The 576716-nt window shown below is 41.6% G+C and overlaps 3 protein-coding genes and 2 long non-coding RNA genes across 8 annotated transcripts in view; 2 read left to right on the top strand and 3 right to left on the bottom strand.

Annotated features, from left to right (window-relative positions):
• The window catches only part of EGFR (epidermal growth factor receptor), a 204392-nt gene extending 194461 nt beyond the window's left edge, over window positions 1-9931 (bottom strand). The window contains exon 1 of the mRNA XM_080386069.1: window positions 2001-9931. The gene's annotated coding sequence lies outside the window, so the exon portion shown is untranslated. The remainder of the gene's footprint in view (window positions 1-2000) is intronic.
• A 5633-nt stretch (window positions 9932-15564) lies between these two features.
• LOC308063326 lies at window positions 15565-53264 on the top strand. Its single transcript, XR_013927924.1, has 2 exons — window positions 15565-22432; window positions 22728-53264. It is a non-coding gene; the product is annotated as an uncharacterized lncRNA (long non-coding RNA).
• A 56121-nt stretch (window positions 53265-109385) lies between these two features.
• SEC61G (SEC61 translocon subunit gamma) lies at window positions 109386-111806 on the top strand (the record flags this gene model as incomplete). The annotated part of the gene is made up of 3 exons (XM_080386135.1): window positions 109386-109516; window positions 110441-110540; window positions 111700-111806. Exons 2-3 carry the CDS (start codon window positions 110447-110449, stop codon window positions 111804-111806), a joined length of 201 nt encoding a protein of 66 aa, XP_080242261.1. The 5' UTR covers window positions 109386-109516; window positions 110441-110446.
• An 870-nt stretch (window positions 111807-112676) lies between these two features.
• On the bottom strand, window positions 112677-427426 carry TPK1 (thiamin pyrophosphokinase 1). Of its 4 annotated transcripts, none has more exons than XM_080386108.1 (8): window positions 426128-427417; window positions 364427-364501; window positions 306671-306740; window positions 276337-276409; window positions 241025-241120; window positions 223926-224072; window positions 176854-177028; window positions 112677-114242 (listed from the first exon to the last, which is right to left on the bottom strand). In XM_080386108.1, the coding sequence occupies exons 1-8, from the start codon at window positions 426168-426170 to the stop codon at window positions 114124-114126; spliced, it is 798 nt and encodes a 265-aa protein (XP_080242234.1). In that variant the 5' UTR covers window positions 426171-427417; the 3' UTR covers window positions 112677-114123. The 4 variants fall into 4 exon arrangements, with proteins under 4 accessions (XP_080242234.1, XP_080242236.1, XP_080242235.1 ...); XM_080386110.1 differs by having other exon boundaries at window positions 176854-176965; window positions 426128-427390; XM_080386109.1 differs by lacking the exons at window positions 364427-364501; window positions 426128-427417 and adding exons at window positions 311684-311801; window positions 322780-323831 and having other exon boundaries at window positions 176854-176965.
• On the bottom strand, window positions 357115-363354 carry LOC308063323. The gene is made up of 2 exons (XR_013927922.1): window positions 360082-363354; window positions 357115-360050 (listed from the first exon to the last, which is right to left on the bottom strand). It is a non-coding gene; the product is annotated as an uncharacterized lncRNA (long non-coding RNA).
• Window positions 427427-576716: the final 149290 nt, after the last annotated feature.

A 576716-nucleotide genomic window follows, 5' to 3' on the forward strand; every position in this document is an offset into this window, starting at 1 on the left:
GCAAAGCTGAGAGCAGCGGAGTTAGCAGCAGCTGCCTGCAGCTCATCTGTTGGCAAGGCTGGAGCTGAAATCACATTCTCCAAGTGCCAGAAAGATAGACCTTCTGGAAGGAAGTATCGGGTGAAAGAGCAGGAAAGCGAGTTTGCTTCCAAACAATAAACATGCAGATCGGAAATAATTGAGGCACTAGAACAAGGGGGAGGGAAAACAAAACAAACCATAACAATGGATCCTCAGATGAACTGGTTTTCCCTAGTAATAGAGAAGGGGGAGGAGGGGGAAGAGGAAAAAAAACAACAACAAACAATTTTAGGTAGCTCATAACTGACCAGAAAAAGATTTTTTACTTTGTGATAAATCCCAAGGAGTTGCTAACTCCTTGTGTTCAGTGTCACGGTGACAAGCTGGCATCACGGCAGCTCTGGCAAAACAGACAGAATCTTTCAGGACCTGCCCGCCTGCTGGCTGACCCACCAGCGAGCCAGGCAGCTCGTCGCTTTGCCTGCTTCCCCTTAAAAATGCCAACAACACTCACTTATTTCAACAGAGCATTTCAGTTCGACCAACTCACCGCCTTCCAGCAGACTCCTGCCTGATCGGGAGATTTCCAAAAGGCTCTGTGATGCCAGGCAGTTACAGCTATAAGTATTTTTATGATGGGATACCATGACATTGTTCTGTAGAAAAGCATAAAGGAATAGAATAAAGGACAATATCGCCTCCTCCCAGGCAGCACATGCACTGTGGGTGAATGGGATCTCCCCACTCCTAAGCAGATGACTTGCAGGTCTCCTGGGGTGCAAGGCAAAGAGGGACAAAGAATTCCGGATAGATGGGGAGCACACACACAAACCAGAGGCAAGCAGGAAAATGGACTGGGTTTTTGTGGCTGTGTGGGATCCTGTGTACAGTTGCAAAGGTACGTGATAGTGTTTTCCACGGCACAACAAGAGGTATTTTCAGAGCACTGAATTCAGGCACCCAGCCTAGCTGGTTAAGTTACCTGGCCTGCCTCCTTAAACTCCCTGAACAGAGAAGCTCTCCTAGAGGCATTTCAGAACAGGAGCCCGACACAGGCTTATGGAATTGCTCCTGGAAGCGAGTCTCTCTCTCTCTCTCCCCCCCTGCTTTTCCATTGACTCCAGAGGGAACCTGCAGAGCCTAGCTGGCTAGCTTAACTAGCTAAGTTGGGTGGCTAAATTTGGGTGGTCTGAACACCTCCGCTGCTGCATGAGGCCTGGATGAGGATCTGGATGAGGATTCGGGCTTTGTCTTTAACATCTGCATTTGCTGAAAATGTACCTCGTCACTCATCAGCCTTAATGTTGCTATGCTTTAGATGAAATACATGTTTATGTTTGACATACTTTGGTTTTCACTTGCACATAGTGTGTGAAAGTGAAAATCTAGGAGTGTGGCATGTTCAAGAAGGGGAGAACAAGGGGTCAGTTGATAAATAACCTGGAAGTTCACATTCACTCTGGGGCATTGCCTCTATCGGAGACTGCATCTCCCTGCCTTCTGAGTCACAGGAGTGAATAATGAATAACAACGAAAGCTCTGAGTGACTGTACAGCAACGTGGTGCTGTTCACTCCTTGTTCAACAGCTCCATAATGGATCCTCTCGAAGTGCGTCTGCTCTCTGTCTGGTTTTCACAGCCTCCCAAATACGAGCATGCCTCCCCAGCTCCAGCTTGCAGTATTGCATTCCAGCATACTTGCTTTGCGTGACATACCAGTTACCTTCAAACAAACTCTGGGCTCAGTTTGCAAAGACTAATTCAAAGATTGTCATTTAAAGAAGCTAAACATTTCACTGCAAGATATTCTGAAGCTCAGCTCTCACCAAACATTTAGTTGGATGTTTCTTTCAGGCCAATGAAATACTATGCAGCCAGCCACCTCCTGCATTTCCAAAGCTGGCCTTCAACAGGGCCAGCTCAGACCGGCTTAGGAAGCTGAATCATAAATTATTCCTTAAAAAAATAAGCTGACTCACTTGCCTGTGATCCCAAGAGCCCAATCATTGTCACAGCAGGGAGAGCTGCCCCTCCTGTGCCACAGGTAGCAGTCTGAACACAGTGGTCCCTCCAAACACCTGGCAGCAGGAGAAAGAGCACTGGACAGACCAGGTTATGCCACCCCAAGCAGGAGCTTGGGAGAATGACGTGCATCTGGAGCATCCTTCCTTCGCCAGATGATGCAGAATCACCCAAAGGGTCACGTTTTTGTACCCCAGACCTCTTGCCACTTCCTGAACAGATGATCCTGTTAAAGAGACATACATATTTATCATCGGAGCGATCCAAGCACGAATCTAAAGAAGTCAGAGGGTAGGTCTGTTGGGGGAGATGGAGTTAGCGTTACTAACTGTTGGGGGAGTTAGCATTACTAACTCATTTTTTCATAGCAGAACCACAAAGATTCTGTGTCATGCATGTAACCTTTCCACCTCATGGTAGGGTGTGTGGTAAGGTGGGAAAAGAGACAGAAATGTTTTCCAGTATTGAAATTAATGCTACTGCATACTGCTTCTGATAGTTTCCCCCAACTGAAGAGGCATAAAAGAATCTATACACACTTAGATTTATGCAGAGAAACAACAGAGAGGGAAAGAGATACTTTTTCCCATGCTCCTGTTGCCCGATTTTCACTATGCAGAACACAGACCTGTAATTGTGCTATTATATATTCCTCAATTAGGGGTAGGTCTAAAAACATCTGGCCTGGTCACATCTCGCTTGGCATGGATGAAAATTCATAAATAAACTCTAATAACCAAGATCTACCGATAGGCAAAAAATGCTGAGATTTTGTTGTGTATACTTTAGAAGAAGTAATTACATTTAGTTATATAATCAGTTATACAACACAGATGCTCCTCAAAGTAAACGGTAGCTCCATCCGTGAAGACTTTTGATGTGTGTTCCAAGAATTTATAATAAAACAAGGCATAAATGGGCTTTTCGGTGGCACAGGTTGGAAATCTTACAAGGAAACAAGTTTTCCTTGAAAAAAACCATCTCACTGCTTTTAAACGAACACTTTGTTTTCACTGAACTTTTACCGAATGCAAGACTTTGGGCTGCACGTGGGTCCTCAGAGAGTTTGTCTAAGGCCAGTGGTCCTCAGACCCTGGAAGCCCTTGGCCTCAAAGCAGCTTGCACGTGCATCTGCCCTGCAGTCGCATCCCCAGCCCCAAGCAGACAGGCCTGAGGGTCACCATCCTGCTGCCAGAGCTGCTACAGCCCCGGGTGCTCCCAACTCCAAAGCTCATGCGCTCAGCGGCTCTGCCCTAGGAAAGGGGGTTCTGGAAGCTGCTTGCAACCACCTCGAGAAATTAACTTTTTTGAATAGTGGTGAAGCCAGGAGAGCTTATAGCTTGATGGCAGAAAATTAAACAAAAGTTGGATTCTCATCAGAATCCAAACAAGCTGAATTCAAATAAGAAATTATCCTGCAAGCCTCTGCCTGGTGTGTGGCGTGCTGAGTATCAAACGTCTGGGTTTCCTCCAGAACTGGAAGCAGTTCTGTCTGCACCCAGGGCAGGATGATCAGCTGCTGCCTGTTCAAGTCAGAGGGGACTATGTCCAAGCAAACCAGTCAAGGGTATAACCAAAAAGCTCATTTTTGGGCCAACTAGTGTCATGTAGAAGTAATTTCCCCACTGTCACCTCTGTGAAGCTTTGATGTATTTACCATGCTCAGCACTCAAGAGCTCACATTCCGGTGCTACGATGCAAAAATGAGCAACCTAAGATGTACCAAATCCTCATGTTTCCATCCAAAATCTTGTGTCTTTCCTAAAACAAAATTCTAAATAACGCATAACAAAACTTAAACTACTCAAAGGAGAGTGTGAAAAGGGAAAAGAAATAGGAGGGGACACTTTGTCTGAATAGCCAGAAACATTAGGCTGGGGGATTGGTGGGAAGATTGGGCACCACCTGACATGCCTCCTCACATTCATGCACAAGATTTTAATTCATTTAATTGTGATTATCCTGAAATTTTATTTCTTTCATTGCTGCAGCCTGCAGTCAGTAATACACTTGAAAGCACACGTGTATCTTTAGCATAACTTTGAACATGTGAGTAGCCCCATCACCTTCAAAGAACATGTGCCAGTACTTTCCTGGGCCCTGGGTATGCTCCTAGTCACTGGCTCAACAGTGCTGGCCAACAGAAGAGAGAAGAGCCTTGCTTTCTTCTTTTTCTTCTTCTTCTTCTTCTTCTTTTTTTTTTTTTTTAATTAAGTAGAGCATGACATTAAAGATTCTCTAAATGATGTCCCTCATTAACCAATAGAGGCATTCATCTTGATGCAGCTATTATTTCTACTTCATGGCTCCAAATTGAAGCCACGTTGTTCTTGCAACAGAGGTTTAAAAACACTTTCAGTCTTTACGTAGCTCGTAGCTCCCCTGGCGACCTAAAGTATCTGGAGCTGTGAGACAGAGATGTATTTAAGGTATTACCTTGCATTCTTTATTTAGATACATCATTGCACAAGTCCAGAAGGCCTTCTACCAGGACATCTTCCTTCACAGACTTAGCTCTGGGGAAGTCTCTCAGGACTTGGTAGGACTGACAATTTCAATTGCAGTTATCCTGTAAATCTTTCCCAGTGCATTTACTGTTTCTCTCAGAGGCAACGATTTATGAGCTACCTCTTGCAGTTTGGCCATCTTCAAAGAAATATATGAAAACCCTATTGTCAACTTCAGGTTTGGAGCCTTATAAATTAACGCAGCAATGCCAAACAATGTGAAAATAACTAATTCAGTAGACACATTTTTAAACAGGACATTTTTCTTTCCTACCAAAGTAATAACAAATGCATTTTCTTGCTGAATGACCTCCACATAATGGGCTACATCTATTTATGCAAAGTTAATTAGGTCATAACATTTACTTTTCCTGTTCACAGATGAACAGCTCCTTATAAATCAGAACTGAAGCTTTGCCTCATTTCCAGTATGTGATTTTTAAATACTTCTGGTGAGTATCAACCTTCTTTTTTATACTGAGATTTTATTTTTATCACAATATTTTTAATGGAAAATTTAAACAATTAAATCAGCTTGTAGCTTTTCAGGCATCACGCTTCTCCACATTGCAGGTCTCTACTCTTTTTAATGCTGAAACAAAACCCTGATTTTTTTATTGAACCTATGTTAGAGCTTTTCAAAGGACTAAACCCACCAGTTTACAAGAATGCATCATGCAGGTAATATCATACTATTGATCTTCATTTGAATGTAAATATATTCAGTCATTCAGTGGATCTGAAGTCTACAATAAAAAGACACTTTGTGGGTCAGAGATTAATTCCCTGTTACTGAAAAATAGTATAGTATAATTTTGTTCATAAAATTATTGCCTTGTTATGAATGTGTTAGCTCTAACTGTTGGAAGCCTGTGCAAGAAAATACCTTCTAATCTACATATTAAATGTATTCACAGATATGTACATATTTATATATCTGTATGTACATGCATGTATGTATATGCATGTAGCACTGAATAACAATTGAGAACATGCCGGTCTATATGGGGCTGCTCTCTGTGCCAAGAAAATAATTAATGGACAGTTGCAATAATTTTCTGAATTATAGTTACAATAATAATACATGGGCTTGAAAAGGGACCATGGTAATATTTCTGACACAGTGTGAAGCTGTTCTTCTCTCCTTATAGCTCTGTAGCAAAGTTAATAAACACATGCATAAATCCCCAATAACCTGAACTGAACTTCAAAATATGGGCCTGGGAACTGAGAGGTTAGAACTGGCACACTTCTACTTCCCAGAAAATACTGATATTTTGACATTTTTCCTGTTTGAAGTGGGCAAAAAGATGAAATAATTTTGCAAAATGAACACCCCGGAATAAATTCTTATATCCAAAGGTATCAATTTCAAAGAGACTTGACAGATAAGCTATTATAAAATAGTAATATGTAAATTAAAATTAATCCTTGTGAGATCAATAGAAATGGAAAAAACAGAAAAAAAAATATTGATGACATCCAAGTTAAAAAAAATAAAATTCCTCATTTAAACGTTTTCTCTTCTCAATGCTATAAAACCAAGACAATCCCCACAAACACTTTCAGTTTCAAAAAAGCACAGATGTCAATCTAATTTTTTCTTGAGCTTTATTAAACCGACCAGCCAGCGTTATTTGTAGGCTTAATCATGCAAACCAAACCTTGATATCTATCACACCTTCAGCATTCCCACTGAGTTTCTACAAGGCTGCAGAAGTTGATCTGTGTGTTTCTCTACACAATAACTAGAGCCCAGGGCTCGTGTTTCATGGCTCCAGGTTATGAATCAGCAGCCCAGTGCTTTTACAATGGAGATCAGGTAAAACCATTCCTAGAAATACTGCATATCATTTTGGGAGTAAACAAATACTTGAAATATATCAATGCTCTGCAGACAAAAGCAGCAAAAGGCTGCCCTGTTTGAGTTGGGGAATCACATGCACTCAAAATTATGTATTAAAAAAAATATTATGATTCACCTAACTCCCATAAAAGACCTCATTTAAAACAAACCAGGCTTGCTCACAGCAAAGGTACTCATCCTCCTGTTATTATTCATGCTGCAGTAGTCCCTGGAAGCCCTGGGTCCCCATTGTGCCACATGCTGCATGAATACAGGGTGATCATACATTTATTTATTTATAGGGCACTAGTTTTCCCTGCTCCTGAGCAAACAGGTAAATTCTGTGATTACCGAGGACGCCACACAGAGCCAGGCAGGCAGCCCCACAAAGTCATTTCAGCCTCAGCCTTTGCTTTAAATAAACACCTGCATTTTCATATAGAGTAAAGCATTTGTTTCACAATGAGCTGTCACAGCATGTTTGCCTGCTAATGAACCAAAAGCTCTTTGAATTCTCTCTTCCATCCTTCCCACACTGCAATTTTGCTAGCCCTGACTATCCCTGTTATTGTTTTTTCTGTTTTGGTGTTGGTTGGTCCCCCCCCGCCCCCTTGTACAAAATATTCTTGCTTAGCCCTGCAGTTACTTTGTAATTCCCGTAGCATTTACTGCAGCAGGAGCCCATGTCCACATCCACGGGAGCAAGAAGCAGATTGCTATTGCTGCTGCAGTGATGTTATTTCAGTAGAAAACTATTTGGTGGTCGGGCCAGGGAGCTGGAAACAAGGCTGCTTGTCTCACCCAGGACCATGATGGAGGATACCATGCTCCTGAGAGTCCACATGCAACCCAGCCCGGTCCCACCAGTGGCTGTACGCTCCAGTCTGTTAGATCCCCACAAACCTCCATGGATGAGGCTCTCCTCTGGTGTAAGTGTCTGGCACATGGCAAAACGCTCCCCATGTGAGCCACCCCAAGCTCTTTGCATCGTAAAACACGGAGCCAGCCTTTGCCTTTCTGTATCACCTTGAGCCATGCTCCAGAGCTTTACACAAGAAAGTCTGTTTTCTTTGGGCTCCTCAATCAAGGCCGGTCCTTTGGCAATTGTAGCGTTCGAACCTTGCTGCTCCCCGGGGAGAAGCACATATTGAAAAAGTGATGTTATGCAAGCGCGAGGTTTTGTTAACCTAGGGAATGTCTCATGGGGCTCATTATATGAGGAAGAACAACTGAGTCATTTTTAAGTGTAGGAATTAAAGCATAAAAATAGCCAAGAAATCCTTTGCTGGAGCGCCTGCCCCAGACTCATCCCTCCTCCCTTCCCTTCTGCCTTCTCACCATGCGTGGGCTTTCCCCTCGGCTCATTACGAGCGCTTGCCATGCCTGTGTTATATACCGCACGTATCTCACCTAAACCTGACTTCACGGCAACATGGAAGGGACTCCACTGGCTCTCCCTTCTTTCCTCAGCTTGACAGAGGAGACAGGTCTGCCCAGGCAGCCCCAGCAGGGCGCTGGGGTATGGGGGTGAAGCTGGTCTCCTGCAGCAAGGGCTGGGGCACAGGGGTGAGCGTGCAGCCCGGGGTGGGGGTGGGGAGGTGCTGTGGAGGCTCTTTGCTGCCCAGTGGTGCAGGGACACATGGGCACAGGGATGTTGGTGTCACCATGGGGCATCTCCATTGGGTACCTCCAGTCATCCTCACCACTTTACAATAGGTAAAGCTCCTATTTTCCTTCCAAATCCTCCCTCCCTGACCATCAGACTGTGAAAACCACACTTTTTTTTGAGGAGTTACACACACACAATGGGGAAATAAAATCTTCAACGACTGTGTGGCACCTTTTCCAAGATAGGTGCTGAGAGCAGGTGAACGCAGAAGACAGGATGGCTCACCAGCCTCCCCCACTGTCCCTGCTCTTTTCAGGAGCCAGCTAGGCTGTCCCTGGGGGGCTGGCATACACGTCCCCATATGTTAACACCCAGCAAAACTCCCCTGGGGAGAGGGCAGGGTCGCAGCCCTGCTCCACCTTGCAGGGTGAGGCCAGGAGGTGGAGGACATGCTACTTGCTGCCAAAATCCTCACATCGACATGGCAGTGCTTGCCGAGGCACCGCATCTGCTGCTAGCGTGAGGCCACCAGCATCAGCCCCCCAAAGGGTCGCCCCCCAAACAGCCCTCCACGGGCCAGCTCACACCACCAGATGTGTTTAAGCTGAGACTTGCTCCTGTAGGAAAGGCTTCCTCTCAGCAAAGTTTTGTCAGCCACTCTGAAAATAAAGCACTTCACAAAAAAATAATAAAGAAGAGAGGGAGCAAGAAATGCCCAAGTGCTGTGCACCATGTCCCGTCTGAGGCTAGACCGCTGTCCCACTGTGCTGTCTGAGGGATTAGAGAGAAACCCTGCGTTAATGTTAAAGAGAGGGGGAGGGAGGTGCTTTGGGCCAGGGCAGAGGGTGCAGGGCTCTGGCTCAGTCCTGCTGCCAGCCCAGCGCTACCCCTGCCCTGCTCTCCCAGGGTCCGCTCCCTGCCTTCCCTTCCAAGACTGTCAGGCGAGCTCGATGCATCGGGGTGCCAAGTGCAGCCAAGGCTTTGAAACTCCTTCTCTGCATAGGTAGGAAAAAAAGTAGAGTATTTCCTTTAATCCTCACCATGATCCAAATAGAATTATGCCAGTTTACAACAGATGAGTTTTAACACAGAAGAAAGCAAGTAAAACAAAATAGAGATCTGATAAAAGTTCTGGATATCTTTTAGACACTCATTGCTATTTTCACTCTACCAGACTTCCAGGGACACCACTCAGCTAATGCTAACAGCAAACAGCGTACCATTCCCCCAGCAGAGTTTGTCAAGAAATTGAATAAGAATCTGCCTTGCTTTTGCTTTGAATTGTGGCTGCATTTAACCCTTGGATACTGATGTCAGATGAAATTGAAAAAAAAATTTTTATTTTTTTTTGCAGCTAGATACACTGGGGGTCACTGGGATTGAAAGGACCGGGGTGGTTGTATTGCTGCTTGATGAAAAGAAATCAGCAGGCCAAAAGACCATTTTTAAGCTGTCTTGAAAGATGAACTTAAAAGAAATACTCTATAACCGGAGGGGAAGGCAGTAGGGTGGGATAGGATTTTATTCTCCTGTTTATTAAAAACACACCTTGGGCACCATTCTAATCTGATTTAGGCATCACGTGAGGTATATTTATTACATGGGAAAATTGCCTCAGTGCTTTCACTGACAAGAGTTTGGAACCAGCCTGCAAAAGTTACTCTGCATGCAGAGGGCTCTCCAGCGCACAGAGATGTAGCATGGGGGAGGGAAGAGCAGCCAACAAGTGAAAAGGGAGTATCTCAGGGGAAGCCATCCAAAAAATAGCAGAAGGTGGCTTGAGGCTTAATAAGCAAGGACATTCTGCTCCCGAATGTTGCAAAGTGGTAGCAATCAGGAAGGGTGGAACTTCTGGTAGAAGGGAAAGGAGAGGATGAGGAGAAACCAGCGGGGTCTGAAGGGTCTTGGAGCCAGACCATAAAACTCAGCAAAAGAACGTATGAAACAGCCATCTGCTCCTGAATGTGCCAGTGCACCGTTCCAAGGCTTATAACCTGGAGGTGCGTGAACCCCAGAACAAGGGATAAGCTGCAAGAGTCTGGTCTTCCAGTTAAAGCAAGGAGCGTCTGGGGGTCCCTGGGGTTATGTGACACCCAATTCACAACAAAGGGCACTGGAAAACAATTTGTGGGAGCAGGCAGTGAATAGAAGTGCCTGGTGCTGACAGCAATGGGGAGCAGCTAGCTGAAGCACCTCACCAAGGGTGCAGTGAGTAGAGGGGAAGGGGGGAGCAACCTCACTCCACGGGGTTAAGTTGCTTGGCAAGGGACCCCTCCACGCAGCCCAGTTTGGGCTACACCACAATAGAGCTATGGGACTTGACATGTGCGTGGGATGGAAGAGGCAGTGCAAGAAAAACAGCCAGGGTGTCACGTAATCAGTAACCTCTGCTCCAAAAGGCACACTTATCAATCAAAAATAGCCTGTTTTCTGGGCAACAGCCCAGGGCAGTTCTTTGCTAGAGGTCTGTATAAACCAAATCTAGCCTTTCCCCTTTGCTGCCGGCCAAAGGCTTCACAACAGGCTCCCTGTATCAGTTACTCCTCTCTCAAGTAACATGGTTTGTGAAGTCACCCCAAATGTCCCCAGGGTTAAATCCCAACTTCTTGGAGTAGATCAGCTGATTACCAAAAGACTTCAGTGGGTCCAGGACAGCCCTGCAATCTTAGCAATAAGTCTGGAATTATTGTCTTGAAACTGAAGTGGACTCCAGGTCCTTATAAACAGACACACTCCTGGAAAACTCTCCCTAAAAACCTTTGGGCCGCATGGAAAAGCACACTTAGACCAGTCTCATCCTTACTCACAGCTGGAACAAGTCTTCTGCAGGGTCAGAGACTGACCCATTGTGTGGAAGCTGGGGGTGGAGAGGCTGAGGTTATGCCTACATCAGCCAGTGAAGGAGGGGCATGATATGTGTGCGGAAAAAAGATAGCACGTGTCATTAATTATTAATATTCACCAAAGCTCCTGGGGGCCCAGTGGGACTCAGGACCCCAGAGTGCTGAGCACCACACAAGGCTCCGTCCCTGCAAGGTGATGGGGTAGTATGTAGAAATCCCCAAGGCCACAGAAACCAAGCACACTCTCAAAGTGGCAGCATCCTTCCAGTCCACCACTGAACATCCCAGTTACCTTGGGCAACATACACTGTCAGGGCAGGATCCCGCAGCCCTGTCTAGACCTGCCACGCCAGTTGCTGAAGCCCTTGCCAGGGGTGCCCAGCCTGGAAAACAGCTGGCAGGAGCAATGTCTTAGACTGCCACAATTGGATTTTTCTCCAGTTTCAACCCCTCTGCCCATGTCTACAGTCCTGTAGCACAGCTGGCAAGGGGAACCCCCTGGGTAGCCTGAGCTAGAACAGCTCCGATGAAGACACGCTTTCTGCCCCCTGCTTTTGTGTTCAGGAACAGTATTAAGATCAGACGGGGTGGAATGAGGCCCCTTTTAACATCTCTCAGATTTCATTCCAAAGTTGTTCTGGAACTTGATTATGAACTGTGGACTGGTTTTGATTTATTATTAGTAGGCTTGCTACACCATTACTGTCCATTTTTCACAATCAAAACTGATAATCTGCAATACGATATGGAAATTGCTCATCCCAAACCATGGAAAGAAATCTCAGTAGGTGAGACTGTAATGGTAGCAGCATTTTACATCAGTCATTGACACCAACTCCTCCCTACTACCTCCTCAAAGAGATCCTCTGTTTTCCCAAAATTAGGTGTAAAATGTTTAGTCCGTGCCACATTTGGACATGGGCTTCCTACTTCAGGGATAAAGATCCACAGCCAGATCTGCAGATGACCAAAGCACCATCTAAACGTTGGCAAGCAGATGCATATGCAAAAGGTACTGATGACCATATCTGCTGCCAAGTTCTAGTCCCATAGACACCTTCCAAGGGTGAATTCAGGGCAATTATTTATGGAAAAACGTTGTTCTTACTTCAGAAGTCATATAAAGACAGAGGAAATCATGGAAAAGTCAGTTAGGAAGGGGGCTCAAGAAGATTGCTGCATTTTCTCCTGCGCTGAGGAAGGATCATATATATATGTAGCTATCTGGTCGTTGCCCCTGTGACTGAGAGAAATGCCTATTAATGTGAAATAAACCACATATTGACTTTTTATGTTACCAGGTTACTACTTATAAAGCTACATGGCCCAGTAGGGTAGATTGTGGTTGCGGCAGCTGGATTTATTATTAATTAGATCTTTGGCTGCAGCTTAAAGGGTGCATTGTGTCTCATAGGTCAGACTTTCCTGCTGCCAGTGCCATCAAAGAATCTGTAATTGACTCCATAATTCACTTATAAATCTTTCTGGCAAAATGCTGCACTGAGAACTACCTGACACTTCTTCCTACATAAGTTCCTTACAGTGTACATGGCAATAATGACTTATTTAACCCTTGCATACATGCATTTTTTTTTCCTATGCCTAGAACATCCACTGAAATCCAGACTATTTTTTTATCCACATAAAACAACTATCTTATATTTCACATGGACTTCATTGTGAATGCAAAGACATCCTGGAAGAAAGCAGCAATGCAGAGACACTTGCAACTCAAGGTTCCTCCTTCTTTCTTGCAATATGAAATTAATGATTTATGATAAAACTGGTTCTGGCTCAGCTAATCTGACAGTCAAGGAGAGAACAGTGCCTTCCAGTCTTCCTCATCCCATCCCATCCTTATTTAGGTACTCTAAATAGCTGAATTACACAGGGAAGGAGCTATGGTTTCTGCAGCTACTGTAGAAAACCCACTCGTGAGCTGTCTACTGCTCCACCAGGCAGTTTGGTAGTATACCCTGTGGTACAAGTACCATGAATTAGTGTCCAAACATGTAATGGCAGAACTGCATGAAAAAGGAAAGAAATGTAATAAAAATAATTAAAGACCAGGAATAATAATTAGAAAATTAAATCCATACATGGTAGTCCAAATGCACATTACTGTTTCTTTCCAATCAAAGATAAATGGATTTTTGTCACTGTTCTCCTTGGACACAAACGAGTGTTCCCCTTCTGATCAGAATCAAGTACACGTAACAGCACAGCAGGTCTTTGCTCGGTTTCAGAGAAGGAGAATGACTATAGAAATACAAATTATGGCTCCGCTCTGGAAGTGCTCATTCTCAGGGCTACTGTTGCCTCCACAAAACAATGCAGGAATGGTCGTGCAATGGGAAGCTGAACTTGCAAATGCTGTCAGATACAGCTCTGACAAGACGTTAATTAATTTCTGCTGATTTGGTCTGCTATCTTAGCCTCAGGTACTATATCAACTCCTGGAATGACAACATGGATCATGAAGTACTGTCAGTCACCATTATCTTTAACATAAGGAATAGTTGGGAGAGAACTATGAGTTCCTCCCACTCTCTGTGGGATAAGTGCTTCGTAAGATCGGTTTCCTGAGCTGGAGGACAAAAAGAGTCTGTTTTGAGGTGACCTTGCCCCACAATATCTCTATATATCATTTCTGTTTTATAGGGAAGAAATCAAAGCTTTTTAAAAGAAGGTGACTTGCTTGAAGTCACACAGTACTAAAAATAAAATCCAGGTGTCCTAAATCCTGGTACAAGAACTTTTGTGTAGTACCAACCCACCTCATCTCCAGTTCAATTCCAGCAGGAGGATACTGTACTTGGGCTTTATGAGACACTGGCTTCTTACATTTCCTTTAGATGAGAAAAAATGCTATGGTCAAGCCTGAAAAAACTCAACCCTCCCCCCCCACCTGCTACCCTCCTACAAACCGACATGAACCCAGAATACACTAGGGTTAACGATTTGTAACTAAACTGATTTTCAGCCTCCTAACATTTTTTTAGTGGTGGTTTAGCCTTCTGATAAGTGAAATTTCACTATTGACAGTACCTTGCTTTCTTATTTACCTGTCATCATCCCCCTCAGGAGTAGCTCATGGGTCACGAGGGCTCTGCCAAATGTAGGCTGAAACCACTTCTCTGGAGAGCTGCTTGCCAAGTGAATTTATGCCCCGGTCTTCTACACTGCAACATAAATCCTACAATAAATCTAAAACAAACTTTGTATACAAGCAGACCAGCTTACTTTCAGAATTTATTGCTTCCTATCTTATCATATCCTCACTACCTTTAAGCAGCACTTGTCATCCATAATGGCTTTAGGCTCTTATCCCAAATTGCTTCTGGGTCTGCTGCAGATGTGCCCCCTCTCCCAGGACAAAAACCAGAGCGCAACCCTCTCTTCTCAAACCCTACCACTGAGTGAAAAAGAGGTCACTGGTTACAAAGCTGTCCTTCAAACCAGCAAATATCATAGACAAATCATATCTGTTAAAGGCTCATGTGAACTACAAAGTAGTAACCAGTAAGTTTTCTGTGCTGATACCTTAAATGTCTTAAATGCCTTTCCCTCCCTAACAGAGTGCTGTGGAAGGATGTCTCTGCAGAGCTTTCCTCAGAGAGGCAGCAGACCTCTGCTTTCACCCACTGCTGAAACATAGCAGCGTGTTTGGGAGAGCTGAGCTCCTGGCCAGTTTGCACATCCATCGGTCTCAGCCCTGCACCAACTACTTGAGCAACCCCGAGAAAAACAATCAGACAAAAAATATCCTTCTCATGCCAAAATCTGTAATTCTTCTGCTAGATGAAGAAAATAATAACTTCTTCTCAATGTAAAATGTCTAAAGGATAACGAGGAGACCTGCAGCACTACAGACATTACCGCAGGCTGCTGAGCAGCCAGTGCTGGCTACCAACAATAAAGCAAAACTACTCTGGCAGAAAAGCCAAACCCAATTGTAACAACTAGAAGTATATATGTATATATCTCAATATAAATGTACTATGTATGCATGACTTTTCTAAAACGGAAACAAAAGCAAATTGTAGTTATTTGATGTTTGGATTTTGCTTGAGAAATGAGGAAAACTATATTTTGTTGTTTTCCCCCCTCTAAAGACATGTTCATTTTGGAAAAGAACAGATCAAACAGAGTCCACTGACCACTGAGCAAGAGTCTCATCCCTTTGACATTTCACCTTCTTCTACAGTGGTAGTTCCCCTTGTGATAAAATATCACAGTATCTCTTCAGCTTTGGGATCCCACCCACCAGGTCTGGCTGAGCAGCTGAGCCAGACACTCCTGGCATGTGGTGACCTCCTGCAAGGGTACGGAACAGCCCGTGATGGAGCAGCATGTGCCTTCCAGCAAGGCTCCTCCGAGGGCAGAGCACTGCTAGAGACACATGCTCCTGACGGCAGGTCCTGCTGGTGGCCCTTCCACCACAGCAGGGCCTCCTGAGCTACTCCCATGGGCACATAGGGAGAGAGGTGGCTCTTCTCCCTCCTAGAAGTCGCTTGCAACATCTGGCACGGAAGAGGAAAAAAGGAAAGAAGTCTTGAAAACATGATTTAAATCCGAAGTGCAACCTTGCTTCAGATGAGCACCTGGATGTCTGGATATATCCCAGCTATCCAGATCTCTTGGGTTTGTAGCAAATGGGTTGTGAACTTTCCAAGACAATTGCCTGTTAAGAGGTTATTGCTATTACAGATATCCCAGCTATCCAGATCTCTTGGGTTTGTAGCAAATGGGTTGTGAACTTTCCAAGACAATTGCCTGTTAAGAGGTTATCGCTATTACAGGGAGCATAAGAAGCAACTTAAAGTTGCTTTTCCTGAATCCCTAGATGTGTAGAAGTTCAGGAAGCAGCTACTAGTTGTTGCACTGACTGCTATTAAAAAAAAAAAAAGGTCTGCCTCTCCTTTTCCCCCCTCCTTCCACACTTTTTTTTTTCTTTTCTCCTCTCAGTTTGGTGCCGTATGTTGCCATTTGAACTCCTGCGCAGTGAGCGTAAATGTACCCCTGCAATCTGGTAGCACGGCACACGCACAAATTATTTAGCAGGGTTCCAGGCAACAGCAATCAGGCCAACACCACCCAGCCTCTCATAAATATGTTGCTTTTTGCTCTTGTCTCTTGCTCACTTCATCTGAAAGGTCACTGCAACTGGAAGCGTATGTTTATTCTTTTATATGGAAAATACAATAACACTTATTTCCTTCCCGAGAAGCCAGAAATGCTGGAACAACCATTTCTTTCACAGAATTACTGCACTTCTGTTTCTTGCCCTGTCTGGAACCTAGAACTTCAAAAGGGCATAAAATAATGGAAAAGTTATGATGAACATTGCTGGAAAGTAAAATAGGAAAATATTGATCTGAGTTGTCTCTAAAAGCAGAAATTATGATGTATTTAAAATCAGTTCATCCCCCTTGCCTGACTCTGCGGTCCCTCAGTCACTCAGAGCAGTCACTGGGGCTTCACAAGCAGCTCTTTTGAAAGGATGCATTTCTTTTTTAATCAGCTTTGACTTATCATTGCAAAGTGGTAAAGAAAAAAATCTGTATTAATTGTACATATACTGATAACAGTCAATCCATTCTTTGCTTTTAATTTAGGCTGTCAGAGTTCTGTGACAGAGCTGTAAGCAGTTCTGCAAATTCTTTATTTCTGCAATTCTTCCCCACAGATCCACCTAGTTCCTTTGCCAAGAGCCGAAGCCAAGCTCAGCTGCTAAGGTAGTAATCACATAGGTTTGCGGAACAAAATTTCCTGGTGTGTGACAAGAAAACAGCATTTGATTTATTAGGGAGGTGAAAAAGTAGGAAAAAACCCAGACTTTGCACCACAATCGCAGTTCTGCAAACTGTGATTTGAATTTCTGAAATCTGTTCTGCATAGTTTGAGCTTTAACTTATTTTAGCTCTGAGTCTCCCATGGGGCACTTCTGGTTATTTTGAGGATTCCTGATGGGTAACAGCCTTGGCATTGCCCTGGTTTCTATATTACTCAGTGACCAGGAGCCTTGCTATTGAAAAGCTTTTTGCTTCCACAAAAATAGCAGCAGTGTTTGATGCATGTCATACCTAGAGACCAAGGGTGAAACTCAGCACTTGTGGGTCTTCATGGAGTTTTGCGCTCTGTCCTATCCATATGATCAACAACATTCCTACTCAGGAGTGATGGGTGAAAGGAATGAAAGGCATGAGGAAAAGTCTTTATAAAGAGTAAAACAAATAGGCCAAGTTTTGCTTTTGCTCATGACTTTAGCATGCCAGAAAAAAAAAAAAAAAGGCTAAAAGGCTTCTCCAGACATACTCAGAATAGTGTAATGAAGATAAATGAAAATATGTTTTATTTAGCCTTTCATCTTTTTTTTTCAATTAAAAGCTTAAAAAGATAAATTCTTCCAGACAAAGAAATGACTCCTCATTAAAAAATGTGACAGATCTCTTGCAGTAGTACCTCAGGTGTGCCTGCTGTATTCTTACAGAACAGATTCCTCTTTTTTTTTTTTTCTTTGTACAGCATTTTCCTCTACAGGCGATGTGCTGAAAAGGAGCACGAAATGAAGAGCTGGATGCTGGCTAGGTGAGTGGCAACACCAGAACAAGAAGCTGAGCAACTACATGTGCATTGTAAGCAGTTTTTTTCCTTTAACCTATGGCAAGATCTTGCAGAGCAGGTACCTAAACTCATTCTGAAGAGGAGCCGCAACGTACTTACCACCAAGTTAGAAACTACTAGATAGATCAGTACATTGTAAAGATATTGCCAGTGGTGACTGAGGCTTCCCACCACCTCTACCACCCCCCCCTTTTTTTTTTTTTTCTTTTAACGATGGATGCCATTACGGAAGAAAGGTCTTTTCCTCCACTGGAATGATTAAAAAAATTTAAATAATCTGTCTCTATTCATTAATTTTACATTTTTCTTAATAGAAAGGTCATCAACAATTTCTTCTTTTATATTTTTCATCCCAAGAAAATCACTTGCAAGCCACAATGAAATGACCTTCGAGCTCCATAAATCAATGTGACAGGTGATTCAATCAGCCCCATGCCTGCTCTGATTTAAGCAGCTGCTGAGTCCCATAGCGCACGCTGAGTGCAGGTCCCAGCGGCCTGACAAGTGATGAAGAAAGCAGCAGGTTTGCACTTTTAAAACCACTGAAGCCTGGCTAAGGAAATCACTGACACAAGTGAAATAAAAGGGACTGAATATTTAATTTGCATGAGCTGCCGGCACCGCACACACCTCCGCATTGCATTTCTCACTCTGCACGCTCAATATTGCTATAGAAGCTGCAACCTCAGTGGGAGTTTTGCTCCTATGAAGTGGTACCTGAGTCCATGCCTGCAATTTTTGTGTACATCCCAGGCAAGGACTTCACAAATTTTAAAAGAACTGCAGCGAGGGTAGGGGAAATACTGTTAAATCTCAAATGGGAGAGGCAGAGCTAGACAGGCTGCTAAGTGCTGAGGGGAGACCTTCACCTGGTGGGCCAAACGCAGAGCGGCCCATTATATCAGAATTATATCCTTACATTCAGAGTGTCCCATTATATCAGAATGACTCACTGCTGAATTTTTATGGCATTGCTTTGGATTTATTCAGATAGGTACAACAAGAGAGTTCAGCAGAGAGTCTGGGGTCTAAGCCAAGGTACAGTTCCTGTCTGCAACTAAAAATATATACTTTGATTACTCAGGTAGTCAATATTTTTCTCCTCATTTAAACTTTATCTGCACATATCTCAAAATACCCTGCAAATTCAACAGTTCACAGCACTTTCCCAGGACTGAAACCCGGCCTCTCTTAGCTGTAATCCTTCAGGCTGCCAAAGGAAGCAGAAAGGAAGATTCAGGAAGCTTTCCTATGAAAGCTGAAAAGCCCCATCTTTGAAAGCAAGTAGCCAGTATCCTCCTAACTTTGCAAAATCCACTCTGAAGCAGTACTTAACAAGCCTTGGGGACTGGCAGGTTTCAAGCGATTTCTCAGAATCCAGCCTCTGAGCCTCAGTATTGTTTTTCTTAATAAAGGACATTGTACAGATTAATTCACTGAAGGGAAATGAAAATGTGGAAGAATAATCAGAGATTGTTAGCTTTGTTTTCATAAAACTAGTAAAATCCACCTCTTTCTTGGGGCAAAAGTGGAGCAAAGGCTGTGAAATGTAAGGAGTAATTCCCCTAGATCCTGGAACGTGAGATCTGGCATACTGCCTCAGCTGAAAGATCTGCCTAGCCCAGCGTCCTGTTTTAAAAGCACAAACAGTGGAAGCTCAGGGTAAAAGACCCATGAAATATAACAAATATTTATATAAAGTATTTGTCACAAAGTAACTGATCACAGCGCCCTCCTAGCTACTAGCAAATTATTGCTTCAGGGGGGCATCTGTAGGCTGCATCCTTGTCCACAGCATTTGGTAATCATGAATAATCTTGCCCTTCATGTTAAATCATTTTTTTAATAATTTACAATTCTGGACTCTGATATGTCCCACAGCAGGGAGTTATGGGAACACTATCATAAGTTTTGTGGAAGAAAAAAACCCAACAAACATTCTTCACTTTTGTCTAAAGCTGCTGCACTGTGATTCAACTGCAGGCTTTTTAGATTAATACAGAAATATTAAACTATGTAAATGCTTAAGGGATCCATCATTTGTTTTCTCTGCACCACACACAAAATCACAGACCAGCTTCCCCACATCATTTCTTTTATCAAACCTGAAGGTTCTAGTCCATTTACTCTTTCTTGTATACCAAAGAGGTCTCATACCTGGGATAACCCTTGTTACACTTGTCCATACTTATTCCCACCTCGTTGCCTGCTTGAGTTGTGTTGGCCCAGAATCACACGCAGCTGCCTAAGTCTAAGCACAGCACAGCTTTGTCTATACAATGATGTAATTTTACACCTTCCTTTTGTTAACAGAAATTAAACAGACCCACATACGCACACACAGAAGGGACGACCCTGCCTCAGGTGGCTCCACCCCATCCATCCATCCATCCATTTACCCATCCATCCCTTACCTCCTGTCTCACTGCCCAAGCATGTGGGCACCATCCTGACCGAGCCGCAGCCCCCCTGCCAGGGCTGTGCGTTGCACCAAATTCAAGCATTAAGATGTGCCAACTACGTGAAGCACGCATGTTTCGCCTAGAAGGAACAGTTGATTTTTCATGGCATGGCTCCTTTTGTCCTCCCCTACACACATGGTTTTGATCAAGGCTTAATTTGGGGAAGGTTTGTGGCTATTGCTACAAAGGAAATCGGACTGATTTACTGCAATGGTGCTTCTTGGCCTCGAGATGGAAAAAAATGATGGTGCACAGAAAATGTGAAGGACACACTCCCCCATGATCAGGAGGAAAAAAAGAGAAAAGAAAGGAAAGGTCTCTAATTCCTTTCTCTTACAAATTGCTTTCCTTCCACTCGCCATTTTTTCCATCATCATTATTTTTCCACGGATCTGCTCTCTCCAATACCTTGTTGTCATATCTCCTCCCCCAAATAAGCCTATTAGGCATGTTCAACTTCAAAAGCTAACTGGCAGAGGTGCAAAAAAAACACTAACACAGGCATGATAATTAATAATGAGGAATGGTGAGGATGGTTTTATGCTTTTCCTCTTGAATTCCGTGCATCAGCTGTATTAACGTATGTTGTTTAAACTCTATACGACAAAATGATCCAGACTTAGAGGAACAGCAGCCCAGTCCTGATTATTTTAGGCAGACTTCTAGTTTCCTCCGAAGTTGTGGCTTTCTACTGGATCTTCAGCCAGCAGTGGGGAACATGCAAATGTGAAGAGCAAAATACTGAAATGAAGATCAGTTCTCCACTTGGGATAAAAGATTCTCACTTGTAGTACGTAGTTTCGGCAAGAAATCCCGGAAACTAATCTAACCTCGGAAGGACGACTACGCTATTTCATGCTATTTTTACTTGGACAAAATGAGTGTAAAGCACACACCAAAAAATATGGAAAATATTTAGGAAGAAGAAAACATGGAGCATGCCTCCCAGCTGGAAAGCTAACTTCCTTGTCAACCCTAATCCGCAAAGACAAGATGAGTTTAAGGCTTGGAAGGGGGGTGGGGGTGGTAGTGGAGAGAGAGAGAAAGAGGATTTATGGTACATTTGCACTTAAGTCCATCTGAACCTCAAGCAAGAAATAATTCTTGATCATTCCATTTTAGCAGTTGGAAAACGGATTAGAGGCTACATTCTTAGTTGGAGCAAATTAGTTTTATCAATGGGAATAGAGGGTTGCATAAGGCAAGGACTGGAGCTTTGTATTTTTCTAGGTGCACAGTGGATTCTCTTATTTTCATTTTAAGCCAAAGAATGGAATAATTTGAGGGGTGTATCATGAATGGATTAAAGGAAAAAACATAACATGGGAGCTTGTGTCAATGCTCCAGCTGCTCTGAAATTGCAAGTTCTCCAGGCTGAAGCTCCAGTGAAACATTTCTATCACTTCATCTGCTTCAAGGATTCCCAAAGAAATACATTGCTACATTAAACTCAGTCATTTATAATAGTCCTCTATTGCTTCATTTCTTGGAATATTTTTAAAAACTCTCTCTTTCATAACATAAAACTGAGGAAATGAGCAGATGAAAAATAAAAGATATTTCCAAGGAGTTAAATCACCAAATTATTCTTAGAACGTGGTGATGACAAAGACTTTGTTTTTTCCATAAAATCTGTGAAATGTTAGTCACAAAAAAATTCTAGTAACTTTAATGGCATAATGAACCGTTCAGGCATGGTACTTTCTCTCTCTTTTTTATTTTTCACCTAGCAAGACCTCCAGTAAGGAAGAAGCAGATACACACACAAGAAGATAACCTTGTCTCCAAGACCCTTACTATCACTGTATTCAGATGCCTCTTCCCTCTACAATAATTAGCTATTTCATAACTTATCACAGATCTGCAAGTTGTTCGAGATGGGAATGCCTATTGCCAATGAAGCTGAGACACAGCTAGAACCTGGAAAAGGTATTTAGGAGCTTAAATATTCTTGAAATGAGTTATATCATTGTGTAATCTTTCTGTTGATCTCTGACTGGCAGTAACTGTAGATGAATCAAAATGTTGAGAGTCACTAGTAACCATTGGCTCCAGCATCTTCCTACAAACCCGGGAAAAATAAACTGTTCAGTACTCAGATGAGCTCATACTTCTCACTTGCAAAGGATATATTGGGCAGCTGTTACAAAGGATGCGCAAGAAACAACAGCAAAGGACAAGAGGAAGATAAACAGATAACGTGCGATGCCAGCTGCTCCTTCTGCAATGTACAGCAATAAACACATGAATGTCCCTCTCTGATTTTCTGCTGCAGAGCGACTAGGGCAGCTGGCTACTTGCCCTCACGCGGGAACACCTCTCTTGCAGCTGGAGGGTGTCAAGCCCTGGGGCACTGCCAAGTCGCATCCTGGGACCTCAGCTCCAGCCCACCCCTGCGTAGCTGCTCCTCCACTGCAGATCACTCTAGCTAATCTCCTGCTCCTCTGCTCTTCAGAAAGTGTAGAGCAAGGACTAAGGACAGCCATTTCAAAGAGGTAACATTTTACAAAAACTTTCACTCCTTTTTTTTTAGGCTCTGATTTTTGCACTCCAAAGGTGCAAGTTATTGCCCTGCATGAAGATGACTCCAGCGCTGCTTAGTAGTAGCTACTTGACCCTCATTTTCACTTGAGACAATTGCTTTACTTTAGGATGTGCCCATATTTATAACAGCAATGATCCCAAGTATAACACAAACAAATACAAATCAGATACTTAAAGCCCATCCATTACTTTTATTCATGCCCACTCCTCTCGACAAGGCATCGCAGAATTCTTTCCCCACTCCAGGCATCGGAAGACCAAACACTGGACTACTTCTTCATCTGAAAGACACCTTTCACCAAAGTAAAGACAGCAAGTGCAAGATGCGAGCTCTGTATTTCCTTCCTCTGACAGTGTAAACAACTTGTTCTGCTGACTGGTAAGTCAGATCTGTTTTTCTGCTAAGCAAAAAACTTATTTTCTCTTTCATTATTTGAAAGAAAAATATCTATCTCATTATCAGAAGGAATTACTTCCAGACACATGCTCATGGGTCTTATAGCAGGGTTTGTGTGGAAAACAGGACTGATCTTGCAATCTTAAATTTTTCAGGCACCTTGGGGATTGTGTTTTCCATTCTTGTCTCTACCCACAAACACAGGCACAGCTCAACCAGCTGATAAACAGCGTAATAAAGATGAAAAAGAGACAATAGCCTCACAAATTAATCCAACCATGTATTGTTAAGAAGGAACAACTAAGCTTTTAGCTTCACTCAGATTTCATCCTCATTAATATCCTTATTTGGTTTGGATGCAATAAGAAGCAGGAGCATGGGAACAAGGAGAATGCTGCGGTGATTCCTATCGCTATTCTCATTAGAGATGGAAAAGTTCACTTTTGAAGATGGATATTTTGGGCATCAGTAGACACCATTTAACAAAGCATGCTTTTCAGACTTGGATGAATGGTGTTAACAGTAATTCCACCCTTTTGCGTGGCATGCCAAAAATCTTTGTATTTCTCTGAAATTTTAAATACATTATGCTAATCCATTTTAAGGAGGCTTATATTTCTCTGTTTAAAAGCTCATACAGGATACTTTTTCTACTTTTCTCTCATCCCTTTAAACAACTTGATAAACAAGTGGCAAACAGTGACAGTAAATACCATCCATGAAAGCTCAAATGATCAGGAAACATAGGGTTTTTTCAATCACGTCCAGGCTTCTGGAAATGAATATAAGTCCATTGATTTCAATGAAATCACTGTCATATGTGCTACACTTTAAAATCCAGAGCCTTATTTTGGGACTTTTTAGGCCCAAGTCAATTTTAAAGCCTAGTTTCAGTTTGAGAAATGTTGGCCTGAAGTGGTATTAGCTATTTAATCCAAACATCTCCGAGAGATGGATGGTCACGTGCAAGGCCTTCTGTCTTTAGGGAGGGGGAAAGCGGGGACAGAACATAAAATGACATGCCAACAGGTAGGCAGTAATACAGGGCAGCAGTCCACGGGCCTTGTCCCATGGAGCTGGTGTCAGCTAACGGCATTCCCAGCCTTGCTCCATACTGTCACTCTTCCCAACTCAAGCGTGCATGTGTTGGGACCAGGAATCGCGTCAATGAACCATCCTGCAAAAGGATAAAAGCAGTTTATCCTAGCCCCGCTCTGAGCTGCAACTGGCTTACAACTGAGAAAACAAACGTGTGCACATGAGGAAAGGAAGAACAACATGGGAAGGAGCAGCTGGGATCAATGATGACAGAAGGGAACTTTTCAGTCAGACATAAATTCCAAACAAAAGGTCTGAGCTGGGTAACTTCTTGACATTTAATACCAGAGGCTTGGGAGATACAAGTCCATTGTTTCTCCCAGTTTACCACCTGAGATTCCTGCTCAGTTCTTAAGATCACCCTGAAATGTTAAATTCCCTCTTCTAGCTTTCTTGTGCACAGTTCTTCTCATTTTCACAAATGATATCCAGAGGAAACCTAAAAAAGGCGCCACAGAGCTCAAGAAAGAACAATTTCAGGGAGGGAAAGAGAAAAATTGCCCTTTTATGTGGCAGTTTATATGTGGATAATAGTACACAGTGTTTGTCAGCCACAAGTTGAATGAGGTCTCCAGGATTTGTGAACTAACCAAGTAAACTGGGGCCAGGTCCTAACTGACTCTGGGCTGGATTTCTAGTGATCTCATTCCCTTTCCATGGGCTCCACCACAAGGTTTATGCATTATTTCAGTATGATCTGGCTAGATATAATGAAGTTAGAAATAACTGGTGTCAGCAGACGGATTTTACTTTTGTTTTAAGCTAGAAAATATTTTAATGTATTAAAATTATGAATGCTCCGAGGTGCATGCCATCCCCCTGAGACTCAAACTCAGATTTTTACATAAGAAATGCTGCTACACTAATTACTGTGATACTTGGATAGCCTGTTTTCTCATGCTATAAAATAAAAAAGGCCCACCCAAAATTATCAAATATGTGTACAGTATTGCTTGGGGGGGGGGGGGGGGAAGGTGTGTGTGCATATATATATATATATGTATGTAACTCAGCTAAATGATGACTAAGAGGGTAATTGGTCCATAGGAGGAGTCAGTACACATAAAAAAATAGGATACAGCTAACAGCAGTGGATGAAGCTAAAGTGTTGCCTAGGAGGAGGAAGGAACACCACCTCTCAGATCATAAGAGTCTCTGGAAGACGACAGTGGATGGTCTCCCATACCAATACAGTGATCACCACTAAAATGCCTGTGTTTACTAATAGCTATAAGGGTTGCCATGAGTCTTCTGTACCTGTATATATGTGAGGTGATGACACACAAGATGCATGTACCCAGTAACCACCACAGGTGAACTGAACAGACTAGCACTGCTTGTGCAAGAACCCAGCTAGATGATGCTGCAGGCAGAAAGGCATAACAATGTTTTCACTTTTCTGATATAGTTTCAAAAGCAGAAACTGAAATAATTCATCAAGTGCATGCCAAGGGGGGACACAGCACAGCTGTCTGCAGATGGCACATGTCTGCTATAACCACAACACAGCTTAACTACTGGTGATTAACACAAGGTGTGATCCCAGGACAGGGCCAACAACTGTTTGTCTGCTGGATATCACTCAGTGTCTTCTCAACCAATACTATAACCGAATGCAAAGAGAATGGTGACAGTTTTCACATGGTTTGAAACCCACCCATTTTTACCCTGTAGCTTGAAGAGCTCCCAAACCCTAACGCACTGTAAGGCTGGTCATCTGAAAGATGGCATGTCTATCCACCGAGGGTTTTGGATGTCTAACACATCAGAAGTCCTGCTTCAGAACAACATCACTGCATTCTTCTTCCTCCTGTTTTTCTCCATTTTGTCTGGTCCAGTAAATGTTCACCCTTCTGGCAGGGACAGGAGCAATTGCAGGATCTGACAGCGACAAGGGGAGGGCTCAACAGGAGTGTGACGCTGTGCCTGGGATTTTTCAGGCTGAGCTATTTGGACATTGCAGAAATGGGGCAACGGACATGAATGGGACAAGCTGCAAGTCCTACCCATGCAAAAAAAGATTCATGGTGTGTTCTTGAGCCTCCGGATAAACAAATGCCTCTGCTTCCCAGGACTACCAGGCTGCAGTTGCCAAGCTTGCTGTTTCTGCAAGGGTGGCCACGATTTTGGGGACTCCCTCTGACCCTGTATGCTTTGGCAAACCTCCCAGTTTCCTTGGAGGCCTTTGTGGGCTCTACAAAGGAGACAGAGAAGATACTCCAAACCTCAAAACGGCCTTCAAGTAACAGCTGGGAAATTGGAGCGGGGACCCAAATCAAACACATTCAGAGATCTGGGAATGAGAGCCACTCCTTCAACAGCAGACAAGGAGAAAGCAGTAGAGGCTGCAGCACCGGCAGGAAGGCGGCCTGAAAATTGCCCATCCAAAAAATACTCTGGAATAAGCCCTTCGAATCACACTCCTTTGACAGCCACAAACACATTACTGCGCCTCAGTTTTCTATTCTATTCCACAAGTTTTTAAAAAAATTATTGCTATAGAAAGATATTTATTTAATCCTTTTAATCTCTTCAAGTATATTTTCTGCATTGGTTATTCAGTTCTGATCTTTATGTCTATGGGATTAAACTTGCATTGTAGAAGAGTCTGGAGCATTGCTTTTCAGTTGTGTTTTACTGGGGTTGAAATCCCCCCAAGTTTAAATTACTAAAATAAATATCAAATGACCCAAGCAGCAGTTCATCAAGTTCACACCACTAGAAGTTAGAGCAAGCTATGGATTTGCAAAACATGAACCATGAGAACAATTGCAACATAGATCCAGTGAAAACTCCACTGAGTCCCTAAAGAATTGCACAGCTGTTTTAGGCGGTCTACATCTATCTTCCCTGGGTGCATGCTTTGATCATTTTCCCACAATGACATTTCACTTCAGATTTTGTGACCTCCTCCCTAATTCTTTGTTGCCTCACTCCTTGAATGCCTGGTTTCTTCTTGTGCTCTATGCAGTGAGGCTGGGGTGGTTGTAAAAAGTCACTGAATTGAAACAACTCTACTGCCCGTGGGACATTCGCTTTGTATAGGAGTACACAACTCTCTCTGTAGTTCCAGGAGGCAAAAAAATAGTGGGTCTTGCTGGGTGGTTTTCTGCTCTCCCCCACCCCACTCCCTTGCCTTTTTTTTTTTTTTTTTTTTTAAATCCATTTACAATATGGTTCATGGCTCAGCCTCACAAATGACTTTACTGCTGAACTCAGGGGGGAAGCTGTGGCCTTAGAGGTTGAAGTACAGAGCAAAGGAAGCTGGGATCTGCTGAGTTACATGAAATTTCTTTTTAAATTATGGGAAATAAAAAGATGACTGTCCCGACTTTAGCATGAGTGTATTCTGTAGGTTCAGATTCATAGACAGGACCTGTTATCTTGGCAAGAATTAAACAAAAATAAAATTTCTAAATCCAAAAAAGGAATTCTTCACCATGGGAGAAGAGCAGTTTCTCTGCACAAAAGGTCAATTTTTATGAGGCTACATGCAAATAAGATTAATTTCAGTATTTGTCTCTGAGTAACTTTAGGATAACCCATTGAAAGAGTGAGGAGAAAGATGCGCTGTGAAGTTTATTCCCAGTTGTTTTACCTTGGCAGTGGGCACCTTCCTCTTCAGCAAAAAAAAAAAAAAGGGATACAGGGACCCCAGTGCCTGGTGTCACCAACCAACTAACACCTTGCTCATGCTCAGGTCCCACCAACACCTTGTACCTACCACTCGCATATCCCTCCCTCTCATGGTTCGCTCTGACTAAGCATAGCTAGAGGTGGAAAAGGACATGGTGGGAGGGGTGGTGATGTTCCCAATCCCTTTTTAAGGAGTAGTTCAACAGTCTGAGGATTTCTGTTGTGTGAGACAACCAGGTTCAGTTCCTTCTCCATCAGAAGAGTCATGAGGCTGAACCTCCCCTGACACAGGGAAATGTTTTAACCCAGACCAGAAGTTTGGGGGGGTGGGTGGGGGTGGTATCCCTCATTCCTCTTTGCTGGAGAGGACTAGACGTGAATTGGACAGCTGAAATAATTATTGCAGTTATGAAAAAAATTACCAAGTATTTCTGAAGCCCCAGTTACTGCAGTTCTTACTCATTTGCAGTTACAGATTCATAACTCTGAGCCTCATGATGAAATAATGCAATATAGAGATACCTGCTGTAACTGACTGGAGCAGTGAGCTCCAAGGCATGCACTTGTTCAACGATCATGCTGCTTTTTGCTGGAAGGGCTTAGCTATTTGCTTTGAAGCTCAGCACAGAGCTGTGGGGAAGCAGTTATCACTAACCACTGCATGGTCATGTACTCCTTTCTTATTTTCTCTAGATCCTTCTTATAAAATATTACATCCTCTCATAAAGCTGCTGCTCTGGTAAGCTGCAGCAAGGTTTCGTGCAAATGCGAGCTGCGCTTTGAATACAGAGTGAGCAGTTCGGTTACTGTGTCAGGGTTTGCCTCACAGGAGACAGCTCTTAATGCATTTTCAGAGTTTGCTTCATTTACTTTCAAAAGCCTAGTAAGGATGCTAACAAGTTGGGGTTTTGTTGGTTTTCTGGTTTTCTTTTTTTCTTTTATCTTTTTTTTTTTAAAAAAAAGGGTGTTGCAAGTAAAAAACAAAGCACTAAGTGTCATGAATAGGAACCTCTGAACTACACAAAGTTTAGCCTACTACTCAGTTTAACTTGCCATCTATCATAATAGGCTCTGTAAAGGGCATTATTCAGCAGCAGTATTTTCATCTAGGGCTCTGAATGTGTGTTGAAATTATCCCTGGCAGCTCATTGGAAGAAGAGGTCTTTAGAAAATGTACTAAAGACGTAAAGTACTCAGTAAACACAGATGTGTGTTTTGACAATTGTAGAGAATTGAATGATTTAACTACAAACACGGCACTTCAAGGAACACCCCCTCCACACACACACCTTTTTTTTTTTTTTTTCTCTCAAAAGTACAAGGATTTCAGGCAGCAATTATATAAATCACAGAGCTTCAAGACACAGCAAAACAGCCCTGTTGTTAAAATCCAGCCATGCCAGACAACACAGAACAAACCTCATCCTCATAGACAGTAGGGACAGGTGAAGGATGGATCAGAAGCAGGGGAGACCAAGAACAGCTTTCAGCTGGATTTAAGCCTTGCCCCTGGAAGTGTGAAAGCCCCGCCGGTGCCAACAGCCTCTCTGAGGCCAAAGCAAAGCAAGCAGCAGTCAAGGGTGCCTAGAAATGTCCAAAATGGGCAGCTCCACTGCAGATCTCAGATGGATCCCAGCTCACAGGCAGCCTGAAACGATGCCTGCAGAGATGGGCAGTGTGAAAGGAACAAGTATTTTTGCCTCTGTGAAAGACACAGCCCATTTCTTGGCCCAGCTGCTATTTAGAAAGAACTAAAGGGAGCTGCTGCTGCCACCTCGGCTGTCCAGGGGGAAGAGAGAGAAACAGCAGGACACGGAGATTAGGAACTATCCTGGAACATGGTAAAGAGTATATTTGACATCACAACAGCACATCCCCATCGTGTGCAGAAACAGAAGCTAATTTGGGTGACAACCCCTCTGCTGCACTCCTGTCCTCCCTGAACACCTCTCAGCCTCAGAAGGCCAGACCTTCCAGAGTGGGATCTGCACCGTCTTCTGGCTCCTGCTGCCCTTGACAGCACTACTTGCCCAGCTGGTGACAACTACACCTGAGCACATGCAGGGCTACTCCAGCCAGAATCTTGCCTGCTGCCCTCTCTTAGCACAGCACAAGCCCCTGAAGGACAGTGGAGCCAGTTGGCATATTGACAGTGGCAGCTCAGAAGAGGTTGGGAGAGGACAGGAAGCCATTGCAATCACACATGAGGCCATCAGAGAACCTGTTCTTCTATGACACGTACATGGTTCCACAAGGAGTTCAATAAGCTGTCTTCTTGACACATCCATCATAACCATCTCCTAAAAAGACTTAAGTGGAGTTCCCAGTCTTTGTGCACAGGGCAGGGAGTGGAGCGGGAATGGTGGAAGAGATGCAAAACTCACAAACCTGGAAGAACATTCAAGTGCTACAAGTGGAGGGAGAAACACAGGTGTGTGCAGGGTGTTGCTTGATCCTCAGACATCACTGACTTGCTATATACTCTTTATCCTCAGCAAAGCCCTCTCTCTGGCAACCAGTAACACTATAGCAAAAGGAGATGCAGTAGAAAATACTAGGTTTTAGAGAACAGTTTTGAAAACGGATTGAAGAAGCAACCGTAATTCTCAGAGGAATTGTTCAATCTTTTTTTGGTCAGAACATGACATGGAGATGTTTAGCGGAATTAGGGCCGTGGGGTTTACTCTTCAGTGCTGGTCTGAAAAGATCTTATTGAGAACTGAACCATACCATTTGTACTGGCCTGGCTCCTTCTGCTTTTCAGAAAGCAGTAATTGCACACAGCTTGTCTTACTCAAGTTCAGATCTCCCCCTGGGAACCAATACTTCTCATTTCAGTGAACAGAGCTGAAGCTGAGAAAACGAAGCCTATTGTTACTTGAGCTCAAGAGGCAAAAGATGTTTGGAAGTTTTGTAAATTTGGCTTAGGAGATAAGAATCTTTCCTACCCTCACCATCCACTGGGACCAGCTGAGCTACAGGCTTATGCTTTGATAATATGGAGAAATATTTCTTTCACAACAGCAAGGGCATCACCCTTCTCCAGACACCTCCATCCATTGAGCAGAGCTCCTTGGCAGCTCTGTCACTGCAATTACCATCCATCTCAGGCACCAAATATACCATGTGTCCTGGATTTCCCTTAGATGGTCAATCTGGACTGAATATAAACAAGCCATAACTACATGTCAGCCGGGAAATAACATTTCTAACCAGCTGAGCAGAGGGGATCTGAAAAAGTCACGCCACTGGCAGCAGTGGATGCAAAAGGTTTAACTATTTTTGAGACAGAGCTTGATCTAGCGTTCCCTAGGATTAGAAGGAATAGCTGCCCACACAACCATGTGGCTACTGCTCATGACATCACCTCTAGCCCCATGGTATACTAAAGAATTTGCGCAAAGCTATGGACAAAAGTAAGCCACTAAGCTAAATACATGCAGAGCTAACTTGCACTCGTTACAGCTGTATCCCTCGCTCTTAACAACCAGCTTTGCACTTACGAGAGAGCTGGAATACATAAATCTTCTTAATTCAGCAGAAAGATCACACGCATCCAAGAGACAGTGGGATTCCACAGGATATGTTGCTCCAGTCCATCTTCTGTTTGCCAAAGAGGCAACAGACAGCTCTTGCTGGGGACCTTTATCTCAACATCAGCTAAGCTAAGATACCATGAAGCTGCAGGACACCCTCAGCAGCTCACAGAACTTCCTTGGAGGAAGGAGTGGTGGGGGAGGAATAGGCGGGTGGCACTTTTTCGTCACCAGGTCTGCCCCCTGTTGCTGGGTTACCATTCTTCTTCCCTTCCTCTTAAAAAGGCATCAGCTGAGCCTTTTCTCTTTGTAGTCCCCCCTCCCCACGTTTCTCATTTGCTTACAGCCAGTTACGACCCTGTGAGACCTCTGGCAGGTGAGAAGAAGTCTGGGTTAACCACCTTCAGAGACCAGGTCTGGCCATGCTGCACCTGGGTGCAGATTTGGGGTGGGCTGGAACCTCTTAAGCCCAGTCCCTCCCTTCCACAATCCTTCCCTACTTGGGAAACTGCCATAAGGGGATCAGAAAAAGTACAATCAGGTCAAAGGTGCTTGTCATTAATGTTCTGGATCCTGTTAAAGGAATTATCTAATCAGAAGTCAATTTAAGACACAGGGTTGGGTTTAAAGTATTCTTAGTGCTTGCTACTTATCTTGATAGACTTGGTCTGAGCCTATCGCATAAATAAATGGCATTAGCAAAACCTGAAGGTGTCTTCAGTGCAGTTGGACTCAAATATAGCCTTAAAACTATAACTGTTTCTCACATTACTATAAATCAGCCACCACTTGCATTAGCCCACTATACTGAATAACTAGCGCTGGTGATCTACCTCTCTAGTGATGGATTGAGCATGGCCTTCCACCAAAGGTTTCAGATGCTGGACTCTACCTCCTAAATACTCGATAATCTTGATAAAAATGTTGAGGAAGTTCACATATTACATCTGAACAAAATGGACGCACACTTTCATTAGCTCTAGAAATGGCAAAGAAATAGCAGTTACACCAGCACCAGCAAAATGTTCAAAACAGGGCCTAACATGGCATTTCTACTTCTGCTGCAGAAAGGCACCATTTTGAAAACTTTTTACAATTGTAAGCAATTAATTTCTTTTTTTTTTTTTTTTTTTCCAAAATGCTGCTCAGGAAATACATCCTGCCAAGAAAGCCTTAACTTAGGGATTTTGCAAAACATTTCTCTGCACATGGTGAAGTTTGGATTTCTGACAGCTCATACATCAGGCAATTCAAAGCTTAGAGGTCCGCCTTGTAAGAATCGTTTTTGTTCTCTTTTTTGGCTTTATTATCTGGCTTCTTATATGAGATTTGTGATTTTAAACAAGCCTTTCTTTCAAAACAAGACATTTTTCCTGGTGGAATTCAAACAACAGTTCTACAGTGCTGCATGAATTATTCCCTTAGACAAATGTCAAAATTTATAGCAACTCAAAACAAAACAGTGTCTACTGTCTTCAGTTCAGGCTTACAAGCAATAAAACCCAAGGAGCTTATGTAAAAGAACCCAACTGTGTATTTTACAGGGGATACCAAAAATACTTCTGCACCAGAACACCAGCGTGCAGTGTAAAGGTGTACTCTTGCCCTTTATAGAGATCAGGTAAATGTCGTGTGTAGATGAGAGCATAAAGTTTATTTGCTAAAAGGAATTCAGCAAAACTCGAATAATTTTATTTTAGAGCTTTAAAAACTAAATGTCTTTAAAATGTACGTGTGCGCGCGTATATATATATATATGGGTTGTGTCAAAAAATAAAATGTTTGCATTTCTGAAACGATGGTCCTTCCCAAAGAAACAAGAAGTTAATCTTTATCAAAACAATTACTCACTAACATTTTATTTTCTTTATTTTCTTCTCTTCATTTCTGAGAATGATACCCATGAGAGAAGTCAAACTTCAGTATGTGGTGGTTTGCTTTATTATTCCAGGTTTTCCATAGCTTCAAGAGGGGTATGAGCTATAGGATTAGGACTGTAACTGGCTCTGAGTGAGCACATTCCCCTCAAAACCATTGAGATTTAGGCTGAAACTGAGGGAAATGTCTTTCAGTATGTAAATCCGAGGTGTGTATGTGAGGAAGCAGGAGTACTAAGTTCACCCACTGGCTTCAGTAAGTGGCTCAGCATTTTTGAAAGTCTGGCTTCTCTTTTATGATCCTGATTTTTGACATCGAGTTTGGAGTATCCAGACTTTGATTTTTCTCACTATATAGCATAGGTTTGTACATTTGTTTTTTATTATGCAGGTTCTGCATAGCTTTATATATGCTTACAGAAAAAGATATCTTCAGAGTGACTGCAGAAAATTGTAAAAGTTATATTTACCTCTTTCAGGCAGTGTAAACTCAGAGCATCATCAGTGAAGATAAAGCTCTTCACAGTTAATTTTGGTGTAGCTACAAGCACAGCTTGTTCCACTCTCTCTTACGGGGTTTGTAAAATCGCCCTGTGCTACATCTTCCCCCTAACACATTTGTAATTACTTTCTGGTCCTGATTTGGTCCTTTGAAACTAAGCAGATGGTCCTGCCACCCCACTGTCCCCTTCTCCGTGAAACACTCATGTTGGCAAGTGAATCCTTTGTAGATATAGCCCAGGACAGGGCACTTGCGGTGACAGCTGTGGGACCAGCTAACCCTTGACTAATGGGGCATATGTGATGGCTCTGGTTTCTGAAGACATTGACAGGCTTGGAACCACACTGGCAGCCCCGCAGGGACATCTGGTATCTTACGCACACTGTCCAGTACATAATTTTTACATTTGGGGGTTGCACATGGATGCACATGAGCTGGGCTCTCCCCAACCATATTTTGAGCATTCCTAGACTTGGCAGTGCAGGTGCATTCTCTCTATATGCCTTAAAAAGAAACAAAACCAAAACACCAGGCTTGGTAATAGAGGCCAGAAGCAACAAAGCCACAGTGTTGAAAAGCAACTGTTAAAATAACGTTCTGGGATACTGTAATTCTGAGACAACAAAGTTTGTGAGCAGCACTCTTTCTATTTGCTGCCAAGTCTCTGAACTGCTGTCTAAGAGCCAGGTCCTTCTGTCTGGCCACCTGTCACAAGGTGCTGCAGACTGAGTGGTGGCCTCAGAAGAACTTGTACACCATCACTGGCTTTGCAGATTTGCCACGTGGAGCTGGTTAGAGTTTGGTACTCAGGGGTTTGCAAGAGAGATGCTGGCAGTAGCAGGAAAAAAAGCATTTCTCATCAGCAGAGTCAGCAGATAGGACAGAAAGCAGCTCTGCCAAGTTAGAAGATAGTATTTTAAAATAGACAGATACCTCGGAGGAGGACCCCTTCTTTAGGCTTTGTGTCAGGACGTTTTGACAAAAGTGGTGGAGACACCCTGGAGGTCTCTCATCTTTAAGCAACCTGTTCCAGCTGTTGCTGAGCCTCATTTCCTGATCTCAGGTACCTAACACTTGACACCTACCAGACCATTTGGTTTTAGCATTTTACCAGAAATTAAGATGATGGCCTTGTTCTAACAGGGAGCAGGACCTCTGAAATTCTGCCCATCTGTAGACACCCACTAGACCAAGCCTGTACAGTTGACAAGGCACAGCTGTGCAGAGCAGCCAAATAAACCACAACACATTTCAAATACCATTGCCTCGTAGAGTCACTGGGCAGCTGAGGGCAGGCCTGCCTCTTCCCCCTCCTCTGCCAGCCACTTGGCTCAGGAGGTCAGTCAGGTGAGCTCTCCTAATTCATCAGATGCCAAATCACCAAAATAATCACTTTCTTAACAAGAACTAAGCTTAAACTAAATATATTTTGCAAGCTATTCTTCAATGCATTATGCCAGCTATTTAGCAAACGCTTTTCTGCAGGTTTATTTTTTCTCGGTTGTTTTCTGTTGCCCACTCATAACTCTTGGCACTTCTAATATTAGGGTCTCCCACACATCTCTTAAAAAAATGAGGGCGTTTTCAGAACAAATTTTCAGTTCATCATCATTCCAGTGCTGTTCTTTCAGTTTGTGCCCTTCCACACACCCCAGTATGAAGCCTACTCAATTACTATGCAACATTCAGGGGAGCTGGGGTAGGGAATTGAAGTGGTTTACTCAGACTTAGTGGAAAATAAGAGAGTTCTGGGTTTGTTTTTTTTGTTTGTGGGTTTTTTTTTGGTTGGTTGGTTGGGTTGTTTTTTTTGTTTGTTTGTTTTTTTGCTTATGTGAATGAGAATGAAGTCCTAGTTTTGTGATATTCACAGGTGCTTCTCTAAGAGCTCTGAAAATTACAGTTATCCAGACTGTCCTGAAACCTTCTTTACCTTCTAGGGTGACAGGGATGAGAGGTGTATGCCAAGTGATTTGTATTTGTAGTTTTTGAGCCACATATACATACAATATCCCTCTCCCCAAAACAAAGAAGATCTTTCTTTAAGGTCATTAGATTTGAACAGATCCTTCTGAGATCAAACTGCAGCTCTGAACTTGTTCAGACTGTCCTAATGGCTTGACACCCCTTCCCAAGCTTGCCACATGCTCTCCATTTGGTGAAGGGAAGTGGGTAAGAGCAATTAACTTAAAGAGTTTATAACAAAGAACCTAGAGCATAGCTCCCTAAGCAGGCACCTGCTCACCACTGGCAGAACAGATGGATTACCTGACATATGCACAAACTGCACTGCTAACATTTATCCTGCCAGTTTTATGTGTGAGCTAGTACCTCAAGGGGACATGCAGAACCTCCTGAACCTGACCTACACCCAACCCATGTCACTCCAAATCTCATTCTTGGCAGAAAGTGGAGCAAACAAACAAATATAAAAAAACCCCAAACACAGTGCTGCCATCTGCTTCATTTTGTTTGGAAAAATATAATCTAAGGCTGACAAAAAACCCAGAAGTTGCTCAACTCATTAGAAAAACAAATAAAGGAGATATATGGGTGTTTGCTGGGAGGGACAGGAGACCAAAGTACATCGGAGTCAGGAAAGGATTTGGGAGAACAGATGAGTGAAGAGGAGGACAGAATTGGTGAGGTGATCAAGTCAGGGGTACGTATTATGAGAGATGAGATATTTACTGAATATTCACATCCCGAGTCATAAGGCCACTGAGGTTCCCGAATGGACAAGGGCCGTGGCTCTGTGGGTCAGAGCACAGCAGGGGCCAGATGCCTAGGCCTGGGAAACTGCTTGCTTTGGGCTACCTAAAAAAAGATGTGCCATCACTTGGGCTTGCAGAAGACATCAAGAAGACATCAACAGCATCTCACTTGCAAACAGCTTAGATGAATGGGTTGGATCAAGGGGAGGGTAATGGGAAATGGTAGCTGGTGGGGAGGACATACCTCTCCCGTGTTTCTGTAACCACTCTTGAATAAAATGGCCAAGGCTTCAGGATACAGCCCAGGACTTTTCTCTGGGTTGGCGAGTTCCAAGTGACACACACTGAATGCTTCAAAGCACAACTATAATCTCCATTTGATGTCAAAGGTTAGGGGATAGAGAAGGAGAAGCAGATAAAGCAATGGAATTTCTAACTAGAGTACTGTCTCAGCCATGTCCACTCATTTCCCATTTTGCTGCATCCACTTCCCCATGGCAAGAAGTTTGCTGAGAGCTGCCGCCACCACCACCTCTGCTCCACGGCACAGCGAGATGGCACGCTGGAGCTACTTCCCAGGCACCTGGGGCTACACACCTGGCCAGGTGAGACAGCAGGGCTCTCCCATCTGGCACAGAAATGTGGCCCAGCCACATCTTTTCTTACCGTATCTAAGCTGTGCTGCCTTATAAGCACAGCTCTCTTCTGACACCACGGCTACAGGCTAGTCCAGTGAATGCAGACAGAAACTTATCACTGGCTCCTGCTGGCTCCAGGGAAAGGGCAGCAGTAGATTGCAAAATACTGGATGTCCTACAGTTTTGTTATCTCCAGGTTTTCAGACATTTGATTCTGAAATATCTAACTCTTCCACCCCTCCAGAGGTGAGAGGTTTGCTGAACAGGCTGTTTCAGAAGACAATGAGACACTGTGGGACAACTTTAACTCACTGGCAATGCAGTTTACTGCTAAGGAGCAAAGCTCTGAGGTTGCAAGCCCAAGTCACAACGGCAGCTGCATTCCTTGAGCCCCCAGGGGAGACACTGTCTCTTATATACAGCTCTTCCTTGGCTTCCACTATTCCAGAGGCCTCACTTTATCAGCAGAAAATCACTTTTATGCCAGTTTCCAGAGTCAGACAGCTGGCTGGTTATTTTTCTCTGCTGCACCAGCTGTATGCTCCATGACACAACACAAATGAAAGTTAGCTTCTGGGTTTTGTGTCATTTATAGATTCTTTATAAATATGATGCGAAGACAAGCACTGTATACGATGGGAGCATTGACCGAACCCCACAACAGTGTCTCGTTTCCATGCACATGTGGCTGCAGGTTGGCTCACACTGAGGGCTGCTTGCAGTAATTTCTTCTGGCATATTGTTTACGGCTGTTTCTGCATTTTGTCTAACAGTCTACGTTAACAACTACTGCTCAGGATTCTCATTGTGTGTCTGATTTAAGGAGACAGATACCAGTGCAAAAGAAGCAGGAAGGGGCAACAGAAATCATCGGCACTACTTATACATACTGAGAGTGAGAATCGCTGTCATTTATTCTGCTGTGTGGAAGAAAATTCACAAAGGTAAACCCAAAGTATGAATCAAAGAATAAGGAGAAACTTAATTTTCTTCTGGACTGATCAGGAACTATTGGCCAAAACTAAAATTTTTCACTCCCTATACCCCCAGCTGTAATAGTCCAATTGGTCCATTAAAAACATTTTATGAGAATACGCAGAGCTTGGCCACAGACAAGTGCCACATGAAGACTTAGACCAATTTATCATTTGCCCATATGTTCTTTATTAGGGGGCTTGCACTGAAATGTGCTCCCTGGCTTCTCATTCCTAATCTACTTCAAAGCTTCTTAATTACAGGATTCTCCTGGTCTGAAGATATGAATTCCACCGCATTTTAAAAGAATGAAAAATATTTGTGCATCAAGTAATGAAGGACTGCTTCTTAGACTCTTGGCCCCCAAAGAAGTACATGGAATTCATTCTGTCATTGAGTTTAAAAGTCTTTTATATTGTTTTGAGCTTGGGGTAAGCAGCTGTCTCAGAAATCCCAGTGGGAAGAACTAATCAGGGAGGCAGTCAGCACGAGATGCTGTTGATGAACCCGGCATTGCCAGAGGAGTCCCTGAAGCTGAAGAGCAAAACCATGCACTGCCAGCTTGGTCCCACTGCCTTCTGGCCAGCTGGCACCAAACCTACCGGAGGTAAAAATGTCTGCAGAAGAGGGCTTCTCTATAGACTGGACTTTTCCTGCTCGGTTCCTGCTATGGGCATGCCTCATAGCCATTTTCAACAGGCATGGTTTCCATCCCTTGTCACTACAAAGACACATCTCCCTGGTGGGTAACGCAAAGACGGGGATTGCAATTTGTTTCTTACACATCTACACATTTCTGGTGACAAAGGCAGCAATGATCAGAAGAGGAAGGCTGTCATTAATGGCCTGTATAAAACAAGGCAGAGCTAATTGTTCCTACTTTAGCTGATGCTTTAGAAAAATTAGACCCACCAAAGAATTCCTTCTTCCAGAGTGGAAAACCGAGAAACCTCTTGGGGGAACTTCCCCCATGCCCTTCAAACAAAAGTTAGAATTTAAAACCCAAAGCCATGATTTGTTTACATTTACTGTAAAGAGCTTTCCGGGCTTTTCAGGGAACTCTATCTTACAATTCCGTCCTTCACAGTGAGAAATTTAGCAATTCCCAGGACCATGAAAAGAGAAGGAATTTACCGAGTTATATCGTATCCAAATGATAATGGAATCATTTCAATTCAAGGGAGTCAATTTTTCCATTTTAGTGCCCTCCTCTTTTACGACACCTCACCCTTTTTTACAGACTTGCCGAATCTCATTCCTTCCATCTGCGCTGCTCCAAGAAAAAAAATGGAAGTAACTATTTTCCTCAGTAAAAGCTGACTCAGGAGAAAACATTATCCTTTTGAATGTAGCATGCAGCATGCTATCTTATCAGGAGCTGGACAAAAAATGTCTCGGAGACATTTCCTTTGTTCAGCACAGTTACAGGGAGCTTTAAGTCTGTTCAAAACCAATTGCTGACAGGGGTCTTTTTTTCAAAGGGGTCTCACTATCTGCCTTCCATTTGATCCCACGCTACTTCACACACAAATACTTCTGCACTTCCAACCAACACACCTAGATACAGAAGGCCCTGTCTCTAGGAACAGTGGTGGTGGTAAGACGAAGAAGGACTAATGATGGCTTTTATTCCACCGTTGCCACCGCATGTGCAACTCAATGCATAAAGCATGGCCCATTCTGCAAGTACTTTTAAAACTGCCATTAGCTCTAGCATCTTAAGAAACACATCTGCCTACAAAACCCAGGACTCTTCCTTTCAGGGAAGCTGAGGTGGCCATTACGAAGATGAACACACACTTTTGAAGGAAGTCATTGCCTTGTCAACCTGTATAACCAGTTCTGTGGAAACAGATTTTAGATGTGGGGCCTTTCCCTCTCCTCCTTTCTTCTGCAGGCCCTGTAGAAGCAACATGGGCAGCACCTGGCTATAAACACTTGAGCAGCTTGAGGCATGGTGCCTCCATTCCCATCTTCTTTGCCAAGATGGATATCAAAATGTGGAGCCTGGCTGTGTGCAGATTCATCTTGCTTTGCCACGAACTGCCATAACAGCCTTTACTGCCTTTCCAAGGACAAATCTGATGGTGGCCAAGCAGCTAGTTCATCAACTACCTTGGATGTCTGAAATGTGTTAAACAAATTAGCTCACCTGATATCTGCCACTGTAGAAATGGGTGCCCAGATAAATAACCTGCTTCTCAGGAGTACAAAGTGGTGCACACCTGCTTTCAGCATCAGCTGGAGCCTTGGGGCACAGGGGCCTCAGAAAATCAGGGCACTTATGGGGACTTAGAGGGCAGCAATAAAATACTTATGAAGAGTAGCCAAGACTCTAGCACTGAGTATATGGGCAATGTTGAGGCTTGCTCAGCTTTCTCTAAACATTAACACTGCTACAAAATGTCTAGAAGGACTTTTGGCTTCGTTTTGTTTTCAGAAAGACGGAAAAAGGGAGAAGAAGGAGGAGTGAAGAACATGAATACTTGTTGGCGCTTGTTTTCAGAGTCCTAACTTGAGTAAATTCAATAAAATACCTTGTTTTCTCACAGGTGAAGCTAGAGACACTGGCAACTCACACAATTCATCAGGACTGAACTTACAAATGGCAAGCATTTGACTAAGCCTCTTATTTAAAGTGTATCTTAAACGCATATGCTGCAGTTTGTGAATATTAACCTAAAAATACGTACCATTCTGAAATGGACACTTGCTTGTGCAAATTTCCTTGACAGCTGAAGAGAGATTAATGTTGCTATGCAAGAGATTTGTACCCAGGTACGGAAACACGTCTGCCTTGGATTGCCACTCTGTCTCCCACTGCCGCGTGCACCCGCAGCCATTCACATGTGACATGTTTCTCAAGCCCTTACCCACATAACTATGTAAACACTTTATAATGCTACAACACCGAGTCACGACCCACGTGAGAGGAACAGGAAGATGGGTTACTCCTGATATTCTCATGTTAGCTCCTGAATTTCCATTTCCATAAACCTCTCTAAAACAGACTAACAAGACCTTAAGTTTGCCAGGTTGTCTCTACCATCTTTACTCCACTGCTGCAGTCTGGGGACCATCTCTGTCCCCTGGACAAAACTGGTAACACAGATTCCTTTCAGGAGTGACGGTCAGCTGCACTTCTCCCAGCTACTGAAACCTCCTCCCAGCTCCAAAGCCACGGCAAACTCAGGCTGTGGATTTTATCTACATGGTCTGTGATTTTGCCATTTACATACCATACGGCTGTTCTTCACACAGGACTGACTTTCATTTTACATTCAACAAAATTCATAGGCTAAAACTTTGCCCTTTTCTTCCATGAAAGAGGAATGTGGATCTGAGTACTCTGTGACCAGGGGGAGTGAGAGAAGGAGGCGGGGATGGGGGGGTAAAAGAGGGGGAAGGAGGAAAGACTTTACCCCTCTTCAATCATGCTGAGGTATCCGTCTGACGTGGGGAAGTATCCAGCCACGTGAAAAATTAAAAGGAACTGTTAATGAATTTCAGTCCATTGCTGAAAATTGGGTGCACAATTTAAGTAATGCATAAAGCAAGTCCCGCTGTGGAAAGTACTCTTAAAACTGCCATTAGGTCTAGTGTCTCTAGGAGAAACACTTCTGGCTACTAAGCCTCAGGCCCCTTCCTCTCAGGGAAGATGAGGTAGCCACTACAAGGAAGAATACGCATTTTTGGAAGAAGGCATTTTCTTGGCCATCGCCCGATGACAGTGGTTATCCTGCCTTGCCGGTTCACCAGGAACCAGAGGTGCTCAGGATGGGCATCAAAAAACCCTTTTTCCTTCTTTTGATAAAAGTAGGTGACTCTCCCATGGTCATTAGCACAGCCTAAAGGCAGAACAGGATGTTTTACAGCCCGGTCAGTACCTTCCCCCAAGCAGCAGGGGTTGAGGTCGGGCATCCCTTTGGGATTTGGCTATCTGATGATGTGCACTCTGACAAGCCCTGCTCTGCCAGACCAGCCCGGCCACGTCCAGCTACCCTGCTCACAGCCCTTTCCAAGCCTGGAGTGCCAACATAAACACCAAGATGTGCGCTCGGTTTACTTCTGCTGATGTTTGGAAGAGGAACGAAACATCATGGCATGAAATACCCACAAGCCAGAATTAATTCAGTTGTTGCAGCTATTTATTTGGTTTTAATCAAAGCTGGTGCTTCATTTCAGGAAAGCATCTGGAAACATTTGTTTTCAAATAAATTGTTTTTAGACTAAACTTTGGATGACTGAATGAAGTGAGCTTTTCTAGCAATTTGTAAAAGCACTGCCAGCAGACAGCAAAATATATTATTCAGCTATAATCAGAGCAACATAGACTTAAGCACTAAAGTTAGAGGTCTTTGGCTGTACCTGATTTTAGTCTGGAAGGACCTTTGTATCTGAAAATCTCCTTCAGCGTGAGGCTGAGTGAGGGGGTACTGATAAACCCCACTACCTTCAGAATCCAACAGTACTACAGAGCCTTGCTAAACAGAAAATTCAACCCATTGTGGAAATACTTTAGGAGCTTGTAGGGCCTGTGTTAGTGCTCGTGAGGTTAAACCAGACAGACGCTGCAGAGGTGAGCAGCAGTATCTAAAACCCCCAAGATACAGTCGGACAACAGCCATGAGTCAATCTGATCCACCAAGCTATTTCTAAAATCCCATCAACTCACTATTGGGCTACCAACGCCGCCGTGATGTTAGAGGATGATCAATTCAGCCTTTGATAATCAACAGAGAGCACCAGTATATAGAATTCACAGACCAAAGTAAAACCCATAATGTATAACAGGAACATCGTTACTAATGTTGCTGTGGAGGCTAATCCCGGTGGCGTGTGGTAAGGCTCTGCATCCTTCCAAACCAGGATGTTGCCCATGACTGCTTTCTTTCCAACCAGCTCATCTTCAGGAACCGTCCCTGACACGCGTGCTGGCTTGCTCGCTCGCATGCTTTCTGCCTCGGCAATGGCTTTCGCCAAGTGATTTGAAAAGGAAATGCTTTTCAGGGACGTGGAGCGCAGCACCTCGGGGCTGCCGGAGCCTGTGGGCTCTGCAGCCCTCAGCTCACCTGGCGCGTCCCCTGGCTGGAGGCAGATGGCCACGGCACTCTCGGGCAGCAGGCAAGCAGCTGACACACTCAGGGTGCGCTGTCTGCTCCAGCACACCGCCAAACTGAGCTCCTCAGGGACAATCCTCCCCTGACGTTTTAAGGTTTCCTCTAAATCTGGGAAGGAGGTAATCAGGCCATAGCTGGCTGTGATGTTTCTGCAGTCTTAGAAAGCCGATTAATATTTTCTTCAGGAGTGAGACCTTAATGTACCGACTCAGCAACCTACTGAGCACCTAGGTCTTTTTTAAAATGCTCCATCATTGGGTATCAACAGCATCCAATCTTACCTTAACAAGAAGATGTTATCAAGCTTTTTAATATGCACAGAAGCAATTAAATTCAAAGCTGCCATCTGTACATCAAATTGTAAAAGGCACCAAGCTATGAACCATATTTGGTACTGGTTTATATTCCAGGCTGCATCAAAGCATGACAGCTTTAGATATGCAAGAGCAGGGATGACCCTGCTCTGGAGAGGCATAGGAGTTAATTGCAACAGAGGGATTTTAAATGGAAGTTTCCCAGAAGTTTGGGGATTGTGAATATTAAATGTTGCTTCGGAATCATCTTTCCCCTGCCTGAGGCGTTCAGTCCTGTGCCCTGACCAGACACCACATGCTGCTTGTTCCCTGTGGCAGACCTTTCACACTTGGCTAGTTTAAAGAAAAATCAGAATATACCTACTGGAACGCTTCACATACATCAATTCTTGGCCAGAGTTAAAGCAGGAAGAACAGTATCCTCAAACCAGTCCTTTCAGGGAAAAATCTTACATGGTTGAAAAGGGGGACCTCTAATAAAACTGATGATTTAATCTTTAGCAGCAAGCTGCACTATTATAGCTGGGCTGTAAAAGTGTCACGGCAAACAGTCCAATGTGAATATTTTAGTGTCTGCGACAAAAGCCTTAGTGTTTCACATCACCATCAGAAGCATAATGCATAGTTGAGAGTTCCTGGTGATAGAAGGACCACTCACTTTCAGGTGCCAGTGTAAAGCATCCTCAGCCTGTCCTCCACAGTGGACAGGGAGCCAGAGCCCACCCAGACGTGACTGGCAGTGAAGAATGCAGTTGAGGATACCCTGCTGTGAAAGTGGTTTGCTCTGCACAATAGTCTTATGAAAGATGGCATACTGTATAGCTATTGCGATTTCATTCTTGGTCTTCTACAGCCAGCGGGGATTTAACCTTTAGGTCCTCAGCTGCTTCCTGGTGCAGCAATCTTTGTCCTCAGTAACCTCACCAGGCATCACTCTTCATCCAACAAACAGTTAGAAATTCCAACCTGATTTCTCAAGACCTCCTAAAAAGCTACTGAAGCAATAGCCCCAAGCCAGAGATAATCACAAATGCCTTCCTGCCTGCAGAAAGGATCTTTTAAACTTAGTCACACAATAGTTCATGGTGCGAATAGGGATGGTCAACCTACATAGTGGTTTATTGTGGAAAGGAAGAGAAACTGCTGGAATCTATCCCAGATTGATTATGGTGCCTGAGAGGGTTCCTGTGCACGTACACCCCGCCATGGGTAAGCTCTGGGAAGACAGGCACTTTCACCTTGGGCAGACAGGTGAAAAGTGCAAGACTGGACCTATCTGCCTGTTGGTCTGCACTGCGAGATGCTGTACTGGCTGGGGAATGTGCTCAGCTGGGCTCCCCTGGATTCATGGAGCAGAGATAAATCTGCACTGTAAATCTTAGTTCATCCCAGCCAAGATGATTTAATTCCTTCAGAGCGTGTTGATATTTCTGCTTTTTGTCTACCAGAGAGGCGTCACCCTTTTAAGTCCCAAGCAGAAGCTTCCCAGAATCCTAGCAACATTTCCTCCCTCTCACTGGTAAATTTAAACAAAAACATCTTCCCATGTGGCTGGTGCAAGAACCACCACACATTAGGCTGCGGATCCTTTCAGCTCTGCTTTTACACAGCTGAACATGTGCTGTCTTTGCAGATCCAAACACCGCTCCAACATATACTGCTTCCCAGGCTCCGGAGTCATTCATAGCGGGGCTCAGGACAGGTCTGGGGAAGCTTGCCAATGCTCAGGTAAAAGTCAAATGAATTTAATAATGTCTCTTTTGGGTACCTTGAATGGTTTTGATTAGAACAGCCTAAGCTAAAAAGATCTTTCCTTTAACTTTTGGGCACTACTACTTCCTCAGCAGAGATTTAGAACATATTTTCCATACACACATTTCTATGCTTACATTGGAGAGTTACATATCTTCTACACGCCTAAGAGAAGCAGATGTAGCTGGCGTTGTCTTCGTTCTCCAAGCTGTTAAATACATCAGGCTCTGGACAAACAAAGATTGGTCCTTTGCAACATGTGCATAAAATTAATCAGATATCATATTCACGAGAAAGAAGATGAGGCCACATCCAAGTTTAGGTTCGTGCTGCAAAGTATACTTGAAACTTGATGGTGTTGGGACCCCCACGGTAAGTTCGTTCCTGCTAGGCAAAGGGCTGACTGCAGAGCGTGTTTGTGCCAGGATCTGGCAGAACTCCCAAACGGCTTTGCTGGCCAGCTTGGAGGAACCAAACTGCATCAAGGGGAAAGTGGGGGTGTGGGGGAGCAGCTAAGCAGGAAACCTCAAAACTGTGCAACCCAGGCAGCCAAAGTGGCAGAATCGGTGCAAAATGGCATTGATCTAGGAATGTGAGGAGACGTACACGCAATGTCATTCCCCTCTTCACTCCCTTGGGGTCCTAATCCCGTGTTTCCTAGTGCTGTGTTTAACAACATTTCATGTTTTAGACATTTGCAAATGAAGATTACATTTTGCTCTAAGTAACACACACGTAAGCCCACTAAACTATGGAAAAGTTTTATCCATATATCCGGTCTAGATGAGCCCTTGTTTTAAGATGTAAAAAGAGGTGTTTTCTGACCATCCAGAAATATTTTGCCCAGTACAGAACTCAGGAATTCCCATTATAAAACACTTAGGAGATGGATGTCAGCTTGACGTTTAGGAAGCAGATTTAACAGAAGTCGCATCAGTCAGAAGCATTTAAAAGCAAAATTGGCAGGATGGAATCCTGTGAAGTGACCTGATGGGGCAGCACATGTTTGTTTTACAGCCTGACCTTCCGGCACTAGAAGTTTAAACATTTTCACTGGCCTTGGTACTCAGCTTCTGTTATCCTATGTCACTTCTCTACAAGCTGTGCAAAATATTTTCATACACAATGGAAAACTGCAATTTTTCATCCCTGTGACTTTTTCTCATAATATAAATCTGCTATCTAAAAACTAACAGGAAACAAAAAGTATTTTAAATCAGATTATAGGGTTTTTTTCTCTTCAGAACAAATTAATCATCAATCAGAAACAAAAGCCTATTAAGTGAGCTTCTCCTCAACTTGTCTTTACTGTAATAACACATGAGATGGTAGGGTATGGCCGAAACCAGACAAGTAAGTAAACGCACAGGGCTTTCAGAAGACAGCTGAGGCACAAAGTAAGAACTGGGACACAGCACCCAAGTCACCCAGGAGAAGCTTAGTACTGAAGGTGATAGGATTAAAGAGGAGAGGACCAAGTGTCTGGAGTCCTATTTTTCACCCTCCCTCTCCCCCAGACTTCCCCAGGGGGAGGTTTCTGGAAGTTTGAACACACTCAGACCTCAGGGGACAGGATTAGGAATCTGATCTGATTAGGCATCCTGTTCCAGAGACTATCTATGATCTATGGAGCTGACATGAGCGGTCCCACACATTACATCTTACGGTAATGTTATTACAGCTGTGAAGAAATCCCAGCATCTGTATTTCTGGCTGATTACAGATGGACATCATGCCCTGGACATAACCTTTCAGTATGGCATGTAGTAAACTATAAATCCACTATGACACTCAGGAACGGAATTTCAAACCAAGAAGTGTTGGTTTTAATTGCTCAACACCCATTGATCCTGATAGCAATGTGGCAGTTAAGGCAGAATATAAAGCTCTGAAAACATGCCAGTCCTCAAGCCCTCACTATGTCAAAATCATCTCGTCAGACTGAATTCAGCACTGGCATGGATGACCAAAGCCTCTTGGGCACACACAGACTGAACTGCAATTTAATCTGAGCAATGACTGCAGCCTAACCCATAGGCTTTCCATTAAAACGCATTCAAAAGATAGCTCTTATCTTTTCCTCTGACACATCTAGCAGCAAAGCTAGACATGGCAGTTAAAAACCATGCATGTGTCTCACGAAAATTTTCCTAGATCCAGTTATAACCGAGGTTCCTAGACTATGCAATTAGCTGGCAGAAAACAGTCTTTACTTTTACCATTATCTTTGGACCTTTTCTGGACACCACATTTATCACAAAAGCTATTTGGAATGAGGCTGTTAGCACACTTCTGATGAATAGTTAATTGCACACCAAGAACCAGCAGTCACAGGGTGGGTTTTTTCCCCATCCTGTTAGTTCACAGATTGATTTTCTTCTCGTGCTTTGACTTTCTTCCGTTAATAAACATTAACAATTTTGAGCCACTGGGACAGTTGATGGGGTAAAAAAAAAAAGAAAAAGAAAAAGAAAAAAATCAGTATGCCCTAATGACTGTTTTGTTAGAAGTGATAACCTCTCAGAGTTCAATCAGGCAAGCTACAGACATATAATGAATAACCGGGGAAACTGAGAAGACGTGTGTGTGTGTCCCGCACACACAGAGTAGGAAGCTCATTGCTGTTCTCTGCTGCCTTTCTCAGAAATGTAATTAGTTTCCCTCATTTGTCCCTGAGAAAGATTACCTTCTCAGGCAAGAACAGCAAATAAGAAAAGCATGGCTGTACCCTTATCTCTCCTAAATGCCTGTCGTGAGAGCAGCTTAAAAAGCCCTGTCTAGAAACGCTGGTGGTTTTCTTTTTTTTCCACCATGCTTCTGGCACCATCACCCTGGTGCGTCATTTCCACTCATCTGCTCCAGCTGAACACAACATGCTAGGGCACGTCACGTGCCCGGGACGAAGGGCTGCTCTGGGCAGCCAGGAGGCAGGACAGCCACTGTACCCATCCCACGCTCCCCTCTTCTCCAGGAGAGGGCAAAGGATACAGCTGATACGTGGAGATCTCATTTCATCACTCATTATTAACAATGCAGATCTTGCTCCCTATTGTGTCCAGCATCACTGAATTACAGTAATAGTTCCCGGACCTACTCTCCGCTCTTTTTTTTTTTTACAGTTAAAGAGTCTACCTATCAGCAGTTTCAGGGGCTCATTATTATTCAAAGTTAAGTTTAGCACCTAAGATAGAAGGCTATTTTTCTTTTTGAATTAAATCTGGCTGACATTTGCTTAGCTTTATCTCAGCTCTACAAGTAAAACAAGAGAAGTAGCTTTGTTATTTCAGTCTGGTTTTATCATTTTTCAAGGCCAGCCTGAATTAAAAAACAAACAAGCAGCACATATGCTAGGCTTTGCAAATAAAAAGCCCTTTGAGCAGCTAAAATGGTAGGGCAAATTCAGAGATTATATGTCAAATGGTTCAAGGTTTTCATCAGAAATAGGCGCAAGACACTGAAGCCAAAATCTTGGCTCTACTCAAATCAAAATCAAAGTCTACAAATATCTTAAGGGTGAGTGTCAAAAGGATGGGACAAGGCTCTTTTCAGTAGCATCCAGTGACAGGATAAGGGGCAACGGGCACAAACTGCAACATGGGAACTTCTTCACTCTGAGGGTGCCAGAGCACGACAGGCTACCCAGAGAGGCTGTGCAGTCTCCTTCTCTGGGGACATTCAAAACCCACCTGGACATGACTCTATGCAACCTGCTCTAGGTGAAGCTGCTTTAGCAGAAAGGACCTCTGGAGATCATCTAGTCCAACCCAACCATTCTGTGATTCCCAATTACTTCAGCTCAAGATCATATACACCAGTCAGCAGGACAGAGGAGCTCAGCCAAAAGTTAATTTGGAAGGAGTGAAAAATCAAACACACTATGATTCTTTGTTGTGAAAGACTGCTCCAGAAGGTGGCAAACAACCCCAAATGAAGCTAGGGCTTTAGAGAGATCAAAGTCCTATAGAATTTTATAGGTAACACTTTTTTTTATAAAATCTTAAAGCCATTTCTAGAGCACACTGACAATTGCACCCTGTTACAATAACCTACAGATGGATTTCAAGTTAATGGAATTACCATGTTTTCTACTACATGTCGTAATTCTTCCACAACATTGTTGCTGTTATCTAGGTTTTCAGATTGGGCTGGGTGACTCACAAACACCCCAAGTGACTCATGCCTTCCACTGAGATCACCATTAGGACAGGTAAGCGCTGAAGAAAGGTGCTGCCGGCAGGTATGCAGAGACAGTGATTCACACATGAAGCCAGGAGACTGACATTTTCCTAGCTGAACTCTTCTGATCATTTTGGCCACGTCAAAACAAGGCAACTGCAGTGCAGAGACCAGCCAGGCAAGGCTCAGACTGGGCTGAGGAGGGCAGAGGAGAGGAAGAGTTCCTAATTTTTGCTGTTGTACAACTGCATCCACCACCACTTTTACTGTTTTGGTGCCTTCACAGAATCAGTGGACACTAATGATCTTGCTCTAGCTACCAAAATTTTTACCAGAGAAAAATGGTTGGGATTTCCTTCCGAGGGCAAAAATAGCCACAACGAGGAGAAGGAGACTTTCCACTGTGGTGCTGCTTGCGTAGGCATCATCCTGGAAACCCTCTGAGGCTAGCACACAATGAGAAAGATGCCCTCCTTCCCCCTTCTCCCAGTAATTAATGCAGGAGGAGGAAAATGACACTGATCATGATGAGTCCTAATGAATTAAAATACGGACTCTATGGAAAGGGGCGCAGTGCAGGTGATCTATAACTTGAGATGCCTTTTGTCCTAACCAGAAAAAAACCCTACCATCTGTGCTAGGTGGCAAACACCTCTGTGTAAAACACTGTTGGTTGCTGGAGCATGTGTCAGAATTTAGGTACTTTCCTGGGTGTTAAACGAGTACTTCCAGCACCTATCTTGGATTCCCAAATGGTAGGAACTGGAATGAGTGGCACCAGTGGTACACCACATACAGATTTGACATGGAAAACTGTATTGTTTCCTTACTCTAACACTGGCCCATGGGCAGTAAAATGCAGTTAAAATATGTCAAAACCACGGTGAAAATATGCTCACAGAGCAACTGAGAAAAAGATTCAGGGGAGAAGGAGCAAGGCACATGGAAAACATATTTTCTGCATGAAGTAATTATTCTTCCTGCTTAAAAAAGTCTTTGGGGTTCAATAAGGAATTTCAATAGAAATCCCAAATGTTTGATTTCCCTTGAGCATGTTCATTAAGCATGTACAGGCAGATTTTCAAAAATACTCGTTTCTCAACAGCTCCTATTAAGAATAATGAGAATCGCTGTATGCTAAACAAATTAAAGACATAGTAGGAACTGGATGAGGAAGCAAAGCCTTCACAAAGATAGCAGTGCCAGTGATCTGCCAAGGCGCTCAGTACTGCCACTGCTCTGCCTGTTCTCTTGTGTTGGTGCTACTGCAAACATTTGTTAGAGGAGGCAGACATGGTGAGCTGTTTTCTCATTGCAGTCATACAGCACCTAATCCTGAGAAACTACGGAAAACCATGTCATTATTTGGCTTCGTCATATCTACATTGATCTGACATGTACATAGAGGAATGGGAACCTGGCCCTGAAATTCCACATGTCACGTGGAAGGAAAGTCACTTGTTGAGCACCAACAGCATGTTCAGAAAATGCCAAGAATCACAATATATTAATAGTATTTTCTCTGTGGCATTAAGAAGCTTGGAACTAGATCCAAAACAGCAAAGAAGCTTGGAAAAAAATGTCTTGCACTTTCACTGCCATCATATGTCATCCTGCCAGCATGATTGATCCTACAGAAGCTGAGCCAAAATAAACAGAGTGGCTGATTTCCTCTGCAATGAGGAATATTTGCTATAATTCCTCATTGCAAATTTATATTAATATATATAAAATATATTTGCTACTAGAAGCAAGCAATAAAGATAGAAAGAAGTGGCAAAATAAGATTATGAAATCTGTGCAAAGACTTGAAAATAGGATGAAATAATTAATGTCTGTGATTAAGATTATCTCAGCAACTGGTAGGGAAGGTGATCTGTTGATGACAACTGTTGCTCCTAACTGACAAAGCTGAATCAATAGATGCCTCGTTTAAGTCAAGAAAATGCCCATAAAAACTTTTGCATTGTCTTAATTAAGGCCGGTATAAGGAATAAAGGGAGGAGAAGAAGCAAAAGAAGAAAGATAATCACAGTTTAATTAAATTGACAGAACTATGCGTTTGGAAACCCCCTGAGGTCCTGGATTTAACAATCATAACTCTTACTGCCTCTTGTGCCTGTAGTTCAGAAGAATATCTCCCTTTCTGCCCCCCAATACACCAGCACAGGTGTTCCTGAAGCCCTTTAGCAGGCATTATCTCTCTCAGAGTGTTACTCAGTGCATGCTCCAAAGAGTACATCCGCTGAAGCCAACTTTAAAGACAGTAATAAACCCTGGAAATGAGAAAAGGAGGAAGAGAGGAAACAATAGGAATACATGATTAAAGGCAACAACCAGGAAGACTTCAGATCAAATACTGATGTAAATAAATAACAGAGGAGCCAGCAGTGACAATGAACAGCAGCACTAAGATCTTCATCATGCATCACATCTCCTTATCCTTGGGGAGATAGGAATATAAACACCTCTTCACATCAAAAGGTGGCTGTGAAGATAAGAATATTGCAAACTGCAAGGCACTCAGGTACAAGGATGGCGGAGGCCATACTAACTTGTAACGCAGGTGGAGATAGGACAGAAACTCATACAAAGGGCAAAGTGCAGTAATCTAAAAAAATCCCACCCCAAAACGGTAAAAGACAACAGATCTGTGGCTGCAGCTGGTACGGGGCCTCCCTAGCTACAACTTTCCCTACAAATTATGAGTCTGATACTGCCATCAGCCAGTGCTTGCAGATCTTTTACATTACGGATACAGATGATCATAACAGAGCCAGTTACCAGCTGCCATCTGCTCTTAGCTAGGTTCTGCAGCTAACGTAGATCCAGATTCTAGTGTATGTGTATCCAGATTCTAGTGTATCTGCTAGTGTAGAGCTGCTCCAACAGATCGCGATAGGTGCGGCAGAAATCCTTTTGCCCCTGGTATTACAGGTCCTGCTGCTTTCCTGATGGTTTAAGCTCCTGGATCCTGCCCCACAGTGATAAACTGGGAACGGTTTAATAAGGCACTGAATCCATCTCATTGACTGCGCAGCTTAGCGCTGTACGTATCTATACCCCAACACACAAACTTCCTCCAAGGTTTTTCTGCAACCATGTAGGCTTATAAAAACTGGTATATGTGCCATGTATATGTAAATGCATATGTGTATACATACACAGAAGAATCCATTTATAGGATTTGAATTTAACCTGAGGATCCAATCAGCTGGGAGATCTTCTTTGGTTTTGCCATTTTCCTTTTTTTTTTTTTTATTGCTTGTTTGTGAGGGACATTCAGGGTTATATACTGGTTTCAGCCTTCCTCTGTCAATACTTATTTTTTATCACAGTCCCCCTCCCTGTTGCATATTAAATCAAGGACAAACATGTTAATAGCATCAAGAGATACTGAATGGATATTTAAGATGATTAACAGGCATGCACACCTGGCCCCTCACATTAACCTATATCAGCTTGTTCCATAAGGTTCCATTATACAACGTGCTATAAAATAAGGTTACCAGGCCAGAAACTAAATTACTAAGTATTTAGACCAGATACCCAGCTGTAATTCATATCAAGTCAAAATTCAGTAGAGTAAGCTGAAGCAGGGGAAGGAAAAAGGAAAGACAAAATTCAGAAGAAGCACTAATTACCTTTTGCAGTTCAAGGAGGGGGATGCATAAGAAGGGAATTATCTCAGGTTACACTCAGAGAGGGTTTGGATTACAACATTTTAATAAAGAGCCATAAGCTACTATGCAGAAAAATCAAGGGGAAAAAAAACTCCAGAATGAAGCTGCAGTGATATTCTGGTTTGACTTGGGTGGGGAAGGGGGGAGGAATTGCTCATGGGAAGTTTTGGCATCTGTCACAAAAATGTTATTTAAAACCAAGATGAGTTTCAGCTGCAAAGCATGAACCTGGAGTTCCCCAAAGCTCACAGATGTTTGACTCCAAGGTTTGGTTCAAGCTCATCTATATGTAAAGAGTTGAATTAACCCATTAAGATTCACCCTAGCTGTTATTTTAAACCTGTTTTGAAAAGTAAAAGGGGGGGGGGGGGGGGGGGGGAAGCCAAAAAATGGAATTTGAACATCTATAGTCTGAGACAAATGGTCGATCCTAAATCTAACTGATATGCATCCAGCCAGGTCCAAATATTCACAAAAAATGCCACCCTTACCTCCTAAAAGTCATTTTTAGTTAAATAACTTGGGAAGGAGTCACTGATTGTTTTAATTTGCACATTAAGCTTTCTACAGTTGCTTTGCAGATTGGCAGTTCCCACAGTGTTTGAGTCTCTTTCCACACTATACTCCTCAAGTTTTTCCTCCCTGTATCTGGGCCTTTGAGTGTGTTCAGCCAGCTATCGGATTCTGATTTGTACCTTTCTTTGGTGCAAAGCAGGAGCAAAAAACAAGCTACCACAAGCACGGCTGATGTACTGAAGAACAGAAGGTTGCACCTAAAAATAATTGGAGAGGGATGAGGAGAGCATGCAGCGCAAGACAACCAGAGCAGTATTTCTTTTCCACCATCCACTCAACCAAGCAGTTGTCAGAGGGACTCACGAGCCCAGGAGGTGGCCAGCAGCCGATGATGGCCAAAGCCTGTGCCATTCAGAATCTGAGGTCCACCCTGGCTGCTGCAGAGCTGAGGAGGACTGCTGGCTGCTGCCCTCAGCAAAACCACTGTGTGCTCTGCATTCAGGAACCCCGGCCACCAATCTGAAATGTACTGAAGAAAGCAACTGCTGCTTGCTCACTGCTGTAGAATTAATACCTCTCTTTAGGCAGCCACATAGATAGCCTATGGTTTCTCCTTCACGTAATGAAGCACAGGTCCATTTATACTCTGAGATGCTTTGAGTCACAAGAGCCTAAAGCCAAGGATTTCTCTTCCATTAACCGTACCTGCTCCAAGCATGAGGCATACACAGGAGTCCAGACATGCCTTCCACATCCTCTGATGGAAGGAGCAGAAGCCTTTCCTTTAGCTGGCATCAGACAATAACCAGCTGTAGTCCACCATTCCTTTCTCATCACGGTATTTTTTTCTTTCATTTTGACCCACTTCTGACCTTACTCAGGGCTGTCACATGCAGCAAAGTGCGTGGCCTAATCCCCCTCCTGCTACCTACACACCGTGAGAGCCCCATGATGGCATTTCACTTCTACACCTGGTGCCACACGACCAGATCACCCCACTGAACACCTGGGGTCCACTTTGCAGATTTCTAAACCCCCCAAAATAACACCTGAACAACTTATTGCTTAAGAGTTATTAAGAAAGCAGCATGGCCTTTGTCTCCACAACTGCTCAAGGACAAGAGAGATCTTAGGGTCACTAGATAAATGAAGTTAGGAGTGAGCATAGCAGCCTACCACTCAATTTTCAGTGGCTCAATCCCATCTCAGCACCAGAATACTCAACATCTCCTACCAGGAACTGGCCAAAAGCATTCAGGTAGCACACATGTACCAGCTCCTGCAGATATTATCTTAGCTCCTGCAAGCTTTTCTCTTGCAGTCAGGCTTTGGGAAGTGCTGTAAGGATCTTGAATATTATCCCTCACCTTCTCATGTGTGACGACACGGGTAGGTCTCAATCCCAGGACTCTGAGCCACACTAAGAATTCGATGAAATAGGAACAAAGTCCTGGACACCGGTACAACCCTGCTGGCACATGGAAAGCCTTACAGGTGCTTACATCGTTACCAAGCAGGATGGCGCTGAAGCTGTCAAGTCACACTTCTCTGACACTACCACTCTTAGCGTGGTAACTTTGATTCATCACAAGCAAATAAGTCTTGGAGAACTGGGGCATGGCCAGATCCGAGGCTCCCATTCCTACTTGTTCAAGGCTACAGTTGGCTAAGAACCTCACCAGGGTGTGCATGGCAGCTTTTTCTGCACAACACTGCTCTGCTTGAGGGCTGTTTGCAGTTTTCTCATCCCAGCCCTCAAGGTCTGCATAAGTTACTTCAGCTAGCAAGGGACATTACTTGCCTTGACACCTGGCTGATTTTTACAGTTTCTTCATCCAATACTAGGCAGTCAGAGGTATTCAGTTAGTAGAACTGCATCAAGATACAACTTTTTCATGAAGGTCTTTATAACTCACCTCTTGGTAATAATGAGTTTGGCATGCTGCCTGAAGTACCCTGGAGAACGAGCAGACATATGGATCATCTCCTAGAGAAAGAAAAGATGGCTCGTTACCAGTAAATTGGATCCTCTGAGGTATGCTATCTACATGTTTGTTCATTTTCTGCCTCCCTCACCTTACTTTTAACTATTTATGCTTGGATTGGACCTTCAGAAGAACTGAATACAAGGTATTTCTCTCCTGGCCCACAGTTATACACACAAGGCAGAGCCTCAATCCACAACCACTATGTCTAAAGAAAAAGAACAACAAAAGTACCATATCCTCTGGAGTCACAACCACATGCAGACAAAACCCAGATGCAGCCCACACATCTTAAAGAATTCTGATTATAGACTGATTATAGCCTGAGAGCATTGGGTGCACTTTTCCATGATTTAGTACACACAAGGTCGCTAAGGTATTTGCAAGTTTATTTCGATACATTGATTCCTATCCTACAAGCTGGAGAAGCCATGCAAGGTTGCCATATCACCACAGTCTTTCCGGCTTTCTCCAGTGTTGCTCCAAACTTCGCAAGTTTTGTGTATTTGGTAAGATAGTAAGCTCCCCCCAGGTAGTCCTGGCTTACACAGCTACATAAGCACAGATTTTGAAGAAAGTATATTACATCTGAAGTCACTTCAAGTCTTTTTTTGCACTGGGCTGGTCATTTCTGGGAGAATGAACTGAAACAGAAAATTAGAGTACAAAGCTGGCAGCACTGTCAACCTGTGAGTAATATGTTTACAATTCTTACACCTTTACATCACAAATATTTTTAAGTGCTTCTATTGAAATCCTGTGTTTTGGAAACATCAGGGAATCATTACATTTTGAGTGTAGACAGAATCACATTTTTTGATTACTGAATAATTAAGGAACTACAGGAAAACAATCCCCTGTACGTCTCCTGTAGCTTAACAGAGCATTGGCCTGTCATTTGCTAGATGTCCAACTTCCAACTTCTCCTATTGACATGGATTACACTCTAGGAATTATAATTAGGACTATGCTCTTGTGGAATCATCTTGGGGCATAGCAGCCTCCTGAAAAGAACCTCGAGTTTCTGAAAAACATCAGAACAAAATGGCATTTTTGAACAAGAACAACATGGTGGGACAGGCCCTTCTGATTACCTTTCCTTAGGTAATATCCAGCCATGCTCTCCTCCTTCCCAACCGTCCTTGGCAAGGTAGCAAAGTTAATCCAGGCCTACAGCAAATCTTGAGAGCCTCATACCTTTTCCCAGAGGAATGACACCACAATCTGGCTGAGGTACATAAAAGCTTGGGTACTTCTAGGGTCTCTGCATTCAAAGATAAATAAAGCAGCAAACTCTTACACACACCTGCTGCACTCAGGCGCTGGCAGGTTATCAGCCCTCTCTTTCCGCAGGGAGAGCCGGATAAGAAGCAGTCTTCCTCGGACTCCAGCTCTGCAGGGAGAGGGCAACAGCCTCGCCAGCGCCATACCCAGCTGCCAACCCAGCAGCCATCACCTCCAGCTCCCTCCTGGAAGTCTGCATGCATGGACAGGTGTTGCTGCCTGGCTAAGGTTTAGTCAGCATCTTATTTATACTGTCGATGAGTAAATGGATTTTGTTTATATCAGAGCTCTCTCCCTTCCTCTGAGCAGTAACAATACATACTTATTGGAAAATACGGGCATACGTTTCCTCAGGAGAGAGAAAAAAAACCAGTTTGCTGTTGACACCTCCTTATAATGCTGGTTACTTCATTGCAATACCACACCCAAAAATATTTGCAACAGATTTTGCCAGTTGATCTTCAAGTTCTTGTAGGATATCATGTCTGCTCAGAAGGTAACTCCAGCTAAAGCTACGTAAATAAATGGAGTCTTCATTTTAATGCCTGCTTGCAGTGCCTGTCCCCTGTTAAAAACATAAAAAATTCCTGCATTAGGATGTGAGTTAGAAGGAAATATTTAGTTTCTTTTCTGGGTAACTTTTAAATCTCCTTTCTGAAATTGCCAATTTTGAAACAAATGGTTCAACACTTCAATTTTGAAAATACTGAAAACACATTTTGACATTTGAGATTTAAATTTTCTTTCTTCATTTTTTTAGTAACAAGGCCTATTTAACAAATAGTGAGAATTCTGTGCGAAACAGTACATTTGTTTCAAGTTACAAATCGCTGGGGAACAGTTGTCTACGTGCAAACTTGCTCAGCGCAGGCTTTTATGCCACAGCAGCATCCCAGCAGACCGTACTGGTCAGTTCTGCCCAGTCCATATAGTTGCCCCAGCAGAGGCTCATCACCAACTCAGGAACCTTTCAGTCTTTTTGTTCTGGAAGGTTGTTTCATTTCTTTGGTGCTCACATGGTTACTTCTGCTGCATTCAGCAGCATGCTGGCATTTTCCTCCCCTCAATTTTCTAGATCAGACATAACCAAGCAACTCACTGCTTAGCGGTGCACACTATTCTCTGTACCCTTCAGACAAGTCTCCTTGCTGGAGAAGTTAAATTCTGTTTCCTCCCTTTCCAGTAAGTATTTTTACCTCTTGTAAACTACAGCTTTTATTTCTTTTCACCTTCAAGGGCTTGCACACCAAGTCAAAGAGGGACCTACACTTTGGGGTATCCAGCCGAGAGGACCCAACCTTCTGATGTGAAGTTAGCTCATTGCTGTTAAAATCAAACACATGCAACAAAGCGTGCATTGATCATCCTCAAAAGCTAATTACACCAAAAATGTCTATTACTGAAAAGGGCAAGAACAGTTGTGAAGAACCGTCACCACACTAGCCTAGACACTTCACCATATTTCTTTCTCATGAAGAAATACCATAAAATCTTCTGTACACTTTGCTGGCAACTCCCCTGGCAGAATAGGTAACAAACATGAGTTACGAGTTTAAATAGAGACTGGCACCATCACCTACTTTCCTTTACAGCACAGCCAAATTAAATTTTGTGCTGTTGACCCTTGCAGCCAAAATAAATGTACAGCTGGGCCAAAGTTGGCCGGCGACTCCAGTTTGCTTAGCTTTGCCAGTGTTAAGGATGCTTGGAGTATTGCAGAGGCGTTGCCTTCAAGTCTCCAGGGCAAATGCCTTTTGGAGAGGCATGCTTGAGTGACACAGTACACTGAGCATCAAAGTAAACAATGAGAAATAACTATAAGAGAGACACCTGGAAGAAGGGGAACAGATCTGGACCTGAGAAGAGACACCCTTTTCTCCTGTGCCCTTCCAGTATCTGTGGTGTTCTCTCCCTCCAGTGACTCAAAGCTGCGTATAGTAAAGGTAAAACTATAGATAGCAAAATGTTTGATTATGTTCTCAGTGAGTTTTTTGCTTTCCATAAAGACCACCTTTTACATTAAAGGAAAGAAGCTACTTGACAGAACCAGATGCTCACATTTAGTCTCCCAATTTGAAATTCACGACAGAGCTCATGTCCCCACAGCACTGGGTCTTACTTCTTGGGAACATATGCCCTGCCTCAGTCCACACAGCCTTCATGAAGCGTATTGCATCACTTTCATGTGCCTCTTCTCTAAAGGCAGATGGGCATGAGCCCCAAACCAAGCTCAATTTTAAAGCAAGCCATTTAAATTCACGAGAAGCAGCTTGCTTAATTGTTCTGCCTCATGCATATTCCAAGCAATTCTGGAGAGCATCAAAAAGCTGGAGCCACCTGTGTTTTAGGCAGCCAAATAATACTCTTCAGTACTTTCCACCGTTGAAGGAAGTGCCAAAAAGAGAATCAGACAAAGACCAAGCAGATCTCATGATGCTGTGTCCCTCTGGTCTAGTTTAATTCCTCGCTTCCACTCCAGCACACTAACCTATCCGTTTAGGTTGTAACACCCTGCCAGTCTGATACTGCAATTGCAGATACAGCATTCCTCCTCCTTCTCCCCAGCATTTTAAAAGCAATTCCCCTTCAGCTGTGAGTATGGTGAGTATATGAATAATACTTGACTCTACAGGTTCTTTAGGGTGGGCAATTAGAAATACAGGTGATAATATTGGGATGCCCTGAGAATCACTGCCTTATCTTTTTGAAAAGGCAGCACTTTCTTCAGGTTGCAATTACAAGGTAGTCAAAACACATAATGGGCAACTGTACCGCATGCAGCTGTAACTCATTTAGAGAGCACTCTTCCTTTCCCCGGAGCTAATGCTGTGGAGAAGCTGTTCCATCGCTCTTTTGGATTGGTTTATTGTAGTGCCCTTTTCTATTTTGATCAAGCTTATTGCCACAGAGATGAATTATTGTCTGAGTTATTTCATACGCCTAGTTTATACAGCACATGTTGAACCACGTCTTTGTGAGTGCTCCAGCATGCAGAAGCTCAGCTACAGCCCTGAGTGTTATGTTAGTTGCCTCATGAGTCCTTTTGATCGGAAAGAGCTCATGTCTTATCTTATGCATGCATGCTTCTCTTGAATAGATATGTCATTAATATTGAATAAATAAGGGTAATGTGTGCTCTTTTCCTCCCCCTTTTCTCTGCTTGGCACTTTAATTTGAAGTGGTACAGTTATTCTTTTATGTGGTCCTGGGTAGAGACTAAAACGTGTCACTGTTCAACCTGGTCCTCATGACAGAAATCAAACTCCCAAGACCCAACAAGTCCAGCAGAGAAGCAGAGCTCACAAACATATGTTTTTTTTTTTAGAAAGCACAGAGTGCAGTGGGGCAGGTTTGGCTTTGAACAGCTAGTAGCAGTGGAATCAGGTCTAGTGGCTGTCTACATTGCCTCTTGCTATGATGGCCACCCTTCCTATGATGCTTATTTATCTCCCTGCTCTGGCAGCACATGTGGGAGCACCAAGGTGATGCTCCCTGAGCACCATTATGCTTGGCCTCCCTAACATCAGTAGTAATGGTACAACCAGATTTCCTACTTGTTCTGAACAGAAAATGTGAGCATCCAGCCCAGGAGCCAAAGGATTTTGAGCCCTATGAAAGAAGCAATGTGACCAGCTTCTTCGTAAGGTCTATATACTGCTGATGAATATTCCCACCAGGTTTAAGCTAGTTATAGACTGAATCTGGTTGTCCTGCATGCAGGTGCAAGAGTTCCTGGAGCCCTTGCAGGGAAGTACGTGCATTTCCCTTCTGCAGCCAGGAAAACTCCCCTGAATAATTGTATTCACGTTATTGCTGCAGCTATTACTGAGTTATTACAGTCCCTAAGTTTAATAGACATCTGCAAGGAAACACAAGCTGTTAAGGCAAGGAGCTCAATATGAAGAGCCTTACAGCAATCCTTTGAAGACTGTCATTGGACAGGGCAGAGCCTGGTGTGAGGTCCTGCTGAACTGGTTTCAAGAAGCAGGGCAAAAATCCAAGAAAGCACAAACCCAAAAGATTCTCTTGCTTCACTGAGGACATCAGGCTTTTGGCCAAGCACAGGGTCTGCATTCGTGCTTTGTATTACACCAACACAGACACCAGCCCTTGCCTCTGTTTCTCTTGACCAGAAATGCCTCAGCAAGAAGCCATCAGCAAGTCTCTGACAGATGAAGAGGAAAGGACATGCCCTGACATAAAATACAAGAGCAGATGATGGAGAGTGAGCTTGACAGAGGGAGTATGCAGCAGCCTAGGATTCCAGCTTGGAGGACCTGGACTCAGTTTGTCAGTCAGCTCTTCAGTCCCTGTGTGATGCTGGGCTCCTCAGGCACCCTGCCTGCCCTGGGGGGTGGCGGGGTGGGCAGCAGGCAGCGCTGCCCCACCGCCCTGCGCGTCTCAGGGGATGTGCTCAGGCACAATGCGACCTAAGGCCACACGGATGGGCTGCTAGTTTGTGGGGAAGGGGCACCAGCACAGCAGTGGAGCTGAGTGTCACACAGCATCACCGAACTGCAGCTTGACACCCCCTTCCCCTTCTTCCCTCTCCAAGGAACGTGTTAAACAAGATACAAATACTCTCTCCTGTAGGTCAGGTGTTCTGATCGCTTTAGGAGCTTACAAAGGATTCAGCCAGCAAATCTTTAAAACTAGAACATAAAACTCCATCATCCATTAAAATAACAATAAATGAAGTTTTAGGATTCATTTTCTAATTACCTAGAAAACCCAAGTAATTTACTGGCTATCACAATATAGCTTATGGTAAATGCCTTTTAACCACCGACATCTCTTTACATTTTCTACTGGAACTTGACGTATTAGTGGGATGATTATTCTGGAAATAGCCAGATACAGGGTAAACACACAAGGCCACTGTGACACATGAGATTTAAGCGGGTACCAGTAGCTGCGTCTGACTCCTAGATGACACATGCGCTTGCTGAGTTCACTCATCAAGCAATTAAAGCAACTTGCCAGGTAGAATCAATGGAGTATGTTTGTCTAGGCAGCATTTTAAATGCAAATTAAAATGGATACATGTCACTCAAATCTGAAATTAAAAAGCAACACAGAAAGCCAGTCTGTCATTATATTGGTTTGCGACTTGTGAAAATGCATTCCCATTCATAAAAAAAAGTCTTCAGCATGCATAAATAACATGTAACACTCAAGAAGAAGATCCTGTCTTCTCAGAAACTGGTTGAAGTACTTAAGAATGCAGAAAAGGAGTAACTTCACCAACAAATCCCTCAAAACACTTTCTGCAATTGCCTATGTGTTAGCCTGCAGTGAAGGCGGCAACAATGAATATTTGGAGCAATTAATTCTGGTGAGGCAGAAAGAATTAATTCAAGCTGAGTGTGTGGTCACATGTCAGTCGCCTTCAGAAGCACACGGTGGTCAACCCCCTTAGCAAGGCTTACATGCAGTGAGGAAGATATCAGGAGTGCAAATGTTAGCTATGGAGATTGTACAACACAGCTGTTACAGTACCTGAGGAAGTTTTGAACACAAGCCTCTACTCGGATGTCACATTTTTCCTAAATAACTTGTTTCAACCACAGCTGGCCAATGGCCCCACTCTGCCTGCATGTTATCCAGGCCCTCAAATTAAACGTTGTGATCCTTAGCAATACGACTTGGGGGGAATTCAGTTCACTGATGTGGAGAATCTCATCTGTAGTGTCTTTGGAGCCCCCAGATTTCAGTGCTGGGGCTGTCAGGATTGCAGGACACAGGCAGTGACAGACAGGATGCTATCGGGTACCTTAGCCGACCAGCCATTGCCCGCTCTCAGAAAAGAAACAGCAAGGCTACCTGCAGCTGAGGGCGTGTTTAGGGGGTACAAAAGCCACGAGCCCTCCGTTTCCCAGGGTGGCTCTCTCCTGCCCTGCTCCTGTAGTGGCTTCTTGCCCCGTCCTTGGCCAAGCAGTGGGGCTGCAGGGCGCTGGCTCATCCCTCCCCTCACAGCTTCACGCCAGGGGTGCCGATGTGGAAACTCCCAAATGGCTCAGGCTGTTCACAGACCTTACAGGCTGCTGTTATACACAACACCCTACGTTGGAAACCGGCTAGCCAGCTGTAATGATAACGCGTTTTGTGTAGCAGTTTCCTCCAGAGCATTCACCTTTGGGGCAAGAACGCCAGACGAGTGTTTCAGTGTTCAAACCATGTGTCTGATAAGAGATGGCATAGGAAAGCAGGCTGCCCCGCTGCTAATGTCACCTTTTCACCCCTTCCCCTGGGCAGCTAAGCTCATGGTGACAGCTAATGCTCATCCTGCAAGTACATCAGCGTGTTGCCAGTGAAAGAGAAAACGTAAAATTTAGGATGTTTTTATTTCATGAACACAGAAGCTCTCTTCTGCACACACCAAAGGAAGACAAGAATAATTTTCTCCCAGCCAGCACCACACAGGATTTGTTATCTACTGACAGATACTGGGGACTGAGCAATCCAACCACAGCTAATTTCCAGAGCCGCAGGTGCAGCACCAGCCAGTCAGTACAACTAAAATAGAGCAGTAGAAGACTGTAAAATACATGCATTTAACACCATTAAGCTCTTCCAAATAGCAATGTGTTGTTTAAGTAACTTCTGTCTAAGCCCTTGGCTGCTACCTCCCATGAAACATTAAATGACCCCTTCATTAAAGAAGAAAAAAGCCTTTTTTTTTTTTCCAAGATGCTTCAGTTCATTATGTTTGACCTTCTCTAGCTACTCAACAAATCCTTGTATTTCAACTTACACAGTTTGACCTTTCTTATTGTCAGTTGCTTGCTTGTTAACACTGACTGCACCACCCAAAGGCCTCTTAGAAAAAATAAATATCAAATTAAACTTTGAAGGACTTAAAGAGAAGAGATGCTTTGGCTTACATTGTATGAATCTCTGTCGTACCATCAAAGGGTGCAACATGTCAGTTCCCTCACCTCTCCACATTTTTTCTGTGCCAAAATCCCCAGGTAGAAACCATTTATCACTGGCTACATCTGTCATGTATTTTGTTCATGTCAAAGCAGTTCTTGCATGAAATAAACTTGACGTGCCCTGTCATTAAATAATCTGATATTTATCCTATGCAAGAGAGAAGGAAAGATGGGAAAGGCTGCTATCGATTGTTGGGCTTCATGGGGACAGCATGACCTCCCATCTAGGCCAGAACACTTGAGCTTTATTTATTTATTTATCTGTCTTTCTATCTATTTATCTATTTGTAGAGGATGCATTCCTATTACCCTATCTGGGCTGTGACTGCACAGAAGTCTTGCATGGATATCATTACACAAAATGAACAAAGTATTTGAAGAGCAAGAATCGAGTGTGAATGGATGCAAGAAGACACAAATCAAGGGACATCCCTTAGATCCCTTCTAACAGTTATGAGTAAAATTATTTTCACACCTCTTTGGACTTCAAGTGCTATCTGTACTATATACTCTGCAACTCTATGGCCTGGGGGGTAATTTGGATTTATGCAGTCTGCTAAAATCTACACTTAAAACTACATAAACACTAAAATGTTCTTACTACTTAAAGGCTGAACCTGTTGGGTTTGTTGACCTAATGCCTGCTCCCTGTCCGGAACAAGAAACAAATCATTGGTGGCTTCAGCACAGATGCATGCAGAGGCTGTGCTTTGGGTTTTGAGAGCAATAGCTGGGAAAAAGCAGCATCTGTTACCCAAGCAAATACAGCTATTTCAATAAAATACATATAGCATATATATAGTCCTTTGCGGTACTGTGGAGACTGTGGAATTCATAGCATGAAAAGGTGAAAGAAGGTGCTTGCCAGCTAGGAGCAGTATTTGCACCATTTGAATTTCTGACGCTTTTGCGGATACAACTGAAATTTCTAATGAAACTACATGCAAGACTATGCGAGTTAACACTGGTAGAATTTCTTCCTAAAATACTGTATTAGCCCACTGAAAAGAGTTTGAGAGCAAAGAGATAGGGAGGAAATAATTTTCCAGCAAATTAAAGTGTAAGTAATATGAAATATCAATCTGAAATCATAAGCCCATGAGAATCTTGTTTAAAAAGGCTTCCTTAACCGGACAGCACATCCTTTCACATAAAGCAGTATAATCTCCTAGATGATACCTGGTCTCGTCAGCTCCAGTCTGGTTTATTATTAATTACTTCTTACAGATGCAGCAGTAGCTGGGAAAGCTAAACAGGGTGGTATATCTGGTACATTTTTCCTTCATATTAATCCCTTTTATGTCTGAATTAAAGCTAGAGGCTATGGAAGTTAATTCTATGCTGGCCATGCTAGAACTATAATAACCTGTGAAAACTGCAACCTTGACAAAGAGAATTAATCACTGCTTGCATGTATGGGCTTGTGAAACGAAGCAAAGGTTTACATCAGTAGGAAATGCATTTTTCTTATGCTGATTGAAGGACGTGAATCTACGTGCTCACTCATCTTGGCACCATAAAATAGAGATTAAGAAAATAAACCTTTTTACCACCTTTCCAGAAGAAATTGGACTTGCCAAGCCATCTGAAATACAAAGTTGAAAGATTTATTTGTGGAGGATTAAATGAAGGAAGGGAATTTCATAAAGCCAGGCTGTTACCGAGCCACTGCAGAAGCAGCGAAGGCTGGCAGAAAGGCTGGCAGTGCTGTTACCCCCAACAGGCAACTGCGCTCCTGCCCCTGTCAGTGCCATTAAATTCAACGCAGAGGCCGTACAGTGTCAGAGGAGATTGCTGGTGGTCCAGGATGTCCTGGGAGCTGGTTACTAAAAATCTCTGAAGCGAGGTCAGGATTGTCATCTCACTGGCATGCAGGAACACGGGATCCTGATCCTGCATTCCTAACTGCATGATTGTGTAAACCCTGATCCAGAGCATGAAGCCCATCTTGGTAAGCATCCATCTGAACAGCAACACAGCACTCAGCGTTACTTGTAAGATCCTAGTGGTTAGAGCACAGCGGACCCAGATCCAGCTCCTTCTGCTGCAGATCCAAAGGACTCTCCCATTTCCCAGGCACGTGCATTCACCCACCTACTCAGCCCCGTTTTGGCTGGGGGATGAACCCCGGCTGCTGTGCAGCTGGCACGATCCGCAAGGCAAAGGAAACTGAGCAGAAAGGGAGACTGATGCTAGCCTGGCAGGGACAGCGCTGAAGCAAAGTCCTAGGCAGGTCGATCCAAGATGTCTCTCCTCGTAGAGGTGCATTTCACTCGTTTTACCCTGCATAACCAAACACTGAAGGAGAGCAGCTGCAAGCAGCAAGCACCCCACTGCTTTGCACCTATGGTCTTTGCTCATCTCCCTCTCCTTCCAGCCCACTGTTTACATCCCTCACAGTATGTTGGCCAAAAGCAACCCAGGGGTTAGGGTGCTCTTTCAGGATCCGTGGGATGTGGGACTTAAATCCTTTTGCCCTGAAATAGGAAGCAATGCAGATAGCTCCATTCTTAGGTAAATGCTCAAACTGTCAGACAATTATACAAAACAAAGGAAATGGAGCTCCCAGCTCATAGGCAAACAGCCACAGTTGCCGGGCTTTGTTCTCAATTACTTTCTGCCTGCAAACACACCAAGTGCATTCAGAGACTTCCAGCATTACACCAGACACCTCTCTGTGTCATTCCTGCACTACGTAAGGCGCGAAGCAGGCAGATCCCAAGGTCTTCAGAGTGAGGGCTGCTCCTTCCTCTGTATTTGGGCTCATCCATATAGAGACATTTACACACATTCGAGGATCTGGACCCAAATGCGTGTACAATATCATAGGAGAATTCTCCAGTGGAGGAAAGAACCAGGCGGAGGAATTTCTAGTCTTTAGTCAATTATTAATCTACTCCTAAGAGTACTAGTCTCATACTATACCCAGGCTCATATCTTTAATAATTTACTTTGGACTAAAGAACTGTGCGTTAAGACAAGACCCACTTTTAATTCTCTGTATATCTATTAAGAGCCACTTATTTTCATTCTCTGTATATCTATTAAGACTCACTTATTTTCACTATGTCTATTAATTATTTTCACTCGTTTTCCTTTACTAATGCTGTAAGTGAAACTGTTTATACAACCTTGACCTTTTCCCCTACATTTCCATTCAAATTCTGCCAAACATTCCCCATACTTGAAAAGCAAGCAAGTACCTTTTTTTTGGATTTAAATTAGGAAGACAATATATAGTCTCTACAAGAAATTATGTTGCTATGACAGCACTTCATAGATCTCCTTAGTAGTTGCTACAGACCGCGTAAAAGCCAAGTTGGTTATCTTTGCAGCCAGAGAACATTCATAGCTATTTAGGACAGATACAGAAAACTTGATAGCTCAGATCCTCAGAGGCAGGCCAGCAAACTGCCATGATGTATGCCACGATCCATGAGTTGAGACCCTACTTGTTTTAAAGAAAGATGCCTTGAGTGACAGAACTCCTCCAAGCACTTTGAGGGAACATCCCTCACGGCTCTCATGCTGCCCCGGTGTTACTGACAGCAGCCTTGCCCTGCTCTGACACAGCATTGGAGTGCCCAGGGATTTGCCTGTCAGTGCTGAGAACACGGGCTCCCCTACAACACAGTGAGCATTATGGTCAGGTCCCCAGTGCCACCAGCAACACACAGAGGAGGACTGCAATTCCTCTCCAGTTAAACTGGCAAGTCTCAGTCCATGGGCTCAGAGTCAAAGTAAGTAAAACAGCTCAGACCTCAGCAACTTTGATCCATAGGCACTTTCATGAGGCGGTTGGTTTGTTTTTTTTTTTTTTTGTTTTGTTTTGTTTTTTTCTCCTTCTTTTTTTGTTATGCCTGTGGCTTCCATAAAGCCAGCCCATAAGTGCACATCGCCCCAGTCACAAGGGAGAAAGTTGAGTGGACAGGGCTTAGTCACGCTCAGGGCTGCCTTCCCATCCCACAACCCCTGGACAGCTTCGTTCCTGGACAAGTGACCGAGGTGTGAGTCACAAGCGAAGCACTGCCAGCTTGTGAGTGGCCACTAAATGTTCAGGATGAGTAATGGTGTGGCCAACGAGATTAACGGAAAGATGGAGAGGGGCTAAAACAAAGGGACCTGCCTCCCAGGCAGAACTGAGCGGGCAATTATATGAGGCACCACCACCACACACACACACCCCCCCCCAACCCCCTGAGATCTTTGCCAGACTTTTCAATAAATCAGTACATAACTTCTTTGTGACTCAGAAAGTCATAGACATCACAGGAGAACTGCAAAGCAGGAGAGGGTCCAATAATGTAGCCTCCTGTCACAGAGTGGCCAATGCCACATCATTCAAAGACACACCAAAAATCTCTTTTCATATTCTGATGGGAACACCCACATTTAAAACAAAACAAGAAAGCCAGTTCCTTTTTAATCTCCAGGTGCTGGCAGCTGCCACATGCCGCAATTAACAAGAGCTAATACCCTTTCTACAAATAAGGAATAAAATGATGGGTACTCTCATTATCTATATAAACACCCAACCTTCTTCCAATTCCCACTGCAGCCTTTGCCTTGCTTCGAGCTCGGGGCTTCCACCGCTTAGCTGAGCTCCACATTGCACTTCACCTGCAACACGCCTGTGCCCTACCAGGGAGATTTTATATGGGATGGGCATGTTGTGGCCGTGTTGAGGCAACACCGAGCCTCTACGTGCACCGAACAATAATACCTGCACTTGGGCACAGCACCAGGTGTCACACCTGCCAAAATGCAGAGATGCTGCTGCATGACCACATGTCTTACTGTAACTGCACGTTGGGTTTTGCCAAGTGTCAAAAAGCTTCATTATATTCTCTAGGGTCTGCATAGGCTGTATCTGTAACTTAAAAACTGGACTCTGAATACACCCCATAAAAACATGACCCTTGATTTGACAAGTCAAAAGTTATCTGAGGGATTACTAAGTAGGGCTCATAAGGATCACAAAGCGTTCCTCAAATATTCATCATTTCTTTGCAGAGAGTGGTTTTCTGGAACTACACTCTTTTTACATTTCACATCGTGGAGCCACTGCTTCTCTATAAATTTAATAATTTATACATTTGGAAATCTTTCCTAATACTTAGTCTTTGTAGGTTGACCTAGCAGAAGAAGATGGGTCAGTGGTTAGGATGCTGCCTGAGACTCAAGGCTCACAGGGTGCTCACTTTGTGACGTATTCGCTCCGGGTTTTAAGCAAACCACAGAATATCTCTATTTTCCTTCAATGCATCATGAAAATAACGCATCTAGCCGACAGGGCTGTTACAAGGACACACTCTTTGGATCAGCATGGCAGCTGTAGCCACATAAACCTGTAAGATATGTTGAGGGTAGAGAAGGAAAGCAAACTGGTAATCTGCAGAGAAATGCTTCAGCCTCCCAGATGCCTGCAAGGTGCGCTGCTTACTGGGTACTTGGAAGAAGCTTCAAGAAAAGAGTCCTGATCCAGCCAAAATCTGCCTTGCAACAGAGCTCGCAGAGATCAGCGTTTGCTTTTCTGCTTTTATTCTAAAAGCAGCACAGCCTGAAGCAGACTTTGAAAACTTGTCCTGTGGACAGGGCTGTCAGCTGGCAGGTGTAGGAGAAACCTGTCCAGCCCCAAACAATCTTACACCATTATGTCACACGATGAAACATATTTGCCTTTCCACTCCAGAGCATTGAGTTATACAAGAACCCTTTCCCCACTGCCAAGGTGCTGCACAGCCCTGCCTGCAATTATTAGCTGGGATCATCTTTCTGTTACATGTCCAGGCTTCTCCCTTCTGATGTGGATTGGTTTGATTCCCACAAACCAGGCTGCAAGCGCATGATTATGCTCTTTGCATTTCGTGCAGAGAGGTATGGAAACCAGCCTGCCCTGTCCAAAAGGCTGGCTGCTGCTCGGGGAGAGTGTGGGAACTGGGCAAAGGGGACTCTTCTCGTTCTTTGCAAATGTTTGGTGCAGGGTATGATATTAAACTTCTGGAGGAAACGTGCCAGTAAAAACCATGCAGGCCTGAGCTTGATTAGAGTCTGTTTTTTTAGCATCTCAATCATCTTTTAATCCAAAGAGAATGGATTTATTTACTTTTTTCCCCTATTTAAATAAACAAAGCTTTATGGCACTTGGGAAGATATCTAGAGCTTGAATAATAACCACAGAAAACTAACTTTAACTCTAAATGTCAGAGCACCCTACCCTAAATATCCCACCTGCGTAGCCTCATGATAACCCTGCAGATACTTCATAGCCCCAAGGTCTTCCTCGGATAAGTGATCATCAAAATGAGGAGCCCAGCAATGCTTTGCTAGATGTAGCAGCACCGTTTAGCTCTGCACTTGCAGAGCTAATTCCTTTCCCAGATCCTGTTATTAAAACATGGAGTGAAAAGTGCAGTGACTGGAGTAATTTCCTTCCTACAGAAAGGTCAAAGTTAGGAAACTCTGGCTACTGTGATGTGCAATGGTTATCGTTACAAATACAGCTTGCTAATTAAAGATGTGGGGCTTCTCATCACATCTGCTGGAACTCCATTGATGCTGGGAGGAATCAGGTTTGTAACACAATCTCTCTATTAATGGGCAGGCAATCCTAGAAAGAAAGTCAACAGTAAAGGGAAGCCTTACTGTACAAAAGATGAGAGTAGTATAGGAAGATGTATGTCTCCAGCCTTGAAGGTGGAAGTGGGACACCTCTACCTTACCCCAAGGCAGTAGTGATACCTGTGCCAATCTTGAAATATGCCATGAGGAGCTGGATATGAGAATATTGCCTTTTTCTGCAGGCTTTTTTTTTTTTTCCTCTCTCTCTCCTTTTTTTTTTTTTTTCCTCCAGGAGCTCGTGTACCTCAGTGTTTCTCGTAAAGCCTCAGCTCCAGGAAGAAAGTGATTACGTGAGAAGTTCAGCTCACATTTGAAATGATAGAGTTCTAATCCATAGCTACCCAGTGAAAAAATGGGAGGGGAAAAAAAAAAAAAAAAAAAGAGAATCCCCAAGGTTCAAAATGAGTAGGGCAAAAAGGTCCTATCCCAAAATTAAGACTGGCTCTTCGCTTTTTTATCTGGGAGCAATAAACACTGATGACATAAAATTCCCGTAATGCCAGCTACAATCTAGAACTGTATGATACTTTTGTCAAGACAAAGGTATTAACGCAGCTGCCCTGGCACATTTTCCAGCTCTCATCCTCCAGTCCTCAGCATTTAAATGCTTTCCATTAGAAACAGGCTTCGTCTTCCTTCTGCCAACAGCAACTGGAAGCTGACTTGGCAGAGCCCAGCACCCACCAGCTCTCCCACTTGGCTGTAGGTGAAGAGACCTCTTTACACGCAGAGCCAACTTCTCCATTCACTTGATTCTCCGCGGGTTTAAGTTACCCTGTTTCTCCCCGGTGAAAGAGCAGATATTGGCACAGGGCTGCAAAATACTTTCAACTCTTCAACATGAAAGATGCTGTTAAAGAGGAGATGTAATTATTAACCCGTGAGCTAGAGGAGACCGTCTGAGAACTTGGAAGCAAACCTAAAACCTGTAAGCAAGATCCAACTAGACACCTGAGGGAGGGTGGAGTGGGACAATAAAAAATGTATTTCACAGGGCAGAAAGGCAACAGAAGTCTTGTTAGCGCACGCTAGCAAGTGTACCCGTTTCGCTCATTTTCCTTCTGAAAATTAAGGTTATTATGAGGCACGTATTTCCTTTGTCATACTGCATGACAACAGCCAAGGACAGATTCTACTGAATGATGCTCAGCATCTCACGGTTTGTACCTCCAGGCATCCTATAAAGTTGGTCCCGGTTTATCGGTTTAGGCTGGCTGCGGTGTGAATGGCATGTTCGGGTCTCTGCCCAACAGCTGATAAACAATGTGAACAGCACGAGCCTTTGTGGATGAAGATGATTTGTTATTTATCAGGCGCATTTATCTCCTGTGTTTGCTAGAGCTGGGTTGTTCTCCCCCAGGGCTCAGAAACAGCACTGGGTGCCCTGAGGCTGGACCAGTCCTTCTCCGAAGCCTCCATCTTGTGCATGAGTTTCTCCACCTGCCTCACATGTTTCAGCAACACCTCAAATTCCCAAGCAGGATCAGCACCAGCTTGCACCTTACACAAATTAAAAGACATTCCCTGGCTTGAATAACCGAGAAACAAGCAAACACCCTCCTCTTCCTCCACTGCCATTTACCTGACTTTCAGCTCTCTGCCCTCCTGGAGCCCCGGGAAGCGGAGCAGTGGGCTTTCCCATGCACACCCAGCCCGGCTGCCTTCGTACGCCTCCTCCCCCTGTGTCTGCTCCTCAAAAGAACATACCCCTGCTGCTTCTCCACTGGGCAAAAGCGGCCACACCGCTAGAAAACCCCAGGATCTATGTGCCTGACAACCAGTCCAGCCTCCTCGCTGTGACCCATGGGGCAGGAGGCACATTCCCAGCAAAGCTGTGTGGGACAATGAAACAGGGATTTGTAATCAGCTTTTTTTTTTTTTTTTTTTTTTTTTTTTTTTTTTAAAAAAAAAAAAAAAGCAGCTCCATCCCCAGCATCCACAAGGAATATTTCATTGCCTGTCAGACTGATGCCTGCCTGTGCCTGCTGTGGTGACCCTTGCTGCATCCCTTGACACGCTGTGATCAGCACCAGGAGTACAGCTCCTGGGAAAGGCCATGGCCTCCCAGGTAGATGCAGACCAACTTTGAGTAAAAGCACTTCAAAAACCAAATGAAAAGAGTGTATACTTTGAATCAGAATATAAATAAATGTTGAAATGGAAGAATTTCTTGTTGTTAATCTGCTGTAGTAATGTGGCAGCCTGGCTATACCTTCTAGAGTAGCTGCATGAGTGAGTCGAAAGAAAGAGAGAAGGAAGGAGGAAAAAAAAAAACAACGACAAATCATGTTGTTCAAATTTTATCTCAGACAAAACTTTATGGGAATCTGACCTGATCCATCCCCTAGTGTTTATCCCGTGCTTCCTAACAAATGGGAACCAGAACCAATTCTTTTGCAACAAGGCTCTGATCTAAGATAAATTATACTTCCAGCTTTGTCACCGGCCTAATCTGCTACACTGGGTGGCAAATCATTCAGCCCCTCTGCACTTCAGTTTCATGGTCTGCCCAACAGTGATGGTTTTCCCAAGGTCCTTTGAACAAGCTCCCCACAATATCTTTACGAGAAGGCTCGTTTTGACATGAAGCAGAGCCTTCTCCCCCAGCTGCCCGTGGCATGCTGAGGGTTCCACGTGCCAGCTGGGTGGCTCTGCCCAAAGGGCACTGTAGACCTCCCAGGGTAACCCATTTCAGACCCTCGGTTATAGGGAAAACAGGCAGTTGAGTGCGATTCAACAAGCATATCTGAAATGATGACAAGATCTCCTTTTCCAGCAGCAGAGATCTGTCCTTTCTTCTGCACCCGGGAGCAGGAATGTCTCCTACAGTTACACTGACACAGGCCAAATTAAATAGTAGCCCTCACTGTTCTCCACAATTAATATTCTTTCCTCACACTGCCTTTGCCTCCTTTGATGACTTAAACACCAGCTGTATCGAGCCACCCTCTACCCCCAAGTTTCTTTCTTAGTCATAGCTTCAAAAAAACCAAACTCCTTACTTTGTTCCATGACTTTCAATCAGTCAGCAGCCATGAACTGCTCCCTTTTGGACAGAAGTCCTATGGCTTGACATAGTTGCAACACCCTGGAATGGCTTTTTACTCACTCACTGGATTCAAATAACATGTAAACGTGGCACACAGGGGAGCAGATCACGAAAGATGATGCTTCAGCAGTGTTTTCAGTTACCATCCACTGCAAAGAAAGGATAGCCAACAATGCACTGATAAGGAGTGGGGAAGCCGTTAACCTTTTATCCCCACCAGAAATGCTTCCTCCAGCAGGATGTTTTGGAATGAAGCCACTGTTGTGTCCCTATTGCCAGTGCAGCATTATTAAAAAATAAAAATAAAAATCCCACCCATTGGACGCAGTCCCTCAGCGAGAACTGCTGTCCATCTGGAAGGAGCTGCCTCCCAGCACAAGTGGCTTTTGTTTCTTGGAGACTGCCAGGTATTTTAAAGCTGAGATTCCTGTTTGGAATTCTTTGGAGCACAAGTCCCGGGACAACAGAGCAAAGGAAAAAAGTAGCAAAAATAAATACTCTAAGGGGAAAGTATCAGCTGCCTCATCATTGTAGTGTAACCATGAGCTTATTTTATTAGTGTTTATTAATAAACAAATCATGAGAAATAATTACTCTTTCAATTGCTTCTCTTCAGATAAAAAAAGAAAAAGCTATCCCATTGCTCAAGGCAAGATGCTACTATTGCTGCCTTCTTCTATGGTAAGGTACTACTAGCTTTCCCTCTCTCTTACGTGCTCTTACACCTTTCAAAAGGTGTGTCGTGAATACTGATTGAAATATAATAGCTATAAAGCAAAAGAAGAAACCAAGCAGGAAACACACACATAAAAGGCTGTTTTGATAAGTAGCGGTGATCTGCTGAAGAGGGAATCAGGGTGGGTAACAGCAACGTGTTACTCTGATGCTCAGGCAAGAAGGGTGCAAACGTTTTGATGCAGGAAAAGGTATGCGTCTTAGGAGATGCACAGGAAGGTAGAAAAGCACAAAAAGAAATTCCAGGCTAAAAAGAAATCAATGTTACTTGCCTTTCCAGATTCCCTTCCTGCCTCACCAGAATTCTGCTTTTTTTGTCCCCAATTTCATTGATATTATCTGCCCTCTTTACATCTGGCATCTGCGTTGCCCTTCACAGTTTCATGCCTGATGAGTCTCCATAAAGGTGCAGATTAACTGGACAAAAGGAACGGGAGATTCAGCACATTTTTCTCTGCTACGGAAGATATTTCCACTTTTTTAAAGCTAATCATTCAAGGACATATTTTTTCCCCTTAAGTAAACAAGGGGTAGCTCCTTGTCGCATGTTTCACAGGTAGGTACCTATGTCCAAGTGTCATGGAACAAGAAAAACATCAATCACTGGTGCACTCAGACACGAAAAAGAATAAGCTGGGCATGCTCTGCAGGTTTGTGGTGGGGGAGAAAGCCGTTTATATGGACACCTTGTCTGGTTTTCCCATACAAGGAGCTTTTCCCCACTCATGAATGCCTAAAATATCTCTCTCCCTTTTCCTACAAGCCAGGGTAGATCCAACATACACAGCTGCCATGAAAAGCTGGATTTCCTTCTACCTTTCGTAACTGAACAGAGAGACATTTTCAGGTGTGTTGCATCCAACCTAATGAAGTAGTAGTACCTCTTTTCTTTGGGTTACTGGTAAAAGATGCACCTGTATGTTTTAAAGAAAACATTTTAGGGAGGTTGAGTGTGCTTTTCATTAACAAACGGATAGGAAAAATTGTAATTAGCCTTTTTTTTTCCTAACACATGCAACTCCTCTCACGTGCTACTCAAACCTGATGGCTTAATGACATATCTTTTCATATATCATTTAGCAACTACAGGTACCCATACACGCCCAAACATTGTGGCAGATGCTGTCTGTACATTTATTACATAGATCATCACATCCTGATGAAGCTGCCTTTAACATCCCAGATTTATCAAGGCTGTCATTAAAAATAAACAAACCCCTCAACAACATTTAGAAGAGCAACAGATTAACAAAGATGCTACCCAACATTTTTCAAAGCTGGAATTTCTCCTCCCTAAATTACCTTTGCACATGAAGAAAAGGTACCTCTGTACTGCTCAGGGAGAAACATCACTCTGGGTCTTGCAAACCACAGTCAGAGCTACTTGTGCAACTCAAGGGGCAAGATGGCTTTCAAATGCCTACAAAACCAGGCTGTTCCCAAAGAATGTTTCAGAATGGCTTTTCAATAGTAGTCTTCTAACAAAAGACGTATTTCTCAAATGGAAATAGCTCTCTGGGAGAGTTTAGTGGAAACAAACATCAATCCATTTCTACCTCAGTGAAGGCAGACACCTCCAGCTGCACGTCTTCAGCAGGGGCATTCACCAAAGCTGCACTACAGCAAAAACAAGCTGGGATTTAGCTCTTATGAGAGGCTGTATTGAGGTGGCCATCTTCAGCCTGTTCTTCTGCTATCAAAGCGGTCCTGTACCACAGATATAGCTGAAAAAGCCACCTCAGATCCTGCCAACACGGTGCTCCTTACAAGAATTTCAGAACCGTGAGATAACAAAAATGAAGCTTGAGATGTGCCTGCATCCTTTGCTTCGGTGATAAATAGCAAATGTTTGGCCACCCGCACGGCTGCCACCCTGCCAGAGAAATCCATGCACAGGAACGAGCAGAACCTGAGGAAACTGCGCAGCTGGATGGCCACAAAACTGCAGGAACGGTGGATAAAGCAGGGAGGGATGTTATCCAGAAATGTAATGCCATTAAAAAGATAGGACAGAAAATATGCCAATGGCCCTGGTAGGATCTGGTCACCAAATATTAAAAATCACTGTTCCGTACATAAGAAAAGAGCTATTCCTGGAATTCTTAAGACTTTCAAATATGCATTGCTGCTCACTTTTTCTTCCTTCAGGGTTCAGGTAATAGTCTCATCCTGGCAGTTCTCTATAGTTTAACAAGTCTAAATTCATTTTTATTTGTTTGGTAAATGACCCTTAATAAAAGGGGCTATAAACAAGATGAATGAGGACAGCTGAGGAAACTGCAAATCACACCCAATACAGTCAAACACACCACAACACCCTTCTTGAAGCAAAGCAAGCCTGGAACAGCCTGTACGTTTGGGGCAGGCGAGGTGTCTTGCCCTGGACTAAAGAAATGTGCTAAAATAGCTTAACTTGTGAACTGCTCACCCAGCATTAGCATACGAAAAAATCATTGTTATCAAAGCAGGGACAAAGACACACCACCTGTTTTTTTTCAGCATTTCAAAAAGAAAGAAAGTTTGCAGACTTTGGATACTTACTGTCCTGCAGGCTGACCTAGGCTCTGTAGTCGCAGCTTGCAGAAATTACTGCAGGAATTGCCTGCCCTCCCCTCCATCGACAGACCCTCTGCCAGCATCACCAGAGAGGTGCAGGCACAGCTGGTACTGAACTCAGGGAGTCCCTTATCTAGCATCATGACTCGTGCTCAAGTAAATCCTTTTCACCTGATCGTTAGGAGGTAAGCAGTTCAATGGGGGCACGAATCAAGGCTGACATCCCTGGTACAGGAGTAAAACAGAGTTGGAAAGCCTTTCCAGCCTGTGGGCAGAGTAAGGGTTTGTTTTCCCAGCACCATCCGTGGGCAGCTAAGGGGGAGCTGAGCTGTGTTAGCTGCGGCTAGGTCTCTGCTTACACGCTCCCATTCATGCTGGCGTTTGGGGTATCGCCCTTTGCCTCCAGCCCCCCACCCGCTGCTGGCGTACCCTTATCACAGCGCTGGTGCTTTGCTGCCAGTGGCTACAGGGGCTGTGAGAAAGGCAGCAACCCTCTCAGAGGCAAGTGGGTGAGTCCTCAAGGCTGCTTGAAGATCATCGCTTCAGGCTATAAACAGAGGGTGACTGCTGAATTGTTTCAAATGGTATTGCCCTGGGGATGGAGGTGACTCTGCCAACCTTCTCCTTGGCACCTGCCGCTGCGACCCAGCCCGCCAGAGAGAAGCAGCGGCCAGACCTGTCCCAGTAGCAAAGCAAGCAGGGATGCGCCAGCAGGGCAATCCTCAAAACCTGATGCAGAAAAACCCCACTTTATGTTTTATGGTATCTGCTGAGGCAGACAGAAAGGTATTAGTTATATTAGTCAGGACTTCCTGGATGATTTTTTTCACTTTGTCAGTAAAAATCAAGTAAATTTCTTTACCAGACCACAGTCTCCTAGTTTTTTTATATTGAGAATCAGTATCTCACTCTCTTGATACAGGGATGAAACCACAGAAACCTAGTTTGACTGAAGACTTGATGTTTAAAAGTTTTATACCTGTATCCAGCAGCACGAACCAGCACTGCTCACTTCTGAAATGAAGGATGAAAAAACTCCCCCCCACACTAATACCTCCCCATCTCCCCCCAACCAACACCCCCAGCATATTAACCTCTGACAGACCTTCAGCCTAGGCACCAAAACAGCTCTTGGCTGTGGAAGCATTAGCACTATTGTGCTACATATAGAAAATATGGAATATATAAATATGAAGATATCAATAATGCAACAAACCTATTAATATATTAATAGAATATATTAAATTATATATAAAATTTAAATATATATATAGCATTAGCAATGCAGTACCTTCAGGCTGTGTGCCAGATACAAAAAAAAAAGTAATGTCTGTGTGTATATATATGAAACTTTGCCTGGGGAATTTCATAATTTGCAGTTTTATCTGTAGGTCTCGCACTGGACTGAGCTTTCCTGAATGGCTGGGGCTTCGCAGGGAGGCTGCAGTCGGGGCTATAGCCTGGGGATCCAGAAACATCTAAAGGCAAAAGTCAATGTCACCGGGAACCGATGGACGTAGCTATGTAGATGACGTAGTTCCTGGTTTGCCTAAAGCTTGTGAGTGAATGCTGGAAAAGACATCTTTAGAAAAGCTTTCCATGCTCATGGCTTATTATCACGGCCAGTAAAATACTTATTTTTATTCACAACTTTGTGAAAACTAACTGTCCACGTTTTCCAACTTCAGACACACGGATAGTAGTAGCACTTCTGGAAAAAACAACTTAGTTTTGTTAAACTCATGAATTTGGAGTCCATTTTTCCCATTTCAGCTTGCATTTTGTTTTAGCATTTCCAGAAAGTAAGCTGCCTTCTTACTGAGAGTTGGCAAGTGCTGATGGCAAACTGCAGTACCAGTGGGGAGGAAAAATACACCAACAAAAACCCCACAACAAACCCACATGCTTTTGGGGAAGCCTTCCTGGGTCTATTCAAAATTGTTTCAGAAGGCACAACAGATGTTTTGTGAAGGAAAAAAAAAAACACCCAACCTTAAGATTTAAAGTTCTGGTAAATGCTTAAAGGAAAATTAAACTTCCTGAATATTAGTGATTAATTTCATTATATGTGACTTTCCAGTTGCAAGTTTTATTTTAATAATATTCACAGGGTCAATGGAAGGGGAAGGAGTTATGTAAAATCCCCAACTCTTTTGTTGTCATACTGGGGGTATGATATTTTGATCTTCAAGGATCAGGAGGAAAGGGTTGTGTCCTCGTGCTAAAGAGGCTAATGAGGCCCATGGGAACATGGCTCTGCTAACTTTCAGTGCTATTTACATTGGAGTCACTCTTAATTTCCTGATCTTAGCAAGGTTTGAAAAGAAAAACATCGCTGATCAACAAAATTTTATGTGCACTCAGAGATAATGTACACATTAGTACATATTAGCATTTGACATAGGACATAGCAAAACCACGCACACTCACGTCTATAAAGGTATTTTCTTACAGCATCTAATAAATAACTTTGTTGTTTCAGAGAACACCAAACAACTACAGGATATACAGGCTTTTGATAAATGGCCATAATTCTCTTCAGACATTTTTTGTAGTTAACACTGGTTACATAAAACTGAGATTAAAGAAAGAAGTGGTTTGCCGAGGGTTTGATTTTTCCTTTTCTAGGAGGCAACGGAGCAGGATATTTGTTTTTTGAAACACTAGCAGTAGGCTAGGCATGGATAAACTTTCCACTGAGATAAGAGGAGCCTGGAGTCAAATTTCCATAGGGGAGTGAGAACAACCAACAAAAACTATGAAACCCGGTAAATAATGATTGATGAGCACAATCCTGTTCGGGCAGCAGAAGCGGGGTGGGGTGGGGTGGGGTGGGGGGATGAAAACCTGACAAATGACCAGATGTGAGACATGACAGGCTTGAGGACAACTCCTGACTGCACAGGCAAGAATGGATGACAGGGCAGGGACTGCTGGTCTCAAATTTTTTTATAAAAGGCACCTCTTCTAGGGAAGAACAATACAGCAATAAACCACCCACTCGTAACCCAGGCCAACCGTGTGTTGCACAGGCGCCCCACCGCACAGACACAAGGTCTCTGAACCTGCTTTACCTGGTCTTTACGGCTCTGAACAACAGCCTGTGTTATCATAGCTTTTACTCTGCCAGACACGTACCTTCAGCCGACCTTTCTTGGGAAATTCATGCTGAGGCTAGGTACCACGAAAATGGGATTTCACGGTTTGGTCTAGAGATCTGCTTGTCTCATCTCGTCACCTGAAGGTGGAGTGGGTGGGTGTGGAACAACAGCAGCCTGACCACAAAGGTCGGGTGGCTTTGGCTTTAGGTGGAAAATGGGACCAGAAATAAAGCCAACGAATGCATCATGAAAGCGTGAGTGGGCATCCTGTGGACACAAAGCCCAGAGGCAGATCCACATGCCTGAATCCAGCTACGCACCAAGTTTGTGGAGGTTTAGAATAACATAGGACATTGCTAAAATACTTCACAAGGCTTTACAGTGGTTGAGCAGAATATCAATGGCATGACACATCTGTGACCACGGGGACTTTTCCGGACACTAATATGAGACTTGCTCTCTAAAAAACATAAACCAGAAGGCAAACAATATTTGGCAGGGATTCATATGCTCTCAGAACAAGAAATACTTATCATCGGTGCCCAGACTTTAGAGAGAGGTAAAAATTAAACAGAAGTATTTAGTAGCGTTTGTCATTTAGAAAGCGGTCTATTTAGATATTAGCATGAAAATAGTATATATATTGTGGATGCGTTACTGTGAGCCTAGGGTTTGGACTCAAATAAAATTTAATGTCACATTGTGATTTACACCAGGAGACAAGCAGTCAGAGAAATAGTTAAGCAAAACAGATCAATGCCTTTTATGAGGCCTGGGAATTTAATAGGGCACAGGATAAATATTGACAAGCCGCAGACAGGTGGAACAGGTTTGTAAAAAGACATAAAATGACTGTTCTGAGGTTCAAGAAACCTTGAAGCTTACTAACGGGTTGTACAAGGTAAGTTCCTGGCACGTTCTCCTCCGGCTAAGCAAGGTCAGTGAGGCTCAACCCATGCAGAACTGGGATGACTTTTAATGTTCTCCTGAAGTAATGCTGCCATCTAGATGTAACCTCCTTGCCCGTGCCTGCTGCTGCTGAGCACTTCTGAGTCTGGAGATGCCGGCAGTCTGATGGGAGCAAAACAAAAGCAAAGCCTGTCAGGCTCGTAAAATGTGTCCGTGATGGAGGTCTGAGTCCGGCCACAGGCAGGTGCCGCCTCGGCGGGGAAACCAGGCTGGCCCCGGTGGGCTCGGGGAAGGATGGGGTGGCAGCCTGCGGTGGCAGCCAGAGGGGAGCTTCAAGGCAATTACAGCAGTGGGCTGAATCCCTTTTCATACTAACTATACGCAAGGAAAGACGAGACGCTCCTATGCAGCCATCGGTAATGGTTGTAGACCCCCACCTCAGCAGCATATATGCACCGAGACGGTGAGGAGCTCCGAGTATCGGTACCAGCAAGCATTTTTTGTGAAGCAGGCAGGTGCTTCTGCTCCTGCGGTCCAGTTGGGGAACAGAGGGCAAGGCAGTCTAGCTTGTGAAAAAAAATATTCAGACAATAAAACTCCCATACAACTACGTCAGAATTAGACGCCAACACAGTTCTAAAGATTCAGGGCGCATTTGACGCACTACAAGAGCAGAGATTATATACATCCACTTGTGAGCTGAAACACCTGCCAATGGGACATTTTCGTATTTACATAAGCTGCTGTGTTTTACTGGCGCGTGTGGTGGATCCTGACGAACTGCAGGTTCGATTCAAGCCTGAGTTTTTAAGATCTTTTAGAGAGTCTCTAGCACTACAGTTTTAACAACATGTTCTTCCAGAAGTAAACTGTTTTCATTCCAGGCACACGCATGCTCCCTAAATAGGCACAGATCTAGATCTGGATGGGAGAAGGAAAAGGTTACACTGATTTTTATAGCCCTTACCCTTTATCTAAAGGGCACGCAAAATGACAAAGCAAACCACTGAGAACTTCTGTTATGAAACTCTGACACTGAATCTCTTAATGCATGTTTGCATTTTCTCACGTGTAATATGGAAATAGCATTTAATCTTTTAACGCCTACAGAAGCAGCTCCAATTTGCATCGCCTAGCAGAGGAAATAGGGTGCTCGCCCATCCACAGAGTCCCACGTTGCTTGTGTGCAGAAGGCAGACGGGAAACGTGGCATCCTTTTCACATCACCCTTCTGATTCATGTACGGAAATAAGCAACTTAACTGGCTATTCTATTGTCTTTATTCATTGTAACTCATAACAGCAGGGCTGAACCAATACAACTATGAAATAATCTGCTAGACTTTAGAAAATCAGCTGATCAAGCTCCAAATGTATGATTTGCACTGCCCTAAGCCAGAAACAAAGTGTTTTGATAAGCAAATCCCAGACTTAGCTGGAGTGGGTAACAGTTAGGAAAAACCCCCTGGCACAGGTTTGATGCAGATATTAATTCAAAAGCATAACCGAGTAGGCAGACTGCCCACAGATCATTCTCAAACTCTATTTAAAGGCATATCCCTTCGGATGCACAGCAGAGTCCAAATCTGGAAAAAAGGTAAGAAACACAAAAGCAGAGTTTTGCTAGTGTTGAAAAGGAAAAAACACCAAAAGAGGGGTGATGCTCTTTTACAGAACCTGGGTCTTCAGTACTTCACAGCAGCACTGCAAATATGAATGTAAAAATCTTACATCCACTATAAGCAAATTATTCAGGATTTGTAGCATCCTTCAGAACCTGCAAATAACTGTGGAGCTGCTGGACGAGGTGGAATAAACACGCAGGACACCAGGAAAACAAATCAATTGTTGAATCTATTTTTTAGTGCCTGCCGCACTGCGTACTTCCATAAACAAAAAAGAACTCCCCTGTTCCCCCAAAAAGCCCGTCTGCTTTGCTACGACTCTCTCTGGCATTCAGTAGAAAGAGCCCACAAAAGGGCACGATCCCTTCAGAGGGCCGACATGTGACGTTTGCCCCTCTGCCCCCTCCTCGCGCAGGCACCGGGCTTGTTTCTCAGCCGTGGCAGGAGCAGCCTTGCAGGCAGAGTGGCTGCCAGCACGGTCACACTCCACGTGGGAACGTCAGGCACAGACAATGAGTGTTTAATAAAGGCTTACAAGGTGGTTTGTTGTTGTTGGTTTTTTTTGTTTTGTTTTCTTTTTTTTAACTTGGGCTCGTTTCATTCCTAATGCAATAATTGATTACAGTTCATGTCAAATGCGGTCACAATTCAAATAAACCTATAAAAGCCCTTTCTGGGAAGTTACACAGCAGCAGAGCGGCCAAAGATTTAAAGAAATAATCCCTGCTGTTTCACCAGACAAACAAATGGCTAGCCCAAGGGTTGCTAAAGAATTCAGGGCAAGGCAGAGCAGAAGAGAAGCGTCTCAGAGCCGTGCTGAAACGGCGCGCGGGCTGTCTCCTCCTGCACAATACTGTGCCCCCAGCCAGCTCATTGCTGTCGTTCCCCATCTGCTGTGACTGCCTCCTGGTAGCGAGCATCTAGAGGCCAGTCTTCCTGGAAGCTGTCCATTTCCCAGAGAGAGAAAGCATGCATCTGCCGTATTTCAAGATCAGGGAATCTTCAAAAATTCAAAAAATCTTCAAGAAAGAAAATGGATGATAGTGCAGGAATAGCGTCCGTCGCCTCTCAGCGTTCCCCAAGGGAAGGGCCAAGCAGAGTATCCCAAGCATCACACTGCGTCAAGTGTTACAAACCTAGTGTCACTGTCAGCTACAGGCACAAAAGCAGATTTCACCGTTTGCATGGATTTCTTTCTCCAAGTCTCAGGATGGGTTCAGCGGAACTTTAAGGATTTTTCTCCTTATTTTGGGCTTGTGATAGCTTCTCCCCTCTGTTTTAAGTGCCTCTAGCAAAGCTATTTAATCCTCTAGCTTCCTTCCCACATGTAGAAGTATGGAATTATGCTGAACATGGCAAATATGCATCTTTTTCCACAGGTTTTAAAATTAACAAGTTTCCCATAAAGAGCAAAGAAGTATCTGTAGAAATCTTGCAACACTCTTTCTTGTGGTTATTTGAATGTGTTCAGATATTTCAAGAATGTGTCTTCAGAGAGAGCTCGTCTCTCAGGTTTTCCTGTCACCACCTCTTGGTTTGGCAGTGTATATTTTTCATGGAAGTTAAGCGACCACTGTTAAATGAACTAAGGATTACAATTGCCTGTGGGCAAACGTCCACATGACTAAAGCCACTACTCACTCGACTTGACCCATCAGCTGGAATCTCTACTTAAATCAACAAAAGTTATGTATTACAGATGGAAAAAATTGGTCTGTCCAGAAAATAGTTTAAAAAAAAACCAAATATGGTTAGGGCACTGTAGAGAAGTCCGTATTTTCTCTGTCAAGATGCATCTCTTTTTTGATGCAAGGATATAATAAAAAAAAAATAATAATAAACAACTTGTTTTAAAAAAATAATAAAAGGACAAAACCTCTCAGCCTAGCAGCCCCTAGGAAAACTGACTTCAATTGAGAAAAACATAAACAAGTGTGGAAAAATGTTGCATGAAATGACATGTATGTAGCAGGAGGATTTTTTTTCCATCAGTTGATTTGCTAGACATGTTCTTTACCTTAATATCAAGGTAACTCTACTCAAGCTGGCAGGTTCCTACTAGTTGCCCATGCAAACCTCCTGAGCCCCAGCAAAGGTGTGCTCCCATTTATGGCAATGGGGTTATTTTCTCAGCTGCTTATCTGGATGATGAGGTTTTTTTTCTTAATTTCCACCTCCCTTTCATTTTCTGCCAGTTCCTGTGGTAAGGTCAAAATCCTGCAACTTGTGACTGGTTATGGGGGGCTGGGTTTGCAGATGGCGGTCCCACCAAACCTGACATGGCGAAGTCGTCAGGGGGTTCATGCATCCACTAAGGATTTAATTTATATACTCTTACCAAATATTCAAATATTAGGTAAAAGTGAACCAGGGTAGAATAAACACCCAAACCAGAAAATTTCTTTGTGTGGAACCAGAACTGATGCCAGTAATTTTATATTCCTTTGATCATTTTCTCTTTTCAAAGACCACATAGAAGTCTTTTGCTGGCATTCACCTACACACTCTGCACCAGTGAAATTACCTCCTGCTCTCTCCTCAAGCAGCATTGTCTCATCTTCCACCCTTCCAGATGTTCCTCTGTGCTGTGACACCCACCTCTTACATCAGGATTTTGTCATAGAGATGTGCATTTCCAGCAAAACCATACTTGGTGTAAAAAGCTTAGGAGATGCGCAGGATCTACCTTAACATTCATTTATCTCCAATTAAAAGTGTCTCAAGCGCTGCTGTGGTACACCCAGCATTCCCTTTGAGGTGTTCGCAACAAAGCCAGCACATCACTGTTGGTTTCCCCAGAAGCCACCAGTGCCTCCAGCACAGTTCCCACCCTGGAGCTCCCACATCACTAGCTGCCTGTGCTGGCACAGGAGATGCTGGCGTTTCTGCACCCCCAGCTACAGGAGGGAAGGCACCAGCATCACCCCACAGCCTCTTGTCCCCAGTAGCAGGGCAAGATCCCTGGGAAACCCGTGCCACTTGCCTGGGGGCCTCTCCCTGCTGATCTTCCCCATCAGCTGGCCAAGGGATGCTGCATACCAGGGCGATGGGCATCTCAGCCCAAGGGCTGTAAAGGTTTGCTGCTGCAAGGGCCACGCAAGACGATGAACACATGTTTTATACAATAGATAGACTTTGCCAGTGACATTTTTGCTATACCCAAACTGCCAAATAACAGATGGCAATGACAAAACCTTGTGCAAAATGAAGAAATCAGCTGATGTGGTAAAAGCACTGGTCCATAATAGGACCCTGGGTAATGAGACTGTGAAGAGTGTGTGCTTGGGTCACCCCACCAGGTTGCATCATACTCAGTGCATCATTACACCTGACATTTCACCTAACCTGTTTAATACCTTTACTGATAGTAGTTGGCCACACAGCATGGGATCAATTTCTCTTATTATTAGGCATTTTTTTCCCCTTACTGTATAATCCAAAGTCTGTCTCACTCTGGTCACTATGATCATTAAAAACCCCTCCGCTACTGCAGCAGGAGCACCAGTTCCTTTGTTTAGAGATTAGGATGGCCCACCTGCCTAGCCTTTTCTTCTGCTTCCAAGGGACGACAGCATTTTTGTCCTAGGTTATGACAGTTGTATTTTGTTGTTGGATACAGAGACTCTGCCTTCGAAAGTTAGAGGGCTATATAAATAATTCAGCATGAAAAGAACAGAGTGCCCTGAAATCTATCATACATTATGGTTGGAGGTCAGGGGGAGGCAAAGGAAAAAAAATAATCTGCAGAACAACACTTTGCTGTCTGGGAAATGCATACCATGATCTGCCTACCTTAACACAGGCACTTTCAAAGAATTACATGGTCTGAATTAAAAATAAATTAATTTTTCTTAGCATGAAAATCCTTTAGATTTAACAAAAATTTCCCTTTTCATTATTTATAGGAACCCACATGTTAGAGAAGGGGTCTACTCAATTCTCCTTTAATGTGGCACTCCAGTCCTCCACCCTCCCTGGTACAAATGGATGGGGAGTGGGCAGAAAGCCCAGGAGATGACGAAGGGGAAAACAAGCTTTTCCAAGGGGTGGCACCAAATTGCAGAGAATCCTGTGAGGAAGCATGAAAGGTCTCTACTTCTACTCAAGTCTTCCATAGATTTCCCCATTTCAAATAATTTTCTTATTTATAGCACATGGAATAAGTACTAGGAGGGAAGGAAAAGCATTTCGCATGCAGAGAGTTTCTCCATAAACTCCAAGATACCTCATGGGAAAAAAAGCCTGCTTGCTAGGCGCTCTCACCCCCTGCCTCTCACCCTCGTGTGAGTAAATAACTCTCATGTCTGTGGCTGGACAGACTGTCTCAATACTTCATTCTTGTCCAAGACAAAAAGGCAGAAGTATTCTACATCAGTTCTAAAGTGAGTAGAATTAAAAATTCAGTCTCATTTGTATTTTATTCTACCCAAGTTTTATGGTCTTGGTACAGAAAGGAGATAGAAGATGTCAAATCAAAGACAAGAACATCAGAAGAAACGATACTACGGCATCAAAAAGTTATTTCCCCTGTCTTGCGGTAAGGAAAGATTATTAACATTCAGTATTCCAGCTGCTGAGGGTGTTGACAGAGAGAGTCAATAATTCAGATCTACTTCAACAGTGTGCACAAGTCATGACTTCTTGGTGATGTCCTACTTCTTATACTGACAGCAGTAGTTTATATTTTCCAGCAGTCTGCTAACGTTGGTTCCTGATGCAACGTTCTCACTCATGATCAGTGCTGTTACCCAGTGAGGCAGCCAAAATTGAATTGTTTCCATGATAAATCCCGCCCACATCTGAGATTACACATCACAGCTGGAACTGTGATTTTAAAACTACTAAACAGCAGAGTCAGCCAAAATGGTTGGAAGTTCAGCAGTCTGGTCACTGTTCTCACAGCAGTGCCTGTACCGAGCCCCAGGCTCTGCAGTGCCACGGCAGAGATGCTGGCCAGCCCGCCCACAGAACCTCCAGAAAAGTTGGCCCTGCCAAGGCGACAGCTGGTTTAACAGAGCCCCACCACCACCTTCGCGAGATTAGGGGATAATCCTTTTCCTCAGGGATCACAGTTCATTTTTCCATCACAGACATATTACTGTCAGTCTAAAATGCTGGATTACTGACCGCCTGCACCATGCGGCTCGCCAGACCGGACAAAGCACATACCAGAAATGATAACAACCCCCAACACAAGCCATAACCTAAAAAAGGGTAGTTTATCCAGGCAGATCACCTTCCTTGCAAAACTCCTGCTCCATTGGTAGAATCGGTTGCAGCTGTTTTATTTCTTCAGCCTTTCAGTGTCAAATAGATCTAGTTTGATTCACTGGAAATTCACCCGTGTGGAAAGCTGCAGTCCTCATCGTTGAGGGGTTTTCCCCAAGATGAGCTGTTAGCAAGGAGGTAGAGCTCATGACAGAAGCAGAAGGGGGAGCGGGGGGAAGAAAGGATAGACTTTCTCAGTAAGCCTCACGTGTAAGCTGTACAAGAGTATGATCAATATCACTGGGTCTACGAAAGTAAAAGCAGTCTTTAAAACATGCTCAGACGGTTGAATTGTTCCTCCAGTTTTGTCCTCAGTTAGGAAGGGGCATTCCAGTTCACTGACTGTGCAGGGTGGAGGGATCCTACAGGCCACTTGAGAAAAACACCCCACAGCCTCTCAAAATGTGCATCTCCAGGAGAATTGGAGGGGTTTCTCTCCTACAGGATGGAGGGCGCTCAGAGACCGTTCTCTCCATCCCACATCCTGGTGTGTCCTGGTTTCAGCTGGGATGGAGTTAATTTTCTCAGTAGCTGCTGCAGTGCTGCGTTTTGGATGTGGTGTGAGAACAGCATCGATAACAGATGGGTTTAGTTGCTGCTGGGTGATGTTTATGCTAAGTCAAGGACTCTTCAGTTTCTCAGGCCCTGCCAGGGAGAGGGCTGGAGGGGCACAAGAACTTGGGAGGGGACACAGCCAGGACAGGTGACCCCAGCTAGCCAAAGGGCTATTCCATACCCTGCAACGTTATGCTGAGTATATAAACTGGGGGTGGGGGTGGCCGGGGCCTCGGGATTGCTGCTGGGGGAGGGGCTGGCCATCGGTCAGCGGGTGCTGAGCGACTGTACTGTGCATCACTTGTCTTCCCCCTTCCCTTTGGATTTTTCTTCATCTCCCCTTCTCCATACTTTTCATTACAATGGTTATAATTATTATTTTCTTTCAATTAATAACTTTTCTTATCTCAACCCTCAGTTTTTATCTTTTTCCTGATTCTCCTCCCCATCCCTCTGGGGTGGGGGGGGCAAAGTGATTGAGTGGCTGTGTGGCACTAAGTTGCTGGCTGGACCAAAGGTGAGGTGCCAAAGGACCCATCCAGTCTGACAAGTTCCTCTGTCATCATAACTATTCTATTATTACTAAATAATTCTAATAATATTCTTAATAATTCTAAATTACCATCCTCTACGCAACAGCTACTACTGCAGTATTACTCCTACAGCTATGTTGCTTTTTCCTTTCCTTCCATACAAAATGTCTAACTCAGCACTGCTCCAGCCCTTTCCATTTCACCTCCTGAGAATGGCATAGTACCAGAGCTCCCAAAAGCAAAATCAGAAGCGGTGTCATTATCCTATGTTAATAAGAATGATTTGGCAGTGAAAGTTACACACTCTTCCCTCTCTTTTTCAGCCAGGCCACAACAGGTTTCGTCACAGGATGTCAGTAATCCAAATTTCTACCCACCCCCTAAAAAAAAAGACTTGAGGTTTTGTCTCTGGAAGTGGTCTTCCACTGGGACTAACTGCACCTGCATATCCCACACAGCCACATCACTGAATTTGGCATCCTGACTAACAATAAGCAACATAAAGGCACTCACAGAATTTTTTGGAGCTACAATGTATTTTCCTTACAGCCACCGCAGAGCAAGCACAGCAGCAGCGCAGCGCTGTGCTGCAGTGACACCATGCAGCATTGCTGGGGACACACCACGCTCTGCTCTGGCCTTGGCTGCCACTCATGCCTGAAAGCTGCTTCTGCATCACTCCCTCATCATCTCCCTCACCCTACCAAGCAAGCACCTAAGCTCCCGTATGTGAAATGTTAAGTCCTACATAGAGAGTAGGCGGCGAGGAAGCTCCCTCTCCTTCACAATATATAAGAACAAGAAGAATCTGTGTCCTCAGCCAGGTCTCTGCTTTCTCCAGTCCTCATTAAATTAGAAGATAAATATCAGTCTGCATCATACTAAATGCAAAGAAAAAAATAAATGGCTTCTGTTACATACCAGACTGACTATAAACCTCAGCCTGCTAGCAGTGGGGACTCACTGCCTTGAAATGATTCTCTAGGGAAAGCAAACACAGGGGTTACTCTCTGGCCCTGAGCACCAAACGTGCTCATCTTCCTTTCCACTCGAGTGCCCCGACCCATCTGAATACAGGTTTTCTTAGGCACTCCATCCATGCCCCAAAACCCACTACCTTCAGCTAAGAGGTACTTGGGAAATTTATACTGCCTCACAAGGAGCTGGCACTTTTAACGGCAATGAGGAATGCAGAGGACTGAGAGCATCAGATGCCTTGGAGGTGGGACAAGGGAAAAATGTCCTCTTCTGAAAGTAGGTACCAAAACTCCTGGCAGATGTCACCAAAATCAACTACTTCCAGCATGTTGTGGAGGATCCTCTTTTGTCATCGTATTCAAAATAGAATCTAGAGAGCTGTGCCAAAGTTCTACAAAACACCTCAGTGCTTGGGATACCTTCTGTCTTCCTCTTCCATTTGTCCCCCACCATCTCTAATGGATACGTGACAGATTCTTCAGTACATGCTTCCTATGCCAAGACAGACTACCATTTCCATTTTATACTCCTGATCTTATAACTCCTTCTTCCTTTCTGGACACCGTATGACTGCAAAAAAACCAAACCAAAACCACACCACACAAAAAGACCCCCCCAAAAAAACCACAACCAAAAGAGAGGAGACAGCACATTTATACAGATGGTCCGACACTTAAGATGGCCATAGGGGCTATATGCTACAAATCCATCCCCTGAAGGGATACAGCTCTTCTCCTGGACTCTCATTCCCTGGACAAACAGTCCAGCCTGTGCCTATCCCACTTCCCGACTGCCACAGGTCTCCCAGTGTGACAGGAGCTCCCGTGGCCAGAGTAGGCACCCTGGAACAGGTCCTTCCTCACTGCGAATAGCCCCGAGCTACTCCAAAAGAGGAGATCAACCCCTGCTTTGAAGTGATGAGACCACAAAGGCACCAACAGTCACAGCCAAGCCACATAACAGTCATTATTTCTTTTATACCCTAGCCTTTATTCTAAATTGATTTTTGCTTCTGCCCAGGAAGTTCCAGATCTTCTCCCCACCTCTGAACAAGGACCAGCTCTAACCTCCACCATTACAATGAACACACATTGGGCAGGGGAGAGACAGTACCCAACAACACTCATTTCCTGATGCTGTTTTTCTCAGCACTGCTTCCGAAGTGCCATCCTAACGCTTAACGACTTCCACACTCAAACACAGGAGTTGACCATGCTTGGGAACTCACAGGAGTCTTTTATCAGACACAAGGGTGAGACAGGAACAAGTCTGCTTAGCATTACTCTTAGCATTTTCCATGTCTCCATGTTTTTAGGAAGTCCTCCACCCCTTTTCTTACTGAGGCATAAAAAGTTAGGAGTAGCCTTCTGTACAAACAGAAGATCCACTCAAAATAAGCTCCCATCCACTCATAAATACAGATTAAACCAACTCAGGTAAGATTTCTTCCAACAGTGCCCCCAAATAAAACTGACGGTAGTGCTTTACCCAATTATTCCAGCAGCTCCTAGCCACTCCTTCAGCAGATGAAATGCTTCGGAAACTTCAGTCCAGCCCAAGCACCTCTAATTCTTCTCTCCACTTGAAAACAACATAGCAGCTCCTCTCTCTTCACATCACTCTCCTCCTAATAAGCATCACCAGAATGAGCATCCTGTCACAACAAAGCAGCAACAGCAGCAATTACACTAGGGCTTCTGCTCTCCCATGTTGGATTGTGGGTCTGAATATTCCCTTGTTTTCACTTTGGGCTGCTGCATGTATAATGCACTCCAAAATATTTTCAGCCAACTTTTACAGTACTTGGAGTTTATCACACACTTCTAATGCCTTGAATTAAATGATTAAAAAAATAAACCTCAAAATAAATTGTTAGACACTCCAATGGTGAGGTTTGAAAACAAGAGGCTTTTTAACTAAAAGCTCAGAATTTGAAGACAGCCCCAAAGTTCAAAACACATTAATTATTTTACAACTATCCATGATTTTGTTCTGTTTTATTCTAAAGGCTCAAATCTTGTTTTTCTGCTGGCTGCAGACCTCAACAACTGATTGCACAACAGGCATTTTAAGAAGCAAATCTAGAGTTTGAGTGGCAAGTCCATGACACAATACACGTACCCCAGGTGGCTGAAAGCCAGCACTTCTAAAGAGACTTGCTGACATCAGGATGCGTCCCCCTGCAGAGAGTGGCTTGGACAAGCAGGATTCCTTTCAAGACCTCAAGCAATTCAGACACTGACCCCATCAAGCTACTCTATATCAGAAGCAATACACCATTTAATTTTGTCTCCCTGTCACCAATTCACTCTGCCATTTTCAACTCTGCATTAAATGCCCACTCTTTGCCTTCAGCAATGACTCCCACTATTTGTTGAACCCCCGAGTTCCTCATCCTCCTGGGTAAGGAGCTATGAAGAGGGTCAAATACATACACAGATCGAAAGAAATTGAACCTTGACAAATAGGACTCTTTGGAAGGCTACATGAGCTTGTATGTGGCTCAAAACATGGTATGGGAAACACTTCAAATATTTGCTAAAAAAAAAAAAAAAACCAGTTTCAAGAAGTTATCCATTCTGCATATCTGCTTTTGAAATTTTGCTTTAAAGGAAAGAGCACTCACAGGTGGCTCCAAACTGAGCTCAGCTTTTCAGCAAAATGCTTCTCTCTTGGATTGCCATTGCCTCAGAGAACACGTCACACCTCTGAAGACCACTCTGAGTGGTTCAGAGGAGTCCTGAAGGGGCTTTGCAGGTGGCCTCGGTAAGCTTGCAGGTTGGTCGGTACTTCCCGTGGGGCTTGGCCCTTCCTCCAGGACAGTTTTCAGACCGACACTCTGTTCTTCTGCTTCTTTCTCCCAGTCTCTCCCCCACTGCACAGACGACGCTGCTTGTCCTTTCAGGCCATTCCTCTCAGTTACCCCCAGTTCCGCAGATGGGCAGTGCTAGGCCCTCGGCAGACTGCTGCCAGTGGCTCAGGGGCTGGAACGCTTTCCTTCTCCACTTGCATGGCTCTGCAGAATTTGGGTTGATTTTTATGGCTCTGTTGCAGTCTCTGATGGCAGCATTCCACTTTTTGAATTGCAGAAAGACACTAGCCCAGTTGACATGCAAAGTACTAAGCCAGAGTTCAGTTTGATGGCATTAGCAAAGAGCTGAGCAGCTTTTTGATATTCACCTCTTCCCACCACATCAAAACCCACCTTTTTCTTTTCGTCAGCCTTCCTCATCGTATCGCTGATTGCCTCCAAATTCTCATCTCCCATCCTGCAGGGTTCATCCTCTTCTGGCTTAATCTCTCCTTTGCCATTTCTCTCTAAACCACTCACATCTCTCCCCAGCTCCTCACTGGACTCTTCCTCCTTCTCAAGCTTTGTTGAGGCTCAGAATCAAATTTACAAGCCAAAGAAATGTTACAGGCAGCCTCTTTTAAACACCCTAGAAGCTGGAGGGCTTTTCCTCAGAATTTATAGACCTGTGCTAAGTGGGAATTGAGTTTAATAGCTCTCTCACAGTCACTATTGGCCACAGCTGGTTCTTGCACCTGCAAAAAGCCACAGACTTGGTTAATGTGTGTGCTGGCAAAGTGTGCATTCAGCTTGATGACACCAGACAGCATATCAAGGACTTCCCAATTTTCACTTTTACCTAGGAAATCAAAGGCCTGTCTTGTTTTTTCAATAATTTGTTTCATCACCTCCTCTGATAGCCCTGCATTTTGTGTCTCTTTTTTGTGTGTGTGTGTGTGTGTATTATCTCTTTGTGGCTCAGGTGTCTTCTCTTTAGGACTTTCCAAACCATGCTCGCCCTCATCTTCTAGAAACTTTCCTGCTGTTGTAACTTAGCTCCTCTGTGTCTGTTTTGCTTGAAGAAGATTCTAAGTAATTTTCTGTACTTTCTATGGATTTCCAGAGAAAGTGATGCTCCTCAGAATTTAGAAAAGATGGGTCTGGTTTTGCCAGTATTTTCCTTTAAGGTATGGTACTGAGATCCGAAAAGGAGGATATTACACAGAATTTGTTGTTGCTGAAACAGAGGAAGAAAGATTAGACAAAAACCAGCTTATATGAGAGCTCTGACTTAAGTTAGTGCCAGGTACACATGGCAAGCTTCCCTGTTCTCCCTGCTGTTGTCCTTCTGCTGGACCCAATTAAGGGGTCAAGGTCAGCTGCAGGGTCCCTATGACTTCAGGAGCTAGAATAAAATGTGTTACTTCATATATTGTGTCATCACTGGAATCCTGGGACAGCTTCTCACATGGGAATCTTTCAGTTTATTGGACATTTTATGAATCACAGGTACACACATGTGCATCTTTGTGCGTGCATGCCTGTTACAAAGAGCAGACACACAACTTGAGAGCCTCTTTACGTTTTCACATACAAACAAAAACATCTTTTATGAGCCACAACCAGCATGAAGGCAATAACAGCTGGATAAGAATTTTGTGTTTGACATGCTTTGGTCAAGTATTTTCCCTTACAAATGAAAAATGAAAACTAAACAGCTTGTCCTGGCAATAATACATGCCTATGGGGAATATGAAGACCAAAAAAATGGTGCAGCACAGTTGCATGGGGTATCCTTTGTTTTGCCAGTTTCCAAAATTTTGTAAAACTAACTTTTTCTAAAGTTTATACATTTGCTTCTCAGGGACACCTTTATAGCTCCAAAGGTCATTGGAGGGACAATTTAGCTGCATCCAGAAAAGCCAACTTCTTGATGCACAATCTTAGACTTATTGAAAAGATTCTCAGGCTGAGTCCTTGAATATCCTTCCTTAACTTTCACGCTAATTTGGGGCTGATGACCCTCCTTTTCAGTTGGAGCCCCTGGCCAATATTTGTTCTTATAGTGGACTTGGCTCTAAGGCATCCAACAGGTTCTATCAGGCTGGGCTGGCACTGCACGGTGCTAAAGGCAGGCAGCTACTCTGCTCTCATATGGTTCACAAAATTTTTTAATGCTTCTTTCGAGATAAAAATTTTGTCCCTCCCTGCACCACCCACCCCCCCCCCACACACCCCCCTGTCACTTGTTCCTAAGCCCCGCCTGTTTAGTCCTATCAATTGTAGTAGCTTACCATCTTGTCCATGCTATGAACACCCAGGTCTTAGTTGTTTCTGATTTCCTTTTATCCTTGCTTCTGATCTTCTTGATATGCTTCTTCCTTTTCTGAAACACCAAGTTCTGGAATCCTATTTCTTAAACCCATATTTTTCGTTGACCCCGTACTGGCCTGTATATTAAGTTCATCTATATTATGGACTCCAAAAAACACGGGGACTTGATGCTACATTGATTTTGTGTACTTCAGTCCTTGAACCACCCTTCCTAATTTTTCTAATAAGTCAACTAACAATTGTGTTTGTACAGTCTCGGCGATACCAATCAGAGAGCAAACCCCAGCAAACCCAGAGCAAAAATGAATAGCCCGGATAGGCTCAAGAACTAACACTGATGCAACAGAAAGGCAGATGCACACATCTGCAGAATCCAAACAAAACACAGTCAGCCTAAATAAACTACATCTACTCTTTTGTAGCATCATTTGCTGAAGGCAGCAGTCTGTCGTTGTCACTGTTTTGAGGATAATAATGCCATCTAGTGAGAGAAAAGGCTCACTGTACTATTTATATTCTCAACAGGTACAATAGAGAACATTTTTGATTTATGTATTGAAACAGATGCATGAAAATTGCACTACAGGAAATAAAATGTCTTCTCACGAGGGCACTTTTTTTTTTTAAAGGCAAGATGCTAACAGATTCTCAGAAAAACTTGAATATTCATTTGTATGAGAAGATTTTATTATTTCTTCTGGACTTGCCTGTTATACATATATACTAGAAATTAATGTAAAAATGTTTTTTTCTTATGGATTATTTTTCAAAAACCACTGTTTTTTTCACTGGTTTGCCTTTAAAAATCCATCTGGCAACTGATTACAATGACAATTGATCAGATAGATAAAAAACAGGATTCAAAGTTGATTTTATTTTTGTTGTTTTGTTGACTCCAGGAAAGGCTGACAGACACTCTGTCTGCCTGTTAAGCACTTTTTTTTAATCCATATGTTACAATCGTGCACTGAGAAATCTAAGAAAACATGAAATACACATTTATGCATGCAGACAAACATTCCTGAGCTAACACATCCAAAGAAATCTTAAACCAAGGTTTAAAGTCCCTAACTTCCAGGCAGACAAAATTGTCCGGGCAAAAAAAAAATATATCTGCAAGAAGAAAGGTGGGTAGAGATGCCTTAATTTTCTTAAAAGACCTCAAGTAAGCCAGAGGCTTCACTTATGTACGGCCCCTTTGCACTGCTGTATCTCATAGCACAAGAAACACCATAGCCTGACTAGCAAAGGGAGGAGAGGAGCAACGCGTATGGCCCATACAGTTACAACATGGGTGCATTCCTTTACTTTTTGCATTTTTGAGACCCAATCTGCTCCAAATGCTGAGCTTGGTGAGCTTGTGCTTACATTAGGCTAAAAATATTCAGACTTACAGTAAGTGAAGGAATGCAAACAGGAGAGGTAAAGATGTATGGAGACTCCATGTCTGACCCCAGCAGCAGAGAAACAGGGCTTGAGGCTCAGCCCTTCTCAGCTCCGGGGAGCCTGACCGCATCCCTCCTGGCAACACGGCCTGATAACAACAGTGATAAGGCAGGAATGTGAACATAAACCGTGGGGGGGAATAAAACACCTGATAACAGTTGTGGGAGAAACCCAGTAATGCTAAGAGCAAGTTAGCAGTGCCAAAACTTGCCTGAGACAATCATCAGGCAGATTAAAAAGCAACCAGGAGTCTTTTGAAAAAAGGCATCAGCTGGACAAAAAAAGCATAAAATTCATCTGGCCATTTGCGGCTGTGAGAAGTGGGAACGGTGCAGCGGTCGGGGGGGTTGGCACAGCCAGAAGCTGCCCCCATGGGCACTACTGCCTCTACGAGCTGCCCCCACAGCGCCGTGAGCATCCCAGCTCCCATGCTCCCCAGCAGCAGGGGATGCTAGGTGCCCACCTGTAACCCACAATGCCATGGGGTGGCAGGGTACGTAACCATGAATATGTTCCTCTGTGTGGTGGGATAAGCTGCAGAAAAGTGTTTAGAATTCCACAGGCGTTTTTTAATGTCTCATGCCTGGTATTGGGGTTTACCTATTGTATTGCTTATATTGATCCTGAAAGTTTAGCATACTGACGGCTGGTTACTTGTTGTTAATAAATCCACAAGCCCCTTTGAGCCTAATTTAAACCACATGGGTTGACCAGTTTTTCCCTGAGACAGCAATACCCTGTATGCCAGGGTAGATCTGTGAAGCTACTCGGGGTACCTGACTCTTCCCACACAGGGGCCGATGCAGCTTCTCAGTTGTATGAATTGCTCTGGGTGTCAAGACAACTTCAAGTTTGTTGATGCAGCATCTACGTCCCATGATATTTAGCTCCATGAAAGCAGCAGGTACCCAGCAATGCCTGAAATAAACTTCTGGCAAATACGTATATATTTGTCACTCAAGATTTGCTCTTTTCGTTTGACAAACTGTAAGAAGGATCCCCAACAGAATTATGACTTCACAACTCACAGCTGTTATTTATGCTCTATAAAATGTCACCAACATCTGCTGCCATAGCTAAATGCAGAACTGCAATGCAATTTTAAGCTCTGATGTAAACAAACAAAAATTGATTCCAAACAATAGCATAAAAGGCAATAAAGCTGAAATAACCCTGAGTGTTTTAAAATCTAAGACTGTATCAAACCAGTGATATTATATAGAATGGAATTCATATGAGAATAGAAAACTTTAGTTTTAAAAATGTAGTTCTTATGTGTCTGTCTGAATAAATACAAGGTTTTCAAGCATTGTTCATATTTTTCATCTGTTCCTATGCCGCGCTGGCATTTCTGGTCCTCATGCTTAATATTCACAGAAAGACAGATGCGCCTTCACATAGTGCCTTAGGATCCGTCACCTCTGGGCACTTGAGAACTGCCAGAGGCACATTGACAGTCACATCCAGAAAGGGATGCTCTGGGACACCGAGCCAGACCTGCAGGCACCTCTTGTGTGGTGTCACATAGCACTCAGGCTAGCAGCCACCCTGACCTGGTGGCAAGGAACAGACTGACTTGCCTTGGGGCCACCAAATTACTCCAACTGTTCTTTCCAGCATCTGAAAATGGCTTTGATCAGTGAAAAAGCATCAGTTCTTGCAATGCAGACACCTGAAACTTAGACACATCTTGTGAAAGACTTTTGAGAAAATGTAATTGCTGCCATGAGGGATGCTAATCTAAATATGCATTTCCAGATACACACAGCCTGATTCTCACAGTCTGTAATGAATCTCCACTCCCCATCATTTGTTTCCTTTGGTACAAAGAAGTAACTCCTCTAACATGGTTCTCCTAAAGCAAAAGAACCTGTCCTGGTCTCCTAAATTCCAGTAAGTTCTTCACTTCTTATGCTCTTCTGAAAGGAGTCCCTGAAAAAACAATCAGCAAAGGACACTGGAGAAAGCACTGGAAGGCCAAAGGCTGGATGGTCAAACCTCGGGCCACTCTGTCCACTTGTTGGGGCATCCTGACAGCCAGTCCCCTAGCAGTAAGCTTTACTGGGATAGGCAACAATGGGAACTTTTTCCAAATGTGCAGCTCTAGCCACATACCCCAAAGGTGTGGGCTGGTGCCAAAGAAGCCAGAGCCCAGAAGCCATCAGAATAGCCCCAAACTGGAGTCATGTGAACACTAAATTGTAGAGGATGGAGCTGGTGCCAAATGTTGAGATCTTGCTAGTGCTAAATAAGATCAACGAGAAGATTTTCTCCACCTCTGGCTGACGGAAAAACTCACAGGTGGAGGGTAGCCAGTGAGCCTTTCCCAGAATATGAATGCTAGTTAACTTTCTACTCTGAAACAAACTCTCCTCCACCAATACTTGGCGATGCCAAAAGACCACAGCTACAAAATTTCCGCAGCACCATGTTTAGTTTGGCACACGCAACAAGGAAACCACCCTTGCTAGGTGATCTGCAAAAAGTAATGTCTTATAAACTTTAAATTTCCAGAGAACAATTCTGAGGGAAGGATATTTACAGATGGCTTACTACCCTGAGGACCCATACAGATTTCCCAGAAAAAACACTGAGAGAAAGACAGCTACAGATGGCTTACTGCCCTGAGGACCCATTTGGAGAAGCACAACTTGAAAGTGCACAGGAGCTGATAAATTCACCTCCAGATAGCCTACGTGTTCACAGAACTTGGAGCTGTCGGACGCTCTGAGATAGTGCTGCCTTCCAAGGCTCTAGCCCCTGAGGCTGGCTGGGACAACACTGTACCAAACAACTCTTCCTGGAGATAGCCAGGGGAGGTTGGATTTTGTCAAACAGCACTCGTTGAGGCTAGCAGGGTAGCATTTCTACCTAAAGTTTGGCATTAAGGAATGGAATAAAATAGCCTCTGCTCTGTGGACTATTTCAAGGACTTGTGGGGGATATTTAAGGGGATGCCAACCTCTCAAGCAGCTCCAAGAAAGCTCAGGAGTCTAAGGATGGACAAGTAAAGACCAGCCTGTGAAAAACCTGCAGGGGTAATTAAAAGCCAGAGAAGGCTAAAGAAGCCTCTGCATTCAGTGCAATATCCAAGGGATGGCAGAGAGTTTGAAACCAATGCAGACAGTGCTATAAGTGATTTAACAAAGGCTATCTAGTAAGCAAAATCTACAGAAATGCAATGGCTGAGGACTTGAGGATTACTAATAAGGCAGGCCAAAGCCACATGACTAACTGCAGGCAAAAGAACTGAGCCAAGAACTAACATCTAGGAAAAACATGGACTCCTGGGAGCTCTAAGAAAGCAAAAATGCTCCAAGGCAGTAAGAGGAACTGACAGAGAAGCACAACACCCCTCCCCTTCATTTCAGCTGTGCAGTGGGTGGGTGTGCATTTCAGACCTAAAGGGCTGACCTCATGATTACAGCCAACAAAGGCTACCTGGCTTCAGCGCTTGTACATAACCCACTAAAGGGCTTATAGTGCAACTATACATATAGGCAAAGCGCTTGGAGCAGAATTACGAATGTTTAAAAATGACCTAAAGGAAACTCACTTCACAGAAAAGATGGGAGTTAGTTATGAAATTAATCTTGTATATATAAATTGAATCTAATACTGTTACCATCTAAAAGGAAGCTCAGGCTAACTCATACTACAACTTATCAGTGCTTGCTTCTCAGCTGTTGTAAGACTGGACCAAACTGGTGTTTGCCATTTATTTCCAGAGCACATTGCTAGCCATGTGAAATCTGCAAGTGACTCCAACTGTGGTTCCTTATCCCCTCCCATAAGGGAAGACACGGAGCCTAAGCCTGCCATAGGAGAGCCTGTATTCCTCAAGTCCTCTCAATCCCTCAGGACCTGTTCAAGTCTTGTCCATCTAGAAAGGCTTCACAGAGATTATTTGTTTGCTAATTCATATCCACTGGCCCCCCTCTCAGGCATTCACTGCTCTCAGGTAAAAGAAGAGAAAAAGGCATCTTGGATATCTTCTGTGTACATTATCTCACAATTATTTTAAAAATTGGAAGTTTTATTAGCACTGCCTCTCTCAATCCATAACTAACTACAGACTGCCAGTAAGATTAGAATTAAAAAGCTGATGATGCAATAAAAGACCCCAATTTATGTAATTGAAGCTGTATATTTTAAAGGCCAAGAGTATCAATAATGCTGAACTGATGATAACAAACATTTGTCAGCCCTTAAAAGCCTTCAATATATACAGCAGGCAGAAGGCACAGATTTCCCAGCATTTAATATAATTTTAAAAGCTTAATGATTAATTCACAATTCATTACACTATGTTCAGTGGCCAATATGTTTGTCAGGTCCATGTCTACAAAGGATTTGTAGGAATCTAAATACCAGGCTATCTGCACTGCAGCCCCAAAGGAACAACGAGAACTCTGCAAACATACAGCCCAGCCTCCACAGATACAAAGTCAAAGCTGGGAGACTAACCACCAGGTGACTTTATCCTGCAGCCAAGGCAGCCTAGGCTCCTGCAGATCCACCGCTTCCCTCAGCCGAGCCACTTAAATAACCCAGGGAGACAGCTCCATACGGACAAACTGCACTGCTGCACCCGGAGTCAAAGGATGTTTTGCTTTGCAATTTAATTGCCAAATGGGCTTAACACAGAAGTACAGCAAGAAGAACTAGTAGAAGAAAAAAGTTTCTGTACTTTGACCATGTAACCGGTCCTTCGCTGCTTTACCTTGCTTTTTTCTCTGGCTCCTCAGCTCATCGTTTCCTTCAGCTCAGGCCTCTTACTCCACCACGCTACACAAAACCTCATTTTTTCTGCTTAGATCACATACCATACCTGAATGTTCCCTGGCCTCATCACTGTAGGGAAGCACAGAGTAACATCTCCTTATCTTGCTCCTACAGGTGGGATGTACTAAACAAGGGGCTCTTCCTAAGCACTCAACTTCTTCTCAGAAGCTAACTAAAGATAGTTAAGGGCAGGCTATTCTTTTACAGCAAAGATCAGGCTTAGTGGGGAGTGGGGACTGGGTAGGCTACAAGAACAGTTGCAGAAAGGACACCCGTAAATGACCTGGGGTTGAACAGTTAGGAGCATGGTGTGTTTGGGGCTGGCACAGCTGAAAACATGAAGAGGCTACATCCAGCTTCCTTGGCCCAGGAAAATCTCTCAGGCAACATTTATCAGCAACACTGTTATATTACATATGGGCTATTATTTACAGCATTAGTTTCTTACACTTATGGTTTTACGAAAGAAGAGTGAAATATTAAATTCAACAAAAATCTCCAAAGACGAGGACAATAATACCCTGGATATCAATTTCACAGCTTGAACTCATTAGATTCCGATCAGGATTATGGCTCTTACAGGCCCAGAGCAGGTATCTTTACTCCAGCTGCATAAACCCAGAATAACAGAAATTAATTATTTATACTTATAAAACACATATAAGATCAAATTCTCTGTTGCAAGTAATAAGGAAAAGTGCTGTTGACTACACTCGAAAACTTTAATATTATAAATGCCAGTACCAAACAGCTGCCAGGCACTTTTAAAATTAATTTTATAAAGGTACGCCAGATTTCATTCAGATTATGTGCTGTGAATTTGCTAGCAGCGAGATACACAATCCAGTTGATAGCATTATCAGGATAGCAGCGTGTCCACACATTAAGACAGATGCAAGGTTCAAAGTGCAATTTACAGATAATCATTTGGGCAAGATTATTTCATACTTGACTAATTTAGCTAACAATTTCAAAAAGGTGCTAATTAAAAACCGCCTAGGGCTGTCACTTGCTGCCAAAATTGCAGAGATGCTGCCATTGAAATGTTTCCTTCTAATTATTAAAGAAAGCATTTGGACTGGTTCAGGAGTTGGGAGAACAGGCACAAACTTACCATACTATTAGCAAAACTCACTTTTGAAACTTCCTAAATCTGATTATTCCAACATTTTGGAGAGTTTTACAACACTAACTCCATGATTAAGAGGAAGAGATAATTGGGTGATACAGGCATCAGAAAGTTCTAGATCCTCAGGTATCTGGTTTATAAACCAACACTATCTTGCAGGCTTCTTTTCTTGTCTCAAGTGATGCAGGTAATTGATTTTTATCTTACTGGGAAAGGAAGTGAGAGAAATGAGATTTACAAATATTTCGCTGCCTGCTCCAATTGCAACTGTTACCGATAGGGCTAAGGAACTACTGGCAATTCTGTGTTGAAAAACTGCTGGATACTTTTGTACCAGTTAAATGGAAGATTCCCCAAGTCCTTTTCACCAATAAAGACTTGGAGCATTACTGGTGAGATAAACAAGCAGAGTAACCCACCAACCTTGGTATTCCCTGTGCAGGATCAAATAAGACACCAAGACTGCTGCAGATTCGGACAACACGAGAAAGGTCTACACTTTGCTCATGCTGTGACAAACAGCTTCTCCCTCAGGGCTCCCACTTGCATGGGAGAACCATGTGCTCAACTACTGATCCAGCAAAAACTGCTTCTCTAAAGACCAACGTTTTCAGGTTGTTCCTGAGACACCTTTAAAGGACCTGCAGTTCAGAGGCGCTCTATCTCTGCTCGCTGGACAGTAGGTCCCATCAAGGTTCCTCAGACTGAGCACCTAGCAATGGAAATAGTGAAAAAATCCCAGATCCATTCAGATTTCTTCTTTGGTAACACAGGTTACCTAAGTGAAGATTTGTGCAGGCAGAAAGGAGAACATTTAAAAACACCTTCAAAAAAGAAGGAAAAAGGTACATTAGTTTTCTGGAGGTCAAGAATGATCCCCATCCCCAATAAAATCTTCTAAAGCTGATTTTCAGTTCTGACATACCCCAACCCCTTGGGATTCTTTTATGCCCAAAACTGTTACATATTTAGGGTATGATTCCAAGGCACCCTTTGGGAAAGCACATGCTTCTAGTATGCCTGAAGCACACAGCTTCTGTGCAAATCAGTGACATGTCTGCTTTGGTACAGGTGCTTGGCAAAATTCAGGAGACCTCAGCAGTATTACAAAAGCTTAATCTCAGCCAAAGGCAAACGTCCTGCTTAATCTGGAAACAGGAACAAAAACAGGCACCCAACCAACTTTATACAGATCAGTGGGAAAAAAGATGTTAAAAAAAACCTAGGGGCAAGTAAGTTATTGCTCTTTTCAGTGGTAAAGTTGTGGGGGTTTTGTTTGTTAGGTGTTTTTTCTGTCTGTCCACCTCTGTCCTTTCAGCTCTTTGCCCTATGCATCAGATGGTTCCCACTCTTATGAAGTGGTGGCTTTCAGCTTCTTTCACATTTTTACACTTTTACAATAGGCAAAAGTTGAAGAAACATCTTTTACTTTCAGAGAAAGAGATGGCATTCTGGCCCACACTGCTAGCCAGCCGGGATTTTGGACTGTACTGGAGATGACATGTAGTGAAATAGCTTTTATACCAAAATGTGTATCACGATAGCAGGACTGGGGTACAGCCCAGCTGACCCCACTGCCAGGATGGAACAGACCTCCTGAGCAGTCGCTCCTGAGCCACAAACTGAAGAGAAGTTATATTGAAACATCACAGAAAGAAAATACAGTTTTAGTTTACTATGCAAATAAAACAGCAAAAAGGGTCATAGGGCACGCTTCACAAACTGAAATAAGTGCAGGTTTGCCAAAACAAAGTAAAACAAGATCTTGTAATGAAAGTGGGACTTTAAATTAATGTTTTGACACCACAGATATGCAATGCCAAGCTGTTTGTTCATGGTTACCGAACACATTGGTTGCCATGTCATCTTGGCTTGAAGCAGACAGGGGCCACGTTCAATACACTTGAAAAGATGCTTTGCTTGCACTTTTTGCTGCTACTTCTGTATCTACTATATGATTGAGTCTTATGCATTGTACATGCAGCCACTGCATATTTTTGAAAGCCATTTTTAAATGTCTGAACACAGACAAAGCACCTGAAAAATGTTTCTGCCGACATAAAATACCCTTCTTCTACAAAAAGAAAACCATCACTTTATTTTTAATCAAAATTTGTCCTAGAAGGAAAAAAAAAAAAAGAATCATCTTAAGGTTAAGAATATTTCCAATTTTAATTTGGCTTTGTTTTAATCTGAAGTGGTAATTAGTATTTCCACAACTACCATTGTGTTGTTATTATGAAGGACCGAGTAACTGGTTTCACACTATACACAAAAATCTTCAGGCCTGTATCCTCAGCTTTACAAGACCAGTACAATGCTGCTATCTACCAGAGCAAGACTTAGAGGAAGCATTTTCTGACCCATCGTTTATTAAAGTTACTTTTCTTATTACTCTCTTTTTGCTGGATGAGCCCAGAAATGATGGGATATTAACAGGCACATAACACCAAACGGTGAACTTTAGAAGCGGAACACCTCAAAGAAAGAATTGAGAAGTGGCTAAAAATAAGAGAAATCACAGCCGGCAGTGGCAGCAGTGCTCAAACAAACAAACCATTACAAACAGTGCATCAGGGAAACTAGTATCCAATTTTTCTTTACCTCTCAGACCTAAACAGCTGATGTAATCCCAGCTGTGCCTCTGTTAACATCCCTGTATTGCTTTTGCTATCTAGAAACCTCATTTTCAGATCTTTTTAGCCTGCAGTATCATTTAGTGATGCCATTTTAGTATACTGCCCTTGCTTCTCTCATATTGTGTCTCTCACTATACAGACACAAATCTTACAAGTGCTCTCTCTCACTCTTTAGATCTTTCAAATGAAATTGAACACTGACTTTGTTTAAAAGGTCATCTTTAAAATTATACACAATAAATCTAACAGTGGTCAAAACCTATTTTAACAGCTCTCCTCCCTCATCCCCACATTTCATGTCCATTGAATATTAAGCAGCACAAATCAAAGGATGGGGCTTGTTGGCTGCTTCAGACTAGCGACATTCCCTTTCACAACCATGGCATTAAAGCCTGATCTAGTGGCATTTCTATAATTAATGAGGCTAACCCAAAGACATGGACCACAAGCACTTCATCATTTCCTTCTGAACCCCAAATCTGAGCTATCATTTCCTTCCTAACATTAATTCCTCATTTATGTTCTTCCCCTGCATCTGTGCAGCTACTGAGGAGGGAAAGATCATCTTTCTTCCCATCGTAAATCATGCAGATGTGCTTATCAAGTCCAAACAGAGACTCAGGATCGTTTAGGAGAATGAAAAGCTAAAAATAATTTTTAAATGTCAGAAGCGCATAGATATTCCAAAGGTTTCTCAAGATATAAATTAATCAAACATATTTATGATAATGTAAAATTAAGAAATAAAAGGTCCCATATATCTTAGCAATTTCTAATGACTGAATTTTATAGTCATTTAGCCATCCAGCAACACCAACTGTCAAGCGATGGATCACTAGCATGACTTCAGTCAGTGTGGCTACTGTACTGCTGCCTTTGAAAATCTGAGGATGCATCTACCCGCAGCACTCTTCGACAGGCTGCTCTGTCCAAGGAGGTCCCCTAACACCCTTCCCACACCACCACCTTGCTTCCTCCTCCCTCCCTTCCTTCTCTGCATTCTTGCCTTGTTTGGGCTGCAAATCTCATGCCCCTGTGTGGTCTTTGTTCTCTGCCACATCTGTTTTCTGTCCCAGAGTATACGCTGATGCCCACTGTCCCCAGCAGCCCGTGTTCCTTGCGTACCTATGTCCACAAGCTGCCACCTTCCCAGTGTTAAGTCTTTTTCTTTGCCTTTACTGCCTCTCAGGATACAATTTTCCCCTTAAACTCACGAGGGCAAGTCAGATTCTGCTCCCAAAGGCTACTCTGCTCAAACAATCCATCCTTCCCAAAAACTCCCCTGGGGAAGTGACCAGTCTTTTGCTTTGCTTCCTTCCAGTTCAAGCATTGCCTCGCACCCTGCCACAAGGAAGGTGTTTGGAGACCCTGGGCATAGCATTGGCTGTGCCTCCTGCCCACCCGCTCACCCCTCTGGCCCTGCCTACTGGGGAGAAGCTCAGTTCCTGCTGTCTGTAGTGGGACGAGCTGGGATGGGAAGGAGATAGCTCAGCAAGACCCCATATCCCACACGTATCCCTTTTTGTGCAGCCACAGGAGACTGGCTGGGATCACTACACCCAAGTATTTTCTTCTAGCTATAGGCAGCACTCCTTAAAACAAGAAAACCGACTGCCAGGTCTCTCCCCGACGGCATGCAGAAAGAGCACTCCCCCTGCCACCCAGCTGCTGCTGAGGCCAGGCAGCACCAGCCTCACAGAAGCCCAAGCAGAAGCAAGGCCTTTGCTCTCCCCATTTGCCTGGGGGTGAAGCAGAGGCAGGGAGAGCCAGGTTACCTCCCGCAGGGAAGCAGGGAAGCTTGGAGGCCCGTTCAGACAGAGCTACTGCTCCATCCTCCCCGTGCCGCTCGCGGATTGCACATGTGCCATCTCGGCAGGCAGAGGCTGAGCTTCCTCTCATACTGAAGCTTGTGTCTTATCTCCTCTCCAGCTGAAAGCACACCTATGTTTGCTGCAGCTGCTGGCAGCTCTCAGGCTCCTGTCACCCTGCCGTGCTGCGCAGGTTGCGGTGGGCTCCGTGCTAAGGCAGGCAGTATGGAACGCAGAGGCTGAAGCCTCTCACTCATTTATCTCGCCCCCGCCCCTTCTAACTGTGGGCATAAGCATGCAGATCCAGGAGGATGGATGTCATACAATAGTCTAATGTGCCAACAGTTAAAACCAGATTATTTATCTTCTATGTTCTCCAAAGGGCAAAAACCAAACTACAAATCAAAATGTGTGACTAAACAAAGTAAAACTATAATCAAAAGAATTCTCTCATCAGCTCACGATGTGGCTCCAGTTTATGCAAAAATAATATCCAGAAGCAAATCAGCATCAGCACACTACATACAATACAGGACAACTGACTGTATTCTGCTGAGAATGGTTATTTACTGCTTAGATATTGTCATAAATGCAGACTTGTAAAGTTGTCATGAAAATTTCCATGTGCAAGCACACCACTTTCTTCCCAAACCTTGCAAGAGCCATAAAGAAGTAGAAACAAAACACCTTAGCAACAGCCTAGCTTTCAATGAAAAAAACAGACATGCCTGGGAGATGTAAACTTTTCCCTATCTTCTGTTAATGCAGGTGACTCTTTGTAAACAGATCCAGAAAAGTAACATAGCTGTCCTGAAGACCAAGTCTAAGTAACAATACATTACTTCAAGAACACTGAAAAGAAATAAATGTTGGGGGGGGGGGGGGGGGGGGGGGCGGGTTTGAGGAAGAAAAGCAAACGCTCTCTGTTCACAAAACAGGATTCTGTCTCTCCCCTAAAGTGCTCAAGTCCCAGCTTGCAGCTTGGCAGGGAAAGATGAGAGACCATCGTGGGAGAGTGGGGGACGGCCAAGACAGGGGACAAATGACACCTATGCCATCACAGAGAACCCACAGTAATGAAGTCACAACAAAGCCATGCTGGTAAGCTAGGCAGGATGCACTGTGATTCTCCTGAACATTCTTCCCCAGAAAAAAACAGCTTAAAATAGAGAAATTGAGGCACAAACAAAACTTTACTTCAGTGAATGCTTTTTAAAATCAAAATCTAATCCAACCAGAAGTCTATGCCATGAATTGTTTCATACACGTGTGTCTTCTTGTTTCAGGTCAATTGTTTCCCCCAATCATTGCCATTGGGTTACAGGAACCTAGTGCTGTGGAAACCATTCCTCTGCAGCGATGGTTCACAGCAAGGCTCATCACGCAGCACAGTCGGAAGCTGTTTCCTCTGCTGGTAAAGTCTCTAGCATTTATCTGTACCACTGAAGGGAAAAAACAAAATCAAAAGTACAAACGACCAAAGTCAGCCTGCACATACTGACTTCTCATGCAGAGGACCAGCAACCCGCTCTGCCCCACCACGCACTGTGCACTATAGCTATCAGGCCCTCAGCTACTTTCCTTAAGGATCTTCCTCTCCCTGAGCAGTGAGACTGCTAATCCCTGCAGTCTGCAAACTGGCATCAAAACCAAGAGACAAATGATACGCCTATCTGTTGGGGGAGGCCTGCCTGACTCCATGATCTTTCCGTGCTGGTGTGCCAATGGAAAAAGCCCAGTAGAATATAGTCACCGAAATTATGGCCCCACCTGAGGCATAGTGCTAGACAAGGTCTGATCCAAAGCAAAATAACAATTCAAAGCCAGGCTTTTGGAAAAGACTTGTAGCGGAGCCCAGTGCAATAACCCTCCAAAGCCAAAGAGAAAGCTTGTATTTGAACATCAGTAATACTGAGGGACTTGCCCTGTGGGCAAAGACAAGGAAGACTGCTGCCAAAAAATCTGTGGAATATTCAATAACCCCCTGCTGCGATGTGATGGTACTTTATCTGTCAATGAAGGCTGTCAGCAAAAAGTTACACCCCAAAAATATTTTGTGCACACTTAAATTGAACAGTGAGTTGAAATCAGCCCAGCCTTTGCCTAATTGTCAGCAAAAGCCCCATGGTCTGAGTAATTAATAACCTTTGGGCACTCAGTATGCACTCACAGGTGGCAGCCGACTAGGCACAGAGCTCTAGACTGAAATTAAAGAGTATCAAAAGCAGATTAGGGATAAAAATCCATACACGTTATCTTTGTTCTTCCTTGTTACACAAGCCTTTGGAAAACAGCAAGGGCTCACTTTAGCCTCCTTTGACACGCTCACACAACGAAGCATTCCACATTGCGCCTGTGGCACTGCCATGTAAAATCTTTCCCATTTTTTAAGCGTTTCTTACATTGCTACCACCTTCCCTAGATTCCCCGCTACAAACCTCTGGCATATATTACCTTCCCTGAAAAAGCAAATTTATCATTAAACATCCACAGCAGCACTGCTTGGATAAATTACAGACGGATTAACCCTGCCAGGCCCCACCGACAAGGTCTCCTCAGCCCGAGCACAGGCTGCCGGCCATGGGCCGCCATGAGGGGAGGCCTGGGCGGCTCATGGCGAGCAGCCGCCCCTCGGCCTGTCCTGCGAGGGGGGGGGCCGGCAGCCCCCCGGGGGGTTGGGGACTCCCCTCCTTGAAGGACAGGCCGGGGGGGTGCTGCTGGGGCCCCCCTCCCCCGGCAGGACATGCCGGGGGGGCGCTGCGCCCAGGCTCCCCTGACGCGGCACCAGGCCGCACCGCCCTCCTCAGTAGGCCCCAGCCGGCCTTGATGCTAACGCAGCCCAGCTCACACACCGGAATGAAAAAACCCCAACCAACCAAAAAAAAAAAAAAAAAAAAAACCCAAACAAGAAAAAATCCCCAACCCCTCCCTCAAAATCTTCTCTTTTCTTCCTAAAAAAAGCCCGCCCCGCCGCGCGGCGCGGTGACGTCACGGGCTGCCGCTGTTGTGCGACGTGGCCTTCAGCCGGCAGCGCAGGCGGTGAGGGTCCCTGAGGGGACGGGGCTGAGGGACCGCAAGGCCGGGGGGGGGAAGGGGTGTGTGGGGGTCCCTAGCCCTCCCCCCCGGGTGGGGGGAGCCCTTGGAGTGAGGCCGTCCCGAGGCGCGGGGCGCTGGGCGGGCCGGGTGTCGCGGGGAGGGGGCCTGGTGTCGCGGGGAGGGGGCCTGGCGCTGAGGGATCCCCAGCTCGGGGGGCCGTGGTGGTCGCGACCCGGTGTCCTGCCGGGGTGGCGGCGCTGGCAGGCGCTTGCGTTGGGAACGAGAACAGGCCGTGGTGTGTCTTTTTCAAAAAAGCAAGTTTGGGCTTGGGGGTGCGTGTGTCTTGAAACGGGTGGGTTTGGGCTATTCGGATGCCTTCAGTAGTGCTCTCAGAAACCGGCGTGGGGCATCGGCTGAAAGCAAACCGTGATGGAGCTGCTGTTTTCTCCTTTTATGCTGAAAGGCATAATTTTTCATATTTTTGCAGGCAGGCATAGGTCCTCGTGTCTATCTACTGATAGAGAGTCTTTATTTTCTGTAAAGTGCACGTATCTGTTAAATTCCAGTTAGGTTGGAATACGGTATTTTTTAGTTATTTTTAGTTATCATAAGTCTTTACAAATTTTGTTGGTAACTGACAATCTTTATTTTCTGTAAAGTGGACGTATCTGTTAACTTCAAATGTGGTATTCCAATCTAACTGGACTTTATCTTAAGTCTACAAATATTTTTGGTAACTGACAGTGTCTTTTTTTTCTGTAAAGTGGACGTATCTGTTAAAGTCCAGGTAGGTTGGAATACCACATCTGAAGTTATCTTAAGTGTTTACAAACTTTGTTGGTAGCTGCTGCTTCTGCTTGTGTAATTAAAAAAAATCTGTCTTTCAGTATATATATGGTGCCACCAATACCAAATCTATCTTTGCAGGTAATCATGGATCAGGTAATGCAATTCGTGGAACCCAGCCGTCAGTTTGTAAAAGACTCCATACGACTGGTTAAAAGATGCACCAAGCCTGACAGGAAAGGTAAAGCACACAAAAAAAACCCAGAACACAATCCTTGTTTCATCTTATATCTCTACCATGTATCTTTTCCACATGTGACTTACGTTGATTCATTTCTCAGCTGAACGTGTCTCAGCTTCCCATATGAGATTTAAACTTGAGCAGCTGTTCAAATATTAATGGACTTATGGTTCTGTATATAATAAAGTCAAGTGTATCCTTTTCTGGTGTTTACATAGGTGCGTGAGCGGTACTAAAACTCACCTTATGAAATAGGCTAAGTAGCTGAAATTAATGACTTTGAGATGGACAAGTAATAATTTTCATGCGTTAGGTAAACTGATCTGAGAAGAACTTTTGTGCACTTTGAAAAGAGAAATGCAATGATCAGGTTTGACTGATTGCTGTCAACTTGAGGAAAATTCTGGAGGAAGCTGCTTGTTACGTGACCTTGGAGGATACACTTCATTTTAGGAGACTCAAAAGGAGCTAGGATTTCTTTTTGCAGTGCCCATTCAGTACTTCTCAGTTGTCAGCAACTGTCTGATTGAAAGAACTGTGTTGTTTAAAAGAGAAGGTTTGGGGAATTTTCGAAAGGCATTAGAGAAGCTGTAACCATAACCAGAATGCACCTGGTTGTCCATAATGGTAGTAGTTATGATGCTTTATTCACGTGCTCAGGATGAAGTTTACTGACATCTTTTGAGATCGGTGAGGCACTTCATTGTCAGACTGGCAGGGTTCTGAGGGGCTGTCGACCTTAGTCCACTTTGTGGTTGCTGTCTTAAAATAGTTGAGCATACCACTGAAGTAGTCTATTTTTACGGGGTCTTCCTGTCTTCCTGTGACAGACGTAATGCAGCTTTTCCATTTTTGATACTGTATTGGGGATTATGAAGGAAAAGTAATGGAATACAAGTTACAAATTTTTATGGACTGTGGGTATTTCTGATTCTGCTCATTGTTTAAAAAAATTGAGATCAGCCATGCTGTGTGGAAAGCAGCATCTTCTCTCTTAAAATCTCATCTGTCTTCTGAAAAAGTGTGTTTGTTTCTCAATGTCAGTGCAGTTTGCTTTTGAACTGCTTCCTGTGTTAACAGTACCATTTTCCAAAAAGAGATCTCTCCTTTGGTCACTGTGGTGCACATCTCCTGTATGCCATATTTTTGGGGTTTGCAGAGTTCCAGAAGATTGCCATGGCAACAGCAATAGGCTTTGCGATAATGGGATTTATTGGTTTCTTTGTCAAACTGATCCATATCCCAATCAACAACATCATTGTGTAAGTAAATATGACCTTCAGTTTCATTACATTTAACTCCTGTTTTTACCTGTTCAATTTTAAATGGAGGATGTTAGTGAGCCCTGCAGGATCCACTTTGCTTTATTATCTGTGTATTTCACGTGTTAGCGTAATACAACAGGTATTACACGATTCAAAGGACTTGATCAGGAGTAGGTTGTTCATTTAGAATGCTGCAAAATAGTAGATCCATAGTTCTTCAGGGGTTTTTTTTTGAGTGTTCTGTTTAAAAACTGAACATCAAATACTTTTATTTCTAGTTCCTCGGTGTGTGTTTGACCATAGAACATTTACCTTTATTTGGATCTTATGTGCTCTTTACTGTTTCCAGTTTATAATTTGGGTATCCAAAGTAAAAGTACGGGTGGTAAGATAGAGAACACTGGGTGAGTGTGCTGGAGGGTAACAGGGCATGGAACAAAGTTGGTCTTGTTTTGTTTACTGAGTGCTAGATGTGTTTGAAACTTTGTTTTACGTGTAACTGCATTCTGTAAAATACCTTTTGGAATTAACGTTGCAGCATAAAAAACCTGACCCTTAAGTTGACTGGCAGCTGCAGTACTGACACATTAACGCTACCGATTAAAACAACGCAGATTCTCCAGAGCTGATGCAATCCCTTTTCTAGCACTGGAAGAGGTTAAATGCTATTCTGTGACTGTGACTCGTGGCTTGCTTAGACCTGTAAGAGTGGTCCTCTAGGCAAGGAGAAGCCTTTGAAAATAGGAGATAAGCTGCAAGGGTAGTAATGTTTGTGCTAACAAGGCAACGGTGGGAGAATAAATTAGACTTCAGATGGGATCACTTCATCATACCTGATTAGTTGAAACTGATTACTTTGTTCTCTCAACAGAGGTGGCTGAATATTCATTGTGAAGAACAAGACGTTATGACACTTGCTGCAAGGATTTCACAGCTTTAACTTGTTTGCTATTAAACAAGCTCAGTTTGGGTTTTCAAACACTCTTGTCATCTTATTCCTCTTCTGAAGGGTATGCGAACATACCTGTCTACATTACAGGTTTTTGGGTTTTTTTAGTAGAATATTTTAGTTGTTTTGGTTTAAGGCTTTGTCCAGTAGGGTATTGAAAACCTCCAAGGGTGACAACAGTACAGTCTCTTTACAGAAGCTGTTCCAGTGCTTAATTTACTGCTTAGTAAACAGCATAGTTCCAGAAAAAGTAGACAGAAAGAAAACATCATTACTGTATCCTCTCAAGCGGTGATTTAAAAGTTTATCAGCTAGAATCCTCATAACTAATTTCTGGAATCACCATCATTACCCCTAATTCCTTTCTGCATTTGGAAGTCCTGTTAGGTTGTATTATGTACCTGACTGGAAAAAAACCTTCCTCAAATAAAGGAACTTGCATTGGCAGTCCTTATTCTGATGGCATAATTAAGAAAGCCAAACTTACCTGGTTATTGAGGTACACAGTTTGAGGTTAATGTAGTTGTTAGAGACACTAGGCAGTCCTTCCGCTAAGCGACAACTGGCTCGTGCTGTTGGATAGGATACACACCTGTTTGGGGTGCTGGTTCTTTAAGACAACTCCATGTAGAATAAAGGGCTCAGCATTTGTTGACCTGGAAGTTTCCATTATGAAATGATTGAGTATTTTGATTTTAAATACTAAGCCTGCAGAAACTCTGGTAGATTAAATGCTCTTTCTCCTCAGATTGAGATTAAGAGATTTATATTTCACTCCAAACAACTTCTTGTAAGCATCTGGTATTTGCAGAAGTTACAATGCTAGTTCTATTACAGACTGAAAGCACTTAATACTGGGAAATTGGATATTGGTACTAGAGCAAAACTGAAGCTTCTTCAGGACACAAACTTGTTTCCTAAGTAGAAATGTTCAGTTACTACTCTTGAGAAACCTTCACCAGCGCCTACATGTGTTACAAACCAGGACAGGAAAATGAGATTAACTACTCTTAGTGCTATCACAGTTATACTGTGTGCAGCAGTGTACTGTATTTCCTTTTGGTAAAAGGGGAAGAAAGGGGAAGAAATAGTTCAGTGTTGGAATAAAATACTTTGCAAAAATAGTCTGAGCTAACCATAGAGAAGCAGTATTGGGTGTCCTGATTAAGCAATGTGAGGTTCCAGAGTGAAATACTCATTTATTGCTACTGATCTTGATTTGATTTCAAGTGACTTTTATTTCAGACTTGTTTTCTGTCCAGTACGTAAAACCAGTGCCTGCTTGTGTCTTTTGGAACAGCTTTATTGTCTTAATTCTGTGAAATTTTGCAGTAATATGAGTCAGATCAGAAGAGGCAGCTGTAGCTGATTATATTTTGATAGCCATTGTCCACAGCAAAGGCTTGTCTGTCTCAATGGTCACAATCCCAGAGTCATCGTAGGTGTTGGAAGTACTGACGAGTGTTCCAAACTTCAGCACCTGGTTAGCTAGGAAAAACCAAGAAGAGACTTAGTGGTAGTCCTGAAACAAATGCATTGATGTGCATCTATTGTAAAGACTGCTGCTCCCACAAAGGAAAAAAAAACAGCTGAGTAAATCAAACACAGATAAACAACATCTAAAATAGCTATGTTTAATATTAATTAGAAGGCTTGTGTGAACTATCTGATGACCTGTAGAAGGGAATAAATTAATACTTAATCCCCAAATTAGCATTTTGAGTTTAGAGCAGATTATTACAAAAGCAGATTGTTGAATATTCCCCAGAGTTTCACATCTGGAAACTTGAGTTTCATGAGCATCAGCTCAAGTACCAGTGCTAGACAAGGTATTTAAAGTAACATGAGGCAGAGGATCTTACTGTAGGTCCAAATATGGGATTTGCTTCAACTCGGCAGAAAGCCTGTAATCTCTTAAAACGGGAACAGTTCTAGAGCAAAGGTCACAGTTAAAAGAGGTATTATTTAACAGTTTTTGCTTTGAAGTGAGTTGCATCTTTTCTTTGGTTGCGTACCTAGTGAGGTAGGTGTCTATGTGCATTAGAAACCAAGCAGTGTTGCTCTAACAAATAGCTAATGTGAATTTTAGGAGATTTAACCCATCTAACAGTTGTAATGATAGTTCTGAAACTTCCATGACATTTTAAACAACTGTTCTGTGTTGTTTTAGCTGATGTGTTTTAAGGGTTACGTAGACTTTTAGAAGCTGAAACCAAAGATGCAAGCTGCCCCTAAACAAAAAAAACCCAAATGCAGTTTATCTTCAACTTCCTCGCTTTTGGAGATGGCATTGCTTGCATTTTGCGAATGTATGAACTTCCCCAAAGGCACTTGTAAGACTAGTCAGTTCTGTGTTAGTCCTTGCTCATATAAAGGTTCAGAGCAAGAATGCTGAGACTGTTCTTCGTTTTAGTCTGTAAAACAAGCCAAATGACAGCTCTTCTTCACTGGTGACAGAGTTACAATTCCATGGGGGATACAAGGAGAGCTGCAGCTGGGGAGAATTGTTCAGGCAGATCAGTGAGTCTGTGTGGCCTGTCAGAGTTGCCAAATCATGTGTTAATATTGAAGGAGGAATCCTCTGGATTTGTTATCAAGTAGCCCACTGCAAACAGAGATCTCCCTGTGATCAAGTGTGCAAAACAACATGTTAAGCTATGTTTTGTGACTTGCATAGGAAACAAATATTCCAGTTGTGGATGCAAACATGGGCGATAGTAAATGTAGGTGTGGTAACGTATTACAGTGCATGTTAGACTGTCTGCACGGAAGGAATTGATCCTGCCAGGCTGTATGGCTTGACAATGAGAGACAGTCTGACAAAAGGCAGGGCATATACAATGTGGTTCAGTGTCTCTTCTGCCAAATCTGCATTTGTTGCTACTTGCTCCTGCTCTCACTCTTCTATTTAGCCTGAAACAAACTGAAGACAAGGTTTCAGCTGCTAGCTGTGTCTGGGTGGAATGAGAGCAACACCTGAGTTTCACTACTGATTTAAATAGAAGAGTCCTGCCATTTGAATCTCTCATGAGTTTGGAGCATAACTGCAATGCAGTGCAGAAGTTCAGCAAAGGCTGGGAGGTGGGGGGGTAGGGGAAGTACTGTACTACATCAATTATGTCCCTAAAATGAAGGTGCTCAATTCTACCAGGGTAATTTTGGACACACACGCATGCGCTAGTGTTAGGCAGGCTCCTAGACAAATGCTAGGACAAATGAGTTTTGGTGTTTGCCTCTGGAAGGGACAGCGGAGGCTGATGGGGTTACACCTTGCCAGAAGCTGATGCGCTGGACTGAGTTGCCAGAGAACCCAGATTTCACCCTTTGCAGGCAAACAGGTTATTTAGTGAAGGTGAGGTAACGTGCAGGCAGAATTCCCTGTATAAAAGTCTCCCAAAATACTGCGTTAAGTGTCATGGTCAAGTTATAAATCTTTCCAGTCAGTTTTCTAAGTAGGAAAGAACCTGAAATAGTTTAAAATATTTGCCAACACACAAATTACCCATTTTTGGTTGCTGTATGTTGGAGCTTGAAGGTGATGGTGGGGAGGAAGAACTTAGTGGATCAACTGTTCTGTATAAACCCACTCATTTAGTATCATTTATCACTTCTTGCTCAAGAATGTCAGAATAATTCTTACTGTTTCAGCTTTGCATATGAAATAATGGCTCTGTAGAAGGCAAGAATTAAGAACAACATGGCAGCTTAATGAAACAAAATCTAAAGCAGTATTTTTTCATGCATAAAATTAAGTAAAAATGGGAGCCTTTTTTTTTTCTTGAAATAAAAAGTTCTTGCCCACTAGATGGAGCCTTTTATCTTTCTCCACCAGATTTTCTTTGTGCAAGGGATCATAGTTTGAAGTGAAAAAATGCGAAACCTATAAAACAGTACTGCTGATTCATAGGGCTCAAATGGACCAGTTCCAAGTACTTGGTTTCACAACCAGCCAACATTTCAACTAACATAATTAAAAATGCATACTTTCCATTCAATAAATGAACAGTAACTAATGTGAAAATCTAGGTTTAAGCCAGTAAAGGAAATAAAAGGATGTGCATACCTACTGCTTCTAGGAAAACTTCCTGCTGTGTCATGCATTATGATGTGAAGTTTGCAAGGTCAAAGAAGTGGGAAGTTTTATCAGTTCATGCCTGATACGTTCCCTTTTTTTAAATGGTTTTCAGTCTCTTGTTAAGACCTAGCAAGAGCTTATGTCTTGGGGGGAAAAAAAAGAACTACTACCAAAAAACCCCAAGCCATTCTCACTATTGAGATTATTTTTCTGAAGTGCATTCCAAGGAAAACAACCTTTTTATTTTCTAATATTCAGTATAGTTTTGTATAGTACCAAAAATTGTTTGAATAAAGGATTTCACATAGTGATTTTATTTTTTAAATCTAAATTTCAAAAACCCTAGGATTTTTAGATTTCTGTAATTGAAAGAAATTTTATTTTGGATCACTGAGAATTTTAGACAAACAGTAGTTTTATTTTTTTCAATGAGAATCTGCCCTTTTCTAGCAGTGTTAAGACATTTTTATTCCTCTGAAACTTTGCCTATTGCTTTGGTTCAAATCAAACCATGTTTACTGGCAGCAGACTGTTGATGAGAAAAATACTCTACCCAGATTCTCCAGCATAATTATACTATTTCTTATTGCTTTCCGTCTGCAATGACTGTGTGGTTCAGTGGCACTGAGCCTAGGTGGCCATGCCTTCCAGCAAAGCAATGGGGGTCACTGTGCTTATGTGAGAAGGTAAGTAAGTAGTAGTTCTGTGGTGTGGTTTTGAAGTCTGACAGTTCTGGTCTTCAGAACTAAAAGCAAATGCTATTCCTGCTCTTTTTTTTTTTTTTTCTTTTTTTTTTTTTTCTCCCGGTGGTGGGGAGATGAGACGGGATGGGGAGGGGACACATGACAGGACGGTATGACACAGCAACAAAAAAAAACACCAAAACAAGCTCAAAACAAACCGCAAACTCATTATGAGAGATTTTTATGGTCTGCCCTGTTCCTACCAATAACAAAAGATTCTCATTTCTGTCTGATGGATTGCAACGAAGCACTAATTCAGACCTAAATGTGGTCATAGGCAGGGCTTGTTTTGATGTAGTGGAGGAATGTTTTTCTAGCAGTTTTAATTTCGTTTAGCACATGGCTGAATCTGTCAGGGTTTGAAAATGTTGGAAATAATTTAGAGAAGAAATCTGAGGGCTCATAGGTGAGCTTCCCAAAGGAGCGTAATCACAAAGATCATTATTTCTCAGACATCCCTTTTGCTGACCAAATTATATGACAAAGGCGGTCTCATTAACCCTGACTGCGTGTTGCCACTGTCTTATTGCTTGTCTTCTGATACTTCTTTTTTTTTTTTTTAATATATATATATACACACAATTCTAAGGATGCCATGCAGAAATTGTTAATCACAGATCTAAGACATTGAAAACTGATAAATCTCATGGTTGCCGGAATAACATTCAGAAATGTTAATAAAATGCAACGTATAAGTAATGGAGCTATTATAAAAAAAATAAAAAAGTCCAAACCTAAAAATGTAATTTAAAACCTCTTATATTTATCCCTCTACCATGGCTGGGAGATGTATTTTTTCATTGCCTGTACTGGAGAAGAGAGCTCAGCCTTGCTTGCAGTGTGTTCACCGTTGTGCTGCAGGCTTTCAGCCTGGAAGCTGAGATGTCATGGGGACTAACTAACTATACTGGGTCTCGACGTATTAGGTGCCACAGAAATCCTCAGTATCTCTTAATAACTGTACTCATGATCTAGTAGGCTTCGTTGTACTATTTAGGACACTTGAATGTAACCCCAGTCCAGCAGAAGAAAGCTCATATCAAGGTCTCATGTACATTGTATAAGCTGCACTTTAGGAGAGGCACGTATAGAGAAAAAACATCTCCTTAAACATACCATATATGGCAAAAGCAAATGATGTCATTAATTTGAAAGGCTTAATAGAACAAGCAGGCCCTCTGGTTATTCCTACATCTATACCAAAACCACAGCGAAATCTGGACAACCGAGAGAGGTGCTTTTCCCTGCAGTATCTAATGGTCGTGCTGGAAGTGGAGCCTACGAGGTGCAAGTCCTTCCTCACCGAGGAGCTGGAGGAGTGAAGGAAGTGATTTTGGTGTGAGAATGGCAGAACAGTAATGCCTCATGCCTTTTATCTGACGACATGCAGGCAAATAGAAGCTCACAGGAAAGCCCTTGAAGACACAAGCATCCCCACCAGTGTCCCCCTTGATTTCACCAACAAGTCGGGGTTTTACTACTGTTACCACATACGGCTGAGAACAAACCACCGGCACGTGAAGCGTGTCCCACATGGATCCTGCAGTATCTATACTGTGCTTCTTGTCTCAATGACTTCCTGCAATATGCAGAGTCACACCTTGGTGATTTCCACCCCTGAAAACAGGAATAGGTATCAGAATGCAAGCAGATTGCTACTGCTGGCATGGGTGTTTGGAATATAAAAATAATTAATTATTAATTAAAAGCCTTATTATAGTGAATGTAATCCTCTTCCCCCTAGCCAAATACTGCATCAAAATGATAGAAAATTAAGATCAATAAACTGAAACACAAGTTACAGTGAAATATTGAATTACCATTTGGTATCCTATTACAGTTTATCTGGAGAGGATTCCCTGAAGTTCTGTGTTGGGAGCAAAAATCTGCATTTAAATGGAGATGCATTAGTAACGCATGAGCTAGTACTTTGCAGGTCACCCTGTGTCTGCAGAACAGCAGCATTAATTTTGCTATTTAAAAATAAAAACCAAATAGTTTATAGACTGACTTTTCCTTTCATTCCTCCTAGTTTTACTCTTGTGATTAGACTGACTTCACTGGAGTTAATCTTGATTTACACTGATGGATACAAAGGAAAAAACTGGGTCCTTGATCTCTGTGCAGTGGGAACTGCAAAACTGGAAGTTGCAAATAACAGTAATTTACAATAAAACATGAACTATTTTCAACAGTAACCCAACACAGAAGCACCACAAGGGCTTGCCATGTCTGCTGGGAGGGGACGGGCTGGCCTGCCATGGCACAGGTCACCTCAGGGCTGAGGGGAGTGCTGAATAAGCCGAGAGTGCACGGGGCAGGGCATGGGGCAATTTTTACAACTATTGTAACTTTTGGTACCTGGTTTTGTAGCACAGAACAGTGGGTTTGTAAGCTCAGCAGACTGGTACGAGAGGGCTCACGAAGGCACGGAGAGGATACGGGGCGAAGGGGAGCCAGCAGGCAGGTTATCCCACTGGCTCTAGTGCTGGCAAAGGCAGGCTCTGGGCTGCCTGGCCCCACTTTGGTGGCAATTTGGGAGGTGACAACACAAGCACTGGCTGTCAAGGCTTAACAATTTCATTTTAAAAGAGAGAAAAATTATGTTAACAGAACTGTGTGTTCTGCCCTGGAGAGAAACCACCTATGCTGGGTGAGCCTTCAGAAGTGCAAATGGATGTCAGAAGTTTTCACATTTATTTCCAGCACACATATTTTTTCCAGCTTTGTAATCACGGTGGGACTGTAAGAATAGCTCAGACTCCTCCTGTCACATCACCTGCTTGTGGCAATTTAAAGTGAGAAGCTGATAAAAATGATGCTAAAAAATAGAGTGCTTTCTACATTAATGTCTCTTCTGCTACTACTGCTTCTCCAAAAGCAACAAGAATCATTAACTGCAGGAAGTTTCTATGGCTAGTAGTAGCATCGTAGCACTACTAACAAGACGTACACCAGTGCTTGCTCAAAATCACTTTGGCCTCTTAAAAGTGGTCCGGAACGTCTGACATGGATATACTGTTTGCAGTAGTGCCTTTCTAGACTAGATATGATAAAGCTGTACCAATACTACAATAGCAGACGTGATTTACCAAAAATTTAAGTATAAAGCAAGTCGGGGAACTAGCTGGTCTGGAAGCAGTTTTTTCTTTTCACTAAGCTAATAGCAAAGTCAGGCTATGAACTAATTTACAGAATTTAGTTTAGCCAGTAAGAAGCAGAGTGCTTACTTCATTTTTTTATGCTTTCCAGTAAGTTTGTGTAATGTTTATCAAACTACCTACAACTCTGAGGGGCTGTATAAGTGACAGGTACTATTAATAATACCGTTAGAGCAGTGAAGAAACAGCTGCAGAAAGAAAATACAGCTTCAGTGTGACAGTCGCTACTGTGGAGATCTCGCATATAATCTAGACACAGTAACTTGTTGCTATTTTGGTCTGTCTCTAGTTCCTGCTGTGAGATAAAGAATGCTATTCTCATGAGAAAAGGGGGCAAGAGCAAGGGGCTGAGCTGCATCAGCTAATGAATTGTTGTATTTCTAAGCTTACCTGTAAGACAATTCATAGTGCACATCATCCTATCATGTTTCCATGATTTAGAGACGTTACTTAGTCACACAAAGCTGAGGATGGCAACCTGGTATAACACTGAAACCCAAGATTAGCTAAAAACAATGGCATTCTGTCTTGGCATTTAGGTCTGAAGCTCTGGTTTGACATGACAGCAAAGAACCTAAAAATACTCGTTATTTTGAAAGCTGCTACACAGCCAAGTTGATATGATGCATCTAAGGGTGAAATCTACTAAATTTGTTCCAAATGATCCTAGCAAATGACCACCCACAGTGCTGCAGAAAGGAGCGAAATTCCCCCTGCGTTCCTTGTGATTGGGCTGTTGGAGGCAGGGAAGAGAGCCAGGGAAAGAGAAAGGAGAGGCAACATTTCCCTGTCCCAAATCTCAGGGCTAGCAGGCTACAGCCATGTACTCAGGCTTCAAACAACTTGGCACCAGAAAGCTTTCCAACGCAACCGGATCCAGGACTGACCTTGATCAGCATCTTGCCTCTAGCTACAGTCATTTCCCAGCACTTCATATAAAGATGAAAAAAACACCCCTCACAGAAACCTATCCTTCAAGGGGTTTTTAAGTGTGGTATTAGTTAACCAGAACACATATTTAATTATTTTCCTCTTCTGTTCATGGGAATCCTGATAAATGCTGTCACATTTAGATTCATAAATTCACAAGAAGAGGTAGTGAAAGAGGATTTTAAAACACATGCATAATACAAGTCTTCCAGCTTCCATCTGGTACTGTTGTTCCCATGGTTTACAAAAATGGGCAGATACAATGATTATTCCTGTAACATTCAAGCCGGGCCTGTAGCTGAAATACAGGTATGTGGATATTTGCTCAGTAAATACCTACACAGCGTGGGTGAAATGGGGATCTCGCTCATCTGCACCACGGAGAACAGCAGCGCTGCCATAAACACTGCACAGCGGTCCCAGCCAACCTCTGCTGCTGCCCACCGGTGCGTGGGAAGAGTCCCCAGCATCGAGTCTGCCATTGAATTCAGCACTGCTCTGCTTCCTTCCACTGCAGTGGGGATGTGATTTTCCTAAGGGAGCTGATCTAAAGCCAGTCTCTAGCCAGCCCTGAAAAATAAATCTAAGCAGGCTAGCTTCTCCATCTTATCACTGCTGCCAGCGCTAGCTCGGCTCCACATCCAGAGTCCTGTTCTACGGCACAAGTTGCTCTGTCACTGGGCTACAGTGCCAACACTAAATTAATCTGACAAAGCTCTGTGAAGGCTCCATCCTTAACTCCAGCTTCTGCCATGTTTTGGAGGGGCAGGACGCAGAGCAGAGCAGCCGAAGGGTAGCGGGCTGGAACCAGTATGTGTGGCAGAACAAAGGTGGCTGTATACAACACTCCAGGTTACAATAGTGAAGATCAAAGCAGATCTTCTGAACTCTGGGAGGGGTTCAACATACTGCAGACTTTAACCCTTCCCTCCCATGTCCAGCCCCTACCAGAACGAACCCATCCGTGGCTGCACTGTTCAGACTCCTGGGTGGCCCCCAGGAGCCACATCTGTGCCACAGAACTCCCTGGACCACCGGGTGTAAGAGTTTCTTCCTCCCAGACCTCATGGCAATCAAGTCACCAGACCACACAGGCTATCAAACTCTGCCAGAACAGTGGATCTGGTGCTCAGACTGCTCCTTGGACCACCAGGTCCACCAGCGAACAGCTGCCTTGCCTCTGGGTTGGGTGAAGAAAAAAAAAGCAGCTGATACCTTCTGGTTGCCCTGCCACCCCAAAGCCTGACAGCTGGTTGAACAGTGGCTTGCAGAGGGCAAGGGCATTACCAGCCCTGAAGGTGAGCAGCAGCCCCTCTTAGTTACTAGCACTTTATTACAAATCACCAACTTTAATCAAATTAAATCCCTGACAATTTTATTATGCAAGCTTTAATAGCGAACGGCACCATTTCCTAAAAGAGTTTTATGGAAATATGATATTACATTTACATGGAAAAATGAAAAGAACAAACTAGAATATTAATCCTTATGCACAAAAGGTATCATCAATAAAGCAGCTGTGCTTTTGTCTAAAACATTTCTCTGGAAGCGGGTAATTATTATTTAAAAAACCCACACTGATCTGCTCCTGACAGCTCACAAGGTACATGTTCATCTACTTGCTCTCCCTGACAGCTGATCTATTCTGAGCACAGGTGACTAACTAATAAAGTCTATTATACTTCTAATAGAAAAGTAATTCCATTTATCTTTACCCTCCCTAGCAGCACTGCTCCCTTTCACCGCGTTGGGGTGGGATGCTGTAAGAGGTTTCTAAAATGTGGTTATTTTCACTCCTACAGTTGCTCTGCGTTACTTAGAATTTTAGATTGCTCTGCTTTCTTCAGGAAAAACAATTAGACACAGATCATATCACCCTGAGGATGAAGTAAAAGCAATTATTTCTGTTACAAAATGTCCCCCTAGATCTGCATGTGAATAACTAAGCTTTCTGTTTTTTAATTTTATTACTTTGTCTTTCTGTTAACAAATAATTAATATGATTACTAATATCCTATGTACTTCTAATGCCTATATTACTTCAATTATAAAGCCACTACTGATGCTTATTAATTCTATTCCATTTGTCTTCAAACTTGCATGGTAAACTTACATTTGTTGACATTCATGAAGCTGCAGTCCTTCCACATTCGCTCACAGGAATCCAGCAGTTTATTTGCTGCAACCCCTGAGACAGAACGTGAAATTCAACAGGAGACTGCAAACCACACTGGTTTTAGTTCAGAGTTGCTCAATTGGATTAGATGGCTCTCCCTGTCCTCCAAAAAATAAAGGAGTTTTTTGAAGTAGTGTTGCCTGCTGTGTCTTTCAATCTTCCTTCTTTCCAAGTCAGCATTTAAAAAAAAAAAAATTCCAACAAAAAATGTAACGTATGACACAGCAAAGGCTATTTTTGATAGTAATACCCGCTTTGTCCACCATTAGAGCACTTTGCCCCAGGAAGGACACAGGAATAGTACCTGCTATGTGTATGAATTGTAAGTCAGTGCATATGGCTCATTTTAAACTTCTTGTCTGTTTGCTTCTGCGGTCTTTTTTTGGATGCAACATTCAGATTTGTTGTCAATGCTGTTGAACGCAAACAGCTTCTATATAATATTTGTCCCCGAAATCAAAAAAGGGAGATTGATTATTAAAGACAAGAATAAAGTCTCATCAACTGTCAAAGACTTTATTCGAGTGGAAAACTAGCTACTGAGGATCCTATAGTTGGTTTTGCACTCTGGAAAAGTCCGAATGATTTCAAGTAATGATTTCCAATATGAACAACGCTCTTCATGTTGGTGCGCTTCCTCCTCCTGACCTTTGGAAAGTCTCGCCCCCCGCCCCTGCTTTTTGCAAAGTGGCTAGTGGTTCATACTCTCCATTCGGAAACATGTCATGCGTCCCCAGGCCCTGTGACTGTTAAGGATTAAATGGTTTGGGGGATGTTTTCTTCTGCTTCTTCTCCTCCAGGGAACTGCTTAAGCAGGGCTCTGCCATGCGTTTTGCCTGGGCTGAGCGGCATTAAAGGCTTCAGGCATTAATCACGCAGCACCGTGTCTGGCATGGCCCAGCCCAGGTGATGTAGGCTCTTGACCCTCAAAGGCAGAGGCCGAACGCACCGCTAAATCAATGTAGTGCTACATGGTGCAGTCAAAGACATTAAAGTTTTAAGAGTGCGATTGATTATATGTAGTTCAACTTTCAAACACATTGGTCGAGATGGATTGCAACAGTCACACCGTGGCACAGTGATGCATGTCAGCAGGCTCTCCCTTTTACTGTATGGGGGACTTGACATTGGCTTTTAACCTACCGATAAACCACCCCGAACACATTGCAAGAACTGGGAAGGAAAAGGAATTACAAATCCGGTAGCTGCATGTAAAATAAAGGACTAAGCCCACTACATTACAGCTTGTCTACTCCTGCCAACACCACCTAATTTCTTGCACTTGAGGCTGAAAAACCATGATGGCTGCAATCACCAAGTAAGGAAATACATCCTCAAACAGCCTCTCTTTTTAGGCTATCGGGAGCTTCCATAAAGTAAATCCAATTTATAGCCTGGGATGTTCCTTACCACACCTGAAGTTACTGTCATCTTCAAACACTTGCCATTCCTCACTAATTATCAGTGTCTGAGGGGTACTGTAGGAGAAACATTCCCATCAACAGCTAAGGAAGCCACCTGTCTGAAACACAAAATCAAACTTATTAAATATGACTGGATCTTATTTGACAGTGCTTTTCCCATCCTCACCATTTGGCGTACTCAACATTTTCCACTCTTTCTTGTCATGTAGTCACTTCACAAATTCTACACAAGTAGAATTTCACAGATGTTAATTATCTAACTGATTCTCTAAAATCACCAGATGTGAAATACTTTTTTATTTTGCAAATAGGGAAGATTTTACTGAAAGCAAAAACATCTCAGAGGAAAAGCAGACTTTGCAAAAAATCACTTTTTAAGTGATTTTTTTTTAAAGAAATTAAAACATTTCTGTTAGTTCTAGAAACAGTGATAGCAGCTTAAGTTCCTTTTAAGTTTACATCTTTCTTGAAAGTATCTGAAGGATGAAAAAATAACACTGTAAAAGGTTTCTGATTAACCTGTCACCTACAGCAGACTAATGCAACTTTTTAGAGGTGTGCTGTAAGTGTTAGAAAAGGAAGTAAGTACAGTTAAAACAGATAAGAGTATGAGCGAGTATCTCTTTATCCTGGGGGAAGAATCATAGGTTTATCTCCTTTGTTGTTTCTAAACTTATTTTAACTAGGTATCTTTGCTTAAAATTGAAAAAAATCCCAATGTGAATTTCTACTTTCAGATAAGGCAGATCAATAATAAAGCACATAGTATTTCCAAATTATAAAAATTCATTTAACTACCGCTGTGGGATTCTCTACCAGTAGTTTCAACAAGTGTGCTGCATAGTGCGTTAGAAGATGGATGTATCTATGACTAATGCTCATCAGAAAAATTTAATATAGCTATAACCCTTTCATTTGAATTCTTCTATGTTCTGCTATCCTAAATGTTCTGCAATACCCAGATTTTAAAAAAAAACAATTATAAAAAAATCTGATGTCTACATGCTTACAAAGCAAGCAGAAGTACCTGAGAATATATTGGCACATCTAAAGATTAATCCTGGAATATTCCAGTCAGAGTAGACACTTTACATAATTAGCCAAATGCAGAAGTCTCAAAGCAAGCAAGACCTATAAGTCTATTTCACCTCTTGAAAGATGTGTAGCTAGGCATATACTCCTCCTAGTATCCTAACTTTAGGACTATATCACTGCCTATTGCTACAAGACCTCCACTGATATGGAAGAGGCCAGTGTATCTCCGAGATAGCCCTCAAAACCTAGAGACGCCTTGTGCAAGCTTTGGACCCAACATCAGGCTTGGTGATGACTGAACGATTACATCTATTTTGTAATTTAAGGCATGGTCACCTATCAAAATGTATGTCTGTTACGGAATAGGCAGCACTGCTCTTCTAGAAACAGGCAGGCTTGTTTTAAGACCATCAAAATAATACCACATGCCCGCCCACTACAATGCAGACTTCACGAGACCAAGGGAAGCACTTTGCAATTATCCTCAAAATCAGCCAGGAAGAAAGTCTTGAGAAGAGCTTAAACCTTACTGGAGGGTGGGTTTAGAGAACACCAAGATAAACATCAGAAAAATATTTCCAGGAGGAGCAGGAGAACCTTGCAGGGTCTGTACAGAACTGATGCAGATGAGCCCCGCAGCAGTGAGGGCAGCACACGGCGAGAGGTTTGTCTTGTCAAGTGCCAGAGTGAAACCTGGATGACACAGATTTTGAAGTGCACGGCTCATTTACAGGTACATAAGCAGAAAAGAAAGCAATAAAGTGTCAAACCTAAAGGCTGTGAGCAAAAATGTAGTTATATGATTTCTAACATCAGCAGCAGCCAGATGGATAAATCTCCGCATGCTGCTTTGAAAGGGTACCCATAAATAGCATAGGATTTCTCCGGCAACACATGGGATCTGTAAGGAAGGCCAGAATACTGCAGAAAGCTCTTCCTCAAATCCACCTGAAGTCAGTCAGCCATAAAGGATGCGTTACAGATGTTAGACACACAAACTATACTGGAAGCAGGCTGAGGAGCTTGAAAACAATGCTGCAGAACAGAAAAACTCCCTCAGAGCTCTCATCTTGAGAGAGGGAAGGAACGCTACCAAAGATTTAAACAGCAGAAAAACTATCCCTTGGAAAGCTGGCCTTGCTATAGCACTCCAAACTCACTAAACTTGCGGTTTGCTGGCTAACCTCTGTTGCCCACAGGTAAACACTCCTGTTAAGAAGTTTTGTTCCCTCTCTTGGATCATGGACTTCAAAAGTCAGGGGATGCTGAACGCAACACTGAGAGAACTGTAATTTGCAGAAGACAGAATGGACAATATCATTGATGTAGCGTAATGAGCCATTTCCCTCCTCCCTACTGTGATTAATGGTGTGGACAGGAGGTCTGCGCGCTGAGCTGATACCACGATCCTGGCCCTGGAGGCATGCCCTATATATAGCGCTGTGTGAATACATGCATGAGAGATTGGCAGGCAGAAGCAGCTCTGGGAGCCTTTGTTATTGTCCAGTTTACTCTTTCCCGAGTTCCTCCAGCTTGCACAATCTGTGTAGCCTCTGGGAAGGCAGCTTTAGAATTGGCTTACTTGATGGAAAAAGCTGCTCTTCTTGATGCATATGATGCAAAGTAATGTGACAGTGATTGACGGCTAAGGGGGAACAGGAGAGGAAAATGAGTTAAGTCGGGGTACTGTGCGAAGAAGCAGAAGTGAGAAGGCAAAAAAAAGGAAAAGTTCTCATGACTACAGCACGTGTGCAGTGGCAGAGATAAGAGTTGCTGGTTTTTATAATAATAATAATTATTAAAATCAGTTGACACAAGTTTATGATGATATAAATAGTACCACAGTGATTACTGGATGTTTTCCTTCAAAACTTAATCTTCCCCAAATAGAAAACAGTTAATAAGTTTAAGAGTCTGCCAGTCTACTCCCCCTGCACATTTGGCGAACAGGTAAGGTAACGAGAATACAACCCCAGGGGCTGGTCCTGCCCATGCTTCCCCTGACACATTGCTCCTCCTGTCCATGTGAGGAGAGCCTGAGCTCCCTGCCAGCTTCTCATTCCCTTCTCCCTTACACTGTGGAGCCAGTTGCAATTTTTATTGAATAATGCAATTACATTGCAGTGTACCAGGCAAAAATGTGCTGCTGCTTTTGGGCTTTCTTCGTTCAGGTCAAAAGAGAAGAATAAGATGTAATTGATTCCATCAGCCTTTTTTGTATTGAAACAAAAGGTAACACTCGGGGAAACTTCCTTCTGCTAGGAAGATGAGGAACTCAAAATTTGGAGTGTCTCATGTGTTTCCTTTAGGAGATGGCACATGCCCAACAGAGACATCTCATTTTAGTTTATTTTCAGCAGACTGCTAGGTTCTGGACCACTAACGTAAAATGCTGAAGTCTTGGGAAAAAAAAAAAACAACCAAAACAAAACAAACAAAAAATGGAGAAATGATACCAACTTGAAGACACATGTGGCAAAAGTGGACATAGTAAAATGCATCAAGGAGGAAAGAGCTTACTTGAACAAATCCCAGCTGGCTGTTACTCTTAGTGCTGAGGAAAATATCAAATTTCCAGAGCTCTGGGAGACATGCTGGAAACCGCTACTGGTCGCTGCTATTTGGAAGGTTTTACAAGCTCTCATAAGAATATGCGGTGCTTGCGTTCAGCCTAAAGGCACTGCCGTTGTCAGTGAACAGGTTATGCTGGAGTTTTCGTTCTGCTGCATCTGTGCATGCAACTCTGTATAACAGTCATAGGGGACAAGGTTGGGAAATGACATGCACAGCCAGTTGTCTGTCAATATAGAAACCTTTTCTACCAGAACAGAAACCAAATGTTGGAATCTTTTTTATTTTTATTAAATTCTGCTCCTCTACAGGTACTAGCACTGGACCATATGCCACAGCACGCTCAGATTGATGCAGCATTAACACCAGTACTTTAACAAGTTCTGCACGGAACCATAATGGATTTAAAACACCAAACCACCCCCTCAAAGCCCGTTAATTGCTAATGGGACTAATATCAGTGTATGCCCCACTGAAAATCCTGGAACTCCAAACCCTCACACTTTATAGAAGGCTGTAATCCAGAATCGTTGCAAAAGCTCTGCAAGTCCAGATGGGTCGTGATGGGTCAAGCTTTGAACGCACTTCTCGCTTTGAAAACACCTGCTAGATCCCTCTATCATTCCTTAGGGAGATCAGGTTCAAATGGCACAAACCTTCAGGCCGTTTGAGTAGATTCACTGTCATCTTTAGGGTCAACTGCAATTCCAAGACATACGCACACCCATCTTTAGGGTAATTTCATACCTAATTTGGACCTTATCTAGTTAGTCTAGTTCACTGTTCTTTTCTGCAAGCTACAGTTCAGAGAAGTACTAAATCATATGCTTAAGCTAAGTCCACACATATAACACTGATAACAGTCACTGATAACAGAAAAACTTCAGTACCCAGCCTGTGTTGTGCTCAATCGAAGTCCAAAAGATTCCTTTTAAAATCTCCGGCCATATAACATGATGGAAAAAGGACAGAGAAATTTGTAACCTCTCAGAACGACAGCTAGACACATCAGTGCCTTTAATTCTTGATATAAAACCCAAGCAAAACAAGACAAAACTTAGCCTAGCAAAGCCCTTCTCCTTTTAAATTAATCTCTTTATTTATGACCTTAATGATAGTAAGACACATCAATAACACAGTATGAAAACTCCTGTCTTTTCTCCCCAAAGCAGTTTTTCTTACAACAATTATGGTAATTTTTCTTGCCTCTTGATTAAATGAAGGCAGCTTGCTTCACTTAGATATACCTTGCCTGAGCCAAGCTGGCTTTACATTTTGGCATGCATACAAAACCCCCCCAAAACCAAACAAAACCCCCCACAAGAAACCGAAACAACCAAAACCCCTCCAAACCAAAAAAAACCCCTTTGCTAAGAAAGAGCTAGCATGCAAAAACTACGCAATCTTGACATCACGTAGTCTCTTCCATTTTTGTTGCAGCTTGGTTATGAAGGATGAAAGTTCTTTCACTTGTCACATTAAACCAAAACTGGTAACCAAATATACCAAATAAACCAAAAAATAGGGTTTAAGCTGACAACGAGCCAATTTTGGGAACATGTGAAAGTCTGTAGCTGCATTTCAAGGAACGGTACATGCAGGAGTTATCTTCCCCCCAGTCTCCCAAACAAATACCCTTTCCCACCACTGCCCCACCAAAACTAGAGATGTACGTTTAGAAATTCATCCTATGAAATGATCTAGACATTCTGACGGCCACAATTTATCAACATAAATTACTGCACTTCACAGCAAACCTTCCGTCATAAGAAAACACTGTGTGCCCTAAATTGACTGCTGCCCTCTTCAATAATCAGCCTAGTTTTTAAGATCTAGAGATCTGCTGATAAAGGACACCTCAGTGCGTACAGAGACAAAAAAAAATTGAGTTTCATACACATCACTGGAAACGTCCACACACTGCTCCATTAATCTTTAGATTGGGGTCATTTTTCTCTTGAGATGTGGTAATAGATTACTTCTAGAGAAAATGGGGAAGAGCACCCAGACAGGGGCTCGCTGAATACTAAGCAAGCTTGTCTCCTTCCTGCTTGCTTTAATCCTAAAAAGTATCTAATGGCCAAAGCTGCTGTTAACTCTGTGCCGACTGACGCTGATGCAAAAGGTGTGCAGCAGCAGCAGGCTGCCTCTACATCCTCTGGAGTGCCCTGCTGCTGGCACTGCTCTTCTCTCCCTGATCCCAGCCCATCCTGCTGGTGCCACTGCCATCCCCTACCTGCCTGAGGGCTCTTCAAACTCCACATCCAACCCCCTCGGCGTTTCTCTGTCTTTTTGTTTCCTCTGGGAATCAAAATCTGTTCCTTTCTGGAAAAGCACAGGAGAAAGCGGGCAGGCTCTGAACCTTCTGTCTTTTCTCCTGTGGAGATTCAGCCTCTCGGTTACCACAGGTAGGAAAGATTTTCTCTCCCCTCACTCCTCAACCCCTCCAGCTGAGCCTCAGCATGGTCTCAGACCTTCAGCCCTGCATGTTAACGTTTGTTTGGTCCAGGATCTTTAAAACCACATGAGGAAAAACATACCTGAAAGTGCTTTGGAGGGACGTACGGAAGGGAGCGGCCTCATGTTCTTCAGTACCTTTGCCAGTCCTGGTTTTTATAGTATTTCTTCCCACATGGACTGAAAGCTGTGATTACCAGCAGCATACAGAATGCCCATCACTGTGTTTAGGGGCACATTTCACCCCCAGAGCAGAAATCAGGACTGGTAACTGAAATCCATGGAGTTCCTTCAGTGCAGATGACCACGAGCAAAGGCGTGCTACCTTTGCTCATTGGGGTATGGTCCCTTGGCTTTGGAGGATGCCTGCTGGGTTCCTCCTCTTTCGCCATACCTCTGTCATCCTGCAGCCAAGGAGACAGGCTGCCCGGGTGGAAGAGAAGCACCTTGTGCTTCGCCACTGCTCAGTCAGCTGAACTGCCTTGGGGGGCCGCATCTATAGGCACAAACCAAAGCAGCCCAAGGTGCTGCATAGCACGCTGGCACCCAGCCTGCCTCCCGGAGGGCTCGGGAACGCCGGCACAGGCAAGGACAGGCAATTCAGTGCTTTAAGGATATCACTGCTTTGCACCTCTGCAGCCTTCTGGTGTGCTTACAGCCTCTGGAGAGCCTCAAAATAAAGCTCTTCAGATGTATTTCTCTCTCTTCACAGTAACCTCAAAATGCCTTCTGCTGTATAACACAGCATGCACCAGCAATGCTGAGGTCAAAGGGTTTTTTTAGGATATTCACTGCATCTTCCTCCTTCCAAGACATCAATGTAAGCTTTTTTTCTGTATTATTGTCCATACAAGTTTCTCAAGACACATTCAACTTTTAAATGGTGACTTAATGTCTTAAAAGTTTTAGATTCTTCATTATCAGTTAGGAAAATCTACAAAGAGGGTGGCCACATTTTGAATTTTTTGAGCCAGCACAGACTGGACTTGATTGAAAGAGAAGAAAGGTTTTTTCTGTCTTGATTGAGAGAGTGAGTGAAGAAGAAGAAGAAGAGAAATAAATTAAAGTATTACCAGGTACCAGGTAGTCCCATATATAATGGGACAGTATAATACTAACCAATTCTAATACATTCTTTAATGGTCCTGCTCTATTTCTCATTTATTTCAGTCTTGAATCCCTAAATGTCACTTGTCCCGTGGGAGATTATTACAGACCCTCATTGATATTAATGACATCTGCTTCACAGAGTCAGCAACCCCCCAACAGCATGAGACGTTCAGAGCTTTAGAAGGAGCGGTTCTTCCATTATACTTTATCATAGACAATGTGAAATTCTGCCTCTCCACACTCTGGGAACATCACCCCAGTTTCACAGCAGGGATGAGTCCTGTTCATTGTGCCGTTTCTTGCCCTTTAGATGCTACACACCTTATTTTAAAGATCCCTCCCCCCTCCTTTTCAGAGCTTGTGCCAGTCTCACAATTTCATGGAGGGAACTTACTCTCCTTCTTGGGAGAAGCTGCACAAATGAATGATGAAAGTCCTTACTGGAAGCATCTTGCAAAAAAAAAAAAAAAAAACAAAAAAAAACCCACTGAGAAAGAGCTGCCACATATTGGTCCTGCTTGGACACTAAACCATCAACAAAGCAGTTTTTGGCTGCCAGCAATGGTCTTGAGCATCTGGACACAACGCCTTGAGCACCAACTCTGAAATTTTTATCTTACACTAAGTAGGTCATCGGTTTTGTTCCCAAGTCACTGTGCAGAGAGAAAGCAAAAACAGCTGGAGCACCCAGTGACATTACGGGGGATAGGGTGAAGGGAAGATGACAGTGCTTACTTCTTCATTAAAGCAAAGCATCTGCCACTTTGTTAATACTCCAGTATGCCCTGCTCTCAGAGAACTGAAGGCAGCAATGATTAAAGCCAGTTGTGACTGGGGAAAATGCATGTTAGACTGACCTCAAAAGTGTAATTCAAAATTTATGCTGCTACACCCGCCAGCCGCATGGTCCACACTCTAATCCGAGGAACCATCTGTGTAGATGTTGGTACAGCACATACACAGTCTCAGGAGAGGCACCCTGGACTTATCATTCAGCACAACAGGGAACAAAAGATGGTCTACTGTCAATCCCTCCTGCCTGAAAAAAAATAATTTCAAGTGAAGCTTATGACCTAGGAGGTAAGAAGTTACTGAACCTAGTCCTTAGAGAGGCCTCTGCACTGACCCAATCAGCTGTAACAGCTCAAAGAAGCCACCACAGGCTGCTCAGGGCAGTTTTCCTGTAAGTAGACAGCTGTGAACATCGGAGACTACAGTGGCTTCCTGCCAAAAATCTGCATTTTAATAACTTTGTAATTGCATATTTTTGCAATCTGTTGACTCCGACTTATTTTAAGAACATCCAAGGAGTAAAACAGTTTCACCACCAGATTTTCTGGTACTTTAAATTTCATAATGAAGTTTGCGACAACTCAGTAATTACTGTGAATAATTCATAATAAGGGTTATAATGATGTGACACATTTTAGTGAATCCCTGAAATTTAGGATGTTTAAGTGATAAAAACAAAATAAAAATTAAATTCAATAGTAAATATTAGAAGAAAAATAATTAAATTCCATAATTAAAAAAACAGATTGCAAATCCAGTCTGGGTGGTGGTGGTGTTATCAAGCTTGTGTAATTTCATTAGATGAGATTTGCTTTAAAGATGAACATAATTTTAACAAAAATGGCTATGATCCTGCAAATGCCAGCATCCATAGACAAAGCCACGCGTATGAGTAGTCTCTGCACAACGGGACAACCTGTGTGCAGCTATCTGAAAGACTGTGGCCCCAGTCCCAGTCTGCACAACAAAACACACCAACCAATAATCCATCTTAACAAAAATAACATGGAGTTAAATCTACTTTTACTTGGTTGTGCTTTTTAGATTAGTGCTACGAACAATATATTGGGTAAGGGATGCAGAACAAGTTCCAAATGATCAAAGTCCCTTTGCTTGAAGAAATGGAGTCAAACATACCTTGGCTCACTGTACCCTTTTCATCGTCCAATATTCTGAAACTGTGATCCCTAAAGCAGGCTTCCAGGGACAGCTACAAGACACCTAACTGCAGTATTTCTTTCAAGTACTAACATGGTTTGGGATATCTTGAAAATCTTGTTTCACTTGAAATTGAAATAATAGGCTTTTTACATCCTCATGCTATACAGACACACTGACTGTCCACAACTCCTGTGCTTAAACAGAGTAATAACCTAACTTCAGTTCTGTATTTGTAGTGTCTTTTTCCAATTTTAAGTCAAAATTCTAACCATGGAAAGGCTTGAAGTTCCATTTCATGAGTGGATGAGTGAAAGGCCAGTTCTCTTACCCTTCACCCAAGGAGGCAGCAGGCTGAAATTAAAATCTAGCTTCCAAGACTGCCATGTAAATGGTCTCATAATAAAGCAGATAAATGGCTATAACCTAAGACGTACATCTCCAACGGTTCATCGGGCTGAATGGGCAGTGACTGACTGCTTTTCTTCCCCCTTCCTGAAAAGCAGCAACAACAGCCCTTTGTAGGCAGGTGAATTCACCAGCTCCAGTATACACTGGGAGGGACAGTGACAGACTGCCAGAGTACATCAAACTTTAAGGTATAGCTGCACAAGTGTTCAGCCCGAGAGGTGGAGGGTTTTTGTTGTCCTGTGTTGTCCCCCGCCCCGAGTTGTCATTCCTTGCCATTAGCATTTATTTCCTTAGCAAGGTGCATATGTTTGCTAGCAAGAGAGGGAAAGTGCTGGGTGACAGATCCTGGTGACAGATTTGTCACGTGATATACGGATGTGAGTTTCATTATGCTTTGCAAAAGGAAACTGTTTCCACCTAATTCTGAAGAATGTAAAAAATGCAAAGAGTTTTTTTTTTTTTGCTTTGTTTTTGAACAGAAGATTTAGCAATGAACGTCTTGACAGCTTGTTGCAACTTTTTCTGTTATCTCATTAATCTCTTCGATAATTCTCTTAATTATTCTCTTCAATAGCCACAACACCTACCTTAGCCCTCCAGTTCGAAACAGTGTCACTTAACCCCAGCGAAGCCTCCAATGTACCAATTTTTACAACAACAAATGAAATGTTGAGAGAAAAAAAGCTAGAGTTGCAAGTATTTAGTACTGGTCGCTGAATGTAAGAGAATAATTCTAAGATCCTAGAAGGATGGCAGCCATGGTAGATAAAACAGATCTGAGATCTATGTGGAATTCAAACTCCACCCACCTTCCTAATGCCACAACTTTTCTAGCAACGGGGGAAACAGAGCAGTCTTTTCATCTCTTTGTCAGTTCCAAGAAGCAAACTGAAGAGCTTTATTCACTAACAAAAGTAAAGTAATAGAAAGCGAAAGACCATTCTTGAAAGGTTCTCCATCACTCACCCACCAAGAAACCTTCATTGCCATGGTAGCAACAGACACACTTTTTTGCAGGGGTTTCTGGCGGCTGCTTCAAGGCACAGTGATGCCATAGGAGGAAAGTAACATTTAATTCCACTTCTTTATTGGTGGGTGGGAGGCATGGGAGTGTAACAAATGACCCCTGACATAAGGCATTTCATGGAGAATTGACCAGTGGGGATTAATGGCCCTTGGCTGCATTTGGGCTATAAAATTTTTCAGCCAGTCATTAATTTTCAGGAAATGCTCTGTGCCTCAGTCATTATTACTTAAATAAAAACATATATTGTATATATGTTCAAATCAAATTATGGCTAGAATTTTGTCAAGCACAGATAAGGGTGTAAATTTACTGTGTTATTAAAGCTTTTCCTTTTATGTTCTGGTAACTGTGGTTTGGTTGTGGGAATGACTGCTATGCATGACCAAGGAAAACACCCTTGCTTTGTCCTTGTGTAGAGTGATCACAGGATTAGAAGCCAGGATAGCTATTAAAAAAAAAACAAAAACCAAACTAAAAAAATCATCATCAATTACCTTAATTTTTCTGTTACGGTCATGAAGAAAAGTAGTGTACATACATGCACAGATGTTCACTTTAATTACATCCAACAATATGTATACTTATCACGCAAAAATATATACAGTATATTAAACACATAGAGCGTGGTGTGACATTTTTGCAATGAATTTGGGCTGACTACATTAATTATGAGTGCCAAAGCTGTAAGTGCATAGTGCAGATCATCCTGAAGAAAGGCCAATAAAACTTTTCTATCACACTTATGTTCTCTGGTTTTTGCCGCACACTGCAGGAGCACCAATTTATAAAAAAGCATTTAACAAAATTTTATTGAAGCTATGGCTTGCAAGCCTGAGTGTGTAAAGCCAGGTACTTCAGCTGCCATCAGTGAGACCATACAGTGATTTGAGAAAAAGAAAGACTATAACCAATAAAATTTTAGAAGCCTCTATAAATGACTTAAAATAGATTTTCTATACAAGTGCCTTGACTCGAGAACCTAACAGTAAGGTCTGGACCCGTGATACGTATATGGTCCAGTACACTTAGCATTAATGTAAGCTTTTTACCAATACAGGGAATTTATAAATTCACCAGAGATTACAAAGCATCTACGCAGATCCAAGGATGATCCACAGATATCTGGCTTGAATGCTTTCTACGTGAACTAACATCACTTTGGTACATATTTGGAGAAGTTTTACCACCGAGACGTGCTGTTTTTCTCCCGCCCAGCCTGGAGCAGCATGCCTACCAAGGCAGGCTGCGTCCTTAGGTGCAGCCTCACTGAGGATGCAGGAGAGCACAGACCAATTTTGGGGTGACAAACCTAAGGACTGGGGAAGCTTCACCTCACCCCTGCAGCAGCCTGGTCTCCAGCAGCATCAGAGGATTAATGCCATTATTCCCTGTCTTTGAGGAGGGGCAGGGCTGGACATGAAGCTCCATGCTGCCCTGAGGCTGATGGGACATCTGCAGTGTGTGCCAGGTCACGCCAACACCCCTGAGGGCTCATACTGGGCTTTCCACTATTTTTACAATACCACATGTAGAAAATCAAGGACATTCTAAATCCACATCAACAACACCTGTTGATTGAAGGGCAAATACCAATGTTATTTATGCTTAAATGCCCATGACTTCATTTCAATCCATGGGCATGCTGTCTCTAACCCTCTCTCTCACGGCCCTATGCGAGTGCTGTGTTCCCCAGCACCCTCACTTGTGGTGTCCTTGAGGTGCTCTCACCATTCCTCCTCCCTCTCAACCCCAGCCCTGGGTCTTCTCCCCCTTGCCTCCTGCATGGGCAGGCACGCTCCTCCTTCATCCAGCTACCACAGCCATCCCTCCCATATTCCCCTCCCCACACCGAGGAGCGCCTTCTCCCTTAGCAAAATCAACAACCTGGGTTTTCCAAGCTACTCAGCACTTGCAGTTTGTCAAGCAGGAAGGGTGGTTGCCCAGAACACACGAGGACAGGGCTGTTCTAGAAGGACCTTCAGCTTCCCAAATAATTCCTAACATCTTTTGCCACGGTCTGCCTTGTGCCTTGTTAACTCTGTAGATCACACAAGCCTTTAAAGCAGCATGATATTAAATGCTCCAAAAGATGACCAAACCAGGACAGGGCCCAGCATAACGCAAGTTTTATACTAACACACAACCAGTGAAATAATGACTTGCTGCCTTTGTGCTTCACGGACACATTTGATACAAAGGAAAGTTAGGATTGCATGTTCTGATTCACCTGGGCCTGCTCCAGCCTTGTACTTCATGCAGTCACTGACATGCAAAACGATTTTATCAAGCCTCAAGAGATTATTCTGGCTGCTACTAATAGCTGAACAAAAAAAAATAATCAAGTTTGATGAGGCTCTGATGCTGAATAGTTGCATATTCAGCTCTAAATCAGTATTTCCTGGCAACTGCCCATTTACTGTGAACACACACAGCTGACAAAATAGGGTTTTGTAAGGACACAGCACTGGACAAAATTTATTCTCAAATCCGAGTCCATGTCCACCCCAGGAATCCAACTGAGAAAGCATCCAAAATTTTCTTTCCTTTTTCATTCTTTGTACAGAAATGAAACTTTTTCTACACACTGTGTTAAACCATAAAAAAATCAGAAAGAAATATTAATTTCTGCCATAAAAGCATTGAGAAAATGTAGCAAGTATTTTATGTTGTAATTTCTGTAATCAGTACTGTAAAAGTTGGTGAAAAATGCATATCCACCTTAAAAAGCAGTGGAACCCGGTAATGAAGGTTAATAGCCATTATTACATTTAATTCACCAAACAGATGGAGCATAAGAGATCATATGGTCTGAAAGATACAATTCAAACAGTCTTAGTGTACTGGAAAAATATAAAAACAATAGAGGAGAAAGATATATTTATATGCCATGGATTGAAATTCTTTTCGGAGTGGAGAAAGGGCAGGAAGACACCAGCAGGTGATATTGCTGTGTACCCTACATGCACAAACATTGAGAAACAATTAGGTAAGAATCATACTTCAGATATACGGACGCTGCTAATGGTTGAAAAGGGCCATCACAAAACAGTATGTCTTACCAGCGTTTCAAAGAAATGTATCAGCTGGCAGACAGAGAAAACAACAGTACTGTCAAAAAAAAAAAAAAAAGGTTAAAAATAAATTTAAATTATTTTTTGCAAAACATGAAAATGCTTTCCTTAACAGCATGGTTATAGGGCGATGACAGCACTAGCTGTGACCATTGGCCAAGGTAAATCCACTTGCCTCTTGCTACACCCTCCTTGCTTTATTTTCCTCATTCATCAATGTATTAAATTCTTTTTGTAAGTCTTTTTGCAAGACTGAGGGTTTTCTGAGGCAGGGACTATACATATGCTGTATGTTCATACACTGCTCCTTCAACCTTGGTTATACCTTCCAGACATCACAGCAATCACTGAAAAATTAAATTTCATCAGTGCAGAAATACAACCCATGAGATATAATCCAGATAGATATCTAAAGATATAATCTGATTTCGGAAGTACGAATTCAAAACGCTTCCTAAAAACTTTAGCAGTAATCTGTGCTCCACCTAAGCAAACGAAGGATGGATGAAAGGGTGAAAGAAGCGGTCTTTGTTTCCAATGCTTTTGGACATTTTTATCTGTAACAGTTATTAAACATGGTTATCAGAGGGAATTTGTTAAGCATCTCTCAAAAATCAGGCCACTTACTGCAGGGCTTAATTTTGGGGTGTAAAAACTTTGGCCATGACAGCATGGGAAATGCATAGTTGGAGAAAAATACCTAATACCTTTTGCAGTTTAAAACTGTACTGTACTATTATTTTCCACATCAGCCAAAACTCCTTCAACTTCTTTATGCATGTGAAAAATAATGTCAGACACTGAGAAGCAATTATCGCTTCCTGCGTACGAATCTCTTATGTTTGTAATTAATGTATTTTAGCTTTAAAAACAAAACAAACCTGAAATTAATAGGTATTTCACTACACTTCCTTGTTTGTTCTACAAAAAAGCCCACCACGCAACAAAGGAGAGCTAAATCAACGTACCTGCTCATAGATTTCAAAGTTTTTTTGGCCTAGGTTATAAAATAATTAAAGATGGTAGGGGAAAAGAATCTGCTCATAATGTTTTGAGTAATATCACGATGTTATTGGCTTGAGATGATTTGCTACTCATTAACATAATGCTGAAATATTTTTTCCTACATGTCATATACGTGCAATACATGGATTATGCACGTATTTCACAAAAGAAAGCAAAAGCACCATTAACAGCATCATTTAGTCACATGCTGACAACGAACACAAGAATTACTTGCCTCCTTTGTACTAATCCATTAAGATATAATTTCAAACACTTGCTCAGCAGCTATTTTTTGTCCTGCTCCCTGCCTCTTTGACAGTCAGTTGTTTTGAATCAGACCCTTGAATTACGATTCTGTGAGCAGTTTTGCCTCTGGAATATTCCAAACCTAACTCGGCACCGTGTTATTCCAGCAGTGCCGAAAAGTTTCTGCCCGATGCACAGCTCAAGTTGTGGCAACACTGAATGCAGCACTGATGCCTGAGCAGCTTTGAAATCTCACAAGGTGAGAAACAGCACGAGCTCGCTTATCTTGGTGTTCAGGCCTTTTGTTCAACTCCTGACCGAACAGGCACTACGGGTGAGGACTTTGATTGGGAAAGAGGAATTTCAGGCCAAAACCCTACGGTGCGATGCGGTCTCCAGAAAGGTTAACGTGTTCTTCAGAACAGCAGAGACAGATTGCTGCTTGCGAGCAGCACCGTGATCCACTTTAGCTGAGGCATACAAAAAAAAATTTTGCTCCTTCTGCTTTCTGATGCCTTTCATCACTCTTTATGTAGGAAAGTAAATAGTTGATGCTGGCCCGGCACCTGGCCAGTCATTGCCCTGCTCATAAATCAGAATAAAGCAAACATCACTTTCTCCACAGTGTAATCAGGACACAAGTTCCCAGTTGATGGTATTTTCAGCTGTCAGGTTTCCATATTTATCTTGTCTTTTGGAAATCAATCCTATACAATGTGAATGTGGAGAGGTGGAAATGAAGAAGAGAGAAATTTGCACAGTATCGCTCCTCAAGGTTATTTATCTTGTAAATCCATCAGGCACCTCTCACACTCATGTAATGAGCATGTTATAAATAAAAAAAAGAGAAAGAAATTGTTCCTGCAAAATAAAAATCAACAACTAATCTAACCCTTTCACCCTACTAAATGCTAGAAAAATTAATGGAAAAGAGATCCTCCCTCTTAAATAATTTAAGGGAATATATTTATGCCAGTATAACACATTGGGTATTCTTCCAGTATTAAAGGGGAAAAAAAATTCCTTAAGACTGAAGCTGTACTGGAAAAGAAACAACAAAAAAAACATTTATAGCAGAACGAAGGCTTTCTCACATGGAATCAGACTTGTATAAATACAGTGTGTTTACAGACTTGTATAAATAAAGCCATTATATTAGGCCAGTATTAACTCACTTGCAACTTCTGCTGTGATTGACACAAAATTGATGGAGCAATCTATTTCCAAAGATGGTTTGTGTCAGTCCCACAGGCTATTTACTTCCACGTGCTAAGCCTCACTAAGCCTTGGGGCTCAGCTTCCTTTTAAGTGGCCCAAGGAAGATTGGGAGATAAGAAAAGTAAGGGCCTCAGGACTTCAACCAGTGTCAACAAAGATGAATATTTCCATCATTGATCAGCAGTCCTGGCAAACTGGGGAGGTCCCAGAAGACTAGAAGTTGGCCAGTATGACTCCCATCCACAAGAAGGGTGGGAAGGAGGATCTGGGAAACTCCAGGCTGCCAGCCTGACCTTGGTGCCAGGGAAGGTTATGGAGCAGATCACGCTGAGTGCCATCATGTGGCACCTCCAGGGCAACCGGGGGATCAGACCCAGCCAGCACAGGTTTATGGAAGGCAAGTCCTCCTTCCCTAACCTGATCCCCTTCTATGACAAGGTGGATGAAGGAGAGGCTGTGGATGGTGTCTACCCTAGACCTTAGTAAAGCCTTTGAACACCACCTCCCACAGCATTTGCCTGGAGAAGCTGGCTCCTCATGGCTTGGATGGGTACACTCTACGCTGGATTAAAAGCTGGCTGAACAGCTGAGCCTGGAGTGGTAGTAAATGGAGTTACCTCCAGCTGGTGGCCGGTCACACGGGGTGTTCCTCAGGGCTCAGTGCTGGGGCCAGTTCTGTCCAATACCTTTATGAGTGATCTGGGTGAGGGCGTCGAGTGCACCCTCAGTAAGTCTGCAGACGACATCAAGTTGGGGGGGACCATTGATCTGCTGGAGGGTAGGGAGGCTCTGCAGAGGGGTCTGGGCAGGCTGGAGCAATGGGCAGTTGTATGAGGTTCAACACAGCTCTGTGCTGGGTCACAACAACTCCATTCAACGCTACAGACTTGTGGAAGAGCGGCTGGAAAGCTGCCCAGCAGAAAAGCACCTGGGGGTATTGGTAGACAGCCGGCTGAATATGAGCCAGCAGTGTGCCCAGGTGGCCAAGAAGGCCAACAGCATCCTGGCCTGTGTCAGAAATAGTGTGGCCAGCAGGGCCAGGGCAGTGATCAGCCCCCTGTGTTTGGCACTGGAGGGGCTGCAGCTTGAATATGGTGTTCAGTGCTGGGCCCCTCACTGCAGGAGGGACATAGAGGTGCTGGAGTGTGTCCAGAGACTGGCAACGAGGCTGGTGGAGGGGCTGGAGCACAAGTCCGATGAGGAGCAGCTGAGGGAACTGGGGGTGTTTACCCTGGAGAAGAGGAGGCTCAGGGGGGACCTTCTCGCTCTCTGCAACTGCCTGACAGGGGCAGTAGGCAGGAGAGGGTCGGTCTGTTCTCCCAGATAACAAGTGACAGGATGAGAGGAAACAGCCTTAAGCTGCACCAGGGGAGGTTTAGATTGGGTATTACTGCTTCACTGCTTCACTCAAAGGGCGGTCAAGCATTGGAACAGGCTGCCCAGGGAGGTGGTGGAATCACCATCCCTGGAAGTGTTGAAAACACACATAGATGCGGTGCTCAGGGACATGGTTTTGTGGTCGACTTGGCAGTCCTGGGTTAACGGTTGGGATTTCAAAGGTCTTTTCCAACCTAAATGATTCTATGATATATTTAAAAAAACGTTGATAAACCCTTTAATACTGCTTTAGCTCTGCCTTATTTGCATTACCCCACAAACAAGCACAATGCAAACACATTCAAATCATAAAGCTTCCTCTAATAGTCCCAAGAATAAGTATTAATAAAAAATTCTTTAGACATCTAATTTGATGTCTAAGTAAGAATAGCTCCAGATTTGCAGGGAATAACCCTGATTGTGGTTATGAGCCTATGGAAATGGAAGGCCCAACAGCAGCAGTGCAAAGAGATGCAAATAATTGTAGTGTCCACCTTGAAATAAAGTAATTCTCTTCATGTTCTGGATGCACTGAGTACTAGCAGGACTTTTAAACAGACCTGAAACCTGTATTCCCCAGAAGGAAAGGCCAGGAGGCAGGAGCAGGTATTTCCTTCTCTATTGCAGCTCACTCTTCTCAGGTTCAAGAGAATTCAGTTTGGTGTTATCTACGGGGGCAAATTTCTAGTGGAAGCAGACCACTAAATAGCTTTTGGTAGGAAACGCCAGCTGATAATCATTCTTGCCACCTCACCTGGAGATGCCGTGGAGCAGAAAAAAAATAATGTCAAGAGACAGCCAAAACACAAGTGAAGTTTAAATGAGACTGGTGTGAATCATGACTGTAATAACCCGCTCACCTGGGGCATGCCTCCTATGTGCAGACAGGAGCTCAATCAAAGCAGCCTGGTATAGACTGTGTGATTTTATAGGGAATGACTTAAGCTAACTCAACCTGGTATGTGAACAACTTGTGTTGTCCAAAACCTGAAAGAAATCAATACAAAATGAAAATTCCACTGGTCAGGCTTTGAGTAGTGGCAGATCCTGACATTCAGACCTGAGCTCCATAGGCAGACATCTCCTTTCATGTACAGACGTGCCTCCAAATCAGACCTCCTTATCTCACCTCCTAGGCACAGCAGGTCTTTAAATTGACTGTTCCTTACTTCCTTTGGACACAAAAATTAAACAGGCTAGCTCAGCCCAGCTGAGGAACTGTTACACCTAGCCTGGCCTGAAGCACATCAGGAAGGGTAAAGGTACCCAGCCCTGACAGCCAGCTAGCAAGAGCAGCAGGTCCAGCAGCGGAGGATGAGGTAGCAGTCATGCACCTCTCCCATCAGGAGCACACAGGGCCCACGGCCTCAGGGGAAGATGCAAGGATTGGCACTGCGGGCCTGCCAGCTAATCCTTGCTAATCCTTTACACGGAGGCAACTGCCAGACACCTCCTTCCCTATTTGCGTTTGGTGCCTTTGTAAAACAGACCAGGCTTAATTCCCACACACATGCTCCAGTTAAAGTGCTTCAAGCACGTACACAACCTGTAGTGAAAACCTGTTTCAGCAAAGCACAGTAGCACAGGAGGAAGCTCCAACTCCAACCAGTAGGCTGCTCCATATACTTAGGATAGTTCAGTGCGTAACAGACGAGTTACACATGTGAATCTCTTAACTAATTCTAGCATGTACGGTACTAATTAAATACAGATGATTTTAGACAATAAAGTGCAAAAGATTAAAAAAAAAAAGTCCTTGTCAACAAAATGACTAGCATATTTCCTACAATAAAGTCTTTCAAGACTTCAGGTTCACATCAGACTATCCCAGCTGCTCTTACTCCTTCAGTCTGCTTTCCCCTCCTGCCCTCACCTACTTGGCCCTCCTTGGGTTCACAGGCTCCATACTCAGCCATCTTCTCGTGCGTGGGGCAGGACTGAGCTACGTCGTGGGGAGCACTGCACAAATACATAGGAAGTGAACAAAACCTGAACAGCTTTCCTTTGCTTGTGAAAGCTTACATAGGATGCTACAACAGATATATTTAAATGGGAAATAAAGAAATGTAAGCTGTTCCTACCATAGTAAATATGACATTACCCTCTGTGTAACCCAAGGATCCAAAGGAGAAGAAAAAAACACCCCAAACATAAAAATGGTGATAGAAGAAAACAGTCACTACGCCTTGGTAAAAATGAAGTTACTTGCACTAAGAACCTAAAGCAATATATGTGCCCTTTCTCCTGAGTGATCAACAGGCAGTAATTATTTGTTCATTAGCCGCTCAGATCACAGTAAGTTGGTGAGGGGTTCAGAAATGGCTGGGGAGTAGACAAAGAAATATTTCTCCCAAGAAATCAATTCGGCTGCTTCAGGAAAACTTGATTAATGTTTTCTTGGGATGCTGCCTGCACCAGAAGGGCAGCTCTGTCTTTAGACATTATTAATATAGAGTGCGCTCCTGCTATAAAACTCTCTCAAGTAAAGCCACCTATGACAGAATTACCGACCTGTCAAACCTCACCAATTTGCCTTCTAATACCAAAACCATCCACAACACTCCTACCTTCCACGGCCATGTGCCCACCAGTAGGCACTGGGAGGTGGGCAGGGCTTTTTTTCCTGCATATGTGCCTAAACATGTGGAAACTTGGAGAACAACATAACAAACCCGAGTCATTTAGGTGGTGAACACACTCTCACATTAACCACTGAAACTGCTCCAGGCTGGGGGAGATGCTTCAGTTTTCCTCTTCAAGGTGAGAAATAAGGATCACTGCTTTTTCGTACAAATTTGCTGCTTTGGAAATGGGTTGTTGAAGAGTCTTCTCAGGTTTTTTTGGACATTACTACAGGTCTCATCTCCTTGAAAGTCTACCTGATGGCACGATGACAGTCTATATATTTTCTTAGCCACCAAGACATATATGTACTCTATACCTAGAGATCTTTACACTGAATGTGCACTTGTATGTATGCAAATATTCACTTAAATAATGTAAGTGATCCTAGAACACAGCATGGTGCAAATGCTTTTTGTTGTTAAAACAGACCCCCCAAAAATAATCCAGACCTCATAGCTTTTAACTTTTTCCCTGTGAGAAAAAACATTGCAGATGCATATGGAAAAGTTTCTTATTACTGTAAAATAAGACAATTTATTCTCAAGATGTCAATTGAGTCATAAAGCACAAGTAACCATAAAGTATTTGGCAACTTTTCTGCAGTCTGCTGTACTACTTTATCTGAGATATCTTTATGTGTGTGTAAATGAGCACATATATTATCCAACTTGCCATTAGCTTATCTAAAACTCAATATGGAGTGTAAATTGTTAATAATGTGCAAATAATATTGCAAGCACTGTGAACTGTCAAAAGTATATAGTAGGGCCAAAAGTCAGCATGAAAAGGTTAACAGGGAAACTTTCAGTGGCATCTTCTTTCCCACTATAAAAATGTAGTTTATTTTAATACCAGTCAAGCAATCTTTACATGGCCCTGACAGGTGAAAGAGTAAAAGGATCCTTCTTTCACAAGACTACTACTGACAGGGAAATAATGAAGATTCCTTGAAGGAATCCTCAAATAGTCAGTTCTAGTCCCTCCTCCAGGACAGAAATCTTCAGATTCCCACACCTCTGAGCACTACTGCAGGCAGCTGATCTCTAAGCAGGACACTACATTCTAGTGCCATCCTTGATTTTACACCACATTTACAGTTGGATACGCTGGTTTGCGTAAATGATTTTTTATTTTTTCTAGTTAACTGCAGGAGGAAGGGTCTAATTCATAAGCACTGTTAAATATCTACATGCCAAGTTCTGAAGGACAGCTGTTATAGGCCTAGAGTTTGACAGGGATTTCGCCTCTAATGAGAGAGAAAGAAAATTGCTCCCTGTAATGAAAGCTATATCCCAGGGAAGCAAGGGGGAGGGTGGGAGGGATACTGCCTAGCTTCTTTCTCTTAACCCGTTCAGATATCACAGCTCTTCCAAGATAAACAGGAAGATGTTGGTTCCCATTTTGTGGAATGATGTATAAGCAGGAGAGCGCTGTTCTGTCCATCTAACGAAGGGAAGGGCCATCAGCCATCTTCCCCCATCAGATGCACATGGGCATCCACGTCAGCACGGTAGCCCAAGATTTCGCAGTTTAAACATGACCTCTTGCTCCGGAGTGCATGAAATCAACGTCATGCTCACCTTGTAACTACTAGGAGCCAGGATAAGTCTGAAAGTACCCTAAGGAGGCTAATTGAGTCATTTATGATTTATACCCATTTAAAGCAAAGCAAAATACAGTAACCTCCGTACCCACAGCTTCTATGCTCCTTGTAAATACGTGTGGCTGAAAGTTTATCCAACCTCCTTGTCTGAGGAAATATTTACATTGTAAATAGCATGTTTCAAAGTCACATTTGACATCCAGCACATGTCTATACTTAAGTACATTGTATTAGCAGCTCTTGGCACACCAGCCTCCTCCTACACGCAGCGTTGATTCTCTGGCTAGCAAAGCTGCCCTACTTCCTTGAGACTTTTCGGCTTTGCATCGATTTTATATCTCAGTGCTCCCTGACTGAGGTTTAACATACTCTAGAAGCTCATGCAGAACATCAGCTGCTTTTCAACTGAGAAAGACATATGTATTTCACGTGAGTGGGTTTTACTCAGTTTGCAGGAACGCTGGTTTGTGAATTGCACTGACAATGCAGTGTTATGTGTTGGCTCCTAAACTATGGGCCATCATTATTTCTACTGAAAAACGTTGTTCATTGATACTTTTTGAAAAAAATCTTTTACTTGTACATAGTTTGAGTGCTGTAGTACGCATTGGAGAAACATGAAAGTGAGACCACAAAGAATGGGAGTGAACAGACAAACTAGATGGCCTCAGGCCATGGTAAGTTTATGTGGAAAATGAAAATAGTAACAGAAATAGAGTCTTTCAAGTGCTAAAGTTTGATGTCCTGCAGGTTAAATTAATTGAAAACCAAATTTCCACATTAATGGAAAACAAGTCAACAAGAATCTTGTCCAAACCACTGTATTTGGAAAACCCGCTGGTTTAGGAAAACCTAAACAAGTTAGGATCTGTCAAATGATTGCTACATTTACAATCAGCAATTAACCTCCAGATTCTAAACTTGTTGTATTTTCTGCCATTCATATGCAACACAGTGTGTTGTTTCTACTGCCTCTATGGAAGTGGACGGGCTCAAAAAATTAGATTTAGTCAAGAGACACGTTTAGGGCACAAATTTAATTCTTATTTAAAACTAGAAATATGGATCTCAAAATCTTAAGGACACAGACTTGTCAAACAAGCATTTAAGAAAGGGGAACTTCCAAGGAATCACGTAATGAACAGAGAAAAAATTACCTGTTGAAAAGTACAATGACTTGTATTAATCCTGACTAGGGATCACGATTATCCTATCACCTAAGTAAGGATTCTTTTCAGTGCAGTTAACTTCAGAAAGTCAGAACCATAACTATTGCACTTGCTGAAAAATCAGCAGAAAAGCAAATGATGAATGCTAAAACTTCCAAGGCTTCTGAAGACCTTAAAGTTGTGCCAAAGCATAGAATGCAACAGGACTCATGTACTTTTCTGTCACATCTTTAAAAATATCTCCAAATTACTCCAGTTAATAGAAATAATCTTTTCAAAATGTGGTTGAGACTATGTTGCTTTCAGGAGAGAGAAGAGCTGACACTACCCGCTGACTATTGGTAGTTTGGAGGAAAAAAACCCCCAACAAACAGGATAAAAAAAAAAAAAAAAAAAGATGCTTACTTAATATCCAGGATACAATGCTTTACATCAGCTTTTACATTTTGAATAATAAAGTTGCTAGAGAGACTGAGTTTCAGGGAAGAGGAATAAATTACTTCCTTTAACTTCGAGGACCATTCCTCACCTCCCTAAGGAGGTGGAGCAGGCCACCAAATGATGTTCATTAGTTTCCAGTGAAGCTGAAAATGAGGAAGGTGCTAACAGTCAGATTACTGAGTTAATTCTTAGTTCCCTGTTCTACTGCTTATTCTTGTTATGCCCTAGATAAAAACAAACAAAACAAAAGAACCTACCAGACATAGATGAAAAATTACAACAAAAAGTCACACACACAGTAAAAAAGAAAAGGGGGTTAAAGGACGCTGGGGAAAAACAATGAGCACTTGGCTCCACACTTTTCATGTGAATTATATACATTTTTTTTCAACATTTATTCCAGATTTCATAGTGTGCAAATTTTCTGATTTCAAAAATGGATTTCACAAAGATTGACAGCTTTACTAACTATTCAAAACAACAAACCACAAACCACAGGGCCGATTTCTGAACGAGAGGAGTCCAAGCAGGACTGCTATTAAGCTTGGGCAATTAATTGGCCTTCTGTTCTTAAAATAAATAAATTAACAAATAAATAAATCTGAGGAATAAAGTCCACATTATCTTGTTTAGTATTGTTTTGCTTTTGTGAAAGTAACCTTTAAAATTTATTATAAAGGCTCTTGATTAAATGTTCTGATTTACAGCCCGTAAAAACATAGAAAAGTAACTGCTATATCTTTGGTAGCATGAAAATGCCACAACTGCACTCATTTTTCACTTTTCTGAGATGCACCAATTATTAATAAAAAAAAAGTCAATTGCACTAAGAAAACATTAAGGAAGTGTTTGTCAGCACAGTAATGGTCATCTTTAAAATTATCTGAGGTGTGAGATGGCAACAATTGCCCACAACCAATTTCAAATTCTGCAGAGGACATGAAGATGAAGCATTTTGACCTTGTATTTTGGAAAGGAAAAAAAAAATCATCTCTAAATAAAGTATGGACTTACAAACACACACATTTGTGCCCACAATGAAAATTCTCTGAAAATACCCAGAAATAAGAATAACAATTCATAAAGTACTTCTGCAAAATATTTCACTCGGGAGAGGAAACTGGGGTGAGATTCACCCGAGTAAACACATGCAAACACCTCCAGTGCCTTAAGGCTGTAGCTGTATAGGGGGTGTGACTCATCTTAAGGTAAACACCTGAAGTAAATCAAATAAATGATACTCTCAAATTGCCCACTCATCTACTGAGCATAAAAGGAGCAACTGTGAACAGCTAGCTGCAGACCTCTAATGTTTGGCAAGATGAATCACAGCATGGGTATCTACATTTTCCTAACAGCGCTACCATGGACAGGCAATTTACACCTTCATTCCTTGTCCCGTCTCCCTTTGTAAATGTTATATTTCCTATGCATTGTCCTAGTTATAATTTCAGAGAAATGCATTAAGTGTTATAAGCCTGAAGTACCTACATCAAAACTGTCTGTAATGGATTACGTGTACATGTATGGATCCATGGATCCCTTGCTGCGAAAGCAAGGATGCAGTGGTATTCCATCTGATTGTATGCACATCGTGAAAATGTCTAAAATATTGTCAAAAGCAGACTGCCATACTTTGAGTAACATAAACTACAGCTGCTGATTTACATCCACCCAAAGAGCTACTGATGGGTTATGAGCTGTATATTGATGGATTCTTAATAAAAAGAGTGACAGCAGTTCTCAGAGAACCCTTTAGTTTCTCCTGCACTAGGAACGACAGGCTTCTCCAGCAGAACCCTCACTTCCATTCCTTCACTCCATCCCCCACCTAGAAAGAGTCCCCAAGAGATGATGTGGGATCAGTGCTGGGCAAAGGAAGATGTGAACCCCAACTCTGGTGTTGCACTGAGAGCTCATTTAAAGCGCAACAGGAGGAGGAGTTAAAAGTCAGATTAAAAATCATACGAATGAAAGGAGAGTTATTACACTAAATGTGACATTTGAGAAATTGCACGCTAAACAATAGAGAAGGAAACAGAAGGCAGCCCAAGCTGTTTTGCTGACTCTCATGTGTGTGTATATTAAACTCTCAACAAAATATTTTAATCATAATTCTGCAGTAAAGCTGGCAAGCGATTCTTGACCAGAGTCCCTCCCTTCCCTTTCCCAACCTTCTTTGGTTGCACGAGCACTTCTGCAGCTGGCCAGCTGCTCACCGCCTCGCTGTGTCATGGGGAGAGTAGCATAATAAAACACACAGACCGATAAAAACCAGTGTCAGTGTTGCCAAACATGTTGGAAAAGAACAAGTTCCCCTGCCTCTGATGTAGCAGAATTTTACAGAGAGTTAGCCACCTGTCCAGGAGTGCAATAATAATTACTTGGGAAAATGATAATAGTATGGGTAGGAAAAGGTCAGTGCAATGAGCATCGCATTGTCAATCCGCTAGCTGGTGTGTCTCACCGTGATCTGGAGCCCACCTCCCAGTGAGCTGCAGCATGAGCTCCACAGAGCATCACTGCACCACACAGGATGGAGTGCACTGCTGTGGTCAAAACCTGGCCCAAGAACCTCTGGCAGGGCTTTCTGCACTTGCCAGGACGCACCTACAGCTGCACCACCCTTCCCTTTCCCTTGCTCCCCGTTAGCCATTGCGATCACGAAGAGAGCTTTGAAGAAGTGCAGGGAGTGAGACAAAGTAAACGCCACCTGAACAGCTCTGAGAGGCAACAGCCGCCTCATCTGTCACAGTGACTTGTTAGAGTTAGACTATTGAACCTAAAAGGTGACAATTAAATATCAGCACAATCATTTACCCGCTGATCATTTAGCAGAAATATCAAGCCTGGCCCACAATCCAAACTGCCTCCCACACAGTGCCAGGCTGAGAACTGAATATTGCAACAAAACAAAGGGAAGAACGGCTGTTTCTAGTCTGTGCTCTCATCTTCCCCTGTTAAAAGATTAAAAACTTGTTTTCTTTTATGCCTTGCTAATGTGAAAAAAATTATTCAGATTTAAATAGAATAGGAGTTTAAACTGCTAGTTATTCTTGTGTAATTCCCTGTACTAGCTGAGAGCACCTTCTCACATAGCTCAAGTTTAACTGAGCAGGGATGTAAGATCAGCTTAAAGAGCTGCAGTTTCTAGGAGTAAAAGCACCTAAAGCAATGTTACAGGAGCAGTTTGACTGTAGTGGTGCAACGAGGGAACATGAGGGTTGGAGGGATATAAACTGAGAAGCTATGAAAAAGTTCTTATGGGAGAAATACGAGTGATATTTATACAAAAAGATTAGAATGCTATGGTTGAGATTCAGTATTTAAAAGATGTGTAGATGTGCACGTAGGGACATGGTTTAGTGGTGGACTTAGCAGCGTTAATTTTACCATTGGATTCTATCTTAACAGTCTTTTCCAACCTAAATGATTCTCTGAAGGGGGATAACGATGCAAGCAAGAGAAAGATGTATTGCCTTCCTATGGTACACTGTATAAAATGGGCAGCTGGAGGTATGAAAGGACTGGGTGCTTTCACAAATCTCAGGCTAGGCTTTCTCCCCAGGAGTAAGCTGAAGACGAGCAGCAGTCAGGGGCCTTCTAGGACCACTCATCTGGTAGTCAAAAGGCAGGAGCTCCTCCAGTGCCTCCCATCTTCAACCACCCTCACCTCTGCAGCACAGCTCCTTGCCACCTGTGCAGAGACCCTCATCTTTCTTCCAACCTTTTGTCAAGGCCATACTCACTGCCCTGTGCATACTGGCAGCTTATCACTGCTTCTTTTGCTGACTGCACTTCTTCCATGTGGGAAGCTGGGACCCATGACAGGAGCTGCACTAGAATCACTTCTCTTGGGGACAGGAGGGACAGGGATGGGTAGGAACAAGTCATACGAAGAAAAGAATGTTAGGGTTTGTGTAGGGTAAAGGGCTGAAACACAAGATCTATTCTTTTTTATATCATTTACTAGTTACCAAGCATTTCAGATTCTTTGATATTAAAAACAAATTTCATGCCTGCAGAGCCGGTAATGGTCAGGCACAACAGATGCTCAACGCAGAAACTAGGGCTGTCCTCTCAGCAAACACTGAGATTATTAACGCTACTTTTTCTATCATGTTTACTAAGAATACAAGCATCTTTGATGCCTTGGCAAGGCTTCTGTGAGTACCAGATACCTCATTTAATAACAAATGATGGAGTGGTCTTAAGAAGTGTTCAACAGAAGGAAAAACGGTGCTGTACTGTTTGTGTCAGGAGCTGCAAATGGAGATCCACCTGTGATCTGAGACAGCTGAGAGAATAAACAACTGAAAAGTCAGGTTCTTAACCCTGCAACTTTCATAGCTCTGTTAAAGCCCTTTATGTTTCTTTTTTAATGCCATTTTTCCTATGTAGTTTTTGACTTTCAAATGAAACACCACCCTCCCCACCACCACGTTCAGAGCTGTCATTGAAAGATTGTGTTACAGCTGTTGCATCTCACTGAATTCAAAACAGTCTGGGTAGAAGCAGCAAGAAAGAATTTCTTTTTTTAATGCTCTGATACAACCCACTGATTGTGCCATCTGTCCAACACATGATGAAGAATCTCTAAACAGAGAATAGCTGTAGGGGACATAGTACAGTATTTGTAGATCTATGCTTGGTAAGAGATAAGAGCTTGTATTAAAAAAGCAAATTCGGCTTCTTTGAACACAATATATTAGATATGAGTATGTTTCTGGCACAAAGTGAGGAAAAAACCCAAGCAGATCTGTCCAGATGGAGGGGGCAAGTACCGCCAAAGGCAGGACAAGGAAAAGGTGCTTGCTCCTGTGTGAAGACCATGTCAACGCAATCTGCCGACCACGAGCATAAAGGAAGATGCTGGGAGTTTTAAAGATGACTCTGCAATGCAGGAAGTCACAGAAAAGATAAAAAATACACAGCTCAAATTACCACAGCAAGAGTGTGCAAAACTGTGCTAATAAAAGTGACAGAGCTAAGTGCTTCAGCTAAGTATTTAATAGGATTGTAACAGCTACCTCTATAAATCTGTCCATACCAAATATCAATTATGTAGGGATCTATCTCACTGCAATAATTTCTCTAAATTGGCTCTTCACTGGCGCCTCTCCAATTATTTTTAGTAGTAAGGATAGTATGTCTTTATCCTTTTGACTGGCATAGGACAACATATCTTCAAAGAGTCTGATATATTTATAGGTCATTTCACCTCAGAAAAAACAGTGGGTATTGCTGGAATTTTAAAGGCTCAGGGAAAAGCAGCAGAGAGCAGAGGGAGGCAAACCCTCTGCCTGTTCAGCAGCGATCCTCGGATCCCTTTTTGAAGCGCCCCACGTTCTCCGTGGGGCTGCAGCAGCACAGCCAGGGCAATGCCCGGGTGTGCAGGGCCAGGCGATGAGCACTGGCTCCTCCACCTGCCCCGACAGCGTGGGGCTGGGTGAAGGCCAGGGTAGCTCTGAGCCTGGAGAGAGCGATGGTCTGTTCAGTTTTACGACCTGCAGATCTTATGGGCTTCATCTTCTCCCTTCTAAAAATGCGTTGCTAAAATCCCAATCTCTAGAGCTGGCAAGAGCCTTTCAGCAGCACTACTGTTAAATCTGATGAGAACTGAAGCATTTTAAAGTCATTATATATTTAAGTACTTGCTTAAAGAAACAGAAACACTTTTCCCTATATATCTAAAGCCAAAACTACAACCTAAAATATTCAATGGCAATTCCCCCCCCCCCCCCCCCCCCCCGAGAATTTAAATTATATAGAATTGGAAGTACAGCTTGTGCAAACACTGTAGTTTAAATAAAGAACAAGTTAGCTGTCTGTGGTTTGATTACAAGAACTTAAAGAGTTTCACTTGAAAAGGCAAAGGAGCTTGTAAGTTTAGCAAGACAAACAGCAAAACCAACACCTAAGACCAGCTTTGTGAAAGCAGCAGAGGCAATATACTTCAGAACCTGACCAACAGCTACTGTGTTTTCTCTCAAAGTACCCCAACTTGCCTAAAAATCTACAGTTTGCCATCTACAGAATGAGAAAACCTGCAAGATCAAAACGCCGTAAGTACAAGAATTTCACGGGTTAAGAACAATGAAGTTCTGTGCAGGATGGATTTACGGACTATCACCATAGCCATCCTGTCCACTTCCCAAGTTCAGTTTTAATTACCAGTGTGAAAGCAGTCATTGCCTTCAGCCTGCATTGTGCCAGGCACCGTACAAACAAAACCCACATGATGGTCCCAATCCTCCCCAAAACTACCAGTCAAAGGAACCCAGACCGTGAGAAGATGGGGACAGAAGCAAACCAAGGGGGACTGAGGCCTTCTGCTGCCGTTACATGACACATCCAGTCACCCAGCCAGCAATGACACTGGCACCATCAGCTTTTGTGCAGAAATGTTCATCAGTAGATCTCGCACCACTTAAAGGATGCCACTGGCACTATTCCTGTTTTTGAAGGGGAGAAAACAAATCATGGAGAATTATACTTGGAGTGGCCCTGCGTTACCCAGCAAAACCTGAGAAAATGCCCAAGCCTAAGGATTCCTAGCACAGTTCCCCATCCACTATGGATGACGGACATCCACTGGACTATGATGTTTCTAATCTGAAATATAATTGAAACCTTTGCTGAAGTAGAATAAAATACCCCAACTTTTTCTTATGAGGTCAAATCCAGACAGAATATTGGAACAACTATGCAGAACACGGGCAATGAATATTCACAACAATAGATATTCATGTTGACATCAGATAATAAAAAACACAGAAGTGCTAAACACTGGGATGGGGAAAGCCCAGCGCTGAAGAAAGTGCTGCTTAAAAGTGAAGGCTCCTCTGTAACAATAAATATTAAGAATTATTAGAGCTTTTTCTGAGGTGACAGAGCCACCCAGCAATTCCTAAGCCTAAACATAGGACTTCCTAAACATAAGCCCAATTCCTAATCGGCTAATTCTGGTGGTAAGTCCTTCCTCCTGCCTCAGGCTGTAGACCTGTGGTACAAATTACTTGTCAGCATCTTTAGTTAAAAGAGTTATTTCTCTGAAGATGTGTACGTGAAACTATCTGTGTAATGGCAATCATAATACAACCAGATGAAAAGGAAGAAATGTCAGCTTAAAAAGAAAAAAACAAACCAACAAAACCCACCAAAGCTTATATAATTTATGAAACAATAACATTCAAATAACTGAATGCAGATACTGCTTTTTTTACATGTAGCTATAAACAGGGGGAATTTATATATGTATACATTTAGATACCTTAAAAAGGATTTCTTGGGTCTAAAAATATTTTGTCACAAATGTGAACCTGAAGAAAGATGAGTGAAAATACACTTGCCTACCTCCAGGCCAGCCCATCTGACATCTCCAACCCTCTCCCCTACACACAGAGAGAAAGGTTTTAGATTCTCTAGCTAACTAAAAATGTGGTCTAATTTCACAACTGATTAGCAGTTCATCTTTGAGACAGTTAACGAAAGGCTGTGATACCATCTTTTCCGGGGACCCCCCTCGCTCCCCAGATCTCCATTCCTACTGAAGACTGAGGCTCTGCAACTGTTTGTTTGCTTATTTTTCCTGCAAAACTTCCTTTTGAAAAACAACATCCTGATGGACTCATTTGCTGTAATGAGAAAATATAAACTATTGAGACCTGTCACAAGACTTGTAATAGTCTTCCCACTATTTAAGAAGTTGCCCTGAATACCGGTATAGTGCATAGTTTGAGTTATGTTAATGCTGTCACTGAGACTGGATGCAAGCTATTTAAGCACTTCTGATTTATGCCTCATGATTTCACAGGAAATTAAGACCAAAAAAAAAAAAAAAAAAAAGAGAAAAGATTAAAAAGATTTAGGAAAGAAATGGTATTTACCTAACATTAAAAGTTGCTTTAAATACATATTCTGGGTTTTAGGCAAACAGCAGCCTTAAGCATTGATTCTAAGAGGAGGAAAATCTTACGAACACAATGAGAAACTAACTTTATGTGAACGTAAAATTACGATGGAATGATAAAATGCATTCTGGATCTTTGGAAGTACCAGGTTTTTCTCAAAATAGCTCATAAAACAACAACAGCAACAATACAATGTACTTGGAGTTTATTCTCATCTTAGGATTTCAGTGTGCTTTTATAAACACTAATTAATTAAACTTCAAAAGGCTCCTGTGAGATACAGTAGGTAAGTATTATTATACCTATTAAACACATATAAACCAGAGTTATGATGTTTAATTATATTCAGAGTTGTTTCTTTTTAAATTGATTTTCCTCTATAAAAGAAGATGCTGATTGTCTATTACTTTTAGAACAGGTTTTTATGAGTTCGGTTTTTAATAGGCAACATTTCACTGCACCTCTGTTTGCACATGCATTTACTCACTTAGGGCTTAAAAATACACAGCCAACCAAAAGCTGGTAACGTTCTGTACGAATGGTTTGCGAGACAACCAAGCCTTAAACCAGAACTAGGAGTAACTACAGGAAAGGGCACACCAGTCTCACCAGAAGCCAAAAGCATGAACCAGGAAAAAAAAAGAGACAACTTCCCAACCGAATTCAAAGGTAAGAACAAGTCCCTCCTAATCTAAAGTATTTCCCCTGGGAAATATTGTCCTAACACCTTAAGAGTGAAAATATGCATGGAAACAAAAGATGTTCCAAGGAGCATTTGTGTCTTTTCTATTTTAACTACGGACAGTGTCATTACTCAAATAAATTATCCACCTTTCAGATCTTCCACCATCCTCATGTGAGCCTTTGTGACAGTTTGCAGATGTTGTGGACATTGCACGTTGGATGTTATGCAGCCAAGGACAAGGCAGCCAGGCAGGGTTACATGCTGCTGCCCAGGCACGCACTGTGACGGGAGATGGCACAGGCACACACAACGAGCGCTGAACAAAACCTGAGACCATCTTGGCCCGGTGCGCTCCAAAGTGAATTGTTCATTACAGAAAGCAGTACTTTCTCATCAGTTTTCAATTCAGTACAGTTCAGTTTAGCCGAGTATTCCCTGCTGGCTCCCGAACCTGCATTTCATCCCGAGCCCACATGCAGAAGAACAGGATGTATTTGGTAATTATATAACTGTAATAACCAATTGCTAAGTCTTTCAAGAGCAGACAGGATAATGAATATGTATGTGTTCCAAAACTAAAACATGCAAGGCAATACAATTTTAGTAATAATTAGCTTTGCTCTGATACAAAATGTCATCTGAGTATATCAGGTGACCTGCATCAGTTGGACACAGGAGGATTCGATTTGTTGCTTTTGGTTGCTCAAGAAGCAATTTCTCTACGGGGAAGAATCCGCCTTGCTTTGCCTCCGAGACTCTGGAGTTCCCATGTAATTATCACTGTGATTGTCATTCCCAGCCAGATTAGTGACAGCGGAGACTAAAATGTCATCTCCAGGCTATGGCAGAAACTATATATTTGAATCAGCCTCTGCTAGCTCCAGTGAACCTTGATCTGACAAGGCAGAAGGTCTAAAATACTAAGTACTATGATTTAATACACTTTTCTTTCCAAGACAAAACACCACATCTTCAAACAATGGGATGATTTTTCTTCTTTTGAAGCAATACGGTCAGCAGCTTGGAAATTTCCTGCTAGCACCGTGCATTAGCTGAAGCACTGATCAGGGGGCAGGACCTTTTGCATCATTTCTTCCCATCAATTTAATTTCACTTTATCACATGGGAAATATCACTTATTTCGCATCACTCATCTTCCAATAGGGGAAGCTTGGTTCCCCAAACCCAGAACTTTTCACTATCTTTTTGAGCACAGCACTGCCATTGCTTGCCAGAAAGGACCCGCTGTTTCCCTACCTTTCTGTGGGGCCCAGAACATGAGGCTGAGAACCATTCATGTCGCTAACTTTCAAGTCATGGGCTATTTCTCTTCCAGTATATGATTATACCTAAATGGTGGGGAGACAGAGTAATTTAGGCTATGGAAGTGTAAAGAACAGGCAAACATGGGATGCAGAGGGTGCAACTCATGCAACACGAAATAACGGTGTGAAAAGGCAAAGTTACACCAGAAGCACCACTTTTGGGCTAGAGACTGCACCTGCTCAAGGCCCATCACCGCTCTACTGGTTGCTAGGTTGATTAGGTACGTACCCTCAGGGGCTTAGCTTTGCCAAATAAGCTTTCTGCCAGAGTTAGGCGGTGCAAGCAAAAAAGGTATGAGCTACTTCAAAACAAAAGCTAACATTAATTTCCTTAAGATAGATTTTCCTGATTACTATATAAGGAAGTGCCCCTGATAATGTAAATCCACTATCCCCTCTACACCATATATATATATATACACACACACACAGGAAAAAAAAAAAAAAAAGTCTTGTCTACACTTTACAGACATGCCTACATCTATAGTAGACCTTCCCCCCCCCCCCCCCCCTTTTCTTTTCTCTTTCTGTCTTTTCTTGTAAGGAACAGGCTGCACAGGTTCCAGACCCATGAGACCAAATTTAAAAAAAAAACAACAAACCTGCAAAAAGCAAAAAAGTAATGTCCATAATACTGCTTTTCTGCATATGGGAAAAATTCAGCAACAACCCATTGCTGGATATTACTTCAATTACTTTCTACATTAGCTCTGCAATGCTTTAGTCAATGAATCCGACTGAAAAATCAGACTGAAGGGAGAAAGTTTTCTTTTCCATGGTGATGGCTATGTATATGGATGTGAAGGATGTCATCCACCTGATATTCCTTGGAGGCAAGGTGCTAAAATACCAGAATCTTTGAGAAAGATGTGAAAAATAACACATTTTGCTTCCTATAGCATAATTCAATTACCTTTCTAAATTTGGAGTTGAAATATTTTACAGATTTAGATGTAAACTCATGACAAGGCAGCTCAAGACAAAAAGGTTTGCAAAATTTTGGTTATTACACAACAGGCCAACAACCACAAGAATAACCAACCAAGCTGCAAATTATGGCATCAGATGAAACCCCAAAAGCAGCATTTCTTCCAGAATAAAATATAACCCGTCAGTGTTGGATTTTGTTACTACAACGTGCAAATACGCTTCACTCATCCTCCTTTCCCATCACCCTATATATAAACGTTATGTAGTAGCATAAAAGCCACAGAGTTATAACGGCTGTGGTAAGAATTCTGCAACCTTATGTTCCTGCCATCTGCTACTATATCTGCAGCAAAATAAAGAGACATTACAGCCTTTAGAAAGCACCATCAAGTGGCTGTTGTACTGTAGTTTTACCTTTCAAGTCAGTGATGCAACATGCCTTGTTCATGGCTACACCCTGCCGCAAAGCGTTCCCTCCGAGCTCGCAGAGATGACATACAGCAGAGGAGATACAAGTGATAATGTCTCAAAAAAGGCTGAAGGAAAGTAGTAAAGAGTTTCCACCTGCCAGGTGAGCTGCTACCAATGCACTGCTGGTCAGCAACCACAGCTTAATGACAGTGTTTAATGAAAGATCAACATCCTAAGGCATAACATGGCTATTGCTTTCAGCTGCGCATACCTCTGCTCTTACAAATGAAGCTTTTAGGTGCTCTTATGGCTGCATTCCCTGTTACACTACATGTATTTACTTCAAAGCCTCCGGAAAGGAAACTACAATCGTGCCAGTTCTCTGTTAAAAAAACCCAACCAAACAAACCCAAACAGTTTTCTCTGTTAAAAATTCTGAAGACTCAGGAGAGAGTCAGAAGGGAAGTCAGCTCATTCTCTGCTTGAGACTCCATGCTTTGGGCCCGTAAACCCACGTCCAGTGACACCTGCAGATCTACAGTGCCACCTTCGGAAATCCCAGGTAGAAAGCAGATTTTTGAATAAAGGAGCAAAAGTCCTCCTCTGACAACCTTTGCAGCCAAAGCCCATTAAAATGCTGAGGCAGACTCGATTGCCAGCTGAGTTTGACAATTTAGCAGACAATCAAAGGCTGTATTTTATAGCAGCCCAACACTGCCCTGGCAGAAAGAGCGTGGAGATGTTAAAAAGGATGTGGCAGGTTAGATATTTTCAACAGACATAACCACATATTATCGCCATGGTACAGGCGGTACATAGTACGAGGGAATGCTTTCTGAAGAAGGGCGTAGAGCTGTAGACCTCTGTCCAAGAAAATACAATTTAAACTGAAAGGGTGAGTCCCTAATCTGGGCAGAGGATGAAACAGAAGCCCAAAAGGAAGAACATAACTGCTTTCTCAGGAGGAAGAAGAGCTACAGACTCTAAGGGTCAAAAGTGCACAAAAGCAGGTTTTTCCTGAATCCATTTCTATCTGTGGTCTGCACAGCATCCTGTGACAATGAGTTCCACCTCCCAGTTCTGCCTTGCACGATGGAGCCTGGCCAAGTGTTGCACAGCGTGCTTGCTCAAGGGAGTAAAGACTTGAATCAAATGAACTGTATCCCTAAAATTCCTTCTAGTAATCCCCAGCGCAAGGTAACTTCAGTTCTTGGGCAATGAGTTCTCTCAAAAGTTACCCGAGTATACACAAGTGCTCTCACACTGACGGCTAAAGGTTAAAGGGTTGTTCAAGCGGAGCCCAAATATTACGCTTGAGTTTTTAGGACCCTGAAATAAACTCCATTTTCACACCTACACAACCTCTCCACATTCAGGGATGGGCACATACAAAATGATCAAGATGACCACATGTTCTAAGAGAAAAGCAGAATTTCTAAATACATCTTTATTAGATACACTTTTGAAATACTATGTACGATAAAATTAAGTACATCTTAAAAAAATACTAAATATCAAATAAAGAATCCCTTTGTCCTAATTTTCTTCTATCAGGATAAAAACAATCCCCAAACCCAGGACAGTAGAATTCCTACCTTTTGATTAACTTCATTTACAAGCTCAGACCAGATAAATGCTCTGTGACTCAGTTTCCTCAATGAAGAGACTCGGAACAAAGCAGCTTCTCACAACAAAAACATTTTTCAGACAAGGTAACGCACTTACTTTTGGAAAAGCACCTATATAGACTGCTGATGGCAGATGCTATGTAAGTGCAATGAATTATTTTTTTATGTTTCTCCACTTCCTCCTCTGTGAAAGAGGGAACTTGTCGTTCTTCCTTTTATTAGCAAATGCAGCTGGGAGCTAAATATGCTGGTGACTGACTGATTTGGTAGTGTTTATGCAAGTAAGCAGCAAGAAACACTAAATCAGGGCATAAACAAATCTTAGGCTAAATGTGCAGATGAAAACCTAACACACAGTAAAAATTGTATGTTCCTGAAATTAGCATTGAGTTGGCAAAGATCCAAATTTTATTTGCCGGTTTAATTTTCAAATAATTTCAGTACTAAAGCATAACTGCAGACTGCACAGGGAAAAAAAAACCCAACAACAAACAAACAAAAAACCAACCACAAACCTGAAATGGTTATTTTCCCCAAATTTAGAAACCATCTGTTTTGAAGTTCTGTTTGGCTAAGCAAATTACAGGACTCATAGACCAGCTAAGTAGTTAAACACATACAGAATACTTTTTTTTTTTCCAGTGCAGGAAAAAAATGTCATCAGCTGAGCTGTTCTGCATGGCACCTCCAGTTTATCCCTTCCCAGCTCTCTCTGGCACCTCTGCTGCCGGCACAAGGGTAACAATCACATCAGGGTGCTCCACAAAGGTTAACACAGACAATAGTCTGGCAGCACTTGATGTGTAAGCAAACAGGACTACCATTTCCCTTGCATCTAAAAGGTCAACAAAACAGAACCTAATTCACTTCTTTTATACAAGCTCAAGGGCAGGCACACGATGGAAAAGCAGGCAAGTTCACTGCCATTTCTACAATGCCACAGTAAAAATAACAGACAGATTTCAGCACTGCAGGTGAAGTGAACAGAGCGGGGAGCAGAGGCTGCTAATGATCCGGGGCTTTTCTTTGGTAATATCATGCTTATTTTTTCCTCAGTGAATAGAACAATTTATGTAGGATGAAGACTTAGCCTGTAATTTAATTACCACAGGTTACTTTTGGCATTGTATGATACACAAAGAGCTGACATTAAACTCAAGCTGCTGCAATAAAAATCCCTTTAAATTAATCTAGCTACCCAACGTTGTTACTGTGATTAATAATTAGCAAATGGCAGGTGACAAATCAAACAGAATTATAGCATCATTTAGGTTATACAAATCTCTTATCCCACCCTGCTTTTCTAGGGACGTTCTTGTTTGTCTCCTCCTTGCCATCAACTTGCAATTATCCAAGCATACTTGTTCTGTCCCAAATGGCTTTTACAATGGGGGTGTACAACATTCACTCCCATGGCTGTCAAATAACATCTCACAGACCTTAACAATCTGCAGGGTGAAAGAAATTCACAGAGGCTGACTTTAATTTGAAGAGACAGGACACTATAAAGTTGAGAAGAAAGGCAGGAACCATAAGAAGCAACAGAAGAATGAAGAGAAATAGCATCTCTTCTTCTTTCGAGTAGTGGATCAGCAGGTCTTCCCCACCCAAAGCCATCACTCAGCAGCACTCAGCTCCCACACCTGCACTTTCAGGCTCTCTCCTATTAACCCACCTTCCCAGCTGCACTTGGATTCAGGCCCTGAATGTCAGCTGGGAGAGGTTTAGTGCTCAGCCCACTGGTACCAATGGCAACGTTCACCAGTTACTCAGGTAACAGCTCTGTGGTTGTACCAGCCTACAATATTGACCCTCTACAGTCTTTAAAATATTACAGTTTGAATTCATATTTGATACATCATCATTTTGCCTACAGGCTCCATCCTTGCTGAGGAAGAAAGTGTTTACAACAGTATGTAATGATAAACATATAAAGCCATCATCAATCATTCATCAGTTACAATTACCATTTGCATCCATTTATCTAATCACAGTCTGCAGTAACTGCTGCACTTAAGCAGTTCAAAACCACTTTAAAGATGGAAATGTTGAGGATAACTACCACACAATTACCTTCACATTTTGCAGCACTCTGCTAACTCATATTTCTGTCCCTTTTCAGGTTTAATGTATATTAAATAAAGAGGAATTGTTATTTACATGCACCCCCACTCACCTACACACTCACATGTACTGGCTGTGACAGTGCAGGTGAGAAATGGCAGACTTGTCTCATAAACTCTATTTAACGTGCAACTTCAGCTGTCTCAGACACTCAGCCTCCTAGTCTATCTCTGCTGCTACTTTAAATACATTGAATTTTACTTCTAACTATATAAAAAAACAAAGACTCCTCTCTTTTTTTCCCCCTCTCCTCCTTCTTCTCGGCAAGATCACCTGCCAGAAAATTATTTTGTATCTGCCCTGGATGTCAGAACTCATTCTCAGCCATCCCTTCCTATTTCTCTTTTTCAACCCCAGTAAGCTGAAGATGCCAAACAGCAGGTCCTAAGCTAGTAAAAGCTCAAATATCAGCTAACTTCCAACGTTCAGAAGCTAGACAGAAAAGGACAGACAACAGTTTGCAGTGACTGCAGTAACTTAATTTGCTATATTACAGAAATAATGGATTCCTGAGAGTGGAAGGGGTGATATTTGTGTGCTCTTTCACCTTTCCTGTCGTTTTAAAAAAAATATAACAATATCCAGCTTTCTGCACCGAAATTAACATTTCTCCAAACAGCACTCTAAAGATCTGGGGGATGACATCCAACCCTCCCTGCCACGCCAGCACCACCATTCCAGCCAGTGACCCTGCGAACACACAACCGCTACGGAACAGTTTTCTCTGCAGCACGTGCTTTGGCAACAACCCCAGAGGACATCATCCTCCCCACTCCCCCCCCATTTAAACTGACTCTGAACAGGGAGGACTGCTGACAGAGTGCTTTGCTACATGTAATGTTCACAACACGATCCCAAATGGACTTGTTCCTCTCTGGTCCCTTCCCTGATTTTTCCACCTCTGTGTGTCTGTCAGACCACCGCAGCAGGTCACACGCTTCTAGAAAAAATAGTGGCAGATGCAGCATTTGTAGAAAGAGTTGTATTAAGAAAAAAAAACCCAAACCCAACCCAACCCAAACCTCAAGAGTTCAGGCTTCTAGGAGGAAGGCAGTTATGGGTGCTGTTGGTGAAGCCTGGCCTACAGACATTGCGGATCCCAGCTGAAGTGGGTGAGCACACAACCCACCCCCCGTTTGGGTATCTGGGTGGTGGAACCAACTTCCAAAGCAGCAGCAGCAGCAGCAGCAGAGCCGGCAGGAGCAGCACCCTAGCACTTCAGTGGGGGCTCCACCAGGCCCCAGGGCTCTGGGCTGCTGCCCTCCAATTCTGCAGGCATTGCAAAAAGCTTCTAACACACTCTCTAGCCATGGATGTCCACTGTGCTGTGACAAAAAAGAAACAAAGCAACAAAACCACAACCAAAACCCCCCACATAATGTATGAAGTGCAGGCTGCACAACCAATTCTGTAGATGGCACTATATGTTAAACAATGAATTTCTTCTCTTCCCACAGTACGATTTCTGAAGCTAATAATCCAGATGCAGCCTCTAACACATACATAATATGCATTTATTTAAAATCAGGAATCATTCCATGCTATTAACTTTCAACTGTAACTCCAGAAGTCATTTCCCAATTACAATTAATCATGTTTATCCCTGTGGTACGCGACTACCAGGCAGGACAGGGTGCACTATACAGACCCAGCACAGTAGACAGTCCCTGCCCCAAAGAGTTAACAAGACAAACAGTAGGAGAAGAGAGGCAGTATACTAACGAGAACTAATGATGTGTTCCAGCTCTGCCGCTGGATCCCCAGCCTGGTGTGCTACCCACTGAGTCAGCAAGTGGTGCTGTGCCATAATGGCGATTAGTTTTTTTGGGGTTTTTGTTTGTGTGTTGGTTTTTTTTTTGTTGTTTTTTTTTGTTTTTAAAGACTGTCTTCATTATTAGTAACTTCTGAAAGGATTTTTTGAAAATGGCATCAGAGGAGGTAGACCACAAAATCGCCAGAGAAATTCAGGAAACATGGGTGCAAAACCAAGACTGATGAACATCTAGGGAATCACCACCCTGGGAAGTCAGAGAATGGCAGAAACTGGAAAAAGTGAATTTCACAACAGTGACTAAAATTCTTTTGAGCTGATTTCAGCTGGGACACTAAAGTAATCGTGGAGGCATTAAAAAAGGACACAAGCTAATCTAAAGATTCACAGACAACAATGTTTTGCTTGAGATATTTGGGATGTAAAACTAATTACCAGCAGGAGAGCTCCCAAAAATCCAAGTCAAGTCTTAAATGGTCCAAGTCCGTTCCAGAACTACGCTAACATAAACACACAGGATAACAAAAGGCAGCAGCAAAGAGAAAGTGGCGTGCACCAGCTCTGAGGAACCAACCAACCTTCCTACTGTATATTGCAAATGAGCAATATAAATCTCTACACAAGCTCACAACAGAAAGCTGTCTTTCAGAGTACTGCCAGCATTTGTTGAGTTGCACTTGCCAAAAAACAGTTTACAGGCTTTTGGAATGTTAAAAGGTAAACACAGCAACCCTTCTCATTTTAAAATAAAAAAGGAACAATACTTAATTATAGGAGTACAAGTAAGATTTATGTTGATGTTACTATTTCATACATTCCAGCCCATAACATGATGTGGAAAATTTCCCCTGTTCCCTAGTGAGTGCCTTGCATTGGCTACATACACGGTTTTAATGTGGATTGAAAATGTTGCTTTACATATGGCAGGCAAAGCAAATTTTTAGCACTGTAAACATAAATAATTCAAATCCACTGTGTAAATTCCCTTTATCCAGAATGTTTTGTTCTCTTACAACTATGCAGACATGTACCATATTCTAATGCTTTTTTCTATTTTAATGAAAACTTTATGATTTTAAAAAAAATCTGGTAGGTATCCAGAACCCTTTTTCCAGAATCCTTGTATGACAAATTTACTCAATGCACGGACCTGACAGCTGTATTGGTAGGAAACCACATCTGTTGAACTACTGGTAAAAAAGCCAGATGCAAGAAATATTTGAAAGTCATTTGTCTTACCATGTATTCTTCATACTTTGCCCAGACATTCAACAGTAACATCAGGAGGAATTCATGTAAATTACTACAGCCAACCAGCAATACATAAAAAATGTGCAGAGCTAGAAAAGGGAGCTTTATAGCATTGGTGAGTGAGTGAGAAGAGATATTCAAATAGGAACCAGCACTGACAGCTAACCCCGGAGACTGAGATTAAAGTCACTACCACCTTATTTTACATACAGAAAAGACATTTCAGGCATTTCTGAAGGTTATATCTCCTGCTGCAGAGTCTGACTTGTAGTAAGTACTTCTGCACATGTTTAACTTTACACACTTAATAATGCCTTTACGTTGCACAGAACTAGTCACATGTATGCCTAATTCTTCTGATGAATCAGGGGCTTAAGATACCCTCGTTCAGTGAAGGAAGGGACAGAGGCATCTCCAGATCAACATACTAATATTAAAGTCAACATGTAATTCTCCCATTAATTCTGCAAGCTCAGTATTAAGCTCTAATGTTTTCATAAAACACAAATTCTTCAATATACATTGGATGTACAGACCACAGGACGGCAAAGTGTGTTTACAAGGGTTTTACAATGATTACTTGGGGATAGAGTTGGAAGAGGTACTCCATTTGTGTGTACCAGAGTTATTCATAAATTGTGCAGGTCAGCTGAAGCTCATCTTGTTAAAACCTCCTAAATCATATAATACATTGCTTCTATGCTGGACACACTTGACCCAGCCTATATGTGTTTTAGATAACATTTAAAATATTAAATTATTCTGTCTATTACAGAACAAAATAATGACATAGACAGTAAGAAGGCAAGGAATAATTAATTATACTTTGAGTGGGAGAGAGGGTTGGCTAAATTTATTGGGATGAAAACTAAAATTTGATATGTGAAATGAATGGAAAACTGACTGTACTTCAGCTTAAACTGACTACCTATAATATCAAATTACATAATTATTATTAAACAAAGATCAGAAATAGAACACCTGTTAAAATCCAGAATGTTACTGTTTAAGCTACCATCACCCAGTTTCAAACTACATGAAAGAAATACCCTGAAGAACACCGACTCATTCATGCCACAGCTTTCAGCTCTACATTGAGCTTTTAAATGCATAATCCAGATTTATGATATTAAAGCTCTCTATAACTGTGGTTTGCCTTTTTTTTTTATGTTATCAATGCTTCGTAAAATGTAACACCCCCCCCCCCCCGATATTTCTCTTTATAACTTGCTTTTTTCCCCAGTTTGTTTTTATAAGGAAAACAAACCCTATCTTTCTTTCCAACTCCCCTGCTTTAAATCAAGAAGCAAGCTCCTGATGAGTGTTCACGCAGCTGATTAGAAAATTGTCTCATAAACAGCATCATTAAGTGGCATGCCAATCAGCGGTGATACACTGGTATTGCTGGTGCCTGTGTAAATTATAGAGTTATGCCCTACGCTTGGGAAACCTAAATGTACAATTCTGAGATTTCTTGTTGGCAATTAGATTATAAATGCTGTGTTCTAATGTTTAACAGCATGAGAATATATTTATCACGTACTGTATCCACAGAATACAGAAAGGAAAAAAAAAATTCTAATTGGAGGAGACTTTCCAAAGAAGCTGTTACAATGGTACCCCCCAACACTGAAAGCTTATAAAAGAGGAACCTTTTTTTAGGTTTTTCAGCAGTGATGCCATAGGACTGTACGATCTGTGGACTGTAAGATCTCTTGACATGCATTCCTCCTCCATTTATTTGGATCTACTATTTGGTTGATGACATGTATCACCACTCACTTAAAATATACTAAAATTTTTTGGAATTGTTTGAAAAGTTTCATTGGTTTTATTGATATTTTTCTATTAAATATATGGAAAAGCTTCAAAACATAAGTAACACAGGAAATTCAGCTACCACATGCTGACCTAGACTTGTATTGATACAATGTGACATCCTACATACAGTTATCTGTCAATAATACATGCACTCACATTCACTTGGGTGTAATCCACACGGAAGATGACTCTTAAGAAATGCTAAGGCTGCAAAGTCATGGACTCAAGACCTGTGGGATGCCAGAATGAGAGCTTGCCTGTGAAATTTTAATTCAGGTTCTTTAGCTTTCAACTTTTAATTATACAGTAACATTAACCAAGCAGTCCAGACTTGTTTCAGTAAATGGTATTCTCTTCACTGACACACTTGGAGCCCTGATTCGCCATAGTGCCTTCTGCCTTATTTACTCCACAGATTTAAACTGCATTGAATGCATGCATATGAAACTCCTCACGGGTTTCTGCCTGTTGCTTATTACAATAGAATTGATAATGGCATTGCACCTGTTAAAATGTTCCAGAGCAAAAGCACAGGCACATCGATGTCAAAAGTAGGTATCCTAAGGATGATATCACAGCTCTCATTTTGAAGTATCCTGCACTTTACAGGACCGAGGCAGAGCTCTCAGGGACATCAGAGAGCTGAGAGCTCAGCTCCAGTGCTAAGAGAAATGAACAGCTAACTTGCAAGTAGCTAAAGTACTTCCATAGAGTAAAAACTCCAGACAACCGACGGCCTGAACCACAAAAAAATCCCACTTTTCAGCAGTAATTCACCTTATTCCTCCCAGGTATCTCATTTTCTGCAGTGGGAGAGGCTTGTACACATCCACACCTTCAACTATGGCTCCAGATTCATTCCCAGAGAATACACCTGGGACACTGAATGATGCCAGTGTCCTGAATCTATAAGCACAATTACATCCAACAATACTGCTTAACTTTATTTCTCTGTTTCTGGTTTTCCCTATTTTCCCAGACTTGAATTGGTAGCCATAAGAGGACAAGTAATTTCTTCTTGTTTTTAAATCAAATGCCAATGCCATCTTTTGCTGTTGGATCAATACCCAGGCAGATCCTGTGGACAGGTCTGCACCACTTCAGCTGACCAGTCTACTGACAGCAGAAACAAGCTGTTATCCCTGGACAGCAGTGGAAAACAAAGGAGATTGCTAACAGCAGAGAAATAACAAGACTGAGAAATTTTGGTCTCAATTCAATGCTTCAAAAGGGAAGATGTCAACTGGCAGCTTAAACCACCTCTGTTCTCATTTTCTCAATCTCTGCGTTCATATCTTCCCACATTTTGATGTTATCTGCCCTTTCTTCTCCCTCAAACATGTTCCTAATCCCAGATGTGATCTCCACACATCCCAGTTTTGCCACTCTCTCTTTTTTCTTCCCCTTCCTGCTGTTGCCCTGACTCCCCCATGTGGATTTACTGCCCCAAAGAAGCCCCAGCTGCTTCTAGGGCAAGACATGTATTCATCTATCAGAAATCCATACTTTCCAACTCCACTGAAAACAACAGATTTGCTTAGTGGTCTGTAATTGGCATGTACATCTAAAATTAACAGTTCCAGAGCACACTCATTACAGTCCGTTGTTAACGGCTTATTAATTACACATCAGGATGCCATAAATAACTTACAGCCAAACATAACTTTTTAGAATCATACAACAAAAGTCAGTGACAACATCCACCAGACTTCTGTTCCCTCCAGAACTTCATGTAACATCAAGGAAAAACCCACCTCTTCTTGCCCAGAAACATCTAGAGGCAAAACCTGGAGGAGAGGAGGGCCCCCTCAGATACAACGAGCAAAGTGTTGTATTTCAAAATATCCTATTCAGAATATCAGACTATTTCAGAAAACTCCTCCACAAAGGAGTCAGTGAATGAAGAATTGAGACACTGTAGAGGGAATATCCAGAACTGTTTGCCATTAAGGTATGGGAATAGATCACTGCAGAGGAAACACTTTCCTCCAGTGTCATGTTTTTGGGGAGAAGAGATCAATCACATACACCAATATGTACTAAAAAATAAACAGAACTAAATGGTCCATAAACAAACTGGAAAGGAGGAGCCAGTTCTTAACAGTAACGCCTACCTGCTTGTGCGACCCCCCCAAAATCTAAAGAGCACGCTTGTTCGTTAGCCGAGTTGACACAGACAAACACATCTCATTTATTATCTCTGGGAGACTCTAGCCAGACGTGACTGATTTGTCCTCCTACTGGTCCTTGCCCTTTTGTGGTTCTGCAGAGATGTTGGGAACTGGCAATAACTCACCACATGCTTCAGAGAGCTTTCTTGTTTTTGGAAATCTCTCGGCAGTGCGACATTTACATTTATTATGGCTGATTCTGGGCATTTAAATATGAAAACAATTAAAGTATATTTGCAAGGGATATGACAAACGAGCATTTGTACTCCAGCCAATTTTTCACTGACTTTCATTCAAGTACACTGTTATGTTTCAGCTTTGCCTCTGCCATTGCCTAAATGAGATGATTTCCCAGTATCCATATGGGCAGGTTGATGGATGAGAATGGCTTTAGGGTTAAATGTCTTTAGTATAAACTCAAAGATCTCTTTCTTGGAAAAATTCTGCTCCAGCACTCACCGATGGAAACGCAGAGCCCCCATTGAAACCTGCAGAAATACACTGGAGCCCAGCAGCTCTCCGGCTGCCTGCAGCTCTCCCGCCGCCCCAGAAAGGCGCTTTGCCTTTATGACTCGTATCCTTCAGTAGCATCAGGTTGCTTTTGATTTTCATGTGACTTTTGGATCCTCACCAATCTGCTGCCACCGGAGAGATGAGGATTATCTGTGCTGAAGCTGGGCTGAAGCAGAGCACCTGTTTCCTCACACCTCCAGGTTACATTCACACTGGCAGAAGCAGGGGCTGAAGCAACATAGGGGACAAAAGGGAAAGAGCAGCGTTTGGCTCTCTTCACAACCCTCTCACCTCCGTGTTAATAACGGAATTAGTTCCCATGGTTGCAGTGTGCCATGGCAATGTAGCCAGACATAAGTAAGTGCCTCCAGTTTACTTCAGTAATTACTTAGGTTGTGGAGAGCCATCCGCTCTGTGCACAGCTGTGCTGCAGAAGTCTCTCTGAGATTTTTTTTATTCTACCCCTTTCTGGCAATTACTGCCTACTACTGCTGTACGGAAGGATCATACACACACTCCCTGTGTGCCATTAAAGACGGCCATCCAGCTGGGCTGAACTTGTTGGTGGACGTGGTTTGAGCTAGTTCAGAACGAAGGTGCTCACATGAATCTTCCCCTAAGTGGAGTCCTGCAGCATTAACGCTGCCCCAGCAGTGTGATCTGGAAGAGCGTATCTGTTTATCACCTTAAAGCAGCCTTTCCAAACTGAATGCCAGGACCCTGCTACCTTGCTAAAGAGGAGCTGGAACCAAATCTCCCTCCCGCTAATTCCAAACATTCCTTGTGATATGTGGAAATGGATTGAACGTGTGACCTCAAAGCCCCGTTTCCAGCCCCTTTACAAAGTCTGACTGAGTTTTCAAGCTGCTATTCTGGAAAAAATGCAAATACAGCTTTAGGGGCCCAGCACAACCGAGCTCGATGTTCATCAGCCCTTTAATGTACGCCAAATAGTCTTTTTGCTTCAAAATCATTTCATGCAATGCTAAGCAATGGCCTCGTTGCTTTTGCTGACTTGCAGTAAACCAGTGGGATGCCAGGCTGCCACCATCAGAACATCTGCTTTATTGGAAAAGAATTTCAGCAGGCCTTGCCTTGTAATAAATGATGTGACCCTGGAAGGCAGACAGCAGCACTCCCGCAGGCAAACAGCTCGCAAAAGGTCAAAATCACCCAAAGCTTTGGGAGCAGCAGCAGCATTTCCGTCACCCTGCCCTACCCAGGGTCTCAAAGCCGTAATGAATAAGGGAAAAAAGACATCACTGCAGCTCTGAAGATAGATCCCAGCTTGGATCTATCATAGATTGGAAGTCTTCTACCAGTGAGAAACACGAGAACGGATGGAAGGAGAGGAAAGCAGAGGGGAGGGGAATCCAGCTATGAAGCTTGTTACTCTGCCACTGAAAACAGAGCTACTCCTGGGAGCACCACCTAGCTTGCCTCAGCCAGAACGAACTGGAGCAACAAAATGTGCTATAAAAATTACTTCAGTTATGAAACAGGTGACAGAGTGCTTATACAAACAGCTTCACTAGCACAGATACCTGTCTGCCTTAATTTACAGCCTTTCCCAGAAAAGTTCCTCACCCTCTGACTTTTTTTTAAGCAGTTATTCATTTTCTTTTGTCTTTCAGACTCTGAATTCTCCTAAAACATAAAACTCCATTGCTTTTGTAATCTTTTGTTCCATTCACAACACAACGTCAACAAAACCCCAATGAAGTAAAACAGTGCAAACATTTCAATGTTGCTAACAATGTAAACAGCATCAAAAAGATTTTGGATCCTGTTTATCTACCTCTGAAGTTAGTAGTCAGTGGATGCTCCGCTGCTACAGTTAAAGGTCTTGCTCCTGTTGTTGTTGTTATTGCTATTGCCTTTTGAAGTGAAATGACAGTGGAGCTCTTTTGAATGGTAGCATTTTACAGCAATTTAACTTCCTGCCTAAAGCAGCAAATTTGCATGAAAATTATCTGGAAAGTACAATCACACACACACAGAGTTTTTATATATATTTGCCAGCATTTTCAGGACAGGTATGACATACAGCACATCAAAGGCCATAGGGATGAAGAGTAAATTAGTTGGCAATTTTATTTTCTACAGCAATTTCCTAGAAAAGGAACCATTTGCTACAAAAGCCTACCATTACCTTCCAACCTCTTCTTCGATGAGCAGTGCAGCTAATTTCTACCTTCATTCTTATTCATCTTCCATGAAAGCACCACTGAAGACCTAATGAAGAGTGCTGGGTAATTCTGGCATTATTGGATTTTTCGTTATTTATTTATTAGACACGAGAGCTGTTATCAACAAGCAGCCAGGTGAGTCAAATCAGATAAAGCATTATCTGATTCCTGTGCTGTAAATCAGATTTTAATAGAGAAAAGATCTGTATCCCTTTGGGAGTGGAAAGAATATGTTTATAATGTGTTCCGAATGTGTGCTACACAATAGCAAGTATGGATAAGAAGTATTTTCGCTAATCAATTTTCCACTTTCTTCTCCAAGTTCTTTCACCCATAAGATGAGAACCAAAATAAATGAAAGTTCCATTTTTGCCAAGTGGTAGCAAATAATTAAGATAAGTGTGCATAAAATTATGCATAGATGTTGCATCCTCACACAGGCACACAAAAAGTCTGAATTCTGCACTATTAAAAATATAATCAAGACATCATAATTTCTCTGCTGGCAGAGTAATTTACAAATCTCAAATTTACCTAGATTGGACATTGAAATGAGATCTTTGAAAGCCTACTCTCAACCCCGACACAGCTTCTGTCTTAGGCATTTATACTTGTCTTTTTCTAGCAGAAGCTATGAAGTCTTATGACAGCACCTGTAGGTTAGACACAGATAACATTTGACTATTCCTTGAAGGTTTTGAAAATTTTAATCATGAGAGTAATCTGGATATGCTCAGACAGAAATAGGTGTTAAACACTAAAAACCTTGATGCGAAGCCAGCTCTTTCTTGTACTGCAGTGTTACTTCAATTTTGAGTGCTGGAAATTATTGTTTGCAAAAATGAGGGTTCTCCTCTCACCTAATGCATCATGTATGGCTGTTAAGACAAAACTGAAATTCTGGAATTAGTTTACTGCCCATCTACTTTAAAAAAAATATATACTTTGAGGACTGAAAAATTACTTTTTAAAAACAAACTTGTTGGGTCATACCCAATTAATTCCATAACAAACTGGAGAAAGAGGTTTATCATATTATGTTTGGATTAAAAATTCAATTTCTTTTATGAGTTACACATGAAAATGAATTCATAACCAAACCATTTTATTCACTGAGCCTTTTGAAGGTGTGTGCTTAGAGCCCCATTAACAAATGAACAGGGAACGTTCTGCCACTGCCAACTGTCAGCAGCAATTCTAACATCCATGTCACACCAGTATCTTATTCTCTTTTCTTCCCAGGTGACCCTTTGCTTCTCCAACGCAGTTTACAGGAGAACTAACATTTTTAAAAGTAATGACAAAACTACAGGCAGCACAGAAGTCATTAACACAATGAAAGCTAGTATCACCCTTAGGTTATCAGAATGTAAGGCTTATTAATTAAGGAAAAAATCCCTTTTCCTTTTTGTTGGCTGCAACTACACTGATTTGTTTTATCAGTATCTGAACAGTAACCTGATTCAATATCTGTACTTGCATGAGTAAAGGTTAGCTCTAATCACCTGGGCACAAGAGCAGTTTCAAGCTGGAATGCTTCACACCTTCAAGGAAGACTATAATTTTTGTTTTCATGTATCTGTGATGACAATGCAGTGAAATAAATGAAGGAAATATGATCTGTGAGAAACATGAATACTGAGACTGAAAGTATCGCCTGTAATGGGGTGCAGCATACACATCACTAAGGAAAACACTGTAAAGGTCTGAGGTTTCCTCTCGGAAATAGCAACAAGGACTGGGAGAAGCTGAGATGGTGGTGTCATGTTAACATGAAACAAGTAGGAGACAGTCACTTAAAAACCTTTTTGTTCCCCAGAAAAAGAAAAAAAAAACAACAAAAAACCAAAACAAGACTGAATTAAGCGTAGTAAAAATCCCAGTAGGTCCATATCTAGCTATGCCTCTAAGTAACCTGAAGAAGTTTATTTCAGCACTAGAATGAAAAACATGGAAGAAACGGTTATCTCAACCCAATCCTAGATACAAACTTACTATTTGCTGCCATTGCACCTCCCTGGCACAGGTAGGCTAGTACCCCCTTCCTCCTCAGCCTCAGCAGGTCGGGTAATCATAACTTAGCAGCAACAAAGCCATGTCATTTGCGGGAGCAGACAGACTACCTTTAAAATTACCATCTTTCTAATGAGCACCTTGTAAATCTGATGAAATTTATGTTATTAAACTCAAAAAAGATTCTGATGTATTTGAAAAATAACTTCTTAAACTAATAACCAAAACCACCAGAAAGGACCGAAACCTTATAGTGTCCACCGCATTTTGAGCCACACAATAGCCTCTTGCAGAGTGACACAGGCTTCAGAGATGTTCCCTTCAGTACCATGAGGCTGGTTTGATCTTCATTCACCTCCCTCTGAAGGGTAGAATGTTTACTGAGAAATGAGAAGTCCCTCAGTGCAATGGGCCACAAAATTTGCTGCACAACAGGAGATGAGCAGATGAAGATTCAATACCTTATTTGTCAACTGTACTTATAAGTACAAATGAAAATATTTGACTCTTTTTCACATTAAGAGAATGTCTGTTGTACAATACATTCAGCTCTTGCAATTCAGTTTAAAAGGATGAAAACATCACTAGCCAGACAGCTCCTGAAATCAATGCCATATTTATAACTTTTATCATTAGTGAGCTGCTAATGCCTACTATCTCCTTAACTGCACATGCTCAAACCCTCTGTGGAACCAGACACTCCCTAGATCAGCTCACGTGCTGCCGGCCGGCACAGTGGGTCAGCCTCACGTTAATCCCTGTCCAAGGAAGGCAGCGCAGTGCAAACTGTGAGCACCACGTGCCCTTCCTACATGGGCAGGCTCCAAAGCCTGGCCATGTATGTCCGACTGCAACACCAGAGCCTCTCAGTCACTGCTCTGCGTCCATTAAGTTTTAATGAATATTCATCTAAAATATCCCGTTATTTTCCTGATTAAATACATCCTGAATGACTCAGTGTGGGAGGAGGGGGCCGGAGGATGAAGGGTGTTTCAATTTTTTTTGGTCAAGAAACCTCCTTTCTCTACAGATACATGTCTCTGTTCTAGATCACATGCACCTTTTCCCACTTTAAAATAAGGAAAAGATCTATTCCTTCAGAGTCGACAGACAATATATGCGTAGCAGTTCAGGGGAAGTGAGGCAGCTTTAATAATCTGTATCACATTATTATTTGTCTGTTGTAACTTTATGGCTTATAACCAGGAGTTTAGGGACTCTTAGATTCCCCTCCCTGGAGGGCAATGTATCATGATCGTAATGTATCATGACCTCAACAAATGTTCTATTTAAACAGCACAATGACTCCCAAATGGAAAACACATTTCTGCCTGCGATATCTCAGGTTTAAATGTATTTCTCTTCTTTTTTTTTTAAATAAAAATTCATTTCTGGAAAAAAGTGGCCTGGCAGGGATTCAATGCCATGCTCCACCTTGAACATGTATGGCCCTTCAGCACTGGTAAGGCTGGTGCCAACGCGCGGTTGGCGTGATGACAAACCCACCACCCCGGGGGTGTCAGACTTACTGAGGTTCCACCTGAGGCCCGTCGTGGTGACGCTCTCGCAGGAGTTCCCAATGGGGATAAGGCCACACCAGGCACCTTCCAGTCCCGTGTCCACACGCAGCTTGTGCTTGCCCTGCAAGGCAGAAGGGGCTCGAGTCAGTGCTCGCCAGGCACCTGGCCAGCACTTGCCACAGACCTGGCAAATAAACCAGAAAGTACTTAGATGGAGACAGGTCCAGAACATCCCCAAAAAGCTCAGGAATACTTGGCTGCAGGAATTCAGATTGTTGATGTTTACAGAGGGAGAAGGGACATGTGCTTGGGTTCCAGACCTCATGGCTTTCGAAAAGGTTGTTTCTGGGCTTTTCGAAGCAGGATCTGGCTTTACTCGTTCTTCCCTGGCAGTTTTTGAAGAGGCACTTCTGTCAAAGCTAGGCTTTTTAGTGCTGTGAAATCCAGGCAGCCTGACCCATCCATTCACCTTTTTCCTCATCTAAACATCTGTGTTTCACTTCCTAAACTATACTAGTCAAAGCACCACCAAAATGCCTTCATTATTTTGACATCTGTAAAATTTCATGCACTTCTCCAGGCATGTACTCTTCCCAGAACAAAGAATACATGCAGAAATTTAACGAGGTGCTAGAGAAATGAACTTAAATATTTAGAGTAATCTGCTTACACTAAGTAGGAACAACAAAGTGAAATTAAAACACATTTTTTGCACATCTAAGATAAATTCATCTTGTAACTATCCAGTTCATGGGATACAGGAGAAGCTCTTAGTTAGTACTTATAGGCACTGCGTGAACATCTTGCCAGGTATCAGCATATGAACAGTTGCACGGAAGAGTAGAGGTGGAAATCTTTTACAGAACAGGGGAAAAAGGAAAAAAAAAAAAGCAGCTGAATGTTAAGAGTTCTGGCACAATCTGTGTTCTAAGAAACTAAGAAAGTGTTTATGAAAAATAGCTACAAGAAAACAGCAAATGCAAAACAGTGACAAGATCAGTGGAAAAAATCATCCTCTTGTCTCTTCTATACAGGTAATTTTTTCTTTCAAACAAGCACAAGTTTCATCTGGGGAAAGGTTAGGATTCTTTGAAACAGAGGGTTCTTTGGGGTTTTATTCTCTTGTGGATGCACAGGCAAGTTAAACCCTCCAGCATATCTTTCACATACAAACTCTTTGTCACTATAAATAAAATCAGATATGCCCACTTATTAATCTACCAAAATAAAAGGACTGTCTGAAACCCAATGAGTATTTATACTAAAAGAAAAAAGAACAGTTGAACCATAAAACTCAGGTAAATGTCCCAAGCAGCGAAAAGACTTTCTCACAAATTTTCTTTGTGGAATGTATTTAAGTTTTTTTCTTATGTCCTGTCCTCTCACACGCTCATTCCAAATCCCCTGGCAAATATAAAGTTACTAGTTAGAAAGTCAGAACTGGAGAGAAAACATGTTATTGCTGAGATGTTAACGACTGAGGCGTTCGACAGCTTCTCCTGTTAATGCCAAATGCATTATGAAGAAACAACTTCAATACATGTCATGCTCTCAGTTAACAAATGAACCTTGGAAAAGCTGTCAATTAAGGAGTATCAGATTGCATAGCTTAAGCCTGTTTGATTGCAGAGCAACAAGAAAACCAATCCAATACCATCTATCTTCTCAGGGTGTCCAGCTTCATGTGGTAATGAGCCCCGTATTTCCATAGTGGTTGTGAACGCTTGCATGCCACATTCAGAGGTGTAACCAATTCAGCCTTGATAACCTTTTAATTATGCAATATGCCACACTACTCCTCTCTCAGAGTACAGAGGGGAGCAGGAAAGGGAGAGGAGAGCTGCAAGTACAAGCTCTCTCGTTATGCGATTGCAGATATTGTCTATAATGAAGCTGATGATGAAGGAGAGAACGAAGGGGCGGAACTGGCTGTTCCTAATGAATGTGCATATTGCTGCTCAGAGCTGCTTGAGGAGAGCAGCAAACACACCGCGTTTATCAGTTAGTAAAGGAATATGAAAAAGAGAGATAAAAGTAACTGGCCCGACAGAGAACCTCATTAAGTCCTGTATTCTCAAAAACTGTGCCTACCCACTGGTAGGTTTGCGTTGCCTATTGCATGACATTCTGGTCCAGCTTACAGATAGGGATGTGATTCAATAGAAATGTATGCAGAAAGCTGTCTTTCTGTGATCATGAAATAAATCTTGAAAACAAAAGATGCCACTACTAGAGGCTCGCTAATATCCAGGATTTTGTCAGGAGTCTTTTCATGCCTGATACTTCCCTGACATCCCAGTTCACACATCCCAGTGATTACGTGAGAATCTTGACTCTTCCCTGCAAGGACATTTTCTAGCCCTCAGTTGTTAAGAGAAATCTCAAACCAGGAGCCCAAAGGGCTAAACTCAAAGCAGCAAATAAACCGGAATTAAAATATTAAAAGGTAAATTAATTTTTTAAAAAACCCTCTCAGCTGTTAAGCCAACCTCATGGCTTAGAGATGGTTCACTGATATTACACAAGACCATTTTTAAGACTTTAACTAAATCAGTAAGGGATCTTAATATTTTTGGGGACAGTGGGAAAAGGGAAATGGTCATTGGGAAAAAACAAACAACCCCCCCAAATATTCCATTCATTTTTGCCAAAAACCATGAATCAGCCAAGGCTATTGTAAAGTACAGCTCTAAATTCAAAGCACTGTGAATCTGCCATGGGGGAGATTTGGTGCCCAGGCTTATCTTCAAATTTTTGAGTACAGATCTTTCAACCAAGCAAGATGGAACTGCTATTTGCAGGAGGAAGGGAGGATCAGAGCTTGTAATTTGCAAATACAAGTAATAATTTGTTCTATTTAAGTTTCTGTGATTAAAGGAACAATTATATACTGGCACTTAAAATACGAAACTGTTCTCAGTTTCTGCAGAACTCCTAGTTCCAAAATTAGGATTAAAAAGAAAACCAAAGCTTGACCAAATAAATCCCTCCTCCTTAAATTTTTTGTCTCTGTAGGAAGCAACTGAAATATTTTCACATTTAACTTAAGAATCAAGTATTACCATGTTTGAATGATACTGGTGATAAAATAATGGCAAATAATACAGCTGCATTGATTTTTATCTTATTAAGTCAGTTTTGAAAAACATTGATCAATCTTCAGCATTGATTTTTTTTTCTTCATTTTTGTCTCTGATGCTGGGAAATAAGATCAATTTCTAAGTTCAGCAATAAGAAGAAAATGTCAGAAGATATTTTTAAGAATGCTTCTCCCATATATGTTACACCTTTCCTTTTGATTCTAACCTTGTGTTATAAGAAAACATTTAAGCAGTAGTGGTTAAATATACACCCACTCCCAACACTGGTCCTGCTGAGAAGAGCCCTAAAGACACAGCTGTTCTCTGTCACATCTCCCAACTGAAAGGATTAGAAGTCTGACTGTCAGGAACTTGTGTAACTAACCCTATTCGAGGTTGTAAGATGCTAAAATCCTTAGTAAAAAATTTGCAAGCTGAAAAGCATATAAGCAGTGTCAAGATAAAAGTGATAGCATCTTATGCATGCACAATATAGAGAAAATTACTTCTTCGAGTACTCTAAAATAGATACAAAGCGACAAAATGTTATGAAAAAGGGAGAGAAGGGGGACTGATCTCCAGTACTGAATTCTAAAGGGATCTGAAGTAGGGAAACGTGGAAGCTGGTAGGCTGGAACTGGACACAGAGGAGAAGCACAAAGTCAGTTAACAAGATGCTGGGAAGGAATAAGGAATTAAAATTAAGCTTTAAAAAAAACAAATTAAGAAAGGTATAATAAGCAGATCTTAGAAACTGCTGAAGGACTAGGACATGTGAAAGGTAACAGGGAAGGAAAAGGAATTACTTACAGGATTAGAGGACAAAGCAACCTTATTTCAATTTTCTGGCTCCCCTGACAGGTTGTCCATTATAAATAAAATTACTGAATAACTCCTAGAAGTCACAGATTTTCTAAATGGTATTCTTTCACCTGTGCTTGTTGTGAGATCTGGAGCTACAGAAAAATAGGATTTCTTGAGATATGGCCAACTGCTCTGTGGTACCCCCTCCATCAGCTAGATCTTGTTTTCTGCAATACTGTGATAAAACATCTTTTTATATCAGATTTGTTTCAGTGATCACTCCATAGATGGCAGCACACACTTGAAAACAACAGCAGCAGTGAAAAACTAAATACAGATGTCATAGTTACCCAGAAAAAAGGCAAAACCTACAATCTGTTTTAGTACACAAACATCTGGGCGCAGAAAATGGTTTATAGATAAAAGACCTGGGGAATGGATGGAAATCAACACGATCACCAGAGACTGCAGCAGCGAGGAAGAAAGGAACAAGGATGAAACCAAGCTGAGAACATTTATGTTTAAAACCAAATCTCATGATTGGCAATAAAGTAAAAACAAAGTTCCAGAAATATTTCTATTAATCATTAGTTGTGTAAGAGCTTGATTTAACAATAATAAAAGCTTTTAGGCTGAGATTCTGAGCATGATAAATACAGCCAATTTTTCTAAAAGGATGTATTTAAGAAGAGCTATTTTGTTATAACCCTAAAATACCATCAATTGTCTTTTCAAACAAATATACATAGCGCTGAATTTTATTTTTTTTTATTGCATGAATGCTATTCAAAGAACATTATCTGAGCCGACCAGGCTTTTTGTTGCTGTTGAAAATAAAAGTATCCACAGTTCCAGTGAAAACTTAGAAGTCTAAAAGCTTTTGTACAGCATACCAATGACTGCTTAAACTCACATGGAAAAACCAGCAGATTTATTGTACTTCAGCACAATATTCCCAACTGTTGGACCCAATGCTGCCAATCCTTACCATTGAACCCTGGTAGTGCTCCTGTACTGAAATGGATAGACTTCGGGATCTTGGTTATTTGCAAGACAGAGCCACATCAAGCCCACTCTTCAATAAGAGCACTTCATAAAACGATGACTGTACAGCGAATAAAATCCCAGGCAGTAGAGAGAATAAATTATACTCATTATTAAACCCAATTAATGACACATCTGCTTCAAACCGATTTATGGCAAGGGTATAGAAAGAAATCCCTGTGGAGGTAAGTGCCACTAAACCAAAAAAAATTTACTGTACCCTGAGGTTATACATTTAAGTGGTTGCTACTGTATATCTAACATACAAATCATCCACAAAGAGCAAATGATCCCAGAGTTTCACACATTCACACATGAACTTTTTCTATGGGCCCCGTAAAACCCTCCTGAGAATACACTTCTGGTGTAATACCAATGAAGTTTTACTGAGCATAGTAGGTGCACCCCTTGGTTTCCCATCACCTGTTGCAGCATGAGCAAGTAAAACAGCTATCTTTTGCAGTCAAGTCTATATGACTGACAAGAAAACAGCAATCCTAGGTGCAAAAAATGCAAAAATGTGTTTCACTCTGGAGACTGCAAGCAGTTAAAACTGCCAGCAGCATCTACACTGCTAACATGCACACAAAGGAAGTGATGAAAACAGTTAGTCAGGCAAAAAAGATATCTGGGAATACAGAAGTTACTTTAAAAGGGAGTTTGTGTGGTTTAATTTCTTTTCACAGAGATATCTTAAAGATTCACAAATGCCATAAATGCTGCTCCTTGTTCTACTCTGAATACTACCCTAAAAAAAACCTCATTCTGATGCAACTTCCTACTTGCAAACAAAATTCCACATTTTCTGCAGCCTACCATAAATCAATGCAAAATACACCACAAATACAGCATGAAACAATGATAATCGCGAAGTGGCTGGTCCTTCTCTAAATTCAAGCAAGCCTTACACTAGCCCAGTGTGACATTTTATCCTTGAGCTTGTGCATTTGATGCCCTATCCTCAGCAGGCCCATCATTACAGGTTTAATTAGCATTTTTAGTGATGCCTTAAAAAAATCAGAACCATTTTCTTTATATCCATTTATGAGACTACAGAGTATAATAGATTGCAGATAAGAATGAAAAGTAGACAAGCTGCTAGAAGATTTCATATTGCCTGTGTAATTATTATGCAATGTTGCAGTTAAATTGTCAATCTAGAGGGGCCTTTACTAAGGGCACTAATATTCTATAATTCCTAAGTGATGAGAATTACAGCATAATCTTTCTCATCATCCACCAGTTCATAATACATTTAGTGTCACTACTCATTCTTTTTTGTGCATCTCTACAGGGTAAGAGTCCAGAGGATCTCTTCTACCTAGACTACACTCTCTTATTTTCCTTGGTATTAGAGAAGCGTGGGAGTTAATTTAAAAGACAGGATTTTGTTCACCTAACTTGTCACAAGAAACAATTTCTTTGTAGCACTGAATTACTAAGTATTGCTGGAAGGCACCTTTATGTTATGTAAGAACAGAGAAATTTTGTGCCAGTATATAGCGCTAGAGTTTTCTTGTTTTGTTTTTTGAAAGTGCTTAGGCTCTGTCACTATACAAGAAAAAAATATGGTTATCAAGCCTATTGCATATCAGTGTTTACTAATGTATGCTATACAACAACATTTGATATGTATTTTTTCTTGTCTGGGTTGCTCTGATCGAGCTGCTTTCTTTATGCATGTTGCCTTCTCTTCCCTAGAACAGGTAATGTTTTCCCTTTTGCATACTTCTTCACAGTCTGTCCTGTGATGGAGCCTATCATGTTCTATTTAATGGTAAAGAGATTAATTGATTAATTTTTCCTTTCATCAGCTATCGACCATGTGAATCTTGGCTGGCTGTTGTTGTAGGTGCCTTCATGACTTCCCCTAAAATTCAAATCTGTTTGTCTGTTCTCAGAAGTCTACCCAGACATACTGGCAAATCTCCGTATCTCTCCTCCTCCAAAATCTCACTTGGAAATCTTCTCTACTGTATAAGTAAGAAGAATGACCCACAGGCTATTGGTCAACATCTCCTTATAGTTTCTTGTACTCCTCAATCTACATCCATGTGACGCCCTTGTTTTTTTAGGTGTTATACGATGGAGCAAATCATGAGCTGCATCAAATCATCTTCTACACCACCACCTTCTTAGTAGAACTGGCCTCATATTTGGGGGCTTCATGTTAGGACTAGGGACTTCAAGAAAGCCTAGCCTCTATAATTTCTTCAGTGCAAAGAGACTGATTGACATAGTTCTCTGCACTGAGTAGGAGAATCTTAAAAATGCTCTTTTCTTCCTTTCATTTCTGTTACTGTCACACACCTCTAGGTAAGAGAGAGAAGCTTGAAGTAGTTAAGAATGAACTTTTGAGACAATTTTCAGCACCCCTTCTTGATCTCTGTTACAGGAAGGAATAATTGGCTGTTGTTATAAAATTATTCATTGACCTGGGATAAGAAACCATGTCTATTTTCAATAGGCAGGGAAATGGTTTCTGCTTTAAAACAGGCTTCACAAAAGTGTTGTGCCCCAGATCTTGTGCTAGTACTGACTGACTGCTTCTCTCTACACCCATGAAATTCAAAGACCTGTTGTTCAGGTCAGGAAGAAGAGATATAATTAAAGAAACTTCAAGCTGGTCATTCAAACATAGATTTTTTTTCTCCTTTTTTTTCCACCTTCTCACCATTTTCTTGTATAGCTAAGTAGTCAGTTGGAGATTACAGTCCATACAAAAATCCATTCTTTTCTTGGAACACATGATGGGGGAACAGAATACTGTACCACCCTGAAGCCTGTTTTCCTCCTTTATGAATCACACTTGGATAGGAGTGTAAAGTTGATTTGCAACAGCCTTTTTATAATGGGTATAGCTTCCGTTCCCTTGCATTTCAGTGGGAACTGCACCCACATCATCAGTGACAGATTTGGTCCTCAGAATACAGAGGAATATTCACAAGCATGCTAAAATATTTCAAAGTAGGCCAACCTGAGCCCTAAATAATTGACAGTGATTTGTTACCATAAACAAATACAGTCAGCCTAGCATCTTTTCTCACAAGACTTCGAAGCTCTGAAAGTTGCATGTATCTTTCTAGCACCCATTTGTCATAGCAGTTATAATTCTCAGGGAGAATCCCAGAAGAATTCTACTGGTATGTTAAAAATACCACCTTTGTCTACCACTAAAAGTTAGAGGAAATTGTATTGTGTAGCAGACAATGAAAGAACAAAATACCCATGTGGCACTAACCTTCTGCCTTCCTTAGACCTATGCAGCAGACCTCTTATATCCCCCAAAGGAGTATTCAAAATTATCAACATGCTGCTAGCACTTAGCCCTAGCATGATGTGGCTGAGTTAAAAATTTTTGGTGTGATGAAAAAAAAGTTCAGCAGAGTTGCTACCCTGGACTTCAAGAAAGCAAGCAGTGTCCCCTGGGAATATGCTTTTGAGGGCTCCAGAGTCCACACATGCTGGTCAGCCTTTAAGAACCATCTTTTAGAGGCACAGGAGCAGGCAATCCCTTTGTGTTTTAAGTCAAGCAAGCGGGGCAGAAGACCAGCTTGGCTGAAGAGGGAACTCTGCTTGGAAATCAGCAGGAAGAAGAAATTTATGATCTCTGGAAGCAAGGTCAGGCTTTGCAGGAAGAGTACAGAGCTGTGCTCTGCATATGCAGCGAGAAGACACAAAGGGCCAAAGTTCAAGCAGAGTTGAAACTGGCCAGTGTTATGTCAGACAGTAAGAAAGGCTTTTTTCAGTATGTTGATAGCAAGAGGTCATCTAAGGAAAACACTGGAACAATACTTGCAGAAAAGTATCACCTGACAAATAGGGATGAAAAAAAAAAGTGGAGGCATTCAATGCTTTTTTTGCTTCAGTCTTTAATAATATTGATGGAACATGGGCTGCCCAGTTGTCTTGAGTTGGAGGACCACAACTGCAGGAACAGTGATTTTCTATTTGGCAACACCGACATTGCAAAGGATTTGAACTTGTCCTGAGGAAGGCACCAAAGCTGGTGAAGGGCTGGCAGGCATGGCCTCTGAGGAGTGCTGAGGACTCTGGGTTTGCCTAGTTTGGAGAGGAGGCAGCTGAGGGGCGACCTTGCTGTTCTCTCCAGTGCCAGGGCACATGGGAATGGTTCAAAGCTGTGATCATCATGGAGGTTTGGACTTGACATGAGGAAACGTTTCTGTTCTGAGAGGGTGGCCAAACCCAGGAACAGGATTCCTGGAGAGGCAGTCAATGCCCCTTGCCTGTCAGTCTTTAAGAAGCATTTATTGGGACAGAGCCCTTAATACCATGACTCAGCTCTTGGTCAGCTGAAGTGGTCAGGCAGCTGGACTAGATTATCACTGTAGGCTGCTTCCAGCTTAACTATTCTCTTTCCTCTTCTTCACGCTCCTCTTCCCTCTTCTCCGTGCTCCTCTTCCCGCATCTTCCCTCCTCTGCGCTCTCCTCTTCCCTCCTGCTCTCTCCTTGTACCTCTCCACTTTCCCCTTCCCTCCGAGCTCCTCTTCCCTCCAATCCCCTTTTCCATCTCCTCCACTCTCCTCTTCCCTCCAAGCTCCTTTTCCATCTTCTCAACTCTACTCTTCCTGCCTCTCCGCTCTCCTCTTCCCTCCACTCTCCTCTTCCACCTTCCTGCCTCTTTGCTCCCCTCTTCCCTCCTCTCTGCTCCTCTGCGCTCTCCTCTTCCATCCTCTCTGCTCTCCTCTTCCTTCCACTCTGCTCTCCTCTCCACTCCACTCTCCTCTTCCCTACCTCCTCTTTTCCCTACCAATGCATGCCAAGGAAATCTCTGCTGACATTTCTTCCCAGCCCTGCCCCAGCAGAAGGGATTGAATGGGCAGTCGTGTCCCAGCCTGGGCATTGCTGCTGTCACCTTGTGGGCAGGAGGCACGTCCCTCCTGATGGTGGACGTTTCCTGTGCATTGTCTTTCCTGTGCATTGTCTTCAGATCATTTGACCATCCGGAGAAACTTGCAAAGAACAGGTGTGGCAGGAGGTCTGTGAAAGGTTTGCGTTCATCCAGTTTCACTGGGTTTCCACAGGATGGAAAACCCCCACATCTCTGACCCTGGGGAGGCTGAGACCAAGCCCTGGGTCTGGAGCAGGATAAGCTCCTCGATGGAATGGCTGCAAACCCTTGTGAGGTGAGCAATACCTGCTCATTTCCCTGTGGATTTTTATCCTCGTACTCATTTTCAGAAATGCCTGAGCTGTTTCCCTTGAAAAGACAAGCTAAAACTCAAGATCCTGAGAACAGCAGTACTCCCTCAGAGCAGAGGTCCATTTGGTGCAACACTCAGTCTCCAAAGCAGCCAAGCAGCACTACCTAAAGGAGCCCATGAGCAGTGCAGGTCTACTTGTGCCAGGGTCCATGGGGTGCTCATAGGCCTCGGTGGCTGGGACCAGCCTCCCCTGGGACCCCCAGCGCCCCCGTCTCCTGCCAAGGGCACAGGCGACGTCTCTCAGCTCAGCCTGGGCCGTAAGTCCCTGCCCGAGCCATGCTCTAGGTGTGCCCGTGCCTGCCCCTGTCCTGGCTGGGCCTGGGCCCTGCCCTGCAGAGAGCTGTTCTCCTGGAGGGACCCCTCAGACCCCACTCACAGCTTCTCACGTAGAGCTCCAGGCACATCGCAGTGGGACGGTTCTGTTCCCTTCTGTTCCCGGCATTCACCACAGGTTGAAAAACGACAATGAGATGGTTTTGTGGAGCTGGCTCCTGCCAAGGCTTGCGATGGGCAAGAGAGCCAGAGCGCCAGGGCACGGGGGTGCCTCGGGGGTGCGAGGGCAGCGGGCAAGAACCTGGCCGAAAGGGCCCCGAGGAGCCCTGGCCAGGGGCTGTGCTCAGTGCTACCGAGGAAAAGCAGCAACCCGCGGGGGCCACGCTGGGGGCCCCCTGGCAGCCTCAAAAGCTTCCTCCCCCCGGATGCGGGGCACGAGGCCACCTTCGTGGGGCACCAGCAGCAGGCACCTGGCCAGAATGGCCCAAAGGAGCCCTGGCCAGGGGCCCTGCGCGGTGCTGCAGAGGCAGGCAAAAAACCCCGGGCAGGGACTCTTGCTCGCCCACCGCGGGGGAAAAAAAGCCTTCCTCCCCCCAGCTGCAGGGCACGAGAGGCCACCTTCGTGGGGCACCAGCGGCAGGCGGTGACCTGGCCCAAGGGACCGCAGGAGCCCTGGCAAGTGGTCGCGCTCAGTGCTGCAGAGGAAGGCAAAAAACCCCCGGGGGCCAGTGCCAATGTGCCCCGGGGGAAAATTCCTTCCTGACCCCAGGCAGCGCTGGCGATCGGCTGTTCCCTGAGCACGTGAGCGAGACCGGCCTCCTCGTCCCACGGGCTGGGCACGCCTCCCGGGAGATGCCCCAGCCCTCTTCTCCCTCAGCCCGGAGCCACCTCAGGGGCTCCCAAGAGTGACCAAACACCCCTGGCCTGATGGACCTGGGGGGACAAGAATCCTTCCTGTGCCTGGCAGGGCACCAGTGGGTGCTCCAAAGCTCTGGGACCCCTGGCAATATCTCTGCATCCCATAACTCACGGCCACTGCCCCTGGTTTCATGAGGAACAAGGATGGCGAGCTCTGCAGCGCTCCTCAAGAAAGCATTCCCTTGGTGTTGCCATGGCTGTCCAGCTGAAAAGACTTGATAGCCTTGAGCACCTCCAGGTATCGTGATCCTTCTAATCTCCTGAGGGGCTTGTGTCTGTTCCCTGAAGGCTGAAGCAGGTTTTCCATCCATCAGATGAACTTTGAACATGGCCCTGCCAGAATCTGACCTTGCAGCGGAGAAGCTCCAGCAGCTGCGTCCAGTGTCCCCCAGCCTTCCTCCCTCAGCCCCCAGGGAATCCCACCGGCCCCTCCAGGCCTTCCTCTCGGGTGTCTTCAGGCCGGTGCCAGGCCAGCTCTGGCCGGGGGACACTGGACGATGCCCCTTTTATACTCCCCCGGGGCACTGTGACTGCTGCGTTGCCAGGTGATGGCATTGTGACACGGGTGACAAAGGGGTGACACAGCCCCCCAGGCGCCACCCCAGCCCCCGCCCAGCCCCCCTGGGAGGAAAGGCTTTGGGCTTTGTGCCCGGGAGGCCCGGGGGGCTGTCCCTGCCCTTGGTGGCCATGCACGGGGCACAGCTGCTGGGCGTCCCTGGCATCTCCTCTGCCGCTGGGCTCCCGAGGACAGACCCCGGGCTGTTCCTCCTCTCTCGGGCCGTGGCAGGGACCATCCCTGCAGCCCAGCGCCCACCCTGGGAGCTGCCCCCTCTGTGCGCCAGAGGTAACGTCCATGATGTCCCACAGGCAGGAGGACGGGGCCTTGATCTGGCTGGGCACAAAGCCTGGGGTGTAAGAGGGGTGATTTGAGCAGCCAGTCTGGAGGAAAGCCAAAGCGTGACCAGAGCCCTAGGATGGGGTGGACGGTGCCAGCAGGCCGCCATGGAAATAAGACAGGCTGTGACAAACACGTGAGCAGAGGCTGCACCGGTGCGGTGGGAAGGTTGGTCGTTTCCACACCTAGAACACCTGGATCCCTGCTGGAAGCACAGCCAGGCAAAGGATGACTCTTCCAAACTGGGAAAACAGCCCACTGCTGCTACTGCCATCGCATCCCCCTTTCCCACCGAAACCGAGCTGTGCAGCTCCTCTGTTAATGGCACCCACTGGCCGTGTTTACATGGGATACAAAACGCGCTTCAGCCCTGGGGGAAAACTTTCTCAGCTTGTTTGTGAGTTTAACCTTTCTGAGAGTCATTTGCCAACCTCACTTTGTGGGTGGATGTTCAGACCTTGCCTAGAACCCTGGAAAGTGTCTTTTTCCTTTAGGATTCAGTATATGGAGTCCTGAAAGAGTAAGGCAGGTACTGCTCTTGTCATTTTGTACGTTGGTGCCCAAATTCTTCTGCACATTCAGACGATGCAAATAAGGGCATTTATATCACAGACATTCGTTTGTTTGTGAGGATGCTCAAGGTGAAAGAAAGGCTTTTGGTTCCCTCTGCTTGAACTTCGCAGGGATGTAGAGCTGCAGCATTTTCTCACCTTTCCTTACCAAGGCACCAACAAATGACATTTGCTACTACCCTGCTTATGGTGAGGTCTTCTTCTTGCAACGAAGTCCTGAATGATTTTGTGTTCTAGACCATCTTCTTTTTTGTTGAACTTCAGTAGCTCTTTTCCTCCTTTGTCCTTCATCCTTGATATTTTTCCTGAAAGTGATGGCAGCTCTCTTAGCCTTTGTCTTGCTTCTTCTAGTTGTCATTGTCTTCTGTGGGCCCACCATGTCCTTAATGAGCTGCTTGGTCTTTGTCTTCATCCCAGATGGAATTTTATCTTTCTTGAACATGAGGAATAAGAAATGTCCATAGTTGTAGAGGTGAGGTCTCACCAGGGCTTTGCACAATGCTTGTCTTTCCTATGGAAATATCTTGCCTGACACAAATGCATTTGCCTGTATTATATCTATAGCTCATAGTCACCCTGTGATCTATTCACACTTCCAGATTGTTTATTGTTTATATTCAGCTAAGAATCTCAACATTTTGATGCAAGCTCAAAGTGGCGAGATGGGCCACTGAATGTGTCCTTAATATCCTTTAACTTTTGGTCAGCCTTTAAGTGGTCAGGTAGTTGGACTAGATGAGCATTATAGGCTCCTTCCAATTGATCTGATCAATTCTATGAAATCCTTACCATTTACTGCTTGGGAATAAAATAGAATTAGAACCCATGAAAGAGGGGACCACTGTAGAACAAGTAATGCTCTATCAAATACACAGTAACATAATGCACGAAGAAAACCCCTGACATAAGAAAAAAAAAAAAAAAAAAAAGAAAAGAGTCAAGAGAACGACAAATTGCTGTGAAAAGAATAAACGGTTCACACTACCAAATGCAGTAAGGCTGCAAGAAGTAATACTGCCTATTTAGGCCTTTTGAGTCATACATATTTTATTTCCTGTATATAAAAATTTTCAGTCTGTTTCACACAATAGCAAGTCAGAACACATCTCCTGGAGAAGAAGGTGAACCTTCCAATAAAAGAGAAACTTCTTGTTCAAATCTACTTGCAGCCTGTATTAATGAGATGGAAGAATCAAATTAGGTTCTTCCATCACAAAAGTATCAAAAAAGAAACATAAGGACAAGCTAGAAAGAAAACATATGGCCAAATCTTTCAAAAATCTAAAAGCTAAATAATTAATTTCAAGCTATTTAAAGTAGTAATAAATTTCAGGAGAACTACAAATTGATGCCTCTCATTAAATAATATATAATCAAGGATTGTTTATGGAATCAGGTGCATTACTCTTGAATACTAGATTTCCTGCCTTCCTAATCTTCTGTAGCTGCATCTCCCTCTTGGAAAGCATTCATATGATTTCATGGCCGCTTCTGCTCCATGAAGCAAGATGCCTTTGGGCTACTACTGGGAGAGAATCACATTCAAGCCATCTACATTTTCAGAACGAAAACCCTGTTGCTTGCTTCAAAACATTACCAGCAACAAGGCTGTAGAAGCTTGCATACTGGCAGAACATTTCTGCTAATAGAAAGTACATTGTCTTCCAACAAATCTCTAAGGCCTACATACGGTACAGAAAGGAATCTGAAGGTGTATTTTGTCCAGTTTTACAAGATCTGGCTAGTATCCTGGGAATTGCATGAAGGCAAAGGGGGCTGATAAATTTCTAACAGTAGACACTTAGTATCCTCTAAACTTGGTTTCTCTACTTCCTAGTGACAATTTTGGATCCTCAAACACTATACACTTACCTCCTCAATTCAATATATAAATTATGATGAATGAAATGCAATACAGGAATATTCATTGTCTCAGATTTACTGTATGGTTATAAACATTTTAGCCAAACTTCACAGGGGCATATACGGATTGAGAATTATTTCTGTGAACAATCATCTTTATTATATAAAAAAAACAATGTGTGGGTATCTGTGAATGCATCTGTCTGTCCATTTGTCCATATCCCCACCTACTTTAGGGAAAAAAGTTTGACCTTGAATAGTAGGAATCTTCTTATGTCTAATCACATTTTTTTCTCTTTCTAAAACATATGCATGTGCACAACCTCCCTGCCCCTCAAAACTGAGCCATGGGGGTTCATTTATTTTCATCATTTCTTAGCAATCTTAAGTGTTCCAGCTTTTTCATGCCAAAGCCTTGTATTTGTAGTTGCAGGCGTTGCAGACATCCCTTCTGCAGCTGCTGGTTGGGCTCTGCCTCTCCTTCCCCTTGGTCAGCATCAGCACCTTTCAGTGCCCTGTCTGCCCCCTGCAGCCAGTAGCAGACTCTTCCCTAGTGCTCCCCTCGCCCCACCAGCTTTCCTGTGCAGGTGGCAGTGATCGTACAGACCACAGACCTCCTGGCTTGCGTAGGTGAGATGACAGAGTAAAGCAGGTGGTTGGGTTTTTTTTTTTTTTCTTTTTAATTTTAAGCAGGTACAGCATACCTTTATGATTCTACTCCCCTCCCCCACCCAGTGTTGGAACTCTGAAACATGGAATACAGGAACAGGAGAGAACAGAACAGGAGAGGACTTTTTATTCAGCACTTAAACAGGCTACTTTAATAGTAAACTCTTACTTACATATATCACACAATCATAGAAAGGTTTGGGTTGGAAGGGACCTTAAAGATCAGCAGGTCCAACCCCCTGTCATGGGGGGGGGACACCGGCCACCAGCCCAGGCTGCTCCCAGCCCTGTCCAGCCTGGCCTTGGGCACTGCCCGGGATGGGGCACCCACAGCTGCTCTGGGCAGCCCATGCCAGCACCTCTCCACCGTCATAGTGAAGAGTTTCTTCCTTACGTCCAATCTTAATCTACCCTCTTTCAGTTCAAAACTATTGCTCCTTGTCCTGTCACTACAGGCCTCAGTAAAAAGTTTCTCTCAGTCTTCCTTGTGACACCTTTTATCGAAAATGCTGCAACAAAGTCTCCCCAGAGCCTTCTTCAGGCTGAACAACCTCAGCTCTCTCAAAATGATCTGAAATGTCAGCTCAAAATGATCTGAAAATGGCTGTTGAGAGAGAAAGTTTTGAAGCAGAACTTATCTCCCCAGAACACTTCATTGTTTTTTTTTATTTTTGTTTTAATTAATAGAGAACTGAATCAGAACTGCACTAAGAGCAGAAAAGTTTCTGCTGACTAATCATTTCAGAAGATCCAGTTTAAAACTATTTGGAATGTATTGCAACTTTGACTTGATTGACTAAGTTTCAACACAGGCATCTGAAAAAAGTATTAAATAATGTCAATGTGTTATCTGAGACTTTGAAACAGGCAGCAATAAATATTCCTGGCTCAAAATAAGCAGCCCATGTGCAGATGCAGAATTTCCAGAGGGACCCTTTCCAGAATCAGGGCAAAAAGAGATTACTGCTCTACAGTGTTTTTTGCAAATGAGAAGCTCAGGATATGATGCTCTTTTGAATTTTTTTTTCCTGATACAGGTCTCAGTCCCTTCCCTTGTCTCCAATAGCTCTGTCCTATTCAGCAGAGACTTAAGAATTTTTCTCCTTAATGTCCATAATTTGAGACAAACTGGAGAAAAGCCTAAAATCGTTCATTGGAAGGGAAGAGTAATTTCAACATCCAGACAGAAGACCAACTGCTTGCATGGTTGTTTTTAAAGAAGGTTTTGGGGAAGGGTTCCTGACAGACCACCAGAGTGGGAGATGTTCCTCTGCGGGCTCACGGGCTGCTGCTGTTACACCACCGCAAGCGTTGGGGCATGGCAGCACTGTCAGGAAGCCCTCCCACTGCGGTGCCAGCGAGGAGCTCCTGTCACAGGCCAGACTCTGATTCTGCAAAAACACAGAGCAACAAGGCACTTTCTCATTAAAAACCAAACCAAAACACAGAACTGATGTGTGACAGGCAGCTGACAATCACTGTAGCAGTTTACAGTCCTTCAACGGACGTCTCTCCAAACAATTGTCCGTAGCCTACAGTCCTCACATGGCCCTTTAGAAGGGCTGAATGTATAATGAGTCACGTGTGTTCTGGCTACAGGACCAAGCATAGTGGCAAGATGAAATTAACCAAACAGCTTAATGTATTAACAGAATCTCTGGAGATAAATAATCTATTTTTTTTCATATATTTTTAGAAAGAAACCAAATGGAAGGCGAATAGTTTCAAACTTTGGTTAAGAGTATGTTAATCAATATGGCCAAGATGTACTAAGCACATCAGATTTTAAAAATGCCCTCAGGAGCAAGAAAAATATGCTGTTTTAAAACATAATGCACCTGACTACTAGGGGAAAAGATATGTGTTTGTTATCAGACGATAAACCAGGCACTCCAGATTTTTTTTGGAAGGGAATGGTAGGAGACCCCTCTCTAATCTGGTATCACTCCAATGGAACGCTCACCCACAACAACATTGATTCCATTTACAGGTTTCATTTTATTTTAAATAGTCACAAGACCCTTGTTAGCTACTTGAGAAGCATTCGCTAAGGTAACTAGTACATATCTAGAGTGGCTGACGTGCAACAGCAGGATTTATATGGTCTTTTAGTGGAAGAATACTCAAGTAACAATTAGGGAAGGTTCATTTGGTTATGCTTTAGCATGGATAATGCCCAAAAAGTTGGCTAATACATTCTTTCATTCAGCTGCTACTGCAGACTTCTATATATTCTACAATGTTACTAATCTAAGTTACTTTTGATATATGAGTTTGAGAAAGTTTATCCTGTTAAGACCCCCAAACTGTGTCATTTCAACTAATTAACACAAGAGATTAATTCATCAGTATTTTCTTTTTTTTCAAATGAAGTTCATCAGAACTTAAATCTGAGATGACATATAAGGTGAAATATGCTATTAATTTTGCCTGTATCTGGACAATAAAATAGTATAAATAGTATGTGCTTATCTTACCTCTCAGACAGATTCATTCATGACTAAGTTCAAATGTGAGCAACTTGTACATAACGTACTTGGCCTCCATCTCTCTTCGCACCAAAGGATTGTAACTTGTGTTTTCAGGATACAAGGAAAAAAAAAAAAAAGCAAAAATCAGGTCTGCCTTCTAAATTCATAGAGCCTGTTTTTCTCGATGTATCCTTTTCTCTTTTGCTTTTCTTAGGATAATTTTGGGACAGCATCTTATCAGCCTCAAGGATCAATAAATTCTTGAGATGAGTGTTTTCTATTAGCTTCAAGAAAACGTTACTATTGATGAAAGTGAGTCATCACTGCCTTATCACTAGTGGTTGGCGAGGAAACGATTTCATTTGCTCATTTGTTCTCAGCCACCAGCCAAGGATTCCCCACAGGTCCTAAGAATGCCAAGAGGATGTCCAAAACCAGTGGGGTTTTGGTTACTGTCATTCAGATCCTCTCCTTGTCTGTTGGTACATGTTCAACTGCATCAGGATTCCTGTTGTAACATCTGGGCCTTAAGTGCCATGCTAAAGGTTAAGAAAAATCCACACATCTTCAATTTTAGATAAATTATCTTTTGGTGGTCAAACTGGAGAAGCAGTTGTTTCCCCCATTTACTTCATATCTGTCTACCTGGAAAGCTTGGAATGAGATTTGAAGCAGAAAGAAAGGAAAGAATGAAGAATTCAGACCTCTAAAATGCTTACCATTGCAAAACCAGACAGACTTAGACAGCAGAAATGTCACATTTGACTGTGTTAAGTAAAAATACAGAATTAAAAGCAATATTTTATTGGGGCATCAAAAGTTTTGGGGCAGCAGACGTTTTATCAAACTGGAGTGAAACTGCTGGCAAGCAGCAATTACAAAGCTTTTGAGAATTTAAATAAGAGTGAGAAGGAAAGCTGACAGGTGTTAAGGAGCACCCAGGTCAGACAAAGACATCTGCCAGGGACATCGGCAACATAAAGGTAAGACTTTGAGTCTGATAGTGGAGGACAAGACAAAAAAATTAGAGTTGAAATGAAGGAGGTGCAAGCTGAAACCACAGAAGGAATTTCCACAGAGGAGAAGTCCACTCAGGGTTGATAAGGGATTTAAATAAAAGTATGCCTATATATAAAATAAGGGAAGCTCATAAGCTGCAAAATGAAAACATACATACTAGCAGGCTTTTACTATTGTCAATTTATAGTGTGTTTGCAGTAACATTTCAGTTTAAAGAAGGTGGTGGGGGTTTTTTTGTCAGTTTTTGGTGTTTTGGTTTTGTTTGTTTGGGGTCTTTTTGTTTGTTGTTGTTGGGGTTTTTTTGTTTGTGGTTTTTTTGGTGGGTTTTTTTTTTTAAATACTGTGGACTGTCTCCACATACTCTGCTTTGATTCACAGTGAGCTGGAGCACCCACAGCAAAACAAAAAAAAACCCCACACTAAAATTCTAAACAAAAAAGCTAAACTGGAAGATGGCCTTCAGAAGAGCACCTAAAGCCACTAGTGGCCATTCACAGAACCACAGACCCAGACTAGGACCCTGAAACATGCGCAGTGTGGACATCAGCCACCACAAAGTCTTTCAGCCCTAAGAACCTCCTTCTATTGATCTGCACTGCTTGTTAATGTAGACAGCGTCTGGAGATGAAGGAGGTCTAAGACAAATGTGAAAATAGTGAGAGGGCAAAATCATCTGCCTCCACAGAAAGTGGCAAATGATTGCATTCAGCAAGATTTAGGAAAGCAAACTCTTGATGTCTTGAAACAATTTACATGACGGCTTTTGCAACAATTTGTAAATGCTGTACAGTGGCACGGTGCAGTCTACGGATACTGTGGTTTATCTTAAATAGTACACTTCACAGAAAACAGGCAGGCAACAAAACGCCAGCTCAGGATAAATTCTTCTGAAGTAGTTAATTTGGGACTGTTTCAATATAATGGAGAGATGAACAACTGAAGATTTTACTTTATAACTTTGGACAAAAAATACTGGCTCAGAGAATGCCAAATAAAATTCTGGATCCCAGCAGTTTGGTTCTGGTTGTATGGAAGGGCCTGTCACTCTCTGACAAGGAAGACGGGCACTTTAGATGAACTGTTGGTTCAGGAACCTGCAGAAGGTATTTGAAAAGATAAAGCCTGCCACCACCCGAGAAGATTAAGGCTAACCATTTGACAGAATGAGAAGCAGCAAAGAGCCTGCATATCGACTTCCTTAAGGGTTTTGGTTTTAATGCTAAAATGCATAGGAGGTTGATGTACGGAGAACATCCAATTATTATACTGATGCTGCTCACAGATTCCTGAAAGGAGGAATCACAGGTGCACAACAGCACTGGATCTGTAAGCCCTGAACCGACCCAACTGCTGCTTGGCTCTGCTGGCTCTGCAGTACCCAGGATAAGAAGCTAGTCCTGACTTATTTCCAGGAAGCCTATACCTGGTTTAAGGAGTAATTGAAACCAAGATGCTACTCTGCTCAACCCCCCCCACAGAAATCTAAACTTCTCAACAGCAAATTTCTAAAATGCAACATTTTTGTGGCCTGCTTTCAAGTTAATGAAGGTAATTCACACATTGCATTTTTGCTCCATTTGATATTTTCTCATCCTCTCTATGTAAACTTCTTTCTTGCTTATTATAAAGTTAAAAATAAAAATAGAAATATACTGACACAGGGAGAAACCAGCAGTGGCACATTGCTAGATCTGCAATCTCCCCACTGCGTCAGTTGGTTCCTCTCAAAATTATTACTGGGCATGGCTACTAGGACATACAGCAAAAAAGAACTGTTCTAGTCACACCCGAAAGTGTGTATATAGATTCAAATAATAAACCCACTATTGTTTTACACTGCCCTACACTTCACCTTTAACTAAGGAACAAAAAAAATAATCAGATCAAAGAATAGATAAATAGCTTCTTGCTTACTGAACCTCTCCCCTGCTCTTTCCTCCTGAATTATAACCATACATGTTTCTTCATTTCAAATACAGCATACAAGATACTGACTTGCATTGTTCCAGAAAGAAACCCATTTTTGTCTAAGAAAATGGCTACACCTATGTGCAAGGAAAGACAAATACAGGTATGCAACAATCAGAAAGTTCAGATCCAACCTTAAATCCAAGCGTTCCCCAAATTTTCAATGCTAACATATGGAGTTTTGGTCTTCTGCTATTGCATGCTACTGCAAAATGTGATGCATCACAGAAACCTGCTCCCAGACCTGCACAGGAGAAATATCTATGCAAGACGCGTACGTCTATTTTAGTTCTACAGTAAATGAATATAACAGAAACAAAGTGGGGAAACATCAGTGTTCCAGATTCTTGTGCAGAAAACTAAAATATACATCTCTGTCTTATTGCTTCTATTCTCTGTCTTATAGCTTCTTTGCCTGCTGGATGTATGAATATTGCTCTCATTTTTTAAACAGCTCCAGAAACTGAAACAAGACCTGTATTACACAGACTGCCCTCCAATTTCCCAAGATGCTGGGTTGCTTTCAGTCTAGACGTCACTTGTAACACAGCTCTGTCTCCAAGGACCCATCGGCATCTGGTAATTCCAGACACAAACTTAGTGGCAGTTCTGTTTTGCAAAAGGGTTAATTTTTCATGCCTTTTCTTAATGTCAAAATTACTAGCTGCTTCATTGCTTATGTCCTTTTTCTTTCTCACCTGCTGTCTTTCCAGCTAAGCAACTGTGTGATCCTTAAATTTTACTTCACAATGTGTAATCGGTAGGCAGTTTTCATCAGAGCAGCAAGTGATTTTCTCAAGGAATTTTAAAAACTCCAGAGATTTTTCACTTGTTTATCCTGGAAAACAAAGAGCAAGCCCTAACAAAACTTTAAAGTTATTACCCTTGACCTAGAGTTACTGCAGCTACCCCCAAAAGAAACGTGTCAGTAGTTAAAGGTTCATGCTCAAAGTACCAAACTTGCTTCCAGGACATTGCATCTTGAACTACTAACAGGTAAAGTTAGAAACACCATTAAACTTCCTGATGTCTGCAGCTGAGGTAGCCTGAAATTCGCTCGAAGTTTGGAGGTTTTGTTTTAAATACCAAGTATTTTTGAGCGCAGCTTTGACGCCTACTCTTTTTCTTTTTTTGTACTTGTGTACTTTATGCCAGTAGAGCTAATGTGTATAGATAAGACTTAAAATATTTTCAGACTTCATATATCTCATTTGCATGTTCAATGAAATGTCTAAGCAGTCAAAATTTGTTTGCTTTTAAAATCAGAAGAATCAAAAAGAGCTCCAAATAAACATTTTTTCTATCACATATTCTTCTGAGCTATTTCAACTATCACTGCACACCTAGAAGTACGTTTATACATAAAACCTCTGGACAACTAGTAACATGTTTTCTACTAGAAAGTTTGTGGACACAGCAACCACGCACATCTTTCGCCTCTGCCCATTCTGGCAGCAGTTTGTAACTACCCTCTTTCCCCATATTCCAAGATCAGAGGTAAATACATTTATCACAATGTATTACCTGAAATCATATTACATTTTAGCTAAATCGCTTATCTCTCCGAAGTGTATGCAAGTATGACAATACCAAAGTGTTGCCACATATGATGTTTATTAGAATAAATCTCTATAACCCACAGATATTTATTTATTTTTTAATGGGATTCTACCATTTTGAATGTTCAACAGGCGATTCTATAAACTGGGTGTAGTTAAACCTGGGAAGGACAATTAAAACCAAAGGTGAACTTTTCTAGTACAACTTTGCCACACCACGGCGTCAGAGGCTGCATATTCACCTATATTCAGAAGAGGACACATGATAAATAGTACACTACCTACACATAGTTCTTATTTTTTTAGACTGCAAATACTGTTAACCTGCAATTTTAAGCATTAAAAGGTATCTAGAATGTGATTATAGATTCTTCTGGAATGTAAAGCCCTTAAGCCTCTGACTCTATGACACAGATCCCTACACAGCTATTTATCTGTAACCCCATTCACACCACACACATTTTCGAATACTATTCCCATGATGAAAAGGAAAAAATGCTTGCTTTCAAAGATAAATTCTAATGTGTTCCACGTTAAAGATAAGCTGCTATGCTGGGTAAGAAAAGGAAATTCTGGTTACATCTTGAACTGGTTCACTGTACACTGAAGCTGAATCTGAACACAGATGCAGGCTGTACAGTAAACACAGGATATATACTAGTGATATGCATTGTGAAGTACAGGAGGATAATACTGGTCCTAAATCAGGCCACTAACTAACTGATCGCATCTACACAGCTGAGAGATGAAAAACTATCTGGTGTAGGCATCTATTTGTTCAGCAAGAGAGAAATACAAGTCCATTTCTTTTGCTTCCATAACAAAGGCTTCTGACTTTCATTAAAAGAAAGCTCGGTGACTGTAAGACTGAGAGGCTGGAGAGCAGCCAAAGGTAGAGCTCACCACCGGAATTTAGTAAAGATAAGCATGCCCAAAATTTTAAAGCACTTTCTGCTTCATAGGTAAACAGAATCTTTGTATTGCATCTCAAGAACTTCTTCTTCACTGCTGCCTTTGTATGACCATGGAAAAATATTTCAAGAAATTTCCAAAAATGCATAATCTCTTACTACTGTCATCTGCAGATCCAGAACAAAATGAACAAATCTGTCCTGACTTCGTGAATGAAAGAGCCTATGTTTCAGTGACTAGGCTGTACGCAGTAAATGCCCATTAACCAGCCAGCTGATAATGTTTAATTTTCACCATCTCCCCTAAAACATCGTTAATGACTTCTGCAAATTACTGGCATGCAGTCAGTCTCAGTTTGCGTTAACAGTACTGCATGTAATTATGCGGCACAACTAAAACCCAGCAGGCTACAGGCCAAATCTTAGTTTCATTGCAAGGCAACGTTTTACCATAAATTTCGATGACTGGAAGATAGGATTTTTTTTTTTATTTTCGGTTCCACAGATTCATCCAACAATCACGGATTTGAACCACTACTGAAACATGCTGCAGAGGTTTCAACAAACTTGAGACATGAAAGGAGAACAAGGAAATCTATGCATCCTAGATCCTTAAAAGACATTTCCATTTCTACTTCTGGCGGTCCCTGCCTAGCCCAAAAGAGAGTTTCTCATTGTTTTTAATTTAAAACACAAGCTTCCCTGCCTCAGAAAAGTCTCACAGAGATCCCTGTATAAATAAGAAACTCAGTAGCAAGCACGCCGGGTGGGCGGGTAACCCGTTCCATCCGTCCCTGCTGCCAGACGAGCTGTTATTAAGCAGAGGCAGAGAAAGGCACCACAGGGCACTTTCTCAGTAGCTGTCTAGAGATCATCTCCACAATACCTGCCTGATGGGGAGAGCTCCCTCACCTGCTGGAAACAGAAAGAAAAAAACCAAACCTACACCGTGCAATATGAATGACTATTCATTTTCATATCCAAACAACATTATCGGTAATTGTCCCTGTATGCCACGAACACGCTGCTGCACCGTACGCTTCCATGGGTCTGCTCAGATTTTTCCCCTTGTGTAAATAACTTTTTTGACCCAGGGCTCACATTCCTGAGGAAATCTCTTTCTACTGTCTGAAAACCAGCAGGTTTCATAAAACGATAAGCAAGAGAAGTAAGTAAAATATCAATCAGCAGACTTAAAACTTACTTGTTGTCAAGGTAGTGCAACATCTCTCACCAGCAGTCACACAGCTTTTGCATGTCCACCTCTCATGCAACAGTGTCCTCCACCACCCGGAAAAGTCAAGTAGAAGAACCAGCCACAACTTTACCAGCACGCAGCAGCAATACAGACCCCAGGGTGAGGGTCTTTATGGAAAATCTGTGTTTGCAGAGGGGATGGCCTGACCCATGCGGTAACTAAAAGCAGTGGAACTCCCTCTCAGGTGAACCCACTGATAACCACATCACTGATTTTAAACACCACATCCCCTTCCCATCATCCTGTTGGGGCCCTAAGGCACTGTCAGCCCTGAGTGTCCATCCCCAGCCCCCTGCAGTTCCCCTCACCCTGCCTGTGACCCAGGACCTCCCATCAGGCTGCTGGTCCCCGCCCCAGTGTCACCAGGTCCCTATGGCCCTGCCATGTCGGACCCACGTCCTGTCCCTATCCCCAGGAAGGTGCTCAATGCACAGGGCTGGGGCTGCTGCCTGGCTGGGGGGTGGGATGGGGTGGGCTTCCAGGGCCCCCCCCTCCCTCCCCACCTCAAGAGCCCCTGCTGCCCAGGGAGCCCCAGCACTCACTACCCTCCAGATTTCCACCTCAGTAAAATAATAATAAAAACCCCATAATTTAAAAAAGATCACAAAATTGGGATATATAAGGAGGGTAAAAAAAGTTTGCAACTATTTACATCTTCCTGACTGAGAGCTAGTAATGCTAAAACAGAAGATAGAAATTAATTAAAAAATTCTGATTACAAGTCGAGCAGGAATAAAAGGTCACAAAAAATTATTTGCTTTTCGCACCAAAAAAATTATACCAGCTATCAGCGACTAATAGGTCATCAAACAGCATATTGCTATTTTATTGAAAAAGGACATCTTCTGAACAATCTTTTATTCATTCTTTTGCAGAAGTTGTTTCATTTTGCCTAATTTTGCAGTATTAAAATGAAGGTCAAAAAGGACCATCTCTTGTCAGTTACAGAGTTATTCAACCAGGTCCACTGCGTTAATTACAGACTGTATACTGCTGTACAAATTATGCTCGAAGTAAGAATGAATGAGAAAAGCCAAATTAGTATGTGAAATACTTTCCTGAAACTAAGATTTCTGCATGGCTTCCTAAGAAAATAAATTTCAAAAATCCAATTGTTTTTTCTTATAGTGACAAGAAACCAGCCAGCAGTATATTGGTATTTTATTGATGGGTACAGTAAAAGAACACATTAAAATATTTTCTGTAGACTCCTTTACAGGTTTTTCTCCATGTTTCTTCATGTGACTTTTCTTCAGTTGATGTCTGTTTCACTTAAACTTTCTAAAAATAGTCTTGGTCTTGAAAGATCTGTTTTGATTAAGACATGCTTCCTTTACACTGCAAAAGTTAGGAAACCACTTCACCATGCCACAATTGGTTTTTTTGCTCCCAAACACTAGAATCAACTAAATTAAAAAGAGGTGCTTTCTCTACGCTCAAGTCCTTGGAAGTATATCTGCAGGTGCCTCAGTTTTACTAACCATTGCAGATGTGCTGAAATGTAGAAATTAGCTTTCAAGTCAACATACACATAACTTCTTCCTCACGCACCACACATTTCAAACATCTGACAACAGTTTTATTTTAGGACAGTTAATCACCCGTGAGTATTTACTTATAAAAGCTGGTTTTCGAGAGAACCTAACTAGACCATAAAAATTTGCTTTAGGCAGAGACAAGCACAAAACCAAACTTAATGCTTTCAGTTTGTTTCCAGAATAACAAAAACTCATTTGAGCTCTCCTAAGTCACTGACATCAGTGGGTAAAAATAGCTTTTACTTTTAAATTCAGTTATACTAACTAGCGCGTAAAGATGCCCAACTGTTCTGATACTCATTTTAGGTCTAAGACGCTTCAGAAAACAGGCAAAGTCTGACAGCAAGCACCTTTCTTGGGGAGGGAGTGGCTCTTATTAGTGAAGGCTTCCTCTTCTGTATCTCACAGACCAGAGCCACCAACGCCTGTTGCAGGTCATGCTCCCGTAGCCTCTCTCCTGCCCAGCAGTGACATTGCGGAGGGGTGTTTTCAAGTGCGCTCTGTACTCACCTGCCTCTCCTCTCACTAACGTCACCATCAGATTCCCTGGGGCCCAGTGGGACCTCAGGTAAGTCACACCGGACATTTTCTGAAGAAATGTTAACAATGACTTAGACATCCAACGTTGTTTAAAAACAGAAGCATTCCTTTTTCTAATGCCACCATCCCCACTTTTCCCCCATGTTTTTTTCTTTCTTACTTCAGATGTATCGACCAACTGCCTAAACCATTGGTTTCCCACTTGGTCTAATACAATTATTTGCAGACAGCTGTAACACTCAAACAGAGTTTTTGTACTGTAATGTTATACATGCAGGGTATTTACATAAAGGCATGACACACCATCCTGTCTGTAAAACTCTTTCCCCATGCATTTCTACCCCAGACTTGTCTATCAAAATTCCTTGAAGGGTTTCTTTATATTTTTTTAGAAACAAAGAAATTGTGACAATAAAAGTGGTTCAGTTGCTAGAACCAGGTGCTTACTTACAATGCACCATATGTATAAAGCATCCCAAATCCCAAATTTGCTATCAAATCCTACTGGGCATATAATTTATACACAAGCACACAGGGCACAGATTTCCCACACCTTTTTTCTCTTTTTTTCTGCCTTCATTTCTTTCTTTTTTTAAAAAAAACTTTGTTCACTCCTCATTCTGTTTTTACTTTCCTTATCCTCTGAGTATTTTTTCTACTTGCCCTCTACATCAAGCAGAACATCTTGAGAGCAACATGACTTAGACCACATTTGAATTCAGCTATTCATACTGCATTAAACATATGGATTCAAGGCTACGTAATAAAAGAACAGTAGGGATGGCCTCATGCTAAGACTCCAGTCTGACCTCTGCAGAACCTGCAGAAATTTCAGCTCAAAATTGACCTTCCCAAATCAGGACCATATATACATACAAGTAAAACCCTACATTTTAGACAAGAGTTACATAGGAAAGGTATAAAATTCTGAAAAAAAATACATCAAGAATGAAGAAAAATATGAAATGCATTTGGGGCTCAAACATACAAGTAACTTGAGAAATGTAAGGTTTTTCCTTGACTACTCAGAATGCCAGCAATGCCACTAAGACTTTCTAAGTGAAGGCACATCAAGACAATGCTCTCAGCTTGGCATAACATTTTGACAAGTCTTTTAAGGCCTTAAACTTTAATGAATATGGAAGCAATAATAAGAATGCATGACATATACAGAGCATGTTTGCTGCCTAACGGGATGTTTTTCTACCAGAATGTGTTCTGCTTATAATCTCCCAAAATGTGGCTGGGTAATCTAATCAACTCACAAATGCATTTAAACTCAGTTCTGTATTATAAAAGTCCATGTGGTTTTATTACATGTATACACAAATATACTCAGATTTCCTACCTGTCATAAATATCAGTCAGGAGAGAATAAGGAGTCAAACTTTGTCCTCATCCATTCCCAAAACCTGCAGTAATCTCATTCTCACCATTCAATACTCACACATACAGAAATGCAGGTGCTTAATTCTAGCATTTCTAATATCATAAATTAAACCAAAGAGAGATCGGGAGCCATGTTTGATAAGAGGGTTCAGGTAGCTTTTTAAAAATTGACTCCTGCAAATGAGGTCTTGTCCCCCTGCAGAGAATTATGTCCTTCTGGGCAGCACGATTACACAAGTGTCTTAGGAAAGTATAAGATTTCTCATCAACACAGACATAAATGTTTGGATAGTGCTAAATATTCTCCGTCCTCTTTCCAATTAGCTTTCCCATGAACACATGCACTTTCCTACTGATGCATAAAACATGTCTGTCAGTCTGAGCAATGCCTTAGATCCAAAAAGCGTTAAACATGGCACAACTAAATCTTTTTAAAATTCTACTGAAGTAAATGGCAGCAAACACAATCATGAAGTGGTGCATATATTTCTAGGACAAATGTCTTTGGGATATTTCTACTGTAAAGCCAATGTTATACTCATTTTTCATTTTAAAACACATGTACATGATATTCGGAGAAGACTCTGAGAATGTTTTAACTCTGTTACTTTACAGTTTACAAGCTGTAAATTAAAACACTTATTCAGTTTTTATCTAATTTGTCTTACTATCATAAAATGGAAACACACTTCTAAAGCAGCAGAAACATCAACCAGTTCAAATGGCATAGCCTTCAAGTAATTTCCAACAGGTATCATTCCATTGCTTTTTCTCCCCCATAACAATAAAAAAAGTGAACGAAACACTGTCCCCAAATGACTTATAAGCATATTCTTTCTATCCATCCATCACATTCCCAGAAGCGTTACAGTTATAACACTGTGGTTAATAACCTCCTCTTCAAAAATCATATTCCATTTTTGAGAATGTATTATGGACCTATAATGAAACTGAGCAAAATGTTCTTTAATGGGTAACACTCAATTTTTAGAACTATATAATTTTCTCCAGGTATGTAAGAACACACCCACACAGCAGAGAAAAAATCTGAGGAGTTTTGGAAAGGTAGAGTTCCTACAGTCAGAGAATCTTACTTTTTCATACATGACTAATTTTATCATTGTGATATATTTATAGTTACACACACATACAATCTTTAAAACAAACTATCCTCATTATGTATTACATGATATATCATGTTTGAGTGATACTTCACAGAAATCATGTCAGCTATTCAGAGATGAAACTACTTCCAAGAAGCTGCACCTTTTACATTGGCTTTGTTTGGCTCTCACCTGTTTTGACCGGAGCCATTCAATGGTAAGGAACAGGCTGGAAGCAGTTCTGTTTATTCCCTCTGAGTACTTCTGTGTTGGTTTAATCCCAGCCCCACGCAGCTGCTCACTCACTCCCCCGACAGTGGTATGGGGGAGAGGATTGGAAGAGTAAAAGTGAGAAAACTATGGGTTGAGATAAAGGCGGTTTAATAGGCAAAGCAAAAGCCGTGTCTGCAAGCAAAGCCAAACCAGGCATTCATTCACCGCTTCCACGGGCAGGCAGCGGCTCCGCCATCCCCAGGAGCGCAGGGATGCATCGCACAGAACAGTTACTTGGCAAGACAAATATTGTAATGCCGAATGTGTCCCCCCCATTTCCTTCTTCTTCCCCCATCTTATATACTCAGCATGATGTCCAATAATATGGAATATCCCCCTGGCCAGCCCAAGTCAGCTGTCCTGGCTGTGTCCCCCCCCCCCAGCCTCTCGTGCTCCCCCCAGCTCTCTCACCGGCAGGGCCTAAGAAACTGAAAAGTCTATGACCCAGTCTGAGCACTACCCAGCAACTACCAAAACCATCAGCGTATCACCAACACTGCTCTCACACCAAATCCAACACAAAGCACTGCACCAGCCACTAAGCAGAAAACCAGCTCTACCCCAGCTGAAAACCAGGACAATTTCTTAGGATGGAGGGAAAACAGACTTTTTGAGTGCCACTCAGTTGTAGGTAATGAGTATTAAGGCTGTGGTTAATGCCAATTACAGCCCATTTTGAAAAGACATGTGTGCCGCCTTGCATGACCTCCTGTCTTCTTGGAAATGGAAGAGTTTGTTTGTGCCGGAATAAAATTTGTGATGCAGAGAGAGGGTGCAGGTAGGAAAAATGCTCATCCAACAGCATACCTCCCTCTGCTTCTGACTGCCTTCCAAGTCTTGTTGTGGCTGTCTCCTCAGCTGGCCATGTCTCCACCTACCACACCAGCCGCATACTTGCCACAGTGCCTGGTATCCAGAGAACCCTTTGTGCCAGCTCATGTATGAAGGTCTGACAAGAAAGCCCTGCTTCGTCCACCCACAGTTTGCGATGAGAGGCCTGGATTACTCTGTATGACTCAAAGAAGCATCTCCACTGATCTGACTGGGGCTAGGAAAGTGAACAGAGGTAAGCATGTATGCAAATGTTCACCCAATGATAGCCTAAAACAATCAATGAGAAAAATGAGACACAAATATAACAAGAAGTACCTTCTTCTGAACAGAGGTTACCCATGCAGCCCATACTAGGTGCTAAGGAATAATTTACTACACACAAGTATACATTACCTGTGATTATTTTTTTTTTAAATCTCTGTTCACTCACCATTCTGTTTTTACTTTCCTTATCCAATCATGATTTTAGAAATAGTAACAGCACAGTTTTTATCTGGTGTGGTGCATGATCACCACTGACACCTTACTTACTTACTACACAATGTAGAGCATTGTAAGTGTACTGGTGAACATTTGCATTGATTTAACATAAAATCAAAACCAAAGCAACAGATCTTTATGAATCACTCCCTCCTCCAAAAAATCAAGAGAAGAACCCTCTCCCATCATTTTGTCCCCTACGGGAATAAACACTGCCCGAGGAAGCAGTCAACACCACAAGCAGAGTGAATATGAGTGTAAGTGTGCGTTTGAGTAGGGAGGAGCAATTGTGGTAACACTGTGTAAAGTGCACCCAGCACACACGTACAACTGCTAGGGACCGCCACAGACCTTCACAGCAAACGCACCGCATTCGGGCACTGATCATTATTTCTCTGAAGCTAATAACTGGGGTACTGAGACCCTCTTGGTCACCTCAGGAGTTACTGCAGCTTCTGCTGAAGTCCACAGCTGTAGAGTGCAAGGAACAACTTGGGTCCTCTGAAGATTGGGCACAGATGAGACGTGCAACAGATACTTCTGCTATGACCTTAGAGTTTACTTTGACCTCCTTTTCAACCTACCATGGATCCAGATTATGAGCATTTCTTAATTTTTTTCCTGAACAATACAATAGGATGACAAACGCTTCAGGTTTTTATCCCAGTAGATAAATAACATAACCATACTCTGTTAGTTCTTCATGTCATTTATGTCACCTCTCCCTCTCTAGCCTGTCTAAAGTCCATAGTGCTCTCCTCTCCAGTCCATAAGTAAGTGGCAAGATCTGCGTCGCTCTCTCTCCTCTTTGCATCTTTTCACCAATCTCACTCCTGCAGAGCATTAAATGCAAATGTTTTCCCTCCACTTCCAAAGTTATTGCCTAACTTGGCCTAGGTAACAGATCTAACCCAACACTTAAAAACCTCCCATGCCTTCCCTCTATCAAAGGACAGACACGGCTCTGGTTTTCTCATAGCATATTCAGTCTTCTGCTTCGTGCTGAACACTAAACTTCAGATACTTTGGCACATATTTGTGAAATATTTTATTTTTAGGAAAAGAAAAGAAAAAGAGAAAGAAATGTATGCTGGTTCTATACAACTGTGGTGAATGAGCATTCAAATTGTGTATTTTAAACTAATTTCAAGAAATTTGGCCTCTCTCAAAACACAGGTCAGCAGCTCTTCTGAGAAAGGAAAGAACCAATTATTTGCTTAGGGATTTCTACAACATCTAGAGTTAGAGATTAGTTCGGATAAGGAAGGGGGAAAAATGCGCCTGTCCATCCAAACCACAAAAGTTTATCTGACCACATACTAAAGAGCAGCAACATATAGCTATGCTTGAGTAGGCTATGTTCACGACAGCTCATTGGACTGGGACATGATAAATGAATTTCCTAGAAACCTCACAGAATGAGAACAAATCTTGCTGTAAGCTCTGTTATGTGATATGCTAGGATTTTCTTTTGCTCAGTCACCTATGAAAGGCTGTGATAGCTAGTCATTTGCCCTTCTCCATTTCTAACCTGCACATCTTTAACACATTAAGAAAGGCAGGAGGGAACAAACATCCATCCCCTAATGTCCCCTAGAAACTGTTTTTTGTTATGACAATCAAAACAGAACTTGTAATATTGTGATGAAATGAATAATGTTTTGTTGGATGGCACAACGTTCACTGCTCATGCAGAGGGCCAGAAAGCTAAAAGATGTAAAAAAGTAGAAATTATTATTTCTAATAATTGTCTGTCACACTCTGACTAGCTCTTCTTTTCTTTTCATTCCTGGATATATTGTTTATTAGAAATAATCAGCTGTTGTTATGATTGGCAATATATATATTTGGTCAATCTAAGCCATGACATCCTCACATTCAGATGCGATTTTTTTTGTCATGCTTCTTAAGAACTGTGATTAATTACTTTATACATATCCATCTTCTTCAGAATTTCTCCTTAGGAGGCTGGGATGAATTTTTGACTATTACAGAAAAGTGAACTTTTGTGATTTTTTGTAGAGGATTAAGCACTTTCAGTAAAACCCTCCATCATCTCTAAAGGTCACTCCTAATCAAGTCACAAGCATCAAGAAGTAGGACAAAAGGTCCCAGCTGACAGGTCACTGGAGATAGAAACCCTGAAAACTGGATTCGATTTTCAATATGGTATTGACTCCCTTGGTACCTGGGCAAATCATTTCACTTCCTCATGCCTTTGTCTCTCTCTCACTGTAATATAACAGTAATATACCTTGAAATCTAACTAAAGACGTGACCTGAGATGTAGTCTGAGATTCACTAATGGAAGATCAGAGCCTGTATGAAAAGCTAGGTCAGTTATTACTCCTTGTCTTATGGATTCTTCTAAAAAAACTATTTCCGTTGAAGACTCAGTATGTCAGCTGCCCCTCATGATAAAGAAATTTTGAGAATACACATAGCCCTAATAGCCTGATTTTAGGTATATAACCTGAAGGAAAGAAATCACGGTACCGCAGTACTACACCATAGTATAAAACTGTATGGACGACTGTCAGGCACGTCTAAACACCAGGCTTATTTTCAGATTTCCTTCACCACCATTTCCTCCCTCTCCAAGATGACTATGAAGCAGGAATTATCAAAACAGTCCGTGCAGGGAAAGCATCTTCAGGTAAATTCTACCTGCCTCATCGCTGGATTTTTATCCCTCAGACAGGAAAAAATGTCGAGTCATAAACCAGTGGCCTTCAAATCACCCTGCATTTCCCCAGTCCCATGGAGAAACACTGCCAGGCTTCACAGAGAGAAGATCTTGTTCTCACTCCTCCCAGCTGAAAGTGAAGTTTGCATGGGAGCAACCAGAGGCAGGCTCCTGGCAGGAGAAGCTTCGGGGCTTCCAGGAGGAGACACCAGCAGGGTGTCTGTGTAACTGAACTGCAGGGCTTGCCTCAGCCTGGCTCAGGAACATGAGCTCCTACTGTCTTTCAAGATGAGAGATTTGAACTCATTATGCATGGTTTTCCAAGGGCTACAGAAATGAGCCATTACATTCGCTTCGTTATCTGAAGACCATGGCTTGGGCTGATGCTTGCAAATGTTACTGTCCTGCCACAAGAGACCATAAACGAGGAGGAGGAACACCTCAGCTGCACATTTGAAGTGTATTACCAATGTCAGGCAGCTCACCATAGTGCTGACAGTTATTTCTGACCTTTTAGTGCCTTTTAACAGACTACACTAAATAGCTAAAACTGATTCACTTTCCCTGGTGACTCAGAATAATAATAATAAAAAAGAATGTTTAAGTATTTTATCTCCTAAGAGTTTTCTAGGAATACGCTTGACAGCTCAGTGTGCCTCCGTACTGGAAGCCCTTAAAAACTTCCTAGACTATGGTTGGAAAACCTGCTTGCTAAATCAGCAGCTTCATAATACCTCCTTAAGGAGACACAGAACACATTTAGTACAGTAATCTGGAACTAGGTTTAAGTACAAAAGAGAATTAAAAAAGGAGCAACGTTCATGAAGGGCGTTAATAGCCATAAATTATAATGGAGGTTACATGTTGCCTGGTATTTCTGCAGTATTACTGATCACTTGTGAACAGGTAAGAAAGGAAATCCATAAGCCAGATAAATGAAAGACCAAGAAGTATCCCAGGCTGAAGTAATTCAGTTGTTAATCCAGTTGATACCATTGAGCTTACAGAAAACTGGTAAAATATGTGTAGTAGAGATGATCAGCTACTTCCCATAACTGCACAGGTCCTGAAGCACACCTTCATTCGTGGCATGCATCATGTGGCCCAGCGGAGGAGCTGCATTTGTTTATGATAACTTAGGCTGCTGCTCAAGAGTCCTGCCTGCGGCCACCCCTCTCACACAACGGGAATATGCCAGAATCTCCATATTCCTCATGGGATTTCAAGAACTAGTGAGCATGGGTGCCTTAAGGCTTCATGCAGTAGCTTGCACACCACCAACACAGGGAAATAACTCCCACGCAATCCTGAACGAACAGCAGGGTCTGGGACTCCACGCAGAGACATACTGGCCCCTCAGGGACCTACTCAGTCCCCCTTGGTGCTCTTTTAACTGCTTTGAAGTGTCAGCTGGTACCCTGGGGGCAGTGAATGCCTTATGAATTTCCAGTTCCCAGGTTCCTCTAACATAAAGGAGATGCGCAGCTCCTCCTTAAAGAAATTCAGCAAGCTTGCAGCTAATGAGACTCTCTGCCTGTGGCATCATTGCACAGAAGACTAATTCCCGATCATCAGCTGTTCTCACTTCACTCTGAATACTTCCCCCAGTTGAGGAAAAACTGCTGGTGGTTACAAAGAGGAGAAAAAAGTACATTTTTTTTACCAGAGAGGCTTCTTCTTTTCCCTGCCCCAAAAGGAACACGATAGCTGAGAAAGGACTGAACAAGGTGACCTCATTATTAATAGCCTAAGGAGAGATACCTGCTGCAATGCAGCTTTTAGATGCATATATCTAAAAATCTTTACCTTGCTGTGAGGTAGGAAGACCTCAGACTCATAATGCAAGGGCACATTTCATTGCCGACACTGTGGTTACTAGTAGAGAATTCTGCAAGCTAATTATTATTCAATCTGATAATTTATTCTTTCATCAGAATAAAAGGATTCCCCTCTGGGTGTAGGCTCCTTCTTCTCCCTCAGGTACCTGACATCGCTGAAATTGAAAGCCATAATTCAATTAACAATGGACGGGAACTTTTAATGAAAATTAACCGCTCAAAATAATTCAGAAACAGATGTTGATGCCACAGAAATGCAGATACTCCCTACGAAGCATCACTGGCTGTCATGTAGATGGGAAAATGCAGAGACATCTTAACTTGGAATTATACACCAGATGAGATACTATACTTACATCTGCAGACCACAACTCAATGAAGTGCTTAAGCACATGCTTAGATGTCATTAATCTGCTTTGCCATATGCTTAAATTTATCCTGTACCAGTAACATCAGTAGCCAAAAGGTATATACACTTCCACACTAGTAAAACTTCCCTGATTGTAAACTACCTTTGCAGATCTGTGATGTCTTACGGCATACACAAAAGCAATGCCTAGATTTCCAGATATAGTAAATAAAATGTGAAAGGGAACTACTTTGTGAAACAGAATCCGCAGCCAGGGCTGGAGCTAATGCTGACCATTTGCAAAGTGGCACCACTGAAAAGCTGCCCGCAGACCGCCACAGATCATACGGCTCATGGTTCAAAATGACTAAGGCCACTGCCAGGCTCCAAGTGCAAAAAGCAGGATGGACAGTTGGAAACACAATGCCAACATAAGGTTGTATGTTGGCAACCTCTGAAAGTGTTATGTTCACACAATCAACATCATGAGCTCTGTTTCTAACTGTTCCCCTCCTCCCCATTATTCCCTTTTGGAAAGCTGTTGTGGAATCTCATCAGACCAATGATTAAGAACTTTTTATGATTTCTGATAGAAATTTATCCATCAGTGGTTTAAAGCAATTTACTCTTGTTCTAACATTGGCCTTGAGCTTAAATAGACTGTTTACTTCCCTGGCACTTCCTTAGTACATTTAAAGGATTGTTTCTCCTTTCAGCATTTTTTTCTGAGAGGTTACACAAGATACTAAAACAAATCTCCCCTTGCAAGGTAACAAAACCACGATACTATTTCTGAATATGGCCACATAGTCTTCTGTATCAGGAGATTCCAAATTCTTCCCAACAGATACTTGTACAATGTCTCTAACACACCTGTTCGATCTACCTGTGTCTCCACAAGTGTCCCAGAATCACTTAGGTGGGAAGGGGTCTCTGGAGATCATTAAGTGCCACCTTCCAATTGGGTTTTGAACACTGCCAGAGCCAGAGATTCTCTGAGCAAGCTATTCCTGTATGTAACCATGTTAATAGCAGAAGTTTATCCTTAGAGTTACCCAGAATCTCATTCTTCTGCTGGGCACCTCAGGCCTAAGCCTGGCTTCCTCCTCACGGATTCTGGCAGTTTGCTATTAGGCCTCTCCAAAGCCTTCTGCTCTCCATGCTGAAGAAGGCTGGTATCCTCAGCCTCTTATCCCTGGGCACATGCTCCAGCCCCCAGCCATCTTGGTGTCCCACCACTGAAACTGCTGCTTTGACATTGAGAGCTGGCTCCCACAGGTTCCCTTCTACCATGAACTGCTCACTCCCGAAAAAGGCCACCACTGTCCTCTTCTTCCTTGCCTGTGTTTCCCCAGGTGCTGCTACCTCCCTACCAGACCTCCAGCCACGTGAGTTACCCCACCACTCCTCAGTTACTCCAATGAGTTCACAGTTCTGTGTCCACACATGGACCAGTAGTTCCTCCTGTTTGTTTCCCAGGCTGCATGCATTTGTGGAGATGGATTTTCTTCTGACTTGTTTTATCTTCCCTGAGGGCCCTCTCCCACAACTCCTCTGCCCCTTGAACTTATTGCCCCTAAACACTACTCCCTCGCTTAACTACAAGCTGCCATCACCACCCTCCAGTATAAGCCAGTTTAAAACCTTTCTCATCAGGTTGGCCAGCCTGTTGGCAAAGATGTTCTCTCCTTGCTTTGTCAAACGGATCCTGTCTCTCACTAGCAGTTCTCACTCCTCAGGGGAGCCCACGATCATAAAAGCCAAAGCACTTCTTGTGACAGCAGCTACGCAGCCAGCTGTTAGCTCACAGGTTGTGTCTGCACCTGCCTGAGCACGTCTTCCTCAGCTACAGGATTGAGAAAACACTACTTAGGCTTGCATGTAGGCTTGCCTAAAGAGTTCTGCAGTCCGTCTTGATTTACTTCAGGTTTCCCTCGGCAGCGTCACTGGTGCCCACGTAGATGAGAAGAGGTAACAGCCCAAGAACTAGACAAGCCTTAGCGGTGTCTCTGCAACATCTGCGCAGGTCGAAGCCCTTGCCAAGCGACAGCTCCTATGCAGGCATGTCCAGGCAGCAGACAGGCTCCTTTGTCCCCTGCAGAGGGGTATCTCCCATCACCGTTACCTGCGGCGTATGATCAAGATGGCTCCCCCAGACGGAGCTCGTTCGCTTTCACTAGCTAGTAGGGCACTGCACCAATGCTGCACATTTAGATCTGAGGATGGGGAAGGAGCCTTTCTTCTGCCGTCAAGTCACAAGCTTCCAGGCTCCTTTTCTTGCTTTTAACAGGAACACATTCACTCCAAACACCTTGATTTTGGGATTAGAAGCTGGAAGCCAACACTCCCATGAAGGTCACTGGACCCAGCTGCACTGTTGGCAAGTATTTTTGATTGCAGTTGACATGAGTGACAGACACGTTACAGCCTTAAAAGACACTGAAGAACTCAATCCCTGATCATGGTTTCCTCTTGGGGTGTTCTGTTACAGCAGAGAGAGTGCTGATGTAACCAGTTACCAACATGAAGAAAAATTGGATTGTGAAGTAAATCACTTCCCATGGCAAAGCTGAATAGTTCTAGCTAAATCTTGTTTATCAGGGTAGTAAAGCATTTCCCCTAGAACCTCAGACATGGCTAAATATTATCATTCTTCTGCACTGACCCTTTTTTAACAATAAGTTAAATGTAGAAAATCCATACAGTTGACACCACTGCCCTGGCAGATACAGAATTCACAGTGATACTGTAAGGGATTGGAAAAGCCTAAGAGATTTCATAAAAGGATTGAATTTAAGAGATAACATAGTTTCAAATACAACTGAGGCCAGAATAAGGATGCTTACCTTGTGCATCTTCAACTAATACCAGTACTTACATGTGAGCAGAAAGGATAATTTTTAAGTTTTCCTCTAAAGGAATCTATAAACCCTTCAGGCTGGGCCAGCCACTAAGTATTCAGCATTCTGATTTTTTCTGGTTTTGTAGTAGATAATCATTTATCACCTTATCACTTAAATTTTTACTGTCACTTAAATTCAGTCTAGGAACAATAATATTGATTTTCCCTGATATATTTTTAATTGTACACAATAAAGTAGCTTCTATTCCTTTTCTTTCCAGAGGCGGCCCTGTCACAGATTACAGACTTCTGAGACCTGTTAGTTTCCCTGCAGAACTTTCTGTAATACTAGGGAGGAATGAAAAAATCCTATAGCGCCAAACTATCACTGAAATCCATTTCATACTCAAAGGGGAAACCTCTTCTTTTAAAATTTCGGTGAAATTCACCTCAAGCAAGGCAGTAACATGCCTTCAGAGATGCAGTGTCACTTAGCAGGTAGCACAGAATCCTAGGACTTGAGAAATCTGGGCTAACAAGTAAAGCTGAACAAAGAGTTATAACTCAGCAAAAATTTCAGGGTGATACATAGGCATGTTGCAGTAGACATCACCCCAATAGTTTCCAGTAGTACACAGATGAGGCCACTCTGGTACAACAGAACCAAGAGGAAATCCTGTGAGACCCAAGAGGAATGGGCGAAGCTGTAATGACAAAAGGGCATTGATAAATTAATGCTTCATAGCACAGAATTGCAACTGCTGGCAGGAGACAAATCCTGGGAAAAATCTTCAGGGTAGCAGTGGCTGCTTAATTTAAAGCAGGAATATTTTTTACAAAACTAAAATAAAAAAATAAAATATCATGATGTACCAAGAAAAGACAGCTGATGGGATCCAAGAAAAATCAGGGGGTGGGGTGGGGGATGAGGGTAGGGGAAAGGAAAGAAGAAGAAACAAAATTAGAAAGGGAAAATAAGATCTTGCTGTATGATGATTAATTAGTAAGGGGAGGGGCCTCTGATCAGGCAAGTTACAGAAAGTGTTCATAATTATCCCTCTAAGTCCCCTTAGTTCTTTATGCCTAATGGTTAACCTTGAAACTTCTAAACGTTGTATTACTCCCTCTAGGTATCAGGTGGTAGACAAATACTTTAAACTGCAGTAATAATCATAAAAATACTACAAAAGCACCACTCTATGAGATCTTCATACAGACAAGCATCTGAATAGTTTTTCTTTTTTAAAGTACAAAAATATGGCACCTTATAGAAAGCTCATTAAATGATGTATAAAGTATTTGAAATTTGTATTAACAGTTTGATAAAATGCCCCCCCCCCCCCCCCCTTTTTGTTTGTTTGGTTTTTTTTTTTTTTTTTTTGTCAAAAATCTATTCAGAGAAAGCTTAGTAATTCTTTAGCTTGCTACAAATGTCCATACAGGATCAAAGTCCTACCTGGAAAGAGAACCAAGCAAAACTAGAATGAACACCTACATGCACGCACACTCCAGCTTTCTGCTATTTCATTACAGAAGAAAGATTAAATGAACACACAGCAAGTGAAGATACTGCTGTGGTCTTCCTCAGCTTACTGTTATCACCAAAATAGGAGAATGTTTCAGCAGCTTCCCATGGATCTGAGTTTAATCATCAGGTTGCACCACTAAGCAAACGTCAAATGTTTTGCTGCTGATCATTTAACATAAAGCAGACAACTTGTGCAGCAGAATTTTTTCAGAGTACAGAAAATTATTAATCCCAACTACATTGCACGCAAAACCCCCAAAGTATCAGAGCAGTGCGGAAAGAAGTTTGTTAAGATGGGGATGAAAGGAGAGATTAAGACTTCAAAGGAAACACAAGTAATTGGCAGGTTTGGGAAAGATCTCAGCTCTAAGAAAATCAGCTTTTTAACAGAAAACTTCTGGTGGTTTCCATAAGGCAGCAAAATAGATATTATCATATTAACAAGACCATATTGCATCAGCTAGGAGCAACAACTGAGAGCAGGAACCTCACTGGAAGACCTTATTAAGGGTCAATCTTCTCCTAGGTGATCAACCATCAGCTGCTGTAGTAAGTGATTAAAAATCTGGAAAAAAGACTGAAAAATCTTGAGAGCAGAACCTTGAAACTTACCAAACACCAGCTATTGATTCAGAATCAAACTGGATGACTCAAGAATTTAGAAATACGTAAGTAATCCAATTAAATTCCTTACATCACCTTCTTTTGCAGACAACAATTAAGATGTGAATTTTAAAAAAGCTATGTGATTAACATAACCTGCTATAGAGTATTACTTGTTTCTTAAAAATTATGAGCAGTTGAAAACAACATTTAGTAAACACTACTCTTGTACTTGGCAATGATAGTTTGGTATTTTCCTTTCCTCCCTGATAGATAAGGGGTTTTTTGTTTGTTTGTTTTTTATTATTATTTTTTTTTAAAGTGGTTACCTGCAAGCTAACAAACTGACTTATGAATCTGATTTTTAAAAAATTAGCATGAGTCTCCATTATACAGATACAATCCATAACTATTAGATGTCATCATCTGCAAAAAAGTCCGTGAAAAAAGCCACGTAATTCCAAATATTTCATAAAGCTGATGCAAATTGCACTTTTAACTGATGATAAATAAACTGCTTCAAAGGATATGAGAATTTCAAAAGCAAATTATTATTTCTAAGATACTATATATGCTTTGTATATTTCATACTACACATTTGCTGACATTGGAATAAAACCAAGTTACAAAGACTTTTGCTGTTAAGAGAAAATCCCGCTAAAATTTTCCTTTTGTAACAGTGAGAAGCAAGATAGCAAATAAATCTTCCTGAGGCCAAGATGTGATTGACAAAAATGAATTGAATTTGGATTACTGATATCTAGTAAATACAGAAATCTTGTGGTAAACATGAAGCCGCACCACTTCATAGCCATAAATTACCATGAAATAAACCTTAATTGCTTGGACCTGGAGCCATTTACACAGGCCCATTACAAAAATACATGGTAAGAATGACTGAATGATCACTAGCCCAGCTGGATTTTCCTAGAGAAGAAGTAAAACACAGGCTCTAACTCTGAGCAGTCTTATTTTAAGAACGGGAGTTGAGCTGTCACCAAATCCTCAAACTTTCTTACCAAAGAAGGAAACTAAGGCAGCTAAACTACCAGTGTAACAACTTTTTTTCCTGAAAAGCCATTTAAATGTGCTGCTGAATCCCGGGAAGCACAAACCCCTTGCTGCAAGGGTTTCTGTAAAGGAGTCAGGCTCCCAGAGAAGGGCTTGAGTAAGACTTTTTCCACTGCTAATATTTTTTATATCAGCAGTGTTTCTGTCCAGCTGAATGGCTGGCTTTCTCACAGGAAAAGTCACAAAAAGATCTATTTACCAGAGAACAAGAAGTTGTATATTTGTGAATTTCATAGACACTCATTCAAGTGACCTACAGGGAGCTCGAGGCACAGAGACTCACTGCTTTGTCAACTAGATTACATTGCAACAGTGCTCTTTGAAAGCAGATAGCGAACAGGAAAGACAGCTTTTCAGGACAATAAATATTTCAAGTACTAAATATATATGTTTAAATATTTTGTTTAAATATTAAATATATGTTTAAACTGCTTCCTTGACAACTGGGACTTTTGTGCAACTGAATCTACCCACAAAAATGTGCTAATAATACAGGGAAAAGAGACGTTAAAGCTTATCTCTTATTTCTAAATTCCCAAGTCATCCCCCAGAAGAGGCACACTCACTAAGGATTTCTCCAGAGTGCCAGCAAAAGCCAGATCTACTTCTTACACTTATGAGGCAGTATGGAACGATCTGATAATTCATTCTTGAAATTCCTGTGAAATTCTGGCTGCCAGAAGAAAACTCCAAAGTTGGAGGTGTATACCCTGAAATTCCCATTAAACTTTACAAGCATGGACACATGGCAAACCAAATAACATTGGCACAGAGAAGCGCAGCAACAAACTCCAGTAAAGTTTCCAGTCTTGTACCTTCCCTCCCTTACATCCATTGCAGCGTCCCAGCCAGGAGCAGACCTCCACGGCTTTTCTGCATCTGCACAAGGGTTCGGGTAATGCTCTCTGGGCTTCAGGCGAACGGGCACAGCACTGCTCATACGCGTATAGCTGTTCTCTCTTGTCCCCAGCAGGAGGTGGCACCCTCCGCAGGCTCGGTGAGCACCTCGTGGCCAGTGCTAAACCCAGACTGCGCCCAGGCACTGCCCACCAGCACGATAGCTGGCTCCCACTGACCCTAACCCTAACCGGGGACCAGGCTAGCTAACCAGCTGCACAGCCTACGGCATGGCAATATTTATGTTAATTAAGGGTCTTATTAGCACTGTTGTTCCTGTTACCATAATACTATGTTCCACCTCATTGCAGAACTGAGGATGTAACGGCGTTTTGTAAAAAACCAAACGAGCCTCACAGCAGCCATTCAGAGAGGATGCGGGTTTTATCCAATTTACAAACCAGGAGACTGCGATCAAAAGACTATACAATTTACTTCAATGAAATGGTAGTAAAGAGGCAAGAATAAGGGATGGGACTCCTGATTCTTACTGCTTATATTTAGCTGCTGGACCACTATCTATGATGTTAAATTATTCATCGTTTCTCACAGGGAAGGCTGTGAGAACTACACTCACAAGAAAAGCTGTGTTCAAGCAAAAGGTTTATCAAAGTATTCATGGACTCTTTCAAAAGAGTTAGCTAACTGACAAAAATGTGCTGCTGTAACACATTTTCATGTGTAGGTAGCAATTCTTCTCTACATCCCAGGGCTGGAATCCTGTGTGGGGAAAAATGAACTGCTCAGTATATGTAAAAGACAGGCCTCATTAACTCTTGGACATCTTCTCATTTCTTGGTCATAAATCCTATTACCTTGTATTACAAACTGCCATAAAACTCACAGATAAAAGATAATTTATGCTCAGTGTACAGAAGCTAATGTTTCTGTACTCCTGAGAAGCACACAACCAGAAAATGAGAAAGTATGTATGTGAAACCTTAAGCCATTCATACTGAGCATGGCCAGCATAATAAACATGACTCTAAGGGCCTAATGCTCTTCAGCCAGGGTATATTCTAATGGTAATTGATATTACCAAAATTCTGAGCATAAAATGTACGGACTGTTGCATAAAATTTCCTGCTTATAAAGAGTAATTACTCTCTATTAAGAATTCAGGCTTTCCTCCCTCCCCCAACTACAGAAATAAATATGATGGCTATTCAGTAGAAAGATACTTGGGTGGGGTTTTTTTCTTTTCTTTTCTTTTAATTCCAATCATCACATTAGAAATTGCTTCAGAGCAAGCATAATCTCCTGGAATTCTTACAGTCTCCCTGTTTCTGATTCCTATCCTAATTAGTGTTCCATGGCACACAAAAACTAACGACCCTTGGAGCTGGCAAAATCAAAGGCAGCTCAATCTTTTATTTGCTTTTTCTCTGAAGCAATTTAAAGTCTTCGGACTTTGGTACTGATTTTATCTCTTGGTTATCTGCTCATGGAGTATTTTGCTTTAGTGAAGATTGAGCAGAAGATGCATTACATTTAGGCTGTTTATAATTAGGTTTTTCTTTCCCATTCAGATGAAAGAAAATCTTTCACTGTCAATTTATAACTTCTGCAGCTACAAACTACATTCTCATTGCTTTGGCCCTCCCGTAACTGCACCCCATGTTATGCCTGCTTTCTTTTCTTAAATATTTGTTTAGTAATTTGACCTATATTGGAATTCATTTATCTAAATTTAGATACCTACAGAATATACCTAGATCTCAACCTACAACCCAATTTCTTCATAGGGTCCACGGAGACAGGTATTTACGGGGTGTAATTCTTCCTGTCTTTTTTCTCACCTCTATCTCTCATCATCCTTACAGGTCAGAAATGAATATAAAAGAGTTTACTTCTTTGTAGTTTTCCTCATTTTCCATGCCAAAACATTTTTATCAATATATTTCAAAAACTTGCACTGTCTGTTCGTCTGTTTCCCAAGAGATGCCTCAGTACTCAAAACACCGATTACCCTGGCATTCGGTATTCGGGTAATTTTGTTGGCTGATGAAAATAGGCTTTGTTTACCTGCTCCTCCTTGCTTGGTAGTCTGCAGTGGATCTCGAATCAGGCATTGTCCTTGCCATCTTTCACTGTCACCCTGAAGGCTTTTAGCAAGTCTATAAGCCTGTTTCCTACAACACTGCGGACCCTTTACAAGTGTGTTAAATACTGATTTATTTCTTCTGCTCTACCCTTCTGTATCAACACTGTAATAACATGAAATAACTCTTTCAAAGTGATTACTTGATAGATTTTATGTTGTACTTAGATGCCTGCTCACACCATCCTCCTCATAGATTCTGCATTAGTAACTAACTAAAAAGTATCCTTTCTAGGGCTGTTAGGGGATTACCAGTTTTTCTGCTCTATCCAAATATTTTAGCCTCTGTCTAGGTACACGTGATAGAGAACCAGTACTAGTCTCCTGCTGTAGTGAATGGAGGGCTAATGTTATTTTGAAGCAAAAGCATAGTTATATTTTGCTCATATATTTCATCCAAAGAATCCAATAAACATCAGATTCTTTTCCCCAAGAGAGAAAGGTTTCAGATTTACATTTTATAGAAAAAGCAACATGCTCTTAACTTCATCATTTGCATTAGCATTTGAATCTCAAAACCTTGCTTCATTTGTTGCACAGTTTCCAGACTTGCATTTCAAAAAGTCAGTGGGTCTCCTACTGTGTTCAACTCCCTCCTACCTTGATTTTAAATTACAAAGGGGAAAGGGGAAAAAGAGAGAATGTCAAGATCATGACTGTTTACAAGAAAAACATATCACACCGAACTCCATACAAAAAACTCCAGTACTTCCAAGCTTAGGACACTTGTTTCATTCTGTGTATAAACTACTCACTTGATTATTATCTAAACCATGCAGGATTAATGTTATTATCTGGAGGTACCACGACAGTTGACTGAAGATGCTGACAGTGACAAGTTTAAACCAACAATGAAAAGCAATTTTGTGTCAAAGTCAGCATTAAGATTGTTTAACCAGCCTGCCCCCTATACCTGCCCTTTATTTCTGAACACTAGAAATAGCCTGAAGTTACAGCAGCCAGTTACTGGCCATGCAGACTGACAGCCAGGAACGCCAGAAAAAAATAGTATCCTGTGGAACTCCCCCCATCAACAAAAACATATTAAATGCTTCTTGTATGGCATTATTAAAACCAGAACATGAAGTTTCCAGCAAACCCAAACAATTAGCAACCTCCCTTTTCTCTTTAAATGCACAGATCATGAATTTTTTTCAAGTTACAAAAGGTTTAGTTATTCATTGAAGACTCTTCTGAAAGCAACCATAGGCATGGCATTTTAAAGCCACTTATAGAAAAGATGGATGAAAATAATTATAAGTCTTTCCAGTTCATCTAAGTGTTTTGTAGGCTAAATCGGGAATTCTCTGTCTTATTTCAGCTTTTCACTGTTCTTTAAAATATCCTAAAATGAAATTGCAGTGGTCAGTAAAGTACTGCACCCACAGATAACTGCCAGAGAGTTACTCCTCACTTCCAGATTTTTAACCACAGTTATCCCTGAGCCCTCCTTCCCCCTTACTCTGCTGCCTCTGTCCATTTAGCTGTGCAACTAAGGATCAGTCATTCCTCACCGTACCGGCAAATGAGCTCCTGCATCTACTACCCTTCCTGCAGACACAGTACTTCAGAGTTGTTAATACACCATCTGCCCCTGTGGATTTAAATCTATACCCCCATAGAGCCTTATTAATGTTTTTCTCAAATTACAATGAAGCATGCGTAGTGCAGGGTTTTGGCACATTGTCTGTGAATGTTATTTATTTTAAAGAAAGAAGCTTTCCAAGGTAAAATGGGGAAGTTAGTCAAGCTTCTAGAAACCCTGACATCAGGAAAAGGTATTTCCAAACAAATAAATGTACCACTGTTAGAGAAGACTTTCTCATGCTTATATCAGCCTTTAAATTAAACCTTAGAAGCAGAAGCCCAGCAAGATCTTTTATGTGTGTTATGAATCAATAAATGGAATAACAGACCTGAAAACCATAAAAATAACACATCTTAAATAAATTCCTTTGTTGATGCTAGCTGGATTCCCATCATAACGAACTGCACCACTCAGACCACATAAGAGCTCTGCCTGATGTGCTTGTCAGGAGCTTGCTCATATTTTCCTTACATCTTTCTTTTGTTTCCGTTCCTGCAGGCATCCTTGTGGCTACTCAACATGCAAAAGGGCTGTATGCTAAATTTATACTTACTGGAATCTAATTAAAAAGTTTGGGTTTGGTTTTGGGTTTTTGCCCTTCCATTTATAATCAAAACCCCGTATTTACCCAAATTCAGTTTTCATACCTTCTGGATTTCTATGTTCCTCTCCTTTTATGCAAATCTGTCCCAAACAAATTAAACACAATCTTTTCCAAGGCAGGAATGAAGGGCCCATCATTTCCTGTCCACTTCCCTGCAATGTTTTATATTTAGGCTCTGACCCTACAGAATACAATTAAGAAAATGAGCATTTAATGGTGCAAGACCTACAGGATCAGGGTGGGTGGAAGGTCAGTGTTACTATGAAGTAACTTTTCACAACACTTACAGGTTGAAGCAGGTAAATCAGTGAGCACTCCTGGATAACTATCACTGGAAAAGGAGTGATATTTGTTGCATGAAAAAGCGTTTCCACTGATGCCATTATTTGGTCAAAGCGTCCTCCAAGTCCACCCAAAGTCACAATCACATCGATCTAAAAGATAAAACAAAAAACACGTCACCAAGAAAACTTTCAGGCATGATCTCTAGACCTGAAAATCAACAATAAAATCCACTTTGGGAAAGAAAAAAGAAAAAGAACTACTGACTATACAAAAGAAAATGTCAAATACTGTTATTTACTCCCATTACCAGTAAATACATTATGTGAATTTTGAGGCTGAGTATTAAAGCTCAGCAAATTCATGGTCAAAATGTGGCGCTTTTAAAAAAGGGCATAACTGTTCTCCCTAAAATACAGGCCAGTCTTTGGAGATACTTACCTGTCTGCCCTGAACAGACAGAGCCTAAGACATATCACTCTGCATCTAAGTTCCTCAGCTAAGTGTGGTATATCTGAGCCTTAGTATCCCCAGATCTCAACATCATTTCAGTGCTATCCTCACAGTTTACAGGGTGAATAAAGGAAATGTCAGGTGAGGGTCATTATATGTCACTTCTTGATCTTGCCACACAGCACTGCAACATACAAGCAATCCCACTCGCAGGCTGGTTCTACCTAAGATTAGAAGTACTATTGAAGCAGGAGGTTGCACCCGAAGTGACCGGGACACCATGTCCCAGCCGTCAGGGACAGGGACAAGAGTGCTCCCTTGTCCTGCTCCCAGACCCAGAGGGAGCAGTGCCTGACTGCTGGCGGCAGGACTGCTGCTCCTCGGTTCTCTCACACTTCATCAAGGCTCTGAACACTTTATTTCCTATAAGCAGAGAGGGAATATTAAAAAACCTTGGTTAAGAACTTTTGGGTCCTCAGATAAAAGGTCATTGAGTGCAAAGTGTTATTATTATTACTTCCATAATGTGGATCAGTTATGTTCAGTAATTGTATTTTAAAAAGCTACTACCGGGTAAGTCCTATCTAGAGCCTTAACACATTGCAGCTCTGAAGTCTTTAGAAGCTGACTTGACAATGGCCATCTGCTGAAGTTTCCAACTTTATAGGGCTTATGTCCATGGCTACTGTGATTGCATGAAGTTTTACTCAACCCAGGAGCCACATAATGGTGCTCTGTGTTTCTGGAATGATGTATTAATAGCAACAGCTTCTATTTTTATTACCAGGGCTGGGGCTTTACGATTCTGTTGAATATTGGTTCGCATGAATATTAAGCTCTTTTCCTTTTGGTAAAGAATTATACCATCTTTCTCAGCACCACTAGGAAAATACTTGAGAAGCCAGAATGGATCAGTGTAATACATCATATTAGCAGCAAACGCTGAAGCAAAACCCCTATTCTTGTACTGCAGACAGCACCTATTTTCTGTGCAGATTACAGATCACACAGACCCAACAACGTACAACCAACAGGGTATGAATGGCAGGAAAACCTATCCTTAAACAGATGACAAAACAGCAAAAGGTAAAAATCCTATGTGCCCAGCTAAGCTACTATGTTTTCCATTTTATTTATTTTATTCCAGTGTAGAAACAAATGGCATTTGTTTGACTGGTGATGACTGTGATTTAAAAGGGTGGATTGTTTCTCTGAAAATAATACTGCTAAAAAGACCCACCAACACCAGTTCCCTACCAGATAACTAGCAGTAAAAACTCCCCCACCCCAACAGAGGCCATGGGGAAAATCTGCTACATTAACCTGGAACGACAGTGAAGTAAAAGAGGCTTTGCAAAGGATCAGGATCCACACGTGTGTTGTTTTTCTTGTGAGCAATGGGACTGAAGCTTAAATATTAGCCCAGACTAGACTAACCTTCAAAAAGCTGAGCAGCTGCTTTATAGTTTCTTGGCATATATGTCTCACCACACATGAACTTGTTTGTTTTGGCTTTGATGTTTTCTACAGTTTAAAAGGTAAGGATGAAGGAAAAACAGAGTTCCCTCTGACTTGTAATTAAAATGATGCATTAACATTCTGAATGTGTCTCCTTTCCCTTGTAAAACTGTCAGAATGTCAGAAAAATCCTGCTCTGTTATTCACACACGTGCACTTACTATGAAGTACAGGACCTATCTCAAACACTGAAGTGATCAGTGACTGCAGCTTTTTGTGACAGAGATTGCCAGAGTACTGCAAGTTGAAGAAAAACATAAAAATCCCAACAAAAACCAATCAAAACTTCCCAACCTTCTGTATTTTAAAGTACAACAGAAGTGATCCTGAAGTCCTACTCCTTACTCAATAGCAACAGCACAGTGAGCTTGTGGATTGGTTCCCAAAAAGTAAGAAAATAAAACAAACCTAGCATGGAGTAGATCTGTCAAAAAGGCATTCCTAACACAGTGGTTTGGGGTTGTTGCATGTTGGGAGAACGCTAATAAGGATATCTGAAAGGGAAGGTAGCTATTATATAGGGTTTGCATGGGCTGTGAAAAATAAAAGCACAAGTATGTGACAGGTACACAGATAAATCCAGCTGGCGTATGAGAGGAGCAGATAGACAGAAAAGCTAAAATTCGGCACTGCTGTGATGGTTGACAGACCTGGCTTACACTGGATCTCCTGGCAGCACTGACAGGTGGCCAGACATTGAAGGACTTTTAGACCCTCTATTTGAAGGTCTGGGTATACACACTTTGTTTATTTAACTAAATCACTAATTCCAACAAAACCCTCCAGAGCCCTGTCATCCTGAAGCTATCACCACCATGAAAAAAACACACAACACAAAACTCACAAGCTAAAAAACCAATCAGTTCCTTCCCTGCAATCACTGCTCCTCTTGCTCTGCCAAGCACTTAAGAAAACAGATGTACCAGGAAAGCACATACACGACTCCTGGTCATTCCAGAACCTAAGATAAAGTGAATACCAAAGCACAGGACGTTTATATATTCGCACACTACAGACACAAAGGCCATTCATTTTTCTGCTATGATTTCCTGTAGAACATGGGCTACAGAATTATACTGTTACTGCTAATCAGCCCAGCAGGCAGCATTTGACTAACACACCGTACTTCACTTGAAATGTCCATGCTTCACTTAAATGTCCTGTCACCAGTCCCCTTACACAATTTGTTTTCACACAGTGTCATTCATTTCCTGAAAAAAGGATATAAAATCCTCAATAACTACAAAGAACAGCTTAGAACGTAGCAGGCACAGTGTAGAGGACACTGTATTCTCTAAGACTATTTACAACTAGACTTCAACACATTGCACAGCATCTTTAAAGCTATCAAGCTTTAATTTAGGAAGAGATGAAGATCTAAGGGTGGGTTTCAGTCATCTTTAAATAATACACTTAAACGTTAGCATCTCTTGAAGGAGTTTTAGGAGTCACCACCAAACAGAAGGGTGGTCAAAAGGAGAAAGGAAGCATAAAGAAAGACTTTGTGCTGGAAATTCAAGGATGCATTCCTTCCTTCTCCCCTAAGCTCTAGTGTGGAGAGTGCACTAACCAAGCGGAGCTGGGGCTGCCACAACATCGGAATGAAGTTGCTCGGGTTCCTGTTTCCACTCTCACAGAGACTATCGGAATGGACAACATGCTGTAAACTGTTTGCAGGCTTGCAAAACACTACCTCTGTGACAAACAGTCCAGCTGACATTCTTCCTCCTGGTATGGATGGGTTACATACAAAGAAGATATTCACTATATGACTGAGGAACATGTCTTTAAGGAGAAGGGTGAAAGGATACAGGATGCTGGGAACTGCCTGGGGTGGGTGAAAAGAGCACAATATCTAGCTTGATAATGTCAACATTGCTGCGAAATCTAAGAGCAAGGTCCAAGGCTGGAACTGACAGCATAGGATGCCCATTTTCCTAAACCGTGCTCCTTATCTCCAATAAGAAATCTTCTTCCCAGGGTATGGGTAGGGCTCTGGACAGACAACTCAAAGGACTTTGCTCTGCGTGAGCTCAGTTTCAGCCAGATGACTTGCAAACACATGTGCTTAAGTCTCAAAGAGGTGGGTAAGTGAAAGGGAACACATTTACTGACAACAGCCAGCAGCACTGAACAAGTTGTGAAAAAGACCTCCCCTAAAGGAAAAAGGGAAGGCAACAGTAATCTAGGTGTAGTAAAAGCTCTGGAGCCACGAATAAACCTCCCTCCCTCTGAGACCGTGGAGATCCATCCACCGCTAATACTCAAGATATTTCTACGCTAATTACAGGTCAGATACTGTATGTGATTCAGGCGTAGCTTCCTTTTCCTACCTTCTCAATCCACTGATACCTTTTCACCTTTCACAGCCTTTCTTAATTTCCTACTATTCGTAAGCTTATTTCTCTAATTTTAAATTTTTGAGGACTATGATACAGAGAATAAAATTATCGTAGTAACATGCAGAGTATGTTAAAGTATATTATATGCTGAGATACATATTTATATAAATATATGCTGAAAAGCAAACAAATTAGTAGTGTGAATGCTACATTTATTATCGCTTTATCACTCTGACACTTTATCGGTTGCAACCAGTTTACAAGAAAAGCATTTTTTACTTCGTAAGGCAATTTTGTCAACTCAGGATGTGGTTTGAAAATCCGGATATATCTTTTCCGATCTCTGCATCAGCTTCCATACTGAAGACTTTAAAACACAGCAAGCACTTTCCTTGGTAACAAATGAGCCAGAGTAGATTTTAGCTCATTCTCCCAATTCTGTATTAGAGCTCTTGTGCTGGCCAGATCACAGTCATTTTTTTTCCTCTCATCCACAAAACTGCAATGTAAATTTAATGAACTATTAAAATCCCACAACCCAATGCTGAATATATAGGAAGAGAGTGTCCATTTTAGTTGATTATACTGGCTCTCTAGCTCAGTGTTTTACATAAATAGGTATGGTATTCACTTCCTACAGGAATGATATGCCCAGCCACATGGAAGCATCTGAACTTTGCTTGGGTAGAACCCTCTTTAGCTGGAATTTGGTCATTGCTTCGGTCATCTGACTCCTCATGGGAACAAGACGTCTCAGCCGAAGGCTGCCATCCTGTCTGTGTACCTGAGATGATAACCTTCAATCAGCTTCATCATCACCTCACTGATTCTACTAATCTTCATATTATACTGTTCCAGTTCCTTCATAAAGCATTTATTGCTTCTTATGTTCATTTCCTTACATTTTTACTCAAGCGATTTCTCTTTTTGTAACCCTTTTATTTCAAGTAAGAGGTTAATTCCTTCTGCTAATGACAACCAGCATGCAAGCAGATTGCATTTTTCTGCTTAAAACAAGCAACATATATGATGGTAAGATGGAAAAGGGAAAGATAATTTCAAAATCCAGTCACAGAATTGAGTAGCTGGAAACATTTTAATCTTGGTTCTACTATTGACTTGTGTTTACGTCTCTGGTCAAATGACTTGATTCCACTTCAGTGCATTGGATTTGCTCTCTCCTGCAGGTAAATGGAACATTTGAGAGTTCATCATCTGGCATAAATTTTGTGGAACATAAACTTCATAACCATTGACTTTATTCTTGCTTACTTACAGAAACCTAATCTACAAAATCTACGTGAACTGCTGAACCCCAAGCAATGGCAATTTGACTGCTTGTTCTTGCGCTGAGTGTTTCTGTATGACTTTGATCACACAGTACTGCCTGTGTCTCAGGTGGAGCAGGGGCAGCAGTAACTCCCGTGCTGCTGCTGCCTCTCAGCTGCAGCACAGCTCTGCAATTCAGGCTGCGTGTGAAATCAGGGTCACTGGAATTCCTTATTGCCTCAGATTTTCTGGGTGAAGGGCTCGTCCCTACTCCAGAATGTTGCCACGCTGTTGCAAGTAGGCAAAAGTGCACTAAAATTCTTAGACCAATCTGTTCACTGAATCTTTCGAGGAAAATGTGTGCTGGTTTTGACTTCAGCACGTTTATTCTGTGCATGAACAAGGATTCCAGGGCTATCAACCACATGTCTTCTAAAAAAATCATAAAATCTTCTAATCTTTTATAACAGTATGAAAAGACATTCACCAGCATCAAGCTAACCTTTCTGTTTCCACAGCTGAACCACTGTAATCCAGTGGTACCACAGCATCACCCCCATGGAAATGTAAAACCAATCACTGTGAGCTATCCCAAAGAAAGTAACCCTGGATTTGTATTAGCAGCAATGCAAGAGGCCCTCAAAAGATTACGCTAAAATGGTCTAGCAAATCTCTTTAACGATCTCATATCCACTTGCATCTAGTGCCAAAAGCTGTGTTTGGCACACGCTGTGTTTTTAATCTCTTCGTATACTGCCTCCAGCAGTAAAAAAAAAAAAAAAGAAAAAAAAAACCAACAAACAAACTAAAAGCTCTCATCAATGAATAACTCAAGGGAGGGGAAAAAAAGTGATCCTATCTTCTTTAAGAGAATCTGTTCATTATGAGCTTTGTATTTCACACTGCACTTAACCCTGGCTGTCAGCCTTTACTGAAATAGCCTTCCTTCCCCTCCCTCCAACACGGTTCTGTGCTGTCCCGAGATCAGCATGGCAACACAACTACAACCCACTGCTTCCCTACCGGCAGGACCATGCTGCTGCTGGTCATCCTACGCTCCTCAACCGCAGCCAGCCTGCAGCCTGTGCCGAAGGCTAGCCCTGTCCTGCAGGGCCAGCCGGGGCAAGGACATGGCACAGGGAAGAGGCTCTTTGCTGCGAAGACTCTTCCTGAAAGCCTCCACTGTTCCCTCAGAGGGACAGAGATCACAGTCTGGATCCAGGAGTCTTGCTGGACCGTGGCTCCTGCTGCAGCGTGCTGGCAGAGGGACAGTCTTGTAGGGTCCTGGCTCCTCAGGACCTGATGGATCAGAGACACTGCAAGTTCTGCCTGCCAGCCCTAGCCCACTGGCAGGACCTATATCCCGGAACACGTATCAATAACAGCGTGTGAGCCGTCACACGCCTCCATGAGCCCTGATAACGTCTCTTTGCTTTCCTTTACAGTCAGGTGGTGGGTTACCCTTGTCTGGCAGCCGGGCACCCACCCCAGCCGCTCTCACATGCCCCCTCCTCAAGAAGACTGGGGGAGAAAATGAGATGAAAAAGCTCACAGGTCAAGACAAGGACAGGGAGATTGTTAATTACCAATTACCATCACAGGCAAAACAGAGTCAACTTGGGGAAAATTAATTTATTGCCAATTAAAAATCAAGTTAGAGGGGAAAAAATAAAAGAAGACAAAACTAAACCCACCTTTCCACCCCGCCTCTTTTACCCAGGCCCATCTTCACCACCTCACTCCTGACTCCTCTCTCTGCCCTCTCCCCCATATGGTGCAGGGGAAGAGGGGGCTGCAGTCGGCCATACCCCTTCCTCTCTGCAGCTCCCTTCTCATGCTCTCCTGCCACAGCATGGGGTCCTCTCCATGGGGTACAGTCCTCCAGGGACTAACTGCCCCAGCGTGGGTCCCCCACGGGCTGCAGCTCCTGCCAGAAGCCTGCTCCTGCGTGGGTTCCTCAGCACAAGCTGCAGCTTCCTTGGGGGCACGTCCACCTGCCTCAGCACCGGGCCCTCCGCTGGCTGCAGCACGGGGACCTGCTCTGCCACCGGCCTCCCTGGGCCACAGCGCAGTAACTGCTTCAGCAGGGCTCTCCACAGGCCATGGCCCCCCGGAGATGTCCCCCTGTCCAGCTGGGGGGTCTCTGGGGGAATCCCTGCAGCGGCCAGAGCCCCCATCCCACTCCCCCCTCCTGGGAAGCCTTCAAAGGAGGCTGAACAACCCTGCGGTATTCCAAGGCAATGGAGCCGATCTCCTGCCCTGCCCGCAGCGCACAGGTGCTTATACCCAGAAGCACAGAGAAAGCCAACTTCAACACTACGAGAGGTGAGTTCTTTTCCTGCAGCTTCCTAAACCAGATGACTTTTTAAAAATAAATCAATTTTCTGCCTATTTTTCTTTCCATTCTGTCATGTTATATCTAGGTAGCAATTTTTTAAAAAAGAACTCTGGATTTTTAAGGGAAAACTTTCCGTACAAAATACATAAAATTAAAAAAAAAAAAAAAAAAAATCTCCATTTCCATTAATGGCTGATGCTATTGTTTTTACTCATCTGAGTAAGAGTTAATGGCTCGGGCACTTTTCCTGCATATCTTAACATTTAGCGATGAAGCCTGTAAAAAAGATGCCACAAATAACGCGGAGCTGCAGGGCATCCTCACCCTGCTGCAGCAGCATCACAGAGGAGATCATGGCGAAAGAGGCATTTGTGCCTCACGAGGATGAGACGTTAGCTCTGCTATTTAAAAAGTTTAAACTTGAGTTCACACAGGTCTGAAGATCTCCTGATAGGTCTCAACAGAACAGTAGTATTTTCAGCTGGTCTGAACATTAATCTTCATGATGAACAAGGGGATAATAGCCTGTCCTATTATACTCAAGGGAAAGATATAAGACCTGAAACTAAAGATGGAAAATTTTTCCCGTGCCTCTCAGGCCCTGTTCTGCAAATGGTTCCTCTTCTGAGTGATTTCACTGAATACTTGGGCAGTACAGAATTATTTTTGTTCCATGGGAGTGCAGGTTTGCAGAAAGAAGAATTTATGCCTTTTTTTTCTAAGAGGCTGGAGATGCTCTTATATTGAAGGAAGGAGGTTAGGATCTTGGATGCCAACTTTCCCTTTCAGAATACATTCAGTATCTATAGCAGCTAAGCTAAACATAGCCTGAATAATGTCAGCTTACACCCATTACAGAATCTATTTTATTTTTCTACACTGTCCTCCAGACCATATAAATTTAGCCACGCACTTAAAAAGAAATGAAGCATGACTTCTTAAACTGGAGGTGCTTGTGAAGCTGTAAACATTTTATGCTCACATTTAATTTGCACAAAATATTGAGCTTTAATTGTTCAGTGCTTAGTTGTTTAGCTGTTTAAAAGGGAAGCTTGATGGGTTCTTTAGGCAAGTTGAAGAGACCATCCCCCGAGTCCCCTCCTTAGCAGTGACAAAGTCAAATTAAAAGGCAGCTGATTAAAAAAAAGAAAAGTGTGAGCATCAGGACTAGCAAAGCCTGGTTGCCAGTGCAGCTCTGCTATGAAGATCCTTCAACCTCTACCTCTGTTGAGCCCATGCTACTGCCTTTTTTATGGTGGGAATACTGCAGGGGCCTTTCAAGCATTACCCCAGGCTACCTCATGTTCACAATATTTGTGAAGAGTTAAATTACTGCAAATGCCTCTGCCCCTTCCGAACACTGCTGGTGTCAGCCAAGAGATCTAGAGTTAAAGGTCAGGGAAAAGTCAAAGGGCTGCAGAAAGCAGCTCTAGAGGCTAAACCATTTCTATGTAGCATCATCCACCCACTTTTACTTTGCAACAATCTTAATACCTTCCATTCCCCTCCAACCCCAGTACTTCTTTCTAGGTAAGAAAGAGAAAAAAAGAGAAAGACCCAGTTCAGCTTCAAAATATTTGACCAATATTACAAGTTTCTCTTGACTGTTCAAAGGCCATACAATGCTACAAAAATGGGGAAAACGTCGTGGGACCCCCCCCCCCCCCCAATCCCCAATCCCCAGAACCGGTAAGGAAGTGTTCCTATATGCACTACTTAGATTAAATAAGTCTCCTTGAACAGGATAAAAAAAAGAAGCCACAGAAAAAGGTTAATTTGTTGACGCACCTACCGCTTGAAGGATCAGATCACTGCAGTTTATGAAGTTATGAAAGTGTTCTCTGTAAAACCAGTCCTTCTGCACTCACGGATATAGAAAACTGCTAAACATTTTAATAAAACTATCTCACCAATAGCCAAAAACCTGTCATTTATTCTTGAGACAGGCATCTCAATTTAGTAGGAAGAAATCATACTTGAGATGTTAAAAAATGCCCTATCATTATAAACTGCAGTTAAAATTTGCTGTACCAGCACAATTTTCTTAAAATACTTAATTATAAAAATAAACTTACATCCCATTAACTAAATCAAATTTCATCAAAATACTCCTAACTTATGGGACATTTCATAACACCACAGCATTCATTTGTCAAATAGACAAAAACCAAACCAGGTTATTTATGAAAATCTCCAGCAACAAACTGAGCTCTCAGGCCTTGAACTGCAGAGACATTCCTGGTGTCAAAACCTACGGCTGCTTAAGATTTCCAGCTACAACCTCCACCTCCAGGGCTCCATCAGTGTACGTAGGACAGTCATTGAGAACAGTGGTGTGGCAATGTAGCCTGACCACCTCCCCAGCACGGAGGCGGTTACACCAGCAATAGCTGCTATCGGAGAAGCTGTAAAGCAGAAGGGGCTGGAGGGGAGAGGAGAATCACCTCTCCTAGCAAAAATACTTATAAACAGGGCAAAATTGGTGGTTTCAAAGAAAACAGTAAATCGCCTGTGGTTGCCCCGTGCTTTCTGGTTTTATTTAGCCTTTGACTAAGTTGAGAGAACAGTAGCTGGCTTCCTTATTAGCTTCCACAGTCTTGTTAACGAGCATATCCTTGCTCTCTCCTGTGCCCTGACCCGCCTAAATAAATATTTTTCCCCTTGTTCTTCTCCCCCTCAAAGACTGATATAAGGTTTATCTTTTTTAAACAAACAAACAAAAATCAATGCATTCTCCAGAAATCTCCTCCTGCTTCTGTCTTTTTTCTTTAAATTATCTTCACAGATCAAATGTAAGCCCCAGTAGACTATACAAGGATTACATCAGAAAATTTCTCCGCATGTGATGCACCATATTCTTGTAGGCATTCATTTTGCACAAAATCATTCTAACACAAAGATATTTAGTGTGTTTTGGTGCCCACAGCTGCAATGGAACAGGCCAATGGCCTGTTTCCTTCACATGAAATTTGGGTGTTTCTCTTTGGAAAGGGACAAGTTCTGTTATCCTGTATTACAAGAAGTGTACTTTGCCATAACTTTGCAATCAGAAGCCTTAAAATAATTCAACAGTAGGAAAGATGGGTTACACGCTGCATTCCTGGAACTGGACCTTAGAGTCAAAACAGTACAGTACTCAAGGATATGTCTGCACACCCTATAGGAGGGATTTCTCCTGTTGAAAGGTACTATGAAATTCTACATTTTAGAAATGGGAATTAACAGGAAACACTTTAGATCCATTTGTTCTTCCTGAACAGGAAAGGTTTATGAAGAGGTTTACTATTAATAACTCATGAAAAACTTTTGATACATCACTTGACACTATAGAAACCTTTTCACCACACGTATTTAACTTCCCCTAAAACATCTCTGTGGTTTTATCTATTCTCCTCCTGTGAGGTATTAAGAAGAAAAGCTTCAACAATGCCTCCAAAACTTAACAGGATCATTCTGAGCCCTGCCTCCTATATGAACTTCAGAGACAGAGCCAGAAACTTCAGGGTCCTTGTAAAAGCTTCACGCTCCAGCTCCACACCAGCTTTGGTATTTTCCAGATTGCCTCTCCCCCTATTCATGATATTTAGTTACTTCCCTGTTCCCAAATCTTGGTAATGGTCTGTCACCATTCCTAAGCTTTCCTGTAAAAGCCCTTCCAACTACTGTTCTGAGTACCCAAAAGTTTTCAGAAATGAAAACGAGTAGTGTTCCAACATGAAATTACCAACTACTAACATTAGCAGCAACATTTCGATTCAGGCAGGCACTGAAGCTGAAGTATTTACTGTTACAAAACTTGTCACATCATCAGGAATAACCTCAATTGATAAGACAAAACCAAACCTAACCCGAACAGAGCCTGGTGCTTGGAATAATTATACCTTTTCTACATGGAACTGCCCTCTATGTAAAAATTATTATCTTTTAAAGTATTTTCTGTTTTTCTTCAGGCTCTTTTTCTTCCTGTAAAGACAAACCAGAGTGCTTAATAAGCTGTTTGAACACTGCATAGCTGAAGGTGGTACATGAACATCATTTCATTGTCTTCAGCATTTTATAAACACAGGACTTCACTAACATTATGTTTAGTTTAGCCTCCCTCAACAGAAAAGAAAGTGGAACTGATTTGACACTTTCTTTAAAAGGGCAAAGAGAAGAATGCTTGTATTCACGTAAAACAAGTAATATCCTAGACTGCTGACAGATTGAACCTTTCTGGTGTAATTTTAAAATGGAAATGTCACTATAGTATCCCTTTACTGAAAAGGGTTTTTAGGAAGAGTTGGTTTAGATTTTTTCACTTTTTCATATTGACACTGATGCTTTTATCAGTTTAAATACACTAACATTAAACCACTAAAAGACATGTAGGTTTCAATAAAATCCATTTTTTCTATCTTCATCCCATATAATGAAATGAGCTGCTTTAACTTTTTTTTAAGCAGAAAAGATAATAAAGTTAAATGAAAAGTCCCAGAGCTTAGTTTTAAGACTAAATGGTATTTTAGATGAAACAGTTAAAGAAAGCAGAGTTTGTAACTCTGAGATAAAGATAACGGCTTAGATCTGTCTTTACATTACGAGGATTGTTCTTGGAGCTGCATAATCAATAAACACGCTTCCACTTCTCACTGGTGTGAGCTGCTACAAGCTGCTGTGAGTCAGACCAGGGACACTGGTATGGAATGAGCACTTGGTGGAGACTGGGAACTCGAAGATCACCCCCAGCTCTACCACTAGTACACTGGGACGCTGTGGACAATTTGCTTCTGTACTTCTGCTACCCTATCTGAAAAGCGAAGATAATGATGTTCACTTTGAATGCAAGATCTGTCGATATCTAAATAAGAGATATTGTAAGCATGCCTATCATTTTGCCAGTTCAGTTGCTTTCTTGAAATAGCTTCTGTTACATAAGAGAAAATTAAGAAAAGAAAGTAGTACTAGAAAGAAATTACTGTAAATAAGTTTACTTGAAATTCTTATAATGCAGAAAGGAACGTACTCGCATAACCACAGAAGGGATAAAATAGTGAATAAAGCAGAAAGGCAAAACATGCACCTAAGTGTTCAATAGACCATAAACAATGTGAAAAAGACACACAGCAGAAATAAAGACAGAGTTATTAAGACATTAAAAAAGCATCACACAGGGCCAGGAAGGTATACTGCTGTAAAATTTGCATGTTTATATACATACATGCATGTGCGTGTGTGTGCATGCATACTCACAGTCATGCAAAAAGAGAAAGAGAAATATCTAACAGCCTTTAGGACGGAAAGAAACCTCAGGAGTCAGATTCTGTTGATGGTACTTCACTGCTTCACCCATCCAATACGAAGCAATTCACATATGAATTAGGGCTGTGGAGAGGGAAAATTAAGACTGATTCTAGCTTGCACATGTAAAGGGTACTGCTTGTTCTAACATTCACCGTGGTATGTAATTACAAACACATGTAATTAGGTGACTTAGACATCACAAATGCTGCTTTCTGCATGACTTGGCAATGCAACCAAAATACACAACGTAAACCAGATATGAATGACCCTGAGGATTCAGAAACTGTTCTAGGAGTTTTTAGTTAAGACATAAGGAAAAAGCACTTATACATTTGGCTAATTATTCTAGAAGACAGAATTACTGCTGTTTATATTGAACAAGGAATTCAAGAACTAACAAGGTGTTTTTTCTCTCAGATTTGTCTCAGCTGATTATCAGCTCCATTTGCATCTTTCTTTGTGGTAAAGGCATTTCTAAGGCCTCTTCTCAGACTGAATTCTCCAACACCCAGTAAAATCTCAAATAACGTTGCAGCCTTGTCTCTAGTGAGGTCGCTGAGTATCTATCTCACCTTCACTGTCACTCAGGTGACCTCTAAGAAAGTTGTTTGATATGATTATCTCTCAGTACTCTATTCCTCTGCTCAAAAGTTACTTCTTCAAAAGCTATTTGGGTGAGCAGGAAGGAAGAAGAGGAGGAGGATGGAGGTACAGAGACATGGAATGTAAACTACACAAGTTTAATTCCTTTGGAACAAAATATTGCCCCCATACATTCACGTGAGCTCAAAAACCTCCTTCACATAGAACTTCCACAGAGGTGACTGATAGGTCAGAGTAGAAATTTTCTGTTCAGTATAGCAGGTAAATGGTAACTTATTCTCTAACCCACAGAGGAACCCCTGTTTCAAATACCTCAGCTCCTCACAGCTGAATTTTATCCAGACAAACTATGTCACAGGATTGTGGATCCATGGTATACATCAAATGTAATTAATTTCCTAGCTTAACATATTGCTACCCAGAAAGAGCAGCAAACTGTGGTATAAGTTTTTTTAAAGATACTAAGGAGATACTTTCCTTATTTGGTAACTTCAACTATAAATCATAGAGAAACAGATTTGTAGTGTCTCTGTCATATTCCTCTTTGACAAGTGCTCTGAATAAGCCAGACAGAGTGCGTAAAAATCAAAGTGGGAGACACACATACTTTTTCCTGGAATAAGGAAGACATATTCCACCTAGTTAATCTTCTCAGTTAAAGGGAAAGCTTTTATGGTATTTTTTTCCAGAAGGAAACCCCCCACACACGTTGTGACATGCAAGTTTGTACCTCAGGCCAAAAATGCAAACCCAGATGAAGAACTCCTTCTCAATTCACTTCTAGTTTTCAGACCCTGGCTCTTCCTCCCTTCTCAGCTGTATATACCTTCCCAGGTGACCACAGAATTCAATGACAGCTTTCTTCTCTGGAATTTGCATTCCCCTCAAAGATTTCAGATCTATGGCTCAAACAGCCTGTTTTCTTACCACTTCACATTTCTAATGCCAGAATGATACCCATAAAGATACCTAAATTAAGTGTAAATTTAGGTATTTAAAGAGGCTAGAGTTTCAGAGGAGACAAGAGGTTGCATCCATAAATTGAGGCCAGTACATGTTACAAGTGCTCAGAATCTCTGTGCTCCTGGGGGGAACAGGCACCAAACTAAGCACTGCATTATCAGGATGTCCAGAAGAATCACCAAGCCTGCTACTAAAAAATTAAACCTAATGCTTCTGAACAAAGGGAAGACTGGGACTCAAACTAGTAGTCTATACAGCTGTGACACAGTTTTGGGTTCCATTTGCTTAAGCTCCACATCTCACTTGCCTACGTTGAATCAATGACCTCTTGAAACTCCTGATGTCAGAAAATGCAGAAGACCGAAATTAGAAATGTATGCTTTAGTTAGCCTGCATGAATTAGCTGATAGCATCTTACTATGTTTTATGGAACAGAAACTGCAAGCAAGAAGCAGCTCGGATTTAATGAACATGGTACTCAGTTTTAGAAAACATACCTGTGTTACTTCTTGCACCTCTGAACAAGTCAGATTGAATTTAAAGCACATCTGACATGAAACAGCACTAAAATACAACTGAACGGAAATCTTTGGTTTGGTGCACTGGCATGAACTCTACACAATTAATACAATTACACTATGGCTTGCACTTTACAAAATATCATCAAGGATTACAATGTTGTATCCTTTAGCCAACTTAACAGAGCTTTACCTAGGAGAGGGATCAAAGAATTCAGAGTTTCACAAATAGGCTACTTATTGTTGAAACATACCTGTAGCTGTCATGTTCCCATTGCTCTTATTTTAACACATCGATTACTCATTATAAAGCCTCTTGTGATAGCTTACAAAAAATCCCTCTATAGCAATAGCTGGGATTTGAAAATGAATCGAATCCAGGAAACACTCAACTTCTTCATTCTAAGGGTAATTCTGTTAAGAGGGAAGCATCTTGCTTGCCAAAGTGAAAACAAATCCTAGGTGTAGGTGGCTCATCTGTTCCAGTGGCATTCATTATCATTCGTGTCCTAGATGTGAAGACACCTCTTTGTGCTCTTGAGATGATAAATTATAGGGAGGGAAATATAAATTATCATATAAAGAGTTTCCTGGCTCACAGCCAGACAGATAAGAGATGTGTATGGAGAAACCCTCCCATCTCTGTCTATAGCAATGGGGTAAAAATCCTGATGAGCAACCGTATGTATTCAGGGCAGCAAGAGGAGACACAATTGCAGACAAGCATTGTGCAACAGCTCTCTAAAACATCCCACGGACATATATCTCCTTTACAAGATCAAGACATTCCAAAATGGCTTAAGCAAAAAATGGTTAATTATTTATCATCCTGGAGCAGAGAGAAGAAAGAGGGAGCGGCACTGCCATTTCCTTCTCCTGCAGCTTTGTTGGAGTACAGTGACTGCAGGAAGCCAGGCAACTTTCCTACCCTGCTACAATGCAAATGGGAAAAAGAGGAGGTTTACACTTCTCCTTCCATCTGGTGCCGTTTTCATTTTCTTACATGTCTTTTGCCCTCATGTTGGTAAGAGGGTGCAGCTGCTGTTCCCTCTCAGTTTCTTTCACCTATAGGTACAGAGCGAAGGAGGGAGCTCAACCCTTACGAACAACTGCTCCATGGGGAGGAAGGGCAGCAATCCCAAGAGCACACCTGCCGTTGACTCACCATGTTGGAAATTCCCAAGGAATTTTAATGTCGCATCTCAGATAGATGAAACAAGCAGGCCTCCAAAACCAAACTGTGGAAAGCAAGGGGGAACATTGCCTCCTTTACTTTTCCAATGAAATGAGCAGCTGACAACTCCATATGGCTCCTTTTAAGTTTAATGCACTGCTTGCTCTGCAAAGATTCCCTCTGATTCCAGGGGAACCTGTTGCAGAAGGAGGCATTGCTTACCATATGTAATGTTGGCAGGGTAAGATTCACCCCCCCACCTCACCTTTGGGAGGGGAGAGGAAGAAGATGAACATCAAGCCTCAGTGTGCCAAGACTTGAAAATATATTTATATGCTCAAGTGGGACTCCTGCTTTGATCACCAGCCACAACAGCTCTCCTGCACTTTGGGTAGTTCATTAACAGAAATCAATACAAGCTGCCTTTTAAGAAAGCCAACGTTTGTTCATTGACACGCTATGTGATTCCTTTTAGCAGCAGCATCGATACTTACAAGGTGTGCAGTAAATGATGGCAAAACCGCAGAATGGCAAGGCTACAGAAAATAGTCTGATTTCTGTGCAAACTTCAAACAAAAACCTAAATATATTGAGAGGAAGAGTCACTACTAAGAACCAGAGACAAAAGGTGTGTCGCCTTTACCTGGAGGCCCTTCTTCTCTATCTTTTTCTGGAGTATCTGAAGGCACTTGGTGAAATCCGTGAGGTCCTGATCCATGGTCTCAATTAACTCACATCCCTAGTGAAGAAGCAGCAAAACAGAGAGAAAAAAAATTAATGTCAGTCATCCTTCAGTTTCAAGAATTATGGTGTCCTTGGTGAAATTAACTCCAGTCAACAACTTTTTAAAGTTTCTGCAAGGAGATGCAAAATGAAGGAAAAGACTATTACCCCTACAGACCCTAAAGACCACGGGTCCCAGCTGAGTAAATTATTACAGAACAGTGGCTTGACAGGCACAGCAGCAGATACTCAAAATTCGAGTACATTTGTGAGCTTGGGCAAGCATGCTCTGTGGTGCTCTGCTGGATGGACAAGTTCTGGTGCAGTGAGCCCTGGGGGACCACTAACTTCCAGTGCCACGTTCCAGGAGAGTGACTGTTCTCTCTGGTGCTACAGTTACATATATTCGCTGCTACATACATTCAAATGTGTATAAATGCAAGCATACAAAAGCCTTCAAGGTTCCTGGACCCAGTGCAGTGGTAGTAGTTAATCTGCAGTGATTCCAACACCAATCTCCTTGCAGTGAGGTAATATCGAGGAGAGCACATTAAAGCCGAGAAGTTCAGATTTCTTAGTTGAGAGCTAAAGCAATTCCTAAGCCTCTGATAACAAGCTGAGTAAGGAAAAGCAGAGTATATCTACCACATAAAGTCGCTATTCAAAGAGGTTTCAAGGATAAAAAATACCCAATACAGCATCATAAATTAAAATAAGAACCATACATACTGGACTTAGAAGTTCTCTCTCCTACCACTTCAAGGTCCCCTTAAAAGCCTCCGAGCTTTGTCTTTATCTGACAGATTCTGTTTCTGCTATACACAGTAACAACTGATAAGAGAAAAGCATTCAGACTACAGAACCTTTGTATGTGTGCCTGTGTGTATAAAGTACATTATTTTGTTACATCAGAAAAAAACCCACCAAAATGTTAAGAGTTGCCTCTAGCTTAGTGGTAAAAATAAAGGTACAGAAAGCAAAATTTCCCAGCAGTGCATGGATGGAGTTTAGGGGATTGCACACCACAAAATAACGAGCCTCCAATAGGAAGACAGACACTATCACGGAAATGCTTCCCCACACAGCCAGAATGCACACAAAACCAAACCAAACCATCACGCAGCAGGGGATTTGGATGATGTGGAAGAGATAAGGTAGGAGATAAAGACGTGCTTTTTAATATACTACTTCTCCTCTCTCCTCAAAAACTTCTGAAATGAAACCTGGTTAAAAACAGGTTCCAATACCTTATATTGCTCTAAATACCTTTTCAAGTAGTAGTAACAGACCTGCCAAGGTGGAACATCACACAGCTGCAACAGCACATGTAATTGAAGCCCTCCCTTGCAGAAGTGATGCTTCTGTCACCACGAAGAGGCTAGGGACAAATGTGGCTGGAGCCTGGCCTCAGTGCTGAGTGTCAAACAATTTGAAGAGCTGCCATGTCTCCACTCGTTACCCAGCAAGGCCGAAAGAGAAAACTGGCAAAGGGAGAAGGGACACAAGCCATCTGGAGTCTGTAATGACCATGGGTTGTGCAACGCCAACCAGAGACACAGAGGAAGCCCAGGAAAGATGCAGGGATGTTCAGGAAGCTCACAGTTGAATCTGAAAGCTACTGAAGGCAATTTGTTAATCAAATCCACTCTAAATGAGAAGATGTCTCATTCACTAAGAATAGGGTGCTCTCAGACAGACTTGTTACCAGCATTGACAGTGGCAACAGAGACCCAGCTGTGAAAAACTGTGAACAGACAGAACCTCCCCAGCCTTCCACAATCAGCCTTTGAACAGCACAAGAACGTGACAGATGAAGACTAAAGCAGTGGCAGGGACAGCTACCGCTAAGCATGGGAGAACAGACAGAACCTCAGACACCACCTCTTTAATTAGCAGTAGAGAAGGAAGGTCTTTTATCTTTTGCCAGGGCCATTCCTTGGCTTCACAGCACTGGCAGAAGGAAGTGGTTTACTGGTACCAATTTATAAATAAAAGATTTAACATCCACTCTCCCCCAGCACTTTGATAGACTCCTACCTGCAGTCACTAACAAGCCTGATCTCCTCCTTAGACAGTCGGGTTTTGGCAGCTGCAGGAAGGCTGCAATTCTGCTTTCCACCCAGGGAAGACCAAATTATCTGTGGGGTTTTTATAAGTGATGATCTACAATAGCTTAAATTATTTTATTATTTATTCTTTTATGCTTTCTACTATTAAAACTATTGCACTTGAGGTTAGTCTTTGCATAGCTTCTCAGGATATTCTTTGATAAGAAAAGTATTTCAGAGTAACTACAGGGTACTACCAAGGCAAGATAATGTCAGTATAAGCATCAATGGTCATTTACCGCAGCTCCAGAAGCCAGCCATGATAAGCCACACCTTATGTTCAGCCCTGCTACTGTCTTTTGCACATATTTATAATGAAAGGCCTCAAATACACGTCACAGAAATGCAATCTAAATGTGTAAATGGGATGTCACCACTCATTAAAGACAGCCCACTGTACCTGCAATACTGACATCAAGGAGTACTGTGGCAGCAGTCACTAAACATGAAACCTGGGTTAACTGTTTACTCACTGCCTGCACCTTGGATACTTTATACAAGTACCGCTGTCGAGCGTACTGAAGAATGCTGACAGAGTGCCACCATTAAGGCCATCACTTCCTTCACATTAAACCGTGATTTCTCATTCTCATTCTCCTTCCACATCAAGCAGATAAGCAGTTCTGGAATTGGCGGAGATTTTAGAACTCCTCGTTTTGCGATAATGGCAAAGAAACTGGCGTGGTCAGACTGTACTGGGGAAAGGACCGGCAGCAGCACCAGCATCTTCCTTCACCCTCTTTACAGCCTCACTGGAATTAATGTCTGTGCAGTTCATGTTAACTGATGGCAAGCATGTTTTAGATGAATCTGTTGCTCCTGATGTATCAAATCCAATATATTACACCACAGGACTGGATGACAACTCAAATGCAGTTCTTGTCAACTTTCACCATATTATTCCCGAATGACAAAAATCTTCATGACAGAGCTTTCTGATGCAGTCAGGGTTTAATGAAAGGACACTATAACAATTGCAAGATAGGCAATAATGCTTGTAGTTTTATAGATACCTGCTCAACTTTAATAACATTAACCTTTAGTAAGGAAGTTAAAAAGCCAAACAAATTTAACATTAGGAAAGGTTAGAAAAATCAATACCACACAGCAGGAAAGAAAACAACAGATTGCATCTCATGACGATATAACTTTGCTGAATGATAGGATGAGGCGCACAGAATTTGGCTTTAGCTGTTCTGTCTTATTATAGCAGTTATGGGAGGCATATTGCTAAAGGAGGAGGAGTGTGCCAGACACACATAATAGGATTATTGAACCCTATATTTCAGACAGACACTGAAATGTCAATCTGAACATCTCAGCATTTCTCCCATTTTTAGAAATATTATGCATCACAGCTTGTTGTGTGCTTGAAGAAAGCAGTGTGTAGGTGTCCATTCCCCCATGTCCTTGTTCATCGCTTATTAAAAGAAAGTCACGTTTGTTCTTTCTCTAATCTTTCTGAGCATAAGAATATAATTAGGACAGAATACATAAAATATCCTAATTTGTACTCCCATCTCCAAGACTCTTGTAAAGCAAGCCATTTGAGTCTGTCTTTTGAAGCCTGCATCTGGCTGTGCTTGCTGAGTGCACCAGTGACACACCCAGTTCAGTCTTTTAACAATTTCTGTTGTACTGAGGCTCAGTTTTGGGGTATCAACCTCAGCACCGATGCACTTATGTACAGTGTTAATGGCAGACACAGGAAAGCCACGTATCCTCAAGCTAAAAGAAAACGTGGCAGACAGCTTATAGAGCCTCTCAAAACCACAGCACAAAGTTTAAAGTACCTATATAAATTAAATGGTATTTCTGAAAACTCTTCTTCCCCTAGACCTCACCTGCCCGCACAGCAATGCACACAGCCAAGGCCAACACCTCACAGACCCACTAAGAGCTATAGATTGACAGAACAATTTCAGTTGTTTTTTTTCCGAGTCATCTGCTCCAGCCTCTCGCTAAAAGTACGTTAGATTTGCTCAGGTTGCTCAAGGCCCTTTCCAGTGCAGGTTGAGCACGTCCCAGGATGGAGACTCCACAACTTCTCTGGGCAACTTCTGCTAGTTTTGGACCACCCCTGTGAAATTTTCTTTCCCAGTGTCAAACTGGGATCTCATGTATTGCAGCTTGTGGTTATTGCTTCTTTTCCTGTCCCTGCTTACGTTAAAGAAGAGTCTGGTTCTGCCTCCTCTCTGCCCTCCTGTTAGGAAGTTGGAGGCAGCAGTGTGATCTTCTGTTCACCTTGTCTTCTGGAGGCTGAACAAACCACTTTCCCTGAGCCGCTTCTCACACATCACATGCGCTACACTTCACGAGCATACAGCTCCCTTACTTGCACTATATCAGCATGCAGTATTTCCACCTCAGAGAGCCTGAAAAGGCCAATTAGCAGGAATGAGGTAGAAGGTTCCTAGTTCTTTCTTCTTTTTTTAATGTAAGTTTCTGACCCCAGGGAATTTCACTCATTTCGCCCCTCTGACACCTGCTTGGAGAATAACCCCAATCCTCCACATTCTTCATACACTAGCTGCAGTCACCTGAATGGTTTGAACCCCCAAACATTTTCACAACCAAACATGCAGACAAGCGTTGAGACTCTGATTAGAACTCCAGGCAGCTGACACTGAGAAACAGCTGTAGGAAAAAGCACACGTGGATCCAAGCAAAGCTCTGGTCTAGACCAGGCATCGATGAACAGAAAGGGACTGCAGGGCTTGACTGCAAGTCTTGGACCAGGCCTAAGAAAGAAGATTAACACACGGACGCATAATAAGATAGGTTTAACAGATGACAGACATTATATTCTACCACCTTGTCTATAATAGCCGGGTAGTGTTGTGAGACCAGAGCGTTCAATCAGTATCACAAAGAGAAAAAAAGAGTTTGGGAAACATTTCTTGCGGAGACAGCAATCACCCAGTAGTCATCTTCATTGTTGGCCCAGTGTTTCACGGCTGATCCAAAAAACCTCTCCTAGGATGGAAACCAAGTCTAGCATGAGATAAAGATGGAGCAGGCTAGAATGTCACAAGAGATTTCTGAACACATTGAAAGAGACAGGATTGGAGAAAGACAGAAGAACATCTACCTTGAGATACTGACAGACATAAAAATGACATAGGTTTCCTACAGGCCATAAGGTACTGGAGACCGATGTAGCAAGATAGCACTGAAACCACAGATCTTGTTTATCTCTTATGAATTACAAGCCATCAGGAAATTAGTGAAATGAATCCATTTGCATTTTGGGAAAAGGATGCAACTATGGAAGGCAAAGTAGTTAAGCTCACTGATTTCTTTTGGGAGTTTCAAATACTGTTGAACAAGTATTGAAATGGCTTCTCTTTTGATCAGCTTAATTTTATGAATTGCGTTTTGATATTTTGTAGTAGAGAACAAAATAAATACATGTAATTGGTGAAAATTATTTTGGATATTTAAATAGCCAAAAATACATAATTAAGTGAAATACATTTTCTTTCAGTTTTTGGACTCAAATTTGGCTGACTGCTTGGCATCAGTGCAAAGCCCATACTGTACAGATTGCTTGGCCCTCAGTTCTGGGGCGGATGATGTTTTGACTCATCCAATTGCACATTAAGTGGCACTGCCATTCAGATTAACTAAGAGAATTTATTAATCATGTTGAAGCATATGCACTGGCAGCCAAATAACTGAAATCCACACTGAAGTGAAAAGTCCCATTACTGAAAAGCAAACCAAGAATGTTTGGGTTTGACCATCACTTCTAACCTTGTATTAAACACCGCTTGATTTATTAAGCAAGTACTACCTGGTGGCATGAAACAAAAGCAGTAAATATATGTAAACATATGCAAACCTCTGCAAACCAAAAGCTACATGAACTTGTCAAATTTGACAAGCATTAAAGAAAAAAAGTCTATAGCTGAAACTTTGACTGCAACAGCTGCAGCCTCTCCTCCCTTCCCCTATTTCTATTTTGATACAGTCTTTTTCAAAGTAAATAAAATATTTCCTGTTTTTGTTTTTAATGAGGCAGCATGTGGCTTCTGGTGGAGGATAGCTTTTTTTCATATCATACATTTGATGTTGAGATAGAAGCAATGGAAGAGTTGTTCTGCATTAATTAGGTTGCCCTCTTTCAAAAGAAAAGTCTGCTATCCATGAAATTATGGCAATGACTTAAAACGAACAAAATATGAGTCTGTTTAGTTGGTACTGAACCAATACCAAAGAAAGCCACATGCCTTCTTCATCACCTATAACAAACTGAAAAGCAGAAACCCAAAGGTTTCTAAATCTAAGGAACCAAACTAAAGCAAAAACCCCTTACAATTCTTTTTTAAAAAAACAACAACCAACCAAAACCCAAACGACATAGTTAATATTCCATTTGATGGATAAACTCCCAGTATTTACCTGTACTGGAGCAAATTCTTGTGATTTATTAAGTTTGGTGAATGAAAGCGAGTATCTTAAATAAATGCTCACCCCCAGGTCAGAAAGTGCAGTGAAATACAAGCCATTGCACCACCTTTATCAGAAGGGCACTAATGCCTTTTAAAACTGAAATAACCAAGCGGAAAGGTAAGAGTACTGCATGAGAAAACTGAGGTAGAAAGGTCCATCAGAAGCTACAGTCTCATATATACAAGCCATATCTCCCCATACCTATTCCTGACATTTAAATAGTACATCTCCATTTGTACATCCCTGTGCAACTCAGACATGCTATTCCTCCAATCTGATGATTAAAACTGAGCACAGTGCAGCAGTGACAGCCACCTGATATTTTTGGATCTTCTCTGGAATTTCCCTTATGTGCTCTTCCTTTTCGGAAAAACAAAGGTTCAGAGAGCAGAGTTTAATTGATAATCAGGCTCCCTCCGTAATCAGTGCTGTGAAAAGTTTTTGTCTACCAAGCTGATGAGGCCCTTTGGATCCTAACCTATTGATAGAACTGATTACGGTACCTTGCTTTTCTTGGGAAGTAACTTGGAAAGAGGAATTGCTACACTATCTGCATGCATTTATGTACAAAGATATGAGGTTGCTTGCGTAAGGGAAATCAGAGTGCTTGGAAGAGCACCAGCCTCTGGCAGAAGGGAAGCACATGCCACTGACTGCTGACAGCATGAGCCACTACCCAGTCATGTCAATGCGAATCTTTTTTGTTGGCTTGGATGCACTTTGAACCAAAACTTAGAACTGTATAATTTCTAAAATGCTGTAACTACAGTAAATCACATATTAAAATTAATAGTATCTTTCTCACTCGCACCAATGGCAATGCAACTAAGAGTCAAGCCTTCTCCTGAAACAAAGCAGGAAACAGAAAAGCTGCCCCAAATCCTATGCCCCACAAAGATGCAGAAATAGGGCAGCAGTGTTCCTTGCAATTCAGCTTTTTGAGGTAGCCTTGATGATGGTGGGAGGGAGCAAGAGGGTGGCTGCATTTCAAACCCCACATCGCTTCATGCACAGTAACCAAACAGGGTTTGGTTTTTGGTGGGATTTTTTTTGTTTGTTTTTGTTTTTAAATTAAAAGGGCTTCAGGTTAACAGTCTTTGCTTTTTATCATATAGGACGACAGACACTATATTTGAATTTACTTCAGTTTCCAGACTGATGGCCAATTCTCAAGATCGTCTCAAGGTAAGAAAAACAAGGAGCAAACAGCAAGGCTGTACTGGGGTGTTTTCAAGGGTCTGAGCTGGCAAATTTTAGCTATGCTAAACATTATCTTAGTATGATCCTTTGCCAGTAGCCTAGGGACCCAAGAGATTTGTGACTGAAAAAAATGCATAGAAAATAGCAGAAGAGATGTTAACCTGGACATAAAATTCCCTGCAAGACATTTGTAATTATTCAGATTATTTAAATATATATATAACCAGTACAGTTAGTCTCTCTCTCTTGCATTCAGACAGGCTTTATGTGAGAAAATTCTTGTTCCTCAGCTAGTATCTACCAGTATGTCCTTAGTTTCAGAGATCTGTAATAGATCTGAAAAGAATGTGGATCATGAGAGTGGAGCTACATCTCTGATATCGACCACTGGGCAGAATTAATTGATACCAGGCTCCAAATGTGTGCTATGCTCACAAAAAAAAGGTACTTTCTCACACAACTTTGCCTACACGTACAAAATGAGTACAAAGGGATTCAAAGATTTTGACTCTCTAAAGACAAATTGAAAAGAGAAATATCCTGCTGTTGTGGATAACACACTAAAATTTGTGCTATCAGCACATTTCAGTAGCTCATTGTTCTTTTTGGAACTAGAGTATTAATGAAAATAGCAAAATTAGACCCAAGACTGATCCTTCAGGAAAGTCACTGATTACTTCCCACAGCTTGTTAGTCTTCTTTAGGAAGCACTGGCTGCCTTTAATTTGTGTATTAAGTTCTGACTTGGCCAGGTTATAGACTAGATAATAGTATTTACTTTTTTTTTCTATGTTACTTGCTCTGTCTGACAGTTTATAAAACTTCTCAGCCTCAGCATAAGAGCTGTATGTCACAAGGAATAGAAGAAACTTTCTGTAGGGGGAGTTTGTTAATTGCCTAGGATAACTTGTTTCAGGATCATTTAATCATTATATCAAAAGGAGAATGCTGGACTGTACGTATCCTTAGCCCAGTTCTGTCTTCAACATATTAAATTATATGTTTGGCCCTTCTTCCTCCTTCAGTTTTGCACCCTGATTTCCAGTCATATTTCCCCTAATTTTGACTATTTTACATTTATGGATATCTCCTTTGCTTTCTCTAGGCAGATCATCCAACATTTCCAGCATGTGCTGGTGCCTGAGAAAGGCAGCAAGTTTACGTCGCTGCAAACTGGGTATCTCCAGCACTGTTACACCAGGCCTACATCCTGCTGATCTATTGATAGGATACAGGAAAAAATAATGCAGAATGAAGTTAATATTTGCAGAAAATTAACACATGAAAGAGATCTTGCCTTTGGGAAGTAATGGGAGGGAAGTTCCTATCCCATGCTTCAACAGATTTTCATGTGAGAAGCACCAATGCTGTAAAGGGTGCCAGAGTTAAAGGGTACATTGCTATTTATTTAGCTACAGTGTTCTGTACTGAACTGAACTTTATGGGTCCAAGAATTCTAAACACTGAATAGGTTTTGCAATTGACTAATTGTCATGCAAACCGGTAGAAACAGGTTTCCCACATTCAAAATAAAATAAAATTGTTCTGTATTTCAGTAAGTGATATTGCAACATTAATAGCAATGAAAATAAATAATAGTAATGGTGATAATACTAATAACAGTAGCAGCAGCATCAACAACCACCACCTAGCTTTACAATCCTTTTCCATCAAAGATCACCAAACCATCTGGGACCAACGATCACAAGTAACTGACATGCTGACATTTTGACAGACATAAGGGAAAGCTCAAGAAAATTAAACCACTGCCCAGCAGAGCAGTTCTGACTTCATCACTAGCAAGTGTTCCACTGAGTACAAACACATTTCCAAGTGAAATTCAGGATATTTGCTATATTTTCGCATAACTGAGGTAGATTCTTGAATAATAAAAGGTCGCGCATCACATTCACACAGCTGCTGTGTTTTTGATTTGAGGGCTTCAGTTACTCTGAATTGAAATGTGAGGTTGCTGAACAAACATTCAGTCTTTAGGTCTGAGAGCACTTCATTACTTGGTAAGCTGGAAACCAGTTTTACCTTCCATGTGTACTTCAAAGCCAGCTTTTTCTATAGGCAGAGGTTGCAGGTTTAGACACAGAGAACATCTTGCAGCAGGGCTGTACGTCCTTCTACCCATCACTCTTTACCACACGATATATAAACAACTACTTAGGGGACTATGGAGCTACATATCAGAATATCCAGCTTACTGAGCTGAAAATATTTCCATTGCACATGTGAAATGCTTCAAGCTTTGAATAGGTGACAAACTTTACAGCAAACAGAAGATATGTAGCCAACTAACAGCAATAACTCTGCAAGTAACACAGAGCTTTGCAATATGAGATTTTGTTTTGGTACACACCAGATCTCTCCTAGTAGGATATTCCTTTGCTTTATGTAGTGACAGTGATTTCTGAAATCTACCGGTGTCACTCCCAGCTCTCCTTACAGGTAGCTATGGTCCCTGGCAAAGGCAAGCTAACACAACAAAATAAGTACAGGCATTACAAAAGGTACTACACAGTCATCACCTCGTTCTAATAGGGTCTGTTCAGAACCCCCTCCACTAACCATCCTGCAAGCTGTGACCAGTCACACTCCACTAGATAGGTTATATTTTAAGGGATATATGTCCATCTCCAGAAAGCAGGGGTCCCAGTCTGATCTCTATTAATGCCATAGTGTATGCCTTAAGCAAACTACCTGAACAGACATCTATGTGAAAGATCAGATCCCATCATCTTCCCCAACATGACTGTGAGCAGAATTTGGCCTCGGGCATCTGTTGTTGGCAGAGGGCAATGGAACAGGCAGGGCACATTTATAATTCCAAGTGCAACCACTGCCATTTGTGCAAAGAGCTGTAACTTGTTTCCAGGAACTGAATGCAGCAAAAAAGCAGTTACATATTGCACTAAAATACAAATGCAAGTGTCAAAAGGAGCTGGGTGCACACGTGAGGGTGGCCTGGCCTAACAGACTGTCTGGAACATGCAAGGATGCAAGACAAGCCATCTCCTTGACTGCTGCCTAGACAAAGCATAAGGGTTAGGACCATCCTGCTGTGCTCCGAGCTCCCCATCAGTTATACAGGCTATCGTGATTGCTGTGAACCTGACCTAACATCTATTGATACCAGTACTCAGGACAGAAAGGCACAATGTAAAATTTCCGTAATGCCCTATTCTAACACATGATCACATCTGGGAGCTTTTCCTTTTCTGCTTTCCTTCATTCTGTCCATCCTCTATGTTAAACTACTGCTGTTAAAAAGACAAGAAAAAAAAGATATCATGACCTGCTTGTGCATTTTGATCAGAGATCTAAAAAAACCCCTTACAGCTTCAAAGAGCTGTGAGGAGAGACATCAGAAGCTCAGCAGGGCTATATGTGGACATTTTGAAGGGGCAATTTTAAATATTTGTAGCTCATGCAAGTCTCCACACATATTGATTATTTTGACTAAACCTTGCCTGAGCTGGAAGTCTGAAGCAGATCCACATGGAGATAGCAAGATATGCAGATCCATACTCTCCTGGGCTCGTCTCCGGCTGGGGTTTGCAGAAAATGGTTATGTCTCTACTGCAGTCAATGGTGTGACTGCAAACTGGAGTGGACCTAGTGAGGCTTTAGTGAGCAAAGGAGCTCAGCCTAGGCTCTGTCTGAAAGGCTTTGTCTTCTCTGGTGGATTTTACAGTCTAAACAGATCTAAACGCTGCCATTGCCCCTGGAAGGCCAGCTAGCTACTGCAGAGCTGCACAGGCTTTCCCAGTGGCCTAGTGCACAGTGAGGCAGGTTATGTCTGCACTCAGCAGGCACAGAACAGCCCTATGAGCAAATGAATGCCAGATTTTCCCCACTCAAAATCCTCTCCCTGCAAAGCAGTTTCAAGCAATGATGAACAATAGTGACTGTCCTTTAACCCGTTCTGTTAGATCTGTCAAAGATTTTTGAAGGTGGGGACAGTTGCAAAGAAAACACTTTCCAAACATTTTCCAAAACACTTTCTAAACATTTTCAAGGGCTGGATTTGCTGTGAGAAGGCAATACACTAATAGATGATAAAACATGGAGATTAAATTAATCTTTTCAGGTTTAGCTTGTCGACCTTTCTAAAGAGAAAGTTTTCCTCAAGTACACTCTCAAGTATTGTGTTCAGTTTAATTAAAAGATTATAAAAAAAAAAAAAAGAAATTCAAGCCTCAGAGGTTTTGCTTCTTTCCAGCAGAAAACTGTACCACACCACAACTGATCCCACTATGTTTCACCTGGTATGTACCAAAGCCTTTACGCAGTTCCATCCTTCCTTGCACGTGGGCATCACATAAAAATATTCCCCCAGCCCATGCCATGCCCAGTTACACTCCCTCTCTCTTTCTAACCTTCCTTCAAATGGGTGTTTCAAAACCCCTTGCATCCAGAGAAAGCATAAAGGTAAAGCCAATAGGCAAGCAATACCGGTGGTATATACAGAGCAGACTTTCTCCACTGACAGACGGCATTGGAGCTGCTCTCCTTTTTGCAGGAGCTCATTGTGCTTTTCCTTGCATAACAGGATGGCAGCCATGTGCCTGAACTGGACCACACAAATTACTTGTGTCGTGAAGCTTTGTTTTTCAAGCTGCAGATCATATTCTAAACAGCAACAGATTCAGTACATTCAGACACTTAACAGTTTTCCCTTAAACAAGCAAAAACTCCCCTAACACCTTTCATTCCATTCCTGCCTAATTGCTAGTTGTCTGCCCGTGGCATCTGCAGACAATGCCCTACTTTTACTATTCATTGCAGCCTTCGCTTTTATAATCCGCATCCAGAAGATTCAGAAGGAAATTGTGTTGCAAACAAAGCACCGAGACAACCAATGTTCATCAGCGAAGGGTTCAGTCGCTGATGCTGCCATGGGAAACTTGCGGGGTCTGGGCAAGCTGTCAGTGCGCAGCCCCATGGTCGTGTTCAGGCACTAAATGGCTCCTTGCTTCTCTGGGTGTTTGGCTTTGATTTTGGCCTCTCTCCACCTTGGTCCTGCAAGTCTGCAATAAATTAATAGTTTTAGCATGTACTGTGAAAATAAGTGAGTAAGCATCGAAGAGATAGGCTATATGGCAACAAGAACCGTCATGATACAGTCCTGTAAAGTAGCCATCATCCTAATCAGATGAGCAACTGCTTCAGGGAAATGCTTACATCTCCTCCATAATTTTTGAAAACATAGCCATGCATGAACATCTGTGCTTTTTCTATATTAAAATTCTTTAAATATTTCATTTCTTTACCTTGACTTTTACAGGAAAAAAAGAAGTTAGCATAAAAAGGTAGCAATCGTCATCTATTCCGCATTCCCATTTTAGCCATTATAGAAGCTTTTGCTTCCTTTGGAAATTCAAAAAATAAGCACTCTAGAATTACATGCTGCATCAAGTAAAAATAAAAATATCACAACAGAGGAAGTATGTAACTCGCTTATTTTTTCATCTGAATGAATCACATTGAAGACCCACAGTGGAAATGGTTTTGCAGGAGATTTAAAGCAAAAGCTGGTTTTCCAATCAAATTATATTATTAGTACTAAGTGAAAGTAGTTACTTAATACTTTCTTCCTGTAAACTTGAAGAACCACTGTTACACTTCTAGATACTTCGTGTGAAGTCAGTATTTTTTTCCCTAGATACTTTAACTCTTTCCAACTTTTTTTGTGTACGTAATGCAAATGAAATTCAAAACCGCAGCTTTCAACCAGACAGTTTTTTGAATGTGATGGGCCAACACTACCGTTGGTATCTGAACGCAGTCTAGTGGAATGTAAAATACACTGTTGTAAATGGATTCACTGGCAAAAAACCTAAAACCACTGTGACCAATTCATTCAAATTACGATTAAGCAAGTAAAGGATTTAGCTGGATTGTTACAATGGAAGTAGAAGAGAACTACCCCAGACTTAGGTAAGAATACACCATTAAGGAAAAACTTTGTGTTCAGCATGTTTTGCAAAAGACTACAACACATCTCTCTTTTGACAACAGGAGCATTTTCATTTATTTGTAGCAAGCTCAGCTAAAATTTAACTAATATTGAACTTCAAGAAGTGCTATGGTACCAGACACTTTAATTAACTACTTATTTTTTCCATATAATTTGGCCAAGACTGAACAGAGCTCATTTTGAAAGGAGCCAAAATTATCATGCACAAGAAGAAACAGAGTCCTTCATTCAAAAAGAATTAGTAGGTCACTGTAAATAACATCTGCATACTTACTGTAAATCATTTTGGTGACAGAAGGTACTGCCATGCAGTCTGATCAACATTACCAATGAAGCACAACCAATTATTTTGATATGTTTGCATGACAGATTGCTGTTATTAGTCAATATTAGGATGTTTGATGTAGTTGCATAGGGCTGCCATCCCCCAAACTTCTTGGTTTGTACTCACAAAAAAGCATCTCCACAAAAATTAAATTGAGGTGAGAAACAGAGTTGAGGGTTTTCTTTCACTTGCATCATATAAAGTTCAACTTCAAGCCACATCTTCTCTTAACATCTAGAAATCAGTAACTCATCCTGAAACCTATACAAATTATCTTGTGCCATATCTTCAGCACATTCCATCATCACCAGTGTCTGCGACCAGAACTTGAGCAGTATCTGTATATTGCATGATATGACACTGAACCAAGATTCCTCCTCCTGCTGAGCCCAAGAGCAAGATCTCCCTTTGCTTTAGGAAAATATGCCATTTTCTCTAAGATTTTTGAGCTGACAAAGGACAGTTTCTTTATCTACACATCAATGTGAAGGGGGCACAGTAATTCTAGTTGTGTTCTGTTGCTGTTCTTACACCAACACTGGTGTTAAGGTCCAGAGATTCTAGTGTGGGGGACAGAAGACTCCATGTACCTCAAAAGACCCTCTTACACTTGAGGGACAAACCACTACCCTTCAAGGAATTCAGCCGTTTCTGAAGACATGGAAGATTAGAAAAAAAATGTATATAAATAAAGAAATTGGGAGGCAATAAGCAGACAACAGAAACCTATGCTGGAAGACAGTGCTGTGCGGGCTCTCCTAGGGCTGGCAAAGCAGACTGCATACCTGTGGAAGTGTGAAAGCAGTAAGAGTCCCCAACACTACAGCCAGATTTGCTACAAGATTCATGTTTTTCCATATTAACCTTCCATTTATTTTTAATGGTATCTCATATCGTTTGAGTAAATAATGAATTTTTGCCCTCAGATACTTACTTTTCCATACCGCTTTCCTCTCAATGGGCATCCTGCAAGCCCTGCCAACGGCTGTTGTGAACAGCTCATCTCTGAGAAGGCTGATGTACTGCCTGCTTCGCTTATCCAACTGCCTGTTCTTTAAAAGCAGTGCAACTAGTAGCTAATTAATACTGAACCTTTGCTTTCACTCTGAAAATCTCTAGTGATTCAAACAGAAGTAAATGATCTGAGAGGATATTCCTGACATACCACCCAGCACTCACTTTCTTCTCTTCCATTCCAAATATTCAATTACTTGGTTTCATAGACTCATGGAGTCATTTAGGTTGGAAAAGACCTTTGGGATCATCAGGTCCAATTGTTAATCCAGGACTGCCAAGTCCATCACTAAACCATGTCGCTAAGCACCACATCCACGCACTTTTTTTAATAGCTTCAAGGATGGTGATTCCAGCTTGCCCCTGGGCAGCCTGTTCCAATGTTTCACCACCCTTTCAGTGAAGAAATTTTTTCTTACTATGCAATCTAAACCTCCCCTGGTGCAACTTAAGGTCGTTTCCTCTTGTCCTGTCACTTGTTATCTGGGAGACCAACCCCCACCTGCCTACAGCCCCTGTCAGGCAGCTGTAGGGAGTGATCAGGACCCCCTGAGCCTCCTTTTCTCCAGACAAACACCCACAGTTCCCTCAGTTGCTCCCCACCAGCCTTATGCCCCAGCCCCTTCCCAGCTCCATTGCTCGTCCCTGGACACACTCCAGCCCCTCAGCACCCCTCCTGCAGTGAGGGGCCCCAAACTGAACACAGGATCTGAGGCATGGCCCCATCAGTGCCAAGTACTGATGATGATCACTGCCCTGGCCCTGCTGGCCATGCTGTTTCTGACACAAGCCAGGATGCTGTTGGCCTTCTTGGCCACCTTGGCACATTGCCCAGCTGCACGGGCCATGACATTTCCCATGTTTCAACTCACTATTTTCCTGGATTCCTAGCTCAGAAACAGAAATAAAGAGAGTATAAAACCAAATCGTAAGGAAAGTAGCAACCCATGTAATTCTTCCCATTGCTCCCAACAGTGGCCTTCCCCTACTCACTAGTGACCTGTTCCTGTAGTTCATAACTTATTTTCTCTGCCCAAACCTTTTGGCCAAAAGGTTGCTTCAGGCAGGATCCACTGTGTCTGTACCTCAGCCCTCCAGCCAAGCCATGGCAAAGGCCTGCACCTTTGTAGGACAACCACATCCCAAAGGAAAACAGAACATCACTGCAATGAAAGCTGTATTCTGCCCAGGCTTGCAACAGAATGGTTGTCCCTCCAGCTGCCTTCCTGAGTTCCCCACGTTGGTCCTTCCTGACCTGACAAGCAGCCAGGGTAACTGGGGTTCCCATCTCCAGCTTGCTCTTTCACCAACAGCAGGAGAGCCACCCATGCTCCCAGTCAGCCCTGAAGCCAGATGATGCTTTAACATTTGGAAGATATCTCCAACCTCTGGCTTGGCATTATCAGGAGAAACAACCGAATGGAGTAGACTGAGGCAGATACTGATTAGTACAGTATTGACCTGTACACCACAGTACAAGGAGGGGGAAAGGGAAGAACGCATACAGACACATGCACCCTACCTAAGCCCTGAAGATCTCCTTCCCTCAGTTTTTCCTAGTGACTGTGAATGGAGATGAATGCACGAATTGACTGCCAAGAAGTACTGAATGATGCAAGTCAACAATCTGCAGAAACAATATAAGGAAGGCAAGAGTCCTTGACCAGTCTTTGGAAACCTCTCAGAAGGCATCTTGTGTTAGAGTGAAAACAGAGCCTTCGCCAAAACGGGGAGCACACCCCACCCCTGGAATTGCTCTTTTCAAAACAGAGTGGGGTACAGGGGGAGAGGCAGGGAAGAAAACAACCTAAACATATCGCACTCATAGGTGCTGTGACACCACAAATGATAACAAAGCCATCATACACTTGACTTCTAGATTAAGTGCAGAGCTGTACAGCCAAAAAGATGAGGGAAACAAAGTATGCAGAGATACATAGGCACGGATCAATGAGCTAATAAATTGGCTTAGCAATGTGGGACAAAGGTTCCTTGACAGGCATCCCTGATAAGGTGAAGTTGCTAGTGATAATCCGTATTATCCCATTTCCTGTAACTGGGCCTTATCCCTAAAGTAACATCAGCCCTTTCTCTGTTATTGATTTATCTCGGGCCATCCTTCTTCTGCACAGAGATGCAAAACAGCACTGACAGGATTAAATCAAGCACCTGCTTTTAAGTAAGCTATTAGTAAAACCCTAGGGAGGCAGGGGGCAGGGAGAATAAACACAGTCTATTTGCTTGTACCACAACAGTAGATTTTTTGCTCCGTAGTATGCTTACAGAGGTGGCTTTTCTGGCTGAAAAATGAACCACAGCAGACTTTACTACTTCCCATACTACAGAATGATAAAGACGACTAGTAGAATAACTATATTATGCTATAATTACAAATGGTCACCAATTGTCAAGGGCATAGCAATACTCTGAAAGTACTTTGAATTCTGAACATTCTGTGTATCTCTCCAGCAGTTAGGGGCTTTCCTGTACTGATGATTCCCAGCCTGCGACCTATAACCACAGGAGAAGTGAAACCCAAGAGTACAAGCAGCACTCTCTCCATGCCAGCTGCGTGCAGGATTGTTGCAGACACCCTTGTGTCATGTTGTCAGGCTCAGGAGCACTGCAGGTCCTGCTGCAGACACACTCAGGTCAATCAGGATAAAAACATCCCAGGGGACACCTAATCAAGTTGGCTTCAAAGTTGGAAAAAAAGTCTGTGCTGACAGGGGAGGCTGGAAAGAAGAGGAGAAAGGAGAAAAGACAAGGAACTTTACGAGTGACTTTGAGGGAGTTTAGCCAGAAGGACCAAGCCCGACAGTCTGCAGTACAACCAGAAACCAGAGATGTCAGACAGACAGGTGGCTCTGGGACCAGCATGGCAAGGTAACATTATATTTGACTCGGTAGAAATAAAATAAATAAATAAAAAACTTATCAAGATTTCTTTCATTGTCTCTCTTATCCTCCCAATGGCTTTATAACCATGTCCTGTCTTCTTTGAGGAAAATGCATTCCCTCTTTTTGCGCTGTATCTCTACAGTACCTGACAAAAGGGCAACATAAATAAGAAATAGCAATAAAATATCAGTCATGATTACAGGCTTATAACCCACTCCATAACCACAAACTGGGCATTTGGTGTGGAAGCTGCTTAATACAGGAACACAAGAGAGCAGATAAAATCTGCATCTGTCTACAGCAAAGATGCATCTCTACTTCACTTAATTCCGAGTACAATCCTTTCAGGATACTCATACAGACTAATCAGATTAATGTATCTGTAGACTGTCCCGTATGATGGATTGTCTGAATTTCTTACCTAAAATTTGCATGAAACACAGTGGCTGGTTTGTCTGGAGGTCAAACAGGAGATCTGATCTGAAAATTTTGTTTGCACTTTTTGTAGTTCAGAGGCACGAATGTTTGAAGTTCCACTGAACAGCATGCATTCCCTGTAGTGGCCGCTCACCTGGATTAGTAAATTTAGTTAAGTAACAAGTGAACTTGAGCTCTGCAAGTCTGAAGATTCTTATTTTCCATGAAAAAAACAGTGTATGTCTTACAATGCACATACCAGCAGTTAAAAAAAATGCAGGTAAATTAATAATTAAAAAAAATGCATACACTTTTACATTGTTAGTTCACTGAATATTTAAAAAACAACACCTAGTATTTGAATCTATGAATCATATATATGTTGATGTAAAAAGTTAGGACATATGCTTTTGCTCTATTAATTCTAGCTTTTGCTGTATTCTTTAGAAATCACCAGTAGGTCTACCAGATTTGGGGGGAAAAATCCTGCAACAGTACTTGTGGCAATAATCAACTTATCCTTCCAGTATTGAAAAAGGAATGATGGTATCAACATTCAAATTAGGCCTATTCTCATCCTACATTACTTAACAAGATTTAATCTATCAATTGTCAAATTAACCAATACAGTCATTAAAATGAAATACATGGTCTCTCCACAACAGATGCAAATCACATCAGGTCACATTAAACTGGCTATTAAAAACATGCAGAAGAAAAATAACCTGATGATTGTAAAAGCAATTTTGCTTCTAGACTATTTATTATTGCAGATTAAACAGGTTTCAAAAACAAACAAAACAAACACCTGCACTGTTTATGTTTAATGATTAGAATTACAACTTGAAAACCATATGCCTGAGTTCTGTTCTTTACAGTCAAGCTGGTTTTACCAAGGTCACAGAAGCACCTAAACTGATGATCCAAAAAAGAAAAGATCTACTTCTAAAAGAAAGGTTCTTTTTCTCAGTAGATTTTCATGAACAGCTCAACCCAGAAATCAGCTTTGTTGTTGTTCTTAAATGATATGACACATTTACCCTCCCAGACATCTCTCTCTAAACATGCTTTTAGTCAGATTATTAATTTTAGACATCTTTTTATTTTTCTAGAAACTGGTGAATGATGCCTCTTATTCACATGATCAGGTTTTGGTGGTTTTCCTTTTTTTAAAATCAAACCACTTTCAGATGGCAATCGGAATCAAATTAAAATGCACACAACTACCATTTCACATTTTTAAAAGCAATGAACGGCTTTCATTAAAATCTAGGACAGGTAGGATTGTCCTGTCTTATCAAATTCAATCCAGTGCTGCCACTGGAAACATGTCATTAAATATTTTTTATAGACTTCCTAGCATCCATTTTAATATCACTTATGCTTCTTCTTCCCCAACTACAATCTCCCAGAAGGCTCATTCCTCCAATGGATAACAACAGACTTCTAATTTGTAACTTGATTTTATTTGAGCAGACCTTAAATCAAGATTATTTTTTATTTTATCCAACCCTAGTGTTTACCCCCTTTATATATTTATTTTACTTTCATTTCATTAGACTAAACAAGACATGCTCTTTTAGCCTTTTCTCATAAAACCGGCTGTTGAGCCCCCTGCTCATCTTAGCAGGCATTTTTCGAGTCTGGTTCAGGTTCAGGTTCATGGTTTTTGGTGATGGGTTATCAAGAGTTGCATGTGGCGTGCCAGGGGCGGCGTCAAAACCTTCTACAGTGGCACTGAAGGGCCCCTACCGCTGGCTGTGCGCCCTTCCCTCAGCAGGGGATCACCTTCGCTCCTGCCGCTGCTGTATCGCCAAGGGAGTACAGACGCCCTCATACACACGTGATTGTGAGCCCGAGCTGTGACAGCTGGAAACTGAGTCTCCTTGACCCTGCTTTTACATCGAAAATAGGATGCTAACAGGAGGGTTAGCAGGCTTGCTGTCCAGCATGTAGCTGTCACCGGCTGCTAACAACATTGATTTTCACTTCCACGTGCTCCCTCCCATTAGCCAGTGCGCTTTTCCCCAACTTCTACGGTGTCCTCTTTCCCAAAAACTTAAGAGGGGTATTGTTTTGCCATGGACTGCAGTAAGATGCTGATCTTCAATAACAATGCTGTCCTCGTGGCTCAATTTCTCCACTTCACCTTTCTGCATTTTCTAGGTAACTACAGTACCCACTGCTACATGCGGAGCTCACAGAGCAGCACTCTCACTCACTTGCACATTTTTGCTGATCAGTCCTCTTCCCTTGCCCTGCCCTTCTCCTTACATGCTTCATACTTACTCTTAATTCCCTTTCTGCGTTCACACAGTTATATTTGAAGTCTTTCTTCTCTATTGTTCACCTTTTGCCTACAAATCAGTTCCAGACAGAAGTTATTTAAGACAAAATGTGTGGAAATCTGCCTTCTCTTCATTTAATGCGTAAGCTACTATACAGATGGGCCTTCTGTTCTCAATTTCTTGAGGTTTTCCCCCTTTGAAATACAATTACTTAAGATTTGTAAAACAAACCCCAGAACTGAAGTAAAGAACACACATCACAGACTCTCAGTTCATCTCGTAGTTCACAGGTCACAGAATCATGGAATTGTTCAGGTTGGAAAAGACCTTTAAGATCACTGAGTCCAACCATTAACCCAGCACTGCCAAGTCCACTACGAAACCTGCTCCTAAGTGCCACATCTACATGTCTTTAAAATACCTCCAGGGATGGTGACTCAACCATGTCCTTGGGCAGGCTGTTCCAGTGCTTGACAGCCCTTCCAGTGAAGAAATTCTTTTTTCCTAATACCCAATCTAAAACACAACTTGAGGCCATTTCCCCTTGTCCTATCACCTGTTGCTTGGGAGAAGAGATAGACCCCCACTTGCCCACAGCCTCCTTTCAGGTAGAGTGATAAGGTCGTGTGTGTTGTGTGTCTCCCCCCCCCCAGCCTCCTTTTCTCTAGGCTGAACAGCCCCAGTTCCCCCAGCCGCCCCCCCCCCCCCCCCCCCCCCAAGGCTTGCTCTCTAGACCCTTCACCAGCTCTGTTGCCCTTCTTTTGATATGCAAAGTGAGTGAAGACCAAAAGTCAACTTCTGATCATTCTACCCACAGTCATTTTTGGCCCCCAAATCTAACAGAAGATGTTTTACTGTCTACCAGAACAACACTGGAAATACCACGACTTCTGATTTGTTCAGAGGCTGTATGTTAAAAAATTATCTGCCATCTACCAGTCAGGTATTACCTGGATTTTAGCATTTAGATAGCATTTTTTTTCCTCTCATGCCCCAAAACATGAGCCCAATTCAGCTGGTTTTGTTTGTAGTTCATCATAAACACAAAAAGTTATTTCACATTAACCTGTATTTTTTTATTCTTCCTATTCCTGATCAGTGCATGCCTTGTAATATTTCTATTCAATCCTTGCCTGCCACTTCACTATAATTCTGGTAAAGCTGTAAAAATCTATTTGCATAGCAATAACAATCATTTTAGTTCTGTTTTGCTGCCAAGGTTCTTGTACATTAGTCAACAAAGCACTTCAGTTATTCCTTGCTGACCTTATCCAATTTTCTAGCTGGGTTACATATGTTGTCCAGCTACCGCTCCAATCCACATTATATCGTACTTCCCTCTGTTCCATGCTCTAACCCCTAGTTTTGTCTTTATCCTCTACTAAATAAAGCAATCTTATATGCTACGGAGACATAAATAAGCTTATCTGACCGCATTTTGCATTCAGAAGTGAACTGATTTATGGGACACACGTGGTTTAATTCAGTAGCTAGAGATAATATTGATCGTTTCTCATCACCAAGCCCTTCCACACTTTATGAATAGTACTTCTCATCATCTCATACCTCATTTTTATTCATACACTGAAATAGAAACTAAACCATTCTACTTCTTTCAAACCTAAGCATTGAACTGAAGTCAAATGACTACAATAAAATAATAATAAAAACAATCTCTGACTCTACAGTAGACTCCTATCAAAAACTTACTTATCTTACAGTAGCTCAAAATGCTCAGCTAGTAATGTGGCCAGTTCTGCCTGTTCCCCTTAAACTTTAAGCAGTTCATATTTGAAAAACCTTCTTTATTTACTTTTAAACTAAACTGAGGAATTTAAACTGAAGAGTGAGTGCCACCTTTTTCATTTTAATTAGGTCTACTTTTCAAGAAAAATGTACAAATTTAGTGAAATACTAATCCTGGGTGTTAATCAGTTTCAAAATTTGTTTTGAAATTCTCAAATGTGTTTGTTTAAAATTTGTGATAGTAACACAAAAGGTAGCCACTAGATACTCACTAACCACTGAAAGGTACGAAAAGGACACTTTTAGGTTTCTAAAGCTGATACTCACAGAAGTGCCTGACAAGTAGACGTCAAGAACTGTGTTATCCACTGACACAGCAACAGGAAGAGACCTCCTGTCCCATCACACTTGCCTGCAGTCCTGTACAACTACATCCTCAACATCCTCCCGCTGAATCATCAGTAAAGACTAGAGACGGCCCCCCTGCACTCAGGCACGTAACTTGGGGTTGAAATGACTGTGATTGCACAGCCTCATCAATATCACTTCCAAGGACAGGTGGCCACTTTGAAAGCATGCCTGTGTACTTTACAACTTATTATTACACAAATACATTTAATTAATGCATTTTTGAGGATGTAATTTCAGAGCCTGGCTTTCCTGTCATGTTTTAATTCAGAGTTTTGGGTCCAGCTGTAATGCTCTTCATTCATAATTCAGACAAAACTCCCAGCAAAAAAGGCTTAGGTGCAGTCATTTTAAATTAGTGAATAATTGGATGCAGGCAGGAAAAAAAATAATACATAGGTGAGTGGGATGGCTTGTGGTGGGAAGAAATAAATGACATTGATGTTATTGACAGATAACAATAACATTTGTTATCTGTCAATAACACTTGTTATTGACAGATAACAGGATAGGAAGGCATTGTGCCTTATGCTACCTTCTGTGCAACTTCTTTGAAAGTGAATTTAACTGAAGGAGAGACAGTGTAAACACCAGTAAGATGATTTAGGGACAGTTCGTCTTTACAAAATTTTCCAGTACTTATCAGACTATATCAGATTTACCCTAACCCTTCAAAGCATCTTGAGTTTGCCACAAAAACTCTATCACAAAAGTAATAAATAGTGCTCCCACCGCAACCTTTTATACTAAGGCTTTTAACCTAAGGAACTTTATATACTATATCCTTCTCAAATCTAACCATTCATTGTACATTGGTGCCTTTTTCCTGCTCCACCACACTCTCCTTCGGCCACAGGGAATTCTGAGCTATTCCACAGCATCTGTAAGCTGTCAACCCATACCTACATTTTTCATGTTATACAGAACCCAAGTTCAAGAAGAATTTGTCAAGAAACACCAAATGCAATTACTCTCTTTCCCATATCACTTTATTACTCTACCTGTTCATCTACTTGCACTTCAGGTCTGCGAGGCATTTAGGCATAGCTTTGGCACAAAAAACATCACATGGGGCTGTCCTGTATTCTGTGCAGGAGAGCACAATCACAGGAGAAACACTGACTTTCACTCTAAATGCCATGAACTCTGTTTCCTCTAACAAGATGTCCTGTTCAAAACCCTGAAAGCCTCACCATTTATCACAGTCTTAAATAAGCTGAAAAGTCTGCAAATTCATCGGTTACTTCCCTTTATTAACTCCAAGAGATGAACTGAACTATTACCATGCCTTCTGGGGTTCTGTCTGGAGATGTTTGGCTCTGTAGGCTGGCCTCCAATTTTGATTTCTTTCTACAAATATCAATTCAACAGTGATTACAATACTAACTATCTAAACCACTAAAGTACGGCAGATGTATTTCACTAGATGTTGAAACAGTAGATGGTGAACAAAACAAAAGGAAGACTTTACCTGCATATTGATATGCCAAAAGACTGGCTTTTAAATGCCAGGAAAAAGTGGTGCTGGGTCACAATAAGCAATCACATTCCATGTGTTATCCCTACTCTGTTCCCTAAAGGTGTACTGTTTTATCCCTACTCTGTTCCCTAAAGGTGTTTGGCTGTTGATCTTAAAAGAAGGAAGGTCTTTTCAGCTCTCAAAAGAAGGCTCCTCTTGAAGGTTACATTTTTATCCATTAAATGAAAATCTGAGAATGTTAATTAGCAATTTATGGTAATTTATAAGGGTTACTATCAATTAAGTGCAAAGTAAATACTTACTACATTAGTTGTTTCAATTGGATTAACCGTTGCTTAGACACATTATATATCACAGCAGCTGCTGCAGAGTAAAGACAGAATAGTCCTAACACCTGTAAATTTACTGTAAACACATTTCACCTTCCATTGCAGTTATTTATGTTTTAAGCTCCTTGTACGATTTTCTGTTCTTCACCTGATGAAATTCCCATCAAAGATTGGTCAAGTATAGAATAAACATAGGTCTTCCTATTTTAACTTCAAACAAAACCAGTTGAAAACAGTAAAAAAACCCCACACCAAACACCAAAACAACTCTGTACTCATTCCTAATAGACTGAAAATCCTACTTTTATGTTAAAAAAATACATTTTCCATGCATGTGTATTATCTTATCACCCTTCCTTCTTCACAGCTGCAAGAAATGACAGCAGAACTAATTTGTTGATGTGTCAGGGAAATTTTTCTATTTCTATCCAGTCCTCTTTCCTACCCTCTGCTGATGTTACCTTTATTTTTCTTGCTTAAAATGCTTACCTTTTTCTAACTTTATGATGAGTCTCTGACTTTCCTCATTTTCCCTTCCCCTGACATTTCATTTTTCTCTCTTAACTCATTTCATCACAAAGGGGACTGTTTCTGTTTCTAATTGTACCTCCACCTCCAAATCTGTTTGGCTTAAGGAACTTCTATTGTTTTCTAATCAAAGACCACCCCACAGCTTCCTTCCAAATGAAGGAACCAAGAGCATACCAGAACACAAACTTAACTCCCACTGGTCCTGAGACTCACCGAACTTCAGCCAAGCTTGCTGCACAGTCAGCTTATCACACCCTCACCCAGCCCCTCTTAGCTGGGCTCTATTGAGCACTCAAGGACAACAGCAGAACTGAAACAGAAAAGCAGAGCTTCAAATGCTTACTGATGACAGTGAAAACAGCAAGATGCAAAAAGAATATTTGTCAGGAACTGCAGGACAGAAAAACAAAAGGAGAAGGTACCAAGAAAGGAAAGTATGAGAAATATTCCAAACAGCAGAGCTATCCCCACCCAGCTGTAATTAAGGCTGCCAGAACTTGATGTTTTTCACACACACCCCTCAAGTAATGGCATTTCTATAGTCTTCTTTCAAAAATCACATTTCAAGTTCTGTTTCCTCTCGGTATACGTGAATGCAGCCTTCACCATGTTGTAGTATTTCTGAGTGAAGGTATATAAAACCAAACCTGGTATTTTGCATGGTTTTGTCCAAATCAAAATTCAGTAAGGAAAAATACGGGTCTGTGCTCCAGAAGCTGTACCTGAATTTTTCTGTTGAACTCCACCTCTGCTTTGGTTCATATCAAACGCCAAATAACCTTACACTTCCATGATTAAGTTAATTCATACAGGCAAGTTTAAACCTGGCAGCTTTAGCTCATCCTTTGTTTCACCGGCAAGCTACAAGAGCATTTAACTTTTCTACTTGAACACCACACATCTTTACCTCTTCCTCTTCCATTTGGAGGCTTGTAGAGCACTCACCTACCTGCATGGACACAGACCAAATCTAACCTTCTGGCATCTGGACTGTCATCCTGGAGGTTTTGTAATTGCACTGCTGCCTGTGAAGTGTGAGCACCACCAGGCCAACATTATGGAAGTAAAGACGTGGTAGCCCTTGGATCGTGCATCCCAGTTTATTGTGCCTTTTTAAGTTCATGGCAGTGTCAAAGATGAAGCAGCAAAGTTTATGGTGGCCTTGGTGAATCTGCTTCTGGAGTTTGGAGGTTAGGGAGAATGATCCTGAGTAGTTCACACGCTCCTTCTAAAGCAAGGGAATGCACTCACCAAAATACTCCCTACAGATCCCTGAAAGCATGTCAGAAGCATTCCTCCCACTCCTTCTCCTCTCCAGCCCACCAGCAAACCTTCCTATTTCGGAATGAGCAGCAGACTGCATCTCTTCACCCCACTGCTGAGACGAGCGCTGCCTGACTCCTCTTTGACAAGATGCACAAATTTGCAGAGGCTGCCAAGCTGCTGCTTAAAATGCTTAAAATACTTAAAAACCATAGCATCAGGATTTTGAGGACCTTTTTCTTGCTTAACGATCAGGTTTGTGTTCCAGTTGTTGGCCAGAGTTGTGCTTTGGCTGCCTAACGGGCTCCCCCACACTGGAATGGAGCTTACAAACCCCACTGAGCAAATGGGCTGAACTGGAGTCTGCAGCAACAACACCTGATGAGCTGCAGGACCAGGGGTTCTGGGGCTTTGCTGGAAACGGCTCTAATTAGCAGTGGGTAGGCACGGGCACCTAGCCTTGTGCGCCAGGAACAAGTTTGTCTTGAATTCTCTAAAAAGAAAAGATCGATGTATAAATCCCACTTACATCTAAAAAGACCTAAAATCTGAGTCTTCCACCACTAGCACCGTATTTAAGCTGTCTCTTCTGTGTGAAGAGGCTTAATCACAAAATAGCTCTGTTCAATTTCCTTCTCCAGATTAAGCTGTCATTGTTTAAAACACCTTTTTTTGCTCCTTGCAGTGGAAATGAAGTTAATTCCATACATTTCTATTTTTTTAATCTTTTCTGTTATTTTCTCCATCACAGGCTGACAGACCAGAGTAATGACTTCTTTTCAGAGATTAACACCAGACTAATTTTTTTTAAAACTCTTGGAAGTAACTCAGACTTCTATTGCAATATAGATTCTACCCTTTCCCCTCCTCAGGCCATAACCAATGAAAAGGAGAAATAAATCTCATACTGCAACATAATATTAAACTGAAATTGGATGCAAGACTAAAATACCACCAGCATCATTTTTGTTATACGGTGCACTGTTTTCTTGCATATTCTACTGTCAAGCAGCTGGGTATCAGCTAAGGCACTTGTGAGAAGAAAGAAAACAACTCATAACCTGCAAACTGTCATCTCGAACCTAAGCAAAAGAAAGACAAACCACCTCTAATAAAAGTTTGATCTCTTAATTTCTATACACTGTCTCCCAAAGCTACATAACAAGCAGCAAAATACTGCAAAGGAAAACAGAGTAGCACTTTTTTTTAAGGAATGAGAACTCGGTCAAAATTGCATTCTCTATCCTCCTAGATAAATTCAGGCCTGACTCAGGTCCTAATAAATGTACACAGCAACTCCAGACGACCTCAAAACTCACCGCATCTCCAGGATACTACAATGATCCTACAACACAAGACTTAGCTGTTTCTTCAGGTTCAAAAAGAGTGATGTGCCACTCCAGGAGATAATACAAAAAACATAACACACAGAACAAACATTACTTAAAAAGAGGCAGGGCTGTATAACTGAATTTGTTTCATCCTGTTGCTGGTTTTGGAGTTGTTTGCTTTGGTTTTGTTTTTTTCTTTCTTCACAAATCTCATCTGCATTTAAACAGATATATTGCTTTCTGGAAACTGCTACCTTGGTGAAAGTGTAAGAGTGATATTATGAACTGGACAGAGACTTCTCTTGGTTCTGTTTTTCATCAGCACATAAGAACAGGACTGAGCAAGCCCAGAGTCCTGAAATCCTTTGCTTTACGGAAGACTCTTTTCAACAGGACTCCCCAGCCATTATACGTACATTAATTAACTCAGCAGGGCACAGAACATCTGTACAGGCTGGACACAATTTTAGGAGAAGTTTGACAGCGTATGCAATGTCCCATTGGTTTGCCTGCACACATACACAGAGAGCTCCCTGCGTACCTACAGAAATGCTGGGCAGAATCATACCAATGGAATCAGAACAGGAGTGAGAAGATGATTAAAGGATGTTCATCCACCCACATCACAAAATAAAAATTCAGGAGAATCAAATGTGACTATCAAAAATCAAGCTCAAAGCCAAAGTAACACCCAAGAGACAGATTTTTTCCACTGTAAACACTTAAACTGAGGAATATATTGCCAAGGTTTTTCTGTGGATGCTTGCAGTTTCATGTATATAGTTTGAAGAAAAGGTGTAGACTAATTTTGGAAAAAATTAAATCAATCTGTGAAGTGATTAAACACAAAGATACCACCTCTGACTTAGGAAATCTTTAAGCCATATATTAGTGGGAGATGAAAAGGCGTATCGAAGAAGCATCACTGTGCATACACACGCTTTCAATGGTATTCTGTACCATCTCAGCTAAGACCAGACACTGGCTGCATGGAACCCCTGGTCTGACCCAGTGTGACTGTGTGTCATGTTCACCTTTCCAAGAGTGCCACCGAGCACAGGATCTCTTACAAATTTATGACATTTCTGGAACATTATGCTATTGCTTTTGTTTGGCATGAATAAGAAACCCACATAACCCAAACCACCTACACAACTCACTTGGCTACACGATCTTGACAAGATCTTCAATGTACTATTCAAGATTGGAACCATTTTATGAAAGCTCCCATCGAGTAATTACAGAACTAAGACATACAGAAAGCTTCCAGTCCAAACTGCATATACAGTCCTATTCAGTTTGAGCTATTCACAACAGGACCATCCCAGCCCTATAAATCATTTTCCCTTGATGAACCTCTATCTTTATTAAAACAGTGAGGCTCTTTCAGTGAATGTACATCAGTAGAAAAAAAATTACAACTTGATTGTAAGACCAGGCGCCACTGGGCACCCTCAACACATCAGAAGCTGAACTGGGATTGGCACAGCACTTTTTAGAGTTGTCAGAGATGCCTTCAGCAGGACACATGAAAGGGGTTGCATGAAAGCTTAAGGCATGATTGTCAGGTAGGAGTAGCCTGTTCAACAGCAGTGTTTCAGATCCACCTACACAAATTTTACAGCTCCTTTTGAAACCTTAAAAACTCTCACAAAGGAATCAGGCCCTAAAACGAATCGTGTTTTTCCTGGAAAAATTTTCAGTCTAACAACACTGCTTTAAATGAGTCAAGCTTCTTAAAGTCCCATTCTGTATCAAAAACTACTTTCAGAAAAAAAAAAAAAACAACATTTAGGTATGAAAGGTAAATTTTAAGTCGCAGAAAAAGTCAATGGTTTTGCACGTATTTAAATTGTAATAATACAACTGAGAGAAATCAGTTAACAATGTGAATTACTAAAGTTATTCAAAACTTTGGGCTCAGAAAGCAAGCAGGGAATATGACAATAAAATACACAGTTTATCAAGAAAGTGTAGAAATTAGATGTACAAGTACTACTTCAATGCTACAAATACATTTTGTAAATCTAATTATAGGAGCATCGTCACAGAACAAAAAGACAATACCCACACCACACCTATTAAGCAGTTCTACAGCCTTGATAACCATTAAACCCTGGAAGCGTAATAGAAAAAGGAAAGGGAAAGTGCTACAGCTGCAGAACTGCCTGGAAAAATAAGTAGCTGTATGTGGCTTAAAAAGAAAAGAGAATAGGAAAAACAGTGAACTTGTAAATAACTTTACAGCATTTAATTACAGATCTGAAGCAGAGCCTGCTAAGTCTACAGAAGCCCTTTATAGCACATGAAGTTTGCTCAGCAGAAAAACCAAACTAGATTTTTAATAAATAGTGTAATCTGGATTTCAAAGGGCACTGGATTCAACCTCCTGCTTCTAGGCATAAGTACAGATTTGGTGTAATTTTAGATAATGACTTTGGTCTCAAAGCTTCAGAAACTAAGCCTTGTTTGAGGCATAACAATACAAATGGCTGCTTTAACTTCAAAGTAATGTCTAAAAGGTTTCAATAATAGAAACATTCAGCAAAAGCAAGAAACAGATGAAACTGCAATGACAGAAATATCACAAGTCGTCCCTGCTTTGTCCAGTGTCATTTCCAATGCACTCCAGACTACACAGGGAAAGACTGCCACTGCAATTATTATGGGATCATATGAGCATGCATATTTATAATAAAAGAACAAAAACTCTTCTCAATACCTAACAATGACAGAAGATATATGGAATAAAGAATATTGACTTGTTAGTCTTTATAGTTCCTTTACAGTGCAATATGATTTAAAAAGGAAAATTTAAACATGATACTCCATTTCCAGTTGTGGCGCAGTGTTATCCAGTTTTAACATTACTTAACACTTCAAGAAATGGGGGAAATACTGATTTTTTAAATATAAAGAATAGAAGACTACAAGTACCTACTTGACAAGCCAAAGAAGCAAACCCAAGACTGCAGGAAATAAAGAGCTGAATAACCTCTGATGTATGCTTACTTATCCTCTCCCAAAAGCCTAACACACCTAAGCCGTCACTTACACATCCCACTCATAAGCCTATTACTTTCCAACAAAACTGAAAAAAAAGCACTTTGGCCTTTAGATCTCTTCATTAACTATGTCATGCCACACCTATCAGAGAAAAAATGGATTTATTCGCTTCGTGTTTGTGAACTTTAGTTAAGTAAGGTTCCCCGACACAATGGTGATAACCCTCCTTAAGGGAAAATGGAAACACTTATCACATAATCCTTGCTCAACTGAAAATGCCAGAGGAATTGGCTTAAAGATATTCCTTCCAGTAAAAAACCTTTGGCTTTGGGAATCTGTATGTCGTGTTTCCTGTAGTGGCATATATCTGTTCTTGCTATCGTCACTTAAATGAGATAGAGAACCTTCCAAGCCTAGCAGCAACATCCTGGCGTGAAGCTGTCCTTGCTTCATGATGATGATGCAACTGCTTATAGACAATACCTTACAGAACCATAATTCGTTTCACACACTGAGCTTAATACTCCCCCTTCTTACTCAGCACTGCACTAGGCTGTCTTTGACAAACACTTGTAAATGAGTATGTTTTATAACTCAATAATTAACGTCCATAAGCTTTACTATGAAAAAGTAGCTCCTCTTAACCAGTGGTGTGCTATCTTCAGATAGGCAAAAATAGTCATGATGTTTTAATTTCTGTCAATACGGGTAGCTTCTATTAAGAGAAAGGAAAAAATAAGTAATAAAGTTCACGGGCACTCCATTGTAAATATAATACGTAACAGAACTATCAAGCATGTTTCTAAAAAGCACAGACAAACTTACCTTCAGCTTCAAAAACACAAAGAAAAAAATAAAAAAGAATCACTTTAATTCTAGGTATAAATTAAATCATCACATTTTCCCCATCCCACACAATTGTCTTGAGCTGCTGACAGACTAGGGTTAGTAATGACTTAAGAGTGTAGCTATAGCTTTAGCTTCCAAATTCAGACTTTCCATGGAGAGTATTTTACACTGTAGTGTAGATGTTAATTTTTTGGTGCCCCTTGGTTTTTTCCATGTGTACCTAAATGTAACTTATCCCCAGATGTTACACAAAGGAACCTCCAGCTCCTCCACCACAGCTTGCCCTTCCCTTCACCTGGCACATGAATCTACAGCAACCCATTCAAACTTAAGCGACAGAAAAGTTGGCTTGACTATTCCCTGTACATCACAGATAAAGGCAGATGGGAGTGCAGAGGGTGAATACCTCTCAGCGCTTGCTGCTTGTTTCACTTTCCTTCATATTCACTCCATGCATGTGACAGCTTCTCATTTCTGCTGGCCGTAATGAATTACTCTGTTATACACATACAAAGGAATGCAGACACAAACACCACCATCACCCCCTGCCCATTTCCTTGCAGGTCACAGCAATATTACAGCCAGACCAGCAGAGCTTTTGACTTACCCCACATAGGTGCCTTCAAAAAGCGTCACCTTTCCTTTGTGTAACATCTGGGGATAAATTACATTTTAGGTACACATGGAAAAAACCAAGGGGCACCAAGAAATTCAAATCTACACTACAGTGTAAAATACTCTCCGTAGAAAGTCTGAATTTGGAAGCTAAAGCTATAGCTACACTCTAAGTCATTACTAACCCGAGTCTGGCAGCAGCTCAAGACAACTGCATGGGATGGGGAAAATTCAGGCAGGACAGCCTGCTGCCTGGTGGAATGGGAAAGGTGGCTTGGCAGCAAATGGAGCAGAAATGTTAGGAACGCTGACAGAATATTCTTATTTGGTGCTGATGACCTAATGCTTACCTAGATGCACATTTCAAAGGAAAAACAAGTATTTTGTTGCCTGAAGGTAACATGTTCAACTTCAGAGAAGCCCAGCTAACTAATGACATTCTTGGTACTGACGTAGGCAATTGAAATGGAGAAATAGCACATGACAAATGTACGTGCTTGCATGTAATTCTGTGTGGTAGGAATAGTTCAGGCTTCCCAGTCAAGCAAGGGTGACGATTTGAAAGCAAGACTGGGGAAGGGGAAGGCTGCAGGTGTATGCAAATGTCAAAGTTATTTGCAACCAATATTGAAAGCTAACATGCAAAAGGGCTTTATTTTGTGCAGGGCAACACCAACCAGTTATTAGCAGGTGGGATGACTGTGGATTCTCATCCACTTGCTTACTGAAAACAGCAACATCACATCAGCCTAAGCTTTACTACTACAGTTCTTCCATTTTCCTATTCATAACCATCAACAACTGATAAAAGAGAAATGCTTGAAACAATACAGCGATATTATCTCCTGATAATGGCTTACCCGGTCCTTGGGTGCAATCTGCAGGCGGGTGAGGGAGTGCTTTGGTGAGGGAGGAAGGACAGCGCAGGAAGCCACCCTAAGTCCCAACGTGACGCCACGCTTCCCCAAGCCAGTGGCCCTGCACCCATCTACTCACCTGAGGCTCTCTCACAGCCTGTTTAAGCAGTCCTAACCTATTTTGGGTCATCAACACAGAGCACATTGCCAAATGACAGTGACTGAAAATCGCCTGGAGTACAAAGGGTGCTTTACTGGGCAAGATACTTTACAAGAAAAGCAGCATACCTCTCTCTCCAAATTCTGTAGTTTACTACATTATTTTCTCAAGACTTCTTAAGATACTCACCCATATTTACCATTCTAATTTTCCGACTACACAAGTTTAATTTAAAAAAGAAAAAAAAAAAAAAAAATTTTTTTCCTACCATGTACACCCAAACTTAAAATTCTAAACTTAAACTGTGTTTCCCTCAGTCATGTGCAAGGACACCAGGCAAGGAATATGTAGGCTAGATTATACCCTTTGGTACACCTTTAAAATCCTGATGAAACACTGCTTTCTTTACAGCCTACCAGTCCAGCACTTGCATGGGTATATCAACTCCGCACGAAGCAGAAGGTTCACTGCGCTTTCACAGAGAAGATGTAAACTGCACATCAAAGTCAGATACGATGGAGCTGACAAAAGGGATGCAGTGGCCAGAAGAGTAATCCCCATGAAAAAGTGTAATACCAGTTTAGCTCTGCCTATCCCTTCCCCTATTCTACTGTATTCCTCCCCCTCCTGCCTCTTCCCCCTCCCCTCTCTCTGTCCAGCCACCCTTAACCTGCATTCTCTAGTAGGACTCACCTACCTACAAACACACAGTTTATATAAGCATTAACGCCACCGTCTGTGCTGAACAGAGCCATGCAGTTTCCCCATTAACTCACAGGTCATGAATTTCCAGGCTGTGATGAACAGCATTAATCCAAAGCTTTTTATTTTATTTTCACTTCCCCAGCTGTAACCCAAAGCTTCCCGAGCATTTTTCTTGAGCTGTTCTCCCAGGATGGACGGCCATTCCACACTTCTCCCTTCCAAACAAATGAGGTAGAACAACCCACAGTCCTCAAGAGAGGGACTAAACCCCACTCCTACACACTCCTCGAGCCCTCCCTGCACTGTTTGAAACCTTTTGTTCTAACCATTTGATCCCGAGTCCATCGGGGAAGATTTTTAGGCAAATTTCAGCCTCACACATTAAATTAGCAGCAGACGTATCACGGAACTTTGAGTCCTGCAGTTCACAAGGATCAAACGCTTCCTGCTCTCGCAGGTTAAGCCTACTGCAAAGGTGTGCTGGCACTCCGAGTCAAACTCTGGATTCACAAAACCTGCTGTCCAAGGCATGAGGGTAAAGCACTACGCTCAGCACAGGCAAGCAGGTGGAGCATCAAATACCAAATAGTCAGCTAAAGGCAAAACTTTGAGCCCTAAGACCTAAGAAATGCGAGTTTACATTCATGTTGCTCACTAGAAACACGGTGGCTACACTGGGAATAAATTAATGTATACAGGAATTTGTCCAAAAACCCATTAAGGAGGGCACTCCTGTAGTGAAGTAGAAGTAGTCGGGGCGTAATTCAATGCTTCAGTGGGTGGTGAAAAAGGCAGATGTCTCCATCTGCAGCTTCCTGCTAAAAAGGTAAAGTCGTATCATGCAAAAATCACACAGAGAAACTCACTCTAGAAAGTCCATGGGTGCCAGCCATACGGGCATCATGGGACATAAATCTTTATTGCTCTGTATCTCACCAAGCAAAAAAAGTCACAGATTTTTCAGGAAGTTTTACCCTAGTTTCTAGTTGCTATAAACTCCAGCAAAGTACAAGCTACGTCTTGAGCTGGTGCTATGACTACGCAGGACTCGGGCAGTACCGCACCTCCCGTGTTTACTGTAAGCATTAGTAGGGTGCCAGGCAGAGCACAAAATCTGAGCTTGGAAGGTGCCTCACAACTGAAGCCTCAAAGAAACCAATGGAGCCAGAATCACTTAATGACCAATGGGGACACTAATGGGGTGGATCCTACAATGCTCTACCACACACAAACTCATCAAAGAGATTTAATTTACCTTGACCTTGTAGTACTCCTTGACTTCAGGCTGAATGGAATCAAAATCACCGCTGATGTAATCAGGCAAGAAGCTGAAAGGAAAGCAATGAGCAGTGAAATGAAAAATTAATCCATCTTACTACATTTAATATTTATTTTCTCAAGAGCACTAAGGGGTACAAGCATTAATCTCTCAAGGGAATAAAAGTTATTTAAAAGCACGTTAAAACAAGGGTTGATATGAGGTGACACTAAATAGGGTAACAGACAAACTAAATCTGGTAAATCAAATGTCCCTTCTTTGCTGAAGGAGCTTTACATTGCTTTGATGCTTAACACACCTCCCTGGGTCAGCAAAGCAAGACTTGGATCTACACAGTTCTAGAAAGAGAACTCTCAAACATCTTTCGAAGTATCATTCAGTCAGCAAAGTATTTGAAGAAGTATATCCGAGTGCTGTACATCAAGCCTCAGAGGGTATCATTTATCAGAAAATGATGATGATGCTGCTTCTTGGACAGCTGGCATGCCACAAATGTTCCACAGATTTGTATTTTAGTTGTTACTGATGTCATCTGGTTTCTGCTCTTCTTGATTATTAAAAATACTCCCCCACAAAAACCAGAAACCAAGTACTCAGTGATTTTTAAGTCACATCTTGGATGTACAAAACGTGTATTAACTTGAATTAAATCCCAACCATCATTTTACAGTAACACTGCTGCAAAACTCACAGAAATAACGTTGTGATATTTATCTTAACCTGCTTCTTGTAGAGCAGAATGCTTCAAAATATTTACTGCATAAATTCTTACCAAATTTATAATGAAACATCAACTGCCTTACAGAAAGAATAGTTTAGGAGATTTTTTTGGAAAAAAACAAAACCAAAAACAAAACCCGGAAAGATCCACCACAAAGAGAAATACAGCTTTCCATCTGGCACAAATCGGAGTTTAAAGCAGCAGCTAAGAAGACAGGTGAAAGTGTGGCCACTGCTTCAACAGATAAGGCTGAATTGAGTTTTGAAATTAAAGCTGTGATTTCGGTGTTTTCTAACAGATTAAACACAGAGCTTCTCTTTTCCAAGGTTACTACACTTTACAAGGGGTGTGACGGTTCATCAGCAAATTAGCATACAGCTCAAGCTGAGTTACGAGGAATTGGGCAAAGAATACTGGGACATATTTTTCTTCTGCATGATTTTAGAAGAATGCTGCAGGGTCTACAAACATCAGTAAAACTTTTAAAAACCTCACATTCTGGCACCGTTCAAAGATTTCAAGTGGTCACTGGCCACCATTTCCTTTGAAAACCAAAAGCTGCTCCAGCAGAATCCGATAAGCACAATTGTTGTGTTAGTTCACAAGCAATGATGGCATTTCAAATTCCCTGCTCTCTGCTGTTACTGAGGCTGTTATAAAAGGATATGTCCTAAAAATAATCTTTCCAAACGTGATTCTCCCACACTCAGAGCGGGGGGAAGGGCAGTCCCTTCTGCGTTGGGTTTTATTGAGGAGGCAGAAACCAGCTAAAAGAAATGCAAACGCTCCAGTACTCTACTTCATACACCCAAGACAGTATAGCTCAAAACCAGCAAAAACTAAACAGAAAATTAGATTTGCTCCTTTGTCGAGATCAACCTTTTCAACATACAAAAAAATATTGCATTTTCAAAATTGAGATTTTAATTTGCTGCCTTTGTACCTTTCCACAAGTTTCCCAACTAAATATTTACTCAATACAGCAAGCCTAAAAAACCTACAGGTATTCTCTTTCCATTCATTATTTTCCTTTCATTTCTTTCTGATTGAAACAAAGACGTTAAGAGGAAGCTTGCTCTAGGTGTCCCAGTGGTGGCCCTGACTGCAAGCCCCAGCAGTGTCCCAGCCGGCTGGGCAGGAGGAGCCACAGCCCAGCTGCCACGGCCAGCCCGGGTGGGACCACACAGGCATCCGCTCTGATTAAAAAGCTGATCTCCTGAAGTTGTTTATCTTACTGAAATGCAGTCCGTAAGTCCAAAAGTGTCTTTGTCATTTTTTTTTTCCTTTTTTTTTTGCTACAGTAACTACAGACTGCAGTGCTTTTAAATCACAGAATCATGTAGAATAATGGAATGGGTTGGGTTGGAAGGGACCTTAAAGATCATCAGGTCCAGCCTGCTGCCACAGGCAGGGACACCGGCCACCAGCCCAGGCTGCTCCCAGCCCAGTCCAGCCTGGCCTTGGGCACTGCCAGGGATGGGGCACCCACAGCTGCTCTGGGCAGCCTGTGCCCACGCCTCGCCGCCCCCATGGGAAGGAGTTTCTTCCTTACAGCTACTCTAAATCTCCCCTCTTCCAGTTTAAGGGCACTAACCCTTGTCCTATCACTACAGGCCTCTGGAAAAAGCCCCTCTCCAGGTTTCTTGTCGGCCCCTTTAGGTACTGGCAGGCTGCTGTATGGTCTCCTCGGAGCCTTCTCTTCCCCAGGCTGAACAGCCCCAACCCTCTCAGCCTGTCCCCACAGCAGAGGGGCTCCAGCCCTCTGAGCATCTGTGTGCCCCTCCTCCGGGCTCGCTCCAACAGGCCCATGTCTGGGGCCCCCAGAGCTGGATGCAGCACCATAGGGGGGGGTCTCATGAGAGCAGAGCGGGAGAATCACCTCCCTCAACCTGCTGGTCGCGCTGCTTTTGATGCAGCTCACTTCTCCCGAGCATTTCAAGAAGCATAACTGGGAGCAGAATTAGCCAAAAAAGTATATTCTCAGAATCAAATGCACCTGCACAGGTTTTGCTCTCATCCCAAATAAAACCATATCCATGACAAAAGCTAGCTGAAGTTCTGTCTGAATTTTTTACAAGCAAAAGAAACACGAATCTCAGTTGCTCCTCTGACACGCTCTGTCAGGGCTCCTGGCCATGCTGCCTGAATGCATCTCCTCTGTCAGGAAACATGTTTCAAACGACCCCTCTGAATTGTTCACTTGTAGCCACCACAAAGCCAGAAGTGACTAACAGAGAATAATGAATTGTGGCTGGGAACTTCAAAATTGCAAAAAGTCTAAGCCTCACATGAAGGTACATGAAGAGAAGAGTTCTTTCCTCTCTTCTCCTTCAATATTATAAACACCAGAAACAAGGAAAATTCAGAAAGTCACTCCTATGAACAAAAAAAATAAAATCCATCATGAATAAATCTTGACTTCTACTGTCTGCCTCACAAACATCATAAAATGTTTTAGCTTTATCTTTGGAGGACGGCTGCTCTTTGTAGCTTGCTGACTACACGGACCCGCAAGAGCAACCCAACATTCAGTCAAGAGCCAAAAGCTGCACTGGACTTGGTCCTCCTGAATTCTGCAGAATAAACTGGTTGATTCAGGGGAGCAGAACTGAGTCAAAGCTCTTCTCCAATTCATACAAGTAGAGAACAGCCATCATGTGAGAAGTTGTCCCAGCCTGACTAACTTCAGCGCTAGCTGACACAGAACAAGGGGAAATAGTTGAGAGGAAACATATATGGAAAACCCCCTCATACTAAAGTAATTTAAGAATATTTTGTAATAGTTGGATTTCACTTGTTTGCTTTGGAATAGTTTCATATTTACCACAGAGGACAGACTAACCCAGGAGAACAGGCTCTGCAGAATCACATCTCAAACTTACTACTATGTGAGCAGAGAAAATTCTGTCAGAAAAACGTAACAAGAAAGGCCCCTCCATAAGATTTAAAATCGCTGCCCTTATTTAAAGTACAGATTAAAAATAGGTATTATATTAGTCTAACCCATGATTTCCTACCCTCTGACCTCAAATTCATGAATAATTCCTATTCTGTAGCATAACCGTATTGAAGATGACATTATTTCAGTGACATATATGGCACATATCCTTTAGCAAAGGAGGTTATCTTCTTGCCCATGATGGCAAAAGATGTCTTTAATTCCTTTTCAAAGTGCAATTTAAAATTTTAATTTCTAAACAGTCCAGATGATGCAGCCTACTGGGTTTCAGAACCATGTTTTACCAGTCTTATTAGCTATTAATTATCACTATGCAGATAAGGTCATGACCAGCTCAGCTGGCTTGATTCTCTGCTGCTTCACACTGACATTGATCAGGAGTGAGCCAACTCCTCAGTCCTAATAGGGCTAAGAGTATAAAATTCCTGTGAGATCAGTCTAATCTACCCAGCCTTTTCTAGAGCTGTCAAGCAGCAAAACGCCATGCACTGCGCAATACAAAAATCCCCAGAGCCTTTGGGCCAGCCAGAGGTTTTCTTTCTCTTCTCATTCTCTTTCCTTTTTTTGGGGATGAGGGTTCGGTTGGGTTGTTTGGTGGTTGTTTTTTTTTTTTTTTTTTGGTTTGTTTTTTTTTTTCCCCTGTAGTATTTCTTTTCTTTGTTGTTTTGGTTTTTGTTCTCATCGGAGTATTTTAGAGCTACACAGAATCCATCTAAAATGAGTATGGTGTCAGGAGGGCCAGGATTGCTTTCAGATAAGGACCTGAAGGCACTTCCGTAGCAGCCTGCTTATGTTTCATGTATATAATATTAAAAAAAAAAAACCAACAAACGAACAAAAACCAAACACAAAACCTCCCAGAGTTTCAATATGAAACCTTTAACTAGCTTACCAAGGAAAAACAGCACTATTTCTGAGCAGTTTTGAGGTGGATCCCAGCTAGGGGATTTATCCAAATTGGATAAAAGCTGAATGTTTCCTGAACAGCTTTATGAACTCCCATGACGTTGAGCTGGAGAGCAGGAAAAAAATAGATTCCAGAACGTTTGCCATAGTTTCAAGATACACTAATGAAATATTAGTCACCAGTATGATAAAACAGTAATCGACTCCTACCATAGACACAGATTACAAAATAAATATAAGGTACTTAAACTCTGAGGTCCTCATGCTAAGTAAGCACAACTATGCCTCGTTTGCCTTTAAGAAACGCATCTAATGGATACAGCTTAATTCAAGAAGCAATTTTTTTTTAAATAATCAACACTAATGAACAAGGTATTAAATTTAAAACATCAGAATACTTGGCTTTTTATTCACTCACTTTGAGAATTCAGTCTGGAGTTGTAAATATGGCTTTTTATATAGTTATGAAAAGGAAAAAAAAACCCCACAAACCACAACAAAACCAAAAAAACAACACAGCACACCTTAGCAGTTTAAAATAAAAAACCGTGCTGCCTCCTTAAGTAAATTCCTCTGACATAATTGTTCAGTTCTATCATTAATTCAAAGTTACAGTTCCCTAGTACTATTGACTTTTCTTGGGATGTAGCTCCTTTAGCACATAATTGCCTGCAATTAACCTTTTTTAAACAAATGTTAACATCAGAGACATGAATGTTTAAAGGCAGTATCTGTGGTACCCTTTGCTTCCTTCAGTTACAGCACAGAAAACAATCTCATGCAGACAAGCTGTACGTGTCCCTGCTGTATCGTTCCAGGGCACAGAGTGGGCTCCCTGTGCTTTTTTTTTTTCCCTCCTACTAAAAATAAATTTAAAACTGGTGTCTTTTACCTGGAACTAACAGACAGACACAAACTACTTCCCAGCAGAAAAAAATACAGTGAAGATAAAATGCTACAGACTTAACATGAAGCAAAGTCACTGAAATCAGCATAGACTTTTAAAACCATCTAGTACTTGGGAAAACACAAGATAAAGGACTGTAAGTATTACTTCAGGATAAAAATTACGATCATAGTTTTTAAAAAAACCAAACAACCACCAACACAACAAACAAAAATTAATGCCCCCAAATCTGTATTTGCTAAGTGTTGGTGCACTTCCAGCTCGCCCGCCTGACTGTAGGTCTTGACTGGAAGGGTAAGCGAGGGCTGTTCTCATCAGAAAGTTGTTGAGTCTGCTTAAATCTGTCAAAAGCATACTGTTAACTGCTGTGAAGATCAGCGTCTTTTTAACTCTCAGAGACAGGTACAGCACCAGCAGATGCCATTTATATTTTGCCTCAAAGCAGCATATACAGATGACCCATCTAGATGCAAGCAGGGCCATTGCTGGGGAAAGGAGAGATGTTAGATTGCGAGATACATTCAGATTTAATGTCTGTTCAATCTATAAATACCTTCTTGGTACTACCTGCAAGGTTACCACAAGTAAGGGGCACACCTAAAACTCAAAAGCCAAACGCTAAATACCGATGCAATTAACGAACTTCAAACTGACCATAAAGCATTTTGTTTTGGTTCACCTTGAACAGATCACACTAAGGATCCCATAACTTCTTATTATCACCAGGCCTTTAAAAAACAGCTAAAGCACCGTCCTTACCTCCTTCACCCTCTGCTTCTTAATCAAAACTCTCTTGAAATCAGCTAGCTTACTTTTTTGGACTCCATGGTTCACATTCCTGTTATTGCAATCCACAAAGCCTCCCTTCTCCCTGTACAACACGGTGGCATTGACAACAATGCTGTGCTAGTTGCTGGAGGAATTCAGGAAGAAACAACAACCCCAACCCATTTGCCCATGCCTTCTTCAAAGACCTTAACAACCCCTAATGTTCATTAAGCAACTGCTTACACAGAACTTAATTCCTAAACAATATTTTGTACATTACAATAAACCCAGATGAGTTTTAACACAATTTAAAAAAAAAAAGGCGGGGGGGTGGGACACACCCACCCCCAACAGTACTGCAGACCCCAATTTAGCAAAGAAAGTGAGTATATGCATACATTGAGGCATACACAGCAGGTTCACATGCATCTTTGTCAGAGTTCTTGGCACAGAGTGTTACCAAACCTATGGATTAGTCTGGTAGCTTTGTGGTTAAAGGTACCTGGCAAGATCTGGCAGCCTTGGAGAACAGCCTCTTTTCTCCTTACTTTTCAAAAATTTACTGTTAAAGAGCATAAAAGTATTATTTTATTTGCAAATGCTATGATTTAAAGAAAAAGATAAAAGCCTGTGAAGATACGAGAGCAATAACGCATTCATTTATGCTTGCCTGGTATGCAGTGTCACCTTGCAAATAATAAAAAAAGTATCTGAAATAAATTGGAGAATATATTACTCTCAGCTCAAACTACTATGCCAAGCATACATCAGGGGGACATCTTCTGCAGGGGACAGCCAACTCGCTCCCATTATCATTAATGAAAATCAAGCAGCTAATGCTCTGCCTCAAAAGCTTATCCCTCAGTGACAAAGAAAAGTGTTAATGATGGCTAAAACTGTTGCATTTTTCCTTTTAATTGTCAATATTTGAAACCACTCTCCATTTACAATCGATGCACTACAACATAAAGCAATGCTCTGAGATTTAAGAACTGCTCACTTGTTTTCTACCGTGCTGAACACTCTCTGGTGTTCAGGTAAGTACAAGTACTTCAGGAAAACCCCAGTGTGCACAGGACAAGCAACTCCCAGAGACTGCTGCTTCTGTGGCTTCTTTTTTATCGTTTACAGACTGATGCATGGCTTAAAATGAAGGATGCGTGACTGCAATGTTGTCGCCATCACCTCTGAGCCAATTAAAGTTGAAATTGTTCAGCACCTCTCAGAAGAAACTCAGCATCTCACAGGCTCAAACACCACTTCTTGCTGTTGGGTCCTTGGCAAAAAGAATGAAGAAAGGGGTGTGTGTGTTTGTGTGTGTGTGTGTAAGCTGTGAGTTTTCATCCTTGCACAGGGCAGCATGGCTTAGGGTGGCTTATTAATCCACTGCCTGAATAAGCACCAGTGCCTCAGCATGAGCCACTCACGAGCACATGATTTTGAAAGCTGGGGAAGCATAAGTACGCATCCAGAAGCGCCACTCTGGTCTTCTAGGACACCAGGCCAGAGAAAAGGGAGGAGAAGAGCAGCAAGGTAACCACAACTCCCTCAGAGAGGGGAAGGTATCTGGCTAACTGAGAAGATACAGGACGATAAGACACCCAAAACTGTTTTCCCTCTTTTCAAGTCAAAGCAACCGATGGCAGAATTTGCCCTAAAAATTGAGGAGAGACAGCCATTACCTTAGAGAATGGTAAACTGTTCATTATCACCATTTTTGACTGCATGTGAGGAATCAGAGGGGTTGGATCTAAAACTTAGACGAAAGCAGGGACAAAGCACACAAACTGCAATTTAGATACTGGTCTCAAAAAGGCAGCACTAGAAGCCAGAGCCAGCTCAGGGCTTCTTCATGGCATGCCACTTAAGCTGGTTTTGCTGCTACAAAGTGAGAACAAAATTTTTCAAGGCAAGAGAAACAATTTCTCTTCTTTCCCAGACAAGCTAGAAACACACATATTACATTTTTTCCTCCTAATTAGATAGTTATGATGAAACCCTACAGTGTCGCTTGAAAACTCATTATACGGTTTCAAAAGTCAGGTTTGATGGCTAGTATTTTAACTATCTGTCCTTTCTGTCAACTTTCACACCATAACAACACTTAAAAGTCAAGAACAACCAAACAGTTACATGTGCAAGATGTTCACTGGGATTTCACTGCTTCCATAACTCACTCACCCTCACCTGAGTACCTGAAGTACCTGCCCTGAGTTTAGCATTTCTTTATGTACTTCCAAAATCTTCCAAAACATGCAGGAGGGGCTGAATTTGAAGAAGCCCTTTGCTTCTTCAGGGCTTGAAACTGCAGCAAGTAGCTTGTAGTAGAAATCCTTTAGAGCCCTTTCTACACAATGACTCACAAGTACTATGAGAAAAGATTTATCCCCTTACTGAGCAACAGGCAAGGAGCAATCTGCAGGTTTTCAAAAGTCTTAATTATGCTTCTCATGTTTGGTTGTGCATTTTCTTTTCTGATTTCCACATACAGATCATATTATAGATTAATTTTTCTGTTTCATGGCCAGAAAAGAGACACCTTGACACCTATCTATAAGGAGGATGACCAGTCATACAAGGTAAACTGCTACACAAAAATGTATGAAAAGACACCTACACAGAAGACATGAAGCCTTAAGGAGGAAACCAGAACATCTGATGACAATACAACTACTGAAAGACAAAGGTGACTCCCATGTCGTTAATGAAGAGGTCTTCTGTCCTGCTCTCTAACTGCAGACAGAGCAGCAACTGAGCAAACTTCTGACCCTTTGGTTTTTTTGTGAGGATGTGCTTGAGTACCTTAAATATATTAATAAAATCTCTTCAGGTTTTGAGCCCTTACACTAAGGTACATAACATTTTGCAGAGAAGCAATGCACTGAGGATGCTGAAAAACACTTGGGCTACAAAAAGGAACAAAACATATCACTTAATCTTTTTGGGGAATGTAAGCCCACACAGCAAGGACCAGAGAAAAGACACATAACGGCAGGCAACTGTTTGAAGTCTGTTGTCTCTGTACGGCTGAAATTTGGTAAGTCCCTGGGAGACAGAAGTTTTATTAAATCTTTCACTGCTGACCTCTGCGGCAGGTTCTCTGGAACTGACAGCGAACCAGGATACTCTACTGGCATTAACATTTCAAAAGGTACCTGGCACCTCTTCCCCAGCACAGCACAGAAGCATTAATTAGAGAGATAGCAGAAGATAAATGCGCATACAAAATGAGAGTCAGCCTCCACTTGACGCTGAGTAACCTTTACCAAAAAGCATCCTCACTTTCATCAGGCTAACTCAAGGAAGTATTGTCCCATTTCTCCATGATTCAGCAGTACAATGTATGACCCTATTTGTTTTCTGGAACTTGTAATTTCAACATCATCATACTGCAAAGTTTAATAGAAATTCTTTTAAGGTTAGTACTAACTGCAAAAGTGAAAGGTAGGCCTCAGGAGCTCCAAAGGAACTGGTAGAAAAGTGTTTAATATACTAGTTAGTGTCCCTGTCTTCAGTGGGATGGAGCACCACAGCTGGGTCAGGCTTCTGCAGCTGGCAGGGATCCTATGCTAATCCTCGTCCTGCCCTCCTCACAGCGTCACCACTCCTACAGATCCGAAGCACAAGTATGGATATTGTAGTCTGCAAAGCCTGCACATTTACCATTATGAACACATACAAGCAGTTCTCTCTTTCTCAAGTAAGAGAAGAGGCATTCAAACAACCATTTTAGTGAGCAGAGCTGCAATTCAAATGCCTCTGATAAAGCTCTAATTAAAGAATAAAAACCTCTTTTATAAAATCTTGACGTATGGCTGAAAATAAGAAACAAAAAAAAGCTTCAGCTCTCCTGTAAACATAAATCTGCCTTCTGATCATAACCTGATGTACTCAGTTGAAATAGTTTTTCTATCAAGGTTTTATTTGTTCTGTGTTTGAAGAGATAAAGACTGAGGGACTGACAAAACACGTTCATCTAATGAAAAAACATCTCTCTCCTGCTGTTACCTCCCATAAAACTTTTAAACTGCTAAAATGAACAGGTAAGTTTATACCTACGTTCTGCACCTTAATAGACACAAAAAAATGTCTGGTTGACAGTGACTTGCTGGACTTAGGTTTTTATTTCTTTCTGCTGTTCATTAGTGACCAAACCTACACGTAAGGAAACCGGTGGCAGAGCCACCCTGGCCACTATACGGGCCACCTGCTTTCCCTTGCCTCTCCCAAGCACAAGGAAACGTGTTAATCTTGCTGTTAACATCTTCCTTTAGCTTTACTGCAGTCAGATTGCTCCTCCTGGCAGCCAGCATAGCTTCAATGCCTGCCCCCCACCCCCCAAAGAAATGGGCTTTTTAGACATTGGCCATCACCACCACAGGGGAGCTCCTTGCATCTCCCGGGATGACCCAGCTGAAAAGGGGAAGAGCAATGACACAGCCATAGTATTCCATATAAAGGTAGGAAATGCTTCTTAGGAGGAAAAAAAACGGAATTTTGCATTGGCTAAAGTATTGTGCCAAACCTCGAAAGGCCCTTCTTGTTTCTCAGAGCTTCCTTGGTCCCCCAAAAGCACCAGCTCAGAAGGTACAGTCTTCTGGCTTCAGCTACTGCCTAACACTGGAGTAACTCACCAGCAGCTAACTGAGCCAGGAGAACTTAAGAGAAACTGAGAATCTAGTTTATATTAATTATTTCACCATTTAGCCCTCAGCTGCTAAATATTAAAACCACGAAGCAGGCTGTCGCTTCTCCAACATTCTCTCATACCTGTGCAGTGGCTATTGAGGCCACGCTGTCCTCATTTGACCTACCAGTATTTCACTTGCAGCTTATTAAATTTTACCAAGGAAATACTGATCCTAAGCACAACATACAACAGCTATCACAACAATCACAGTACTCTGTGCTGGTTTTCTCTCTGGTACAGACTTAGAAGTCCTAACTCTTGAGAACGAACTAACAGCAAATACATCAAGGCAGCACATTTTTGTGAGAAAGCAAGGTCTGTGAACAAGACATCTACCACTGCAAAGCCTTTGCTATAGAACTCACTAACAAGCATCAGAAACGTGCATCCCACGCTAAAGTCCTTTCTAGGTGCCAGCCCTTCACACCTGCACACAGATGGCCTCACTGGGCACACGTGCGTGGCAGCTCTGTCCCCAGCGCAGGGAAGCTCCACATCGGCTCCCTGTGACAGCAGCACAGCCAACAGGTCAGAACCCACAAGGAGTTCAATGCAAAACTCAGATTCAGAGGGAAATTGATACTTATATTCAGACTTTGTGGCTCAGAAGAGGCTGTAAAATTCATTTGTTACTTTTACTACATTTAAAATTGAACAGGTTTCCAAATAATCTTTACTAAAAAAAAAAAAAAAAAAAAAAAGAAGTAAAAAAGAAAACCACAAAAAAACCCACAAAAACCCAAACACCAAGAAAGTGCAAGAATGGCCAAAAGAAATCAAAAGGACACTGTGAAGGGTCTCCAAGGCTACAAAGAGAACTGGGTTGACTGAAGTGTATATAAACCCGAGCGAGTGTTAAAACAGCTCAGAGATGGGCAGCAGAGTAGTTATGGTAGCAGTGGCTAGGCTTGTTTCCTGGACAATACCAGCTTCAGCTACAATGGCCTTAGCGGTGCTCGAGAAACAAATGTGTGTGTGTGCGCCCACCTCCCGAGCCCATCCTCCAGGCTAGGGTGCTGTAGTGTGTTTTCAGTAAAGCAAGTAGGTACATGCCACAACCACTATTAAGTTGCGGTGGGTTGATGCGGGCTGGGTGCCGGGTGCAGCCGAAGCTGCTGGAGCACTCCCCTGCACAGCTGGGGAGGGGAGAAAATATAACCCAAAGCCTGTGGGTCGGGGTAAGGGCAGGGAGATCGCTCAGGAATCACCATCACGGGCAAAACAGACTCGACTTGGGGAAAAAGAGTTTAATCTATTACCACTCAAATGAGGGCAGGGAAACGACAACTAAAATGAAATCAGAAAGACACCTTCCCCCCACCCCTCCCCCCATCTTCCCAGGCTCAGATTCACTCCCGGTTGCTCTCCCTCCTCCCTCCGTGGAGCAGCACAGGCGGACAGGGACGGGCCAGTCCATCACACCTTCTCCCTGCCGCTCCCTCCTCACACCCTGCCCTGCCCCAGCCCCAGCCTGGGGTCCCTCCCAGGGGACACAGCTCCCCATGAGCTGCCCCAGCTGAGCCCTTCCCAGGGGCTGCAGCTCCCCATGAGCTGCCGCAGCGTGGGCCCCCCTTGGGCGCAGCCCCCCGGGCACAGCCGGGGTCCCCCCTGGGGGCACAGGCCCTGCCCCAGCCCGGGCTCTGCTCCTCAGGGGGCCGCAGGCCCTGCCCGGAGCTGGCCCATCGCGGCTGCCCAGGGGTCACAGCCCCCTGCGGGCACCCCCTGCCCGGGCTGCAGGGGGGAAGCTGATCCCCCGGAGGCTCCCCGGAGGCTGGGGGGCTCTATGGGCCAGGGGAGCCTCTGCTGCGGTGCCTGGAGCCCCCCGGCCCCCTCCTGCCCTGCCCTGGGGGCTGCAGGGCTGCGCCTCACAGTCTGCTCCTCTCTCCCAGCTGCAAGTTGTCACAGATTCCCCCCCCCCTCTTAACTATGTCACCCCGAGGCGCTGCCCCCGCGGCTGGGGGCTCAGCCCTGGCCAGGACACTGGTGGGCACGGGCTCCAAGGGGCACAGGGGAGCTTCCGGCATCTTCTCACAGAAGTCACCTCTGTAGCCCCCCTGCTACCAAACCCTTGCCAGGCAAGCCCTTAACACCCAGCCAGTGATGGAAGCCATCTCCCAAACTCCCACAGCTCCAGCGGGCTGGTGGCATGCACTGGAGGGAGTGCTGGGGGGGAGCCTGAGTCAGCCCGCCGGGTTGTAGCTGCAGCACTTAGTTTACCGTCACTTCCCCATACAGGATTTACAGAGCACAAATGATAGCATTTAGGTAACCACCTACCTGACAGGTATCAAATACAGGCAGGTCAATGTATAGATTTACTGCTTTGACATTCATACATGGCAATCACAGAAAGAACCACACACATGACTGAGGCATGAGAAGCATTGCAAACATACACGTGATACTACAGAGTGCTCTGTCCTCAGTCTTTCTCCTCCCCGACCCTCCTTTCCCTTTTCTTGCCTATGTGGGTTATAAACCCTCTCAGACAGAAAATCCCTCCTTCTGGGTAAGTAGCACATAGTCCAGAGTCCCTGTCTTGGGGTCTGTACAATTAATTTTCTATCAAGTAGAAGAGCTGAAAACAACCTTTTAATGTAAACTCTGGTGCTGGTGGTGCCCTGCTTATTATAAGAAATGCTTAACAATACAGCCCCCCCCTCCCATATCAACTGACATTACTATGATTAAAAATATATTTATAAAGCCCTCAACTGCTATCCAACTATTATTGTCATTACCAGTTCCATTTAATCTTTTATTAAATTTCAACACACTAATTGACTTCTTTTATAGAATCAGAAATAGATCTGAAGGACACAGTTCTACCCATAAATAACACATATGCAGTGATGAGCTCTTATTTAAAAGCCATTCCCTTTATATACGGTGATGGTAGCTCTTCTTGAGGGAAAACACTCAGAGGTCCGAGATCTCTGCTGCTGTGTGTAGCTGTTTACGGTACAGGAAGGGAGAGGAGAGGAGAACTCTGAGCGGATGAAACATTGGAAATGCTCTAGAAGACTGGACACAGAGGAATTGAAAACCAGACACTCTGAATTTAGTGTGCATTGAGATGCTCTAGACCACCATAGGTGACATGATGTAGCGTAACCATCATTAGACATGTCAGTTAACTGAAGAGTGAAGTTCTGGCTGACAGTGTGGCCCATTCCTTCTATGTAAAATTCACTACTTGGTAATTATTATTTTTTTTCTCCACACCCACACATTTTAATACCAGCAGGTCATTAATTCCCAGGTTGATAATTTTTTGAAAAATGTGTAAAGTTGGGAGGAATAGATCCGTCTGCCTGATAATGAGGTAAGGGACCCATATTTTACTGGAATGACACAGAAACTCTCACTGAAGTTACTTTTCCTAATTGTCCTCAGAGAGAAATGGAAAGTACTCCCGAAGACATCAGAGAACTCCATTTCCCTGTAAGCAAACCCATCACCTAAATCCTAGGCTGTGAAATACCTGGTTAAGCTCAGATGCAAAACAAGCCTGCACAGCCAGTTACAGCCAGCCAGCTCGTAACTCACAGGAATTTGTACTTACGTGCCGACAACAAGGCACAAAGATTTTGGACCGTTCCCCCCTCCAAACTCACCCCACACACTCCAGGACTTGCGGCACGCCTGCGCGAGGGAGCAATGGCTGCTGGGGCTCGTGCTGCAGCGCTTTGGGGGGGTCCCACCACCAGTGGTTTTTGCCAATGGCTCCCTAACATCCTAAACCACCCCCCCTCTTACCTAGGTCCGTGACAGAGAAGGGGGGGCGGTGCACAAAGTCCCCCTGCAGAGCTGCGGGGGAGGGGCCCAGCTGGGTCCCAGGCTCGGGAAGGGCGGCTGCAGCATCCATGAGCTGCGGGACAGAAGAGCAACGATTTCTTTTCAGTTGTACTCCCGGCTGGTGTCATTACCTGGAAAGGCTGATGTAAGGTAAAAGGAGCCTCAACTTTTACAGAATTTTTCAAAACGCAGGTTCCTGGATTTGTGCCCACCCTTTGTCTAGCCCAAGGATGAGTATGTATGAGCAGATTTCTCCATCTCTTTCTTTCACAAGGTGGGAAAAACAGTTTACAAAGGCAGCTTTTAGATAAACCAAAAAAAAATAAATAATGAAAATTAATTCTAAAACACAGAAGTAAGGAACGAAAACTACAGCCTACTGGTAACCCATGTGTTTGTCCTCTGGATTCCTATAATATGTTCAGAGTTAAAATTATCCACTCTCCAGAGATAAGACTGGAGCAAGCCAGTGCATGAACGTCCAAATCAGCTGATTTACAAGGGGGAGAGGGAAGGGAATAAAGCAAAAAAACCCAACATTTGGATTGACAACTTGTCTGTGGCCCTGTGCCAAGATCCTGCCTAATACACTTGGAACATGCTGAAATATTAAACCCCAGAAGCACAAGAACTAAAAGGGAAATTTTGATGAGCTCTTAAATGGGGTCATGCGCGCGCCTGTATTTCTGCTGGCGCTATTGGAAGGACTCAAAACTTGCCACTGCTTTTCCAGTGTGAATGTGGCAAAGAAAGCACTTTCCACTCTGATTAAAAATGAGATCCTGAACGGGGAAGGCATCACCCTCCTGATGAAAGCCCTCTTCAGCATATCGGGAATGCTATTAGAGTTCTTGAAACCAGTCCCGAGGTGTATTATGATCACATATATGCATGACAGCGCTGACCACTTAATCCCCCTTCTGTCATAGGCAAGTTGGAGAATAAAAATTACATGGACACCCAAGGGTATTTTATAATAGAATACTAAATAAAATAATAAATTTGCAGATTATTTTGGCTTTGCCTCGTGGTACTGCATTATATACCAAATATTCCTGGCCTCTCAACTCATTACTATTTAATTACAACGCAATACCTTTCTTTCAGACTTAATTAACCTTTGAAAGGAGTTTGTGACCTTGGGACCCTCCTGTAACACTTGCAACATGCTGCTAGAATATTGCTTTGCCGGGAAGCACTTCCTTTAATGCTTAGATTTAATGAAATGCATGGGTTTTTATGGGGAATACACCAAATACAAGAACCCTGCATGTGGTCACTTAATGAACAAGAACTAAAGCATATAAATTACAATCATCAATTGATACTAGATTAACATTAAAACATGCTGCAAGGGTTTCCCCAGAGGACAGGCTCATTACAGTAAACATGATCATGGACACTCTTCCCTATTACTTCCACTGCAGGGCAGGGAAGAGGGAGTAAGGAAACAAGGAGGGATTTGCCCATGTAATTCCAATTTAAACCAGCAGAAGCTTAAGTACCCCACCAAGCCCAAGGACAGTGTAGCACAGTTCCAGCTCCTGTCTTTGTCAGAAATTGGTGTTCAATCTGAAACGCTTTGACTCTAAAGAAAGTCAGAGAGCAGTAACCTTTTCACAAGACGAGGGGCAGAACCACAGCCCGTACAGCTGCTTTCATTGCTTTGCTGCAAAGCTTGGAATGATGGATCAATGTTGGCCCCTTGGTGCCAATCAGAGCAGATGCTTGCAGAGGGGGTGTGGGTTCAGTAACTCACTTGCTAGCAGTGTTAACTCTTCAAAACGGATTCTTCACCATCCTAAGAATTCCCTCCGGGAGCTAACACCCCCATCAATCCACGCATGCTCCTCACACGATTCCCTCCTGTACAAAACCATCCCAAAATCACATTATGCATGTTTCCCCCGTCCCCCTAAAATTAAAAGCATCAGAAAAAAAAGGCATGCTGACACTCGCATCTGTCACTTTCTTCATTACAAGTATTTGTTGTCAGATCTCACAGATGATGTTTTAACAAAAAAAAATGGCACTGAGTTGTTTACTGACTCTTTCTCAGTTGTATTTTTGGGACAGTCTGTCTTTCTCTTACCACTCAAAATACTTTAATGCACACAATTCCAATCTGATCTGTCACCAGCATTTAACATGCCTGCTGCAGCTTATAAAATTAGAAAACATCAATCCTCCCACAGATACTGCTGGAACTTGCAGAGTCAAATCACATTTTTTTGTCTTTACTACTACAGAGCCTGCTTTCTTTCTTTCTTGTGACAGAGTAACAGTTGCTCCACTGGAGTTATTAGATTGGTTTATTCCAGAAACTTTTCTCTTTTTCAGCTTTGGGGTCAAAAACAATTTCACTCCCTTCACATCCTTTTCCTTGTATCCTGTTTTTCTCCCTCCCTTCCAATTTTTGCCTTTTTTAGATTATGCCTGTGCCAACTTTCACCAAACCTATTCAGTTTTCCTGAACACCAAGGCAAAAGTCCCGCTGGCACAGAAGCAGTGACAGCCCAAGTTCTGTGTACCAGCGCAGAAAGGCTGTATGATTTCAAGCCCTTGCAGAGTGACTTCGCTTCTGCACAGAGGGGGTGACAACCACAGGCACTGCTCCCCACCCTGGCCCACAGCTGGATGGCCAGCACCCTGAATGAGGGCACTGGACTTGTAACACGCACCAATTGCAAAGGGGTGTGTGTGGAATAAATCACTCTACTGTTCACTCACTTATTTATAAAAACAACAAAAGTGTGTGTGTGTGGGGAGCCTACCTACAAATCCTGCTACCCTCATACTAAATATTGTGAGCTACGCCTGTATGCCACTCTCATTTGTGCTGAACAAAAAGAGGTGACATTTTTTTAATCCACTTTTAACCACTGCCATTGCTACCCACTTTGTCAGGCTTTTGTACATCAAGAGCTCTAAAAATATACCTTTGCTAACCTGCTGATGCTTATCAAGCTTCTTCACTAGCATCGTATGAGCTCTCTCCACACTAATGAGTTAATCCACTGCCTTCACTTAGACAGTCATTCTTCTTTATATAGAACACTTATAATGAATAAATGAAGGGGAACAGCTATATGATTATTTACTGCTTCTATTCTTTTCCATATGCCAGGCACCTTTTACATGGAGATTAAAATACTTAAAGACGCACTGTAGGAAATACAGAGCAAACTGCCATGTGTATTCTGTCTGATCCACAACATCTTACCTACACGTTCCCATTAGCCACATGATGTGATACCCTGAACGGGCCACTCAGCTTACTTTCAAAAAGAAACAAGAAACTTATTCCAGCTGGAGTTTCTTAACAACCAGGGAAAGCCAGGCAGTTTGAGAGTCAAGCAGCTCACGTAGGTGGGATAACCCTCAAGAGTTACTAGTCCAAGAACAAGTTATTGCTGTAGCATGAATTTCATTCCTGGTGTTACTGCTTCCAAAGACTATTCTAAATATTTTGATCACTGCGTGGGCACCGCAGAGTAATCCCAAACACAATAGGCAGTAACAATTTCCAACTATTGCCAATGCTGGCTTCAAATCTGAAATCAGGGTAATAGATGCTCAAACACTATTTACACAGCTAGAAGCTGTTGAGGGGTTTTTGTTTGTTTGTTAACCACAAGGGATAAAAATGGATTACATCCCTGTCTCTGGAAGACTTGGGTACTGACAAAGTTGCAGTGAGAGAGTCACTCTTGCTCCTCCCGTTTCACAGGCTGTTGGAACAGTACCAGGTTGCTGGAAACATAAGACCCAGCTGTGGCAGTTTCCCTGCTTGTACTCACCATGGAGAAGTGATGCATCACGTAAGTCATTAATTACATTGCAAGAATTCAGGGCTACGTATGGAGAGAGTGTAATTGCTTAGCCATCTAGAGGTTAATCCCTTCCCAATTAAGTCAACAGAAGATCCTGAATCTGTACAAAAGGTGATTTGGGTCACTATTTGGCAAGCACAGGCCTTATCTATTCCTGCATTGTGTTGTGACATTGAAGAAGAAAAACTAAGTAACACAAAAAAGAAAGAAAAAAGAAAGAAAAAAAAAAAGTCTGTGTTAAAAGCTCTGCCAAAGTTGCTGTGAATGAGTTGCAGTCTCCCATTCACCGCGTGCGTTTCAAAATCAAAAAAAACCCCAAAACCTAATTTCTAGCAGAATCTGCAGGTAGTGTGCCCACAGAGGCAGATGGTTTGCTTTTTTGCTCTCTAGAATAAAATACAAATTTAAACAACGCTGAGTTGTATTCATTCTCGAGTTTTCTTTGTTTGACTTTTTTATTTTGCAGTCAACTTAGTTCAATATTCATTGCTACTCAAAGGCATAAACCAGGACATCAGCCAAACCCCACTAAAAGCTGTGAGTTTTTTACTTGAATGCATCTCTTCCTTGGTCCATTTTCAATACTTTATACAGTTACATGCATATGTACCTATTTGAGCTAAAAAGAATTACTGCGGGACAAATATATCTTTATTCTGAATTTGTTCATGATCAGACTGTCTCACACCAGACAGGTAATTTGATGGTATTCTGAAACTGTCATCTAACCCTTCATCTACTGCTCTGTTCTATTTCTTATCTCTCCAAAGTTCACTCTTCTAGGCGTATCTGTGCAGTGCTGATCTGTTCTCAGGGTGCTTATGTGTACACAAGTGCTTACAAAAAGATAAGTGAGATGGAAAGTATTTGCAAGTAGAGGCATTGCCAACGGCATACAGAACAAGCTCACTCTGGTATCAGAAACCATTCTATTACCTTAGCGCGTGCCTCAGCCCAGCCACTCTCCATTTCTTAGCTGAGCTAACGAGCTAGAGCTGAATGAGATACTGATATTGGTCCAGAGTTCTCCAGAGACCCCAGAATCAGTTTGCAGGTAAACTCTAGACTTGCTTGTACAGAACGTCTCACACAGGCAGAGAAGCATCATAAGACAAGCCCAGTGGACCTTCACGGATATCCATTTAGGACCCTCTGTAACCTTGGATCTAACCTACCTTACCAGTTTCACATCCTAACACATGATCAGATGTCATTCTACCCAGTTTTTTGGGATGGGTAGGCAAGATATTTCTGTGCAGCTTATGCCATTTCCAACTGTCTTTTAACATCCCTGCCCTCTGTATTTTCACTTGTTACCCCAAAAGATCTTTCTTCCCTTGCCCAAAATGTTCTGCAACTCTAGAATTTTCTACATTTTTTTATAACTGACATTCACTATGGTTTTCAGGTACATTGCCTAATACTCTTTCAGAATAAAGTCTGTATGCAAGATGGAGACAGAAAAGTATCTCTTTTTTAAAAAATACAACCAAATCAAGGCATTTTCTCGCCCATTTTGCAAAATTAAAACCCAGAGTGATACCTAAATAAGGTAGGTAGTATGTTGCTTGTGGAGGAGTGTGCACACCCAGGAGTGTGATTTTTATATGAACAATGAGTTGAAGCAGAAGATTTTAGTTTCTCTGAATATAAATGTATCCAAAAGCAGCTTTGGAGGTACCACTGTACACCTTATCCACATGCTTGTGCAAATTATTTCTGGAAGCAGAACAAAACTGGCTCTACCATGTCTCAGGGCTAACTTTTTACCAAGGACTAATCCTTGTGTCTTCAATTATGAAATTTGTAGAGCTGCTTGGCAACTTCACCTAGTCCAACTGATTCATTGATGCTCAACCCTTCATATGGATGGCTTTGCAACTGGTTTTGCAGTTTTCGCTCCATGGCTTATCCTTGTCAGAAGAGGCACAAAGTACTCATCACTTGGCCGTAAAGAGTTAATTTATTAACTGCTCTAATTTATCAACTGTAACAAGTAGCCTTGGTGGTAGTTTGAGAATGCAGTTCATTGTTCTTGATAGCATTTTCTGTGAAAACAACTGTGGCACAAAACATTTTAAAATGAAAAGCTGTAAGAGCCCACTTGTAAAATGGAAACACTCTTGGAATACAATTAGATTTAAAAACAAATCTTAGCAGAAGAACTAGGAAAAATAGTTTAAAGATAAATGGATTTATATTTTAAAGTTTTACTTCTCATTATATTCTATAATGCACAAAGTCTCCCATTCACAAGCTACTGGCTTCACTACCACTAAATTTAAACAGATTTGAAGTACACAATCATCTGTTCTCAAAATAAAGGTGCCCATTTGAATGCATATTGTTAAAAGTCAGAAATTCTGGCTTTCACATCGTTATAAAAAGACAGCAGAGTCTACTGAAGAAAGAGAATAAGAAAGAAAACCAAGAAATAAACATCCAGAAGATGTTTACGCTCCAACAATCACTAATAAGTTTACTGAAAGAACATTTTAGAGACAGCAAAACCTAATCTGAATAATTTATCTATGGGTGTTATTTGTGTTCCATCGCATTAAGTAATATTGTGTAATTTGAAGTCACCTGGAAGGGACTATACCCGCTCTCTCCAGGAATTTTCTAGACTGTGAAAAAAAGCAGCCAAAAAGGTGAACAGGTACTAGTTATCCTTCCCTAAATCTCTGTGAAGGGCAACAGTCCAGATCAGTCAACTTCAAGGTTAGTTATTAACATACGTTCATTTTAAGGCATCGATAGCACATGTATTTCTGTGCTCCCAGACTGAACACTGATCTTGACATACTCCGTCTTAACAGAGCTTCTTTCAAACCTAAGATTGCGATCGCTCTTGTCACGTTCAATGCAAAGTTGGTATTTTAAATTACAAATGACAAGTATGATTGTAGCAAAGTCCCACGCTGGTTTGGGACTTGGAAAAACTTTCTGGTTTTGCTTTGTTTCAGCCACAGGAAAACTGCCACCTCCCCGGCCCACCCCAAATGCTTGTAAAAAGTACTGCTCCATAAAAGCAAGCATTGCCTGCCTAATCCTTCATTTCTATTGATATTCAGAGATCCAAAAGAAACACAGGCAGGCATTTCACCCCAATACTACACACAGAGCCAGCCTTCCCTGGATCCCGAGAATTGCTCCTTAGGCACAACGAACCGAAACACTATAAAGTGCAGAGTGCTCTCAGGCCAGCTCAGGACTCTTTCCCAAGCTGCTTTTTCCAGCTGTGACTCAATGCACAGATATTTTATCACTACAAAGTCCTAACTTCCAGCATCGGGGTGGCCATAAATGATTTTACCATGTCATAAAGCTAGAAATCACCCAGATGGCGATGACATTCCTCCACTTACAGTACACCAGGGGCACAGACACAGCTATTTGAAGAAGAAGCTGAAGCAATACAAACCCTCTGATTGAGAGACCTGGGATTAACTGAAAGAGTCCCTATATTCTCCTTTCCTCAGCCACTTTTTTTTTTCTCCTGTTTTTTTTTCCAGAATTACTGTTCTGGACAAACTGTGACCCTTTATTTTCCTGGTTGGCAATTATAACTTGGCTTATGGTGCTCTTGCTGGGGCAGCAGTTTTTTTTATGGGCAGAGCACCTCACTGACAGCCAGGAGACCTGGCTTCTAAGTCAAACTGTCCATCTGTTTTGTATTTGCTTATCACTCTGTCTCACCAGACTTTTATCCGGGTCCTTCCCATCTACTCTTTAACATGATTAGGATCATTCCAGAAAAGCTGAGTCTCACACTTACATCTGTGGAGCTAAAACAACAGGGTCTTAATGCTGTCTTTGAATGTCTTGAGGTATAAAACAAACAAACAAACCAAAAAAAGGTTAAAAAAAAAAAGAAATACTGTGGATTTACACTAAAACAGGTGCAGGTACCTGGAGCATGCATGGAGATCAAGTCTGCCTCAACCTAGGACCTACTACTCCTTATTAAATACCAATTCCAGGAGGAATGATAGCTGGCCCTTTTATAGCCACAGCTCTTAGCAAGGAAATATCAGAAAACCATGAGACCACACGAACGAGAACAGCATTTGAGCCCTTCTTAAGGGCTATTTGCCCCCATTTTAAAGGTGACTAACTGAGAATCTCAGATGATTTGGTAACTCATTGGATGACTTTGAACAAACTGGGAACAAAACAAGTGTCTTGATTCTTAGCTCTCCACTTTAACCAGTAGACAACACTCACACTCCTCCTCTGGATGAAACCTGGTATATGTACCTCTGCCGCTTCTGAAGCACATCCAGAAGTTCTGCCTAAGAGGGCTTTTCTTTTTCACTCTTCTCCCATAAAGCATGGTCCTGTACTAAGGCAGTAACTTACTCTCAGTGTCTCCTGAAATAAAAGCAGCAAGGTACACCTGCATATATGCACACAGGTGTACCTCAGCCATTTCATAGCTTCTGTAACAGTATGAGACTAAGCCTTCTTTCCAAGAGAGCTCTGACCTTCAGGAGTCAGAACAACAGACCACACTGTCACCTCCCATCATTATTAGTTCTAAATATTACTATTATTCTACAATTTCCATCTTGACTAGCAAAAGCAACATAAATTCAACATAAAGAGCAACTTAACTAAATTCTGCTAATATTTATAAGCCCATGTATCTTTTTTTTTTAAAAAAAATAGATTATGATCTGCTATTTGTTTTCAGGTTGAGGTGATGTTGGAAAAGCCCATGTCCATTTTCTCTTATGGTTTATGGAATACAGTAGTAACTACAATTAGAAGCACCTCCAACCAAACCCAGCTGTAAAATAGCTTTCGCAGCTGGTTTCTGGCATCTCCTTCAAAATGTATCTCCGCTTTGTGTGATCTGCAAAGCACAGTACTTCTACACCTCCTAAAATTCTCAAGTGAGTCCGAACCATGGCTATGTAACTCCAAGATTTTTTCCTTCATAGCAGCTGATGACTAACTATGCTGATGACTAAGCAGAAACAAAGCACTATAGTGACTTAGCCAATAACTCCAGAACAATACATAGTCCTGGTCCGCCTTTATATTGCTCTTTAATATCAAGAAGAACCTGGCAGTAAAAAAAAAAAAAAAAACAAACAAAAAAAACCAAAAAAAAACCACCAATGATTTTCACCCCTTGTCATTTCTGGGAGTGTTGATTCAGAGCTGGATATGCCAGCCAAACAAGCTGGATATGCCTAGCGATGTTATTGCTCTAGTACTTCCAGGGAACACCGCCCAACAGGGGAGGCTAATTGTGGTTGAAATTGAGGACTGAATCTATGAATATCTCTTGATATTCAGCTCACCATAGTTTCTGAAAAAAACCCTTTGAATTATATTTACAGTGCATAGCTGCTGGAATAAAAATGTATTTGAAAATGTAATCTAGTGAACGTAATTACATTGAAGAAATAAATGAAAAAAGCCAAAAACTAGATGACCTTAATGTACCTTAAGAATTTCCCATCTGTACTACTGAAACAAACACCTTATGCAACTCCAAATCGATTCATCTTTTCAAACACTGAGAGATAAGTTGTTCTGGTTTCTTGAAATTTGTTGGTGCCTGGTTGTTTTCTAAAGTAAAGTAGGATTTAAAAATGGACCACAAGTCAGGTATTTCCTAAAGGAGCCAACTGTGGGTAAGGATGGGTTTTCTGAACAGTCCTGCAGAATTTATTAGGATAAACTCAAGATCTTGATTTTGATCTTTAAACACTGCTACAATTTTTAGGTCAGGCAAAAACGTCTGATGTAAAAGATTTCCTTAAGCCATTTGACAAATAAAGTACTGCCTCAGCTTTCAACCTTCTTGGCTTTCAGACTGTAATCCCTCAATTCAAAGAACTCTTCACCACCAGCAGCAATGAGAGAGCCATTTCAAATAGCTTTGACCACACAGTTTCAGAGGCCAATTATTTTTTTTTAAACGTTACTGAAACATATCCTTACATCAACATTAATAAAGCAAAAACTTCACATGTATAACTATCTGACATCCTCCCCAAAATGTACAATGAACTGATTTTAAAGACACGGAAAGACCACTGTACTCTTCCGGTGTAACTCTACACTCAGAAAACCTCATTCAATGTTTTTCTGCATCAGTGCTCTAAATTTTTCCTGAATATAAGATGGCTTAAAAACAATATCTAGTTTAATCTGAAGAGTTCAAGCAAAGAATTCCTCTCAACCCTACATTAAGCTACATCAATGGCTAATTACCTTCATAAGTACCCTATTTCTAATCCAATATGGAACACAGTGAAGTATATATTAATTTCTCACTCTATAATCCTATTAGGGACCCACTTTTCCATGAGTAGAAGGTTATTCAGGAAACAAGACAAATTATCTCATTTTACATATGGGTATTGCTAGGTGTTGCCCCACTGTTTCTTTTTTGATGATCCTGACAATGCAGACAGTGGTTTCTAAGATTATAACTTACACTGAATTTGCCTAAAGAGCCAACTGAAGTAGCCAACAAAAGGAAGAAAGGACAGCTGGTGAATTAGCCCTAATAACCCTCACTAATTGCCAGAAGGCTCACATGAAGCCATCAAAATATACAGACAGCTCCACTATGAGTTATCTTTCCATCTTTCACGCAAGCAAATATGTGACTATTTTTCCTCGTGGAAGTTACACTAGCTTAGTCTTCCTGCTCAGAGGTTAAGCCTATTGCTTCCTTTCCAAACCTCTGAGGCAAAACAAAGCCCTGGAGAATGCATGCAGCATGAGGAAAACCATGATGAGTTAGAGACCTGTGTGCAGTTGCAGAGCTACAATCGTGTTGGCATCGCGGAAAGATGGATGGAATCTTGCAATGAGAGGATGAAGGCTCTTTAGGAGGGAAAAGCTGGGAAGATGGACTGAGAAGGAGTTGCCTGTTATGTGTGAGCAGCTGGAACACATGGAGCTCTGCCTGGGGGTGGATTAAATTAGGCAAGCTAAAGCCCAAATAGAGCTGAATCCAGCCAGGGATGTCAAAGACAACATGAAGGGCTTCGATATGTGTATAGGTGACAACAAGAAGACTTAAAAATATGTGGGTGCACTGCTTAATAAGACAGGGGGCCTGGCTACCCAGAGCATGGAAGAGGCTGAGGCACCAAATGCCACCTTTGCCTCAGGCTTTGCTCGCCAGACCAGCCCTCAGGATTCCCAGGTACCACAGACCAGGGCAAAGAGTGGAGCAAGGAAGATGTATTCTTGGTGGTAAAGAACTGGGTCAGGGAACACTTAAGCAAAACGGACACGCAGAAGTCCATGCACCCAGACGGGATGCAGACACAGGTGCTGAAGGAGGTGGCTGATGTCATTGCAAGGCCACCATTGATAATCTTTGATCAATCATGGTGACTGGCAGAAGGGCCTGAAGACTGGAGGAAAACAAGTGTCATTCCTGTCTTCAGGAAGCGCAAGAAGGAAGGCTCAGAGAACTACAGGCTGCTCAGCCTCACCTCAGTCCCTGGGAAGGTGATGGAACAGCTCACCCTGGGAACCATTTCCAGGCATGCGAAGTGCAAGAAACTCCTCAGGAGTAGTCAGCACTGAAAAGTTTGTGATATGTCTAAATTTATTCATTGCTACTTACAGGTACAAAACTCAGCAAGCTAAGCTCTAAAATCTGTACGATTAAGACTCCTATTTTCCACTTCAGCTTTTCAACACAGACTAGGACACAGAAGGGTTTGTTAAATCCAAGTTATAGTAGTAACATCACTTTGTACAACCAATACCCTCGATTCATTCTGACTAAACAGCTTATTTAAATCCTTGGGGGGGGGGGGGGGGGGGAACAGTGTCACCGAAAGACAAAATTAATGTAGCAATCTGTATTCCTAAATATAAGTTGCTTTGAAGACTTTTTTGAGGTCCGTGCTTGAAATTTAGCAGCTACGTCAACCAGAAACATTTACAAAATTTGTTTCTGATGTTCAAACACAGAATCAGAGCTTCTTGGATGCCTCTGCATGCCCAGTTCAGAGGAGAATTACACAGCAGCAGCTACATTTTTGTGCATCACCCAAGTTCACCTCATGGATGTTTTATACATAGAAAATGCTACACGAATATACGCCACCATTTTTCAGTTTCACTGCTACTCCTCCACTTTATGCAGCTCACAGAAAGAAACTAGAAAGGTAGTGACAGTGATGTTCTTAGTAACTGTAGGCAACCCACCTCCTGTCATACAGTAAGTCTGATATACTGAAATACTAAACAGAACCCCAGAAAACCCGGTGGTTTTTTTTATGAAAGGATTATCCTCCTTCTTGGTAGAGCTCACTGCTCTCCTCTTTAGCCTGAAACTCTTAATGCTGCAAAACCTGGGTACACGATGGATTTGACCTCTCTCTGGAAAATAGCATCTGAGACACAAGGACTAATGATTGTTTTTACAAGTGCCAATACGATGATAGTTTTCGATGTATCTTCACCTTCATATACCCCAAAGCCAGTGACACACAGGTTAATCGATGCCTTAAGATTTAATCAGAAAGTGTTGAGAAAGAAGTTGCCGTAGCGTGATACAGATAAGCAACAACCTAACTGTGAAGTGGGTAACAGTGCTTGATAGTGATTCAAGGAAATATATAACAGGATAGGCAAGGCAGACAGAACGAGGCAAAGCAAAAAAATCCCATAGAGATCAGTAACTCACCTTTAACTCTGATTAGCTGCAAATGTTTAGCAATCAAGAATGGTTCAGCAATCCTTATTTCTAAGTGGGAACTGATGTTAACAAAGGAAAACCACAGTCTTAAGAAAAATAACCTTTCAGAGCTGTAAAGCCAGGGAAAGAAAAGCAACAGGTCACGGGAGTCCATCCCGTCGGCCCTGCTGCCTTTCCCAACACTCAGAGTTCCCAAGGACAGGCCTCCCAAAGGAAAAGTTATCCTGCCCTTTTGGTTACTCTTCCTACCCCTCCTGCTCTAGAAGGCAATTTGTTTTAACAGAGCAATGAAAAAAATAAATCAATTACAATTTCTCCTTATTACTAGTTACAAAAATGATGGGTTTTCTTGGGTTTGATTGTTTTTAAACAAGAATAACTGCAATTCAGATTTGTTGAGCTAGTTGTCACAAAAACTTATGGGAAAACCAACCAAACACATCATAAAAATGGCACCACACAGATGAAGACATACAACATCTTACATACATTAAACTCATCAACCGAGGTCACGTTGCTAAGCCAGCCTGAGCAGTACCACAGGGAGGAAGGTGAGAGCTTCCTTTGCTTAATGGGAATATGTGAACCACTCAGGCACACAAATAAGTCAAGAAACGGATGGAGGCAGGAGATGAGCCCCCCTGAACCTGCTCTTGCTGCTTTTCATTCAACAGCATAGGTCGACTGAACACGAGAAGCAAGTTAAAGAAGTGCTCGGCACTGGGTAAGTCTCCTGTAGAGCATCTTGCCAGCTTCAGCCACAGCACTTTAAGATACAGTTTGGAACTAAACGAAGAGAGGTCAATAAGAGCAATAAGAAAAGATGACCAATAAGAAAGAACAAACAAGCTGGGCGTATTTTAGCCTAAAGCTGAGGAAGCTGGATGTGATGGGCTTCCTCCCTTTAAGAACCAGCTAACAAGGTATGCATAAAGTATGGTTTGTCTCCACTTTAAAGCAGAGGAAAAGAAGGATGGATTTCTTGAAGCCATTTCCAGCCCTATGTTTTTCTAGGATTTGGAAATAGACCCTTCAAAATAGCAACAACTACTTCACTTATCTCCAAAGGAAGACACCTCTGTAACAGTCCCCTGTTCCAAGCTGTCCTTTCCCCAGAATGGTATTTATTCCCATTCTGTAAGACTACTCACACACTTTGGTGTCACTGAGAATCAAGCCCAAAATATCAATCAAGTTCTTTAATTCTAGAAAGACTGTAACATCCAAGAGATATAAATAAAGGACTATAGTTTTTACATTTTGATACAACACAACTAGATATCAGGGCTTTGAATAAAATAGAGTTTAAAACCGAAGGTTAAGACAGCATTAAAAAATGATTAGCATATCAGTAGAGTCTGAGCAGACAGCTCTTTAATAACACTGGACAGGGAATTTAAGGGAAAATACTTCAGAGAAGTAAATGAATATTCTTCCCAGCAGAATGATTTCTTTAAAGACAAAAATCAAAATTATGCAGGTCGTCTTTTTTTTTTTTTTTTTGTCAAACGAATCACTTTGAAGGTAAAATATACCTACCCAAAGCAATTAAGATAAGAAGAAGAAAGATAGAGAAAAAGAGTACTCCAAGGGCCAAGTATGTAAGACTGAAAGAACTATTCAGTCAATGTATAATCATCCAGTTTCCCCTGAATTATATTTATTTAATAAGAACATAAAGGTGTGCAGAAGAGATGAATGGGTTACAGGAGAAGGTAAAATGAAAGATGTAAAATGTTGTTCTCCAGGAAGCATCACTGTTATCAAAGAGAACTGCTTGCTGCAAATCAAACAGATTTCTGTTTGAATTCAAGATTAAGTTGTGAATGGCTCTGTGAGCAACTACTAGGAGAAGAGAAATAGAAGAGTACAGAAGGGATACTCCTAAAACAGTTAGTAGTGCCTGACGGACTCTAGTCTGGGTTTTAAGCAGTTGTAGATCTCAGCCATCAACCTTCTCACAGGTGACAAAGGAAGAAATTTTAAGTCAACTTGCACTTTAAGACTACAGTCTTCCTCTCCAACTTTGGTCTTTATTCTGAAGGGCAGGAGGAAACCAAGCTTCCCCTGGTCTCCGTCATACACTTTGCCATGAGAGAAAATACAAAATATGTATCAGATTTCGATGTACAAACAAAACTATTCATAAGTTTCTAAGTTCTGCCAAATACCTGTCTCATTCCTTTCCCCTCAGAGTCAGCTTTATTAATTTATTTGCTTTTATTAAACTATCTCTTTATGAATTCTTGATCAAAACAACTGAAAATACTAAAGACAAGCAGAAAGGATCATTAGTAACAGATTACACAGCATTCCATGGTTCCGCTGCAAAAATGAGAAAGCACTTGAATGCAGTATTTTGCATCACAACCCCAGCTCAACAGTTCTGGGGCAGAAAACTGGGGTATTTTACGACTTCATGTGCCATTACAGAAAACAAGAACATATTCTCCTTTTAGTCATATTTCCTCACCTCGCATATACATTTATAGACACTTTTGTACTTGCCCTTGGTCACCTGTGACACCCTGATGCTAATATAGAAATAATTTAAAAAAGAAAAATAGACTTTTTATTTTATTACCCATCTCACTTCAGAAAGAAAACAGATTTCCTCTAAGGCCTCACAGGAAGAATGAAGAGGACATACTTTATTTCAGCTCCTGGTGAGAGGCATCAGATGTTCCTCCAGTCAACCCTTGCAAGGGTAACAGCAAGTTTTTTCAGAGGCTGCATCAAAGGCACGGATACATAAAATAAGACAGACTGAGAGCAGAGCTTTCAAGAGGAAAAAAGGCCAGTTGGCTTAAGAAAAAAATGTATTTCAGGCTACCTATGTGTTTTTAAACATTGTAGTTGGATAGGAAAATTAAAAGTAATGTAGGGAAAGTTAATATGCTACCTGCCACAGTTTGTGAGAGTACTATACACAGAGCAGGCAGCTACCTCAGTAACTGAACAAACAGATCTTGTTCCTCCATGTTTTACTTTCATTGAGAAGAGATGACTTCAATGACTTGAAGTTTATTGTTCACATACCTGTCCTGGCTTCCTTCCGTGATGTGATAGAGCCGATTGGCACCTCCATCAGCACAAGCTCTCAGTGCAGCTGCAAGTAAAGAAACATAACATCAATTTATTGGCATTATAAACAAAACCCACAACCAGTTACTCCATTAATGACATTTCTGTGTAAATCCTGTTGTTCCTTGCAGCATAGGGCATAAACTTGAGATGTTATATGGCTTTTAGCTTCCTATACTTGACTATTTCCCTTGATTCTCTAAACAGACGTTTGAATTGGTTTTATCAAACCAGTGCCAATCTTCACCTGATCGTGCTACTGTCCTTTCCAAATAGCTTATTTCTGTCTATCCTACCCTTCTGACCAGTCATCTTAAACTATACATGGGGGGCAAGAATTCAAGCCCTGAAAAGGGCCCATCCTCCATGCACGGGCATCTACTTGTCTGAACAAGTGAGAACTTGCGCCTTAAACCTAACCATCTTCTCACCCAGGCAAAAAGTTCACGGTGGCAGCTCTATAATGACCGGCACAAAAACTAGGAGAAAAAAATATAGTTAGGTGTGACAATATGTTTTTTCCCTCCCCCCCCCCCGACACAAAAATGATACTACTACAATTCCTATGCTGTCCCACAGACTGTTTGAATGGGGTTAGGTCTTGGCTTTAAATCTTGAACTATTCTGGTACAAAAGGGAAGAACCACAATCATTTCCAGTGCTTCCACATAACTGGGGGACTGCAAAGGGCATGTGGCACTAATTCCAATTGATTTAAACAAGCACAGACACGCTGTTCTCTTGTGATGCCTTTGTTTATACAGACTAAAGTCAGAGAAAAGAGAGAAGTCTAATGCTATTATTACAAAATCAGACATAAATTGGTATATTTTATTCATAAGCATCCATATTAATCATCATTTAACTAACACACAGTTCTTTAATGAGATTTTTAAGCTATGATAAGCTATTAAAGATTGAAAATGACCGTCTTGTCTTAGTAGTCCCTATCAGTTTTGCTCAGAGATGCACAAGTCAGATAACTGCAGCACACGAGACAAAAGAAGCTGTTGCTTCTACACTGGAGCAGCGCATCCCTTCCAGGTCTGCAGGCAAAGCAGGACGGACAGGGCTGAAAGTCAGAGGATCAGGGAGGGAGGGCAGGGGATGGCATGACAAAGAAAAGGCACAGACTGCTTTGCAAAAAAAAGGTATAAACAATCAGATCAGGCACTTCCTGCTGCTGAGAATCCAATTTTCAGCTACAGCTGCTTTGCTTTGGTGTTTATTTCTTAGTCTGAACCACCTGTCAGCAGTGATACCAACCTACGTTTTTTCCCTTTTTGGCACTCATTAGCCAGGCAAGCCACCTCTCCAGCTAGCTTTGCCATCAACTTAGCCAGCCCATACAGACTGGGACAACAAAGCTCATCTCCATACCTGCTCTCATCTTTAAGCTATTCTTTCTTATTTGGCTACCGAACTCCCACCACAGGGAATGTTCTGTAGATGTATATCCAGCATGCAGTACCACGCGACCTCAGATGAGGCTTTTTGAGAAAAAAGGAAGCAAGCAGGGCAGCACAAAAGCTACCAGCTCATCACAGGGTAGATTTGGCTACAGCAGCTTTTTTCTTGCAGGTTGCAAGAACATGAAGGGCAGAACTAGCACTGCACTCAGTACCTCTTCTAGCCCTGCTCCTGCCCCCGTGACCCCCAGTTTCTCTTGCCCACAGTATCACAGGACCCATATGGTAAGCCCTACCTTTCTCAGCCTTCTTGTGCAGGCCGTGCTCTTCCCTCTCTCCTTATTCAACTTTGACGACTCCTTCCAGCCACCACCCAAACCCGTATTAAATAGCCAAGGTCAAGCAAATCTGATCTGCACCAATCTTACTAGGTGAGATCATTTCTAATTTATGGCAGCTATGGGAAGCTTCCCACAGTGATTCGCTGCTCAAGGCTCTTGCCAGGTTCCTCATCCATCCTGATGGATACAGAATCACAGAACAGTTCACGTTGGAAGGAATTGTAAAGACGAGCTAGTTCCTACCCCCTGTCATGGGGGGGACACCAGCCACCAGCCCAGGCTGCTCCCAACCCCATCCAACCAGACCTTGGGCACTGCCAGGGATGGGGCATCCACAGCTGCTCTGGGCAGCCTATGCTAGTACCTCACCGCCCCCTCAATGAAGAACAACCACCTATTTTGCCCACTGTGTTTGACTGGAAGCTTTTAATATCTCCTTGCACCTGAGGCTACAGCTGAAACTGGATTGATTTAATTCCTTTCACCTCGGTGTATTTGTTAAGTTCTCTCAGGGCGTTCAGCTCACACAGAAGTTAGTAATGGCCCATTGCAGGAACACTGTGTAATTCCTCTGCTTAAATCCACTATCCTGTCCATCTGTTTACTTAGGAGATAGAAGGCATCTCAGCAAGGCCCAGGACCTAAGTGATTACAGAATCTCTTCTCTCCCCTTAAGCTACAAAATCTATTAATCCCTTGAGATGCTCTTTATAACGAAAATTGTAAGAAGGTTACAGAAAAATTCTTTTCTACCTTCAGGTACAAAACCTACCTAAAGGATGCTTCCTGGGCCAAAGGCAGCCCCAGCTTTTTCCTTCTGAGAAAAGTGATTTTTACATCTATTCCTGCACATTTCAAACACCTAAGTGCCTTATGACTTCTGGGGGGGGGGGGGGGGGCGGGGCGGGGAAAGAAGGTATTAGATACAGAAAAAGACAATCTATTATCTGTCTCAATTACTTTAAGACAGCCAAACCCTTAACTATTGTCAATTAACTCAATCAACTTACCACAAGTGAAGTTTGGCCTTAGATCTCTTCACCTGATCTTATTATTTCAAAACATGACAAAAAAACCCCAAAATAAACTATTACAAACCAAACCAGTCTTCAGTCAGTCCTGTACATGTAAAACTACCACGATTCTCCCAAAGACCTGAAGATGGCAAAGTAACAGGTCTACAGCACTTGTATGCTGTTCATACATATCTGGGGCTACTATGTGAGATGTCAAGTCAAAATAGTTGCCTCACACAACTTCAATTTAAAGCTGTCCTCCACATATTTATTCTTAAAAATAGTAATACAAAAAAACCAAATTAGACTTCAGCAGCATTGCAAAGTTATTTAGAGAAACTATTTATGAGGTACTGATCCTTTACCAGCAAGTTAATAACTTACACTGGAATGAACCAAAGCCCCAGGTGCTTTAAGTAACTAGCAGATAATTAACTGATTGGCTGGAGGCCAGTAAATCATATTATTTCTACAGCTATGAACCAAGTCTTGCTTGATAAAAACTACTGATATATATTAGCTGGAAGAACATGTACCATTATTATCTGGAAGTGTTTAAGGAGATAGTCAGCAATTCTAAGCTTACAATTTAGATGGAAAATTCTCTATGAAAACATAATAGGAACTGATTTTATACAGTGCCTTTTATATTAGAGACAAAATTGCTTTACAAACAACAATTTGGCCAAGGTGCACCACGGCAACCATGTAGGCAAATCTAGAAGTCTCTAGGCACTTTGCAACAGTTCACACAAAACCTCTTTAATTATTTCAGCAGAAACTGAAGGACCTGAACAAGACTGGGGCTTTGTTTTGCTTGGCATTGTGAAAACAGAGATCTTACTCCAAGAAGTTTACAATTTAAACAGATAAAAAAACCAAACAAAACAAATGAAAAGGTGAAAAGTGACACTGAGGGATGAAGTGCTAATGGTCACACATGGGTCAAAGACACGTTATCTTCCAGGGCGACCAAAATGGATGGTGGGGCTTGCAGAGAGAAAAATAACTTCAGTGGTCAGCCAAAGCACAGAAGGTCTTGCACACACCTTCTTTTCTGACCCAAAGGTTACTATCCTTTAATTGTAGACCCCTTAGATTTGCCAAGTGTGCTGAGTATGGAAGTACTCTCTAGCTTAGGTATGTCAGGAAGAACCAAGTCAGTAAAGATGTTATCTAGAGGCTTTTAGTATATCCTGCTGCTGTGAACGGAGCCAGACTAAGAAATGGTCGTCCAAGTAGCTCACTGAGCTCTGATGGGCCAGGAGGACCAATGCCTCCAGCAAAGATGCTGCGATACGCAGTTGGGAGCAGTAGCTTTTTCAACCAGCGCAACTGGTAGCAGAGCAGACCCCTACCCTTGGCTACCCAGCTCAGCTGGAGAGCCCCAAGGTGCCATTTCGAGGTTTTGCTATTCAAGACATGACTCTCAAGAGCACTGGGGTGCAATGGCACCGCGGCACTTGCTCAGTGTTCGAATCTGCGCTCCTTGGCATTACTGCAAATTACAGCCTTTCCAACCTGAACGTTCTGGGTTAAGCTCCGCTCTTCAGAAACATCTCCATTCGTCAAATTGCCACCTCTTCTATCTGTCGGATTCCTTTCTGATGTAACTCCAGTGTCATTCAGTGAACTAGGGAATGGGGACATAACTGAAAAATCAACTGTCTCATTGTGCTGCTTAGGGGAAGCGTACAGAATGGGGAACTCAGTGCCACGGCCAGTAACTGCTACCAAGTTGCTGCAAGCAGCATACATTCAGTCCAGTAGTGTCTGAAATTACGGCAAGAGGAAATACCCTTCAGCTCCACCTACGCTGAGGAAGGGTTACATCAGAGGTATATTACCAGCCCATGCTGTCTCTGAAAGGGTTTCTCACAGGCAATATGAATGAAGAAACCAAGGCCTTTCCGAGGAATGTCCTTCAGTTGAAATGGCGTCTCTTCCACCACGCACCAGTGAACTATTTCCCTTTAGTGACCAAAGTTGAGAGGCCAATTTATTAGTGAATAGGTTTTTTCAAAAATTATTCTAACACAACAAAAATAATGCAAACAATTCACATTATATTTACATTTACTGTTTTGGTAAATATAAATAAGTTCCTGTCACTGTGAGACAAGATACGACCAGCATACCAGACACAAAAAGGAAGGTCTTGGCTCTGAACTAACTAGTCCGGAAGCAAGAATTTTATCATACCTTCAGTAGCACTGCAAATCCAGGCGAGGGAAAAGACTCTACAGAACAGATGTAACACTTGCAGACTAAATAAGATGAGGGCAGAAAAAGGGAATACATTTATACAAAGTACCAGTACCTGGGGAGAAAAGCATGACACTATTATTCCTGTTGTTATTTCTATTCTATTATTCCCTGCAACTAGCATTTAAAATATTTTTTTCTTTTTTTTCAAACAGATCTTGACATTAATCCATGCTTTTGCCTAAATTCAAATTTATGACATCTCCCCTTAAACTGCCTTAGTATATCCCCTCTGTTCCTTTTCTAATTTTACACAACTTCTTCTAGGTATGCAATCTGTTTCTGTCATTCATTTATTGATTCAGTAACTTGGTAACCATAATTAACCTGCCAGAATAATCTACACATAAGAGAACCACGCTTAATTAATGTCTTGGAGCACTGGTAGTAATGTATATGTGATAATATATGGTAGATATGCAAAGAATTGCTTGGCGTGCTTGATACACTTGCCTAACACATTTTTGTCTTGGCATTAATAAAAAATATCAGTTACCAGCAACAAAATGCATAATCTGTATTTATGTGCTTTCTCTTTTCCTCCGTTGTCCTGCAGAAACGGCATAAACATATTTAACAAGCCCATGGCTTTTTATCGCTGCAGATTGCTAGCTAGGGGATCTATCTGCATCTCAGACCATTCCCTCCCACCCACGTGTTCCCACTTGTGTTATCAGGACTGTGTGCAACTGCTGTTATATGCCACGTACAGTGCACTGCAGACATCTCTTCTGGTCATCTGCAGCTCGGTTTTGCAAATCACCTCTCAGTCCCTAATATTTTTTTGCTTTGCAGGTGGACACCAGTCTCGCTAAGAGGTTTTTTAAGTATTGAAAATAGGTCTATCCTTAATTTGTCCAAAACTAAGAAGGCTTAGTTCCCGTCACTGGTATTTTAGATTTGCAGCAATGCACAGGGCTTTAAATAAGCAAAATTAAGAATGTCACCTGCTCTCAGGATATTCTGTGGTTCCAAATGAAATTGAAGAGATATACAGGTGCTTTCCAAGCTGCTGCTGTAGGTGCACATCCATGCTGCCATAATCAGCAGCAGCAAGAGCAGTCAGCCTTCCGCAGTAGTACCTAGCACTTTCCAGGATTGAGCTTGTTCTTATGAATTTCACCCCAAATTCCTCTTTTTTTTCTGCCATTGGCAATTCACAATTTTTCATGCATAATTCCAGCCCAGGAACAAATTTTAGTTTTCGAAACACTGCAAAGAAAACAATGGTTCCTATTCTTAAATTGTCTGTGTACCCAAGAAAGGACCATCAGCTACAAATGTCTCATACATGACTTCTATGCCACCTTTTTCACACAAAGAACATAGAAGCTCAGTAGTCCTCAAGCAAATGGATCACCAACACTGGAGCTGGCAACCAGCTTCCATATGGACCGGATTATGGGTCCCAGATGAAAACTCCCATACAGCTAGTAAGGTAATTGTATGGTTCCTACAAAACTGCTGCACTTCTTTAATCACTCCACTCTGAGCTGTAAATGTCAGAGAGATCTCAGCTAAGCACAGGCAGGATTCATAAAGCAATTAAATATGAGAATACAAGGAAGGAACCAATGGGCTGATGAATTAGGAAATGCTATTCTTTTCTCAGCACATTGAGTCAATATTGAGCAAAAGCCACAGAGATAACACATCTTTCTAAAAAGTTCACCCAGAAATGAAACACCAGGAAAATTAAACAGTATCTCCCATGGACAAAAACCTCTCCTGAATTTTAGCCAGATGTTAAATCAAAGCGAAATAATGCAATCTTACTTGAAAACAAAATTTCAAAGAAAATGAAAATATTAATGCTTGCTTTGGGGGAAAAAAAGGAATAAAAATATAGATCAACTTTTTAAAATAGAAATTCTTAAGTAACAAAAAACAGAGCTGCAAATAAAAAACCTCAAGAGTATCAGTGAATGGAATATAAGTAATGCACCGCCAGAGACAGAGACAGGAAAGCAACTGTATTTTCACTAGACTGAGTTTCTGGACTGTCTTCAGGTACACTTCCATGCAGAGTTCATTACAGTGATTCATATTCAAGGCTGCTGGGTTTGGAGTAATCTCTTGTCAGGTGTTAGATTTAATATTCCTACAGCCCTCACTTAGGATATGATTTTCTCTTCTCTTTCCTGTCATTCTTCTCCCATTCTGTCAAACGCAAGAGTGCCGGCACTCACTGCGCTGCCTTGCGCCCGTCGCTGCGAGAGGCTGCACGAGCGGGAGCTGTGTCACAGTGCAAACCAGGAGGAAGGAGCCCAAACATAAAACACAGTACTCGCGGCCTTCATTTTGACTAAAATCTAAGTGACCTTTTCATGACAAGGCTACGTGGCTTGATGCCACTGGGGGAAGAATCAGGAAGAGGTTTATTATTTTCCTTTCTACTTCTTTTGCTCTCTGTTTGAAAAATGACAGCTAAAGCAATAATGTAACATTTAATCAGCTTTTCTTTTTGCCCTGAGCACACATCTATTATTACTAGGTAACGGTCAAAAAGCACTGGCTCTGCAGACACTGGGGGGGGGGGGGGGGGGGGGGAAGAAGGAAAAAAGGAAAAAATACACTAAAGTGCACAATGTTAATCCTGACTTTTTTCCTGAAAAACTATTTGTTTTAAATGACCTTAACAAATAATTTCTCAAGTGCTCACGGTTCAAACAAGGTGCTGAAACCTTGGTGGGAGATCCTACTTGTGCCTTAAATCCTGTCTTTTCCAGACAGAGGAGGAATCCAAGCTCTCCACGTACATCTGCAGCTCACTGGCGGCTGCCCTCTGACACCAGAAATTCCCCAGAGATTTACAAGCCCTTCCCACAACGCCACATGCTGGCACCGGGTTGGACCCTGGTTTGCAGACTATAACATGCCAGTGCCCTGGAGCTCGCTCGGGACTGCAGCTCTTCCCAGAGAGCGTGTGATGGGGTGACCGAAATCTGCCATCCGCACGCTGCCTGTATCACCCTGCCATCGCTGATGGCGGATCCGCTGAGTCTCAGCCGTCAAACCCCGATGGACACCACGCTGACCGTCCTTCATAACGCAGCCCAGCAGGTTGCCTTTCACATCCCAGCCTCTTTCATTGCTCAGTAATCACGACGTGCCCCACTAACAAAACTGTAACCTCTCTCCTGGTGTCTTATACCTAACACAAACACATACATCAGAGTATCATTGAAGGCAATGTAACCGAAAGAGTGTGCAGTTGGCTTTTTTTTCTGCATCCATTGCCTGATTATCAAGTGAAATGGAGAGGCTTCAACATCAATTGTGTTTCTGAAGTTTGTAAATTGTATTGTTTAATAATTCAGTGTAACGTGCACTGACTTCAAACTTTGAACACAACTTTTTATTTCTTCATTTCACATTTTCCATTGCCGCAACATTGATTTCTGACACAAGGAAGATAAACAGCTACAAAAATGATGGAATACCCCAACTGCCTGTAATTGCCAGGCAGTGTTATCAGGCAAACTTTTGTAGCGAGTTGACTTTATTCCCACATGGGAAAAACTGACACATGCCAAAAATAAAATTTAAAAAATCACCTTTGTTATCACTAAAACATACACATTTGCACAAAGGATCAAGACTTTAAAGAGGAAAAAAAAGCTCTTTTTTCTGATCTGGCATTGCTGATACAATGCCAGAAGCAGCAGCAGCCTGCGTGCAGCCGACACTCCCTACCCCACAGTGAGCAAGACGTGGGGCAGGCAGCGAGGCAATATGCAGAAAAGGGTGGTCAGCTGTGCCAAGACAGCAAATAAGAAAAAATAATCTCCTCCTGCTACTGGCGACCAGCAGGATTATGTTCCTCATCATAGCCAGTCAGGTGCTATTGACTCCTCTGCTTCCACTGAATATATGCATTAATAATTCAAGCCAACTTGCAAGTGTAAAGCAATGAGCATGATAAGTTCATATTCGTGTCTATGATTAAATATTTTCAGCTAACACATTTGTATTTCAAATTTTGTTTGCCTAAATTGGATTTGCAGTAGCCTGCAACTCATCAAAAAATTAATCACACACTTATTTTAAATAGCACAAAATATATTAATTCTCATGCTACTAAAACACACATTGTTCCTTAGCAGCCCACAATAGATTTCCTCACAACCATTTTATATCACAGTCTCACAAAAACTTTTGTGCGTCAAGGAAATTTCAGAACTCATAAAAGTCAGAAACTCCAATTTTGTTAAAAGACAACTAGAATATTACAATGCATAAATTTCTGAACCAATCAAACTTTCACCAACACCTTCCTGAAATATTATTTAAACTATTCAAAAGAATAATCTAGCTCTAAAAGTTGTTTGGAAGTAAGTTGCAAAAAGAGGGACAAACAAGAAACCAGAGAAGGAAAAATGAAGATGGTAAATACAATTTCCTCATGCATGTGGAACTGGTCTTTATGTTGTATTTTTTAATGTCTTGATAATACACAGCTACCCTATGCTCATGCTACCTACTCTTGCGTATAGATCATTTCCCCTGCTCTTAGCAGAGAAACTATTCACTAAATTTTTCAAGCAAACAATAATAATAGTAAATTATTTAAAAACAGCATCAGGAGAAATGGGAAAAAAAAAAAGAAAATAAAAAAGAAAAAGGAATTACTCCATCTGGGAAAAAAAAAAAAAAGGTTTTATGGGGTATTCTTTAAAGGCACCATAAGCTGATTTAATATGAGAAATGGGCACGTCTTCTGAAACTACCCCAAATTAAGTGAATAATTTAAAACACTAAAATTAAGCCAGTATCTTGGAATTACTTACCTAAAATGATAAGAACAAGTAATATCATTACTTCATTTATGATAGCTTCACCCCTTTGTATCAGACTGACCCCCACACCTTTTCTGTTCTCTTAACTCTCAGATTCGGGCTGTGGTAAGCTACAGTGGAAGTTTCCTCAAGAAACTGGGTATATAAAATTAGCTATGAAGTCAACTAGATCTTACCTGCTTTATTTCCTGGTTGGAATAGCTACAAGTAACTACACACTGGCATTTGCACCAGTTTAAAACGGAAGAGTTTCACAGAAGCAGCGGGTTTGCATCGTTATCACCCTGGTACTGGCACCTCAATACAGTTCCAAGGACGAACCTGAATGCAGTTTTGATCTTGCAATGTATTGCTCCTTTTATGCGAAGAAGAGCTTCAGCTAAGTGCATCAAGACTAATCTTGATTCCCAAAATCTTCCTTCACAAAACACATCTAAAATTGAAATAATACACTTGCTGGGCACTTCCTTTTTGATAATTTTCCAATGGTCGAGAATGAATGTCAGCTAGTATAAGCTACATACAGACATAAAAGATCAGATCTATGGTATAATTTTGTCAAACATGTTTTGTTATTCACACTTGAAAAAAAGAGTTGAAAAACCCAGAAGGAAGGACAAAATATGATATTTGCATTCTTAAAATAATGTATAGAAGGTGTGGGTTAACAATTTCAAAAGAAATATAATCACCAACAACAATTCTTTGTGGAAAGTTTTTAGTTATCTTGATCAAATGATACATTAAATCATCACAACACATAAGGAAAGCTTATTTGGCCAGGCAGAATCAGCTAGAAAACAAAGGAGAAACTGTAATTCTGCGTACAAAATGGGATTTCTCATCTGAATTCGCTTACATAATGCAAATACAAAAATGGTACTGTCCTCCCTGAAAAAAAACCCAAAAAAATAATTTTAAAAAATCGACATTTACTGCAAACAGTCTCATTATGAAGATGGCATAGCAGTAGTTTCCCAGTTCATAAAAGTGATGAAGAAGCAAGTGCATTGATTTCAAAACTTTTCTTTCATGAAGCTACAAGAGAACTGTAAGATGAAATTTCCAAGTAAAAATACTCCTTGTAAAAAAATTTTTACTTGGCAATCTCAAGTTTACTGAACAAAACTGTGTCTGTTCTCAAGGAGAATAAGCTTCTCTGTGACAACTCTCCTCAGAGCATGGCTGCAAACCAAATCAGAGGCTCTACTAATAATACACAACCTGTGTATCATCCACAACGTGCCCACGGGAAAAACACCAGGCTGTATCAGTGTTCAAGGTGTCCTCTATTCCACCCTGAGAGAAGAAAAATCCACCACCATCTGCCTTTTGCTGAAAATTTTCAGTGAAAATTTTATATTCTGGGTCTCCAGAGGACACGTACTTATGACACAGCTTTCCAGATGACAGTGCAGCTGAGGAGTGCAATGCCATTAGTTCACCAAGTCCTGAGAGATGATCAATAATGAATTCATCCCTAAAAGAGGAAAAGTAGATGCAAACCCAAAAGTTTTGTGTGCATGCTCTATGAGGGGCCAACTCAATACTGTGTATTTTATGCAAAGCTAATGAGGACCTGAAAACCCAATGGAGAGCAGCAAAACACACGACTGAAACTGTAAAAATACAAATTTACTGGAGGTAAATCCAGCCTTTCGGAAGATTTTTAATATAGGCAGGTCCCTAATTTAATACTAAGTTTTGGGGAATATGAAGTTGGGATATTATTTAGAGAGACACCCAATTAGTAACCCACATAAAATGAGTAAAACATCAGATCTCTCTCGCCAGTTTGCTCCCCCATGGAAAATGTTCAGGTGCTAAAACCTTAGTTTTGATGTTCTTCCACAGCCAGGTGTGATGGGAAGGGAACTGAGGGGATGCTGGTCATCTGCTGGCCTCAGGGAGCCTGCCTCAGGGAATGCATTCATAGCTCTTCACGTTAAGCAGAAACAGCTCTTGTCCTCTAGCTCCGAGCCAGCATGAAGGCAGTTCCCCAAGGGCTCCTAAAGGGAGATGGGCTTAAAGTGAATGGGAAAAGAGACACTCAGTGGGGACATCAGCCCACACATCTGGGACTAACTGCTCAGGGTTTTAGGAAAACCTGCAAGCTTCTGGACTACTCAAAACCTATTTTTAGCAGCAGATTTGTTCATATCTCATCTCCAGTTACTAAGATGATCAGTGTCTTGCAGATTATTTTTATCAAAATGCTACAGAATTACTGCTTCAGGCCTTGAATTTCAGGTGTTACAAAGAAAAAGAGCCCTATAAGTGCAAAACGAATTTGCAAAAGTGCAAATTTCCTCTCATTTTGGTCCATATTTTTCATTTTGAAGAAGAGAGACTCAACTTATATATTAAACTCCGAAGTTCAGAAGTGAATTCATGGAAACTGGGTAGGATTTCTTTTATTATTTTAAATCACCTCCTCTCTTAACTGTATTATATCCCCTTTTAAATTAAAGCTAAAATAGAAGCATTTTGCCATCCCTTGATCATAAGCCAAACCATTTAAATTTTATTGAACAAAAAATGCTGGCTGCTTCTTTGGGGCCATTTTCTCCTTGTAGCTGCAACCTGTGTATTCAATAAATAAACCCTTAGATTTAGCACACCTGAGCTCATTTGGAAAGTCTGCTTTAAGAACACATTCCCAGTGAAACAAACAAGCAAAACCCCAAGACACAGTCTTGCTCAAACGGTAATACATTACACATTATGTCTGTTGTTCTTTGTTCTCAAATTGGTTCAACAACAACAACAAAAAAAAAAAAAACCCGAAGAATGATACAGTAGCTGTGAATCTTACTATACCAAGTGTTCCTTTTCAATGTTGCTACCTAATTGGAAATTATCACCCTTTTAAATTTTCTACAGAAACATGGCTTATGAGGGTGGGAGAAAAAATTATCCTAAGTGTATCTAATATATCTTTATTTAAATCAGCCAAGTGTTGGCCAAAAAGCATATCAATGTTCTATTTAATTTACAAGCTCTGTCCATAATAAACACTTCATTATCAGCAACAGAAAATATTAGAAGACAGGATGTTCAGATGTGATTGGAGTCACTGCACCAATCCCACGCCACCCTATTGACCAGATGTGCTGCAGATTCCAGATTAATCCACGGCATTTTCATTTAAAGTAGTGTACTCCTGCACCTGGCCTGGTTTAAATCAGTATTGCTGGCGAAGAGCTCATAAAATGTTAAAAAAAAACCCTTTTACTTGTTTAATCTGGATTTCATCTTTCATAAGCCCTTGGAGCCTACAGTATTATTACCTACTCTGTTTTGAAGCACAAGAATTATAAAGTCAGTCTTTTCACTGGCTTTTATCTCTCTCTTTTAAAAGAAGAGAACTCCTGTCTTCCCCAGATACTCAGATCTCTCTCCTTTTGCTCATCCATTCTTGACCAGGTCTTCTTCTAGCTCCTCTCAGTCTGTATAGGGGAATTCCCAGACCAAAGCCTTATATGCTGAACATTAAAGAGAGTTAAAAATAAAAACAGCACCCAAAAAACCCAAACCAAACCAAAAGAACCCCCACAACAAGCACATATTAGTGTGTGTAAGGAAGGACTTTCCTCCACCTAAAATACTTATTTCCTCACTATTTTACTAGTTTACTTCCAGATGTCTGTGTTGGTCACACATTAGCCAAGATGCTCGAGATCAAGTGCAACCAGCCCTCTTCAGCAACATGTGTTTAAAGCAGGATGCTCCCTTTTAAGAGGTTTGGTGAAAAGAAAAAAATTTCTCTTACTCTTGATTCAATCATACATGACTGCCATTACGGTAGGCATCTGCCTTGCTGCAGTGGGAAACACCCAGCGCTGGGGGACAGTTCTCCCGAGCAAGGAACGGGAATAGCAGTGCCCTGATTTCACATGTGACACTTGCTGTCATGCAGAGCTGGCAAGACATCTCGGAATCCGTGTTTCACAAGACACCGCCTAGTACATCAGTACCATAAAGGCATCAAGCATAGTTTTGCCGATGCAGAAAAAGATCTGCTGTTGCTGCGCTTAACCTGCATGAGCCCTCACCACCTGCTTGCAACAGTCCCCAGAGCTTCTAACGGATTTTGTCATTTGGAAGGGTTTTTTTGCTTAAAGATGCAATGATTTCTCTGTGAAAGATGAAAAGATGATCAAACTGCCATCTTTCTAAACTAAACTAAGGTTAGGGGGAAAAAAAAGAGAACTAGAGACCCTGGTGCTTTCATTTATCTTATGCACAGGTAAAACTGAGTATTATCAAGTCACAGTTCAACCTATCAATAGTCTCCTGGCAGAGAAAAAGAGTTTCAGAAATTTAGTTTAACAGCTAGCTTTCCTGTCTCCGAAACATTTGATGTTGTTGCTCTTTTAGCAAACCAAAATCAATAGCTGTGAACAACAGAAGTAGGTTAAACTTCCCTTTATGTGATTAATTCTTCCTGTAGCCAACCCCACTCCGTACTGCTACAGTTTTAAAAGGCTTATCTGGAAGGACATCCAATGGTATTTGCTTTAAGTCATATTTTGAGAGGTGGCTGCATGCAGCTGGTCCTCCCCCATGAGATCTCTGATGTTGGTGAAGCCACCTGTGCCAAGAAAAGCTCTGCTCCTCAAGTATCAGGATTCAAACCGTACTTATCGTTGTCCAAATACATGGTGCCACGACAGTTCCAGCCCTAATGCTATATACCTTTGCCCTTTCTCTCTTCACTGTCTTGATCCTTCATGGCTCCCTCTTTTCCATTTCACCTAGTACAGCTTCCAGATGCACACATCATGTCACCAACTCATGGTCTCACTTCTCCTCCCGCATGTACCAAAAATATTCATCTCCTCTTCTTCACCTACTGTCTCCATTCTCCACTACTGCTCCCAGCCCCATTGCCTCCTGTTTCAGGGTCCGCTTTATGAACCATGCAATTATTTTACTTTACTTAAAACACTGCCATTGTGAGAGCAATGTAGAAAACTTAACCAGAAGAGCACGGACTTCCTGGCATTTCATACAAACATACTCAGAAAACAAAGAGGACAGGTTCTCCTCAAATAAGCCAGGATAAAAGAGGAGTGGCCACGTTATTCCACTTGACATGCAATAATGTCACGCGCTGTCCTGTTACTCTACCAAGGACGAGCGTGCCAAGCCAAGTGGTTCCCTTGCCAGCAGTGTCCCAAAGCCCCGATTGCGCTCAGGCAGGAGCAGAATGGAGGCAAAAAGGCCTTGGGGAGGGTGGTCTGTGCTCAGGGAGCTGCAGAAACAGCGCTGTTACCGCTCTCTTCATCTGAAGTGCTCTCAGGCCACCGGAGAGCCGGGAATTATGCAAAGATGCTACCTCCTTCCAGCAGCCAAAGGTCGCAGCGAGAAGTCACCGCTGACCCTACACCTCCCACCACCACAAAGCGAAGAGAAAGCTTTCGCAGGAGGCGGCACCCACCTGCTTCCCAGAGTAAAGACTGGGACAGACAGTAAAGTGAATTATCTCTCTTTTCTTCCCAGGCACGAGTGGTGCATTTCCTCACATACTAACGAAAACAACAAGCAGTGCTTAAATAAACATTTACTCCTGACACAGCTGGATTCAGCAGGGCATTCCCAGTCTCTCCATGACACCAGCCATTCAACAATAAAATGATGCAATATGCATTTGGAAAAAAACAAACACAACACAACCCCAACTACAAAAGAGAACCACCATAACCACTGTTCTGTTAAAAATAAGAATACCAAGAAAGAAATGCTTCTATAAGAGGAGATGATTAAAAGTAACTGTACAGAAGAAAGGAAAAAAACCCCAAATAATTAAAGCTAACCTTTAAATTATTATTGCAGTCTGTAAGAAATCTGCTGCAAACTTTAATAATATTGTTTGGAACATCAGTCATTTTGCTCTTGTGAAATTCATTTTTGATAATGCAATAGTAACATCTCAGGAATGATATTAAGTTCCTACTTTGTATTAAAGTAGAATTGTATTAGCATGCATGGTACAGTATATGTATCCCTGCTGGGATTATTTTCATGCTGGAAAAAACAATGTTATTTTTCTATTACTGAAATAAGTTATCTATTTTGACAGTGGAAAATATATTTCACTGAACTATAAACTAACAAAATCTCTCATCTAAGAGGATATCACTAAAGTTACTCTTCGGCTGCACTTTCCATTTCTAGCCAGCGGCAATTCTGCTAATTCTTCTGCAGAAACTCATTTGATTTGTGGCATACCTGTGAGCTCATGTACTAAAGTTAGCATGTCCAGTCCAATTACTCTTGCTCAATCCTTGATCAAACTATTGGGAAATCAGCCTGAGGAAAGAACAAAGGATCGCGACTGACAGAGACATGTCTTTCTGAACATAATTCAAGTGTCCTCCTTCCAGGATCTCTCTTGATGCAGCCTTTGCATTTGTCCATGCGTGTCCATGCATGAGCCCCAAAGTGGCTTGGAGAGAGGGAGAAATGGGGAATCAGAGTTATGTTTATATTCAACACATCTGTACTTTACTGACATAATTTTCCAAAGCACTCAACCTCATCCTAACCTCTGTTTTTCAGTTTAAGCAATGGGATGACTGGTTTCCATTCACCTTCCCCATCGGTGAGTTACCTCGAACGCCTTCCAGCTGGTTGGTCCTAACCCATCAATTTCTTGTCTGGGCATGGAAGAAACAAGGTCTAGCACAGATCTAAAAGGGGAGGAGGGCAGAGTCACCTTACCCAACAAAATCCCCCTCTCGTACAAGCTGCAAATAGTTCCAGATGTGAATAAAGGAGGTTAACAGAGGCCTGGAATCAAAGCCCCTCACTAATGGATCAAAACCACGGTTAGCAAACATTGGTACTTCAGGAAAGTCCAGGTTTTAGCCACATGATTACTCCAATTCAAACCAAAGTGTACATTTCCAAACATACATCCTAATTTGCCACCGCTGAACGATGTGTAATTTCCAGTGCATTTCGTATCGGTTCTGAAGCTGACCAATACACCTCCCGGCGCCGAAGCCACGCGTCGCACCGCACCTGCAGAGTAAAGGAGCTTCAATAAAGAGATTCAATCATATAGGTGGTGCAAAAAGCAGTGTGGGCGTCAGGCTTGGGACTGGCTCATTTACACCGTGTGCGTTCCAGCTGCTGGCATGAGAAGCATTTTTGTTTTCTTTCACGATAACACCAGATGCAGGGAGAAGTCAGGAAACTTGTGTATGTTCTAGAAAAGCTACTAGCCCTCCGTCCGGGCGCAGAAAATTACCCCTTTGAGGCAAGAACCAGCTTTCTGTCAAGCCTGCCCGTGGCAGCAGGTGTCGCTGTAATGCAGAGGTACGGCAATTAATTAGTAAATTATTGGGACATAAGACAAGAAGAGAAGCAGTAAAAGATGCTTTGTGGCATGTGGTAAGAACATTGGAAGTTTTGACAGCTGGTAGCTATGCACACTTTTTGTGCTAAGTGTTTTGGTTGCAAACATGATTGAACAGCAGATTGCCAGTATACACCTGCTTAAAAAAAAGTATGGGAACTCTCACTATTGAGGTAACAGCTTGCATAATGGCATTCATTACGTATAGTTTTCCATTTACTTACTGAATGCGCAGTCCTATTCCACACATTAAAGAGTTTACTGCTATTAAGTGCAAACAGAACTCCACACAGCACCTAGTTAAGCACCTCTGGAGCAAGGCCGGTCGTTGAATCCTCTGAGAACAGATGGTTACTACCCAAATGGTGCCTTTAAGATCCTGCAGCGGGCCTTTTAAGGCTAAAGTCATACATAAATTTCTGTCACTCTAGTGTCCATTCATTCCAGGTTATGGATAATGCATCTTCTAGGGAGCGGTGTCTGCTGGGTTACAGCCAGCACCAAACAAGGGCCAGAAGCCTCTGTTCTGCTCCACACGTGTGTGCCTTTTCAGCCAGAGCCCGGTATTAAGGAGCATCGTTTCTGACCTTCTTCGGGTCCTTCAGGATTCTGTGATGTGTTTCCTTCCATGCTGCCTGGAAATGGCAGTGGCTTCTGTCTCCCTAAGAGGAGAAGGGTTTTTTCAAGAGGGTTTTCAGCCTGCTGTCAAGGAGTATCTCCCTTCTACTCCTTCAGGCCTGAAATACCAGCCTTTGGTTACTGCTGACAGAAAAAAGCTATTTTCTGCTACAGCATTGAGCCATTTTACAAAGAAACTGCCAGAGAAATTAAGAGCTCGTCTTCTACTACAAAGGCTGACAAGGCAAGGGGAGTACTTTAAATAACGAGAAGTCTTGAAGAATGGTAACTCATAGCCCAGAGACTGCTGGAACAACGGTGCCATGATTTACTTAGAGGGAAAAAAGGGCTCCTCCTGCTTAAGAACAGATCCTACAAGGTCTCAACTTGCCCTAATGGCCAAAAGCCAGAGATATAAAAGTCAGTGTTCTTACCCTCACTGCCAAAAACTACTACAAGCGATGCTCATTTAGTTTAAAAAATAAAATGAACACTTTTAAAGCAGATCTACATTATAGTAAGAAATGTCTGTGTGAAGACTTGAAATGGGCACTGGTGCCAGCCCTGAGTGCGCCGAGCAGCCGCACTGCCTGCAGCCAGACAGGGGATGCAGGTCACCAAACTGCCGAGCAAACTGAGCAAAGAGCGTGTCTCCTGGATGCTGCCCAGCCACTGCCTGAAAGGAGGAAGGTAAAATATGCAGGTAGGGCATAATTAGGGATTTTTTGCATTACTTTAACAAACAGAAACCATTCCTAGAGCAAAGCTTTATGCTGGCCTCTCTGAAGCACATCCACAGCTTTCCTGTGGAAAGAAGAATGTGGAACTTGAACACAGAATCACTCCTCCTCCAGTGAGGCACTGAGCGACTACTTCACACCACCACCAGAGCTGAGACCACCATGCCATGGGAGCACTTAATGACAGTAACACAAAGCAAAGCGTCACCAAAGGGTAGTTGGGTTTTCCCTGCTTCCTTTTCCCATTTTGTAAACATCTGAGCTGAACCTGGCTTTTCTTCTTCCAGCCTCAAACACCCAAGCTCCTCGATACACTTCGGCTCATTTGCCCTTGCCCAGGGATTCTAGGAAGTCCCAGTGGATCTGGCTTCTCAACAAGCAGGGTGGTTAAACAAGCACATCAGGGCACTGTGGGGCACCAGGCAAGCCTTACTACATCTTCTCCTCTTGTCATTCCTCAGTCTCTCTTTTTTTTTTTTTTTTTTTTTTTTTGTGAATTTAATATGAACAGGACTAGGCCTAAGAGTTTTTGTGCTTACAGTGACTGGCACATTGTAGGACCCCTCCAGGCACTACTGCAATAAAAACAAGACAGACAAAGCAGAGAGAAAATGGATAACATAATATCTGCAAAGCACACAATACCCACAGGAAGCAACCTGGAGGCTGCTAATGCCGGTCCCTAATGCAGCAGCTCTCTCTTACTTATGTCTGTACAATATCTAATAAAATACGACCTCTGGGGAAGAAAACTCATCATCTACTTCTGTTCCTCTATGCATGCAAGACCTCTTCTCATTTACCAGCTCAGCAAAGATCCTGAGCTGTGATCTGCTGCAATCCAAAAAAAAGGTGCCAAGATGATGTACTTTGCTGTGGACTGGGCCCTGCCTGCCATGACTGTGGCCGATGGGTTAGGCAGGTGACAGGCTCCGGGTTCTACTCCTGCAATAGTTTCCCTGGAGTACTTGGTTCCTGACCAGAGGAAGCTGTGCAGCCACACCAGGGGAGGGCTCAGGCAAAGCAGGCACTGCTGCAGCCCTGCAGATAACCCTCAAGCTTGGGGAATGGGACACTTGGCTGCTCCATCCATCTTGGGAGGCAGAAGTCAGTCTGAACTCTGAAAATACAGCTTGAACCTGGGGAGACGAAACAGCAGCTTATATACCCGCATCGTGAAGCAGCTTTGGAGGAGCAAAGAAAATCCTGCAGACCACCATCAGGAAAGAATAAGGTTGTAAAAGGTTTTACTCCACGTAAAGCATAACATCAACTTAGTGATTATAGTCTGAACGGGCACCAATTTTATTTAAAAATTGGATTTTGACTGTCTACATATTTTTTGAAAAAGATGATGGAATTGCATGGCCTGTTAAAATTTGATTTTCCTTGGTTATAAGTAATGGGCTTTTGTGTACATAACAGGAATCTACTGCTTGCAATATCCCTTTGATAGACAAGTTTCAGGGAAATCTGTTTTGAAAATATATTTAGTAGTAAAATCAGAAACCATTTTCAAACTAAACACTCCTGGTTTAAAAGGCATGACTTTTCTTAAAGAAATGTTTGTTGTAACATCGGGAAATGCAATCACAATGTAAAAAAAAGAAGAGTATATTGCGTGCAATGAGAAAGAAAGGATCGCTGCTCAAAATGTTCCAATATATTCAGTACACTTGAAATATTTATGTTGCTTGGAGAATTAAAGCGTGCTAAATTTCCACCTAGATTTTTCCCCCGTATTTATTATTGTGCGGCATCATTAAACTGTTTTTTTAGTAGCTTTGCTATTTAAAATATCTTTATTCTCCCCTTTTGTCTAGTTGCATGGAGTGTTTTAAAAACAGCTAAAGTTTTAAGCTATCATAATTTTATTACTGCAATTGCCACAGTAGCAGAAATACACCTTGTGGGTCACCGTGGACCCTTAATGTTTCTGTGACATGGTCCATAGTGGCTTGGCCCATGTCCCAACCTGACTGGAGCTCCATAATAAAGTCAGCGGTGCTGTGTTAAATGTAATTCTCCCACATGTAAGTTGGGCCAAGTTTCCAAGATGTCCTACCATTAGAATAGAAAAGTTTCAGCTTCAGCTGATGTGAATCCATACAGCTACAGCTATTTAAAATCCCACTGCCGACAGCCACACATGCACTGCTTCTTCATACCATACATCGTCCGCCCTCAATTTTAAGCCATCTGCTATCGCACCAAAATCCAAAGGAGTTTTATTGAAGACAGAACGCTCAAACCAACAGTGGAACGACAGCTAAAAAGTCCATGAACATGTAGCTGCCGAGCCATGGTAACAAAATTCAGAAGGGCAAGCAAGGTACAAGAGGCTACTGAACCATAATTTCTCCGTTTTCACTAAATCATCTTAAAATACACATTAAGAAAAAATATCTTTCATCTCAACTCTATTTGTGGGATCATCTGTATCACAAGGCTGCTACGTCCCTGACATGAAGTTCGAAGCGTGGTCTTTAGTATCATCCATGTTATCTTCTTTAGTGAGGTTTTTATGTTATTTATGTGCAATTGAGATCAGTTATTCAGCTACGCCTTCCTCACACATTCACTAGTCTTCTCAGCAAACATATTCCTTTTACTCGGTATTAACTCAAACAAAATCCTTTTCTCACAGAACTGTTAAATTTGTCATAGCTGGGCTACATAAATGGCCCCGTGAACCAGAAGTCAAGAAGCACCAGAAATTGCTGCTTCAGAACAAGCAGTTTTGAGATATTACAGGTAGAGCCATTTCTTTTTAGTCTTTAAACCACATTATAATGATACTGCACCTCAGGTTCAGGAGAGTTGGGTCAGTAAAATACTTTTAAAACAAGCAAGTTATTCGTTGAAAGTGACTAGAAAATGAAAATACCTGCTCTAGATTTTCTTAGAGAAACTTTCTTTTGTTTTTCAACTTAAACCAAGCAATAAAAAACAGGCTAAAGGATTACACACTTGGTGTCTTTTCAATGCAAAGCTAAACAGCACAATCTGGGAAACAGCCAGAATCAAACTTCAACCAAAATTTCCAATTTCTTCTGATAAGCTAAGCCACAGAGTTAGTTATTTGGACAAAGTTGCAGGATGTGACTGGATAAAGGAAGAGCCAAACCCACCTGTTCCCACCTCCTCCCCATTCAAACACAAATATGTTCCCAAAGTCAAATTACCCACACCTAAACCCTATTGTACTTTTTCTTCGCAGGGATGTCTCCGTATCTTCCTCTCTAATATTTAGCTCACCTCTAATCTCTCTTGCCAAGCTACTGTTAATGTAAAAGGAAAATACATATCTAAATCCCTCTCCTACTCATCAAATCTGAATAAATAAAAGGGCATCATTTAATCATTAGTCTGAACCAAGAACGGCAGCAATACGGACTCTGAGGAAGTAGTCTACGTGAATAATTTCACTTTTGTTCAGGGTTCTTTTTCCCCTCTAACTTAAGGGTGACCGTTAAACTCCACTTTCCTCTGCCATTTGAGAGTTACGTGGTAATGCCAAACTCATGAAAAAATATTGTTTACTACTCCTCCTCAATGCTCTCTGCATTTATGGTGGTTGTAACTTTGCGACTCATAAAGAGTGACAGAGAAGGCAGTCCAAATGCAGCAAAGTCGGCATGAACTAATAAAAGGAAATCTCATCACAGAAGGGAAAACTTAGCAGCAAATTTAAAAACTGTCAGAAATTAACAGACAAATCCACTTCCGAGCAGCCCTGCAGTACATGCAAAGCAAGTTCCGTCACGGAGTGCTCAACTTAGAAAAGAGGATAAGGGAAGAAGCGGGCAGAAATAAGTAAAGTGGGAGAATCTCTGTGAGCACATTTATATACATAAAATTTTCTTATTAGCATAGTCACTGGGCAAGTCTATTTCCTATGGATTTAAATATACTGCTTTAACATGTTATTTCTTGTGGGTTTAAAATATACAATTTGTACCACAGCTTCCAAGTAATTAAACTTAAGACAAGCATCTGAGAGAAGAAAATAAAAAAATACATACATTAAGTATTTTTTAACAGAAGTAGATCAAGTAGAACTTTACTTAAGACCCTTTCCAAAAGAAACAAGATAATCCAGACAAGTTTAGCAGTCACAAATTACTTTCAAAGTGAAAGAAAATGGTAAGTATTCTTTCATAGCTCATGTAGTCTACCAGCCTATTTTATTATCATCTCTACCAGGATCTTCTACTTTCATTCCAATATCCCCTTCTTTGGCAGGGTAAGTCTTTTGAATCTACTAGAATCTGTAGGGACTGACTAAAAACACCCAAACAAAAAAACCCCACCAAATCAAGTTCTGCACTTTTTATTTATATATGCACATAAAAATTGATTCAATGCATATTAACATTGTATATACACTAGCAAGCTAAAGCAAAAGATTTTTAGCATTTTTTTCTAACACGAGAAAAAACTTCTTTAATTTGTGGAAACTTCCTTTGGAAGCTGAAAAACCAATTTTTATTGTCAACACAGTATCTTTTCAACAGCAAATGCTGTTTCAGAAATATTATGATTAATATTGTAGGTATATGGAACTTGATATTAACCATGGTAAAATTCAAGGTTATAGGTTATGCTAAACTATTTGAAGAATATTAGTATAGCAATATTTATTTACGAGGCAGTAAAACAAGGGGGAAAAAAAGCTCTCAAGTGCAAGTTCTGCTCTTTCAACAGTGTTTCTGACAAATACTTTTGAATCATATGTATTCAGAAGGGTGGTTAAACTCATGGAGCTTCTTTTAATGTTCTTAGGAAGTACTTTAACCCATGAGTGCAAAGAGCATCCCACACAGAGCAGCCACACTCAGGGCTTCACCAGGCTTTCACCCAAACTCCAGAGATTTCTCTGCTCTGCCAAGCAGCAGGACTGGGTTAAAGGTGCCCAGCTCCATAGGGGAGTGAAATGCAATAAAGCATTAACAATACAGCACCACCACAAAGTCAAATTCAGGTCAGATCTCGATAATCATTCACACCAGTAGCACTTGCCCGCACGCAGAGCCTTGTGGGAGCCTCCTGGGGAGAACAGGGCTCCCCCGCCGTCTGTAACGCAGCCCATCGCCCAGAGCACGGGGCACAGGCTGAGCACCTCACATGGGCTTCTGTGTCAGGGCACAACATACTCCAGCACCTAAGCAAGCACAGCTAACCTCACACTTTGCCATACATCAAACGAGTTCCATCTTAAGATCATGCCAGAGAAGGAACACGAAGTCATTTTCATGCTCTCCAGCCAGCTTAGATGAACTACGCTCTTCCCGCCTGTGATTTGAAAACAAGGAAGAACCATAAAAACAGAACATCTATTATTAACTTAAATAAAAACACATGGATGAGCATAGCTCCAAAAGCCTCTTACTGATTTAAAAGCAGGTATTTTTAAAATTATTTTCCCCCTCCCCCTCATTCAATTTTGTGTCATGTTCCTTTTGTTTGTATGAGCGCAGAGCAAGTGAACTGAACCCACATCGTCAATTAAACCAAAGTCAATCTGGAGAGAAGTACAGAAGGTTAATTAACTGCTAATGATTTTGGCATTTGTTTAGGTTAGTCCCTTAACTTAATTTATTGATGTGACAGTATATCAATGTGTCATGATTTATAAAAGACACTTGAAAAGCAAAAAGGTTGGTCATGCAACATTCACAGTTGCACACTAAAAATATGTACAGGTGTAATAAAAACTGTTTTAAAGGAACAATCTCAGATTATAAACATTAATTTCACACCTGAAACAACATACCAGAGGAGAACTGCTCGGAGAACCAGCCAAGCCTAGCAAAGCCACAGAGTATTCTCTGCTGCTAGCAAAGTGCAAGTACTTAAGTTTCTAAACCCATATTCATGAAATTAGCGCCAGGCTGCCGTTCCCAGAGCCCTCTCCGAGGTCACTTCACGGCATACCCTGATGCACTGTTTCTTCATAGCTGCAGGTAACACTGAAAATCAGGGACAGGCAAAGTTGATGCAGATTTTAACGAAGGCTGCTCTTATGATGAGTACAACATAAGCTACGGCACAGACAGCACAACCCAGAAAATTCACTTCAAGTTAACTTTTATGAAAGAAATTAAAGCCAATTGTGACAACTCTGTGAGAGGATAAATAAATACAGGATTCTCAACCACTTTCAGTCATGGGTCAATCCTTCCGGCCAAAACACTCAAGCCCAGTTGGGTCAGGCTCCTCAGAAGCGCAAGTACAAATCACAGCATGAGTCGAGGAATCCATTTCTTCCTGCTGAGGTGGGAAGGCAAAGCAGCATGGCTCGGATGAAAACATGCAAGTTGACTTTATGTAGCATTGATGATTTGGAGCAAAAGCAAAAATTAAGATCTGTGGGGGTTTTCCCACAAAGGAACAGAGGTGCTTTCTTCCCAGCTTTGGATTTAGTACGTGCACCTTCTGTCCACAGAGGTCAAAGTGAGATAAACAGGTAAGATGCTGGTGCTCAACACCATGGGGTGAGAAAGAATCATGTTGCTATTCATCTATGCATTGAAATCTTAATTAGCCTTCAAAACAAGATCCTTTTGGGATTCCAGCAGAAAATGATGGTATATGTGAAAGTCTCCTACGCTGAGGGTCATGCACAAGGAGTACAGGAGGTAGGGAAGCACAGCGAGAAACATCTGTCCAACCGCAGCCCCTTTCTCACTGAAATACCAATACTGCAACTCCACCTTGTAACTTCTAAAGGATCGATAGTCAATCATGAATCCTATAGTCAGGATATTTAGAACAAACCAAAAAAAACTTGGCACATTTTTACCAGACAATCTGCAGTGCAAATGCAGAACTCAGAGTAGGAAAGAGACTGAGATGGTAATCAGCATTTATTGCAGTAATCCAGTGGACCTGAATAAAAGATAATTAAGTTAATAGTGAACTTTCACCCAAATCAGCTCTCTTCATCATTAACAGGCTGTAACCAAGACAAAGGTAAATGGAAGATGATGACAGGAAATCATTCAGGAAAGCATTTTAAAAATAGCCCTATTGGTACAAAACATCATGCGGCTACGCTGCCATTATACATAGTACATAAATTCCAAGGCAGATATATTTAAAGAAGCGTGGATACTTAAACCAACACCCTGAATCAAGAGGTATGATAAATAAAAGATTAATGACATTTGTTGTTGGGAGAAGACCCTCGGAGAAGGGAGAGTTTTGCCTTGTGAAAAACAATGAAGTGAAAATGCAGACATTAATTTTCACTATTTCCAGTGAACTTCTGCAAAATAAAATTTGCAGACCTTGCTGGTCACAATAAACATAAGAGCAGCATCTATCTAAGAAATAATAATAATAAAATAATTCACCGTCAACCCCTTAAACCAAACTAGCAATAGTTTGGTACATGGTCCCAAAGAGATAAAGGCTTGAGCCGTAGCTGGGCCAAGAACTCCTCTAGAAAACCCACAAAGGAGCAGGGTGACACAGTCAGTGTCAATGCATATGGGCTTGGAACTCATGCGATTAACACATGAGTAGTGGGTGGCTTTTCGAAGACTCATCTATCAAGAAATGCACCTGTGGGCACAAGGAGTCTCATGCATAACCTTTCCATTGTATGCAATTGGACTATGAGCCAACCACTTTATTCCATATATATGGCAGCCTAAGTGAGCCTCGCCTGAGCTCTCCCTGCTTGGCAGCGTGCCTGCATGGCAGTGATCTCCCCTTCAGCTGGGATGCCTCTCAAGGATGCTTCTCAAGGCAGAGACACCTTTTAACAATGGCAGATCTTTGGATGCGCCCAGTCTGAGCACTCCTTGAATTGCAGCTGGACTGCATGCCAGGCAACTCTCTCCATGAGTCGGGGTTCCTCTCAAGCTGTGAGATGCCTTACCTGAGACTAAGTGATCCTTCCTTGCCTGAGGCAGAGAGACCTCTTACAACAGATCCTTGGTAAGTGACTGATAGCATGCTGAATTAATACTAATGAAACATTCTACTCAATGTTATTACAAACTTTGTACAGATAATTCCATTAGATATAAACTGTTGTCCAAGTCTGAGACTAAGATTGGATCCAGCCACACCTGGACTCCTCTCTGATAAGGAGTTTAGAAAGCAAGAGGGTCCGCTCTGATCCTCATGGCTCAACAGAGCATTTCCCCTACCCTTCTGCGTCTCTGGTCTCTGCGTGAATCACCCTAACTTGATTCTCACTTCATTTTCCTTTCTATGTTCTTTCCATGTAATAACTAGCAGACTGAACCTCACCGCAGAACTCTGTGAAGTTACACTTCTACAACATCATATTAAAACCACTTTTGACAAATACCTCTGACAGTGATTAAGTGATCTAAAGTGATTTGTCACCCATTCATGACAAGCTGAAGCAGCTGCGATGATACTAAATCAGGATCCGCAACAAAACCAAAGCCACTACTCATTCTCACTATTTCATGAGGGTAAGAATCAAGGAAATCTAATATATTACAAAGACCATGAGTGCAAACAGAGCCTGGTGAGAGCTTGGGCTGTGTGTACGCACAACCTGTCATAAGAGGAAATATACACATTCCTCTCAAAGCCCTACTAGACAGACCACGCTTGTTAAAAAGTATCTGAAGCTGAAGAACAAGCTTGCTTTTGCAGCATAAGAATGAAACCGAGAGCGCTGAGGTGCAATTCTCGGCTCTTCTACAGCTGTGTTGCCTGTGCAACTCCAAGGAAATAATTTCATACCTTGACCTTTTCTTCTCCACCCAATTCAAAGCACTTAAACTGTTATCCTAAACTGTAAAAACAAATGAAAAATTGCTATTTACTATGTGCTGTTACGTAGTAATATTATCCCTGAAATGACATGTACGCAAAAGACTTTAATATATAGCATGCCATAAACATGTCCTTATTGGCCAGCATCTCCTGAAGAATTAGGACTGCACCAAAGGCAGCATAGAAAAGAAGCTGAACAGCTTCCAGCTCCCGCTTCATTCTGTCGTATCCCGAGGCAGCTGTCAGGAAGAAGAAGAAATTCAGTAGCTTCTTTCATACTTCAGGTTTCTACCTGCCAGACACAGCAGCTTCAGCATTGCTCCGGTGTTGGAGTGATATCATACTACACATATACAAATTGTGCCGCCACACTCATACACGCCCCCAGCTGCAGAAGAAAGCAGTGGTGGCTGCTTGAACCAAATTGCTAGGTCACCCTGAAAATAAGCTGTACACCTGCTTAGTCATCTTCGAAGTGAGAGGCAGAGCCACTGAGGGATCCCTACCATATTCATATCCCTTAACTTCCTCAGATATGCCAGGACTATGCATCTCATGACACTCTGGGTGGAGAGTATGTGGTCTGGCTTGTCAGGAGAATGCCTCAAGGTTCAGTAGGATTTTGTTTGGAGCAACCAAGAACAGACCTGGTGCATTACCACCCTCCCACCAACTGAATGACAGATGGTTGTAAAACTTCATTTCCCCTCTTCCTCACTGTCCCTGAACCCATAGCTACCCAAACCAGACCCAGCTCTGGCTGTTCCATGGCACCTCCATTCCCATCTCGCACAGGACGTGTGAAACAGAGTTGCAAACCCAGAGAACTACAACTACTGTCTTGTTCCCTTCTGGAAAAGGAGGAATGTGGGAGGGATGACAAAGACAAAACGAGAAAAGGTTGCTTTTGCAACACCCATCCTCTCCCATGCCAGCCGTACCTGGTAAATTCTCTCCTTCAGAGAAATCCCGGAGGTTTCACATCAGGCTTTTGCACATTGTTGTAACATGGCCTAACCTAGCCTCTCAGCACACCCCTGTGTGCTCCCAAGTTTCATGACATGCTGCAGTAGCAGACAATAATATATCTGAAAAGAAAGCACGATATAGAAGAGGTGAAAGTGCTTTGCTTGCGGGTTTCAGGCACTATTGGACATGCCTTATTGATCCAGCCATGCACAGCTCTGAGCTGTTATCAGGCAGCTCCAGGGATGCAGCCGCTCAAGGCCAACACCACAGAAATGGCAAATACAGAAGATCTTTTTGACATTTTGACAATCCTTCAGTTCAAAACCCTATCCTCCTATTTGTTACAAGCTTATTTTGAAATCCCAAAGTAATTTTTCACTTGCTGCTCCTGCTGCTTTTGCCTGTCTCCCACTTTTGATCATCGCACGCAATAGCCCTGCAGATCCGCCGTTCTCAAAGAACTAAAGTGGTGCTTCTTTCTCCTTGGACCTATGGCAACATTCACACTGCTTTCTACATGCACTTTAAAAACAAACAAACAAAAAAACCCTCAAAATAAAAGCCCTACATATCCTGGGGAACTAAAGTAGAAGCAGTTTGATTTATCTTCCTTAGTAAAATGCATACTGCTTTGACTACTAGTAAAACTACCTCCTTGCAAAGCCCTGAAAATTAGGGGAAGGTGGCTGTGGTAGGAATGTGCAACCTCCTTTTGAAGTTTAGTCCGTTGTGGAAAAACTGGCAGCCAAGATTGAGAAGTAACTGATACGGTTTTTCTCTTCACGCTCACCTAGCCTCTATGCATATTCTTCACCTTAAAAACTTAAATCTCAAATGTTTAAGAAAAAAAAGCCCAACAAATTCATCCTTAGCTTGAAGTGAAAGCAAAACTTGATGTAGCCAGCTAGCTCCACAGTAGCATGAAGCTCTGCTGAAGGAAGGAAAACAGATACCTGAGACTGCCTCAGCAATTAATATCTTTATTTCACACAGTGATGAGAAGGAAAACACATCACCCCTGAGGCATGTCCCTTGACAGCCTAGAACTGACATATAACACTTAGTACAAATTAGTCATATTATAGTTCTTCTGTGCTACCATGCCCTCAGGACTTCTGATCCCTGTGTTTTCACCAGATCCACAACAGAAATCCTGAGCAGAAAGCAGGAGTCACGAGGTTCCCATCAGTGTGGCAGAATGGGCACAAAGAAGGGCACAGAGGGGTGCCAGGGACTAGAGCCCAAGGGCTTGTAATAGCCAAAGCTACCCCTGCTCTGCAAGACAGCATCACATACAACTACGGTCCTCCCATCACACCCAAAGGTTTAATCCATCGGCATCCAGCGCTGCCAGCTGATTTACAAAACAATATTAGCATACAGATAGCCACCACAATTAACTTCCAATTTATCAGCAATTTCTACGGATTAGGATTTATTAGGATTTCTGTGGGCCCTTGAGAAGTAGTTTAAAATAGGGCAGAAAGTTTTAAAAGCATAGATTCCTTTTCTGATACATGACAATAACAAGAGCACGTGAGGCAAGTTTCAGGAGGGTCATAGATTGATAAGGGAGCAGAATTAAGTGAGGAGCTAGAAAACAAACATAGCCTGATTACAGAAGCTGAGGCACTGCTGTTAAATGAAACTTCCTCAAAACTGGCTGCTTATAGTAATCCCTTATTGCTAGTGAAACATTCCTCTTGCCCCTATATTATTTCTTCTTTTAAATGACACTCAACCCAAAGCTCGCTGTTAATAATTTCTTGATAGGTACTAATCTTCCCTAATCAACGCTAGCAGAGACTACAGTTTCCTAAGCGAAACCCAATACTTGGTGCTTAAAGCTGAGGTGTTTGGGTCCCAATTGTCAAAGCACTTAGTGTCCATTGATACTCTCTGAGATACCATCTGCCTAAGATAAAGACACTGGCATTTTTTTCACTCCTACTCTTCACATCTGAAGTGAAGGTAGCCCACAGGCATGTTGCAGAAGCTGTTTTCTTACTTTTTATGAAATACAAGTTGGCTTCTTTTTCGCACGAGGTATTAACCCAAGTTGCCAAATGACATGGATTTTGAGCCAGGCTGAGGGAAGAGGCGAAGAAGAAGCAGAGAAAGAGCTGGCATTCAAAGCTGAGGAAGCTCTTGCAGAGAAACAAGGTAGCCAGTCTTCTTATTGCTCAAAATTGAAGAACACAATACTGCACTATCAATTTTTACACTATGTCTGGTTACAAAAATTGGTTTACATGGTAACAGATCTATAAAAAAGTATGAGGAAAATACTCTCTGTGGGACTTGCACCTTCATCATATGCTTTACTGTCTATAGTTCTTTCAGCTGCAGAAATTCAGGGGCAGGTACACAGGGGAGTAGCTGGGGAAAACAGTTACCACTGAAACCTTCAGAGCAGGTACTATCATTCAAGGATTCTTACTAGTGGGGGAAAAAGAGAAAGAATTCAACGAAAAAGTTTCCAACAGGTTATATATGCTTTTACATCCGAAGGCAGTGGTCATGCTTGAAGTTTCTCCTGACCCACCATGAGAAGTCAGCGTGTTTGCACATCAGATATATTTATCTTTTTCATAGGACTACATGACAGCCTGTAAGACAACTAATGCAGAGGCTGGTAAATTAGCAACAACATATATGTGAGCTGGATAAAATAAGATGTCAACTAAAGATTCACCTGTTACTGTTAATTAGCGGTACCATTACATGCTAATTACATCCAGATTCAACCCCACGCTAACACTACAACATTTCAGGCTCTCTGGGCACCTCATGGTGGAAGGTCTGTGGGTGCTTAACAAGACAAATGCAGCTTTGCAGCATGTTTGCTCAGTCTGCTCTTCAAACACAGGGTATTCCTCCCAGCCCCCATTTTAATCTCAGATCCAGTTTCTTTTCTGCAGCCACCCTACTGCTCCTACTGTTAAATATGTTTATCCAAGGACAGGCAGCCTTTAAGATGCAAGGTTTTCCAGAAGTGTTTCTTCCATGTTTGACCCTACTTTTGTCCTTGAGGACAGAATGTATTAATGAGGACTTGGGGAAGATAAGAGGTGCTGTGTGTACTAGCAGGAACATGGAAGTTCTGCTTTTGTCCTCAGTACTGCAAGAAAAACATCCAAATTCTCAAAGACAGGCATTTGTGTGCATTGGGGCTGCCTTAAACACAGGTGCTGGCTTGAATAACAGTTTCCATAACTATCCTGAGTTGACTGCTGATGTTTTCTACCCTTTACCCCACACCTTCTTCTCTGATAATTTTATACACCCATTTTGACAGTCCCTCAGAGGACATTAAAGAAGAAATCAAGTTTTAGGTTTTCTCAGTATCATACATCCACATGGATCTTACAAACAGTCCAATGCCAGCATCTGTAGCAGCAGACTATAGAGGGTCTGGCTTCTCACCACCCAGCCTCTACATGCTGGCAACACTTGTACCCAAAAGATGAATGGCAAAGTCAAGTCCCAAGAACCGGGTACCACCACCTCATGTGTTCCTGACATTAGGCAGAAGGGCAGTTACTCCAATACGCTCCCTCAGTTTAATCCTACGTACAGTTTCAGGTAAGAAATTGCCAGTCATCTTCATTATGATGAAACTGCAGGTTCCTTTGGAATTAACTCTTCATTGAGAGCACTGGACACATGGGTTACTGTGCATGCAGAAAACGTATTATTCCCAGATTAAAGTCTCTTCAGGAATACAGCTCAGCTAAAACACGGTCCCCCAAGCCCACTGTTCTCTTTATGCTCTGAAACATCTGTCCAGCATTGCAAAATCTAGATTCTCCTTGCATCAGAAATTCCTAGAATGTTGCCATTTGGAGACAAGGAGGAACATGCTTTTTTGTTGCTCATGATCCATGTATTCCCAATAGCACTGAATGCTTCTGACCTAATCTTTCTTTACAACATCATCATGCAGTGAGAAAAGATCCTAGAAGATTCTGCTGGGAAAATTATGGAAAATATCAATAAGTGGAAGATAGTTTACAATTAAAGCATTCAAGGAATCTGGCTTATAGCATCTAGATCTAATCCTGGAAATAGACAGTAACAAAGAAATGCACTGTCCCAGTCTGAGTGTAAATGTTCACTTTAATTTTGCCATGCTGTCTATTTACACTATGAATATTCATGTGTTGTTGTAATTAAAATTTAGCACTTGGAACAAATTAGGAGGTTTGAACTGATTTGATTATTCCTTATATCACTGCACTTATTAATTTATTACATAGCTGGGTAGGATTTACTTACTCAGTGTCTAGCTGAAAACCTTAAGCATTAGCTCTAGAAGAGAAAGGCTCTCCTTTTTGTTTGCTGCTGTAGGCTGCACTGCATAGCTTTCCCACGCATACTCACATTTCCTGATGTTACTATTTTCTATGCCATTCATAAACTGAGATCATATGGATAGTATCAGTGAAAAATCAGGTAACCAATTCAGTCCGACCATATACTTAAGCTGGGAGTGGAACGAAGAGGTCCCTATTCTTTTGCTTCTATTACAACAAGAATCTGCATATTTGCCTTTTGTCATGTGAGAAACATTAAAACGTATTCTCATTCCCTCTCTTCTATGTTGCATTTGCTGCAGAAGTGACCATTTGACTTAACACCACATATGGGAGCCAGAAATATTTTATCCCAGATCCATTAATATTGCTTCCTACACAAATCAGATTGGCTGAGTCACTCACTACATTTCTATTAAATCTACTTACTCACTTATTCATCATTGGCTTTTTATATAGATAGTTGTGATTTAGTCCTTTTGTACAGCTGTTAAGATGCTCCCATGAAGAGTACAACATAAGCGGAAGCAATAGGATATCAGCACACTCTGCAACTTGGTCCATCAATTTATGTGCTGAAGATGAGCTTGGAAACTCCCGTGAACTTTAATAAGCACTATGCACACAAATATCCAAAGCACTGCTGAGATAGCCTCCTTAAACCACAAAGGCATAAATCACCTCCTTAAGCCACAGAAAACACAGAGAACTCATTATTACTGCAATTAATGGCATTTGTATTTCCTAGGCAAATTTATGTAGATGGACCACGAAAAGTGATGGTAGATAAACACACCTGGAAGTGGTGAGATTTATATAAGTTCAGTAGACAGACTGTAGTCCCGTATTTTGCTCAAAATATGATGAAATTATGTATGAATGCAGATTTTTATTTTCTTCATCTTAAGCATCCACTTCTGAGTCTAGTTTCTCTTATTCTTTTAGGAACACTAAGAGGCCCCATCACTCAATAACTTCAGTGAAGAATTACTGAGATGTTTTGCACTGCTACCAAAATTGTGTGTCTGTTACGATACAGCTAGCAAAAAATGAAATTAAATTAAAGGAGCACAACAGAGGTGTTCTGCTAGCCACTTCAGTTGCTAGAATAAGTGGGAAGAATTAGCATGAGTCATTCCTGCACTACTACACTTTGGCCTTTTTAGTAGATACACAACTTCTCTCCCCTCCCCCATTTCTCTCCTTAAACCCACAGATTTATTTCAAGAGTTTATTCCTAGCAGATTTAGGTCTTGTTGGTCTTAGTCTATTCACTGATAATACTTAACATACTTTCACTATTCATTTATGTACATAAAATGTAAGTAAGTATTTGAAAAGCAGTTGTGTTTACACAAACACCCTCCTCACTGCTCTGGCTAAGGTTTATTCTACCTTGCTAGAGAAATGGGGCAATTAATTGATTTATACCTCACATTCAGATCCTCTTTTTACTCTAGGCAAAATCCTGTAGATGAGCATTAGTGGGGAGGGAAAAAAAAAAGTTATTGACCAAAAATTTACAATGCTGCAGCAGCTCCATTTGTTCTCTGTGGAGAAAGGTTAAGATCCAAACCAGACTGTTTTCTTCATGAGTCCTCCTATGGTTCTGAATCTGGAAGCTGTGATATCTTGATAACTTTGATAAAATTACTATATTGCAAAGTTGCGACTTTGCAGACATTAAGTCAGTGAGTCTAAAACGAACCTTCCATGAAGCCTACATCTACTACCATTTTCCTGGACACTTTTTGTATCCCCATCCATACAGTCACTATAAGCAGATGATTTCCTCCAATGGTTCAGTAATGTTTCTAGTATTAGGTAGCACATACCATCTTTTGGTGTAGGCTAATATGATGTATGGCATCAGCTACTCATTGCATAATTCTAGCCTCATTGCTGCTTGGCTTACACCACTTTGTCAGTAAGAGGTGGACACATTAAAGGGATTATTCTCTTCCCAGTCTTCTTAAAGAAGAAAAACTCCCTTAGGAGCTACAGCATTATTACTGCACACATATTGGTCCGTGATACCTGTTAGTGACGCACAGCTCTGCCAACCCCATGGGAATCAAGACTCCTTCAGAGGTTAAATTTCCAGCTGTAGCTGCCTTGAACAGATTCAATACTCAATCCTCAACAGGGGAGTAAGATCTATTATCATTTTAAGTAGGAAGGACTCACAATGAAGACTGAAGGAGAAGGAAAGATAAGAGCTCTTTCCAGGTTTGGCTGCCAGCAAGGTCAGAGCAAATAGAGGTACACAGCATTAGCAATGCAAAACACTCAGCTCCAGAAGTCACTTCCCTCACTGATCTGCACTTGAAAATCTCTGGAAATCATCCCAGGGAGCATCTACTCATTCACTGATTTGCCTGAGGTCTACACCTTGAGGTGATGGCTTTTTATAAGCAGAGGGGAGTGAATTAGTAAAGAGTGATTTTCTGCTACTTCTTGGTTTTGTTATCTCAGGTATTATACAAGAATGTACAAAGCCTTTTGCATTCAAAGCAAGAATATCAGGCAATCAGTCGCATTCCCTCTTTCTCTGCAGCCCTGAGTCCAAGTGTGCACAACCACTTGCTTTTCCGAGAGCCATGTCCTATCTGATGGCGCACTGATACAGGTTCTTTCAAATTCAGCCACTGACTGAAAGTACTAGAAGACATTTGAAATAATAGAGAACAGTGAAAGCAAGCCAAAAAGTGTTATAAAAAAAGTCTCATCTGCAGCACACCAGTGGGCAATAGCAAATTGTAAGGTCCTGGCCATCAAATGGCCACTAAAGGAATGTGTAGATCCACAGAATCATATTATGGTGGCTTGATTTATATATCCAGGCAATTAAAAAAATCTTTGAACAGAGTTCTTCAGGTATCACACAAGCATTCTCCTCCTTCAGAGCCAAACTGGCATGCTAAGTTTTAGTTAAACTATGGGAGCACAACAGTGCACACGGTATCAGGGTATCTCCTATGCTAGGACTGCGTTCAGCCCTCCATTCTTTGTGCCCTAACTTTAAATCTGTTTTGTTAATAGAAGTAGAATGTAAAAGAGTAAGTCATCAGGGACGTCGTCACTTTTTTTGTAACTACATGGTTCAATATTGTTAAGGAAGCCATTTGTACAGTGGAGTCAGATAATGTACAATAATATACAACAATATCTAAGAGCCTACATGATTGCACTCTGCTGTATTACTTTGTCCTGCCTTCCATTATGGTCTTCTGCAATGGGTATTAATTATTTGCAGCAACCAGTAATGAAGTCGGAGACCAGAAAAAAAATCAGTGTATACAAGACTCACTAAAAGATGGGTCAGTCGTCTTTTAGATTAGAAAGGTTTCAAAAGGGAGCTTTCTATGCCACCTTTGGAACAGAAGCCTCTTCCTTCTTTTTCTTCTAAAGTGAACATGCATATAATTGTTAGGTTTCTTTCTTGCCATTAGCCCGGTTACACAAAACTTCATTATAAGAAGAAAGAAATAATGTTCTACCTTTGCACTGAGAGCAATGCGTCTTGGTAGCTTAAAAAAAACCACAATTCCTTTCTTCTGCCACTCTCTCTATCCACTTGCACTTAGCACACATTGATTTTTATCCCATCTCTTTACAGAAGCATCAGCCATCACAGCTCTTTTTTGTTTACTTTCGTCAATAGTGATGTGAACATTTGAGAGAAAAAAAAAAAACAAACAAAAAAAACCAGGCAGGGGCTGGTAGTTAACTTTTACAGAGGAGAGTGGGGAGGGAAAATAGCAACCATGCAATATTGGTAGTTCTCTTAAGTAACAAAACTTCCAAAATCTCTTTTCTGTGGCTGGCAAACTTAGTGTTTTGCACAAGGTAGGTTTTCTGGTGTCTAGTAATAAGCTTATGCCATGATTTCAGTGAGAAGCTAGGTCAGGAACTAGCAGGAGCACCAGTCACTTTCAACTAGCTACCTGTATTCACAAAGCTCACTGTGCCCTCAGATTTTCAATAATTCTGTCCCTCTCTCAAATGTGTATAAATTGGTTGGCCAGTTCAGAACTTATTCTGGAAGAAAACCAGCACAATCACATATGCCTTATGTGAAACAACTTACCATGGGTGCAGAAGCAACAGACAGGCTATTCTGTTCTCAGCAGTACACATGAACTGGCACAAAGACTTGCACCATCCCTCCCACAGACAAGGGAGCTGCACCTTTGCTCGTGCGAGTATATGGCACCTTGCCTAACCTCAGGGTGCTAGGGTGCAGTTTATGTGAAATCATGAACTATGTGTGGTTCAACGGGAGGTTGCAGTTAATGCTTTGCACTCTGCTGAGACCACAACAATCCAATGCTTTCCTGTTCACTCTAACAGCAACGTTTCTGGACAGCCAGTTTTGTGAGGATATCTTCTTTTACTTTCTTTAACAGACATGTAGCATGGGGTGTTACCCACTATCAAAAAAATAGGCATGCTGCCAGGCTCCCTTCTAACTTTGCACTGGCATCCCCTAATAGTATGATCAACTAACTAAAAAGCCCTGTACCTGTAAATAAATCAGCTAGGTTCCTTAACAGCCTGCTCATTTGCTTGATTTCAGTTATCTTTAGCCTGTCCCAGATTGCAACTTTTATTTAATGTTATTAAGAATCTTTTAATGTATTGTCTAGCGACTTTTCACTACTTAAATTTATTTTTGGCATTAAGTAACCATTAGCCAAAATACAAGTATCTGAATTATTAGCAGATCTAGGTCAGAGGACCTTAGCATCATTAAAAGGGGAGCATCTTGTAATTCTTGTCTTTATTGTGAGTTTTACCTGGCTTTTTTATTTGTTGATGGTTTAAATATATAAATGTAGGAATCTCCCACAGCTGTAAGCAGCTTAGTAATGGAAATTACTTGGACCCACTGAAGAAGCACTTTAGAAATCTGCTCAACAAAGGACTATCCCACACGCGGATATGGTAAGGACTGCTAGTATAGAGACTCTCATACTACCCTGCCACAATACTGACCTAAGAGAAAACGCAGATGGAAACCATACATTTCTAACCATTGAAATATATCTAGTTTCTTCCTACTAGGTAGCTCAGACCACCACTGACTTTGTAAGCTGATGAATTACCTTTTACATTAGAAATTTTCGAGGGAATTACTGAACTCCTTATTGTGAAATATGGAAAAGTGTTTGGGCTCTTCAGTGTCTCCCATTGCCTGAGACATCTGTTACCAATGCGGTAATACAAGGTGCTATTTAAATACCTGCACAGGCTTTGACTTGCCCATGTTCCCATCAAAGCATTCCCACTCACAAGCTGGTGAAGTCAACCCCAGCAGCTTCCAAGAAAGCTGCAACTGATTCTTTAACTGCAACACTGGTGCAATGGGGAACTGAAGTGTAAATTTGATCTGTTAACTCCCAGCAGTTCTTGGTGCATGACCAGCCCCTAACTCGCCCAGCCTTGCAGCATCGCCAGCGCTGCTTTCCTGAGTGAAATGACTTTCATCTATCCACATCAGACAAGCTCATTTAATATTTTACTGAGTTAGTCCAAGTGCAGAAATAACCTCCTACACACACTTCCTTAATCATGGAGGTAAGGCAGATAAAAATTCGTGAATAATTATAGTTACATATACTGCAATGAGATAACTATAGAAGCCAAATTAGTCCACTCACGATTTCCCTGTGGGAAACCTGTTTATTTTTGGAAGCAAGATTGTGCATCTTTCCAGAGGGTGCAGGCATTATCTTAAAGCTGGAACTAAAATACGCACTCATTGCAATAAATACCCCTCACATTGACTGAATAATTTAGAAGCTACCAGCTAATTGAAAAGCTGACTACATCCCTGATAAGTCCACTTAAATATGAATCACATCTTATTCTCAAATTATGAATTAAGACACCAGGTTCTGACCTTAAGCAGAAGCTACAGCCACCCCTTCTGTAAGCATCCCTCGATCACTCAAGCATGATACCAATTTGCGAGTAAATTCTTGGTGAGTGAACACAGGTTCTCCAGGGGGAAGCCTGAAATATCCAGGTATGAACTATTTATGAAGCAGGATGTGAAGAAAAGGGTGGCCCTGTGCGTGAGGAAGAGCTGTACCATCAGAAACCAGGCTGAGGGCCAGTGGGTGATGTCAGAAAAGGGGTGCTGTGGCAAGCCTCTACATGCCAGATGGAAGGCAAGCAGGAAAAACACCTGGGCTTAGAACCATCAAGGGGACTAAAGGTTCAAACAGGCCTGCAGGCTCTGATTCTTCCTGCCTAACTGATCCTAAAAATCTCTGCATGACTATCAGTGGGACAAGATGGGAAACTACTCAAGAGGCTGAGCTGGGTCAGGACGTTAGCACAGGCAGTCCGAGTCACCTTTTGAAGGTGCCTCTGCCTCTCTCCTCACCGTGCAGGACCCCTGGCCAGTTAACAGATGTACCTTGAACCAAATCGTGGTGGAAAGTGGTATTTTCAAGAACTGCTAGAGCAGTGCTTCTGTAGCAGTAACGTGCTTTATGATTGCCACTGTCGCAAATGAGCCTACTGCCACATAGAAGGGATAGCTCAGTAACCCCCCATTACAGTAATTACAATAGTAAATTGGAAAAGACAAAGGGAACCATACTTGTGTTTAGTCTAGCTATGCTGCGATAAGGCTGGATCAGTAAGGAAAAAATTGTTGTGCGGTTGGGGGGAGGGGTTCTAAATAGAATAAGGTTATTTTCACCCAAATTCTTTTCATATATAGCAAAGCCACTTTATGTTCTACACGTTCTGCAGCCCTGTTAGCCACAGTTGTTTTCTTTTCCATACCAAAGGCCTTTTCACCTCACACCATAATTTTGCTACACATGAAACCACTAAACTAGGTACTTAATGTACTACTTCTCCCACAGTCCCACCTGAGAAAGGATGGGAAGAATGACATAAATGCAGCTTTAGAACCAGCAGGAAAAAAAATATTTAAAGGATCACAGCATCCCTGTAAGTCAGTTCAAGTTACCAATCAATGAAATCAAAAAGCTCCTGCCTAAAAGACATTCCCCTGTCAGGGAGTGAAGTTTTTTCTTCTTCACACAACAGTTGATACTGACATTGGATTATTCCTTCCCTCTATGGACATCTTGTTCCCTCGCTGTCAAACTTTCATCTTCCTGCAAAGGGCAACTTCTAGCATTTTCAGCATATTTTCTACTAAACTACGTTCAGCAGCTGCCTCGAGGATGAAGAAAACCTCCCAGTGCCTCCTCCCTTTCCCCAGAAGGCATATCACCAGTTCCTACCCCAGAACTGACCTGTTGCCTGAAGAAATCAGCTAGTTCTAACCCTCTTAAACAGGTCATTTATCCCACTGCAGAGCCAATTCCTATTGACGTCCCATGCCACAAACTTGTGCTGGTGACAGAAGAGGGGACCTGAAAGGCCCCCTGAGCACACCACATCCACGTGGTAGGATGGAGCAGACTTCAAGAGGGTTTAAGCAAGGCTCCTCGGGCTTACTCATCTCAACAAAACTACAGAGAGAAGTTCTAGCACTGCCTTTGTCCTTCTTCATTCAAGGGAGCTGATGTTTCGCTACTACTTAAAATTCTTGATCCAGCTGTCCTTTCATTACTACTTTTGGACTGTTTCCTGTAAATTACGTTAGGTGCTTGTTTATTCAAAACACCCACCATCTCTCCAAGCCTCCCTTTGTAACAAACTGCCAGCTTGCCTCTCTCTCCAGCTGATTCCCATTATCTGGGCTCCCTGTCATCTGAATATATTTAGTCTCACCCAAGTAGTTTTGATTATCAGGATTCTACTACAGTCTAATTAGTGACATTTTTATTACTAATTTGTCACTCAGACACTTTCAGTCACATTAAAAATTCCTGCCAGCTTCTCTGAAATTGCTGTGTGCTTGCAGTCTTTTTCTTTTCACACAAGATCAGCTAAGCATTTTTATTTTGCTGGATCCTTGGGAGCCTTTTAAAGAAACACTTAGGAAAACAGTCTCAAGTAGAAGTAGACTTTTGAGCACTGCAGAAAGGACCCAGCCCAAAGAACTGATATGTAGTATTTCACCTCTTAGACATCAGTTTGAATTCCATTGAGAAAAACATAAAAAACACTTGGAACGTCCTGTCCTTTTTGTTTCTAAAGGTATGGAAGTAGTTGATTCAGGACATGGCATGGAACTTCCTCACACTCAACTTACCAGTCAGTGGCAACTCTGTCGTAGTTCCTAATAGTACTACAGTGGCAGTCGGCTGTACTACATGTGTCTCTGAGGAGCTGCGAGAGTGCAAAAAAACAAGCAGAAGGAATGAACGAGTAGAAAGGATGAGGCTGGACTTGGTGAAAGTCTGCCAAACTCTACCTGAAAGTCAGCCCCACGCATCTGGAGTCAGTACAGACATCAGAACCAAGTACCATGTTTTTGTATCCCTCTCTTGATCTCTTCAGAGTATCTCCGTCCTTTCCATTGAATGGCAGGTGAGGGTTACACCCGTACGTTCCAGGAAGGAATGTGCTGCTCAAGCTGACCACACTCAGGCCGTATAACTGCAACTGCCTTCACCAAGCTCTGAATTTAGGAGATAGTATCAACTACCAAGTTTAAAGCCAAGGCATAAGCCTTCCAGAACAGCGCACACTGGTGAAGGGAGACAATTTCTGGAGGCACGGTACCGCTAAAAAAATAGTATTTAAAACTGCTAAGTCAACATTACACTTTCTTCCAACACAATCTGTCCTGGACTTTAGAATGCAGCCATACATCCCTTACAAAGGGTTAATAAACAATGGTAATATGCATCGTACATGCACAAGCAGTATGTTTTATAACTGTTAATTACATAGATAGCTGCTATTATAAATAGTTCTGAAGCAATCCATTAACCAGATGGCTTCTAGCAAATCAGAATTTATTACTCTTTTATGAGCTGCTTATAAAATGTAACTTTCAGACAAAGAATGTGAAGCAGCCAAAGCAGTTGGCCATATCAGTTTTCCATTATAGCATCTTTGAGGGTAGGGGGAGGGAAGGAAGACAGTGTCTTATTAACTCTGTACAGACAGCTCAACCTGTTGGAAGCTTCTCCCCTTTTCCCTGGGGCAGGGCAGCCCTCGCTCAGACTGCCACTGAGAGCCGTTAGCAAGGGCAGCAAAGGCAGCAGAGGGCAACACTTCTTTCTGAAACCGACCGAGGTCAAGGAAACCTCTTGACATGAGCAGGATCAGGATTTCCACCTTAAGTGCCTATGGCTGCACATAAAAGATAGTTATATAAAACATTCGAATAAGTTTCTTGGAATTATATATGAGTTTATGACTTACTTCCTTGGAATAACATTAAGATACTGAGTGAGACAAACATAATTCATTTGCAGCCCAACACATCATTATTTGTCCACATTCCTAAAGATTTTACATGAGATATTTTGACAAGGTAAGTGTGACAGCCTGCACTTTCAGCGGCTACTCTCTGCACGGGAGCATAGGAGAGGGTTAACTTTAAAGCGTGTCAATAAAATTCATTTCACAAGTCTTATGGCCTAAATAATATCAGTGGGCAATGATCTGGAATTCACTCTCATTTGGAACTTTAATAGATTAAACTCCAACAGAAAGTTGGCAGATAAAAAAAAAATCGAGATTGAAAAATGGCTTCTAACATTCAGGATTCATTTTACTGCATTCCTCCAAAGAATACTTATCCCAGGAAAGCACTGCCTGGAAAAGCATCGCTGTTTGGGGTTTGTCTGCCTGAGCTTTTTCTTAAAATCTAAGACTCTACTACCTTGTAGGTTTGTGATTTATTCTCCTACACAAACTGACATCCAGAATGGTATGCTAGCTCATCACCCACAGTCCATCATAGTTTAAGGAGACAGGCACTGAGCCAAGATTTAATGAAGTCACAGAAAAGCTAACCAATGGTTTCAACACTTGACAGTGTTTTGCCAACAAGAGCTCAAAGAAGATTTATCCACCTTTACTCTCTAAACATTAATAAATCATACAAAGAAAAGACGATGACAGCATTCCGTGTGCATTGCCACACAGCTGTATGTAACCTTCACAGTTGATGAAGGCTTTTGGCCTCTTGCCTTGTCATACCCAACGTCTCCATGCAAATCTTGAAAGCATAAACTGTTTGAATACTTCCCAACACCACCACGGACAAAAAGATGACTGGATACTCACAGCGCAGCATGACAGGATCTCTTCCCAACTTTCATTTTAAATGAGGAAACTAATGTCTGGGAATCTCAGTTAGAAGAACATGCATTTTCATGTGATTTGGGCAGGATTTTTCCAATGAAACTTGCCAATTGTAAATGACACAACTTCTCCAGGCTACTTTGAAAAAGCATTCCTTGTACTTATGTATGTTTCAGTATATTACTATTTCAATGTTTCTCTCAGCATATATTTCCCATAAAAATACAGCGTGTTAACCTTCCCACTCAGCCTCTCTCAGGTGCTTCTAGCGCGGATGCAGAATGCCTTTTCTAAAGAACCAAACCTGTGCGACAGCACTACCAACAGACTGAAACAACATCCTGAAAAAAAACCAGGGGGTTTAATTGATACAAGTAAAGACATGGTTGTTTCTCAGTCTCTGGTGAACCCAAGGACAATTTGGTTATTTCAGCACTTGTATTGGGTCTGGCTGAGCCCCGCAGCTGTCGTCCATCCCGTCCCCTGTCCCCCGCCCCCCAGCACCGTGCTTGTATTGGCAGCTAGAAAGGCAGTGAGGAACATGCCAGTGTTTTGGCTATTGCACAGCATCAAGGCTGTTCTGCCAACCTTCCTCCCCCACTCCACAGCAGGCTGGGGCTAGGCAAGCCCTTGGGAGGGGACACAGCTGACCCAAAGTGACCAACGGGGTGTGCCATACCATAGGGCATCTGCTCAGATACAAAAGCTAAGAGAAAGGAGGAGGAAGGGGGGGCATTCGTTATTTACGACGTTTGCCTTCTGGAGCAACCATTACCAGCACAGAAGCCCTGCTTCCCGGGAAGTGGCCGAACATCACCTGCTGATGGCAAGTAGAGAATAACATCTTTTGGTTTCCTCTGCTTCTGCATGTGTGACTTCTTGCTGTTGCTGTCATTAAATTGCCCTTATTTTGACCCACAAGGTGGGTTTTTTTTCACCTTATCTTCTCCCCCCTCCATTCTGCTGAGGAGGGGAGTGACAGAGCAGCTTGAGTGGGCACCTGCCATCCAGCCAAGGTCAACCCACAGCACTATCTTTCAAATACTGACTGCACTGGAAGGTGTATCCCAGAAACAGTTTAACATTCATGTCATCACAGTACTGGTTGCTCTGAACAGGTATGTTTGAAACGTGGCTGTGCTGCTAGATGCTCCTTTCTACCGTTTCTCTCAGCATCTAGAAACACTGAGAACTTCAGAAGGATCACAGACAGGGGATGTACTTCCAGTACAATTTCAAACACAATTCAGATTCTGGTAGCAATTCCCAAAGAGAAAACAAATTAAGATGTGATAACAAGAAACACCTCTAGACCAAGAAAAACCTTTTAAGTGACCATCTATAGAAACATGTAGCTAGATAACCACTTGTCCATGTTTGGACAGAGAAGAAAAGTTCTTCCCCAGAGATGTCATGGAAGGACTCAGAGTCCTGATGCAAATCGGTCTATGTCCCAGTTTCATATCCTACTTTTCCTCGATTCCCTGGGGCAAGGTCAATAGCTCCTAAGTGACTGTAGAAAGAAATCACTGCAAATCCCAAGGGAGCAGAGACTGAAATGACTTCTGACCTCTCCACGCAGAGGCAAAGTGAAAAGGGGAAATGCACTTCATTTCGTAAATCGAAGCTCAAAAATTTTCAGCCTATATCAAGAGTGGTGTTATCTCTAATCAGAGCATTATTTCTTACCATTCTCTGCAATTCTGAAGACTTCAGCATGAAATCACCAAACACACTGATACCACTATCTACTAGTGTGTAACACACACTTCTACCTTCCACCCGAGCACCTACAGCAGTCTTGCAGTCTCTGTAAGAAAAAAGGAACATTCACACAAGTGTTCCTTTTTTATAGGGTCAACAACTGTGTCGATAAATGAAGAAAACCACATAATTAAGCCCAGGTTGCTTCAAATAACCACATTAATTCACAGAGGAATGTGATATTCTTCTTCTATAATACAATGCTAGGTAAAGTATCACAAATAAACTTGGAATAAGAAGATTAGCAGGCTTAAAAACATACCCAAACTATTCCAAACAATATCTTTTATAGTTCCTTCTTCTTAGCAGTGCATTCAGTTTGCAGGGCAATGATTTTGCTGTTCTTCTGGAGCTGGCAATGAGCTGGATACTTCTTTCCTATAGTCAAATGCGACACATAAAATGTAAATCAAATTTGTTGCCCCAAAGTGTCTTTGAGATCCTTTTTCCCAACCTTTTATGGCTAGTAAGATGGGTTATCAACTACAGCATCCTTCACTGCCTTGATAAAGAAGTCCCCTAGACAATGTAATGCTACTGCATCAGCAGGGACAAATATTCAATGTGCAGTAATTCATGTTATTTTAAGCAGTCCTACAAGGGATAAAACAGCACACTTATAAAAAAAAACCCTAAAAGTAATAACAAAAAAAATTGCTAAGACTTGCAGCAGACTTCCAAAAATTTTTGCACACCTCTAAATTTAATATCTAAATGAGAACAGCAGTGGCATGCACTTGCAATATAAGAGAAACCTCTTTTATTAAAGATTTATTACACTAATAACACTGCAGCCTACCTATTGTCCTGTACATTTTGAAAAAGGACACTGCATACGTATATTTAAATTGCCAGAGTTGAACAGTGGGTCACAAACAAAAGTTAAGATGTTGAACTGCATCAGCCAAATTGATAGTGCATTTATTATTTCTACCCTTTCTTACACATTTCTGCACAGTCAGTTCTGCTGCCAAAGCATTTCTAGAAGGTGAATACAAAGGATATCAAGCACTATAATCACTGAATGAAATATGACGGATGCATTAATGCTCACTCAAATCTACAGATCTAAAGAAAAAGCAATAAAATTAAATGCATGATTTAGAAGTAAGCTTAAATGCTAAACCGATCCTAAATTCACCAAGGAAAGCAGACTTCACAAATCACTGCCAAGAGCAGTAGCAATCTCCCTCCCAGACAAAAGGTCAACTTCAGATGCCTTGTTAATATGTATATGGGTTTTACAAAGTTCTAATGAGAGTGCTGCTTTACGACAAAGGTGCATAGGCCTACAAAAAGAAGAGGTGGTCAAGGAAAATGACAGCCAAGGCAAGTTCAAAATTAGATGATAGCTTTGCAGTCTCCAGGGTCTTAACTTCATCGTCCTTCCCCTGATGCTAAATAGAAAAGAAAGGTTTGAGATGGCTAGTGGGAAAGAGTTGAGGTAGGAGACAGATAACACTGAGACTAAATAAAGTAGATTAACTCTAGATACCAGCTGCCACAAAATTCACTTGCCTCATGTTTTTGCAGTAAACTGGCCAAGGAAACAAAAGAGAAAATAACCTGACATCTGGGCTGCCATTCAGCCCTCCCCACCTCTTCCATTTTGTGTACCTAGCAGATATATCTAAATTTCTGTGGGGAGCCAGAAGGCAACTCAGATCTCTGTCCATTGACTAAGAGGAGATCACTGGCAGTGACCTAAGAAACTCCAGTTAAACGTCCCAAGCTAAGTGAGATATAACCAAGGGACCCAGTGAATTATTACTTAAGCAAGACGGGAAGTGCAACATTAAAACTTGTCGGTGTGACATTTAGCAGACATGTTCTATGCCTCATCCACCCTCCTACCCCTTCTCTTCTCTTTTAGGAAGCAGATTCACACAAAAAAGGAGACTGGCTTTTGCCAAACAGTTGCTAAAATCACTGTGATTTCTATTATAGCAACACCAAGGACAATGTATAGATAAATTGGAAGAACCAGCCTACTTCCGTAATACACTGATATTCCCAGGAATTTAAATTGGTTGTAACCCCTCCTCACCTGACCTGATCTTATTTCTTAAAAAGTCTGGACTCCACAGGAATGTTCTGTGTACTTGCACACATTCCTGTCACACTCTCTCTCTGCCCATGTCTTTGCTCACTCTCCATTCCCACCATAACTTCTGAAGCGGTCATCCAACTTCAAAAAACAAACCAAGAAGCACAGTCTCCCAGATACAACCCCCCCTTGACTATGAAAAACAGGCAGGGAAGTAGAGTGAACCAAAACAGACCGTTCTGTGCGATATTCAGAGGGTTCGGCAGCCTCAGAGTTCTTGGTGAGACTACTATTGCCCTCAGAAACTTCTGATGGTCTAAAGCCTTTCCTGCCATTTAAGTATGTATTTTGATAGCACATAACAGCCTTGCATACATTTGTCAAAATGATTACATAGCTCAGCTAAACAGACTTGACACATGATCTATGTCACACTCGGGTCAACTCATTTGGCAACGACCAAATGTTGTGACTTCTTGAGGACGTTTTGCTAATATTAATCATTTTCTCTAAGAACCTCATCAAAAACCACATTCCGGATCTGTAATTATTTCACATCTTCTTAGCAGTGAAAAGGTCTGACTCTGAATGACCAGAGAGGCTCCTCCAAATGCAGCATCTACCACAGAGGACACTGTTTTCCAAACCTTATGAAATTAACACCAAATCCATCATCCACCTCATTCTCATCTGGAAAGAACAGGACCAACATTTACTTAAACTGGAACAGGGAAAAATAGCTATAAAAATTAGGAAGACGTCATTTCAATACTTCTTCTGTGATGTAGGCCTACCTACAAATTTCTTCTACTGACTTCTATAACTCTTCAACTTGCAGATTTTACAGATCGAGACAGCATACCACCCTGCTGCTTCGGAAGGGTTTGTTCGCAGTCATGCTCTGCCTCAGGAGTGAGGGACTTAACATTTATCCTCCTAGGAACAGGGATATAATTCTCATTCCCTTTATCTTGGATTAGCTGTCAAGACAGTAAGTGGACTGTTCAAACATTCAGTGTTTTCTGTGGTTTTAAATCAAGATGCAACAGAGGCCAAGCTGTCAAGACCTGCTGTGTGACTGCACACCTCAGTAGCTCAGCTTCTCTCCCAGTTCTGAGTCAGTAAAAGGGAAGGTCGGGATGTATTTTGGAGGGAGGGCCATTGTCCCCTTAACACCAGACCCCACTTAAGATGTCAGTTTGGGCATCCGAAACCAAAAGATAATCAAAGTCTCTTTCTTTTAGAATGATCTGGGACAGATACTGCACTTAGAGCACTTTGGCTTTGTACCTCAATGGACTCCACAGCAGTTTTACCCACCGTAACCCTCCATTAAACACGAGTTGTGTCACTTTGTTGAACCGTATCTTTTCACAGGCTAAACAACTTACTCAAAATTCCTTGTAAAAATCTCAAGATTATTATTAAAGTCCAGAATTGGCATAGCCCCAAATTAATTTTAAGTCATTGTGACAGCATATTACCAATTTGTGCTCTTTCTTAGGCCACTTACGTTGCCCCGCAACAGAGTCTGGATGCACCCTGAGCCTCTGCAGTTCCTTCACTTCAAAACAGATTGCAAAGGCAATTCAGTCCTCCTTTCTCTGTTCCTCCTTGAATGACATCCATTTCAAGAGCAATGTTCTAGACTTTACCAACCAATCTAACCTGACTATTGATTATTCATAGCTGATTACACCTCACAAACACCAAGCTAATGTGATGGACTACCGGATGCTAGGAGCCAAAGCAAAATGCTTGATGCAGGTCATTACGAAGGCTGATAGGCAAGTGTGTGTTCAGACATAAGCAAAAGCTTCGTTCCCTGCTGCACAACTCGTACTGCCAGAAACAGAAGCCCCAAGGAGCCAGGCCCTGGGCTCTGAACATGAGCAGCGAGGGTCTGAAGTTCAAAGGAGCTGGGATTTTTCAAAAGAAATTCCAACAGCATAATATTTATACCCCACAGCACAAATTACTGCAGTGCTAATGCAGCTTACAACGAACCAACATTCTTATGGTTACACTTTATCCAGGCCATCTGAGTCAATGTTAAATTTTATTTCAGTGTAAACTGTAGCTGGCCCCCTCTAAAAGGTCTGAGCCAAATAAATTCAAAGTAACTGAAGGAATATTGACATCAAAAGCCTCTACATTAGGATCCCAGTCATAAAGCTTCCAACAATGGAAGATGATAATAAAACACTTCTAAAAATTACCGGCTGTCCCTGCTATTTCTGAGGTCAATGAAATTTTCCAGAATGAGAAACCTATGACAGTTTTTTATTTCTGCTCTCACTGTGATTCACCATCAATGAAACCAAAGACAGGCAGCTGCACTTCACCGGTGCCTCCTCAGCATATTAGATAAACAATTGTTAACTTGTGAGAAAAAAAGTTGTTAATAGCCACAATGCTCGTTCCATTTTTATGTGCTAAGTTTTTGGCTGGTGTAAATACATGAAACTGAATCAAAGTCAACAGAGCTTCATCCATTTACATAAGCAAATCTTGATGCAATCAGAAATAAACAAGACAAAAACTCCAACCAATACTCCAAAGTTCTCATCCGCAACTGTTCAATATGGATGTTCAAAAGCTGAACATCCATGCTCTATCCCATGTATTAACATGTTTATGGCAGAGGTAACAAACTAAAATGAATTAAACAAATCCTCAAATAATTTGTCATGCTCAGATAATTTAATCAACACCAATCATAGCTCCTTTGGCTCATCCCAACAAGACGCAGTTCACACCAAATCCAGCAAAGTACCTGATCACTTACTTTCGGCATGTAAAGCATAAGAATATTCCCAGTGAAGTCATCAGGCCCAACTGTTTACTTGGTATCAATAAGAACTATTTTATTCTTACTCAAACTCTTAATGTCTCCAACTAGGTACATAATGTACCAACTAGGTATATACAGACCTCCGTTAACTCTTGAAAAACTCTGGACTTTGCCTAGGAATAAACAACACCCATGATCCCAAACTCAAAATACATCTGCATGCATCTCACGCAGATAACATTTTGAATAACACAACACGAAAATACATTAAAGAAGCTTATAAGTAGTGATGCTATACAAGGTAGTTAACAAAACCAGAAAGAAACACAGAGAAAGTGGTCTTTGACACAAGTCTATCAATCATTTTAGAATTTATACGGTATGTTGTGTGGCAAGTATCTAAACCAATTACTCATCAAAAAAAAAAATCTCATTATGCTGCTTTCAAAATGGAAATGCACATACTATTTTTAGAAATACATTTATGTAATGGTGAAATTTAACAAAACAGCCTACCTGTGCAAAAGAGCAGAGATAATGAGTAGAGTGGAAAAGCTAGCTATTTTCTAACTTACATGAATTTAAAGTTCAATTTTAATACTTGATAATATGGGTGAGCACAAGACAGTATGTAAACCATTTAGATGAGAAAAGCAGCAATCCAGCATGTATTCTCAAACTATTGATCTCTCTTCAGGCACTGAATACAGTGAAGGATGCATACTCCATCAGCCAAGTAACCAATAAATACTAGCATAGTCTCAACTTACTACAGAAAAGGTAAACTGTTCACTGGTTGAGTTACTCATTGTTACAGTAACAGTAATAAAGTAATCCAAACTTAAAATCCAAAGAAGAGAAACATAACCAGATTCAGGTAAATTAAAAAGAGGAGATCCACTTTTAAAAAGTAATCGCCATTTGAAATAACCACTGGACCAAGATTAATGGTGAGGCGTTTGTACCAGTATGGGCTTGTTTTAAAAAAAAAAAAAAAAAAAAAAAAAAAAAGTTTTTCTGCCTTAAGGCGACCCTGGAGTAAGAGAGAAAGGAAGACTATCAAACCATAGCTTGATCAAAGTCCATCACAGCCAGTGAAAAGACCCTGACATCAGCAACCCCAGATAACATCCATCCTTTACACGACCTTACATCTTTACCCTAGTAGCAGATTCATGCTAAGCTCTAGCTATGAAAATAATACTTTTGCCCTGTAGTGACTCCCAGAGAAACACTGTGTAGCTTGAGGCTGTGAAAATCCAAGTGTTCCTTTTCTGGGATTAAGAACATGCTCTTTTCTGCCACAGGTCATACTTATGCTAACCTCATGCATTCACCCCTGCGCTCCCTGGGTTCATTCCCAGGAACGTTTCTCTTGTTGAATCACTAAGAAAATGAGCGTTTAATCATCTTTTTTTTTTCTATTGTCTTATGTTTTCCTTTCTGCTTTGGGTGCTCTAAAGCATTCTCCTGACAATATTTTCCAAAGCTCCTTCTTTCAACTGTCCTCTGGGAAACATCATGATAACCAGATATATAGTATAATGCTATCAAAGGCTTCTATATAGCAAATCTTGTGACAATAGAACTCCCCTAATGGGATTTGCATCCCAGCTCAATAGAAAAAAGCACTGTAATAACCTCCCATTTTTTTCTTATGCTGTAATCATCTGTTATGCTTTTCACTAGTACTTCAAAGTAATTCTCTATTGTTCTGTTACTCTGAACTTCAGCTCAGCTGGGTTTAGATTCTCAAAGCATCACAGAGGGGGACCTTAATTACTCATTTTTTTCATTTTTCAAACAAAATCTTAAATCCATTAAACAAACAAAAATTCCTTTTTGATCTCAGATTTCCTGTTGTTGGATTTGCAGAGAATTAAAAAAAAAAACAAAAACCACACAAACACCACCAAAAAAACCCCCACCAAAACCAAAAGGCAGCCTAGCGTGTCTGCAATTTTATATGACGACCTCATTCTATCACAGCTACTACTAAGGTGAAGGAACCTGAACTGTGCAAAAGGCCTGAACGATCAGCTCTGTTCTCAGCTTTGCCAATAATATCTAAAAATTTACAAAACCAAATGAGACCTACTTTTCAAACTGTCCACACACACCTAGGCTACCTCTCAAGAGCCCTGGTTCTGAACCAGAAAGGCACCAACAATATACATGTCAGAAATAGGAGAATTTTACCGTATCTCTGGAGTTTTAATCTTAATTTTATGAAGATAAATGTAAAACTCAGTTCACCACTGAAAATCTGGCAGAGATCAACCTTATACACTGAGTCATAGGCAAAGCTTCAACTAGAAAAATCCTCTTCCCAAAATCCCAGCTAGTGCAAACTGCTGCATGTCCTAAGATCCAGATACTACTTTGTTTCCAAGCTTTAAGCATGGTGCTAGCCAGCCCTAATCAGGGCTAGATTTTCTTGCTCCTAAAGTATATCGTAGACTCCCTACCCTTAAGAACACTTGAAATAACTTCTCTCAGACTCCTGAGTTGAAGGACATTAACTTACTGCAGGCAGTCCGACAACAGCCACACCACCATAAGAAAATGGTGTTTAAATCTAATTTGAGTGGCACAGAACAGCAAATTTAAGTTACTAAATACGAACTAGAAATTATATTCCTGGCTTGATTCAAATGTGGAAAAATGAACTTCATTGTTGACTTATCAGGAGTCTAATATTACTCAGGGGAGAACAGAGTAGTTTAGCTGAGGCCAGCGGTAAGAGTTACTGCTAGTCTGAATGCCTGCTGGAAAGTGCAATAAAGCATAGAAGTCCATGTGACATCCCAATCACCATTTTTATGAACATTTTCCTATTTATTAATAGCAGCTGCTCTAAATTCACTCAAGTTTTATGCCAGCTGCCAATTCTGGGTCTAGTACAAATTTGAGATATATTACAAGTAAGTTCAGCAGGAAACGAAAATAAAAGGTGAGAAAAAAGCACACCATATGCCAACAAGGCAAGTTCACTGCCGACAGGTAAGAGGGCAAGTGAATGGCTGTACATACCAATAATTCCAGAAGCACAGGTGAGTTCAACCACTAAAGACAGTGGAGGAAAAGGTATCAATCATGGAGAAGAAAAAAATGGCACCGGGGAGAGTCAGGTTATTTCCCTCCTGCTATTAAGCTACAATACCCTTTTCTCTCTGAGACATTCAAACTGTTCCAACTAATCTGTTACCTTCCCCTCAGTATATTTGCCAGAGTTTGCATCACCACTTGTATTTATATCTTATTTACCTTTATACAGAGCTCTTACACCTCCACAGAAGACATTGAAAACATCAATCACCAATTATATTGCAGACAAAAGCATATGGAACATAAAATGCAGGGGAGCATGTGGCGTTCAAAGACAGATGACTCCGAAAATCATGACACAAATTAGCACCTTTCCTTACTTGATTACTCAGGAAGAGGAGATACCTTCTATTTCCCAGCCACCTCCAGGTGCTAACAATCCATTCATTAGCAGCATTTTCACCGTACAGTAGATTGACCTTGACAGGAAAGTTGCCTCACATTCAAGATACTACTTAAAATCCAATAGCCGGTTTGATTGTTGTAAAATGGGTATTGATAGAGATGGAAACTTGAAAAAAACTCAATTTATGGATAAGCAATCACAACAGATGTAGTGTAAAAAGATACTGTTTACATGAAGACAACCTAAAACACTTTGGATCTGAGTTATTATGCTGCTGCCATAGAAGTATGCTTCCTGCTATCTCAGTATATAGACCCCCAAAAATATAAATCCCTAGGGCAAGCAACATTCCTCTTTCTGGTGTTCCTCCATGTTCACGAACTACAAAGCATCACAAAATGCCTACACACAATGCATATAGAGAAGTGACTGGTAGGGCAGTATAATAAGGAGACATAGCTAGACCCCAAATTCCTTCCTGAGGAGAATGGTCCATGAAAGAGACTGTTTAGGGAGGGACTCCTGAAGGACATACATTTTTGCAGCCCAATCTCATAGACGTCTCTTCCCCATTTGCTTGTCCAACATTAAATACACATCCCACAAATCAGGATTCAGTAGCTAATTTCAAAAGGATGTTGGCAGTTTATTCTACTACATCAGCCAAGGATGTTTTGTCATAAGGATGGCTACTATCTAGAATAGTTCAACATGTTCTCTTTGATTAAGAGCTTTCACAGATAGTCTTGCAGAAAAAGATCACAATCCTTTTAAGGAAGGCATAGTGGCTAATGTATCACAACCATTGTAAGAACTGAAAAATACCCGTGGACATGTGTGCTTACCATAAAACACAAGTATAACAGTCTTCCTCTTCAGCCAAGCAGAACAGCGTTAACCAATATTTTGATTCTGCAACTGCATTTATCAGTAAACCCATGGATAAAAGAACACTCAGCCAGAGGTTAAATACAACCTAAGGAAAAACAACTATTGTAATATGTCTTTCCCCACAAGCAAATCCAAAATGCTATTTAACAAGAAACCTGCCATTCTCAGAAATACAGCACTGACAGGAACTCCATCAGATTGCTGCTGAACGTTGTCATTTTTCTCTGATTCTTCAAATAATAATCTTATTTTTCAGACCATAACTTCTTGCTTTTTACAGCTGTCATTGTCAACATTTAGAATAGAAAGTAGTCTGCAATGCTGGCATGCTACCATCAAGCGAGGATCTGAAGACAATTCTGGCTCACTTCAGTAATATGGCTTGTAGGAACAATGTTTTCAGAAACAAGAAACAATTTTCAGATCCTGAACTTGAGAAAGTTTTATATAGAAGTGATTTCTTAGCACTGCAATAATTCTGCCCCTTTCCTGGTATTTCACTAGGGAGAATCAAAAAAACAGAAGCACATGCGATCCCTAGCCATGGCTGAAATTCTTGGCATAAATATGAATTTCTGTGATTGAATTTCAGTCATCGAATTCCTGATTAAAGAGACTTTAAGGAGCAGAATCAAAATCTCAGGAACTTTCATCTACTATCCAGAAAGCCCCTTTGTTTTCAGCCACTAAAACCTGGGCATCTGTACTTTTCAAACTCTGTGTAGAGACAGCTTCAGACTTTCAACTCCCAGCCATTTCTGTTAAAGATGTATTTACACTTGAAACCACTTCCAAAGTAGCCTAGAGACTAATGTAAACTGGATTTTTTTCCTGCAAACCGGGAACTACAAACATTGCTGAAATACAATCAGGAATTTAAGATAAGTTAAGGCTGCACTGGATCCAGTCTTTCTTATAGGAACCTCGTGAACACAAAAATGTGCAGGTCTGAAAAAAGCGGGGCTTTGTCTCTTCCACATGTTTCCCACATTTAGGATAAGGACTTCCACTGGTAGAAATGGCTGCATTAACAGCTACTGGCAAAGCTCTTTTGATGGATTTGACTGACATTCCCAGCCTTGTGCTTGCTCATAGTGTTTTCCCAACCCTCTATACCCACCTCACCTTCCCATATTCAGTCTCCCTATATCAGCTTCACTTACTGTGAAAACCTTTCCCTTTACCTAATCCCCTTTACTGACCTATTCTCTTCAATTTCTCTTGCCTTTCCTTTCATCTTCTCCCCACTGTACCCAAACCCAATAAATCCTTCAACGAACTACCAGTATTTTCAGCTATATTATCCTTCATCATGCTTTTGCAAACTGTCCCTTCTGCAGTTATTCATCCATTCCACCTTTAGGACAGCACTAATACTGTATGGCTGTATCCAACACTAAGGGAGCACAACTAGATTGGTTTCCCACAGTAATGAACACAACAGACTAAAATCATGGTAGTCTTGAACTGATACTACCTCACTGTTGTCACTTACCCAGCTTGTATGGTACGAGTGGGAAAAGCTGTCTCCTGGAACTGAAGAAATCAGATTCCAGTGTCCTTCACAAAGCACAGGGAAGGAAGTTCATTGCAAACTTGTACAAATTGAAATAGTTCTTTTCAAAGTATGTCAGTAAAAATAGATTTCACACAAGTCTGTAATAAGACAAAGGCTAATTAGCTGCAACCACTTTTTCTTGAGGTCAAGAAGAGTTACACCTGGGATGATTTTTGCCTAGAATAGCCACACTTATCATTGTGATTTTTTTTATTTTTTTTTTAACTCAGGACACACCATATCACACCTTCCTTTTTACTTGACGCTGAAGTGACAGGGCTAATGAAACAAGTTATTTTGATAGGGCACAGCCTACTTTAAAATGACATTTATGTCTCAGCACTCTGTACTTGGAGTACACTTCAGTGTACTCTGTAACACTGAAGATTGCTGTAACAGAGAAGTCAGTGAGTATTTTATCTTTTTTATTTCCCTCTGCATTTTTCTCTTCCAATTTAGGCAGCTGACAATATTCTGTGGATCAACAGCCTAATTGTTCCCTTTTCATCACTCCTTTATAAGACCTTTATATAGCTGGTCATGAAGCACTGTTTCTAAGGATGTTTCGTTCTTTCAGAACTTCTTTCATTTCATGTACCAAAAGCCCCAGGTTCTCCTAGTCCTGCAAGAGTCTCTCTGCTGAGACTCCTTCAGCACCAGCATCCAGCAGGCACAAAATTGCTGACACTCGCAGTAGGCCACTAGTACTGTTGGTCAGGCATTGCTAAAACCTTGCCCTGGATTCACCGAGGTTTACTGAAGCTGAGATGTTTTGAAGAAAAACATTTCACATTGACTATGTCATGACCTTCCTCTGTCATTTTACTTAGAAAATATCCATTTATTTCTGGAAGTAACTTATCATCAAAAGTCTTACTAGCTTAAATAGGACTTCTGCTCCTAATGTGCACAGGCTCTGAAAACCTGTTCGCAGCACCAGTAATTACTTTCAACACAGTTATGCTGGGAGGACAGGAACACATCAAGGTAGTCTCAAGCAAGACAGGCTGTGGTCTACTCAATTTTATTCAGCTTCTTATCCAAACCCTTCACTGAAGCACTACAGTTAAGGGCCCATTACTGTTACGGTAGGAAATACTCCATGCCCCAAGGGTCACCCTGCACAGGTTTGATTGCAAGAGGAAGACTTAAAATTCCAGAGGACAGACAAAAAAGTCTAAAAGAGCAGAGCATAAAAGCAACACGTGCAAGGAACTACAAGATGCTAAATACTCCCATTTGGTAACTGGGCATGTCGGGTTCACTGTCTCTTTTTTTAACCTCAACCCTCAAAACACAGGAAAGGTGGGACAAAGAAATAAGATCAAAACACTTACCCTTCTTCCCTCCATTATTTAATACAGAGTATGTCTTTAACTGCATCTTTTAAAATAAAAAAATATGTACAATTACATCTGGAAGATTCACTTGACAGCCCTTCCACTGAACACTTCTTGCTGCCATTTCTTCCCGATATTGCAAGTGAGAGCCAGTTTGAGGTACAGTACTTGTGCAGATGCTTCGAATCATCCTGTGCAAGCCTCTCCCTTGTCTTTTCATTCCTCTGCCTATAGAGGCACCTAATTTAGGTTTACTGGAATTAAGTGCTATGAATACATCCTGCCCCTTTCATCCCTTACACCAATTTGTTTTAACCGAACAGCCACCCCTGCTAGCTCTTATGCCTACAGTGAAATCAAACAGCTCTATCAGCTCCAGTCAGTTAAGAGGAATTTCTCTGCAAGGTTCCCAGCCTGCTAACAAGTTAGGGACAACTCCTGCAGCTTGTCAGACAGCTTCTGAAGGACTACATTTCTACATCGGAAGAATTAATAGCTCCAAGCTTGTAAAGATTTACGTATCTCCACAAAATGTCAGTAAATCTGCAGCTATTATGCCAGAGATAATGATTAGCACTGTGCATATTGAACAAAGGAGTAGTGAAATCTGATTTGCATATTTCTGACATGCACGCAAATTCCCACTGCTTTCACAACATAGTTATCTACACGGTTCATTTTATTTTGATTAAAATTAACACATTTCACTGATGACCTTTAAAGGAATGCTTGCTTCCAGACTCTTAAATGCATCATTGATCTACTACACTTTGTCAGCAAAACAATGATCATTCCTAAGATGCCTCTGAAAAGCTAGTCTTACACAGATCAGTCCATAAAGTTCCCACTGATGTAAGCAATGCAGAGATGCAGAATTTGCATAATCAGCTCATTTGCTGCATTCAGCAACAAGGGACATATTCTGCCAATTCACACCCTCACCAGAAGATTGCTCTAGTTAAGAGGAAATTGCCACATTGCGATTCAACAGACATGAAGTACATTAGCCGGGCAGCAGCTAAGTAAATAAACAAATGAAGATGTATGTAAGTTATTATTACCTCTGCTCCACAGACAATGAAAATGACCTTTGCTGAAAGGCTGGTTCAGAATCAGAAGGCAAAACTTCAGGTTTCCTGTAAGATAAATGTTGATTCTTATTAGCAACAATATTGATCCACACACCCCCTTTTTTTATATTTTGCTTTTTCCATATTAATTTTAATCCAACCACATTGAAGCAACTCCACTAATTTCCTTGGTTCTTAGACATCATCATTTCCAGATACAGAAGCTGCCAGAACTTCATTAGACACCTGTTTTTTTGGTAAGGTTTTGCTAAACTTTTAAATTGTAAGTGCATTTTCCCCTTGAAAGCCATCCTCAATAGGATGCCCACATCTATACAGCTCTCTTTAATCTCCTGCTTGCTACTGCCACCCGGATGCGGCATTTATTGGTATAAGCTTCACTCTGGCCTCTGTGAAGAGGGAAGGCTGTAGCCGACTGTATTAAGCTGTCTCTAAGTCAAATATTCCAGTCTCCTAGTAGATGCAGAACTTTGCTACCACCAGTGGCTTCTGTGCCTATGTTTTCGTATCATGTAGAAGCTCTAATTGTGGTACATCCACCCTGGTAGATATTTTACACATACAGAATGAAAGGCCATACCCAAGGAGCTTAAAATCAAAGCTAGTAAAAGCAAAAGCAAACTTTAGCTTGTGTTATCTAGGTGATACTGCAGACTAAAAATCTTGGTGTATTTACCAGTCCAACTTGATATGGCTCCTAAAGCCTCCTGCCCTAGCAATATGTCCATTGTGAAGGTCAATAATAAACCTACAAATATAAAAGTCTTAAAATAAAAGGATTTATGAAACTACACACTTTGGTTTCAAAGAGTAAATATGTATATCTTATGATGGTTGCCTGTGGTGGGATTTGCATTATTTCACTTCCTAACTAAAACAATCATATAGGAATGCAAGTTTGCCCTGGAGCTTGATATCCTTAGGTGATCAGGTTAATGAAGTATTATTTGGTCATGTGTAGCCACTGTAACTGAAAAAAGGAAACCTCTATCACTGCAAAGTCTTTTGGGCTTTTAAGCAAATCCAGTACAGCAGGAGGCAGAAGGCTACAGGTCAAACTATGGCTTAAGCCATATGACATTACCAGGGAAAATACAAGTGGTGAAAGTCCTGAAGGTACAGAAATATCTTGGGGTGGGAGCAGGGAGGGGACAGTCTTTGAAACAATGAATGAAATGCATGGTTAAGATCAAGAAGTGAGAGTTAAGAGACTGGGACACCACTATTCTGCATCTCGCCTTTTGAGTGATTTAGGGTTTCTCCACTGACCTCCTATGCCTCAGTTCCCTAAAACAGAAATAACATTACTGTCCTCCTTTGTAAGTATCAAAAGCAACACTACTGAAGACCTAAATAATTTTTTACTGCAGTAGAAATTCTAAATGTTTATCAAAGGTATCTTCTACATGGTGTTTCAAATACCTGCCCTCATGTCTTCTACTTGCATCTTTGCTGACATGGTCCATACTTCTATTTAATTCATGTATATATAGGGGAATAAATTTACTTAGGGAATAAATTTACTTAGAAAAGAACAGAGAGGTCAGAGGACCAAGTAAGCAAAGGAAAGTGAGAAAACCCTTATTCTTTGCATAGGCTGAACAGTTTTGCCTTGTCCTTGAACTTTAAGAGAAAGGTAGAAAACAATACATTCAAACTAAGTGCCAATTTCCAGCTGCCTCATGAAATGGGACCTCAGCAGCAGATCTCCTAATGATGGTTAAGTGAGAAAGGCTGCCAGCTCCTTATATTAAACATAATCATCTAGTGGTGCCCTCCACTGAAGAAAGCCAGCAAACATCACAGGTTCTTTTACTAATACAATAATACAAACAGACATGGGTGTTGTAAACCTGTTCCTGCTGGTGAATCACAAAAGGCATTTCTGTGTCTGTTTTAAACCCTTAAGCCATATCAGCATATGAAAACACAGTGAGTAGATTTTTAGCTTTTTTTGCACATCAGGAGGACTCTTGTTTTATATTGAGATATGTTTTTGAAGCCAAGGCCTGGCTGTAGGCGCCCACACTGAGACTTCAGAGGCTGATTTTCAGAGACAACACTTCTAAGAGCTTCCAGTGAGACCTGAAAGAACTGCTGGCTCTTACTTGTTCAGTCGTTGCAAAGCAGCAAAGAGGTAGGCGCCACGAGCACACCCAATTAAGAGGGGGTTTTGTGTGTGTTTTGTTGTCGTTTTTTTTAAAGCACAGTTATGGGTTTAAAAAGCTGAGAAATGGAAGTTGTTTTTCCTGCTTTTAGAAAAGTGAATGTTCCAGTCATTTCAAACCACTGCAATTAATGCATGATAAAATACTATGATTAATGTTACCAAAATGAACCTAATGTCAATATTTTAATGGTGCTCACTGAGTTAATATAAAGCTGCACAAAGGGCTCAGTCCTCGGTAGATGTAAAACAGTAATAAAATTGGGCTGTAATAATTTACAACCATTGCCCTAAAAACTATTAATAAATTGGGACTTCTGATGGCAAAGACCATGTCAATGGACAGAATATGCAACATCCATCACAGAGAAAAACTGATGAGAACTCACCATGCCACTGCTCTGAGCACTCTAGTGAGCTATTCATTTGAAAACAAATCAAATAAAAGGCCATTTATCTTTAAAAGCCCTTAACAAATTAGGAAGCATCTATCTCCTGGACTGTCTGCCCATCCATTTTTCACAGAGATAATTAGCACCCTGACCCAACCATTAATGAAATTGTGTTCTACTTGGACTAACGGAAAAAAGAGTTCTGTAAACAAGAATTCAGCAGTGAAAATGAGCTGTCCCCAGATATGGGTATCTCTACTGCAGAAGCTTTTGTTGGCCTTTTGTTAGAGGCAGAACATGGTCTCTTGCATGGTTTCTTCCATTTTTAGTATAAATTTCTCTTTCATTATGTACTTTTCTTGCAGCTTTTGCAGACTGAGCAAATTCAGCCATCTGCAGCATGAGCAGAAAAGAATAAATCCCTCCAGACAAAACCTCCAGCTTATTCTTGATGTTTACATCAACTTAGAGAATAAATGGAGCCAAGTTCCAATGCAAGTCCTCTTGCAGAGGAATTAGCCACACAGTAAGGCGTAATTTCTACAGGACAGGAGGACAGAAAGATGAGTATAGGAAGTTTTTACTTATATTTCAGGAACGACATTTGCTCATCTCCAGTCTTACCCATTTATTTTCCTATTTGCTACTTATAAACCTTGCAGTCTTACAGGCATAACTTAAAGACGTATGTATTAACAGTTGCACAACTACATCAACAGCCATTTAGATGCAAAAATATATCTTTTAGAGGACTTGGCAAATTCCTAGTCTTTGGATAAAGTGGGATCATTTTTATCTTGCCAGAATCACAGAGCACCATCCCCTACTTTCCTAGGCTGCAAATCAATCAACAATCTCTACAAGTCCCACTGGGACCGTCAGTGCATAACCTCATCTTTTCTGAAAATTTTTTCCCTTCTCTGCTTTATTTAGCTGTACTTCTTTGATGAAGCTTTTCTCATGGCTGCTTAGAAAGGACTTTAATCAAGGGTGTTGTGAACATCTCTGACAACCCATGCAGTGCCTTTTTACCCCATTTTAAGTCACTCAGAAGAATACCGATATATTTTAAAGCGCACATTCACTATTCTAAAAGCGTTCTTGGCTTCTCCCTGTACTCTTATACTAATCTAACTATTCTATAAATATTTATAATATTCATATGCATTTTTTATTGATTTCCCCTTGATACATGCCAGTCTTCAGGCAGTATGTCTGTCACAAAACACATGCAAAAGGCATATATATTTTTAAAGACAACCTTTTCTCTGGTAGTCAGTAAAATAATATATGCCCTTTCTTTGTTTCCTTTCAGTGTTAGAACAATATTGCTAGAAGTTACCCTGCATACTGTGAAGTTCCTGCCTATTGAATTTTCCAAGGAGAAAAAGCTTTCATTGCTTCAGACAAGAGGGCCTTTGGGAAAGATCACTGCTATTCCCAGTCACTGTGAAATAATGCAAGCAGTAACACACAACGGGGGGATACTCTGTGCTGGCATGCCTCAAGGTGCTATCAAAGTATGACTCCAAAGTCAAAGCTTCAACTGCAAAAAGGAGCTTTTACGAAGCAATTCATGTTTTGATTTGTTGTTTGGTATTTGTGTTATACTGCTCGGCTGAAGGGGAACCATTCCTTTCCTTTCCAATCATCTATCAGGCACCTTCAACACAGAGGCAGGTTTAGCACTGAGGAAGGAGGAAGAAAGAGACAGGTAGTATGGGAGCAGAGGGATTTTACCATTACTAAAGTATTTCACTAATTTAATCTAGAAAGTTGAAAGCTGGAAGATGGTTATAAATTTTCAGAAAAGTTCTGTACTGGTAGAAATGTGTCTAGATAGCCAAGATACTAACCAAGATCCCTTGAAAGGATACTGCAGGGATCTGGGTTACACATATTCCTGATCACAGAGGTGAACATCCAAATATACAATGAAGTTCTGATAGAGAAAAACTCTGAATGATCCCACTGAAAATCTCCTCCTGATCATGCTGCTGCTCTGACATCAGTCTACTTTCCAAAATAAAATAAATAATTAAAAAAGAAAAGGTGATTTTGTTTCCAGCACCATCATTCACGAAATTCCTGCCCCACAGATTTGTTTTTTAAATGAACAGTCACTGCCTACTTAAATGTCGGAGTATGTGGGAAGGGGCAAGACCTTTTTTCACAATTCCAAAACAGTGAAACTGGTAAGACAGCAGTGCCCCAGGCTCTTCGTATGCCAGTTGAAGTTGCTTTGCTGCAGAAGAGTTAGCACTGGAATTGTGATTCTAAGAATTCCACGTAAGTTATATTTAGTGGAAGCCTATCATAATAAACACTATAGGAAGCAGTTCATGAAACCAGCAAACGTAACAAAATAATGTTTATGCAGAACTCCAGCAAAGATAGATAAGGCTATCGCTACAGATCACCAATGCAAAATTACTGAAGCAACTTGCTATGCCATTGGTTTGGGGTCTGGTTTCAGTGTGGTTTGGTATTTGTTTGGGTTTTTCTAATTAATACGTTAAACTCTCTTATGTAGTTGAAACACAATCTACAAAAAAATAAGGAAATACCAGGTTTTACTTGAAAAAATTTTGTAGCATATTGTTTGGATTGAAAAATCAGCTCCTGTGTATTGCTAAGCATTACTAAGTCAATCAAAAGCCAGAATGGGAACTTCTGCTATTGGTGAAGCAGGTATCGCTAACACGGGATAATTGACAAATGAGCTTATAAAGGTGTGAATTGTGACATCAAGAAAAATAAAACTTCTTTGTAATGAACTGGAGTGGACAATTTTAATAAACACTTAAGGCAAAAAGGTTTTAATATGGATATTCCTTAAGTTAGGAACATGGCTATTTAAAGAATACTCCTTTAATAAAATAGCCCACATTTCTGCATAGATGAAGGCTCGTGTAAAAAGTGCCACTGATTACATGTGAAGTATTTTGGTTTTACATCAGTAAAAGATAAAGGACCCTAAAATGGTATCTTTTGCTGCCTCCATTGGAAAAAAATTATTGTAGTGTTGAATATACAGAATGGAAAAGTATTCTAACTGCTCGCTACAACCCCAAAAAGCTTCTTGATATGACTTTTTTCATTTTGCTGTATTAGTTGTAGCACCACAATTAGCTTTTTCTTTGACATTCATCAGCATTTTTAGTGCAGTCCTAATGGGCTATTTGTTCCACCTATCACCTGGAAAAAAAATAAAAATTAAATCCAGCACACTGAATTAAGAGTCCTCACTAAACAAATGGTAACATGTCACTTTTTTTTTTTTTAACCTTGTCTTCACAAAGCAAATAGCACAGACACATGTTACCAAAATGCAGAGCACACAGAATTTTAAAAGTAAAATAAAGGAATCTGGGGGATCAGCACTGAGTTTACATCATTTTCTGCCAAGTAAGCACCTGTCCCCAAGCCTTAAGTCTAAAACCGATGCTCTGGGAAGAACTTTTTGCCAGCTTATATACATGGACCATTTCATTCAGGGTGTGTTTGAAGAGCTACCACCCACTTCCCAGACATACCAACTGAAAGAGCTTCCCTATCAGAAATGAAGTAAATATTTGATTAGACAAAAACTAAGGAGAATGAGTCCATCAGACTAAGAAGCACCCCTCATTTCCTGAAAGGGTTTCTTCATTGTGGTTCTTTTGGGTTTTAGACACTGAAACTACAAACACCTGTAGTTTCCTACCTGATAGGCAGATGCAGCTCCTAACAGGCAGTTTACTTGCTGATGTAGCAATTATTCTTGAAAGTCATCTCCTACTTCACAAGACAAGATTTTGGTTTTATCAATGAATGTCTTTGGTAACTCACTGACTATAGGCACTACCTACATCTACCTTAGCAAGTTGTGTGGCACCATAAAATCAGGTCTATACAGCAAAAATTTTGATGCTGAAGATATGGTTTTCACACTATACATGTTTTGGGAAGAAAGAAAGGGAGGGACACTCCTTCAGGTAAGGTCTAGTCAGTTCTGTGAACTAAATATTCATAAGTAGTAGGAGAGCATTATGTGCACTCCTGGAGCATATTCTTAGTTTCAACCAAAAGGAAATTAGCTTACATATTCCAAAACCACTCTGCATTGTAAAGCAAAGCACAGTAAATAGGCAGGATCAGGAGACCTGCTTCAAAAGCATATTCTTGATTCAAAGGAAAACACTAATGTAAATATACCAATAGTCACATGGCTTTCAGCTTATCATTATTTTTTTTATTATTTTTTTAAACTATGTCTTTACCAAACTAAGACAACTAATGCCACAAGACCAGCTTAATTTGAATGAGCAACAGATTTTTGTAATCTTATACTTACCAAAATTTGGCTCTAACTTTAGTTTGTTATACTTAAGAAGCAATCTGCCACGTAGGGAAGCTGAGGGGGAGTGTTAACCCAAAACTGCAGTTATCTGCACTGTAAATTCCTAGAAAAGCACTTAATGTTGAATCCTAAGATGATACTTTTTAAGGTTACCAAAATAAAACCCCATTTTGTACTGAACAAATAGTGCACCTTATAAAAAACGCTCCTCATTCTGCTGTTCTCGTTCTTGAACAAAGTTTTCCCCCAGCAGTGCTTCCCTTCACCAGGAAACTCAGTGCTCTACTGTGATACCAGGGCCTCTAAAAAGGATCATTTCAAACTTATGGAGATAAAATCAACACTCTGAAATGCACACGTTTCACATTTAAAAAGCTTCACAACTCCTGTAGAACTGCTACTTTGAAAACTGAAAGAATTCTTTCAAGTAAATCAGTAAAATCCACTCCCTATGTCTGTGCTCTTGCTAACAGGAGAGTTGTCAGTTTTAATTCAGAGAAACAGTTAAGCTTGGACTACTGTATTATTATAGCCACTACTTATAAAATATTGTATAGCTGCATTTTACCACACTGAATCCCAAGCCTCCAAACAAGCTGTTTAATTTTGCACCTAAGAATGACAACTCCAATAATAAACCAGCACAAATTATGCAGAAGGATCAGAGACCTTACAAACACATTCTCAAACTTATTGAATGAATAAATCAAATATCCATACCCAGCTGCTTTATGTGCAAAGGCAGTCTTATCCCTGTCAATGCATTTTAGTGTTAATTTTTTCATGTAAATTCTATTGATTTTAAAATATTTTACAACTCTTAATTCTCCAGGCAAATTCTAGCAAGAGGAGTAGGAAGAAAAGGAGATCTGTGCAGTCTTACTGCAAAGCTGCAATGTGGTTCTCTCTGGAGAGCCCTCTGCAAGAATTTATGTGTATGAATTCAAACCAACTGATTTTTCACAATAAGTTGCAAACATGGCCATACATATGGGATAATCCACCTACATTACTGACCACTGCTGTTCCTAGAAGGGTGCTACACCTTGCAGTGAAAACCTGTCAGTTAATTCTGGTGCTCCTCTGGAGACTATGAGGGCTGTGCTTTTCATCGTAGGATGTGATGGACCACTCCTTTTCATACAAGCTCCTGTAGTCCGTAGCTGCATTTCTGAGTGGTCGGGACTTCTGCTCTTTATGTGTCAAACAGCTCGGTCTGGTCGAGTGGAGTAAGATCACACAGTTCCCGATAGTGAATCTTCAGTATTAGATACCTCGTCCAGCACCACAAAGAAACTTCACGGCAGGATTCAATTATCCAGGGCAACATTGGCCTGAACTGAATCATGAGAACTGTCTATTTAAATATAAATCACAACCACCGTACTTCTTACTATTACATACATGGAAATTATGCTTGTACCCATTACGCTCATTTGAAAATGCTCACTTGAAAACAAACCCATCTGATCACTTTGGGGAGATAGCAAGGTACGTACACCCTAACGGGCTCTTGAAGAGACACATTTCATATGCAACATCTGCTGCTGCAAGGCTTTTGGCTTGGTTTACCTCATACCTTTGCTGCTTGTCTCCAGAGACGTTGCTGGACCATCCATCTATCATTCTGTGCTTTGTGCAAGTAGGACTTACATTGCAACTTAAGCACAACAAAGTTCAGAATTATCTGGAAGCAGCAGGGGTTTTTTAGCTGAGATGTTATCACCTAATTGGTTATACTCTTATAGTTTTCAAGACTACTGGTTGGACTCAAATTACCCAGCAGTCCAAAAAAAAGATTTCTGATATAGGCACAGACAAGTAAGGTCTAGGGGATCAGGCAGATATATAACATCCTGTGGCATGGAAAACATAGCCAGCTGAGGCTGAAGAGATGCATAGGAAGTAAAACAGCAGGAGGAGGGTCAATTTTCTACAGAATATGAAGCCTAGTCCCCAGGGTTGCATAATCCGGCACAACCTTTCATATTTCAGATAAACTTTAAGAAACCCGCAACACAGGCAAGTCATCTTCTGAATTCGATACCGATTGGTAGCTCTTAGAAGACAAAAATCAGACATACTGACTTGCTATAAAAATATTGATAGTTATGGTAAATTTGACTTTCCTGTTTAAAATTTCTAGGCACAGAGCATTAGGACTGGAGCTTAAATCTACATCAAAGAGAAAATGAAGTGGATGTGGAGAGAATCTTACGACATTTCCATTTTATCTTCAGACTGAAAAATAAACACAAATTACTATAAAATATTAGCTTCCAGTTTTAACTTTTTTCCTCAAAAAGATATTAAAATAGCTTCACTTTAGAAAAATTTTAGGAACCACTGACTGAACTCTTCAGTGTACCCAAAACTATTAATATTCAAGAAAGTTCCAACCTTAAAAGGAAACCCAAGACAGTTGCTCACTTTCTAGCTGTTTAATAGCCAGGTCTATATGATGTCCTCCTTGCATTTAAAAAACCCATGAGCCTGCTGCTCAATGTGGTGGGTGCCCTGGTGGCAAAGGACGAAGAAGGCAGAGCTACTGCATATTGCCTTTGCTTCAGCCTTCACTGCCAAGGCCAGCCCTCAGGATTCCTAGACCCTGGTGGCAAGAGAGGAAGTCTGGAGAAAGGAAGACTTGCCCTTGGTCATGGAGAGTCATGTTAGAGATCACTTAAGCAAACCTGACACCCACAAATCCATGGGCCCCGACGGGATGCACCCCCAGCTGCTGAGGGAGCTGGCAGATGTTACTGCTAAGCCACTCTTCATCACCACTGAAAGGTCTTGGAGAACAGGAGAGGTGCCTGAGGACTGGAGGAAGGCCGGTGTCACTCCAGTCTTCAGAAAGGGCAAGAAGGGCCCAGGAAACTACAGGCCAGTCAGCCTCACCTCCATCCCTGGAAAGGTGATGGAACAGCTCAGCCTGGAGGTCACCTTGAAGCACGTGAAGGAAAAGAAGCTTATCAGGAGCAGTCAGCGTGGATTCACCAAGGGGAACTTGTGCTTGACCAATCTGATAGCCTTCTGTGAGGGAATGACTGGCTGGGTGGACGAGGCCAGAGCAGCGGATGTTGTCTCCCTTGACCTCAGCAAGGCTTTTGACACTGTCTCCCCCAAGATCCCCACAGGCAAGCTCAGGCAGCGTGGGCGCGACGAGCGGCGGTGGGTGGGCTGGGACCTGGCTGCGTGGCAGACTCAGGGGGCTGTGACCAGCGACGCAGAGTCGAGCTGGAGGCCGGCAGCCAGCGGGGCTCCCCAGGGTCACTGCTGGGTCCAGGCTCGTTCAATTTACTCATCAGTGACCTGGGCGAAGGGACAGAGCGGACCCTCAGCAGATCTGCTGGCGGTACAAAACTGGTTCACCCGAAGGCTGCGCTGCCATTCAGCGAGGCCTGGGCAGGCCGGAGAGTTGGGCAGAGGAGCTGAAGTTCAACACAGGCCAGTGGAAGGTCCTGCCGCGGGGGAGGGACAGCCCCCTGCACCAGTATGGGCTGGGGCTGGCCTGCTGGGGGGCAGCTCTGCGGGGAAGGGCCTGGGAGCGCTGGTGGGCAGCAGTCTGACGTGGGCCACCAGTGGGCCCGTGGACAAGGTGGCCAACGGTATCCAGGGGTGCATTAGGAGGAGTGTGGCCAGCAGATCGATGGAGTTTATTGTCCCCCTCTACCCTGCCCTGTGGAGGCCGCATCTGGAGTGCTGTGTCCCGTTCTGGGCTCCCCAGTTCAAGAGACAGGGAAATACTGGGGAGGGTCCAGTGGAGGCTACGAAAATGATGAGGGAACCGGAGCATCTGCCTGATGAGGACAGGCTGAGAGAGCTGGGGCTGTTCAGCCTGGAGAAGAGAAGACTGAGAGGGGATCTTAGCAATGTCTGCAAATATCTTAAGGGCGAGTGTCAACAGGATGGGGCCAGGCTCTTTTCAGTGGTGCCCAGCGACAGGACAAGGGGCAACGGGCACAAACTGCAACATGGGAAATTCCATCTGAATATAAGGAAAAGCTGCTTTACTCTGAAGGTGACAGAACCCTGGCACAGGCTGCTCAGAGAAGCTGTGGAGTCTCCTTCTCTAGGGACATTCAAAACCCGCCTGGACATGACTGTGCAACCTGCTCCAGGTGAGCCTGCTTTAGCAGGGGTTGGACTAGATGATCTCCAGAGGTCCCTTCCAACCCCGACCATTCTGTGATTCTGTGAATATTCTGTATGAATACACCATGCTAATAATATTTGTTATCTGGTATGTCTCTATTTCTAGGGATACAGCTAAGCATACAAACTCCCTGGCTGACTTGAAAACTTCAGCCGTTATCATCAGCTCAATCCACACGCTGCAAGAGTAAGGTGACTTCAAGGAATCACAAGGCAGATGTCAGTAGCCTCTTCGGGCAAACTGGTAAAAAGCACAATACCCTTGGCAGACATTCAGCTCTGCAAACAGTACAATGCCATCTTATTTCACTTATCTATGGTCTACAGATATTCTCAGGTATTTTCTATAGGATTAACAAAATTTAATAGCTATCAAATAATTTGCATATTAGAGTACTGACCAAAATGTAAGATCCATGTGAACACATAAGTGCCTGACCACTCAGCACTCAAAAGCCCTGCTCTGCCGCCACCAAGCACTCCGCTGACACTTCAGTTATTGGCATTAACATTTGCAATGCACATAAAAGTCTAATTTAAATCTGCACTGAGATCCACCTGAAGTTTAAGAGACTGACAGAACCTGGCACCTCCTTTGATCTCAAAACACCACTGCTATCCACCAGCTACACATTTCTCTACTGATCTCATTTGAAGGGCACATTTGAAGTAGCTCTTTTTAGAGCATACCTAATAGATCTGGCTTCACAGTGTTAGCCATCTCCTTTATAAAAACCGGGAAGGAGCTATATGTTTTATCAGCAGGGATTAATAGTTGGAGCATTCCCTCGGGAGGCTGATGACCCACATTCGGGTACCTCCTCTGTCAGAGGGAGTTCACATCAAAATCCTGCTTCAGTCAACACAGCGCTCTCCTACCCAGACATGACATTATTCTTGGGGAAGCAGATTCTTTCCTCCTTGCTCTAAAAGTTAAATATATTAATTAAATTATTTTCATAAAACAGTTAAACAGGAGAAGCATGTGGAAGCCTGACTCTGCAGTCCACTGACATGGATACAGTTTGTTCTCCAACATTTACTTACCCAAACCTCTCTTTCATACCTTGAATAAATCCTCCACATACTTCACTACGGTATTACAAGAACTTCATACCCACTGTTGCCTTCTTTCTAATATGTGACATGTTTTCAGGGAAAAGCCTAACCTCTGGTTTTGCAGGACATTTTTTCAAGTAAGATGAGTGGTTCTCTCACTATCTTTAGAAGATTCTGCACTTGGAGTCACAAAAGGAGGAAATAACTTCCTGCAGCACAGTGTAAGATGTCTAAATGCAACAGAGCAGGATTTTACATGCTTCATTCTTCCTGCTGTTCCTGGTTTTCCACTGACAAGCTCAGCCTGATTCCTTCCTTAGTACACTTATCCTGACAGATTGTACTCTTCGTATACAGCAGGTTCTCCTTCTGCCCTGTATACACAGTCTAACTACCACATTCAAAACAAATACACCATGGCCAAAAGTCTTACGTGGGTTTGCTGAATGGGTTAAACTCCCATATAATGTTGTGAGTACAGTAACATCTCATTTTTGGAAACGAAAATAGGCATCACGTGACTGCCAGAAGATCACGCTCCTATTTAGAAAATGAGCAAATACTGAAAAAACCAACAGCTCCTTTCTGCTTCTCAGCTTGATCATAAATAATAAACATTACAAATCACAAGAAGATGGCTTTTGGTGAAATTCTAATTTGGACAACTTTATAAACGTCTTTTTCCCTATCTCCTTTCAGCCATCCCAATGAAATACAGTATCCCTTACTGATACTGTAACCCTTGTGTACTAATTAAGCACTTACTTAACTGCACATAGCATTCAACCAGCTACCATAGACTTTGGAGTTGTGAGCTTTCTTTTTTTTATTATTATTATTTCTTTTTATTTAGAAGGTTCACTAAGTTTAAAAGAGTTGCATAAATTATCACTGAACTCTGCAACCATCAATTTACTCCTCGGGTATAATGGGTGATGAGAAGACTCTCATTGACTTCCAGGATTTCCCCTCATAGGTTTTGATGAGCACCCATACTGAGACAGCAGGTTCTGAAACACCTCCTGCCTCTTCGGACTAGATGCCAGTGAGGACATTCGTGCCCATACCACCCTTTCAGTCTTGTGGTTTCCCAAAGCAGATTCTTCTGTACTTTGAAGGAGTAGATCTGATGCAATGTCTAGACTGCCATCCAGAGGGTTCAAGAGGGCAACAGGGGCTTTCACAGTGGTCACAACAACAGCCTACGGAAGCAGTGGTGGTGGTGGGAGGGTGTTCAGGCCCCTGCTGTGAGGTTCTGGTAAAGACTGATGTTGAGCAGAACATTTCCACTATTCTCATGAGAATCATTTTAACAGATGTAGGAAGGAAAAGCAATTTGCCAATAACCTTCACAAACATTTAACTTCTAAAATAACGTCTTTTGTTTTGATGAGTTTCATTTTATTGTTTCTAAAGTAAATTTTTTACCTAATGAAAGCAGCTCAGTTCTGCTGCCTCTTTTAGGACATTCTATAACTTCACAACCACTGCTGGCTTCTTTTTTTAACAAAACATTTTTAAGACCTATTTCTATATATTTTATAAATAGATAAATCTACATCTGGAGAAAACAAGCTAAAATAAACAAAAAGAAAGCTAAAAACCCCAAAGGCAATGAAAATTGTATCACATTATCAGCCACGCAAGGAATTTTTATGTAACCTGGATGAAGTTCCTCTTCAGATTTTATTCTACAATATGTCATTGTGTTGCATCTGGCAGAAAAATAAGATGCAAAATCAAAGTTCTGTGGACTGAATAGCTTTTTTTAAGCTATTCGGTGGGCTTACTAAAATCAGGAACTGGTCAACATTTGTGTTTTGGAGTAAAACTACCGGGTAATAAAGAAGCAAATGTAGAACACTGCCAGAATATCGATGCTTCTTCCACAGGTATAAAAGATTTCTTAATGTTGAAAATTTTGGAATGAGAGCTGTTCATTTTGCAATTTAACTTCTAAACAAGATTGAAAAAGTCCTTAGCAAGAAAGTGTCTGGATAGTATTATTGGAATTACCTTGTAGTCCAGTAGAACAGGATACCATAGCCAGAAAATACAGACTCAGAAGTGGGCCCCTCACAACATGCCTATAGGTAGACTACCTACACAAGCAGACCCACCAAATAATTATGACAATCTGTTCCCATAAGATACTTGTCACACAAATAAGGCTTGGTACGTTTAGTCACTACACAAAGTCTATGATAACTGCTTTTATTATAAGCCACTTGTGCTTGTTTATAGTCCCTTGTTTTGACACGCTGCAGATCATGTATAATTAAAGATAACTGTTACTTTCTTCCTTCCTCCACAATACAGTAAAGCCTGTAAACAAAGACAAGCTCTGGGACCATTAAGAGAGGCCCTTGTTTGCAGACTGTCTTTCCAACCATCTCCTTCAATTTCAATACTAAAACTGTCAAGCTTAATTAAGAGTTATGGGGCATAACCATTTCAAAACCATAAATCCATATGGCAGAAAAGTAACATGACTGCCTTAGTGAACATCTCTTTTTAAATAAGCAATATCTCTTTCTGAGACCTAATTTAGGTTCCTTATACACAACTTTGTATTGTAAATATCTTTATTGCTTCTCCTGCAGAGAATATAAAGACCATCATAAAATAATTTCATCCTGATGTCTTCTGCTTTATTTGACTATTTAAAGTGGAAGTGGACCTCAATGCATACTCTAGTACTTACGCTGCTATTCCATCCAAATTCACCATAGCTTTTTGTGACTCTTCAAAAACTCTGCAGAGAACTGCATTTCTCTCCAGCTTCTTTTAATATTTTCTTTCTAAAGTTGCTTTGCCTTTTCAGTGTGCACAGCCATCCACATGTCCTCACAGCCTCAAGCGGAATGATACTGAGGAAGAAGTGTCCAGACCTCACCAATTAACTGTTGCCCTTTAAAAAACAAATCTTTAACATTCAGCACACCCAGCCTGAGACACCAATGATCCACTCCAAGAAAATCCACTGAAACAACCTAGTGCAAGCTTAGATTTAAACCCTAAAGCCACCTTACCCATGCCAGGGGCACTACATATTTGCTTCCATTTTGACAATACTTAGGTCTTCCACCAGAACCTCTGCTGTATCAGTGTCCTAGTAAACACACCAAGGCACAAATCCCAGTGCAACCTCAATCATACTGGTACTTTCAACAAGAAACTGAAATCTAATGGACAACTGCGTAAGTGCTTCAAAGGCTTGAACCTCACAATATCTGAGAGAGTTTAAGATCAATGGAATTTTCCCATTCTCAGTGTTACAAAAGTCCCATGTACAGTCTTACCATTAACTTCCATTTATTTAAAGCTATTTTCTGGCCTTTATAGCAAAGAAGTTACACTTGAAAATGCAAATCCTAAAGGTTTAAAACCAGAAGTGTGATTATAACAGTAGCACAATTATTGCTATTTCTTAATCTAATGAATTTTGTAATAAGATTGCATGAGGAAACCTTTGGCTTTCTTCATCTGCTTCATGGACTAACACAGGAGTTCAATTTATAGAACTGCTGATCATACAATAGCCATCCTGCAGCCACCCCCTTAAAATAAGTTTCCTTAAAAACTAAAATGGTTTCTGTCTTGATGAGCACTTTTTTATGTGTTAAGCAACACTTGGGTCAACTTATAAAGAAAATCATAACTGAGTATCTAAAAGAATAATTTATGCAGACTAAACACTAGCTGAAAAATACTTTTATCAGCTGTTTATTCAGACCCAGAGAGGCACAAAAAATACACCCTGACCAGTGAGTTAATACATTTTGGGAAAAGATACTAAGAAAAGGTGCTAAGCCTCTCTCTTCTTCATTACCCTATCTGGAAAATGTGTTTAATAATAATGCTTTGAACTTAAATTTCCATTTGTAGATTTGAAATCACTTTACAAAGGTGCAGAAGCATTATTATTCTCATTTCACAGTTGGCCTCACTAAGTACAGAGATTTGTAGCAATTTGTATGTGAAGCAGTGTTCTCTAGTGAATAAGTTAAGAGTCTGAAATTACCTCCCCAGGGTTTTCTTCCCAGCTCAGCTGTAAACTTCAGTCTACACCGAAACCCACTGGGGCAAAACCAGACACAGTCCACCTGAAATTGGTGGGTTTCTGCATGGGAATAGGACTCCAGGCCAGAAACTGATGACATATCTGAAGAATTTCTGCCTAACATTGATCTAGTCAGTTAAAATTCACTTTTCTGGACCACAGGGGAGATGGTCATCACAGAGGTCATCACAGTATTCAGACACAAAAACATGCAAAGAAATGAAACGGCACATTTCCAGAAGAAAAAGGAAATACTAAGATACATACCAATGGACAGTCTGGAGTTCAGTCAGGAGAACTCCTTAATTTCCATCACCACAATTTTTTCTCCTCTTCTGTTGACAAAAAAAAAAAAAAAATCTTTCACCCCAATTTCCTGCAATACAGTTCTTCCTACTTGATAAATAATTCCTCCTCTGGACAACAGCCCCTGCACATGGCAGCAACCTTAGCTATGGGATTCAAATTTTGTCATAGAAAACACTTCTGTTTGCTAAGTCCAAGGATTCTGGAAAACATTAAGAGTGCATCTTCATAGAGTGGTTTAAGTTGGAAGGGACCTTAAAAATCAACTAGTTCTAAGCCCCCTGTCACGGGCAGGGACACTGGCCACCAGCCCAGGCTGCTCCCAGCCCCGTCCAGCCTGGCCTTGGGCACTGCCAGGGATGGGGCACCCACAGCTGTTCTGGGCAGCCTGTGCCAGCGCTTTGCCGCCCTCATGGGAAGGAGTTTCCTCCTTACAGCTACTCTAAAACTCCCCTCTTCCAGTTTAAAGCCATCCCCTCCTGTCCTATCACTACAGACCCATGGAAAAAGCCCCTCTCCAGGTTTCTTGTCGGCCCCTTTAGGTACTGGCAGGCTGCTGTAAGGTCTCCCCGGAGCCTTCTCTTCCCCAGGCTGAACAGCCCCAACCCTCTCAGCCTGTCCCCACAGCAGAGGGGCTCCAGCCCTCTGAGCATCTGTGTGCCCCTCCTCCGGGCTCGCTCCAACAGGCCCGTGTCCTTCTTGTGCTGGGGGCCCCAGAGCTGGACGCAGCACTCCAGGTGGGGTCTCACAAAGGCAGAGCAGAGTGGGAGAATCACCTCCCTCAACCTGCTGGTTGCGCTGCTTTTGATGCAGCCCAGGATAAGGTTGGGCTTTCCAAAGCACACATTGCTGAGCCATTGTGAGCTTCTCATCCACCGGCACCCCCATGTCTTTCCCCTCAGGGCTGCTCCTGATCCATTCTCCACCCAGAGTGTTATTTGCTCTTGGGATTGCCCCAACCCTTGTGCAGGACCTTGCACTTGGCCTCAAAGAACTTCATGAGGCTCGCACGTGCCCACCGCTCAATCCTGTCAAAGTCCCTCTGGATGTCATCCCTTCCCCCCAGTGTGTTGACTGCACCACACAGCCTGGTGTTATCAGCAAACTTGTTAAGAATGTGCTTGATCCCAGCGGCCACAACTCTGACAAAGAAAACTTCTGTAGGTTTCTTTTTGAGTTTGAGTTTGTCCAGGAGCTCTTTGTTCATCCATGCACCCTCCTGGCATTTTTGCCCGACTTCCTCTTCGTTGGCACACATCACTCCTCAGCTTAGCAAAGGTGATGTTTGAATATTAACCAACTTTCTTGGGCCCTTCTTCCCTCCAGGGCTTTATCCCATGGTACTCTACCACAAAGATCCCTGAAAAGGCCAAAGTGCACTCTCCTGAAGTCCAGGGTAGTGAGTTTGCTGTGCACCCTCCTTGCTGCCCTGAAGATCTTGAACTCCATCATTTCATGGTCACTGCAGACAAGGCAAGGCTGCCTTTGAGCTTCACATTTTCCCCCATCCTCTCCTTGTTGGTGAGAACATGGTCATCAACACATTCCAGGAACCTCCTGGATTGCTTATGCCCTGCTCTGTTGCACCTCCAACAGATATTAGAGTGGTTGAAGCCCCCCATGAGGACCAGTGCTTGTGAATGTAAGGCTGGCAGCATTTATCTGTCTATAGAGGGCCTCATCTTCTCAGTCATCCTGGTTGGGCAGCCCGTAGCACACTCCCACTACAATGCCACCTGTCCCTGCCCTCCTTTTGATCCTGACCCATAAGCTCTCAGTTGGCTCCTCATCCATTCCCAGGCAGAGCTCCATGCACTCCAGCTGGTCGCCGACTCAAGAGGGCAACACACCTGTCCTTGTCCCCCCTGCCTGTCCTTCCTAAAATGCCTGCATCCTTCCATTCCAAGACTGCAGTTATAGGAGCCATCCCACCAGGTCTCCCTGATACCAGTCAGATCATAGCCCTGCAGGCATGCACATGTCTCTTAACTCCTCGTTCATTCCCCATGCTATGCAAGTTTGTGTGGAGGCATTTAAGTTGGGCCCCCGATGAAGCTGACTTACTGGCTGGAATGGTTGCAATTCCTTTGTGTTGCTCTTCTGACCTGTGACGCCTTCTCCAGGCTCTGCGCATCTCTTGCTTGCACTGGCATCAAACTGGTAGGAGTGGGATGGATGGAGGTTCCTCTCCCACAGCAACTTTAAAGCCCTCTTCACCAGCTTGGCAAGCCTATGACCAAAGATAAGGGACCCCAACAGCCCCTTATCTGTTAACTGGGACCATTTTAGAAAGTTCTATTCTCACATACCACTCTATCACTTAGGTTATACTTTCACCAACACTTCCAGTTTCACACTAGATTAAAGGCTAAAACCACAGAAGTAGTAAGGTATTTTTCATTGTTAGAATTTAGAGAACAGATATCAGGCCTGTACAGCTAACGTGTAGAAAAAAAAATTTTTTTGATGTTACAGTCTTTATTATCTGTTCTTCAAAAAGCTGCTGACTTTCAGGGTCAGGCCTAAACCACGACGGCCCATCAAATCAAAAGAATCACTCTTACCAGCTTCTAAACTACTCCAGTTTCTTCCCTAAACATCAGTTGGCCAAGAAAGGACAGCAACACAGCCACAGATGAGGGATTAAGCCAAAAATATTTTTTCAGACTTTTAACTTTAAATAAACAGAGACCTTAAGTGTTTGCAGAGGTGATATATTAAAAAAAAAACAACTGCAATAGTTGCTACTGAAATCAATCTCCTTACTCACATTTCTCTCAGCTGTAATAGCCTGTACATGTAAAACTTGCATGGACAACCAATATTGTACATGAAGGAGAAAAGCACAAATGAACTGCCAAAACAAAAATTTTAAGTGTTTTTAATTCAGTAAAAGTATAATAAATTTTATACAGAATATGAGTAGGAAGCAGACAGATCAAACTACTTTTCCAAGCCCAATCTGTCAGACAAAGAACAGATGCTGCTAAACTGGAGTTGTCATAATTCAAGATTTTGCTACTGAGGTTGACACCCCTGCAAAATTTTGTAATTCATAATTCATAAGGAAAAGGTCAACAAGCCTATTTAATAATTCAATTTGTCTAACAGAAGATTTTTTTTCTTTCTCTTATACTTCTCAAACACAGAAAAGCCTGTTCAAATTAATCAGGAAAAAAAAAAATCAATAGCTGAAAAACCCTCTGTGTTTTTTGCAGTTTATTTCAGGGCAGCACCTCCTCATTTGTATTAGTTTGGTGTTGAGACATAAAACCAAACCAGATTCATGCTACTTTGTGCCCAGCACGATAACTACTATGCCATGTCTTTGCAGCTTTTGACACTGCCTCTGTACACAGTTCTCTCTCTAACACTCCTTGACTACAACCACAGTTAATCAAGCATGAATACATGTTGATGATGGTGACAAAAACTTTGGGTCATATGTGTAAACCAAACGCATTTAACTTAACCACCAGCATTCAAGATCTCTTGATGAGTCCTGCAACACACCATAGCACATGAATCTTTAAAGGAGACCTCAGTGAGAGCCCACTTCCCTCCCCAGCCAGGGCAGTACAGGGTCTCCCCAACATGTGAAGCATCTTCTCTACACAGGACTCAAAGTTAGGGAGGATGTTGCAGGGGAGCCTTGCATGCTGGGTAAAAATTCACCAGAAAAGAGAAGCTGTTGCACAAAACGTGATCTGCTGTTGCAGCGGACTTCTGTGTTTAAGAACCTTTGCTTCTGCTCCACTACAACTGCACTACAACCAAATCAAAGTTTCCTGTCAACAAGATCTACTGGGAATACACGTTACTTTCAGCTTAGCAGCTTTCAGGCTTCTTATGCCACCTCCCACTTCCTTCCTAAAGCCACGACAGAGATCATTATCGACTAATATGACAACAGCTAACAAGGGTACAGCTGATAAATTGTAGGTTTGATCCTGTATACAATGTTCATATGCCTCCAGCAGATGGTTCATCTGTCTGGTTTTGAAACAGGAGGTAGCACTGAGACTAAACGTAGATGAACTGAAGAAATCATATCAAATAGAAGGTTTTATTTTGGAAAGCACATTCAAAGAGCATCTTTAATTCTGGGTAGAATTAAAGAAAAGAAGGAAGAAGACTAGTCCCTTCAGGACTGTGTTGTTTTCAGTTCTGCACATGAATATAAATCTTCCATCAACGTTCATAATTTCTGAACCAGGACAAATTTAGAGGAAGCAGAGAAAATCGAAGAAGATAAATAACAAACGATGGAAGCATGAAAATATCCATGCACTTACACACATGTGCACACACCCCCACACACAGCAAGGCATACTTTGCCATATGGGATTACAGCTCTGTATTTAGCTGATGGATCAAGTACCAATAAATTTTTTTAAAAGCTGAATATTACTTTTCTAATAAAAATAAAGTCAAGGATTTACAATAGAAAATCCTTTTTAATGAAAAGCAAATGACATTTAAAACTTAATAGCCTTTAGGTCTAATAAAAAAGTTAAATCCTTTATTTAAAGAAAAGAAACATTCTTTAATAATCACAGCAACTGCTGTGCACAAAAGGAACCACTTGCAATGCAATGGGTCCTGCTTACGGCAGTCTGACTATGGCAGACAGTAGCCATACTAATGGAAGAAAATGCATATGCCTAGAAGTAAAATGATAAACCATTTAAATGGGATTAAATTGAGGGGCCATTAACTTTTCCTTTTAAGAACACTTTCAAAAAACATTAACAAGTGTATGCACTCAGCTCTAGTGATGACTAAAAGGACAAACGGATCTTTAGGAATTAATAAGTAATTAAGAGTTAGAAAATTTGGACCAACTTTTCAAGATTAAGCACAGACTGAGCTGGCACGTGGCATTTGCTGGTACCAACACTGACTCTGCTGCGTGGGCCACCACCAGTGTGACTCGTGGAGACTTGGGAAGCGCTGTGACACAGGCAAACTAGCAGTCATAACTGGCAAAACAGTATCGTAACCAGACAAATATTTATTTCACTGGCACTATCGTGTATTGTCAAACCTAAATTTAGTGAGCACAGCCCCAACCCCACCCCAGGGACTGTCACAGTGTCAAAGCGACTTGCTAAGTTTGAGCCTTCTGTGGAGATCCTGCACCCAGAGGTGGGAGCTCTGTGTTGGTTTTCTAAAGGGGCACCATTTGGCAGTGTTAAGTTTATGGTTGGACTCTATGACCTTAAAGGTCTTTTCTCTATGATTCTATGATTTCACCCCACGTGCCAACTGGGAAAGTCTATGTAACTAACTTCCCTCCACCCTCAAGCCATTTTTCCTGACATAGCAAACGAACAGGCTGTTTTGATCATTAGGAGAATATTTAGCAAAAGAAATTCTAGATGTGAAGCGTGCATGCAAGTGTTTTGCTTTCAACGAGGCAAAATCAGAAACTAAAGCTTTAGTAAAGCATCTCTTGTGTTGCAATCCCTCTTCCAGCTTTTCCTTCACACTCTGTATGTTGACTTTTAGGCTTCTCCTACCCCCAAACTCCCTCCTGCATGCAATCTTATTATCTCGGAACTTATTGGAATAATCGGTACCAACAATAGTCTTCACACACTACAGTTATATTCAATAGCTGCATTTGATGGACTTGCAAGGAGCACCTAATACCAAATAATAAAGGTGGGGTTTTTTTCCTCAGTATCCCTAAATACTGTTTAAAAGATCCATCGGGTTGTTATATCTTAAATATTTTAATAGCATGCCATTCCTTATCTCCTTTTTCACTATAATCACACTAAGATAAAACAAGTCAGCAACATATCAGGTATTTTTTTCATTTTCTAGAGAGAAGATAATGGTTTAGATGGATTTGCCCTAGCAAATGTAGTATGCAGTTTAATAAGGAAAGTTTCACACCTGTAGTTTTTAAATCAATGAAGTTTAAGTGATGAAAAAAACAAAACAGCAGAGTGCAGATGCAGGTTTACTTCTGACTCTGTATTCCTTAGAAAGCTAAAATCACCACCATATACAATACAATAAAACTACATATGGTGCTTGCCCTGCAAAAATTTTCTTGCTGAGGACTTTTTTTTTTTTTAATAAATGTAAACCTGTACTTCTCAAAGCATTTTGAAATTCAAATGACAATTCAGTGGACTGCTAAGTATAGGCCACATAAATGAATCTTTTATTCTAATTACCATACTTCTCTGATGTGGAATAATAATAAAAAAATCACATAATTTCAGCATTAAAAAAGTGATTAAAATGCCCCATTTGGCACCAAATGCTACCGTCATAAAAACAAATGAAGGAACCTGGAATGTGTTTCCACTTTTTCAATATCTAGTTCAAATCTAAAAGCTATGAATTTTAAAATAATGCGGAATAACTATCCAAACATTCTTGACTGAACAAACAAAAATTACCTATAATGTGGTGTGACCTCCAAAAATAGCAAAACACTAACACGATAGTGCTCCTTTAAAGCATATTTTTTCAAAAGCTCTAACACTTTTTTGTTGCACCTGAAAAACAGGGATGCACACGTGGACTGGAAGTCTGACACCAGGCAACATGAAGGAGCGTTTACAAAACCACCAGTGAACCAAGCAGCAAGCCTGCTGCAACGCTTGCACAGTTCATTAGACTAGATAAGTTAAAATAATGCAACATAAAAAGTGGTGACTTTCCAAATGAGTAGGTTGGGTATTTTTGAGTGTGGTAGCGTATGCGTATCACTACAACTGCTCCGCACCTTTAAATCTACCCCCCCAAACAATAAAACCTGCCCACTGAATACTAAATTAACTAAATGCAGAGTGGCACGAGGATTACTTGGCTCAGACGGTGGTTTTTACACAGGGAACAGTTTTAAGCAAAGCTGGAGTAAGGGCTGTGCGTGGCTTTCAGGTACCTTTTGTAATTCCCAAATGAACAAAGCCAAGCCGCATACCTTCACACCTCCACGTGCAGCAGCATTCCAACACTGCAGGGCAGGCAGAGCTGCTACGAAAACAGGCACGCACTCTGCTCTCCAGCCCCTCCAACCACACGGCACAGTGATGACCATGGACAAGGACAGAAGTAAACCCACCCCTCTCCCCAACGTCTCCCCTTAACACATGGAAATGGCTGAAGCATTCTTGTGGCTTCGGCAGCACTTGCTCCACATGCTTCAGCTTGTCTCCTTCCAAATACTGCATGTCACTGCCTCTGCTTCCACATCTGGCCCTACCCATTATGTGATACATCCTCATGCCCATGCTGCATAGTGTCCCCTGTCTCTTCCCTATGGAACTGCTCCCTATCCCTGGCCTCACTTCTGCTGCCCACAGCTCATCACCGTGTACAGCCCTCCAAGGCAGAGTCCCTGGCACCCGACATCACACCCTGCCCATCAACCTCCACCACCACATTAGCAGGTTCGGCTTCTGAAAAGCCATGGAGGCTGTGACTGGAAGGGGAAGCAAGCAGGAATTTCACATACAGAAGAAAAGAGGAGTGAAAACTAACTTAATGTGGGTCCTGACAGTAGAGATGGAGAGATGGATATCATAGCAAATGCAAACAACTAGGTCTCTACAGTCTAGTAGCTTAACTTAACTCTCAGTAATAATATTAGATATTATTCTCCCAATAAAAGAGATTATCCACATAAAGTCAACATAAAAAGACATGTTAAGTGATTTTCAGTACAGTTTGTCATTTGGAAGAGTCTATGAGACATTAGCAGGAAATTCTGGTAATTAGGAGTTTCCTAACAGTAAGATACTTGAGAATTCTGGCTAAAAGGGTGATGGATTTGGCCGGTCTCTGTCTTGAAAAATGGTTCAATCCACAAATAGTTTCCTTAAACTTGGTTTCCCCAAATTCCCTAAACAAAGGCCCGTTCATACTTCTGCAAAGCTCACAGTACTTTACTGCAGCTCACCACACTAAAGTTTAACTTTTATTAAGCAGACGTCAAGAAAAAACATATAGTATCTTTCTTTGAGAGAGGAATTGCAAAACCTGGCCCACGTCCCACCTGCACATCCCCTTCCTAAATCACCTTCCAAGTACATACACCTGCAATTCTTCACGGAACTTGGTTTAGAGAATACAGCAATTCTTGGTAAGGGTTCTGGATGGAAATTTGGGTTTCAGGTAAACTCATCCACTGCCTGTGCCAAACGCAATCTCCAAGTATGCAAAGAAACAAGAGAGACAGCTCTCAAGAAAACAAGCAAAAAACCAAAGGACCTAGAAAATGGTAATTGCAATTCCCAGTTTCTTTATTAGAGGCTCTCGTATCCTGTGTTTTACATTATGGATGTACTCTGTATGTTTGAAAACAGAAGAGCAGCCCAGCTGGAAAGACTAAAACCCAGCACCTACTTAGTAGCCTCTAGTTTTGTATGTATAAGCCAGACTGATAAAAATAATACAAAAAAAAATTATTGACAGATCTTATAGATTGTTGGAAGTACTGCGGGCTTGTACAGAGTCAGAATGTGAGAAACTGAGTTTCTCAACTGAATTCAACTGAATGTGCATTGTTGAGCTCTTCAATGGAGAAGCAGCAGCCTCTTTTAACCTGAATTCTCCATCACACATGCATTTGTCTCATATGCCAGTGGAAATGTAATTCGATGTCTTTTGAAAACAACACTTCACTATGACTTTAAATTATTCCCCATGGGGGACCATTTTACTCCAACGTGCTTTGTTTACTAGCTTCACTGCTTCCAGTGAGCTGTTTGATAGATGCCAAAGATGAAGATAAGCTTTGTAATGCACATTTTTGGATGACTGAAAATTCTCTGCTTCTCAGAATAGTTTCCCAAACTATCATGATTCTTAAAGCATTCATTACTGTGTAGAAAGGCAATATATATTTCTGTCAAATTATGTTATTTACAATTTATGAAGAATAAAGATTATAAAGGAGAGATACTTCAATGAGCAAAACAACACACACAGAGAACACTTTCTGCTCTAATTTTTATTCCCCCCAGTGACCTTGTTATCCCTGCCCTTAAGCACCAGAAAGATCATTAACAAGTCACCCTCTTTGAAGTAGGAATAGTGATTGTACAATAAAGTACTTGCATACCAAAACTAAAAACATCCTAAGAATACAGGAAAGGACAGCCTTTTGACAAGATAAACAGTACATTTTTATTCCTTCTTTGCACATTCATAATGTTTTATTACCACTTCTAAAGTAACAGCGATGGGCTCCAGTAAAGATCAGAGTTTCACTGTAATGATACTGCCCAAGAACATAAGAAGAGGTGTTCTGGATTTGAAGACCTGATTACTAACTAGATCTAATTATGAAAAGGAGAGAGAAGAAATGCAGTTCAAGTCACTGAAACAAAGCGCCACTTGCCACATACCTTGAATCATAGCAGCACATAGGGATGTGAGACAAAAAGTAATTGCCTGATAAAAGTCCAACCTTGAAACTCTATCAAGACAAATTCATGTCATACTTCTCAAGCAGCTGTAAGGAAAGTTCTAAGAACAAGAAACAAAGCCACAGTAATGATTTGAGCAGTTTGTGTTGATCCTACCGTTTCTGAAAGCACCAAAACATCATGCCTTAGCCTACCCACAACTACTGTTAATGGCCACTCTCATGCAGGCTGGATGGGTTCTTCCGTTCAAAACAGAACCTTTTGTTTGCACTTCCTTTATCTCAACAAAGGAATAGTAAGCTTTGTGATGAAACCAAAACTCCAGCTATCAGAATAAACCATTTTTTTTAATACTATGATAATGACAGAGCTACCCAACATACATCTATCTTTACAAATAGGAACATTTTCCTGTCACTTGTTTCCCTACCAAGAGCCCTAACTAAAAACAAATAAACTTTTACAATTATTTTAATAAACTACTGAAGTTTTTCTGTTTTAAAATGTATTAAAGATCACAACTATCCTCCCTCAATGCAGGCATGCCAATTGCACCAGACAAAACTTAGATGGCTATTGTTAGCCTGTAAACAGAGTATACAATTATTTGCCTTTTCAGTTAAGTGCAACTTTTCAAATGTGTAACGTAGGCCATCCGTATGCAAAGAGCTGTGCTAAGAAACAACACTCATCTGCCTGATCTGCTCCTTTCTCAGCGTTCATGGCCAACACAAAAATCCTGGCAGAAGCTTTATACAATGGCTCCCAAATCTTTTCAAGGGAAAATCAGCTGGCTACATTCAGCCTACTGCCAAGCAAACTGTAGGGAAACAATCTCAAACCACTTGTGCGGTAACAACCAAATTCAAAAGAGAAACATCTGTGATCTAGTTATTCCTGGCTTCACTTCCATTTCCACTTAGGACTGACTTAAAAAAAAACTGATTAAAAAAGATACTGCAGCATGTACCACATTTTTCTCACAATATAGGCCAATGCAGCTATACATACATGCAGATTTTGGCACATCTTGACTTACTGAACTGGTACTTGAAGTCCTGGTGACAAATGGATTTATTTTTACTACAGTAAATATACTGTACACTTGTGTACTACATCCCTAACCAATGGAAGATTTTCAAACCTATTTTGTCAAAACACTGACTTCCAAACCATGCCTGACTTACTCGTGAACCATCTGTATTTATAGGCAAAGGCTGAGTCCAATAACCCTTCTTCATCATATGCATCTTAAAAATAGAAGCACCATGACAAAGATAATTTGATCTCACACACCACTTCAGGCAGCCAATTCTGTCTTCTATAATTTACTAGCCATTCCCAATCCACTGTGGTCCTTCTCATTCCCTACAGTCCTCAAGAATCTCTCTTCTATAAATCTTGGAACTATTACACAACTGGTGCTCTCTCTTCAGCAATAGGCTCTTTTGAGATTAAAGGATGACTCAAAACCTTCCTCAGTCATTTCCATGTACATAAAACCTGTGGTAAAATGAGATGCAATTGTTAGTGATGTTCGCAATCAAGATTTGTCTCAGACGCTGCACCCGTGAATGATTTGCAAGAAAAAGTCTTTTCCGAGTTAAAACTGCTCATATGTCATCATTAAAAGATTATGACAATTTTTAACAACTATTTTCCATATGCTTTTATTTAAAAGTACAACTCGGGCATTATTAACTGATGATAAGTACAGACTCATCTGCTTACTTTCAAGAGAAAGGTTTCTCCTGTTTTTCCACTGATCATGCTCCCCTTCCCCAGATTCCTCACTTTGCACAAGTTTTTCCTACAGCAAAGTAGAACTGGGGACGCAGCACTTCATTTCCCCAAAATAATGCCATACTGGAACACATGACCCAGAAAAAAATCTGGAAACAAGGAAGAAAAAATGGCTACTGCTTTTGAAGGAAAAAAGAGGAGGGGAAAAAAAACCCAAAACAAATCATAAGTAAGGAAGACATATTTGGTACTGAAGTGTTCAAGCTCATTTGTGAGATAGTCAACTTAAAAAACAGCCTGAAGGAACTTTAGGATGTTTGAATTTTGGTGTTTGTTTTCTTTTTTTCTTGTACAGAGCACAATCCCTACAGACTTTTAGCAAGCTTTGGCCAGCCAAGATACCCAAGTGCTTTCAAAATTCCCATCTATGTACCATATGCATAGATGTGGACATCTATATAAGGATGCTCTTTACTTAATACAGTCACCTGCATTAAGCCCCAGGACTCTGTGATGCCTCCCAGCACCTCCACCAGCGTACACAAGGAACTGGCATGCACGACATGCAGCTCAGAAAAAAATAACAATGCAACGGGATACACAGTGAACCAAAAATCAATATTCAATGCAACATTAACCAGAAGTAACAAATGGGTTTAAAACACTGTAACTGTGAGTAAAGTCACCTCAAGTGCACAGAGGAATGGATGGCATTTTTCCCTGAAGAAGTTTCATTGCTTTATTCCACATTCCAACTGATAATGTTGTGGGTCCCCATGCAACAACCTGTGTTTGAAAGGAAAAAATGGGCAGAGAAGAAGCTTAGGCAAGGAAGAACATTCCAAGCATGAAAAAGGATTAGACAGCTGTAAAAATGTAAAGTAATGTAGGTGAGTCCTTGGGAAACCAATGGAACGTCAGTTCAGTCAGAAAAGGTCACAGAGGCACAGACAAGAAACTCAGGCTTGGTGTGAGTTGAAGGCACATAGAAGTTCTAATATGGAACATGCCACCAGCTGGGAGGGAAGGAACCTTCTAACACCCACACATTGTCCTTAGTATCCTTCACACAGACCCTGTACCTTGGTACACCTTTGTCTGTCAGACTGAAGTGCTCTGTATAAGCAAATTTCTGTCCTAGCCTGCAGTCAAGTTGTCCTACAAACTTCTCTTAAAAGCTAAACAAATACAGCTCAGTCTTCCTTTATAAGTATGCTGCTTACTTCTCAACACCATACCTTATTTCTCAGGGCTCTTCTCAATTAGCATACACCAGAACTGGACATGGTATTTAGCACAAGTTCTACTGGAAGGCAAAACCTGAGAAACACAGAGAAGCACAGAAACAGGCTCTGCCATAGCACTTAGCTGTGAATTCATATTCACTTTCTTTCAGAACCACTGTTTCTCACTTCAAACCCTTCCTTCTCTGAACTCATTTTGTTTCCGACTTTTACACTGGATTGTATTTCATTTCAGTCACTTAACCCTGTCTATGAACAGTTTACACAGACATCCAGAGGCCATTGTATACCATACTCTTCCTCTTCATTACTCATCTCTCACTCCACAAATCTTTGTCTCCATAATTAGCCCCAGTAACGATTTGGCACTTTCTTCCACTGCAGACAAAATATGACCAAGTATAAAAGCCTGCAAGACTTCAGGGAGCACTCTTATACCACTGTATTTTGAGACCTGTCACACAGTCACTCTATCACCTACATAGAAACACCATGCTAATTCTGTGCCATTACAGTTTCTAAATCAAAAGTACATTGGCACATGTCTTAGAAAACCCTAAGAACATGACACTGCTCCTATAAATATTCTATCCAAGCTCTAGTTCACTTGGCAGACAATACCTTTGTCCAGAACCCCTAGCAACTGGTATTTTCTCAAGAGCATTTGGTTTAATTGTACATTTAAGGCTATAACTATTACCAAGGTATGATCTGTTTTGGTTTTTTATATACATATAACCTTACATTGTTTCTATTTCCCTTACAGAACATATCTACACACAGATACACTTTTACAACTGAGTTGGTTTTACTAAGACCCTAAGAAAGCCCCCAAAGTATGCCCAAATAAGGGTAAGATGCATCACTAATACAGATAGAAATATATCTGAAGTAGATTAGTTGAACAGAATTGTTACTTCCTTTCCCTACTGCAAAAGAAATCTTTAATTCACAGAGGAAAAAAAGTTGAAAGCAGAAAACTATAAAAGGACTGGAGGCTGCTTTTTACATTTTGTTTGCAAAAAGGATATCATCTGAAAGATTTTTTTTTAGGTCAAGCACCAAATGGCTCCACTATGATCAGCATTACCAAGGACACACAAGTTTTCTACAGAAGTAATTGTCCTGCTTATCGGAGGAGTAATAAGTAAGGTTTGCTAAATTGTCTAAACACCATGGATGCCTTGAAAAATGTATTTATTTTTTTTTAATTCTGTGTGCAGTAACAGTATTTGCCAGATCTATATACAGAATTTTCTGGTGCTCAGTGACAGGACCAGAGACAATGTGCACAGGCTGAAACACAGGAGGTTCCCTCTGAACAGCAGGAAACACTGTCACTATGAGGGTGACCAAGTGCTGGCACAGGTTGCACAGAGAGGTGGCGGAATCTCCTTCCTTGGAGATACTCAGAAGCACTGGCTGTAGGTGGCCCTGCTTGAGCAGGTGGGTTGGACCAGAGAACCTCCAGTGATTCTTTCCAGGCTCAACCCTTCTGTGGTTCTGCGACATAAATGTCTTATCTACACTGAAAAAGAACTCAGCATTAAAACTAAAAAAGTTAAGAGTAATTTCTGTAGACAGAAACTTCATATTTGCAACAACAGCTGATGGGGTTTTATAAGACACTGACAGTTTAAATTGGAGTATGTGATTAAAAACTGGTGGTGTTACACTGTTTTATTCTGGCTGAACATACGTTCTGTTGTTGGTTTGTATGTTTTGTTCAATTCCCAAACAGAACATAGAGGGAATAGAGTTTAAAAGATTGTTCTGAAAAACAGTATGAACAGAGCCACAGTCAGTACATGAGGAAATACTGCAATCACTGAAGAAAACAGCAATCCCAATGGGCTAACCCCCCCATTGGAGTTTTTATCTCAAGGTTTCAGTCATTTCCTATAGCAAAGAATCCCTTTGCTTGGTGTTGTGTGTCATCCATCTGGCAATACTTTGAAACCAGTCAGAAAAAAATTGAAGTTTATTGACTCTGCACTGTTAAGTAGAGAATGTCATCTAACTCTTCCAAAGAAGCGACGAGTGCAGAGTTACATAAATTCAAATATTAATGGCAATATATTGCAAAGGAAACTCATGGGATTCTTCTAGTTTATTTTAAAAGGTTGGCAAACTTTCTTTAGTTTTTAGTTTTAAGCAAACACTACCAGGCTGAACAGGTCAAAGAAGGTTGAATAGAGTAATTGAGTACAGTTTAAGAACATGAGCAGTTTGTTCTTGCTGATAAATTAGACAGCTGCTCTGAATTACATTTCATGCTGTTTTCACACAACAGCTAATTTCCTCCTGCTAGTTCTGAAGCTACTTGGAACTGTACGCAATTAACTCCACCACCTTTCCTTTATCCTTCAAAAAGCATAAATTTTGTTTGCTTACAGTTAGTTCCCTACATATTTTCCTTTCTTCCTCTATCCTAATATTATAAAAAATAATACACATTTGTAATAGAAGAAATGCATTAGCAGCATAATGCAAGTTCTGAAATAAGTTATATGATATTTTTAATGATGAAAAAAGTGCACATTCTTGTACTACAGAATACTCACATCATTGCAAGCTCCAACAAATAGCTTTTTTCCCCTCATTTTCAATGTATTTTATACCTCAAAGTATTTTCTGTTTCCCCCTCTATTTGGAAAAACAGTTCCAAATGCCAACTTTTTTGTTTTCTGAATACAATTTACACTTTGTCATCAACCTACTGTCAATTATTATGTAAATCGTATTATAAATGTAATATATAACATGAAGTTACAGTCCTTCTTACTGAAAAATTTAGGAAAAAAGAACAGAAAACTGTTGTGATAACACTGATGAAGAATGAGGTTGCACAACTGCAGTTTAACACAAAGATACAGATGAAAGATGCTTTTGTGAAGAGGTATCTCCTTAAAATGGTAAGATTAGTACATACCACAGTAGATCTATGGCACAAAAGTAAAATACTTCTTTAGTGAATGACTTAAAAGTCCTTGAAAACGGAAAGCAGTTTTTGTGGGAAATAACAGTTAAGGCACATGCTTAATTTTAAACACAGGCTTAAGTTCCTCTATGCAGAAAAGAATGGGGCATATTTACTTCTTTCAAAAGAAACTTCTAAGAACTTTATGCCTAATTCACAGAAGTCAGCTGTATTCTTTCCGCTGTCTTCAACGCCCGTGGCTAGTTGTCAGTTATTAAAAGAATAGTATTAAATTTATTTAAATTGCAAATACATTCACCCAATATAAAGCCTTTTACACATACTTCTCATGTACAGGAGTTTGACCAGCATCAACAGCAAGCTTATTTAACGTGTTCTGTGAAGTCATTAGTTCTCTTATTATGATGTTTTTTAATGACAACAAAAACATCTATAATCTTGGTTTATAAGAGATATTTCACGGCAATAAAATTCTCATGGTAAATAAAAAAAGAGGAATTTCTGTTTTTCTTGTAGTTATGGTGAAACTAAAATAATATATTATCTTGCAATTTAAATTTCATTTTGACATTCCTCTAGCTAATTGTGTAGGCAAATGTTAAATCAGTTTCAAATGCACTAGATTCTGAAGGTTCAAAACAGATATTCCTATAACAGTTGTAAATTGCTCCTTTTCCTGCTCTCCCTACTGTTCTATTTAAGTCATTTTTTAATTTGCCTCAATAAATTTTTGATACTAAAAAATAAAAACACAGAAGAAGAATAAGAACCTCATTTTATATTCTGCTAAGTCATTAAAAAAGGGAACATTTGAGTCAAAAACACTTCAACCAAATCATTAACCACATCCTCACATTTCAACCAGCTTTTCCAGAAGCAAGCAGCATTTGAGTAACATCCGTTCACAGCAGTACTGTTTCATACTGGTATGTAGACATTTTGTCTTTGTACTTACTCAAAATACAAAAAAGGTAATTTCTAAATTATTCAGCTGGGAGAAAAATTTAGCCCCAAAGACACAGGCAAGTGTCCACGTGAAGTTACTGGGAGCTGTGTTCCCTTAACTCAGGCTGAATTTTGACCTTAAGTATAACCATTTTCTCCCAGTGAAAGTACTTAGCAACTTAATTTTATGGTAGGACGAGTTTCACAGTTTGTTTTGCTATCTTCCCTGAGACATCTCATTCCTTATGATAGTTCTCAGGCCAAGCACAACTGATGTACAAGTATGTTTTGCTAAAGCCATAGCACAAAATCCAGGCAGAGTGTATTTCTATAGTGTTAGTAAAACAAAAGGAAAAAAAAACCAACCAACCACACAACCACACTTTCCATCTGCTCTGCTGAAATGACTGTGGATACACTTGACTCATTATAAAATAAGATTAAATTACTCATCTTAAGCCTTTTATGTATTTATTTCAAATTGATTGTCTTTCAGCTTCAATTGCTATCCCTCTTACACTTAGCGTATATTTTTCCCAGTGACTTCAAAAGCCAGCCATACAAACTTTTCACCCTAACCACTGCAGAAACGTTTTAAGAAAATAGAAGACTTTTGGAAATAATGCACATATCCTAGTATAGCTAATTATTATGCATCATTCAATACGTATTAAATCAAAAGATCAGGCCCCAAATTACCATCCTGTTGGCATATGAGACTTTTCATATCTTTTCTTATTTTGGACTGACTGCTCTTTCTTGCTAGAGGTGGCATCCCCTTCCCAAGCAGAGCTACTGCTTATGATTTCCATCATGAAAGCAGAAGTAATTCACATTTTTTGTTGCTGTTACTCCTTCGTTGAAAGAGCAGTCTTAGCTGTGCACTGCCATCGTGCACGTGATGAGAGCTTCACTGCCATCAGTGGTTCTGTGTGCGAGGAGAAGGGTCTGCCAGCACTCAGTTATTTTAAATAGGGCAGGTGGAGAAAGAAAGAAAAAAGGAGAGGGGGAAAAAAAAGAGGAAACATCTGAAACAATGACAGATCCAGTTGTGTTTAGTGCCTTCCTGCATCCACTTGGAAGACTTTTAAAGTGGCCTCACAAAAGCAGTCTTGCTGCTATGCAATAAATAGTTACATGGGAAAATGCAAGCACAACATGACTGTTCGTTGTCAGAGGAAATTTACAGCAAAGGAGAATAAAATGCTACAGATGGACAACACACATTAAAAGAAATTCAAACAGTCCATGAACCAAACAAAAACAGAGTGGCCAATTTCAGAGGCTTTAATCCAAAGCACTGAGTAATATTCTGGATGAAGTCACCCTTAGTTATGCAACAAATATAGCAGAAGACTTTTTTTAATATCACAAACCTTTGCTTATTGATCCCCTCACGGAACCCGATGGAGGAAGAGAAGCTTTTAATTAAAGTAAGTGATTAAGTGCAAATCCTTCCCAAGCCTTTAATGAAAATCTTGCTTCAGAGGGTGATTTGAAGAGTGATAGCAAGACTGAGTCAGTATGCTTAGAAAGAAAAGGTGTATTCATAACGTGATTAGTTTCACTGAGATAAGATACTATTGAAGATAAAAGCAGTTTCTAGTTCTCAGTAGGAAAGAGGTGACAAAACTACCACTGAAGAACTTTTTTCCCCCCCTCTTGCAAAATTAGCAAAGCTGCTATTATTACATCTTTCAGACAATTTTAGTGAATTGAAAATTATTGTAACACTCCCCCTTTTATTCATTCTAATGACAAAAAATTGTATCTTGTTTCAATGGAACTATGTTTCCACAGCTCTAGAAGGGGAAAGTGTGATAGAAACAGATGACAGTAAATATTGCATCTTAATAAAATGTGACACCTCTGTACTACAGAGAAGCCCCCTGTTAGAGGAAGTTGAGCCTAGTCAGTTAAATGATTAAATAGATCACTGATGTAACCTCCTGAATTTTAAGGAATGAGCTGGAAGCACCTTTTTTGTTTGAATTCAATTTTCTCAAAAGTGAGCCAACTAGGAAATGATCCAATTTCATAATTTCCCATTCCTCTTAAAACAACGTTGGCACTTAGGATTTTAATGGACTTCTAAAATCCTTTTTCCTCAATAAATATTTTTCTTGAAATTTTACATTAAATATACATCTGTACATGCTTTTTCCTCTTTCAATTTTATTGCTGTTTATATAACAATTGGCATATAACATTAAAGCCAAAAATACAATCCCAGGCACAAATTTCTTAATATAAAAGCTCAAGCATGAAGGGGGGAAAAAATACCAAAAAACCCTCACCTCCAACCAAACAGAAAATTAAGGCAGAAGAGATATTAAGAAATCTTTTACTAAGTCTGCTTAATCAAAGTCAGAAACAAATACATCTACCATGAAAAGACAGAGGGCAGAAGGTAGAGGCTAACCATAAATAGTAAAATGACTGAAACAAAAGCATCATTCAGAAGTCATAAGAAGGAAAGGATCTTACTGTTCTTACTGGGATGGAGGAGACTTTCATGGGTATGCAACCACACAGAAAAGCAGATGAAACCAGAAATACTGAAACACAAATTGGTAGAAAAGAAAGTGCCTTTGAGAGGAAAAACTGCATAAAAGTCAGATCCAAAAGGAAATGTGTAGAAATTCACGGGTTTCATGTCATTCAGAAATAATACAGCAGATACCCACTTGTAAATGGATGAGCTGGTTTCCCCAGTGCTTCCCAGCAAAGTGATTTTAGATCAAAATAAGCAGATATGAAATGAAGGTTCAGGAACTGAAGTTCAGAAGAAACAGAAAGAGTCTGTCACCTTAGTAAGCAACATGATGATAAAGAGCACGTGGAATAAACAGTTTCCTTCAGTATCTCCAAGACACCACACTGCTATCAGCAGCCAGGCCAGGTGAAGCTAAACCATAGTCATGCTTAATCCTTCAAGTGTCCTCAGCTGCCTCCCAGGCAGCAGGCGGGCTCACGCCAGGAACATGGCTAAGGCACAGGTCAAGGCGCATTGCAGTAAGCACGCTATCTGCCACATTGGACAGTCCTGTGGCATGGGGCTTTTGGAGTGGTTCTGGGCAGTATAAATAAATAAAAAACCCTTGGAGAAATACTGCAAGTTAATGGCTGGATTACTCATCTGTGTGTTATTTGGGAGTCTCACAAGACTCACAAGTTCTGACAAGAGCTTTTTGACCTTCAACCTATGAATACTCTTCCAGCAAACACGTTTTATATTCCTACACTTCTAAAAAACCCTGGTTTTACCTAAAAATTTGCCAGTATCTCTAGCTAATACCCACTTTGTTGGGTATAATGAAATGTAACACATTTTTGTTGGTAAAAATTCCACTATTCCATTAGGAAGAACTCTAGAGAGGTACAATGCATTATGACTGATAATTTCATATTATAGCAATTCTGGAATATTAAATTACTCAACTTGAATTTTCTCTGAAAAAGACAATGCTGAATTTTTAAATATCTTCTTGTTTGCATACAATTTACAACAGGGTGAATTAATGGCTTCTATTAGTCAGTCCTGATTTACATATTAAGAAAAAAAATTAGATTTGTCTCTCTGGAAATCACCCTGTGAGGACTTGTTCAGTTGTACAGTTAATAACACATTATCAGAAAGAAGACTTAAAAGCGTCTACCAATGATGCCTGCAGTTATTCTGCAAGAAAACAGCATTACGTAGTAAAGAAGTCAAGCATATTTTGGTGAACATGAAGGAAAATCACGCCAGATTAAATGCTTTTGGTGTGGTCTTTGTTTTGTTCTTTACTGATTTTCAGGAGAAGAGATATGCCATAAAACCCAGAACTGCAAGGGAGTACCTCATGAAGCTGCACAGGATATTGTCACTTAAACTACAGAAAACAGGGATCAGTAGAAGAGGGCTAAATAAGGGCAAGAAATTGGCTAATTGGCAATTACTGACACAGATTTCTTTCAAAACAGCTGTGTACCAAATTGGAGTATAGGTTACTAGCATAGATCTTCAGGGATCAGCGCTAGGACTAACCTTTGTATTTTAGTAACCATGGCATGAGACAAAGTTTACTAATGACAAAGTCAGAGGCCTCATCAATACAATGAAAAAGACTGATACCTCAAGGAATTTAATGCATGGCTTTGAAGTGTGAAATAACAAAACACAGGATGAAAGTTAATAGTACCAAAAGCATGAGAAATGCATTTAGGGGTTTTATAAAAAAATCCAGACTACATGCTGGGAGCTCATGAACTGTCTAAGCACAGCAAGTACCTGAGTATGCCAACTAACTGGTCACAAGATCACTATGAGTCACACAAAGACAACAAAGTTGTATAAAAGATAAATGCAATCCATCGTTGCATTCAGTACACAGAGAACAACAAAATTATATGTAAAAGATACAGAACCTCCTATGGAAGCTTCCGTGAAGGAAAACAGGGTTGAAAGGAAAATGTTCCCATGTGTATGAATAGGTATAAGTTGCCTGTGAAGAGGGAAACCAGAAGCCAGTTCCTAGGTATTACAACAATGGTGTTTTGTATAATCAGCCACATAGGAGAGAGTAAAGAACTAAAAAACCCCATTATATAAAAAACAGAGCTAGTTAAAAGCAAGAAAAGGATTTCATTGTGTGAGATAAAATTTGTCATCAATTAGATGACTCTGGAATCTTTTTCTTCTTGTTACCTCTACAATGACTTGATAAACACGAAGGTGAGAGTTGCACTCACTACGTATCCAGAGAAATACATTATTTAAAACATTCATTGATAGTGTTTTCATTTCCAAAACAGACTGCATTCATAAAACCGTCCAACCTGTATCTGGTTACAACATTAGATAATCTAATACTGGATTATTAAAACAGCTTATCAACTCCTTTTTCTCCCATTTGGAAATATATTCACTATCCTGATAACTACCAGGAAGGAATTTGAATCCAAACCAGTCAGCCAGTTTGGCCACAATCCTGTGTTCCAGCGCCGCAGGCTGGGCTCTGTGAGGTGTTAAGACTTCAAAGAGCCATCTGCTTTTCAACACAAAGTCAAGAGACTTGCTGAAATCGGGAGCAAAACAATAACCGTTTAGTAGCTATATAGTGCCAGTCCCTCTACAGGGACACAGAACCGAAGTCAGTTTTCTTTCTTTCTTAAGGCCCAGTATTGCACTCCACAGTTCGGGTGAGCTCTTCATTAGCTGTCACTTCAGCAAGTTCTGAACAATAATTAAACCAAAGAGGACATGTTGTTCTGTCATTAATTCTCTTGAGATCTGCACTCATTAAGGTTTTTTCCATAGTCAGCGCATAGCATTGACACATAGTTATGAGCATATTTACCTGATTTTTACTGGAAGACTGGTTAGTAAACAAGTTTTTAACACTGTTCTGATGGGAAATTTGTATTACAAACTGTAATGCTCTGTGGCTCAAAATAAGCTTGTTATTTTTTTAACATGTCTCTAACTAATTACAGCTTTTTTTAATAAGGCTAGAATACTGTGTGCTGCAGCAAGCTTTTCGATTTATTTTTTTCTAAGCTTAGGTAATAAAGTAGTTACTCTGCAAATATACTGAAATCCTGAAAGTTAAATATGCACGCCTACAAGCCAGATTTGCTTTGTCTTCACACAGCTTTCAGCTCTCAAGTAATAAAACCCCAAACTATTCAAGCACTGGGGTTTGTTTGTTTGCTTTTTTGTTGTTGTTGTTGAAAGGGAGAGAAGGATCTAATCACTTCCCTGCATCATTTTCCTCTGTGCTTTGTCATAATCATCATCAGTATAATTATATTGCATTTATTTTCCAACCTAAATGATTCTATCATTCAATATAGTTTTCCACGTAAGGACTCGAGCAACAAAGAGGAAAAGCTCTTCTATCTTTAGCTTGGTATGAGATGTGCTTTTAGTTCCGTCAGGAATAGTTACCATGTTAAATGAGCTCCATATGGAACACTGTACTAGTCAAATGCCCTTTCAGATCTCACACACTGTTTATTTACTGGTGACAAAAATATAAGTAGTGAAGATACAGTTCTGGTAACAGGAAAATAATGAAATTTGCTGCACTGGAAATTATTTTGATAGGCTGGTACTGATATCAGAAAGATCATATCCCTATCATGTTTTTTGAGAATGACAGCCAAGCCTGCTGAAAAAACATGCACAAAATACTTTTTAACCGCATACTAATTATTAGTACCCTGAGTAAGAGCCTTTATGTAAGATGAGAGAGTAGACAATTCAACTCTGGTAAGACTATTTTCTGCAATTACGTTTTCACAATGTAAAGAGTTTCTCTGCATACAGACCTGTATCCATTTAGCTAAATCAATGCTGTGAAAGCCTCCTGTCCTTTTACTCTATGAGAGTCCTGCCAGTGATTTCAAAGGGTACGGGATTTTTACTCCTATTTTGGAAAAAAGAACGATCAAAACATAATGTGGATGCATTTGTCTTGGTCGTATTGCTTTCACCCCTCATTTTAGTTGAATGACTTGACTAGCATCGTGGTCAGACAATCACTGCAAAAACAGTGTGATAAAACATTAGTATCTGTGGGCATTCTGAACTAAGCTGCCCCCTGCACGCTGAAACAGATGAGGAGCACCCACTCTGCCACCCTGCCACCTGGGGTGGGGGCACCTCTAGCAGTTTGTCACTGCCGGAGGTTATGGCTGGCAGGGCAGGGTAAATTCTTAATTCAGAACAATCATTTCTCCAGTGAACAGCAACCTGTACCTTTAGCTCTCTAAAAAATAAGTATTAGATACTTAAAAAAATAAGAATAAACCCCCTCCAAAAAAATGTCCATCTACTCCATTGTTCTGACTCTGAGAGTAACAAGCATGAAACGCTTTGGGAAGAGTACAGAAACTGAGCATGCATGAAATGACACTTCCCTTATTGTATCACTCAGCACCCAGTGGTTAGGAACTGAACCAGAGGCTGCATCCAGGCCTTTAATAGTCACCGCTCTTTATTTCTCCATCAACTTCTCTAATCCCTCTGAAACTCTTAATACCTTTAATTTTCCCCATATCTGTGGCTGCGAGCTTGTACAATTTAATTGCACTCTGCACAAAAATTACTTCTTTTGCTCCAAACCTTCTATGCAAGTTTCATTTTACACCTTCAGCTCTAGCAATGGAAAAAAACCAAAACCAAAAACCCAGCATAAAATAATTGTTCCCGGTTTGCCTTTTTTTGTAACAATTATGATTTTATAGGCTTCTACTGTATTTTCACTCAGTCATCTCTTTTCCAAGCTGAAGTTCTAGTCTATTTAGTCTCTTTGCATGGAAGCACTCCATACCACTGATAGTCCGTTTTACCCATTTCTATACTTTTTTTTTAACTCCAGCTGTACAAAATTGACTCTGTGTTTCCCCTATACAGTCAATTTGATGCAGCTTTCGTCTAACCCAGTAGCGAACAAAACTCTCACCAAGTTCAACGATCTAAAGTCAAACTCCTAACTATGTTCATGTTGCAGTACACATATTTGAAGTATCTTAACAACTGATTAAACGCCTTTTAAAAAGCTAGGATATACACACTTGGTGCTAGCACGGTCATAACAGTATCAAAATTAATGAGGAAATCCCAAGGCATATCAGGTGAGACACTGTCACTAGATGCATCTTACTAAGTAAAAACATACAAGGCTTAATTATGTATAGTTTGAAAGAATTACTTCCATCTTATTATTCACCATGGTTTTTACAATGCACAATAATCTTCCGTATGCCAAGACTGTTCAGCAAACATATGAACATTAACAGAAAAAGTATACCTATATAAATTACCTTACATTGTCTCACCTTCCTTTTTGAAGTACAGGTATAAACTACAGGTGTCTTGGACTTTACGTAAGGTTTGTATTATTTATAGAAATAGTCTTTCCTTGACTGTCAAGTTTTTTGTTGCCTTACAAAGAAATACAAGCAGACATTAAATTTAAAGCACATTGGACTGAAAGTATTTCTGTAAGAAGCACATATATTTTATCATGTAGTGCCAGGCTCTGAGTTTACAGACAAAAAAACACACAGAAGATACAGTAAATGGGGAAAATTTTGAGAAAACATCTTTTTGCCTCAAAATCAATACGCATTAGTAAAACAAACAGTTCACAGGAAAGATGAGGTTTGATAAACATGTTTGTTTCCAAAATCTCTGAAGCTGTTAAACTATCCCAACTCATCATTCTCCAAGTGAAATATTTCACTGTGTGAGAATTTTCACCATTAAAGCATGAACTTCAACAGTCACATTTGAAATAAAACCTTTTAAAATAATTTAAATTAAAATGCTTTGATTGATCTTAGCTAAAATTTAGGAACTTTTCTGAAAATTCAACTTCTTGTTCTAATTCAGGGCAAAGACATATTTTAAAAAACTCCATAATTTTCCAGGATAGAGTAATCTCTCAACCCAAGACCTACAGTAAAGGCACAAAGTGTGAATACAGGTGCTCATCTCATCTTACTTTATTGAGAACGACGCACAGTGAGTAAAGCAGCTCTCTTTTATGAATAGGGGTAGAGCTGATGTTCCAGAGCTCCACAGAGGCAGACAATCTGCTTCTTTGGATCTACCAGGTGACAGGGAACCACCATTTTTGAAAGGTTGAGTGTTTTTTTCCTTTAAAAAAAGCAACACATTATATTTTTAGCACCAGTTACACTATGTACTGCTTTAGATGGGATTTTTAAATTTGTAATTCATCTGCACCAATAAGCATGATGCTAATAACTTGACTATCCGGCACTTCGTCCCTCCAAGAATAATCTGGCTTGCAACGGAGACCTATAGGTGTAGTGAATAAATGTTGTCTCATTCCTGGCAGAACTAGACCCCCTGCAGTAGCTCTGTATCTCCCAACAAGGGCCTCCTTGGTGGTCTTCCAATGTCCACAAGTGACCTCGGTGGCATACTGCTAGAATAAATTACTGGAATCTGAAAACCAAGAAGTACATCATGATCTAACATACCTCTTTCACAGACACACACAAAAGCAAGCAATGTTCCCATTAAAGATGTAAAAGAAAGATGGCCAAAGGTGATGTGGTATTCTATCACGATTACTTCATTATATTTCCGCTATATAATTTCAATGAAGAAGGGAAAGGTATACCAAAGAGTATTCCAAGAGCTAAAACAACCTGCTTGCAACATCTGTTTGCTGTTTACAAGGTCTAATTCTGATTAATGTAACCAACAGAAAATACTTACAGGAGGATACAATCACTACATGCACCTCTTCTCCTGTAATACCACCAACCACATCTACTGTTAGCCCATTGAAAGTTATTGACAATTTCAATTTGAACAGAGAAAACAGCACTCAGGTATCACATGGTAGTTGGGATTTTTTGTTTGTTTTGTTGAGTTTGGATTTTTTTTCTTTAGAAGGCCTATATCACATCTAAACTCCTAAGCTGTTTTGCCAATAGGGAATACATAGATTTTTAGTGATGCCTGAAAAGATCACCAACTAATAATACTATTTTGTCAACTGTCTTCACAGCTTAATTCTTACAGGAAAAAAAATCCAATACAACAGTAAAAATGCTAATTGAGAAAGTTTTAGGAAAGATGCTGCAGACAATACAACTACATGCATAGAAAATTAATTCTGTAGATGATGTGGAAAAGATGGCTTCTAAAGTTAACGAGCTATTACTTAAGGCAAGAGAAACAATTAGACTATTAACAGTGGAGATAAAGCAAACATTTTGCCATCAAATATAATGAAACTAATTAAAAGCAAAGTGAAAATTAAGATACAAATATGAAAATGAAAACAAAATTCAGTAAGATAAAAGGCCAGAGTTCACATATTCAAAATCCAAACCAGTATGTTCAAACACACTCCACCTATAAAGAACCTGAATGGACTGTAGCATATTGGGGGGGATGGGTGTGTGTGTGTCGTTTGTACATGCTAAAACTGAAAGATTCATCCTCCTTCAGGCATGGATTGGTCTACTTTTATAAAAAAAAAAAAAAAAAAAAAAAAAAAGAGATTTTATGGGCACCAGAAACAAAACTAAAAGGCAAGGGTGTAATTGCAGATAGTGCGTGCTGAAAAAGCAGTAAGCTTTGCCATGTGTTTAGGTAATCATTCTGAAAAATCTGTAATGCTTAAAATGGAGGGTTCTTCTCTAAGGCATGTCTCAGGCACATGCAACAATAGAACAAGTGAAATCTGTAGCTGTTAGCTTGTACTGTTGTACAAAATACTTTTCTGACACTACAGAAGCATGACAGATGCCAGATCCAACCACTAGCCGAATTCACATAACCTGATGAAACAACGGAACATTTATACTCATCAAGACACTTTACAGTATAACCAGTCTTTCCTACTCAATGCCATCACCAGTTGGGACAGCACAAGAACACTTCAGGCCCCTTTTGTTCAGAAGGGCTTTTGTAAGAAAACCAGAGTACTGAATGGTCTCAGGGCTCTGGTTAACAATGTCAACATGTTCTCAGCATACAGTCACTCAATAGCTTTTATGAGCCTGTCTCCATTTCTTATTTTCTCTTTTCAAGTACTTTTGTCATTTCTTCCCTCCTTATCCTCTTCCAGAAGTCTGAAGATCCTAACTACCCCTCTCCTCCTACTGTTTCTAAACGATTCTGCCCATTACTAGCCTAGCAGATGATGCTGTCCTTGCCCTCTGCTGCTGGCTCCTCTCTGTCATTACTGACATCTTTTTAATGTCTTGCTCACGGATGCCCTACAACAATTTCAGACCAAAAGATCTGTGCGAGCCATTTGAATTTTCAATGCTTTCTGTTAAACCATCCCACATTTGCAAAAACTTCAAGCTCACTAAACATTATCCTTAAAAATCTCTTCAAACACTGATTGGCATTTAAGCAGTTTGCATGCCGCAATTACTACTCAGAGCACAGGCCACAGTCATCCCACCTTTACTTGGTGCTTCTCCTCTTTTCTCAAAGTTTGTATTACAAATACCTTAGCTGTTGTCTTAAACTAGTACGTGAACAATTTTGAATAAGAACCAGCCTACACATTAATTTTGACTAGCCTAGAGGCCTCATCTTTTAGGACATCTTTAAATGCAAATAAAAGTTTTAATTTTGTTTTTAATAGGCATCAAAACATTCATATAAGGGTGAATGTTCCTAGTGCTCAGAAAAATACAACGAAATAATGTGGAATGTCTTAGGAAAACATCCAGAAATCGGGGGGTGGGGGAAGCAAGAACAGAACAACCTAAAAGCAAAATTCCCTAATTGCTGAACATGCAATGCAAGTAAAAAATGACACCCTCTCCCATTATTTAAAAGCATCCCCTTGCTAATTTAGCCTTTGAACAACTTGGGGCATTGTCTGCATAACGTCAGGCAAACCTATAATGTCATATAAAATATAATTGCTTAATAATGGATTGTTGCACAGTGTGTTATCAAGAGAAAAGGAATAAGCATTTTCACAGTAATTAGCTTTTTAAGTCTGATTAGCCAGCCTATGCACTTACTCTGTATGTTATAATGAACAGGTCTGCATAGGATAAAGTCTCAGCCTTCATAAGTGTCACAATTACCTTGCTAATCTGAGTCAAATATGAATCACAACAATTCCACTATTGTTGACAGGATGCTAACCAGTATGTGCAGAATTCTGAGCCAGTTGGTAATGCCTACCCATACGGAGCAGTGGCACACAAAGAAACAATATGAGGTCCTCAAAGGAGTACTGATGTATTAGCATACCGCTCTGTACCAAGAGAACTACCATGACATAAAAGCCCTCCTCCTGCTCACTCTGGGGCTATCTGCAGCATGGGATTGCAGACAGCATCTCCAAAGACAGAATTTAAGGTGGCTCGGATGCTAACAACTAAATAACAATTGTAAAGGTATGAATGTTACAACATGTAATGTTTTTAAGCATATATCCCATTACATTTAATTTGAGTCACACATACATTTAAAATCCAGCAAACCTAACCCATGAACAGTTTGAGTAGCTCCAGTAAACACTCTGGAAGTACTTGCAAAGAAACCCCTTAAAGGGCTACACCTGTTTTACTGTAATATAACAGGAGATTGTACTCTCTTGTTCCATAAGAAGTAATTAAAAACCGAAGAACTTATTACATTTACAGTGATTTAATAAAAAAGACTATTTGAAATAAAAAATACAATTACTTTGAAAGAAAATAAGGCTAAAATTGAGCAAACTCACACTAAATTCTAAGAGCAGAAGCACAATGTGTGGAAGAATCTCCAGGACCATCTGGTAGTACATGCACCAACCACATCTTTGTTGTATCACATGCACTTTTCTGAGTGCATATAACATTTCCAGGGATCTCCTGATCTCTTGAAATTGTGACACTGAAAGGAAGAAGTCAGTTTCTCAAATCCTAAGTCTGCTAGCGACAAGCCATGGATGTTAGCAGTTGCCAAAAATCTCACTCCACTACTGAAATCTGCACCAAAATGAGACCTTATATGATTTTTCCACCAAGTTCAATGTTATGAATGCTAGCACTGGAAGCTGAAAGTCTTACCTCTCACCTCTCCACTTCCAGTAAGGAACAGTCTCCAAGGAAGTTCTGGATTGATATCTGTAAGGTATGATTTTCAACCAACTTAATTATATTTGTACAAAAAGCTGCATGGACACTCTTGCTTCAGCTCCCACTAGGTTTACCTTGGTTTTATTTAAGTTCTTTTTCTTAGGAATACATTTAAGTTGAACTGAGTAAGCTGCTTTCACATCACAAAACAGAGTCCATAAAGGGATTTGCAAAAGTTTACTTACACAGTACAGCTCATGTCTTTAAATAAACTTTCTCATGTGAACAATATCAAACTGCCACTTGTCTCTAAATTCCCCAAACAAATTTAAAAGCAAGGTGCATTTTTCCCTCTCCAGCACAATCAGAAACTCTACTGACTCAGTGATGTTACCTCTAGACAATATCCTTTTTATTCCTAGTATGCTCTTAAGGCATCCCCAGGGAAACTTACCCATTTCTAACAAACTACAAGAGTACACAGCTGGAATTTTAGAAATATTTCTAAAGAAGCCACGCAGAAAGAAAAGATGTGACAGTACATTTCATGATAGCCCTACAAAGCCAGCAGTACATAACTTACCAAGAAAGAAGATAAGAGTATGCACAATAGGTATACCCAACTGTAACTAAGCAGAAAAGATCCTTTTACATATAATCATGGTTGAAAACAATATGCATTTCATGCTTCAAATTGGAGTTGATAAAGTCATAGCTATAGAATAAAAAAACAGGTTAGACAAGGCACTGGAGGGGTCATCAAGTTTCCAACAAATGAAATGGAGATTAAACTCTATGAATCACCATTTTCATTAAATGTTCTGAATTAGTTAAGATACATCTGCTCTTCTGGACACATTAGCTAAGCAAGCATTGCAGTGGCAATGCTTAGTTTCCAGCTCTTTGACTTTGTTTTCAAGAAAAATCAAATGCCATACATCACAGGGGACAGAACTAAAAGACATAAGACAGAAAGGTGACATAAAGCAGGCTGTATGCTCACTGGACCCCATTCACAATCTCAGAAGTAGCTGAATGCATTTGGTAAAAAGCGATTGACATTTATGTTTTCCTCAGTAGACCTAATTAGGTCTGACATACATCCATTCACACTCAAATAGGCACAAAACCCTTCAAGGTTATTTTCCAATTATTCCCACATATACTGTCTCATTCTGAAATGACTGTGAATCTGAACCTTCAAACGATGCTACAGGTGCTGCTCACGCATCTTCCTTCACTCAGAACCCAAACCCATAAAAAAAAACAACTTAAAACTTGTGACAGGAATTCTAATCTAAGCCTCTTCAATCCCATTTTTATTTGTGATTGACAGAATTTTTAATCACACAAACGGTATAAACACTGCTCTAATACCTTAAAGTTGCTTTAAATGCCAAAAAAAGCCAGTCCTCTTCATAACATGTAACGTTATTACTGTAATAACATTAATATCCATCTGAATAGCATAAAAGGTGCTAAAGGATGCTAAATTTTCACACATGGAAATTCAGATAATACAACTTCCCCAAAGAAGTTAAGAAAGATTAAAGTTAAGACACTGGAAAAAGTGTCTTAAAGTTAGGTCACTGGAAAAGACACATCACATTTAGTATCGTGGAGGTTGTGGTAGAATCTCCAAACCAAAGAAGTCTTCTCTCTTTGCTTTTCTCATAAAAGCAGAGCCTGCTCTAGCTTTATACAAACATTTTTATGAAATGTCAGCAGTCCATCAGTAGTCAGCTACATTTACACAATCGACAGTTCACCTCTGAAAAGGACTGAATTCTTAAAATAGTCCCTAAATACCAAAACATCCTGATTCCTGTCTCCTAAAAAATACTTTTCCTTGTGATTTTGTCACAGGTTTTGTAATCTGCTGTATCATGAACTGAAAACAGCAGTCAAAACAACCATGTGATCAACATATTATCTCAGAAAAACAAACCAAAAACCCCCACCTTGGTGGGACTTGTATTTTTTCTATACTACATCTGTTCGAATACATTTGCTTTGCTTCTCATGACAGCATTCAAGCTGCCAGAAGCAGAGGCTACAATCTAAGAAACAGTAACAACATCCTTTCTGAAAGGGTTCAGGGACTGTTCTTTAGGTTCTGACAAAGCAAACAGTGCTATCTTGAAATCTACAATTAACATGAACACTAAAAGAAAAAAAAAATCAATGTCATTACTACTAGCTAAACTTTAGAGCACTTCAACAGGGTATTTCAAAAGTATTATTGTCTCTAATTTATTGACAGGAACTGAGGAACAACAAAGTTAAAGGCTTTCCCAACATTATGCAGCACAGGACTTGGCAAAAGAATTCAAGTACCTTCAGGTTCACGATAACTGAAAATGAGTAAACTGACAAAATGCTACTGTTTGTACTTCACTGCACACAAGAGCCTTTCTCAGAGACGCCTACATAAAAGCAGAATAACCAGCAATATTAATGTTTAAGTCAAAAATAAACTTAGTGGCCATGAAGAAAACAAATTACAACTTCGTATGTAACAGCTGAGAAACAATGAACTTGAATGAATATCCAGTTCAGGACAAAACCTCCCTAACACATACAAAATGTTGTAAAGCACTAGGATGTCAAAACCAAAAATTAATTATCAGGTTTGTAGAACACTGTGAGAACAGAACCAGTGTTTTCTACACATGTGCTTAGCTATCTTTGAATTTCCGTATCAATCTAATGATCTGCAAAATACCTCTGGCAAATAGCTATGCTTTTTCAGCTGCTGGGTTTTTTTGGCTGCCATTGCTGTAAGCAGTACCTCTGCACAGGCTCTGGCCACCTCAATGTTGAGTAGCACTCCATGAAAGTGCTAGGTTCAGCCAGGGGGCTTCTCTCTGCAAGACGAAACTCCAAAGCATTCCAGGCAGGAACAGCATTTTGTTGTGTGCCTCCTCTACCACAGATGTCCTGTGAGGACTTGAGGGTGCTAAAATAACACAGCAATAATACATTCAAAGTCCAGCCTTCTATTAAACCTAAACTTCAGAAGTATAAAGCTGCATATAAATGCCTTCCTAATTCAGACTTGTCTATATAATATTCAGAGAACCTTACTGTGTCTGCCTCTGTAACACATCCCAGGTATCTTGCACTGTTCCCTGTTGTCTTATTCTGGAACTCCAACAACATAACTTCAGGATTTGGTGCCGATGCTAGCACATTTCAAACCTTAAACTCATTCAGTTCATGTTTCACTCCCACAGGAGACTGGCTATTTCCTTCTATCCTCTGAGGAAGCTCATAGCATGAATGACAAAATGTCAAGAATAATTAGGAAAACTAGTATTATGCCCCAAAAGAACAAAAAAATGTCGGTTTTGTCCTCCCTGGCAGGGTGTTTTCTTCTCTAAATAAAAAAGAATGGCTTTTGGCATCCATCAAGTAAGTTCAAGGCAGCATATCATTTAGAGACCACTTGTATTTATTTCTTTCCTCTGTTTTATGGCATTACCTTCTGCTCCCTCTATAGTCACAGCCTACTGTGAGAGTGGTAACAGAAAACCACTAGATTCAAAATTCCTATTCCCTTACCTAAGGAAATCACCTATAGCTTTTGCTACTCCAGATAATTCAGCAACGTATGATATAGCAGTCCAGAAAATACTCTTCCCCAGCCTCCTACTGTCACCATCTCAATGTACTTTATTTCTGCGAAGCAGTTGTTATGAACTACCACAAACTGGCATTTTACATGCCTACCCATCAAAATAAATTAAATGTCCAGACAGAGGGTTAAGTACAATTCATAATACAAGCACAGCTGCATCTCGATATGAAATACCAAGGAAAACATCTCAATGCCATGCCCTTTTCCTAAGTGCTGCAGTCTTCTAGGTTGATAGCTCAAACTTTAAGTATATAGCAACTAGAAAAACCCAACCAAATAAAGAAGCAGCCATATAGTAAGAATATAATTTGTTTCAAAGCCCCAGTGTGTGTGCCAAGATGTGTTGTGGAGCCAGCAGTTCGTTGCACACCACCCTTGAAGTGCTGACATGTTTTGACAACACTGCCACTGATCCTGATTTTTAAAGCTGAAGACAGAGTGTATGCTCACCTCAGCCATCTGCCAATACAGCAGATGAACATGTTGCATGCAGATTCCATAACCCATGTACCTCAGATCACCAGGAATCCTGTAATTAGAGGCATGCTTTCTCACTGGAGATAATACAGCTGTATGAAGTACACATACAACAGGGTTTGTCTCTATAGTGACACATACACACACAAAAAAAAATTCTGTCAGTATAAAGTGGATTAAAGTACAGGAAAACTCTCTGTAGGTGCGTTCTCTCACTGGTTTTTATGCTCAGAAACACATACTCTGAGCTTGTGAAAAAAAATCAGGAGCCATTTTCTGAAACAAGCTTTCTTTTTTAAAATCTAATGATCCTTTTGGGCATCAAGAGAAAGTAGATTTCGAGAAAACTCCTGTCACAGTCTCTAGACGACACTTCTGTTTCTTACTAATACAAAAGATCATCTGTACAAACTAGCAGAATAAGACAACTTGTAAATGTCCAGATTTTTTTCAAGGTAATCTCTCTGAAACCTCTAGAAATTCAAATGCCAATTAGCAGCAGTATGGAAACTGATGAAATCACAGAGACAGATTTCACTGTTTGGCAAATTCACAGCAATTGCTATACACAGTTTTCACTCCGTATTTCAGAACTTATGGAGCTTCACTAGCGCCCCTTTTCGCATATTTGTGTACTTTCCATGTCATCTGTGATTTGGCTAAAAATCACGTTTGGATAAATATCATTACTGTACTGCAAGAGAAGGTGTCAGTAATTTACAGAATGAAAACTTCAAATCACAAGAGTCAGTCTCGCTTTTTTGATTAGCCCAGCTGAAGCTAGTATAATTACCTGACTGAGAGAGTCTGCAGCAATGGCCTGTCCTTCAGTGCCTGATATCCACATAGGAAGCTCACTCTGACTCTGCGTATATGATCCTTAGATACACAACTCAGCCTCCTACACTTTTGTACATCTACATTTTGTACATCTAGTCCATTCCTCTACCCCTAAACATAATCAGCTCTGTAGACAATTCCTCTTCACTTACCCCTGAAAAAGGAAAGGCTCCCAGTGACAGGGACTACATCAACTACTCAAATAATGTATTCCAGTGCTTCCTCTTTCTACCTATACTTCCCCCTCCCCCCCCCCCCCCCCCCCCCCCCAGTATCTAACTTGAGCCTTCTTTGCTGCAGTTGAAATTAATTTCTTACCCAACTGCAACAGAACCAGTGCATCTTTCCAAGATTTGTTATGCATGCTCTTGGGGAAACTACAAATAGGACAATTCTTCTGTTACAGATAGACTGTCAGCTGCAGAGGTTCTTCCACTGAATAGAACAGCAGGTTTTCCTTCCTAAATTCACCTCTTTTGATAGGCTCCTCCACTCGAGAAAAGTAACAAAACTCCTTTTACATACTGTTTTTATCATAAAATGTATAATCCCATGTGTATTTGCCATTGTGGGAAAAGAAGAAAAGGGAAGATTAAACAGCAAAAGATCAGACTGCAAAACTGTAAGTTTATAAACTCACAAAACACTACTAGCTCTTTCTGTATATTCCTAAATTTAGATTTCCTCTCTGCTGTTCTAATTTACATTATTTGGGCTGTATAACTGCATTATTTTAGAGCTCAGTCCCTTTGTTAGTACTTTGAAGCCTTACATTTATTCAGTTCCAACTTTGTTCTCAAAGGAAACTGGCTATTTATTTCAGCAAATGTATTCAGCAAATGTAAATTTGGGTGAGAAACAGAATAGTTGGGTATAATGTTGCAGAAGTTCAGCATAACTATTAGCTCTGCTGTCTCAATTCAAGCCTTTCTTCCTCCTTGTGGGATTCACAATTATAATATTTATAGATAAATAAGGATGGAATCTATGGAAATGATATTAAAGCTTTTGATAGTTCACAGTAACCAGCAGTAAATTCAGCACACTGGTAGTATAGTCTTATTGCAGTAAGACTACACCATAACAAAGTACCACTGTTGGGGTTTTTTTGTTTGGGTGGTTGGTTTTTTTAAAAATTTTAAAACATACAACATACTCAAAATACAAGCAGGAAGTACAGTCCTGAATTTGAATTCCTGAATCACATTGCAAGAGCTCTGAAATCCACTCCAGTTCACAAAGACCTCCTCTGCAAGAGGAGACTAGCCACTCCATGCTGCAGCCCCCCAGGATATACCGGTTCCTTTTTTTTCCCCTCACAAGTCTGTCCACTTAATTGGTAAGGATAAGAAGTCTCTCCTTTGGTGGGCTAAGTGTTTCAGAGGCCAGAAAGGATCCTTGTGAAAACGTAGTTTAGCCTTTTGTATAAAAGACAGCTGAAATCCATTCTCATTTCAAGTTAAGTATGACTTGCAACTGATTTATACTAATGAAGAATCCACCCTTCTCTAGGTAAAATGTTCAAATGGTTGGTTATTCTTCCCTGTGTTAAAAACCTGTACCTAAGTCAAGTATGAATTTGTTTGGCTCCAACGTCCAACCTCCGGGTCTTGTTATGCCTTTGTCTGCCTGACAAAACATAACTATTTCAATACCAATGCAAATAATAAATTACACTATGTGTTACCCAAACAGCAATCCTCCTTAACTGCACCCCTGGGACAGCTCTAACACCACCTTACTGGAGCTAGCTGACAAAGCTCTTGGCAACAAGTATGCTATCAAACATCTGTTGTGACACCCCTTTTAAGCGCCCCCTCTCCCACACCATATGGCCATCTCCACTGCACGGTACCGCAAGGCCACAACACAGCTATCATCACTCCCTGTCCTCTCTGGGGAAGCCAGACACTGACTGATAATTTCACACAGACTTCACACTCCATCAGCAGGAAAAACAGCCCACTGCAGTGAAAGGAGACGTGCAGAGCATGTCTGTGTTGCTACACTCCCTGCCCACGTTGCTGCCAGAAAACCCTCCTCACGGAGGTGTAGCATACTCTAGAACAAGGGATTCTTTTTTTTTTTTTTTTTTTTTTGGCCTAGCATTGCTCTTGCTCCTCCTAGATGACAACTGCTGTGCTCCCTCTGTAATCGGGCTTACACCTGAGACTTTGTCAACACAGCTAAGGCTGCTGTGGGGGTGGGGAAATGGTCACAGAAGACAAAGCAAAAACATTACATTGTAGATCTAGCTTCCCACTGACTTGAAGAGGTTTGTTGTCACGTGAGACCTTACAACAAGATAGCCGAGCAAGACAGAAGAAATTCTTCCACACGCTCAAGTGACATAACTCCTTACTGTGAGTCAGGGTAATACAGCAGCAGCATTACTACTGACCAACAGATATAAATAATAATAGAGACACAGGGAATGAGGAAATTGAGTTTCCAGATGAAAACCCTACCACAAGTCTGATGAAGGATATCTGGTATCAGACATTTTATTTCCCACAGTTACAAAATTATCATTTAAATCCTCTGTTCATAGTTACTGAAGTCATTAGGTTCAAAGCCTGTGCACACAGTATAAATGTCATTCCCACAGTGGACACTGGGCAAAGAAAGAACTAATGGGAATATGCCAGCACCCTAAAAAGACAGGATTGCGGATAATACCCTTCATTCTGCTTTGAACCCAGTGAAAGTCATTAGATCAGTTCGAGCAAAGCCTTGCAGTAGTAATCTTTCAAAAACACTGCTGTCAAAAGTCCAGAAAACCAAAACCTAAATTGCCCTTAATAAAGGTTTCCTCAATATTGCCCCCCTTAAAAAAAAAAAAAAAAAAATAAAAAAAAATTTAAAAAAAAAAAAAAAAGAAGAAGAAGAAGAAAAAAATAAATCAAGCTCTTTAAGGAACTTGAAAGGCAAATTTCCCATTTGGAGAAGAAAATGGTGATACGAAGACATGCTTACAGATGCTTTCATAGCAAAGCTATTAATCATCCCGAGTGCACCCAGGTCAACTCATGAACTGAGGAGGGCACGTGCTGCCCAAGAGTTGCAGCTGCTAAGACACTGCAGCCCTCTGGCTGCTTGACTCTCAGGCTGCCCTCCTCTTTTGGATTCCCAGTATGGCAAAACACTGCTTAGATGATTATTAAATACAACTGTAAACTGGGCAGGGAAGATGCTCCATACGGGGCCACAGGCTATACTCACAAGGCTGTGCTTTACCCGAACAGCTTGCAGAGCCCTCATTTCCTGAAGTGAGCGCACTGCCTGTGTTAAAGTAACTGCATTAAACACTTTCAATTACATTTAAATCAAAAAAAGATCTTGATACCTTGTAAGCATTACTGATAAACAAGTCAAACTCAGTAGTACAAACCTCACCTCAGCCCTCAGGATTCCCCCATACATAAAACTCTCACCAAGAGTGCAAAGTCTCCGAATGGAACACCTGGAGATTGACTCTCTATTTGCACAGCTGCTCTGTGACACAAGTCAGCCTCGGGAAATTCTGAAGTGATTTAAGTCACACCATCTGCTAAACAAGGGCCTAGGTGTGGTTTCAACCCAGCATCCTTTTAACTTACCCTGAGCAACCAGAGCTTTGGCCTGTGCTTACGTCTGGTCTATACATCCATGCTTTGCTTGCCATGGCTAAATCAGCTGTAGGTATAAAAGCAAGTTAAGTCTCACACATATATAGAGAGATTTCATTGACATACCAGTGCCCTTCTGCTATGGAAGCAGAATGGTACTCTTCTTTCATATCTGCTTTTGTAGCATATATAATTGTGAATTATGTTTGTGGGAAGAAAAACAAAAAAAGAACAAACGCCTCTCCTGACAGCCATTGCTATGCGCCCACCATGCAGGTCCACAGACACCCTTACTGACACTGTCACAGAGGCCAAACCTTTCCTAGATGACAAATGCTTAAGGCCTCAGTACTTTGTAGTGTCAGCGTATTTTCCTTTTGCAGCAAAACTGACATCTGTGTGTCAGACACACAGACAGCTTTTACCACCAAAGCCACTGGTCAATTTGGTCAAAATCTGTATGTATGAATATTTCCAAACTACTCCCTTATTTCTGTGTTGCCCAGGAACAATGTTGATCGGATAATTTTGGGGAATGAATAGAAGGGAAAGAGGAGCTAGAGTAGAAGAAAAAATGAAATAAACCAAAACAGAACCCACACCAGCAGTCACAACTACAAAATAAATTCATTGCAAGGGGACAGGTTCTGCTCCTATTGAAATCACCGGCCAGCTTTCCATTTATTTCAATTGGCCTGATAAACACATGTGTCCCTCCAGCTTCTGTCCTGCCAGAGAGGAAGGCTGGCAAACAATCCATCAACACAAGCTACAAAGAATCAGCACTAGTGCTGAGAAAATTCGACTGCCATTCAAAATAAAATTCAAAGCGAGGAAATGACAGGAAAAGCCTTCCAGCAGCTTCAACTGCAACTGGATGTACAGCAATAGCTTTAATTTAAAAGCAATCCAAAAGCTACTCTGTGTACTCTCTACGTAAAATTTAACTAACCGAACGTTCCTGTAGCAACTTTAAATTCTCAATTCTCTTTTTAATTATGCAAAGGCAGTACTACACAAACACTGTTAATCATATTCCTCGTGTTTAAAGTCTGAGTTGGATAGAAAGGAGAACCCGTTTCCATAAATTATTTGCATGTAATCCAGCACAGCTATAATTTACAGAAAGACGTAAGCCAAGAATCTTAAGAACAGGTTATCCTTCGCTGTGATCAGGTATAGTCACTTTGGCAGACATGACAACTGACAGTCAGTTCTTTTCAATTTTGAAATTATTTGGCAATAGATCAGATTAGTTAATCTTACTAGACACACTGCAAATTCCCCTCTCTCTGTAGCAATCAGAGATAGGGAATGTTTTATAATGTACTAGCAAGCAGGTGTATACATCCGAGGTCTCTCCTGTGGATTTACTGTATTTTATACTGGATAAGATCTACTACTAGGTTGTTGGAGTTGGGGATTTTTTGTTTGTGGGTTGTTTTTTGGTTTGGTTTGGTTTTGGTTTGTTTTGGGTTTTTGTTTTTGTTTTTTTTTTTGTTGTTTGTTTGTTTTTTTTTGGGGGGGGGGGTTGAAAAGAGAACACACACACTCTCTCCTCCCTCCTCTCCTTTTATCCACATTTTTCAACAACAGTGCTTTGAGACCAGCATAGATTATTTTTATTGTCATACAGACAGAAATGTAACAAATTTTAGCTAGTAATTTCCCTGGGCAAAGCACTAAACAGCGCTGTTCTTAAAGGTCCAAATCCCTTAGGTTACATCCAAACCTAAAACGTGCTAGAAGTGAAAGGTGCTGAGAACTGACCTACGAAGAGAAGCCCTTTTGCTTGTTTTCAGGTGGCTTGTTTGCTTGGGTGGCTTTGGTTACTGGGATTTTTTTAGTTTGTTTTTTTCCTTTTTAAGACTTTGATTTTAAGTTTTACTCTCAATGCTGCTATTTTCTGCATATATTAAGCTTTGATTAATGTCTCAGGATGTTCAAATCCAAAGCAAATCCACAAGTATGCCTGGGATTTGTTATTTTGTATCTTGAAAAATCTGAAGCCTATATGTATTATGTTTTCTCCTGTGTAAATAAACTGCCTCATTTCTTTGCTCCATATTCAATTTCTCCATAAATCAGACTCGGATGAGCTTTGCAAACAGGAAAAAAAAGAAAAGTGTCTTCTGTTTACCACTTCCAGAAAGTAAAACTAGCTTTTATATATATGTACCCACACAGATTTGAGATATAACATAACGTTAACATATTTCAGCAGTTTCACAGCAGCTTTAAGAGCCGACCGGAGACATGCAAGGAAAATGCAGTAAAGAAAAAGCATAACCTTAAAGTCCATTATTTTCCTTGACCTCTTGTACTGTTTCAAGATTAATATTTTGCTCTTTAAACGCTAACAAGTTTAAAGGGTTTTCAGCAGTTCTGCACACATTTAACTGGATACAAACAACATGGAACATTTTGAGGTCTAGAATAAATGTATTTCCCATCTCTTTATCTGATGTTAAATCACAGGACAGAAGGGAAAACAAACAAACAAAACCACCAAAGAGGGAAAAGAAGAGACTACAGGAGGCCAGCTAGTGTATCTCCTAGCTTTAATGCTCAATCTGCTACACCTAAGTGACTCCTTACAGAACTCTGTGTAAGCTGCTCTTGAAAGCCTCAACTGACGGGAAATAACAGGACCTTCCAAAAGGAATTTATCTCAGTGCTTTACTCTTTGTGCAAGCAGCAACAAATGCAAGTTTTTGCCTCAGAAGCTCCAGTGATGTCATTATTGCTTATACTCTGGCAGGTTTTTTGTGGAGAGTTTTTTGTTTGTTTTGGGGTTTTTTTGGGGGTTGTGGTGGTGGGGTGTTAAGATCACCTCAATCCCCTCCACCATTATATTCCCATCCAACAAATCAACTATGCCCTATTAGTGACTGCAAGATACGGAACTATTGGTGCACTGACACCACAGAAAATGAGAATCTATCATCCACACAAACAGCAACTGGCTTCATTTTCAACTTACTTCAAAAGAGGGTTCTGTGTGTATGTGCACGTGCAACAATATTAATGTATATTCATTTTCCTATTAGCTCGAATGGTTAAAGATTACTTGCTGCCCTGCTCCAAATAACACACCTGCATAAAAAAAAAAAAAAAAGATAAAGAACTCCACAAGCTGTAAGTGTGAAAGCAAAGAACTAAAAGGAAGTGGTGAGGTTAACAATGATTATGCCTGGTAAATACAGTCTGTAATACTTCAGTTGTAAGTGCACCTGTAAGTAATCTATACAGTAATGCTTACAGAACAACTGCTGACCCAGCACAGCAGATTAGCAAGCAGCAGGGTCTGAGGCTGAATATTTAGAACTACTTCAAAAACAAGCTAAGGCAACTCAGGTAACTAAATGAATGGTGTTACTACTTACATGAAATGAAGAGCAGGTCAGCAACACTCATGTAAAAAAAGCATTTTAAATGTGTTTCAATTGAAAAGACAGAACAGTATAACAGCCACACGGAAGGGTTCACTAATTTCATTGAAGAACTCCTGAAGTAGTCTTAAAGGACTGACACCCCCCCTAACGTTTTTCAAATTAGGTGAACTCAATCACAGCTTTTGAATGATCTGATTCACCTGAAAACCACTACTCTGACCCTAGGACAGTGGCACAAAGCCTGTAAAATCACAGACCTATCTAACAGCCTGGGACTCCACCCCTTCCCATATGCCTTTAATGTTCAACAGCTGACAGACACCATCAGGTTGATTTCCTAACCCCACGACTGTCTTTATATCTGCCACAATTCTGTGCATTAGACTGCAAGATAATGCATTATAGAGGCCATGCACATCTCTCATGAAGGGACATTTAGATGGCTGTTGGCACTTAGAGCAGGATGGAAGTCATTCAGTGAATGGCAAACACATCAGTGTTTTACAAATAACTTTCAATCCTTAGTGTGAGAGAAAAGGGAACATTAAGGAAGAATTTCAAGCCCCAGGCATTTAAAAAGGAATGCAGTGATATAATCCTTTCAGAGGTTACTTGTTTACAGTCAGTAACATTTCCAGGAGAAGACATATAGTAAAGCAAGTAAAGACAATCAAGCTTGTGGAATGATGGAAGAGCATTCACAGCGTATTGTGTCTTCCTCTTGTTCTCTTTGCTTTAAATTCAATGCAGAATTTTATAGTCCCTTTGCACAAAGAGACAACTATATATTTCCACATAATTCTGAAGCAGGCTTTGTCCTATTTCTTGTGGTTCCGTCTCTCATGACATATAGATGACCTTGCTTCAGTGAGATGAAGCTAGCACACCCTCTTCTCAGTGGACCAGGTCTTAACCACCTTTGACACAGCATAGCTCAGGAGCACGTTTGGTCACAGGACTCAGGGTGCAGAGAGGTGGGGACAGAAGGGAACCAACACTCACTGGCAGCACAGGCTCCCTGCCAGGCATAGGCAGCTTGGCTCCAACAAACCCCCTGCAAGGCACAGAAGAGAGCAGAAGGACCAGATCTGCTGTTTCTTTGCAGTCCCTCTGCTGTAACAAGACAAAATGCTCCTATTGGGAGCTGTTGGATTATAAACTGAGGAGGATATCCTCCTTCTGCATCACTCCACTTGATAAAGCCAATAATGAGCTGCGCTTCAAGGACTGTGTAAGGCAAAGAATCACTAATCACACTTGGAGATGAGCGAGAAGCCAGGCCATGTTATGGCACACAATGTAAAACATCTCCTGTGAGCTTAGTAAACTGGCACCCTGCCCTTCTAAAAGTCTCAAGTGGTATTCAGGGGCAACCTTGTTAGAGGATGCTACAGCACTTCCACTGTTAAACAGTCACAAGCACAGCACACCCAACTCCTACAGTTCATGGTATTAAAATAAATTATAAACACTTGTCGCTTTGAAAAGGTGCCTGCAGCACAGTCTGGGACAAGCAGCAGGAGGCAATGATAGTACAAGAGACTGGTAGAAACAGCAGGAGGGAAATGCCTAGTCTGTCAAAGGATGCTCCAGAAGAAACAAAGCTACTCTTGTCATGATTCACAGGCCGTAGTGCCACACCAATATAAGGCTTCAACAACAGCAGCATCACAGCTTCAACCTGCGAAGCTTCTGCCTGACCCTTTCACCGTAGCATACAGGACTTCAGGGTGGAATCCTGTGAGCCTTTTTAACAGTCTCATTTCATGAGAAAATAAAAATACATTTGTCTCAGTACGTAAAACAAATTCAGAGCTCGATCCCACTTTAAATATTACCTCATTACCCATTCTAAACTACTTTAAGCAAACCAACACAGTTCTGAAGCTCACAGCACAGCTTTGTGACTGTAGCATGGTGATTTTCAGCTGTGCTCCGGCTGTTTGACTGAATAATGTTCAAAGTCCCTGAGCATGTTAGTTAGCACAGCAGTTCTCAAACACCTACTACTTGGACCTCAATCAGGTGCTATACAGGGAGACACGTACTCTCAGTAAGAACTCACTCTAACTACACCAACTAAAATTACCAAGGTGCAAGTGGTGCTGAAATTCCAACTCAGGTACCTATTATTAGGCTCTTGACCCTGTGTTTTATTTTATCCTGCATATATATCAGCATCATTTCTGAACACCTTCAAAATGAAAAATAAAGTAACTAATAAGCTCCAAACATAGCTGATAAGTCTTTCATGTTCTCCCCACCATGATGTGCTACTGTGTTTACATAGGGCTTTAGAAAGCAACCAGAAACATTATATACATAGCTGTTCATTCATATTATTGAAGGCAAGGGGACAAGGTCCATAGTACTCCAATGTCCTCGCAAGGGCTTAATTTGTAACCTCAGATCTCACCTCCAAGAAGCATCATGTTCTACACAGATTAGCTTTATAATATTTGGATACTTAAATACATATCCCATTGAAGCAAACAGATGGTACATACTGGTACTTCCTCAAGGAGAAACTGGGAGCCTCATTTCACCTTTGCAGTTTTGAAAACCTTATTTCTGAGTCCCCCAAGCGGGATACCAGATTTAAAACTGTGGAATCACCAAATACATCGACTCCCCCTTGCATACTTTGACCAGGATAAACCAACTGGAAATGCCGCTAACGAATGTAATGCTGACAAAGATCCAGATGCAGTACCACTGTGTATTTCACAGGCATGCTATCCTGCATAACCAAGTCGATTCATATACTTGTAGCAGCCATTTCTTCAGAAGGCGTTGGCAACCTGACACCCAGCTGAAGCCTCTGGTCTGAAAAGGCTGTGGGTCATCTAAAAACCGTGACCAAACATCTCAAATCTTCAACTCTAATCAGACGTAACCAAAGCGGGGTGGGGTGGGGGGGTGTGGTATGTGTGGAACAAACACAACAAAATCACCTGACAGACAGCTAGCTCCTGGAAACTGGGGATATAAGGTAGGCTTAATATCATACAAATGCCTATCAAAAACAACTATCTCAGAATATAAATAGCAGTGCCTGTTCTTTCCCAGGGATAAATTCTTAAGGTACTTTTTTTGTCTCACCTTACTATATACTTAGTAAGGTTATTCCTCATTTCACACAAGAGGACATCACACTGCGATGAATCAAAGCTAACCCATTAAAATCTCACCTTCAGGCTCATTCCCTCTTTCTACGCAAAGCAATGATGCATACACATGCACAGAATCACATGTACATTTCTGGCAGGAATACCTTGAGTACAGCTTTACCTGTTACTAGCTTTGAATATACCCTGAGGAAGTTTTTTGGTTTTTTAAACTAGAGCAAAACGTGATTTCAACAAAATAAGACTACCGGAAGGAATTTAAACATGGTCTTGAACTGCTAGCTATAAAAATGTATTTAATTATTGAAGGTGTACATTCTGTTACACTCTTCCCCTCCTCCAGATCCTACTAGTAAATAAATAACAATATATACATCACCATGGCAGCTTAAGCCTCAGTGCCAGAACAGGGCAGAAAAGAGCAGTGCTCAGCTGCTATGCCAAAATGATTTTTATGCAGCTTTAAGATCACGTTATAGAAAGGTAAAATATTTACTGTTTAGAACAGCATCACTGCATAGCAAATTGGGCCCTACCGAATTAGATGCTGCATAGGCCTCCGAGGAAGCCTAAGCCTGCTCTCAGCAGCACACAAGCTACTTGCATGAACCTGTGCTGGCTGCAGGCGCTCTACCCTTTGCAGAGATGACGAATAATGATACACATTAATAACGCCCGCCTCTCAGGTTTCAGAAATAATACACCAAATTAGAACACTCAAGAACATCTTGGGGAGGGGGGGACCCAACAAATAAAATCCCCCTGACATCCCCCAGAGCTTTGCCTTACCGAAGCAAAGAGGCAAGCGGGGTGCAGGGGGTGCCTGCCGGGAAGAGCCCAAAGGCAGAAGGGTCAGCACCTCGGAAGGCCAAGGGGGCCCAGCCCACCCAGGGAAACCGAAGGAAGCGGAGGGAAGATACCCAGTAAACCCAACGGGGTGGAAATTTCAAATACCGACTTTAACTCCCAAGGGGTAAACTCGCTAATAAATGGGTATATTTATAACAGAAGGCAGGCTCAGCGCGGCGCACCCGTGCCCGGCCGGGCAGTCCCTCACGCCGAGGCAGCGGCCCCGCACACGGCCAGAGCGCGGGGCTTTAGGACCCAGCGCGCCCGAGTGGCGGCGGCGCGGGGGGGGGGGGGCGGCTGCAGCGCTCAGCGGCGTTACCGGGCGGGAGGCACAGCCGTCCCGCTCCCAGCGGAGCTGCCCCCGGGAGAGCCCCCTCCCCGCGGCGGGGGGCGGCGGCGGGAGGTACCATACCGGCGGGCAGGAGGCAGTCCAGCGGCGTGAAAGCGCGCTCCATGGCCCCGGGCCGCCCTAATCGTGGGGCGGGCACACTGACAAAGCACGGAGGAGCCCCGAGCCTCACGGCTCACCTCAGCGCGGCGGGCACCGGGACCAGGACTACTGGGACCGGGATGGGGGGAGAGGGGGGGCGGCGGCAGTCGGGGATTAGCGGTACCCCTTTCCCTCCTCTCTGAGGAACAGCCTCCGCAGGGCGCCGCGCCCTAGCGAGCAGGCGGCAGATAGTGGTGCTAACCATGCGTCCTCCCGCCCGCCCCCGGGGTGGCGCGTCTAACCGGGCGGCGAGCGGCTGGGGAGGGAAGGTAAACCGAGAGAATCGATGGCCGCCGCCATCCGTTGCTCGGCGGTGGATTCAGCAGCGGGAAGGCGGGGCGGGAGGGAGCGGCCTGAGCCCTGCCCTCGCTGATTGGCCGCCGGGGCGGGAGGAGCTACGCTGAGGCGGAGCGGACGGGCGGGTAGGCTGCACCACGCCGGCTGCGGGGCCTGAGGGGACGGGTGGCGGGGGGACGGGACTGGCTGTGCTCCGCCGTCCGGCGCGTTACCTTTCCCCCCCCCGGGCTTCCGAGACCTGAGCGATGCCGGCATTGTCACCACTGCGTGTGGAGAGGCCGCGAAGGGCAGCTGCCGGGCGAAGAACGTGGCACCGTGGCCTCTTTTCTTTTTTTTTTTTATTAAAAAAGCGGCCGCAGAGGACTTCCTGTTTATTAAACGTTATCTAGCGTTCGGAGGGGTTCCTTACGGCAAAGAGTGATAAACACCGTCATAAAAAAGAAAACAAACCCCACGAGTCGCTGCCTGTGCTGGAAGCGTTCTGCTTTGAGAGCCCGTAATGGAACAGCTCACTCAAAATAGAAGTTAATAGCTTTCAGCCCATTGAAACCGGAAAAAACCCTAACCTGCAGCTGGGAGAACTGCAGCTGCAGCGCTGGGCACGGCCTGGGGCCCGCGGGCCCTCAGGGAGCGGCCCGTTTCTCCCCCCTCGGCGAGGCCGGGCGGGGCCATGGCGGCGTTTGGGCCGCAGCTGAACTTTTAACTGAAAGTGTTTTACGGTCATCGCAAAACTTGCTGGTTTCTAACCGCCCGCAGCCGCTTAACTGGGACGTTCATTTTCGAGCGCGAAATGCGTCACGCCTGTTAGACTTGTGCAGGGAGCACTGGAGTCGAGCTTTTACACCCAAACCCCACCCCTGGGGGCTCCCCCCTTGCCTCCGCGCCTACCCCACCGCTCCCCCAGGGCTTCCCCCCCGCAGCCCGGGCACGGCGGCGGCAGAGGGCAGCAGAGGAGCGCAGCGCGCCCAGCGCCGCCGGCCATGGCAGCGCCGGCCCAACGCCCCCCGCCCCCCCCCCCCCCCCGAGGCACCCCCCGCTGAGACACACACGCCGGGGCACCCCGCGGCGGGCCGCCACCGCAGGCGCTGGCTTTAGAGCAGTTCGGGAAAGAGGCGGCGACAGCCGGTTGGCGCTCTGGCGGGACGCCCCGCTGCTCGGATTCCCGCTGGATCAACAGGATTTGGGTGGGCTCAGTGTGACGACAGCAGGCTCCTTGGCTGGAGGTGTTGGGCTGCGGGTCCCGCCCGGACCTTCCCCAGCAGCTGCCCTGCCACCTGCAAGAGGTTACGCTCTAACAAGCAATTTTAGTCTACGGAGACTGACAGAAATGAGAGGTTGTTGGGAAACAAAAGATCCTAAGGGCAGCGAGAGATTACCGCCATTTACACTATAGGAATAGAAAAGGTTTTGTTTCACTTTTGTGGTATTTGAAAGTTTTCTTCCCTCTCCACTGAGAACTCGAGTTTCAAAGGTGATTAGGTTTGTATCATATCAATACAAAGGCTTGTATCATCTCAGCATCACTCCTTAAGAACAACCAGCATTGGGAAGGAGAAGCTTTGCCCTTCCTCCCAAGAAGAGAGCTAGCAACAGTTTTTTCCTGTCAGGCATGGGATGTTCCTCAGTAAATATTACACCTGCTCTTCCAGGTAGCAGGTAAGGTGCTGTCCCCTCATGGGGACCACCATGCAGTTGGCCTGTGCTCTCCCTCTCGTAATTAACCGTTTTCTAGTTCTCCCTCTTTCAATTTTGCCAGGCACTTTCCTACTGCCTGGTAAAATTACTAAAGCCTTCTCCAGCATAGCTTATTTTTCTTCAGTGTCTGTCAGTATGTGTGTAAACTTTGTGTTTAATTTCTTCTTGGAGGGGTACCATCTGGTACAAGTAGTTGCTGATAAGCAGCAGTGGCTTCTTATACGTGAGAACAGCCATACCTCTTCTGGGGGAAGGTCCATCTCGGTCAGGGCCCCCTTACTGCCAGTATTCACTTACAAGCCTTCCTCCTCCTGTTCTTCTTTGCTCCTTTACAACATTTACTTTCTTCTGTAAATGCAACAACTTCAGTCTCTCCGCTGTCTTCATATCAGTCAAGATGCTTTTCCCACCTCTGTCAGTCCTAGGGTTCCAGGCAATCCTTTACAGGCACTGCTGCAAAAAAAGTAATTGTACCTCTGTTAATCATAGCAAAGCATGATTCATCACAACAATAGCATTACAAAGAGAAATCAGTTTCGAGAGAGCAGCGCGGCACTGGTATTCTTTAAATCCTTCCAAGATGCACAAGGGTCTGCAGGCTAGGGCAAGCTGCCGTCTGCTCCACAGCTCGGCAAGGGGCAAACAGGTCAGATGCGCTTTCTTTCCCTGAACTCTGGCTTTCTTTCACTGCCTTTTATTTCAGGTGTGAACCTCTCATCTGCAGCATAAAGCTCTTTTTAACAGTCAGCTCCACAGGAATAGCTTCAGTTGATGCTGAAATGCACTGATCTCTAAGGCAGGACCTGACAACTATTTAATACTGTTTTGCAGAGCTTAACAAAGGTATCTAGTAGAGAAAGTTTCAGAGAGGCAAAATGAGTAACTCTACTCAGCCTGGCATGTTCTTGTATGGATAGTCCCTTAGGGACAATAAGCAGTCAGGAGGCTGATTTACTTTTTTGAAAAATAAGCACTTTCACCTACTTTTTGCACTTTACCTCCATGCTAAGCCATCAGTTGAATTTTCCTATGAAGGGCTACAACTTAATGGGCTAGTGACAGGTTTTTTTCCTGTCACGTATGGGAAATTCCTCAGTAGATACTACCCCTGCTCTTCCAGGTAGTATATAAGATTCAGCAATATTTCTTTCCTTTAGCTGAATCTCAAACCAAACAAAAGCCTTCTCCCCTGTTATTTTCCTCTGGTTGCATATGCCTACATTCCTTTGAAAGGTTTGCAGAGGAATGTGCAGAGAGGCTATTCAAGAAAGACATCCCCAGAGCACTGATCTTGTGCTTTGATTACTGCTGTCTCCTCTGATTAGCTAAACAGAGGGCAAGTGACCTCAACCCTAAGTGAGAAAATAAACAGGCAAGTAGGTGTAGTTCCTGAGTGACAGATGAGGCTGTCTGACAGAGGAAGTTTCTGAATGATTGGCAGGAAAGGTTGAGGGAGTGTTCAGACCTTTTAAACTTCCTCTGGTAACTAGCCAGCCAGTCATACCTCACACCTGATATGCTTTCCATTAATTTTGTACAGACTTTATGGCTGGTCCGTGTACAGAGAAACTGCAATTGATATATATTATTTTATATCTCTCTATATATTTTTATATGTAAAAATTATTCTTACTAGACTCCAGATAGCTTCCTCCTTTTTAGAAAAACTATCAGAGAAGCTGCCAGTTGAGCAGCTTCTACAGAGCACAGTTATGATGTGCATAGCACTGCACTTCAGCATGACTAAAGCCAATCAGATGGGGACAGTTGAAGGGTGATTAGGAGGGCAGCAGCTTTTATTTACCTAGAACATCTCCTGGGACTTAGCAAGAAAAGAATAGGGAAGTCAACATGAACTACAAGGAGATTTAAATGGGATTTATGCAACAGGGCTAAAGCCTGCAGGGTTTGCTGTGCTTCCTTAGGATGGTCAGCCTCTGCATATCCCGGTACAGATATATGGCCGAGGGTAACAGACAGTAGCATTAATTACTTTCTGATTTTTTTTCCTTGTTTCAAATAGCCCAATCTAGTTGAAACTGAAAGGCTAGACGTATTTAAGGACTATGTCCAACAAAATGATAGGACCTATCTCTAGCGTTCACAGCATAATGCCTTTCCCTCAGGACAAAGTCAGATTGATCTGGTAACGCCAGACATGATCATTTCATCTTTCTTTTTTGCTCCTTCCCTTCTGCCATCCTCCACCAGAATAGGAATCATATCTCTGTGCTTGACTGACAAGTACTTTCAGTACTGTTGGAAAACTATAGCAGATTTCAGTGATTGGCAATGTGTATCTGAAGCCTTTTGATTGGAAAGTATGTAGAATCCAAACCACCTGAGTGCTTTTTGAGGTCCCTTTTGGTGATGTCTGCAACAAGCTGCTTCTAAAGTAGGGGGCATTTGTTCCTCCTGTTATTCCAATTTTATTGCTAAAACAGAACAGTCTGTACAAGCTGGCAATCAGGATTCATGCAATGTGTAAATGCTAAGAATATTTTCTCCTTCTCTCCACATCTTCACTTTATATTATAAAACGAACCCAGAGTTCAACCTAGCAGGCTGGGATGGTTCATTCTGGTACCTATTCCAGTATTTATGCAGAATAATAAGGTTGGGAATGTTTAGCTAGCTCAGCGGTCTGATTGTCTGAACATCCCTAAGTGCTTTATAATTCAAAAAATGCAGGCATCAGTAGATAAATGGGATACTTTATTATAGACATTATATCCTTGCAATTCTCCTGTGCCAACAATTTAAGTCCCCACAACCTCCTTAAAACTCAAACACCAATTTGAAAGGTACAATCATTCAGGGGAAAAAAAGCCCCCCCAAACGACCTGCAAATACTCACCAGCATACACAGGCAGACAGAATGTAACACACTCTCCAATTCCAGGTCCTGGAACAGTTAATAGAGCCAACTTCACATTTGTTTCAAGTCCTGAAGGTATTATAATATGGTAAAAAAATATAGTATTAAGTAGTCTGTCTGTGTAGTGGTGCAGAGCAGGCTGGAGATAAACCTTATGAATTATATGAGGTCATACAGTAAAGCAGAAGAAAATAGTGGTATAATAATCCTGTGGCTCACCAGGCAAGACACTGCGTTCAGAAGACCTGAGTTTTAATTCATGCTCTATTACTGGCATGTGGAGACAGAATCAAACCACATGGATCCATATCCTCAAACACATAAAATGACTTAGGAACTAACTTACCTTTGAGACGTCTGGTTTGTAGCATTCTATGCCTTTGTTTCCTCATCTGTATAATGGCACCAACGAGGTATACTCACACTTTTAAATCAACCTGAGATTAACAACCAAATAGAAGTAAATCTGTATCGCTAATGAATAGACAGATGGCATTTGTTTATCAATAAATTCTATACAAATTGAGAAGAAGATTTATTATGACCATCAACTGTATTCTGTCATGAAGATGGATGAAAGGTAAACTTTACAAAGAGGATTGTGTATTGAAGTGGTAACTTTTAGAAGTAAGGAATTTTCATCAGATCAACTGCTATCAAGTTACTATGGACAATGGTAAACAGGGACTGTCAGTCTAATTCTGTTCTTGGCTTTGTGGGGTGAAGAAGCTGTGCAGATTGCTGAGATGTTGGGCAAGCTATTTGACCATCCTGGCTACAAGTTTCAGAGAGGCCTTCACTGTGGTGTCCCAGCAGTACAAGAAGCGTTAGGAAGTAGGAACAATCCAGTGAGATGCTGCACCCTCTTCTGCCTGGAAGGATTGTCTTATTTTGTCTGGCATGTACAGGGACTCATTGTCTTCTTAGTGTGGGACAGCCAAGGTGGAGAATAACTCTGCGTTTTCCTCTCAGGACCATATCTCCGTCACAGTCCAGTTTCTCATGAAAGTGCATTCCACAGCACCAAAAAATGCATTAGTTTTTAGTTCTCGATGCCTGTACCCTGAGCGTTGCTAACTGCACTGCTCCTACAAGCATAGATAGCTCTCTCAGTAAGTGGCACCAGGAGGCAGCATTTGGCAAATGAGTATCATGCATTTGGGCTGGATGTGAGCGCAACCGGGATGGCATGGGATGCTGAGGTGCCATGACTACTTCCCTGCGTCTCCGGCCATGTCCATGTACCACTGCATTCAGAACGAGAGAATGTAAATTGTAGTAGCCTTGTGATGGTCTGCCAGGTCCTCATCCTTGTCCTATGGGAATGAAGTGGTCTTGGAAAACTGCAGAGGGCAACCTTTACCTGCAGTCATTTGAGCACGCAGGGCCGTCAACATAAACCTAAGGCTGTGGAGAGCAGAAGGTGAATAGTGTCTCAGGGTAAGAGCAGGCTAGCTCCTGCTCACGAATCATTAGTGCTGCTTGTGTTGTGGCTGGGCTAAGTTTGGCCAAGCCCATAGGGTGTTCTCCGTGGTCATGACTGCCAGGGTGATGAGAACTGGGGCCACTGATAGCTGACCTGGCCAGCTGTATTGACTTCTCCAAGCCATTGCTTTAACTCAGGGGTCCTCAAACTTTTTAAACAGGGGGCTGGTGCACGGATGAAGTGGCAGGCAGTCATCTGCGGCTGCTTGGTTTCCCCCCCCTCAACCCCCGGCGAGGGTGTCCGTAAATACCGGGGGCGGATTGAGGACCCTGGGGGGCAGTATCTGGCCCGCGGGCCGTAGTTTGAGGACCCCTGATTTAACTCTTCAAAGTAAGGGAAGAAATGCTGAGTCCTGCAAGGACCTAAATCTGTCAGGGCTGGTGTCACTCTGAGGGGAAGGCACTCTGAGGGATCTCTGGCCTGGAAATGATGGGAGGCACCCAGCTGCCTGGTGTCTTTGTTAAGTGGCAGCAGGGCTATCTGATAAGCAGTTTAAAAGGCAGCAACAGAGAAAACATAATGGCTGTTATTCTGTCCCATTAGTCTGAACAAAGCTGCCTGAGCCTGCCCTCAGCTCAAATGTTAAATCTATTACGACTTACTTGCTAATTCTGGTTTTGGGTCCCAGTTGGAGATTAAAAAACGCCCTGCTGGGGCAGAGGGCAGCCCTCAGGTACATCTGCTTTAGTTGTTAGTGAGGAAAACAAGCTGCTCTCACTTGCACAACCTTTTATCAACTAGTGCATGCAAAGACACTCGCTAGCTGGAGATGCCTGCCATTAATGCTTCTTTAATTGAGAAAAAAAATTCCTAAGAGATCCTATGGAACAATGAAACACCTACAGCAAAGAGCATCATGCAGGGCACAGTACATCATTGCTTCATGTGCATTAGATGCTACTATTTGTGGACATACATACAAATGTGCACATAGATAAATATATCGCATCTTCTAGTTTAGTTCCTTAAGTTAGCTGCTGGCTGACGTACAACAGAGTTCACGTTTAAATCTTCAGAGTAAAACACTTTGAAAGCAAACCTATTAAGGTTAATAGAATGAACTTACAATGCCCATGGTTAAGAAGGAGGGGAGAGTAAGACACTCAGTAAATTGTTCACCAAATAGCCTGTCACCTCTCGGTCTGCAGCTGAAGGCCTGCCAATGGATCATTCTATTATCTTTAATGAGCTTAATTTTAAAGTGGTATGCACATCAAATGTAAAATGCCGACATCAATTTTGTTATCTGTGATCCTGCATGTATCTTAAATATGTTAATAAAAATATGTGCAGTCTAAGAATGTGCAAAGGCATTATACATTTCGCATTTGCTTAAAAATGCCTAGAATTTTAAACAAAGAGTATTCCTGTTCATTAAGCTACTCCATGCACAAAACCCAGTGTGATATGTAAAAAGTAATTTCTAGAAGATATGTTCAGCATTGAACAAACTTACCAAGTTACTTTTTTTGGGGGGTGGGGGGTGGCAGGGAGGGTACCTACTTCAGGAGAAGACAGCCACTTACTTAAGACTTAAGGTCAGATTTTCAAAGTGCCTTAAGTGCAGATTAGTACCCTATGAGATTTTTGCTGTAGTTGATTGCATTCATCCTTTGGCATCTCATCACCTTAGAAAATTCTTCTCCTACATTTTCAGACAGACTACCATATCCAGCTGGGCTGCTTATGCATTTGATGAAACATGCAGCAGATTTCTACTCCTGCAGAACCTCTGCTTCTCATTGCCTTCCCTTTAACAAATTGTGCCACAATGCCCATCACATTTGCTTGGTGCCATTTCAGATGTTTTCATCCCCTTGGCCATCGCTGAAGTTACCACCTCCCCAGTGGTGCCAAGTCACACCCAGGCTTCTACTGCAGGAATATTCTGAGTCTATCGGGGACCTTGCTAAGAAGTTTCTCACCATGATATCCAAATACAAATGAGAAAAATGTTTCACATTGAGATTCGGTATGTAGCAGCCCAGTCATGGGAGTGTGATCACTAAGGCAACATTATTCGCATTCCAAGGTTCTGCCTACAAAGCATAAAGGACTGGAGGTTGACAGCAGAGCTGGAAAAAGGAACCCATGGCTGAAGTTGCTAGCACAGAGCTCAAGGGTATTCTCTCCCTTTGTGTTGCAAAAGTGGCAAGTGGGACAGAAGCCAGAAGGGGAAGCCAAGCCTAACAGCAAGCTTTGGCAGACCTTGCAACAGCAGAAGTACCAAAGGATAGTGTAATTCTGGTCAACTTTGTTGTAGGTTGATGTTAGCACGTGTTCATTTGTAAACCAAAGTTTGTCATGTCCAAAGCACTCCTGGTGGAAACATGCCATGCATTTTTGCCTGGCTTACACTTGCTTATTAATTTTACTTGTGAAATCTGTTTTGTAGACTGGGATAAATTCACAAGCATAGCCAAGGTCTTAAATCAGTATATTTTGAAATGCCAAACTGTACTGGTTTAATTAGCATTGGGCTATGTACCTGACAGTTTTTATTTAAACTAGTGCAACTTTGTATTTAGGCAATTCCTTTAGCTCAATGCTCCAAAGTATTTAAGCTTTAAAGGGCTTAAAATTAATACTTTGCCTGAACACCACTACTGATCAGGTTCTCTATACTTTGTGTGATTCCTTTAGTCTTATTTTCTCTCATTTTAATATTTCTTTCCTCATTCCTTTCTTTTCCTCTGTGCTGCTCCCTAAGTTTTGCTTCCCTTCTGTTGAGTTCTAACCTTGCCTTCCCATGGGCCCTCCTACCTGAAATAATGGAGCAGAATGAATTTAGGAAAACTGATTAATATTATTTCCTGCCTTGGCAAGAAGTGGAGAAGGGAATACTCTTGCAAATATCACCTACTTAAGATGCTAAGCCGAAGAAATCTGTGTTACACTTGAGGCTATATACTGCAAATGGTGTATCCCAAGAAAAGCTGAACTTCTTCATGGGGAGGAGGAAATTGCTGACTCCCGACAAAACTCTTTCCTAAAGATTTTTAATGTGGGATATGACTCCAGGCCCAGGTCAGTATCCTTTTAATGCAGGCCACAGTTATAAAAGTTCTTTCCTTTCTGTCCCTTGCACCCCATTTCCCTCATGTACTTATATTCAGGCTTTTAATGTGAGTTTGTTATTTTAGGGCAGATCTATCAATGTAGCAATTACCTTAAAGCAGCTTTAAAGAGTAAGTTGAGGGGCTGTTAAAGCAACATTTTAAAATTGTTGCAGGCTGTGAATTATGTTTTTGTTTTTGCCAGCTGCATCATTAGAGAAACTGATTTCATAATGTAGTAGATTTGCATGCCCCAAGTAGAGGAACTGGTTACACAAGAATATTTTATAGGGAAAGGGAGAAGGCTTGTAGGCCAATTTTAATTATAGGTAAATTTTACTTCAACAGCAATACTCTGAGATTTAAGACCAAAACAAAACAACACCCCACCCCCCTCAGTTCTGTAGAAAATTGAGAGTAAAGATCTAGTACTCGGTTATTTACTTCAGTCTTACTATGGAATATGTTTTACCATTCATACTATAATGTAAAATATTTACTCTGACCATGAAGGCGATGAAAGCATGGCAGATGTGAGGAAGAAGTAAATATCATGAGTACAGTAAATAACGCATACACTACCAAAAGGCGGACAACAGACCATAATAAGTCATTACATTCTTTAGTGCCTATGATAATTTAAAAGCATCCTGTATAATGGAATACAAGCTTACCATCAGAGCATAATATGTTGACTCAATAGCAAATCAAATGAAGAGAATGATACGAAAACACTTCAGAAAGTCTCTGTCATTATTCATAAACCCTATTCGTAGAACATGTGAACGAAAAAACAAGCTCAGTGCTATTTCTTGATAGGTTAAAATGTTGGTTTAGTCTGGTTTGCGAAGGAAAAGATGTTTTCAATATTCCATAAAGTAAATCATGAGAATCTGTACACATGAAATCATGTGGAAAGGTGAGTGAGAAAGAGAATTTGGGCATCCCTAGGAATTGCCGCATTTACAGCTCAGTTTCCACTGATGTTGATGGAGAAACTGGCGAGTTTCTTAGTTTCATGATAAAAGTCATGATGAAGGAAGGAAAATCTAGACTCACGTTACACGACACTGTAGAATCCTCCTGGGACAGCTCACTTTCTAAATTTCACAGTATGGAAGCAAAGATTTACAAAGAATTTACAGTTGGTCTCATCACAAAGTTGCCTGTCTATGAGGATTTTAGCACTCTACTCAAGTAAGGGAGAATGGAGTTCGGGTTTGAAAGGCCTAGCAAATTAAAGCTTTGACAAGGAATGTCAAGGAACAGGGAAAGACCAATTTACCTTTGACATTAATAATGTCTGGCTTCTGCTAATTGGAGAGCAAGGCACTAAGCTTTGTGGTGCATCAGCTTGTTAGAATCAGAACATGTTTTAACTAACTAGAAGGAATTAAAATTACTTCAACACTTAGACAAGAGATATTGCAAGACTGATCTCTTTACCATATATTTGATATATTGATACTGTATATTTGATATGTTTGTACAGGCAAACCAACTTATAGTTTTGATACCATAAGTGCACATGCAACTATGTTAATTCAGCAGAATATAGTGCACCAGATTTACTGTTGGGTTATTTTGTTAGCATCAAAGTCTTGCTATGGGTAAAAGTTAACATACTGTCTTTCTACTGAGCCAAGAATCTATTGTTACACCGGTTACTGTTTTAGAAGTCCAGTAATTCAGAATGATCTCATTCATACAGAAAAAAACTTCATTGATGGTGCATTACATTTTCTATACAAAACAGCATAATACCAATCCTGTTCTCTGGTGTTATGTTCATTGTTTACATGTACCTCTGGGTCTTAAGGTTGACCATTTCAGTTTTTGTTATCTCACAGTAGTGGAGGGGGAGTTACAACACATCATGAGCATTTGGAAGTTCTTGCTGGGAAGACCTTAACAGTGGGATTTTTTTCCTCAGCAGTCTTGGATCTGCTTGGGACTCATTTTGTTAGTTTTGTCATCCCAGTCTCTTTCCTCCTCATCAGACCCCAGCCAAAGTTTGAAAGTAGTGCAACAGCCTCACTTAATCAAAGGGCTGCTGTTGTGTACACAGGGATGATGGGTTCTGTCAGTCGTTCGCTGTCCATGAGATTCATGGAGCTGAAGCCTGTCCAGCTTAGGCACCGGTCCCGTGGCTGCTGGCACGTGTCAGCCGAGCTGCAACCAGCTCAGGCTAAGGCAAAACCAGTCAAGTCCTGAGATGCTGTACCATCAGGTCGACATAAAGCTGTAGCCTTTTATTAGTGATTGCAAAAAATCATATTCTTTGTCCTTAAGTGGCCCAAATCGGTTTTACTGGGCTACAATTTATGCCATATATAATTAATGGATGTATAAATCAGCCAGTATGAAGATAAGATGGCTGTTAAAGAATGGCTGTTTGGAGCTGTTCCCCAAGGTGATATCACAATGGCTGTCATTCACATTATCTCTGCAATGCAGCGGGCGTGATGTTCGGGAGTTCTGTCTCTTGTTACAACTGACTTTGATTTGAAAAACAAAGGAAGCAGCTTATAATTTGCTTTTTTTCTTTTCTGTTGCAAACACAGCTCCCTTCAGTAACTTCATCTGCAACTCTGTACAGGGCTGGACATAACAGATCTAACAAACTAACTTAAAAAATGAACAATAGTAATGAGAACTTCACTAAACTGTAAGTTTAATGAAGTAGGAAATCTGGCTTCATTAGTTCCAGGGTTCACAAGACTGTTTAATGTGTAGCGCCTCAGGCTGGGTAAAATTTGCTCAGAGCCTTTCCTAGAATGGTTACAGAAATTAGGATCCTCAGTAGAGGTCTGATGATGGAAGAGAGCTCACAGGGGGCTGCAGTATGTAAAATCCAGCAGGTAAAGAACTCTGTCAGAATAGGGCACCAACAACTCTTGTAGCAGATTACTATATTATAAATGTGATGCTTATTTTGATAAGCTCTTTTGGTAGTTAAAAAGAAATCAAACTTCCAAATGAGTCTACCTCAACTGACAAAAATGGGTGCAATAGCTCTCAATCCAACGGGACTGCAGCCCTTCCCAATGATCTGAAATTTCAGCATGTTCCCTTCCAATCTTCCAGCTGAGAGCACAGTATTATTTTTTCTTTTTGGGTGCCTGATGGTGAGAAGAAAATTCAGAATGTGTGCAGAGCAGGTAGTAACAGTACTATCTAGCAGGAACTCTAGTAGCGCTGCAGGATCAGAAAATATTTATTTGTCTATTCAGTAGGAGCTTCAAGACAACTTCCAAGTATCAATCACTTTAGATAAAGTGGACAGATAGGTTTGAAAAAGAAGGGCAACTAACCCCAAAAAACCTGGATTAAAGCATTTCATATTCTCTCATGCTTTCACCACTGCTGTAAAAATGAGGTGAGCAGGACATGATCCATGGACAGATCCCCCATTTAGTCCAGGAATGGTAGCGTTTGATTCATATGGAGAAAAGTCTGGAAAGTACTGTGTAATCCTCGAGTATAGAAAAAGTGGATATAAGAGACAGAATATTGCTGTTTCTGTTTTAAAAATACATGTACCAGGAAGGATGATCTCACAGCTATTCATCTTTGCAAATGACAGTATTAGAACATCTTCTCCCCCTCCACTCTCCATCCCATCCATTCACTTCAGATTTTTCCACAGTCATAAGCTATACAACTATCTAAATTGGTAAAACACCATGTGTTGCTCTTTCCTTTGCTTTGGCTTGTAGCCAACACTCTGATTATTTTGGACAGATCCATTCGTACCACCATTGCTCCTGACAGAATAAATGATAATCACTGCTCATTTGTCTCCCACTACTGAAGCTGTGTAAATTGGACCACGGCACCATTCAAGTGAAGACAAATTTTGGCAGCTCCTGCTTATTATTCATTTCCACAGCGACTTCTCATCAGCAAGTAGTGTCCACACAGTGATGAAAAGTGGGCTTAAATTTGGAATTTTATTAGTGTTTACTTACAAATGCTAATGCCACTGCCAAAGACTATTGGGAAGGTATTAATCCTCCTCCCAATATCTTTTAAAACCTGTTTCTACAGTGAGCAGATCATGAACCAGATTCTAATCTCAGTGTTTTTTTAAAATAAGCTAAGTTTAGTGAACTCTAAATTTCCAACAGTAACCAAACAACTTGACCCCTTAATTAAACCTGCACTCAAAGTTAGATTCAGAAGAGAGTCTGTGTAGTGCAATAACACTGAAGTTTCCTACTAGGGTACTCAGCTGGAGACCCAGCTTGTCTGTACTCCAAAGAATTGATAAGTGCTTTAGAGAAAATGCTAACAGCTTAAAAAAAAAAAAAAAAAAAAAAGGAGAAGAAAAGAAGAAGAAAAAGAAACATCTGTTAAAGGATTTTCTGTAACTCAGGTTTCTTGAAAAATAGAAGGAACCAAGGTTAAGGTCTCTGCTGTCAGTCAAGAAGAGGGTATCTTAATAGTCCTGTACACTGACAATTTGAAATTACTACACAGCTTCTGCAGAGAGTAACTTTTGATATAACAATCTATTCGGCATATGTAAAGAACTTATCTCAGTCCTCCGCTTTGCCTCTGTTAATCTTTTGTGTCTGGTCTCCATGCTTTTTATTACATTCCCTCTTCTGTCAGCAACCACCATAGCTCCCTTTTCCTCATGAAGGAGGAGGGCAAAGAGTTTCAAAACCAGCTTTGTGTATGTATTTCCATGATCCAATGACTTTTTTTTAAATTTTCTTTCCTCATAAAAACTTCAAAGTTACTCATCCAGTCTTTTGTTCCAGTATTTTTGTTCAAGTTTTGAATCCAGTAAGGTTTCCTTGGTTTCAAAACCTAGGGAGATGCTGATGCAAGGGGAGATGGGGCAAGTGGCTTTTCTGGAAGGGTGATTACTTTTGATAGAAATTAAGGCAAGTGCTTCAAGGGGAAGGAAGTCAAGAAAGTGCTGCGTAAATGAACATAGTGGAAAAAAATCTGCAACATTTGCAGGAAAAAGAGAAAAATGAGAAAATAGTAGTTCTAGTCCTTTATTTTGCATTTAAACTAATTGGCAGGACCTCAGATCAGCATCATGAGTCAGAGTTCTGTGTTACCATGAGAATAGTGGGAGTGAGAAAACATAAGGCAATTTGGTATTTGTTAACACTGGCAAACCTCATCCAAATCAGTGTAAATAGATTCCACGAAGTCCCCAGTCAACTACCTCTCTTCAAAATGCGCCTCCCTTGTCACAGAAGTTAAGAATGGTGAGCACTGAAAGTTTTGCTCAGCACCAGCTGAACTTCAGTGAATAATGATCTCTCACAGTACGTTTCAGATGCAAAAGATACCAATACCTTTCAAAACTAATAAATAACCTGTGCATTATTGTATTTACCACTAATATAAAGTCACATCTGGAACAATATGGAGAGTTACTTTGCTCCTTGATATTAGATGAAAAGAAACAAAAGCAACAAATGAAAGAATTAGATTAAAAAATAGGTACAAATTAGTTTACCTGTATGCAGAATAAAGTTATTAGCTCTGAAGTCCCTGGTCATGAAGAATAACAATCTTGCATTTTTCAAAACTGACAGCAGAAGTGCCTAACAGCAGTCAGAATCCCTCATGTGTATCTTATCAAAGGTCTGGGTGCCTACAATAATTTGTTTACTCTACCATTTTCTGTGGTTCTCATCCCTGAGTCAGAACGAGAAGCACCCTTATGGTCCTGGTCCACTATCATCACCTAAATCTCAAGTACACGCTGAGGCAGAGTGTTAATTGTGCTGCAGAGCGTAAATGGAGATAGATGCAAATGCAGATTATGGATTGCTAAATAAGCAATGCCTAAATGGTCTCTAAAATGAAGACTCTCCCATACTTCAGAAAATAATCTATTTTTACCACTTCTACTGCTACAGTAAACTGAAAAGCAAATTAATGCAATGCTACCCCTTCAGAAAAGGGAAATGCACTCTGATGGATTTAGCTGGATTAACAAGCGCACCACCAGAGCTCTTTTATCCATTGTTCTCAGCTAAAGCCACATAACAATTCTGGGGAAACCTTCTTACCTCTGTTTACAAAAAAACTCAACAAACAAACAACAGTCCATCCATTCCCCTGCCCTCCAAAAAAAAAAAATAAAAATCACAAATAAAACCAACCAACCAACCCACCCAAACCAAAAGGACATCCCAAGAGTTTAATGAAGCTTCATTAACACTTTGGAGAATCAAATTGGAAGGTGTTGCATTCTGTAAAGATTAGTCTATGCAGAAATATGATCTCTAATTATATTAGTCATGATGTACAATGCCACATATATATGGTCATAGTTTCCTTCAACTGTATCTTTTAAACCTACTTGAGATTTTAAATCCGGGATACTTGCCTAACAGATCTTTGTTATAAGGTGCTATCAGAAGATTTATGTTTTAATATTCACTTCCAGGCATTTTTCTTCTAAACTGTTCTCAGTAAAATTTTGGTAATGTATTTTCTGAGAGAAGCTACTTTATTCCAAGGTGGGAGCAGGCACAGAGAGCCATCTAACATCACAAGCAGAAACTTTCGGTCCAGCCAGCAATCTGAAACAGCGCGCTCTGAAGGTACCCAAAGTTTATATAGGTAAGGCTGTGAAGTTGCCTTATGAGAGCTCTCCGCTGCCTTTTTTATCCAAATAAAGGTGGCTGGTAGAAAAGTGTATGCTAGCAGAGCCAGTTTTCTGCTGATGTCATGCATCAGTAAGGAGATTTTTAAAAACCAAACAAACCATAAACGCAGAACATGTTAGGAGTGACAGGCACCTTTACAGTGAGTGACTAGCAGCTATAGTCATCAGTGTTGTCTTCCAGCCTTTGAAATTTGTTCTTTGTTCTTCAGAGCAGAGACAGAGAGTTCATGAAATCTTTGCCAAGCTACAAAAGCTTGCCAATTAAAGCCCACATGGAAATATTATGAAGAGAGGAACAGTTATCATAATGACAGATGGACTGTACATTACAGATAGCAATTTACTTCTTCAAGGGTAATTACAAAAGTTGTTGGAAAATCATCAGTCCCTTATTCAGCCAACTAGGAAGATAGAAGGCAGCTGTACAAATACCAATGTTCATTATGAAGTGCAGCCAAAAATGAGAGCTGAGGTTGAACTGGGCATCCTGGAAAAAGATGTGCAAGATGCATCATTGCTTCCTGATGGAACCACTTGAAGGTGGGCACAGAAGTATTTGGAAAAGGGTAGTCAGAGAGTAATCACAGTGGCTGGCGCTTGATGTGGATGCATCAAGGGGTGTTACAGGGGTTTGCCCTGGGTCCAGTCAGTGTTTGCAGAGGTTTTGAGAATGATGAGAAAGAATATGTCTATTACATTTTCTGATGAGCTCAAGGTGGATGTAATGGCAAGCACACTTAGAGATTGGGACTGGAATTAGAAAAAAACAAAGGCAATTACATGATAAGAAGTACAAGATACAGTTTGCCAGGAACAGTCAGTTTCACCCGTAAGACAGAAAGTTATGTGCCTAACCATGGAAAAAAATTGGGGTATTAGAGTAGATTTTAAAGAGGTGAATTGTTAGTGGTCTCCTATTACAAATAAGGTGGACATCACCCTGGGACGTACAAATAAGAATGTTGCCTGTCAGTGTAAGGTTGTATTTTCACATCACTCAAACTGAGATAGATGTTCTCGACTGGAGTTTCCGGGCAGTTTTGAGCATGTTTGTTAATCAAGATGGAAAACAGCTGGGTGTAACAGCAGCCTAGGAAGTGTATCTAAATAAGTGAGGGTTGTAAAGACTGCAGAGAAAAATGCTTCCCGTTAGCGGTAACTATTCAAATGTATAACAGGCCGTTGCAAAGAGAAGCATGTCCTGCTTCTCCTGCTCCACAATGAACAGGAGAGAAAGAGTGGATTTCAACTACAGCAAGTAAGATTAATATTAGCTATTAGGCAAACAAATAATGATGGTTAAACAGTGTAATACCCTGCCAAGCGAGACTGGGGGTTGTTCATTAACGGGAGTTTTTAAGAACAGGTTCTCTCTCTAAAAAAGGTTTATGCACAACTAATACAGAGCCTTGGGAGGTGACAGATTTTATTTTCCTTGATTTCATCCTTCTCATGTGCACACACATTTCATGCATCCTATGCATATTCATGTTTGAAAAGCAAATGAACTTGATCAAATTTGATCAAATTAATTTGATCGCTTCACAATTCTCCTCTGCTCTTTCAACTCTTCCTTTACCACTACTTGCCTTCCATACCTCTTGGAACCTGCGATATTTTTGGCTTCATCTTCTTCATTCCCCACTTCATTTTTCCTTCCTTACAAACCAGCAGTTGTCCTCTGAAAATGTCAGCTACCAGGACAATGCACAGAAATTAGAGACCAATAATTAGTGACCTGGAAGAATGAAGGGTGGGAACACAGGATGTATTTGTCTTACTTGTTCTATCCTTCGAGTCACATTTTTTAATGTTCAGTAAAGTTTTTTTAAAAAATCATTTCCAGCTGTGAATTCCTCTTCTTTCCTGTCCTTTACCACTCAGAACAACTTAACTTTGTGTCATTTCATGACAAGTCTGATCAGAGGCTGCTGCCCCTCTGCTCCCCCACACACATACACACCTTGCAGCTCTCCTGCCAAGATAAACTCTTTTGGTTGCTCCACTTCTCTGCTCTAACTTTGATCATCTTAGGCTCCTACTACGCTCAGGAGAACATAGAGGCAATTCCAGAGGACAAGTAAGCCTGGCTGTGCTCAGATCTGCTCTCTGGAAATCCCTCTTTCTGCTGACTACAGAGCAAGCCTAGGGCTCAGACTGTGAACTTGCCTCTAGGAAGTACCATACCCTGAAGGAAAATTGAAATGTCCTCAGAAATCTCTTTTTATTTCAAGACAGAAAGTTTTCCTCTGAAGTGGGGACATCCTCATGCTGTCAGTTAGTTGGCACATGCTAGGTGCCACAAGGAGAAAGGAGGTATTTAGACTTTTAGAGAATGTCTACCCTTATGTACAGAGCTCCTGCAAATAACTTATATACTGAAAATATTATAGCCCCTAATGAAGACCTTCTAATCAGAAATTTGTCTTCAAAGGTGACAAGGCCTTGATGTAGGAACTGGAGAGCTGCTGATGGATGGACACTGGAGGACAGCAGAAAGTAAATGGGGCTACTAGCCTATGGAGATGGAGCCCTGAACAAAAAGCCCACAGCAATGCAAAATGTTAAGTACGTTCTCAGTAGAGAGTAAGCACTTAATGAAATGGGAACATTTGATAGCCCAATAAACAGATAAATAAAAGACAGGCAGCTATAGATTACACAGGTTTCTGTTGACATGATTAATCATGAGAGCACAGCTCATCTGGATAAGGACATTACTAGAAAATTTTTGTTTATTTCCTCGTAATTTATAGTGTCTGCATTGTAAAACAGGGTTCTCACCCACACATACTAACAGGATTTTTTAAAAAAAAATTTGGGGCAGAGCTATATCAAGCAAAAAATTGAAACTGTCAATTATTTTTCCCTCCAAGAAGAAGATTCTTTAATCATTCCGATTCTGTCTTCTTGCTAGCTGAGTTGAATAGTTTACCTTTTTGGATGAAAAGATATACACAGATTTAGAATCTCTCATTGTGATGCCGTGTTTCTGAATGACACTTTTCATACCCAAACAATAAATAATTCTTGGAGCTTTTCTTACTCTCTATTAAAAGAAGAGCTGAAAGCACATTCAGCAGGTTATTTCCATTTTTCATGAAGCAGCACACTTGTACGAAAATTCCCCATCTGCAGTTGTGCTACCATTTGCAGTGACTGCAAAAGTAGGCACGGCAGTGGGTCTTTCTTGATTGCACCACCTCTACTACTCTTCAATACTAACTGTGGCAATATACCACCAACAAATGACAGCAGCCAAAATTATCTGATAATGTCAAAACTGGTTACAGTGTCTACGTAAACATATGAATATAAAACACTAGTTAAAGTTGAGGCAGGAACTATTCAGTTTAAGAGGAGCTTTGAAGTTTTATTTTAAAAATTCTCTTTAAAATCACCTATAAAAATGAAATGTAATTTTTGAGTCATAAAATTTTCATGTCGTCAATGAAAATTAGGTTGGCACAAAAAGACTTACAAATTAAACCATCAATAATTTTGACAGCTAGAGAAATGTAACCAGATCTTTCTTCAAAAGAAATCTAAACTAGCCTAATCTCCCCACATTGTTTCAACTATTGTTTCTCATCTGGTCATCAGTTTTCTTTTTAAGATGTTTGCCTCAATTTGTCATTTTTTCATGAAAAAAAACATAAATAAAGAAATCGAAGAGCCAAGCCCAGGTTACTACCTCTGGCAATGATTACATTTTATGTCCAGAAAAGAAAGCTCTCTTGACACCCAGGGTGACAGATGACAGTGTTTTAAAATATACCTGGTCTGCCAGCAGAGGAGACTCTGCCTTGCTTTCCTACAAGGTTACATGCTTGCCAGACACAAGTGGCTCCATGAACTGACAGCCTAGCAGCAGAGTGAATTTCTTATTTTGTGTATTTTCCTGTTTATTTACAGCATCTGTGTTCCACACCTCTATATGCCCACAAAGATGGGCTTTCATCAGAACACACTGCAGCATCCCACATTTTGAAATTAATAGAAATTAAAAGACCAGAAGAGTCTCTCACTATACATCGCTATCCACAAAAGCTATTAAGAACCATTATATACCTCAGACTCTGATTTACAAAGTGTTAATGACTCGCTCCCCCCACACTCCTAGTTACTGCTCATCCCATCTGAGTGCGCCGCTGTACGCCCACTGGTGAGATTCTGTTGCCCCAAACCCACTGTGAGTCCTTAGAAGGTTCTTCATTGGACTACGTATCCCATGATATTTTGATGTATGTTGCTTTGGAAACTGAATCTATTGAAGAAATACTGAGTGTTTTATGCACCCAACATAAATACATTTACACATACACATGTGTACTAGAGTACTAAAACCAAAGAAAAGCAAGCTGCTGATTTCATTTGAATGGAGCTGGGTCTGTGCTATAGGAAAGCATACCTCCAGACTCAAGAACTAAAAATTCTGTGTTTACACATTGTTTTCAACACTCAGGTTCATGGGTAATTTTTTCTTAGTTTATGACTTGCATTCATTAATGCATTTTGCAGCACTTTTAATGTCAGGAATTACCTGGATCTTTGCATTTTGTAGCTGTCTTGTTCTTCCAGGGAACTGAAAAGAACATGCAAGTGATTAGAAATACTCATCTCTTACATTTTCAGCAGATCCTCTTCAGCTCTTGCATTCTCCAAATGTGCAAACACAGAATTCATGAATTGTGTATTGATATAAATTATTGAAATCACAAATGATTACAGTTCTGCCTTCCTCTGATGCAATATTAATAAATGGGATTTGTGTGCTATAGCAAGTGTAATAAGAGCATGTGATTCTCTGGCAAGTTGTCTGCTACCCCTGAATTTTAGGCAAGGGCAATACACCATTCCTCCTTTTCCTACCCATGTTTTTGTTTATACTCTTTCCAAATTCTGGTTGAAGTGCATCATACCTTAGCATGACAGCTCTAAAGGAAATGCATGGTTTGAAAACATCAGCTTCAGGTCACTCCTGCTGCAGATGCTACCTAGGTTGTGTTTCATTGTCTTGTAGATACTCCTGGCGGTCACCATTCGGGGCTTGCTGTTGACATGAAGAAGCACACAAACACGCACCTCACCACACTTCTGTGAATCTCAGGAGAGGGGTGAATGCCTGCATGGAATTTGCTGACTGTTCCTCCAAAGCTGGATCTCCAGGGAACAGCAACAGTAGGTCAGCAGGAGAAAGCTGCTATTGCAATTGTGCCACAGATAGAGTTAGCAGGTCCTTAATTACCCGCACTTGAAAACCTAGCCAAGTTCTTGTGGAGTTTGTGGAGTTAGTGCCTTGATATGTTATACTGTCTGGAGCATAAGGTAATAATTGTTTCGTGCTGTGAACAAAGTGACTGGGAGGTTTAAAGTGCATACGTGCCATTAGGCTATTGTGTTGTATATACAGGATGAGAGGGAATACATATGTCAAACATATTACGTTTGTAATATTTGTTTCATGATTCATACAAGCTAGGGACATTGGATGTTCTAAGATGCAATTGTTAGCTGGCCAGTGGGTAGCGGAGTCAATGTAGCTACATTAGTTTTCCTCTGAGGTCCTACTAAGCTCTTAAGAATGATAAAAATAACCCCAAGTAAGGAAAAAGAAATGAGAGAAAAAAACATAAAGGCAAAAGGGACAAAAATGTATGATTAAAAAAAATGACGACAAAAGTATAAACTGGATTGTCTACTACCATGTGTAGATTGCATGTTGGCATCCCTTCAAGGTAACTAATGCACGCATGAACTGGGATTTTAGTTCAGAGTTCACAAAACACTTCATCACTGAATGAAGCTTTGCAGCCCTTACCAGAAGAGGAACACTCCTCTGTTTGCTGGTGGTACGAGCTACAATACAGCAAGCTTAATCCTTTATTAAAAATAGCTGCCACCTTTCTTCCTTTCCTTATTCCGTGAAATAAATTTGAGTGACACTTACATCTTCCAGCTCTGGGTACTACTCAATGGAAATACAAACTACAGCTGAATCAGAGGAGTAACGTCTCTCCCCTATGGTGTGCTACAGCAAGCGTCCATTGCTACAGTAAGGTGGTGATGTACCAGGCTCTGCTGTTCTTAAGGGCAGGCAAAGGAGTTCACTGAATTAGGGAGGTTTGGGAGGAAAAAAAAAGAAAGAAATGTTCTGAAGGAAATTAACTTTCTTCAGTTTAACAAATTTGATAAAAATAATTAAAGCAACTCTACTTAGCCTTACAAAGAGCGTACAGGAAACTTAAAACAAATGTCTGTCCCTTAAAACTTCTGCAGGTAGACCTGCATTAGCGATTTGATTTGGATCAGGAAAGCATTTCTGAGGTGCATCTCCCCATCACCACTATGTATTGGGCCACGGTGCACCTCGGGGAGTTGTCTCAGTGCACATCATGTGGATTCATTTAGGACAAAACTACATCAGAAGATACCCTGAGAGCACCAAATGCACCCAGCCACTCAAGTGGTCCAGTCCACAGGACCAGACCAACCCTCCCTGCCCCCCACAACCTCGCACTCTGAACCAAGCACAGTGGATGCAAGATGCTCAATACAAGCTCTTTCATGCCGCAGATCTACTTGCTTTGCACTGCATTACCTGTTGATGTAGACATAACTTTTGTTGAACTGCCATTTCCTTGGAAACACTCATCTGTGGCTTTGTGTTCAATGCAAGTAAGACTAGCATTTCCTTTCCAGATTGCAATTTGGAAACAAAATACCTGTCTACAGTGTGTCATATGTTTTTCCCCACTTTCTACCCCATATAGCTACTCAAGATCGATCCTGCACTCTGGTTATAGCCCCTGTGACCATATCCGCTTCGTAGTTCATTAGCAGTTGGTTAATAGAGATTCAACTTTCAGATCTCATGTCTTTTAATTCCATTGGGTCTAAGCATCCAGACCCTTCAAGTCTGGCCTCTGAAATGCATTCGCTTGCATGCACTTGAGTACTGACAGCCCTCGAGAAGAAGCATCACATGGTCCAGTTGCTCAGGGCCTTTAAAATCAGAAAAGAACTGCTGAGGAAGCTGGGGAAAAGAGAAGGAATATTCACACCATCTATCTTGAAGCCCAAATTTAGATGCCCTCTATAGTCAATGGTGAGAAATAGAGATTCTTCTGAGACCAATTCTGCACAACTAAATTAGGCTCCTTTTCTGAATTGCCCTCCAGAGAAGTATTTGCTTTCCACTGACAACGGAGGGAGTCCAGGAAAAGCAGCTGGCAATGTAAAATTGCCAGTCACGTTGTGTGAATATCCCTCCGTGTCAGGGTTAGAGCCAGAACCATGCTAATGGTACACACAGCCACAGAAAAGCGACACATGCGTGGATGCCATCCTCTCCTTTTATTGCCTTGTCTCTATTATAGGATGTCTGCCTTTCCCAAAACAGCTCAAACCATCATTGCTTCCCTTATTTCATTGAAGAATCCCCTCTTCCTGCTCCCCATCCGTTGTGTGATGGCTGGGGGAGAATCCCTGAAAGTCACTGTCTGACCACTTATCTCACCCTGCTCACAATTGCTCCACATGGAAGCCTTAAGCACCGGCTTTTTTACTAAAAACTGAAGATGCAATACAGCACAGTGCTAACACTTCCAGCTGTAAAAAAGATTTCAAGCATGGGTTTTTTTTTCTCTCTCTGAGAAATGCACACTTTGAACTGAGTCTACCAGCAAATCTGTAGTGAATTTGCTCGATTGTTTTCATTGAAAAATCAGGGGGGAAAAAGGCTTAAAGCTTTCAGCAATGATAGCACAAAAGCCTCTGCAAATTTTTCTACTAAAGTGAACCGCTGACAATTTTTTTTGTGTGGTTTTTTTCTCTTAGCTGGAAACCCATAAGAGTTTGGCTTCATAGCCAGCCTGAAACAGTCCCCACTGATGTGTTTTGCAGGTCTAGCAAGCCACCAGTAGAAGACATTAATCAAGGCTCCATTCAAAACTGAGGCAGACCTATAATAGGGCTTTCAAAAAAATCTGATTTGTAATACAAGCAAATATAGGCAAAATATCATAAGCACCCACCTGCATGAGTAACAATCAGAAAGAAAAAGGATTATGTCTTGATTTTATTAGCACCGCAATCTGTTAGATTGTAGTCTCAATATAAAAAGACAACTTTGCAGAGAAGTCAAAACTCTGGTTTAATACCAGTATTTCATGAAAAAATGAAACCAGGAATCATTTTGAAATTATTTCACTTGTTCTTATACTTCACCATTAGTAGAAAAGGCTGTCAAATATTATGGCAAAGACAGAGGTGACACAAGTACTATGAGTTTAAGGACAAATGATTTCAGGAGTTGAACACTACTTTGGAGCGAGGACTTTCAACCATTTTAGTAAACCGACAAGGCTGGCTGAGCTTTCTGCTTTCACCTTTAAAAATAAATAAATAGCGTGCTTAAACTGACCTATGGCAAAGTTCATGTAATTGTATATGCATCACTTCAGCACCCACAGACGAAAGGCACTGTACAATCTAAGGTACTGTTGACTCTTTCCCCCCTGCAGCCACATGGCCGTGCCTCCGCACGGCTCTGGAGGAACACACCGTATTGTGAAATCCATGAAAAGAGCCCAGCACTAAGCACAGCAGTCTTACAGAAATCAGCACCCAAGAAATGCCACTTTCCTTTTGAGTTCCTTTGAATATAGGTTATTACACAACTCATTAAAGTCTGTTTCTAATAGGAATGTATAACTGGAGATTCTGAACAGTACAGTTTAGGTAAAGCCTGCTTATTGTTCTGTTTTTCCTTGTGAAGTTTTTTTAAAGTTAGTTCAGTACCAGATCTGATAAAACTTCAGGTGATGTTCAATAAACTCCTCTAATTTTATCCTTCCCTCCACAAACTGGAATTTAGGACCAAATTCATTCCACATTTCTGCAGGGTTATAGCAGAGATAAATTTGGCCAATATGTATTCATTGCCCTGCTGAACACATTACAGTAGCTTTCTTGTGATATTGCATGGAAGAGCCAAAAATAAGTTGTTTTTCCAGTGTCCTCATCTACTTTTATAACAAATATAGTTGGTGAATGTAAATTAATGGTTATTACAGCATCTGCTCTGCATTTCACTTATTTTTATAGTGAAAGGCTGACTAGACTTTTTATTTTGATGTTGCAATAGTAACACACCTGCTGGAGCCTGCTATATTACCACTCCAGGGAAAGACAGTTAATTGCATTTTCTGCCTATTAGAAATAGAGGGATTTAGATTTAGTATTGTCTTCCATGATGTTCTTTAAGCATCTTATCAAAGCTTCGCAAAACCATAAAAAATCCTTAGCCCTCCTTACTGCCCACCAAGAAAGGTTCTGCCAAAATTACCTTCTTCAGGAGTGAATCCAACCTCACTAATGTATTTTATATCTAGAATAACAAACATTCCAGCAACTACAGTAATAACAATAACATTAATAAAAACTTCCTTACATGTACTAAAAGAGCACTTCGGAGGAGGACTAATACAGCGTGAGCTGTAAGACTTAAATCTAGCTCGCAAACCAGAATACAGCTTTACAGAGATAAAGCTTCAGGCTGTAATTGGTAGAAAATCAGAGGAAGGGTCAATTTCTCTTCATTTCAGCAAGGAAGGAGAAAAAAAAAAAAAGATAATTAAAGGCCAAAAAGTTAAACTTGCATTTGGTTTAGGAGCACATACCTTTTGCAGGCACTTGATAAAGAAGCAGGTATTAAGCAAGCTGTTAATTTGCTGACGGTTGTGTGGCTAATGGGTTGGCAAGGGAGGACTCCATTAGTAACAGCTGACAGGTGATCTGAAAAGGGGGACAGGAATTCTGCCCTCCTACAATGGAAGGGGCAGAAGAAAAGAAAGAAAAAAAGAAAATAAGAAAAAGAGGCAAAAAGGAAGATAACAGAGCTAGAACCTTAGTCTTTTTTTGTTTGCCTTGGAAATAGGCAGTTTTGTTCTGTGGATGACATGGAAGGATCTGGTTAATGTGCTTTTAGTCACCACTTGAAAGAATAAGAAACAGGTGTTGATGACATGAGAGTCCTGGAGGGACTATGGCAAATGAGAAGCAGCAGTGAACAGGCACCCACACTAGGAACAGCTGCTTGATGAGGGCCATAAAAAAAAAGAAACAAAGCAAACCAAAAAAACCACCCCAACCCAGTGTAGGGGAAAGAATAATAAAAGGACCAGAGCAAAATAAATTCAAAATCTGGCAGTCAGGAGGCAAAGGCAAAGCCACCTTTTATTGGCCAATGTCACAATTGTCAGCAGAGCCATTAACAAAACCCGCAGTACTAACCATAAAAGCATTGCCATATTTTTCCAGGTTCCTGGGACTCCCTCATCCGGCACAGACGGCATGTACTGCGCCGGCTGCAGAAGTGGGTCCCTGTTCCAGCACGCCTCCTACCACCCAGCATGAATTAGGAGCCTCATTTAACTTCCTCCACCTAGATGAGAGGGAGAATGTTAATGTTCTGTGTGTAGGAGACTGGTTTTGAAATCAAAACTCGATTGCATAAAATTGACTTCCATATAGTTTCAGGCAACTGTTTCCCTCTACTAAAGTAATTGTGTCGCATAATCTATCTTAGAGTAACAGACCCACCAAGCGTCTTGGGTACTTTGGGCTAAATTGAGGGGAATAAAACAAAAAACCCAAACCCAAATACCTTACAATCTTTTTCAGCATCTGAAGCATACAATTTGCATTCTAGTGTATCCTCTAATGGCCATATCCTGTAGTGTTTACCTGTATAACGTGATGTTTGCATTTATTGCTCTTATTGTTAATGCTATCATGAGACATAATTCATTTTCTCCAAGTATATGGAATTACAAGGCTATAAAGAGAAAGTAAATAAAAGAGATGCAGGACCGAGTAGAAAGTTTGTTTTCGTAGCGAAACTAATATAAAACTAGCTTAGCTCTACTGTCTTCAATTCATATTCAGGCACAATTCCCTCTAAATAACCTCACTCCAGAAGCAAGCCTATGTCTTAAACTGAAAGTAGTTCAGGTTGGGGCTGTGATATTTGTACAGTGCCAGAATAACATAACTGCTGTTTTCACATACTACCACAGTAGGGATGAATCCTATGAGTAAAAATAGCTAAATAGAAGAATAAACTGCATATGTATGAGAGGAAAAAAAAAGTAATGAACATAGGAGTCTGGCAACTAACGAGAAGGTAGAAGGCTCTTCAGGGATAGGAATGGTAAATGGTATCTTACTGTTTGTCTATAATATCCCTGAGTAATATGAAGGCCAGTACAAGATCTCTTAAGAGACCGGAGGCTGTTACAGTAATGCAAATAAGAACAGCTTCTAGTTAGAGACTCTAACCATTAATGACAGTTCTTTTTCTGGGTAAATAAGGCTCTAACAACAGTTGTGATGTTAAAATAGCTGTGCTGCAAAATTAGACAAACAAAAATAAAATAGTTCTATCAGCATAAGGAAAGGCTTTTTCAGATGCGCCTAGTGGAACTAGATTGTAAAATACAGGGTAGAGAAATACAAAAGAAAAAAAAATGTAGGTTGATTTTTCTTGGAAGGCAACATGCTGCATTATAAAATATCTGAGCCATGACAAAAATAAGACACAACAAATGCCTAGCAACAAGGTACTTTGGATAATAGAACTGTTACTTGCCATCAGGAATAGTATTTTTCAAAGGCTTCCTCTTCACCGGTTCAGAGTAGACAACTCATTTTATCAGTGTGGCAATGCTAAACAGAGCATGAGTCGGGCATTCTGCTGTCCGTTGTCACCAGGGCGTTCTCGAGGTCACTGTCCGAGGGAAAGGCAGCCATTTCAGAGACGCAGTCTCCAAGGCCACAGAGGTTAATCTATCATTTGCTTGTTAGGTGATGAGGATGAATTAAAACATCCGCTCAAATGCTGTAGTTTAAAGGAAGTTGCTTTAATGAGGAATAATTGTAAAAAATGCAGTTGGAAGAGAATATACATTGTTATGAAGAGACTAAGATCCAGCAGTTAGAAATGAATCCAGTCTTCTGGCTCTCCAGGGGTCCTTCTGGCTACTGCTCTGCTTTGTTTCCATTCAGACTTCTGTTAAAGACTTCTGGGTATAATTATTCTTACATACTTCATGGCAATGCTTAGTTACTTGCTTAAAAAGTGACCACAGGTTGTAAGGTACATTGTGCTAGAGAAGCGCATCCTATAACTGAAAACTTAGTCTATGGCTCTCCTGAGTTCTGCTCTATCCAGGCCTTGCATTTCGCCTACACAAAGCTGTATCGTTATGAGCCGTACCTGGAAGATGGAAAACATGGGCGTTTCAAGAAAATGAAGATTTCTGTTCTGTCAAGCTACATGGGAGTTGTAGCTCTAGTGTCCCCTTTCAGCTGCACACTAGATCTTCTACCTGGGCTGTTCCATCCATGAAGCACCACTGGTAAATCACCAAGAGGTGGCCCTTCATAGGAAGTCCAGTTTGGATGGGGATCCTTTTCAAAGAGAAGGCAGACCTTGGGAAGCATCTACTTGAATTTCTAGAGAAAACATTTGAAGGAGCGGAAGTTTGGTTTTGTTCTTTCAAGTAAAAAAGCAAAATGTCCCACCAGACCACACAGACACCATGAAACAAATGAGGTTTTGTGTGTGCATGCTACATGTTAAATTTATAGGTATAAGTGTATGTATGTATATGCATATATAAATATGTTTTGACAAAGAAAGCAGTTTGGACAGTCATTACACCAGACACAGCAATATAAATAATACGTCATACAAGGAGTAACTATGTCAGACAGCAGATTTCTGCTGCTCAACTCCAGTCTGGCAGAGTTGCACCTTAGAGTGATGTCTTTGAATAAGCTACCTCTGTAAACCTCAACGGGAGCCATCCTTCTGGAGACATAATCCTTGGCTCAGGAAATAAGAGGTCACGTCAATTATGCAGAAAAAGTTTAATCAGTACAACTGGGGAGGCGGTTAAGGCCTTTTTTGTTCGCTGGTATTCCAGGAACACAATAAAAATTGAAATTGTGCTAAAGCAAAGTTCTACTTGGGGTTCCATACAGGCCAGTTTGCAGTAGCTGAGCTATGGCAACTGCTGGTAGCACTTTCTCAGTCTACCTTGACTGAAGCAATGAAGTAGTCTGAGGGGCGTGATTTCCATAGGTGGGGTAGGCTAAATGTATGCCCACAGATTTATCTCAGCTGGGGGATGACAGCTTCCTTAGCCATTATAAATCAGTTGAGTTACCATGTCTCTAAACCCAGATTTTTACAGCAGCATAGTATAACATATGGTAAAGGCACAGGAATGGATTTGCCATGGTTTTAGCTTTATTGAGGTTCTCATTTCCCACTGCCCCAGTTGGGACATACATCTAATGAGTTTATTTTTTGCTAAAATTCCACTTGCTGATGATATCAGTGATTAAGTCTTAATCTTGATACTCCCAAAAAATGATGTGTTGTTCAGACTTCTGAAGTGCTCAGGAATCCTACTGATTTTAAACAAACTGAAGGCAAACAAAATTCAAATAGAAGTCAGTTAGTGCTTTAAATCTCTAACTGTGGACAACCATATTGGGTCATCTGGTCTAAATAGCCTAAGACTCACTAAGAAGAGCAGTTAAAACTGCAAAGGAGGGAGCTAAACTGCAGCAAGCACTAGAACAAACCAACCATATGCTCAAGGTGCTTCACTGGGGAAAGAGAGAGGCTCTGTTGCACAGGCTGGGGCTGTGATCCAACATAGCACACCTGAAGTGTTTCACTGTACCAAAGCTTAATCAAGGGATCCCAATACAGCCTGAGTCCGTTATCTCTAGACAAGCATGAAGTGTGAACCTCCTGCTGCAAAAAGAGGTGATTGCTGTTTTGAAATGCATAAACAGTAGCATGACTGAGCAAGGAATCAAGGGAGTAATAACGGCACGATTTGATATCAGCTCTGCAAGGCCAGGTTGGCAGCTGTACACACCACTCTGGTGCCGCCGTTACCTTTGTTTCTGTTACACCAAGATTTATTTTGTAAGTCAAGTTGGTGCTGCTCGAAAAGCACTGGCTTTGACCCAAAATATGAAATAAATCAGACAGAATCCAATGAGGGCAATTAAAGTGATAAAAGACTGAAGAAATACATTCAGTGCAGACTGCTAGGAGAACTGAGTGTGCATTGCATAGAGACAACAAGCCAATTTGATAACATGTATGTACCTGGAAAAGATTAACTGTGAGGCCAGATTATTCTCAGTTGTGAATGTGGACACGAGAAAAGAATGGATTAATCGATAAGCTTCTATGTGGACTCACTGTCAGTACAAAATCACACAATTGTCTCATTTCTGCTCCCCAGCCTCCTCTCACCACAAAGGTTGCAGGGATTCAGGATTTTTAAGAAGGCTACCCATCCAAAAAAGTATAGCTGAAATTGGCAAATAATTTCAAAAATATTAGGAGCGAAGTGGAAGATGATAGCTGATAAAACACAAGATTAACAATAAAAGTATTTGACTAAGTATCACAAAGCTTTTTTTTCAGAAGTCAACTAGTCTTATTAACTACCTAAAATACGTCAGGACAGGAAAGGGATAATGGATTCTGGGATCTCCTTATGCCTTCCTTGTATTATTACAGGAGGATTGCTTAAGAAAAAAGGTTAAATGGTCCTGTCAACTCTGTTTACTTTGAACTCTAGATCTCTGATACTTGACAAGACAGTTTTTGAGGAGGGCAAATTTTAAGGGCCACCAGACTGAAGTTGCAAGACCTGAACTGTTCACAGCATCTAACATTGAAAGGGAAGCCCAAAAGATAAAGGCATACTGACTGAATTTTGAAAAAGACACTGGTGGCTTAAAGCACAGGGTCTTAAAGTGATTATGCATCAAAAGCCACCAAGCAAGTCTTAAGAGAGTCAAAGTACATCAGGGGTTTGGGTTTTTTTTTTTTCTCTTTGACAAAGCAGTCTTGTGGCACCAGCACACTTCACTGAAGTATGTTGCAGGAATCCATCTGTTGTCAGTGACATTTTCCATGGGAAATAGTAATAATTGGATATGTTTCAACTTCAGTAGGGAAAACATTTCTTTGGGTATATAAAACTAACTGAAAGATATTTAACATTATTAGATAATGTCCAGTGTAACAAGTCCAACCCTTAGACTTGGACTGTTATGGCTTATGCCATAGAAACCAAGGAGGTTGTCTGTGGCATAAGCAACCCTTGCCATGCAGTGTCTTTATAGCCAAACTGAAATGCATACCAGTTTCCATGTAGAGAAGCCGTTGCCTTCAGTAGGTTACTCCTATATCTCTACACTTAGTTCTTGGCCTTACATGCAGTTTCTGATGGGATACAGCTGACACCGGTTTTTCAAGGTGCTATCCCTGCCTCAGTCCACGTGAGCCAAGCTGCAGGTCAGCCCAGGGTCTTACAGTTTTCTTGCTCTTTGTGCTTTGTGTATGTTTCTTTACTGTAGAAGAATCAATGGGTTTCCACTGTGTGGCAGGCCCCAGATACAAGCAGGGAAAAAAAAATAAATCAAAACACATAAACGTTAAGTAAGCAGAACGTAGTGTAAAGCACTGTGCAAATGTGTGCTTGGTTAAAACAGCTTTAAGAGAACGTTTCAGAAGCAGTGTTATTTCCCAATTACTTTTCATCCCTTGTGAGCTTATTTTGAGCTTTTCCTTTCCCTTGTAAAGAATATAAATGGAAGAAGGCACTCACCTGGAACTTCACAGGCATTTGTTCACAAGCTAGACCCCAAACAACAGCAATGTTGATGAACTCCAAGCTGGCCAACTCTTTAAATACAGACAGATGAACAGCAGGTGTTGTTATGTGCCAAATGAATGTAGAATTTGACCCATTCCATCCAATTTCTTTTGCTGGTTGCTGTTTGCCAGCAGAGCACGTGGAGATCTGAATGAGGTTTTCTGATTTTTAACAGCACATGCTCCATCAAATTAACTTGGTGGGGCTGCTTGATCCAAGCCAAGTGTTAGGGAGCTGATGGCACGTATACTGTTCACTGGCATGTAACAGCATTGTGTTTTCTATAAATGCAGTCCTTCAAATCATCCTTTATCATATTACTTGGACTGAGTCTTTTAAATTCTGCTGCTAGTCTCCGTGGTGCACAACCGATACTTCACAAACAAGATGACATATTTAAAAAGTTCGAAAGCACAGTCTGGCTCCTTTCCTACTTAGATTGCATAGGCTTGAAGGACTTGAATCTGAAGTTCTGAATACCTGTGATATATATACATTGTGTGTGTGTGTATATATATGTACAAATTTATGGAAGTATATGCATATGTGATGCATATTTGTAAATAGATATGAATAATTGTGTGCATGACTGCATAATTCAGTGGTCTGAAGACACAAAGGTGAATTGTGAATAACCAAACCCTGTTTTCTCAGCCCCTAGGTGCGTTCTTCATCCTCCTTTCAAATGTGACAGTGGCTCACTCCAGTGCACAGATTGTGTTGGGATGAAGGACAGTTAATGCGCAAAGAGGATTGTGGGTGGTTGGTTTTTTTAAATAAACACATGCATAACCTGAAAGAAATTTTAGTAACTGATCACTGTTTTCAAACAGTGTGAATGTTTGCCATATCCAACATGGCATCAAAGCAGAGATGCTGTAGTTTCTCTGTGGTCAAGCACAGGGATTTGCAAACCTTTGCGAGGAAGAACTATTATCCCACAACATTTCTGCTAAGAGGGAGAAATGGCTGCATAGGAGTGGGCTCCTATGCACTTTTCTGATCAAGCTTTTCATTAAAGATGCAACAAAACCAATGCAAATGGTAGGCCACTGTTTAATAACCACTGTCTGTATTACTTGTGATAAAATAATTTTACTTGGTTACCTTCAACTTGCATTTAGGAATAAGGAGGCATAGAAAAAGAAGCAGAGAGCTTCATAACTAACAAAAATCATCAATAACACTTTTTTTTTAATACAAAATTTACAAAGCATGAAACACTGGATGTTAAAGAGCAATTAGGGATTGTTTGATAAACTGAGAAGAACTTTTTTAAAATTGAAAGCAACTGGAAAAGTAATTGCAAAGCCATAACAAGGTCCTAATTTAGCTAAGTATAGTTGTGGACTTATTTTATCTGGCCAATGAGCCACTTCGTAAAATTCAGAGAAAGTCTTTGGGAACTGCAGGAATATCCAAGGGAAAAACATATGGCCAAGAGATAATTAAATGAAGCCAAAAGAAGTGATGTTTTATTTTTCCAAAACAATCATAAACAATGCAGATATGGGGTCCTGTCAGCGCAACTTTATTTTTTCAAATTTTTCAGTTACTGTCTTCTTTCGACAGTAGCAGTACTGCAGGAGCTGTGATATGCTAACATATAATGAAGCCAAGGTAGGAAGGAGGAGGTTAGAGATTTGGAGAAATAAGAGGAAGACAGAGACAAACTTTCAGGCACAAATCCCCTTTCCTCTGGTCTGAAATAGAAGCAGCAAACTTCGAAGTCATATTTAAGCTAAAAACAGCTCCTCTGAGTTTCACTCAGTTATATCTTTCAGATTAGGACACTGTGCCTATGGAGCAGAGGACAGGCATAAGATTGTCTTTGTGGGACAGAAATGAAAAGGTATTTTTTTGCAGGTGAGGCCTCAGAAGTAGGGAAAATTACAAAATGCCATAAAACCAGTATTGCTAATGAATCCATGGTTTTAATGTGTAATAGAGTCAGGTCTTCTTGATTTGTGATTATCTTTAGAAGGCATTTTGCATGACATGGTTTTGAACATATATTGTGGTGAATGATAAAAATATGTGCAACAAAAAAGATATATTCTGAATTTGATGACAGCTCATTTCTCCAGAAAAAAAGCCCTATCTTCCCCTCTGTAATATTTTTCCCAGCTAAGCCCTTATAGAGACAAAGAAAGGACATGCTCCAGGGAGCTGGACCGTTGTGTTACCAGTGAAAATATGCACATTACAGCTTGATGTCTATTACCAAATTTAAGAAGTGGCTCCAGCTCCTACTAAAGGTGTGGAAGCAGCTGCTTGTCCCAAATTGCCGCTAAACAACAAGGCATCCAGAAGAGAACCTGGGAATCGGTTTCAGACCCTACATCTAAATGACTAGCCCATGCTGCCTCCTTTTGTGCCTGTAAGAGGTTAATTTGGCCCAATCAAAATGTTTTCAAGGAAGATTCTAATGGGTTTAATTATGGATAGCCCTTATAAATAGAGTTTAGAGTTTACTAACCCAGTTTTTAAAGAACTTTACAGGAAAGCATTAGGCAGATTCAGGTGATTATTTTACCCCCTCCATCCTCCTGAAATTACACCTGTCTGTGACCATAAATTAAAAAAGAATTAGTTAATTTTATTAAGGGGATAGTCTCTTTCTCAGAATGAGAAATGCAAATCATTATTTAACAGTCACCTGAGGACAACACACTTATGACAGGTGTCATGGAAGCATGCAAAAAATTTAGAATAAACTCAGAGTATTAGATTTAGTGTCTAAAGAAAGATGATTGAATACCTGCAAAGCTGACACTGAGAGCTATAGATCTATCTGAGAGATTTGGAATTTTTTGATCAAATGAAGATTCAAAGTCCCCTCAACTCTGTTGTATTTATGGAATTACTACACAAAAGGATTTATGGCTTTGGAGGCGGAGATCGATAACAGTTTGTGAAGAGCCCAAGTTAGAAACATCTTAAGCTAAGACAAGCATTCAATATAGAGTTCATCGTTACAGGCTTTAAATTGCCCGGTATAAAAAGAGGGACTGACGTTTGACCTTCATCAGTTCCTGTGTGAGGAGTTAAAAAAAAAAAAAAAAAAGAAAGAAAAAGGTATATTTACAGCAAAAAAAAGGTGAACAAAGGTCCTAGCACTGAAGTGGGAGATAAGGCACACCAGTTAAAGGCGATTGATGAGAATTTCCAGCAGGCCTTGGCAAGGCTCCTCGGTTCATGTTCAAGCACATTAGCCTTTCTCCAGACTCCATGCTCCTCTGTCAGATAGCAAATACATGTTACATGTGTTGGGTACTAGCTGAATTACTAATCTATGTATTAGGTGTAGATTTTGCATGAAACTGCAGATTTAGGACCTCATCTGGCAAATGCAAAGGCTGCTAAGGGCTGTTGACATTCTTACGGGATGAGAGCTCAGCCTGACTTGTCCTCCCTCATGGGAGTTTCATGCATTCATTTCTGTGAGGCTGGGATTTCACCCACAGTCTTTGGTGAAACTTACAGAAGCTTAACTGGGTTTCACCAACTGGTACCTCAGCGTTGAGTTGTTTTTCATTAGTGAAGATACTCCACATCTGAAAGCAAATTAAAAACCTAAAATTAAAAGAAAATCTCTGGGATGTGACAATTCAACCACAGCTGAATCAGAATGGATGGGCTAGGAGCTTGTCATAGGAGTGAGGTTCAAGGGCAGTGATTTACACCCAGTGCCCATCCAGTGGGAAGTCATGTTCAGGGAACCTCTGGGAGCAGTTCCTCAGCCTTTTCCAAATCCTCTCTCTCCCCATGAAGGACCAGGTTCATTTCTGAGCACAAGCAATGTTGTGCAGTCACAGTTCACCAGCATTTCCTCCTTCATTCTCTTTTTGTGGAAGGAAAAGAGAAACTTATAAAAACACAATATATTACTGACACAACCCCAATGAAGGCATGGGGTTCCATAAACAAATAAAAAAGGCAAAGCTCCCAGTTTTGCAGAGATTACAGTGCTTCCTAGCCTTGCTGTGGGCACTGTAATGTCACTGTGTTGGATGCTTCCTTAACGTGGAGGAGGATAAACTGACTACGGAGGAGAGGCGGACCAGCTGGTGAGCATGGCAGCAGGGACTCCGGTGACAGCAACTTGGTCTGGCATCTTTTGCCCAATTCAAGTGTGGGCATGGACAAACCCCAGAAGGGCAGGAAAAGATGGAAGTTCCCTTTTAAAGATGCACTTAGACATGTGTGAAAGCTTCTCCTTTCATATGTCTGTGACTTTTCCCCTCCATAAAATAAAACTCATATAAATTATTTTGCTATCTTGTCTAATTTTAAACTATTAGCTTTTAAAGGCAGGACTGTAAGCCCTAGAGAGAATAAACTAGAGGAGAGTTTTCAGAACACCTAACTGATTTAAGAATCTGAGGCTTACTAGGCTTCAATGAGATTTAAGAGATTCAAAAAAGCAATTTAGCACTTTGGGAAAATGTTGTGTACAGTGCTTGATCCACTGAATTCTCATTCTTATTAAAAAATGCAAAGTACAGTATGACAAAAAAATACTAAATCCAGAACTAGGTAATGAGTTATCTAAGGCAAAATCTGATCACATTAAAATAGCCACTTGCCTTAAAGTTGTAATTATTGTGGGTTCTCTCATTTATTAATTTTCTTCACTACAGTACAGTAACAAAACTTTAATATAGTCTAAAACTGTCCTACCATACAGAATAGGTTGTCCCAGAAAGTAAATTCTTCCTTCTTAGATATGTGTTTTAGAGCTGGTTTTGTACTCTTTTAGAGCAGTCATAAAGCAGCTATATGAATAGGAAGTTACCCTTCTCCTTTTACCTACAATAAACTTGCCTTTAAGGTCACCATTAAATCATGGGAGATGTTGGAAAACTGACACAAAATGAAAGAATATTAAAAACATGGTCATGAGAGTACCGATTTCCTTGAACAAAATCTGAGGTTTGGGTAGTTTGTTGGTGAGACCACTGTTGGTGGGATTGCCCTCCACCACTGAGAAGGTCACTGTTTTTCTCAGAAGGTTGTGAGAGCCGTCCTGGAGAGAAGGAGAAGGTGGGGAAAGGAGAAATCAGTGGAAGGTACAAGCAGGCACAGAAGACGAAATAAAAACAGTGCTAACACTTGACACAAAAGTGTTTTAATAACACCAGTGTATGTTATTTCCTTTCACTAACACTTTTTTTTTTCCTTCCTTTTCCTGAAAATAACACAGATGAGATATTTCCAAGTAGCAAAAGTGGAAAGGTTAACGAAGCATCTCATTAATCTTTCACAATTGTAGCATGCCCTTGTGACCTTTGGGTCCATACTATAGCAACAGTATTCGGGTTATAATCCAGAGGAGCTCAAAATAAAATCAAATCCCTGTCAACAAACCTCCGGCATGCCTCAGAATACTAGGTGTAGAGCACCAGGCAATTAATGTCTGGAAGGGTAGTTGGCTTTTAGGAGTGTGCTATACCAGTTGTTAGGCTGTATGGGTCAGCACTGACAAGGCAAGTGCTGTACCTCTTCCCCTTCTGTTTTATTTGACATTGTGTTTGTGATTCTGTATCAGCAGAACACTTGGTTGACAGTACCATGAAGCAGAGAGGAGGAGGACAAGGGGCAGGATAGCTGGGGTGGGCGGTCATGCCAGTTTCTGAACCAGCATCAGATTGTCTCACTGAATGTGCATCCTTCAGTATAAAATGTGAGTAAGTGAAAACATCTAAAAAGAGGGGAACAGGTGGCTTTTGGCAGGGGAAAGTGCTTGGTCAGCAAGCTGGAGGCAGAGCTCACTGAGAAGGCAGTGCAGCCTGTTTTCTTCCCCTGTTAAGAAATGCCAGCCTGCAGAGGTTCCTCGAGCAGGCACCTAGCAGTGCCACTGGCTCCTGCCCCATCTTCTTACAACTCACAGGAAGATTTACAGGCCAGCCAGGTGCTCTGGGGAAGGAGAGCTATAGCCAGTAGGGTCTGACTTGTTGATGGTCACCGTTATGATGTTCAAGTGATATTCTGTCTGGTTTTCCTCCTTGGTTTTTTGCCTTTAATCTATCTTGCTTCTGGAACAAGACAATTCATCCAGACCACTTCAGATATCTAATAAGTGATACACATCCTGCTATCCTTCCTGAAAGATTAATCCAATCTACAATCTTATCATTCGACCCGCAGGCTTACCTATGTTTTCACTCTGAAGGGTGTAAAATTGGTTTGCTATCTCTGGCTGTTAGAGCAGTACAAGCAAATAATAGCAAATCACTCCTGTTTATTTGTATCACACTGTTGGCTGGAGATTATGACATCCATTGTTAGGTGCCACCCAAACGTAGCATGAGAAATAGCACCTCTCCCTGTGGTTCATCAAAAAATGTGTGATGAGGGAAGGACGATTTCACAGAGAAATGCTGAAGCATGGAGAACCTCAGGGGATATTTACAAATACAGTGCAGCACTGAGGAAAGATACTCCAGCCTGCAAGAGACCCTATTTCTTAGTTAAGGGTTAAGTAACCTAAAGAGAGTTCTGTGTGAATAGTAGCCCTCTCCTTGGTGCCTAAGTGGCTTGGGAACATTGCCACAGAATTGCAAGATCTCTGGTAGATGTAGCTAAATCCAGTTCCAAAGGTCATGGAGGAATTTTCTATCATACCTGGGACCTGAACCTAAGTCTCAGGCCTCTCAGCTTCACACAGATCACAGGTCGTCTTCTCTAGTTCTTCCCTCCCTCCCTCCCTTCCTCCCTAAACTCACATTTAGAAAGCAGTGAAGAATAACAATCACATCTAGCAGATCCCAGACCCTCCCTCAGAGACACCACTGGTGTGAGACAGTTCTGGGTCCACGCCTAGATGAAGACAAAGCAGCCAAGGGTGACTAATAGAATGTAAACTACAACTCCTAATATCATGCAAGAGACTCAGACAATGTAATGTGAATATTAAGACCTGATTCACATACAAAAAACATCAGAACGCAAAGTCTGATCTTTGGCTAAAAATAAAACTGCATGAATTAATATTTAAAATTTATAGGACTTCAGATAATAAGGTGACAGGCCTTATTAATAAATGCAGCTCTAGCTGCAGAAGAGAACAAAATAAGACCTCCTGGCTAGATATGAAATTACTTGCCTGTACTGTAAAACCTGTAATGTTTCATTTATTTTGATAGTACAGTCTTTGGTTTGGAGAATGTTGTTTTTTCCTCACAGGTGTAAATGGGGTTTGCAAGATCCTAGATCAATTTGCAGGTCAGTATACCAGCATAACTCCCAACAGCAACACGCCCCTCAATCCAACAGCCAATGGCTCCACACCAAAATGAAAAGAACCCCCCAAACCTAATCTATTCTGACATTCATCAGACAACATATAAATCAGATGTCACCAGTGATCCACTTCAAAGTCCACTCTCATGAACTAGGATTCCTGGTATTAGCTTATCTGTTTCCTAGAGTAGAATAGAATAGAATAGAATACTATAGAATAAAATAGAACTCACCTGTACCACTAGGGACAATTGTTATTTCTGGGGTTCAAGAAAGACAATTTCCATCTGGGATGAAGGCAAACAAGCAGTTGATTAAGAACATGGTGGGCCTATAGAAGATAATGACAACCAGAAGAAGCAAGACAAAGGCTAAGAGAGCTACCATCACTTTCAGGAAAAATATCAAGGATGAAGGACAAAGGAGGAAAAGAGCTACTGAAGTTCAACAAAAAAGAAGATGGTCTAGAACACAAAATCATTCAGGACTTCGTTGCAAGAAGACCTCACCATAAGCAGGGTAGTAGCAAATGTCATTTGTTGGTGCCTTGGTAAGGAAAGGTGAGAAAATGCTGCAGCTCTACATCCCTGCGAAGTTCAAGCAAAGGGAACCAAAAGCCTTTCTTTCACCTTGAGCATCCTCACAAACAAACGAATGTCTGTGATATAAATGCCCTTATTTGCATCGTCTGAATGTGCAGAAGAATTTGGGCACCAACGTACAAAATGACAAGAGCAGTACCTGCCTTACTCTTTCAGGACTCCATATACTGAATCCTAAAGGAAAAAGACACTTTCCAGGGTTCTAGGCAAGGTCTGAACATCCACCCACAAAGTGGGCAAATGACTCTCAGAAAGGTTCAACTCACAAACAAGCTGAGAAAGTTTTCCCCCAGGGCTGAAGCGCGTTTTGTATCCCATGTAAACACGGCCAGTGGGTGCCATTAACAGAGGAGCTGCACAGCTCGGTTTCGGTGGGAAAGGGGGATGCGATGGCAGTAGCAGCAGTGGGCTGTTTTCCCAGTTTGGAAGAGTCATCCTTTGCCTGGCTGTGCTTCCAGCAGGGATCCAGGTGTTCTAGGTGTGGAAACGACCAACCTTCCCACCGCACCGGTGCAGCCTCTGCTCACGTGTTTTTCACAGCCTGTCTTATTTCCATGGCGGCCTGCTGGCACCGTCCACCCCATCCTACGGCTCTGGTCACGCTTTGGCTTTCCTCCAGACTGGCTGCTCAAATCACCCCTCTTACACCCCAGGCTTTGTGCCCAGCCAGATCAAGGCCTCGTCCTCCTGCCTGTGGGACATCATGGACGTTACCTCTGGTGCACAGAGGGGGCAGCTCCCAGGGTGGGCGCTGGGCTGCAGGGATGGTCCCTGCCACGGCCCGAGAGAGGAGGAACAGCCCGGGGTCTGTCCTCGGGAGCCCAGCGGCAGAGGAGGTGTCAGGGACGCCCAGCAGCTGTGCCCCGTGCATGGCCACCAAGGGCAGGGACAGCCCCCCGGGCCTCCCGGGCACAAAGCCCAAAGCCCTTCCTCCCAGGGGGGCTGGGCAGGGGCTGGGGTGGCGCCTGGGGGGCTGTGTCACCCTGTGTCACAATGCCATCACCTAGCAACGCAGCAGTCACAATGCCCCGGGGGAGTATAAAAGGGGCATCGTCCAGTGTCCCCCGGCCAGAGCTGGCCTGGCACCGGCCCGAAGACACCCGAGAGGAAGGCCTGGAGGGGCCGGTGGGATTCCCTGGGGGCTGAGGGAGGAAGGCTGGAGCCTGGACGAGGCTGCTAGCAGGGCCACATTCAAAGCTCATCTGAGGCCTGGAAATCCTTTTCAGCTGGACAGCCATGGCAACACCAAGGGAATGCTTTCTTGAGGAGCGCTGCAGAGCTCACCATCCTTGTTCCTCATGAAGCCAGGGGCAGTGGCCGTGAGTTATGGGATGCAGAGATATTGCCAGGGGTCCCAGAGCTTTGGAGCAGCCACTGGTGCCCTGCCAGGCACAGGAAGGATTCTTGTCCCCCCAGGTCGATCAGGCCAGGGGTGTTTGGTCACTCTTGGAAGCCCCTGAGGTGGCTCCGGGCTGAGGGAGAAGAGGGCTGGGGCATCTCCCGGGAGGTGTGCCCAGCCCGTGGGACGAGGAGGCCGGTCTCGCTCACGTGCTCAGGGAACAGCCGATCGCCAGCGCTGCCTGGGGTCAGGAAGGAATTTTCCCCCGGGGCACATTGGCACTGGCCCCCGGGGGTTTTTTGCCTTCCTCTGCAGCACTGAGCGCGACCACTTGTCAGGGCTCCTGCGGTCCCTTGGGCCAGGTCACCGCCTGCTGCTGGTGCCCCACGAAGGTGGCCTCTCGTGCCCTGCAGCTGGGGGGAGGAAGGCTTTTTTTCCCCCGCGGTGGGCGAGCAAGAGTCCCTGCCCGGGGTTTTTTGCCTGCCTCTGCAGCACCGCGCAGGGCCCCTGGCCAGGGCTCCTTTGGGCCATTCTGGCCAGGTGCCTGCTGCTGGTGCCCCACGAAGGTGGCCTCGTGCCCCGCATCCGGGGGGAGGAAGCTTTTGAGGCTGCCAGGGGGCCCCCAGCGTGGCCCCCGCGGGTTGCTGCTTTTCCTCGGTAGCACTGAGCACAGCCCCTGGCCAGGGCTCCTCGGGGCCCTTTCGGCCAGGTTCTTGCCCGCTGCCCTCACACCCCCGAGGCACCCCCGTGCCCTGGCGCTCTGGCTCTCTTGCCCATCGCAAGCCTTGGCAGGAGCCAGCTCTGCAAAACAGTCTTGTTGATATTCAGCCCACGGTGAACACCGGGAACAGAAGGGAACAGAACCGTCCCACTGCGATGTGCCTGGAGCTCTACGTGAGAAGCTGTGAGTGGGGTCTGAGGGGTCCCTCCAGGAGAGCAGCTCTCTGCAGGGCAGGGCCCAGGCCCAGCCAGGACAGGGGCAGGCACGGGCACACCTAGAGCATGGCTCGGGCAGGGACTTACGGCCCAGGCTGAGCTGAGACACGTCGCCTGTGCCCTTGGCAGGAGACGGGGGCGCTGGGGGTCCTAGAGGAGGCCAGTCCCAGCCACCGAGGCCTATGAGCACCCCATGGACCCTGGCACAAGTAGACCTACACTGCTCGCTGGCTACGCTTTAGAAAGTGTGCTTGGCTGTTTTGGAGATGGAGTGTTGCACCAAATGGACCTCTGCTCTGAGGGAGTACTGCTGTTCTCATAATCTTGAGGCCAAAGAAAGAGAAAAAGAGACAGAGAGTGAGACAGAGGAGGAGAAAGAGTAGGGGAGAGTAGGGTAGGGGAGGGAGAGGAGAGAGGAAGGGATGGGAAGGGAAGGGGAGGGGAGAAAGAGAAAATAGAGAAAGGAAAAGGGAAAGAAGAGAGAGAGAAAGCGAAAGAGAAAGAAAAAGAGAAAAAGAAAATGAGAAAAGGAAAAAAAAAAGAATAGAACAGAACTGAGAAATAAGAGAAGAGAAAAGAAGAGAAGAGAAAAGGGGAGAAAAAGGAAGAAAAAAGAAAGAAGAGGAGAGAGGAGGAGGGGAGGGTTGTGAAGGGAAGAAAGAAAGAAGAGAAAGTGAAATAGAAAGAGCAAGAAAGAGAAAGAGAAGATAAAAAGAAGATCAGAGAAATAAGGAGAGAAGAGAAAGAAGAGGAGAGAAGAGGGGAGGGGACAAAGAAAGAAGAGAAAGAAAGACATAGGGAGAAAGAGATATAGTAAGAGAAAAAAAAGGAGGAGAGGAGAGGGGAGGGAGAGGGAGAGGGAGAGGGAGAGGGAGAGGGAGAGGAGAGGGAGAGGAGAGGAGAGGAGAGGAGAGGAGAGGAGAGGAGAGGAGAGGAGAGGAGAGGAGAGGAGAGGAGAGGAGAGGAGAGGAGAGGAGAGGAGAGGGGAGGGGAGGGGAGGGGAGGGGAGGGGAGGGGAGGGGAGGGGAGGGGAGGGGAGGGGAGGGGAGGGGAGGGGAGGGGAGGGGAGAGGAGAGGGGAGAGAGGAGAGAGGAGAGAGGAGAGAGGAGAGAAGAGAGAAGAGAGAAGAGAGAAGAGAGGAGAGAAGAGAGAAGAGAGAAGAGAAGAGAGAAGAAGAGAAGAGAGAAGAAGAGAAGAGAGAAGAAGAGAAGAGAGAAGAGAGAAGAAGAGAAGAGAGAAGAAGAGAAGAGAGAAGAGAGAAGAGAAGAGAGAAGAGAAGAGAGAAGAGAAGAGAGAAGAGGAGAGAGAAGAGAGGAGAGAGAGAGAGAAGAGAGAAGAGAGAAGAGAGAAGAGAGAAGAGAGAAGAGAGAAGAGAGAAGAGAGAAGAGAGAAGAGAAGAGAAAAGAGAAGAGAAGAGAGAAGAAGAGAAGAGAGAAGAGAAGAGAGAAGAGAGAAGAGAAAAGAGAAGAAGAGAAGAGAGAAGAGAAGAGAGAAGAGAGAAGAGAGAAGAGAGAAGAGAGAAGAGAGAAGAGAGAAGAGAGAAGAGAAGGGAAGAGAGAAGAGAAGAGAAAAGAGAAGAAGAGAAGAGAAGGGGAGGAGAAGGGGAGGGGAGGAGAGGGGGAAAGAGAAGGAAGAGAAGGAGAAAGAGTAGAGAATAGAAGAAAAAGAAGAGGGGAGGGGAGGGAGGTGAAGGGAAGAAAAAAGAGAAAGAGAAAGTTAAATACAAAGAGGTAGAGAAAGAGAAGGAGAAATTAAAAGAAAGGAGAAGAAAAAAAGAGGCAAGAAGAAAAGAGAAAAACAGAACAGAAGAGAGGAGGGAAGGGGAGAGGAAATAGAGAGAAGAGAAAGTGAAAGAGAAAGATAAAGAGAAAGAGAAAAAGAAAAACAAATTGGAAAGGGAAGGAAAAAATAAGAGTAAGAGAAAAAAAAGAGAAAGTGAAAGAGAAGGCAAGGGAAAGAAGAGAAAATGAGGGAGGGGAGTGGAGGGAAGGGACGAAAGAAAAGAGAAAGAGAAAGAAAGAAAAGAAGACAGAAGAAGAGAAGAGAAAGAAGAAGAGAGAAAAAAAAGAACAAGACGAGAGAGGAGGGGATGGGAGGGGATGGCAGGACAGGGAAGGGACGAAAGAGAAGAGAAAGAGGAAGAGAAGAGAAAAAGGAGAAGAGCTGAGTTGAGAAGAGAAACAAGAGAAGAGACGATGAGAGAGGAGCGGAGGGGTGGGAAGGGAAGAAGAAGAAAGGAGAGAATAAGAAAGTGATATAGAAAGAGAAAAAGAAAGAAGAGGAAAAAAAGAAAGAGGGAGAGAAAAAAGAAAGAAGAGAAATAGAAAGTGAAATAGAAAGAGAAGAAAAAGGTGGGGAGGGGAGGGGTGTGAAGGGAAGAAGAAGAGAGAGAAAGAGAAAAGGAAGTGAAAAAGAAAAAGAAGATAAGAGAGAAGAGAAAGAATAGAAGAGGAGAGAGGAGGGGAAGGGAGAAAGAGGAAGAAGAGAAAGTGAAAGATAAAGAGAAAAGAAGAAGAAAGAAGAGAAAGAAGAGAAGATGAGAGAGGAAGTGTGAGGAGGGAAGAGGAAAAGAGAATGAGAAAAAGGAGAGAATGAGAAATTCAAGAAAGAGAAAGTGAAATAGAAAAAGAGAAATAAAGAGAGAGCAAAAGAGAAAAAAAAAGATAAGAAAAAGAAAGAAAAAGAGACAGTGAAAGAGGGGGAGGAGAGGAGAGGGGAGGAGAGGAGAGTGGGATTGGAGGGGAAGGGAGGGGAGAAAAATAAGGGAAAGAGAAAGTGAAATAGAGAAAGAGAAAGTGAGAAAGAAAGAAAGAGAAAGTGAAAGAGAAAAAGAAAAAGAAAAAGGAGAAGAGAATACAAAGGAAAGCAGAGAAGAGAAAGAATAGAAGATGAGAAAGGAGGAGAGGGAAGTGAAGGGAAGGAAGATAAAGAAGAGAAAGAGAAAGTGAAATAGAACAAGAAAGAAAAAGATTAAGAAGTGAGAGAAGGCAAGAGAAGAGAGGGGCAAGGAGGGGTGTGAAAGGAAGAGAGAGAAAGAAGAGAAAGGGAAAGTTTATTTAACTTTCTAATGAAAGAAAGAAAGAAGGAGAAAGTGAAAGAGGAAAAGAGAACAAGAAGAGAAAGGGAAAGAGAAGAGAAAGGAAGAGAAGAAAAAAAGAAATGAAAGAAGAGAAAATGAGAAAGACAGAGAAAGAAAAGTAGAGAGAGAATAGAACACGATGAGAGACAAGGGGAGGTAAGGGAAGGGAAGAAAGAGAAAGTATAGAAAGAAAGTTAAATAGAACAAGAAAGAGAAAGAATGAGTAAGAGAGAGAGAAAGAGAAGGTGAAATTAAGAAATATTTCGTAATTCAAGAGGAAATGAGAAAGAGAAAATAAGAGAAGACAAATAGAAATTTAGAGATGAGAATAGAAGAAGAGGGGAGAGGAGGGGGGAGGAGGGGAGAAGAAGGGAGAGGAGGGGAGAGAAGGGGAGAGAAGAGGGGCGAGGAGGGGTGGGAAAGGAAGAAAGAAGATAAATAGAAATTTAAATACAAAGAGGAAGAGAGAGAAAGAAAGAAAGAGAGAGAAACTGAAAGAGAAAAAGAAAGAGAAAGAGAAAGAAACAGTGAAAGAAAAAGAGAAAGAAGAGAAAGGAAGAGAAGAGAAAGAAAAGAAGAAAGTGAAAGAGAAAGAGCAAAAGAGAAGAGAATGAAGAGAAGAGAAAGAACAGAAGACACTGAGAGGAGGAGAGGGAAGTTAAGGGGAGAAAGAGAAGAGAAAGTGAAATAGAATAACAAGAAAGAGAAAGAAGAGAGAAAAATTGTCTTATGGTCTATTTATGCTGTGTTTGGTCCACCCCAGGACGGGGTTTGCCCCCGTGGCTTCCAGGTCACACTGCTGACTGCTGCTGAGCCTCCTGTCAGCCATCTACCTGTTACCGTTTGTAACATTTTTGGGGGGCCACTAGGAGTCCTGAAGACTTCAGCATAACGTGTTCTTTCCATACTTCTGTATGCTCAAAGGCTGGTGAATAAATAAAAATGGTCTCTTGCACCAGAAATGAGTTGCCAAATCATTTGGGAGTTCAGAAGCCTTTCTAAAAAATCCATGTAATACACTGAAGGCACTAGTTTTAATTAGTTAAACCATGTTACATGATGTCAGAGCTGCAGTAGAGCCTTCTCATTTGGTGGTAAGATCAGACACACAACACAACAGCATACGTACCCCTCAGGTGTGCCAGCCAATAACTCATTTTATCAGGAAAAGCAGAAGGTGACATCACATTCAGAAACAAAGGCCTTAATTTAGAAGTTACATAATTCTACACATTATCAAAAGAGAAAAAAGCAATATATAAAGACAGCAATAAAATAAAAATTGTATCCTTCCATGAATTTAGTTCATACATTTCACAGACTCATTACAAAACAGTCAAGTCATACATATCTAAGAGATAATAGCTGCTGGATTTTTTACAAAGCTCTTACTACTCCAGGCCTGTAAGAAAATTCTTTCAATTCAATCACTTTGGGACTAATGGAGCTAATTCGACTTTGTCCTAAAATATTCTGGCTCGTTTAATTCAATATATTCATCATTCTGTTACATATAAAAGACTCTGATAGTCTTTGTCAATAAATGGCTTTCATAGATGTACAGGGTAAGTATTTAGGATGTAACTAAATGTTACTGAAGTTTAGCCAGTCTTTCCCCAAGGATACTGCTGTGTAAATATTTTAAAGCTTGCATAGGTCTAGAAGTGGTTCCAAAAGCTGGATTTGGGTTGCTTTTTACACCAACTTTGTAATTTTTTGTGTTTCAAGAAAATACACACATGTGCTATGTTTTATATGTACAACTTCACTAATACCCTAGTTCTGCAAGTCGAGCAATGCATCTGTGCTGAATAAATTATTCTGACATGAATCAAGAAACATGTCTTGTGCCCCTTTTATCAAGAAGCTTCTGAAGTAAGCTGTCACCCTGCCATGTAACGAATGAACACATTCCTTGACATTTAACATCATCCTGATCACAGTATTTCTACAATGGCAGGTTAGGTGACACCATGAGGATTTATATGGCTCATCATCTTAACGGCTAGATTAGATGCATCTGAGAATAATTTACAACCCCATTCCTATTTGTCATTACAGTTTCATTTGTTATTGTATGACAACCTGTTCACAAGTACATGTCAGTGCAAGCACAGTGCCCTCATCCTCCTTTTTCTTTATGTTACATTTTACATGCTTGTTTGAGCTTTCTGCAATTTCAGCTAGCTGTGAAAAAGCTTTTCCTGAGCTTGCTCACATTTACGTGGGCACTGGTGATGTATGATGAGACCTCAGATGAGAATCTCAGGGTTTGTTTCCTTATTTGTAGAGCAAATGATCAGCTGCTTCCAATTTCACTTTTACAATGCCAGGGATCATATCTTAGCTTATGGCCTGACAGACAAAGTGTATCTAATATTTTCCCCAAGCAGGAATGGTGAGCAGCAGCAGAGACCTTGCAAGGGCCAGATCAGACAATGACTTGACTAGGATGTGACATGATTCCTTTTTTCTCGATAAGACAAGACCCAGGGTGAGGTAATTTCATCTATTTCAAGCAACTACTTTGAGATGCCAGATGGAAACATGGTCATGAGAGATACTGATCCTAATAATACTGTTTCAGAAATAATAAACACCATCAAGGTGACTGACACTGTTCCTTTGCACTTTATGTTAAAACACTTTTAGCTCATTCTGTCCAGCTGCAGTTTCTGCAAGCCAGAGGAGCATCACTTTATCTTAATATTGCTTTTAAAATAAGAACTGGGAACTACATGTTTCTTCTGAATGTGGAAAGTGTCAATATAAATTAATTTTATAGTTCTATCTGAGTTTCTGTGGTGAGACTCAGTGCTTGCAGCTGTAATTTTAGCCTGGGAAATAGGATGCCCATGTGGATGTGGCATTTGCCTACCTGTTTATCTTTTCTCCCTCACTCCCCCTCAAGGGACTGTTGCTGTTGGGTGATTTCTGGCTGATCTGTCAGCAAGGCAGGTCCTCCCTTACCCCAGTACTGCATCCTCACCAGTCTGGGGAAAAATCAAAGGCTGAGTAGAGGAGAGAGCCTCTGATTAGAACACAGTTGATGGGCAGACCACATTCATAGGCGGGATGCTACCTCTGCCAGCTGGCACACTTCGGCTATACCCCCTGCCTGGGGATACCGGTTGGAACAACCCTAACAGGCAGCAAGCTATACAAGAGCCCACATCGTGTCCTAGCAGCAAAGGTGGTCAGCAGCACCTGGGGCTCTCCCAACAGGAACGTGGCCAAGGGAAATTATTTTTCCCCTTTACTCAGAACGTGTTAGACCACAGCTAGGTACTGTGTCCAGTTGTGGATTCCCCAATACAAGAAAGACATCAGCGTACTGCACCAAGTTCAGAGAAGAGTCCCTAGGATAGTCAGGGCTGGAGCATTTACCCTGTGAAGAGAGGGTGAGGGACCAGCACAGGTTCAGCTCGGGGAAGAGTCAGCTTCAGGCAGCCCTGACAGCAGTCTCCCTGTGCCTGCGGGGGGGTGGAGGATCATCAAAGAGATAGGGTCAAGCCCTTCATAGTGGTGCAGAGCAAGAGGACAAGGGCCAGCAGATGTAAGCTGAAAGAAGAGAGGTTCAGGGTGGATGTAAGGAAATTACTTTTTCATCTGGAATAGCCAGACAGTGGAGCAGGTTGCCAGGAGAGGCTCTGCAGTGTCCACTCTTGCTGATTTCAAGACCCAGCAGGAAGAAGCTCTGAACAAACTGGTCTGATGGCATAGTTAGTTCTTCTTTGAGCAGGAATTTGGACTACAAACCTCCTTGGCTCCCTTCCAACCTGTGCTGTCCTATGACCTAGTCAGTCAGCAATGATTGAGAACACTGATGATACCTCATACCAGCTAGCAGGGGGGACGGATCATTAAAGAAGCTTGTAATGAAAATCTAACATTATGATGATGGTGGTGCAGGTATACAAATGTAGGATGAAAATCCAGAGGAAAGAAGACTTAATTAGTTTTGATGTCCTCCCAAAACTGCCTTTATCTTATATTCCCATGGTCAGAGTTGCCTTCATCTCTTTCAGAATTTTAAATACAGGGGGTGCTGACAGTAAAGCTTGTAACTTTAGAAGAAAATGAGCTAACTCCCCATTTCTGCTTTTATGCAGAGTAACATAAAAACAGCAATAACCTGACATCTTATTTGATAAATTTTTTTCTTAAATATTTCAAAGAAATTTGACTTGCAATGGTACACAATCTGAAATTAGTTCTTTGACAGTCCCTCACAGTATCAGTTTCACTTGGGAAAAACTAATTAAATGTGAGTTCTCTTTGATGCAGGAAATAAGTGTGTTAGAGACACTCACCCTACAGGCAGCCCGAGTGATTAATTATACACAGCATATGCATGGCACAACCAGAAACCATTGGCTCTTCCATGGGTGAGCAGTAGCAAGCACACCTGCTGTCAGAGACCAAAGGGGAATTGGTGACCAAGAACTCTGGGGTGCATACTCCATTTTTAGTGATGTTTAGGCACTGATTATTCCCCACAATATGTAGGAGGGGCAAAGTTAGGAATATGGTCACTAGAGGCAGTTTCTGTACTCAATGTACATGGACTTTGTGGCACTTTCTCCACTGAGCAGGGTAATTAACTTGGCCAACATTGTAAATCCCTAACAGAAAACTTGAGTTGGGTTCCTTGGATGGGCTGATATGAACGTGGACCATAGCTTCCAGACAAAGTCAATAGGGCTGCTTTCCTTTATGTTTCATTTGAAACATGCCACACAGCAGACAGTATGCAATTCAATTTCTCTGCTTTAGAAGGGCAAAGGACTGAGTCAACTCCACTGGATTGCTTCCTCACTGCTCCTGCTTAGGATATCACCTGATAAGCTGATCTTTGCTTACTGTGATTCAGCTTTAGACAAATCCTGAAATTGCCTCTTGTGATAAAATATATGCATCTGCCACTGAATGTAACTGATCTATGAGACCAATTTGAAAACCTTGGAGTCACTTCAGGTGCAAACATAAATAGCAAATAATGATTTTTTTCTCATTTTTTTTCTTATTTGTAAATCCTTGATATGGGCTTTGCTAATGATGCATCTATCCTTTTTACTACCCACTTGATGTGTGAGTAAACACAGCACTGACTGGAACAATAAATTACTCCCAATCCCTTATTAAGAAACTAGCTAGGCCAATACAAAACGTGTCCAACTACTTCTTCATTCACAGCCAGTTTTTAACTCTTTTCACACTGTAACAGACAGATTTAGACAATGTCCATTTCCAGCCAGCCTGCCAGAGCCCTTTTTAGTGGATTATACCTTTCTTCAATCCAGGAAGCTGGCACAGGTGGTTTTTTTGGCAATCTGTGACATGCATATGCCTGAATAAATTCCTTTTACAAAAAGGCAGAGACAATGACTGAAAGGTGAGCACATCAGCTCATTAACACAGATGAGGGGGAAATGCTGACATGTTTAGATTTGAGGATTTGATTCTGTTAATAACCAGCCCAGAGTTCCTAGAGGAAACTGCTGTCTGTAGCTTTCAAATCCTGTGTCTGGTGGAGACAGTGATTAAGAAAAAGCACCCTATTCTATTAAAACAGCAGAGGGGAGAGGGACAGAAAGAGCACAACTCTTCCCCCCTCAGGAGAAAGTCAGGTGTGGGGAAGCAAGTCCAGATGTTTTGCAAGCCACAATAGATTCCAGCCAGCAAAGCACAGGCTTGTATTCTGCTCGTCATCTTCATTGTTTCACCTACCGTCTCATCACCTCTCTCCTGCCCACATAATGCCTTGCCACCTGCCTCTTTCCTCCATCTTGCTGTGCCAGTCCAGCCCACTACCCAGGACATCCCATCCCATTTGCAGCCATCTTTTTTGCTGCCACCTCTTATCATATTTCCTGTTACAATTCTGCCTGCCCTTGCTGGGCTCACCACCACCAGCACTTTCTCTCTTCCTGTCCTCTGTTCCAGTTTAGCTTTTCCTTGCTGCCACATCACCTCACTTGCTGCTTACCTTACTGCCTCATCAGTCCCTGTCGTGCCCTGCTTCTCCTGGTCTGGCAACTGCCTTCACCCAATTCCCTTCACTGCCTCTCCTCTCACCCTCACATCATCTCATTTTACTGCTTCATTTGCTGTCTTCCTGTCCCACTGTCACATTCCCCTATGGCCCCATAGCTTTGTCCTTCTCTTTGTCATCCACCCTCCAACACCTCTCTGCTTGCCTCTGCTTTCCCTTCTCCTAGCTGCTCTCTTTCCCACCATCTATGTTCCTGGTGACTTTCATTCACCACCCTCCATGGCCAGCCCCATTTTCTGCCTGCCTCCTCCCTTTTGTGTTTCCTTTCTACCCACAATATCTTTCTTTACTGCTCCACTTACTGCTTGCTTCTCAAATGCCCTGGACCTTTCTCAGATCTCCCTTCCATGCCACGGTCTGCCATTACTTATTGCTCCATTTGCCATCTTGCCTCCTCCTACTTCATTTGTCTCCCTCTGTCAGGAGCTGCCCTGTTTGCAGACAGCTTCTGCTTCTCCCTCTTCCCTGTCTGCTGCTCATGCTTGTTCACCCGCTGCCTGTCACCATCCACCTTCATCACCTTACTTCTTTTCCACTTACTGCTGCCTCCTGCCACCATGTCCCCTGCTCTTCCCACCTCTCCTCACTGAGCTCATTCCCATGCTGTTACAGAAGGGTTAAGGTTTAATCTTAAGAACTTAGAAGTAGTCATGCATCCTAGGTTCAAACAGTTAGTGTTAAGGTACCTTGTTTGTTTGAAACTGATCTTTGTGTACTGGTAAGCAATAAATTCAGGTTCTAACAAAGAGGTAGCCCTGGAGAATGAAGGAAAACCGGTCCAAGGCCAGCAATTCCAGGCCAAGAAATAGTAAACCTGAGATAACCTGATTTAAGACCATGTATGGGGACTACAAAGGAGAACTCCAGCCAACTGAATAGAGGAATGGGTGGATTTGAAGACCCCCGAGACCATGGAAGACCCCCCCTCCCCACACTCTGGACAACTGGGCATGCGTGAGGGGGAGGGAAAATATTATAACTAGTTTTGGGTAATTTCATGAACATGTATGTCTTTTCAAGGACATTTGTTGAATCTGTATACACGTACTGCATAAAAAGAGCTACCTGAGAGAAGGAAGCCCTGCACGTTATGTGGAACGATCCCTCATGCATCCAGTGCTGCAATAAAGCATGTCTGCTTCTTAATGCTGCATTGGCGTTAAGGAGTTTCATATTCCCAATTTTGGTGTCAATGCCACTAGTAGGTATTTCTGCCCATTGCCACCCTTCCTTATGCAGCACAAACCCCTTTTTTTGCTGCTTGCCTTTACCACCTTCCTTAGCTACATGCTCTCACTGCCTTGCCACTGCTTGCTTCCTGTGCTTGCAAACATGTCCTTCCCATGACTTCTCAAGGCTGTGTTTCTGGGTTACACTCTCAACCTTTTCTTGCTGCCCATCAACATTTTTCTACACTACTCCCTCCTGCCTTCATCACCTCGTTTCAATACCCGAGTTGCTGACCGCTACTAACTTTCATGCCGGACCGTGGTTTTCATCTCTTTACCAGCCTGTTTGCTGTACCGTGCTGATGCCAGCCCCCTGCCTCTACATTGTACCTCATTAGCAACCTATGCTTAGTGTGTCTGTTCAAGCCTCTGTCTGCTGCCTAACTTCACCCTCAACTTGTTGCTCCATATGCCACCTGCTTTTTCTGTGATGCCCAGGACCTATGTTTGCTGTTCATTTGATTTTCTTCCCCTTTCTTTCCCACTTGTTGCCCTGCTTGTCCCCCTCCTCTTGCCAGCCTGTCAGATAGCACCTCTCCTGTTGCTGCACAGCCTGCAGCTCTTGCCACATCACCAGCATTTCCTGCCTGTGATTGCTACTTCATTTGCTGGCAAGCCTCCTCATCCTCCTTACCGGCTGCTCTCAAAACTTCCCTTGCCTGTAGACTTACAGCTCTAATGCAGCTGCCTTTTTCCACTTCCCATTGCTGCCTCTCCTCCTCAACTCCTTAGCTGCCTGCCTTGGATGCCGTTCCAGGCAGCAGTATTCAACCCCATGGCGGGTTGACCCCAGCCAGCAGCTAAACTCCCACACAGCTGCTTGCTTATTCTCCCTCCCAGTGGGACAGAGGAGAGAACACGAAAAGCAAAAGGTAGAAAACTTGAGATAAGAAGAGTTTAATGCAGTTAATAAGCGATGTTAATAAGTGAAGACAGTTTAATAAGCAAGAGGGAGAAAAAAAGCCCCAAAGAATGCAAAGGCAATCGCTCATCACCTCCCACAAGCATGGCAATGCCCAGCCAATCTCTAAGCAATGGCTGCCTTGGAAGACATTCCTCCCTCCTCCAGTTCTATTGCTGAGCATGATGTGGTATGGGATGGGATATCTCTTTATCCAGTTAGAGTCAACTGTCCTGGCTGTGTCCCTCCCAGTCTTTTTCCCACCACCATTGTGTGACTGGGGGGGAGGCAGGGTGGAAAACAGATAAAACCTTGAACTGTGCAAGCACTATTCAGCAATAACCAACACACTGGCGCGTTACCAACGCTGGCTTAGGCACAAATCCAAAATAGTACCATACAGCCTGCTAGGTAGAAAGTTAACTCCATTGCAGTCAGACCCAGCACAATGCCTTGCCAAAACAGCTGCCCCTTAGTGGCCCACACTTGTCCTCACTCCTGCTTTTAATCGCCATGCAATACTCTCACTCCCTTTCAGCACAGCTGCATCTATTTGCTTTTTTATATGCCACTTGCCCTCATACCCTCCCTATCTACACGACTCCTCATCTCCTGTCACAGCTCTGCTCTTATTGTTTTGCTGGTGTAATGCTTCTGTTACCTGATCCTGCCTCATTTTCTACCCTGCAAGCACAGCAGTGGGGGTGGCTGCTGCCTGCCCACTCGGGCTTGCTCACCATTAGCCCTGCCACCAGTCATTTCTGCTTCTCCCTGGCGCTGTATTTTCTGTCTCCTGCTGCCTGCTCCCAGGCCAAAAGGACTTACTGTTCGTCTTGTGGAAACCCATCCTTTCAGCACCTGATCTCCTGCAGATCACCTGCGTGTTTGCTATCCTGCCCACCTCTCACAGCTGAGCCAGTGTTGCTGGCCCATTAGCCAGCTTTTCCTTAGGGCCCCTTTGCCACCTCTGTTGCACTCTCCTGCTCTTCTCACTTTCTCTCCTACTTCTCTAACTTGCTTCACAGCCTTGTCCTTACCAGATAGTCCTACCCTGGTCATTGCTTCAGCCTGCACTTATTGCTTCTCCCCATGGACAAGTTTGCAGCCTGCTCTGTAGTTTACTGGGTTTTATTGGTGCTTTTTTTATTGTAATTTATTGTTAACTGTGCTGCTGGTCAGAGCTATTTCTCCTCGATGTTATGCCTGTTTCCACCTATTCCAGATGCCAAAATGACCATATCTCCTTCTATTGTTTTTACCCTTTTGTCCCAGTCTCTCCGTTCCCTTCTTTCACCTTAAAACTTTGTTCCCTCTACCTCCCTTGCTGTCCCCGGTCCCTGCCTCAGCTGCAGTCTCTATTTGACTCCTCCTGACACACCATCACATATCTGATTTCCAGCCCATCTTTTAATGGCTCCACTTCCTCTGAGGGTCCACTCACTGCCCCATCACCCAAACACCACCAAGCTCTCCGTATTACTGCTTGCTGTACTGTTGTTGCTGCTCTTCCCTCCCCTCACAGACCTGTTAGCCAGCATCCCTGCAACACTGTTCTCTTTCCCATGCAGCTGCCTGCCTAGAGCTCCCCTCCGTCTTACTCCTGCTCACTGACTCCTCCTCTCCAGTTTCCAGCTGTTTTTCTCTATTGCAACCTACCGCCACCCCATCTATGACCTGTTTTTGCCATCCCCCCTTCTTCTAGTGATCTCTCTGCTGTACTTACCACTGCCCCTTAATCCTCTCACCCTGCTGACTACCTGCTGTCACCATCTCTCCTTATTGTGGCTGCATTTACTTTCTGCCCAGCACATTTCTCCTCAACAGCCCCTTGGTGTTTCTTCCTCTCGGCCACAGCTTGGCTTCCTCTTCATCTGCTGCATTGCCTCCTGCTCTGGCACTTTCCTCTGGTAGTCCAGCTTTTCATCTCTCTTCAAAAGTCTCCATCACTGCCAGCTTCATCTGCCTCTCCCAGCTCCATGGCACCCTGCCTACTCTTGCTATCTTCTGTCACAGGCTCTTCTCTTCCTTTTAGCCTTACAGCCTCACCAGCACCCCTCACAGCCCAGCTCACCTCCTGTCCAAAGCCCCTCGCTTGTCTATACTACCTGTGGCATGCAGGTGGTGGTGGCTCTCACAGTCCCTTATCAACACTACATCAACATCTTGTTTATATAATCTTCTCAGCCACCTAACATTCCTGCTTGCTCAGGATATCACCTGCCTTGTTTTCATCCTTCCTTGCCAAATTCACTCCTTACCTGCAGTATGTCCCCTCCCACCCCACTTCTCCTTTCACCACCTGCCTGTGATGATTGATGATTTTCTCAGCTGCTGCATGTACCGCTCTCCTATGACATCCTTCCCCTGCTTTCTTCACTGTTGCCTTTGCCACCACCGCCTCCCTTACTTGATGCCTGCCCTTTCCCACACACTTAGCTGCCTTTACCACCCACCCCTTAGCTCTAGCTGTCCATTTACTACCAGTGGTTCTCTCATCTTACCCATTTACTGCTTCTTCTCACTGGGGGAGGAAGGAATCTTTTCTGCCCATACTAATTTCCAATCTTTGATTCTTCCCTTGTTCTTCCCTTCTTCACCACCTTGTTTCCCACCTTTTCTCACTGCTTTTCTTTCTGGCACCACGCTGTGCTTGGCCCATCACTCTCTTTGGCCCTTCCCCTCTTCCCCTTTCTATTGCTGTATTTACTATCTGGTATCACACCTGCTTGTGGCTTCATGTACCTGCTTATAACCTTGGCCTGCTGCAAGATTATTCAGCCCATTAGCCTTGCTGCCAGGGTTGCTGAAGGCTTCACTTTCTCGCCCCACTTGCTAGTCCCTCCTCGAGATGGTCACCATCTCCTGCACCTCCTTCCTCCTTCTGCTCCTCCCTCCTCACCATCAGTCTGCCCTGCTCCCTGCTGGGTGCCCCTTCACTATGCTTATTCCATACCTCCGAGGGAAAATAGCAGCCAAGCCACAATCTGTGTCACCAGCCCCTCCCTCACTGCTCAAGGTCATTGCAACCTGGTACTGCTCCCTTCCCAGCCCTCGGGCAGCGCTACTGCTGTCTGTGGCAGCACTCCTACCCTGCCATCCATTGTAGCCCTATGTGCGTAAAGTACAATTTCCAAAACCACTCACGTGATTTATTTTCTCAAATTCCTCATTTTGGAAAGAGGATCTTTGGCTCTTAGCATCTTCAGTTTCATCACAAGTTCATGAAAAATGAATCACAAAACATCCCATGAATGGATTTTCAAAGTTATTCAAGCATGTACAAAATGGCCTCAGGGGCCCAGCTCAGTTTTCAAACATGTGGGCCACCTAAGTTGGCTTCTTGAAATTTCTCTGGGCTGCTCTTGTGAAAGGCCTAAATACCTGCAAAAATTTGGGCACAGATTCCCTTTGAGTCTGAAGGAAGAAGGGGAGAATACTCTGGGTTTCTAAACAACTTGTATGCTTTTGAAAAATGTACCACTGGCTTCTTAACCCTCAAATAACTAATTATTGGACTAAAGAGTTGATTATAGTAGTAGAACACCTTTCAGGAGAAACATGTCTTATAAAGGCTAAGCATTATTAGTGGAGGTGTGAATTTTCTTAAAACATTCAGATCATTGCACTCTCCCACACACACTGCTGAAATGGGCTAAGCTCAAAAGCAATGTTATACAAAAGATATCCAAGGGGTAGAGTGTTACATTTAAAACCTATGGTACCTGGAAGGATCTGTTATTTTTTAATGTGTCCGGAGGGGGGGGGGGAATAAATTAAAGGCCAAGCCAGACTGAATGAGAATTGTTTGAGCTACATGTCTAAAATGCAATGTTGCAAGGTATTTCCTATGCAAAAGAACAAAGTCTTTGTATTAAATATGCTTATTGTAGCATTTTACCTTCAAAAGCTTACTATCTGTTTTTCCATGTGGTGTATTCCTCCAGGGGAGAAAAAGAGGGACCAACCAAATTGTAAACATCTAGGCTTCAAGCAGTTAAATAAGCAATACCTTATTCTGGCTGTAGGCATAAATAGAGGGAGGCTGAGGGCAAGCCAATGGATTATCAATTAAATATATACCATCTTTTTGGTGCCAGTCTTAGGACTGGTTAAAGCTTTTCTTGAAAAGTGATTCAGGTTCACAACATGCCCTTCAGACTGAAAGGCTCAGAGAAATGCTAATGACACAAAGTCTGCAGAGCAACAAGCATTTCCTGCTGAATAGTGACAAACTCTACCTGCTTTATTAATGCCCTCTGTGGTGGGTTGACCTTGGCTGGATGCCAGGTGCCCACCAAGCCACTCCTCGGCTCAGCAGGACAGGGTGAGCAGAAAATAAGGTGGAGAAAACCCTCATGGGTCAAGATAAAGGTAGTTTAATAAAGCAAAAGCAAGGGCCATGCACGGAAGCAAAAGAAAACCAAAAGATGTATTCTCTACTTCCCATCAGCAGGTGATGTCCAGCCACTTCCCAGGAAGCAGGGCTTCAGCACGCATTGCAGTTGCTCTGGACAACAAAAATAATAATGAATGGCGCTCCCCGCATGCCTCCCTGCCCTCCCCCGGCCTCCCTGCCCTTTCTTGTAGCTTTTATTGCTTAGCAGATATCATATGGTATGGAACATTCATTGGGTCAGCTCTCCTGACTGTGTCTCCTCCCATGTTCTTGTCCACCCCTAGCCTACAGGTAAAAGTTGGAGAGACAGCCCTGATGCTGTGCCACAGCTGCTCAGCAGCAGCCAAACCCCTGCTGTGTTATCATCACCTTTCCAGCTACCAACACAAAGCGCAGCACAGTGAGGACTGCTACGGGGAAAGTTAACTCTTGTCTCAACCAGACCCAATACATCCTCTCAGTGGTATCACACTATAAAAGAACACAGCTATTAAAAGCTCTAGGCTCTTCCTCAGCCATACAATGTATAACAAGAGTGAGATAATCTTACACAGGTATGAATAGACCAGACCCAGATCTCATTTGGCTGTATTTATTAAAGTCCGTCTGATAGGTTTAGCTTAGATTTCTCTACAGCAAATAGTATCATTCGAGGATGACTGGTTTGGGACTCTACTTAATAGGCAGAGCTGGACTGCCCTTTGGATGTTCTGCCACATTCTCTAAAAGGTGATCTTGTACTTCTACTTCTCACCTTTATTGGAAATATTCACATAAGGAAGACTTAATAGAAGGCAAAAGAATCTGAGAGGGCAAACTCCTACAATAAGCAGTGATCCAAAGGCAATTGCAGCTCCTCCAGCTAGTTCTGCTTAGGGATTTCCATTTCCTCTGTCTCTCCTGGCTGCTATGCTATTTTAGAAATACAATGATCTGCAAATAAGGTGTGAAAAAGGAAGAAAAAATGGGGGCACAAATCTGTGTTAGCAGAATCTTGCTTTGACTGTTAACACACCACTCGTAGCTATATCAAATTCCAATGCAGTGGTCTTGTCTCTTCATGGTACCTGAATTAGCTCTAGATTAATTAATTGTCTCTTTTGCACCTGGATGAGTGAAAGAATTGAGCATACTTTTTAAACAAGTCTGATTCTACTGGGTTATGCAACTTATTCTTCATCTTAGTACTGCCTTTGTCAGCAAGTCTGCATCTAGATTAAACTTCTTTTAATTAACCTAAACCAGAAAATGCTGGTGGTCTTTATATTGATTATTTCTCCAAATCTACACACTGATTGACATAAATAGAAATAATTTACCAAAACAGCTGTAAATGAGGTGTTGCTTTGCAAACTCTGTTTGTGTATAGCCTTTGTATACAGCCTAATAAGCAAGGCTCCAGAAGTGTGCACAGAACTGAAAATGGATCAACCGTGCCATAAAAATAATAGGTCATTGCCCCAGGTGGCTAGTCCTTGGAAGGATCATGATGGTGCAACAAGTAATCAGAATTACTGAGCCACTAAATTATTGTGCAGTTTCAAAAACTCAGCATACAGTAGTGTAGTTTATGTGGTGTTTTAAAGGCTTTCTATACACTTAGAGTGCACAGACATGGTCTCCTCAGCAAGGAACATGCAGTTCTGAAAAACGAAATGCTTTCAGCCTGATTGAGAAGGATGAGTTTTTCTTCTGAGCTTTTCCACTAACTAGAAATTTTGTACTGAGTTTACCTTCCATGTAATATTAACACCATCTTGACTTTTCCATTAAATCTTTATTAGCAGACACTATTTTAAGAGATATCACACATCCTGTTTTAAAAATAAGCAAATTTCTGTTTCTCCCTTCTGCTATTAAGTTCTTATGACTTGCACTTGATATATTTTTTTACTTTATGAAATAAGAATAAAACCAACCTGACGCTTATCCAGCCATCTGGCATAAACAATAAACTGTAGTTAGAAAGGTTGTAGAGACTCTGGGGCTTGAGCGTAGAACATTCAGAATATCAAATATGTAAAAAAAAAAAATTAGAAGGAACTATGTAATGCAAAAGTCTTTCAAGCTGTGTACCAAAATCTAAGATTTTATCAACTACGAAAAGTATACACTAGTCCCCTACACCACCATGCTGCTGCTGGATTTAATCCGGCTATGGTAGATCAAGGGATCTTTCTTAATTAAAGTAACAGCAGAGACAGTACACAGGACAAAGACCTGAAAAAATTTCTCTTACCTCTGTAAATGTAAGGAAACTTTGTGCACATTTCACCCTCATATATGTAATAACATATAATTAATGATCATATTAATACAGCCAATAGATAACTTCAGCCATTCAGACATTGTGTAAAATATATCAGTGTCTTCCAAAGACAGGCAGTACCCTAACTAACCCTAATTGATACAGTTCATCAATCCTGAAACAAGCAGTTTCAGATAGTGCTGAACCAGACCTGAAACCTCACTAAATACAATCTAGTAATATTACATATTTATTTACTAGGCATAACATTTTGTGTGTAAGTACCTATGTGAAACATAATGCGAACTCTGCTTGTCTTTAGAATCATCTGCCCTCCAATGTAAGAAAGACATTTTTAGTTTTTAAAGTTCTTTAATGTCCTTTAGGAAAAGATAAATTCCCAAGGCTGCTTTCACCTCATGCCACATACTGCGAAGTAGGCACTGATTATTGATGAGGTTCAACCATATGAAAGGGATCTACGTCCTAATCCCCATTTAATATCAGTTTTGAGGGCTCTTGTTCCCTCAAACAGGATCACTTGTGCTGATCCCCTCCTCTGCCGACCTTGCTTTATGGGGTTGAGAAAAAGCCAAATGTCAGTTGATGGAAGTCAGTGATGCTGATGGAATTATATCTGTTTATATCAGTTGAAAAGGTGCATCTCAGGAGTATGACCTTTTACAATAGAAAGTTGATCTGTAGAATACTTCAGGTCCATACTAGAAAGATTGTTTTAAGAAGCGGTTGGGATCTTAATGGGATTTACATTTGTTATTTCAGTATTTTCTACTCTAAATATGGGTTCCTGGAAAGAGCATAGTATTTGTTAAATGAATAATTGTTCCAATAATTGGAACTACCAGTAGTTCCATGCTTTCAGAAAACAGCAATGTTCTGTCTCAAGCCAGTTTCCCATTTCAAGACATCTCCATCATTGCATTTCCTCTGGCTCCTGTTTTGTGAACCACAGCCTTGGCTGCAGAGAGCAGAATCTATCACACCTTGCCAAAAAATGACTCTGTTTTCTATTAACAATGTTAGATGGAAAATAATATTTATTGCTTTGCTTGACACTTTCAGGGAAAAACTTTGTTTTGAACTAGACAAGATTCTCCCTTTTTCCTCTCTTGTTTTTCCCACCAGGAAAACTGGAAAGAAGTGAGAATTCACATTTTTGCCTTTTACACAAGCAACGTTTTGATGGGGTTTCCCTTTCCTTTCCCTCTAATAAAAGCAAAATAAATACTTTTATGCAGATGGAAAAATTCCGTGCTAGTTATGAAAATCTCCATCTTGACCAAAATTTTGAAATATTTTCAGGCAGTTTGCTCAGTTGACATCAAACTTGATGAATTCCATTGATCTGCACATGGGGACAGCCTCTGTTTGTGCCTACTGCCTCTTGCAGTTTGAAGCATAAACACATTTCTGCTTTTTCCTGTAATTCAGTTTGCTAGTTTTATACTTTTGACATACATTTTGATGTTCTCACTCTTTTTCTCTGACTATCCAGCAGTGAGACAGTTTCTAAGCCAATTGTTATAGAAATTTAAGTATTTTTAATTACAAATGTTATAAGCAGAAGCTTTGAGAGAAGAGTGTAGTAATTACTTCATCTGCCTTAGTTTTTAAATGGTAATTTTTAAAGGAGGTTATTAATATTTTATGCCTTTTTCTACTAAACTAATTTCTCAACTATTTTAAATGTTTTGAAGCTAGAATTTTAAATGCAGTGACAGGAATTGCCATAGCTTTATTTTCTTTCTAAAAGAAGGTCCAAATCCTTTGTGTTTCCTAATTAAGAAATAGTTGGAATGGTAAATTTCTCATTAACAACAAATACAGTACATTAAGGCCAAGCCTTCAATATTCCACCTGTCTTAGCACAAGGAAAGTTTGATGACATGTTGTAGTTAAGTCAACTATCCAATAATATTGTTTAAAGCCTGGCAATCCAATTTTGCAAGGATTGGCTGGGTGTAATTAGTGACAATTTCTGAGGTTTTTTTTTTAGTCAGGGCTTTAAAAACCTCAGAAGAGAATCTATTGTCTTTATCTTTTTCATCTTTCCTTTTAAAAGATTGTGAGATTGTCAAGTAAGATTGCAAGATCCAGTTCATACATGGCCAGATAGCAGACTAAAGGAGAAAGACGTCCTGCTTTTGACATTATTTTCCCACTGTTGCAAGAGGAAGAGCAAGTTACGCTGTGCAGCAGTTTTTTCAGCACCACGACCCAAGTTACCAGCAGATGCTAGTGTGCATCAACACCTCCTGATGGATGCCCGAAGACTCACTTCGGTAGCAGAGCTTCAGGCAAAGTACATCAGCAGCAGGGGGGGACACTAACTCAGGGTGCTAAACACCTTGTGATCACTTCTGTTAAACAACCAGAACTAGCATGGACTGGATTTACAGTCCTCCCTTGTGGGGAACTTGCATCCCACTCCTTTTACACAGGCCCTGGGGACTCTCCTGCACTTCAAACACTCAATCCCAGACTGGACATCTTTTACTACTCTCCTGACCACAGTAGCACAGAAACTTGCACAAGCAGTTCCTCCAGTGGTCACCGTTTCTGTGTGGGCTTTGCTGCAGGACACTCCAACGGAGGCTGCACTGGCCGTACGTGCAAGCTCACAAAGCTACGCAGTGATGCTCCCCCATCCATTGCTGTGCTGGGCAAGAGCCTCCTTCTCCAGGGCTGCACCAGGGAGCCCTGCGCAGGACTGGCATAAGGGTTCACGTCTGTAAAAACCTGCTGTTTATATACACATGGAAATATTTTAGTTTTGTAAAGAAGTATGAAAAATGATATGGGGCTTTCTGCTCTGTTCTCTACAGATACAGGCTGTAGTCAGGAGAACTGGAGATAATATGCAAAGTAAGAAGAGCCATATGGAATATAATGAGATCTTTTGCTTGGTGTTTTCAGCTGAGACTGCTAACATCAACTGCATTTTGAAGTGAAGGACACTGTTAGGATGATCTAGTCTGATCTGTCAAGTCACAGACTGCAGACTCTGGCCCAGTAATTCCTATGCCAAGCCCACAACATTTCTTTGCACTAAGGTATACTTGTTTAATATTCCAAATAGTGCCTCTAGAGCTACAGAAAATGACCCAGCAAGAAGAACAGGAAGCTAAACAACATTTACTTTGCCATTTTTCTGTCTCTTATCATCATCGTATCTCACCTTTTTTGAAACTACTGATAGATTATGTTCTCAAAAATGCACTTAAAATTGAGAATTACTATTTATAAAATGGGCAATAGAGTTAGAGGGTAGATTAAGTGATTTTTCTGAAGGTCACAGTATTTATGAATAAACCACAAAATGAGCTGCTGTTTTCAGCAATCTATCTTGACACACAATGTTATTTCTTGGAAAAAATACAAGGTAGTGTTTTGTTTGTTGGTTGTTTTTTTTTTTCTGTGCTTTAAGATCAAGCAGAACTCGTATCATTCAAAATAGCTCAAAACGGTAACAATAGCCACTCAACATAGTCAAAGTCCTTTTGTGAATCACGATGACAAAACAAGTACCTTTGTGAGCAGCATGGGCAGACTCCATTCATCATCGATAACAGGTTATCTGAATCTTCCACCCTTACGATACAGGCTGGCTCGTTTTTAGTAGCAGACCGCACATTAATCTTCATTCCTCCAGGCAGTGTATATTTTAATAACACTTAAAGGGAAATCTGACAATAAGAATCCCAGCTATACATATCTCTATATCCCTATACAACAATCGATTAGAAAGTAGAATATTCATTCTGACATTTGAACAAATATTTTCAATTTTCAGTTGAGGCTTCTTGCATGATTTCTGGATGACCACCCTTTCATGAATGGCAAACTTTGTCGTGAGATGGGTATTGTAAAAAAGTATATATATATATATACACAATAACTAAAAACCATTTCATTTTCAAAGTGCTGAAAAACTGCATAACATAATTGCAGTAATAGAATAATAATGCCATAGAAATTACAACTACGCAAGCAAGTAAATATGATTTAGAGTGGGGTCAGGGCTTTCAAAATTCACCCATTCCAAACATGCATTTTTCTGTCAACAAAACAGTGTGTTGCAATAGCAAACAGCACCAGGGATGTTTTTTACCTATCTTGAAAACAAACCCACTGATCAAGCACTGTCACTTTCACAGATTTGGCAAAGGCCTTCTTGTTTCTAAAATTTTAGCAGAATTCCTTGAAGTTTTATTAAACCTTAAGTATTTTCAGTCTCCATTTGAGACTGCCGCCTCTAAAGTAATTGCATCTTTTGATATAAATGGCAGTTTCAAATTTTAAAATATGTTTTTATTCACTCTGGATTGTGAGGTGATATGACACAATAGGTATAGAAATCCTAAAAGACAGATTTAATAGATCTAGGATCTCTTATCACATTCCTTTTCAGTTCTTATTTGACAAATGGCTTTCAGATGAGCTCTCCTGAGGAGATAAACCAGAATCTTTTTATCAGTACCATTGCCCTTTTCATAAAGGTTCTTTTAGATCATTTTCTTTACTATGTGCCTTTTTTCCTCTCAACAGTTTATTGAGTTTTTGCTTTACATTAATAAGCATTCTGTATCACTTTGGATTTCAGGTAGTCTGAAGAGCTTCTGGTTTTTTGTTTTCTTAATTCTAAGAGTTATCATTATTTCCAAACATTTTTTATTTAACTTACTAGGTATATCAAGCAACATTTTTCAAATTACCACATCGGCCATGTTACATAAGGCACAGTTATTGGCATCTACTACATCATATTCACTATCATCAATGTAATTTCAGTGACTATTTTCATATTTTTAATGAGGGAAATGCATCACGTGCTTTCTGACAGTTCCCAGGACATCTCAGGGAAGGCCCTGAAGTGTTACTGTTAACGTTGACTTCATGCATCTTTCAGGGATTTATTTTTAACACAATTTCTACTTCTATGTAACACACCATTTCTCACATATCTGCTTATTACATTTGGTTTGGGAATCCTTGACAATGCTTTTTCTCCTGCTATACATGTTTATTGGGCGTAGGTACCCAGGCACTGGAAGGGGGTCTGCAAGGGTCTCTGCCCCATGCTGGACACAGCCAGCTCCAGCCAACTCCAACAGCCCTATAGCCTGGGAGAAGGGAGGGGGGAGGGAAGGTGTTGTTTTAATGCCTGTCTTTCTACTTCTCAGTACCCAAATACATTTTAAATGGCAATAAAATTAAATTTCCCCAAGTCAAATCTCTTTTGCCCATCACAGTAATTGGTACGTGGGCTCCCTGCCTTTATCTCAGCCCATGAGCCTTTTTTCTCCTCCACTCAGCTGAGGGGGTGAGCAAGTGAGGGGCTGGGTGCGCGTTTGGCCCTTAGCCAAGGCTACCCACTGCAACATATTACTGAATATTTCTCCCCCCAGACTGTGACTGTCACTTTGTCAGAGGCGGCGCCAGCAGCAGACCTGGGAGACGTGGTTAAAGGTGGCTGTAATGCACAACATGCATTTGGGATGTTGCTTTCCATGTGGTGCAAAGTTTATTCCCAGCAAGGAAGCTGATGGAGCCCCAAGGCCATGAGTCTGTTCTTCTGCTGTCATAAAGCCCCATGGGGTATCTGTTTTTCTGGAAAGGCCAGTTTTAAGCACCACAAAACAGCCCCTTCGCCCTCCACTTTCTCAGCCCTCCATAGGATGCAGGCTTGGAAGTGTATGCTCTATATTTAGCATCTGGCTCTAGGGAGATATCTAAGACCCCATCCACCACCACCCCCAGACGTACTTGCTACATGCAGTAAAAGATCATTAATAAAACACTGCCCATTCCCCTTTGAAGACAGCACTTTCTTACCCTGCGGATATGTGTATATCTCTGCCTTCCAAGAAAAAAAGTCTCTCTCTCTCACGCACATACACACACACACGCACTGTCATTGGTATTTAGAGAGACAGATATATAAAAAGGATGGTCATTTATATTTCTTCTTAAGAAAAGCAGCTGCCTCCAGTTTTTAGCTCAGTTTAAAAAAAAAAAAAAAAAAGAAAAAGATCTGATTGTGTTCAGCAGTTGCCGTGGTTTAACCCTGGCTGGCAACTGAGCCCCATGCAGCTGCTGACTCACTCCCCTGCAGTGGGATGGAGAGAGGATCAGAAGGGTGAACGTGAGAAGACTTGTGGGTTAAGATAAAGGCAGTTTGATGGGTAAAGCAAAAGCTGCACACGCAAGCAAAGCCAAACCAGGCATTCATTCACGGCTTCCACGGGCAGGCAGGGGCTCCACCATCCCCAGGAACTCAGGGCTCCAGCATGTGTCACGGTTACTTGGGAAGACAAATACCATAACTCTGAATGTCCACTCCCTTCCTTCTTCTTTCCCCAGCTTATATATGCTCAGCATGATGTCCCAGGGTATGGAATAGCCTTTGGCTAGTTGAGGTCACCTGTCCTGGCTGTGTCCCCTCCCAGTTTCCTGTGCCCCTCCAGCCCTTTCACTGGCAAGGTCCAAGGAACTGAAAAGTCCTTGGCTTAGTATAAATATCACCCAGCAACAACTAAAAACATCAGTGTGCTATCAATATTGCTCTCACACCAAATCCAAAACACAGCACTGCACCAGCTACTGAGAAGTAAATAAACTCTATCCGCGCTGAAACCAGGCCAGTAGGAAAGTTTGGGAGCAACTTTGTAAGCTTATTAATTAAACAGAGTTGGTGTGGCTGGAGGAAGTAGGTTGGCATAGTCTGAGAAAATATGAACAACATCCTTTCAAAAGTTTACATAAATATTACAAAATCAGAAGCATCACTCTGTTTATCCCTGAAGGGAAAAAGAGAAAATTCATAGCTCCATCCATACTGAGTTCTTCGCTCTTTCTACAGAATTTTATTCCATTACTTTTGACTGTATATACAAAACACAGGAAAAAAAGACAGGAACTAATTAAAATAAATTGAACTATTTGAGCAAGAACCAAGAAACAAACACCCAAAAGTGTACCTGAACTGTCTATTAAAGAAGAACTATTCATAATATAGCATCCTCACAGGTTCTTCCATATACCATATGTCCTTTAAAAAAAACCCAAACCAAACAAAAGAGGGAAAAAAAGAATAAATTGTTTCTTACCACACATCCAAGGAAACCCCAGTTTTTTCCCCATTTCCTGGTAAATACCTACATAATTACTTTTAATATTACTCTATTAAAATATGTAGCTTATATGATTTTAACTAAGATAGGCAAAATATTCCCGTTGCCCTCTTACCCCAACAAATTCCTGGCACTGCATAATTCTACATTTAAACGTATTTTTTCAGACTAACTTCCTTCATCATTCACTGTCTAAATTTTAAACAAACCTGGAAAAAAAAAAACCATAGCAACAGGCCTGAGCTTTTAAGTGTTCTTTTTCCAACTCTGGCTGCTCCTTCTAAGAATGATCTGTTGAACACATATATTAATTGTTTGTCACCATTCAGATTATCCGTGCAGTCCTAAAATTACATTGCTTCACAGGAATTTTAATTTGTGGTTTCTTCTTCCCCTACCCCCACCCCACCCCCAAGTCTTACAAGACTTCAAAGAACAAAGGATATGCAGATTTCTTTCATTCTGACTTATTTGAAAGAATATGAAGCATTCTTTTCCAAGGGGCATCAGAGAACTTCAGCATGACGATTGTTGTGGTCCCAGTTAGAGAGCTCATTAAATCATGGCTTAGAGACCAAATAATGGGGGAGTTTAAACAACTGAACCTTACAGATTTAATCTGCCCTGTATGGAAATTCAGCCTCTGCACTCCTTGCAGTTTTTCTCCCCAGAATAAAGTAGATTCATTATTAATCTGAAGAAACTCCTGGGGCAGCTTCTTTACCAGTTTTGGTATCTGGATGAAGAATTTAGATAAAATGTACCAAGGGACCTTGTGACCAAAACACTATTCTTAGGGCTATTTGTATCCAATCAAATAATTGTAATTAAAAAATGTATTTCATCAAAGAAAGCTGCTCTTTTTAAGAGAGGCACTTAAGTTAGTAGGTTCCACTAAGATTAAATTGCACTTTTTTATGAAAAAATCTGTCTTATGTCAGGCTTACAAGCAATGATCTCAACTTCAGGGCAATTATCCACATGAGCAGCCTTGCATCAGTCTGAGTAACTGGGTCAAAGTCTGGCTTCATGTTTGTGAGCCCTCCTGGATTACGAATTTTGAGTTAAAACCTTTGCACATAGCTTTAGCCTCACAAGTTAATCACGTACTTATCCAGGTATTAAATGCCCCTACCTTTTTATTAATTATGGAAAGTATTATTTCCCTCAGTAACAATGCATAGACAGGACTTATTTAGTACAAATCACTTATTTCAGAAGAGGACTGCATTCAGTAACACTACAAACATGAGATATGAAGCAAGTAAACCCTATGCCTACATTTTCTTATCAGTAGGTTACATTAATGGTAGAAGGCAATTAATACTATATGAAAAAAAGAACAATCATTGAATCTACCCATAAATATTCCTGTCAGAGTTCTCATTTACATTCATCTCCATTCCATTCCAGCAGTGAAAAGGCATCTCACAGCGAGCAGTTCCTGATCACTAGTTTGCTTTGGGTCAAGTAGTTTGTAGTTAGCAAATGATCTCATAAGGCCACTCACACAATACAGTCAGCAATAAATTCTAGAAGTTAATCTGGCCCTAGGAAAGCATCTTTGCATGACAGAGGAAAACTTTACTTACAGGTCCCATCACCCACCACATCAAGAATTTCAGAGAGGTACAAAACTCAAAACTGTACTTGGATTTTAAAAATCTAAATAACCTACAAGAATGTCATGCACAAGTGAGACTCCTCTAGACAACAGAATGCAAAAGAAGGAGACAAAAGAGAAAGTCCAAGTCAGTGGGGAGAATTTTCAGAAAAGCTTGCTGGGCATGATCTCACAAACACAACAAACCCAGTCATTCCAAAAGCTTTCAGCATGCATCCAAGCAGCATTTGTAATTAGCCTACAGTCATGCCTACTCTGACATCTGGATCCATTAGGACTTCATCAAGACTTGCTTCTGGCTTAGGGCAGATTTCAGTGAAATAAAACACGTACATATGTTATCCCTGCAATGCAGAACTCGGGTGCTAGATTGTGTGTGGCATCACCTGCACAAAAATGTAGCATTTGCTAAAGAAGTTGCATGAGGAATTTTATGGGTATAAAAAAAACCCCAACAAACCCCAACACCAGACAAGCACTAATACTGCTTTCAAGACTTCCTTATTTTGGACAAAGAAATGAATGGCTGGATCTTCAAAGCAGTCCTGGATTTTTATTTAGCATCATTAAAGTGGTGTTAAGAGGGCAAAACAGACAGCTGATGTGATGGCAGAAATATGTTCAGCCTGTGCCCTGAGTGCTGTGACTTTTAGATTCTTACCTCCCAACTCATCTCCACAACAGAAAGCTCATTTATTTATTTCTAAGAAAACCCAGTTTCTCAGCAAGCTGATACTTTAATAATGATATTACATGTCATGACACTCACAGTTTACGTGTAAGAGTTGGCACCTTTGCAAACTGAAGAACTGCATGGAGCTGCACTTAAGCATGTACATATTAATTGAACATTTGGGCTGGAGTTTTCTTCTCTTATTACCACAGTTTTCAAGCATCATGCTGTAGAGGAAAGGTCATAGTTCTACGCATTCACACTTCCATTAGAATTCAGATAGGCTGTAGATTGCACTTGATCTGCTTGAAATACACCAGAAATATCACATTTCTGGTCTTCTTGTCAAGAATTCTATGCTCATGTCAAAAGCAGATCTTTTTAAGGTTACCGTTTAGAAGAGTAACATCAACAGAAGTCAGAGGAATATTGAATACCCTTACCTTCTTCATTTTTTTATTTTCCTAAGGAGGAAAAATGAATTCTAACTTACTTCTCGGCACAGTAATTTTATTTCACAATAGTCTATTGTTGTCTATGTGTAAAATTATATAAGCTTATGTCAAGCAATAAAATACAGGTAAACATTTCAAGATCAAAAGGTTAAGCTGTACCGTACTGTGGATTTATCATCACTGTTTTTATGTCTCTTGTCACAGATTTCCAAACTGACAGCTGTCAAAAGCCTTTAAACTCTCCAAATTCCTCCACTGACACCACATTCCCCAAGGGAAAAGCTTATACCCAATTGTGGCATGAACTCAGAGAAGAAAAAATATTTACCATTTACACTAAACATGATTATTATGAGTCACGATGTAGAACACATTAATCCTAGTGCCTCCCAGATGGCACCACTCTCTATCCCACACAATATGGCATCTCTCATCCCAAAGATCTGACCTTTTAAAAAGCGAGTCCCTTGTCATCATTTTCTGTAGAAAAGATGGGTTTTTATAAGGCAGCTTAAGGCCTTTCTGAACCTTCACTGCCAAGTTTAACTTAAAAAAATAAATTATTTCTTACACAACTCCTCCAGGAGTTTATGCTTCTCCTGGGTTTCCGATGACTGTGTCATTAAAAATGAAAAATGAGGTGAGGCCCAGCATAGCTTTTTTGCCAAGAAAAAAAAGCAGGTTCTAGTCTTCCAGTGCTACTGTTTGCAACAGGAATGGCACAAGGATATTGAGGAGTAAATTTTTAAAGGACTAGGTCTCAAAACAAATCAGTGAGCTGGAAACTGGCTGAAGAAGTTTTGGCAGCCTGATCCTTCATCTGTTTTGTTGACCCGTAACAGTAAATGTTTTCTTCAGGGATGCTCAATAGAAATCCATGAGAACCAGCAGGTAGAGAGGAGAAGGAAGAATGACGACTCCAGTGCCAGGGGATTTAAACCACTTGGACCTCTTGGTGATGGCCAAGAAGGATGAGGAATAAACCCTGAGAAGATTAAGCCCAATTCATTCCCTTATTAGAGCTGCTGATGACATTCTGTGAGTCTGGATTTCCAGCAGGCAGGCTGCAGGGCTGCCAGGTGCTCAGAGGCTGCAGGCAAATGGTCAGTGCTGGTTGCTTTGCACATCAGCACCGAGTCTGGCACTCCTCACTGGAAAGGTTGGAGGGATGTTGGTCAGATGGACAGACCAACACAGGCATCCTCATCAAAAACTGAATCACCTTAGCGAAGATATTCCCTCATACAAGGTGAACATGGTCTTGACAGAGTTTGGCAGAGCTGACAAAGAGGGTCTTAGTTATTCATGCAGCCTCAGTTCAATCATTACAACCTCGTGCATCCACACGCACATAAAACCACATTTGAGTGCACAGGCATTCACTGTATTTACCAAGACCTCAGCTCTTGATGAGTCACAAATATATAATTAAAAAAATATACATAATTTGTTGTTTCCTAGCAGATATTTAAAACCCACTGAAGAGGAAAAGAAACCCTAAGAAACTGGAATGAACAACTCTTGTTACAGATTTTGTGAACAAGGTTTAAGATTTAAACGAAACACATTTCATGCCCTGGGAGATCATTCTGGAGATGAAGCCCTCTGAATCTGTGTTATTGAAACAGAAGCTTGTTTCCCCTCCAGGAATTATGAATTGCTTTGTCTGTTCAAGTCTAATTGAGCCAAATGGTAGAATTATGCCCCCCCAAGTGAAATTATTCCCACTACAGAAAGTTGAAATTAGCCACAAATGTGTTCTTTGCATGATTTCCAGGCAACGACACTAGTATTTGGCAGTAGCTAGTAAAAAAACCCCAAAATCCTCTAACCTCACTATTAAGATACTAACATATTTTTTTAAAATCAAGCTATTTTAAAATTAAAACTAAACTAAAGGTTAAATTGTTTTGTTGCTGCACTCCTTTTTATAAACATATGAAATTATAGAGGATTTAAGTACATGCAACCTAGACATTTGGTACAGAATTATTTTATTAACTATAAAGACAATGCCTCAGCACTAAAGCTTACACTCAGGGTTTTTATTTTGCCTTTTTTTTTTTTCCTTAAATAAAATTTGGTTGGTAGGCTTTTGGGTTTTGCTCATTGTACTAGTGCTGAAAGAAAGTAGGCAGAGCATAGTGCATACTTCCATATAAAGAATAATCAAATTTAAGGGTTAGGTTGCAAATTTGAGCACCCAAAATCAGGAAATGCAAATGTGCACATGCCTCAGAAATCCTGATGCAGGCACTGGGATCCACTAATCCTTAACTGGAAGCTTAGAGGATGTGTGCTAGAAATGATGAACAGAACAAGACTGCACTGTGAATAAGGCTGTCACCCACAGAATCCTTGGGAGCATGTTGATCTGGACAATGCATGCCTATCCTTGTTTTATTTTTCATTTTCACGGGTGCATTTCATCCACATCACAGCTGGCTGCAGCATTAAGAGGTTGCCAGACCAATAATTTTCACCTATAAGCTTCTCAAAGCCTCAGCACCATCCATTTCAATGGCCATTGAGCAACCATGCACTGAACATTTCTTCCAAAAATGGGTTCAATAACAGCTTATATTTCCATCCTTTGGCTCTAAGGGCACTGCCCTATCCCTCACACCAGTGGCCTGGCAGAGGCAGGAAGGTGTCTGCAAGGGAGGCTCAGTTTGGCTTGTCATCCCCTATCCAGGAACCTCTATTGGCTGACCTCAATATCCTGAACTTTTGGGAAGCAAGAAGTAAGTCTGACAGCCTGTTTCCACTTGCTGGCTCCGGTGCTGTTATAATTTCAGGATTTCTCATCTAAGCTAGATGAGCTAGACACCAGATGAGAAGGTGCCACCTCAGTCCTTGAAGCCAACTCCACCCAGTTAATGTGGGGACCGTGTAATTTAGTCCCTTTCAAAATATTATCAAATCTACACTTTATAGGTGTTTATATTTCTGTCTTATCATTCTTTGCCTCTGTTTTTTGAGAAGGAACTTAACTAGGGGAAACCTAACAGGATAAGGCAATGGCAACCTTATGTGGCTGGAGGAAGTTGGCTGACATGTGGCAGACTATATCGATAAGAAAAGCAAAAAGAGGAGGATGATAGAGCAGTTGGGTACCATCCTCCTGAACCTACTGCTGCAGAAGACCTGCACTCTTCATTGGTTTTGTTGGTTGCTCAGCATCCTAGGAACATACATTCCTAAATGAAAGCAAAACAGGTTGCCCAGAGAAGTGGTAGATGCCCCATCCCTGGAAACATTCAGGATCAGGTTGGACAGGGCTCTGAGCAACCTGATCGAGTTGAAGATGTCCCTGCTCATTGTGGGGAGGTGGGACTAGATGACTTTTAGAGGTCTCTTCCAACCCAAACCATTCGATGATTCTAGGAAGAGAAGGCAATTGAGTATGTTTTTTAATTTGAAGAACATGTACATTTTTCACAAACACAGAAGAAAACAACTGATTAATATTTAGAATACATTAAGGCCAGGCAGCAACATTCACAATATTAAGGATGTTACTTTAAGTGGAAGAAAATAAAGGCTCTTCACAAAAGTGTTGTAGCATTGCTAACAGTTGTATAGGCATGTTTGTGAAACAAAATCTCTAGTGACAGACCTCACAGAATTTCAGCAAAGTATATGCTAGAACTGCTTAAAGCTTTTCATGGTTCCTTTTACTAGACTGGTAAAGGCTTCCAAAGAAAAGATAATACAGTGGAGAATACCTCTCATATAAATATTAAGTATGAATCTTAAAAAAGAAAAAAAAAAATTCCTTCTAGTAGAATTTTCCTAAAAAATGGCTTTTCGACTTCAGCCATTTGTACACAAACACCTGTACCTAAGACTTATCTGAAGAGAAACTGCATGGGAAGGGACAAAACTGGGATATCAAATCTTTAGTTCAATATGTAAACATCAAAATAGTTTGGTTTACCGTTTCCAGAACCGTTCTCCCATTTCACCTGGAGACAAAATAGATTGAAGCCTTATTTTATAAAGCTGTAAACTTTATAGTAGTGATAATTTTTCCCAGGACAACTCCAAATAATGATCTAGATTAGCTAAGCTAAAATTTTATGATCGCCTCCTGAAATAAACGTGACTATCAAATAGCAGTAGCTTGAATTTATAAGTGCTCTTTGTTGCATTTACTTCACAGTATCAATTGACTGAGAAGAGACCTTCCTGGATTTCTAGCCCCAGCTATTTCAGGCCACTCCACCTGTTTCACAAATATCACACAGTTTTTAAAGACCCACTTGCACCTTCACTATATGAGGCTTTTAGCAAAGACTTTTCTCTAAAATCTTGTTGGCTCTTTAGGGTCACTGTGATATTGAGTGCTGTCATTAGAAATTACATGAAGTCTATTTCCTTAATAATGCATGCTTGAAAACAGGACAACACATTGCACAGAACTAGCCAAAAGAAGCAATCAGACTTGGGGAAAAAATATTTTGCATTAGCCGGTGTACTTACACTGAGGATCCTAGGTGACAAAGAAGTAGAAATAAGGTAAAACTGGTTAAAATGCTTGAGTTGAATGGAAAGGTGCATGAGCAAGCTCAGACTGCAACTAACTACAGACTCAACCGCGCTGTCTGGAAGAATCAAGACAGTGGGAGATTTTGCTTGGCAAAAGGCACTAGAAGAAATCACAGATAAAATTATTCTTTCCTTTGTAAAAGAGCCAAGAGAACAAGCATATGCCAGGTGAAAAAGAAACCCCAGCTAAAGGAATGCTTAAAGTGACCCTAATGAGCAATTAAAGAAGTCAACAGAAGAATAATATACATAATTAAATAATGCTGACAGTCCCTAACATAGCAGGAATGCACACACAAACTTGGATTCAATAGAAAGAACAACTTCACAAAAGTCGCAGAAAGGCACAGGAAAGCTAATATTGTAGGGAAGTAGCCCGTACAGCAAGAAAAAAGGTGGAGGTCTTTTGCGTCTAATTAAAAAAAAAACGTACATCCATTTAAGTTGAGAGGAAATGGCACCTTTGGCATGAAATTAGAATTTACTTGCAGTTGATTCAATGAAAGAAATTCTTGGCTGACCCCGCATTATGAAGAAAGCTGAACTACCCCCAGCATGTCAGGTCTCATGTTCAGAATTCTTCCTTCCTACTGTCCCAGGTAGAGCAGTGGAGCTCCGAATATGCTCCCAATGACATAATGCTGGCTCAGCTTATCCTCCAAGGAACGGGGCTGTTAGGTGGCAAGGGAAATGTTGTGTTGCTGCAAAAAGGAAAAGAATAGACATTTCCAACAGGCCAAAACTACCTTCTATATTTATTCAGGTGGGAGATGAATAATAGGCTGCTAACACGTAAAACAAGTGTTCAGGATAATGGCCATTGAAATGAGATGGTAATGTGAGAAGTGGATAATAGAAACAAATAATTAAAATTACTCAAAAAAGTCTCAGCTTTATCTTCCTTTCCCTATGCAGTGGGCATCTAATTCATGGCATCTTGTCGTTATAACCACCCCACTCTTCTGTTTGTATCTCCAGTTCCCAGTCTCTTCATCCTAGACAGGTCTCTGCCCTGATTCCTGTATGTAGCCTTAATCACACCTGTCTCCACCACCTTCTTGTAGGCTGAACTCATGCCTCCCCTCTGCCTCAGTTGCCTCTTCTCTCCTTAGGGCTAAAGGGTGGAAAGCATGGGAGAGTTGACATCTTCGCCCACAATTCCCAAAGCTGCTTTCAATTCACTTCAGGCACAACCTTGTGAGAAAATCCGTTTCAGTCACCAGGGCTCAAAGCTGGACCATGCTTGGTCACACAAGGGTGGATAGTTCGGGGCAGTAGGATCATAAGGGCAAACACTGCCAAGTGGGCCAGGGTGTAATGGGGGAAGATCATCTCTGGAGACATCTGGTGTGCCCTGTTGAGACAGTCTGCTGATCATACTCTGAAAGCCTTTTCCAGCAGCTTTTGACAGGCTAAAAGTGGGTGGCTTTTCATGGAAACAACGAGAACATTTGCAGGTAATGATCTATTGCCTCAAGTGCTGGCATTAAAACATGGGATGTGGTGGGTTGAGAGAAGGAGAAAACACTGCTGGTGGTTCTTAAAACATGTTTTCATGTATTTCATGGTATTTCCCCCTACTCGTCGTCTTAAAGCTGTGCCACGTTGGTGAGAAGCTTTCCCAAAGAATTGCTGGATACAAGCAGCTGGAGGCACATGCACAGCATGGAAAACTCTGACCTGAGGAGTTTGCAGCTGATAAAATCCTCAAACACTGGAAGCAAGGTAAAGGGAGACAAATCAGGCTGCCCTGTTAGCTAAGGCTAGGCTGTGCCACCCACATTATGTGCACCGATTATGCAGAGGACACCCACGACATGCTTGCTCTCAGAGTCTGACTGATGCTTTCCTGTTCGGTTATTCTCTGAAACAGAATTAAAATTCAGTCAGGCTGAAAGGAGCCTTTTACTGTGTGTATGAGGGGAAATAATAACAACTGTGCAATTCATAAAAACCTTCTAGCTTGTATATACACATGCATGCCTTCACTGATAAATCCAAAACGAAGGTAAACATAGAAGGTGCATTAAGTTGTCTTTTCCAGGAGGGAGAGAAATCTGCGTGACAAGTTTATTGAAGCATTTTGCAGAAATCCAGGATACTCTTCAGCGTACAGAGTAAGTTCTTATTAAAGGCCACATTTCACCATAAACAGCAATTTTGGATGACAATGTTGTGCATTCGTCATCAAACATTATTGTCGTTTGCAAACACCAAGAGAGATCCATCTGTCACTATTTTTTACAATGATATAAATAAGAATATTTAAGTAGATACACATTTTATGTATAAAAACTGATCAGTTTGAAGAAGGTAAGCCAGAGAATAAAGATAAGGTGAAACAGAAATTTAAGCCAGAAAACATAACATTTGTAAGTGAAGTTTAGGGCAAACAATAAATTATTTTCTGAATAAAGTCAATTCTGATAACAAATTTAACATACTTGTCACTTACTAATAAAGTCAGGGAAAATATTCTGTGGAAATTACTTTGAAGTAAAATATGAAAACACCTGCTTTCCAAAGGAGGCTTTGCCTAGAAGCAGATCATCCAAACCCATAGCAGTTTGAATAAGCTGCCATTGTGCTACCGAGGAGTTTTAGTTCCACTGTTTCAGCCCCTGTTCTCTTCTGTGGAACACGTTCTCCAGCCCTAAGACCTTGGAAGAGGAGAGAGGATGATACATCATGGGAAATACCTGGGGAAGCTGGCTCCCAATGGAAGAGGACACAGGTTTCAAGGCGCAACTCCTCCAGAGCATCCTTGCAATATTTCAAGACTAGCTTTATTTTATTTTGTTGCTGAAGTTGGTGTTTTCTGTGAGAAAACCTCTGAAGAGTTTCCCACTCTTTTTGACACTTTCTTTGAGAAAAAAAAAGCCATTTTCTGTCCTGCTCTTTAGTCTGCTCTCTAATCATAAGGCTTGACACTAAAAGCAGCTGAGCACTTCCAAAGTCATGCAGAGATCTCTTTTGTGCAATCAGTGGAAATAAGTATTGTTCATGGATGGCTTTCTTGCAAAGATCAGTCAATATATTGTTAACATATACATGTTGATAATAAAAGTTTGAGGTGACATGGAGAAATAAGTTCCTCTGTGTTAGTCTGCTGCTGAGGAGTACTGGGTGCTTAACATATAAGTTAAGGCTTCACAAAACAGCTACTTAACTGTTACCCGAGTGATGATTCAGCATTTTGAGCGATGCCCTGAAAGCAAGCTGGAGCTGGTAGATCCTTTCATAGCTTCTCTTTTTCAAGACAGCTACTGCACAGGTTCCTCAGCTTTACCCCATATTCTCTCCCATGAACAGAATACGGAATTATAATTAAGACAAAGCACAGTCTACTTGTACAAAACAAGTTCACCTGCTCCCAGAAGCACAACCATGCAAAGGTGAAAGTGAAAAAAAGGATATTTTCAAGGCAGTGAGGATGTACTCTGTGATTATGTGCTTTGGGGCCTGCGTTACAGCAGCAGTTCATGCTCCAAGCATGAAAGGGGTTACAAATTTGCTTGCTAAAGCAGCATGTGTTTGCCAATTAACTTCATCTAGCTGTTCCAGAAGAAATGTACTGCCAAAATATTCAAAAGATCTCTTGATTTAGCTTAAGGCCATGTTTCTTACTTTAGAGAAGACTGCAAAACCTGTAGTTTTCATTACAATTAATAACACATCAGCTTCCATATGCAAAAAAAGTAATGAACCCTGGTTGTACATATTATTCTATTGGGTTTCTAAGCCTTGTCCATTATCCAGCCTGTGTATTAGATCTTCCTCAGATGACAGTGGTATTTAGACACAAAGGCAAGTTCTTACGTTACTGGACAAGTATCCCATCGACTGTGTAAAACAGTATATTATAGTGCAGCAGTATCTGTGAAGCCTGCCCTCTGCTACCACCTCTTTGCATTGCCAGAAATGTCAGAGTGTGGTTTCCCCCAGAGAAAGAGTTACAGCTAGAACTGAGTTTGCTATAAAGGACCCTACTATTCCCCCACTGGTAGTACAGAGCAAGAAATACTACAGAATTAAGGCCCTGAGACAAGTTGCTCCCCCAATAGCAGAAAGATTGCTGTTACCTCCAAAGTCTAAATCTGCCTCTATCTTGACATAAAATTCCATTTCTTCTACTCTATCCTCAGAAGCATCAACTGGCATATTCTACTTTTTATTTCTATTTTCAGATGAGAGCTGCAAGGAACAAGACTTAAGCAAGCCCACTTCTCTACAGTTCCTAAAAAAAATAAAGGATATTACAGATAGAGAAGACTTACTGTTAACCTAACTGCACCTTGTTCATTCCTTCGCCAAAGTAACACTGTTCTCCAAAATATATTCTGAAGTACTTGACTCAATCAGATTTTAAAATGTTTAAAGCTGTACTATGAGCTTTATCTGGGAGTTTCTCCCAAAGACACTAAGGCTTTTAACTGGAACTTTTCCTCAAGGATTGATTTTTATACAGTCAAGAAAGGGATCTTTATTGATAGGTGAAAGATGCTGCCTTCAAGATACTGGTTTTCTTAGCACAAAACTCACAATACCCAGTTCAGGACAGTAGATTATGAGCCACAATGAACCTCCTTTTATCTAAGGGCAGGTAAGAACCTCTTCCAAAACTTAACTTTCAGCTCTAGCATGGCAACATAGGATGTTTTTTAAAAAGTCCTTTCACCCAATTTCTAGTTGCACATGGAATAATTAGGCAGAAGTTCAGTCTTTTTTCTTTTGACAGCTCTTCAAAATTTGATATTCAATAGGTAGCACACAACACCCTTGTTATGTGAGCCAGTTTGTTTTCCTATATAGATGCACCGGTACCCCAGGAACTTCTTTCCAAGATGTCAGATATTCCCAGTTTATTTCATCCAGTCAAAACCCTTGCCTGAAATTATAATTTGTTCTCTTTTGATTCAAAGGATGCTGCCATAGTGACATGTGCTGTGCTGTGCTTACAGGAACAGCCACCATAGGCAGAGCCACCCATAGATTGAGCAGTGATACACAGAGGGAAGCAAAATGAAGTGCAGGCAAAGTCAAAATTGTCATTTTACTGAAAGAGGCACTTGATGACATATTCAGCCCTACACAATAAACATGCTTAGATCACCATATTTACAGGTAAGTGAACAGCTTGAATATATAGAGATGACTCAGAGTCTGGCAGCAGGAACACAACTTTTTTTAAAGACTATCTGCAATCTTTAAGGAAACAAAAAGGTTACCCACAAACGTACTAGCTCCTAGTTCTGCAAAAATGCACTATGAACAATGAAATGGAAAAATGAACCAGAAGACAGGATTTTTGTGCAAAGAAATTTCTACTAAATCATTTAAGTTTTAATTTGTGTAACTTTTCTTAAGCCTGCAAGTGCCATTTATACCTGAATAAAAATGATCCATATCAGCTTTGTTTGATGTAGGAGAAAAAAAAAAAGGAGAAAATCGAACACACTCTAAAAATACCCAAGAAGCTCTTTTCCCAAAGTTAGAGCATGTGCACAGCTTCATTACCATGCAAATAATCTGCCTAAAGAGCACTGAAGTTGGCTAACTTAAGGAAAGAAAAGAAGCATCTCTTTAATCCCATGGTTTATTTGGGTTTCGTACTCTGCTATATTACCACCGTACCTCAAAATGAGCCGTTCAGGGCTTCCTTATTACTTCCCACAAAGTGTTCTTGCTGTATCCATTACCTGGATCATCCTGCATCCTAAATCAAACCACCTTTTACTTCCAAATCTGTTGTTCTCAGCAGAGATCTTTTTCTGACATGGAAACTATTGTCAATGGCACATCTCAGGGATCAGGGGAGATGAAGGCTTGCAGATTAAAGCTGTACTGCTCTTGACAACATAAATCAGCCATGTGAGACCATATATTGCATTTGCTCACTCACATGTTAGTGTGTGAAGTTTCTGGCAGTCAGTAAACACATGATGTTTTTAATGTAGTTCCCAGAATTCAGCATAAAGTGTGCAAACTGGTGAAGGCCCAAATCTTTAAAATACTTTTCTATTTTCCCCCCAATAATCTCAACAGAGAAGCATTTGCAAGCCAAAAGCTGAGCCTCCAGCTCTTTCCTTCACTTCCTGAAAGCTGGAGGTTTTGGCTGCTAGCTTTGGGATTAAAGAACTGATTAGACATTTTTACTACTGAAAATATCCATGTGTCATCTCTTATCCTCTAAAATCTTCCTGCTGAGGTACTGAGTACGTTTGTCAAAATTTGTTCCTCCACTGCTTTTCGCAAGTTGCAAAGATAGTTGCAAATCAGCTTTTTTGTTTGTTTGTTTTTTGTATAAAAAGTTGTTGTTCCAGGGCAATTCAGGCCAAAAGTGGTTTCACTCCTAAAGCACTCATCCTAGGCTCATTAACAGTGATGTCCTTCCTGGGCAAAAAAATGTTGGCAGCTTTCATTGCTGCAGCAGTTGCATCCTGTACTAGCTATGGACAGTTTGTACGTTTTACTTACAGCAACCACAGTATGATGGAAACTGCAACATAAGTGCAATCGACACGCAGCTCCTTCCCTCTTTGTCCTGTATCCCATGTCTTGATTTGTTTGACCTTTTAGCTCATTATATGCTTGCACACTCATTCTTTACTCCTCATTGTGTTTAACTTTCAGAGGATGACATAAAGGTCCTGCAGCCCAGCCCTGCCACACAGCAAGGCCAACTGCCCAAACCACTCCAAATCCCACAGGAACGCTTTGCTGCCGCCCCCTCCCAGCTTGAGGTCTGCCATGGTGAAGCCTGAACAAAACATGCTAGCTCTGTACTGAACGTGCTTCAAATCGATCAAGAAGTAGTACAAAGCTGTCTGAAGGGATCTTTTCCTTTTCATTGCAAGGAGCCTAACAGTGGAAAGACAACAGGGAGTAGGAACAGGAGAATCCTAATTAAAGCAGGTGTAGAAAACTGAACAAAAGGTAGACAGGAAAGCCTTTCGGTTGTATCTTCCGTGGGGATGGGACTGTCTTCTTTCGTAACATGTTTGTACAGCACTTGCCATGGAGGTGATCCATCTGATGATGTGCAGGTGCTGTTGAGTATGCAGTATACATCCCTTACTGCCAGTTCATAGGTGATGCAGTCTTGCTTCAGTGCCCCTCCACAGCTTTGCCTCTTCAGACTGAGACAGCGTTTTTTTTCTTCAGCATTGACAGAGTTCAAACTGAAAAAGACAAGAAAAACTACCCAGAAAGGGAAAAAGGAAAATGTACAAAGATCTTAAGTGGTGCAATTGGCACCAGCTGTGGTTTATTGTGGCCAGTTGAGTGAGGGGTGAGGAGAATGTAAGACTACTCTGTCCTCTAGGTTTTTCTAAAAAGTTGCTAGTTTAGGTGTTATGGCTTTGATAAGCACAGTTACACAAGTGAAGGTACTCTTCAGATTGCAATGAGTATGCCAAGCAGTGCAATGGTAACTGAGTGAAGCTGGTCATTCCTAGTGATGTGGGCTTATCCCCAACTCATCTGAACTAGTATTAATACTAAACCATAAAAACAGCATCCCCATCAAAAAATAGGGGGGGAAGGGGCACAACACGGGATGACACACCAAAAGAAAGAGAGAAAAACATTGGCACAGCATGGTGATATGTCTATCTTGAAAAGAAAATTGCTTCTTAATTAGGTGGGCAGGTGTAGGTGAAAGGTGGTAGGACGTCACCGATTCCTGACAGAAAGGAGGGGTCAAAAAGACTTCAAAATATGGTAAGTTTATTTTCTTCTGCACACTTAATATCTGAATGATTTCTAGCTTGTGGAGACATGTCAGAGGAATCCCTTTGAACTCCAGAGAGGAACCATTTCTGACTTCTGAGTTGTGCAAGCTTGCTGCCCTTATTGTAACACAGTAGCTAATTTCCCTCTGTGGTGTGCATTTGTTGTTCACCTAGGGGTCAAAAAGTTATTCTTCCACTTAGTTTTTAGTGGGTTTATTTTCTTCAGGTGGTTTGTTCAGTCTGACCTCTGCACTGAAGGCAGGCCAAATGCTGCTGATGAAGCCACTACTGAGAGCATGCACACACTTGCTAGTTCTGCCCTCCCTCCGTTCTCTAACATCACTTGTTCCTTTTGCTGACCAGCATAAAAAGTAAAGAAAGATTTTTCCATGTTGTATTTCTTTAGCTGAAAAATGAAAATCTTAGCTGTAGCAGTGAGAAATAGCTGGTCCTTATTTAAAACGGAGACTTGTTTTTCATTATACAACAGGAAAAATCAATCTTTAACTCCATTTTCTGCTAATATTTGTATGAAGTATGTTGTTAGAAACAGTCTAAGGGGTCTTAGACTACAAAGTACTAACTGGTACTACAAAGACCCGGGTAATAGAAGTAAAGACATTTTCATTTTTTTCTAGGCTATTCCTGCCCTACATAGGATTGTACCTTTCTCCTCCCACCCCATATTTCACATTTGTCTTTCACCTCTCAGAGTCTTCTCTAGATAAACCATATTTCAAATACAAGCCTGTGTTTGAAATGTTTTAATCTATGTAGTCTCATCTTCATTTTCTTACATTCTGACTAAATCATAAAGCAATGAAATATTCTTATGCACAAGTCACAGCTAAATTGCTAAATGCAAAATTAATCTGTTTTATAGACATACGTTTTAGGAGTGTCAAAGCAGAAGCCGTGGTGAAGAACAAGCTAACAGGCAAATCAAAGTTACCATAAGCGGGCTTAAAAAAGCATGGAAATAATTTTAACCATAGTCCTTGTTAATTAGTTCAACAGTACCTTTGTCAAACTCATGCATCCCAGCTAACAACTTTAAACCTTCAAAATACCAACAGACATCAACGATATCACTATTTTGCCTTTTTTTTATGCATCACCATCAGAGCTACAGGAACCAAGCAGTATCACTAAAGGAGCCTTCAATCTGAGGCATTAAAACCCAAGGCCACAAGTACAGAGTGATAAGAGTTCCTTGCAAGTCAACCACTAAACATTCATTCCCGGCTTCCTGGGGGGTTTAGAACAGACACAGCAGCTTAGACTTTCTGAGGCCTCCAGTGGGTTGCATAAATGTGGGATTTATATCCATGTCATCCATTTAAAAAACCTCTCAGGGGCATCAGGAGATGCTGTAGGATTAGGAGAGGTGTTTCAATATGGGGGTTTATATGCAAAATGTTGAGAAAGATACAATACAATGAATATATACATAATAAAACCTACTGAAACAACAAACATGCAAACCTGAGAAAAGTACACTTCTTCACGACACAGAGAAAGTAGGAGACAAAGGGAAAAAAGTATAAGGAAGATGAATACCCTTAGACATTCAATATAGAAAAGATATTGTCCTCATATACATCCTTATTTATCTTCCCTCTCCTACAGTCTGTGTATTACCTCCTTACATATGGCAGTTTCTTTCCGTCATGGAGGCAATTCATTCCTGTCCTGTCAGGCTCACTTTTTCTTTCCTAGTGCCTCAAGACACTAGTTGCTGTCAAAGCAGTAACAAAAATAACCCAAGAGATTTTCTTCTGACAGCTCCTGAAGTGTAGAATCGTCACATCAGATATATATTGGGGGTCAGAAAGCCCAGCTTCTGTTATACGACCTCATACAGCCAGAGCTTTCTCTAAACCCTTGTCAAAAACATGTTTATGATCCCCAGACAGCCAGAAGAAACACCATTTGTTCTCTCAAGACGAGCTAACTTGCTTTCGATTATCTCCTTATTAAAGAAAAAGATTGTGTTTCATAAAGCAGTCCTAGATGTTGCAGAATTACTGCTTGAAACACAGCAATCGGAACAACACGTTTTTATTTCAGTATTGGTACCCTATGCCTTATGAGTCATTGTAATGATTCCCTGTTGCTTTCTGTATCGGCCTTAAATAGGTTAGACATTTTCAGAGCTCTTAACTAAATTCACACTGGAATTAAAAACACTTCTGCAGAAAAGCACACAATATAGCTAAGGAAGACCCTTAGCTGGCCTATTCTAATCCCTCTTATACCACATTTTATCCTCCCACCCTGTCCTGTAAACACCCTTCCCAAAACAAGTTGCTTCCATTACTTCAGAAATTTTGCTTCTAAGAAAAAGGGGAGGAAATTACCTCCAGAGCAACAAACAGCTCTGCAACCATCGAGGGCTGTAGCAGCATTTCTGACCCAAGAGTCTTGCATTGTTAAATTAGTCCCCTTGCCTCTCTCCTTATTTTAAAATATATTTGCACTTTTGCTATTAAGACATACCAAGTTCCACTTGAACATTTCCATTGACCAGTGGACACAGAAGACCATGAATTCCAAGATCTGTGGGAAGGAGATAACCCCACAACAAAACAAACAAAAAACCCCAAATGACCATACTTGTATTTGTTTTCATCCACCATGTGTCAGCTCTGTGGTTTTTTATCCCAATTGCTTTTTCCTTGCACAGACACTGACTACATCTTTGCAGAAGGTAGCATTGGATGCAACAAGTATTTTTTCCCCCTCAAACACAAGAGAATTTAAACTTGGAGAGTTCAAGCTATGTTAGATGGGGGTTTGTTGTTTAAAAAAACCCCAAACACCCACAAATTAAGCCAAAAAAAAGGTAAAGTCCACACATTACTCTGATGTGCACATCTGCAGTGAATCTGCTTTTGGAAACAGAACACCAGGGACCAACTCAAACCAACATAATTGGAACCAGACTGATTTCTGGCTACCTGTTACCCAAACTACATGCATGCACTTTGCAGTTTGTAAATAAAATTCACTGCAGTTGTAAATAAATCAATCTGAAAATACATGCATACATACACAATACTGGTTTAATATTACCAGTGAGAAATCTAGATGTCTCAAAATACCTTAAAACTCTGAGCCAAGACCAATTCCAGCAGTTTCAATATTTGAAACTTACTCACATTCATTCAACAACTTCTCTCTAATAGCATTTGCCACTGTGTGCCTCTGTATCGCTCGCATGCATGCATAGGTACAGAAAAAATATATAGAAACATTTTTGGATATTTAACTTGTAAGACAAGCATGATTTGCATAAGATAGCAACACAGAATAAATAAAAAAATACTTCACAGGTGATTGATTACCTCGCTAAAACTAGTTAACAACATTTTGAGGTATAAATGGACATATGCTTATTTATTCGCTATATACTGCTTGGAACAGCAGCAAACGTGTGCCTTTTTATGGGAGCTCAGGCCTGCATGTGGTCTGAAAAGCTGGCATCTGTTTTTTTCCAGTTGGCATTTTTCAGGCCATACTGTCTGGCACATCCCTCATTGCAAGTTGCCAAGAGAATGGTGGAAGGATGAATGAGATGCCCTAGCACCATATATTTTCTAAAGCAATACAGAAGAATGGCCTTAGGGATTTACAAGTTGTTATTCCATCACACAGTGGGTTCTTGCCACATTTTACGTGTTAACCAGCTTACCTCCTCCAAATCTGCTTTGTTAGGTTCTACTCACAGCGTTGAAAATGGAACAATAAATAGACTGTACATTGTGCCAGTATTTATTAATGGATGTTTTTACAATTTATGTCAGAAAGTAAAAACGTTGTCCAGCAAGCTGCTTATGTACAGAGAGAAAGAATACTGCACATTGAAAAGAGGACTGCATTAAGGAATAGAGGGCTTATGTGAGAATTCCTCTATTCCAGATATGTGCCAAATCTGCAGGGAAGGCAATAATTGCAGACATTGTTTTTTGGCACCGTGTGCCAGCTGTACGGGGTGAACCATGCGCTGCCAGGCACATTTGCGTGCTGCAGCAGTTCAGCTGTCCCTGACAGAGCTGCTTACCGGGGAGAGGCCAAAGCACTCCCTGCAAACGCAAAGCATCACAAAAGGGTGAAGAAGGGCACAAAACTTTCCGGGTTTGTTTAACACAGAGCTAAGCCTTGAGCCGCCTCTGCCTTTCACATCACCCCTCCTGGCAAACTTTCTGTGCTGTGTGTGTATCTGCTTCTGAGAAAGGCAACGCAAGGATTCAGGCTGAGTTTCTTCACAAACCACATCTACTGACTGCACTACCTACCGGAGTTTCCTCTTGTCTTTTCAATTTTTTAACTTCACTAAAACCTCGACTGCAGCATGAGATAGAGAGCAGTGCTGCTGGGATTACAAACTGTATTCCAGATGTTGCACTCCTTCCTTTCCCAAGGACATTCACTTGCTGTCCATCAGATTCTCTACTCAGTAAATAATTTAGGTGAAATTATCAAGTGACTTTTCAAAACACTGTTCTAAGTATCAGACGATGATATAACCCACCCAAAATCTTATAGAAGTAAAACATTTCCATTGTGAAGATTAGCTTTGATTTGGAAAGCCCCACTTTTTGTTGTTGTTGTTTGGGGTTTTTTGTGGTTTTTTGTTTTTGTTTTACATTACAGTTTATTTGACCAAGGATTTCAGAACTGAGCTGCTTTCTCAGAAGTCACATTGATGTCAAGTCTTACGTTGACCTGAATCTGAGGCCAGTTCTAGGGAAATGAATTAAAAGGGAAATTTATTCTAATACAAATGCAGCTTATGGTTTTACATCACCACAACCTACAAACTCATCTTCTTCTGTCAATGCTTAAGATTTCATATTAGTCCTCTAGTCTTTAGTTACTAAAATGGCCTTGAGTATTTTAAGAAAGACTAAATGATTGAATAAATTTCTATGAGAGAAGTACAAATAGATTAGAAAGGCATTTTACATACAACAATTTTTTGCTGATGATGTCTCATCCGTTATCTCATAAAGATGGGTAAGGTGTTAATAAATAGCCTTCTCCACAATATATTCCTGACATCTTTAATCTTTTGTATTGTATTGGATTTGCCTGGCAAGTTTTTGGTAGTGAGGGGGCTACAAGGGTGGCTTCTGTGAGAAGTTGCCCTCATGCCCCATGGAGCCCATGCCCGCCGGCTCCCAGATAAACCCTCTGCTGGCCAAGGCCGAGCCAATCATCAACTGTGGTAGCGCCTCAGGGATAACATATTTAAGAAGAAGGAATAAAACTGCAGAACAGCAGCTTTAAGAGAGGAGTGACAAAACGTGAGAGCAACAGCTCTGCAGACACCAAGGTCAGTGAAGAAGGAAAACGTGCTCCAGGCACCAGAGCACAGATGCCCCTATAGCCTGTGATGAAGACCATGGTGAGGCAGGCTGTCCCTTGCAGCCCATGGAGATCTGTGGTGGTCCAGATGTCCCCCTGCAGCCTGTGGGCGACCCCACAATAGAGCATGGGATGTCCCAAGGGGGCTGTGACCTGTGGGCAGCCTGTGCTGGGGCAGCTGCTGGCAGGACTGGGGGCCCTGCGGGGAAAGGGGCCTGGGCAGGGCTGGGGACCCCGGCTGTGCCCGGGGGGCTGCGCCCAAGGGGGGCCCACGCTGCGGCAGCTCATGGGGAGCTGCAGCCCCTGGGAAGGGCTCAGCTGGGGCAGCTCATGGGGAGCTGTGTCCCCTGGGAGGGACCCCAGGCTGGGGCTGGGGCAGGGCAGGGTGTGAGGAGGGAGCGGCAGGGAGAAGGTGTGATGGACTGGCCATAACCCCCATTCCCTGTCCCCTGCCCACTCAGGGGGAGGAGGGAGAGAAACTGGGGGTGAAGTTGAGCCTGGGAAGAAGGGAAGGGCAAGGGGAATTTATTTCAAGGTTTGCTTTTATTTTGTCATTACCCTGTTCTGATTTTTTGATTGGTAATAAATCAGTTTCCCCAAGACAAGTGTGTTTTGCTCATAGCAGTAATTGGTGAGCAATCTCCCTGCCCTTATCTTGACCCACAAGTCTTTCATTATATTTTCTCTCCCTTGTCCACCTGAGAAGGAGGAGTGATAGAGCAGTTTCGTGGGCACCTGGCACCCAGCCAAGGTCAAACCCACCACATTTACTTTTTTAAAAGATCCTCTTACCTCTAGTCTATTTGCCAAAATGGAGGTTTATTCAGTGATGAGGCTTCCTACACTGACATCAACATTAGCTGTTCCTCCAAAGGGATTTGACTGCAGTGACTGTTCTGGACTCTTGGATTCACTCAGCCCAGAAGCCACAATAACTGCTCACGAGCTGGGAAAATTGAGCAGTCCCACAAGAACAAAGCAATATAAAATAAAATGGACATTCTCTTTCCTGCTATTCACAACATCCAAAACTCTCTGCATTTCCTTGTCTTAGTCTTCCTGCACATGAGAGGAAAAATTAGAATAATCAGAAAGAAAACTGTGATGGGTCCAAAACTTTGAATTTAGACGTGCTGATTCATGTCTTGAAGGTCTGCCAACAGCTACCTAAATTAAAGATCTTGAGTAATCAAGCAGAAGTGCTTCAACTATTTTCACTCGTTTCACTGAAGAGACAACTTTACCTTTTGTTACTTCATCTTATGAGTCAATACATTCTTGTGCATGTCTGTTGAAGTCTTACTTCCACAAAGTCTCTTTCACTGAAGAACGATTGAGTTTGAACCCTGATTTACTGTAAAATTCAACCTTCAGCCGAGGTTAGAGCTTTGGGAAAGCTCTTTCATTACCATGACACAAACAGGCATTTTGCCTGTATAAAGTAGCTTCCTTCAGCAAAGAATTAAAACGCAATACAGTGATCAAGTGAAAGACAATAGACTGCAATTTGATCACCAAATTGTTCCATCTTTATCCACCTTAATAACAGCGTAATAGATTAACTCAGTAACACTATGCTCAACCTTCCTTACTGAAAAAAAAAAATAATATCTATAGATATATATGAAATCAGTTTGCTCTGCCAAATAGTAACACTGGTCATGAACTCTGAAAGTGTACACAACATCAGGTGAGAGTTGTGCAAGCTACTTGGCTCTGCTTCCAAAAGAATATCCAGGTCCTCACACTGGGGAATTTCTTTATAAGATTTAGGGGAAGACTGGACACATTTCCCTCTGGTACTTATTAGTGTCAATCGCCAACGTTTTCTCTTCATCCCTCAAGAAACAGAGCTCAGGAGCATGATGCTTTTAGGCAGGGAGAAAAAGACAGAGCTCTGACCCGAAAGCCAGACATCCTCAACTTGCCAGTAGGGTGTTGTGGCCTCAGTTAAGAGATTAAAAAGAAAAATAGCACTGGATGTAAACCCCCAAGCCCTTTCTCCATTGTAATGCAACACATTTTGCAGGTGTATGTACGTGGTTTAGTAGCAGCAAGTTTCAAGTAAGTCTGTTGGAGTTTAGGGTCTGCAATGCTTTGGGCTTGCTGGTCATCCGTTTGTGAGCGGCGCAGCCTGTGCCTTGCACCGCACAGCTCTACGTGTACAGCAGCTCCTGTCAGCAAGCAGATAAAGGACAGGCATCCTAGGGGATATAGCTTCCATGCATTGCTTTGCTTCAAGAAAATAGGTGGCCAAGCGGCAGGATTGCTGTTGGTGCCACACGGTTTATGACCCCGATGTAAATTCAAGTATGTGGACAGGCGCAGCAGGTTGAAACCAGTATATAACTAAGGCTGAGACTCATTTATAAACGTGTTATTCACAGGGCAGCCGGGTATTATATTCAGTTTGAAACAGCTTGTTCTAGATAACAGAGTCAAGTCTACTTACAGAATAAAATTGGATATACACAACGAAATAGCAGTATCAATAGGAAACTTTGGAAGACCTTTATCCCACTGGGTTGTTTTCTTACATAAAGGTTTTCCAGTTACCACACTCTGTATTTTATGAGATTATTTCCAGGAAAGCAATATGTTTTTCTTTATTGTCAATAGGCAAAGCAGTTTGGGCTGAGCATCAAAACTTTTTGCTGTTGATTTTATATTTCTAATCTAGGATTTTTAGAAAAGATGTTATAGATATTAAATGTCAGTGTAATTCCCTAATAGCCAGGCTGTGGGAATAGGAATAATGGAGCTATTAACGTTTTACAAGATGGCCACCCAGGTCTATTTTGATGGACCAGGGACTATGTATGACTTCTGGGTGAGCACGTCAGCTCTATTTCTTACTGTAAATGCAATAAAATGTCACTAATGTCATACCTCATGAACAAAAAATGTCCAGTTAACTGCAGAAGCATGGAAGAGAACAGGGAGGAAAAATGGATTTTCTGACCAGACACGAAAATAAAAAGGATGGTAAAGAAAGAGAGAAATAAGCAAATAAAGGCCATCTAAAAAGGCTTCATATGGTCTTCATAAAAAAAAAAAAAAAAAAAAAAAAAAAGAGGAACACTGTAACTGGCTGCATCTTAAATCTGGATTATAGAACAGTTTTTTTCTTGTACAACCAAAAATGGCGTGTATTTTTCAGTATGCTTTGCATACTTATTGTTACTAAATTACATGTGTGCTTTTCTGCACATTTCTGTATCTACTTTGAGTTGGAAAGAGCTGGATCATAACAATCCAGCTTGTATAGTGTTTCCTTTACCCATCCCACCCTCCCTCACTGCATTAGCAGTGCTGATACTAGCTCAATTTTAGTAGTAGTGTCACCTATTGCTTTATGCTTACTCACTGGGTTAAGAAAGAAGTTTTTACGCATAGCAAGGTGACAGCGGCTATGCTTACCTATGGGAAATGAGCTAGGTGTTTCCAGACCAGAAAATAATCATAAGAACTTCACCTGAGCAGTCTACATCAGAAGTTAGCTAGGCAAACAAGCATTAAAGCAACTTCAGATAAAGCAAGCCAACATGAAGAAAATAGTATGAAGCACCCATGTGTCTACCCAAGAAGAAAGTAATTTGCACACTGATAACAGTTTTGGCTACAAAAACAATAGTTCCTCTCTAAATCCATAAACATAATTTCATAAAGGTCAGTTTCTTTTTCTGAAAGTCACGGTTCTCCATGAAGTCACCCTTTATCCAAATCTCTTTGTTAACTTGTCTCACAAATATTTAATTTGTTTCCTCAGTTGTGCTGCTGGTAACATGAAACAGTGGAGTCCAACTTGAGATTAAAAAGAATTCCAAACTAACTATATATTTTCAAAAATCTCGTTGTTCTTGTTCTAAACATTAGCCCTACAATACTTATAAAATATCTCAATCACCTGAAGCTGTTCTGGGATAGCACTGATGAAACACACAGCTACCTTCACCATTAGAGTAAGACTGGCCAAACCCAACCCTTCTTACTTTTGTTCAGACTTCGATAACAGCATGAAAAGGATTTTTCTGTTCTTGAAGAAAAAAAAGACATAGAAAGTTGGCATATGCTCAGCAGGCACCAAGGCGCTGGGGGGGAAGTCGTCAACAATTTGTATAAACAAAAGCCACATCATGCTGAAATACTGTAAAATAACATCAGGCTCGAGTAAAACATTCATATAGCTAGAGCTAATTTCTTTCTTTCAACATTACCTTTATAATCCTTCACTGAGAAGAATTTTTTTACGCATGACAAATATGCATTCTAATCACTTGAGTTAGATTAGTTTTTCTTTTTCTAAAGTTAGATTTTCTCTCCCTGAACCTTCAACTGTGACTGCAACGAGTTTCTTCAGAGAAAGAGAGATTACAAGAGAAAGAGAGAGATTACAAAAGAGCGCTTGCCATCTTCCATTATTAAGTCATACAATGAAAGAAAAATACTCTTTCAAAAAATAAGCAAAATAAGAATCCTGGGAGAAAGCCATCCCCTGAGCTGATGGAAGAAGTGACAAGGCTTGTAAGACCTGATATATACTTAACAGATAGTGCCATGCACTGAGGGGGACAAGGAACAATTTGGGTGAAAAGGAATCATTTTGAATAGTCTCAAGGGGATTCAGACAAGACAGGCTACTAACAATCAGGCTTAAAACCCCCACAGATGAATTTAAGGGTGAAAAACAACAATATGTACAAAGAATCCTGCGGGGAAGGATCTTGAAAAGACAGCTCACTAGGACAAATGACCTCAAGTGAACTGGCAGGTCTTTTAAGACAACCCCTTCCCAGCATAAGAGAAGTCCCTCTGACTTAAGAAAAAGTAGCAAACATAGGAGGAGATTGGCTTTATCAAATAGGGACCGAGCTCCAGCACAAACTGACTACATACAGTAGTCGGAACCAAGGGCAGGAAGCAAAGAAATGTAGAGATATCTCCTGGCCCTGCTGGGATGGTATTAGAAAACTCAAAGCTCAGCATGAATTGAAACCAATGAGCAACAGGGGCAACAAGAAGCATTTATAAATCTGTATTAATGGCAGAATAAATAAGGAAGACATTGCCCTATTGCTCAGTGGGGCGGGTGATTGCATGGCAGCAGCCCTTCTCTTTGTATCTGCCTTCAACAACATCTCCCAGGACTTCATGCCTAGAGACAGAGCTGAAGAAAGAGAGCTACTAGTAGTAGAAACTAATTAAGTTTGGAATCTTTTTTAGAAATTCTTGACCAATACGTGCTCCCCAGTACAAGAAAGACATTGATAAACTGGGGAGAGTGCTGGTGCTGACTGCAAAGGCAGTCCAAAGGCTGAATCATTTGCCCTGTGAGAAGCAGCTGAGGAAGTGGGACTTTTCTGGGGAGACCTGATCGCAGCCCCACCTTGCCTGTGGGGAGATTAAGATGGTGGATCCAACATCTTTACAGAGGCACTCTGTGGGACACCAGGAGACTGATCCTGAATTGAAATGGGGGAGGTTTCAATGAGATAAAAGGGAAAAAAAACCCCAAACTGAAAGCTGAACATTGGAGCAGGTGGCATGGAGAGGTTGTAGAGTCTTCCTTGGAATTTTTCCAAGACCCAACTGCACAAAGTCCTGAAAAGCCAGTCTGAAATGAGCACTGATCCTGCTTTGAGTGGGAAGTTGTGTGGGATGACCTCTAAGGGCCCCTGCCAACCTAAATTTTGCTGTTTTTAAGACTTGGTCCCAGACATAGGTGAAGTATGAGGAAAGATACACCCTACCACTGAACTTACCATGTGTGTATACTGACAGCTAAGTCCTCTAAACTGTAAGGTAAGTTGTAGTTAACTGACTTTATATAGATATTTAGGCCCACAAAGACATTGTTTGATGTTCAGCAGTAAGTTGCTTTTGAAGTTCCAGATGTTGCTTAATGTACCTAATGTAAATAACCAGAATTATGCAATTTACAGTCAGTGCATTATATTTATATAATATTTTATTATAGTTATATGGATTAATTTATACATCTTCCTATAAGTACATAAAAATACTGTGAAGTAGGTAACCAATGCTCCTAATAGTGGTGTAAAACTGGTAGAGTAAAACACCAAATAACTAGATCGTATTTTTACCTTCCCTTTTAAGATTTCATTAAGCATACCGGCACTTGAATTTCTCAAGATGACCAAGGCTTTAAGAACTCAGAGTCTTATTTTAAGCCTTTGGGTTTGAAGAGATTGATCCAAACTTATTGATATACGCTGGCAGATCACAGCATCTCTTTTCCAAACACATAATGAAAATATATGAATAAACATTTTAAAAGTGCTATCCTGGAGATTCAGGCCCAGGAGGCTGCATCCTTGTGGAAAAATGACCAACTTGCCTCCAAGGTATGATCACCCCTCACTGAGCATGTACCTTATATTTTTATCAACTATACCTTTAAAGGTAAAGCAAGAGAATTTTGTGCCAATCAGTAAAAAAAAGTACGACTAGAGTCACTCAAGCTCCACCTAGAAGTAAAGAAATAACATAAAATTAAGTTAGGAAGGGGAGAAGCTAGGGAAGACTCCATCAAAACTGTTGGGACTGGCCAATGGGCCAGACCTGTCTTCTCCTCCATAGGGATGCCTATTGGGCAAGTTCTACGTGTGCTCAATGATTAACTCTAGCTGGCTTTCTTTTGTGATTAGATTTTGTGTGTGTACTATTTCACATTTGTTCTTGCAGTCAGGGTACTATCAAGGGCAATCTCAAACCTTAATCTGTCATGAATTTGTACAATACAAAATTCTCAGCTGAGATGTGGTTTGTGTGAGTTTTCAGAAACTTGAATAATTGATTTAATTAGTGAATCTGTCACCGTGAGTCCCTGCATAGGATGGGCGAGTCCCCCTTCGATGCAGTGGGCTGTCCATAGAGTCTCTGTAGTGAGCTCTGACGGGCTGGACAGGCGCAAGGGTCTCATCTTCCCCGGGATGTTGATGACTAATTGAACGTAACGGGTTGGGGGAAACCCCCCCCTTAATGTGACAATTCTCATTCTTAAGAAATAAAATGGAACTGATACAAAACCAAGCATCTTTAGACACAAATTGGAAGAAAACAAATATCAACAGTGATGTTGTTTATTGGGATTTAGGCTACTTAAAGCCTCACTGAAATTGTAATTTGTTAACTATGACTAAACCATGTTATAAATCCAGGAGGAAAACACGTTTGCCAAGCACAGCACACACTGTCAAAAAAAACCTTTATAAAAGTAAACAAATGGAGCAACAGAGCATAAATCTAAATCAATTAGAATACCTGCAATTATTAATAATGTAAAGGCAGTGATGGACCAGGGACTGCATACTTTGTCACGATCTGTAACTAACTGCTGCAAAGAAGATCAAGGAGCATCTCAAGCAGGGATGTACATTTAGATGGTAGGAGCAGCCTGTAAGGGGACCAAAGCGGCTGGCAGAGAAGAAGGACCAGTTGAAGGTAAGGGTCTAGGTCCTATTGCCATTTTTGCTGAAGCCCTTTGCAAGAGATAAAGTGATATCTAATAACTTTATATCCTGCAGAACTGAAGGTCTAAGACAGATCACTGGTCTCAATTTAAGACATTGACCTTAACTTTGAAGTTCAAAGGCTAGTTTAAGCTTTGGGATTCAGTTTGCCACAGAGGTTCTGTCCCAAGGGCAGATGTGGAGGAAGGCTGTTTCATGAAAACTCCCTTAACTAGGATTTCTATAGTAAGCACAGTACATTACATTGCATTAAATTCTCCAGGGCTATGCAGAAAGGCTTTTCCAAAAGGAAAAATGAAACGCATGGCATTCAACGCAGCTATTCTCACATAGCAATCTAAAAACGTGTGTGCATAACACAACTGGCATATGCAGTTTATATAGCCACCCTCACTATAAACCAAGCTGTACATGTCTGAGTCCCATTGCTTACTGCAATTTTTTTTATTATTTTTTTTTTTTAGGAGCAATTGGTCTCCTTGTAGGTTTAAGCATCTTCTAGCCCCCTCATCACTTCTTCTCAGTTAATCCAAGAATACTAGCATTTGCTCAGAATTACAAGTAACTTTCTGAAATGATAGAAATATTCAACATGTGTATTTTGCATTATCTTTAAGACAACCAAGAATGTTCATAAGTAATTTCTTTAAAAATATATCTAGTTCAGAAATGCTGATTTCACAGAACTTTAAGCAATTTGAATATTCCAAAACTAAAAAGATGTTTTACTACATATGCAGTTTTAAACCTGCAAGGCTATGAACCAGAAAGCGCTATGTGTAACATTTTGAAAACTACATGGATGTTTAGGATCCTAAGGCTTGTTTTCTGTGCTTTAAATTTATCGTATATTAGGACATGAACTCAAAGTGCCAGCTTCCCGCATAGCCAGACATAGCAGACTAGGAACGCTAATTTGCAAGTTAGTCAGTTCCCATTTTTATGACTATTTTGCTTGAATAAAAGCCTTCTGTGTCGGAATACTTTGGCACACACATGGAGGGGAAGAAACAGAGATGGACCATGATGGGAAGAGAACAGATTGTGGAGGACAACACTGGAATTCAGGAAAAAGGATTATGAAGGAAAAGGTGGGAGAGAAACAGGGCAAATGAGGCTCAGCACAAGCAGCAGAAAGATGTGTACAGAGAAATAAAAAAGACAAATACCATTAATAAGTACAGGGAAGAATACGTGCAACGGGAACACCAAAATGCTGTGCTAAAGAGTCTAATGGAAAATTCAGATAAAGCATGTCTGCAAATTCTGAAACACAAGCCAGTAAATCCAGCAAGCCCAGCTATAAAGCTATGTATTTTTAAGGCGTGGAGGCAGCCCTCTACATTTCATTAAGATAAGCTGATTGAGCATGTATTTTGATAGAGCCTAATACAGACCCAGGAGCCCAGACTGCATTTCCTCTGAGGCACTGAGGTCCTTTCTCACGGGGGATTCAGCCATGAAGGCCCTGCTGGGAGCTTCAGTGCATCAGGCAGGGCAGGGAGCACATCCCAGCTGCACTTCAAACAGACTGCAGCAATGCAGCGCACCTGCCATGGGTGGAGTGACACCCTTCAGTCACAAGAGAGAAGCAGCAATACGTTTATTGGGATAAAACAACTATTTAACAAAGTTTGACAGTAAATGCGACACTGGTTTAACAAGACTTGATGGCAAAGCACGCTTGCTTGTTTACTGCACAGAGGACAGGGTCAGACAAAGCCATCAGGGAGACCCCCCACTGAGCACCCTGAGGTTCAGAAAGGACCCCCTTGCATTCTAACCCCTTCTCAGAAGGCAGTTCAGGTGTGGCTCCATCCACACTTGTCTCAGACTCGGTCAACGGTTGATATCTAACGGTTTATGTGTGCACAGTCAGTCCTTTATACCACTTGGCTAAGATTTCAAAGTTCAGTGTGCCGTTAATCACTTACTGAGAATCTGTTGCCGCAAGGATCTCTCAGCCCTGAGCAGTGACCTTGGAGGCATCCTTCCCTGCTCATGGGGAGATCCTGACGTGCAGCCCACTGCCGTGCAGGGGAGCCCAGCAGGGCTGTCCCCTACTTATGGGGTGAGATAACTGACTTACAGGCACATTTGCATGTCAACTACGGAAGTTAGTGTCTTTCAAACTTGGCTTAAGTTGGACCTTGACCACCACTGCTCGGTGGGTGCATTGTTCAAATTATCCCTTGGCTATCATGGTATCATCCATATCCCCCAAATCCACCTTGAGTCAGACAAAGCCATCATGACTATACACATCCATTACATCACTTGAGCATTGCCATGGAAACAAAGGTCAGGATGGGGGGTGGTACACTGCCACAGCACTACTTACTAATAACACCACCACATACGTTATTATCAGACTGCCCTTAATGCAAATATCTTGCTTCAGCCTGCTACACTGGCATTTTCAGAACAAAGCTTCTCATGACATTGAAAAGTTACGTTACCTTGAATTACCATCCCAACATGGGAAGAACAACAAATATCTCAAACTCCCCTGGTACAGACACTGAGATCTCATCAGCAACTAGGGGACTGCACCATTACCCAGCCTGACTGCATATGTGCTCTGCCAGCAGTTCACTCCCCAATTCCAGTAACAGTTGCTTTCTTTTCACCTCCCTAGATTTTTTGTTTGTTTGTTTCCCAAGTCTGCCACACACCTTGTTGTCTCTTATATTCCCCACCTTGTTTTATTTAATCCTCCTCTTTTCACCTCCTTGATGTTCTTCCCTGTCCTCTTGATACTCTGTGCCTCTTGGAGCTGCATTACCCAGCTCATGGCTGGCAGTGAGTCCCAGGTGGGCAGCCCCTTCCAGGCACAGGAGCCCACACTTATCTCACTTGTGGGCTGCTGCAAGCCTGGGCAGGAAGAGCTGATTTGGGAAAATACACATTTGCAACTCCTGAACAGGATTTATTGCAACATGCAAAGAATAAGCTTGCCAAGTATTTTGTCAGAGGTTACTGCCTCTAAGCTTTTGTAAGTGTCTTAGGGTTTATTGTGCTTTTAAAAAGTTCACTTCTCCCCCTGTCCAAGCAGTACCTTAATCAAGCTAATAGAAGCATTTTCAAGATTGTCGGTACTTGAACATATGTACATATATACAACTCCCTAAAAATCTAGAAGTACAGTTATAAAAGGGAGGGAGGTATATATTTAGAAGGATTTATCACATCTGCTAGGTGAACACACCGCACATGCCAATAATGAACTCCTAAAATCTTGTCCCAACATAAAACTTCGAGGGTAGGCTCATTGTCATTATTTTTAACAGGACATCTTTTTTAGACTCCTCAGTGCTCAGTGGGTTTCAATTGCTTTTCCACCTGCAGCTGAGAAAGAATGAATCTGTGCCATGAGAGGAATAAACGGATGCAAGATCTCAGTTACTGGGGAGTTCTGCCCAGGTTTTTCCTTTGCTAAGCGAGCTTCTGGGCCAAAAAGCTGCTGTTGGACTTCTGCACAGGCTACATAGTGCTGCTATCTCTGCAAGTTGAAAATTCAGCCAAGGTGATCTGAATTTAAACAAATTGAAGAATGCAACCTATAACAAAATATATGTACTCTTGATAATGACAGAAAACTCAAAAAAATGGTCTGGGACTAGAAATGCAGCATTGTGTTTCTTTGCTAACTTTTTTGTACCATGTAAATCTGCACCAAAACACAAGTTCTGATATCCTGGAAGGGAACAGGCTCCAGCTGCCTAATGGTCTAGTATGAAATTTGACCAGGTGGTTTTATACCAGTAAGTATAAACGTATCCCAGGTGGCGGTGGCTGTGTTAATTATGTCTAAGGAGAAAGCAGGGCATATACCTCAGCAGCACCTTCAACTGCAAGCAAGCAGCAGGCCAAGTCTTCCTGTGAAGCTGCCCAGATCAGTAGATGCCCAGGCTGGATGTGGCCTATTTAAGAGTTGAGCTAGAAGGTCTACATGATTCACCACAGCGCAGCTTCTTCCAGACAAAGCACCCTGCTCTTCTGGAGGCCCAAGACTTGTGGCATAGGGCTTTTTCATCAGCAAGTTAATCAGGACAGCATTGCAGGCAGAAGCAGCATCTCTGGGACAAAACTTTAGTCTCCTTGATGCCAATCCTTCCATCTCAGGTAGCTGTGCCCTTGTTTTCCCATCTTCATTCAATCTTGAGACCTACTTCAGCCAGGGTATGTGGTTTAATCATAGGGTGAGAATCAACCACTGCCAGACAGCTGTGGAAAAGGCAGATATGCCAGAGGCAGCTCTTAGCACTCTGAAAAGGCAATAGGAAGACATTATGGGATGTATGGTTCTGGTCAGCTGCATCCACATTTGAGTTAGTGTTTGAGAGAGAGCAAAACCATCCACCAGGGATACAGATATTCTATTTTATACAAGAGAAGTATTTAAGCCAGAGCTACTTGAAACTGAAGACTGGTACTAGCAAAAGAACAAATTATTACAGTCTAGCTTTGTTTGTGAATTAAGTTTTAACAGTGAGAGCAGTGAAGCTCTTGTACAAGCTCCTAACTAGTATAGTATGTATAGACAATATGAGCAACGGGAGAATGGAGGTTCACGTAGTTAGGAAAAGAATTTATGTTCTGCCATTCACTGGCCCGACAGCTCCAGTGTAGCTGATTTTATGCGTTTTCCAAGTTCATCTGTTGGTCACTGCTGCCAAACTGTGTCATTGACCACCTCCTTCCACCACCACCCAGCCAGCCCACCTCTATCCACCCCCATCAATCTGACCCTGCCAACTTCAGCTCCGCTGCATTGATGAGGTGGCATCTGCTTTCAGTGCTCTTCCTCTTGTGAAGAGAGCTGTTCAATCTCCCCAAGCTTCGGTGTTTACTGATGGCAAGAGTAGTACCAGTTAATTTTTTGACAACACCCTCTGTTGTGAAATCATCTTTCTCTATTCATAGTGTACTGCAGCGTTTGAGGAAATCCCAGAAACAGGCTGCCTTACTCCATTATAAAAAACATCTTTTTAGAAAACATTTGCAATTTGCTCAACTTAACTGAATCCTAGATACTGAATCCTTTTTGTACTTCTGGTTTATTTTTCTGTTCGTGTACCTCCCTACACAGAAAACTGACAAAATTGTCTTTACTTTCTTTTACCTCCCTTTCCCATTTCTCTCCTATAACACTTTCCCCCAAACCAAATATTTCTCATCTGCTCTCTTTCCTATTTTTTCCAGTTTTTAAAATGCCTTTTATCTGTTTTCTTCTCTTTCTTTCTCTGTTCAATCTTTCATTCTCTTCTGGTTTAATGCCACCCCACCATCAAACAGTAACAACTCATTTCTAGTTCCTCTCTACCATCTCTCCTGTGTCTCTGCCCAGCTCTCACAATTAGTGTTGTATCAACTCATTCATTTTAATGAAATATACACGTTATTATCCCTCCCCTGATTCCAGGTTAGGCTCTCTGAAGCCTGCCTTCTATCTCTCGCCCGCCACTGAAACAGTCTGTGGCAAAGACTTCCATCAAACCTCAAGCTGCAAGAGGTATAATCTTTCTTATTCCACCATTTATCAGCACTCTCAACACCACCTGTACTTCTTTTAAGTTGTGGGAAGTTTTTTGATTATTTTTTTTTAACATTGGCTTCCACATCAGTAAGATTAATAAATAACAGCTAATAGAACATTTTCCTGGTAAAATGATTTAAAATTCATTTGGATTTTCTTAACTAGCTATCAGGGGTTATTTCTCCTTTCCCAGTTACACAACTAAATGCATTGTACTCGGGTGCGATCCTCTGAAGTGCACCTCCATCCCAGCCGCAGACAGAATATTGGTCTAAAAGAAGAAAAAAAGTAGGGCTGATCTTTGCTTATATTCTTATCTCTGAGAGCCAAGGGATTAATTCATAATACTTTTACCTATTTATGAATTCTCCAAGCAGTATGAAGAATCCTTTTATCTATACTTCATTAAAAATATTCTCAAATTGCTTCAGTAAATAATTTTGGGCTTGTACATACTTCCAGCCTTCTCTATTAAGATGAAGTACATATGCTGCAATATAATCTGCAACCTTCTAAATAAACTGGTAGAACTAGCACAACTTTTAAAGCACACTGGTCACCAATTGTAATACGCACTATCAGTGATGTAAGTTCCATTAAGCATTCAAGCAGGATCCAACAGTAATACCTTTTAAATTATATGACTGACCAAATGTAAGCCATTAAATAGAGATTCTTAATTTAAATGTGCAGTTATTAATTTTTCTATAACTACATGAGGACTTAAAATAAATGCTAGGATTTTCACGAGCATGCGCACAGGTAAGATTAGGTCTGGTTTTGAATAAGCTATAGAACAATACTCCTTGGCTGTTTAAAACCACGGCTCAGGCCCAGCACAATCTTTCTCCTTTTTTCTTTCTATTGTAAAACTCCAGATGTCAAGTGATTTAGAAAAATTTCACTGTCTGCAATAGAAGAAAAAACAATACAGTGTGCTGGCAGAGCAACCCCACTGTGCAAAGTGCTTTCTCGTGTGATCTGTGAGCACAGCCCTAGGAAACATTATTAACAAACTGGAGTTCAACTGCAGAAGACGTGTTGGTGTTTTTGGTTTAGCATGCCAGGGAGTGAAATGGGAGGAAGACCCTCATTTATCACTGGTGTACAACCATGCCCGATTTGCTTGAACTAAAAGAGAGGTAGAAGCATCATATATAAACTCATTTAAGTTTATGACAATTTTAAAATTTAATCAGGAGCAACCTCACTATGATTTGGATGGGAACAGTTTTGAAACTGTTTTCTTCACTCATAGAATTATGACCATCCCATCCCATTCTGGAAGAACATAAAAAAGTATCCCTATTACCATCGTGCTGAGCAAGACTTCTATCAAACTATCACATTTTTTCACAGGATAGCTTAGATCAGAAAGGACTTCTAAGGGTGATCTAATCCTACTCTCTGCCCAAAAGCTGACTTCACAGCTGTGTGAGGCTACTCAGGGCCCTGTCCAGCCAAGCTCTGAAGGGCTCCAAAGCTTCTCAAGATTTCTTGTTCCTCTGTTTGACCACACTGTCATTGTGACATTTTTTTCCTTCATAACCCACAACTTTCCTTGCAGCAATTTGCAACACTATTGTCAGTTCACTGTGTACCTCAGAAAAGCCTGTCTTCCATCTTCCCTAACAAGACTCCTACAGGTAGCTGAAGATCCCCTCAAACACCTTCCCTTCTCCAGGCTAAACCACCCCAACGGCCTTCGTATCTCTAGGCATGCCATGTCCTCCAGCCAGTTCACCACCTTGGCAGCCCTCCACTGGTCTGCTCCAGTCTGTTAGTCCCTTAGTCCCTTGTACTGTGGAGGGGGCAAAAGCAGGCATGGTACCTTCCACATCCAAGTGCTGGAGAGAAGGTAACAGTCCCTACCCCTCAGCCCCATGGCTACATCTTGGCTAATGCAGTCCCCTGTGCATTTAACACTGAATGAAGCGAGAGCATGCAGCAACTTCTCCTCCTCCAGATCCATGCACGCAGACACCTGTGCTCTTGTACGTATGGAATTATTCCCTCCCAGGCAGGTGCAGGACTTCCCACTTGCTTTCGCTGGGATCTCAAGGTTTCTGCCCCCCCCCCCCCCCCCCCGTCCTGTTGAGGTCCCTGTGGGTGGCAGCCCTCTGCAGGTCCCATAAGGATGCATTTTTCCCTGCTATTCATTAATCACTTGGGACATTTTTGCATTTAGCATGATTATACTGCATTATAACTTTGTACAGAAGTCAGAACAAAACAATTTTTCCATACCTAAAAAAAGTTCTTGTTATTAATCATCTTGACAAAGCTATTAAGAATGTTTTTAATATTACTGGAAATCAGCATTCTCTGACAAAATCATTGTGACAGAAAAACATCAGCTCTTCTTTGGACTGAGTTAACACTATGTGCATAAGGAGGTATGCCCTGGTCTGGTCAAGCAGTAGTCCAAGTCCTTGGCAGGATTCGGAATAGAGACAAGTACCTGTCAGGGAATGGGTACATATTAGAAGGGCAACTGTGAAGCCTGGAGAAGTTTCCGAAGTAGCTCTGCTGGAGGATCTAGTGCTTACTTCTCCCTGTATTAACTGCAGATTCCTCTTGCCCACTCCTTTACCAGCAGGACTAGAGAAGGTGTTACAGCTCCCCTAGAACTGCTGAAATAGGACAGAGTAAGACAAGCCTAAAGAGGACAAGCCTTCTCTACTAAGTGCCCAATGATACTTTCCATGTATCTTGAAAGCGAGCTTCTTTCACATTTGTTGGTACACTAGAATAAAGTTATCAAAGATAAGCCTAATTTTTACAAGCTTATTCAGTTTAAGCGAACATCTTCCATTTTATCTGGAAACTGCAAATGAGAGATCTCCGATTTTGTTTTGAAAGCAGTCAATTATACAGGTATGACCTAGGTGAAATAAGCTTTTCTTCAAGGTAAGTTCAGCGGGATTTAACCTGTGCTGATCTCATAGATACCATTACCTTCCCATAAACGAGCTGCAGCTAGACATTTGCCAAAGTAGATAAGATCGGGTCTATACTGCCTCTCACAGAAGTGGAGGGAACTGCTTTATTAGATGTAAAATAATTTCCCTATTTAGTTTGATAGGTACAGACAATAACTGGTATTCTCAAGTTTTTTTTCAAGCTTCCATACTCTCTGAGTAGGGTGCTACCTGCTCCACACCCACAGCTTTCTAAAGCCCTGCATACGTTACACAGCAGCAGAGATGGGGCCCCTGGAGAACATTTGCTTTTATCAAAATGCTCTGTTCTCTGCAAGGCTGATGAGGAGGGTGGGATCTGCATCAGCACTCTGCTATAGCAAGGATCTGTCACAAGCTTCAGATGTGGATCCAAATATCCCAAAACACAGAAGCACATTGTCCTCCTTTTGAGGCATTGGGGCTGCACTCCAACGATAAGGAGCTGTCATTCAAGCAGCGATCAATAAAATGCCTGATGTGTTTAATAGTTACTAACTTTTGCTACCAGGCTAAACTACCAGCAGCACATTTCTTTCCAGTTAGAGGTCTAAAATAAGAAAACAAAACATCCAAATTGCCAGGCAACTTTCAACTAAAATAAAAGGCTTCTCACATATATTCTCACTTGACAGACCATAAAAGAGAAAATAGGCCCACTAAAAAGTGATCGTAGGGAATTGGCGGCAAGGGTAAAGATGGCAGATTTGTTATTTTGCTCCAAACTTTCCAGAGGACAAAGAAGATGGAGCTTTGTTTTCTAGTCACAGAACATACTCCAGAGGACTGGAAGACAGGAAACCTACAACTGCTATTGAATGAAAAAAGCTACGAAACTTATTGTGCCAAACAAATTATAGCCTGGTTAGTGTAGTTAAGGGAGGAGGGGGATAGGTGAAAAAAGGTTTTGAAGGACATCTTATGAAAACCTTCATGTGAATAATTTGATTCTAAATACCCAATATGGACCTGCAAGAGTCCTGCTTAAACTAACTGGCTTTCATTCTTCAGAGATAATACTACTGCAGCAGGAGCAGGGGAACTGCAGAGTTTCATACACTTACATTTTCAAAGAGTAATAAGGTTCCACACTGAAGATAATTGAATAAGGCAGAGAGTTATGGTACATAGGTTAAAATAATAGCTTTCGGATAGAAGATTATCTCAAAAATAGGAAACAGTGAAGAGGTAATAAGAGGTGTGGAAGAAGAGAGTTTACTAGTGAGGTACCTCAGAGGTCAGGTAGCTTTTAACTAATGCATGCAAACAATTTAGATAAGAGGAAATTTCACCTCTTCTGTGCCTGCCACAGTTGTTTTATCCACAGGGACTGAACAAGCACAGAATATACAATGGAGACCTGGGACATACAGAGAAGAGGTGAAGGCTGGTCTTAGTCTGTTGACTAAAAATAGTAAATACCACACAACCTTGATTATACAAAGGTATACAAGGATGCCATGTGGTTCCAGACAACTGGGAGCACAGATAACCAGAGAGCTGAGCAGTCTGTGCTTGCGAGCCTTCAGTAAGCAGCTGGATGCTGGATTCCTTCCCTCTACTTTAACTTGCTAATTTAAAGCAGAAGCCTGAGGATTTCTTTAGGCAAGGCACAGAAAAATCTGAACTACACTTAAGCTCTTTTGCAGAGTTTTAAAAACAGGGAGCAAGTAATTCAGTGTCTCAGCAATGCAGATTTGACACTTGGACAAGGACAAGGATTCTGACCTGCATCCGAGAAGTGGAAGCAAGAGGAAAGGCTTCAGCACGTACATAAAGCTGACCGAGCTGTGTAAGCAGGTATTTTACAGCTGAAATTTGTACCAGGTAGTTACAGAAGAGAGACTACATACAATGATTTATTAGAGAAGCATTCATGCCTTCAGTTTCCTCCCTCACCAATCAAGGGATTGATTGAACCCGTCCACTCTGCCTACTAGCTCAGAGCTGGAGCATCTTCACACTCAGAATACCCCAGCCTGTGTATTAAAGTCCTTATTCAACAGACACCTGCTGGCTTCCATGTAAAGCTGGTCTAGGCAAGAACAACAATTTTCACAGAATATGGTCCTTCATATGAAGTACTTTAAGATTTTATTCAGTGTCAAACTTCAGTAGATTAATGTAATTGGCTTTTCTATAAAAAGAAAATAGCAAACAAGTTCTATTTCCAAGTGTGACAGGTAAGATTATCATCTTTTATTTAGGTGTGGAAGGCCACATAGTACTTTTTTTTGAGAAGAACCATAAAAATACAGCCCTCTTGCTTAGTCTGTTCTTCAAGAAGTCAAGCAGTGACCTACCTCCTACACTTCAATAATTTCCTCATTTAGTGCCCATGAGGTTTTTGATGACTTTGATGAAAGGTTCCTTGGTTTAACAGGAAGTGGCACTTACTCTTTTCAAGCATTATGGATTTAAACTAATGTTCAAACTAATTAAAAACATTGTTTTATCCTCAGAACCTGTTCTAATAAATTGTCAGAAGAGGAGTTAGAAATAATTACTATGCTTAGGCAAAATTTGAAAGGCGTTATAAGTCAAAGTGACAGAAAGAGCAGCAGTTTCATAGCACTATGGGATTAACGAAGATAAATAAAAATATCTTAACATAACTAAATCTACCATAGCTTCTTATGCTAGAAATAGCATAGTGGAGAGAAAATGTCTTCTCCAAATTGGACAGTAATTGCAGGTATGAATTAGAATACTTTTCCATCAAGTCATGTTTAATTGATTTCCTCTAACAGAAACAAGGATATTTGAATATTTTTTCGAGTTTTTGTGAACTCTTCCAAACAAGAAAGAGTGTCAGTAAATCATTGGCAAGATCCTTAACAGAAGGACCATTCTCTAACAACTGCTGCCTCCTTAGAATGGGAATGCTTGGTTCAAAAAAATTAGGTTTATATCAATCAAGAACCACAGCAATGAGATGAAACTGGACAGCTGGCATCCCTTGTCCTCTCTAACACAAGGTATCTTGGCTACAGCATTCACAACGTGCATTTTGGCGATTTTGTATGTCATATATAGCAGTGTGACTCAACAAAATCTATGAGAAAATGAGTGGGTAGAAGCAGTTTACTCATGGGTTTTGTAAGCCAATATTACAATTTGCCTCAGAGGCAGTTCTGAAGGAACTTCTTCACTGAACACAGTTACAGCTGGAACAGGCTGCCCAGAGGTATGGAGTCTTCCTCACTGAAGATATTTAGAACACAGCTTGATGGGGCTCTGGATGAAATTATCTAAGACCCTGCATTTAAGAGAGGGTTGAACTGCACAGTCTCTATATATGGCCTCCAACCTAGACTTTATGATTCTTATTTCATATGAACTCATTTTGAATCTTGTTATACAAGTTTCAAAATGTGTTCAGATTGTTTTAGCCAAATGCCATGCACCTCATATCGGATAAAATGCCTGAAATTAGTTAGAAGAATGAAATACAGGTTCATTTTGGGATGGGAGTTTTTATGAAGTATTGGATCCTGTTGAAGAACATGGGTTTGTTCTGAAGAATGCATAGGTTTATTGGAATAGCAAGGAAAACTATTAGTTTAAGTCTTCTGAGTCAGATTCAGGAGTATACTCTGATTCCACCTCACAGATTTAGTGTAAGCAGTGGCCTCACAGATCTGGCCACACGGAAAACCCTCACAGGCCCTGCATCTTCACTAGAAGACTCCTGTGTACTTCAGTATATCTTATCCGATGCCTTTTCTGAGCACAGAAAGATGAAAAGCAAAACAGACAAAAGATAACTGACAGCAAAACATTCATGCAAGGGTGATCATGTTGTCAGTGGTGTCACAGGAGAAGTTAAAGACTCTGCACGGCTAGAGCTCCTCTTTGCACTGATTACAAGCAGCCAGAGAAAGAAGTGCAGTCATCAATGTAAAACCATGATGATTCAGATAAAGAAAAACACATTCTCTGGGCTCACTCTTATTCTCAGAAACAAACTTGTTTCTATTTATTTTCCCTTCCCCATCCTTTCCTGTTAATGTCTAAAAATAAGTATTTTTAAAATGCAACCAAATGAAGGACTCCTAGGGGTAAGAAGTCTAGCTACAAAGCCTGCAAATGCCAATTTTCCACATGAATCATATTTAAAAATTACTTCAGAAAAGATTGCACACTTCTCAAAAGGAATAACTATCACCCCATGCTATGTTCTGTAAACAGCACAAATGACATTATACATAATTATGCCTGTCAGGAAATTCTATGCAAGCCCACTCCACCAGAGCTTTTCAGACAGAAGGTGCAGTAGCCTCACTGTGATGTGCCAAAGCTCCTGAAGATATGGCTTCTAATTGCACAAGAGCGACACAGGCACAATTCTCATTTACCCTGGTGCAATCCAGCAAGGGGGCTAGGAGAACTAGGGCTACCACGTATGAAAAGTTTAACGGCTATGACATGTCCATCACCTCCCGAGTAAGCTGCCACAAAACTGCGATGGGCGAGTCCTCATAACACAAAGGCTGTTTGTACCAAGAAGCCAGCAAAAACCGGCCCTAGAGCCAGCAGTGCTGATCCACGATCAAGTTGAATAAATTTGTAGAAAACATCATCACATGGAGGGTATGATAAGTTCCCTCTGTGAAGGTCCCTCTGTTCTGCAGCCAACATAGGTTATGAGGTGGCCTTTCATACAACCTGTAGGTCCTGAATCTCAATCAGGGGCTCTTTGGGCATAGCAACAGCCAGTGATATATTGGGCATCATACATGGTACAGATAGTAGCAGGTGCCTGATGACTTCCATGCACACACATAGGTCATGCCGCCATCGTGGGTACCAAAACCAGGCAAGACAGTTGTACTACTCACACGAAGGAGGCATTTTTGCCTCCTGCTCCTTTGAGCATTAAAGACTAGTTTGCACAGGAACATAAAAAGAGGCATGAACATGTTCAGATGAAATGTGTTCAAAGCTTTGAATAAATCTGTCAACAGCACAGTGCTGCATTCTGTAGAGACACCTGCACTAACTCTGAAGGAACATCATGTTATTGTAGCCCTACTCTTACAGAAAAATACTTCCAACTTGCAATGCTGTCCAAGGCATAACTAGAAAGCACTTTCAAACTGTCCCAGGATTGTCTTCAATCATCCTTAGTTCACTCTTGTAGTGTGGAAGGCTAATCTTGTTACTCTGTAGAATCTGGGCCTTAAAATAAGATGCCACAACGAAATAAAAAAATCGAAAGAGGTCAAAACTGCAATATCTCAACATGACTAAAGCATATTGCAAACACTTCAAAGGAAAAATAAAGCAAACCTCATCATCTGTAACAGATCAGAAGAGTATTGGGCTCTGCCCCTTTCTTTTCAGCCCTTATACAGAATTAATCTATTTTACACATACAAAAACATACTTTCTAAAACACCAGAATTAGCTTTCTACTTTTCATAGAGGAGCCTGTCATTTAAACTTGCCTGTACTTCTTCGTGTGCTATAAGAATCCCCTTGAACATAGAATAATTAGGTGCAATCCTTTCTGCTAATCTTGCACACCATTCAAAAACAAATTTGTGTGAGGGACATACATATGCACATAGGAACAAAGCCAATTTCAGTTACAGCTTGCTGTATAAATCCTGTCTATCAGATATTTTTCCCGCGCCCCCCCCCCCCCCCAATCAGAAGTAGCACCAGCAAAGTTTTCAACGCTCAAGACAAAGGATTAAGGCAGACATTCTAGAACTGGGGATCTGCCATGGCATCTTTATATCTAATTGTTTCTCCAATAACTGTTCTTACATACAAATTGCCAATCTCCAGCTATTTTATTTGGCTAGTGTCATCACACAGCAGTATAATGGCTGACCTCCTCTATTTCCATAACAAGTTTGTAACTACAACACATAAATAAAAATAAAGAGGACCAAAACCCCTTCCTTTAACTGTTTAACAAGAGTCTGGGCTTAAATCTAGATATTTAACTATCGAAGTTACTCAGGTAGTCTTCAGGTACCTACAAACATTCCTACATACAGTCTTTGAACATACAAGATGTACTATGTTTTATTAGTGGTAAGCTCCACCAGTTGTCTTTTCACTGTTTCTGCATGGGACAGCACAAAATATCTGATCAAGGTCATGGCTGTTGCGTTTCTTTATTGTTTATTTGCAGTGGCATCACTTGGATTTGGCTAGAAAAATGTTACTGCATAGCAACTGAGACCAATGCCTTCAAATACTTCAGAAGATTGCAGTGAAATTTCTGAAAAGATGATCCAGTTTTATGTTCATTTAAATCAAGTTGCTCCAGTCTGTGGGTACCAGTAGCCCAGAAACTGAAGCAGTGACTGGGACGTAGCTGTTTGGATCAACAGAAAGGTAAGGAAAGGACTGATGAGAACAGGGTCTCCAATTGGATCTGCCATGCCTTGAACCTGTGCTAGAGCCTCATACCAGGCTTCAGAATGCCAGCAGACACCAGAAGTTCCACAGGATTTTGAACAGAGGCCAACGCTTTGCACACTCCCGGGGATTCTGTGAGCTCTGCATGGCTTCACGCCCAACAGATGAGCTTTGCATAGGCTCCTGCTGGGGTTACTGCACTCGAGCCACACTGCGTTTCTCACTCTTACAGGGATCACAGGAAATTTGTGGCCCTAATGTTGATACTGAGAGCACTGAACCACTCATAAATCCTACTCAGAGTAAAGGTGAGGTTATGCAGAGGTTTATAACATACTGTTGTTTTATAGGGAGGCAAAGTATATTCCTTTCAAAATCTGCTGTCCGTTAAGGTATTACAGAAACTAGAGGCTACTTTGTGCTAACTGCACCAGGTTAGGAAAACCCAGAGGCTTTTCCCAGAGGCGGGGGGTGGGGATGCAGAGTGAGGAGCAGAGGAGATCTCAATGCTGGGCAAACACTTTCCAGCAACACCTGGGACAGTGTTAGCAGCACTGTTTTGCTCACAAATCTGAAATTACTATTTCAAATTCAAGCCCCCAAACCTTTCTTTATGTAGCTGAAAATTTGTTTGTCATATAGTCAAACACAAGTCTGAGGTCTTGAGCCAGGTGCCCATTCTGCTACCTCACACCGCAGCCACAGGAGAGAACAGCAGCTGGAAAAAGCTGTATTTTACCATCCTGCCTGTTATTTCTGCTTCACCTTGCTCCCCACCAGAAAGTGGCAGGATGCTGCACTTGTTGGTTTGTTTTTCCCACCTTTCTACCCTCATTTTAAGAGCTGAAAACTCTTCATGCAAAGTGCATTCATCAGTGGAAAAAGCACTGTGCAAGCCTCAGCACGAAGCTCACCATACCCTGAAACTTCCACTTCACATAAAGATATTTTGTACGAGTATTGAGAAAATCAATGCAGGAAAATGCAAGAACATCACCAGATCTTGCATCCAGCCCTGATGGCAAACAGCCATGGGATGATAACAGGTTTTGGGGATCACTGACTCCTAATCATCTCTTTAAAGTGCGCTGCGCTATGGCCCGCAGGTACGGACTTGTGGTGCTGCGCAGTCTGATGCTCAGGTAAGAATGAATTAAGTTTTGCAAGTATGATGCTTTATAGGCTGCAAATTTATCATCATCTTGTAGTTATTTCCTTTACCTTTAAGAAAAATTATTCTCAGTGATTTAATGGATATTAAAGCCAATTCTCTCCTTCCCCAAGTACCCATGTAATACCTGATATCTTTCACCTGACACACACCTGCAGCTGGTATTGCCCACATTCTAAGGTCTCCAACCTGACAGCCAGTATTTCCTTTCTGTCTGAATGGCCCCAGACTTGGCCTATCCTTAGGGAATAGTCTCACTTTGGACTAGCATTCAGCATTGCCTTTCAAACAGATAGCACCTGAGACCAGACACCTGTGTCTTGTACCAGCAAAGAAGAGGAATGCCACTGCAGGAAAGGCCAGGTCAGTCTGAAGGCCAGAAGATCAGGGCAGTACAGAGTATCTGTAGTTCTAAAAAAGATTTTAGCTTATTTTCATAGTCAAAGTAACAGTTGTCTCAACTGATTCTAATCTTCCCCCTTGCTTTAAAGCCTGGTTTTTGTCAGTCAGCCACGCATCAGTGACAGAAATACACCACTTCACTTGGCAATAGGGAACTGATGATTGATTGCTGTACAAACTGTGCTGATTTACATGATTTTACCATTGAGACTAAAGGTAATTTATTTTAGGTGGCTGGGAGGACGTGAGGTCCTTGTATCACACACTGAAGTTTGCTTTACCTGTCCTAAAAAGAGATTGAAATTATTCCATTTACATCGTTACTTTAAAATTGGGCCTCAGTTAGTTAAACCTTTCATTCTGACAAATTACTAAGCAATTTCTGAAAACTGGTCATTTTGATGACATACTATTCTTTCAGTCCACCCTGTACAGTGGCTTTTTCTGAACTAGAGATTTATATTTGCTACTTTAAGATAGGAAATACAAAAAAGGTAATTAAAATTAATTTCTTCAAGAAACATCTTTAAAAATGTATGGAATCTACTTTACTGTCTTCAGTTTTCAGTTAAAACTGACTAGATTCTACAAAGGCTATGTTTACAAATGTGACAGATTCAAGTGAGAAGGGCAGGTTGCACACAAGTGAGATTAACCAAAACTCATAATAATACAGACTGAATGCTGCCTTGCTTAATATTTTCCTGCTGTGTTCTTTATGAACTTTCCATTCTGCTTGAAAGGATTCTCTTGGGATATAGGATTAGACAATTACAGGCATTCTTACAGAGATTACCTAAACGTTACAGATAGACCCAAGACATAAGAGTAACCTCTGAGAGCCCATCAGGTTATGCCATGTTTTAGGGTACTGTCACCTGGACCTTGTTTTCCAGTTCATTCCTAAAGTGTTCAGACCTAGAAACCAGGAAGAACTCCCAAATTCAGCAAAATAACATCATATGGACACGTGCTACACAAGTCATATTTTTGCTGTGAAACACACTACACCCAAAAGACAGCCTAGTCTTGTCAGAGTTGGAGAGATTAAAGGGCAGAGAACTGGGTACAGGGCAGGTGTTATCAATGGGAGCAGGACAGCAGGTCTCTGCAGCTCATAGTCTGCCTGTCCCAGGCAGACAACTCCAAAGAAGAGAGATCACCTGTGCCCAGCAAGATCCTGCTTCCAGACATTCAGAGCTAGCTGTCTGTTGTTTTACCAAGTCCAGAGCCAGGAAAAATGGGTCCCCTGGACCAGCAGCAAGGACAGACAAACATCAAAACCAGCAGAATTGCAGCAGCCTGCCTCACCTCAGGAACAGGGAACTAAGCGACACAGAATTACCAAAACCTCAAGAAGAAAAAGAAGAAAGGGAATATGGAATGCACTGAGCATAAACTGCAGTGAAAGGTGCTGCTATTTGAGTGAGTCTGTAAGCACGACACTACCCTTCAACTTCATATGCCTGCTGCTGTTCTCTGGAGTCAATTAGTCCTGACCCAGTGGCACAACATGACAAGGCATCTCACACGTATTTAAGTTTAAGAACAGAAATGCTTGTGACAATGAAGCTGCATTCTGTCTGGACAAATTGCCACAGTCATCATTCCACACTCATCACTGTCTAATGTTTAATTACAACAGAGATCCTACACGTTTAATAGAAGTTCATAAAATCTTTTACATTTGGAATATTTTACCCCTCAATGATGTGGACAAAGTCAGGGAAGAGACCTTGAGCGGCTTTTAGCAGCAGTCACACAGCAGCGCTGCATTCCCTGGCCGCTCAGTTAAGCGCAGGCTACTGGGGCTGCCCAGGCAATGCAGCCAGCGTGGGTACCCCAGCGTGGGCAAGAGGGCAAAAGGGGCAAGTGCAGAGTTAATAGCAGGAGGGGAGCAGGCTGGGGGACCAAACACCAGCAGCTGGAGGTGCAGCTGCAGCTCTCACCTCCCAGAATAGGAACACTTCCAGGAAACCTTCCCACTCCCTGCTTTCACTCATGCAAAGGGAAACCCAGGGCAGCAACACAGCATCACAGGCTGTTCAGCCAGACACACTGGCAAGGGCAGGTGTGACAAGCTAACTGACAAACACACCTGCAGAAAGCCACACGCTGCTCCAGGCTTTACACAGTTCCAGCTCTGAATAAGCTGGAGTCATACTCCCAAGGAGTGCAAACCTTCTCAAGTACAGTCCCACTGCTCACACTCACCTCCCACCTTCCCAGAGTTAGAGCAGCTGGAGGGGTGGCAGCTTTTAAACCGCACTGAGCTGGCTTTGACTGTCAGCATTTTCACATTTTCTGAAAGACTAACTCTGCTATTGCATTCCTGTTTATTGAAATTATATAGCGCTATTTAATTTTAAGACCAACTGCAAGCCTCTTGTCTTCGCTCAGTGCTCTCAGACTTCAAGCTTAGATATGAAACTTAGGGTGAAAGCATTTTGTTTTTAAAAGAACCAGGCTTTCTACCATGCAGTCACCAAGACTAATACAAAAGCAACCTCTGCTACCCTTGTGTGCACTTACCGTGGGTGGCATGCCTAGCTCCCCAAAGCTCTGCAGGCTGCTCTCCTGCAACATGTTCTAGAAAGCCAGCTCGGTATCAAAGTGCAAAGCTGTCATTTTTATCCTTGGAGGCCCAGCACAGCTCTGTGGGTCCGTCTTGTACCTTCCACCTCTGGACTAGCACAGCTTCCTCCGCCTCCCTGTGAAGGGGCACATCCATGGTACACAGGAACCACCAATAACTACTAGTGGCACGCCAATCATGCCAGCAAAACCAGCCACCACAGGCGGGGTCAGACCTCATTACAAACATAGGAACACTACTAGCTACAACATAAGTCTAGAGTACCGCCAGAAAAGCCAGGCAGTAAGCCAGGACAGCAGAGAAGAGACCCAACCATAAGTAAATTTATAGCACAGCTCAGAAAAAGGCTGAGCTCCCAGGTCTGACTGGGGGCCACAGGGCCCATGGGCAGGTGTGGGTGGTGGTTCCATGTGAAGCCTGGTGGGGCAATTAAGGCTTATTAGTACCCTCAGAGTTCTGTCAGCAGATTTGCTGATGTTTGTTCCTTCTGAAGAGCTCCACAATAAACACCAAAAAGAGTTTAACCACAGGAAAGCCTGCCTTGAGAAAGCTAGTGCTGGCAGTGCCGCCGGGGGCTGGCTCCCCTACATGCCTGTAAGCAGGTCCTTCCTGCAGGACTCATTTCAGTCCACTCAGTAGTTTCTGGAGTTGCTGCAAACCTTGCATAACCCCCCCTTGGGCCAAAGCTACTCTGAAATGAGCCTGTTTACTCCCTGCTTTCCACCCAGCAATCCTGTGCTCTACCCACAAGCGCTTTGCTGCTTGTCCTGCTGCACCCTGTTGACCCTTCAGCTTCAAGGGATAATTCTTTTTTTTTATTATTTGCTCCCCAGTTAAACAGATTTGCACCTTTCCTCTCCCTTTTTCTGTGAGCCTCTGAGAAGCTTTACCTAAGCACTTTCTGCCTGCATTTCTGGGAAGATCCTCCCGGCTCCCTGTGTTGGGCTTTTTTGGGTTTTTTTTTGTTTGTTTGTTTTGTTTTGTTTGCTTCCTGCAGGGATTCTGTTCTTTGGACTCCACAAAAATCTTGAATCATCTTTTCTGTCTTTTTTCTCTGTGTCATTTTGGGAAAGTCGGCTCACATGTCATCTCTGCTAGTTCTGTCCTGGCTGTTTCCATCTGGATCAAGACTCCCCAGCCTTTGGCTAAATGCCATGCTTGCGGAAAGAGAAACGTTCGCGTGCCTTTCCCTCTGGGGAGCGGCACAGCCCATACTCCATCACCCACTTGGCTGCCTCAGGCACAGTGACAGGGTGGCTGCCCCCTACTTACAGTTTTACTGTTTACAGTTTTACTGCCAAAGGTTAATGAACACATTGTTGTTCTAGGTCTAGAAAATACATGACTCCTGCAGTTTCAGCCCTTTCTCCCTTAAACAATTTCCCCAGGAATTCCAAAACCAGTAGCTGCTTGACAGGTGCTATCCTCTTTCATTTTTGTTTGCCTGTATCTTGGGCTACGATACTCCAGCATTATTTCAGCTTGTACAGCAAGGCTTTCTTTGCTACACTATAAACATCAAAGTTCTCTAAAATGTGTGTAACCAACTTGTAGAGACTTTCTCTGCGGTAGATGGTGGGTACTTAGCCTTTTCCTACTCCTCAGCTCCATGCGTCGGCCAAAACTTTTTGCTGGCATTAAAAAAAGGTATTGCTACATGATTTTCCTTAATACTTTGGAATACAGATTGCAGCATCCACCCTGGTGTTCAGGACCCTTGCATGAATGCTTGTTGCACCTCGAGGCCAGCAAACTGACCCTGAGGGCAGGCTGCTGCTCACAAGCCTGGCAAGGCTCACTGTGAGTGCTGGCAGCAGGGTCACAGCACTGCCATAAAGATGGCATACATTAGTAATGGTATATGCTGCAGGAGGGGGCAAGGCACAGAGGCTTTCAGGAGGCTGTGGAATGCCGTGTACTTTCTGCTGAAGAAGGCAGCTGGCCATTGGTGCACTCTGTAAGATAGACCTGACCAAGAGTTATCCTGTGTAGTCAACTATTGCTACTAAAAGCAGTGTGGATCTAGCCATGGAGAAGCAGCACTGGGAGAACAACAGCCTTTTACTACTAGGAATGACTAAGCCTGAACTACTATTGGTATCCAAACATGCCCGATGACTGGGCTCTGCCCTAACAACAAACTTCCCTTTCTTTACTGGGAGATGTTCTTGTATGAACAGGTAAAAAAGAGAGTAGGAACAAGATCTTCCTCCTCTCAAATATGAGAACTAAAGTTCCAGTTTTATGTTGAAACCTACTGCTGTTAAGCTTGGCCTTTCTTCAACCCCAACAGCGTTTTGGTGATCTTCACGCTGTCCTGGATAGGATGTCAAATTTAATATGATTCCAGTCAGTATTTTAGGGATGTACACACAAGTCATACATAAGAAGACGCCAAGCTGCTGAGCTCAGCTTAGCCCAGCCAAAAGCCTGCTGTATCTGGACATATATAGAAGAGAGTATTAGGAACCTAAGTAACTGCTGCTAAAAGTAGGTGACTGCTTGTGGTGATGTTAGATCAATATCGGAGATTAGTGCCGCCTTCAGCTGGAAATGATTCTCTTCAACAGAGAGCAGCTGATGGTTGGCATGGTCTTCACCTCTGTGGACTAATGAAGTTCACCTGAAAACTTTTCCGGGTTTATTTTACATTGTAATAGAAAAGGGGCTGTTGTTATGTCTCAGCTGGGAGCAGGTGCCTTCCATTAAGTGTGTAACAAGTTGTATATGTGCTCGTGTCTAAGAGGTCAGGAAAATGGTCAGACATTTGATGACTTAAAAGTGGTGTGGATTGTTTGCTTTTGGACTGAGAAATGTAAATTCCACTTCTCTTGAGAGTTAGGCACGAGAGTGTGGGCATTTTTTTTTATTTTTTTTTTAGTCTGGTCCTTGTTCCATAGCCCAGATATCAGAATCCCACTGGGGAAAGGAGGCAGGTTTGAAAGACACAAGACTCCAATGTCCTTTCATTGCATTTCTTTGCAGGAGGTATTAATCAGACTTACATACTGCCAAAGTTGCTATTCAGCCTGAACTGAAAAGGACACTACATATGCTTTATTTATGCTATTTCCCAGGGAGTAGTTTTATTCATAAACTTATATTATTTGTATATATAAAATGTGCATAAGGTATTTGATTTCATGAGTTATATTCACTTTCATCCCTCCTAATAACTTCTGATTAAGAGACACTTTTGAAGCCAAAGAACTGAGCTGACTTTTTTAAAAAATGTTCTCTCTCTAAAGACTAGGTGCTGCATGAACTTGGAGGCATATCTAATGATCACATGCAAGCAGGTGCAAGTAAGCTCACCCATGTTTTTAAACAAGTAGGAGTGAGGCAATCTTGTCAGACAGCAGTGAGTGGGAGGTAATATGTTGCAAGCTGGTTTGCTTGGTCTCAGCACTACACTGGCCATAACCATACTACTCCCAACTGGAAGCTCTGAGCACAATCTGAGCTTATGGCCATATTGAAAATATTGAAACAGCATGTAAAAAAGTCTCCCAAAATGATTGTACAATAGAAATGTTGGAACTGGTTCCAGACAGGAGGATAATATGAAAGTTTCAATTTATTGCAGTAGACACAATTGATAAAGGCAGATCAACATCTATTACATCAAAGAAATGGGATGCACTGAAAGCCATCTGCAAAAGGGAAGGGGGCCAGCTAAGACTATCCATTCCAGAAGACTAGCCCAGAGTCACAGCTAGTATTTCTAAACTGACAGGAGTGCCCAAAAGTGTATTCCACAGTCACATCCACATAAAAGAGCTCTCCACGTTCTTCTGTAGTGACCCTGACATATCTCCCATGATATGGTATTGGGATTTCCAGATTATCCCATACTCCTTTGCATTTGTGACTGTGCCATATTTAAGCAGCAAGTGTTGCCTTGAACTCATCTGCTTGAGACACAACCCAGGATGATCCAAATGATGGACCTCACCTCCTACAGACCTCCAGTCTCCTCTCTGGACTTGCTGCATTGTTGTGTTGCTGTTCACTATTTCCACCAGTGAGCTACATAAAGTCCACAGCATGAAATCCGTGAGCAATGCACATGCTCTGAAGGATGTCCTATCCAAACCAGGAGGTGGTGAAAAGAGTACCCTGTGACCTCCACACAGGAAGGAGTAAGGCAAAGGAGGGTGGTGACTATCCTAGGGTGGAGACTGCTTCCTTCCCAGTTGGTTCCTCCTCTATCACAAGCCATCCTTGCCTTTGCAATCAATGTCTGAGCTAATCACAGGCCAGGGAGGAGGTAAGCACTCAATTTCTGGAGTCATGTGCACTGGGAAACCTCTAGTGCCCCTAAAGACAAAGCTTTTCTTTCCTAAAGATATTCCCAGGTGAATAGTCAGCATCCTGTGTGCAGGTCTCTGCACCTGCTACTCAGATATACCTCTGATCCTGTCTGTGTTGTCTCTGTGATGGTGATTCATTTGCTCTTTTCCCTTTGCACAGCTATGGGCCAGCAGCAGAACTGAAGTATCACAAAGTCAGTGCTGTTCATTGACCTGCTATCAGTTGCACCTCACCTGCAGAGGCAAGGGCACTGTCTCAGCCAGAACTGTCTCACTGCATTGCCCACGGAAGCAAAGGCATAGACCATACTTGACAGGATGTATGGGCATGCCACACACGGGAACAAAACAGCACACATACAAAGTGAGGAGACGTGTAGGTTAAGCAACACAAAGAATAGAACCCAAACATAATTAAAACTATATTTGGAGGCCACACTGTTCCCTCCCTGAACGCTTCCATGAACATCATTCCTGGTCATCCGTTCTGCTGCATCTTTTCCCCTCCTCTTGGCAGCAAAATGCTGCCAGCTGCAGCATCAAAGCTGGCAACCTTAAGTGATGGTTTCCAAAAGAGGTCCACCTTTTTCCAGGAAGGGTTGATGTGTCTTTCTTTGCTTTTCTGGGGAACCATCGAAGTCGGCAGGAATGCTGTGCCTGTGTGGCTATAGCACTAGTGTCACCCCTTTGTCAAAGGAGTTCCCATTCCTGGAGCCTTTGGTTGTGGAAAGTGACTTGAAGTCTAGAGCCTGCAACAGAGTCTACCAGCACCTCCAAGGGGCAAGGGCTATAGGGGATCAGGGACTGTGGAAAGGAATCACTTTTTCAGCTCTCTGGCTTTTCACCAGTGGGACAGCAAATGTCCTTCAGTGAGCAGTGTGAGAGTTGTTTGGCTCAATCACAAAGTTTGCTACAGCTGCAGACAGCCTGCTTCTCACAGCTGTTGCTCACACGAATCTTGTCTTGGAATCCTGCTCTCAAACTTAACTGTTCAGTGGCTAGTATATCTGCAGATGGCTGCGTCATGCAGGTCTATGTATTGCTTCTCTGGTGCCCTTTACATTGTTGATAATTAGGTTCATTGCAACAAGTGCAAAATTCATGAAACACCCAGAAAGAACTATTTGTGTGGTGAGGAAAGATAAAAAGGGACCTTCATTTCACATAAATATTGTTAAATCCTGCTTATATGCCCATGAACATCTTTCTCTTCATATTTAAACTTTATAGTGGAGTACAAGGTACAGAGTTTCTTTTCATATTCAAAGTTTACAGCAGAGCTTCAAATACATATTAATATAGAAACTGTAATGTATTCTGAGTTAAGCTGTCATAAAATCTAGGGCTTTTCACATCATCACTTTTGAAGGTCGGTGCCACAGAGAAAAAGAAGCATCTGTATTGGATCACCATGAAGGTTTGTAATACATTGCAATAAATACTGCAATATATTTCATTTTTATACGTTTTTGATGAAGAGGCAAAAGTGCATCTTCAACAGTTGCTTTTCAAAAATTGCTCATCTGTTTGGAACGGCTGTAAAAGAGATTGAAGCTAAATATTATTCATGGATACATTACGGCTCCTCACTGAGACCACAGCTGAAATGAGAAGAGGCTTCCAATGATATTTCATTTGGAGTATTGATTTTTCTGAGCTCGTCCCACAAAGCTATTGCATGCATGTTCCAGGCAAGTATGAGAAGATGTAGATTATCCTAGCCAGCTTTCTTTCCTGAGTTTGTTTTTCTTCCCCAGCTTGGTTATAAGCATTTTGCTAATGTTGTGCTTTGATTCTCCTAGAACCCCCAACAAGGGCGAAGACTGCTCCTTTGCAGACTGTTGAAAACAAAACTAACACTTGTTGTTCAGAGAGTGCCTAAATCAACTCTGTAGTGGCGTGGCATACTTTTGCCCCTCACTGCACAGCAACGAAATGTAGCGGTTATTTAACTGTGAAACAACACTTTGTCAACAACTGAGATTGCTGGGTGCAGAAACCTGGAAGAGTCCAATCCAAAGCATGAGCGGAAGAAATGCCTGCAGTTCCCTGCCTCTACCTGCAGCCTCATACAGGCTGAACAGTCACTGAAGAATCGTAGAATTATAGAGTCATTTAGGTTGCCTTTACATTAGATTTATTTGGGCACCCTGGAGCCTACTTAGTATTGAGTGATGCTTGAAGTCAATGCCCCGGGGCGTGCGCTGGCACGAAGCACAGACTACCATGGGCAACATCCTTGAAGGAGTGGAGAGCAGGGAAGAGGTTGTAGACATGCTAGTAGAGTACTCCATCTGGGCAAATTTGGTCTGTCAAAAAGTCTGGCCCTGATTTTTTATTTGCAACAGATTCTTCAGAAGTTAAGCTACTGAAACTACTTTAGAGTTACCTGAGGACTGGACTGTGTCCGAAACTCCCCTATCATCTCCTCAAATGATCTCATCATGTCACCACAAGGCACAGCTACAAAGGAGCAAGGGCTTGTATTGCAGTTACTGCTCATGAGGAACCGAAGCCAGTCTGACTCCTGGCAGTGTAGTCAGCTCCTGGGGTGATGGAAATTCCTGTTTATTCTGCATTCCCATGTGCCCGGTGGCTGCTGGTAAGAAGATAACTGCAGTTTTTCAGTAGTTTCTAAAATGAAAAAGCCCGGGAAAAGAAGAAGAAGTGGCAGTGACTTCAAGTTACTCCTGTCTGCTGGGCACCGGGGTACTTGGAGGCCAGTGTGGGCACCGGTGTGTTGGTGGGCATCTTCCATGGGCTGTTACCCATCTGGGTGCAGCTCAGTATATACTGCTGATGAGGACCAAGGGATTCCCCGCGGACTTGTGCCACCCCACTCTGTCCTGCCTTACGAGGGTTTGCACAGAACTGTCGATGGCCTACAGGCTGCATTCATGATGCAGGACACCAGCACGTGAAGCCTCAATCAGAAAGCGAATGGTCTTTATGGGGAACTTCTCTTTCACTGCTGCAAACCTGACACAAGAAACAGCATGCAACTGTCCTTTTCCTTTTTGGATAAGCAGACCAGAGTCAGTTGAGCTTTCCCCTATCAGAAATACTGTTTTTTCCATTCCATGATGACTTATTTATGCCACTGTACATTGAATCCTGCTGGAATGGCCTATTAACTAGAGAATATCAATACATTGCACATATTCCAGAAGAAACTGCATTAACAATAACATAAAGTAGTTAGGAGTTTATGAACTCATGGATCTGTATGATCCTTTATTAAAATGTTGCAGGTGAACATGAAGGATCTTATATTTGGATCTACCTTAGCTGAATGAAGTGAAAACAGCAAAAAGGCAGGGTTGGTATAGTTCGGTGAAGTACTGGGGTGGTTTCTTAAAGATTTCACATTATGATGTGAAAACCACACGAACACCCACCTCCCAAATTCTAATTAAACTTTGCATTTCTATGTTTGTTTTGATCCACACTTCAGGATTTTCCAAAAAGAGTCTCATATTGTGAATGCATAGATAGTGACCAAGCTCTGCAAGTATCTCAAATTTTGTGTGCTTGTATCACTATTAAAACAGTTGGATATGATTTTTTTTTCCTTTTCAAATCCAACAGAAAAAAGGTTTTGTGAAGAAATTCTTTGTGGAAACATGGGAGTTTTCTCTTCTCCGGCCCAAACTGACCACTTGCATGATGCCCTTGCTTGCCAAAATGGAGTGGAGAAGAGTGCCAAAACAGCTCACTGAACCAAAATTTACCATTTGGAACTAGCATATTATTTGTGATGAATAAGACCAAGGTTTGAGCCTTGATGATTTCATATCTGAGCTTACTACATTTAAAGTATGTCAGCCACCAAATTAATATCTTGCCTTCTGTGGCTTTCCACAAAAACTTTGAAAGACATAAGCTTGATCCCATGTAAAAAGTAAAAACCTTTTTAAATCCAATCAACAAAATGTCAGAAACCAGATTTTTTTTTTTCACTCCATATCTACTTCATTCAAATTTTAGGGGTGGGGGTGGGGGTAAAAGGGGCACTTCCAGCCAAAAAAAAGAAAAGAAAAGAAATGAAGGAAAAAAAAACCCAAACACTTTTTGATAGCTACCCTAACAGAAGGAGCTCCTAAATTGTCATTCAGTTATGAAGGATAACTAAGAGCAATTTTTCTGCTTTGTTTTCAGTAAAGTTTTGTTTAAAATTATATAGAAAGCAGAGGCAGAAGCTGAGACAATCAGCAGGTAAATATTGAGCAAATTTATCTGAAAGTCTGTATCTTCTCCCATTGATAGCAGCCATAAAGCTTTCAGCAGTGTAAAAGTCTACAAAAACATTCCCTGAAACTATGGCCAAATGGATCTATTTTTCAGTCAAACTGTATACCATATGGGGGCCATAAACTGCCACAGGGTCACATTTAACAGGGGAACCAAGCTAAATAAAATAAGAACCAAGCATGTAACTTCGTCTCCAACTTTTCCCACCCTAATATGAATCTTAGTGATTTGAAAACTGAGTTGCTTTTGCTTTATAAATAAATAAATCACTGGCTTTGACACTCAGTGATTTTAGCTAGAGGCAAAATGAAATCTTTTGAATACTGTTTGTTGTTGCACTCTTTCTGACAGAAGCCCAAAGTTCAGCAATAATGGAGTTTAAGAGAGACGCTTTCTTCAGAGATCTATAACGAACAAATAGGTAGAACATATTTTGAGTTCAAAGAAAACGTTCAAACCCATACAGACAGGGTAGGTGTTAGGTGGGAGCTTTTAATCTGTTAATGTCCGTTGGCACATTCCCATTGCGGTGACACAGCTTCTGGGTTGGCTTGCCACTTGTGTCGCTAAGATAGGTGTTGTTTTTTCCATGTGGTGATCACAGATGACTAATGACTTTTTATATTAGATTCATTAATATTTTGCGCTTTCTTATGTTACTGTGTTTGGACAGAAGAAACAGAGTACCCTCAGGTTTTGTGTTTGTTTTTTCCTTTCAGCTTGACAGCCTTACTATTGAAAAATAATAATAATTTTCTTCAAGACCAAGAAAAAGGCTTCTGTGGTGCCTTAAATTAAATTCAAGGCATCATTTATCTAGCTTTACTGAGCACATCTTTCTAAGGCTTATGGTGCACATTTGGTGCAACAATTTAATGCAAGTTTTAGGAAAAAATGAAACTCTGGACTCACAGTTTTTTACATGCCCACACATCTATGAGGTCTGTAATTATTGGCTGACCTGCTTCAAAGTGGCAAATTCTAGTGGTGGGTGTTTCATTCTGAAAAGTCTTTGACTGGCAAATCCTTCAGTTCTCTTACTGCTTTGTCAACCCTCCCAGCTGCTCAAAATCATGATCTGAAGTGATCACAAATAATCAAACCCTTGTTCTCTCTTAAGAAACTAGAACGGTCCTGTCCCTTCACATTGCTTGAAAAAATAAGCCAAAAATCTTGTGAAACATAGAAGACTCACCAAACTTCATTGCCTAGTAAATGGTGATGGTTATTGTAGCATCTTGTGTTTCTCATCTAAATAGGTTTATCGTAATTGTCGCACAGCACTAGCATCAGTACCAACACAGTCTGAATACCGATGTTTCTGCAGAGGCTGTTAGTCAAAAAGACATTAAAATTTACTAGGAGCAGTGCAACCATTTCTTTCTCTTTCTTATGAAATACTTCAAATCCATTTTCACATCATCCTGAAGATTTTTCTTAGATGAAACTCCCAGTAAAAGCTGTAATTTCCTTTCAGGAGAATTCAAGAACCACAGACAGGCCCAGAACAATAATCATTGCTGCAATGTGGATGGAGAGCAGAAAAAAAGGCAGCTCATGCCAGGTATAGATGATACTTTTCTTTGAGAAGGCTTTCTGTGGAAAAGGGAAGTATACTAGATCCAATTTGCCCGGATTACAGTAAAGTGTTTGGGGGAATTGCTGGAGTAGAGGAGTTGGGTATAACGGGAGATGACTGGCACTGTGGTAAATAAGGAACCTTCAAACCAAAGGGAAGCTGTTAGGACAACATCTCAGGTCTTAGGATGTGCTGTGTTCAGCTTTTCTTTAATGACCTTTACACAAAGAAAAGACTTTTAACTCTACTAATAAAACGTGCAGATGTTGCAGCCCTGGAAGACGCTACCAAGTAGAGAGAACCAAATGACCATTGGGAGCATAGTGAGAAATGAGACAACACAGCAATACCTGCAGCTGTAACACTGTACAATGCTATCAAAGAAAATCCTCTTATGTGCTGGAAGTTAATCAGCTGGAATTAATATAGAAAGAGGAAAATCTGCAGATAGCCAGCTTGGAAAAAAAAGAGACACCAATCCAATGTGGTCATTAAAGAAACAACAAATATTTATCAGGCAAAGATAGAGGGCATTAGTGCTTCCCTATCAAACCCTGTTAAGAGTTTATCTAGAATTCAAAACAACTCTAATCACAAAGGCTCAGGAGAGATGAATTCAGAAGGAAGATCTACACAATGGCTACTAGGAGGGCAAAGGGAGTGAAGTACCTGTCCAGCAGAGTGAGAACAGAGGTTTCTGCCTTGCCAATGGAACATAAATCTGCATTGAAAAGGAATAGTTTGGGTACCCAAGTTTTGAAAGCTTGGGCTACTCAGTCTTTCTGTTTCAGATGGATGTACATTGCCTTTTTTTTCCTCCAGGGTGGTCCTATCTTACTCTCTGAAAAAAAATCTTTAAAAAAAAAAAAATCAAACCAAAACCTAATCAACTCCTCCTTATGATTTTGTGAAGCGCAAGCAAGAACATCATCCTGTGTGGTTAGTACTTCAGTAAGCATTTCAGTCAGGCTGAGCTGTAAAGCCCATTTTACAGAGTGCATATGCGTTCACAGTGCAGCACCTCATGGTACAGACTTGCTACAAGCAGAATGCATTAGAAAAATACTCATAAATATTTCATATGTTCCTTAATCAATGTTTTCCCTACCTTTTCAAATTCAAGGAAATGTCACTTCTTTTCAGCTTGTTGTCCAACACTGTTGTGACACAAGTTCTCATTAACTGATTCCTTTTTACAGTAGGAATACCTTGAAGTCTTCACCATTTAGTTCCTAAACTTGAAAAAAGCAAGTTTTCTTCTTAATGAGCACCAAAGCTTTCCAATTCCTTAAATTACTGAGTTATGTCTAAGGAAAATGTCTTTTTTCTACCACTAGAATCCAACCACTCTGACAGCATAACTCTGACAGCATATATCCAATAAAATTTTTAACTTCATTTGCTGCAAAATTGACCTGATAATATATCAGAAAACCAAAACAGTTTTCATCCCTCGCTTCAGAAAAAGTTGTACGTTTAAAGATGTACATGTTCAAATACAACAGTATAGAAGAGGATGGCGAAAGTATTTCTTAAAAGAAAATAACTCCTGTCTCTGTTTCTCTCTTCCACGGCATATATGCACATTTTCCTACACCTCATTTCTTACCTTTAATCTGCAGGGTTGTAGATACTTTGCATAAAAAGAACCAAGAATGGTCTTCCTGATCTTAATTTCTTGTACCCACTGTATCTTGAAAAAAATTTCCTTCCTTTGTGTCTGCAAAGACAAGCTTCCAAAGCAGCCTCACAGAGTACCAAACGACAATGATGCGTGGCAAACATTCCCCAAGATTAATTATAGACTGATGGAAATGAAGGGAGAAAAGTAGAAGCCATTAAATCAATAGAATGCCTTTGAAAGAATCAATGGAATGAATACACCTGCTTGCGAGACAGCTCAATGCATCATCTTGCCTTCTGATAATATGCAAAACCATTTTCATCCCCCAGTCTTGAATTTTCTTAATGAGTTAACAAGGAGCTCTGTTAAATTAGATCCTATTATACAAGATAAAGACCTTAACAAGATTTGGTTTTAAATGATTCACTATCCATCATCTTACTAGTCAAAATTCAGCCTCAGAAAACATCATAGGTAACATCCCTCAAAAAGGAAAACTCTCAATGCCTGCCTTGCTCTTCCCATCACCCTTCTAACGTGGCTTGCAGTCCGTTGACCAAGCGCAATGCATTCAGACATAATGGTGATGACTAACTGAATGCTGAATTATCCATTCCTTTTGCTTGGTCTAGTCCCACGCCATGTTTATTCCTAAAACACGGAGGAAGATCAAATGGCCTCTGGCAGGCTTAGTTCTAGGTCCTCTGGACCTACAGACAATAGCAGCTCATTTTAACTGGCTGCAGGTTTATATCTAACACCGTATCAAACTCTAGTAAATAAAGGAGACTTGTCCTCATGTGGGAAAGACACATATCATAATTAAGACCTTAGAAAATGCATCTTAATTTCTTACATTGTAGAGTCATGCAGCACTCTTAAAGAAAGAAATGATGCTATAATGGAAAGTACTGAATTAGTCCTTACGTGACCTCATGTTATTATAAGCTTTTTGTATGACCCCAACAAATGGTTTACCTCTCTGTGCCTGTTTTGTAAAACAGGAATAAAAATGCTTCCCCCTACTCACCTTTTGTCTGTCTTCCCTGGAGTGTGAGTTAGTAGGGTATGAATTTTCTCCTTTGAGTATATACAGGGCCTGGCACAGCAGGACCCTTCTGCACTGTGCTATCTGAATAAAATGCTTGATAAAATTTCATGAACACTAACGTTTTCAGGATATCCTTGATACTTTGAAAAGGCTCCTGCTACATTCTCATTCCTAAGCAATAGCATGAGCCCAGTCATTCTAACGCTTAAAACTACTCCTGGAGAGGATGTGCAAAATTAAAGCTTATGAAAAAATACCTCCAGACTCACATACACTTATGTATGCCTTATACATGTAACATGTCACTCTTGTGTATCTCCCTTAGTTACTGGTTAGTACAGTAGCCCTGGGATTCCGCCAAGAGGGCAAACTTTACTGGGACCCTGGCATTATAGGGTGCCATAACTAGAAAAACCCACTTAGGAGAAGCCTTTCCTCTCAAAAAAATATTCCAAGACCTGAGAGGTCCTAAGTTAGAGCTACATCCATTAGTTGCAGGATGGGGTACCAGGTATTTCTGAACTTGTGGCCCAAAAAGCTGTGCATGTTTGCATCAAAATTATGTCTCTAAAGGCATGGGTAGGAGGATTAGTTCTTTCCCTGAATGATAAAGGTGTCATCAACTTCAGATCTGGCATGGCCACAGAGCTGTTGGTGTTTTCTTCTCCTCCTGTGGCAAATGAAGCAGCTGATACAATGTAAGGTTTTGGGATAGGCGGTTTTGTTTTGTTCTATGGTCTTGCAGAGCCCAACCTGAGTCATTCCAAGTAAATGGAGAGACTCCCAGTGGCATCCTGCTGGCTCTGTCTTCTGCCCATGCTGCCCTGAGAGGCACTGGAAGGAGTGGTTGAGCTTGATTTTGCTCTCAGCCTAGATGTGTGTTCCATTGGCAAGGTCCAGGGATCTGCTTCCTCCTCCTTACTGCAAGGATTAAATCACAGCTTGGGTTTTCCAACTCACAGTGCATTTCACCAAAAAGCTCAGTCTTTGTTAGTCCTGCAGGAAGGCTCCGAAGGCTGAGGTGGGCTGCTGGGAGCACGTGGGACCCCACATATTAGAGTGCATCTGATAGACCCATACTCTGCATGTTCCCCCCAAGGCTCCTATCTGGAAATGAGGCAACAGCACACAGATGAATTCTTAGCTTTGCAAAATCTGTGTGGAAGAAAGAACATATGCAAAGTAAGACTCTAATGCATTCAAGTTCATGAACATGCACTTACCACTACCAACCATTACTTTTGGGGAAGCGCTGAGTAATGTGTTCTGTTGTCCGTGTGATCTTGAGGGAGCTTCAATGTAATGCTAAAATCTGACGTACGATTTACTAGATGGGAACTTAGGAAATTAGATAGGGAGGAGAGAGGGGAAAAAGAACAAGCTGTGTTTCTGTATCTGCATTTTTCTATCTGTTGATCTTTCATTTCAGCGGAGAACTTAGAAACTTATTTCCCAGGAAATATTCTGACTCTCATTTTCATTTCACATTTCGTTTTTGCACTGGCCATCCCACTAGGTTCTCCATCCCAAATGTACTTGCAGACTCTTGCTACTGCAAGGGGAGCTACCACCGCCCCTATACTACAGGGAGCTTTTACACCAGGCCGTTGGCCAGAGCAGGGCTGCTATGCCTAACTCATTCCTGACAGGCATTTGTGTAACCTCTCCTTAAGCTTGTCTAGCCATGGAGGCTCCCAGCACCCTTTAACAATTATTCCATTGTTTCATTTGCTGTTGGCTCAGCCATGAAAGCCACCGATAACCTGACACTTGTCTGTGTGGTTGCAGCTTGCCCCAAATATCACTGTTCCTTTCTTCTTGAGGGATACGTTCAAAGCTATGTACAAGACATATTCTGTACTATCTGTCCCTTCTTGCTGCTTATATTGTAGGGAACCTTCAGCAACTGTCTGTTGCAAAAAGTCCTTTTGTATCCTTTCTCTGGTCTCCTGAAGGAACCTCTGCAATTCTTCCCTTCTTCAGCTCTTCAACTACTACAATAGTGGGACTGCTTTTACCAACCTCTCTGCACCTGCTTCTGTTTCTACACTTAAATTTCCAGAATTCACCCCTTACTCCTTCAGTTTCTTTCTGAAGAGGAGTAGTTATCTCCATTTTCTCCTGTATATTCAATAACAATCTCTTTGGAACAACTTCACTAAAGATTAATGTCTTGTTTTCTCATGTTTGTCCATCATGTGTATTGTCTTGCAGATGTATAGGCTGTATGATAGTTTCCACTCCCCAAGTAGGCTTTCTGTTTAATTTTTTCTTTTTTTCTAACTTACCTTACCTCTAAGTTAAAAGAAGAGCTTATACAATCAAGTGATGTGGCTCTAAGCTGTCTGTCAAACCATTTTTCAGCTGATGACAGACCAAACTTAGAAGACACTGCCCTGAAATTCGGGGATGTCAGACAAGAATGTGATTTTTCAGCTTTTTTAAGCATTCTTGTGCCACTTTAGACAGCCCTTTCCATAACACCATTGAGCTTGGACATCCTGGACCTGAAGTAGCATACTTATGTTCATAATCCTCTGAAAACCATTTAAACTTGTAACAATTGAATTGTGGTCTTTTACCCATCATAACAACTTTTAATGTGTCCCATTTAGTAAACACATATGTTAGCACTGAGATTTCATCTCCAAAAGCCATAGTTTTCTACTGATGCTACTTCTAGATAGCAAAAAATTGTTTAAAAGCCTATCAATCTTGTTTCATCAAACAAACTTTTGATACAGGTTGGGGTTTTTTTTTAAACCTTGCTTCATACATATTTCTACCAGGAATTACTCTCTTTCTCTCTTCTTCAAACATTCCTTCTTTTGCCACAATTAGATTTTCTCCAAAGCCTTTGTTGCTGCTTGCTAGCATACAAGCTTGCACACCAGGGTTCACTTTATAAATTATAAAGATTTCACCAGTATTTAAGCTGATGTTCCAGTTCTCACATGTAAGTCTTTGGATTAATGTCACAAAAAGCCCTCCTGTTCCTTGTTGTTCAAGACTGCATCATTAATTTAGTTTTAGATGCATTCAGTCTTTCTCTACTGTCTTTTCTAGAAGATGGGCTGGCTTGTTCCAAATATCTGTGTAAACACTGGACATTGTTTAAAACTGATTTTTTTCCTTATCCTGCACAATTTTTCTTCCTGCTTCTTCTAAGGAAACTCCAATTCATTATTTAGACTTTCCTTTGAGTGTGTGGTCTTGCTCCATTTCCGTATGCTCACAGGAGTTTTACTGCTGGCTTATCCAACACATTAACATTTCTTCTTCCCTCCCCTCAAAACATATGGCCTGTTTTGGTTGGCTTCCTTAGTCTGCCACATCTGCATTTGTTTTTTATGTACAAAAAAAGTATTTCTGAGAATCCTTTTCTCAGGCTGGGACCCCGATTTCTTTATCATTTGATCTGATATTAGAAACTGCACAAGATGTCTGGTCTTGCATGTTTGACATCCTTTTCCAATGTGTTAGGATGCATAAAAAGTTTTCCCTCTTTTTCTGGTTTCCTCTGTCAAATAGGTATCATTCAGATCCTAGGGATATCAATCACAATTTCAGATAAATTTTCATTCTTCCCTAGGACTGTATATGCTTTACCTCCCCTTAGCACACTGCAGTAATTACTCTGCTCCTGACATCCTACTCAAGTTACCCACTGCTGTCACTGCTCCGGACTGCATGACTCATTTCCACTTTACTGATTTCTTCTTACTTTTCGGTTTAAATAGCACAATTTAGCGCTTCGTAATCAAAGACAACACTAAGTCCAGAAGTCTATAAATATGAGGCATCCCTAATTAAATAACATATAAACCAACTTATCAATGAAACAATCCATTGCAAGGAAGGGACAGTGTGTGCCACCATCAGTTGTATTAAGCCACTATTAGCAGCAATTCTCCTATTAGAGGAGGTCTATTAGAGGGCCAGGATAATAAATGAAGGCAACAATAGGGACCATACACACAGTGTTAAATTTCTTTCAATGTTAATAACCTGCGCTGTCATAAAATTTTAAACTGGATTTTAAAGGGTATAGTTCATTCTGTAAACTAGACTGCCCTTCTAGCATTTTACCTTTAAACCACCAAACTAAAATACTCATAGAAAAGAAAAGACAGTTCTTTGAAGAAAGAACTATTATTCATTGTAATGCATAATCAAGGTTATTTTCTCTAAAAATTAAGTACTGGTCACCAAATTTTAAATACTTTAAATGGAGACCTGTAAAGAGCTCACATATTTAAACATCTGTGTTTTCACGGGTCCATTAAATACTAGTTAAACTGAAATAAAAGCATTTAGCTTCCACTTATAAGCAGGGTTAGAAACAGCAATTAAAAGAAGAAAATCTCGGGGGGTTGGGGGGGTAAGAAAAAGAAAAAGAAGTCACATTGATAGCTCTGACGCAAACAACACCAAAACCAAACATGTATTTTCTGAAAGACTATTTCTGGAAGGTTTCTCCCATGTTTTCCAAGTGTTTCTAGTTTTAAACTTTTCCTTCAGCCAGGCTGCAGCCAGAATTTGGATAGCTAGAAAATAACATAGGTCAGATTGTCAGCCGTGTATTTCATTCATGTAAAATTTGGAGTGCATACCAAGCTGCTGTACACAGCAGGAGTCTCTGCGTGCACGGAGTAAATGGACAGTCTTTCTAAAGGAGTTTAGCAGGAAAATAAAATGTCGCAGTCTTCACATTACTTTCCTTCCATTCTTGAGACCTGTGCCTTCATTGCACCTTCTATTCTTTTAAATTCCTGTGTTGAATAGAATCTGGATCACAGCCTGTGAATTGTGTTGGGTCTTTTGTCTTTCCATTCAAGGTGAATCAAGCTCCATCCAGATTGGTCATGGAAACAATCTAGGCCTGTCTATTAATCTGCTTCAAATACGTGGCCTGGAAATAGTGCTGGGGAAAGTGATCTATTAATTGTACTGATCCTCTTTTGGCCCAGATGGGTACTGTTTGCTCTACAGGTTTTGTTAGCACAAAGTCCTACATGCCAGCATTAGACTTTAGGATGGAGGTTCCACAGCATTCACACTTTGTGCTTCACATCCATCACTTGTTCAGGCAGAAATTGTGTTTGGCTTTCCCCAAAAGCAGTTGCAGTTCAAAATCTCTCATGCTTATTCATAAAGTCCAAACCTAAAGACAGTGTATGTGCCATGGCTTTATGCCTAGTAGCTATCAACATTTCAATACCACTCTCAGCTGTGCCTTGCATTTCCCGCACAGATGCTTCTCCTCGGTGACTTCTAGCAAAACTTAATTGTCTTTCTTGACAAGAGTTTAACTGTAATATTCCCTAGCTGGGTAACCCCCCTGGGAGAATGCAGGCATGCACAGTCACCTGCTTTATCCTGGATGTTTATCATTCACCCCATGTGTGTGGTCTGAAGTCCCAGGTACAATGGTATGGAAATGCCTTGGACTCTTCACAGGTAGGAAAGCGGCCATTCCGCAGAGGGTTCAGGATCTTACCACTCAGCTGGGTTGCAACACATCCAAAAGTCTGTCAACTGATTAAATATCATTTTTCTGGACATATGAAGAGGACGCAGGTGGGAAAAATTAGATAGCCCTAGAGTTCCCCCCTTCCTCTCCTCAGATGGTGATGACTTTCACCAAAATACTCTTTTATACATATATGCACTTCAAAGAGAAAATAAAAGAATGGATTCTTCCTTGCACCCTCCACAAGCAAAGTGGAAAAGAGCACAAAAGCAAGTTTTGTGTCTAAAAGTAGCTAAGTCATCGCATAGAAACACCCGTCCAGGCAGCCTAGGAGCATCCCCAAGAGACCAGTTTTCAAGGCACCTCCTTTTAAATGCAGAAGGGAAAGGAAAGGAGAAATAATGAAAAGGAAGAGGTAAACACAACATGCACTTGAACGTCATTGTACAAAGTACTAAGAAAGGAAGTCAATGAAGGTGCCTTGATGAGCAACAAGGACAAGAATGAAGGGCAAGTATCGAGATTCCGAGGCCTCATGTGACCCAAAGGCTGTAGGTGCCTTATTAGCCCCAGAGGGGCAGTCACTCCTCTTCTGGGGCATCAGAGACGCTTTCCAACAGCACAAGTCTCTGCTCTGAGGTTCCGTTGTGTTAGGGCAGAGTAAGGTTTTGCAGTGTTAAAATCTATTGGTTTTCATATCACTAACATCATAGATTATGAAAAACTAGGCTAGAAACAACGTACAGAAGATTTGCCTATCTCCCAGTATACAGTTACACTATATAGCACATAAATTATTCTCTGATTCATCACAACTTTGGAAAATATAAGCTGCTTATCTGTGCAATAAGCTTGATTCTGGCCATTTTAATCATATAATTGCTTTTCTCCTTCACCAAGGAAAGCATGGTTCTGAAATATATCATAGTTTGTTGTATTTTATATTAATCCCACTAGGATAATTTGCAGTTCACAGAGAGCAAATACACATACCTGCACTGTGTCATACACAGCTTGATTCTGTCCCTTAAGCACACCGGCTTCACCGACTTCAGGGGAGAGAACAGAATCAAGCTCAATTTATACATATATAAATAAGCATATATAAACACACACTATATATATATAATTTATTTTAACTGCAAAACTAGTTGTTGTTGTTGGTGGTGGTGGTGGTATTTTTTTAACTATAAAGTAGAGAGAAATCTGTATCACCTACATTTTGTATCACAGTGAAAATGTTTTCTGAGTATAGAAGTGTGTAGTAAGGGACATTAAAACATAATAACACAGTAGGCCAACTTACACCAATTGCTTCACAGCTGGACTATTGTCATTCAAGTACAAGTACTAAGTTAAAGGGCAATAAATAGTATATTAGGTCTATTACTGCAGGCACTTTAGTTACAGTAATATCTACTGGGATTACTTGCATTGTTATTAAAACAGACGACTGTAACAGTGTGCAAAGCAGGAACATGAACAGTTTACTTCTGAATGAAGCATTTTTCCACATCTTTTACTCACTAGGATTTCAGATGAGTGGGCAAATAAGAAGGCAGAGAAAACGTTGAAGAACCAGAGACGAGAAGTCACAGAGGCTCCACAATGATTATCACAAAATGCAACCCCAGGACACAGCAGCTGCTGCTGGAGGGCAGGTAGGAGAGGGGGGATAAACACTGAGAGACAGAGGTGGAAAGATGAAAGAACACTAACACCTTTTGCAAAAGAATTTTGCAATCAAATTGTGAATTTTCAGATGTGATGAAGGTCCTTCAGAGTATCCCCTAGGAAACGCCAACCTTGATAATGGCACGGTAGCCATTGGTGGTTTTGATAAGTGTATCAAAGATGATATTTAATTTTTATTTAATTTTGAAACATATGAGAGGGGACATACAGGAAGAGAGGGTCAAGCCTGCCTGCAGCTTCTGAAGAAGGGGACTCCTCACAGAGCATGGAGCTGGTTAAATCCAGTGCTGTCATTTCTGTACAAGTCTCTTGCTGTTTAACAACAGTACTTGTGAACCACAATGGCATACAGATATTCTTTAGCAGTCTCTTTTCAAAAGCAGTAAGAGAAACAAACCCAAAGGCTAGATCTTAGCTTTTGGGCTTGCCAGCATCACAGCTGCAACAGACAGAAAGCTTTTGTAAGTGAGGGAGGCCCGAAGTTTCAGTTAGCTGAACTTTATTTGTTGCTAGTAACCTGTGGCTATAATATTATGTATGGATTACAACTTAAATTTTCATTTGTCTATCTGCAAAAGATTGATGAAAGTTGTCATCGATAAAGAAGAAAAATTGTTCTCATTCCAGATAAGTGTACAGCAAATCTTGAGATTTCCTGAGAAATGTTATCATTTTATCACCATTTAAGATTATATATGTATATAAACTGAAGAAATAGGCTATGGAATATGGTAGAATCTCAAGCTGAAGCACAAGCAAAATAATTGGAATTTGCTCGATGACCCAGAACAACTGGTCAAATAGCATTGAAAATCACATATTTGAGTTTTATCTTTTTTTAAAAAAGATGGCAATACACAATAGCCAAGAAGGATTTAAAAAAATACTGACCTACCTTGTGCTTAGAAAAGCAAATTTTAGACCGAGTCCAAACTACAGCTAACATAAATTTTGTAACAAAATAAAAGCACAGCTACCATATCTGTGCAGAAGCCACAAAATTTACTGTCTGTCCTCACCCAGACATTTGTCATCAGAGACATCCCTCACTCCACATTGTCATCATCCCCAGGGAACCTATGCGCTGAGAAAGCAAGGATCTGTGGTGTCTCTTCCTTGCAGCGGGGCACGTGTTGTCACCAGCATCTGACAAGCCTGCAGATGATTACCAGGAATGAGAAGGTACATCTGGAGAATAAATCCTCAGCAGACAAGAGACCGTCACCCTAAGCCGTAGGGCGAGCAGCGCTCAGCACAGCTCTGCGAGGATGGAGGGGGTGCTTCAGCCACGCTGCTGAGAGTGGCAGCCGGTGCTACAGAACAGCACGTGGAGTGGGCTGGTGCTTATGGTCCGCAATAGGTTGTGGGCATTTCAAGACTGCCTTTCATCTATCCTCAGCATAAACGCTTACCTCTGAAGTCGCAGTCAAGTAGAAATTCTGGAGGGAGTAAACAATAGAAAACAACAGGAAGCACTTCCAGCAGTAAAACAACTTCATTGAAGTGTTTTATATTTGAGAGTGCAGACTGGGTTTTAGAGGTCTTTACAACTCATCCTATGATATAAAAAGCAAAAGGAGCATCCCGTCCTCCTTGACTTGAACAATATTTCGGTTCTGTGTTTTATTCTCTCAGTAAACAGCTGCTTAATCCAATCAGCCCTGGCTGATTAAATCCACTTCTATAGGGCAAAAATTTTCACAAATCTAAAAATAACCTTCACCTGACACTTACAGGCTCAGTAGTGTGTCTTAGGATATTCTGTTTTCAAGGAAGGTATTCGGCATTAGATTAATCCGTTATTAACCCATAACTGTCTGCTGTGAGAAACATACATGCTTTAACCAGCAATGTCTGTAATACAGCTATACGGAAAATTCCACATGTGCGAAATTCAATTTGTAACCCTTAACAGTAGGCTAAAATCAAAATGACTTTACTTTTTTTTTCCCAAGCTAAAATATATCAGCTGGCTGCATGAGAAAGTGATTGAAAAGATGAGGGAAATACTGAAAAATAAAGCAGTAAGAATAAAGTTCCCAGTATCTGAAGATAGTTGGTCTTTATATATGATGTCATGGATGAGGCATCTGTTTTCTTTTAAGCATTGGGAAACTGTTTATCAGCCACTTGCAGGGATTCCTTGCTGTTAAGAAATGGCTTTTGTTAGTCCAAATATTAGAAACACTAACCAACAGGGCTATGGCAGTCTGCAATCTTGCTTTATATGCTGCCTTCAAGCTGGGATCCTAAGAAGCCACTGACCTTCGCAGGCCACAGGCAGAAAGCTCAGATGTTCAGCTCACAAGCTACAAAGCAAGCAGCACAGGGAAACAAGCTCTCAGAGTTTCCTACAAAACAGAGAACACACTTCAAGGGTGGATTTTTAGTGCTCTGAGGTCAGGTCACCGGAGGTTTCTTGATGAGAGCATAAGATAGAACCATAGAAAGGTTTGGGTTAGAGAGGACCTTAAAGATCAGGTAGTTCCAACCCCCCTGCCATGGGCAGGGACACCGGCCACCAGCCCAGGCTGCTCTCAGCCCCGTCCAGCCTGGCCTTGGGCACTGCCAGGGACGGGGCATCCACCCTCCCTGGACAACTTATTCAAGTGCCTCACCACCCTCACAGGAGAGAATTTCTTCCTTGTATCTACTCTAAAACTCCCCTCTTCCAGTTTAAAGCCATCCCCTCCTGTCCTATCACTACAGACCCATGGAAAAAGCCCCTCTCCAGGTTTCTTGTCAGCCCCTTTAGGTACTGGCAGGCTGCTGTAAGGTCTCCCCGGAGCCTCCTCTTCCCCAGGCTGAACAGCCCCAACCCTCTCAGCCTGTCCCCACAGCAGAGGGGCTCCAGCCCTCTGAGCATCTGTGTGCCCCTCCTCCGGGCTCGCTCCAACAGGCTCGTGTCCTTATGCTGGGGGCCCCAGAGCTGGATGCAGCACCGCAGGGGGGGTCTCACGAGAGCAGAGGGGAAGAATCGCCTCCCTCAACCTGCTGGTCGCGCTGCTTTTGATGCGGCCCAGGATAAGGTTGGGCTTTCTGGGCTACAAGGGCACTTTGCCAGGTCATGTTGAGCTTCTTGTTCACCAACACCCCCAAAGTCTTCCTTCTCAGGACTGCTCTCAATCCATCCTCCACCCAGCCTGTACTTGTGCTTGGGACTGCCCTGACCATGTGCAGGACCTTGCACTTGGCCTCATTGAACTTCATGAGATTCACATGTGCCTACCTCTCAATCCTGAAAAGGTCAACAAAAGGTATATCAAACCAACAAAAGGTAGCTGATGAAATACTGTGACTTTCTTTCAACAGTGGCTTTTCAAATTAGGTTTCTAATGAGATGTGTAGATGGCAATGCATTCATCTCTTGTCAGAATGAGGCAACTTCTTCTGTTGCTGCTAATTGCTTCCAGCAGTAATGTCTAGCACAGTATTGCAAAAGCACAGAAAATCTGGGATTTTCAAGAAAAGGAACTATTTCCCTGCTTAAGGTGAAAGGAGGTGTTAGTTTATATATAACCTTTTTGCATTAAAAAAAATAAAATCCAACAAATAATAGTCAGCAGGGGAAAAGATTATCTACTTACCTTGAGACTGTTATTACTGCTTACAACAAAAGACCAAGTCCCGAAACGTTTGTTCACTCTTTTTTTTCATCCTCGCTCAGACAAAGCTGCTTTTTAACACTAATGATCTGAAAGATCCTGTTACCTTTGCAGTGAATATTTCCCTTTCATAGCTCCTCATTTGCCCCTGTAATAGGCAAAGATGCTAACTCTGTGATCTATCTGCATGCATGGCTATGGATATGAAAAACCAGTGAGAGTGGAGACAGACAACTCACTTGTGTAGAGCAATGACAAGAACCACCATTTGTTGCTAATGGGAATGGGTAAATAATTACTTGACATAATCGGCAATTATTCACAATTCAAAGGGACCAGACTGAAATCAAGCAGAAGGGAGAGGTCTTTATAGAAGTGTCCGCAGCTAAATGGTTTGTTTATAGGAGACTTTAAATTGTTGGTGTCATAACATATTTGTTTTTTAAATGGAAAATACAGATGCTTGGAGATCATTGTCACCGTATGAGAATGCATTGGTTTGTAATGAAATTATGTTTTATAAAAATGACATTTTGATTGAGTTGAGCCATTAGGTCTCAGATATCTGACTGTTCAAAATACCTTTTAAAAAAGTATAGCATTTAATAAGAGAACAATACTATTTTGATTAATTGAAATTCAACACTTCAATTAAAAAAGGCACTTTGTATCATTTTTTTTTGTTCAAAATGTCTGAACTTCTGAACCAATATTCCCATTTTCTGCCAGTATTCCTTGTGAGAGAACAGCAACCACACGCATCACCTACCTGACTGATGTCAACAGAAGAAGACATTAGCACCTTCTAAAGTCAGGTGGGTCACTGATTCAGACTCTACCACGCTTATGGCTTAAGGACAAGCTTGAGTAATTTTATTCCTGCAAGTACACAAATGTGATTTTGCTTGACAATATGCAAGTCAGCTTGCTGCAATACTAATGAGTTTACATGTAACTATTTTCCTTGTAAAATTCTTCATGATGATGTATTAATTTGTTAAACATGTGAAGGGTACAAGACAAATGCGACAGTACTTTAGGCAACTTAAACCACGTTAGTTCAAAGCCCTGTGAATAATATTTTCATATGCTAGTTTAAAATTTGCCCTTTTTTATTATACATGAACAGCATTCTTCTTCCTATTTACAATTTCTTTGGCATAGGAAGCTAGATCGCAAGAGGGACACTAGAAAACTTATTTGTTTGTGTTTTCTTTTTTTTAAAAAAAAAAGCTAACTGGAGACAGGTTAGTTTTTACAGCCATATGAATGTAGAGCACTGATTTACAGGCGTCATCTACTGTACTCTATCTTTCAAATCAACTTTGTCGCTTCCTTTAAATTTACACTTCAAATTCATACTATTACCCACTTTGCTGAAGCAGTTAGCCAATATGGCCTTGCAAAGTTGTTCCTGTTAAGATGAAAAATAGATTATAGAAGTCAGGTATATCATTTGGTGTAATTTTGTTTATTTACAGAAAATAAGCAGAAAGTGCAGGTTCCTCAAGCGGAGTTGGAAAAACAAACAGCAGGCAGTTCAGCAGCTCAGATAAACCTACACCCGCCTCTCCAGCAAGCTCCATGGCTTGAGAAGACTCTTTCTCTGTTTCCCCTCAGGATTATTCCCTTGTTTCCTTCCTTGGTGGCCCCTGCCACGAGCATTGCTAGCATTCAAAGTGTCCTAGGTCTGCAAAGCCCTTGGTTTGCTGCAGTTTAGCTTTTTGAGAGGCAGCTGCTGCTCAGAATTCCTCAATTTATTATTCACTCATTTATTTTTTGGAAATTTTCAAAATCAAGAACGCGCTTGTCCTCCTTTTTGCTGGCTTGTAGGGCAAGGGGGATAGCATTTAAAACCTCTGTCGCTATTGATGTAGTGGTGTTTCTACTGTGGTGGGACCTGGCTCTGCTCTGCAGTTCCCTCCACAGCCTTTTCTGTCTTTTTTTGTAGTTCCTAGTTTGAAAATTGAAATTAAGGACTGTGACAGACATCTGCTCTATGTGGTCTTTATTCTAACCGATTAGCATTACTTCACAGGAAGTATTAACTACAGCAGCCTACCTCTAGAAAAATATTTCCACACAGCAGAAAACAAAACTTGAAAGGCTGGTAAAAACACCACCACCACCACAACCAAATGACCCAAACCACACCAAACCAAACCCAGACCCCAGCAACCTAACCCGAACCCAACCCCCTACACAACTTCTATTAATTCAAAGTGTTTATTTGACGCACCACAGGCAGAAAAAATGGCTAAAAGAAACTCAGAGACAAAGGTTCAGTAAAAGACAGATAAAGTGGGAGACAAGATGAAGTAGGCAGACAGGAGATGTGGAATTTAACCAAATAAGAGCTGCAGAAAACAGAGCTTTAGTGCAAACATGTGCAGAAAGCCAGAGTACATGGACAAAGATCTGGAACTAGTAGTAAGAGAATTAAAAAAAAAAAAGTCTAGTGATGAAGAGAGGAAAGAAGAAACAGGATAGCAGCAGAAGTGTGATAAGGGAATGAAAACTTCTGAAAGCAATGGAAGAGATGTGCATGAACTGAAAGACTAAATAAGAATTGAACTTGTAAGAGAGGCAAAGGAATAAAAAACTCCAGGTAGCAAAAGCACAAAGCTTGCTGAAGTGGGAGAGGTGAGTACTTGACTATTGATGTGAGCTTATGAAACCAGGTAAGGAGAAAACATTGAAAGGTAGGTGAGAAAGCAAAAGCAACATAAACAAGGGTAAACAAAATGATAGAAGAAATGAATAGATTTGATGTTTTCTGGGATATGAGACATCCCTCAGCTTATCTCTAGACTGAAAGGCAATACACTTGTTTACTGTGAGTCACAAGGGCACTGCACAGATCCTATTGTGGGCAAAAAAAAGAAAAAAAGAGAAACCCTGCATGACTTTCTGTAAATGGTACTCGCATGCCTGATATCTGCAGCAGTTCCTCTGAGACTTATAGTATATACATAAGAAGTTATCAAAAAGAAGGAAAATTGAAATGATCCATACTGTTTAGAATAACTTTCCTTTCTAGACTAGAGAGATTGTCTCAGCCTTCCTTGTTATTTTATTATTTTACATAGTCTACTGCAGCGCTATTGCTGCTTTCCATGATCAAGAAAAAGAGAAAAACATGAAGGTGTAACTCACAGAAGCATTTACACAACTGAAACCTCCTGCAAGCTGTTCACAGAGTCAGTTTAGATATCATTTTGAATACGTGAACACAATTTGCACAGGAAACATACCCCTTATAGACACCGGGGCTCTCACACAACAGCCTGTCTGGAAAATCTGGGACTTCAGTTTGGTTTTATAGGAGTATATTTTGCATCTCAAAGAGAAATAAACATTCCTGTAGTAAGAATTAAATGATTGTTCCTTTTTTAAAATGCTATTTGTATAAAAGACACTATTGTCTTTTACTACAAGAGATGATGATGTCCAGCCACCGGACACATTATGCCCTCTTTTACCCATAGCCTGCTCACAAGCCTGACAGAAGCAAAATGGAACAAAAATAAACCAAAAAAGAAACTCTGTCCTTACCAGAACCAACTCCAGTTGCTGAATGACTAAACATGAGGAACACTCTCAGCTGGAGAGAGCAAGTTAAATTAAGGAAAGCAAGCACAGGTGCTTTTCAGTAGGTGAGGAAAATTCTTCAGGTATGTAGCCCAAAGATGGTGTTAAATTTTGTTTCCAAAAAAAGAATGTTCCCAGACTGTGAATGGCTCTTAGGTGTAGCGAGATGCCTGGAGGAAATAAAAATGTTTTGCTTTAAAGTCCTTTCCTGAAGAGAAGCGTTTACCCTTAGCAATTAAGAATCAGCAGCAGACAACTATTCCTGTAATGTCTTTGGGTGGTTTTATAACACACCCTGGAGAAAGGCCTGGATATATTAAAATATAGAGATATGCAGTAATAGCAGTATGGCATCACTATTATTGCAGCCATAGAATAAAAACAATGAGAGTGATTCTCTTTCAATTTTTAGTTCCCATAGCTAGATCTATTGTTTTGCATTTATCCATGCTGGCAAACTGTCGGGAAGGTTCCTTCCTCAGGAAGCTGTGGGGCAAAGTGGGCTGAGCTTCGGGTGGGAATGGATGAGACCTCACCTGAAACCTGAGCCGGAGGAGCACGGACCAGGCTCTGCAGGATTCTGTTGTTAAAACAGTCTCCCAAAGAAGTAAAATGGGCATAACGTAATCTAAGAGCAGTAAATATGTTCTTACATGGCTCGACCCCAACAGCATGCAAGGGAGAAGAAAGCAGGTGAATGACACGGGTGAGATGTGCTGCATGCTTCTGACCTGGTTTGCCTGCTTTGTACCAGCAAATGCAAAAAGTGACAGCACTCTGCTGGAAACCAGCACCAGCATTGCTGTGATTAGATTTTAATGGACTTTGATCTTAATTTCCATAGAAAAACTATGCTGGTTTATTTAAACTAAAAAAAGAGAACAGCTACTGACTCTGAACTTGCCCTCGCTGAGCCAGCGCCCAGTGCGGTGTAAGAAGTTACGTTGCCCTGCTGCAAGGATCTGCAGTGCGGGTCCACAAGCAGAGCGCGTGCCCACCTCGTTGCTCGCAGTGCATTTTCCTGCAAAATGACACAAATTGGCAGTTTAAGCTGCACTGTGATTTGCAGAGGCCGAATCACAAGCACATGTTCCCTCCTGCTGGCTCTACTGTTGAGACAGGCATGGTTGGAATAGAGAAAGACAGGCACTGGGGATGGGGAAAGATCCTCATCCTCAGCAAGATAAGTAATTGATGGAAAGTCAGATCCCAGCAAACTCTGGGGCTTTCTTCCACAAAACCTGGGGGGAAAAAAACCCCAAACCAAACCATACCAACAATCCTATGCTTACTTGGTTATGGATAGCTTCAGTTCTAGTTTCTTAGATGAGAAAACATCAGAGGCTTTCCTCTGCTTGCAAAAAGCTATTAGCCTTTTCCTGGCAGCTGCTGCCTCCAAGGTGGAGGAAAGCTCATGCTTTTTTGTACATTGCAGGCTCCAGGTCCATAGTCTTTAAAGATTTCAAAGTCCCTGAAACTGAAGTGCAACAGTGCTATGACACAAGTAGCAGAAAAACGAGGTGGCAAAGTTTTAGATCTAACTTCTTTGTATTTGCAATGCGAGAAAACAAAAAAAAACCCTTCAGAAACCTAAAACCTGTTCTTCAGCAAAAATGATGCATTTGCTGTTCTCATACAGCAGGCAAAATGTTATCTGAAGTGCATGAAAGAAATCTGTTCCAAAGCACTCCAACCTCCTAGTAAAAAAACCCTGACTTTACACAGTGTCACTTCTTTCTTGTTTTGTTCTTTGCACAGCTCTCAGAAAACATTTGATCTTTCGGATAAGCTGGATGTCCTGGTTCTCTATGAATGCTGGAAAGTGTGTTTATACCCAAATTTCTTATGTTCCTCAGCATGTTTTCCTGTGCCATGTGTTTTATGCTGACTTGTCTCCAAGTCTTTCTTCATTATTTGCATTCAGAGTGGTTACTTTGAGTCAAAGCTTAGCAGGGTAGTTTTGCATGGTTTATATTTCTCCATCACCCAAGCCTGTGTATAACACTTTTATTTGAAAAAAAGCAAGGCAATAATTATTTAGCAAATTAGTCTGTGCAGCCCTGGCATCAGCAATTATGGCGAAACTGCCAGACACTAACAAAATAGTAAAAGAAGACATTTTCCTTCTAAAATTCCAAACCAAATTATAGTGTGCAGCAAGTAATCAAACCCCAGTTTATCTTATTAAAAAGCTTACTGTGACTTGGAAGTAAAATTAAATTATCATGTGCCTTTCTGGCAAGAAATAGCGGTCTTTGAACTATCTGACTACAGATTATTTTCTGCAGCCTTTACGTTCCCTTTCTTCTTCTCTTTCCCCCTGAATGAAATCAAGTGATGTCTTACAGCAGTGGCAACTGCAGCTTTGGCTGTTTCTAAATTTGCAAGTTTCTAAATTTAACAATGTGTTCTGGATGGGATGGGCTATTACACTTCTGCATGTCTTACTAATAAAGATGAGTATTTTCTGAGCAATCTGTCTCTATCTGTAAAGGATAAAGCTAAGCTTTCTCTTACTTGTTCTCCATGGACAACCGAGAATGAACAGACTGATGTTTAGGGAAGGTTGTTCTCAAGAAGCGAAAGCCCTCTGTTTCTCCCCAGTTTATGTGGGTCCCCTGCTGACCTCTCCATTTTGCTGGCTCCACTGCATGAACCTGCCCTGTTCATTTACCTGCCATGGGTGGGAAAGTTTTCCCTGCAATATTGCATGGTGGGATTGGTAGCTTCATCCTTTGTGTGAACAAGCAACACACTTTTGGCCTGAAAAGCTGCGGGTCAGTTGAACTGCTACACTCCCCAAGCTGTTCAGCCACACCTGCAGCAAATGCCTTCTGTCAGATGGTGTCAAACATGTCTCCTCCACCTGCCTTAGTTTTCTTACCCCAAAAAATGGTCAAATAAGACTACCAATCTTTGGAGACATGAAAATCAAAGGGGATTTTCTGGCCAGCTGGATTTTCCCCACACTGGCCTGGCTGTCTGGAACTGGGGTGGCCGAGAAGGATGTCTGTGCTGTGCCACTGTGGGAATGCTCTGACCGCCTTCCCAGAAACGGCTTCAAGCCCATACTTCTGGGCAAGGTTTAAGAGTTAGAAAACACTCTGGATTTCTGGTTTGAGTCTAGGTGGATTATTGGTGAAAACACATGGCTGTTCAGGGGTGGGGTGAAAGAATCGGAAAATCAGTTTATATTTGGCAGCTGGAGTTGCATCTGCCAGGGCTAAGGCACAACCTCAGGCTGGCAGGTACTGAACTCCCAGCTCTGGAGCACATTTCTGAGTTCCATCTTTCTCAATTTAGATTTAACAAATTACTCGATACTTTGGCTACTGTGCAGCAGGAAGGGAGCTTAGATAAAGGATCTGAGAAAGCAGTTTTCTTCAGATTTTCAGATCAGCTTTCCAGGGTTCTCCCAACCACTGCCGTGTTGTCTGCAGTTTCTGCATGTTTCTTCTCAGAAATGGCCCCAGGAAAAGTACCAAATAAATGTACATAGCTTTTATATTGATTTATTGTGATTTTTTTAAAATTTATTTTTGTTCCCCAAAGAAATATCACTTCGCTGCCTGACATTCAGTCCTGTGCTTCTGAACATCAGAAGTTGTGCTTCAGCCTCCCAGCTTCAGCAGCTGAAAATAAAAACAGATAGGAAGGTGACTGCAGGTGCAGTAACAAAAATGTAGCTCTACTTTCTCCTCTGGCGATGTCTTATTTCTCTATCACTCTTTGTATTCCTTCTAATTCCTTTTTGCATTATTCTTTGCACATCTGAAAAAATAGGGGGAGAACTGTGATTGCTTGATGTCATTCCCAGGTTCTTAGCAGTAACTGTGAAATGCGGAACCCAGCAGCACCAGTTCTGGTGGTGCGTGAGCAGACCCCTCCTTGCTAAACCCACCTGTTTCAAGCAGCTTTCCCCCTCATCAGTTTTCTTGTTGCTTCTGGCCTAGATCCAGTGAGAGGCACACATGGAGCCAGACTAGTCATTCTGTCTTTTTCCAGGTGTGATGCTGAAAGAGGTCTCCTCAGTAAGAAACAGTCAGACTGTTGCTACTTAATTTGGAATAGCAGAGGAAAAGGGAAAAAAAGAAAAGAAAAAAAAAAATGCTGAGGAGGGTACTTGTAGTGTAAAGCAACCCTGACCCCCAAAGACTTTCTACAAAAGCTGCTGCTGTGAAGTTTGCCTGACATGATTGTGGAGAAGACTGCAAATTTCCCTCTTTGAGAAACTTCCACATCATCCAAGAAACAGAACAGGTGAAAAACAAGCCATCCTCTTCCCTTCGGGCTACCAGTTGTCAGTCTTGAAGCTGTGACATAGCACTGAATAGATATTTTTTAGAAAGTTCTCAGTGCTCCTGAAAGTACTGTAGGATTTCTGCCACAGGGTACTTCTGTGTTTAGCTCACTGTCAGAAATTCCTGGTCACCAGCCCTCTGAAAACTGCAGCTTCCGGATGAACCTGTCAGGCAAAGGAAGGCTGATGGCTACCAGCGGGCATAGCTGCTGAAAGGCAAAGGAAGACCTTGAATATCTGAGAGGTTAATGGATGTGCTAACCATCATAAAAAGCATTTTAACCTCGCACAGAGTAGGATAGGTGAAACAGCAGGAACATTATCCAGAGCTTTAGAGCAGGTTGAACAGAAGCTGAGCCACAGGATCCGTGGGTTTCTGGGGCTGGGGCTGCAATGCGGCAGCTTTGCTTTTGAGTTTTGTCTGTCGGGAAGAAACAAACAAGCGACACACCACTAGCAGGAAAAGCCAGGGAAACAAGGAGGAAATCTGAGATGCACTGGTACGATGGTGCTGAGAGGGAGCCAGAAAACTGAGCCAGCTTGAGTGCTGGAAAAAGAATTCGCCTCTTAATTATTTTTATCGTGTTCAGGGAAACAAAAATTTGTCTATCTTCCCTAAAAAGAAGGATTGCATGCGAGCAGCACTTGACTACATCATGAGCTTCTCTTGCTAACAGAAACAGGTCAGCAAGACCCTGAATATTGGCTAATCATTCACCCTAAAGTGCAGGTTGTATTAATGAGGAAGGTGCTCTGTGAAATCTCATTGTGTTATGTTGTGTTACATTGTGTTTTCTATCCTAAAAGTTCCCAGGGAACACATTGACCCTATTATAATGAATTAATACACCCAATAATATGTCTGCTTTGCTTAGTGTTTGCAGACCCTTAGAGCCATCCATAGACTTTCTAAACATCTGTGATTGGGAGATAAAAGTAAAGAAGGTATGCTTGTGACCAGCAGCTAGCAAATATGTTTCCATGTGTATTTCAATAATACTTCCCAAAAACTTTTTAACTCATAAGCAGAGTGGCAGAGGTAGCTTTACCAGATATTTCAGTTTTTTATATGTATGTTTGTGGTTTAGCACAGCACTTCCTTTTTATGTCATTACAGAAGCTTCTCAGGCAAGTCTTGCCCTACACTTTGGACACAAAGCATCAGAACATGTGTGAAGATGACTTCACATGGCTCAGAGAAGTTGACATCACCGCGTCCTTCCAAAAGCAAAGGCAACAAAAGTTAATGATATTTATCTCCTGCTTTCACACAGAAATATCCCAGCAGACTGCAGAGATTACATATAGAGGGACTATTTCACCCATCACTGAAATTCATTCACCTTTGTATCATCTCTGAGCTTTGCAATGCTCCCATTATGTGCATTAATGGACCAATAAAACATTCCTTGGTATGCTTTAATACTATGGAATATTTCTTCCTATGGTAGGTCTCAACTGAGTGAAATGATTCATCTTGCTATTTCTTTTGGATGTTTCAAGATGTTTATTTTTATTTTTGACACATTTCAGGGTAAGCTGCTCAGGCAGATATCTCAGCTTGTGAGCATCCTGAAGATAACAGCTTGGTTCTTTTATTCCATGAAATAGTCAGGTCACTAACAGCTGTGCATCCCAATGATCACAAAGAAAATGCTTTCTTACAAAGTATCTCTCAGAATATTTTAAAAATAACACTGAGATTACTCCACAATCCAGATATATTTGAACTTGGTTTGTTATACCATCTTTTTAGTCATCCCCTTGACAGAGGACTTAAACATTTAGTTGTATCAGTGGTCCCTGCAGAAAAGTAGGAAATCATATTGAGCTGATCCAGTTCCTGTAATGTACATGATTTTAAGTTCAAGCAGATGAACAATTCTGCTTAAGTCAAAGAACCCACTCATGCTTAATTTTCAGCATGTGTTTTAGAAGCTTTGAGCGGGACTATAATCTTCAGACACTTTTTTTCACTGTCAGCTTTTCCCCTCTGGTGTTAAGTTATAAAGCAGCTAGGGGTTAGCTCTTTGTACCAAGGTTAGCTTCTGCTGCCCTTACAGACTCTGAGAAACACTTTGTCTGCTGAGGAATTCACAGAAATCAGTGAAGGCAAGGGACAGTCTACCTTGAAACTCTTCAATTATCAGTTTCAAAGCTTTCCAGGCTTGTAAACAGGCTGCTGAGAAAACACTAACCCTTGCGTGCAAGAATAAGTTTTCTTTAGACAGAATTTTTGTATGGCATGGGCTGGGAATATGAACATAACGGCCTTCATAATTTTTAATGTCTCTTAAATCTATGTATTGAAAATACTGAGAGAATCTAGGAGGAATCCCTCCATTTTCAATATCTGTCTTCTTGATACTTAATATAGCGAGTGGTGAGCTATAATGAAAGACAACTACAAGTACTCAGTAACCTGAAGGTTTCAGGGCACTTGACAGGACCCAGCTGGTGTTAGGCTATGGATTAAGGCAGATGTTGGCAGCTGTTACTTGCTTCTTCTCTGTCCTTTGCTTGCGGTGCTGCCTGTGAGGTACACAGTGGATCACAGTGGATCTTCCTTTGCTTTCTCAGCGTTGTATCTACTTTGCATTCCTGAAACATTACAGCTCCTCTGTCCCTTTAAAGGCCCATTACTGAATCGCAGATTTCGATGTTCCTTTTGCTTTGGTTTCCTCTCTGACACATCTTGGATCTCCTTTACTTGCCCCAGTGATTTTAATTTACTCTTTTAATTAGTGTATTTGCTCCGCCATCCCTTACTTCTCTGTACAGAACATCAGCTAATCTAAATCAGCATAGCTGTCCTGATCCCAAAATGCTTTTTCTGGAATATTGATGCCTGATAGGTGGCTGTGGACCATATACAGTGGTTCACATTGCTCTGGGAAAAGAGTGCAGCATCTAGTTTGTTCATGGAAGCTCGGCTTCCAGAAGCTGCTGTGACCAGAAACAGGCAGGACATAGCAGCCCTGAGGCTTTCTTTCAACCCCTCTCAGCCTTCCCCCGCCTTCTCTCAGTATTCTAACCTTCGTCTTTGTTGTCGTTTCTCGGTTTTGAGCACAGAATCGTAGGGCATGGGGCTGTTCAGGTCTGAAGGGGTCCCCTGCCCAAAGCAGGGACAGCTTCAGGCCAGATCAGGTCTCCCAGGGCTCTTTCCACTTTAGTCTTAAAAACCACCAAGGATGGAGCCCATGCAATACCTCTTGGCATCACCTTCCACTGCTTAACTGATTTAATAACATCTTTCTAGATCATTTTTCTGGTGTGTTGTCAGGATGTTGGTGTGCTTTACTACCATTTTATTCCCTTGCTTGGTATTTACATGCCAACCTTTGTGTATCAGCTGAGGGATATATTCCAAGCAGTACTTGACTTCTGCTGGAATTGAAATCAAAGGAAAAATCAAAGGGGTTGAGGCTGCATCCATTCTAAAGAAAGGAAACACAGCCTGGACCTGAATCAGCTTCTGCTATTACCTAGATAGGTACCCAAAATATGTCTCAATTTGCTCTGCATAATTTGTTAGCCTGTTGGAATTGCTGGTATTCCCTTTTCATTTAAAAACAATAAAACCCACAATTTGCAAACTGCACAGATTCAGTTTTAAGAAGACATTAATAAATATTTTTCTACATCTAGTGATGAATAAAAATATTCCTAAGCTTGGACCAGCATTTATTTAATTAAATATTTATTACCTTGTACTATTTCTAGTCTAGAGCAGAGAAGTGGAAAAAAGGGAGAGCATTTTATAGTCATGAGACTTGTCAACATTTCTTAAGGAACATTCTGATAAAAATTGAAACAAAAAGGAAACATCATATTAATAATGGCACGGATGACCTTAACTTTTTGGATGTTGAGGCTGCCTTCCATGAGGTAATATTTTTTCGGTGATCATCTGAATTTGCAAAGAGAAATAAAACAGTAAGGTTGGATAGTTGGATAAGTTGGATAGAGGACAGATTTTTTTTTGTAAGAGATCATGTTTTAACACTTTCAGCTGTGTACAACAGCTGACTGCCTCTGGAGTTATCTCACTAGATCTTAACGAGTAGTGGTGTAATGTACTATTGTATCAAAGTGATGAAGAAGCGTATCAGTTAGTCTCTCACTGGAAGTGTGGAACTTCACAGTACTCGAATTTATTTCAGTCTGACTGTAGGAAAACAAATGCATTAGAATGTGGCTTCAGAAGGATTTTCTGAAATACAGTGAGACAGATTTTGCCACTTCTACTTACTTTAAGCAGTACCATGAATGAAGGTGGCAGGAAATACCCATGTAGTACAGCTGTATTAAGTAATTGTTTATCTGATTTCTGGCATTATTCTTCACATTCTCCTCTCCTCTCTCAGGCTTTTATAGTAAATGATTTTAAGTGATTTGCAAACATCCAACTTCATCTTCATGACTTTCAGAGTTGCTATCTCTTTGCTGTAGCTGCGGTAATTAATTGAACCTCTGAATTACAAGGCTGGATAGCAGTATTTCAGATCTCCTTTTAATTACCAATAGTCTGGCAGAGCTGCTTCTGAAGGCATTTTATTGACAAAAAGTGGCATTCTAGCAGCTGATCATCTTATTGCCCCATTCCCCTCTTTTTGCCTACAGAGCTAAATGGAGTCCCTTTTGGATGCTAGGAGTCTAGTGAATTTTTAGATAAATAAATACATAAATAAGTAAGTAAATAAATAAATAAACAGCCCAGATTATTCCAGGGAAGTGCTGGCATTTTCATCCTGATAAAATATCCTATTGAAATTTATTAGAACAAAGCTCTGTCTCTTATCCTGCAGCACATCTCTCTAATCTGACATGTTTTCTCATTCTGTGAGGTTGCAGGTACTCTTAAAATACCCTTGAGTTTTGTGCAAGCTGATTGTTTTATCAGTACTTGAGATAGTAGCCTTTCCTGTTTTCCTTCAGTGGGCTTTGCCTCGAGCCCTGGAACAAAGACCAATATTGCCTCTATGCATTGCAAACACAGTGTCAGTTTACAAGGCCAAACACATTATTTTTAGTAAGTGTACAGGACAGCTAATTATTGGATCAGAAAAAAAATTCCCCCT

Source organism: Falco punctatus (genome assembly GCF_963210335.1).
Source record: "Falco punctatus genome assembly, chromosome: 4".
Classification (NCBI taxonomy): domain Eukaryota; kingdom Metazoa; phylum Chordata; class Aves; order Falconiformes; family Falconidae; genus Falco; species Falco punctatus.

Bases quoted from the DNA above. Each gene is read 5' to 3' on its own strand.
- TPK1 (XM_080386108.1), bottom strand. From the start codon at position 426,170: ATGGAGCGCGCTTTCACGCCGCTGGACTGCCTCCTGCCCGCCG. The intron at 276,410-306,670 runs GTATGTGAACAA...CTTTCCTTTCAG, and splicing joins ACGGAAGGAAGCCAGGACAG to CTTCTTGCCTGATTACATCA. The intron at 241,121-276,336 runs GTAAATTAAATC...CTTCTTCACTAG, and splicing joins AGGAGTACTACAAGGTCAAG to GGATGTGAGTTAATTGAGAC.